We start from the raw sequence: 496,403 nt of genomic DNA on the forward strand, positions 1-496,403 counted from the left end.
GCTGGAGCATTTCACATAACGTCTCCATGGGGCCTGCGCTTCCTCATAACATGGCATCTGGGTTCCTAGCATAAGAGTTCTGGAAGCTGTGTCAGCTTCTGTGATGTAGCCACAGTAGCCGTGTGGCATCACTTCTGCCACATTCCGTTGGCTAAGAAAGAGGTAAGCCACTAAGGCTGTCCCATACTCATAAGGAGGGGAATTAGACTTCACCTGTTATCAGTGGCAAAGTTCTGGAAAAGTGTGTGGGCCTGGGAATATTGCTGTGGCTACTTGTGGAAAATATAATCTGTCTTCTCTCTTGTTTCTTTAAATGAACTGTTTCTGTTCAAGGCCAGCCCTCAATGTGAGCACTATACCCCATCCCTTCTCACTCCTCAAGGACATTTTTACAGAAATTCTTACCTCTTCCTTCTGTATTATGGGTCAGTCTTATCAACATAGCAACACATTATCATTTATACGACAGCTTTGGCTCTAAGGATGTTACTGGATGTTACCTGCTTACTTTCTGTTCATAAACCACTGGCTGGAACTTAGCCATGAACTTGGCTTAGATGCAAGGGAGGCTAGGAAAGTAGTGGGCAATCGTGGGCCCAGCCAAAACAGGGTAGGGAGGAACGGTTTCATAGCTAAGAGAAACGAATGGAGAACAGATCCTGCAGGGAAGTACACAGTGTCTTCCACCTTCCCTCACCTCTTACAGCTGTTACTCAGATGTTACCTCTCAGTGAAGTCTTACCTAACCATTCTATTTAAAACTGTCATCCTCCCCAAGTCCTGCAGCAACCCCGTCTTCCTTCCTTTACTTTCCCCAAGCCTTTATCACCTTCTATTGCACTATGTGCTTTACTTTTTACACAGTTCATTGTCCATCTACTCCCACCATGAAAGCAGGGAGTTTGCTGCCCGTTGTGTTCAGTGCTGTATCTCTGGTAACTAGAACAATCCCTGGCATGTACTATGTGCTCAACACGTTTTTTGCATGAAAGAATAAAAAAGCAGCACTACAGTGAGCACTCAGTTACAGATGCCGTCATCATGATTATCATTTTCTAGCACAAGGAGTGGTTGGGGATAGTAAATGTTAATAAAAGGATCTAGGAAGGCTAGCAGATAGTGACATGCTGACATCAGTGAAGGAGAAGTGACAGCGAAACCAAAGAATGAGCTTGTCTGGGACTTATACAACTAATCAGCACCAGGCTTCCAAATGGAGAATCAGTGAACAAATTAACCAGTGCAAACCTGCCTCCACATCCTCCACCTTCCGCTGGTGGCCAGTCTGATCTAGTGACAATTCACAGCACTTGGAGTCACCCAGGAGCCATGGCCATTTTCCTAGCAGACTTACTCCAGAAAAGTTTGTAGAAAAGATGATGTTACTCAAGCGAATATTATTTCCCTCTGAATTCTCTGATTATATCAGAGTTCTCTTCCTCTGAGGAACATTTTGGCCACTGAGAACAACATGAAACCTTAAAACCTACATCTAGAGAAGTCTCTAGCTAGCTTCAATGTCTATGCTTTGGGATTCTAGTACAGTTAAAGCCTTTTTTTAATTGTGCTTTTATACTTTTTAATTATAGCTCTTTGAGACTATTTGAGCTGGACCTGCCTTTTGCTGATAGAAACTGAATCAAATATTGTAATGAGATTCCAGAATGTTTCAAGAAAAAAAAATGGATGAATTTTCTGTCAAAACATTAACAAGATATTTGAAATATTCAAAGGAGATCACATTTTTTAAATACCATAAATATAAATGAAGATAAAGTTCTGAGTTTCATTTATTTAATCTAAGTGCTTTACAAAGATTAACTCATTTAATCCTCACAACCAACCTGAGGGGTAGGTATAGTTTAAAGAAGAGGAAAACAAAGCACAGAGAGGTAGGTAACTTGCCTAAGGACTCCCACCTGGGGGTGCATTGGGGCTTTCAACTCAAGTGGTCCCACACCAGTCTGAGCCCCTATCACTGGATACGTTGAGAGGTAATGGTTAGGATCATTTCTCTCTGCTTCACCGTTCCCACCAGGTTGCCTCCACCCTTACTCCAACCACCCCACAGAAGTAGGGCTACCTATTGCTTTAAACACGGTTGTTTTTCATCAGCCTCAAACTCCCTTAGCATTTCTACCCTGGCATATAAGATTAACTCTGGAAAGTTTGTTTTTGGCTCTGTCCCCAATGTCTGAACTCAGTAGCCTACTTGCAGATAGCTGGTAAATCCTGCACAATCTGATGCAGCGACTCTGAAATGAGAGGAAATGGCAACTCCTAAACTCAGGGCTGGCTTGTTCCTTCCGTTCTCTTTGGCTTTCAAGGCTACCCAGATGACTACAGGAAAATTCCCCTGCTTAGCAATTAGCTTCTGTTTAACAAAGATCAGTATATTTGTCAATGGTGCCTGTGCTGACTAGTCAGTTCCCAACTTTAAGGTTTGTTTATAAATGGGTTAACTGATGGTTGGCTTGCTGAGTGTGGCAAAGGGCCAATCTCTTTTCTGTAATATGGGTGGTAGGGGGTGTGAGGCCTCCCACTGGCAGCAACAACCATGAAGTCAGAGACCCTCTCCCAACATAAAAATTACAGGATGCGAGAGGGAGAAAGTAGGAAAATGATTCCATTTCTTAAAATTATCTTATGATGTAAATTCCCTAGTCCCAACATTTATAACTTATTTAAATCAATTTCCATAAATGGAGACCATTATGTAACAAGTTCAAAAGCGATAGGAGATTTCTTCTGAAATTTCAAACACAGATGCACTACATTTAAATAGTTTCCACAGCATTATTTCTTTTTTTGTTTCTGTTATTGTTTTTGACTATGCAAGATGGTCTTCTATACAAAGATGCATAACTAGTTTATTGAAGCTGAATTTTCCATGGAAATTGTCCAGCGCTCCCCCAATTCACAGGCACTTTATCTGACCGTCTTTCTTCCTCCAGATAATGGCTGGCAGCAACCCACTGTGTGGAAGTTATATGCTGTACTTCTGAAAAAGTCTTGAATGGAGCCATTGTTCCCCTGAGATGGTCTGCCTGTTTCACTGAACAGAGAGCAGGGTGTAAAAAAGGCACCTTGTGTGCAACTGTTGGCGAGGTTGAGGAGTGAATTAAAATCTCCAGAAAGTCTGGGCAGTGCTGTTCAGAGGAGCAATGAACCCTCTGGAAGCACAGTTAGCTCAGACATTCCAATGCGGTGAGGCAGCCTCGGGGACACGGCTCCCACCAGTCTCATTTAGAGAGGGAGTGAGGGGGCGAGCAAAGGACATTGATCTGGACCTGCTCTCTTTGCAAAGATTTGGGGAAGGCATCCTTTTTCAGGGATGGGGCAATGTTGATTATCACACTCAGATAACTTTCCTGACCAACGGACCTAGACTTTCCTTGGTAACTAATGGTGCAATGACTCACTTGGAAGATTCAATGTTAACTGCTTGTGCATCCACCAATTTGCAACAATCTAATTCCAATTTGCCTAATTAAAAAAAATACAAGTCTTTGGGAGCTCCAGGTGACTGATATTACTAGATTCATTAAATGCATTATTAAAATCGTAATATAAAAACTGTATATTAAATAAATAGCCTCTACCTTGTTTATTGTCAGCGATGCTTCCTTTTTCTTGGCTCCTTCATTCACCTGCCCAGGACCGTGTAGGCTCAGAGGTTCGAGTAAATGACTATTCTCTATTCCTCTAGTGCTAAGATCTTGAGCTTCTAATGAACAAAGAGCTTCCGCAGAGTCTTCTGCAGAGACCTTTCTGAAGCCAGCTCTCAAGGGAGGAGGTAATGTTGACTTTCATTAAAATCCTAGTGGTGAACAAAAACAGCAAAACAGTTTAAGGACCAGGCTGGCATATTTTTCTTATAGGCAGAATTCTTTGGTGACCTCCTGTGCATTCCTGTTTCAACCCCTCTGGTGCCCTGAAGGCTCAAAGAAGGGGAGACCACTTTTAAGAGCAAACTGAAAGAAAGGGTCAAACTTGAGCCAGAAGAAAGTATGTGGGAGGAGGTGGTAATGCCCCAGGTAGAAGCTCAGTCTAAGGACAAGTACAGAGTTGGGGTGGGAGAAACATCACGCTGAGTGGTGCATATTAACCAGGGCATGCTGGGTTCCTACAGTCACAGGGAGTTAGTCTGGAAGCCAGTAGGGAGGCAAAGAAGTTTTCTGTGCAGATTAAAGTTGTACAAGAGGAAGAATAATATGGCTGTAATAACATGGTTGTGGTGTGAGGGATGATTCAGTCCAAGGAGAGGACAGATAGTAAGGGTAGGGAACACAGGAATTGGTCCTGATTGAATACAGGGGAAGGGGTCAGACCTATGGAAGGGTCTGTCCATTAGAATAGGAAAAGAGCGAGGCGGAAGAGGTTTAGGGGAAAGAGAGGAGGATGATAATTCGATATTTCTCCAGGTCCCTGGCTCTCCTGAATGCCAGTTGGGTATAAAAACCTCCCCAGCAGCTAGGGAAGGCTCCATGCAGAGCCTAGTTTCTGTCAACGGTGAACATCTCCATGTTTGCTTCAGCAACGAAAGAACCTAGATTTGACGCCCAGGGACTTGAATGGTCACAACCAAAGGAGTATCTCCTGAGCCTGGCACAGCGCTGGTCACATTATGGTGCTCAATAAATACTTGTTAAGTGAATGACCGAACAGACTGGAGACTTGGTGCTGCCCTTACCAGAGTAACCTTGGTCAAGTAATTGAACCTCCAAGAGCCTCAGTGTCCGTGGGTGTCGAGCAGGGACGGTCCCCCGGCGGATGGTGTGAGAGTAAATTGCCGCGGCCTGAGGTGGACAGAGTTCCCGCCCTCCCCGGAGCTGGGTGACCCCTCCGCGCTCTCGCTAGCTCTCACCCGGGCCGGGTTGAGGGGCGGCCCCCGAGGCCGGGACCGGGCGGGGGTCGCGCTGCGGTCGCGCGGCGGGCGGCCAGGGCGGGGGTGGCGGCGGGGTCCGCCCCTCGCGCCCGCCTTCTCGGCGCGCGGCCCGAGGCCGGGGGCGGGCCCGCCTCAGGCCGCTCCCCGCGCTGCCCAGCGGCCCGCGGCGGCGCTCGCGGCCTCTCACCCGGGGCGGGCGAGTTCTGGGAAAGCCCGGCCCAGGGCGGGGGCCCCGCTGCCGCCCGCGCCGCCGTCCGTCCGGGCAGCGTGCACAGCTCGGCGGGCGCGGAGCGAGGGAGCGGCGCCGGGCGGGGGCGCACTCGGCGACGCCGGGCCGGGCGGGCGGGCGGCAGACCCCCGGGCGGGGGCGGCGGCGGCGGCGGCGGCGGGCTGCGCGCCCCGGGCTCTGCCTCCCGGGCACTTGCCTGGCTCTGCGCGCTCCTGGCACCCGCTCCGCCGCTGACACACAGTAGCGGGGACACCCGACGCCGCTAGCGACGGGCGCGTCCCAGAGAGACGCTGCACTTGGGGACTCCGGTGCGACCGGCCAGAAGAGGAAAGGTGAGGAAGCGACTCTGTGGCTCGGTTCCTGAGGCTTGGAGAAGGGGAAAGAGGGGCTTTTAATCTCTGAGTCCTGTAGACCCGCCGAGGGCTGTAGCCTCCCTTCGCTTACCTGGAGGAAGAATGTCCCCCACTCCTCTCCCCAGGGGAGAACTGAGGCAGGCGACTCGCGGGGGGGACGCAGGCCAGCCATCACATGGGCTCGAGAACACCCTGTAAGTGCTTCCTTCGCCCTTCAGACGTTTGCCTCAGGTCTCCACTGCATTTTGTGTGTACAGTACAATGAAGAAAAATATAAGCTCTTCCTGAGGCGGTACCTAGCAACAGTATTTCAAGGAAAGTGCTCAAGAGATTGTTCCTGGAGCGATTAGCTACATCAAGTGCTAGAAAATGCAGTATTGGACCTGGTCTCACTCTGACTGGTAACTGGAAGAATGGCTCCATCTTCTTTCTTAACGTCCTCTAACGCTGTGATAATGAATAATCTAGAAGGAAAAGCCCTCCGTTGTGGCTAATGTTAAATGCACAGTGTAAGCCATGAGACATTTTGTCCAACTGACTCAACTAATTATTCAGTGTAAGGAAGATCCATCATTCAGAGATTTAGCAGTGTCATTTTAAAGAGTGAGCTCCCTGAATAGATGTTAAGTAGAATTCACTTGATGGAAAAGTTTTCTTTCCACATAGTTCTTAATATTAGTTGCATCATGCACAGTTTGCCAGTAGGTCATTTAGATCGCTGCAAGATTAGTACGTTTCTTTGTATTTCTTGTAGGAACCCCTGGTAGGGATAGTTGGGGCCACTGCCACAGAATGGGCACAGATGAAGCCAAGAGTGCTGCATCCCACCAGGGAGAATTTTTAAGAGCCTGTCTTGGGAGGTGAATGCAGGTGACCCCGTAGATACCCATACAGGTCCCAGGGGCATTGGGAGAGAAGGGGAGGCAGCCCCGTCTTCACAAATACTTTCCGAAGAATGATTGATAATGCTGTCATCTCGAACATCCTTTGCTCTTCCTGAGTGCCCTTCCTGTGTGCCCTTCCTGCTCCATTTCACCATTCTAAATCCTAACCATCCTTCAAACTGGGTTTTGTTGCCGCTGTGAGACCTTTGCTGATAACCCAGCCCCAAACCTTCCCGGGCTCTCACTCCTGCAGCATTTTTACCTTCAAGGCATTTCTCCTCTCAGCATTCTTCGAGAGTTATTTATGTAGATGTTTCATTTTCCTTACTGAAGGCATTAACTGTGGCTTTCTTGGCACAGTGCTTGTGTCTAGAAGGCCCTCTAGAAATAATTGTGGGTAGGTATTATATGTTATGACTTTGATTCTTCAATACAAATCTCTCCCTTGGAGAAGCAGATAATGTACTCAAAAAGATTCAGAGAAAAGCATATTTACCAAATTGTCCTCCATTTATAGCCCCACAGGGGAAATTTTCCTTTTACCCAGGAGCCATGGCTAATAATCGTCTTCGGTCCATGCCTAGGTAAGAGGTGAGACTGAGCTGGAGGGACAATCTTCCAGTCCTTCTAGTAACATAAGCTCCTTGGATGTGCTCCAAGGTTGACCTGTGTCATTAAAAATTCCATGCTCGAGTGGGTTGTGGTGAAGTTAGATTCCAATGAAGGTGGTTGGTTTTCTTTTTCTATTTGCAACCGTTCTTAGTCACAGTCTTCTCTGGGCTTTTGTTATATACTTTAAACAATTCATTTGATGTGCAATCTGTTACCTACAAATTTCTAAATGAAGAAAGTGGAAAAGAATTGTGCTTGATGTTTTCTAAAGCAGAGAGCAGAGAATGTTTCCCAGGCCTGGGCAAGAGAAGGTATTTGCACAGAGCAAGGCTGCTTTGCACATATGTGTGTGTGTGTGTGTGTGTGTGTGTGTGTGTGTGTGTGTTGTGTATGTTCGCTGTCCCTGCCTTCCACAGACCTGGCTGAGAAAGCCTGTATAGGACAACAACTGCTTTAGTCTGGGCGCTTTCTTTCTTTGCCTGGGCTCCCTCTGCTGAGGTGAACTGTGGAGGTCAGGGGAACACAACAATTTAGACTTCAAGTTCAGAAGGAGAAGCAGGGAAGCCAGAAAAAGCAGTAACGGCTTAGAGTGTGAATTTGTTTGTCAAGTTGCTTTCCTTCAGACACTTAGTTGAGATCTTGGCATTGAGCAAGTGGAAATTCGGCTGGGGAGAGGGAAGACAGGTGATTGAGGAGCATGGTGCTCCTGTAGGAGGGCTAGGAGGTATTGATGGGGGCCTAGGGAAGCATGTGGCCCAGTTATGTGGGGTCCCCAAGAGGAGAATTGGAGGTGGGGAAGTGGGGAGTAGAGAAAGAAGAAGAAAATAGCAAAGATGCACTTTACCTTGGGCCAACTACAGGGCTTACAAAGAAAGAGAAAACTATTTAGCATTGTGTGGTCTTCTCTGCTCCCAGGGTACAGAATTCAGGCTTGTTTTTATTAATGCTGTAATTCATCTGTATTATGGCTTAAATAGGCTTTCATGGGCCAGATTGAAACCCAGCCCTCTATAGCTGTGCTGTCCAATATGGTAGCCACAAGCCATATATGGCTACTTATGTTTACATTTAAATTAGGATTAAATGAAATTAACCATGTTTCAGGTGCTCAATGGTTACAGGTTACTAGTGGCTACCATACTGGACAATAAAGACACAGAATGTGTCCATCATCTCAGAAATCCTGCTGTGGAATATTGTTGTAAAGGGTTAATGACTGTTAATCTCCAAGGTACTGATTTCCAATCCAAATTTATTAATAAATTAAACATTTCCCCTACCAAATCTATTTAGATGAAAATAATAGTAGTAGCTAGTGGTGGTAACACTTATACAGGCAGTGTTGTAAGCACTTTAGATCTGTTCATTCATAATCCTCACAACAGCGTTAGGTGGTAAGTGCCAGAAATCTACTGTCCCTTACCTGTAATTCTAAAATCAAAAAATCTCTCAAAACTGTGAGAGATTTCTAAGTTTGGCTACAAAATTTGTCTGAGTCAACAGGAGGTTATTAGAGTCTTTATTTTTCTCACCTGGTAAGAACTATTTATACATTTTTATTTCAGAAATAATGGACACGTTTGCTGCAGATCCCACCTACAGTGTTATTTAACATATGGCATATGCACTGTTTTACCATTACAAAAGCCAGAAAACGTCTGATTTTGGATAAGGACATATGGACCTCCATTACTATGCCCCTTTTGACGATGGAAAAACTGAGGCACTAAAAGTTTATGTCACTTGCATTAAGTCACAGCAAGAAAGTGCCAGGGCCAAGATTCAGTCAGAGCAGGCTGGATCCAGACTCCATTCCCTTGACCACTGTGCTTTCCTGCATCAGCCTCAGCCTTGTTTTGGGCTCATCACCCAAAACAAACGACTGGCCCTTTTCTGGCTGCATGAAGCCAACGAGCTTCAACTCAGCTCAGAAAGTTTCAGACAGGGCTATGGCTAAATTGTTAAGCAGCTGAGGTTTTGAAATGCTATAGATAGTTAAACCAGCGTAATTGGCGTGCTTAGCAGTTGTTTAGCTTGCCCTTTCCCACCTTGTGCTAATCACATTTGGTTCTGAACCGTTCACTGTGTAAGAACTGGTAGGAAAAGAGGTGGTTCATTGTGGCCATTGGTAAAACTACTAGACCCTTGCTGAAATCTGTGGTACGTGGGGGCTTGTATACTCACAACTGTTGTGGGGAAGGTGGGGGGTGGCTTGGTCCTGATGTGTGCCGACTGTTGTGCTGTGGGTAGGGCCGTTCTGGTGGCCAGCCGGGGTCCTGAAACTTCCTGGTGTGGTTTCAGAGGATCTGGATCAACTTGACTCAGTTGGAAGTCTCTCTCAGGGAGAGTGTGTCTCTCTTCTTTTGGGAGGGTGTCTAGAACCGCAGGGCTGGGGGTCAGCACTGGACTTTTCACTTTCTCTCTCCAGCTGGTCCCTTCTTGGCTTTTTGGTCCAAAGCTGCATTTAAAGACATTCTTGAGTAACCCCAGGCTTTCTCCTTTGAGTATAAGAAAATGTTCTGACGGCTCCGCCACCTGTGTGGACCTTATAGCATGAGGTCTGCAGGGCCCCTGTCTCTCTGTATCCTGGGAGCATGTGCTCCTCCCGTGGCGTAGTCTCCAAGGCCCCTGGTGGTCATGGTGCCTCCAGTTATAATAGCTTCAGGTGTAGGGACAAGGCACTCTTGGTCAAATATAAGGGCTCTAGAATCAAATTTACTTGGGTTTGCCACCAACTAGCTGTACAGCCTTAGACAAGTAATTGACCTTTCTGTAAGATAGTAATTTTAAAGGTTTGCTATGAGACCTAAGATAATGCACCTAAAGCACTTTGCATAGTGCCAGGCACATGGTGCTCAAACAGTTATCTCCCAATATTGTTGTCTTTTCCCTCTGAGCCTACCTAAGGCTTGCCAGCCTGCAGCTTTAGGCCTTAGAGAGCCATGTGTGGTAGGCTGAATGATGCCAGTGGCCTCCCGAAGTTGTCTAAGTCTTAATCCCAGGGGCCTGTAAATATGTTACTTTACGTGACAAAAGGAATTTTGTGGTTGTGATTAAATTAAAGATTTCGAGACGAGGGAGTTATCCTGGATTACCTGGGTGGGCTCAATCTAATGAAGAGGGTCCTTATAAGAGGGAGGCAAGAGGACCAGTCTGGAGTAGGAGGCAGGGGTAATATGAGGAAGGGGTCAGAAGCCAAGGAATGCAGGCAGCCTCTGGAAGCTGGAACAGGCAAGGAAATGGATTCTTCCCTAGAGCCTCCACAGAGGCAAGGCAGCCCTGCCAACCTATTTGAAGACTTCCGGCTTCCAGAACTATAAGATAACAAATTTGCATTGTTTAAGCCACTGCGTTTGCGGCAATTTGTCACAGCAGCAATAGGAAACTAATAGAGTGTGGAAGGGAAAAAAGAAAGTGGTCAGAAGAGAAGTGAAAGCTGTCAAAATAAGACACCAATAACAGCCAGCATTTAGTTCAAACTTTGCTCAGTACTGTTCTAAGTCCTTTAGGTGTATCAACTTGTCATCCTCACAACCATCTTCTGAGGAAGGTACTTTTATTATCTGCCTGTCACATAAGAGGAAACTCAGGCACTGAATTAGGTAACTTGCCCAGGGTTACACAGCTGGTACGGGGTAGAGCTGGGATGTGAATCCACGCAGTCTGGTACTCTTGACTATTACCCACACGACTCCCCAAAGCAGGAATTTCTGACTGAGTGCCCTGTTACTGTACAGAAAGAAAAGGCAGTATTTGAATCAGCAAGAGGGAGGATGATGTAGTCCCTCTGTACCAAAAAAAGAAAAGAAAAGAAAAGAAAAGAAAAGAAAAGAAAAGAAAAGAAAAACATGGGCATTGACGTACTTGGTAAGTTTTTGCTGTTCCTATCTCACATAATATGTGTGGACAGCTTGAAGCTGGAGGACGCCGGCTCTGGGAGCAGTTCCTGTGCTGGCCTCCCTCTCGAGTTCCCACCTCTGTTCCTACAGCAGCCCCGCTCACTCACCACAGACCGCTGGCCCCAGCGCCCAGCTGGCTCTGCTTCCCACCTCTGCCTGTTTATTGGATTTGCCTCATTCCTGACTCTCTGCTCCAGCCCCGAATTCAACCTCCTTCTGGCCCCTCAAATGCTCAGACTGGAGATGGTTAGCGTCGGGGTCTGGATGATGAGGTGCCCCTGGGACTGCGGGAGGGTGGGTGGTGATGGTTTTTGCCTTTACCTTTGGTTTAACTGTGGCTGCTGTTGGTTTTCTAGCCGTACTGCTTTTGTCTGTCAAGCACATAATTCAGAGTGATACTGGTTTGGGCCAGTGGTTTTCCAACTGTATTCCGGGAGCGTTGGGGCCACTGCCAGGTGAGGGAGATGGCAGAAGATGAAGATCTCATCCCTTCACCCTGCTTCTGCTGTGCACCCCCACTCTTACTCATTTTATTTATACAGTGAGGTCCTGCCTTAGATTTGGCATGAAAGGTCACTTCGATTGCTAGAGAGACAGACAGAAGTTTGAGAAGACCTAAACCCCAAGTTAAGGCATGCTATATATGACCTTTACCTTTAGCCCAAAGACTTGTTTGTGCAAGGAATAGAACTCACTGTAGTTTCTCTAACTGCATTTTACAAGTTTGGATTCTGGAGACAGGTTGCTTAGATTTGTTTACCTGGCTCCACTATTTACATGCAATCTGTATGACCTTGTGCAGAATACTCGTCCTAGTGGGGCCTAAACTTCCTCATTCACATAATGGGAGGGGTAATAGTAGTACCTAATACATGAAATCATTCAGGTAAAGGGTTTAGAGCAGTGCCTGATACACAGTAAGAATTAAACAAATACTAGCTCTTAGGCTTTTTTTATTCCTACCGAGTCTCCCAGTGAAATGGCAGAAGACTCTAGCCTCATCTCTTTATGGGGTTCTGCTCTCCCATGATGCTCTCCCCCAGTGCAGCCAGGAGTCTTACTTCCATTACTCCTCTCTTGATCTGGTTACCACAGAAATGTCCATTGTCCCTGACCACAGGTGACTCTGGTTGCAGTGACTCAAGGCTGCTTTTCATGGATGCACAGCTCTCCCCGAGGTCTCTGAGATCCCACTGCCCCTGCCAGGAAGAGGGTCCCTTCTGCTTTCAGAAGCTGCTGGACAATTGCTCTTTTCCTCCCCTTCCCACCAGCTGTGGGGGCTGGGACGAGAGGGGCAGAGTAGAACTCCAGTCTCCTCCCTGCTTCTTCTCCAGGACTTTGGGTCTGTAATACAAACTCCATACTCTTGCATCCTTTTTCCTCTACCCCTAAGGCTTAAGAAAACGAAACAAAATAAACATATACGGGGCGGCTAAGCTTGACAGGGTTATTGGTCAAACAGTGCTGGCCAGTGCCGTGATCTACTTAGTGGTAGTGTTGCTGCCGGCTCTGTGGAATGATCTGTTGTGTGGTGGCCCCAATGAAATGTGCTCCATTTATAGAAATACTCGAAGGTCTCCTTCAGAGGGGCTGATTATATGTGCACACAGGTTCAAAGCTCTGACAAAATGTGGTTAGCATTTATGCTTTGTAGGAACAGCTACATTTTAATAATAAAGCTATAAGACTGCTATATTCAGAGTTAAGGAAGAGGCAGAAGCAAGGAGAGACTGTTTTGATGACTTCATTTTAGGTTTAAACTGTATAGTATCACTGACTATGGAAAATCCAGAGAATGGAAAAAAAATCATTGGGAAAAGCACATGTGACCAAGTGCGTGCTATACACATCTGGGATTAAAATATCAGATAGCACAGTTTGATTTGAATATCACTGGAGTTAGTTCAAGTTACTGTCATTTCTACAGAAAGTTTCAATTCATTTGTTGTTATTAGTAACATGAACTCAGATTTCACTGATGAACATCTTTTCGCCTGTGGTGTGTTTGCCTGGAGGAATTGAGGCGCCCTCATAGTCTGGTTTGTCAGTCACAGAGAGGTGGATACAATTCACAGAAGTTAAATGGTTTTGGCATGACATTGTATTCCCTTTTCCCCTCAAAGGCAGAATGAATTTGGATGACTGGGTAGTTGGTCTGCAGTTTTGTTAACGGCTGGGGTCTGAGCAAATTCAGATCCACTTTCTGCTCACTTCTCAGCAGGCTAATTAGTTCCTCACTCAGCCTGGCTTACCGTGCCTGTGCCTGAGGTTTTTCTTTCCTTGTGCCTCCAGCAGGGTCTTAAAATCCACAGTGGGAAGGACTGGTAAAGCTCCAGGCAGTTGTAAAAGAAATATGCTCAATTATTATTTGAATCTAAGGGAGGAACTGCTAGAACTTCATGACCTATGCACAGGAACTACATAAATTTGTGAAAAGAACTCCAAAATACGACTTTCCTGCGCCGTCAATGCAACGGCAGGCAGACAGCCCTGCAGGTTCTCCCAGGACATCTCTTGAATCTAGGATTTTGACTAATTACACTTTGCTGACTGAGGATGGGCTGGGCCTCACCAGTGCCAAGTCATGGGATGGCTGACAACAGGTGAAGTGTGTTCTCGACTCAGGCAGGCAAGCCCAGATCAAATTAGTTACAGAGGATAAGAGAGTGTGCTTATTTCTAGCCATGTGGCGTTATTTCTAATGAATTATCACTATCTAAGCAGTCAAGTCTAGAATATGTCACTTGTTTAGATCATTAGTTTGAAAAATAAAGATTTTTTTAGACAAATGCTGTATGTTTTCACTTATATGTGGAATCCAAAAAACAAACAAAAAATGAACAAATAAAACAGAAACGGACTGACAAATACAGAAAACAAACTAGTGACTACCACATGGGAGAGAGGTAGGGGTAGGGAGAAAATAGGTGAGAGGATTAAGAGGTACAAACTAGCAGTTATAAAATAAGTCACAGGGATGTAATGTACAGCACAGGGAATATCGTCAAAATTTTATAATAATTTTGTATGGTGTGTGCTCTATAAAAATACTGAATCACTATGTTGTACGCTTGAAACTAATATAAGATTGTAAGTCAACTATACCTCAATAAAAATTAATTTAAAAAAGAATTTTTAATCCCAAACAATTTTATCTTAACAACTAAAATTCTACCTTCTATTAATGCAGACATTATGCATGTTTACTTCCTAATTATATGCTATGTCATGTACAGTGAAAATTGAGGAATCCAATCCCTTTCACTTTTAGAGTTGAAAAAATTGGTCTTCTGAGAGACTGAAGGATTTGACCAAATCCACCTGGCTGGGAAGCAGCAGAATTGGGACTTTAGTTTGTTTCAAACAAAATTAAGACTATACTGTAGATACATACTGCACAATTTTCATTCCCAGATTCTTTGCCTAACATTCCATTATTAAGGTGTTCTCACACCATTAAATGTTTCCAAACCTTGACTTCAGTGGCTAGATCTCATTCCATCATGTGGTCCCATGCAGGGCTTACCCATTCCCCTCTTGGTGGACATTTAGTTGTTGTTCCCCAATTTTTTTCTGTTTAAGTAACTCTCCATTGCCTAGATCTCTAATTCTTTAGCACAGAGTCCTAGAAGTGAAATTACTAGGTCAAAGTGGAGAACTGTTTTAAAGGCTCAAGAGACTTACTGCCAAAATGCCCTCCGAAAAGGTTGCGTCAGTTTGCACTTCTAATGATGTGCTAGAGTAGTCTTTCCAGTGGTATATCAACGAGAGATACCAGCCTTGGTACTTCATAGGTTGACTGTGTATTTCTTTCACTTCTGGAAATAAAAAAACATTCATATCTCAACAGTGTGCTTTCTCTTGGTTAATTATTTAATCACGTTCTTTGTCCGTTTGTCTTCTTTTTCTCTGAGACTTCTTAATGAATTAAGAATATTACATCCCTTTATCATATTTTTTGGCAAGTATTTCCTATCGTCATTTGATGCTGTTTTTCTCAACTAGCATTTTTTCCTGATTGCAAAATAATACAAGTTAATTTTGGATAATTTGGAAAATAGAGAAAAGCACAATAAAGGAAAATTCCAAAATCACCTATACTTCTACTACCTAGAGTTATTACTAACATTTGGTTTATGGCTTTCTAGGGTTTTTTTTTTTCCTATTTTTTTCCCAAATTGAGATCATGCTTTCATGTTTTACGACTTTTCACCTAACTTTGTTAATCATACTTAAGCAAATTATGTTTATCCAACTATTGGATATTATATATAAATATTAATGAAATATATTTTTGAAATGTGTATCATGTTTCTTAATGTGCAGAAAATTTTAATTTTCATATAGCCAGGTAGGTCTATGTCCTTCCTGGTGATTACTTCCATGGCTTTCAAATTTGTACTCTTTATCTACTTTCTGTGATTAACTGTATTTTTTTTACCTTTTTAGGCTTTTAGTTACATTCAACTTTTCATTTAGAATCAGCTTTTTTGGGTATACATTATGAGTTGAAGACCTAACCTGTATTCTAAATACTTAATTAATTTTCCTTCATAATGTATTTATTTCCTCATATATATATATATATATATTTCTTGTATAACTTCCTTAACTGAAATATTTATTGGGTAATCCTTAACAATTCCTAACTTGTTTTGTATATTCTAAGGCAATTTTAGGCCTTAGATATTTAACTGTAAATTCTTGAATAAGTACCATCCTGTTTGTTATTTTAGCCTTATAATACATGTTAATATCATGTAGAGCAAGTTATTTCATTATAATTATTAAAATGTTCCATATGTTTCCTTGCTTATTCTAATGAATTAAATTTTGAGACTTTAAAAAAATTTTCTGAGCTAATTAATGACTTCTTTTATTGAAGTGTAGTCAGCTACAATGTGTCAGTTTCTGGTGTACAGCATAATGTCCCAGTCATGCATATATATACATATATTTATTTTCATATTCTTTGTCATTAAAAGTGATTATAAGATATTGAATATAGTTCCCTGTGTTATACAGAAGAAATTTTTTAATCTAAATTTTGAGACATTTTGTCAAAATTTCAAAAATTCATTAATATCTTGATTGAGATTATAATAAACTTGTATATTAATTTAGGAAGAAGTAATATGTTTACAGTATTTAATATTTACATACTGGTATGTTTCTTGATTTACGCAAACGTTTTTATATATCTTAGTGAGGTTTTACAGTCTTCATATTAATCATATATTTCTTACTTATTTTTTAAATATGTTTTATGTCTTTTATTTAATCAGCTTAGTTTTTCAGCTGATTCTCCTGAGCTTTCTAGGTAGAGAATGGTATAATCTGCAAATAATGATTATTTCTCTTTTAAATCAGAAATTTGTACATTAATAACTAAGGGAGGATAATAGACCTTTCAATTTTATTCTTGACTTTAATGGAAATGCTTTTCATATTCATAATGCTTTCTATCCTCGTGTGATGTTGCCTTATGGTTTAAAATAGTTTAAATGACTTTGAGGAAGTAATGTCATATCCATAGATCTATTTTTTTTCTTAATGAAAGGTAGTTGAATTTTGTCAAAAGCCAAAAAGATAATCTTTGAGATGACTGTGTACTTTTTTTCACATTTGACCAACTGGTATGTTATGTTAACAAGTTTCCCATCATTATACCATGTTTGCAATCTTGTTGTGACAGTTTATTATCATTGTGTTAATGAATTCTGTCTATAAAATAGAGATTAATCTAGACCCTATTTAGATTTTACTTTGTATTTTTTAAAATTGGTATTTAGCCATGATCATCAAAGACTGGTATTAAAATTCTCTTGTGGCTCCTGAGTCTGCATAGATTGAATTCCAGGAGACCCCCTGTGTTTCCTGAAAGTGACAGGGGCAGCAGCAGATGTGGTGAGGAGCTGGAGACACTGCTCATGTGGGAGAGGGAAGGAGGGTACATTGCACACCATAGACTGGTTAATTGGAGGCTCTTCCTGTGAGGTGAAAATACAATGCCTTTTTTTTTTAATTGGGACACTTTTTTCTTTGCATGCCTCATAAGATAGGCAGAACTGGAGCTCTGCTATTAGAAGGTTCACACCATCCGTAAGGATTCCAGACGCTGAATGTAGACCTCAGTCCTTTTCTGGACTGATGGAATGTTAAGTAGCAATGCAGCAAACCTGAAAGACAAGCTTAGAATCTAGTAGTACTCAGATTCATTGTCAAGTCTTAGTTTAGGTGAAAGGTTTAAAAAAAAAATATGTCCCTAAGGCATATAGGAAGGAAGAGAGAAAGCAGCTATAAAATTTAAAAATATTAAATGGCAAGTACTCTAAGTGTGCATTTGACAGCTGTAAGACTGAGAAAGTGACCCGAAGATTTACCTACATTGTGGGTGTCTTTGTGGAGAAGTTGAGGAGAAGCTGAATCTAAGAAGTAAGGAGGTGATTGATTGGTTGGCTCTTCTCACTCTTCCTACTTACATGTCTGTTGCCCCTTACTCCCTATTTTGTTTTCTTTTCTACAACTTTGTTTTTTCCCCAACCTCCTTTTCTCATCCATTCAACACTCAGACCTTCAGCAGTCCGTCTGAGTCCCTCCCTGTGTCAGGCACTATGCTGGCTGGTGGGGGATGCCTGTAGCAAGATGCCCACGGCTACTGCCTACCTGTGCTTACCTGAGCCAGGTGATGATGCAGGTGAGAAGCTGACAATTTCTGTAATTTGTGAAACAAGATGTTACTAACTCTCTCCCTTTCTCAGGATTTCAGACATTTGCTTATTTATGGAAGGGTAGTATAAAGCATCATGAATGATGAATCATTTATAAATTGTAAAATTAGACACTTTTGTTAAAGGGGCTTAGTTAAAACTCTGTGACTTGACTCGTGGGAAGGAGGTGTCTATTTCTGCTGCTTGGTGTTTTCTCAAGAAAAACGTTTTCATCCTTGCTTCTTCCCTTCTGAAGGAATTTCCTTTCAACTTGAAGAATTCTGGAAGCAAGGGCTGCTGGGACTGAAGAAGGCAGCATATTCTAAGAAATAGAGTACAAAGCACAAGGAGAGGCAAGGAGTGCTCACCTTGACCAGCTCTATTGTGCAGAGGCTCAGGGGGAAACTTGGGAGAGTGCCCAGGACGTTGGTTGCTGTTATATTGAGGAAGGCATTCAGGTTCATCTGGAGTAACCAGTTCACATAAATGTGCTGCTATTGGTTTATTATATTTTTTGAAATTGAGTACTATTGGTTGGTTCTGTAAAGAGGATGTTGACTACATTCCTGATGTCATACCCAGAATTTGCCATCAAAGATCTATAAGTCTGATTCCAGAGACAGGGCACAAATACCTGAAATTTTCAATGTCCTTACCAAGAAATGGCTGAGTCTCTGAAATTTTCAATGTCCTTACCAAGAAACGGCTGAGTCTCTGAAATTTTCAATGTCCTTACCAAGAAACGGCCGAGTCTCTGAAATTTTCAATGTCCTAACAAGAAATGGCTGAGTTTCTGAAATTTTCAATGTCCTTACCAAGAAATGGCTAAGTCTCTGGCCAGCTGTTAAATGGCTTGAGTCCAGGAGAGGGAGCTCTGGGCTGGAGTTTTCTGAAGCATAGAGAAGGCTTGAAGGAAGCAGGGTGTGTCTTGCTGGAAAGGATAGAAAGATATTTCTGCTTGGGAAGAAGTGAAGCCATCCTTAGAAGTCTTGTTCACAGGAAAGCATTAGTTGGCCAGGTAGGCAGGGTCTCCCTTGAGGCTTTCTCTTTCCTGTTTACCCCAGATATGTGTTGTGGATCCTTAGAGTAAATACATCTCCTTGATTTGTTTCACCTTTACATCAATGATTCCAGATCTTTCTGTGGCCCATGTTTCACTCCTGAACTGCAGAGCTGTATATCCAGCTACCTGTGAGACATCTCCCCAGAACTCATGTCTCACGTTGAACTCAGTCTTTTCCCATACCTGCTTCTCCCACATTCCCCAATGCGGTGAACAGAGCATTTATCGACCCACTTAACAGAGGCCAGAAACCTCAGCTCTCCAAGGACTCACAGCACCTGCTACCTTCCATTTTTGTGTCTGTCTTTCCCAATAAAGCATATGCTCCATGGCGCCCCCTTCTGGGATCTCCAGGCCCAGCACAGTACTGAGCCTGTGACAAAGGTGCTCCACACGTATATGCTGACTGAATGTACAAATTGAACGTCCTGTCCATGTACCCTCTAATTGCCTCTCTAGCCAGGCAGACCTCAGTTTGAAATCCTGCTTTGCTCATTACTGACTGGGTCACCTTAATGGAGCTATTTTTTAAAATTTTATTTTGAGATTTTTAATTTTTAATTAATAACATAATTTATATATCATTATTAATTATCTATAACTATGTAATTATTAATAATATAATTAATAATAGCATAAAATTTAATAATATAAATTTAACATATGTACAGATTAAGTTTTAAAAATCTCACTATGCATCAGTTTCTGAATCTGTAAAATGGACATAGTTATGGTGCCTTCCTCATAGATTTGGGGCAAACTAAATGTAACAAAGCATATAAAACATGTTTGATACATAGTAGAGTCTTTACTGTTAGAAGACATGTTTGAAGCTAGACTGTTAAAGCCCCTCAGTGCAGAGTAAGTGGTGTGTGCTGTATCTATTAGAAGGTGAGAATCCATGAAGCGTTCTGACCGTGTGGCAGGAAAAAACTTGAGCTGTGGGATAAACAGACGTGTGTACAAATTGAAACTTTACCACTTAATAGCTGTAGGTCTTTCACAAATTACCTAGTCATTGTAAACCTCAGGGTTTGTTTTTTTTTTAAACCTCTAAAATTAAGATAACAATACCTCATACCAGGAATTGTTGTCAGGTGTAAATGAGGTGGTATATGAAAAGCGTCTGACACTAATTTTTTTTTAAGTTGCTTTCTTTCCTCCAGTGATAAGCTCTGGGTTCCCTTGGAAAGAGATCTATAGTCCAAAGGCTTGTCTTTGGCTCAGCCCAGTTTAATGTTTTTGTCAGATACTTGGATGAAGGCATACAGCCTTCCTTCCCAAATTTGTAGATGACTCAAAGTTGGGAAAATAGCTAATACAATAGGTGATGGAATGGAGGCTCAAAATGACCTCGACAGGTTGGAATGTTTGTCCTTCATCAAATGGGAAGTCAGGCATCAGGCAGATGGGTCAAAGCAGGCAGTCGGGGGCAAGGAGACCATTCAAAAGGTGATTCCACTAGTCCAGGTGCAGATGGAAAGGATCTGAACTAGGGTGGTGTCAGTGGCAACAGAAGGGAGTTAACAGCCAGGAAGAACTTTTTAGAAAAATCATCAAAATATGACAAATAACTAGGTAGACATGTGGATTAAAGGGCTAATGATGACTGGGAAGTTTGCTTTCTGAGTTCCTGGAGAAGAGGACATGTCAGTTAATAGAAGGAGGAAGTTAGGCAGAGAACTGAATTAGAGAGAGAAGGGAGGACAGGAGTCTGGTTTTGTACATGGGGTGTTGGCTGTATCCAACAGGAAGTTGGAAGGTCAGGACTGTAGCTCGTGGGAGCGGCTGTGTCTGGAAAGAGGCATTTGGGAGTCATCTACATAGAGGTGATAGTTGAAGCCGGAGGGTGGGAGGGGATGAGATGGCCAAGGAGTGGCCAGTGCTATTCAGAATCATTAGCATTGTTGGCTCTAACTTGAGATAAGGAGGATAAACAAACCCTTGCCCAGGGAACTAGTTCTGCTGCCTTCCATGGGTTCTTTAACACATTAAAGCAAAGTATTACAGGATGAGAATTCTCATATAGTAATCTCAGATTTTAAAAAGATTATATGTTTGATTTATTTTTAATTACACAAGTAATATGTGACTACGTTTTTAAAAATTTATTTGTTTTTCAATTTATTAAACTATAGTTGATTTACACGTGAATACGTTCTTGATTGTGAAGAGTGTAAACACTGCAGATAAAGTAAAAGCCCCCATTAATCTCTACCCAATTCTACTTTCTTTTTCTGAAGTATTCACTGTTCTTAGTTTGGTAGGTGTTCTTATAAATGTATTTCTATGCATTTATATAGTTGTACACACACACATGCATATAAAGATATACTTTGGGTTTTGTGTGTGTTGTTTTGTTTTATCTAAGTGGCTCCTAACATGTTCTGTCCTTTATTTTTACCTTAAAAAATTAAACAATATACTCTGGAGCTCTTTGCAGGTAAATGTATCTAGATCTAAGTCATAAAAATGAAAAAAAATCTGTTTTCCTAGGTACGAATGTACTGTTTATTTAATCATTCCCTTATGGAAGGAATCTACCTTGTTTCCAGTTTTTTTAATCTGGCCATCTTTCAGGTATTTACTGCTCACAGTGGGTAGGAGACTGCCCAGCAGAAACTGGGATACGTTGGTAATAGTAAGGCAGAAGCTGGCAGGCTATCGGGGCAATGAGAAGCACATAAGGAAGAAGGCAGGCAGAAAGTGCTACTTCTTTAAGTTGCCACATGCTATGGTGGTTTAGGGGAAAGAGGCCTTATTCCTTGTGAGGATTCAGAAGTAGATGAGAGAGGCTGAGCTCTTTGGGTTTTGCAGGATGGAAACATGGCTGGATGATTAAGCTGTGCTCTGTGGCCTGTTGGTGCCCCAGTCTCATCACCCTCCAGGGATCAACTACTGTTATGCTATTGTCCATATGATAAGGAATTTCTGTGTTAGGCTCAGCCACTTGCTGTGTTCAACCTTGCCAAGATCCTCTCTGCCTTAAGCTGGAGGAGCTGGAAGTAGTGGGGAGAAAGGGAAAAGGTGAATATGTGCTAATGAGATGAGGGCTTTGGAGTGATTGGTTTGGGGAGGGATGGGTCGGGTTTGAGAACATTTTTCTTTTTGCAAATATCATCAAAATGAATATAACAGAGTTTTAACTCCTCCCTGGGAGCCCCTGAAAATATATCCCCTAGTGAGAAACTGGTACATTGTTCCCTTTCTTCTTGAGTGCATGGGATTTGGGGATTTCTTGGGTGTAAGGAAGCTGGGAAAGGAAAGGAAGGAGAACCCTCTTCTGTACGTGATTTATCCCAACCCAACCATTTTCTCTCCACCACCACCCCCTCTTTTCCCATCTCTTTCTCTCTCTGGTTTTCCTGCCTTTGATGCTCGGAATCATATCACATCTCATGAGCAAATTTAGGGGATATGGATCTTATATAAAATGCCAGGGCCCTAATTTTCCTTCTTTTCACTTCTGCTGCCTTCACCCAGGGCTCAGAGGAGATTCCACTTTGGCTGAAATGCACGGAGTCATGCTGGTTCTTCTTTCTCCTCTTCCCTCTGTTCAGCACTGACTCAGCAGCTGCGAAGCTCTGCCAGGCTGTTAGGATGCGGCACCATCCCACCATGCCGAGAGCTGGGCTTCGCAGGCAGCCCTGCATCAATGACATAGGCAGCCAACGTCCTCCAGCGCGTGCGACAAGTCTGGCTGGGACATTTTTTCCCTCGGAGTCTTTCTCCAGTTCCTCAAGCCTAGCTCCGCCCAACCCAAGTCCTCCCTGCTTGCAGCACAGTGAAGTCTGGTTGATCTTTTTCATTTCACCTGTTTCTACTCCCTGTCAAGCCAGACTGGCCCTCTGGGTTGCTGGACCAGTGAGTGGTCCCATCTCCGCAAGGCCTCCATGAGCATGTATCTGGAACAGCTCTGATCTGCTGCCTGCGGGAGTGTGGCTGCCACCCACTTCTCTGGGTACATCTCCCAGCCCACTTTTCCCTGCTCTGTCCCAGACCTGTCCCCTGGCACACTGGACACTCCAGCAATAAATGCCCACTGCACACTCCAGCAATAAATGCCCACTGCATTCATGACTAGGAGCTTCCTAAACACAATACGCGGTCTTTCTATTCTGTGCCTCACCTGGGGCTGCCTCCCTTCCCCATTCCTCTTTCTCTGTACTGTAAATTCAGTTTAGGTGTCAGTCACTCTAGAAGCCTTCCCCTGGGCTGGATTCACCTCATTGATTTTGCATTTCGATTGTTTCTGTGTCCTCTACTCCACTGTGAGAGTCTCCATCACCTCTCTGTCCCTACGGCTGAGCCCAGGACCTGGAATAGACTGGCACTCAGTTCGTGCTTGTTGAACCTGACTGGCATGGGGCAGGAAGCATCTTTGTGCTTCTTCTTCTCAGTTTGCCCTCCTGGCAGGTCTCTGACTTCCTATGTACCATCTCGTTACTTGAGCCCCACTAGAGAGAAAACCCACTGAGAGGCCTCACCTTGTCATACGTAATTGGGTTGCATTATGTTGGGTGGTCTGCAGGGTGGAACATCATCATTATTCGATTCCAGACAAGTCTCTGTCTAGGAGGAGTGGGAGAGAGAGGAGGGGCACGCTGCAGTGCCAGGGTTGTGGAGGAGGCCCCTTGAGGTGCTCAGGGCCTCATGAACTGCCTTTCCCCCCATGCGCAATAACCCCACATCGTGTGTGGAGTCTTTCCTTTTAAAGCACCTTGGCACACCTGATCTCATTTGACCTTTCCTACAAATCACCTTGGGAGGTGGAACTGATTAGACACAGTGAAACAAATGAGGCTGATTCACTTATTTATTCTACAAATATTTACTGAGTTCCTGTTATGTCTCCAGTGAGGGAATATGGCAGTGAACAAAACCAGCACATTCCCAGCTGTCAGGAAATTCTGGTTCTAGTTGGGTGATGCCAACAAGTAACTCGTATACAAATGAGTAATAAATAGAATTCCCAGTAATGGTAAGCACTAAGACAATCAGGCAGGGTAGTATTACATTAAGGGGTGAGTTGGGGGGAGGAGGGGCCACTTTAGAGCAGGCGAAGCCTTTCTGAGGAGATGACATCTGAGCTGAAATCCAAACGGTGAGAAGGAACAGGCCAGGTGACACCTGAGGGAGGCGGGTTGACTCGCGGAGAGTCCAGGGTGGAGCGGGCGCTGGAGCCCTGAAGCAGGCCCTTTCCTCAACGTCCCTTGACCTGCTCTCTTCCCTCCTATGTCCATGGACACTCTTGAGTATGTCTGGGGCAAACTGGGCAGGCAAGGGAGGAGGCGTACTTAAGCATGCCGGGTGGTCTCACTGAATGCGAGCCCTGAGTGTGCACAGCCAGCCCAAAGCCGAGGAGGGGCCACCTGGGTCCCAACCTTCTCCACCTTTCATCTCTCAGTCATCCCTTCCTCAAGGGATCCATCCCTTAGGAGCAAACCTCACCTCTTTCCACATCAGCAGGAAAGGGTGTCAGAGACACTTTGTACAAGACAACTGAGAGTTGGCCATCCTGCCATTTTTTGGTATGTGTGCTAAAATACATATACTGTGAAATTTACCATTCTAACCAATTTTAATTGTACTGTTCAGTGGCGTTAAGTACATCCACATTGTTGCACAGCCACAAGCATCCATCTCCAGAACTTTTTATCATCCCAAGCTGACACTCGGTATCTATCCAACAATAACTCCTGCCACTTTTTTAAAAAGCCCCAATGGATCATGGATAATGAGGAACCAAATGCCATTCTCCCAAAGCCTCTCCCCGAAGGGGTTTAGTCCCCTCTGTTAATGCGGTATCTCTCAGTGTAGTCTGAAGACAGCTGGTGCCAGAATTGCCCGGTTTGGGGAGCAGGGGAAAAGTGCCTGTTACAATGCAGGTCTCCCCCTCCTTCCTGAACTAGAATCTCTTGACTAGCACTCAAGCAAGTGGGTTTGAACAAAGTCCCCTGCAGAATTCTGATCCTGATGTAAATGTGAGAATCACTGGTTTCAGCCTCATGGGAGGAACACATGAGTTAAAATATGAGCCAGGGCAGAAAAAGCCTGCTAGGGGAGGTAGCTGTTTGGGTTCTGTTCTGCTTCATCAGAAACTCTGGGCAAGTGCCTTAATCTCTTTAAACCTCGGTTTTCTTATCTCTCTCATTTGGAGCTTGTGATCGTAGCATGTTCCTCACGGCAGTCACTGTGAAGACTGAATAAGATGATACACGAGGCGCTCAGATCAGTACCTTGTGTGGAGATCTCAGATCTCAACGTGGCATAGGGGTGGTGAGGTCACCCAAGTAGTTATGTATTTTTAAGGAGTTATAGATAAAGTGGACTAAACTTCACTATTTCAAAAGTGCTTTCTTTTTAGCTGTCCCACTGCAGGAAAACAACCAAGGGTATCAGTTAGGACAGGAAAAAAAGAAGAAAATATGTACCTGCAGTAATTGAATGTTTTTCCTGAAAAATCTTTTCAGAGATGGATCCGTGTGGAGAAGTTCCTGAGAGAAATGGTCAGGTCTAATCACCAGCAGTGATGCAGGTAGTGCGTAGCTGTGGGAAATGTAAAGAAAATGAGACTCTGGTGCCTGTCCCCGATACTTACCACCACCCCACTTGGGGACAAGGGCGGTTAAGGTTATCTAAAGAATGGAGGGCTCTAGAAGGTTGGCAGTAGTTTGAGAGTGAGGCTGGCAGTCACTGTTCAGAAAAGCTTCCTGAATAGGATGTGGCTTTGCAGAAAGGAAGGTAGGGGGTCTAGGGAGTGAGTGATGAGCAGGATGCAGAAATGGGGTGAATAGGCAGGTTCAGGGAACCATGGCTGAGGTGGATGTCAAATTAGTGAGTTGGAGAGGCTAGTTTAGAGCACACCACCCTCAGACCTAGCTCTGTTTGGCCGAGTTTAATATCGTGCAGTATCACTTAAACCTAGCAAGTAGCCTGTTAATACATTTCAATTAGATCCAGTAGCTTTGTGGACCATCTATATTCAGTTTCTAGGAGAGGATCTGACACACAGTAGGTGTTCAGAAAAAATTTATTGAATAAGTGAATGAATGGAGTCATACTCTGTGGTTGACCAGCCGTTGGAGGAAAGTTTGAGCAATCTGGAAGTTGTTGTAGGAAGTTGTTGCCCAGGAATAGAGCAGTGTTTACAAATAAGTAAAACAAGTGAAGTGATGCATAATTTCAGTGGGGAGTGGGCACAGCATGTGATTTTCCATGATCTTCTCCTTTTTAAAGTAAGATTTAGAACACTGGGAAAGAGATTGCAGATGTTTATATAGATTTCATTATGTCCCAAAGTTATTCTTTTAGACAATACAGTATGAAACAAGAGAAGCAGGTTAAAAATGATACAAACAGTATAATTTCAGTTCCATTAAAAAAGTATGTTCATGGGAGGGGGAACTGGAAAGAAGTTATAACAAAATTAGGCCTTACCTAATGATCTTACCTTATCTTTCCTACTTTATACTTATCAGACTTTTTTCCCCAGATTTTCTACAGTAAATGTGTATTACTTTTATAATCAGAAAAATATAACCTGTTATTTGTTCAACAGTTAGTATAGAATGTGGTGCAACATGCTTACCTGCTTTTTTTTCTTATCCCTGGCACTCATCATGAAGATCACAACCGATATTTGAAATAATGACACAATGATAACAAAAATGAACTTCACCTTACCAAGTATAGCACTGTCTGTGTTGTGTATGCAGCAGAAGTACTGAGGAGCCCACACCATCCAAATGCTGCCGTTGGCCATACGGCAGCTCCTTGCTTCCACCTGCGTATCCCTCAGCCTCCCTGGGTACCACGCCCACTCGCTCCCCCATCAGAGGCTCAGGAAATGGCGAGAAGGCTGGTAATGCAGGTCAGAGCCGCCTTGCTTGCTTCAGATTGTGGACTTAACAAACAGCTCTGTACTTGGGGTTACACTGCCCTAAAAAATAGCAGAAGTGCCTAGGTACTGGCCTACAGATTGAACAAGTTAAGAAAACAACAACAGCAGAACCCCTAAAACTTGTTCATATCATTTTTTTCAATCAGGTAAAAAGTATGAATAATATATTGTTTCTTCCTTTTGGACGATGACTTCTCAGTGGTAAATCAGAGGCACAGCTAAAGTGAACTTTGAGTTTTAACGAGGTGTTCTATTTGTATTTTCAACTCCACCGAAAACAAGTGCCATTAGGATGATATCAACTGTTTGAGTCAGTTGTTGGCTTGGGCTCCCACCCAGAATTTGATGTCATTAGCGGCATCCGTGAGGAACAGAAAGAATTTTGAAGCTTGTTGACCTGAAGACCCTTCATTGGTGCTGGTGTTAAATATAATGTAAATATAAAAATGAAAATGGCCATCTTATGCATTAAGTTCATGGTTTTAAAATACTTTCCATCTGCTAGGGCTTTGTTGGGGAACCTCTATGAAACTGGAGAGTTATTTAGTCTGGAAAATGTTTTAGTCAGTGTGATGATGAAATGTAGGCTAGGTATCAGATATAGGGAACCCAGGAAAAAGGAAGGGCAGAAAGCACAGCCATGAAGAAAAGAGTTTGCAGGAACTGAATCATATCTTATTGTGATTAAATCAGGCTCCTTTTACTGAGAGGCTGTAATGTGAGAATGTGTTAGGGTAGTAGAGCGGTTCTATTATGTTTTTCTCGTCCAGAGCGAGTTAGTTTTCATCACATGTATTTTTAATTCTTTGGAAAGACAATTACATTAATTGAGGAATGACTTGTTTGGAAAAAAAAACATTTAGTGAATGGTAGTGTATTGATGTTGCCTAGCTATCAATTAATTAAAAATTGCTTATAACATGAGCTGTAGGTCCCCCAGCTAAATGGTGGCCGTTGGCTGTTTGGAGAAGCCCATAGTATTTTTGATACATTGGTTGGGTAATGCAGGGCCTTCAAGGAATCAGCTCTGGGTCCTTTTGATTTTTCTCCTCCTCTTCATTGCATAGCTTTCAAAATGTACTGCCTTGACTTGGTATGAGAACTTTCCAACCTCTGTCTGGGATGGCCTACTGCTTATGCTGCAGTTAGGTTTAGCAAGGGCAGAGTAGTCCCCATGTGCCATCCACACCATGACCTTCCATCCCATCTCCAGGACAAGACTCCCTCTCTCCTCCGTTTTCTCCCTGGTCTCACTTTCCAGGGCAGAGTCCTCTTTCTTTTTTTTTTTTTTTCCTTAATTGAAGTATAGTCGGTTTACAATATTGTGTTAATTTCTGGTGTACAGAATACTGATTCAGTTATACATGTACATACACATATATACATATATATATATATTCCTTTTCATATTCTTTTTCATTATGGGCTATTACAAGTTATTAAATGTAGTTCCCTGTGCTATACAGTAGGACCTTGTAGTTTATCTATTTTATATATAGTAGTTAGAAGCTGCAAATCCCAAACTCCCAATTTATATCCCCCCACTTCCCCCGTGGTAACCGTAAGTTTGTTTTCTATGTCTGTGACCCTGTTTCTGTTTTGTAAATAAGTTTATTTTGTCATTTTTTTAGATTCCACATATAAGTGATATCATATGGTATTTTCTTTCTCTTTCTGGCTTACTTCACTTAATATGATGATCTCCAGGTCCATCCATGTTGCTGCAAATGGCATTATTTTATTCTTTTTATGGCTGAATAGTATTCCATTGTATAAATATACCACAACTTCTTTATCCAGTCATCTGTCAATGGACATTTAGGCTGTTTCCATGTCTTGGCCATTGTAAATAGTGCTGCTATGAACACTGGGGTGCCACCACCTCTGCACAGCATGGCCACTCTACACACCCACCGTCCTCTGCCTCCTGTGAGCACACACGGTTCAGCTGTGTAACATCCTGCGAGTGGCACACACATTATGAAAGCAGCCTGGCCATGCAGCAGCTCTTCCACCCATGACATGCAGAAAATAGTCAGGAAGGGCTCCCCATCCCCTCAGATCTACAGAGTTTTCTTTTTCTCAGTTTGCTCTTATATAAATATCACTCACAATGAGACAGCTGCTAGGCTGAGCGATCACACAATATGTCATATTCATAAAAACAGTAACGTTGGGCATGATTAGACATTATTTTTACCTAAAAACAAGAAAACCAATTTAATTGTAAGCCATGTCTTGCTTCTAGTATTTCATTTCTAAAATACTGTTAGATGTTCATGGCATCTAATTTAGTTTTAATATAAAGGTATTTCAGCTTAAATATTAGCTTTGAGGATATCAGGCATTATTTTATGCAAAACTTTTAAACCACAATAGAATAGTTTTGAAATGGCAAAAAGAGAAGATATGAGTGTATATATACATAGATGTGTGTATACATAGATATACATATATTCATATATATTTGGAGAGAGACAGAGAGAGAGGCACTAGTCTGAGCCAGCTGCATCGTGTTTAGGATCAGAAGCCTCAATATTGTTAGGATATTACTTCTGTCCAGATTAATATAGTGATTACAACCAATCCCAAGGTCCCTGCAGGAATTTTTTTTTAATGAAATTGATATTCTTGAGGATGAGGGTAAAGTTTGGGTTTACTACACTAAATGATGTGGCACTCTGTTCCTTCTCAATTGATGTGGCTGAAAGGAGTCATGTGATGAGAGTTGTGTTTGGGGAAGATTTTTCTGAAAATCATGTTGGGTGGATTGAAAGAGGAGGAGGGTAGAATTTGGGAGACTGGAAACTGTTAAGGAATCCAGGTCCTAATGGACAAGGATTGGGCTCAAATAGCCGTGGAAGGGAAGGAGAGAGTCAAATGCCTTTTGAGATCAAGTATGTGCCTAGGTATATGCCAGGAATGTGGGCTGCAGGTCTCTATGAAGCTCCTTAAGTTTGAAGATGCAAGGTCTGTGTTCTTCTGAAGCTCTCTACCCATGCAGGGTCCTATGCTATCAGTAGCTACAATGTAGTGTGCTGTGACATGCTGTGGTGGTGAGATATAGGAAGAACTCTAGGAAACATAGATGAGAGCAGTTAATGCTGACAGGTGAGCATCAGAGAGGGCTACAGAGAGATGCTATTGAAGCTGGGCATCAGTTTTAGTAGAGTTAGAAGACAGTGGGAAGGGAAATTCATGGAGGCATTAAGTGCTAGGCTGCTTCAATAAATGGCAAAAAGACCAGTGTGACAGGATATCTTTTCTTTGAGGGTACTGGTCAAAGATGAAACCGGAAAAAATCAACTGGGACTAAATCATGAAGGGTCTAATGCCATCCAATGCTGCCCACTTTTCTTTCGTGTCATCATTTTATCAAAAACTTGGATTGTTGTGTGTGCTCATCCTGTGAGTGTCATGAAACTATAATCCTATCTGCCTCCACTCTTGGCTTAAAGTTACATTCTGCTAATGTCTATATCCCCGTGTTTCTGGGAGAGCAGTAGGGAGAGAAGAAGTGATTTGCAAACTAATTGGAGACTGTGTTGACAGTGAGGATTTCCTAATGAGTTTTACAGTTACCTCAATGGGCAGCCTTTTTTGTGATCCTCCACATTACTGGCAGTCTTATCAGTGTAGTAGTTCCAAAAATATTTATTTATGTAACTTTCTCATCTACCTTTCAGTCAACTCATGATATCAAATATACACAGAGTATAAAGATTAAGGTATCTCTGGATTTTCTGGGTCACGAGCCTAGCATTGCAAACTCCGAAATGTTTCTAATAAGGAGAGTAGAAGTCATAAGAGGTTAAGTCTTAAGGGTCTCCGAAAAGAGTGTAGATTGGTACACCAGTGCCTTTTGGGAATGTTTTAAAATCTTTGTTTCTTTGTGAGTTATGGAATTTTCATCATAATAGTTCAGAGAAAGGAGGTCGGGAAGGAGTGGAAGAGCAGACATTCAGTGGAGAGGAAAGAGTGAAAACCGACTCACATCGTGTAGAGTGGGTGTGGGTGTATGCATACACCTCCAACTGTACTCCATGTGCCTGTGGTAGGGAGAAATGGAGGAAAGGGTTGTGCAGACAAAATATTTTCTTTAATCTCTTTGCTGAGTGGACTTTGGTTTCTAATCTGTCAAATGTGGATAATGATAGAACTTATCTGTACTAGTTATGTATTGCTATGCAATAAGTTACCCCTAAAACCTAGTGCCTCAAAATAGTGAACATGTATTATCTCACAGTTTCTGTGAGTCAGGAATTTGGGAGGGGCTCAGCTGAGTGCTTCTGGCTCAGAGTTGCTCATGAGATTACAGTCAATATGTTGACTGAGGTTGCCATCGTGTGGAGCCTTGACTGAGATTGGGGGATCACCTTCCAAGATGGCCCACTCAACTAGCTGTTGGCAAGAGGCTTCAGTTCTTACCACAGGGACCTCTCCTTATGACATGGTAGCTGACTTCCCCCTGAGAGAGCAAGAGAGGAAGAGCAAGAAAGAAACCCCAATGACTTTTATGACCTATTCTCAGAAGTCATACACGGTTACTTCCACCACATTCCCTGTTGGAAGGAAGTCACTAAGTACAGTCCACAGGCCAGGGGAAGGGAATCAGCCTCCACCTTTTGGAGGGAAGAGTATCAAAGAATTTATGGACATATTTTAAAAGCATCACACTACCTTGTAGGGTTGAGTCAGAATTACATGAGATAATAATTGTACAGCGCTTAGAACAGAACTTAAGCAGCACCTACCTTGAATTACCTTCCTCACGGGTGAGAAAGGACAGATGAACTGTCAATTTGAAGGCTTTGGCTTGAAAAATCACTCTAAAAAAGCAAAGATATTGAAACCAAGCTGGTGCCATAAGCCATTAAAGTAAAGTTATCAGTATAGTTCTTGACATGAAAAATTGTTTATGTTTTGAGTTTTAAAAAGCAGGTATAAAACAGCATGTACAGTATGATCTGGTATTTGTGTAATTATGTACATTAATCTCTGTATGTTGATACATAGGGAGCATTCTGGAAGAAGGTTCCTTATAATCTTGGTTATCACTGAGTGATGGGATTTGTGTTAAGGTAAAAAAAAAGTGTGTGTGTGTGTGTTTCTGCATTGTTCGAATTGTTTCACACTAAGCATGTATCTACAAAAGTAAGAGAGGACTTTTCCAAAGAAAATAAAAAAGAAACCAAGTTGGAAGGACACAACAGATGGAAAGGGTTAGGATGTTGCTCTGGGTGAGCTGGTCTGTTCCCTGTGAAGTATCTGACTGATAAGGTGTCCTCTGATCCCTCAAAGTAGATGTGAAGACCTGCATGTGCTGGGAGCAGATGAGAATTTGTGATTGTTCCAGAGGGGCTATGCATGTAAGAGAAGAAGAGAAAAGCAGAAAAGGGAGAAGCAAGGAGAAGAGGGACATCTGGGGGACAAAGAGTGAAGGCAGGGCAAATCTCCTGTTGACAGCAGAGCCTGAATGCTCATCAGTTGCCTTGGGAAAAACAGTTTTACCTACAAAGGAATGGTATACTTGTGACAGGCACTCTATGGACTGAGAGTGCCTTAAACATCCTTTATAATTGTACTGGCCACAGTGGATTGAAATTTGTTCAGTTTTCTCTCTCTCAATAGACTTGCAAGCAGATCCTGGCTATCTAGCCATTACACCAACATCAAGTTCCCAGCATAGAGCAGGGCTCAATCATTCAGAGAATAAAATAGGCTAAAATAATGCCTTTTACAAATTGAAAATGTTTATGTCTACTGATATTAACTGAATAATGTATTCAAATGAAGCAGAGGGCGTTAAAAATATATTTTACAGGAAAAAAATGGAAACACTGCCTAAATATGATTTTGAAATGTTTGAATCTACCATTTGTTTCTCATTTGTCACATCTGTCCTTTATTCACCTTTTCCTTTTTTCTGCCTTCTTTTTTATTACTTGAAAAACTTCTTTTAAGATTCTAGTATTTTGACTTATTTCCTGTATTTTTTTCTTAAAGTAGTTGCACTGGGGCTTAAAGTATATATCTTTAGCTTATGACAGCCTGTCTTTAAGTAATGTTATCCCAAATCATGTAGAAAATAATCTTATAACAATGTATTTCCATTTCCCCTCTCTTGAATTTTGTGTTATTATTGTGATAAATTTTACTTCTGCATTTGTTAGTAACCCCACAATACATCATTATTATTTTTGCTTTAAATGGTCAATTATCTTGTCATTTCAAAAGTAAGAAAAAATTATATTTACTTACATATTTAACATTTTTCGTACTCTTTATTTTTTTGTATAGATCTAGGTTTCTATCTGGTATCATTTTCCTGCTGCCTGAAAGACTTTCTTTACCATTTCTTATGTGCAAGTTTGCTAGTGATGAATTCTTTCAGCTTTTGTATGTCTAGACATCTTTATTTCATTTTCGTTTTCAGAAGATATTTTTGCTGGATATAGAATTCTAAGTTGGCAGTATTTTTTTCCCCCAATACTTTAAAGATTTACTCCACTCTCTTCTGGCTGGCGTTGTTTCTAATGGGAGTTTGTTGCCATGCTTCTCTTTGCTCCTCTCTATTCCATGTGTCTTCTTTCTCTAAGTTCCTTGGCTTCACTGACTCTCAACTTTTTCCCTTTAAATTAGTCTCCATCTCCTTCCCTAATAGCCTAGAAACTCTCAAGCTGTAAGTTAGGGCATTTATAGAGCTCACCTAATTTGTTTTGTTCTTTCAGGGATCAGTATTCTATGCTATCTGTTGTTCAGTATCTGAGAAGCCATTATTTCATAATTTTTTCTGATTTTTTTTAATTGTTTAAGGCAGGAGGATAAATCTAGTCTCTCCATTTTGGCTAGAAACAAAAGTTCTGAAATATTGAATCAGAAAAACAAATACCTAAAACCAACTTATGATTGCAGAATTCCTTCCTCAAAATTGGTTCTTATTTTGCATCAACTTAGAATTATGAGTGCATTAAGAAAAATTCATTTAGTGCCACAGTTTGACATTATCCCTTTGTCTTACAGGAAATATTCAAACTGGATTTTTAAATCATTGTAAGCCAGTAATGGATCAGAAGTTACAGAATGCAATCCCAAATAAAAGTCTTCGAAAGAATTGCTTCAAATAACCGAAGAACAAAATTGATTTACCATCCTAAAACCCTGATCTAGAGAAACGTATTGCACATGGTAGGAAGTGATAACTGTGGAAATTTATTTGGCTCTTAAGGCACCTTAATGAAAGGAATTACCACTTTTTTTCTCAGAGGGCTTGTGTATCTGAGATGTTTTAATAATCAGTAGTTTTATTAAAATCTTGACATGATCACCAGAGAGAAGAAACAGAACAATAATAGCTAAAACCTGTGCGTTGGTCAAGATGACTTCTGAAGAAATGGCAGCTTCTGTTCTCAGACCTGTGACTCAGAGAAAAGTGATACCTGCTCAGTCGGCTGTCGATGAAAGTAGTGATAAGGTCCCAGACATCCGAGTTCCAGAGGCGCAGCGTGTCAGGCAGAGCAGAGAGACTTCTCATACCATCTCACAACTCAGCAGACCCACAGAAGAATCTTCTGGAAGCAACTCACCCAAGATTCTCTCAGTAGCAAGGGAGAAAATAATGAGTGATGAGAACAGTAATGGAAAGTGCTGGGAGAAAAGTATGCCAGACTCTGTGAAAAACCTTAACATTAACTGCAACAACATACTGAAAAGCCATCAGCGTGGCCTTCCTCAGAGCACCTTTTATGAACCGTGTGATTCTATCACAGAAGAAGGCCTGTGTTTGGAAACTGGAATCCCTTCTTCACTGGAAAGAAAGGTGTTCCCTGGAATTCAACTGGAAATAGACAGACCTCCCATGGGCATTAGTCCATTAGGAAATCAGTCGGCCGTCATAGAGACGGGCAGGGCACACCCTGATGGCAACATGGCAGTATTTCACTTTCATTATGACTCTGACAGGACAATGTCGGGCACTTTCTGTCCCCTATCAGATAACTTGATTTTGGATGATTGTGGAAACTGTGTACTGCCTGCTGTTGGTGGGGAGCAAAAGAAAAATTACATGGCATATACTTGTAAACTGATGGAATTGGCAAATAACTGTGATAACCAGAATAGGCAGCTGCAGTATGAGCCTTGTGACCCCTTGAATGACAAGTACTTGTGCTTTGAAGCCTCTTGCCCAAAGGCCGATGTGGTATGTTCAAGTGACAGCTTTTGCAGGGAGGATTTTACTGACAGTCCACCTGCCAAGACCTTTCTGAGCCATTTCGAGGACTTCCTTGATAATTGTGAAGATGTAGAAGAAGAGTTTTTCAAAAGCAAAAAAGAGCGGTCCACTTGGTTAGTGAGGAGATTCTGTAAAAATGACAGGGAAGTTAAGAAATCTGTGTATACCGGGACAAGGGCAATTGTGAGAACTCTGCCCTCTGGTCACATTGGGCTGGGAGCTTGGGGTTACATTGATCAGAAGAGAAACGGTCTCTTCTCGCCTTGGGGGAGGATCACGGAACAGCTGTCAACGGTGGTGATTAGGCAAGATGGGGGCCGACGTCTGTCAGAAGCCCAGTGGTATCAGGTAAGAGTTAAAGTTTCTTTTGATCATTTCTTTAAACTTGATCTTTTAAAATCCAAGTTTCCATTGTCTTAGCTCATGAGCAATTTTCAGTTCTGTCAAATTATGATTCTTAGGGGAAGCATTTGTAGTTATCGGAAACTAATAGACCTAATAGATACTGTAATTGATAATGTCAAGATTGAGTTAATGCCACAACAATATAAGAAACAAAATACACATATGTCATCCAGAGTGGAGAAATTAGGGAGTTTCCCTGGTTACAGTGTATGGGATTACAAGATAAAGTCGGGGAGTGGGGAAATGTCTCTGCTGAACTGGTTATCTAGTTGTGTCCTTTGGAGATACATGCCTGTGTCCTCTTCTGCCATGTAGCTCATCATTGCTTTTAGGCTGCAAGGTCTAAAGGAATTTAAATCTGGTTTCCTCCATTTTCTAGCCAGTGCTCCCAGTTTCTTCCTTCTTAACCTTTTTAATGCCATGGGCGCCTTTGGCAATTTGGTGAAGACTTTGGACTGAGAAGAACACTTTTAAATACATCAAATGAAATACAAAGGATCACAAAGGACACAGATTATGTGGATATGCTTTTATCAAAGTATTTTTTGAAATTGTGACATAGCAGGGTGCTTCTTTATCAACACACTAAATAGTGGCACACTAAATATCTAGCCATGTGATAACTACCATAATTTCAAAGTAGTGATGAATGTTAGTAGGGAGTGGTTTGCCTGGGGATTTCCTACTTTTAGCATGGCAAGTTCCACCTTCTGGGAGGCCACTCAGTCTTGGGCACACCGGGGCAACTGGTCATCCTAATTATAGACACTGTTTTAGGGTTTCTTCCATGAATATAATGTACGAAAATATCTGTGATTTCAGTTGGTGACAAGATCACAGGTACTGCTAGTTCTCCTGAGGTTTGTTGCTTATATTCATAATTGAAGGAAATGCTAAATTTCTATTTAAGAGTAATAAAAATTTTTTCATCTGAATTTCTGGACTCTCTGAATTCTATCCACAGTTCCCCCTCTTTAAGATTCCTGCTTTGGAAATGCACACAACCAGGTTGCCCACTCTTGGACCCAGTCGTTGCATCTGAAGCCAGCACCATGTATCCTCTTGATTTTTTTTTCCTTTCCTGGCTAAGCAGCCCTGATCTCCATGGGGGATCTGTTTCTATAACTCTCGCATTCCATTTTTTCACAATTCCTTAAAACCTGGCCCTATAAATAAAACACTTGGTCTAGAAAAACATCTCTTTTATTGAAATATAACTCGTATATTTTTATTTTCATCATCGTCTATCATGGGAGCTAATATTTATTGTGTGTTTCACATGTGCCAGGCATTGGGCCAAATAGCTTACATACTTGATTTCATACAGTCATCTCAACTACCTTCTGATAGTGGTCTGATTATTAAGCCCATTGTATTGCTAAGGAAATGGAGTCCCAAGGATGTTCGGTACCTTGCCTACAGTCATTTAGCTAGTAAGAGATATAACCAGGATTGTAATTCAGGCAGCTCACACTCTTAGTTTCTCAAGAAAGAAAATTTAAATGAAGTTTTTAAAGGAATGAAAGAATTCCATTTTTTCCAGTATCTGGTGATGGAGTAGCCCCACTCACTGATCTTACGGTATCTCAGACTTGGTCGTGTTCAACATGGTCACTCTAACCCTGGTTATGTGTTAGAATCCCTGTCCAGGCCCCACTCCAGACCCTCTGAATCAAGACTGCTAAGGCAGGGCACAGCGTGAATATTTTTTCAAAGTTCTCCCTGTGATTCTGTGATTCGATGGAGTTGAGAAACACTGACTAGGAGCTTAAACTGAGGTCCTTGCTTTTTGGGCAGGGCATTTCAGGAATATTTGCTCTGCCCTAAATTCCTTGACCCATCTCAGGCTCTCAGGAGTGTCAGGGCTGCCCCACAGCCCTGGGAGCCTGCCTGAAAAGTGACAGCCTGCAGGCCTTTCCCTCTGTACGTTTGCCGAGTGGTTCAACCCAGCAAGTGTCAGGGGATTTGCTTTTGAATCTTCACCTGATTCCTCATGAAACCTGAGTCAGGAGGTGGTGTCAGCTACCCACATGCTCCCCAGCTCTTCTGACAGAATTTTTTCCATGCAGGGAGAAAAAAAACCTCATCCCAGGCGTGTCCTGCCTGCACCATGATGACTTGGCAGTGCTCATCGTGGAACGGCTGCTGACAGCCCACTTAAAAACACATTGATTTTAAAATCCATGTACGCTTGAAATTGAACAGTAAGCATACAACAGAAATTTAAATATAGCCAAGTAAATGGAAGAAGATGGATTGAAACCATTAACAAAATTTCCCACATAGTCATACAGTCATGAGGGTCGTGAATCTGATGTCAATTTCAGAATGATTTTTGGCATGCCGGTACTCTTTCCTCCAGTTTCCAGAGCCCTGCCACATCTTCTGAGAATGTTCACGGGTCCCTAGCTCAAACCTGCCCCTTTCTGTGGATCAGAGGCCTTGAAATGGGTAATTTCTGATGAAAAGAACAGAAGAGATGATGCAAATTATCTCCTCCCTGCTTCTTGGTCTCTGGAGGCTGGGAGAGGCTGCCATACCTCCTGCAGAGTGAACTCCAGGAACTTCTCTCTCCTTCTCTCTGTCTGGGCTTTCAGGAGGCTGTGGGCGTTTTTATTAACCTCTAAGATGAAGCTTGGAGGGGATGGGCCAGCTATCCTCCTGTTTTTTCTTAACGGAGATTTCTAAAAGGGAGAGCCCTTTTTGAACATTCAAATATGGCATGAATGAATCAGTATTTTCTAAGTATGATGTTGTCTCTACATCTCATTATTCAATCTGGTGGAAATCCTTCTCAGAAGTTTCACAGATGAATTATAGCCCCTTTCCCCTTGCTCTTATAAACTACTTCATCCACCTAAAAAATGCAGACCCTATGGCTATGCTCCTGTTCTCTAATTATTTCTCATGTGTCCTTCCTGGCTCTCCAATCAGATTGTAAATTTATTAAGGGCAAGAAATGGCCCTACCTTTTCTAAATTCTCCATAATACAAACACAATGCCAAGTACTAAGGAAACAGAACAATGCTGTGCTTAGAGACATGGTCTCTGGAGTCAGCCAGCCTGAGTTGAAATTGTGACTTTGACTCCATCACCCACTGGCCTTGTGACCTCAGGCAAGTTGTTTAACCTCCTTGTCCCCAATTGCCTTATAGGTAAACTGCAAATAATGATTCTTGGGGGATAAAATGAAATGTTACCATAAAGTCTTCAGTGCAGTGCCTGGCAAGAGTGAGAGCCACTCTTCTCACCTGGGGCCATTTATCACATGCTTTGTCGTGAACATGTTCCCACCTTCTTCCACCCTTTCGTGGCTTCTCACACAGGGACGTTCACAGTGGTGCGAATTTGAATGTATGTCCCTCAATCTATGATGTGGTAGCTTGAACAATCCTTCCCATGCATTTAGAGAATGTGTTATTTGTCCACGTAATTCCTTTGCCTCACATTAAGAATTTTTTTCTTGTATGCCTTCATCAAAATGACCCAATTAATTTATGTTTGCACAGCTATGCAGAGCAGAAGAGATTTGAATGGGAGACATTAATGAGGATCAGTGCTTGCTGACTGACTAACCATATTGGTGTTCTCCTCCTCCAGCCTGTAAAAAATTAAAATCTACCCCTTATCTAGTTATAGCCACACTCCTCTCGCCTGCTCTCAATTTACTGGCTCAACAAGATGACATATTTTGGTAAGTGGCTAACATCTCCAGGTTAAAGGTTGATTAAGGGTGCCTTTCCTTTTAAAAAAAAATTTCTCCTTGCCCGAATTTTGAAGAGTTTAGGTACCTAGAGTTATTCTGAATATGAAGTACAAGAAGTTCCTGCCTCTGCTGGAATCAGTCGTGTAACCTGAGTTCTGCGTGCACTGAGTGATGGAACACAGAGAAGGCGAGGGTGGCAGGGCAGACAGCCCACCAGGTCCTGTTTTACTGCTCCATTTATTTCCCTGCCTTGATTCACAAGAGGATTTACCGTGCAAGAATATGTATGGCAAAATAGGGGAAAGTGAAGTTTTATTTTTTAGAAATCAGACTAGAAAAACTAAATTGGAAAGGAAAGTCAAAAGCAGCTTCTGTGTCGCTAGTTCTTAGTTGGCTTTCTTCCTTCTAAATTGTGCCTTTCTTCTTCCGGTTTTATTCTGCTCTCTAGCAGAGAAAGTTATACTTGAGAGGCAATGAAAAAATTTTTTGAATGTTTAGCATAAATACCTTGGTATATATATCCTTGATTCTGTGTTTTCTCTATGATGCGTAAAGGGACCAGCCGATAATAAACTCATCTTCTAAGTTGTAACTTTAATGGGTGATCAAATATCCGCTGAGCACTGCTGTCCGGTGTTGTAATAGATGGCAGTTGAAATAGCAACATGTTGTGTTTTCTTGTCTGGAAATTTGGTCTCCCTGCAGCTAGGGTACAGTTTGGACCTTGAAATAATTAAAATTTCACAGGGTGCACAGGCTAAGCCGAAAGCCTGTGCTTGGGGCCATGCCAGGCCTCCTCTTCCATTACCAAGGGTTATGTCGAGTTCATGACATGGGTCTAGGACGATGCTGGCCCCTTCCTGCTAAGCACAGTGAAAGGGAATCCAGCTCCCAGCCAGTCCCTGCATAGTTTAGTCACGTCTAGTGCATCAGTGGAAAATGTGACGGGCTGTCAGAGGCCAGGTCTGTGACGGTTAGACAACTTTCCCTTATTAGCTGCATCAAGGCAGCTCAGGGTGAATTTACTTCCACATCTTGTGTAGTTACACCAGCTCTTTAGCTAGGATTTGGGGGAGGGGTGAAATGGAATGAAAAACACTGACCCTGGACCCTAGTTTAAGGTGAATATATTTATGGCCACTGTTATTCTCATAGTAGCTTTGGGACACAGTCAGCATTAGGATTTTTTTTTTTTCCCTTTTCCTCAAAATGGGAATTAGCAGCTGGAGAGGCCCACCCCATCCCTGGAAATGGGCCATGGTTAGATTGTGGCCTGAAAAGAATCAGAACCCATGGGCAAGGATGAAAACATCAAACGGAGGTCTGATCTAACACATATGGTGCATTTTTTACACGGGAAGGACTCAGGCTGCCCATAGGATGACCTCCCCATAGTCATGAGTGATGAAGTATCGAAGATTGAAGCATCATTGGCAATGGGGCAGGGGGCGGGAAGTGACCATCCCCTGACCCGTCCATGACTAAACTAAGTCATGGCTCAGGCAGGGCCCTCCCTGAGTGGCTGTTCTCAGACAATGGTGCTGGGATCATTTTCTGGCCCTGGAGAGCCCCATCCAGTAGTTTTTTGTTCCAGCAGCTGGCCTGGATGCAGTCAGAGCCTCAGATCAAACGTGGATCTTACAGAGCTCAGGTATTCAAATCCCTACCCCAACTCTCAGCCCTGGAACCCCAACCCCTTCCCTCTCATTTAGGCTATCACCCCTCAAACCCTCAGAAAGAGCTCAGCAGAAAACCACCTCAGCCTTCAGCAGCACAAAGATGCAATGATTTTCAAGGGTAAGGAGAGCCCGTACTTTGCAACTCAATAGCAGATCTCCTTGGAGAGAAGGAAATATGCTTTGATTTTTTTCTTTTTAAAAAAGCTTTGTTGAGATATAATACCATTAGTTTGCCTATTTAAAGTATATAACCCAGTGGTTTGGGGTATAGTCACAGATGTGTGCAACCATCACCACAATTTTAGAACATTGTTATCATCTCAAAAAGAAACCCATATCCTTTAAGTATCACCCTCCATTCTCCCCATCCCTTCCCTTCTCCCCTAGCCCTAAGCATCCACTCATCTACTCTCTGTGTCTGTAGATCTCCCTATTCTGGACTTCCACATGAATTGACTCATATAGTATGTGGTCTTTTGTGACTGGCTTCTTTTACTCAGTGTACAATTTATATTGTATCATGTATTGGTACTTTTACTTTTTACTGGTGAATAATACTCCATTGTATGAATACACCATGTTTTCTTTATCCATTCACCCGTTGTTGGACACTGGGTTTTTTCTGCTCTTTGGCTGTTATAAATAATGCTGCAATGAACTTTCCTGCACAAGTTTGTGTGTGGGCATATGTTTTCATTTCTCTTGGGTACATACCTAGGTGTGGAATTGCTGGGTCATATAATTTAACTTTTTGAGGAACTGCCAGACTCTTTTCCAAAGCAGCTGCAGCTTTTTACATTCCCACCAGCGTGTGTGAGAAGCCATGTTTCAACCAACATTTCTTAGTGTCTGTCTTTTTGCTTGTAGCCATCCTAGTGGGTATGAAGTGATATCTCATTATACTTTTGATTTGCATTTTCCTAATAGCTGATGATGTTGAGCATCTTTTCATGTGCTTATTGACCATTTGCACATCTTTGGAGAAATGCCTATTCAAGTCCTTTGCCTATTTTTATTTTTTTTATTATTGCATTCTTTGTATATTCTGGACATAAGTCCATTATCAGATGTATAATTTGCAGTATATATCTAGATATAGCTGTAGGTACAGGTACAGGTATAGATATAATAGAAGTCAGGAGGGTGGCAAAGACGGTTTTCAATTTTAATGCACAGTAAAACTTGTTAAACCTTTTCTTTGGACATTCATTGATCTCATTCTTAGTCTTTCTCACACTCCCCCACCAGCAACAACTTTCAAGTAAAATTTTCTGTCTTTCTTCTCCCTACAATTCTCTCCAAACTCCATTTTTCATAGTTTTCCCCTCCTCTTCTGCTAAGCTTTTTATCATGCGTATAGGCCACTTTTATTATTATACAACTTATGCTCCCCAGAGCAGTGGCTGGGAGCCAGACTATCAACTGCAAACTTATGCATCACAAGGAAGGCATCCGAGGCAGTGATGTTGAGAAGGAGGTCACCACTTCACAGTAACATGCTCCATCCTGCACAGGTGCAGCAGAGCCAGGCCGAGGGTGAGTCACGCAGGTGCCTAGGGTGTGAACTTTAAGGAGGCAGCATCTTGCAAGTGCCAACCCTCTACTTACTAGTGAATGCCTCCTTAAATTTTGAGCCCTAGGCAACTTACTTGTCTCACCCTAGTCCCAGCCCTGGGTATGAAAGTCTAAGAGAATCTATGGTTTAGAAATGCATGTTATCTTCCTAGTCCAGGAATGGTCTTGACTAAACCCCCATATACCTTAATACAGATATTAAAATATAAGCTAAGAATGGTTCCTCATTTTTAAAGGCTTCAAAAAAATCATAAGAATAATAATATTTCATGACATGTAAAAAATTACAAGAAGTTCAAATCTCACTGTTCATCAATGAAAGTTATAGATACACACCCATTCTTTTATGAATTATGCTTAATAGCTGATTTCTCCCTGTAACAGCAGAGTTGAGTAGCTGCAGTCCAGACTGAATGGCCTGCAAAGACTGAAATATTTATTATCTGGTCCTTTACAACAAAAAATTTGCCTCCCCCTGGCTTAGAACACCCCTGTCTCCCTGGTTAATTCCTACCTATCCTTCCTTCCTTCCTGAGCTTCGATTTTACATCGTCCGTGGTCTTTACCGCCAGTCCCTTCCCCCCACCATGGACCCCAGTCCAGAGTGACTGATAGTCAGTGCTCAATACATATTTCTTGAATGGCTCCCTGAATTATAAATGAATAAAGGAAGTTTCCACCCATTTTTGGTGTCTTCTCTCCTCCCCCAGACCCAGCACACGCTGGATAGCTGTCCTTCCCCCGACCCTCAGAGCTTGGAACCAGGTCCTTCTGTAGTATCTAGGATGGAATCAGAATTTTCCATTGATGACATTCAAAAGGATCTTCTTCAGTCCTGTGAACCCAGAGATCCACGCTTGTCACCTCCACAGACTTGGCCTAAAATACAAAGAAGGGATACCTTCGGACCTCCTTGTTCCCCACTTCCCATTTCAACTGACTGTAAAAAACCCTTGGGAAAGTTTCCAAATGTTTTGTGTTTATAAGGGAGCACCTGAGACTGCTGCGATCTGCACTGGGTCAGGGAGGGAAGAAAGCCCCCTTCTCTCAAGATCCGGCAGCTTGCCCTTCAGAACCCCCAGTCCTTACAGGTTGATTTCCATCATGGGCCAGAGGGGAGCTGGCTTCTGTTTCTCAGTCCTGGTCAGGGATGAGACCGGTGGCCAAAGGATGGGGACAGCATGCTGTGTTTGTTAGTTGGGGAGATCATTCTTGCAGTTTGGGAGGTATTTGGCCAGTTCCTTCAAACCATCTGACCCCCCCACCCCCAGCCGCCCCAATACTCTCAATTATAGATCTGAGGGAGCACCTCCCCACCCCAGTAAAGACCTAAATACCAATTCTGGCTCTACTATTAACTGTTTGTGTGACCCTACACAAGTCACTTTTAGGTCCTGGATTTTAGTTCCTTTGGGCATGAAGGAAAGTGAGGGCAGACATGTATTCATTGCCTGCTGTGTCAGACACTGTATGAATGATTTGCATCTATTAACTGAATGAATGTTTCCTCTTAACTCTAAAGGCCCCAGCAGTCTGTATCTTCCTGATTTAAGTCCCAACCCTGGACTTGGCACTGAGTGAATCTTCTACCTCTCCCAGCAGTGCCTCCAGAGATTTGATTTGGAGAGAAACTTGTCACTCAAACACTTTCAGTCGCAGAAGGACAGAGGAGAGATGCTCCTTGATCACTGGCTAAGCCCTGAAATGCGTGCAGCGGTACAACAGCAAGCACTTAGTGGGCTCTTACTGGGGGCCGGGCCCTATGTTGCCCAGACGTCTGTGCTCTTTCCCTCCTTTCATTCTCACAGCAGCTGTCTATGAGGTCGACATCATGAACATTCCCATTTCACGCTCATGATAAGTAACAGGACCAAATTCACACAGTGTCAGGACTTGAACTTGGGTCTGGCTACCTCCAAAGCCCATGTTCATAACAGCTCCTCAGAAGTTCCCTGGAAGATTCCGATGTAACTCGCCCCAATAACTTGCCAGAGGTTCTGCTCTCTTATTAAATGTGCAAATGTTGAGCTGGATGAATCCTTGCACTGTTTCTTTCTTCATATGTGAGCTGGGTGTGACCTTTGGATGAAATGGGAGACCCGGGGAACAATAACAATTCTTAATGTGAGGGGCGTGTTGGCTATTGAAATGGCGAAGATTTATTTTTATGACTCAGCCTGCAAGGGGGAGGAAACCAAGCCCGAAGGTTTGAATTTTTTACTGAATTGCTGTAATTTAGAAAGACATTTAAAAAGTTTTATAAGTAAGTAAGCAAGAACAAAGTCCAAAGCAAACTGCACACATCTGACTCAGAATCTATAGCTTATTCATGATCACGCTGAAATAACCAAAACGAGCGGGAACATAATTCAGTATTTTTCCATTTTAACTTAAAGTTTTCTCTGATCCTTCAGTGATTCCGACCAACTGACCTGAGTATGAAAAACATGACTCAGTAACACTTCTTTCCATAGTCACACCATTAAGATGAAGTTTTCACCTACTTCACAAGGTTGTGAGGCTGGAGAGGGTAAAAAATGAGCTGGTTGTGTGTTCAAATGCTTGCCCAAAGTTATAAAATCTCCCCTCAATTATAACTTTTCTCTTCTTCCTCCATGCTCTGAGATTCAGAATGAGGTACCTGGGGAAAAGAGGACTCAAAAACTACTGCAGAGGCGGCAAAACAAAATCAGAGTCAGCTGTATCCTTTCAGAAATGCTGCAAGTGTCGAATGGAACCTGCTTCCTGAAATCCGACCCTTTGGTTTCCCTTTCGTGATGCGAAACTAGTTTTAATAACTTCATCTTCAACTTGAGACTAGATAACTTTTTGTCACTGACACCTAGTTGGTCTTATCCCTGTGTTTTGATAGGATAAGGAATCAATCTTTTCAGTAGACCATGCTGAGTAGCCTAGTTTCAGAAAGATTTAGCACCAAATTATAAATGGTGACACTTTAATAGTGAGTGTGGATGTGTCTCGAGAGCCAGCATGTGGGAGTTTGGCAGTTGGAAAGCCCCATGGCTTCAGTTTTTCCAGATTGTGTACCCTTCCATCAAATAGTCATTTCTTAGCCTTGAAAAACTCTCTTCTAGGACCAGGGACAAGTTCATCTGAGTTCTAAATTGGTGAATCCAAAACTTGTCTAGTAGCAAATGCATTATTATTCTCTTTAATGAGGCCAAGAAAATGGTCTCAGGCCCTGCACGGACCAGCCAATTCTCCTTTCGATGGCCACAGACCAGATGTGGATGCCATAATGACAGTGTGACTGGCAGGACTGATGTTTTGTGAGGGTAATGCCATTATTGCAGCAACCGTATTTTCCAACTAAAAATCTGGAAACTTTTTATGGAGAGGAGAGAGGGACAGAAGATTTGAAATTGAGACTGACCCAGAATGATTGGTCTTGGGCGCTATGGATCACAATATAAAGGGAAAAGATGGTGAGTGCAACTCACAACTAGTGCAAAATCTAATTTGTTGTTAGAAAAATCAGGAGCCTGAAAATGAATGACTTGATTGTGGTGGCCAAGAATTGTCCACATGTAAAGACAACACATTGGAAGCCTAGAATGGGATCCAATAAATGTTTCTCCCAAAGTTTTTGTTTTTCTGTATTTTGGCAAGTATTTGGTAGCTACCATGCTTTGGAATTGTGAAGGTAATTAAATTGATTGATTTTAAACACCAGATCATGCTCAGCTAAATAAGGGCTGTTCCTTTCTAAGGAAACACCTTGAAAGGCTCTCCCTGTTTTCCATCCCTGCTGCCGTTATGCAAAATGTCTTAATCCTTTGAGTTTGGATTGAGATTTTCAAAACAATCGTTCAAGCATCCTGGCTAATGGTGGTTGGGGTAAATATTGGTGTGTGACTATGAGGGATAGGACTGGTTTTATTGAGGGTCTTATAAACTGGCCAGGGGTGAAAGGAGGTGTCTGGAAATATTTTGAGCAAAGGTAAAATTACAAGTCCTACATATAAAACTTGAACACAAACTTGGCCATTGCTTCACATTGGCTTGGTCACTGATTTCCTTCAGTGCCAATGGGTAGTTCAGAAGCACCCACAAACTCATAATGCACCTTTGATTTGGACCCAGGCTCAGAAACACCAAGCTCATGCCAGAGGGCAGATTGAAATTTGGCCCCATCTCCTTCACCCCTCTTGGTGCCTTACAAGGGCACCGCACACTCAACGATATGTCACAATCCTGGGTAGTACTGTATGGAAGAGAATTAGAAGAGCTGCTCAAGCCCAAAGCTAGTTGTTTTTCTCTTGGATTCATATATTATGTGCTCAGCACAGTGGAGTCTGTTGAATTCCAATGGTCTGAAATATAAGCAAATTAAACTGGTCCAGCATGACTGCTTTTCTAGGTGAATATAAAATAAGTATTTGGTGACTTTATGAACTACAGAATTCTTGAGCTGGAAGCCTCATCTTCTGTGACTTTATTCTGCTCCACCTTTTATGGATAAAGTAGCCCAAGCCCTAGACAGGTGAAGTTACTTGACTAAGGTTCACATAGCTAATGACCAGAAGACACGGAACTAGAATCTGGATCTCCAAAGACTGTCTCCTGATCTCTAAAGTAGGATAGAAACATATGAGGCAATCTGTCCCATATAGGCACTCTGTTAATGTCAGCTAATTCTGAACCCTGATGCTTTTAGGGTTCCTGGGATGCACAGACTCCTGGTCCAGCACCTGTCCTGGAAGAGTTCATGGTGGGGTGATGGAGGCTGACCTGACCTGCCCTTGTTATTCCATCATTTTCTCAATTGCAAATAACCTTGGTTGGTGCATAGTTCATCGGGTTTGTCCTGTGTTCTCTGGTCTGTTCCAGTTTTCACGGTTTATCCTGTCTTCAGTTCTTTAAGAAGCTGGCTCATCTTGTTGCAATAATATTGTCAGTTCTTTAAGTACTCAGAGATGCCCTTTTAATTTGAATGTAGCCAAGTTTTGTGAGTTCATTTCTCCTCTTAGTCCAGTTTCTTTCCATCCTTCACTTGGCAGGTAGCTCTTTCTCTGGTTAATGACCGTAAGTTCTTCAAAGCATCCAGAGCAGCCATGGGCTCCCTCCCAGTCTCTCAGGAGGATATTTCCCCTTGTTCTTTTTCTCTTGTTTATGGGAAGCAGAGCCAAATGTGAGACACTGAGCCCAGCCAGAGGGGCCAGACCTGGCCCAGGAAGAGCCAGAATGGCCTGAGCTGCAAGGAATCCAGCCAGGAATCCCAGGCTCATAAAACATTAGCTCTGGAAGGACCTTGGGGACCACTAAGTCCAATGCTTCACTTTACAGTGAAGGAAACTGAGGCTCAAGGAGAGGCAGTGGCCTTGCCCAGGTCTGGCCAAGCATCAGTTTCAGAGCTGGGCCTGTAACCTGGTTGTTCTCAAGCCAGCTCTCCTCCCCCGTGCCAGATGCCAGACGCTATTTCTGACCCATAGGTGTGGAGCTGAACTGATTGTAATATGACAGTTAAGTTATTGAAGGCTCCAGAGTGGTTAAGTGAGCTCAGGAGCCAGAGTGTCTGAGTTGAAATTCTGACCCTCTACTTCCTGGCTCTGTGACCTAATGAAAGTTACTTAATCTCTCTGTGCCTCTGTTTCCTCATGTCTAAAAGTCTAATAATTTGATCTACTTCTTTCGGTTTTTGTAAAAATCAATAGGTCGTTATATGTTAAGTGTTAACATGTGTTGATAAAAATGTTTTTAATTTTAAAGCATTTAGACAGAATTTGTTGGCACTATTTGTTGTTGTTTCTCAAGCCTCAATTTTTAAACATAATTTTGTGTTATCTCCCTATGAATAGAGATGTTTCTCTAGGGACCCTGAAGGAATAACTCTTAATTGTGGGATATAGGGTCTGCCAGAAGAGTGGGAGGAAGAACTGTATAGTCTAAGAAGTCTTCCTGGAGGAGGTGGGCTGTCCTGGCTGAGACCTGACAGGAGTTGGGATTGCTCATCTTCCAGTAGTGAGAAGGCAAAATACTCCATCATAAGAAGACTGACCACCATTCTCACTTGCAGGAGCCCATGTGGCTTTTTCCAAATATGATGTTGATTTCAGAGGCCTTTTACCATTTTGCCTTAGCCCCTTTTTTTCCCAAAAGAAATTACTTCACATAAAATTTAAAGTGATGTAATTTCTCTCAATATAATAGGAATGTTCCTGTTTTATTTTCAGAGCACCTATTGTGAAAGTTGCCTTCAATCCCTTGCAAAAGGTTGTTGACAACAACTTACATTTTTATCAACACATTTGCTTGTTTATATAGTTGGTCATTTTCAGTAATGAATTAAGCACTCATAAACTTATCAGCCAAAACTAAAGCTAGGGCCTTGAAATACCCTGTATCCAGCCACATGAGTCCCCTCTTTCGGCCATCACGCACCTCTGCCTGCCCCCTCTCCTCCCACCCAGGTATCATCATCCTCAGTCCTTTCCAGCATTTCCTTACTTTTCTTTTAATACAAGGTTGTTGCATCTACATGCCTTCTTAAGAGCTATACATTTTTATAAATGCCACTGAATTGTCCACTTTAAAATGGTTAGTTAATTTCATGTTATATGAATTTCACCACAATAAAAAAGCTATACATTTTAAATTCCAGTTGTTTTGAATTTTACGTGAATGTGTATGCTATGTGTAGTCTTTTGAGACTTTTGTTACATGGCATTGTATTTGTCAGTTGCATTTATACTGTTGTATGTTGCGGTAGTTCATTTGCTTTGATTGCTGTACAGTATTCCTCTGAATATATCATAGTTTACTCGTGTTCTCCAGTTGATGGACATTTAGATTGTGTCCATGTTTTCACTATTATAAACTGACCTTCCTTGATCATTTTTGTATATATCACTTGTTTTCACATCCAAAATATTCTCCTAGATATACAATTGCCTCTTGAATAACAGGAGTTTGAACTGCATGGGTCCACTTATATGTAGATTTTTGTCAATAAATGCAGACTACAGTACAGCTCTTCTTTGGGGTTGGTTGAATCTGAGGATGCAAACCTTTGCTATGGAGAGACTTTAAAATTATACACAGATTTTCAACTGTACAAGGTCAGGGGAAGCAGCTCAGCACCCAACCACCCTGTTTTTCAAGGGTCAGCTGTATACCTAGGAGTAGAGGTGCTGGACATAGGATATGTGAATATTTATTTTGGGAGATAGTGGCTGTTTTCTAAATTTTACCAATTTAGACTCCACACCCACCCCAGGGATGTGCAAAAGATTCTCTGAATCTACAGCCTCTCTAATACCTGATATTTTCAACTTGTTATTTTTGCCAGTTGAGCAGGTTTAAAAGTGTTTCTCTGGTTTATTTTGCATTTTTCTAATCACTAATGATGCTAACCATATCATCGTATTGTTATTGCTGTATGTGTTTCTTTTTCTGTGAAATGCCTCAGACCTTTTGCCCATTTTCAGTTGGGTTGCTTGTGCTTCTGATTGATTTGTAGGATTTCCTTACATATTCTTGATATTATCCTTTTTCCTTTGTGTGTATTGTTAATATTCCTCCCCACCCCCCAGTTTTAAATTGTCTTTTCTTTTTTGTAAGATTTCCTTTGATAAACAAAATTCTTACTCTTTATAGTCAAATTTATTAAAGTTTACTTTATGGTCAGTGTTTTTTGTTTTTAAGACACTTTTCTCTACTTGAAGTCTAAAAGATTCACTTACATTTTCTATTAGGAGTTATAAAGTTTTATTTTTGACATTTAACTCTCTAATCCATTTAAATCCTTGATTGTGTATATGGTGTGAGGCAGATATCCCATTTTAATCTATTTCCATATAGGTATCTATTTTCCAGCTCTAATCTGACACAGCACCCCTGTCATATACCAAAGTTCCACATATGCATTGGTCTTCTTTGAGCCCTCTACTGTAGTTCATTGGATAATTTACACATCACTGTGCCAATAACATTAGGAAATCCTAACAGAACAGAAGTGTCATTACTATTCTTAGTCCTTTACTCTTTACTATTATTGTTGTTGTTATTGAAGTATAATATACCTGCAGAGAAAATACAAACCATACATGGTGTGCAATTCACTGTATTTCACAAAGTGAATAACTAGCACCAAAATCAACAAATAGAACATTAGCACCCCAGAGGCCATCCTTGTATCCTCTTCCAGTCTCTCTCTCTGCCTTCCCCCAAAGTAATCAAGCCTGTCTTCTAACATTCTAGATTCATTTGACTTATTTTTTTAACTTTATGTAAATGAACTCATAGTAGGTACTATTTTGTATGTCTTCTTTTACCCAACATTTTGTCTGTAGGATTCATTCATATTGCTTCATGTAGTTGTAGTTTGTTCATTCTCATTGCTCATTCCATTTCATGAATATCCTACTCTTTATCATTCCACTGTTAACAGTCATTTGAGTTGTCCTCAGTTTGAAGCTATTATGAATAGTGTTGTTCTGTTCCCTGCCAGCCTCTAAGCCTTTGCCTGAGCTGGTTCCCTTTTCCTGTCATGCCTGCCTGCCCCAACTTCACTATGTAAGATCCTGGCCATTTTATAAAGCCTTGGTAACCACATCCTATCCCTTTTGTGAACCTTTCTTAGGCCACTGCAATATACCAAGTTATTCTCTGTCAGGGCATGTAAACTTACAGCCCATGAGTTGAACCGTAAGTGTAGTACTCAGAAGATTTTTGCCCCCCCAAAAAAGTTTTACAAGATAATTATTATCTAGTAAATATGCACTAGTAGGGTCTAACTACTTGCTAAGAAATCTGAGAAGTTTTTCCTAAACACGTAAACATTGAGCTCACTTGTAGTCATATGCAAGGAAAGGAGGGAGTAAAGAGGGAGCCCTAGGGTTTGTGTAAGTCAGAGAAGTGGTTGGAATAAGCAACTTCCATTTCATTCTTCTTTAGGAGAAAGTGTAGTCCAGGTTCATAGTATGATATGATGGAGAAAATGAACAACACTGTTAATGACGTATGTGCTTCTGCTGTTAACTCTTGCCAGTTTATGGGATGAGATACTTGAAGAAGTTGGAACACAGTATTAATATTTAGTTTATTTTAATGCCGTCAGATGGCTAGGCAATGGAAACTTGTTTAAAAGTCTCAACTACTTTTTCAGATTAAGGACTTTTGGAGGACCAAAAGACTTTGAATCAGTAGTGAGTGCTTGAAATGCATCGTTTCCTTACTAATGGGACAAGACATTTAAATATATTCAATTGAAAGTTACCAAAGTAAATGCAAAATCGAAACCAAATAAATTAAAATAAGTGTAATGCTGATTTGCTCAAAAAAGTAAAGATACTCAGACTCAAATTGGACTCAGCATTTGAACATTCATTCATTCACTCAACAGATATTCCTTGAGCACCTCCTACTATGCGCCAGCCAGGTACTATTCATGAACTAGAGAAAATAGTGAATGAAACTGAAATACCCCTGTCTTCTTGATGTGTATTAGTTGGGATATAGGTTCTACTGTCTTTTTTTTTTTTTTTTTGGAGACATCAGTAGTTTACTGGATGGGGATTCTGCTGTCTTTAAAAGTGACCAAAAGTTAAAATGGCTTAAATGAGATAGAAGTATGTTTCTTTGTCACTTAAGAGGGGTCAGTGGTTATTTAGAAATTCTACTCTGCTACGTCATCCAGAGACTCAGACTCCATCTGGTATATTTGTCTCATTCACATGATCCAAGATGGCTCACCATTTCATCCATGTTCTCAACAGTAGGTAGAAAAAAATTGGGAAAACATGGTATGCCCACTCCTTTTAAAGGACACATCCCAGAGATTGTCCACATCACTTTCCAAAACATTCCATTGGCCAGAATTTTGTTACATGGTCACTACCTAGCTCCAAAGGAAGCTGGGAGATAGTCTTGATTCTGAAAGATCATATACACAAAATTGAAGGGCTCTGTGTCCAGGAGAGAATGGATAATGGAGGACAATTAGTAGTCTCTGCTATGTTCTACTAAAGGGAAAAATACAACAGACAAAACACAAATAAATAGATATTATATAATCAGATGGTGATGTGTGACAAAGCAAGGTACCTAAATAGAGGATAAAGGGGAAAGATGCTATTTTAATGAGAGATAAGAGAAGAATTCTCTGATTAGGTGACATTTTATCAAGAGGCATATGCAGAATGTATAACTCCACCATTCATACATGTTCCTAAGTTCATGGACTTGCAGGATTACTTATAAGAAATTGACATCATAATTGCATGAGAGATTCACTGTCTTTCATGAGTAGGAATATGCTTCAAGATTTTGCTGCCTGCATGGTGTATCTGGGTGATCAGACATCTGCTTCACCATTGTTAGCTCATTTTAAGAGAAATGCATCCATCTGAAAAGAAACTATGCTCATCAAAGAATGCATCATTCCATAAATCCTGGAGATAAGCATACACATCCCAGAACCAGCCAAGCCTTTCTGATGATGTGGTCAAACACTGGGTAATGTTGGAGAGCCGTGGACATTATAAAAGTACATTCTTTATCATAAGATCACTAAACATGAAACTTAAAATCACCCTTGGTAAAATAAACCTGGATTCAGAATTGGAATGTGCTGGGACGGAATACAGTCCATAATGCATGAGGATAGTTAAGCATGCTAAATATCCATATTCCCATCAACGTGATTACAAGTGACCAGTGACAAGCAAACCATCTGTAGACCTATGGGTAGGCTTTTGGTCATCTGACTCACTTCTTAGATGCCTTTGTTTGTATTTTTATATCTTATCTCCGTTACTAGGCTTTGAATTTTAAAAAAATACAAAAGCAACACACATTTCTTGAAAGACAAAATAGCATATAAAAATGTACAAGTGATTGATTCTTCTTTCCCTAATCTCCCATCTCTATCCCACCCGCAGTTGTTGGTCCTGGTTTCAGACCTTTTCCTATGAATTTCATGGAGGTTTTAAGCTTTTGGAGGCCATGACTTTCTTATTTAACTTGTAACCCTTTCTACCTGGAAAAGTGCTTTGCATAAGACAAGTTTTCTGTGCATATTTATTTGACTCATGATTGATTAAACAGGGATTGGAGGGAAAAGGTCCAAATGAAAACCTTTTGTGAGAAACCAAAAGTAAAGTTTTCAATGTCCAATTCAGTTGTATTTGACAAAAAAATATATATATATATATAACTAATAACCTTTGAAGGAGCACTCTGATAGTTATTTTCTACTTCTTCTTTCCCCCGTAACACCAGATCATGAAGAAATAATAAACAAAACCTTGAGAAAAGATACGTGTGAGTCCCTCTGCCCTCCTCCTTCTTAGAGAGTGAAGAACGTGTAGGAAGGGGAGGCTGGGGAGGACAGAGAGGGGCCTTAGCACTAGATAAATCTCTTTCTTTGTATCGTCTGACTCTAAACTTTGCTGTGGTGTATTTTTATGTGTAATTTCTTTTACAGATGTGTTTGGAGAAAGTTGATATTACGTTGGTAATAGCACATCTAGACTCCACATTGCAATTTAAACATATTGTATTTTATTTCCTTAAGCACAAGGGCGGAGAACTCTTTTTTTCTTCCCCTCCCTTTCTTTTAATTAAAACTAAAAGAACGAAGAAAGTCCAAAGTGTCTTTTCCCACTTGGACTGAAAAATTAATGATTGCTTTGGGCATAAAGGTAGTGAGCATCATGTCTTGTTAACCAGTAGTTACCTTTCAATACAAGGAACAATGACTTTGGAAGGCTAGAAAAATAGAGTCTTAAGGTGTGATTCATATTATTTCCCCAGGGTTTCATTTTTATTTTATTATTCTTCAGCTCCATGACTAAACGTTTATTTGGTGCTAGCAAATTGAAAAAGTCTGGGCTGCAAGAAGCCATTTGCCGATCCTGATGAATTGCCACGGGCATGCTTTCGAATCCTCCCTGTGAGCCCGAAGTGTACTGTCCTGAGGAGTGCTTTCCGAAGGGAAAACTTCTGGAAGGACCTTCGTTTCTTTGAGTTTTCGTAATAGCGGAATGTGTTATACAGGCAGCAGAGCAAGCAGTTAAGAGCTGGGCTCTGGAAGGAGTCCCGGCTCCACCGTTAACTCGCAGTGGAGCCTTCAGCAATTTACTTGGTCTTCCTAAGTCTCCGTTTTTCTCACCTGTAAAATGAGAATAATGAAAATAACACCAGACGCAGTCGTGAAGACTGGCTATCTGAAAAAGCACTACACATAGCACATAGGAGTTGTTCCAACCCATTTGAGCTGCTGCCATTATGATTATGATCTCTGGGACTATTACGAGTAATAACGAAATGTGCAGTTTTGTAGTAGAGGAGTGTGCTTTCTACATCTGAGAAATATTGTACACATTACAATATCTTATCTTACTACAGTAGCTTTTTTAGAGTGCATGATTTTTTACTCTGTGAAATGGTAGTTGTGTATAGGCCGTTGCCCTTCCTGGATTGTACACCTCCTGACCCGCTCTTTTGTATTAGCCTTTGCGTATGCCAGGGCGGCTTGCCTTCAGCAGGACCTCAAGAAAAGTTTGTTGAATTGCTTTGGGAGGTTATAGGCCAAGAGCTGAGCTCTAGCCTGCTCCAGAGTGAGGGCTCTGTCTTAGAAATATCCTCCCAGTTGTTGAATGAAGGCCGGGGATCGGGATTTGGGATTTCGCATTCCAGCTAGGAACTGGGACTGCCAAGGTGCTAGTCACCATAGTAAGAGCCAGCCACCCAGTCTCTGAATGAAGCTGAAAAGTAGAGCAGATTTGGAAAACAGAAGTTAGTCCATTTTACAGCGTGGCCACATTAGTTTATTTTTTCCCCCTAGTAAATATTTTAAATTATAAAAAGTAAATGATCAGAACTTGAGATTCAGATGTGTAAGCTGTCAGAACCCAGGTTGAAGAAACAGGCACTGAGAGTGTCAGTACAAACGATCAGATCATCAAGGGAAAAATGAAGGCCTGATTGTCTCAAGATGTAGGTAAGAAAGTCTTACCACACGAAAGAAGGGGACAGTCAGTTGCAGAAGAAGTCGGCCTTGCCGATCTTTCCAGCCAACGAGTATGAAATCGATCCTAAGCAAACAGAAAAATGCAAATTCTCTGTACAGTCTGTTAATGAAGAGGTGAAAGATCCTCCCTGCCAAGCTAGTGGGCTCCAGGAAGAGTTCGGGGAAAGAGAGACCAGCGTGCAATCCAACTCCACAATTGTTCCCTTTCCCTCTGATGGCCAGTGCTGTCTTTACCCCAGCTCGTCTTCACTGAACCGCGTTAAGTTCCGCCTTCCCCTCAGACCTCTGCTTTTATGGGATTTCAGCTAAGAATTCCAAATGTCCCCATTGTCATTCTAAAACATAACATATGTTAACATAACTTAACTGCTTAATAATAATTACTGCATACCTTCTGCGTGCCCAGTACTGTATAGGAGGGCTATTTGATGATACTTTCCATTTGATTCATGATGCACTCCTATTTTTGAAGCCCTTCTCTGTACCACATAAACCATTTTAAACATAACTTTAAAAATTATTTTAAAAAATTTCGTTGAAGTATAGTTGATTTACAATGTTGTGCTAGTTTCTGATATGCAGCATAGTGATTCAGTTATACATATATACATTCCTTTTCATTATAGTTTATTACAAGATATTGTATATAGTTCCCTGTGCTATACAGTAGAACCTTCTTGTTTTTATTTTGTATACAGTAATTTGTATCTGCTAATCCCAGACTCCTGATTTACCCCTCCCCTCCTTTCCCCTTTGGTAACCGTATGTCTGTGAGTCTCTTTCTGTTTTTTAAATAAGTTCATTTGTGTCATTTTTTTGATTCCACATGTAAGTGATATTATATGATACTTTTCTTTCTCTGTCTGACTTACTTTACTTAGAATGATAATCTCTAGGTCCATCCAAAAACAGCTTTTAATTTATGTATTTGAAGGGATTTTTATCATTTTGAATTTTTAAAATAATAAATTATCTGTTTGGTTCCTGTGATTTCAGCTGTTTTAAATGCGTGACCATGTCGAGTGAACTAACTAATCGACAGGGAAAGGTCATTTATTAATCTTTATATTGTAGTCTTTTCTTTCATATTTTAGTCAATAAATTATTTCCTAAGGGCTTAATCATTCTTTATAGACCTTTAAAAAGTTTGTTGGCTGCAGGCATATTCTGATGAACAAAATAAGACAGAGCCAGCAGTTTCTATAGCAGAGCTTAGAGTTCAGTGGGGCCTTTTCTCTGTCATGGAAATTAAAGACCACTCCCCACTGGGTGAAACAAGAGGTCACATGGAGAGGTAGATAGCCCCTCAATCCTGCAAGTCTCTTACAATATCAGAAGATGAAAGGGTACATATATGGTGGTCTGTTCTGTGAAGGAGACTGGTTAGCTGTTACCAAACCTATTTCCCCTCCCTCTTCAGCTCCCAGCTAGACCACGTTCCCACACTTCCTTTCAGCCAGATGCATCCATGTGCCCGAGTTTTGGCCAGTGGAATGTGGACAGAAGGGAAGTACACCGTGTTTAAGTCTGACCCACCTACAAAGCCTCCTAGTCCATCCTCCACGCTGTCTCTTTCCCACCCACCTGCTGGAGGTGAAGGATGGGAGGCCCAGGAGAGGTGGAGGGCAGGATGCAAGGAGCCTGCTTCCTGAATCGCCATGTGGAAATCTGCCTGCTGAGCACCCACAGCTGACTGTGTGAGCACGAAATAAACTACTTTGTGAAGCCCCTGAGTTACCTGAGGCATTAATAACATTCCCTTCTAGTGCCTTTAGTCTGTTGGGGCGAACAGACAAAAATTAAATGACAAATTATTCAGGTGATGTTAAAATGCTCCACTTGATCAGAGAATACAAGGGTAAGCCTCAGTAGATTACAGAGTCACTTTTGAAGAGCTGAAATTTCAGAGCCGGGATCTGAGAGAGGAATATGAATCATTTTATTAGGGAAGGAGGCAGTAGAATGGGGATAATGGTAGATCCTATATCATAGGGTTGTTCTGATGATTAAGTTAATGATATTTTGCAAATAAGCTAATAATTGCATACATAAATCGATAAAACATAGAACATTGCCTGCATTGTAGTAAATATTAATTGGGTTTTTTTTTTTTTTGTCTTGCTTTTGAGTTAGACTTCCTGGGTTCACAGCTCAGTTCTGCCTCATTCTTGGGAAGTTTATTTAGCGTCTCTGAGCTTCAATTCCCCACCGATAAAGTAGGGATGCCAATAATACATACCTCACAGAGTTATCGTGAGGAATAAAGAGGTAATTTATGGATCTCTCCTTAGTGCCTTGTGTAGTGCGTAACAAATTTGTGGCCTTTCTCTTAAGGCTGTTTTGGAGCATCTCTGACCTTGAGCTATCACTGTGTGAGGCTCCAGAAGGATGCTCTGTGATCTCTGCTCACATAGACCTTACTGCCATTTGAGGAGGCAAGATATGCACACAGAATTGAATAACCATTCAAGGTATCATGCAAATTTGAGTGGTTGTATCACTGTTGTGGCCACATACCAATCTGAATTGTCAAAGGACTTTAAACCCATTCTGAGATGCTGCCCAACTCTGTGGTCTACATCCAGTGGGTTTCTGTAGCTTGGCTAGTCTATAGATACCTGTACAGCAAGATTTTATATAAATATGATATAATATTATATATGATATATATATATATTTTAGCAAACTCTTTCCTACCTCAGGTATGAATTTTCTGAAAGCTAAAGATTCATTTTCTGTTTGTTTCATTTTTAAGAAGCAGCACCATATGCTTAAATTTAGGCTAATCACTCTTGGATTTTATCAATATTAAAAAGAGAGGGTTAAAAAGAAAGGGAGAGAGAGAGGGTTAGACTAGATAAGTTGTCTTTAAATGTGATTAGAAGATCACCAAGAATTCTCTTTTCAAATGCAATGAAATTATGTTTTATGAAACATTAAATAACTAGGGATAACATTATATACTAAATTAAATACCTTCTTATTTTAGATTCTGGGATAGACTATGATAGGTAGTATAAAAATGTTCAAAGTAACTGATTTTTCAGATTTTAGTGTTTTCATATCTGTTCTACAAAATTGAGAATACAAAAAAGAGAAAAAAATATTTTTTGTAATTGAACCACTAAATTTCCTTTCAATCCTTTTTTCACAGATTTTGAGTCATATCATATATAATGCTTTTTTCTTAGCCTTTTTCTAAAAGAAGAGGCTTATTAAGGTATAATTTTCTTAGCATAAAATTCATAGCATAAAATTTACCCTTTTAAAATGTGCGATTCATGACGACCTGGAGGTTGTCATTCTAAGTGAAGTAAGCCAGAAAGAGAAAAATACCATATGATATCACTCACATGTGGAATCTTTTTTTTCGGGGGTGGGGGATAGACTTTATTTTTTTAGAGTAGTTTCAGGTTTACAGCGGAAATGAGCAGAAAATACAGAGTTCCCACATAGCCCCCCCCCACCCACACGTGCATACTCCCCTACCCTCAACATCTCTCATCAGTGTGGCGTATTTGGTACAATCAATGAACCAACATGGGCACATTATTATCAACCAAAGTCTGAGGTTTACATTAGGGTTTACTCTTGATGTTGTACATTCTATGGGTTTTGACAAATGCATAATGACATGTAGCCACCACTATATTATTGTACAGAATAATTTCATTGCCCTAAAAATCCCTTGTGCTCCATCTATTCATTCCTCCCTCCCTGCCTCTCCCCAAACCCCTGGAAACCACAATCTTTTTATTGTTTCTGTAGCTGTGCCTTTTCCAGAATGTCATTTGGTTGGAATCATACACTTTGTAGCCTTTTCAGACTGGCTTCTTTCATTTAGTAATATGTCTTTTTAAGTTTCTTCTATGTCTTTCATGGCTTGATAAATCATTTTTTTTACTGCACATATACTTTTAAATTTACATATATGTACTGTTCATTGTTTCTAAGAATGTTTAGAGCTTTAGCTTTTTAAACTTACTTAGTTATCAAAGGAATAAAGCCAATCACAAAATAAGAATTAACTCAAAAAGATACATACACCCTGCTATTAACAGCAACATTATTTATAACTGCCAAGATATGGAAGCATCTTAAGTGCACATCAATAGTTGAATAGATGATGGAGATGCAGTACACACACACACACACATACACACACACACATATATTCACACACATATATATATTGTGGAATACAACTCCGTAAAAAAGAATATTTTGCCATTTGTGGCCCTTCATTCACTTTTTTTTTTCACTTCAAAAACCAGAATTTTATAACTGGCAGAGACATTTCCATTACATCAAAACACCTAGAAATAAACTTAAACAAAGAAGTTACCTATACTCTGAAAACCAAAATGACACAAAGAAATGGAAAGAGTTCTTGTGCTCTTGGATTGGAAGAATCAACACTATCAAAATGGCCACACTATCCAAAGTAATCCACAGATCCAACCCAACCCCCATCAAAATACTCGTGACATTCCTCACAGAACTAGAACAATTCCAAAATTTATAAGGAACCACAGAAGACCCCAAAGAGCCAAAGCAATTTTTTGTAGGTCTCTCTTTTTTTTCCTCTTTCTTCTTTTTGTTCTCTTTTCTTATAGTTTGATGACTAGAAAAAATCCTTTAACATTTGTTGTAAAGCTGGTTTGGTGGTGCTGAAATCTTCTAGCTTTTGTTTATCTGTGAAGATTTTGATTTCTCCATCAAGTCTAAACAAGAGTCTTGCTGGATAGAGTATTCTTGGTTGTAAGTTTCTCCCTTGCATCACTTTAAATATATACTGCCACTCCCTTCTGGCCTGTAGAGCTTCTGCTGAAAAATCATACGATAACCTTATGGGAGTTCCCTTGTATGTTATTCGTTGCTTTTCTCTTGCTTATTTTAATATTTTCTCCTTATCCTTAATTGCTGTCAATTTGATGACTATGTGCCTTGGTGTGTTCCTCTTTGGGTTGATTCTGTGTGGTACTCTCTACACTTCCAGGGTGACTATTTCCTCTCCCAAGTTGGGGAAGTTTTTGGTTATTAGCTCTCCAAAAATTTTCTCAGGTCCTTTCTCTCGTCTCTTTCTGGGACCCCTATAATGCGAATATTAGAGCACTTCATGTTGTCCCAGAGTTCTCTTAAACTATCCTCATTCCTTTTTTTTCTTTTTTCTGTTCTGAAGTAGTGATGTCCACTAATCTGTCTTCTAGTTCACTGATCTGTCCTTCTGCCTCATTTAGACTATTCTTGGTTCCTTCTAGAGTATTGTTCATTTCAGTGATTTTATTCTTCAACTCTGTTTGGGTATTCTTTATATTTTCCAGCTCTTTGCTAAAAACTTCATTCTGTGCATCTATACTCCTCTTGAGTTTTCTGAACATCTTGGCCATCATTACTTTAAACTCTTTCTCAGATAAATTGCCTATCTCCTCATCACTTATTTCTTCTTCTGGGATTTTATCTTGTGCCTTGGCCTGGGAGATATTCCTTTGCCTCCTCATATTTTCTATCTTTCTATGTGTTTGTGGATTCCTTCCACAGGCTTTGGGATTATTGTTTTTTATTTCCAGTATCTGCCCCTGGTGGATGAGGCTGGACTAGAGTCTTATGCAGCTTTCCTGGCAGGAGGAGCCAGGGCCTACCCACTGCTGGGTGAAGCTTGGTCCTGGACTTCTGGTGGGTAGGGCTGTCTCCAGTGGACTTTGTGGCTTAGGAAGTCTGATGATGGGTGTGGCTGTGTTCCCACCCTGTATGGTGTTTGGCCTGAGGCTTCCCTACAGGCTGTTGGGTGGGGCTAGGTCTTGGTGCTAATGATACAATCAAGGTGTCAGCTTCCAGGAAAGCTCATGAAGATTAACACTCCTGGAATGTCCGCCATCAGCTTTTATGTCCCCGAGTGAGCCACAGCCTTCCCCCACATCCCCAGGAGACCTTCCATATCCAGCCGGCATCTCTGGCCCAGGTTCCTATGAAATCACTGCCTCTGCCCTTGGACCTAGTGCACATGAATTTCTGTGTGTGCTTCTCAAGCAAATGGAGTCTCCGTTTCCCCCAGTCCCATGGGGTTCCCAGAGCCAGGCCCCCCTGGCCTTCAAAACCAGAAGTCCTGGGGTCTCCTTCTCTTCCCAATGCTGGGACCTGAGCTGGGGAGCCTGACATGGGGCTTAGAGCTCTCACTCCCATGGGAGGGCCTCCACAACTTAACGAATCTTCAGCCTGTGGGTTGCCCAATTATATCGCAAGCACTCCCCTCCTATTCTCCTGCTGATTCCCTCTTTATGTTTCCAGTTGCAGGTCTTTTTTGCTAGGTTCCAGTCTTTTTTCAATGGTTGATTAGCATTCAGTTGTGGTTTCGTTGTAGTCATGAGGAGAGGCAAGCTAGTGGTCCTACCACTCTGCCATCTTGACCTCATATGTGGAATCTTAAAAAAAAGAAAAGAAAAAGAGGTCACTAATGAACTCATCTACACAACAGAAACAGACTTGCAGACATAGTAAACAATCGTATGGTTACTGGGGAAAAGCGGGTGGGAAGGGATAAATTTGGGAGTTTGAGATTTGCAAATGTTAACCACTATATATAAAAACAGATAAAAAACCAAATTTCTTCTGTATAACACAGGGAACCATAGTCAATATCTTGTAATAACCTTCAATGAAAAATAATATGAAAATGAATATATGTATGTATATGCATGATTGGGACATTATACTGTACACCAGAAATTGACACATTGTAACTGACTATACTTCAATTTAAAAAATACCCCCAAAATTTATAATTCAATGGTTTTTATTATATTCACAGAGTTGTTCAACTATCACCATAATCAGTGTTAGAACATTTTTAATCTCTCCAAAGAGAAACTTCGTACTTATTAGCAGTCACTCCCCCAGACCCTGGAAACCACAAATCTAATTTGTCTCTTTGCTTGTGCTGGATATTTCATATACATGGAATTATACAATATGTGGGCTTTTGTGACTGACTTTTTTCACTGAGCATAATGTTTTCAAGGTTTATATCTGATTAGCAGATATCAATACTTCTTTCCTTTTTGACTAAATAGAATTCCATTGTTTGGATATGCCACTTTTTACATATTCATTCAGTAGTTGTTACACATTCGGATTGTTTCTACCTTTTGGCATTTATGAATAATGTTGCTGTGAATATGTATACCATTTTTTGTGTGAATATATTTTCAGTTCTCTTGGGTTTATACTTAGGAGTAGAAATCCCGCGTCTTATGGTAATTCTATGTTTAAAATTTTGAGATATCTCAAAGGGGGATATTAATGGGAATACAATCATAGTTGAAGATTTTAACACCACATTAACATCACTAGACAGATCTTCCATACAGAAAATAAAGGCAACTGAGAAATTAAATAATACAATAGAAAAATTGGATTTGGTGGATATTTTCAGAGCATTACACCCCCCAAAAATAGGATATACATTCTTTTCAAGTGCACATGGAACATTTTCTAGAATTGATCATGTACTTGGGCACAAAAGAAACCTCAACAATTTTAAGAAGATAGAAATTATCTCAAGCATCTTTACTGACCACAATGCCACAAAAGTAGAAATCAACTACAAAGAAACAAAGGAGAAAAAAAGGAAAGCATAGAGATTAAACAACATGCTATTAAAAAACAAGTGGGTCAACGATGAAATCAAAGTTGAAATTAAAAAATACCTTGAGACAAATGAAAATGAAAACACAACCACACAAAATTTATGGGACAGCAAAGGCAGTGCTCAGAGGGAAGTTTATAGCGATACAGGCCTTCCTCAAAAAAGAAGAACAATCTCAAATAAACAATTTAACCCACCAGCTAAAAGAATTAGAAAAAGAAGAGTAAAAAACCCCAAAAGGCAGCAGAAGGAAGGAAATAATAAAGATCAGGGAGGAAATAAATAAAATAGATATTTTAAAAACCATAGAAAAATCAATCAAACCAAAAGCTGGTTTTTTGAAAAAGTAAATAAAATCGACAAACCTCTGGCCAAACTCATAAAGAAGAAAAAAGAGAGAGCACAAATAAGCAAAATAAGAAAGGAAAATGGAGAAATTATAACAAATAAAATAGAAATACAGAATATCTTACGAGAATATTATGAAAAACTATATGGAACCAAAATGGATAACCTAGAGGAGATGGACAAATTTCTGGAAACGTACAGTCCACCAAGACTGAACCAAGAAGAAACTGACCACTACAAATGAAATCGAATTAGCAATAAAAAACCTCCCTACAAATAAAAGTCCAGGACCGGACGGCTTCACCGGGGAATTCTACCAAACATACAAAGAAGAACTTACACTAGTCATTCTCAAACTCTTCCAAAAGATTGAAAAGGAGGGAATATTCCCAAACTCATTCTATGAAGCCACCATCACCCTGATACCAAAACCAGGCAAAGACATTACCAAAAAAGAGAATTATAGGCCAATATCACTGATGAACATAGATGCAAAAATCCTTACCAAAGTATTAGCAAATAGAATCTAACAGCACATAAAAAAGATTATACATCATGACCAAGTGGGGTTCATCCCAGGGACACAAGGGTGGTTCAACATACGCTAATCAATCAACGTAATACATCACATCAACGAGAGAAAGGACAAAAACCACATGATCATCTCAATAGAAGCAGAAAAAGCATTTGATAAAATTCAACACCCATTTATGATAAAAAATTCTCACCAAAGTGGGTATAGAGGGAATGTATCTCAACATAATAAAAGCTATATATGACAAACCTACAGCCAGCACAGTACTGAATGGTGAAAAACTCAAAAGCTTCCCACTAAAATCTGGGACAAGACAAGGATGCCCACTATCACCACTCCTATTCAACATCATCTTGGAAGTCCTAGCCACAGCAATCAGGCAAGAGAGAAAAATAAATGGGATCCAAATTGGAAAAGAAGAGGTAAAAGTGTCACTATATGCCAATGACATGTTACTATATATAGAAAATCCTAAAAGGTTCACACGAAAACTACTAGAACTGATCGAAGAATTCAGCAAGATAGCAGGTTACAAGATTAACGTTCAAAAATCAGTTGCATTTCTTTACACTAACGATGAATCAACAGAAAAATAAAATAAAAAACAATCCCTTTTAAAATAGCACCCAAAGTAATAAAATACCTAGAAATAAATCTAACCAAGGAGATGAAAGAATTATACACAGAAAACTATAAACCATTGATGAAGGAAATTAAAGAAGACTTTAAAAAATGGAAAGATATCCCATGCTCTTGGATTGGAAGAATCAATATTGTTAAAATGATCACACTGCCCAAGGCAATCTACAGATTTAATGCAATCCCTATCAAATTACCCAGGACATATTTCACAGCACTAGAACAAACCATAATAAAATTTATATGGAACCTTCAAAGACCTAGAATTGCCAAAGCATTACTGAAGAAAAAGAAAGAGTTTGGAAGAATAACTCTCCCAGACTTCAGACAATACTATAGAGCTACAGTCATCAAGACAGCATGGTATTGGTACAAAAACAGACATATGGACCAATGGAACAGAATAGAGAGCCCAGAAATGAACCCACAAACCTTTGGTCAACTAATCTTCGACAAAGGAGGCAAGAATATACAATGGAATAAAGACAGTCTCTTCAGCAAATGGCGTTTGGAAAACTGGACAGCAGCATGTAAAGCAATGAAGCTAGAACACTCCCTTACACCATACACAAAAATAAACTCAAAATGGATCAAAGACTTAAACATAAGACAAGATACAATAAACCTCCTAGAAAAAAATATAGGCAAAACATTATCTGACATACATCTCAAAAATGTTCTCCTGACAGTCTACTCAAGCAATAGAAGTAAAAGTGAGAATAAACAAATGGGACCTAATGAAACTTACAAGCTTCTGCACAGCAAAGGAAACCATAAGCAAAACAAGAAGAAAACCTACGGAATGGGAGAAAATTTTTGCAAATGAAACCGACAAAGGCTTGATCTCCAGAATACATAAGCAGCTCATACAACTTAGTAAGAAAAAACAAACAACCCAATCCAAAAATGGGCAGAAGGCCTAAACAAGCAATTCTCCAAGGAAGACATACAAATGATCAATAGGCACGTGAAAACATGCTCAATATCACTAATTATCAGAGAAATGCAAATCAAAACTACAATGAGGTATCACCTCACACCAGTCAGAATGGCCGTCATTCAAAAAGCCACAAATGACAAATGCTGGAGAGGCTGTGGAGAAAGGGGAACCCTCCTACACTGCTGGTGGGAATGCAGTTTGGTGCAGCCACTGTGGAAAACAGTATGGAGATTCCTCAAAAGACTAGGAATAGACTTACCATATGACCCAGGAATTCCGCTCCTGGGCATATATCCAGAAGGAATCCTACTTCAAAATGACACCTGCACCCAATGTTCATAGCAGCACTATTTACAATAGCCAAGACATGAAAACAGCCTAAATGTCCATGAACAGATGACTGGATAAAGAAGATGTTGTATATTTATACAATGGAATACCATTCAACCATAAAAACCGACAACATAATGCCATTTGCAGCAACATGGATGTTCCTGGAGAATGTCATTCTAAGTGAAGTAAGCCAGAAAGAGAAAGAAAAATACCATATTAAATCTCTCATATGTGGAACCTAAAAAAAACAAAAACAAATAAACAAAACAAACAAAACATAAATATAAAATAGAAACAGACTGATAGACATAGAATATAAACTTGTGGTTGCCAAGGAGGCGGGGGGTGGGAAGGGTTAGACTGGGATTTCAAAATGTAGAATAGATAAAACAAGATTATATTGTATAGCACAGGGAAATATATACAAGATCTTATGGTAGCTCACAGAGAAAAAAATGTGACAATGAATATATATATATTCATATATAATTGAAAAATTGGGCTCTACACTGGAATTTGACACAACATTGTAAAATTATTATAAATCAATAAAAATGTTAAAAATTTTTTTGAGATATCTCCAATCTATTTTCCAAAACAACTGCACCATCTTCATAATGTTTTGCAGAATACTTTTTTTTTGAGAGAAAGAGGGACTTTTTTTTCCATATTATTTATTCCATATTTTTTATTCCATATTTCCAAACTTATTTTCCATATTAAATTTTAGTTACTAAACAATATAAGTTCTTACTCTATAATGTCTTTCACTCTTTTCTGCTTCAAAGCTAATATTCTAGTTCATACCCTTTTTTATTTTTTTTTAGGTATAATTGATTTACCTTATTATATTAGTTTCAGGTGTACAATATAGTGATTCAAAATTTTTATAGATTATACTCCACTTAAAGTTATTATAAAATATTGGCTATTTTCCCTGTGCTGTACCATATACCCTTGTAGCTAGCTTTTTAATTTTATACAAAGTAGCTTGTACCTCTTAATCCTCTACTCCTATCTTCTCCTCCCCCTTCCCTCTCCTCTACTGGTAACCACTGGTTTCTTCTCTATATATGTGAATCTGTTTCTGTTTTGTTATATTCATTCATTTGTTTTAATTTTTAGATTCCCTTATAAGTGATAACACAGTATTTGTCCTTCTCTGTCTGACTTATTTCACTAAGCATAATACCCTCCAAGTCCATTCATGTTTTGGCAAATGGCAAAATTTCATTCTTTTTATGGTTCAGTAATATTCCAATGTGCATATATACCACATCTTCTCTAATGATTGATCTGTTGATGGACACTTACATTGTTTTTATATCTTGGCTATTGTAAATAATGCTGCTGTGAACATTGAGGTGCATGCATCTTTTTGTATTAGTGTTTTCATTAACTGGATATATAACCAGGAGTGGAATTGCTGGATCATATGGTAGTTCTGTTTTTAATTCTTTGAAGAACCTCCATACTGTTTTCCACAGTGGCTACACCAATTTTACATTTCAACCAACAGTGTACAAGGTTTCCCTTTTCTCCACATCCTCACCAGCATTTGTTATTTGTGCTCTTTTTGGTGATAGTCATTCTGACAGGTGTGAGATTATACATCATTGTGGTTTTGGTTTGCATTTCTCTGATAATAGCAATGTTGAGTATCTTTTCATGGCCAACAGTGTGTCTTCTTTGGAGAAGTGCCTATTCAGGTCTTCTGCCTATTTTTTAATCAGGTTGTTTATTTTATTAAGATTGAGTTGTTGGAGCTGTTTATATATTTTGGATATTAACTCCTTATCGGTCATATCATTTGCAAATATTTTCACCCATTCAGTGGGTTGTCTTTTCATTTTGTCAGTGGTTTCCTTTGCTATGCCAAAGCTGTCAAGATTAATTAGGTCCCATTTGTTTATTTTTGCTTTTATTTCCTTTGCCTTAGGAGACAAATCCAAAAAAATATTAATACTATTTATGTCAAAGAATGTTGTGCCTATGTTTTCCTCTGGGAGTTTTATACTTTCTGGTCTCACATTTAGGTCTTTAATCCATTTTTTGTTAATTTTTGTATAAGGTGTGAAGAAATGTTCTAATTTCATTCTTTTACATCTAGTTGTTTCATTTTCCCAGCACCAATTACTGAAGAGACTGTCTTTTCTACCTTGTTTACTCTTGCTTCCTTTCTTGCAGATTAATTGACGATAAATGCATGGTTTTATTTCTGGGCTCTCACTCTGTTCCGTAGATGTATGTGTCTGTTTTTGTTCCAGTATTATGCTGTTTGGATGCCTGTAACTTCAAAGTATAGTCTGAAGCCAGGGCATATGAAACCTCCAGCTCTATTCTTTTTTCTCAAGATTGCTCTAGCTATTTGGGGTTTTTTTTTTCTTTCTGTTTCAATACAAATTTTAGAATTATTTCTTCTAGCTTTGCACTATCGGTCTGTTTGTATACATATGGTCTTGGTTTTTTTTCCATTCAGCCACTCTATGTCTTTTGATTGGAGTATTTAATCTATTTATGTTTAAAGTAATTATTGATAGGGATTGATAATTAGTGATAGTAATTATTGATATTGACTTATTGCCATTTTGTTAACTGTTTTGAGGTTGTTTTACAGTTCTCTTTTGTTCCTTTTTTCTTTTGTTCTCTTCCCTTGTGATTTGATGACTATCTTTGGTGTCATGTTTGGACTCCTTTCTCTTTTTTGTGTGTGTATCTATTATAGATTTTTGGTTTGTGATTATCATGAGGTTTGTATTTGGAAATCAGTATCTACACATGATTTTTTTAGGTTGCTGATCTCTTAAGTTCAAACACATTTTAACAATCTTGCATTTTTACTCCCTCACCCCACAATTATTGTTTTTGACATCATATTTTACTGTTTTGTTTTGTTTGGTTATGTGTATCCTTGTGTACCTCCCTGTCTCCGTTAGTCAGGGTAAGCAGAGTTGAGTGGGTCATCTACAACTTGGGTGATGACCAGAAGCCTGCAGGGGTGAGTTCTGGGAGTCTAAAGCAAGTCATCTAACCAGTCTATGATGCTAATTTCTCCTTGATAAAATGAGGATAGGGGATTAATTCCACCTAAAGTCTCAGTTCTCATATTATAGGATTCTATCATTTACTTTATTATAAACGTGTAAAGAAAAAATTTCTCATAAACACAGCTTTGCCGAAAATAAAATAATAACAAAACCACACCAAAACAACAACAAAAAAATAAAAGTGGTTTGCTGAACCTCTGAGAATCAATTGACTCATGGGAATCTTTCCTGATGAATTTTTGAATAGTTCCATAGCATGAAGATGTGCACAGATCAGAATAGGGCATGTGTTGATCTAACTGTCTAAATGACAAATTCAGGTGCACACTTCCATATATCAGACCCACAGGGTGGTGACAATTTGAAAGGGAAAGGAAGAAAAGAAGTTTGGCTAAACAGACACAGAGATAGTGGAAAGGGAGAAAATCTTGCGTGTGTGTGTGTAAAGGAATATGTCAAGAGCCTTAAATGACATGGGGTAATAAGCAGCCCCCGTGGTTCCTGAGTACAGAAATAATATTATGAAAGGGGTGGCTTAGACCAGCTGCTTAGGCTGTGATGCTAGGATAAATCAGAAGAGAGAATTCCTGCAAAGACCAGGACAAAGGCTTTGGCAGTAACTTGGTGGGCAGACATGGGGCCGTGCCAGGTGGATGACTAGAACAATGTAGAGGAAGGGTTGTTGGGATGCGGTGACTCATGAGGTCTGACTGTTGAGGGAGAGGGAGGAACCAGCGGTAACTCCAGGGTGGAGATCTCAGGAAAGGAAGCAATGCCATGGGCAGTGATAGGGAAGGTGTGCAGAAATAGGATGTAGAGGGAACATGATGTTTTTCACTAGATATGTTGAGATCTGGAGAGACAGAGAGGTAGTCCAGTGGAGTAAGCAGGGCTGGCTGAGCACATCGGAAAGTGGGACTGAGAAAAAATTAACTGTTGCTTCCAGTATCAGAAATATGTGTGTTCCATGCTAATATTATTTGCTCACAGACTATTACACTGAGAAGATACCTGTGTACTCCGTTTCACACACCTTCTACCTAGTGTGAGGGTGAATTTATTTCAGTGCTTCAAAACATTTGACATTTATCCTGCTTCTCAAGCTTCTTTTTATTTCTTTATGGTTTTGCAAATGTGATGAGCGGTCCCTGTTTCAACTCAAGCACTCAGCGTTCTCTTCCAGCTCCTGATAGCTTTCTTTGTTTGTTTATGTTCATCATGGCTTTTGAAGAAGTGCCTGGGTTTGATTAAACTTGGCACACTGTCAAATTACATCAAGTTCGAGTGGAAGTATTATTTGCGGTTTTTGTTTTGCCTTCTTAAAATAAAAAGGTAGTTAAAAACAATATCCCTGTGGGCACTTCTTTAAGGTTCATGATTTTAATGGCATGTGGTATGTAGGTCAGTGCCCGGGTGGTGTGAGAGGCAGTGTGGCTTTGAAATGAAGGCTTACTATATGCCGGGTTTTGGTCAAATTACTTTCCCTCTCTAAACTTCAGCTTTCTCAGTTGTAAAATGGAGATAGTCACGCTACTTATTTCCTATTGTGGTTCTAAAACTCCAGTGAGTTGATACGTATAAAGGCTCAGCATGGTGCCTGACACCTATTAAGTAGTCAGCGTACAGGGCCTGCCATCATCGTTATCATTATTACTATTTTTATTATTAGCAATGGAACTATATGAGGTCTACAGCTGATAGAACTGGTTAGAAAATTTAATTATACTTGCAGAAAAGAATTAAAGACATATGAACATAAAGGAGAAAATGAGAAATAAGATTAGCTTGCTTTAAATGTCTGTTTCTTAGTTTTGTAAGCTTGGCAAGACTTTACTTCCCTGTTCCTTGAAGAAATGAGTACTCTGTGGCTTTCCTCCCAAGAAAATTACAAGGATTAGTGCATTTATATTGAACTCCTGGACTCTCTGATTGCAAAGGAGGAAATATTTTTTGCAGCTGTGATGCATTAATGTTAGCATGAACCCAGCCCCAGTTGTTGGACTTAGATTCTTTTTTCCTGCCCTTTTGCAACTTTTATGAAACCTTTCTATGTTTCTCGGTTGTGAGACTAAGGAAATGGCAGAGAACGTGCCTCCCAAGTGTTCAACAAGGAGGAAGCAGCGGGACGAGGGCACCGGGTGCTCAGTGTGGCGAGTTTCAAGCAAAACCCGTTTTGCTTTTTTCTGATCTGAACAAACTTCCCACAAAACGTGTTTCTCACTGAGACAAGCCAGAGAAACCAGTTATATAGGAAGATTATAGCCGGTTGCGGTCGAAATGAAGTTCTTTATTGGAGATCAAGGGATTGGCTTAAGCAGGTGATCTCTACAGTAGTTCTCCTCAAGTCCGTGGAAATGTCGAAGACCGGCCCAACACCATGTATCTGTGGATGGAGATTGACGTGTACTAAGGACCAGGCCCTTAAATAAAGTATCCAGGACAAATGAAAAGCAGTGATTAGCATTGCACAGAACAGTAGCTGGATCTCTTTGCCATTAGCCAAGAAGAAGTTGCCTTTTTTACTTATGTGATCAAGAAATGATCCCCTGTGATTTTCTATTTTTTGTTCAGGCAGGTTAAGGAAGTGAGAGTTTAACCAATGGTATCTAAATTGCAGCACAATGAAAGCTCAAGTACAGAGACTAAGTTTGATTTTTTTCATCCTTCCAAAGATGCCACTTATGAGGAGCCAGTGTAGTGATGGAGAGCAAAGTCTGGAGCCAGACTGCCTGAGGTTGAATCCAGGCTCCACCTCTTCGTAGCTGTGTGCCTTCAGGCAAGCACTCCTTGGCCTCTGTGTCCCTGAGATTCCTTATCTTTACAGGGTCAGAATAGCAGTATCTCCTGTGGAGATGTGAGAATGAAAAGAGTTGATAAATATATAATGTTAAGTGCAGTACCTGCCATACAGAGAAAGCGTTAGATATGGGTGAGCTGTTATTATTTTGATAACTTGGTGGTTAAGAGTGTGGGCTCTGGACTCAGATGGCCTGAGTTTTGTGCCCCTACTTCTGAGCTGACCGTAGACAAGTTACTAACGTCTTAGAGTCTTTATATTTGCTAAATGATGATACTTACTTTATAGGATGGATATAGCAATTAAATTTACAAAGCACTTCATAATTCACACAGTGCCTGCTGTATAGTAATCACTCAGAGTTAGCTGTTGGTTTCTTGATTTTTCCTGGCTTCAGGTTTCAAAGCAGATCAGCCATCAAGCAGAAAATTGGAAAATCTGAGGGTGACAGCCCTGGGGGCCTATCTCCACCTTCCCGTGCTGGAATCTCCTTTCCAGATTTTGTGTTGGCCCCTGAACAACAGAGTCAATTGTTGTCTTTCTGATTTTCCCAGACCGCAGTGTTCTATAGCCAATCTTGGCAACACATCAGGTTCTAGGAAAGTACATGAATCATCATGGGACTCTTGACTCTGTACTTCTGAGCTTCATAAAAACGTGTGATTCTCTTTGCAGATCTCCTAAATAGCCTTCTTCCCTGGTGTTCTCACGTCCTTTCATCTGCTTATGTCACCCACTGGCACCCCCTTCCTCTGCTTTCTCATCCTGGTTTCATGCCCACCCCCCATGCCCCCTCCCCTCCTGCTGCCTTTAGCCCAATCCCCAAAACGTATCCAGCCCTTTCTCACCTGGACTCTCTCCTCATCAGCTGCCTTTTCCTCCTGCTCTCTTCAGAACACCTACCCTCCTGTGAGCAGACCCTGTCTCCGCCTTTTCTGCCACTCGTCTTCTTGTCCTTTTCTTTATAGCAGTTTTATTCTTAATGAAGACATCACTTACTCTGCTGTCTGCACACGTGGAAGCCTCACCTTCTTTGAGGGGAGGGAGGGGATGTGGTTTCCTCATTGCCCTGTGCTGGGAATAGGCATTGAACTGCCACCTTCTCCCTGACTCTCACAGGATGTTCGTGTCATCTGTCTAAGGTCCTTGCTATAGTATTGCCTCATCTCATTTCTATAATTCCACATGACAGAGCCTGGCACATAGTAGACATTCCAGTATGTGTTGAGTGAACTGATTGAATGAATGAATGAATCTTTCTATGGAGTTGTATCAACTGGCACATTTTTTGCCTTCCTTGACCCCATTTTCTATCATACTTATTCATTCACTCAATAGATATTTATAGAGTGCTAGGGGTGGTTGACCACTGGTTTTCTCTTCTCTTGAGACATCCCATTTAGTAAGAGGAAGATACGTTGCTTAAATAAATTAACTAGAGTTGTGGTAAGTGTTTGAAGAAAAATTCAGGGTCCTATGGGGCTAACCTAGTGGGGAATGGGGTGGCCAGTGAGGAATTTTTGTAGGGAAGTGTGGTGCAGTTCTGTAGTAGGAGAGGGAATAGTAACTGGTTAGGTCAAGGTGGCTGGGAGAAGTAGGGTAGAGTGTTCCAGGCAGAGGGAGTAGCTGTGCAAAGGCCCTGTGAAGGGAAGAAGCACAGTACAATTTGAAGGGGCTGAAGGAAGACCAGAGGCCTCAGGAGCAGGAGTGGCGGCTAAGGATTGTGAGAGATGGGCAAGGGCCAGGCCTGGGAACTTCAGTACTCACTTTGATGACCCTTGATATTCCTTAACATCATGGCCGTCAACTTTGTACAAGTGCTTCCCTGCCCTGCATGTTTCTACAGACCTCATGCATTTTTATCCCTATAAAAACTCTTTTTGCCTTGTCTCCAACCCAGAGTGATCACAATCATGAGACCTGGAGTAGATTATTAATCATGGTAAGAGAGGCTAATTGGATGATTAAGAGCATGAGCCTGGCAATCAGGCAGAGCTGTGGTTCAGATTTTAGCTTCATCACCTAGCTGGGTGATCTTGGGAAACTTACTTAACCTCTCTGAGTGTCCATTCTCTCATCTGAAAAAGTGGGTGATGATATTGACCATGTGAATTTGATAACGATCAAATAAATGCATGGAGTAAAAGTGCTGAGCACAGAATTTGGGTCATATTAATTGCTCATCACATGGCTGTGCTTGTGGAAGGTTGTGGAAGGTGGTGGAGCGTTCAGAGTCCCTGTGCCATGAGAGTAACACAGCCATTTTCTGTTGTTTCTTGACCTTTCTCGGCAGAGCCCTGAGCAGTACCTGGGATGAGAGTTCAGTTTTTGTGTGTGTTTTGTTCTGCAGGTATGAAAGCCAAAGACTCTCTTCTTTCCTTGTTCTGCTCTCAAGAGCATTTAAAATCCACGTTTGGTCCTGGCTTCTGCTTCTTAGGGAGCAACATTCCTTAGGGAAACTATCTGTTCTTTGGTCTTCTGCGGGTTTGCCTCTGACTATCATTCCCCATGTCCATATTTCCCACCCCAGCAACTCACTCAACCCCTACATCTACCTGTCCTGGGTTCTGGACCTCTGTCTGCCCTGGTCACTGAGACCCTGTTGTTTTTAACCTGTCCAATAATCTGGTCCCAGATGCTTGAATTGCACTGGATAGATGATACCTTGTATTTCTTTGGCCAACTGGCTCTAGAGACAAGCCTCACCTCTGACACCTACCATCTGGGGAAACTTACACCCTGTTTTTCAGTCCTAGACTCAGACTCATGTCCAGCCTTCTCTTGGCCTTACTTCCTACATGTAAAACCTCATGCTGTTGCTGCCTTTATTTCTTCATGGATAAGAGACATGACCTTTGGATTCTCATCGCCAGCTCTGGCTCAACATACTAAAAACAGAATTTACCTCTATATGCCTCACTCTTTCTGAACTTTGATCAGGTTGCAGGCCTAGAACTTATTGCATCATATTTGCCTGCCCCATTAAATTATGAAATCTCTGAGGACAACAGTTGTCCTTCATTATTTCTGTGTTCCCAGTATTTAGTTCAGGCCCTAGAAAATAAAGAAGGCCTTTAATTAAAGATTTTCAAAATTAATTGGAAATTGTCACCCTGCCAGGAAAGCTAGGGTCAACCTGTACCATTGGGGTGGAATAGGGCCATTGGCTACTAGAGTGCAGCAGGGACCTTGGAACAGTTCCTGAAATGGTCAGCTTCAAATTAGTTGGAGGAAAGTTCCATAGTCAGCTGATAGTCAGTGATGTGGCCTCCCTCTCTGCTTAGGGGGGCTTTATAAATAAGAACATGGCACAAAAATTAGTGTATTAATGTTTGTAGTATCTTCCTCTCCTTTAGCCTGCTAAGAATAAGTCTGTGCTGGCTTTTCTGGTATTCCATTTGCTCTCTCTTCCAAAAGAGATGGTATTCTGGCTGGCTGAGAGAGAAGCTAAGTTCACCTATAGATTAGTGGACACCTTGGGGAAGGAGAAGAGTCGAAATCAAAGATCTGTCTGGGGAAAGAGTGAACCTAGGGGAGGTCATTTTGCAGAGGGTGCTCTGCAGCTGCTGAAAGGTGAAAAGGAATAGGAGAGGAAAGAGAAGGGATGAATCGGCCCCTTCAATGTTCTTTAAGAAAAGCAAATAAAAGATTTGACTTGGGAATAAACTTTCTCTGTTTTTGTATTGCTCTTTTCATTGTGCCCAACACAATGTCTGGCACCGGGAAAGTTTTCAACAAGTATTTGTACAATTAATTCCTTAAATATTGGAACTGGATTTTCAACAAATGATGGTTGAAGGCCCTGTATTGATCACAGTCTTATGGGGCTGGGAGCATAGTCTTTGACACCATGAGTCTAGTGTGGCAGGGTGTTGTGGAGAAGCAGGGTAATATGTGCCAACCCATCCCCAGCCTCATAGTGAAATTACAGTGCCCTCAGGAGCAATGCTAATTCAGGACCAAGGACAGCATCCATTGGACACTCCCCCTCATGTTTTAGTGCTACTACTCCCATGCTTGTGTGTGATTTCAACATCCTGAGCCCCTTATCTTTCTTTCCATTACACCTGCTCTGCAACCCTCCCAACTAGGATCAATCCAATTACCACATTCCCCATTTCCAGACAAGGCCTAGTACTGCTGGAGAGAAATGACAAAACTAAGCCCTCGGATGACACAGAAATTCATGCTCTCTTGACTCAGCTCCACCAAGGAATCCTAAAACATTGCTTGTCATTATTCTCTACTCCATGCCCCACAGTGGCTATTCTAAACCTGCATCACCCTCGCCCCTCACACCTTTGCCTGTCCTTTCAGTCTCCATAGGACTCTGCCTCCTACTTCCAGGAGAAACTGAAGGTACAAGGTGAAAATTCCTTTAACTTCCTTTTTACACTCTGCTCTGTCTGCCCTCAAAAGAAAAGGTGTTGTTTGGCCTTCTCAAAACAAATCCCTCTACCTTTGTTTCTGGTTTCCTTCCCCATCCTCCAGGTCCACTATAACCAGAACTTCCGTCAGCTGTCCTCCCCCGTCCTCTGGATCCCTCCTGGATACTGCCCAGCATACTAGTCAGTGTTCCTGGATGACTGCGAAGGTCTGTCATACCCACATGGAGTCATTATTTAAAGATGTAGATTTAGGAACCCTAACCCAGGGCTACTGAATCAGAGTTTTTGGTGGTGGGGCCCAGGAATCTGTGTTTTAACAAGTATTCCTGATCTGCTAAGCCCTGTTAAAAGCTCTGCATTTATTATTGCTACCCTCAAACCGTCTTTCACCCAAAAGCTAGAAATACCTCTCTGAAATTCAAATCTGATCACATTATTCCCTATTAAGAGTCCCTCAAGAGTTTTTTAATAAGTCAGGGTCAAGGCAGATTGCACATGGCACATTCAAAATGGGTAATTTGAAGAGAATATAATCAAGGTGATATTTGCAGAGGTGTGCTGGGGGTGAGACAGAAATGAGGGTTAGGGCAGTACTCCAAGGCCAGCACAGGCTCTGAAAGGGTAAGCAGAGGGAGTGGTTCTGTGTTCAGAAAGAGAGGACTGCCTTATCTGGGCTGTTATTCGTGGAAAGAGGCATCCAACCGGAGGCAGTGACCAGAAAGGAGAGAGGAAAATAAATACTCCTCTTTCTCCTTCCTCTCTCTGAATTCTTGTCAGTGTTCCCCATTGGGTAAGGGAAAGGGAGCCAGGGGTGCAGTCCATATTGGGCAGCCTCCGGAGTATACAGCATGATGGAGAAGGGACAATGGGATTTGGGGAGGTGAGGGAGAGAGGTGGGGCACACAAACAGAAGTTACCTAGCGTGGGTTTCTAACCAGTGCATATAGGAGAAGGACCAAAGCATCAAGGTGGCACATCATGTCCTCTTCCATCAGGCTGCCTCCTGCTGCTTCCCATCCTCCCTGCAGCCTCTGTAGATGGGTCCTCTTCCATCAGGCTGCCTCCTGCTGCTTCCCATCCTCCCTGCAGCCTCTGTAGATGGCAGGGCCTCTGAGAAGTCCCAGGCGATTCTTCTGCTTATGCCTTTGCTCACATAACCTCCTTTGCCTGGAATGCTTTCTCTATTCTGTCCACCTAACAACTGCCAGACTTTCTACAAAACTAAACTCTAGTGCCTAAGTCTGTGAAGCCTCTCTTTAGCCTCCTCACCAAGTAGAATTGGCCACTCCTTCTTTTGTGCCCCCATCAACACAATAACAGTTAACATGGTTGGAGTGCTTATTCTGTGCCAGGCACTAAGAAGTTTGGGCAAACCCCACGCAGCTCCTTGGAAGACATATTCCTTAAATCATGACCACCATCTGTTTACTCAAATCGTGGCTTCAAGAAGAGACAGGATTGGGTTGGATGTCTGTCCTCTGTTTCTAGACCTGTGGTTCTCATATTCAAACTCTTTGGATATTATCTTGAATTCTGGCCTCGAGCTTTCTCCCTGTTCCTTTTCCCCATCTCCACACCCCAGTACTTGTTTATTATTTCTGAGTAGAGCCTCTGCTTTGATCTTAAAGGACAGTCAATCTCCATTCAGTCTACCTCTTTCTTTGCCACCTCATCACTCCCCTTGCTCTCTGTTTATCACTCTTACTTTTGTGTCTCCTCTCTATGTTAACTCTTATCTTCTTATTTCTGTCCCCTCTTTTACTTCTCTCTTTCTCTTTCACCCATCTCATTCCTTTGAGGAGCTAAAGAATACCTGGATGGTGGCTGATTAAGAGAGCCACGCTCTAGGGCACTACTTAGAGTGGTGGGAGTCATTCTGCCTGCATTCCGCTCCCAGCTCTACCACTGTCTTACTTCTCACCTTGGACAAATGGCTGACTCTGTTCCTCAATTTTTTCATCTATGAAATGGGCATGAGAGAAGTTACTGTGGCTGAAATGCAGTACTCCTTTATTATTTGGCTGTTATTATTATTATTTGAATTCAAATTTGAATCTGAATGGGGCCCATTGTCTCTACCTGTTACCTGCCCTGTTTCTACCACTTGGCATTGGACACCCATGTCATTTATCTGCTTGGCTCTTATAGGTATTTGAGCTTGTGAACCAACACAAACCAAAGCTTGAAAACTGCTCAGAATGTCTCCAATTATTTCTTTTTTTTAACATTTTTTATTGATTTATAATCATTTTATAATGTTGTGTCAAATTCCAGTGTAGAGCACAATTTTTCAATTATACATGAACATATATATATTCATTGTCACATTCCTTTCTCTGTCCATTTATTTCTTTATTCCCTTACAAATAAATCATTTTTCTCTCCAAGTGCCAACTGTGACACTGTGGGGTTTTTTTTAATTATTATTACATTCATTTCCTAGAGTTGCAATAAAGGTTTTCTGTTCTCATTTTTGCATGTCATGATGAGGGTTAAGTGAATGTCCCTGGATGCCATCAAGTGGCTCTCCTGTTAGAGTTCTCCCAGAAGCACCCACTGCCGATGCAGAAGCATTGGTGAGGACCACGAAGGCTGACATCACCTTCCCCTCATTAACAGCTCAGACCCCTCACCTGGCATCTCCAACTGCAGAGTCTCCTGGCCACGTGGTACCAGAAGTTCTCTTTGTTCCCTTCCCTGCCCTACTCCCTGCCCCAGGGGGCACCCAGCGCTCCTGGCTCTTATCTTCACCCTTCTATATCCAGCTTCCCACCCCAAGCTTTGGACATTTTGTTGGTATGTAAACCCCTCCTCTCCCCATCCCAAACAGCTCATGACAGCCATATTTTATGTATGAATGTATGTATGTATTTTTAAAAAGGCATACTGCCCCCTGCAGTGCCTCATTTGGATGTGTCTGGAGCCTTGGAAGCTTAACTACCCTACAGACCTTGAGAGTTTTTTTGGAGGTTCTAGCAAGGGAATGCTGCTACTCAGATACCCCTGACTGAAGAATGATCTTCCTCTGTCCAGGAAGGTTGTCCTCTTCACCCGAGCGCACAGTTTCAGGAGGGACATGTTTGGAGCGTAGAGGGAGGAAGAGGACACCCGCCTAGCCAGCCAGATCAGCCAGGTCAACCCTGGCAATCAATGGGGTGACAAATGTCACAGCCAGATTGCCTTTACATCCTAGTTTATGTTTAAATGAACATTCTGGAGAATACATTTTTCCATGTGATAACACATTTTTATAGCATGGCTTAGGGTACTAATCAACATTTAAATTACCTTTTCTATGCTCGGAATTCCAAATAACTAACTTATGAACTTGTAACTGATATGTCTAAAGTTACAGCGTGGAGCTCAGTAAGGACTGCAAGTCATCAGGAACAGCTTCACGGAAAGTGGGCCGGGAGTTAGACCTTAAGGGAGGTGTAGAAGACGCTCTGAAAAGGAGATATTCTGGGTTGGGGAGTGAAGAACAGAGCAGAATTGTTGTAGGACAGTGAAGAGGAGGAGAGAGGAGGAAACACTTTGGGAGAGCTTTTACGACTCAATAAGTGGAAGCTGATTGAGTGATTTAATTAATTTCCCTTCCCTCAGCTTTCTTTAATTTTTCAGTCAGGAATGGCTGTGCTGGGCATCTGTGCTGCTGTCCACCCACTGCACCCATGACAGACAATGCTTATCATTGTGACCCTGTCCTTTGGTGGGTCCTGGCATGGCCTAAGAATCCTTCCTAATGAAACAGCCCAAGCACTTCTACCAGTTGATCAGAGTCGGCTGCATGCAGCAGGGAATCCATTTGCTCCTCCTGCCCTGGGTTTAGTCAACCTGGCGACTTCTATCTCTAAATGGGACTGTATTAGGAGTAACTTCATTAAGTAAGAAATGTAAATATCCATTTATAACAACATTAACACAATTGTTCAAAACACATTATGATACTGCCTTGCTAGGATGTAAGTTTCAGAGGGACACACTGAAGCCCTTTTAATGGACACTTAAACCCATTTGCTTTTAGGTGACGTTAGGCCAGTGCCTGACGTGAATAGCTTTGCTTCCTCAGGTTTCAGTTTGGTGTTGACCCACCTTCCAGAGCTTGGTATTGATTTTTTTTTTTAGGAATAATTTTGCAACATCAAGTGGAACCTCTGTGTTAATAAGCTCTACTCCTCTCTTATCAAATGGATAGTTTACGCCTGGACAGCACAGGTCTGCACATAATGTTTTCCATGGAGACCATAGGGCTTCGAGTGCCTGGGCCTCTGTGGGTTCCCTTCATTGCCTCCCTCCTTCCCCTTCTCCTGGCCTTGAATGCTTATCTTTCCCGAACTGGCTCATCGTTTCTGTGTGAGCGCTCCTACACCTCCTCCATGCCCTCCATCACAGTTAGCCTCTCTCCTCTGTTCTACAGCACTTTTGGTTTTGCACCTTCAGCAGAACTGCTGGGGCCATGCCCACCTCTCCCGCTGGACTTTGAGCTTTTTGCGGGAAACCCTGGGCCTCCCTGTCACTCAGCATGAGGTAGACACCGGATGCAGCCTTTATTTTCGTTACAGCAATGTATCATTTAGAGATACCAGGCTAGTAGAATTTTCATTTTGTTTGAATGTGTCAGTGTTCACACTGACTTACCTGAGAAAGCAAGATAGGTATAAAATTAGATGACAGATTCATAAATGTGGGTTTTGGGAGTCATTCATCTTGGAAGACTGAATACTTTTTCTACTTATCAAACTGCTGACATTCTGTGTTTTACATTGAAAGTGCCATGGGGTGAAAGCATTGGTGTTGGTGCCTATCTCAGGCAGAGCCTACCTTCATCTGAGTGAAGGGAATGTGTTTGGATCGTATGACTGAAAACATGCACGTCATGAGATAAATAGGCCAGCGTTCCTGTTAGGACAACAGATGAAATCCTCTTCCTGAGCAAAATGGGAAACACAGGGCTTCTGGGGAAGCCTGCACCATGACCCGGGTGAGGGAGTAACATCCAGAATGTGTCCCCGCTGCTCCGCGTTCCCTTTCTCTTGAGCATCACCCTTTGCCTCAGTTTTCCATATGGGAAATGGGTGGAATTACTGTGTAATAAAAATAGCTAACATTTATTTCCTATGAGTCAACTACTGTGCCAAATACATGAGCTCATTTAACCCTAACAACAGCCACAGTGACAACATTAGGATCCCCACTTCACAGGAGAGGAAACAGCAGCTTGGATAGGTTAAGTGACTTGCTCAAGGTTGGCTGCAAGAAAATGAAAAAAATCTGTAACTCAAATCTGGGTCTTTCTGACCACAGAGCCTGTCTTTTTACCTCTGCCCTAAGCTGCCTCTCTGGGCACTCCAGAGAGCTTGATTAAAAAAAAAAAAAGCCGAATAAATAGAAGGGGTCAGGGATATCCTTATCAGAGAGGGTGTTCAATAGAAAGGTAATGAAGATAATGCTATATGTTTTCTTGGGAGAGCTCTCAGCCCCGAGTAAAGATAGATACTATAAAACTGTACGGTGGTTGATTTGATCAGTAACTTGATTTTTTGCATCCGATTAAGGTTATGTTACTGTCAGGTGATTTCTGAGACTTTGGTCCATTGGAGTGGGAGTTCAGAGGACAGAGGTCTTCATTAGGGCTGGAGGGGGACCGTGGGAATTGTTTGAGGGCTGTGCTGCCTTTTCGGAGTCATGCATTGTTGTCTTTTTTCCTACCAGTAGGTGGAAATAGAACTGAATCTTTCAGCACTTGCCCATTCAGCTGAGTCCTGGCAGGATTCCTTTCATTTCTGCCTTAAAAGAACAGCAACCCAAAAAAGCCCTCAGGAGAAGTTTGAAGTGTGCAGTTAGAGGACTGCTATTCTGCAGTTAGACTGGACTATTTCCAGTCTGATGGTCAGATAACGGTTTTTACCCCTTCCAAGGCCAGGGTACTGGAAGCAGCCGCTGGCGACCATGGCTCTCCTGTGAGCCTTGCTGGACACCCACTTCAAGTGGGTTTTTTCCCCTGTCCTGACCACACGTCCTTTACTAAGACTTTTATTCCCAATTTTAAACCTCTGTGCTTACTGTCAAATTGAGTATCATGATTTTTTTTTCAGGAACTACATTTCTGAAATAAAAATTTACCGAATTAAAATGGTACATAGTGGATAAAGTAGAAGAAAAAAGTCCCCCTGGGCCAACGCCCACACACACACACACACACACACACACACCTTCCCAAGGTATTCACTAACAGTTTGTTACTTAGCTCTCCAGGCATTTTTCTGTCTATATACATATATCTCCATTGAAATAAAATGATAATCTGTGTTATTCTGCACCTTCCTTTTGCTACTGATCCGTGTTTCAGGGTTGCCAGTGTATGTGATTGTCTCCAGGACAGTTCTCACCTGGGGGCAGTTTTGCCCCCCAGCTGACACTTGGCAATGACTGGATGCATTTTTGGTTGTCATAACTGGGGTAGATGGTGGTGCCACTGGCACCTAATGTGTAGAAGACAGGGATGCTGCTAAACATCCTCCAGTGCACTGGACAACACCCCCCACCACCACTACATAGAATAATCTGGCCCCCAATGTCAGTAGTGATGAGGTCGAGAAACCTTTTTCAAGAGAACCTCATTCTTTGTAATCGGTGCATAGTATTCACAGTATGGAGTTCCACCCTGTGTTAATCCATCTTCCTACTGGCAGTCATTTTTTATTGAGGTATATACTTGATTTCAATATTATATAAGTTTCAGGAGAACAACATAGTGATTCACAATTTTTAAAGGTTATACTTCATTTATACTTAATAGAATATTGGCTGTATTCCCTGTGTTGTACAAGATATCTTTGTAGCTTATTTATTTTATGCATAGTAGTTTGTAACTCTTAATCCCCTACCTACCCCTATCTTACCTCTCCCATCTTTTTTCTCCCCATTGGTAACCACGAGTTGCTTCTCTATATCTGAGTCTGTTTCTGTTTTGTTATATTCACTAGTTTTATTTTTTAGATTCCACATATAAGTGATACAGAGAGTTTTTGTCTTTCTCTACCTGATTTATTTCACTGAGCATAATACCCTCCAGGTCCATCCATCTTGTTGCAAATGGCATTATTTTATTCTTTGTTATGGCTGAGTGGTTTTCCATTGTATGTATATGCCGTGTCTCTATCCATTCACCTGTTGATGGACACTTAGGATGCTTCTATACCTCCTGGTAGTCATTTAAGGCTGTGTGCAGCTCTTTGCTATCAAAAGCAGAGTTGCAATGAACATTATCTTATATCTCTGGTAAGATATGAGCGCTGTGAGAGTTTATTTCTGCAAGATAAGGACACAGAAGTAAAATATATGAATGTAGAGACTTTAAAAGTGAAAGACCTAAAAACTGAAAGTGTTTTCTTAAGTTCACAGCAAGCTTATTTATTTGGTGGCGAAGCCTGACACGAACTGTCATAAGGCTAGTTGCAACCTTTATTTACTCCATACTATGTGAATATTTAGTCATTTTGTGATTGTGGAATGCTGCCAGTCTCTGATGGGGATGCTACATAATATATAGCCGAAGTACCTCACTGATTTTTTTTTCAATCTGGAAAAAAAAAAACTTGAATTGCCGTGCTCTCAGCTTTTTGATGTTGCAGCGATGCGCCTCATTTAGTCCCTGTAATTCTCATGTGCTGGAGTGAGCAGATAGCGGTGATTTAATGATTTTGTTTTCAGCCTCTAAAACCCCCTTCAAAGGTGATTTTGTTCCTCTAAAGAAAAGTCATATGTATTCAGGTCGTAATTCTTGCCAGTACCTCGTGATTTTCCACGCACATTAGCCTATCAGAAAACATCAAGCACGATCCTGAGGAACACTTTTTGCCTTGACAATTACGAATATCATCAAAAATATTAGCAATAGCTACAAAAATTGAGGGCTTACTGTGCTTCATGCTTACTAACCGTTACTAAGTCAGACTTTTACGACAATACCACTAGGAGGTGGGCTTTTTCGCTTCCTTTATACTTAAGGGAACTGGCTTCAGGAGGTGAGGACTTGGGCAGAGTAAACATATCTGGGAAGATGCAGAACCCAAGCCTGCAGTAGTGTGTGCTGCACCCTTCCCTGGTGTTATTCCAATTCAATTCCCCCGATGTGGGCAGTTTTAATATTTCTACATTGGTGGTCATTAAATTTTTTTTTGAGAAAAATAGTTAGTCCCAAGTTGCTTTTTCTTTCAAGGGGCTACACTTGGACTTGAGGGCAGATAAGCTGATGTCACTCACGTCAAATGGATATTTTCATCACAATGTTAAGAGAAACTCATTGAAGCAAGTCTAAGGTCACACGCTCTCCCACCAAAGAACTCTAGTACTGAGCGATGTTTGAAATGAGAAAATGCTAACGTCCTCCCTGGAGCCTGGATTTGATATGATATTAGGGGAAAGCTTTCAGTTATATTTATTTCTCTCGGTGTAATCCCAAGAAGATGTCAGTTTCCATTATGAAATTGCAGGTGTAAAAAATATTATCTTCTGTTCTCTATAGCAGAGCCAATCCAAGAACCCTCTGGAGAAATTCCTACCCCAAGCCAACTGGAATTTCTGATTCCTGAATTTTTTGTGTGTTACCAGCTTAGGCTGAGGTGGTGTCCAAGAAGGATGCTCCTAGGTTGGTTTTTTTAGCTGCTGCTGACATAATCCACTTTGCTACCTCCTGGCTCTAGGAGTTTCTCCAAAAATCAGCATGCAAGGAACCTTCCCATTCTTCAGCAGATTCCCATTTCTTAATGCTCCTTTCCCACTGGGTCCTCTGCAGCTCAACCTACTGACTTGTTTTAAAGTTCCAAGTTTATAACTTATTTTACTTCAGTGAAAGGGAATATCAGACCAGTGAATTACTCCTGTTGTTCCTTTTCCTGTACAGCTTTTATTGTTGCTTTTAAATGTCTTTAACTTTTTACTCATGGTCTTTCACCCTGGGTGAGTTCTCTTTGGTTCCTTGGACTTTGAGGAACACATAGGTACACTCTCCTTGACCCTGACTGCAGTGCCCTTCCTCACAATATGCCAGAACCTTACATGGAGGTTTCTGTAGGTTCTGTACTAACACCTCATAGGCCTGGAGTCCTTTCTGCCTCAGGACCTTTGCACATGCTGATCCCTCTGCTTGGGACATACTCTTCTACCTATTACCTTTTGTACTTCGTGGTTGACTTCAGTTCACATCCTCAAGGAAGCCTTCCCCAAACCACACCTTTCCCCTGCCAATATCAGCCATTAGTTTGAATATTTTGTAAGTCTCTCTACCATAAGACTGGATGTGGTATTAGGCCAGAGATCACATAAAATATTTTAGTACAGTAAAATTTGTGTGGTGAATGGACAAGAAAGGGTTGTACTACTCTGGATTTCCAGAAAAGTAGCTCCTCTGCTTTTAGACTTTATTCCTGGACCAGTGTTTCCTCTAAAATGGTCATCTTTCTTAACACATCACTCACCTGCCTTTTCATTGCCCCATCTGCTGGCCTTCACACTGGCCCTCTCCAGGGCATCCTGGTTCCCACTCTGGGCCCAGCCAGCCTTCTCAAAAACTGACTTATTTAGGCACTTTTCTATTCTGTTGTTCCTCCTCAACATCAACCAGGTTATTTTAGATATGAGTTTATTTGCTTATGTGTATTTATTATGGATATTTCAAGCCTGTAGGAAAGCACAGAGAAGCTTATGGCAAATAGCCAAGTACCCACTGCCCAGAGTTGCAAGTGTCAACATTTGCCATGTTTTCCTCAAAAATTTTTTAAAGAAACAAAAAGCTCCAGAGACCATTGTAGGCCCCATTCCCCACTCTCTCCTCCTTCCTCAGAGGTGACACTATGTGGATGATTGTCAGACCAGTCATTGGAAAGTCTGTAAGTAGAGGAATATAGAAAACTTGACATTTTGGCCAACCATATGGATGGGAAATATTATCTCACTCTTGTTTTCATTTTTATTTCTCTGATTACTGGTAAGGTTGAACATTTTTCATATGTATTGGGTCCTGAGGCTGCTTCTATGAATTGCCTGTTTATGTCTTTTTTCTATTTATCTGGTTGTTTGTCTTTTTCTTTTTGGTTTGTAAAGTTTCCTGTGTAGCTGCATCATTCCTTTGCCTGTTACATATGTTACAGATACTTTCTTCTAGCCCATAACTTTTCTTTTGTCTTTGTTTACATTATCATGTATTTTATAGAAATTTTAGATTTTAATATGGTCCAATTAACATTTTCCTTTATGATTTCTGATTTTTATATTTTGATTAAGAAATCCTTGCCTATTCCGTGATTGTAAAGACGTTCTCCTCAAAATGTTTTAAATGTTTTGCTTTTCACATTTTGGACTTCCATTCATCTGGAATTTATTTTTATAATTAGGTAGAAATATAATTTATTTTTACCAAGCTGCCACATACAGTTGGGTATATTTCTTCCTTTTCCATGTTTATACTTCTTGTCTGTTTTTCTTATCTTATTACACTGCCTAGTACTTGTAGTTCAGTATTAAATAGATGTGTCCTCGACCTTATGCTAAATCTCATTTAATTTGATTACAGTAGTCGTGAATAATGTAGGTGTTACCTCATCTGTATAGACGAAGGAACTGAAACTTGTAGAAGATAGGTAACCTTCCCAGAATCATACAGCTAGTAAGTAAATAACAGAGTCAGAATTTAAACCTAGGTTGAGCAGCTACAAAGTTGAATTACTTATACTGCCTCTTGGTCACAAATGACTTGGGGAAAAGAGATCCCCTTCTACCTTGCATGCTCTTGCCCAGAACCTCTATGTCTAATGAGGAGAGAAAATTTTATTGAAGTGATGCCAGAAAAGCACTTCCAGTGTGTCTGAACCAAACCAATAGACTTTGTTTAGTTTTGACCTGCCAAAAGCAGATTAAACAACCATATATGTATGAAATCGTTCTTATTCCAGATGGTATAAGCATTCACTCAGGTAATAAAATCACATCTTGGTGGAACTTCAGAAATGAGAGGTAGATCTTTATAGTAAGTTAACATTTTCTGAAATATTAACAAATAACTGAAGTTTCCTTCCTCCCTCCTTCCTTTGCTTCCTCCTTTCCCATCTTCTATCCATAAAAGATCTGAGGCAACAAAGATCTATCCAAAACAAGATAAAACAAAAAGATAAAAAAATCAGGGCCAAGAGAAAATAGATATGGCAAAATAAAAATTTTTTCTTGCCTTAGTGTCATTTGCTAGAGTTTGGCCACAACAGAGCCCTAAGCTTCCTAACAACTGAAGCAAAGAAAAGCTATCCAGCTACATTACAGAATGCACAGTGGGCATGGGCTCAAAATAGAACTGTTGCCAAGGGGATACACGGCATTCCCAGTTCTGAGAGACAGAGGAGCTGCTGTCACGGCCTTCATGTAGGGCCTATGTAGTGATGTGGGCAGTGCTTACCAGCATCTTCTTGGTAATGAGGAAGTGCATCTCACTTAGACCTGGTTCACCTCCTGGACCCTGAGCTCCTTGAAAGGGCAGGGACCATATTTGTTTCATTCTACATTATATTACAGAGCCCAGCACCCTGCCTGATACGTAATGGGTACTCATAATGTATTTTGAATGAATGAATATTATTTGTTATATCCATCAATAAAAGCCAATGACTCAATAAAAGATCAATACACAAAAATCAATCATATTTCCTTTACACTAGCAATGAACAGTTCCAAAATGAAATTACGAAAACTATTCCATTTATAATGTCATCCAAAAGAATAAAATACTTAGGAATAGATTTAACAAAAAAGGTACAAGATTTAGACACTGAAAACTACAGAATGTCATTGAAAAGCCAATGGCAAAACATTGGAGCAAATTTATTAAAAGCAATTTAATGTAAAAATATTGATATTCTAGATATGTGGCTTTCTGATGACTTGATTTGATCAAAGACTATAATTTAAAATTTTAAGAGAAATAGATGGAATGGACATAATTTTGGCAATTCTTTATGATTATTACTTTTTGTGTCCAGCTCCTGGTAAGAAGGAGCAGCAGGGAACTGGAGTTTACATTCTTGGTCAAGAATTTGAAGGTAAATATATTACATGCTGCCAGTGAAGGGTGCTGACGAGAACTTAGATAATCCCATAATATGCATATGGTACCATAATTGCTTTGTAAATTAGAAAAGTATGTGTTAGGCAAAATAAAATCAGGATGTATATAGAAAATGGAAACTGCCTCAAGTGTTTCGCAGCATCTAATTTACAATGAGGACAGTTATATTACTGATTTCAACCAGGAATCCATACTCTGTATCTACCTTAAAACACGTGTTCTGCCATCAGCTAATTTTCATTGAGCCCGTAACCTGCCACTTTTCTAAACAACTTTATTGATGTTATCTCATGTCATGCCCGTGACTCTATAAAGAAGGTACTGCTGTTATTGTAACAGAAGAGGAAATTGGGGCCAAGAGGTTAAGCAATTTGCCCAGTTCACACATGAGCACATGACAATGCCAGAAACTACACCAAGGCTTGGAAACTGCAGCCTGTGCCCCGACCACCCCCCCATGTTGCCCCACTTATTTCGCACCCAGTGATGGCAAACATCAGTTTCCTGTGATTGGCTAGAAGTGAATGTCCCTGTTAAGTGTGGCATGTAGATATACTCTGGGGGTCTTGTTTTGATGGTGTCCTCAGGACACCACAATTAAAGAATTGTCCTGCTTTTAAGACCATCTTTCCAGAGAGTCCCTTAGAACTTAAGGATAACCAGCTAGTTTCGTTTGACATTTAACACGTGTTGGCCTCAGAAATTTCATTCCTTAATTGGTGGCCTGGACACAAGCATGGTTGCCAGACTTTGTTCCTGCTTCATAAGGATTCTCGTTCTGTAAAGGTCACAGAGTTTGTAGATAAGACCCTGGGCTCTCATCAACCCATCAGTTCAAACCCTGTTTTAATAATACAACCTTCCACATAGTATTGTTGCAAGTAAGGCTATCACTTAGGGCACTTAGAAAGCTTTTAAGAATGGTAGCTGCTAAAACACACAACCATTTAAAATGACTTCGGGGTAAGGAACACATCTTAACAACCGGCAAACACAGCTTGCAGTTTAGAGCCGAGAACAGCTTTGTACCACAGACTCCTCAGGCCACCTGGAAACCCGCCAGCCCAGACTTTGAAATTTTAAACATTTTCAAATTTATTTTTAACTAAACTTAAAGAAAAGGGATTCCCACAGTGTGAAGGAGGCTGCTGCAGCTTTACCATTTCCCGTGGGGAAAGGGACCGAGGGAGGCTTCTTTTTGTTGGTGGAAGAAATGAGGGAGAGGGTGAGAGTTTGGGGTTGGGAAGAGGCCTTGTACCATCAGCTTGAGTCTGGGTCCTTAGCCAGAAGTCCCTCAAGCTCCCCGGCCGCCCTTGTACTGCTGTAAAACCAGGGGGCTGGGCTACAGGCCCTTCCACTGCTGACATTCTGTGAAACCATAAACGCCTCCCTGGAGCTACAGTTTAATGTGAGCCCTCAGCTTTTATGGTGGGGCCCTTGGAAAGATGTCTCTGTATCTTTCACGCAAGTCCTGGGGAAGGCGCTGTCCTTTATGTTACCCAGTGCCCTATATCCCGGCTCATAAATTCCTCTGGAAATTCGGAGCCAGGAAAAAGTTTGTCTCCGGCTTAAACCCTCACATTGTTTTTCTGATTGGATGACATCTGGGATACCCCCTGAGTGTGTTTCTCTTATTACTGCATTTGCCAAGAAGCTCAGAGCTAAATGCAGCGGTTAACAGTAGTGGCTTCCCTCAGACAACTCAGGCCTCTGCGTCCTTCTTAGATCTTGTGTATGTTAACATAAAAACCACACCAGATCCTTCTGCGGCATTCAACCAGGGCATAAATCCTTCCTGCTAGACGACCCAGTAAGTGGACTCAGAAATGCATGAATACTCTTCCTCACGGCCAGCTGTGTCGGTTGTCCGGCCCCTTCACCGCTCCCCATCGGAAACAACAGTAACAACTGATACATGGTAGGACCCACTCTGGACCTGGCACTAAGTCCTTTCTGTGTATTTTTCTCATTCAACAACCTTATGTTTGGGGTGACTATTATTTTCTTTATTTAAAGATGAGGAAAGTGAGGCACTGAAAGATTAAGTATCCAGGCAAGGTCTCCCTCCCCACCCTTCCTTCACTGGTGGTAGACAGTCAGGCCAAGGGGTCACATTAGACTCAAAGAATTCCTTTGGTCCTGAGAATCCTGGTGGCAGAGAGGCCTTGACCCATCTGGTGTTGGCTTGTTTATGTGAGTAATTAGGAAGCCAACCACAAACAAGGGAGGGGGAGAATTGATAACCATGGAAGACTGGAGAAACCTCTCTGGCTTCTGACCATCCTGAGATCTATTCTGAACTCCAGTTCATCCTGTTTATTTGGGGAATCCCATGGAATCTCAGAGATGTCAACCCAGTTTTTGAAATGTGTGTGGGGTCAGGCTGTGGTTGGAGGATGGTTCCTTGGACATCCCAGTTTCCCCCAGACTTAGATCTGTTGGGAGGCCAAGGTGGCCGTGGGGTACAAGGGTGCCCTATCCCCACTGAGGGGGCAGTAAAAGCATTCCCCAGTGTTGCCTGACTTCCAGAGCCAGCTCTCAGCGACGACCCAGTCAGCCCATTTGGTTGCAAGCCCTAAGCACATCCTACGTGGTGGCTTCCTTTGTACCTTCTTCTCACTCCTCTTCACACTGAATACAAGAATGGCCATGGATAGGGACAGGATAGGAAATTGTTGTGGCCAATCACGGTCAGGGTGACTGCCCCGGCCCTGGCTTAGTAGACAGACTGGGTAAGCATAGTTGTAGTTTGGCCATTGGGCTCAGTTGGGAATGTGTCCACAGTCAACATGCAGATGCCTAAATGTGATCAAATAATAAGACAGTTTAATAACAAATTGTCCAGAGTTTTTACATTCAAAAACATCTCTCCTTTAGTCAGTCAACAAATATTTGTTGAGCCTCCCCCTGTGCTGAGCATCATGCCAGATGCTGGGGACACAGCATCAAGCAGACTCACCAGGCCTGTTGATGGGGGCACACAGAGAGCAGTTCTGTGGGCTGTTGCCCCGGCCGTGGTCCAGTACTGTGCTCGGGAAGCCTTGTCTTTTGGAATCGCTTTGGGTGGCTCTGCCTTTGACCTGGAGATAGTATCATTGCTCAAAACGTTTTTGGAACTGCCCTTTAGGAATTGCCTTCAGAGCTAGTCTGGGCCACACAGGAAACTCTCACTGTTTTATAGCCACACCTAGCTTGTGACCAAAAATGGTCTTGCCCAGCTTGATGACCCACTTTATTCCCCAGACTTGGCTCTGATTGACTTGCCTGTGAGCCAAAATTGCCTCTGTCCTCTAAGGATGGATATTTACCACCACTGAGCCTATTAGCAGTAATTTGGATAATTCTGAAATAATGTCTCACTCGTCCAAACTCCCATTGTCCTGTGCCTTTTTTGTAACACGTAGCCCAGTCTCCCTTGCGGTGGAAGGACTGTATGTCTATAATACTCTGTAGTGTCCAGCATGGATTGGATGTTCAAAAAGGTATATTTACTAAAATGTAATGTACAGATTCTGAAGGATGTTTGCAAGAAGTGTTCCAGAATTGCTCTGGGTGATAAGAGTGTTGTTGGAACAATAGGCAGTGTAGTATAGATGGAATGTGTGGCCTCTGGTGTCTATCAGGGCTGACTCCAATCCCTACTCGTCCCCTTTACCAGCTGTGTGGCTGGCCCTATGCAAATCATTCATTCCCTCTGAGCCCCCATTTCCACAGCTGTGCAATGGGGATCATGATACTGCCTTTCAGCAGCTTTTATGAGGACAAATGAGAGTATTCACTTAATGCCCTAAGTACAGTGCCTACTGCATGCATAGTACACTAATTCAATAAATGGGATTAATTGTTTTATTTTACTATTGTTGTCGTTGTCATATTAGAATGAATTCTCATTTGGATGCATAAATGCTGTTTTTTTTTAAAAAATGACACCTCACCTAGCATTCCCATCATTTAAAATCAAATGTCACAGAGATTTTATCCTGGAAGGAACCCTAGAGCGCACCTCAGTCCAAACTCCTAATATGGTGGCGACCCAGAAAGGGAAGTGGGTTGACTAAGGTCACATTGGTTCACAGCAGAACTGGGCTAGGCGGGAGCTCCTTTTATGCGACATTTGATTTTTGCCCCTACATCTGGAGGTTTTCCACCTTCCTTCCAGGGACCTGGCAAGCAGACCAGGAGCTCCAGGGCCTGGCACTCCTGTGCAGCAGCAGCCAAGGATGTGGTTTATGCATCTGGAGAGCTGCAAACACATGCTTCCCACAACTTTGCATAGTAACACTGTCACTTTGCAGAGTGCAGAGCACACTGACAGTGATTGTGTGGCTAGCGAAGCCGGCAGCAGCAACGGACTGGTGGTTCAAGAGCACACCAGACAAACCTGGTACCACTGCTTACCACCTCACCGCTACTCAACCCCTCTGAGCTCCAGTTTTTTCATCTGTAGAAGAGCAACACTAATGGTACCTGCCTCATAGGGTTGTTGTGAGGGTTAAAGGAGGTTTGCACATAAAGCGTTTGTTAGCACAGTGCCTTGCACATGGTAAATACTTTTTAAAATTTCACATTATGATCAGTAACACATCCAAAAACAGTCTGCCTCTCACATCCCCACCAGCCTCAAGCCAACCTCTGATCAGTTTTGAAACCTTCCATGGGCTCTCTCCCGAGCAGTTCTATTGACAAACCCTTTACCCTTCCCTCACCCCTTTCTCACCCAGCAGCGACGTGTCCTCTCAGATCCTCCCGACCCACCCCGATCGGGGACCGTGAGATCCTGAAGTAATCAACAGCAGCTGCCTGTCAGGATCAGTGTTGAGAAGCCCTGGGCTTACTTACTCATCAAAAGTTATGGGAAGAAAAATGGACTTCTGGCCTAAAGAAACACTGCTTTTCTTGGGAGATGCCTTTCCTTTGAAGGCATTTGCACCTGTGGGAGGCTCTGGCCTCCTGTAGTGTGGCAGGCTCCCAAATCCCTGGACTAGTACCTCCCACCGTTACTACCTTGATACCAGGTTCTTTGCACTTGAATACACTGGGTTCTCTTTGCTACCTTCTTTAAAATCTCAACTAAATCTATGAGTAATTGAAAAGTTCTGATTTCTATTTGGAAAACACAATACTGGGTGAGACTGGAACAATCCAAATAACCCTAAATTTACAGAGACCAGATTCATAAAACCCTAGGGTGAAATTTTTTTTTTCCCATCTAGAAAAGTTGTATTCCACTGTGGTTCTTACAATGCCCTGTCTCTGGATGGGGGCCCGCCCTTGATTCTGGATATTACATCATTTTATTTTGGCTAATGTAAACACTCATCACCCCACGTGTTACAGGATTTTTAGTATGATTTGAGATGGGGCTTCACTTGGAGGGTCGTTGCAGTGATTAATGGTTTCAGAAGGAAGTACAGCAGGAAGAGGCTTTGCGGGAATGGAAGAGGTGAGGCAGCTCCATGTGAGATTCTGCAAAAGGATTAAGATTTGGCACTGCGCTTGGTTTCTGTGCAGCCTCTTAGGCAGAGAGCCTCAGGAGAGGGAAGCAGGCTGTCAGCTGGGGCTTTGCACACTCTCAGCCTGCCTTGAGGGTTGGTTGGCTCTTGCCTCTCTCTGCAGTACCCAGTTTTACCTTACTAAAGGATGGATGTGGATGCTGAAGGCTTAAAGAAAACCAGGTAAGGGTTCCCGTTGTCCAAGACGTCCCCCGATGTTCGTAATGCATGAAATTCTGGGGACTGCTCTTTTTCTCACACCGCTGTGCAGTGTTAGCCAAAACCCAATTCCTCTGAGACGTTTCACAGAGAGGATCAGGGAATTTGCTTTCCTAGTTAAGAAAGTTTCTAAAATGTTTTAACCCAAAATACTTAACTACAGAGATGCAGATTTTTTTCTTCCTTTGAAATCACAGCTTTAAGATTTATTTCTGTGCATTTTAATCTACATGGTTTGGAAAGGAATCCTGAAGGTTTGTTAGATGTATGTTTTCCTTCCCTTTATAGTGGCCTGTGGTGTGTTATGTATGTATCAGTATCTGGTTTAATGAAAACTTCTAATTCATTGTATTTTTCATAATGCTGGCTTTTGAATGAGTTCATCTACCTATTGCAGATTTGATTTTTTTGTTCTTTTTCATATTTTGGCTTTTGTGAATACTATGCTAGTAAGGAATATTCTTAAGTATAACTAATTTTTAAGAAGAAAAAGCTAAGCTTAAGAGTCCAGTGCAATCATATTTGATAGTATCTCTGGTTGAAATGATCTACTTGTTTTTTGATGTTTGAAATATACCTTATTAAAACAATTTTTTTCTGTATAAATGTCCATAGTTTGTGGGAGCGGTGATGCAGCTTATCTGTGTGGTTAAGCTATTTATTGACAAACATTAAAAGCATGATAGATCTTTGATAAGATTAGCTCAAGAGATAATTGGAAAAGTAGTTTTCTGCTCACCACCAACTCAATTCCAAATTCTGTTGCTTTTCTTTAAAAAAAAAAATTCTGGGGTTAAAAATAACCCAGAATAAAACTTGAAAACTGTTTTGTTTCTCTGTATTTGGCTAACTTCATTGCAAAGTACTGTGTTTAAGGAATTCGAGCTATGAAGACTACTCTTGAAATGGCTCACACAGCTCTATCTGTGAATTTCTATAACCCTTTTCAAGAGCATATGATTTTTTATGAGTATTCAGATTAAAGTTTTCAATTAAATGTTCATTCCTTCTACACCCCTGGTTAATGGGTAACAACTCTAAGAAGATAACATGAGAAATCGTGTCAGTTCCCTGACACAAGCTCATTTTTCCTGCATCCAAAGGAGTGTGGAGTTGTCAAGTGGGGGGGGGGAATTGGACACACCTGTTTACCTTGAGGGTGGGGGTGTCTTGTTAGGAGTGAATGCCTATGGCTTTTGTGGTTGATGGACAGATGCAGGGACTCCCGATCTCTGTTATTTATTTAAGATAAAATGTTTCGTTGAATGTAGGGGACTCCAACTCTACATCTTTGGTTGGGTGAGAGGAGGTCTCTACATCCACTTGTTCCTACTGTTTCTGTTTGATGAGCCCTTTTAGTTCACGTGGTCTCTGTTTCTTCCTTTGGGAAACAGACTGGCAGTAGGATCTCCAGCATTCTTTATTACTTGAACCTAGCACTTCAGCCATTGTGTTTTCTTTTAGTGGGATGGCGAGTAATAAGGCAGGCTTGAGGCTGAATTTGAGAAGGTGTGAGAACAGCTGTAGTCTTTAGGAAAAGAGAATCATGCCAAGGATTAAACATGCGAACTCCTAACTGTGCTGTGTTCAGTCTCTTCCAATTATTGGCGAATCTAGACAAGCTGTTGTTACAAACGCTTTCCATCACTGAAAAGCTTTAAAAAAATAAATCATGCCGTGTAGTGTGGAAATGGCAAACCCTGATGTCCTGACTTGAGTCCTTTGTCATATTGATGTCTTCTAAGGGGTATCCTTAGTCCTCGAATATTTTTGGAAATATTAAGCAAAATGGATTTTGTTAACAAAGTATGATTTGTCAATGTACTACTGTATCTACCTTATTCCTCCTTACCTGTTGTTTAGGAGAGAGGGGAAATTGTCCAGGTTAACAGCTGAGGAATAATTACTGAGAACATCCTAGAATTGTTGCCACGAATTATCCTCTCCCTGTTAATGTGCTATTGATAAAGGTTCTATTCATTTGTTTGTTGTTTTTATTTCTATTAAAATAGTAAGACATGTGTGGGGCTGAAAAAAAGTTCAAACAGTACAAAAGGTAAATAACCTATTATAGGTTATTACAAGTTATTGAAAATAGTTGCCTGTATTATACTTCAATTAAACAACAACAACAACAAAAAAAACCCTTCTCCATGGAGTCCAGAGCCCTAGTTCTTCCCTGGACAAGTCTGGGAGAATTCCGGAGAGGAACTAACAGTGCTTTCCAGCCGCACTTCCCAGACTTGAGCAAACATTAGCAAAACCTGCAGAGCTGGGTGAACCACAGCTTCGGGGCCTCCACCCCGGAGATGCTGGTTCTAAAAGGCTGGGGTTGGGCCCCAGAATTGGCATCTCTAGCAGTTTTCTGGGTGCCGATGCTGCCAGGACCCCACTTTGAACGGCGCTGATTTCAAGTGAAGGACTCCTTCCTCTGCGTCTATTTTTCACTTCCTCTTCTCCGGTTTTCAGAACGGCTGCTGCTGAAAGGAATAGCTGCGCTAACCCACTGGGAGAAAACCGTGGTGGCAAATAAGATCAGATAGCAGTAATCAAAATTTGGGTGAGAGAGGAGTAGAGATGGGGGGAGGTATTCTGTGAGAGTCACTAGGGTGTGTGATGTACACACGGAGTGAAGGGCATTGCCTATGGTTGGGCCACCATAAGTCCTAGCCTCAATTACAATCAGAAATAATGCCATCAACTGGTGTGAGCACAATCTCCACTAAAAATCTCTTTGTATGGGTTGTGATTTTGAGAACATTTACCGTAATTATGCATATATAGATACACACACACACACACACACACACATAGGTGCTGGTGAAAAGACCTGTCTCTGCCACCACTCACCTCCACTTCCCTGTGAGTATCACCACGCCTGCTCTGTCCTCGGGCAGGTGGCACACATGGATCTGCATGACACAAATGAACCCAGCTCACACTTTGGTATTGGGCAGAGTATTTTCCATGAAACCAGCCCGAGTTGTAATCAGGTTTGTTCTCATTGATGTGTGGTCTCAAACAGCGTTTACTGGGGGTCTTATGTGCCGCGCACTGCCAGGCCCTGAGATACTGCAGTGAGCTGGACAGACGTGGTGCCTGCCTTTAGGAGGCTTCAGATATCGCAGAGATTCTTGGGAAAGGAGATGAGTAACCCAGCACAGGGATGGAGAAGGCGAGACTATAGAAGAGAAAGGGAGGACTATGTGACACCCATGGTAGTTGCTTAGCAATGACTGGGTGTATGTGGACCCCTTCCAGTTCATGTTCAGTTGAATTAAACAGTTACTCAGTGCAAGTCATGATATTAGGACTATAGGGGATACCCAAGAGGGTAAAACATAGTTCTTGCTCTCAAAGAGTTTGCTGTTCAGGAGCAAATGATACAACCCTAACAGTCTAGCCATTCACAAAGAGCTTCCCCATACATTGTGGTCCCTGTGTGACAGTGTGACATGGTTGGATAATAAAATATAAGCACGTCTCTGACATCTACTTCTGCCACTTCCCAAAGAAGCTATTGCTGTAAAAAGAACAAAAAGGTAAAACACCTACTGTGTTTTATTTAAAGTTCATTTCACACCCTGATTTGCTTTGCTGTGCAGTGCCGGTGGAATTCAAACTGCTTAGACATCGAATACTAATAATTTCCATGTTCTCACCTGCGACATGAATCTATACCGAGAAGCAGCAAGTGTATATGTGTGTGGAGTGGAAAGGGGTTTTGCCTGACTCTGTGTCTGTTCTTTGATTTCTCCACTGGGGTCAGTCTAGCTTAGGAATCCAATGGGGTCAGCAAATCACACCCATGAGGAAAGAACTGTGCAGCCACTGCAGGCCTAGGCAGGTGCACGACACAGGGAAGCCTTGGGGCATTCCAAAACCATTTTGCAACAGTTGACAAAGGAATTTCGTATACACTGGCACTAACTGAGAAAAGACCATCTAGTGGAAATGATGAGAACAGAGATAGGAAATCAATAGGATGGAAGCTGTCCTGTGCGTACCCCAGGGGTAACATGCCCAACTCTCCTTTTTGGTCCCAGTACCACGACTTGGGAGCGTACAATAGGAAGCTTTTGAAGGCTAATTTGGGAAGCTGAGAAAGAGGCTGAAGATCAGAACCTTTTGTGATCTTGCAGAGCTCTGGTCAGAGAGAGAGAAAGAGAGAGAGAGATAGACAGAAAGACAGACAGATAGCTGCAATACCTAGTAGCCATGAAACAGATGGAAATTGAGGGTCCTAGTAAGAGCAGGACACAAGGCTGTTGAATTTCTCAGAAATAAAAGGCTCTCTGGAGACATCTGGCAAAGAAGCGTAAGAAACCAGGGTCATGAAACAGATTATCAGGGTAGTGGAGAAATCCAAGGAGCCTCAGCATAAAAATGCCATCAGGAAATGCCTAGTGGGTGGAAATAGCCAACAGCTAATGAAAATATGGCCGTAGAAAGGGGTTATGGGCCACCTGACAAGGATAATGAGATTGAGCTGGAGACTGGAATAGGACTGGCCAAGCTAAAAAATTGGGCCAATTAGTAATAATGAGGGTGTTTACTCACTTGTAGATGGGCAAAATACCTCCCTGGGATGAATTAGGACAAATGATCATTTCCTGTGCTAATGATTTTACAGACAAAAAGGAAGAGAAGCGCCGTAGAAGGTGCAGGAAGTATCTGTGTGTGACCACTGTGATTTAATGATCCCGATAATTTTAAGATTAACGGTCTGATGCAAGGACGGAAAACCATGATAATGTATACATAACAGAAGAATTAAGAAAAATGTGAATTGTGACTATGAAAAAATTGTCAAAACCTCAAGAATCTTGCCAACTAATTTTTAAAAACCATTACCAACACCTTTGGAGAAGCACGGAGTATGACAGGATTCAAAAAACCATTTGAGGGGTTGGATTGAGACGAATTAGCTTCCTTTCCCTACTACCTTCTTTGGCTAAGCCGATAAGAATAAATAACCCTTTGCTAAACACTTACTGCTTGCCAGGCATTGGGCAGAACCCTCTACATGCTTTGCTTCATTTGACCCTCATAGCCCTGGAGTTTGGGATAATAATCTCTATTTACAGATGCAGCTCAGAGAGGGATGCTCAAGGCAGAGATACTTTCCTGAGAAACAAGTATCTTTCAGGAAAAATAGAAAATTAATTCTGTTGAAAGAACAGGGAAATCTATCTGGGAAACCCGTGAAAAAGATCCAAATATAATTTTAGGAGCATCCTCTAGAAAACGACATTAAAGCAAAAATAAGAAGGCCTTTTAAAGTAATTGGAGGGAAGGAACCAGCCAAAGACCCGGTAGAACCTTTGTAGATTATCAGAACACTCCCTTGGATATATGAAAAGGAGCCAGCAGGCATAATAAATTACTTGCCTTGATCTTTTCAGAAAAATACATCAAACTGAGTAACAGTCTTAAATTATGTTTAGAAGCAGAGGCACTAGGTGGAGTAGTAGTAGATGCACAGAGTGTTCTAGACCTAGCCGACAGATTGGCTGTGGATGAATCACGGGGACAGCTTGGCGTTCAGCCAAGAGCTCTAAAGGAATTCAGAGGTGAAATCCTGGGGCTGATGGTAAAAGCAACTAATCTTTAGCTTCAAAACCCCAGCAATCCCCTAAACCTTTGCTGTCTGCAAAAGGCACCTGACTCCATCTCTCTTCACTACTTCATTTGAACGTAAGTTGTAATAGAGATATGTTAAACATGAAATATAGTCAATCAAATAAGAAAATATGTTTAAGACAGCAGTGATTTTGAATTCCCAAACCCTGTTGTGTCACAGTCTTGAAAGCCTTTGTGGACATTTCATTCTTGAAATTGCTGAGAATTACTCAGCCCTTTACGATCATGTAAAATAAGCTTATAGTTATTCATGTGAACTCAGTAGCAAAAGCACATAGAAACAAGTGGGCAGTGACTCAGGGTTTCGAGAAAGTATTCATCACACAGTTCTGCTTCACTTAAAGGGGAGAAGATTCCTGCAGCCTCGGAAACGGGCGCTCACTGTTTATTAATTAAATAAAAGGCATGTGGAGGATTTGGAAACTACTCAGCTTCTGAGCCCCTAACTGCAGTCCAGCTGCCCGATTCGCCTGGTGGTCTGGCCCTGCTCCCAGCTGGCTCAGGCCTTCTTCCCTTTCTCGTAGTCTTGACTTTGTCTAGCCTGGCTGGATGACTAGTCCAGGTGCCCTGTTCTCTGCTTTGCTCTGGGTAGCCCTAGTTCTCTAGTGCATGGGGTAGGGGTGTGTAGAGAGTTGTAGAATGGGCCCGGTGGGGGAGCTGGCCAGAGTCAGAACCATCAGAATTAGTGCAAGGTGAGATGGAGAGGCCGGGACAGGGAGTTGGTCAGGGTTAAAGCAAGCAGGAATCAACAAGAGATGGGAACTGGGGTGGAAGTCATTTAGTCATTGAACTGGTCTTTTTTTAGTACAATGTGCTGGCATTGTCCTGAGGATACGAATGAGACAGCCACTGTGAGAAAGATAAATGAGTAAACAATTACACTAGGGTGGGGTCTCTCCACCTCAGTCCTGGTGACATTTTGAGCTGGACAGTTCTTTGTTGTGCTGACGGTCCTGTGCGTTGCAGGATGCTTAGCAGCATTAGAAGCCAGTAGCATCCTCTCTCACACAGAGTTGTGACAACCAAATACGTCTACAGACCTTGCCCCTGGAGGCCAAATCATCCCTGTTGAGAATCACTGCAGTAGGGTATGGTAAGTGCCTGAATGAAGAAAGAACAGGTGATCACAGGAGCTCCTGGGAGGTGCCCTTAATTAAGCCAGACCTGGCAGGGAGGGGAGTCATCTCAAGAGTAGACTTGCAGGGTGAGTAGCCCTCAGGTCAAAGTTGGGAGGAGGAGGGTCAGGAAGGGATGTGCTAAATTTAGACCCAGGGAACGCCTAGACACCAGCAGGAGGGACCCTGGGCCAGCTGGGCGATCACTCACGGTGGTGCACACTTCTTTTCGTGTACAACGTTATCAGTGCCCAAGGGGCAGCGTTTCACACCCAACGTCCGCCAGCACCTTTTGGCTGCTGTGCTTAGACTCAAGCAGCTGCCCCCAGGTAAAGAGCCATGTTGGCTCAGGGACGCTTAGCCTCGTGGTCACAGGTGCAAGGGAAGAAGTAGGTATCCAGTCTCCTTCCTGCTGAATTTTCCTTAGAAGATGAATTTTGACTAATTGCCTCTTTCAGTTCTAATGTCTATTTTCGATTAGCTAAATCTAATCAAACTAGAGTAAGATTCAAAACTTGTTAGCAAAAAAGTTCTTTCCTCACATGGCCACCCCAGGAATTTTTCCCAATGCTGGTAACTCTAGACTGTTTCAGCAACTGTTGAACAAAGAATATGTTTTAACCACCTTTCAAATGCTCCCCCTCTTCCTTCTGCCTCCTCTGTAACTGATTCTTTTCTGGAGAGACAGGTTTTTATTTCTGCCAGGAGAGGGCTGTGAGCCACCTGCTGGGTCTCCCTCAGGGCTCACACATCTTCAGGGAGGATGCACTCTGTGCCTTCGCTTTGGCCCTATCCCCTCTCCAGCCCGCCTCTCCTGCAGGCTCCTTGATCTCCATGGTACCTCGTGGGCCCTTCCATTCCTTCATGATAGTAATTGATGCTGAGCACTTGCCATGTGCCGCAACCACAGGGCTGCGTGGGAGAGAAGTGGGGGAAATGGAAACAGTCAGGTCTGGTACCATACTAGCTGCTTTCACATAGGATATGTCCTCTGATTCACTCAGAAAACTCCACTCTGTGGGTGGTATCATCCTCATTTTAAGAATGAGTAACAGGTCTGATTTCACACAGCTACTAAGGGGCACGGGTGGGATCGTAGCCCACCTGCTAGACTCTAAACCCATGTTCCTTCCACTTACATGTTTTGGAGGAACCACCCAGGCCCATGGGCCTTGCTGTGGCCCAACTCCCAAGGCCATTAGGACAGACTGGTCAAGGTCTTCTCAGGATGCAAGGCAGATCTGGACTTGAGTGACCTCCAGGACTAAAAGTGAGCCTGTCATCTCCAGCTGTTCTGGGGGGCTTCTTGTGATCCAGATTCATTTGTATTAGGGCCATCACTTCATTGCTTGATTCACAGATTCCTGAAGTGACTTCACAAGCAGGGACCCAGGTCCTCTTTACCCTCCCGGCTGTCCTGGTTTCTGCTCCCATGGGCAGCGTGGAATGATGGTAAAGAGGCCAGGACCAGGATTTAGGAGACCTCGAGGCTAGGTACCCTTGCCTTCCATTTGCTGTTTGGCCCTGAGTATGCTGCTTATCCAGCTGACTCATTTGCAAAATGCTGAGCCAGCCATAAACCCTACCTAGTTGTCTCCACTGGTTGCCTGGGGTTTGGAATAACGTTATGGCTATAAAGGCAAACAGAAAAGATGCATTATCTGTCACTATCAAGAGGTACTGTTTCAGCGCTGGGGGGGGACAAATTACCATTGAATTGGCTCATAGTGGGAACTTAATGCATGTGTATTCAACAAAGGAATGAAAGAAACTCCATCTGGAGGTGAGTTGCAAAGAGGAATTTGTTATCAGCAAGTCTGATTTCCCTGTCAGCCAAGCAGTATAATAAAGAGGACTCTCTCTGTACAGTCAGCTGACACCACATGTTAGGCACAAAGCACTGTGGCTTCTACAGAAGAAAGTACTAAGATTAGACCCAACAGGATCCACTGATTACCCAACCCTCTCCTCCTCTGATGGATGATGAAGTTGAAGATCAGAAATATTAGTGGCCAGGTCAAGTTCACATATAGGCAGAGGTAATGCTAAGATTATTTGACCTATCAGTTAAGGCCTGTTTAGACTGTGCATGTGGGAAAAGGGAAACCCTGGAGTATCTTGTATTTGGATTTTTGAATAAGGTCTCCCAACAAAGGGTCTTGAGGACTTGGTTATCGTGGGTTCAGGGTATACTGTATTGGCAAGGTTAGGACCCATGCTGAGGTACCATGGAGGGAAGAGTGAAGTCACTGATTTTCTTTCACTGTATTTGTTCATTAATGAATCCATTTATTCAACCAATATTTACCCACAGCTGTGCACCAGGCACTGAGCTAAGGGCTGGAACCATAGTGGTGCACAGATAAGCCTTGGACTGATGGAGCTTCCAGGCTTCCTGTAACCTGACTTATTCTGAAACGGCTGGAGGAGGCATTCAGTGAGCTGCTCCCGGTGGTAAGATGGAGCTCAACAGTAACAGCTCCTGAGAGGGCTATGTTAGTGGGCACGGACGTAACAGATGGGTTTCAAAGTGGGCATTTCCAAGGAAAAGTGTCGAGCTTCACAGTCTGGAGTTTAAGAAAATCCAACTGTTTGTACAGAAAGGGGAAAAGTCAGAGGAGGGAGACTTGGCAGGATTGCTACAACAATCCAGGTGTGAGGTGCTGAGGCTTTAGACGGGGCTGGAGCAGTCAGGATGGAGGAGGAAAGTGTCCGTCTGAGTCATGTTCCAAGTATCATTGGCTGCCTGGTTTAGGGACAAAGGGAAGGAAAGAGGCAAGGCGACGCTGCGGTTTCCAACCAGGAGAGTGGAAGGAGATAGTCACAATGGTAGAGGTGGGATCGCGGTGACTAAGTTTATTTGGTGGGAGGTGACAAGGTCAGTTTGGCGCAGGCTGATTGGTGAGGGCTGGCAGAATGGTCCAGGGGAGCTGTCAACACAACGGGTGCTTAACCTCACTTGGATGAGTTTGGGAGTCTTTGGAACAGGATGACTTTATGTCATAAAGGGACTGAACTCTCTCCGAAGAAAAGTAATTGCAGAACAAAACAGAAAATTGATGGGGATTCACCATTCATTCTTTCTTTTTAAAAAACAAAGAACTTCTAATTGTGTAAGTTTTCGAACACACACACACAATGAGAATAGTATAGTGAGCCCGCATGTGCCCATCACTTGGCTTCAATGTGTATCAGCATTTTCCAGTATTGTTTTATCAGTTTCCTTCCAGGAGTATTTTCCCCTCCTGCTGGAGTATTTAAAGGAAGCCTCAGATTTATACCATTTTATCCATAAATACTTCATTATATGTTTTTTTAAACAGATGAAGACTTTTAAAAAACATAACTACAGTATTATCACACCTAGACAAACAAATAATAATTCCAAACTGTTATTTAATAATGAGCCCTATATTCAAGTTTCCCTGATTGTCCCCAGCATGGCTTTTAATATTTGATATTTGGAATCAGGGATCAGATGAAGTCCAAATATTACATTTGATCAATATGATCTCTCGAGTCTTTTAATCTTTAGCCAACCTCTCTCTTTTTATACACCATTTACTTATTGAATAAGCTGTGGTGATTGTCCTGTTGTACAGTCAGTCATTTTTAGAGTTAAATAACTATTTGAGATTTACTTCTTACGAATACAGTGGACATAAAGTAGTTAGGTGACTCTGGAATCATCTTTCTTGTATTCCTTCAGACTTAGGAGTCTCCAGTATTGTGGCTGATGCTTCATGGTTTTGAAGAGTGAGCTGGGTACCAGGCTGAGCAAGGGCAATATGTATTTTCTACACCAGTTGTACACTGAGAGCACAGCATGTGTGATGCTGTGCCAGGCCATTAGGGAAACGCAGGGAAAGTGAAGGTGCCTTTGCTTGGCATTGAGGAGCTTATCATTTGGTTGGAAGGAGGAAAATTACATGAAACTAACAGGTTCACACAGGCAGCGTGGTGTTGGAAAATCAAGTGAAGCTGCACTTGGCTCACACACCAGCCTTGACACCTAACAGCTGTGTGATCATGAACTAGTCACTTCACCTTTCTGAAACTAATTCCTCATCTCTAATATAGGGATGATGGTGGTGGGTGTATAGCTCAGTGGGAGAGCTGTGAGCTTAGCATGCGCAAGGTCCTGAGTTCCATCCCCAGTACCTACATTAAAAAAAAAAAAAAGCTATGGAGATAATGTGAATAATAAATATAAAGTAGAACATGTAGATTAGTGTCTGTACTTGGCCACTCAGTAGACAGGAGGGATTTTTATTTAAAAAATAATATAGGGACGATAAACTATTTACTTCAGGATTATATGCAAAGCAGGCAGCCTGGGCCCCAGAGTCAGCCAGGAGCTGACTCTAAGTTCTGCTTCTTCCTAATCATATTAAGTCCTCATAGTCACTGAGCGCTTAACTCCGTGCCAGTCTTGTGCTCAGCACTTTATGCACATGAAGTTGAGCCTGTTAGCAAACCCATTTTATGGATCATAAAACCGAGGCTTATAGAAGCAGTTTGTGCCCATTCACCTACTTAGTGAGCTGGGCTTTGAACCTGGGCAGACTAACCCAGAGCTCACACTCTGAGCTGCTAGGATACATTACTTTTCCCAAACAGGTTCATTAAGGCTCAGTGTCCTTGTTTGTAAGGAGGGAGATGTTATATCCATTTTATGGGATTCTCATGAAAATTAAACAAGAAAAATATATTCAGCAGATAGCAAATGCTCAAAAGTATTTGTTTTTCAGAAACAGACTCACAGACATAGAAAACTATCTTAACATCTACCAAACGGGAGGGGGAGTAAGGGAGGAACAAACTAGGAGTATGGGGTTAACAGATACAAGCTATTATATATAAAATAGATAGGCAACAAGGATTTACTGCGTAGAACAGGGAATTATACCTAATATCTTATAATAATCTGTAATGGAATATAATTTGTAAAAAAACCTGAATCACTATGCCAAATACTGAAATTAACACAATATTGTAAATTGACTATACGTCAATAAAAAATTTTTATTTTAGTTTTTTTAAAAACTATCTATTTTCATGGTTGTTATAAAATAGTAAATTAGTATATTGTTGGACAATTCTGTGCAGTATTACATTGTGCAGAGCCACCCATGGAGGGTGAAGAAGTTAACTTGAGCTGAAGCCCTTATGGTGAGGGAGGAGGCAGGTAGAGCCCAGTGGATATTTGACAATCAGAGGAGGCAAAAGTACATTTCAGGATGGAGAGCAGCCCAGGCAGGGAGACTTGACAGAAAAAATGTTAAAAATCCCCAACGTAGACTTCCTAGTTGTCTTGTTAGTACAAGTGAGTGCTTATATGGTCAGGGAGATCACACACATCCACCCCTGGCCCCTTTAAGAAGACTCTAAGAAATTATAAAACAGAGGTGATGGTTAAGAGCCTGGTACTCTAGGTGAGTCTCAGCATAACCTCTGACCTGTCTGTCTTTGAACTTGGCATCTCATTGTTTCTTCTTAGGTAAAATGGAAAATGGAAAGGATTCACATCTCAGGGTTATTTGGGGGATTATATGAGACAACGTGGAGAAAGAATTAGAGATGTCAGGACCTGGAGTTATTCCATTCTCACATCCACATTGTGCTTTCTGCCTCTGCTGAGGGATCACAGTCCTTCTCTCTCACATCACCCCCTGAAGGGCAGCCAGGACTCTGGGTCACCCTGAGTCAAAGGCCAAGCTGCTAAAGCGACAAGGTGAGGATGCCCTGAAAGTTTCATCCCTTTCTACAGAATCAGGGTCCTGGGTAAGAAAAGGTGTGACCCAAGAGCAGGGTGCTTGGGCACGCTCGTCTGGGCCCCTGGTTGCTTTGCTCCTCTTGCTTGCTTGAGTAAGAAGTTTATTCCCAATTTTAAGGAATTTAGAAGAAGGACATGTGGTCTAAAATTGTAAAGTCATTTGTCCTTGGGCTTTAGACTGCCCTCGGGACTCTTCCCTTAGTCAAGTGCTCAGCACCAGGTCTCTGCAGGTAGGAGAGATTTTAAAGGTCCCTAACTCATTGGTGTGAGTTAATCAGGTCTGCTCTGCCCACTGGCTGCATGCAGACCTCCAGGGAGGGTGGATGCAAACAGGTAATGATCTGTTTCAAGACCGGCACACAGTACCCAGCTCAGAGAGAGGGCATACTGTGCACTACTGAGGACACAGCATGTGGGAAGGTTTTCTGTCTGGAGCTGGGGGCTCAGGTGGGCTTCCTGGAGAAAGCACCGAGAGAATGAAGGTGACTTGGCCAGAGTTACCAGGAAGGGAAAACAGCATTTACAAAAGCCTGAGAGAGGAAAGAGTCCACCATGGATTTGGGACATCTGGGGGGAGCTAGTTCTGCAATCTCCAGCTTCCAGTTCGGCCCCTCCAGTCTCTCCACAGAGAGAAATGCAGTCATTGTCTGTCAGGAGCCCTGCCGTGCAGAACCAGGCCTGCTTTACCAAGGAAATACGGCTGGGAGGTAGAAGAAGCACTTGCTAGGGGTTGGTGGTCGGCTTTCTCTCTCGCAATTGACTGTGTGACCCCTACAGAGCTGCGCCCCCACCCCCACCCCGCCCCGGCCCTCAGTGTTCTCATGAATAAAGCAAGGACTCATGAGTTCCTGTCAGGGCCTTGGTTACATGGCTCTCTGAAATTATTTTTAAAGCTGAGAAAAAAAAAATCAAATAACTACTGAAAACAGACTTCAGTCCTTATTAGGTTGCAAAATGGGAACAGGAACAGAACCTGGTATTGAGAAAGAATTCAGAGAAACATTTGAGGAGAGACATCTTTGATATTGGGTAGATAAAGAGTCTGTGGCAATTCAAGTCAATACTGAGCTTGAATCACCAAAAAACAGGAGATGAATCACAGAAGAAATCTGAAGAAGAAGAGAAAAACCCTCCTCAGAAGCAAATGGGCATTTGAGAAAAGGGACTGAGGGCCACCCCCCAAGGAGGGTGGGGAGTCTTTTTGTAAATATGGTGGCCAGGGCCTGGCCCAGGAGATGTGCAGGGTGATGGTGGCCATGGACATGCATCAGAGAGCGTGAGCTCTCAGGACAGGCCGGCTTGCGTCTGCTCGGAGGTTGTGTAGCGCAGGGCAGATGTCACTCCCTACTCTGTGTGCAGGGCACCAGCGGGGTCTGGCCTGAGAGGTCGAAGGCTGTTTGCAGAGCTGAGTGCCAGCTGAGCAGGGCAAGACTGGTGTCAGATATGTGGTGGTGCGTGTGTGCATGTGGAAGGACGTGTTTGTGCGGGGCCTCTATTTGGAGTTGCCTGGGACCTCTGTGGTTAGAATCACTTAGGAAACTGGATGCGTGGGGCCACAGCTAAGCAGTTATCTGCTCTGCCTGCCGAAAAGAAGTCAGATTCGGTCAAGGAATCCAGGGAAGGAGAAGAGAATGGATTTTCTCTCCAGCAGCATTATTGTATGAACAGGGCAGACTCAGACATCACCATCATCATTACCTCAACTTCATCTTCACAACAATAGTGGCCTCTGTTATGTGCCAAACATTAAGTTAGGTCCATTACCTACGTTATTTCCAAACCCCACAGCAACCCAGCAAGTAGGCATTATCTTTATCATCCCCATTTTACCCATTTTTCTTCCAGCGAGGCAATGGATTCTCAAAAAGGTTGAGCCTCCGAACTAGTGAGTTAGATGAAGATTCACACCCAGGTTTTCTTCCTTTTCTTTCATGAGACATATGTGAATTTTTTCCACCCCAAGCGGCTGTACCAGTGTGCCACATTCCCAGTAACACAAAAAAACAAGCAATGGTGTTTTTTTTTTTATTTTGATGTAAATATTTATTTATTTACTTACTTACTTATTTTAACATTTTTTATTGAGTTATACTCATTTTACAATGTTGTGTCAAATTCCAATGTAGAGCACAATTTTTCAGTTATACATGAAATACATATATTCATTGTCACTTTTTTTTTGCTGTGAGCTAGCACAAGATCTTGTATATATTTCCCTGTGCTACACAGTATAATCTTGTTTATCTATTCTACATATGCCTGTCAGTATGTACAAATTTTGAACTCCCAGTCTATCCTTTCCTACCCCCTGCCCCTTTGGCAACCACAAGTCTGTATTCTCTGTCTATGAGTCTATTTCTGTCCTGTATTTATGCTTTGTTTTTGTTTGTTTGTTTGTTTTTGTTTTTGTTTTTTAGATTCCACATATGAGCGATCTCATATGGTATTTTTCTTTCTCTTTCTGGCTTACTTCACTTAGAATGACATTCTCCAGGAACATCCATGTTGCTGCAAATGGCGTTATGTTGTCGTGTTTTATGGATGAATAGTATTCCATTGTATGAATATACCACATCTTCTTTATCCAGTCACCTGTTGATGGACATTTAGGCTGTTTCCATGTCTTGGCTATTGTAAATAGTGCTGCTATGAACATTGGGGTGTAGGTGTCTTTCTGAAGTAGGGTTCCTTCTGAATATATGCCCAGGAGCGGGATTCCTGGGTCATATGGTAAGTCTATTCCTAGTCTTTTGAGGAATCTCCATACTGTTTTCCACAGTGCATTCCCACCAGAAGTGTAGGAGGGTTCCCTTTCTCCACAGCCTCTCCAGCATTTGTCATTTGTGGACTTTTGAATGACGGCCATTCTGACTGGTGTGAGGTGATACCTCATTGTAGTTTCGATTTGCATTTCTCTGATAATTAGTGATATTGAGCATTTTTCATGTGCCTGTTGATCATTTGTATGTCTTACTTGGAGAAGTGCTTGTTTAGGTCTTCTGCCCATTTTTGAATTGGGTTGTTGGTTTTTATCTTATTGAGTTGTATGAGCTGCTTATATATTCTGGAGATCAAGCCTTTGTTGGTTTCATTTGCAAAAATTTTCTCCCATTTCGTAGGTTGTCATTTTGTTTTGCTTATGGTTTCCTTTGCTGTGCAGAAGCTTGTAAGTTTCTTTTACTTTTTTTTTACATTTTTTATTTTTTTAACATTTTTTATTGATTCATAATCATTTTACAGTGTTGTGTCAAATTCCAGTGTTCAGCACAATTTTTCAGTCATTCATGGACATATACACACTCATTGTCACATTTTTTTCTCTGTGATTTATCATAGCATTTTGTGTATATTTCCCTGTGCTATACAGAAGCTTGTAAGTTTAATTAAGTCCCATTTATTTATTCTTGCTTTTATTTCTATTGCTTGAGTAGACTGTTCTAGGAGAACATTTTTGAGATGTATGTGAGGTAACGTTTTGCCTATATTTTCTTCTAGGAGGTTTATTGTATCTTGTCTTATGTTTAGGTCTTTGATCCATTTTGAGTTTATTTTTGTGTATGGTGTAAGGAGTGTTCTAGCTTCATTGATTTACAAGCAATGATATTTTAAAATTTTTATTTTAATGATACTAAAAACGAGGTCTTTGTATTACTGTAATTTGCATTCTTTCATAACTAGTGAAGGGTACAGTGTTTATACTGTCTGTCCTCTTGGATGAATTGTCTTCCCTTTTTTTGCCCATTTGCTAGCCTCTCAAATCACAGATGAAGTCAGTACAGTCTGGGAAGTTTCAGGACCTGTCCAAGGTCACACAGCTAATTACTGGAAGGGCCAAGGCCAGAACTTCCCCACAGGCTCTCTTTGACCTTCTGCCCTGCTGCCCGGGTTGAGCGCCCAGGGCCCCATCCTGCCACCTCAGAGGAAGATACTCGAACCCCTACTCACTCCGAGGCTGTAGAGGGCGGAGAAAGAACAGGACAGGCAGCTCCTTGACTAAAGCAGCCCGACATGAAATCCTTCCCACAGAGAGCCCTGGAATCTCTTCTCATGAATAATGGGTAACATGCAGACACACTTTTAAATAGCTGGTTTGTTTTGAAATTAAAAGAAGAAGGAGGAGGAGGAGGAGAAGAAAAAAAAGAAGAAGAAAAACAGTGGAGGAGGCAGATAGCATGTTTTAAAAGAGTTCTCACTGGAGATTTTAAAAGCAAATATGAAAACCAGCTAATCAAGTGCCCATCACAATCCAAAGATGAATACACTTAAGGTGTCACTGGGGCTCTTGGGGACAAGAATAGCTATTCTTGTGAAATCTGTTATTTAAAGAGTACTGACTGATTTAAAGAGTCAGGCATCATGCTCAATGCTTCCTGAGTATTCTCATTTATTCTCAGAAGCACCTGATACGATAGATACTGTTCCTATCATTGTCGCCACTTCATAGATAGGCAAACTGACACCCTCAATCACTCACACACCAGAACAGCTAAGAATAAAATGGGTTCAAATAACTCAAGCAAAAGCAAACATTTGGTTGAAATTACAGAGTCTGTAGCTGGTGGGCATCATGCCAAGACGTTCTAATTTCATCTCTACCAACAAACTCGTATCTTCTTTTTAAAGAGAAGAGTCATTTTGATTTCTAACTCAAAAGAAAGAGTCCTAGCAGGAGGTTTTCAATGTAAATTCCTCCCAGCCCTTCCTAAGTAAAATGAAGAACAGCTGATCCTTGTCTTATCTAATGTGTGGCTTTCTATGGTACTTTTATGAGAGTAGGATGAGCAGAGAGAACGTAACCTTTAAGAGAATTCACTGTGCAACTGCTCTCAGCTGCCTTGTGTTGCCTCTAGCAACTAAGATTTATTTTATAAACACATCTATAGTGCTTACTGTACAGCAGGCACCATTCAAAACAACGTAGGAACAGTAACATCTCATCCCAACCCTACTGGGGGAAACTGAGGCAGGAAAGAGCTTAGTAGTCATTTACCCGAAGTCCTTTAGCTGGGATCAAGGCTCAGGCAGCCTGGTTTTGGTGCCTGTTAATCTTGGGCAATAGAAAGTTACAGTTTCTTCTGACTTAGAGTTGATTATCCTCATGCAAGGCTTTTCTCACACGGAGAGTAAGCCTGAAGTTCATGCATTCCATGACCCTGGAGGGAAAAAAAGAACCAAACTCCAACAAGCAATGGGAAATGAGTCAGAGTCTGTTTATTTTGGTGATTTGTTTTGTGAAAGCAATGTGTTCAATGAATGAACAAATGAAACAAGGGCTTTTTGCAGCTTCTGCTTTGCCACTCTGATTTCGGTAATTTGAAATCTTCTTTTTCTCTTCTAAGCCATCTAATTGAAATACACACAACTTCGGATATTACGATTTATAATTGGCCTTTAGCCCCTGCCTGCATCTGGCACAGTGGACTCAACCACATCTCACCCCTTGTGCATATGACCTCTTACTCTAAAAATAAAGGCCAGATGAATGCTTATATTCTTTATAGAACAGATGATGGTTTTACTGGACGAGTGTGGTTTATACTTTAGAACAGCTGCACATATGGAAGGAAATTATTTGAGTAACCGGTTTTCAGACCTTGATGCATACATTTGGCTTAAAATTCAATAAGCACTTTCTCAAAAACGAGATGAATGTAAACAGTCTTCTCATGCATTATCCTGCACATCTGAATCCTGTGTTTTAATGGTTGCGCCTTTGACTCTGGTGTATAGTACACTGGCAATAGGAAAGGAAGTCCTATTCATTTGCTTCTTTGACATGAAAACTACAGAATGTTAGACTCAACAGGGGCCCTAGAGATCATCAAGGGGTACCCTCTCACTTTATATGTGAGGATTCTGAGACCCGGGAAGTTTCATTCTCCAGGGTGATGGTGCTAAATGTGGGCTAGAACCGGATCACCTGACTGCAGGCCAAGTGAGTTGACCGAAGCTGGGGTGAACTCTAAAAAGCTGGTGTTGAGAGGTTCTCCAGCCCACCACAGCTCTCTGGCTGGCACCTCCAGCCCCAGCCACCTTCCCAGTACTAGGGATTGTCTGTCTGTTCCCTCGGGCCTTAGACACCGCTTCTGGGCTTCAAGCCTGGAGTCTTCCCACCGTCCGGCCCTCATCACCCGAACAAATGTAATGGCCTCCTGACTGACAGCCCCAGCCTTCCTGATCATCTCCCCCAGACACACACAAAACACTTTTAAGACACATAACTATCCTGTGGGAAAGAGTATGGAGATTCCTCAAAATAGACTTACCATATGACCCAGTAATCCTGCTCCTGGGCTTATATCCATAAGGAAGCCTGCTTCAAAAAGACACCTGCGCCCCAATGTTCATAGCAGCACTATTTACAATAGCCAAGACATGGAAACAGCCTAAATGTTCATCGACAGATGACTGGATAAAGAAGCTGTGGTATAGTTATACAATGGAATACTATTCAGCCATAAAACATGACAACATAACGCCATTTGCAGCAACATGGATGTCCCTGGAGAATATCATTCTAAGTGAAGTAAGCCAGGAAGAGAAAGAAAAATACCATATGAGATCACTCATATGTGGAATCTAAAAAAAAAAAAAAAACAAAGAACATAAATACAAAACAGAAACAGACTCATAGACATAGAATGCAAACTTGTGGTTGCCAAGGGGGTGGGGGATCGGAAGGGACAGACTGGGATTACAAAATGTAGAATAGATAAACAAGATTATAGCACAGGGAAAAATATACAAGATCTTGTAGTAGCTCACAGTGAAAAAAAATGTGACAATGAATATATGTATGTTCATCTATAACTGAAAAATTGTGCTGTACACTGGAATTTGATGCAACATTGTAAAATGACTATAACTCAATGAAAAAATGTTTAAAAAAAAAGACACATAACTATCATACCCAAAAGGCCTATCTTGATTACATCAGAACTTTTCCAAATTGTCTGTTTCATTCACTGATGTATCTCAATCACCTAGAATGCTATCTGGCACATAAAAGTCACGCAATAAATATGTGTTCAATGAATAAATGTCTCCTCGGTTCCTACTGAATAAATTAATTCTCCCTCCTTAACCTAGTATTCAAGGCCCTTTATCATCTGACACTAATCTTTTCCAATCTTCCCCCATCTACCCTCTGATAATTAAAAATAAAAGATACTCTTTTTTTAGGCTAACAATTTATGGAGTGCTCACTCTATGCCAGGCCTTTTCTGACCTCTTTATGTGTATTAGCTTATTTAATTGTCACAACAACCCTATAAGGTTAGTACTGTCATTATTTCCATTTTACAGATGAGGAAACTGGGTCATAGAGAGGAGAAATCACCCATCTCTTCTAGGATGAGGCAGAGCTGGGATTCAAACTTGGGTAGTGTGGCTTCACCGCCCATGCACATAACCACTGTACTATAGCTAGCTTTCCTGTTTAATCTACTTTTTTTTATTGAAGTATAGTCAGTTTACAATGTTGTATCAATTCCTGGTGTACAGCATAATGCTTCAGTCATACATGAACATACGTATATTCCTCTTCATATTCTTTTTCACCATAGGTTACTACAAGATATTGAATATAGTTCCCTCTGCTATACAGCATGAACTTGTTTATACTTTTAGAAATTCCAACAATCTAGAAATACCTAAAGTAAAAAGTGACAACTGTCCTCCTCTCCAGAAAATTGAGATAATCCACATGTATCTTCCCGGATGGCTTTCTTATGTTTCCATGAATATTCATTTAACGTTAAAACTAAAAATGGCTCATATTACACATATTATAACTTGCCTTTTTCATTTACTGTGCTTTGAGATCTTGTCAGGTTAGTACATAAATTGCTGCCTCACTGTTTTCACCTGTTGCCTACTATTCCATTGTGTGGATACACTCTAATTTATTTAATCAGTCACTGCTCATGAACTTCCTAAGGGATCACTTCCTGCTGGAATCAACATCACCGTACATCTTATCTGTGCGATGTTAATAATTCTCTAAGTTTAGATTCCTAAAACCGTGATTGCTGAATCTTAGGGTGTGTACATTTAAAACTGTGATGGATATTGGTAAATGGTCCTCTTGAAAAGTTGTGCCAGTTTATCCTCCTGCCAAAAGTGTCTTGAAGCTCCCCCGGATTTTCTTTCCCTCCATGTACAAGTTCAGGAAGTGGGCACTCTCTTTCTTCCTAACAGTTCCATCCTTGCTGAGAACTCCTTTGCCTCTCATGCGTCTATTTCTGCTGAAGAAAGTTATTTCTTTCCACGTTGCTTGGCTATAATGATATCCCCCCTGCTGCCTCGCTCCTCCCTTGCATGGGCTGTCTCTGTCCTTTGTCTCTATCTGTCTCTTTCTCTACCTCCCTCCGTTATGCAACAACATAGTAGAGATGCTCATTCAGGCCAAGGTTTCTTTGTTACAATTTTCCTATTAAGGGAACTTGGAGGCGACTTAGAAAAGAGTGAGCTCTGTGTTCCTGGCTGTGATGACAGGTCACATGGTGCCAGTTGGGGTTGATGCTTGAGGTCTTGCATTATCACTGTGTAGGTGGAGATGTCCCCGCCATCTTGCCCAACTTTATTTGGAGCACAACAATGACTGTGATTAAGAAAGGAACAAAGGGCTACAATGGAAGCAAAACTAGAGAAGAGACTTTTAAATGATGAAGGAGATAGAAAAGGAAGGTTGGAGGCACGATGCTTGAACCCCACGCCCCACCTTTATGCCACCTGGCTTGCTTGGTGCTTTACACATTGTTGCATTTAATCCTCCAGTGAGAAAAGACTAAACAGATCAGGAATGGTCTATCTGGAAAGAGGAGGAAGATGTGAACAAAGTTTCTAAAATCATAAATAGACTTCCTAGTGTAACTGCTAGGAAGAAGAGAAGATAGCCTTTGAAGCTGGAGCAGAATGAGCCTAGGATAAGAGGAAGGTGCTTCTGAAAGGGGCCAAGTAAGTAGTGGACCCTGTAGCCGCAAGTGTGGTGCAGATGGAAAAAAAGGATTTTTTAAAAAGGCTTGTAAAAACTACATGGTAATGGATTGCTACTGGATTTCTAAAGAAAGTTAGAATGTTTGGAGTCCTTCCCATTCCTGTTGATGTCAAGGGCTGCAACCGTGCATTCAGCCCCAGTGTCTGTGAAAGTATTGAGATTGAGGGGAGGTGTAAGGAGGGCCTTCTGGGCTCCCTTCATCTCTCTTTAAACCAGAATCTCTCTACTTCTTATCTTTTGTAAATTCTGGGCTTCTACATGAGATTTCTCTTGAGAAATCTTTTGTGTTATTATTATTTTTTTTAATTCAGAATCACTGCATTAGTTGTTTGACTTCATTGTTGGAGATGAGCCCTGGGTTGAATGGACTGTGAGGCTGACCCACCAAGGCAGACTTTACCTTGGACCAATGCTCCCCTGCTGCTTCTCTCCACAGCACAGGCCAGGGCCTGCTGGCCTCCTAGTCCATTCCTGACCCCAGTCATGGAGGACAGCAGGGAAGAGAGGGCGCGTACAGCCACAAGGACTGTTCCCTGTGACTGGAGGAACCATCACAGTCCATTTGTAAGACATCCTGGCTTCCCACCCGCTCTGCCCCAGGCAAGGTTGAGCTCTTCTGCAGTCACAGTGCCTCCAGGAGCCTCACCTGCTGTTTGCCCATGGGGAAGAGTCAGAGACCCCCAGCCTCAGCCTCAGCCTGGCTCACAGGTTCTTACCTCCTCCGTGCTGCCTCTGAGCTCCTTATTTAACTCCTACTCTTGCCTGATCTTTCCCTTGGGCTCTGAGTCAGAAGACAGGGGTTCAAATTTCAGCTTGGCCATTTTGCAGCTGTAAGATTTTATATTCCTCTGAACCTCTCTCTAAGCCTGTCTCATGTATGTTTCTGTAGTCACTCTTACCGGGCGGTTATGAGGACTGACTAAGATAATACAAGTAAAGCACTTAGCCAAGTGAGGTAAGCCCTCAAATGGCAATGTCAGCGGTCATTGTTGCTGCTGATGTATGTTGTTTTTGTGCCCTCCCAGCCTCCCATCATTGCTGTTAATGCCCTAGTTGCTATACCCATGACTTGGAGAGAATTTGATTCCTGCCATGTTACCTGATTCTGAACCACTATTAGATGTCTTCCTCCTTCTTTCCAGCCCCTCAGCTCGCCTGATCAACACTGACTTTTCTGTCCTTGACCATGCTTGGGTTGATATCATAGAAGACAGTACACAGTGCACAGGAGTACACAGTAACAACCCTCTCTGTACTGTAATTACACTTAGAGAAGTACACTGTATCTCCAAAAGCACCTCGCGTATACGGTTTCATATTTGATAGTCTTCCTTGTTTGAAATTGAACCCTTCAGATGTCAAAGACAAAGCCAGGGTTTGCCAGTGGCACAGGGAAGTAGAAACACTGCTGCTCTGATTCCCAGCTTCTTACCTTTCTCTGCCACCGTTGAGTTTACACATCAAGGCATATTCCTTTGCTTCATATGTATGTGTAGATTTTCCTTTGTATCTGGGAGCAGGAAGAAAGAAAGTTTAACTTCTACTTCTCGGTAGCTGTACTATAATCAGCTGCTAATATGGAGGAAAACTAGGTCTTTTGAGGGTGGGGCGGGGAAACCTTTTTATCTTTGACATATTCTTGTTTCAAAATGTTCTGAATTTAGCCCAACAGCTGTTAAGATGTTTGTCATTCCCAAAGGCCTAAATACCTGAGATAAAGAGAAAATCCAACCAAAAAAATAAATTAAATTAAATACCTAAGCTGCTTTAATAAATAGAAAATGGCCTTATGCTTATAAGAAAGACATTCTAAATAAAACCATTTTGCCTCTGTCACCAGCAAATCCTGCTGTCTTAAGGGCATATTAGTTATGTCTCTTTATGCCAAAAATCACAAGATCTTTCATTCTTGTTCTCATGATCCACAGAACTGCAGTGCTCCATTCAAAGTTCTGGAATGGATTTTTTTTTTCTTTTTCTTCTTTTTTTCTCTTTTTGCTGACTGCTTTGATGTTTCTCAAATGGAGACACCTTAAGTTGCAGGTTTGGAGTATGTTTTCAGACTAGCGTATAGCCAGGGTCCAAGGGAACATTTCACATGAGTTTCGATGTTAGATGGAATCCTTTGACAAATCCTGTTTGCATTTCAAATAGTGGAAAACTGGAAACAACTAAAATTTACACGAATAAGAGAAGGTTTCATTACTCAGTGGTTTGTTCATGGGAAGAGTCTCACAATGAAAGCAATGTCTTTTAGTAGTAGGGAGAAAAGCTTGATTGTCACATTAGGCAGAAAAAACAGAAAATAAATTGTATCTAATACAGTTTCAACTATGTTAAAATATACGGTGACAGGGGTATCATGTGTGATCTTTTGCTTTTCTTTATTTTCTAATTTTTCTATAATCAGCATGATTTTGATAATTGGAGAAAAGAGACTTTTTTAACTGAAAACAGAAGTATCATCCTTCTTTGTTGGTAATTTTTTGTTTGGTTTGGTTTGTAGTGCTGCCAAAGGGTTCCTTCATTTTTCTAGAATAGTGTTTCTCCACCTTAGCAAAGTTGGGGTTGGATAATTCTTTGTTATAAGAGCTGCCCAGGTCCTTCTAGGAGGTAGCAGCATCACTGGCCTCTACCTGTTAGATGCATATCCTCAATTGTGACAACGAAAAATATCTCCACATATTGCCAAATGTCCCCTGGGGGCAAAATGGCTGAGAACCACTGTTCTAGAACCATGTGCTGATACTTTCCCAAATTCCCACCCTTCTGTGCAGTGCATGAGAGACCAGAGAGATGAGGAAGCAGGAAAGAGAATGTCCAGAGGTTGATCCAAAGGGTTTTGGTAAGAGAGTTATGCCTGGAGCTAGTAATGCCTTAGGGCAGTGTAGTAAGGAAGAATGGACAGAGAGAGGGGGAGGAGTCCTGGAGACCCTTCCAAAGGGAGGCAGCTGCTGGGGACAGCCAGGAAGGCCGAGCTGGCGTCCATAGCACATGGTTTTCACAAAGAGATCATGGCAGCTGGCAGTCCACGGGCCACCTGGATCAGTGAGACCCACCAAGAGGTAGCAGTGCACACTTGTGCACAGTGATGGAGAAATCTAGGAATTCATTCATTCATGAAACACTTCTTTGCCAGAGAGGTGTTTGGCATCAGAAAGGTGTGGTGATAGGTAGCAGGATTTATTCCAGCTGCAGGTGGGATTCAGGGAGAGAACTTCAGCCCTTTGCAGGCAGAGGTGAAGTGAGGAGGGAGTCTGGCAAGCAGCGAGGCTCAGAAGGACTGAGTTCCCAGCAGTTCTGGTCACAGGAAGGAGGCAGAAGCAGCCTGAGTTGGAAATGAAAGCAGATGCACTTAACTAGACATTGTGGAGGTTGCACCAAAGCATTAAAGCTCATTAAGTCCCTCCTGACTTGGAACAATACTGTCCCCCTACCCTGGGGCAGCACAGAGGTTGCAGGTAGAAGGAGCAGAGCCTCAGATGCAAAGAGGTGGAGGAATGGGCGACAGCCCCGAGGGCACTGCCGAGGCGGAAGTGAGGCTGGGCAGGGTCAGTTCTGGACTGAGACGTTTATTCTGGGTCCTGTAAGCAGGGGAAGAGATGGCGCCAGCTTTCCTATAGGAAAGATCGCTAGACGTGGATCAAAGAATGTGCACTTTTGGAATTTTGATAGGTAATGCTAAATTACCTTCCACAATGACAGTATAATAATCAAACTGGTAAAATATAACTGTGGCATTTTATGGTGTTTGAATAGCAAATTTATTATTTTAAAGGTTTATAGGGGTTTATAGCTGTTGCAGCTTTGCTTTTGAGACCTGTTGTTGATCACATCTCTGATTTATATGATGTCTAGTCAGGAACACAGTCCCTAATCATAAAATATTTCCTTTGGGAAAATGTAACTTGCTTTATGACAATCTGCTTTATGACATACTTTCCAGAAGAAAATGTGTGGCAAAAAGTGAAGGTTGTCTATAAAGCTGGTGTTTGTTTGATCTGCTTGTGAATTGTCATGGCTTCGTCTTCCTTAATGGCTAATTTATTTTCCATTCTGCACTAAAAATATCTATTTAATAAAGCTCAAAATGTTCTTTTTTATTATTATTATTTTTTAATGGAGGTACTGGGGATTGAACCCAGGACCTCATGCATGCTAAGCATGCACTCTACCGCTGAGCCACTACCCTCCCCCCATTGAAATGTTCTTTTTTAAAAGTGTGTGAAGCACAAGAAAGATGCACAGGTGGGTTAGTAAATGGTGGGTTAGATTGAGTATTTTCTGTATCTTCTATATCATGAAATATAAGCATTCAGTTGGTTTGAATGATACGAAATTTCCATTTTATAGCTGAAAAGAGTCAAAGATCAGCAGTTTCATATGGTTCAGTCTAATACTAATGTTGGCTATAAAGAAAATATTTGTGAAATGAATATTCTGTTCTTTATTGCTTTCTTTAAAATTCAGATTCATTTCCCTGAAGACAGGGTTGAAAAGTGGGGCTGTGTATCATTCTGGGCATGGCTGGAATTCAACAAATTATTCTCGCTTAGAATGGTTGTTTCCATTGGAACGAGAGTTTTCAACCCTGGCTGTTCATAGAATCATACTTAAAGTTGGGAAATGTTTCAAAGATACTGATGGGCCCCACACCAGACTGATAAATTCGAATCCTGGAGGAGAGAGTGGGGAGGGGCAGACCTCAGGCCTTAGCTCTCTTTGTTCCCCAGATGACACTAAGGCACATCCAGGTTTGAGAACCACTGCACTAGACTTGCACTCTGGGGAGACTCAGCAGAGCTTTTCTATGCCTTAGAAAAACAAAAACACAACACCACTACTCCTGATTTATTTCCCAAACTTGCTTTGGACCAACAAGGTCCAAAGGTGAAATGGGGAGGGAAAAAGTGCTTAACTAAGTCAAACCTGTGTTTTGATTCATTCAGCTTTTGGTTTTCATTCAACAGAACATTTATTGGGTGCCTACTAAGGGCTTAGTCCTGTGCCTAAGTATTTTGGGAAAATAGCTTAATGATGAGTGAAAGAAGCAGTTTTGCCCCTTAAAAAAAAGGGGGGGGGTTCTATGAAATGTTCAGATTAAGCGAATCTATAGAGAGAAAAGTAGGTAAGTGTTTGCCGAGGCCTGAGGAGTTGGGGGGAAATGGGGAGTGACTGGTAATGGGTATGGGGCTTCTTTGGGGGTAATGAAAATATTCTAAAATTAGAGAGTGGTGATGATTATACAACTCTGTGAATACCATTGATAGTACACTTCAAATGGGTGAATTCTCTCTCAATAAAGCTGCTATTTAAAAAAAATTTTTTTTTACCAACCACAGCTATGCTTTGCTGGAAGGACCTAACACTGGAGGAAGAAACTTTGCTGTCCAGCTCCCACCCCACCCCCCACCATTCCTTTCAAAATTGACAGCTTAAAATGGGGACTGTAACTGAGAGCAAAATAAAGCAAATCCTGCTTGAAGACATTTAGTTCTGACCTGTATTCCAGATAGCACCTGAGCGTTCTGGGGGTGGAGGGGTTAGAAACCAGGCAGGAGTCCTGGCACGTCTAGTGGGTGAGAAGAAGACAAGGACTTGAACAGACCTCGCTGAGCCCCAGGCACTGCTCTCTGTGCTTCACGGACAGAAGTTCATTTACTCACCATGCAGTTACCCCCATTTTACACAGTGAAACTGAGGGACAGAGAAGGTAACTGTCCCACGGTCGGGCAGTTATTTCTAAGCAGTGACACTGACTGCCTTAAGGAGTGGGTAGGATGCTGATAGGAACGTGAAGACAGAGGCACAGGGGACAGGGGACCGGAGGGCGGGAAGACTAGGGTGCGCTGAGCGGATGGACAGTAAGCAGCTTAGGTGGCAGGAGCAGTGGGTTCGGGTAAGGTAATAATGGAGGACAACTCTAGAAGGGTGGACAGGGAGAGGTCATTGAGGAGCTCTCATGACCATGCTAAGGCATCAGAATGCAGGCGGTGGGCGCCTCTGAAGATCACTGAATCAAAGCAAGGCTTAAGGCCATGTTGCACCTTCTCGGTGCACAGATGCGTGTGTGTCCAAGTGGGTGTCTCTCTGGGTCTATTTAAAAATAGGTACAAGTGTATTGTCTGTCGCACCACCCTGTCGCTGGCATCTCCTCTGGTGTGTGGAGGGGCACACCGCAGGACCTGTCAGCCCACCTGGCCCTGTGATGGCCACTGGGAAATAGCCACCAAAACAGAAGTCGCAGTGACCTGGGGGAACTGAAAGCCTCCGTAGGACCTACCTTAGAACGGTAGACTCTTGGCTGTGATAGCAAAGTCCCAGCCCAGGGGGCTCCCCAAGCCCAGTGTTCAGGACATTTGGTGTCAGGCCTCCTGGACTGAAAGGCAGACTCTCCAAAGGGGAAGGAAAGGCCTGTTGCTTGTTGGGTTTCCCAGCCTGTCTCTCCCTTCTACGGGGACCGACAGTAATGTGGCAAACATGGGCAGAGGAAGGGAGAACATCCAGCTGCTCAGGCTGCACTTCAGGGCCAGTGGCTTTCCATCCCGTGAACACGTTCCTCTTGGCCATCCTAGCCCAGCCCTTTCCATCTCAGGGCGTAGTTCCTTCACGAAGGTTCTTCCATGATCTCTCCCTGGTCTGACTTCCTGTCATGCTTAGATTTTGATACCAAGCCTCGTCTCACCTCACTCAGTTAGCTTTGCTAGTCTTAAAATCTCCACATCACCCCAGATAATCAATATAATCACAATGCAGCTGTTCTGTCCTTGTTTCTTCATCCCCAGACCTCACAATGGGTTAATTCTGTTACGCCCCATCCAGTCTTTTGCCCTCGTGTGATTGTAGGCGCACGGTTGCCGCTCACATTTCAGGGCAGTCGGCCTGTTCCCAGCTGCCTGAACCTCTCTCTTCTCACTTATTATCTCCTGTCTCATCCTATTAATTAACTTTCCCTATTACCTGTCCTGCCTTCCCAGCTATCCCTGACCGTGTAAGAGACACTCAATGAAACAGGGGTGAGTCATTGATTAATCACTAAGCACTTCACAGAGCAGGGATGAAGGGCAGTAACTGTTCTGGTGTCCAGGTGTCCAGGGCGAACCGCAGGTGTCTTCCAAGCCCACTCGCTTCAGACACCCTGTCCTGCTTCCCTTCCTCCTGCCCTCGCCTTCCTCTTTCCATCTCAAGCTCCAAATTTTTCTCTTTCTATGATTCTCTCCTTGCCAAATTCCTCCCCTACCCAGACACACCCCAGTTTCTAACTGCTCACGATGGAGATCTCATTTATCCTCACATTTGTTACATATATTCTATGTGTCACTCTTGGCTTTTCTTATTTTCTATGTCTTGTGTCTGAAAATAATACTAACTATAATTTCTTTTTAAGTTTTTGTGTGTCACCTCTGACTGATTTTGAAAGTGAGGAAAGGATCTCTGGTAGGAAAAGTTTGCCAAGTCTGTCTTAATAAGTCTTAGGAATGTGTACAGGACAAAATGTGGAAGAGCAGAGGACCAAACCTGTTGGAGGGACTAATGGAAACCAGAATTAACCCAGCCAGCAGCAGCCATGCCCTCCTTGGTAACACAGAATATGTTCAATCTCCTGAAAGAGGTTGCCTTGGCTTCTCCATGGCTGCAAGGTGGAGAGCTGACAGGGAGCAATTTGGAGGAAGAGTGTCAGAAGAAAGGAAAGAGCTTCTGATAGCATCCCTGTACCCCAGACTCTCTAGAGTCTGTTCTCCAGAGCCTGTTCCCTCTTCATTCCCAGTGCCTCTGCCTCCTGTTTTGTAGCACATCGTGATCACTACTGGTCACAAACAAGCAAGAGTTAACAGGGTCGTCTGTGGTCTGCTCATCAGTGTGGCCCCATGCCAGGTCCCACTTCCTTCTCCTCCTATCATGAGCACAGCAAATGGAGCCCCGCTCCTCTCTGTTTCACACACATCAAGTGGATGGTTAAGCATGGCTGGGGTTCTTGTAGTGAGGGCACAAGATTTTGAGAGAAGAAAGAACACAGAGAATGAGCTTCTCCATGAACAACAGGTGGCCTGACTTTGGGGCCATGGGTAGTAGATCCCTCCAGCTGAAGCCACATTTGCTTCTGAAGAGGAACCCACCCACTGATGTCTGAAGAAGCTACAGAAAGGTGTAGGATTTGCACAGAGTGTGACCCCACCAAAGGCCCCTTCTTCCAGCTCAGCGCTATGTTCACATTCACGGGTCACATTCTGTTAGCTCCTTCTGGAAATGAGTGTCAGTGACCCCACCCGGCCATGGACTCATGCCACATGCTGGCTGCATCCTCTTTGTTTGCCCCTGCCTCTGACATCACTGATCATGTCCTGTAAGTGCAGATCTCAAGAGCCACTGAAATCAATTCAAGGGATATTTCATGAGTTCCAACTGTATGCGACACAGCATACCTTGGATCACTGTAATCGTGGAAGGCACAAAGGAGAGAAAATCTTGGGACGCCCCTGGGGTGGTGGATCCCAGAGGGCCTGGTCGCAGCTATAGTTTGTAGTGTGCAGTGCTTTTCGTTACAGGCACTCACATCTGCATGGTGTCCTTTATAAACTCTTAAAAATCGTGTCTGCATCCAGTTGTTTAGGGTTCCCTCAAAGTGAAGGACAATACTATTTCAGATTGTTGCCAGAAACCCAGAGAATCTGGAGACAGGGAAAGCTCTTAAGTCTACTTTTTATACAATAGAGCTTCATACCATTATTCTGTATATAATCTTTTTACCAAAACACTGTCGCCTGTTTCTGTCAACAAAAGACCTCTTTGTTTTGATAGCCAAGAAAAACCCTAAGCCCAGCAGACAACAGAACAGGCTCTTTAAATGACAAAATGTAAGAGCCAAAATGCCTTATTTTTGGAATGTAAATTAGAAGCTTTTTTTTCTTTAATATGACTGTAGGCCTCAGTTTTTATCAACTTCAGGATTTTTTTTTTAATGTCATCCATGGAGTTCTTTGAATTGCTGCTCAGAATGACTCTATCTTCCTGATCTGATTACAGGGTAGGCACAAGTGAGGTGGAAGGTGACAGTTTTCCCACACCCTAGAGCCCTCTGAACATGTTGTCTTTGACCTTCAGTTTCTCCATATAATCTTGCCCCTGAACACATGTGCGCAGACACCATGCAGCTGAGAGCCTCTGTAACAGGGTGGAAGTTCTCTGGGGATAGACAGAGAGCCCCTGACTCTTCTCCATGAACTTGAGTACAATTCTAATGCCATCAACTGTTCATATTTTTTAAAATATTTTATTTTCTTTTCATTATTTATTTATTCATGGAGGGATTTAAAAAAAATTCTTTTTAGTTTTCAATGGAGGTACTGGGGATTGAACACTAAGTGCACACTCTACCACTGAGATATACTGCCCCACCCTGTTCATCTTCTTTTGTAGTCCCTAATATTTTGGAACGTTCGTGAAGGCTTACCTTCCCACTGCTATTTTCCAAAGGTAGAGAGGAAGGTGACATTTCCTTCAGAGTCTTCTCGTCTCTATCTGGTTCTACACCTCTAACTAGACAGGAAAAGTTCTAATCTGCCGCCCACCCAGTGGGGTGGCTCAGTCACTGTTACACTGTGGGTGTGAATGAAGTCCATGGTCTCTCCTACTCCAGGCTGGCAGGTATGTTGGGCACTTTGTCCCTTCCCTTTGGTTTTTGTTAGTAATGAGGAAACCATCACATTATAAGAAATCTTAGAAGTGATCATCTCTGACCCATTGGTGACTTAAGAGCTGAGACTGGGTCTTGTTTGATGTTACATCCTCAGTATTTAGCATGATACTTCTAAAGGGGTGATGGGTGGCCCCAGGCATAAGGAGATATAACCCTCCAGCTGTAAACTTTTTTTTTTTTTTGCTATTGAAGTTACTTCCGTGGTAGTTAGCTTAGAAAATATTTGTGAAAGGAAATAGTTCTGGGCTAGAATTGCATCCATTTGTAAAGACTCAGAAAGGCCCTGCTTATACACACTCACAGATATAGAGAACAAACTAGTGGTTACCGGTGGGGAGAGGGAAGAGGGGAGGGGGAACATAGGGGTAGGGGACTAAGGGTACAAACTATTAGGTATAAGCTATAAGAATATATTGTGCAACACAGAGAGTGTAGCCAATATTTTATAATTATAAATGGAGTATAACTTTTAAAAATTGTGAATCATTGTATTGTACACTTGTAACTTATATAATAATGTACATCAACTGTACTTCAATTTAAAAACAAATGAAGGAGGGGGGAGGGTATAGCTCAATTGGTAGAGTGCATGCTTAACATGCCCGAGGTCCTGGGTTCAATCCCTAGTACCTCCAGTAAGTAAGTAAATAAATAAATAAATACATAAACTTAATTACCTCCCTCCTAGAGAAAAAAAAAACAAGGACCCTGTTTATCTCCCCAGACTCATTGCTCACTCTCTTAGCTCCAGCGACTCCAGCTACAGGGAGCTGCTTTGCACACGCTGCTGTCTCTGTTTAGGACATTTTCCTCTCTTTTATCTTACTCTGCCCTCACCTTTGCGTAGCTAACTCTTATTGTCTTCAGGTTGTGTCTAGATGTTACCTTCTAGAAGAAGCCTCCCATGGCCTCCTAAGACCTTCCTCTGTGTTCGCAAAGCATCCTATATTCACACCACTGCAGAATTTCTGTTATAGAATTGCCCACTTTCTGGGCTACCTCCCCTGATACTTGCTAACTTTCTTGAGGACAAAAACTATTTAACTCATCATTTTGTCTCCAGCTTCTGGCACACTATTTGGCACAAAGTAGACAATCAGTAATATTTGTTGAGTGAATGAATGAATGAATAGTGTCCAAACAGGGGAGATATTCATAGACATAGATTTCTTCTCCTTCGGAAACTAAAGTGTAGCTAGAGACTTTGTCCGTGTTTGCACTGGATACCAGTCCAAGCTTCTCAGAGGATTTCCGTGGGGTCTGGTTGCTGCTGAGGCTCTTCCCAGCCTCCTGACCTCTCTGAGCTCGGTGACGACTCTGGCTCCCAGAAACCTGGTGGTCTCTATTCACCCATGGCTGCCTAGTCCATTTGCACTGCCTAAAGCATGTTCACTAACTGGCTGTGAAGTCTGATTCTACCCTTGAATATAACCTGAGAGTCTGTACTGCTTGTTCTAAAGAGCTCTCAAGTCTTATCAGTAGCATGAGGCTCTGAAGTGGGTGTCCTCACGCCTGCAACTAGCTCACCAAGTCCAGGCCGGCTTACGTTAGGTCCTATTGCTGAGGGTGGGTCCAGTGTTGGCTCAACTACTGAGTTCCTGTTCCCTGGGGATGTAGGGTAGGAATGCCCCCAACTCCTCTCTGTTGACCATTTACTTGGCTCCCATTAAAGGAGAGACTTTCAAGAATTAAATCACTGCAGTTTTCTGGTAGAAGAAACTGAGGGCATTCAATAATGACAAACAACTGTCCACTCAGAATTAGAGGAGGGTCTCAGTTTGCAGACCCTACTAGGCAGTACTCCTCCCCTAGTCCCACCTCTTCCTTTGCCCATGGAGCTGAAGCTCAAAGAATCCAGTTTAAGGGGGTTGGGTGGGGGCAAAGAGAAATGGGAGTGGAGGAGAGAAATGAGCAATGGAGATAAAGGAAAGACAAGAAGAGAGAGTGAGGAGGATGGGAGGGTCAGGGCAGACAGAGCAAGGGAAAATAGGATAGGAGTAATAAGAAAGCAAAATTGTAGATATGAACATGGAGAAGAGTAAAAAAATTAAGAGTGAAGAAACCATGGAGACACAGAGAAAATTGGAGAAAATGCCTCCAGAATCACCCTAGAGAGAAAGAAGAGAACAGAGAAGTGACAGAAAGAAAGAAACATGGGGGAGAGAGCACATTCATGCTGTAATTCCTATGTTAGCCAAGAGGATTAATGAGCGCTCATTTATTGAATGCCACCTATGTAACCCAGCACTGTGACGAGGCTTTGCATTTATAGCATAGTGGGTGCACTAACCCAAAACTGAGTTCAGAGTCTGGTTGATCACGGAGCTGTGGCCCAGACAACACTCAGACATCTCCACATGAGTTCACATGTAGGAGCTGGGCAGACTTACTCCTGAGCATAGGAGAAGCTCCACCACCTTGGGGACACCAGTGAGTAAGTAGGAGGGGTGGGGCTGGGGGTGATAGCTTTTGAGGGTGGGAAACTGTCTCAGGTCCTGTAGGCAAGCAGACATGGCCTTGGAGTGCTTAGATTCAGGCATTGATGCTATTATGACTGCTTGGATACTCAAGGGCCGTGTAGTTGGAGAATCCACAGCCATCCTATCTCGCTTAATCCTGGTTTGGAACAACCCTGTGATAATCTCCATTAAAGAGACACAAGTTACTTTCCCACTGCCACTAGATGGGGGCACTGAGAGCCCAACATGATCTCTGTGCTGCAAAGACCAGGCTCTTTCCTATGCACCCTAAGGCTTCTGCTCGGCTGTCCCACCTTTGGCAGACAGAGCAATGTGTTCCAGGATGTCAGCCACAGGCAGTCTTCCGGCAGAGAGTAGAAAAGGAAATATAGTGTTGATTGGTCCAGAAGCGATGATCCAGGCAGAATGGGGCCTTTGGGAGCCATGAAGATAGATGGCAATGCTGACCCTTTCCCGTTGGGCAGAAGGAGGGAGGTTAGAGGCGAGGGGGGTGGGAATCCGGTTGGGGCACAGGAAGCACACATCCTGGCCCTTCAGGTCGGCCTTGGTCTCCTCCACCTGTTGTGGACACACAACAGCCTGGAGCCATAGGACTTCAGGAACTTTCCCTCCCAGCTTCACATGTGCACAGCTTAGCCAGAACGCTGCCCCTGAGCCCCAGAGACCCTGAGCCAGGGCATCACAGTGTACAGGATTTGTGAACGTTTGTTTTTGTCTCGCAGGGGCTTTGTCCCCATGTGATTCATTAACTGACCTGCTGCTCCTTAGAGCTGCAGGGAGCCTGGTAGTTCGGGCCATTAAATCCCTTCTGTCGGCCTAATTCGCAGCCTGACACCACAAGCCTCCCAACATAATCCATTTGTCCTGATTTTTTTTTTCTTTTCAAGAGGCCTCCTTGGCAGCCAGGTTTTCTCATTGCAATGTGATTCATCTGTATGGTAATTCTCAGTAGAATTAGTACCTCAGGCATGATTCATCTTTAGAAAGATTAAGCCAGAAGCATCATTTCGGAAAGGCCTGTTACATACACAGCCACAGGGAGTTTCTGCAAGAGATACCCCTTCATTCAGCTAGCATTTGTCGAGTTGGCCATGCTGGACTCTGAGCTAGGTAGGGGCTTTGGGGAATATGGATTCGATAGGACTTCACCCCTGCCCTCAGGAGCTCCCATTCTGGAAGGAAGATGACATGGTTATGAGTGTTTATGATGGATAATATGAGGAGTGCAGTCAGAGATGAGAGGTAATATGGTCTCCTAAAGTCTCAGGTAGTGGTTCTCAAACTTTAACAGGAAGCAAGATCACCCAGAGGGCTTATTACAACACAGATCTCTGGGCCCCAGGCCCAAAATTTTTTATTTAGTAGATCTGATGTGAGCCCCAAGAATTTGCATTTTTTTTCAACAAGTACCCACATGACGATGTGGCTGCTGGTCTGGGGACTACACTTTGAGCACCTGGCTCTAAGGCTTCAATTCTACCTCCGCTGCCCCCTCTCTTTGCTGCCTGCAGCATGCTAAGCAGTGTGCTCCCTGTTGGGGACAAAATGTTGAACAAGACACGGCTCCTTCCCCCTGGGAACTCATAGCCTGGAAGGGGAGTGAACAGCGACTTCTACACTCCACAGAAAGCGCCACTATAGAGTTCTCCATAGGTGCAGTTGGAGCACAAAAAGAAAGATGCTTATTTCTTGCTGGAGTCCGAGGGAAGGCAGCATTGGAAGAGGCAAAATCTGAATGCAATGGTAAAATGTGGCTTATGTGGAAAGGCATTTCCAGCTGTTAAATTCCCTGATTATCAAATGTCCTGGGACATCCTCTCACACTCCTTAGATGTTTTCTGTAGTCATAAAGTTTCAGCTTACTACCTGCAGAAGCCGGTGGCATAGCTCTGGTTAATTGGCCTGGCCTTAGCAAAGCTCTTATTTTTGGCTCTTTGGAGCTCTGTTTGGTCCGTGTCTCGTGCATGGTCTGAATATTCTCAGTAGAATGGAATTCTCCACACAGGCACTTGAACAGAATGTAGACTCAAGAGCAGAGGAAGCAACAGCTTGCTACCAAAATCCTCCTCCCTGTCCCTGCCTCTTGGGTCTCCAGGCAGCTCAGCCACCACCCCCATCCCATATCAGCCTTTCTGTTTTTTTTTGACTCTTCAGGAAATTTGGCAGTTCTTATGTTATTGCATTTTGTTTAGAGGCACACACCCATCAGAAATCAAACTTCCAGCATCATCAACCTTCTAGAACGCTGCTTCTGGATTCCAGAAGTTAGGAAAGAGGCCCAGGAGACCAGTAAAAGGCACTTCCAAACCACAGCTCTCACACTTGTTTCCATGAGGGAGGCTTCTACATTGCTACACAGCCCATTAACTCACAGTTAACACAGTTCATATAAATGTGATTACTTGTTTGGGATTTTTTGTTTGTTTTTCTTTTTTGGATGCTTCTTTTTTTATATAATTTTTTTTAGTAAAAGTACTGGGGATTGAACCCAGGACCTTGTGCATGCTAAGCACGTGCTCTACCGCTGAGCTGTACCCTCCCTGCCCCCTTAATTACTTGTTTTTCTAGCTCAGGATACTTTAAGAATCACATTATGGGAAGGATAAGGGTGCTATTAGAAGTAGATACATGGTCACTAGTGACAAATGACAGCTGTTATTGAAGAAGAATACTGATAAGTGAGAAGAAAGCTGGAGACCCTAACAATACACTGTATTTGAGAATAATGATGATCAAAATTATCATCAAAATTAAAGTTAATTAATATCCTCCATCCTCCATTTTAGAAAGCTCGGAAATATTGGTCATTGAAGACTACCACTAAGAGGGACGTAGGAGAAAATACTGGCAGACCCCTTTGTGTTAAAGATAAGAAGACTTTCGGAGAAGGGTGGGTGTCAGTCAGAAGGCAGAGTTCGTCTTTTTTTTTTTTTCCCTTGTTCTCAAGCATCTACCATAGTCTCTGTAAAGGCAACTCAATATTTGTTGAATTAAACTGAATTAGGAAAGTCAACATACAAATCCATATCCTGTTTTTTTAAGCCCCGTTATCCTTCCGAATCATCATTTTTGTGAAAAAAGCCAGGATGGAGAATAGATCTGATTAAGCATTCTCAACTCTAAGCCAATAAGCAAATGATAATGGAATAATGTTAAACTACTGGCAAATTTCTGAGAACAGATCACATTTGTTTAGCAGCAATTAGAGCCTCATTTGGCTACAGCTATTCTGAATACTTTGCAAAGATCTGATGCTGTTTCATGTGATTTCTGTATCTGGTATTCCGCAAAAACAGGTGACAATACAGTATCTCCTGTAGTTTGGGTGAATTCGATAAATTCACGACCAAAAAACTGGAGGATTCGAGCCAAGTTCTTGCTGAAGATATAAAATAGAGACATTCATTAATTCAATCAGGAACTATTTATTGAGAAACTATAATGCCAAACACTTCTAGACATTGGAGGTAGCAATGAAAAAGGAAATAAAGTTCTCATGAAGCTGGCATTCTTGAGGGAGGAGACAGACAATAAAGAAACAGAGGTGGAAGGCTCGCTACTGTAACTACCACTCTGTTAACAGTGGTTTCTTTGACAACTGCGGAGTAGGATTCTCTAACTGTTTGGTTTGGTGGTTAGCAGCACTGGCTTAGAGATGGAGAGTCCTGATGCTCAGTTCTGGGTGTGTTTGCATTAGTTCCTTATTTTTATGTGGTGATGTAGTAAGATCTCTTCCTAGAGCTAGCTGTTCTGAAGTTTCAATGACATGTCTCAATGCTCAGTGCCTACTTCATTTTAAGCCCTCAATAAATGTTGCAGTGATTACAAATATTGTTATTAAGAGTCAATGGACACCCAAGTAGCAAGCCTTCTTTCTGTTGAAAGATTTTAGAAGATAAGCCATCAGATCTTGGAACAGCATAAATCTCATAGCTACGACCCTAGAAAGACAGATTTCAAAACAGAGCAAGTACAAAATTGGCTCCCCTTATGAGGTACCCTCTATGACCCCAGCAGAAGGCAAGTTAAAACAAAGCCCTTTCTGGCAGTAGAGAGGAACTCTTTCTTCCCGGGTGACTGCTGTGGACATAGTGTGTCTGGCTGCTTCATGTCTTTCAGTGCACTCAAGTCTTTGATTTCATGTCCCTCTGAGTTACCCAGTTCTCTTCAGCCTTGGATGTTTATTTTATTTTGTTTTGGGTCTGAACTCCATGTCCCAGTGCCGGTTTCTTAAGTCACAAGGAACTTCAAATGTTTTCTTAAGTATTGTCTAAGCACTGCTTGATTTTCTGCAAGTAACTTCATAATATCAAAGTCATTCTGCTCACATGCACCACCCACTGTAACCAGAGTAGTGTAATTCCATGGAGAGGATCCACTCACACTTCACAGGGGTTGTTAAATGTAAGTGCTACGAGGGGCACTGTTTGCAACATTGACCTATAGCTCTCTCTATAAATATTTTTACTGAGATATAGTTGATTTACAATATTATATTAGTTTCAGGTGTACAACATCTATATTTTTATAGATTGTACTCCAAAGTTTTTACAAAATATTGGCTATATTCTCTGTGTGTACAAGGAAAGACAAATACTGTATGTTATCACTTACATGTGAAGTCTAAAATATACGTATATAAATCTTAAAATCTCTAAGAACTTCACAATGGCCAACTGTAAAAACCATGACTCCTTTTCTTTCCTCATTCCCAACAACTTCAGCAAGTCCTGTAGAGTCCATATCCAAAATGTAGCTTGATTATTTATAATAGTCTGAAATTTTTAATTAACTTATTTGGTCTACTTGTTTATTGTCTGCCATCCTCCACTGAAATAAAGCTCTTCTTGCTCTCTGCTGGATCCCCAAGCAATTGGGCTTGGCACAATATATGTGTTCAATAAATGTAAATCAGTTGTTAAATGAATGAATGGACACATATCTGTTCAGCAAGATTAGATGCCCTGTTGTGATATATTGATTTTATCTCAAAAAAGAGATATTGACCCTTCTAGGGCAGTAGACTGTCTAGTTTTCAGCACCTTCTATTTCCACATTAATCAAGTGAGATAAAATTTATTTATTTTTTCACCTTGCAATTTAAAACTACAAACCTCCATATAAAGGAAACATATTTGATCATTCATTAGTCATAACTTGACTATTTTCCAAAGTAATTTAAGGTGACCATGAAAGGAGCTAATCATGAATTAAAAACAATAACACAGCATTGTGAACATCGCTTAAAACTCTTGCCAAAGAACGACATTTTCTTGAATCCCACTGTTTGGGTTCTGGGTGTGACCATGTTTAGTGCAGTGGATTTAGCTGGAGCACAGTGTTGGACAAACCCAATTTCAATCCTGGCTCAGCCTCCTACTAGCTATGTAGGTTGATTGTATTTCTCCACCTCTCTAGGCTTACTCTCCCCATCTGCAAAAGGAATCACCTCATAGTGTGTGGTTAGATTCAGATCTCACGCAAAGAAGTACTTACCATTGTGCCCAACACATCATCGTTGTGTGAGTTAACTTTTTCTCTATAACAAAGCACTCCTAAAACTTAGTGACTTTGTGCAGCAATTTACTTAGCTCATGTTTCTCTGAATTGGCTGGCTGGTTCTCCGTGTCTGGATAAACTGATCTTTGCTGGGTTCTCTGTGATGGCAGTCGGACTGGCAAGTGGGTCACCTACGATCTAGGATGGACCCACTATGTGTCTGAGCAAAGGTGACAGGAGGGACTGGGCCACGGTGTCTTATCCTCCAGCAAGCTCGTTCTGACTTCTCCACGTGGTAGTTGTAGAATTCCCAAAAGCAGCAAGAGAGAGCAAGCTCCAACACAGAAGACTTTGCTTGCAACACGTTTGTTGAATTCCCCTTCGTGAAGCAAGTCACAAGACTGGCCCAGAATCAATGAAGGAAATAATTTATGGCTATTTTCATAGTCTACCACAATCATCCTTGTCACCATCATCAAGAAAACGAGTATTTGTTGAGCATTTACTAAGTGGCTGTTGTAATCATAGTAATACTTTTATCAAGCTTGTAATTCTTACCACAACTTTAGGAGGCAGATACTATTGTATCCCCATATTGGAGAAAAGGATACTGGGGCACAGAATGGCAAAGCAACTTACCCAGGGTCACACAGCTGGGAAGCAGAGGAGCTAGGGCTCAAACCAACACTCCAGAGCAACACTGGTAATAACTGTTCTGTATTGCCTCCCCTTCCCACTCTATACATGTAGGACTTTCCATGATTGCTTCTTTTTTTTTTTAAGTGGATGATGTAATAAGAGGTGATAGCCTAATTGTAACACGCACCCTGAGCACTGCCGTATCCACCACCGCTTCACATTTCAGCATTTTTCCAACAAGCACCTTAAATTCAGCTCATTCAGTATTGGTATGAGTGACAGCTGTTAGTCCAGATCGTGGTAGAACCTGCAGGTATCTTTCTGATTCTTTGTGGACGGGGTGTTAGTGATAGTGAAGACAGCTCAGAGCTGCATTCTCAGAGCTCTTCACTTCTCATTTCTTCAGATGAGTTTGAGGACTTGGAACGAAGTGGCTGATAGCAGTGCTGAACGAGTACTTAATATAGACATAGCATTTATGTACGTTGGAGGTGAGCTGCACGAGCCCTTGAGAGCAAGGACACGGTTTTCTCTCTGTATTCTTGGAAACTAGCACAGGGATGAGCACATAGAAGACAGACTGCAGGAGCTTAGTACATGCTTATTATATGGATCTATATCCATATTGATAGCTCATTAAGGCAAGGGTCACAAACACATACACAGTGGTGACAAGATATTAGCCAGGTGTGCTCACTAGAGCATAGAGGGGCTGGCACTAACTGGAGAGCTCATGCCCCATCTGATGAGGGAGAGGTCTAGCCACTTGAAGCCACATGGGAATGCTCAGTGTTGCCAGATTTTTCCATTTTTCAGATAATGCTGTAATTTCAGATATGTATATAAACTTTCCTGATTTTGAAACACTGTGTGTCAAATGAAGCAGGTCGTTTGGGTGAACCTGGCCTAAGGCCAGCCAATTGTTGACCTACATTGGACACTTGTTGGCACCTCTCTGTTACATTACAACAGTCCTAAAGGCCCGAGGAGGAAGGGGAACCACAGAGTAAGGCAAAGATGGAGCACTGAAATGATAAAAGAAGCAAGACTTCAAGGAAGATGGATGATAGTCTATTTCAGAGATTCCACAGAGGTCAAGGACATGAGAATAAGAAAAGGCCATTAGAGTTGAGCAAATTATTTGATACAATGCTACATTCACAGACTATGTTCTTTAAAAAAAATCTGTAGTCAAATGATATGAGAAATATTCAAAACACTCAGTTAAGGGGGGAGAGTATAGCTCAGTGGTAGAGCACATGCTTAGCATGCACAAGGTTCTGGGTTCAACCCCCAGCACCTCCAATAAAAAAATTAAATAAATAAATAAACGAACAAACCAATTCCTCTCCTTAAAAAAAAAAAAACTCTCAGTTAAACAAAATAAAATTTCTTTGTTCTGATCCTTTTAATTGTTAGTATTCTAATATATAATGTAAATCTTCGAAAGGAGAAGTACGTCCCTAGTTTTTCAGACTTCCATGATCAAGGAGTCTGTATTTCATGCAGTTCCTCTAGATCTAATGATGTGAGAAAGACACTTTGGGAAAGCTGAGTAAAGCACTGAGACACTGGGAATCTCTGAAAGCATGGTGTGGAAAGGAACGCATTTGGTAATGCATGAGGCCATAACAGAGCAGCTGGGCGAGTAAAGAAAGTGGGTCAACATATGGTAACTAGGAACCGTCAGCATAGCAATCTTTGTAAAGTAAAGCCTTTTTAGCTTCATGCCTCTGGTGAAAACAAATAAAGAAAAGTGAAGTGTTCCCCACCTTTGACGGATTAAATACCTCTTTGCTTGACATTCAAGGCTCCGCTTTGTCAGGCCAACAGGCTTTCCAGTTTCCCAGCTATGTCCCTACACTCACTCTCTGCTCTTAACACCTGCTCTGCTCACTGGCCTTAGGACACGCTCACTGTTTTCCAGCCTCTTCACCCTTCCTTACCACTTGAGTTGCCTCGCCCCACTGCCCCCATTAAAGCTGTGCCTGTTTTCCAAGGCACAGCTCAAAACTTCTTTCTCTCCGAAGCCTTCTCTAACTATCAAACCTCACAGTGGGTTCTTTTCCCTGACCATCTAGACCATTTGCTTCGGAAGGACTTGTTTGAGACTTAGTGTGTTGGAGGTTGCCTCTGTGATTTGGAGCTGAGAGAAGAAAAGAATGCCCTGAGCCCTGCAGCTCTCCACCCGTTTGTCCTCACAATGCACCCAAATAAGGTTAGGATAAGATTATCCAGTAAGAGCAAGGGTATAACCCCATCCTGGTGAATTTCTTAGATGATGCTTTGTTGTTATACAACCACCTGCTGTTCCTTGAGTCCGTTCTCTTCTTGCTCCGTAGTAATGGGCACCATTTCTAGACACTGGACTTAGCACTGTATGTGTGTTGTCTTGGTGAATCCCACAACATCTCTAAGAAGGGGCATTAATGACCTCTCTAGCTGGGCAAGACAGAGCCAGGTTTACAGCCTCGCATACCTGACCTCAAAGCCTGGGCTCTTTCTGTCCCAGTGCACCATGTCAATGACCACACTGGCCACCAGGAATTTAATGACAGGGAACTAAAGCTAAAGAATTCACACTCTGCCTTCAAGTGGCAAGTGTACACCAGTAGGCAGAGGAAGGCAGATTCAAAATCTACTTAGGGTGTCAGCACAGTTTGAATATCAGGGGAGTTCTGCCTACACTCCAGGGTCTCCTAAGGACCTAACACAGCTCAACAGGGGTCCTTTTGAGTGCCTGTGGGGGGAGGATTAAGGTGAGATTTGGAGTGTGCAACATCGTGGGAGCACATGTCTGGCCTGCAGGGCGTGCAAGAGATTTCTTTTTCTTATCTGCCCTGGCCACTTATTGGTGTCACCAGCGGCAATGACCTCCATTTCTTCCCTACTGTGAGCTTTTTGCTTATCTGTCTGTCTTCTGTATTAAACTGTTAACTCCTTGAGGAAAGAAGCTGTCCTGTTTACCCAGATCTGACACATAACTGGTATATAAACCCAAAATAACTATTTGTTCATTTAGTGAATGAATGACAAGTCAACCAAGGCAAGGTGATCAAGGTAGCACATGGAGACAACACAATTGTATAGTAAACCTTTATCCCACCACCAGAAAGCCAGGTTAACTCACTCCATGTTCTCTCTCTTCCCTGTTGTTTATACACTACCCAGAAGGCTCTGGCTTCCCAGAGACCTTGACAAAACCCCACACCTCCCAGAAATAATGTCAACCTTGTAAATTTCAGGCCTTGTCTTCTAAATTAGATTGTGAAATCCTGCAGCACAAGAGGTGCGTGTTACTCTTTGTACATGCCCCACCACCAGCTTTCAAGGCAGTGCCTCGCACAGAACAGATCTGTATAAATGCATGTTGAATGGTTGCATTGAAATGGATTGGAATTATGGCGGGGAAGCTGTCCTAAGAATCCAATCTCCTTGAGATAATTCTTGGTGAATTCAGATGAGGACGGGGAGAGGAAATCAGGATAGTGGCAGAGACAGAAGATAGGAAGGAAGGAAGGAAGGAAGGAAGGAAGGAAGGAAGGAAGGAAGGAAGAAGAGTGGGCAGAATCTGTCAACTCATTGGATGTGGGAGATGAGGAAAGAGGAAGAGGAAAAAGGATTCAAAGCTTTGATCCAAGCTGATGGACTGAAGGATTATGCCCAAGAGAGAAACACAGAAGTTCTTCTTCCTCGTAACCCTGTAGTCCTTGCTTCATTTAGAGCATGGAGAAACAATTCCTCATGAGTGTCAGTCTGAAGTGCTCCTGGGAGACAGACAGATCTGGGACCATCATTTAGAAGAGTCTAAAGGACAAAAAGGAAAAGTTTGCCCTCGTCCCTCTGCAGAAAAGTTTTGCTCTGCTGAGGAGGAGGAGAAATTTGAGCTGAATATATTTTTGGTTGGTACAGCTTGTAAGTGCTCTGTTTGATAGCAGGGTTGTTTGAATGGCCTATTTCATAACCACACATAGCTTTCCCAAAGAAATGGTGTCTGTAGAATGTTCAGGTTAATACATGAGGCCAGTGTTCATGAGTGTTTGCACTTAAAGCAACTGAGCCTTCTTTCTTAATAAGTCATCTTGGCATTTTGTCAACAATTTAATTTGCTTTTCTAAGAAACTAGATTAATACTTCCTGTACTTTGTGCTATTCACAGATCTACAATGCAGTGAGAAGAGGAGAGGAAAGAGAGGACACAATTGGATCGCTTCTCCATTTCTTCACAAAGCTCCCAGCCTCCGAGACAGCCCCTGAGAGGATTAGCATTGGTCTGTGCTTAAAGCAATGTGTCCAAGGCACTGTTTGTGAGTACCGTGCCACCCTCCAAAGGACATCCATATCTCACTACATCACCGGCTCTCTCCTAGAAGCCACCACATCTTTAGGAGCAAGAAGTGGCCTTCTCAGTTCTTTTGGAGGATCCACCGGACGAATGATGCTGAAAGGTAATGTGTGAAATTTCACTTTTAACTTTTCATCTTTGAGTGCAGAAAAGAATCTAAGTTACTGTTTATGCATCTCCTATGGAAAATTGAGTCCGCTTATCAGCATCTTTAAATAAAGCTAGCTGCTTTAAGAGAATATAAAGAGGTAGTCCTTTATCAAAATCTCTTAAGGTGTAAACATTCTGAATAATAAGCATTAAGATTTTGAAATTTCTTTTTCAAAAGAAGTAAATGGTTAAAAAGCTATCTTTAATTTTTTTTAATTATTCAGATAGATAGTTTCTGCTAATGTTAGTATGACAGATGTCAGTTACTGTGGTAAGAGACTAGTAAACAAATGTAGTCATGTGGTCACAATGAAAACCAACAGTTTCACTCAGAACAGAGTGGAAGATAGTTCTCCTTCCCACACAGAATTAGTAGGTTCATGTTGACCAGAAAAGCCAAAGGTCATCTTCCAGTGTCTCCCATCTTAAGACAAGATAGTCAGGCGTCCTGATGAAAAAATGAAAACCAATGGAAAATGGGGTCCCTCAGCATCAGAACTTCCCAGCTCCGTCCCACGAGTAGCAGACAGGCAGGTCAGAAATGGCAGTGCACCAGAGAGCCTTGGAGATCTGTGCCCTGCACAGCTGTCACTGCCCGCTGGGCAGCCTTCCCTGGCAGGAAGCTGCCAGCCAGACAGAGACCACGCAGAGCAGCGTTCCGCTGCCTTGGGGCTGCCAAGAGCTCAGTCTGACATCTGGACATTTCTCTCAAAGAGAGCAGCTCTTCTCCCTCCACAGCCAGCCCCAGACCCACAACCACCAAGACCATGACCTTCCTCCGTGGTCCTCAACCTCCCCCACCCCCTCCAACACACCTCTTGGGCAGTCCCTAAAGGAGGGACACATGGCTGCCATGTTGATTTGTTTTCTAGTCACCTTAACTTTCGTGGGTTAGTTATAAATGATGAATGAAGAAAAACACCAGATGTGGGAACACTAATCCAAGAGACTAAAGGGGAGAAATTTGATTGCATATGTGTTTCATGCATTTGGCATATGTTGTTAGAGCTGCTACTAGGTGCTAAGTGCTGGGTAGGGAACAAAACATAGCCCTGCCCTCAAGCAACTTGCAGTCCCTAGGCGGTAAGCAGTTCCCCCTATATACAGGATTCAAAATTTCTCTACTCTGATGAGGCTGCTGGTGGCTGCTAAACTTCTGTTCTCCATCAGTTCTCTTCCTGGGAATTTGGCCTGAGGTTGGCACGTGGAGTTGGCATTGCTTCGATGCTTGTGATTCTATGGGAGGACCTTATCCTGTGAGCTAATCAACCTGTGTTGATCAGAGAGCCAGTCTGTGCCCAGCAGCGTGGAGGTGTTATGGGAGATCCTAATAAAGGGCAAGTCAATTTACTTGCCTTTAGGTTATTTATGATCCTAATGAGGAGGCCAGATTTGCATGCACCAAGTATTCAAAGAATATGAGACTGCAGAGTTAAATGCCAAATAATGTGGCTCTAAGCATTCAAAGAGTCTGGAGAGAGAGTTAATGTTCTATGTGACAAATGGCTTGGGCTCAAACAAACAGAAGTCTACAAAAGCCATTTTGTTTCTTCTCCATAATTGCAAAGGAACCGATCTCCAAGCTCCCCAACTAAGGCAGGTTGCCTCCAGTCTTACACAGACCTTTGGGGAGGAAAAAGGAGACCACGGGTTAAGGTGTTTGTTGCCCTGATAGTAACTTGATTGCAACTGCTCTTTGCACTTCATTGTTCAGACTAGAACTTCCTAAATTAAAATTCCCACATCTGAGACTCACTGGACCATCAGCTAAGGTGTTAGCTTTAAACTGGGGTTTTATGCAAGAGTTAGGAGTTTCTTTAACTTTCTGTTTTGTAGCTGTTTAATGGCTTCTGATACCCCCTCTGTCAGTAGCTTCTCTTGAGAAATACAGTTAGCTCGTTGGCTTCAGTTCCAGGCTAACTTTTGTAGCTCTGACTTGTGCTCTTGGAAACATTTTTCAACTTCAGTGCCCTCTCCTATGGGGTTTTCAAAGTCTGTACGTGTCATAGTGAAACACGTGCTTCTTCAACATGCAGTGGAAGATAATGAGTCAGAAGAAACATGGCCATTCGAAGTCACGGAGCATTTATGGACACTGTAGGTTCAGGATTCTGCCTAGGTGGGTCCTGAGCGCTGTTGGCCACAGACTCAGCAGTGGGGCTGGAGGACTTGCAGGCTGCTGCGCCGCGGTTGTCGGCTTTTATTGTTCATTGTGTGTCCTGTGGCACCAAGTTGGCCAACAGCTCTGTGTCACTAACAGAAACCTATGGGAAATCCCGTTTATAAATGACTGGTGTTCCCCAAGTTCATTTCTCAGGAGCTATGTGGAATTTAGAACACTTTCCCGGAGAAGCAGTATTAAATGTTGTGATTTGGCTCCTAGTTTCTAGTCCTCAAAAACCTCCTGAAGCCATAACACCATTGAAATCTACACATTTCCCTTGGAACAAAGAGAAAAACACTGTTCTTAGAATACAGAGAGTCAGCCTCCAGGATAAAAGCAATACAAGTGAGTTAAAAGACATTTCTTGTTGAGAGGAAACAATTTTAATTAAGATGAGTAGAGAATTAAATTGAAACTTTTATGAAGATTTTGAAAAGAACTTTGAGCCATTTCAGAGATTTTAGATGTTGGCATCTTTTGTTATGGTTAATTACATTTCGAAACTCATGTCTAATATGAAAGATTCAGAAAATTGTTATCACAGTAACTTTTTTTTCATTTTTCTTTTTTTTTTTTAAATAGGAGGCTTATAAATGGAATGAAGAAGGGAAGAGGGAGGCAGGGCAGGGTTTAAATTTTTTTCCCAGAGGATATGGGTAAGGAAGAGGGTCAAAAAGAATGACTTATTCCATGAGAGAGAGCATGAAATGGATTAAATGGAGTGGGAAAAGGTGGAGAAACAGAAGAAGGGAAAAAGACAGATACTGTATGATTCATTTTACATGGGGTGCTTAGAATAGTCAAAATCATAGAGACAAAGTAGAAGTGTGGTTGCTCGGGGCTGATCGCGGAGGGGATGGGCAGTTACTGTTAATTGGTCCAAACTTTCAGTTTTGCAGGATGAAAAGAGTTCTGGGGATGGATGGTGGTGATGGTTGCACAACAATATGAATGTACTTGATACCACTGAACTCTACACTTAAAAATGGTTAAGATGCTAAATTCCATTACGTGTATTTTACCACACACGCACACACACACATTCACACACAAGAATCAAAGAATTTTAGAAAGAGGAGAAACATGTTATGTAGGCCTTTGGTCCCAGGTCTATTAAGATGTTAGAAAGAACAGAGTTTATGAAAAAGAAATACGAACACAGTTTTTCATGTGACCTCCAGGTGCCCCAAGTCAACTTGTCTCCTGGAAGTGGTTATGATTATAAGATCTTACACTTTCCATCCAAGTCCCCTTCTCCCCCTCCCCATTACCTTGCTAGAATCTCAGCAACTCTGTATACTGGTGGCAGCAAAAAGAATTATTGGCTTCAATAATCAGGAAAACGTTTTCTAAATCCATCCCCTGCTTGTTTCTTTTTTCTCAATGGACTCCCTACTAAAACTTATAAAAGCAAAATAAAGTAAAAAGGGAGAGAAAGGAGTGAGATAATTGATAGTAAGGTAAAGCACTGAAATAGCAAAAGTGAAAAGATAAACAGTGATAAGAAAGAGAATTTTTCAACCTAAGGCAGCTAGGTGTTTTCAAATGTGCATATTGTTTCAGCCAATATGATGAATTTAGTACATTAAGCTCAATTTTTCCTTCTCAAGTTGCTGCTAAGTAAGTTTGTAAATTAAAGGACGAAATTTTTACATATAACCTGGACAAAGCTTAGTTACTCATATTTAAATTATGTGGTAGAAAAGAAAACTCCGGTGTTCATTTTTAACCAGTTTGGATGTGTGTATGTGTATGTATAGAGTAACTATATTAAAGTTACTGGTCATATATAGACAATAAATAGAATATTAATATTATGTAGTATTCTTATTTGAAAATGGGGACTATTTTGTTTTTGATAGAAAGGTCTAATAAAATTTCAACGTATTTTCTTCCACTGCAATAAGTATATTCTATTTGTGTCTTTTTCTAAAGTGAATACCTTTGAGTATAAAAATAACAAGTCCTAATGGAATACGCACACATGAACTATGTGACTGTACCTCGTAAATAATTTAGTTTATTAAGGCTGTCTTGGTTAACTTCCTCGTAATCAAAACAATTACCCTTTACATGCCTGCCAGGCAGGGGAAGGTATATGCATAGTTCTAATTCCAAGATTTAAGTTTATTTAAAGAAATCCTCTGACTTACTAGTTTCGTGGCCTTGAAATTATTTTTTTGATGGTTAAAGTATGCTTTAGTGTAACTTGAGGTATGTTTTTGTACAGTTAATCAACTAAAAAGTATTCGTTCGATGCCCACTGTAACCTAGGGCTGTGTCACCTTTGGGAAGAATGCAAAAAAAAAATCACATCTGGAAGTCTTCAACTCGTAAAATAATATTCCTCACTCCAGAGAAAATGTAATATTAGGTTTCAGGCCTATTGAGGTAGCCCTTACTACTCCCAAGAGAGTCATTAAGTGCTTGGCTGCTCAGCTGATGGTAGGAGCTGTTGCTTGTGGGGCCAGGAAATTTGGTGGGCACAGAACAAAAGCCCTCTGCCTTGGGACCACGGGTGGTCAGATGTCATCCAGGAGTGTGACTCTATGCCCAGATGTGACCTTGGAGTGCAGCTCCATACCTAAGGTATGACTAGGAATGTGACTTCATGCCTAGTGTGACCTAAATATGCTCAGGTGTGACTGAGGAGTGGGACTCCACACCCCTGCTTGTAACCAGGGAGAGCTTCTTCAAAGTGCCAGTGGAGGGTGAAATCACCTACCTCAAATATTACTGGAGACACAGTGCTTCTTGAGTCAAAACAATTATGTATATTTTGCCAGGGAAGGAGGATCCAGCAGAGGAATTACATTAAAAAAAATTTTTTTTTCAAGATGACATCCTCATTACTATTATCTCTGAAATTTTAAACTCTTCAGTCTATAAAGGGAAAGATGGATACAGGGGAGGATTAGCATTAGGTAGAATCATAGTAATCCTTGTGAACGTGTTTTAGTTTTTGCTGGGTGCCAGGTGTTACTCCGAGTGTTTTACAGGTGTAAACCTTTCAGTGGTCCAATGAGGGAGGTACTGTTTGCTAGTGAGGAAACCGAGGCCCAGAGACATGAAGAAACTTGCACAGGCAGTCAGTGGTAGAGTCACTGCTTGAACCCAGGCAGCCTGTTGAGCACTTACTGTGTTTCAGGCAATGCACCGAGCCCCCTTATCTGCACTATTTCATTTAGTCCTTGTTGTGAGTCGACTTGTGTCCCCCCAAAAAGTGTATTGAAGTCCTAACCCCCAGCACCTATGAATGTGACCTTATTTGGAAATAAGGTCTCTGCAGATGTAGTCGAGTTAAGATGAAGTCGTTTTCCATTCAAGTGGGCCCTAAACCCAGTGACTGGTTTTCCTTATCAGGAAAGAGACATGGAGACAGGCCATGTTGGGGTGAACACGCTGTGGTAATGGAGGCAGAGATTGGAATGATGCAACTGCAAACCAAGGGGTGTCAGGGGCTGCCGGCCACCGCCAGCAGCCAGGAAGAGGCTGGGAAAGATTCTGGCCAGAGACTCAGAAGGAGCATGGTCCTACCAACAGCTTGATTTGGGACTTCTAGCTTCTAGAACTGAGAATACGGTTCCGTTGTTTTAAACCATCCCAGTGATAGTAATTTGTTAAGGCAGCACTAGGCAAGTGACAGTCTTTTTGACAGTCCTGTAAAGAAAAAATCATTAGCACCAGGAAACTGAAACTCACAGACGTTAAATGACTTGTCCAAGGTCACGTGACTAGTAAGTGTGTGCCTCCAAGCCAGATCAAGCGTCTCCGGGGCCTTTCGTCACAGCTGGGATGGAGACACATTTGCAGTTCTCCAATGGCCATTTCCGCTTTGTTTTAGTTGTTTTTGGATTTTTCTGGTTCCAAGTTCTAATGCTCATCCTCCTCTCCCATGCACACCTTGCCTGGCACAGAATCAGGCACAGGACAGTTCATAAACCTTCGTGGATTCGAGTGATGGGTATGTTCACAGAATCAGGGAACATGTCATCATCACTCTTTGTGATACTTAATTGAATGAGACAGTTCTCAAACCAAAGAAAGATAACAGTAATTTGCGTTGTACATTGTACTAACATTATCAAACTCATCCAAAATAAAAATGGAAATATATTCAGGCGGTTTCCAAGCTGGCACAAAACCTATTTTCAGTGTCTCAAAAGCTGTTGTCAGCGTCAGGGCCCTGGAATGGCTGCACGGTTATCTCTGGGACCTTCCTTACTTCCTGTCTGAACTCCTGTCCACTCCTTCTCAGGCACCTGCTGCCTTAGGGGGTCCACAGCCCCCCTAACTCTACCTGCCCATTCACTCCTCACTCACTACCCTGTACACAGTCTCCTGTTCTCTCTGCAGCGGCTCCCAGCTGGGCTTTGTGAGGAGAGTGACGTGATGGATTGGAATACAGACCTAGAGTTTTGACTGATGAGGGAAACTCCCCCAGGAGGGCCAGGGACAGATGGAGGAGCTGATGGTAACTAACAGAGGGAACAGGGCACCCGGATGCAAAGGCCTGAGACAGAAGAAGGCACGGTATGCTGGTCTACCAGGCTGTTCTGGCCAAAGCTTGGGGAGTACAGGGAGTAAGTAGGAAGGCATGGGGCTGGGGCTGGGGGAGAAAACAGGTCTCCAGGGGCTGTATTTCATGATGAAGAGCTTGGGTTTTACCGTGTAAGCAATGAGAGACACTGAAGGGTTCTAAGGAAGCATCTGGTGTGATCAGATTGAGTTTTCAGAAAGATCCATCTGGTTGCAGTTTGCGGTGAGACCGCTCAGAGTGCCATCCTTAGCCCACCTGCATCCGGATCGCCCAGCCAGAGAGATCAAAACGTGCCTTTCTGTGCTTCATTCCCAAGCCTACCGAATTAAGAGTCTCTGATGCTTCAGGTGAGCATGTGTGTTGTGGAAGGTGGGTGGAGGGAAAGTGCAGTGAGAACTGGAGGCATTGAGGAGGCTGTTATGAAGGCAGTGTTCCTGGTCGGGTGCTGCTGGCACATTTAGCAATCGGTAAAAATTACAAAAAGGTCCCCCTCCCTACTCTCTGCGGGGTGATGCAGCCTCATATGCACACATATCACTCAGTGCACAGCATGCAGGCTGGATACCAGACTTCTCCTTCACCTGAGTAAGGACCTTTGTGCAGTGTGCAAACTGTTCACTGTACCAAAAAGTCTAAATCCTTGGGAAGGAGCAGAGTGGTGTAAGTAAGACGTAGAATTAATAGAATGTGAAGATTAATTGGATACTGGGGCAGGGGGGAAGGGAGCCAAATCTAAGATGACTATTAATTTTTTCTTTAAAAAAATCATTTCAAATCTTTCCAATGTATTATTAAAGGGTTAAAAATTAATAGGCTTGTTGGATCATATGCCCATCCCCGCTGCCCATCACTTTAAGAAATCAGGAAGTTAAGGCTTGCTTAAATACTGATCATTGAACTCAGAAAGATGATTGGTGAGGACAGCAACCCCAGTCAGTCCCTTGGGGTTCCCATATTTGAGCTGATCATGAAAAACATCAAGTCCTAGTTACAAAAACTCAGAGGGGGCCTTATTCCTGAAGATCATTTGCAAGATAGTTATTTGAAACTCTGTACCTAAAGGAACAACAGAGATTAGATTCCAAGCTTTCCCCCAAAAGCTTGCTTAAGACATAAAAAACTGAACTCGTGACTGTTTAAAATAAAAAAGTCCTAAAAGATGATTTTTCAATGTCTGTAAGTAAATGCTCCCCCAGAACAAATTTACTTTGGGCTAAGAAATTGTTGCATTTGTCCCAAAAGAGGCAGGTTTAGAGAAGGCTAAAGAGCAGATGGATAACCTTGAGGAGGGGTGCAGGGTTAAGAAATACATTTACATTGAAGTGTAAAGAGAGAGGATTAAGAATGGTATTTAAAGCTGAAACAATCAGTTACCGATAGAAAAATAAAACTAAAAAAATAAAACTTATAATAACGGGGAGAATGGGCCAAACTCCTCCTTTCATCAAGGTGATTAAATACAGTTTTTTTGAAAAGGAAGGGAAGATATATTTTTAAAATGGGATGAAATTTTTTTTAGAGTTAGGAGTTAACTGCCAAAGAATAGACCCAGAATCATGCAAAAATGGTTATCTCCGAGAGAGGCCTTTCACTTGTCACCTCCTACCCATCTGTGCTGTTTGAGTGTTAATTTCCATGTGCACATACTACGTGAATAATCTCTTAAAAGAGACATTTGCAGCCTATGTGAAGACTCATGGACTCAAACCCCTCATTTCCAATACTGTTATTTTCAGCAGCCATAATGAAATGTGGTCTCACATTCAAATGAGAAGGGAGACAGAGCTTTGTTGAAGTAAGTGGAGAGAGAGGCTCAGGATGAATAAGACAAGTATTAACTGGGCTCTCTTTGTCCTGTAGGACTGTCAGTTCTGAGCTGCTTCATGGTTAAAAGAAATTGAATGGAAACTTCATTCCATCTTGGATTCGAGTCTTGACTTCACCACTGTGTCATCTTGAATAGATGACTTTGCCTTTCTAGGCTTCGGTGTCTGCCACCATAAAGCAGGAGTAAGAGCAATACCTTCATAGAGTCTTTCTGAGGATTAAATGAGATAACGTACATAAAGGACTTAGCATAGCATCTGGCATCTAATATGTGTTCAGTAAATGTGATGACAGTGATGATGATGATGTGATGCTGAGGATGATGATGGTGGTCATGACGATTGCTGCCACCCTCCACCAGCCCCTTGAAATGCCAACCCTCCCTGGTTCTTAACTCAGGTGCTCTGCTCTTAGCTCAGTCATAGATGCACATAAGGAACAATACCCTCCAGGTTTCCCTGGCTGTGGGCCCAGAGCAGTAGCATCTTATGGGACTCTTGAAAGGAGGTATCAAGAGGCTAGAGGCCACCCCTATGTACAGTCTTCAGTTAGGTTTTCCTTGGGACTCATGCATCAGACCATTCATTAATTCATTTAACAACTATTTGTTGAGTGTCGTCTGTGTGCCAAGCACTGTGCTAGGCCTTGAAGATAAAACAGAGTCTTAACTTTCAAGGAAGTCACCTGCTGGTGGAGGAGATGGACAGATAAACATGCAATTTTAGGACGAGAATAAATGCTATAGTTGAAGTAGGAAAAGTATGTAGGGGTTCAGAGGGAAGTCCCTGTACCATCTTGAGTGAAGTCTGAGGTTTCTAAAACCACTTAAGACCCTGGAGAAATGTGAATACCTATTTAACCAAGGAAAACAAGCCCTCATGTGTATTCTGTAGTTCTGTTGTTTCTGCTTCATTCTCTGCTGATACCATGTCCTTCCCTCCAGAGTAGAAAAGATGCTAAGCATTTATTCCTGGGGCTGGGTGCCATGTCTACTAGGACTGGTGTAAAATTTAGTGTTCAAGTTAGAATTTCCACATTTCTATGAAGATGCATTACTCTTTACAATAAAATTAAATGAGATTTTTCAGTACATGTTACTAATCCTTTTGAGTGTGTTTTAATTGTTTAGCTTTTTAAAGAACAAAAACCTCATTTAAATGAGCTATGAAAATTCTTGTCCATGGGAACATTTATAGAACATAATGGAGTATGCTTATAATTTGTTTATAATAACATGTGGGTCAGTAGCAAATATTTAAGAGGGAAAAAAAAGAGATCTCAAGATAGTCTGAGTCATTATTTAGACTTCTGTTGGAATTGAATCTTAAAACCAAGAAATTACTAGTACAGTTAAAGTAGTAAGAGGGCATTTTAAGAGTCTACCTTTCAATGGACAGAATTCTAACAGAAGATATTTTACCATCTTCTAGAAAGGCTAAAATGTGTTGCCAGCTGGAAATATGTACATATTTGGTGTTTTAAGTCTTTTAACTCTATTTCATTATAACAACAAACTTTAAAAAAAATGATTTCTATAATATTAATCCTACATATGATTCTATGGTGGCCTGAACAGATGGATGCTTCAACCCTTCTGAGCCTCTCCGTGTGAATTTCACAGTCACCAGTAACACCCTTGGGGTGCAGTCGTGGGTACTTTACACCGTGTTTATACCCAGAATCACATTTTTTTTCCATTAATAAGCAGAGTCATCTAAAATCCATTGCAAGCAGATCTTATTGTGGATGTCTGGGAACATGGAGGGGAAGTGAGAGTATAAAATGTTTCAGAGACTCTGGCAACTCCCAAAATCTCATGGGCTTTTAACTGGGTTTAATGAAGCAAAGCTGGCATTTAATCCCAAGTCTGTCCAATTTCCAATCCAAGTTCTTAACCACTAGGAAACCCTCCAGATCTTAGCCTGACCTGAGAGTGTGTGTGTGTGTGTGTTTGTACATACATATATAAGTACAACATGGAACCCCCAGTTTGAATGCAAGTCCATCTGACTACAAAATTAATCATTTCCCTGCATTACCTGCTGTCTCCTCAACCGTAAGACCTCTGAAGACTCCAGGAATACCTCAAGCATTCTTTGATATGAGCATCTATGCAGGTAGGTGGAGGGATCTTCCCATCTGCAGCTGTGAAGTCCTAGCACAGAATCAACCAAATGGGAGGAGAAGTCTCAGAAGGTATTCGTTGAGTGGATGAATAAATAAATGAACACACGCACACAACCCTAGGCTAACACACATTTACCAATGCTAAAAACAACAAAGAACACGTGACGCCATCTGATTTGATCCTGTGAGCATCACCAACATCTAAAGTTAATTTAGCACAAATGACTATTTTTCAAGCGGCACCTACAAAAATCATTTAGGATGGTCCCAGCCCTGCTCAATATGTAACACTGGGACTGATCATCTGAAAGCCATAGGAGGCATATTTAAACCTTTGACCTTCATTGGCCTCTCAGCAGGAAAGTCCTGCCTTGTTGGGAGGTATTAACTGGCCCACTGTGAGGTGGATAGCTCACTGGAATGATCCCTCTCTGGTCTGTTTCTGTCACTGCTCTCCATGCCCTCATCCTCCTGGGCCAGTGGGCACGTGCTCCTGAAGAGCTTATCTCTGCAGAACACTGTTGTTGAGAAAAGAAAAAAGGAAAGGAAAGAAAAAAAAAAGGAAGGAGTGGCTCCGATCTCTGTATTAGCCCTGCTCTGGAGGATCTGGAGTCCCTTTCCTGAACAAGAGATGAAGGTGTCTCCATTCTCCAGCCCTTACACTGAGAGAGGAGTCCCTATTTCCTCTATATCTTTGGGGAAGGCCCTCTTCTCTATGGTCATCATACCCCAGCACAATGGTGGAAATTCATTTACCTTGGAAATATTTATTAAACACCTGCACTGCTAGGTACCAATAATAGAAGAGACATTGTCCCTACCCACGTGGAGCGAAAGACCAATAGGGAACCAAGTAACTACAAAAATAAATGACAAATGGTGGCCATGGCACATGCTGCCAGGGAAAGGGATGTGGCTGTGTGAGACCCTCTAAAAGGGGGATTTGATCCAGGCAGAGAAGGCAATGATGTTTTGACTGAGAGCTAAAAGTCCAATGCATATTAACTAAGAGAAGACGACATGGAAGAGTGTTCTAGACAGAAGTAACCATTTGTGCAAAGGCCCTGTGGCAGCAGGGAGTATGGCCAGTTTGGGATTTGAATGGAGAGTGGAGATCTGGAGGGTTCCTCAAGAAAGTCTGGAGAATTCAGAACAACCAAGGCTAACAGGGATTGGGTGCTTACTGTGGACCAGGCACTCTGACAAGTGTGTTTTTAAGTATTATCTAATTTGAGACTCACATTTTACATCAGAGGACACTAAGCCACGGAGAGGCAAAACAAACTGCCAGATAGTACAGGCTCCTGTTAAGGGCCCCTGTCTGTATCCCTAGGAGCAACAGGAAGCCGTCAGAAAGTTTTAAGCAGAAGAAGTGATGCAATAGGATTTCTCCTTCAAAAGGATGAGGCTGACAAAAATCAACTGGAGATGCCCCCACCTCCATTGCCCCTCCAGCCCTTTTTGTACCCAAATACAAATGTTTACATTTAAAACCGTCATGGATATTGAATCTGAAAATAAATGATTATGCTGCAAGAGAGACACAGATCAGATGAGCCTAGTGCCACGTGGTTGTTCTGAGGTGGCGGGGAAAGGAGGACTAGCCTGCTAACCCAGCTCTCGTTACTCTCTGGGAACTGGACTCCAAGAAGTTTAGACGAGAGAGGCGTGTGGTGTGGACTGGAAGAGGGGATTGATGACACTCCCCCTCTAGGCCCAGGGGGACTGTTAACACTCCCCAGCCCCAAGCCAGACTGAGAGTTGAGTCATCGCAGTGTCATACTCCGCCCAGGAGAGCAAAAGCTCCCTCATGGGCCAAATCCAGGCCATGTGGCTTTTTCTTTGACAGCTGCAGTATTTTTTTTTTAATTAGGACATTTTGCATTAAAATGCAGGGTTCTGGTTTTTCTGGCAGCCCTGGGCCATTGTTCTCCCTTGGCCCAGAGCCCTGGCCCTGGTCTGTTCCCCTGCCCCAAGTAAGACCCACCCGCTCCCTCTCAAGTCCTTCTGGCCCCACCCCACCGCTGAGCTGTCTCCCTCCCAGCTCAGGTCTCATTTCCTTACCTGTCTGGCCCTCCAGATGCCTACTCTGGGACCCTTGGATTGTGTGCTAGGGAGGATTTCAGTTCATCGATTTGAGAGACTGGGCTGGATGTTGGGACAAATGGGAGATAGGCTCTAAACACAAGAAGTTCTTTGAACCGGCTTCCGGTGGGGGTCCTGTTCCCAGGCAGGAGAGGTATGTAAGATAAAGTGCCAGGGTGGGAAGGAGGAAGTGATGCTCAGCAGATACAGTGAGGTGTAAGGCTGATTTGGTAGATGTAGTCACAGTTTGGAGAGAACAAGGTGAAAATTTGGACCCAAGGCATTAGAGAGCCATCATGGGCTCTGAAGCAGGTTGAATTTTAGGAAGAAGAAACCAACAAAAACCTGTTAGGGTCAAGAGGCCTGGAGGTAGGACACCCTGGGTAGGAAGGAGACTGGCAGCTACAAACCTGCATGAGTATTCCCAGGTCAGGAATGGTGCGCTCCGAACAGAGGGCCAGAAACCAGTGTGAGTCCGTTGAGTTTTCATTGGCACAGGGCAGTGGTTACAGGAAAAAGATTGGTCTTGAAAATTTAGCCTCACCAGGAGGAAAATGAAATGTAATAAAAATTACAGTTGGTTAAGAATGGAGGCATTTTTACTACGACACAGCACCATTGTGAAAATCCCCGAGCTTGTGCCAAGGGGTAGATGCTGCGAAATTCTCCCAGAGTCAGGGCATTTGAGTGCTCTTGGTGCAGTCGGCCCAGCCCAAGGGGCTGGGAGAGGGGCCTCCACGGGCTTCTATAAAGCATAGATCTTGCCCAAATGTGGAAAACCTTGAGGGACGTGAAAACCATTAGGGATCCGTAGCCCTGACTTGAACCAAGCAGAGTAAACAAACCCCTGCCCAAGTTGGAACTCGCTGGACGCCTTACAGAGTTATCCAAGGAGAAAGGCTGGAAGCCTCAAGGGTCTACAAGTGACTTAATGCCTTGTTTCTCTGCTTCGCTCCAGTCTGATATAACTGCTTGTACTTTGGTCTTTGTCCTTTTTTGAAGTGTCTTAACACCACAGTTGCAAACCCAGAAATGGATTGTGTTCTGAACCTAAAATATATACAGTACCTTTTTTTTCCTGCTAATGGGATGTTAGAGCTCTAGTTAGATCTTCTGGAAGCCTGTTACATATTAAGGAACTGGGTTGGGAAAGCTCCAGGGAGCATTCACATTTTCCATAGACAGGGTCTTGGTATGTTCCCAACCTCGATTTCTGTTTTCGGTATCATTTGTCACTCTTTCCAGCCTCATCGTTCAGTTTTCTATATGCATAACATAGCGTAACTTTGTATCTCTCTCCTGAAAAGTTAAGTGGCATGTTTTCTTTTTTGATCCCATTAAAAAAAAATTGAGAGGCAGATTCATGGAGAGTTATGAATGTCCATTCATTCACTAAGTAGTCAACCTAGTGCCTACTGGCTGGACACCCTGTTAGGCACTGTTTGGGGACAGTGGAGGAGGTAGACTGAAGAATACACAATACCCTTATCTGCCGGATATTCACAATCTGTTAAAAGGTGGGGATGGACATAGAGGTAGGAAACCAAGACACAGAGCAGCCAAGAACCAAACCTTAGGTGGTCACAAATCCAGAGGTCACAGAAGCATGATGTAAACTAGCCTCAGGTTAGGCTTGAGCCTTACCCTGTCTCTAGTCCACTTCTAGGAAAGATAATGTGATATAGCACAATACGAAAACATTTACTGAGTGTCCACCATGGCTTTGTTCTAGCCAGGGATAAAAATAATGGACAAAAAAACCAGTGTTCTTTGTCTCCAGGAGTTGGTGATTTAGTTGACAGAAAGACTGATGTGTGAACATGTGGTTACACTATACTGTGACACATATGAGGCAAAGATTAGTGATTAAGAGTGTGCACTTTGGTGACAGACAGACCTAAATCCCAGATCTACAACATAGAAGCTGTGTGACCTGGGCAAATTACTTAACCTTTCTGTTCCTACATTTCATCATCTTGCCTGTAAAATGAAGACAAGGCAGATACTGGCCTCAGAAAATTATAATGAGATAAAAATCAATGAACCTAATGAATATAAGGTGATCAGCACAGTGTCCAAAATAAATAAACAAAAAAGGGCAGAGATGGAGCAAAGAAGACTTACAGAAGACATTCCAGAAATAGCAAGAACAAAGGCTTAGATCAGAATGGTTCAGGAGTGGGCTGGTGAGAGGTCAGGTTTGGCAGGAGGGAGCATGAAGGGGACTGTGGGAAATGGGGCTGGGAAGGGTGTCTCGGCCGTCTGGAGCTGCAGGTGGGCTCTGAGTCAAAGTAAACCTCATGAGGACGGGGATCCTGACAGAGTTTTTCCTGTCTCTTGCCCTGAGAGCTCAGTTCTGCCAACCACACCCACTCCTTTCCACGCTTCCAGGCCGCATCAGCCACTGACAGCATCTTACCTGCCTGGAAGGTCTCTCTTGTCTTCGCAGCTAGCTCAGGTGGATAATGCACAGGTAAAGAAGTCCTTTTCCTCCTTCTCTAGCTCAGTTATGAGAAAATTGGAATTTTTAATGCAAACTCTCCTTTTTAAAAGAAAAAGAGCAAAAGAATAGAAGGAAATGAGGGAAGGAAAAGAGTTAGAAGAAGGAAAAGGGAGGGAATGGAGAGGGGAAGGGAAGGAAAGGACAGAGATGCACCAAAACAGACATGTTCAGCAAAGCACAGACTTCCTACCTCATTTATCAGAAGTGGGGCACACAGATCAGCCTTGCCAGTGGATTCCATTTGTAGGACTTCCTGTTCTTCTCTTCCTTGCTTCTGCCCTGACTGTCTGGACCTGGAGAGATTACACTAGCTATCTGAGGAAGTCTCTGCTGACATGGATGCCACATCCCTTCCAGAACCTTCTGACCTCTCCATAGCAGGGGGACCCAGGTCATAGATGCCTTTGGTCCTAGGCTGTGACACACTCCTTTGTGTTTATCAGTCTCTCCATCTGTTCATTCGATGACCGTTACTAAACTCTCCTCTCTGCAGACGCTCTGCCAGGAGTCAGAGATAGCAACTTAGGGTATAAGAGGTCCAAACAATAGTGCTACAGACTCTGAAAACAGCACCAAAAAAAGAGCACCTCTGTAGCATGTATTCACAACCCGAAGGTGACTGCTTAGTGTTTAACTCGGACATAAAATCTGGTGGTTTTTGTTTTTTAAAAAAAAGATCTTTCTTGTACTTTTATTCCTTCAGACTTAAAAGCAAATAGCCTGTGTTTGCTTTAAAAATACTGTTATTGAGCCTAATCTTTTCTATTGCTTAATTAGTACAAATTAATGAGAAATTATGTATTTATGAAGTGACATATGGTAGAATAAAATAATTTAAGCTTCTACACTGAAAATGAATTTTTGAGGTGCAGTTTCAAAGAGTCATTCTGGGGGGACCTTCTATTGGATTATTCAGTCTCTCTGAGCCTTAGTTTTCTATATCCACAAAGCAGAAATAATAGGCTTATCCTTTAAATCAAAGGAATGTAAAGGCATTCAGTGTGTTGACTGATTGCATTACACAAATGCAAGCTGCTGTGTCACTATTGCAAATAATTTTGATGATAAGTAATGACTATGATTGTGGTCCTGGTTGTGGGTTTGTGAAGCCAGTAGGCTTATTCTCTGCCATATCTGGATGCTTCTTTCCCTGTGACCACCCCATAGCAGTGTTTCTCAAAAAGTATTGTGCATATGGGTCTCCTGGGGACCTTGCTGAAGTGCAGATTTGGATTTACTAGGTCTGAGGTAGGGACTGAGATTCTGAATTTTTAGGGGATTCCCCAGTTGCTGCTAGCCAAAATTCTCATGTTGTGAGTAGTAAGACTCTAGATTATCTCTGGAAGCATCCTCAAGGGACCTTTCTGTGTCTCATGGCTTCTGTGTCACCCACCTTTGCCTGAGGAGGACTGTGTCACCCTCTCAGGGCCACGACTCCCATGCCAGCCCCAGGCCTGATCTTGGAGCAGGAAGCCCTGAGCACACAGAGCAAGAGCCCCCTCCTGCCGCAGCACCCTTGGGTTGCTGCCACACACACGGGAGGCAGCTTTTTAAAGAATGTAATGTTCTGCATGTTTGTTCCACTCCACCTCAGCTCTGAAGGTGTCTTCAAAGCTTGGCATTGTCAGTTTACCACACTATTTGAGTCAGTCTTTGAACCCTGGAGCACTGGTCTCAGCCAATCAAGTCCACAGAAATCAGACTTCTAAACCCATGCACTTGCCCAATTTCTGGGAGCTACATGCAGCTCAACCAGTGCAAATAATAGCAACAATAATGATGATAATAACTATCATGTATTGGATCAGAAACTACACACCATAATCTGTTCTAAGTGCTTTACCAACACACACTCCCTGGCAACCCAGAACCAGCAACTCTCAGGCCCCACCTGAGACCTCATGAATCAGAATCTGTTATTTTAACAATAAAATTCCTAGGGAAAAATCCTGAGTTCAAGTCCTAGGTATGCCACTCACTAATTGTGCAAACTTAACTTTTTCTTCCTTGTCTTCCATCTTCAATCTGTTGGTCTTACTCAGTTTCAAGATCAACTTGATAAGACCCCAAGTACCTTCCACTGGCAAAGATGTTTGGGAGTTCTCTTTGATGCCCAGGATTGGTGGTCAAGACTCACTGAGAGTGGCCAGAGGGGAGTTCCAGTTTATGATTCTTCCTTCAGAGAGAGCAGGGGCCGGCCAGTTGAGTCTCTTTAGGTGAAGAGATTACACAGTAATTAGATATGATCCACCAGCTGTCAGAAAATATAATCTCTTTGTATCATTTATATTTATATCTGTAACTGTAGACAAAAAGGAAGTCACCCTGAAAGAAATAGCAGGCCAGTGAGTAACAGCTTTCAACAGAGTGAAGGAGCCACATGTATTAGTGACCTGGTCTCTCCCTTGGCCAACTCCCATGTGCTTATAAACAAGTAAATATTAGTACACTCCCAGGGAACATTACCTCTGCAGAGTTCATTGGGGAAATGTAGGTCTTCCATTAATGATCCAGTTACTATGCTGTGTGTTTTATGGACGTCTCATGTAATTCCCAAAGCAACCTGCTGAGGTAGGCTCATGATCCCCATTTCAAAGCTGAGAAAACTGAGACTTAGAGGCTATACATTGGTGCCCTATACATTTCAATTGCTTCAGAAGGAGGTTGAGAAAAGGGGAAACGGCTGGTGCTTTACCCTCTATTGCCCTGAGCAATATATTCCCTTCTTGCCCCAAACCTGCCTACCCCAGTCCACAAACACAAGGCCCTGTGGTTAGACTAAGTGGGTGTCTCTGTTTTGAAAGGCATTTTAGGGATCTCATGGTCATCCCACTACCTTCTGACTTCAGAGGTTTGCCAAAGTGTTTGTTGCAGCCACGTGTGATACTTCGCTTCTGAGAAGTTAAGGAAAATTGATTTTCCCCATCTTCTCATTTCTCCAGTGGTGTTTTCTTCCAGCTGGGAGTTCACAGGGAGCTGAGCAGATGGCCTGTTCCACTCTAAGAGATTAATCACAGGGTTAAGCAACTAGAGAGTTGCTGAGCTGGGATTTGAACTTGGCTCTGTTCCACGTTAGAGCCTGGGCACCTCACTCTCCTGCAAGTGGAGCCTGGGGCTCCTCCTTTACCACCTCTTTTCCGCAGGCTTCTGGCAGGGGCCATGTGAATGAAGGTGTGCAAGGCACCCAGGCATGCAGCCCTGGTTTGCTCCGTGAGAGCTGGCAGCAGTCCAGCTTCAAGGTCACAGATACTAGAGGCTGGGCAGCCAAACTGTTCATGTCCAGGTGTGAGCACCAGCCTCTCCTTTGTCTCTGCTGCTCAGAGAGAGGCTAACAGCTGTTATTCCAGGTCCCATGACTGTTTTATACCAAATCAGAGAGGAACTGACCTCAGGAAGGAAGTATGAGGTCTCTCCCAGACACATTTAAACCTGTGTGTGTGTTTTCTTCGCACATTTTACTGGGCTGGCTCCACCCTTCTTCCACCTCCCACTGCCATTATATGAGGACATCACCTCATGGGGCCAAATGGCCTTGCGAGCCCCCTGGACTCTGGCCTAAGAAGGGTTTTGTAAGAATTCCTCTTGGTATTCCACAGTAGAGGACAGTCAAGAGGCTGTTGCAGGCATCCATGCAAGAGGGATTTGAGAGAAAGCAATGAACATGGAATGGAAGGGACTAATTCTTATAACAACTGGGAGATGAATGGATACAAACTCAGCCCAGGACATGGAAGAATAACATATGCCTCCGAGAATCTGGACCTGGGGAAGTGAAGGTGGTACCCTAAAAAGAAAGTGAAAAGGTAGATCCAGTTTGGATAACTTGACCCTCAGATGCTGGGATATTCCAGTAGACACTCCCAATAGAAGCATCAGGATTGGAGCTGAGTGAGAGGTCAGAGCTGGAAGTACACTTTGCAAAGTCATCTGCTTAGCTGTGATGGTCACAGCTTGAGATGAGCTTTTCTAGGAGGAGAGAGATGAGCAGAGAGCTAAGACTGTAGAGTTCAGGTTGAGCTGCTGCAAGGAGGTCCAGAGACCAGTGCCATTGCTGGAGAGTTTTGAGGAAAGCCAAGATCATGTAGTGTCCTGAGTTAGGACTCAAGGAAGGAAATGGTGTTGAGCTTAGACTTGTAGAATACTAGGCTCCCTCTACATGACAACTCCATGGTGATCTTCATTCACCAAGTCATTATGTCCTCAAATCTATTATTAGCCACTTTGGTATGGCTATTTTTTTTCCTATTAAAGGTGGCTTTGACTTTCTCAGTAAAGTCTTCTACTTAAATCATCAAATATAGTCAAAAAGCCATTAACTGAACAATTAAATAGAAAACAATTCCTGTACAGCCATGCCCACTACTAGATGAGGTACATCACATAGATTACTCACGTGGTGTACTAATTAGAGTGTTTGACTTGAAATAGCATTTGGTCAACAAGAGGGGGACACTGTGACTCCTAATGCCTTCCAAGTTTTGGTTCCATTTTAGTTGGAAAGGGGAAATGAACAGTTTTGAGTCTGTGCGTAAATTTAACTCTGGTACCCAGAGTACAAGAAATGGTGAAGAGGATGGACTTTGGAGTTAAAAGAGTCTGGGTCAGAATCCTGGCCTTACTACTTTCTGTGAATATTTAGGCAAGTTACTTAATCTGTCTCAGGTTCCTCAGCTGTAAAATGAAATATTGAATCATACTTGGGCCAGAGTCACTGGTAGAATAAAAGGAGATACTTAAATAAAATGTTAGCAAGTAATGCTGTCAGTACCAGTAGTATTGCCTTTTATGGGTGCAAAAAAAAAAAATTCCAGGTCCATTTGTGTTTTTCTTATTAAGTGACTTTGACCTACCCAAAGTCTGGTACAGGTCATTTCTGCAATAATATGTTCTAAATCAGAAATAACATGCACCAGTTTTCTTTTAAGTCCTAGAGCTATTTTAATTGATACTCATATCGTCATGGGTTGAAAATGTGATATAATAACAAACAACAATAAAGAGTGCATTTTCAACATGAATTTTAAAAATATATATTTCCTTTCTTTAAAGCAAACATGGTTTTTAAAAATATCAGAGTGTTTGTGATTTGAAGTCATGGTTACAGTCACGTCCCAGTTTGCCATCTGTTCTTGTCCAATGTACAGGTCCAAGTTAGGGTCAGAACTGCAAGTAGACAAAAATGTCTGCTGGTTTCATACAAAGCTCTTCTCGGGCTGTACTTAAACATGCAAGATATTAATATAAAATGAATGTACAGTTGAACATATGAAAATCAAAGTTAAGCACCATATTAATAAAATAGTGGATAACAGCCACATGATGGTCTCAATAGATGCAGGAAAGTCATTTGACAAATTCCAACACCCTTTTACAATAAAAACACTCTTCAAAATAGAAATAAAAGGGAACTTCCCTAACCTGATAAAGTGCATCTATGAAAAACCCACAGCTAACATAATGCATAATAGTGGAAGACTGAGAGTTTTCACCTACAGTCAGGAAACAGACAAAGATATCCATTCTCATCACTTCTATTCAACATTTTGTTAGAGGTTCTAGCCAGGGCAACTAGCTAGACAAGAAAAAGAAATAAAAGATATCCAAACTAGAAATGAAGAAGTAAAACTATCTCTATTAGCAGACAACATGATCTGGTATATAGAAAATTTTAAGGAATCCACTAAAATACTACTAGAACTAATAAATGAGTTGAACAAGGTTGCAGGATATAAGCTCAGTCATATATCTGTACACTAGGCATGAACAATTTGAAAGTGAAGTTACCAAAACTGTTCCATTTACAACAACATCCAAAAGAATAAAATAGGAATAAACTTAACAAAAGAAGTTCAAGACTTGTGCACTAAAATCTACAAAGCATTGTTGAAAGAATTTTGAAAGATCTAAATAAATGAGAAGACCTCCTGTGGCCATGGATTAAAAACTTAACATTGTTAGTTGTCTGCTGATTCAGTGCAATCCATATCCTTTTTTGAAGGAATTAACAGAGTGATTCTAAAATTCGTATGAAGTTTCTAGTGACCCAAAATAACCAAAATAAACTTAAAAATAAAAATAAAAAATTGAAAAGTTAGAGACTCATACATTCAATTTCTAAACTTACTACAAAGCTACAGTAATCAAAACAGTGTGGTAGTACTGGCATAAGGACAGACGTATAGACCAACAGAATAGAATAGAGATCCCAGAAGTAAACCCGTGAACATGTGGTCAAATAATTTTCAACAGGGGTACCAAAATATTCAAGGGGGAAAGATCTTTCAAAAAGTGGTGCCAGGAAAATTGGCTATCCACATGCAAAAAATTAATTTGGACCCTTACTTTACACTATGTACAAAAATTAACTCAAAATGAATCAAAGACCTAAACATAAGACCTAAAACTGTGAAACAGAGGGAGAAAGCTTCATGACATTGTATTTGGCAATTATTTTTGGATATGACATCAAAGGCACAAGCAACAAAAGAAAAACAGACAAAGTAGATTTTATCAAAATTTAACACTTTCGTGATATTCAGTATCATGTAATAACCTATAATGGAAAATAATCTGAAAATATATATATATAACTGAATCACTTTGTTGTACACCTGAAATTAACACAGTATTAAAAATCAACTATAATTTAAAAAAAAACTTTTCTGTATCAAAGAACACTATCAATAAAATAAAAAAGCAACCCACAGAATGTAATAAAATATTTGCAAATCACATATATGATAAGAGATTAATATCCAGAATATATATATATAAACAGCAAAAAAAAACAAAAACAAAAAACCCAGTTGAAAAATGGGCAAAGGACTTGAACAGATATCTCTCAAAAGAATATATACAAATAGCCAATAAGCACATGAAAAGATACTCAGCATCATTACTCATTAGATGTATGCAAATCAAAACCATAAGACACCACTTCACACCCACTAGGATGTCTATAATTTTTTTTAACTAAGGAAAACAAATGTTGACCTGAATGTGGGGAAATTGGAGCCCTATATATTGCTGATGAGAATGTAAATTGGTGCAGTCACTGTGGAAAACAGTTAGGATATTGCTCAAAAGCTGCTAAACATAGAGTTATCACATAATCCAGAAATTCCACACCTAGGTATTTACACATACAAAAGTTTTTACACAGAAGTTTGTACTAGCATCATTCGTGATAGCCAAAAAGTGGAAGAACACAAATGTCCATCAACTGATAAATAGATAAACAAAATTTGATACCTACATAAAATGGATGTATCCAGCTGTAAAAAGAAATGAAGCACTGATTCATGCTGTAACATTGGTTAACCTTGAAAATTTTGTAAGTAAAAGATGCCAGACACAAAAGGACACATATTGTATAATTCAGTTATAGGAAATGTACAAAAGAGGCAAATCCATAGAGACAGAAAGAGTAATGGTTGTCGGGGGCTGATATGAGGTGGTTCGTGGGGAGTAACTGTTAACGGGGAGGGGTGATAAAAATGTTCTCAAACTGACTATGCTGACAGTTGTGCAACTCTGAATTGTACACTTTCAAACATGAGCTTTATGGTACGTGAATTATATGTCAATTTTAAAAAGAATGAACATAAATAGCTCAGCAACATTTTAACAGGAAAGGATTTAAGTCTGAGACTGCTCTCATGCCTTGATGAAGTTTGCTGATAATGCCAGGCTTTGAGAATATGAATGTTCTCTTCATCAAGGGAAGAGCCGCAGAGTTAAGAACAGAAGATTGGAGGGAGTGAGGGGATGGCTTTTTTTTTTTTTTTGATTGGAGAATCCATTACTACAATGTATGGCAAGATGTTACAGATATTCCTTTTCACAGAAATAAATGAGTATCTTATAAAAAAAAAAAGGAAAGAAAAAAAGCTTGATTATGGTGGGTGCCACACCAGAGGTACAAGTTGCAGGTTATAAAAACAAAGCAAAAGTTTCCATAGCCTGAAATGGTTTGATATATGACTAAGTCTCTCCATCTGGCTTCTAAGATGGAAGGCCTGAGAATTCCTTCTTCCTCTTTCAAGTGATGAATTAGTGATGATAAAATGGATAACTACTGAGAGCTGAGTATGTACTAAACATTTTACATGCATTTTCTCATATTAATTTCCCCATCATCACCATGACTTTGTTATAGAGAACTTACTTACCCAAGGTCATGCAGCAAGTCAGTGCCTGAGTTGGGCTGCAACTCCACATCTATGTGACTCCCAGGACCTCACTCATAACCACTGGATTATACACTCCATTTCCTTTTTTCTCCCTCTGGGGGAGAGTCCCCTCAAGAGTTTACAGTACTTGAGGTTCCAAGCACACCACGTAGGGGAGGCAGTGGAGTAGAGAGGGAATACTCTGGACCAGACTGGGAGTTGGGGGCCTGAGTTGGGCTCCAACTTTGCCAAACATCAGCTCCATGACCTTAGGCAAGACGCTTGACCTCTCAGAGGTGTGGTTTCCTCATTTGTAAAGTGGAGAAAATTCACCCCAACTATCCCCATCTGTAGTCCTTCCAGCTCGAACATTCAAGTCTGAGTCCTGCCTCATTTACCTACTACCAAGAAAACGTCTGATGGCCAGTTGTATAGAGACACTGTGAGGAACAAAACCTTCCAGGGGGCTGACTTGGGGAGCCTGGACCTTGGTATTAGACTGATGTGGCACTGGTTCCATCGCTCATCTTAGGGTGATGTTGAGCAAGCTCTGACACTTCTGTCCCCATCTGCTAAAATGGGTATAATAATAGCACACAGTACTACGCCATCTGCACAAAGTGGTTGTGAGGACTGAGTAAGACCTCTTTGGGGAGCTTAGTGCAATTCTTAGCATATTGTAAGTTGTGGTTATTAATATATTATTAACTAATATTATCATTTATTTAGTAGTAGTATTATTGATGGTTATAATTATAAAACAGAGACACAGAATCCCTTAAGGGTAATCAGTGTACATTTAAATAGCTCAGCCAGATAGGACTCTAGAGTTCAGCTGGCCTGCATGTGCTCTGTTCTAGACCTCTCCCCATCTACTGGGTTGTCAATCAAGAATATGCTGTGGGCTAAAAGGGCGTTAGATTGTCACTAACACTCCAGAGTTTCCCTCCTGGTAACTTTGAGTCAGTGGCGCCATTTTCCTCTATACAGCACAGCATCTTATTAAGGCTTGCCATCTGAATTTTGGCTCAATTAATTTTGTTTACCCAAGGTAATCAGAAATAAGTGATCAATGAGAGATACTGATAAAACATTTAGTTAAATGTGCTCTAAAAAGAAAAGCAATTACTACTCCCTGGAAGTTTCCCTGTGTGGGTGGAGAATTTTCCTCTCTTTCAGTGTTATTAGATAACATAATAAGTACATATAATGATTTATTTGCAATACTCTTTATCACAGTGTTATTTAGAATGGTAAAAAATTGTAAACATAACGTTGACTACTAAAGAGCCGTTAAGATCAATTATTAGAAAACTAGTTTAAGAATTGGGGAAGTGTGCAGTGTAGAGTAAGTTTTTTTTTTTTAATTTAGGAGAAAGAATGTGTTCTGATCCTAATTTTGTAGATATTGTGTGTATTTATAGAAAAAATATGAAATGCCACAACAAAAATACTAATAGAGATTATCTATGGGTGTAGGATTGTTGATTATTTTAATTTTCTTCTTTATACTTCTCTGAATTTTTTATACTTTCACAGTAGGCTCATATTCCTTTGGAAATCAGAGTGCAGAAGTTATTTTTTATTAATAGGAATTCTGTCAGATATTTTTCTGCTGTGAGGCTCTTCAGTCCAATAAACTGTTTTATCTGAATATGGCTTAATTCTCAATCTGGGCATATTGTGTTTTTCCTTTTTTTTTAAGTACTGATTTGGAAATAATATGCTTCATTGATTTTGTGAACTCATTTTTTTCATGTAGTATTGAGGACAAACCAGACACATTTCTTGCAAGATTGATTGTTACTCTGAAAACCAATAACAGATAATTAGAATCAGCAGTAAACTAACCTTTCTCTAAACCCATTACTTCCCTGTTGAAAAGCAATTTTCAACTCTGACTGAGATTTAGCATCTTTAAGCCAACTCTAAAGCTTTCATAAAAAGAGATTGACATCCTTCCTCTTCTGTCTTATTTTATATAATTGGAATTACACCTCTCAAAGAGTATTAAATGTGCAGTTGATGAATCCAGTGCTTAAATTAAAAAAATAAAGGGACTGTCTACAAAATGAATGCACATCAAAGAAAAATATATAGCGTAGATAAAAGTTTTTCCTAGTTTCTTCCCTATCTTGAATTTGAAAAAACTTTCCAAAAACAATATAGCAATATTTGGAAAAAAACCTGAACAGTTGAAGTGGCAAGCCAGTTTGTACCCATGAGAAGATTAGAATTTTGTTCTCTGGATGAATTTTTCAGATACTGTTTTGATTTTTATTTAATATTGTCACATGTACATTAGAGAAAAGTTCATTGAAACAGAACTGTGCAATATATAAACACTATTATTAGTTTGGTGTATACCGGACAGATATGCAGACATACACCTATATTTGTAAAATTATTTTTCCTCCAATAAGTTCATATTGGTTTTTTTTCCCAGCTTGCTTTTTTAAACTATATTTTCAATTTTAGTACCTGTGAATTTACCTCACTTTACCTATATTTCACAAGACTCTCTGTGGAATAAAATCCCAGAAGTGGACTTGCTATGACAGAAGGTGTACATATTTAAGGTTTTGTTTTGCCTTCCAAGAAAGCTTGTGCCAATTACACTGCCACACACACAGAATGAGAATGAAAAATAATGTTTCAGAAGCAGAGCTATGTGGCAGGTTCTCCCAAAGGTTTTACCTTCATAAATAAATGCATACGAACATACACACTAAGCTGCCATCAAAGTAATACAAGTACTATACTCTATTTTTTTAATATATTTTTATTGAAGTATAGACAGTTTATAATGTTGTGTCAGTTTCTGGTGTACAGCACAATGGTTCAGTCATACACGAACATAAATATATTCGTTTTCATATTGTGTTTCACCATATAAGTTACTATAAAATATTCAATATGGTTCCCTGTGCTATAAAGTATAAACTTGTTGTTTATCTATTTTTTATATATGAGATTCTCTATTTTTCATTAAAGTCAGATTCCTGTAAGTTATAATTCTGCTTAACTCTCCTTTATCCCTACCCAGAAAAAATTTGTGTGTGTGTGTGCGCGCGTATGAGAGAGAGAAACAGAGAAACAGGCACAGCAAGAAATGAGAGGAATCTGTCTCCCCTGCAGAAGATCCCTCAGAATGCTGACCATGATAGACGGTAGACTTTTGGAGTCAGAACTGATTTTTAGTTCCAGCACCATCTCTTAGGAGCAATGAATCTTCAGGCAAATTGCTGAACATTTCTGACTTCTGTTTTGTTGTCTGTAACAGGGGTCACCGCACTTGCCTTATAAGGTTCTCGGTAAGAATTAAATGAGTTACTTTATGCAAAGGGCTAGTAAATGGTGAAGAGCTAGAGCTAGGTGAGGAGCTATTGTTGAGACCCCAGAGAAGGATTCGGGGGTCCAAGCCAAGAGCATCCTAGATGGTAAGGCTTTGAAAATTTTTGCAGAAAAACTTGAGGAAATAACTGACATTCTTGATAACAATAGGCTAAGTCATACCACACCTTTCCCACCCCATCCACCATCGTCCCCCGGCCCCACCCACACTGTATTGTTATATGAACAAGGATCTTTTCTTATTCATTAAATCCCACATCAGTGTGGCCTGAAACAAAGCCCTGCATATAGTAGGCATGGAGTCATGAGTGAATGAAGGAATTTCTACTTAGCCTTTCTTAACCTCATTCATATGCATTGGCAGCTAAGAAGGCTCTCCACCCACCTTCGGGACACAGGGTAACCCAGGCTTGGCCTGCGGGAAATGCACGATACTCGGCTAGGAGCCAGAACCTTCCAGTTCTCTCTTTGCTTTTACCAGTTCCAGGGCTGGCCACGCACAAGCTGGATTCTTGAGCAAGTCACACAGCAACTTAACTCAAGCTTTATGAAAAATAAGATTAGCAATACCTATCTGTCATGAATCCCTCACATTATGTAAGAGATAATTATGTGCGATTACTTGGTAAACTCAAGATTTGCGCATGAAGCACAGCAAGAAAAGCCAAATACTTTTTTTGTTTTGTTTTGTTTTTTACTATTTGGTAAGTTTTTTTTTAATTGAAGCATAGTTGGCTTACAATGTTGTGTTAATTTCTGGTGTACAGCGTAGTGGTTCAGTTATATATATATATTATTCCTTTTCATATTCTTTTTCATTATAGTCTATTACAGGATATTGAATGTAGTTACCTCTGCTATACAGTAGGACCTTGCTGTTTGTCTGTTTTTATATAGTAGTTTGTATCTGCTAATCCCAGATTCCCAATTTATCCCTCCGACCCCTCTTTCCTGCCTGGGTAACCATAGGTTTGTTTTCTATGTCCGTGAGTCTGTTTCTGTTTTGTAAATAAGTTCATTTGTGTCATTTTTTTAGATTCCACATATGAGTGATATCATATGGTATTTTTCTTTCTCTTTCTGGCTTACTTCACTTAGAATGACAATCTCCAGGTCCATCCATGTTGCTGCAAATGGCATTACTTTATTCTTTTTATGGCTGAGTAATATTCCATTGTATAATTATACTACATCTTCTTTATCCAGTCCTCTGTTGATGGACATTTAGGTTGCTTCCATATCTTGGCTATTGTAAATAGTGCTGCTGTGAGCATTGGGGTGCTTGTATCTTTTCGAATTAGAGTTTTCTTCGGATAAATGCCCAGGAGTGGGATTGCTGGATCATATGGATGCCTTTCATTTTGAGAGGGACTAAAAGTGGAAAGAGAAATCCGTGGGCAGGTTTAGCTGAGCTCTAGCCCAAGCCCGAGGCTCTCCCAGGGGCTTGCACCTAAAGTAATGTTTCTGAACAAGTGCTAACCCTGAAGGAGGGTTCAGAATTCTGGAGGAGGAAGTTCCCAAAGACTCTGTACTCCAGGGCGTTGGGTGAACAGTTATCACAGAAAAGTGCTCATCAAGTTTAAAGGCTTTTCTGGATATTTCTGGGCTGCACAATTTGTGGACAGCCCCTGAGAATGGCAGTTTATAGGCAAGATTAGGGCTTTCTGATCACCAGAAAGGAAGGAGGGAACCAAGATTAGGTGGAGGGCTCTGTGGGGATGGCAGGAGAGGGTGCCTCTGACAGCAGCTTCCCTCAAGGGGAGCCTTGGCCCAGATCCCCTCCCTCAAGGTGAGGTGATTGCCTAGATCCACCCAGAGACCCCAAAGTCTAGGATATATATCTTTTCACGTGTAGTGTTTGGATCCTCCCACTACTCCCCTTGTTCTTTCACAGCCACACTGTTCTCTAGTGCCTTCGGGAGAATAAAGCTTCCTTCATTTTCTGCAGTGATGCTCCATCTCTCTTGATACATGCTTCAGCCACTGGGAATGACTCACAGTTTCCTCAATAAGCCACGGTCCCTCTCACCCTTAAACCTTTACATTTCCATACATTTGGCAATATGACGGACTAAGCTGCTTTGGAATCACTAATCTCACAAACAGCCAAGGCCCTATTTCCCTCATTGAGAATCACTGAGCGTGAATGACAGAAGGTTTGGGGGGACTGTCATTCCCTCATAAATGATATAGCCAGCAAGGCTGAGAAGAGCTACTGTGTGCTATGGTTGTACATTCTCCTCATGGGAATTATTAAAGGCTCTGAGAAGTCCTGCAGTTAAAATAGAAAAAGAAAGCTTGTTTAACTTTGTTTAACCCAGTATGTCTCTAAATTATTAACGAAGGAACCAAGTTTTGCATAAATTCAGTGTAACACACTTTGGAGAATATTGGTTTAAAGCATGGAAACATTCTTATGAACTTATAAAAAGGAAAGGAGAGGGCGTTTTTAAGTTTCTATGTGGTACATTCTAATGTAGTTCTATTGTAGTGATTGACATATGGTTCCAGGCTGACCAGAGAGGGAGATTGTCCATCCTCTAGGGTCAAATCCTTACCTTTGGAGTTTAAACAATTCATTTTATCAGACTACCCCAGGTAAACAAGCGCAGAAGTTGAGTTATACTAACTAAAATCACTTGAGATGCCCTAAAATCCAGAATACCAATGAGGGATCAAGAACACGAGCTCTGAAGTCACAAAGACCCTGATTTAGATCCCAGCTTCCTGGCATACTATTTCCGTGACCTTATGTGAGCCTCACCTAATAATAGTATCTACCTCTTGAATTAATCCATATAAAGTAGTTAACTCAGAATGCTATTGTTTGAACAGGGTATCAGAACTTGAAGATAACTGTATCTCATGATAAATTTTTCTAGGCTGTAAGAGTGTCTAGAGATACAGCCCTCTTCTACTGTAGAGTAACTATTAACTGCAGAACTTGGGGCTGAGTGCAAACATGGACTGTAAATGAAGTTGATAATTATATTCACCAGAAATTTTCAAAAACCTTTTCACGAGAGAAGAAATGCTGTTTCCAGTGGGATTAATGAACTTTGCTCTACAAATAATGAGGAATGACCAGGGATCACAGAGCTACTGGGTCTTTAATCCATCATAGAGTCGTCCACGTTGTAAAGAGGAAGGTCCGATGGTAACTTAGAACTGAGAGTGCAGGCAACGTGGCACGTGAATGGGAAGGAGGAAATTATAAAGAGAGCTCAGTAAGAATGAGAGAGTATGGGAAATATTTTTAACGGCTGCTCTAAGGGTAGAACTTGGAGAAGAGAAAACTATGCCCCAAGAAGATTTCTGGGATGTTTCTTTGTGGTGCATGATATAAAAATCCCTGAGTAATCCTGCTTTAAGGAAACCTACATCAAAGGCCTACATTATGGCCTTTCAAGGTTTATAACATCAGATTTGTGTTTCCTTTGAGTGTGATGTCATGCTTATACTGAGACACATGGCCACTACATTTGTTTGGGTTGCACTGACCAAGCTTCTTTTTCTTTTTTTTTTTTATTCATTTTTTTTAAGGTCTTCTCTACTGCTATTTGCCACCATCACTAGACTCTTCTTCATTCCTTGTAACACCATGTGATTCATATCTCAAGATACATTGTGGTTTACAATATATCATCTTACGTTATTTATGTGTTTTGTTATATTATCTCTTCTCTCACATATTAGATAAGTGACTGTTTCATAGGATTTGGAATTTACTTCTATTTCCTTCACATGATTTCCTTTGAAATCATGTCTTAGAGTTGGTTGCTTCTGGCAAGACTTCCTATATATGGCTACTTTCACTGTACATAAATTATCAGTGTCAGGAACTGCAGTCTGCCTCTGTCATCATTCAGGCCACATTCTGACCCAATTTTGAGGAAATCCAGTCACTTTCTAAACTATTCAGAAGTTTGGAATCTGAGGACATGTAGACCTGATTTGAGCACCTGTCTTATTTTAATTTTCAAGTATGAGCTTGGAGAGAACCAGAAATACCAGAGTTTGGTATTTCCTGCTTTTTGCTGCAGTTGATTTATGGTAGTTTGGTCCAAAAGGTGGATAAAAATACTTAGACTAAATCATTGAACGTCTCACTCACCAGCTCACCTTTTAGAACCAAAGAGAAATGATCATTTGGTTACCCTGGTTTTTATGCAGAAGACAAAGTTCTGATGGGAATACATTTAAAACAAGTTCAAGGAGGCGTCAGTGGAGAGCAATGTTGCTTAAACTTTAAAGCTTTCTCTTCACAATTTTTTTTTCAGACTGTCACTGAAAGCATTCCTCCAAGAAGGGAGCAGAGTAGACCATGAAGTTTTGAAACCTGGTCCCTGGGTCTCCTGTGTGTTCACACACAGTGTGCATACACACGTACATGCCTCCTCCCCACACAGCCTTCTTTCCTCTTCCGTTTCTCCATGTGTCCACACCCACTCTCACTTCTGTCCACTCTCATGGTTAGCCCTGAAGGATGAGGAAGTGAATGGTACATTTGATGTCACTTACTCTACAGAGTGTCACAGTGAACTAGTTAGGGAATGTTGTGCTAGGTCCATTCCACTTCTGAAAATGGGAAACTAAGCCCTCCCCCAAGTCCTGGGGGTGGGGAGGGGCAGGCAAGACAGATATCAAAGAGGTCTTCATAACAAGAGAGATAGTTTAGAACTATCCACCAAGCAGAAACTTCGGTTAAGAAGCCTATAAAATTTTGATAATGAAAAAGAATATGAAAAATAATATATGCTTGTATATGTATGACTGAAACATTATACTGTATACCAGAAATTGACACACTGTAAACTGACTATACTTCAATTAAAAAAAAAAGGAAGAATTGGAAGAATCAATATTGTTAAAATGGTCACACTGCCCAAGGCAATATACAGATTTAATGCAATCCCTATCAAATTACCCAGGACATATTTCACAGAACTAGAACAAATCATAATAAAATTTATGTGGAACCACAAAAGACCTAGAATTGCCAAAGCATTACTGAAGAGAAAGAAAGAGGCTGGAGGAATAACTCTCCCAGACTTCAGACAATACTATAGAGCTACGGTAATCAAGACAGCATGGTATTGGTACAAAAACAGACATATGGACCAATGGAACACAATAGAGAGCCCAGAAATGAACCCACAAACTTTTGGTCAACTAATCTTCGACAAAGGAGGCAAGAATATACAATGGAATAAAAACAGTCTCTTCAGCAAATGGTGTTGGGAAAACTGGACAGCAGCATGTAAAGCAATGAAACTAGAACACTTCCTTCCTTACACCATACACAAAAATAAACTCAAAATGGATCAAAGACTTAAATATAAGACAAGATACAATAAACCTTTTAGAAGAAAATATAGGCAAAACATTATCTGACATTCATCTCAAAAATGTTCTCCTAGAACAGTCTACTCAAGCAATAGAAATAAAAGCAAGAATAAACAAATGGGACCTAATGAAACTTACAAGCTTCTGCACAGCAAAGGAAACCATAAGCAAAACAAAATGACAACCTACGGAATGGGAGAAAATTTTTGCAAATGATGAAACCAACAAAGGCTTGATCTCCAGAATGTATAAGCAAATAATACGACATAATAAGTAAAAAGCAAACAACCAAATCCAAAAATGGGCAGAAGGCCTAAACAAGCAATTCTCCAAGGAAGACATACAAATGATCAATAGACACATGAAAAAATGCTCAATATCACTAATTACCAGAAAAATGCACACCAAAACTACAATGAGATATCACCTCACACCAGTCAGAATAGCCATAATTCAAAAGTCCACAAATGACAAACGCTGAAGAGGCTGTGGAGAAAAGGAAACCCTCCTACGCTGCTGGTGGGAATGTAGTTTAGTGCAGCCACTGTGGAAAACAGTATGGGGATTCCTCAAAAGACTAGAAATTGACTTACCATATGGCCCAGGAATCCCGCTCCTGGGCATATATCCAGAAGGAATCCTATTTCAAAAAGACACCTGCACCCCAATGATCATAGCAGCACTATTTACAATAGCCAAGACATGGAAACAGCCTAAATGTCCATCAACAGATGACTGGATAAAGAAGATGTAGTATATTTATACAATGGAATACTACTCAGCCATAAAAAAAAACAACAACATAATGCCATTTGCGGCAACATGGATGTCCCTGGAGAATGTCATTCTAAGTGAAGTAAGCCAGAAAGAGAAAGAAAAATACCATATAAGATTGCTCATATGTGGAATCTAAAAAAAAAAAAAAGAACATAAATACAAAACAGAAATAGACTCATAGACATAGAATACAAACTTGTGGTTGCCAAGGGGGAAGGGTGTGGGAAGGGACAGACTGGGAGTTCAAAATTTGTAGATACTGACAGGCATATGTAGAATAAATAAACAAAATTATACTGTATAGCACAGGGAAAAATATACAAGATCTTGTGGTAGCTCACAGCGAAAAAAAACTGTGACAATGAATATATGTATGTTCATGTATAACTGAAAAATTATGCTCTACACTGGAATTTGACACAACATTGCAAAATGACTATAACTCAATAAAATGTTTTTAAAAAAGGAAGAAAATTTAAAAACAAAAGGAGAAGAATGCTGTAAGATTTTGAATGGCTCTGAAGTAAATATCTGTTGCAGGTAGGAGATTCCAACCTTGGTGTAACCATGGCTTTTGTTGCTTTATTTCAGAACGCCAACCAGGCACCTCTATGGCTAATTTCAGTGCCCTCCCTTCAAGTTCAGCTGGCATCAGCAAGGAACTGATTGATCTGCAGCCCCTCATCCAGTTCCCAGAGGAAGTCGCCAGCATCCTGATGGAGCAGGAGCAGAATATTTACCGAAAGGTCTTGCCAGTTGACTATCTTTGCTTCTTGACCCGGGACTTGGGCACTCCGGAATGCCAGAGGTCCCTGCCCTGCCTCAAAGCGTCCATCTCAGCATCCATTCTTACCTCCCAGAATGGAGAACACAATGCCCTTGAAGACCTTGTGATGCGATTTAATGAGGTAAGAAGCCATTTTGAAATGTTTTGTATCTGAATCATTAGTAAATGATTGTTAAGCATTTCTCCTTTTAGGTTTGTCTGATACTGATATCTACCTGTCTGTCTTGCCGCTTCTGTGATGGCTGTTTTCTTTCCAGGCAGAGATGGACGACACGTTGTCATCCTCCCTCTCACTTCTCCCCACCCTGTCCTCCAGCCTAGCGAGCCCGTCTCCATCCCATATCATTACCAAGTCCATAGCCTTCTCCCTTTGGACGACCAGAACCCCCTCATGCCCTTGCCAAAATATTCTCCCTGGGCCCATTGTCAAATATTCTCCCCCTTGTTCCTGCAAATGCTTTTAAGAACAGACATCTCAGTTTTGAGTTTTGACAACATGATCCATTGACCATGGGATCCATCTAGCTCACTCCCTCTTCCATGATCAGGCCTTCTCAGCAGAAATTAAATATGATTACACCTGGGTAAGGGAGCTGGGAGGAATGTGGACTTGAGGAACAATGAATCGCCCTATTCCTGATCTCTGCATCCCATCAAGCTCCTCAGCTCCAGGAAATCCCGCCAAGCCTCTGAGACCTTACCAGAAGCTAGTCCTAAAGAGGACAAGTGTGACCAGAGTCTGGGAACATTTAGGAGGGAGGCGCTGTAAGAGGTCTAGTGTCTCACTGGGAAGAGAAGAGCCAATGGCAGACACCCTACGGCCCTGGACCAAGGACACGGCACAGTATGGAGACCTGCCTGTCCATACTGTGCTCCATGCAGTGCTAGGGTCAGGGGATGCTACACTCTTGGGCTTAAAGAACACTTTCTCTTCATAGCATAACCTCTCACTCAGAGCTTTCTGTGCTAGATTTTATTTCTTTTAGACTTAATTTATTTCCTTTGATTATTAAAACTCAAAATTTCAGCCTGTGTGTTTGTTGGTTGAATTCCACAAATACAGCAGTTTCCTATTTTAGTCATTTTGTCAACTTTCTCAATGCTAAAAGGATGCTTCCATCCTAGGTCCTGTATGTCTCTGATTGACGGAGGATCAATCAGCCTTTGTTATTTAAACACTTTCTAACTATGGCAGCTCACCTTGCAGCCTCCCTAGCCTGCTAATCATGACCCTGATGGTGGTTGAATCATGACCAGTAGATGCAGAAAGTGTTAGAGGCTGAGCTCAAGAAGTTCTGTGTCCGGATATGCCCTGAACACCATTCCTCAAAGGGAGATCCGTTATCCATAGGAATTACTAATATCCATCTAGCAGTGTCATGCTGATCATTAAACGTGTGCCACTTATTTGCTCCTCACAACAACCCTGGGAGACAGGTACTGTCATTAACTCCATTTTCCCAGTATGGAAACTGAGGCCCGTGGAGATGAAGTCCTTTGCCCAGGGTCCCACAGGTGGTAGGTGGCAATGGTGAGATTTAAGGCCACATCATTAGGCCTCAGAGCCTGGGCTTTGAACCGTGACAATACCCTGCCTCCTGCCTGTATCAGGCTCGTGTTGAGTGTGACACCTGCTAAAACACAGATTCCTGGCCCACCCCAAACTAAGGCAGTCCACGTGAGTGCTTGTAAATCACATAGCTCCAAAGTTGCCTTTTAAAATAAATCTCCTGATGTTCTTGATTTTCCTTACTGATAAAAGGAGTAGAAATGAAAGTTCTAGTAAATCAAGTGATTTTATTAATGGATTTTACTGTATTTCATGAATTATTTTAAACTTTCGAATCGACTGACTCAGACACCCTTAGGGTCCTGCCCTTGTCCTCTGTCGTTGTGGTTATTGTAGTTGTTTTAAATTCTACCTGAACTTAAAAGTGATTTGCCTGAACTTTTAAAAGCAAATTTTATATTAGTTTTGGAGGGGAAAAACTTGGATTTCTTCCTTTCAGTACCATCACCTTAGGAATCAAAGATGAATCAGTGATTTCACTCATTCAGAGTTAGTGACGATACGAACCACAGCTGGGTTGCAGCATGCATGGGACTATCTCTGAAAAGAGTTTAGCGAAGCAACTTCAGAATGTAAATAAGATTTCTGGGAAAACACTTAAACTACTTAAGAGAATTTTCAAGTATTCGCAAGCATCTATTTTCATACAAATTATGCATATGCTGATTAAAAATCAGTCTTAAAAAAAAAGTCATATAGTCATTTCAGGCAGATTCCAAATGACCTACACTAGGCAAAACTGGGATCGCTAAATTCTAGTTGCTTTATATACTTTTGGGTAAAAAAGCTGCATTCCATTAAAAGAGAACTTGTAGATTCAGATTTTCATTTATTTAGAATGGCCTTGCCTCTAAATTAGCATGGCTTTACTTCCTGTAAAGGAAAAAAGGGAGGAAGGAAAGGAGCTAGCATTTATTTATTAGCTGGTCTGGACTGGAAGTTGTTACTTTTTTTAATCCCGCTTAATCCTTATGACAGTTGTATAAGGCAGTATTCATTATCTCTGACTCAGAGGAAGAAAGTGAAATTTAAACAACAAAGTAAATAATAATAGTATTGGACTATTGCATAGAATAAAATAAATATATGTGAGTCCATACTGATAAAAACGGATAATTAAATAAATCAATCAATGGGGCGAGCTAAAGGTACAGCTCTTACTTATAAAGGGCTTCCAATTAATACACGTAGAAAGAAATGAGGGAAATAAGATGATTAGGACATCCCAGCAATAAATTGTTACAGGCAAGAACTACTGATGAATGAGAATATTATTGGGCAAAAGTATGAGGAACAAAATATTTGCATAGTCTCAAAGTATTTACGAAGTATTTATTAGTTGCAAAAGGGAAAATAGAACAGTGGAGAAACCCAGTAGACATCACCTTAAGTAAGTGCGCAAGGTCAGCATGACCAGTAAGAAAACATATTGATGTGTATCTTCTGATATGAAGAAGGACTTGATACTATCTCTATGACATTCTTGCTCCCTGCCCCTGACCAAAAATCAAGAACCTAAATCTAATCATGAGAAAAAACCATGAAGGCAATCTACTCTTCAAAAGTGTCAAGGTCATGAACAGTAAGGAAGGACAGAGGAACTCGTCAAAGACTAGAGGAAACCAGGAGACATGACCATGAAATGCAGTTTGAGATTCTGTGAGATCCTGGACTAGAGGATTGATACTGATGGGGAAACTGGTAAAATTCTAATAAGGCATGTAGTTTAATTAGTATTAATGTATCAATGTTAAGTTCCTGGTTTTGATAACAGAACTATGGTTATGAAAGATGCTAACATTAGGAGAAGCTGGGTGAACTATGTACGGGAACTCTCCGTACTATTTTTGTAACTTTTCTGTAAATCTAAAATTACTTCAAAATTAAAAGGTTTGAAAAAAAAAATAGTGAAGCTCAGAGAGATGGAGTCACTTGCCCAAGGTCACACAGTAGCTGAGTGAGTGTCCGAGTCCAGATATCTGTCTTTAAAGTCTATTCTCTTTTCAGCCAACTCCCTTGCCTCTCTACTTGTTAAATTACCAAATTAAAGTTTGTAGTAAAACCAGAATTTCTGCTTTAGAATTTAATTACCTTTGGGTCTCCTTTCCCTGTTTCCTCCCTCTCTCTACTTCTGTTCTAAACCTCCTATGTGTCTACCCTTTTTCTACTCCTCCTTTTTCTATTTTTATCCAGTTTCTTATTATCACTTATTCATTCATTCATTCATTCACTCACCCAAGTCTTACTTATTGAGCATCTACTATGTTGTAACATTCTCTTTTTTTATTGTTTTATTAAACATATTCTTTTAAATAAGAAATTAGCAATATATGATGAAATTTACATTATTAGCCCATACTTTGGTTCAGTCAAAGTTGGATACACAAAATAAATGCACTTTCCTCAATGGAAGTAAAGTATATATTTCTTGAACACTGGAGAATCTCAAAGACAAGAGAGAGAATATTAGCTCCATTGCTAGTAGCTGAGAGGAGAAGCAAATGTATTTGTTCATGCAGTCATTCAGTTAACATGTTTTCAGCACGTCTCAGAAGCCGGGCACCATAGTGGATAAGCACGAAGGAAAGCAACAGTCTGCAGCTGCCAGAAGCTACCAGTCTTAAATTTGTAGTCAGGCATGGGCACAAATCACTACCAAAAAAGGCAAGAAGTACATGTAGTGTGAGTGGCACAGACGGTGGCAGCTGAAGTGTCTGGGTGGGTGATCAGAGCCCTCTCTGCTCAGCTCTGGAGTTCAGGGCTGGGCCATGAAGGATGGTTGCGATAGAGAGTTCTGTTGTGGGGAAGGGAAGGAGGTCATTCCAGACAAGAAGACAACCAGTTCTTGTCATGATCAAGAAAGACTCACAGTCTAGGGAGGCAGCTTGCTCCTGATTGCCAGTAGAACATGATCATGTTCTAGAAGTTCCCTGAATCCTAACAACTCTTTTCACAACGACTTAACTGTAATGTGGGGAAAGGGAAGAAAATCCCTGACGCCTTTTGGGCCACATTGCATAACATTCATTCTTAGGAAAATATGGTTAAAATGCAATTCCAAGCACAATCATGAGATAACTGAAAGGGTTTGTCTTATGGCTAAGGAAAGCCAGGAGATAAATTCTTTAAAACCAAGTTAGATTGTGGCTTGGAAGCAATGTTTCTCCACATTTCCCTTTCTCCTGCTGGATGTCAAGACTGGCGCACACCAGAGTGACTTCTGTTTATCCTTGCATGTAAACAGAAGCAGGTACCCGGGGCCAGTCCCCAAGCCAGTGGTAATCAGGGTGGGTCCCAGAGGCAGGCTCAATCCTGCTTCACTTTGTTTGGGAGGTGGGACCCCCTGAACCCTTTTGATCTGGACGCCTCTCTGTAGTCATAGTCTTGATCTAAAATAAAGCTCCAAAAAGCCAGTGTTCTCTCTTCCTCCTTTCAGGGTGAGCAGCCTTACTTCCCTGACCACCCACGAAGTCTCTTGCTTGGAGAGTGTCAAACCATATTGTTCTTTTTTCCCCTCTTTTTCTATCCAGCCTCTACCTCTCGTCCACATTCCTTTTCATCTTCCTGGTTTTTAATTCCTCTTTGAATAAATTCCAGAGCCATTTGTCTTTTCTAGAGGAGACAGAGAGGCATTTTTGGGAGATAACTTTACCAAAGAGATCACACACGTTAGCACACGCACTTGAGAAGAGATGAAAGGCAATTAGAGGTTGAAGAGCATTCTTACTGCCTTTGCTTTCATGCCTTTTTCTTGTGAAGGGCTGTGGTGGAACGTGGTTTAGGGTGGAGGGTGTATTCTGCGGTCACAGTTCTGAGTCGCTGGTTCTCAAACCTTCTGCCTCCTCCATAGGACCTCTGCTCCTGTCCTGCTCTTCACCCACTCATGATCTTTGGGTTTGGTATTCATCATGGTCTGCATCTCCAGCTGGTCCTCAGGGTCTATCAACAGAATAAACTTTTGGCTCCATAACCTACCACTGTCCATATCACTGCCAGACACTCTCTTGTGTAACAGGTAGTTGGTATCTCTGGCTGAGGGCTGGTTTTCAGCCTCAAAAGGCCTTAAACTGGTTTACTTTTTCCTATTCCCTGAGAAGGCAGTGTTTCTTGTCAAGTAGATCTTAGCAAGACCATTCTCTGGGCTCCTCTTTCAGACCAACTTGTCCAAGGGCAGGTGATGAGCCTAAGTTTACCCTAAGACCCCAGAGGGCTCTGGAGGGATTCCACCTGGCTCTTTGCCCCAAGTGACCTTCCCCAGCCTCTTCCATTTGGTCAGCCTAAGCAGTCATCAGTCTGCTTCTCAAGCCACATGAAAGTGTGACTCAGGTGCTGTGAGACTCAGGTGCTGCTTGATCCTTCCATCTGGTGGGTTTCACCAGGCGTCAGTTCAATAGTGTAAAGGATGCCAAAATGCAGATTAGCTCCCTGGGACAGGATTGTAAGAATAAATAAACCATCTGGCCAGAGAAGGGCTGTTTGGGCCTGGGTCCTTTCAGCCAGAATCCCTTAGCTACTTCCTAAGTGATGATGATCACTCTGACAAATTCCAACATCTAGAATCCTGTTGGGTCATAGCCAAGGAAAGATCATTTCAGCATAGTAAGGAAAGAGCATGATATATGATAATGTCCAAATGTGTTTCTTCACTTGAAATATTTTGGAGGAAAAATATTGGTTTTGAATTTGTATATTCAGCCATATTAGAAAAGTCTCTGTCAAAGCCTGCCCCACCCCCACCCTTTTTATGCAGAAAGCCAAGCAAACCCTCTATTCAGGGCTGCTGTACAAACATTTTCCTCATATCTGAGCACTCATGAGGTAAATTGTTAATAAAGGCCTCTCGGGGGAAGGGAAATTTCAACTCACTTTGGAAAAACCAGATTTCTCCTTGGGAAAGCACATCTCCCTGGAGGCACACCTCTGAGAGCAAACATTGTATTCATTCCCCAGAACACTTCATGGCACGTTCCCCAGTTAACAGAAATTTTAGTTCAGAAGTTTCCAGACTGAAAAATACAGTAGGCAGTTAAACCACAGAGATTCAGCTGTGCAGGGCAGTGTTCTGAGAGCAAGGTTTTTTGTAGGGGGCTCACCTGCCCTGGAGCCAATTGACAGCAAATCATGTTTGATGGTTCTTGGCAATCAGCGCCCACAGGATTCTGCTCACTCATAGTAACACTAAGTAAATGGTGGGGCTGGGAATGCCAGCATTCCGGGTGCAGTTCTGGAGTAAGCCTACCTGGATTCTAACCCACTACTCCCCACTGTGGGACCTCGGGCCGTGTACCTAATCCCTCATCTTCAGATGGGGATATTAAGAGTACCTCCTTCACATGGTTTACATAGGGAGTCAGAGAGATGACAAGTGTGAAGCACGTAGTGAGGACCCCAGGCACAGTCCTGGGCTCAGGGTTGGTTACCAAAAAACACTAAAATAACTGCATTTTCAGAATAACTAATGATAAGAGAGTCCACTTTTATTATTATTGCCCCCGACTTAATGGATGAGAAAATGGAAGCACAGAGAGGCTAAGTAAATGACCCAGGGTTTCAGAGCTAGGATTTGAACCCAGGTGGTGTGACTTCCAGAGCCAATGTTCTTGGCTCATCTTCCTGGTGCCGTTGAGTCCAAAGTCATAAGAGCCCTTTTTTCCTCACTTTGGTCTCTTGCTCTGAAGGAAACCATTTGCTTCACAACAGGATTCAAAAATTCTTTATTATTTCAACATATGTTAACACTGTGGACCTCCTTGTTGACTCCATGATGTTGAAAATGTGGCAGTAGTCCCAGATATTGGAAACTCGGCATCTCCTTTGAATTGGAAGACTGCCTTGAAATCGGTAGGACAATGGTATCGCTCAGTGCCTGAGAATATTGTTCCCGAACACGAATAGGATAAGTTGTCATTTCTCAGCACAGGCAGAAGAGGGATTTAAGGTCTTTGGCTTTTAAAGTTTTCTTTGTGGTTTCGAAGTTTCCTTCGGTATTGGATGAGAATGTAGGATGCCCCCAGAATCCAAATTTTATCTCTCGATCTCCCTTTCTTGACCACACCACCTCAGCGATCTTTTTTCTCCTCACTCTCTCTATTTCAATTTTACATGAAACCTACACCCCACAACAGGGATGGCTTTTGAAATTCAACTTCTTTAGCCAAATCTGCACTGCTAGAAGACTGTGAGGGAGGGAGGCTGTGCTCAGAGTTGGGGCAGCAGGATAAGGCAGTGGATAGGGGCTGCGAAGCACCTTATGAATCAGGACCTCCACACCTGTGTTTGTTCTTTAAACATCAGACATGGTTTCCTTTAACAGCGGCTTTCACTAATCAGCAGAACGAATGCAATGGGCATCAGAATATTTTTAAAATACGCACATGCCTGAAGCCAGTCCCCAGTAGATCCTGGTTCTGTGGACCTAGGGATCTGTAGTTTTAAAGAACTCCGCAAGATAATACTGATGCCACTTATGGTTTAGAATCATTACTCCAGACCATCACACACACAAGTATTTGAACAAAGCTGTATCCCAGAGCAAATAGGGGGGAAATGACTCCTGTCTTTGGGGATAGCATAATAGTTGATAATTGTCCAAAGTAAATTTAAATATGATGACTTGCTTATTTGCTGGCTTGCTTTCTCTTTCCTTCCTTCCTTTCCTCCTTCCTTCTTTTCTGTATTTTTTTTTTGATCCTCATGCTTCAGTAAAGGACTTGGTTTTGAAATCTTAAATATTCAAACTATTTTGTTACTCTGACAGGATATTTTTATTCTCTTATTTACCCTTCTTAAAGCTCACGTCAGGTCTTTAGGGTTTAGCCAACCTAGAAAGAGAACTGCCAAATCCATGACCCATTGGAGGCCTGCTTTATTCTGTTTAAAGCAGGCATCAAGTTACCACTTCAATTCTGGGGCTGAGAGAAATAAGAATGAGTCCAGTAGAAATTAGCAAACACACAAACAAGATTTTGACATACGTGCAAAGTATTTTTTTTAACTGGAAGTAGTTAACATGACTCAGAGAAGCAGTACAGCGTCTTCCCAAGGCCCGGTGTTCTTTGCTGTGAGACGTTATCACTTGAATGACACTGAACACTGTGGGAAAGAGCAGGTCTGCTTTAGTCAGAGACTGGGACTTTGAGCCTGTCTCTCAGACTGCATTCACTGACCCTATTAGGATGTTTAATTCATCCCTCTAAAAAACCACCCTCTTAGAGATCTTTACTGCACATGTAGGAGCCAAGAAGGAATGTCTTTATGCTTTGCCAAGAATCTGCATTCGCCAAAGAGATTTAAACATTCATAAATCCAATTGCTTTCTCAATACCTCCCCTTGGCTTTTTTCATTCAACAAATTTTATTAAGTCCCAACTTATATACTAGGTACTGTTTTGTACACTGGGGATACGGCAAAGAATAAGACAGAGCCCCTCCGTGCCTGGAGCTTACATCCTGATACTAAAAAGCATGTCAAACAAGGCCAAAATAGAACATGGCCTTCTTTCTACCATGTTCGAATATCACGTAGTGTCTTGCTCATTATCCTCATCCTTCTCATCTCAACATCTACCTGGGTGCTCAGTCTAACAACCTTGATCTACTCTCTTTTCCCAAACCCCCAACACCCAAACCATCGGCAAGTCCCATTTACTCTACTTACAAAATAACATCCTGAATTGGACCATTCCTGAGCATTTCACCAGCCACTCCCATGGAGCCAGACACCACTGCAGTCACCACCAGTACTGCATTCATGCTCACATGCCCTGTAATCCATTTTCCACAACAGCCAGAGTGATCTATAAACGTAAAGCAGATCAGGTCATACCCTTCCTGAAAGCCCCCCAAGGTCTTCCCTGCTCGATTTTGCCGGTGTTGACTTCTCCAGCCTAACTTTATAGCACCCACTGGCTCTGTTCCAGCCATGCTGATGCGCATTCTGCTCCTGAACACACTGAGCTTGTGTTCTCCACATGGTTTTGCACTTGCTGTTCCCTCTGCCTAAGACTGTCTTCCCCCAGCTACCATCTTCAGATCATGTCTTCTGTTGATCGTGTCTCAGTTCAAAAATCAGAGAAGCCATTGACTTGTTTGCTTTTTTCCTTAGAAACCTGTTTAACCTATTTGTTGCTATATGTCTGATTCTTCGCAAAATGCCAGCTCTGCATTAGATGCTCAGTAAATATTTAATGAATGAATAATGCTAGTTCGTGTTAGCAATTGTTTCTTGGAATAAATGCTGTTCGAAATAATAAGAAAAGCAAGGTATGTCCCTTTGTTCAAGGAACTTACAATCTAGTTCTAGGCATATAAGACATAAAATATTGAATAAATATACATATTTAGAAGAAAGCAAGGCAAATCATTAACTATCACAGGAGAGATGGTGGTTAGAGAGGTGCTATAGGTAATGGAAAGAGTATGATTCTATTGCTAAGACTGGTTTTGAGTCCAGGCTCTGCCATTTACTCACTGTGGGACTTTGGGCAAGTAAGTGACGTAAACTTATTTCAGCTTTGTATTTCTCACCTGTAAAATGGGGTCATTTAATCAACTTTACGTGGTTTGGGGGACAGTTAAGCAAGCTAATGTGCATAAAATCACCCAGCACAGGACAGGTGCTCAATAAATGGTAACTGGTGGGATTTCATGCCATATAAGAGACAAGGACTGTATGTGTCATAAAAGTGGAAGAGAGAGGCCACACAGGCACATCTTCCTTAAGGATAATCAAGGGCTTCTGAGCCTTGGAGGCTGGGAAGGCTTCTGCCAGGCACAATTATGAACTTTATCATTGATGAAGTTTCAAAGGTTGTGTTATGTTCTATCTTCACCAAATGTAGGAATCCCTCCCTTGCATATTCTTACCCAGCTTTTGCTAAAAACTTTTCAAAGACAGAATTCACTTCATTTAAATGAGCTTATTATGTTGATGGAGTTCAGCAGTTTGTTTTAAAATTCTTCCTTAAATCAAACTGAAACCTGCCTCCTTGAAAATTCCACCTGTCACTCCCAGGAGAATAATAGAAATTGTCTTCCTTTGGTTTGGTTCTCTTGAGGCTAGACATTCCCCCATATTGTCAAAACTTACATTATTTTTCAATATTCCTCTTAAAACTGAGGCTCCCTACCCTGTCCTGAACAGTAAGACTCTCCCTTCTTGCAGTTGGGTTATTCCTCTGCTCTTACTTTTTTTCTATCAGCCATGTCTAATTATGACCCCACAAAGGTCAACTAAAACCTCTAGATTTTTAGCATACAAATGGCCAAGCTCATCTTTTGTTGTGAGTCATTCTGTAATTTGTAACATGCTATTCTCTTCAATGAAAAGTAAAATCACCATGTATTTGTGGCAGTTGTTTTTTGGATCAATCTAATATATAAATGCAACAAATACTCCCTAGAAGTGGAGGAACTAAAAATCTATATATTTATAGTCCTTCAGCCCATTACTGTCTAAAATTCTCTCTATCGCTGTATGAAATATGATTTTTTAATCTTTAGCTGGAGAAACCAACAGCAGATCTTGAGAGAAAATTTTAAGGTATACATAAAACCCTTAATCAAATATAGACACATTTATACCGTGCTTTACACTTACATTGAGCTCTTCACACAAGTTATCTCATTTAATCCTTATAGGGCTGGTCTGATTTTGGATCTGGGGCTCCAACCTGTCCTTCTGACTCCAAGTCCAGGGCTCTCCCCTGCCATCACTGCTGCCTTTCACTCCTGCCGCATGCCTGGCATTTTCATAGACACTCCTAGAGTAGTGTTTCCTAAAAATTGTGCTGCAGGAGCCTGCTTTTCAACCTACTCTGGAGAAAAGAAAAAAAAAAAAGATTCATGGTTCAATACCTTCTAGAAACCTCTTTGAGCTTTTTTCTTGTATATTGATATCCCCAATGCACATTAGCATATTGAAGGCTTAAGGAGTCCAGCAATAAAGACATTTATATTTCACCAGCATTTCTCAAATATATTTCACCCGGAACTTTATTTTCTTGATCTTTCTCTACTTTTGCAGAACATGTTTCTCTTGAAACAGCCAAAGACAAAAAATAGTAAGGAACAAGAAGTACACATGTGAAGTAGTTAAATTACATGATAGATGACATACATTCCAGCCTTCCTCCTCTCCTCCCCACCAGGATGAGGCTCCAGGTCAGTTTGGGCTGGACAGTTCCGAGATAGGTCAGATAAATGAGTGGCAAAGAGGTAGATGGGAGGGAGGACCTTTTAAGTGAGAGAACCAGCTTGATTAAACATATTCTAGGCAGGTTCATGCATGATGGATTGAAGAAGGGGCCTGGGTGCAGGAAAAGCCATGAGGAGAGAGTTGCAGTAAACAACAGGAGATGATAAAGGGGTCTGGTGTAGGATTCTGATGAAAATAACAGGGAAAATGGCTCCTGATTGTTTAGGAAAAGAATCCCAGTAGTGCAGTGACCCATTGGACAGGAAGGCTTAATGAAAGAGAAGATTCAAGACTGATGTCAGGCTTTCCAGGTGGGGCTTTTGGAATACATGGTGCTCCTGTGACAGCACCTGGGCAGGTACAAAGACTATCTAGTGTGGTCAAGAGCACAGGCTTTGATTCAGACACACAAGGGTTCACATCCTGACCCTGTTTCTTATTGGCACAGTGGATTTGGCCAAATTACTTTACTTCTCTGAGCCCATACCCCCCACTATAAAAGGGGCAAGAATAATTTCCTAATGGGTTGTTGTAAAGATTAAGTAAACTAGTGAATCCTTAGCTCAGGATAGTGTCTGGCACAGTGTAAGTGCTCAACTAATGTCATTTCCATTATTACTACTATTATCGTCATCATTATTATTGTCTTGTTAAGGAGATGTTTGAGTTTGGACATGCAGATTTTAGGATGAGAATAAATTAAATTAAATTAAATTAATTCAAATTGGTGGGAGGTAGGAGACAGGAGCTCATGTACTACGAGATCAAGGTACAGATACAGTTTGGGAATACACCCTAGAGCAGGATGGCTGAGCCATCAAAATTAACCTGTTTCCTAAGATATCAAGTGTGGGAGAGATCACAGGCTCCAAGGATCAAGCCTTCGTAACACCCACTGTCATGGCAGATAAAATCATCCAGTGAGAAGGAGAATGTGGGCATCATAGGAGAATCAGGCAGTATGGGTGATGAAAACCAGGGGGAAAGATTTTCCAAGACGGGTATCACATTATCCTGAGGTGAAGGAGTTGAGATGTGCACTGACAGAGTCCAGAATGGTGAGCAGATCACAGAATGACGTAGCGTTCCTTGCCTGTCCCCTAAACTGGGCACATCTGAGGGGTTGTCGTCTGAGGCCAGATTCGCAGAAAGATTTCTATAGACTGGAACAGTGAGGACACAGGACACTAAAAGATAAAAAAAATTGTTGTACAAACAACAGCTGAAAAATCTTGGACTGTTTTACCAAGATGGGAGACTTCTAAGGTTGTCAGGAGAGGTGCAATTCAGTATTTGAAGGACTGCCATGAAGTTGAAATTGGGTTCTTCTTTGTGATTTCGGTAGGCAGAACTAAGCCCTGTCATTTCATCTTGGACTCTTGGCCTTAGAACAGGCTGCCTTCTGCGGTAGTGAGCCTCTTGTAACTGGAGAAATTCCACACAGAGCCTGGCCGGCTGGCTGCAAAACTAGGAAGAAGCTCCTGGTGTGGGTTGGGAGATTGACCAAGATCAAACTATTGCCTATGGGTCAAATCTACCCCACCACCTGTTTTTGTCCAGCTTGTGAGCTAAGAGTCGTTTTAAGGTTTTTAAAATGATTTTGAAAAATCAAAAGAGTAATATTTTGTCATGGTTGAAAATTATCTGAAATTCAAGTTTGTCTTCATAAGTAAAATTACGTTGGAACACAGCCAGGCTCATTCATTTACGTATTGTCTATGGCTGCCTTCACGCTGCAGTGGCAGGGCTGAGTAGTTGTGACAAAGATTGAATGACTCACAAAATCTAAAATATTTATCATCTTGCCCTTCAGAGAAAAAGTTTACCAAAAAGTTTGAGATCATCCAATGGCCTTTTTTCAACTGGAAAATTCTGTGAGGGTGAAAAGTTTTTGCCTTAGATTTGGGTAGGAGGTCCTGGGTCACTTGGAGACCACCACTGCAATAGCCTGAAGGGAAAACCAGGATGCAGTGTTGAGAAAATGTAGGTGATGGGTTGGGAATACTTGTTTGAGAAGTATGACAGCAAACAAAGGTGAAAACTTGGATGGCAGCTCATTAGACCAGCGCAGTACAGGGAAGGTATTTTTCAGGGAATAGGAAGACATGTCAGAAGAGAGACATAAAAACTTTTCCTGTGCTTGATGAACCCAACGGTATTCTTAGTATCTGCTTTATTTTACAGCGCGGTTAAATTTATCTGTTGTAATATCTCTCAGCAAGAGGGGATTTTCTAAATGTTCTTGTTTATAAATGTGCAGAAAATTTTTGCACAGAGAGTCATGCTTTTGTTGGCCAAAGAAAGTGAACACTTGCTGATTTTCTGGCAATCCTAACAAAAATACTAAAGTGTATTTATACACTGGGGGCCAAAATGAATTTCAAGATGACAGTGCTCAGATACATAATCAACCCTGCTTTCCTCTTCTGCCTCCACTGGGTTTAACAACTTTGTCAAAACCCTTCCTCTGAAATCCATTTCTGCAAGTGAGTTGAAACTAATTCTCTCTACTGCCGCATAAACACAACGCGGGCTTCCCTGCTGGGCTCTCAAAAGCTTGGTCCCCAACCAATGGATGAGATAAGCAGGCTAAACCCATGGTATGAAACTGTCTTTTTAAAAAGCACATTTTTAAACTGCTTTTCACAGTGTGATTTCCTTATTAATATCTCGTAACCAATCACAAAAAATATTGACTTCACACTGTTTCGAAGCATAATGGTGTTCCAGAATTTCAAGACAGACACAGGAAGTTGGTTACTGTTCTTATTCCAAATAAGACAAGATACCTGTTATATACTCCAATATAAGTAACTGTTACCTGTACAAATGAGGAAACCAGATATTCTGCTGATAAAAACCCCACAGACCCAGACATCCTACTTTGGCTAACAGGTTTGCCATCCTTTCCCAGGGGAATTATGTGACAACTGTTAAGAAGACCCACATTCATTCACTTGGTTTTCACATTTATACCCTGTCCCTGGGGCAGTAACACAAGCTAGCTCTCTGCTCTGCATCCTCTAGTAGCTCCTTATTGCCAACCAAATAGTGTTCAGGCATTTTAGCATGTTGAAGGGGCTCTCCAACTCACCCCTCCAGTTTTCTCCCCCAGTAATTCCTCCATGCCCCTTTCACATGCATCAGCCTGGATGACTTGCTGTTGTATTCTGTGGGAAGCAGCAGAGACACTGCACAATTCCAGAGGGCGCCATTCACCTAGTGCACTAAATGGCAGCTCTGGACGAGAGTGCTGACTCCAAGATTTGACTTCAAATTCCAATTCCACCACTTCCTGGCTGTGGGACCCCAGGCAAGTTTCTTAACTGCTCGATACCCTAGTTTCCTCATCTGTAAAATAGTATTTAAAACACCCACATAACACTTAGGGTTGTTGCAAGATTTAAAAGAGATCATTTGGGGGAATGTGTTTGATCAATCCAGACTCAAGAACTCAGTAAATAACTGATGGTGAAGATAATGATTCTAGGAAACTAATAACTTTGGATCACTCCTTTCAGAACATATAAGAAAATGCTCCTTGCTTCCAATATTGTAATATTTTAAGATCACTATTTACAAGCTAGCAAGACATTTGGGGAAATGGAAGTCCCCATTTTGAACAGTTTAACACACATCTGTGGTCTCTTTGAATGATTGCGAAAGTGGCAGATAGAGGCACTGATATTAGGATTTGTGCCACTGTCTGTAGCTGGATTTATAAAATAGAGAAACTGCATCTAAAGGAAAGTTTTCTAATGTTTTTACCTCAAGTCTTCTCTCAAAATGTTAAAGAAAGAAACCACTCATATCCACATTTAATGTGATTTGAAATTTCAAAATACAGTTGATAGCATGAATGACAGCATTTAGTGAAATGCTGAATATACATTTTAAAATATTATGTGATCTCCTCTCCCCTACCTGCCCTGTCCCAACCCTGGCCAAGACTGTCATCACCCTTGACAGGTGGTGGGCTGGTCCAGATTCCACATGACCCCTAGGGCTCTTCTAGCCCTAGGAGTTTATGATTTAGGGACTAAATGTCAAAACCCTGGAGATCCAAGTCCTCATCTTAACAGGAAAGAAGTTCCTGTGTAAAGGGACACAATGAGATGTCACCCTAAGAATTGGAGCTCTTTTTTTTATTTTTTTATTTTTTTGGAAGGAATGACATGACAGGACAACTTTGAGGAGGATAACACCACACCCAGTGATTCCCTTTTTCCTGAGAAGATGAGACTAGTAGGAAAAACACCACACATGCATAAAGACATCCTATCAGCAGTGTAACTCCCTGAAGATTTTTAAAAACTTCTTTCTTAGAAATCCTTGAGAAAACAATACACCCGTCTACTTGGACTCAAGTTAGGTAACTCTGAACTATGGATGTGAGACCCTGACTTCAGGGAATTTCTTCCATCTCTGTACCATGAATCTAAAAACGGCCAAGGAAACTTTTAACAGTCATGAGTCTGGAGTCTTCCTTTTGCCTTCTAGCCAGCCATGTGACCTTTAGCAACTCCTTTAGCCCCCCGGAGTCAGTTTCTGCTCGGTAAGACAAAGGATTAGACCAGATGATCTCCAACACCCCTCAGAACCTGAGCTCTGGAGTCTGATCTCCCAAGTTTGAATCCCAGCTGCATTGTTTACATGACCTAAGTTATTAAGTCTCTCTTTTCCCCTCTGTCAGATGAGGATAATGCTGCCCTCTAGATAAGCTTGTTAGGGCCATTAATGCCATCAACTGTTTGAATGTAATACAGAACTCGAAATATCCAATATGAGCTACTCACTCGCTATACCCCTATTCCTGGGAGAGGAAGAGGCAGGAACCAAGTCTTCCGGTCAACAGCCACGGCCCTGGGCTCAGCAGCTTGGATTCTGTGGGTTGGGGTGATGGTGAGGGTTCTGCTGTTGCTACATACTATATATTTTGGCATGAACTGCTCTCTTCATTTCTTTGAGGTAGTGATTTCTTGTCAGATCCACCCTCATCCTGATTATTACAGCTGGGCAGAGCCCCCAGAGGGGAAGCCGCTGAACCCCTAGTTCAGAGTGAGGGGAATCTTCTTAGGATACGAGGGGAGAATGAATACCCTGTCTTTCATGGAAGAAATTTAGGGAGAAGGGGCCTCACTCAGGCGTAATGAAATGGGACTGCCCAGCCCTGAATGCCCAACCTACTTCCTTGTGGTTTTGTAACAGCTTTATTGAGATACAATTCATATGCCATAAATACAAAATTTAAATTCTAGGGTTCAGTGGGGTTTTTTTAGTATATTCATAGAGTTGTGCAACCATCACCACAGTCAATTTTAGAACATGTTCATCACCCCCAAAAGAAACCCCATTCCTACCTGCAGTCACTCCCCATTCCTCCCTAACCTTAGTCCCTGGAAACCACTAATCTATCTGCTTTCTGTCTCTATGAATTTGCATATTCTGGACATGTCACCTAAATGGAATCATACAGTATGTGGTCTTTTGTGTGTGGCTTCTTTCACTTAGCATAATGTTTTCAAGATTCATCCACATTGTAGCACATACCAGTGCTTCATTCTCTTTTATTGTCAAGTAATATTCTGTTATGTGGATATAACTTGTGCTGTTTATCCATTCATCAGTTGATGGACATTTGGGTTGTTTCACTTCTGGGTTATTACAAATAATCCTGCTATGAACAGTCATGTATAAATTTGTGTATGGATGCATGTTTTCATTTCTCTTGGGTAATTACCTAGGAGTGGAATCACTGGGTTATATGGTAACTCAATTTTTTGCATTTTGAGGAATTACCAAACTGTGTTCCAAAGTGGCTGCACCATTTTTCATTTCCACCGGCAATATACGAAGGGTCTGATTTCTCCATATCCTTGTCAAACTCTGTCTTTCTGATCATAGCCATCCTAGTAGATGTGATGTGGTAGCAAACTGTGGTTTTGATACCATTTCCCTAAATGGCTCGTGATGTTGAGTATCTTTTCATGTGCTTATATTTGTGTGTCTTCTTTAGAGAAATTTATGTTCAAATTCTTTCTCACAACATTTCTGACAGTGAAGCATATTATTAAGATACAGTCTCATCCTTCATAGATGGGCTGTTGTCATTCTGAATCCTTGACCGTGAATGTGTGTTCTGGGTAGGGAAAGTGAGAGCTCTACTTCCAAGTGTGGACAAGAAGAGAGGGAACAGCACTTAAGATTCCCCCTCTAACTGGGATTTATGTCTATTAGCAGGGAAGACAGAAAATCGTTGTTTTATAGACATGTATCCATTCTCAGTAGAAAAACTCTGGACTCGAAGGTAGAAGACCTGGGTTCAATTCCTGGTTCTGGTTGGTGATTATGAACAAGTTGCTTTGTAGGTAACTTAGCTTCTTTAAACTTTCCTTTCCACCACCCCTTTTCAGTGATTTTCTTTCCTTTTTTGAATTGCAGTATAATTTGCATACACTAGAATTCACCCTTTTGGTCTACAGTTTGAGTTTTGACAGATGCATACAGTTGTGTAATGACCACCACAATCAGGATAGAGAATATTTCCCTCATTTCAAAAGTTCCCTTTGCCCCCTTTGTATTTATTCTTCTCCTTTACTGCAGACCTCTGGGAATTCCTGGTCTGATTCCTCTCCTTATCCTTTTGCCTTTTCCAGAAGGTCCTATAAATGGACTCTTACAGCCTTTTGAGCCTGGCTTTTTTCACTAAGAAGAATGCATTGAAAATTCATCATTGTTATTGAATATATCAATAATTTGTTCTGAGTGGTATTTCATTTTATGTATATCTAAACTAGTTTAATTTATCCATTCATCAGTGGAAGGCCATTTGGGTTATTTTCAATTTTTTGCAGCTATGAATTAAGCCACAAAAAAACATTCTCAAATAGGTGAATATTTTTATTTCTCTTGGGTAAATGCTAAGCTATTTTGCAAAGCATTGTGCAAAGTGTCTATATCACTTGGCATTCCCGACAATAATTTGTGAGGATTTCAAGTGCTCCCTACCCTCACCAGTATTTGTTGTCACAAACCTCAGTTTTTTCACCTATAAATGGAACAACAATACCTGCCTTACTCTCTCAGGATCATTAGATAGAAGTAAATGTGAAACCACACAAGTAGCAGTGCTTTTGTAAACTGTAAAGTGCTGTACCCACGTAAGAAATGCTGCTGCTTATGACGATAATGATCATGCCCACTTATATGTAAAACTTGTTTCCCACGTGAGCTAAATATTTTGTGTTTTTTCTGCTCCATCTTGGCAGGCAGAATGAGTTATAGCAAGTCTAAAGCAGTGAGAGGTTTTGCCTCAGATGCATTCTGAAGTTTACTTTGGCTCTAGTTTTTGAACTTTTCACAGAAGCAGATAAGTTTTGTAAAGAAAAATGACCTTCTGTGATGGAAGTCAGCAGGAGTAGAGTCAGCAAGACAGGCAGTATGACGTGCTGTGGGAGAAATAAAAGCAGGCCTAACCAGGCGGTGTCCCCAGGGTAAGGCCCGCATAACTGCGGCAGTTAAGAGGACTGGCTGCCTAGCATGCCCCGTCAGGATGGGGTGGGAGGAGTGGGCAGGAAAACTGAAAATAACAGTAGTAATTTCAACTTACTCTTTTCAAATTTGAAATTTACTTTTTTCCATGTTAGAAACAGAAAGGTGTGAGAAACAAACCAGCAACGGTTTTCGCATTGACATCAGTATGAACTAATGTTTACAGATGTCAGATGGTGACATGTAGAAATATTTATAGACGTGTATGAATTCACAGGTCAATATACACATACGTATTTCCTTGCTCTGGCATCTAAGGGCCTAGATGCAACTGAAGCAACTGACACCCCAGTAGCAATGAAAACACCTGCTCCTCAGATCTTGCTCTCTGATTCCATCCTCTAATAAAAGGAACCAGGGCTCCTTGGAGAAATGGCTGATTCTGACCGGGGCAAGAAATACACACAATGAACGTGGAGCATCTGGTAGTGCTAAAATGTAAGTAAGCGGTCAAAAATCCACAATGATGGGTATGTTAAAGAGGCACAAGACCCAGATGAAAGGGCTCCCAGTGGCCAAAGCTGGAGCAATTTGAGCAACAAAATAAAGTACTACAAATATCTCTCTGGCTTTTCAAAGGTTCAATTTACTTCATCTTACTTGATGAAAGATCTACACCAGTTTCTCTTTTTGCTAAACAAAAAAAAAATTCAAAAAGGATTTCTACTTTTAAGAAAAAAGGCAAAAAGCAATAATAGCGTTTAGCATTTGTTTTGCAGTGAGCAGTTATAGAGACAGCATGTACCACGCTGAGCAGTGAGTGGCACTGCCAAGCTCCCTCCCCGGGAGCTACACTCAGCACCTTAGTGCCACAGCTCTGGGCTGGGTCTGTGAACGTCTGTGCTTTATACCAATTTATCCTGTATCCATTAGCAAGATGGGTCCTAAGGTAATCACTTCTCTTTATGCCATTCTGGTTTACAAAGGTTTCATGGGAGCGCTCTACTTTCAGATAGCGGGGAAAACCTGTGTTAGAGCATTGCCTGCTGTGACTTTTTTAAATGAACACTACTTAAGTGGAACCCCCGGTGTTGGATGGTGAGCCGCTGTTTCAACAAAGACCTCTAGGAAAAGGTCCTGGAGGAGATTCACAGCACACCTCAAGGGGCCACTTGGAGAAGCCAAGGTAGGGTGCAGGTCGTGAGAGAGGCAGGACCTGGGGCACATGCCTTTCTTAAGGTTCATGGGTGGAGTGCTCTGGGGTTCCCAGGCTAAAGCCAGATTGGTCGATCCAAAACAAAAAGAGCAGGGCTTTGGTAAACTCCACAGGTGCCTTGTCTAAGGAACACGTGGCCCTGGGCATGGGGAGAAAGTGCTCATCACAAGAGTTTTGGGGGCAGTCATATCAGAAACTTACATTTACTTGTGATTCTGCAGGCTGTTATCCAGGGCATTGCTGGAGGGAGGGGCTGGTGGCAGCTTAAGGCTTGGCCGCATACAATGGCTGCCAGACAACACTATCAGAGAGTAACTAGCCTCTCAGCGTAGCCCGGGGTATCAGATAAATACTCCTGAATCTATACTGATATAAGTAAATGACTGAGTAAGTAAATGGGAAAAACAGACAAATCTCCTAAATCCAAAGAATTCCAAATAACTAATTATAGAAACAGCCCTCTGAGAGGTGGAGTGTGCCTCCCTACTCCTTAAGAGTGAGCTGTGCCTGGTGACCTCCTTCCAAAGAGGACAATGTGGAGAGAGAGGGAAAATAAGTAACCTTACAGGATGAAGACTTTAGGTAAAAACTGAGAAAAAAAATGAGTTATGGAATTTGCTTAATAATAATATATCAATATTATTTTATTAATTGTGACAAATGTACCATGCTAACCTAAGACCTTAATAAAAGAGGAAATTGGGTGCTGGGTATTTGGGAATTCTTTGTCTCTATTCTCGCTATTTTTCTGTAAGTCTAAAAATATTCCAAAATTTAGAGTTTACTTTTAAAAAGCTTTCTTCTCACAAAATAAGAAAAATTGATCCAAAATTGCCCCACTGAAAAACATTCCCTGAAGAATTTTAGTTTAATCTTGATGAAATTTTAAACAAAATAATTTTTTTAAAGGTTATATGACATGAGTTAGGTAAGGTTCAAATGAAATTTTTTTTTATTGTTACTCACTTAGATACCCAAAGAGAAGGATAACTATAAATATTTTGGGAGCATTTTCTTTATAAAATTTAAATATGAAGAAACATTTAGTAAAAATAAATAAACAAACAAACAAACAAACTCAGAAGATAATTATTCAGAACATCAGGCACAAAATCAAATACCACTTTTTCTGCCATGTTAAAAAGAAAATCCAGCTTGATTTACATTTCTTCTCTAAAATGTTATTTAGTTTTGCTTTTCGAATTAACAAATAAGAGCAAGTGTACAAATAAGATCAACTCACAAATGTTTTATTTAGAACCCAATATTTTATGATATGACCATGGTTGTCCACATCCAAACATCTGGACCGTCTAGTTCAGTCGATCAAGATGTTTTATGCCAAGGGGAAATTCCCGTATTCCTTTTGTCAATTTAATTTATTCCTGGCCACAGTACTCTTCCCTCCTTCCTGAGATAATAGTGATGCCTTTGAAGGATATGGAGCAGTTTAATCTTCCGTTGCTTTCTAGTGAGCTTCCTGTAACAGAAAGTTTCTGGCAAGACGTTTTTACATTCAGATCCAATTTACTGTCTGTGACGAAACTGAGCCAAGAACTTCACCACCACATCCACCTTCCCCCCGCCAAGAAGCTGATACTCCCCAGCCTCAGCCCCCAAGACTCAGGGCTGCCAGGCACTCAGCTTGCGTGGGTTTCCTCTCCTGGGGCTCTGACCTTAGGACTGAGGTCTTTCCCCACTATAACTCTCCAGGGGCATTTTGGCCCATTCTGTGCTCAGCTGGTCATTTATGACTTGATGACAATGTGAGGAAACATTGGGCCTTTGTCTGCAAGATATGTAAGTCCAGCAGAGTTAGGCAATGACCAGGTATGGAGTTTATTCATTGGTTGGATTTATTCTCATGTTAAGTCTGGCTCATCACAAGTTCAGTCTGAAAACTCTTCACAGCTACCTCCACCCTAGAGGGAAGTCTGTCCTCAGTTAAGTGTCTGCAGCACCTCTACTGTACCTTCCATGACTACTGCCATCTCTCAGGTGTTCCTTTATGATTGTTGCCTCATTGTTCAAGTAACATAGTTACTGACTGGCCCCCGTGGTTGCTCCTACCTGACTCAGTAGTGGTGATAGCTCTGATTAGTTGAGCACTTAAACAGGTCTACATGGTGTGCTTCATCCATGTGGCCTTCTTGAATCCTCTGCACAGTCCTGGGGTATGGCTACTGTTGTTCCCATTTTATAGATGGGCATACTGGAGCTTGAAGAACTTAGAAAACATGTTAGAGTTCACACAGCTGGGATTCTGGAGTCTGTGTGTCTCCAACACCCTACATGTGGTGGCAGTGGGTCAGATCAGGGCTCCGCCATGCTCTTGGCTCCCCCGGCTGTGACCCTGTCCTCCACAGCACAAATGGACACCTGTCAGTCTGCTCTGAATATTTGTCTAACTCAGCACTCCTAGACCTATCTTTACACTTGCCATATTTCTCCATATAAGAAAGCATAAAAGTACAAATAAGAATGTTTCACATTAATGGTAATATTCTCATATTAATATTATAGATGGAAATTATTATTTTAAGTCCAATCAATCACACCTGCTTTGGAAGTACCATATTTCAAACTTAGATATATAGGCTGCTCTCCCTTCTGAGACGGACCACATTCTATCCGTCTATGGAATGTGTGTTTCTCTAAATAAACTTGATTTCACTTAAAAAAAAAAAACGTAGAGCTCTTCAGTTGCATTAAACTCACTGTGTCCTTTTTGGCGACTCCACATTCCACAACAAAGTGTCATACTGAGAAATACTCAGAGCAAAAATGTCTTACTTAGCTTCCTAAAGATATTTTGTCTGCATCTCTGTTACTATGTCTGAGGTCCCAAGTGAATTTGGTAGGTTGCTGGAGCTGGGCCTCCATATGCAGAAAAGATGTAAGAAGATATCTCCATCCCTCCTGGACCCAGTCAACCTTGTGCATTGGGGAGATCATACAGACCACAGCCTTGACTTCTCTCCCCAAAAGCAGAACACAAAGGAAATCAAGCAAAATTAATCTTCACAACATCTGAATGCATAAGAAATACTAGTGTTTAATCTGAAATTATATAGGGTAATAAGAGAATGGAGACCCTCGGGTTTTAATCTGAAAACTTCCACTAACTAGCTTTTTGTGGCTCTCAGTGAAGGAAGGCAACCTCTCTGAGCCTTATTTCCCTTACTTGTAAATTGTAAAATGTCAGCATTAGACTATTTATTAATGGATTATTTATGTCTCCTCCATACAGAAAAAAAAAATTCAAGAAGAACGGTGGTAAAAAGGATAGAATCATACAAGAAAGGCTAGACCAATGTGGAAAAAAAAAAAAAGCCTAGGCAAAGGGAAACCAACACCATTGATCCAAAACTTGGTCTGAGCTTCCTGGTAGCCTAGGCAAAAAGAGAAAGATGATAGAATATTATTCTTGTTATCTGAAAAAGAAGGAGTTTAGAGAGGAGGGGAAGAAGAGGAATGAGAGGAGGAAGGCAAAGAAGCAGCAGCATACCAGATCGTCCAAAACTCAAAGCTAAACTCGGGGAGGAATTTTTTTCTACATGTCCCGTAGAGGGTGGATAGTCTTCAAGAGCAGTTTTGAGGTCAAAAACATTTGCAAGAAAGAGTTTCTGGCCATATTTTATATTGACCTTCAATAAAAGGACATAATTTAAAACCATAGCTCTCTGAAAAATACTCATGTTGAGAGCTAAAATAATCTAGTCCAGGTGTGCTGCTCTCTGACAGTCTTACTTGGCACAGGGATAAAGCTTAGAAAATCTGAGACATGAGTGTCCAGTATGACCCTTTGGATGTCTTTCTCAAATACCAGTTGCCTCAGCCAAGCTTTGGACAAGCGTGACATGCTACAGACTGAAAATGGAGATTCCTGGCAAGTTCCTTTATATATAAAAGTCAGGTTTGTAAAAGTTCTCCACCCTTTCACGACCTTTCTATTCCCAGAGACTTTCGCCTGTCTACCTGCAGAGAGGGCCGAGAAACATCATTAGGGTGACCCATAGTGAAGGACTGAGGAAGAGAATTTCATTTTCTCCTGCAGAGCATGCTCTATTGTTGGATTTTCTTTTTACAACAAACATGTAGTGCTTAAAACAATAAAGTTGAAACTAAGGACCTGGTGAATGGAGGGAAAGAGAGAAGGAAAGGAGGGAAGGGGGAAGAGAGAGAATGAAAATGAAGTACAGTTGCATGCAAATAAATCTGAAAAGGTCTGTTTAACAAAAAGAAGAAGGTGAGGCACAGGAGGCCCTAGTGCAGTCCTGTCCCTTAGATGTTGCTCCACAGATATCTGTCGAATGATTAACTCCACAGAACACGGAGGAGAGGACCAGCCGGGAAGAGTCTGAGGGCGAGTCGGCCACCTTGACTAGGGCACAGATGTACCTCAGCTCCTTTAAAACACTTTGTTGTGACTGAGGCAGCATCCTAACACCCTTTCTGGGGTGAGCAGCTCCAAAAGGCATCCCCCCACCCAGATTCCTAAATGGACCATTAAATGGGTTCATCTATCAGCTAGAATTCTGTGTCAGAGGCAGGCTGCCAAAAGCAACTCTTCAGATCCAGCACAATTGGAAATGAGCGCTTCCTCCTGTCATCAGTCAGCTAGCACTTTTGTTTGCTTCTTGAGGCCACACTATCATTCATTTGTTCATTCAGTCATTCTTCCGGAAATATTGCTGGAGTGCCGACAGTGTGCCGGGCACTGTTCTAGGCTCTGGAGATCCTGCAGTGAAAAAAGCAGACAGAAACCTCTCTGGATAGGAATTACATTCTAGTTAGGTGGAGACAGATGAGAAGGTGCATAAGAAAAGCATATGGCATGATAAGTGCAAGGAAGAAAAATAAAGCAGGGAAGAGGATGGGGAGCATTAGGGAGGAGTGGCTATTGTAACTTTAAATAGGGTGGTGAGGGAAGGCCTCACTGAGAGGCTAGTATTTGAGTGAAGGCAGGAAGGGGTGGAGGAAATAGCTATCTGGACGTCTGAAGGAGGAGCAGTCCAGGCAGAGGGAAGAGTAAGTGCAAATTCCCTGTGGAGATGGGGGTGGGGTGGGCCGCTTGCCTGGCACATTCAAGGAGGTCTATGCGGCTGTGGAGGATGGAAGGGAGCGGCAAGAGTCGGAGGGTGGAGGAGGTAAGATGGCTTGATTATATAGAGTTTTGCAGACCATTTCAGCTTTACCCAGAATGATACGGGAAATTATTGGAAAGTTTTGACCAAATTGTGTATATCCTTTCCTGACCTGTTCTTTCACTCAACCTTGTATTTGAAATTCATTCATATTGATATACGTAGCTACAGTTGATTCATTTTCATTGCTCGGGTAGTCCTTAGAAAATTGCTTCTACCATTGAAAGACAGTAGTTTCTCATTTTTTTGGTCATCATGTAGATACGTCTTTCTGTTTGCAATTGTGGAGAGTGGGGAGCGTATTGAAATGATTTGGGGATGAGTTAAGAGATAGGAATCCAGGCCATCCTGTTTCTCCTGTAAACAACTGGAATCTGTACCATCAATGGGCAAATCCTATGCAATGCAATCTTCTGATACCCCTTCATAGAGATTCAGAAGGAATGTGAAAATCCTGAAATCTATTGAGATGTGCAGCTTGGCCCCATGGGTGGTTCCTGGCCATGTATCAACAGTGGACAATGGATAAATCTATGTAGCCAAGTTGTTAGCAAATAGTGAACAGTCAGTCAAGCCTGCCTTCTCCTTGTTCAGAGTTTGAGGGATTGGATGAGGCTGGTGGTGTTGGAATGATGTTCTGAGGAGCCCTGGGGAATATTCCTAGAAGAGACTCTGCCCGACGCCTTACCCAGCCTCTCTTCATCAGAGCAGCTCTGCTTACTCAAGGTCGTATCCTTGGTATCCCCATAAAATCCTGGGGCCCCCATGTTTCAAACCATGTGACTAAGTGACCTCTAAAGCTCTTTACAACTTTAAAGTTGCCACACATACGCACAGTGTTTAAAATATTTTAATGTTTATTTTTTCATTAGTGAATGTTTCAATAAAAAAGTCAAATTTACTTTCACAATTACAAATTTACTAACTATTGTAGCTTAAACATAAGACACTGTTGGTCCATCTGCAACGGATAAATAGCCTTCCCTTTCTTTCCCAGCATAGAGGAGTCGGGGGTAGGCCTGCCCCATTGAAGTGAAGGGTGTGGGAGCCACGCAGAGGTACATCATGTCAGAGAGTGTAGGGTGGGGAAGGGGGCACATGTGTGGTGGACAGAAGAGAAGGCCTGGATGGTTGGAGTATCACTTACTCTGAGCAAATAACTCAACTGATTGAGTAAGTCCTAAATATATTAAAGATAAATCTTTTCAATGTTGGAAAAGATACAAACCTAGAAACAAGGAAGAACTTTGAGATTTAAAGTGGAAATGTAGATTTCATTATGAACTTATATTTTTAAATACATATATAAAGAGATAAATATGGGAATAGTTATAGGATGTGTGTGTATCGTGGCTCTTTGTGCCTGGGGGAACCTAGAAGTAATGACATTCAGTAGCATGAGTGCACTGAGCAGACAGACGTTGGATTCTAAATACCATCCTCCACTAAAAGGAAACCAAGGGCTTCTTGGAGAAATGACTGATTCCCCTGCTGGGGCAGGAAAAATTAAAGATAAGTCTGAAACACCCTGTTATGCTAGAAAGTAAGGATATGCTCAAATAAAGCTTGAGACATGTCAAAAATACCCAGGAGCCACTTTGCAACAATTTGAGCTTCATTGTGATAACATGGATTCTAATATAGTGGGGGGAAAATTGCAATCCATGAGTCTCTAATGATTTAAGTGAATAAAATAAAGAAAGAAATGGGGAGAAGGGAAAGCTTGTTCTTACCAAAGAATGTAACTAATAAATACAGAAGGAATAGTGGAAATAGAAGTAACCGTTTGGCAGCTCTCATAGCGGTAGGTGGTTGATCTAGGTGGTTTATCCAGGTGGTAGTCATCCTTAGAAGGCAGGTGGACAGAGGGTTAATGAAGGGCAAGATTTCAGTGCAATCTTTGATCTGCCCACCAAATATTAATCAGTTATCAGGGGGCAAAGGGTGACTTTATGGTGAAGATTGGTATGACCACGAGGCATGAAGTGTTGACATCCTGTGACCTCTGTTGTGATGCACTGAGTCAAACGCATCTTCATTCTGGGGCATTCATACCAAAACAGCATCAACGAAGTCTGGTCATGAGGAAATATCCCCCAAATCCAGGTTAAGGGACTATCCTACAGAACATAAGCCTGCAATCTTTGAAACTGCAGAGGACAAGGAAGACAGGGAAATATGGAAGACCTAGTCCAGATTGGAAAAGGCTGAAGAGACCTTAGAACCAAAGGCAGAATCTCCCTACCCAACCCCAACGCCAACCCCAGAACCTACATTTTAACAAAACCCCCAGTGATTCCTGTACACACAAGTTTGAGAATGGCCAGGGCCCTAGATCAGTGGGTCCTAGGTTTTATCAGAATCACTTTGGAAAACTTTTTAAAAGGACAGATTCCTACCCTCCCCAGATCTACAGAGTTAGACACTTTAGTGCAAACTCTCGCAGGTAGTTCTGATACCCAGCCACGTTCGGGAACCACCAGCCTCTCAGTGCTATTGTCATGCGTATAAGTGACCAAAGTGGGTTCATTCACTACGACTCCTCCTCCAAGCACAGAGATATGACCCCAAACTAATATTCCAGTGCAGGGGTGGAATGTAAATAAACACTGCTGGTTCACATTTCAGGAGTTTTCCAGGACATTTAAGTGGATTTGAAAAATACTTTTTGAAAGATTGTTTGTACAAACATCATACTCTTTCCAGTCCTTGTTTGGCATAGACTTTAATCAGATTTAAAATGGTGAGTGTTCTTTGTAAGGTTGTATGTTTCTTTTCTTCCAGGGCATGTAAAACAAGACATCTGGGTTTTATCATTAAAATACTAAAACATGTCCAGCATTTTTAGGAAATCTGGGCCTGGGTTTATATGCTACAGGTGTTGAATATATTTGCTAGAAGGCTGAAGTCTATTCATTTAGAGTTCAAAGGAAAAAAATTATGCACACCAGTTTTGTTTCAGAAAAAGATTTGACTAAGACACTTAAGCCTTTGACTCTATCTTAGAAAATGAGGAGAAAATAGAAAGAAATCTTTGAGTCAATCTTATATGAAAATACCTAGTTTTCAGATATTTTTAGTTTTATATTATACACTGAACTCCCTCATCAGCTCATAGCAGAACTTGCTTTTCTCTTTCATCAGCATCTATTAATTTATCTGTGGACATTAATAGTATCTTCTTCTGTTAGTTTTTTCCCTGCCACAAGACAGACATAAAAATATAGAATTGAAAGAATAAGGCTGGGGTATTGTAGGCATAGTCTATTCATGAGTCTAAGACAGGATACTCTTGAGCACCACCATGGAGCAGAGAGTCCAGGGAGAGGTGAGGGAGACATAATAAGATATTAATAAAAAATTGTGATTTCTGAGTTCAAAGAAATACCACATTAAATGTAGGTATCTCACAAAACTAAATGCCATATCTGGAAATCATTCAATACATGCCCATTAATATTAGTAAAATTGGCTAACCTTTCTAGAGTGCTTGTAAGTCTAAACACTTTCACCTTACTTCCTTTAACCCTACAATCCTGTAAGGCCGGTGTTGCTGACAGGCCTGCTTTAAACTGAAGAACTGGAAGACTAATTGGCCCAGGATCACAGTTAGTAAATATTAGAGCTGAGACTTGAATCTAGCACATCTGACTTCAAACCTGGGCTGCCCTCTCTTCCCATTTGTCTGGGCAGCACCCCAAAAACTTGCTCTTGGTTTGTTTTGTTTTGGTATAAGATATGCCACTTTGTAATACTTAAATGGTATTTTTCACTTTTCAGTCTCTGTCATCTACCCCTCTAAGCACTTTCCAAGTAAATATTTGTCTAAAGAGATTTCTTGAGCCAGGTATGAAATATGTCTTTAACCCCTCTGGAGTGACAACTCACCCTTTCTTTACAGGAGAAGCAAGGCTGGTGCTTGGTCCCCTCCTGCCACGGCTTCAAGTAACCCTTAAATTACCAGACCCCAAACAGGTCAGTCCCTTTTACAGGAACTGTCAACACCCTCTCAAAAACTGTCAACTCCCCAGAGTTCTTTGGCTCTCCTGAAGAAAACAAGCAGAACCTCGGCCCACTTAGCAAAATCACTCCCAAGTCCCACCAGCCGCATGGCCCCAGTCTCCAAAGTAAATCCCCTCTTCTGCTGGTCTGCGTCACACCTTCAGCCTCCTCACACCCAGAGTTTTGAATTTCTGCAATTCTAGTCCTGGGTTTTGCCCATGAGCTGTTCATTGGTCCCTAGTCCATAATCTGCTGCCATCACCAGGGAGCAGCCGCTGTCTCCCTTCCCAAAACACATCTCCTGGCAGGAATCTTCCCAGAACAGCTCTTTCCAGCGGCCCCTCCCCTCAGGGAAGCAGAGGAGGCTTTTTGCCTCTTCCTTGGACCTCTCTGGAGGGGAACAGTTCAGGCCTCAGCATGTCTGAAATTCTGCCGGCAGCTGGCTGCCTCCTGAAGGCCGTGATGCTGCGGCCCCGGCACTGGCCACTCTCCTTTTCTTTCCTTGACTCTTCTTCCCTTTGCTCCCTGGGTTTTGCTCAACTAGGACCCAGTGCCACCATCTCTACTGTCTTCAAGAGTTCCTGCAGCTCCCAGCTCTCTGCCTTCTCCTCCCCATCCTACTGGGTTAGCTCCTTGCTGACACAGGCTGCTTCTTCATCTTTGGTCTGCCTCTGCGGACCAAACGACAGAGGGAGGGAGGGGTGGCGGTGCATCAGATCCTCTTCACAGAGACAGCAGGAGCCCAGCAGATTGTGCCTGTAGGGTGTCCTGAGGTCAGGAGACCTGAGGTCTAGCCCAGCACTGCCACTGACTAGCTGGATTACCTCAGGCAGGTCACCTAACTTCTCCGGTTCTTGGGTTTCTTCATCTATAAAATAAGGAAAATGAGCTAAATAATCTCTAATGTCCTTTGATGTATTCGTTGTCACATTATGTAGTGGAACCACATGACTAAAAGCTGGTCTGCCCACCTGTTTCCTCATGACAGCCTCAGCTACAAAATAATTGTCCATGTGTCTTCATCTCTTTATTTCGGATTATAGGAAAAATCTTTATGTCTCGGTTTTGGAATTCCTATGATGATATATTGATTCTGAATTTATGACACCTGTGATAAAACCACACACTGCCATTTCTGACTATTTCTGCCTCCCGAATTCCACTCACACCATGAGGTTTCTAGAGAGGAGGGGTGTGTTCTCAGGCTGGGCAGATGCAGGCTGAGGGCTCCAGAATTGCCAGCAGAGACAAGCCTCTTGCTCTTGTTGGCTCCAGGCTCTAGGAGCTTGGAGAGACCTGGGCCCGTATTCCAAGGTCTTTCTAGATGTTAGTGTTCCTTTGAAAAACATATCAGATGGTACAAAGAATCTAGGAAACTGAGTATTAGCCTTTTCTTGATAAATCCATGCACATTAACATATTTAAAGAAAACCTGCCAGTGGAGAAATCTTTATCTCAGCATCTTGCAAATTTGTGTGGCCCCAGACACTTTCTTCACAAAATACTTAACAGCTGGTAGAACGTGTCCCCAGAGCACAGTTTGGGAACAGTACCACAGCACACGGCTGGCCTGCCTCTGTCTGGGTCTTCAGGGCAGAATGGGGTCATTGTAGCTCCTGGACTATTTATTGAGCACCTACGGTCTGCAGAATACATGGGAATAACTCAACACTGACACAAGTGTCTGCCTGCCAACATTTCAAAACCTAAAGCTGCAGAAGGACAAGCAGACATGAAGAAACATGCTAGTCAACAGACAGGACAAATGAAGTGTCGGGCGGAGTGTGGAAGTGCTGGCGCCAGGCCCCTGGGCCGTGGTTTGCTTCCCCAAGCGAACTTCTGGGTGATTGGCTGTCAGTCTCCAGTTCTTTGCTTTGCGTCAACACCATCTCCTCGCAGGGCAGTCATTGTTTATTTTTATAGATTAGGTAGTTGGGGAGGCACACCAAGTAATTTCATTTTCTGCTGAACATCCTAGAATTTTTGCCTTGCAGGTACAACTCTGTTGGTTTTTATTTGTAATTAGGATCTATTCTTTCCCTAGAAAAGGTGACCTCCTTTTCACAAAGTAGGATAGATGGCCAGTGTCCTGTGCTGTTGTTTAATCCTGCTCTGAATGGAACTGCCATCTAGTGTATGCGACGTTCCCTGGACAAGGGGTCCTAGTTCTAGGGAGGCTCTATCAATAGAAAGACTAAGGTTTGGCACAAACCTTTTATAACCTGTTTGTGACTCACTGCTGGTTTCCAAGCAGTTCCCCTCCTTCACAGCACATCCACGTGTCCCCACTTACTCCGACAGCCCTCATCTCCTGTTTCCCACCCCTCCCTGCTAACTCTCCTCTTTTTTTTAATTGAAATAGAGTTGATTTACAATGTTGTGTTAACTTCTAATATACAGCATAGTGATTAATTTATGTATATATATATATATATATATATATATATATATATATTCCTTTTCCTATTCTTTTTCATTATAGGCCATTACAAGGTATTGAATATAGCAATACAGTAAGTAGGACCTTGCTGTTTAATCTAGTTTTTATATAGTAGTTAGTGTCTGCAAATCCTGAACTCTCAATTTATCCCTTCCCACCCTCTTCCCCCCTGGTAACCATAAGTTTGTTTTCTATGTCTGTGAGTCTGTCTGTTTTATAAATGAGTTCATTTGTAGCCTTTTTTTTCTTAGATTCCACATATAAGTGATTTCATATGGTATTTTTCTTTCTGTTTCTGTCTTACTTTACTTAGAATGACAATCTCCAGGTCCATCTATGTTGCTGCAAATGGCATTATTTTATTCTTTTTTATGACTGAGTAGTATTCCGTTGTATAAATATGCCACAACTTCTTTATCCAGTCATCTGTCAATGGACATTTAGGTTTCCTCCATGTCTTGGCTGTTGTAAATTGTGCTGCTATAAATATTGAGGTGCATGTATCTTTTCAAATTAGAGTTCCCTCCAGATATATGCCCAGGAGTGGGATTGCTGGATCATAGAGTAAGTCTACTTTCAGTTTTTTAAGGATCTCCATACTGATTTCCATAATGGCTACACCAAACTACATTCCCACCAGCAGTGTAAGAGGATTCCCTTCTCTCCACACCCTCTCCAGCATTTATTGTTTGTGGACTTTTGAATGATGGCCATTCTAACCAGTGTGAGGTGATGCCTCATTGTAGTTTTGATTTGCATTTTCCTGATAATTAGTAATACTGAGCATTTTTTTCATGTGCTTGTTGGCCATTTGTATATCTTTGTTGGAGAAATATTTGTTTAGGTCTTCTGCCATTTTGGATTGGATTTTTTGTTGTTGTTGTTACTTGGTTGTATGGCCTGTTTGTTATGTTCTGGAAATGAAGCTCTTGTCAGTCACATCATTTGCAAATATTTTCTCCCAGTCCGTAGGTTTCTTTACGTTTTATTTATGGTTTCCTTTGCTGTGAAAAAGCTTGTAAGTTTAATTAGGCCCCATTTGTTTATTTTTACTTTTTTTCTGTTGCCTGGGTAGACTGTCCTAGGAGAACATTGCTACAATTTATGTCAGAGAATATTTTACCTCTGTTTCCTTCTAGGAGGTTTATGGTGTCTTGTCTTATGTTTAAGTCTTTAAGCCATTTTGAGTTTATTAAGCCATTTATGGAGTGAGAGAGTGTTCTAACTTCGTTGATTTACATGCAATTGTCCAGTTTTCCCAGCCACTTATTGAAGAGACTGTCTTCTCTTCATTGTATGTTCTTACCTCCTTTGTCATAGATTATTTGACCCTAAGTGTGTGTGTTTATTTCTGGGCTCTCTATTCTTTTCCATTGATCCTTATGTCTATTTTTGTGCCAAACCTTAGTCTTTCTATTGATAGAGTTTTTTTCTCAGTTGTTTTCTTGCCCTTTTCCACTTTCCCTCTGCCTCCCCTTTCTGGCCTCTTTAAAAGAAGCAAAAGCTCATTCTTTCTGAGGGTTTCATCCTTGGGAAGTCCCTCTCTGCTTAACACAGAAGAGAAGCTGGCACCCTAAAAGAAGGCCAACATCGTCTCCACAGAGACAACATCTGGAAGAAGAAGCGGTTTATTGTTGTTTTTTTAATGGTCAGTATCAGTTGAGTGTGTGCTTTGCTCCAAGCGCTGGACCCTTTACAAATATTATATCTTTTATTAGTCACTACACAACCCCCTTATGACAGGACATTTATTATTCTCATTTTATGGGTGAGAAGTCAAGTCTCAGGGAAGGTAAGAAACTTGCTCCAGGTCACAGAAATAATGAAAAGCAGTGCCAGGAAGTAAACCTGCATTTCTTTGGCTCCAGACCCTGGATTCTTCCTTCTCTCCCCCACCACCCATGAAAACAGGAAAGCTGAAGACACAGAATTCTGGTTTGCAGGAGGTTTATTCCCAAACAGGTTTCATTCACAGAAGCTCATCCCCACACACATGTCCTGCACAGACTGCAGATTTAATTATCTTCTTTTTAATGATCTATTTTATCTACCAGGGTCCAGCAGGGCAGGATGTAATTGATCTTGGTGGGATGCCAGCATCCTTTGTTTCTTCACACAGATTTGTCTTCAGGGAAACATAGGCCAGCACATGCAAACCATTTAGTTCCCTTCCATTCTCTCCTTCCTTCTTGATCACTGGTGTCGGTTTAGCTGCTGGTCTCCTATGGCCTGCTCGCCATCCACATTACAGTTGGCAAGCATTTGCCATTAGTGCCTACAACTGAAATGGTGACTTGTTTGGCTTACTTCTCCTTTCCTGTGATAGGTGTCCACCTGTGCTAGGACCCAGAGTGATTCACAGCAGGTCTCAGAACCTCCCATACCTGCTCAGTGGCCCTAGAAGACAACATTCACTCTCCCCCTTTCTTAACCAGTGTGGCCAGTGGCCAGTGGCGTTCCCCATCGGGGGTCTTAAGTAACCAGGGAGGCCATTTCCTGTCCATCACCTGGGGCATCTCAGAATGGGCCCAGCTCATTCCAGAGCAGACGAGACAGCCATCTCTGATGCCCTCATTCTCTGATGCCCAGTTGGCTCAGGGAAAATGAAATCTTCTAGCCATGGGCCAGACTGCTCACAGGCCTTCTATGTCATGGCTCCCTGGGTGTCCTTCCCAGCACGAGTCTCTGAGCCTCCTGGGTGAAGAGCAAGCTGATAGGTAATTGCAGGATGGGTGCAGCCTCCAGATACCCTGGACACTCAGGCACTTGGACACTTCTCAGGAGGGCAGCACAGCAGGGAGTTAGCCACTGTGCTTTGTGTGTGATCAGAACAGGTGGTCACTGAGCACCTACCAATCACACTGGCCTTTGTGCTGGAAAATAAATGAATGAAACAATGCCTGCCTTCAAGGAGCTTGAACTGTAGTGACAAGGACCGGGAGAGAGTGGTCATGGTGCAGTGATAAAGTAATTCTGATTAGCCACATGAGGGTTCAAGAAAGGCTTCCTAGAGGAGGTGGCATATAGTCTATTTGGCTATCAGTTGGATGTGGGAATGGAAATGAAGGAAGAATCAAGGACTGGGGTCAGGGTAGGCTTCAGGAGCCTTTGGGCCCCTCAAGTGAAAGGGTCATTTAATTCTTGAATATACAGGAAAAGAGATAGATATTCAGAGACAGCAGCAGAGAGATGGGTAAAACAGGTAAGTGAAGGAAATCACCCAGGGAGAGGAGGTAGCATAAGAAGAGATCCAAGGAGGGGAGGATCTAGCTCAGTGGTAGAATACATGTTTATTATGCACCAGGTCCTGGGTTCAATCCCCAGTACTTCCAAATAAAGAAATAAATACCAAATTACCTCCCCCCACCCCCCCCAAAAAAACAAGAGATCCAAGACAGGTCAAGGACAGTGCCCCAAGTTTCCAGAACACCATCATTTAAGAAAGAAAAATACCATATGGATATCACTTATGTGTGGAATCTTAAAAAAAAAAAGACAAACTTATTTACAAAACAGAAACAGACTCACAGGCATAGACAACAAACTTATGGTTACCAGGGAGGGAAAGGGGTGGGAAGGGATAAATTAGGAGTTTGAGATTTGCAGATACTAACTAATATATATAAAATAGATGAACAACAAGTACATACTGTATAGCACAGGGAACTATATTCAATATCTTGTAGTAACCTTTGGTGAAAAAGAATATATGTATGTTCATGTATGACTGAAGCATTATGCTGTACACCGGAAATTGACACAACATTGTAAACTGACTATACTTCAATAAAAAAATATATATTTACCAAAAAAAAAAGAGAGAGAGAGAGAGAGAATCAACTGGCACCAGCAAAGGACAATATTATGAGCCTGGTCTCTGGGACTGGGCTGCCTGGCTTGGGATCCCCCTTCACAACTTACTAGCTGTGTGACACTGGGCTAGTGACTAAACCTCTCTGTGCTTCCATTCATCTGTTAAATGGGGTGATGATGACGTGCACTTCACTGGGTTGTTGTAAGGTTAAAGGAATTAATGCATGTTAAGTACTTAACACAGAGTCTATGTAAGTAGACGCTTTAAGAGCATTTTATATAACTATTGTTTCACTGATGTCCCAAAAGGGCAGATGCAGCCTGTGACAGATCAGCCTCTCAGTGTCCACTGGCACTGCCCAATTGAGATTCCTGGTGAGGAGAGGTGAAGGAGAGCCCCAGTGGGAGCCAGGTTACAGCTGAGGTGGGAAGGGACCAGTCATGGTGGGTGGCACAGATGCCACCATCTCCTGGGAGGCAGGGACAGTGTCTACCTCATTCACTGCATACCCCAGTGCCCAGAGTGGTGCCCACTGGAGTGTGAGCTCCTGGAGGGAGGGTGCTCAGCAAAGATCTGCTCAGTGAGTATGGATTTGCTGAAGGTCCTACAACTTAGCTGGAGTGGAGGGGCTGCAGGGACAGGGAGAGTGAGTAGGCCACTCCAGTGGTGGCAGCCGCTCGGGCAGGGTTTTCTTGGGGCATCTCCTGACTCTCTCTCTCAAACCTCTGCCTGGGACACCGAGCTGTCTTCATGAATGAGCTGCAGGGATGGGACCCTCCCAGGCCTTCTCCCACACACTCCTTTCATTTCCAGACTCTAATTCATGAGGACACAGTCCTATTCTTTGTGCTGTAGAAAACTTAGAATTTTAGACACGTAAACAGCCGGCAAGCGCCTGCACCACATTCTCTGTGACCTCTCAGAACACTAACGTTCTGCTTCTAAAGGAAATGTGATTCTGCTGCTCAGATCTTCACGTAGCCTTTGCTAAGGCATCTGTCTGCTCAGTAGATCAGGGCAGTTGTCAGCGCTAGAAGCTATAATTGACTCCCTCTTTTGTCTAATGTTCAGGAGAAAATGGAAAGTGGTAAAGCATGGTCGTTTAAAAGCGGTTATGTCACCTTGGGAAAGCTAGCTTAGCCACTCTGAACCTCAGCTTCCTCTTCTGTAAAAGGGGAACAGTGTTAGTACCAGCATGTAGGGCAGAGAGGATTAAACGGGATAAGCAGTTTCCCTCTCACAAGCACTTGCCCAATACATGGAAGCTATTGTTCCTGTAAATGTCATTATTAAAATCATGCAAAGAGGAGAGCAAATTGATGTGGCCCTGCTATAGGATCAGGATAGTCTGGAGCTAACAGCTCACTTGTTATGTAACCTGCTAGCCGTGGGTTTTAATCCCATCATTAAAATGGGATGAAATAACAAAGACCCTATTCCAGGACTATCAATAAATAGTCTTACAAAAGGGGAGAATATGCATGAAATGAGGCTTACTTTTGATTACCATCTAAAAATTAGTTTCAGAATGAATGATCCATTCAGTTGCTTGTGGTACGAGGGTAACACAGCCTGCACAGTTGTTGCAATTCTCTGCAGTCCATTTAAGTAGAAATGACATTTGCGTTGCTGAGGCAAAATATTTTCCCCCTGGTTGGTTTTTAAATAGTAAATAGCCATACAAAAGAATGAAATCTTGTCATTTGTGGAGAATGTGAATGGACCTCAAGAGCATTATACTAAGAGAAATGTCAGACAGAGAAAGAGAACTAGCTACCCTGTGATCTCACTTATATGTGGAATTTAAAGCAAAACAAAATAAAACAAAAACCAAGCTCACAGATACAGAGAACAGATTGGTAGTTGTCAGAGGCAAGGGGCGGGGGGTAGAAAAAATGAGTGAACGGGGTCAAAATGTACAAACTGACAGTTATAAGATAATTAAGTCATAAGGATATAATATGCAGCATGGTGACTATAGTTAATAATACTCTTGTGCATATTTAAAAGTTGCTAAGAGAGTAGATCTGAAAAGCCCTCATTATAAGAAAAATTTTTTTTGTAACTATGTGTGGTGATGGATGTTAACTGGACTTATTATGATAATCATTTCACAGTATATACAAATATCAAATCAATATGTTGTACATCTGAAACTAATATAATGTTATATGTCAACTATACGTCAATTTTTTTAAAGTAACGTAGTGTCACAAAGAGTGGAACAGCAAAACATTTTCAAAACTTTTAATAACTTTATTCTTTATACAAAAAGACAGTTTAAATTATGTCATGTGAATTGAGGACTTGTCAAGAGCTTCTAAGTTCACATCTTAGGAACATTCACATGTAACTTATGATACTAGCTATTGGTTAAATGGAACCAAAATAAAGGAAAACTGTTTTCAAAAAACAGTAAATAATTCTAGTGAATTTATAACATAATTTCTGAGTATTTAGAGAATTTTAAGTTGAAGAATTTGAGAATAAACATACCTTTTGCATACTACAGGGAAGACATTCTGCAAACAATGAAAAGATGGCCAGAGTAACATGTCTCTATTCTCAAAAAGCTGACAATTTAGAGGAGGTGGATGTATATACAGTTGACTTTGTTGCAAGGCCGAGCATGCTACCTTACTTTTCTTATACTTGCTGCAACCTCTCTTGCCCCCATGCCTAGCATAGTTCCTGGCAAATTCACAGGCATGCAGTGACTGTTTGTGGAAAGAATAAGCACTGTTATAGAGATATAAATAAAATGCTTTGGGAGGGCAACTGGGACCAAGGAGTGGTAAAAAGATCGGTCTTCCAAAGATGGCAGCATATAAATAGGTAAAGTTGGCCTTGTACCTACCCAACCATAGTATCAACCAACTACTTAATTACTTGTTTATATTATTGTCCCCACAAGGCTCCAAGCTCGCCAAGGGCAGGTGCCATATCTGTCTTGTTTACTAGCATCCTACATGGTGCACAGTACATAGCCCATAAGTGTTTGTGGGAAGAAAGAGGGTCATCTGATAAGAAGGGTCAAGGATTTTTTTTCCAGCTGCAAGTTAACAGCAACTCAACTCAAACCTGCTTAAACAAACTAAAAGAATTTTTTCATATACTATATGGAAACTTCATAGGGCTTCAAGTACGGCTGGATCTAGGAATCTGACCAATGTCCTCAAGAATCTTAATTGTTTAGAACAAGGTCGTATTAATACACCTGTACATATATATATACATATGTACTTATGTATATGGAATTAGGAAATTTAAATAGGAAAGAAAAAGGATGTTTTATTCCTAATAGGGAGTCATGGAAGCCTTCAGAAAGGGGAAAATAGGTGAGTTACACTTTCAGGACAGTTCTTCTCAAAGCAACTACAAATTCCTCCTGGTCCAGCCTTGAACTACTTCCTTCCTCGTAGTTAGGCAATGGGACTTAAAGAGTCCTCTCTTCTGGATTTCTGTACTCTGCTTCCCAGAATTCAGCTTCTCCACAACTCAGATAGCAATGTTAATCGTAGTTGTCGTGGCAGCAGGTGGTCGCAGTAGCAAACGTCTATGGAGCCTTATCTACACGCTGAGCATCATGTTGGGATCATTAGATACAGTCTCCACTTTCACCCTGAAAATAATTGTATGGGGTATTAGTCCCCTTTTACTGGAAAGGGACATGAGACTCAGGGAGGGTGGGTGGCTTGCCTCGGGGACCTGCGCAAGGAAACAGTGGAACTGGGAGTCGAACGCAAGTCCATTCAACTCCGGCGCCCACGCTCCCCACCTGCACTGTGCTGCCTCCCGCCGGTTCCTCCTCCCGTGTTCCAGGTGGGTCACAGCCCCACTCTCGGGTAGTGTGACTGAGGCAGTGACTTACAGTATTGAACAGGTCCTACAGAAGTGATGCTTTTCTGACCCGAGGCTCAGGGGTGCAGGAAGGGATGCTGAACCTCTGGGATCGCTCTCAACTTCAGTGTGTATGAGAACGTCAGGGAGATAGCTAAAGGTGCAGATTCCTGGGCTCCACTCCTAGAAAGTCTGGTTTCTAGGTTGAGGTGAGGCCTTGGAATCTGCATTTGAGCAAACACCCTACCACCAGTCCAGAGATTCTGGTGCTGGAGCTCCACACTGTGAGGAGTACTGCCTAGGCAGGGTGTGTGTGTGTGTGTGTGTGTGTGTGTGTGTGTCTGTGTGTTGCCTGCATGTGCAAGCCACATGCTCTAGTTCAAGGGTTGTCCTAGTAAGCTCCACGGAGGGCGTGTATAGATGTGCATGCACACGACCCAGTTTAGAAGAGCTCTGTCTACATAGGTTTTCATTTTCTTCTTTACATTTCACCATCTGAGCCTGGACTTTGCACTTAGGGTGACCAGATTCCCATTAAAAGGATCATCTTTCTCCATAAACTGCTCAGTGTATTCAAAAAAACTTTTTGGCAGAAAGTCATTCATCCCCTTTCTCTGGACCTGGGAACGGCAGTGGGAAGTGTTCAGGCCTTTTCCCAAATATAATCTCTGACTGTTCGAAGGCTGAGAATCTTCTCTGCCCACGGCCTCCTGGGACCCTGAGTGGCCTGCCTGTCGTTCGGGGGCACGGAGCATCCCCACACTGGAGATGTGGGAAAGATGGTCTCTGCCCTCGAGGACTTAAGGTCTTGGTGGTGAGACAGAACAAACCCATGCGAAAGAGTCAGGGAAACAAACACAACCAAAATAAGCCAAATGCAAATCCATGCAGCTGTGAGAATCCAAGTGCAGGCATAAGGTCCAGCAATTGGTGAAAGGGAAGCGGAAGAGGAAGTCGCATGTGAGGTGCCAGGTGGGCCCTCAGAAAGGCCTTCCTGGGGGAGGTCACTTCCGTGCAGTCCCAGACTCTCATCAGGCACTTACGGTGGGCCTGGTGACTGTGAGCATGGCATCCCCGATGTCTGCCTTTTGGGGAGCACAGTGCTGACTGCTCAGGGAGTCTGGGGCCAAGGAGATGCGGAGGCAACGCATAACGCACAGCACGTGCACAGGCCTCCTCAAGGCAGTGATGCTTTTGTCAGATTCCTGAAGGTAGCCCTGCCCCTGACTTTAGGGGAGTCAGGATGAAGCACAAAAGAAGCCTTGCCTGTGGTCTGCCCACTTCCTCTTTCCATCCTGGCTCATATGCCTATGTTGCATGGACACCTCAGGCTTCATGTGTAAACTCCGTCCACACACCACCACCCCAGAGGACCTAGGCCAGCCTTCGGACCTAGAGTTATGATCTACTCTCAGGAGGACCAATGCAGATAATAGCCCCTTGCTGGCCTGGAAGTGGGCTTGGGGCTGTTTGGACAGGGACTGGGGGTCCTGAGTCTACAGGGGTGAATGATCTGGAAGTGGGGGCACAGCAGATATGTTCCCTCCACCCAACAGGTTTCTCACTCTGTAGAGGGGGCAGAGCTGGATAAGGGCCAACATGGGCCTTTCAAAGCCTGGGGCCCAGGCAGGGATCCTGACTGCAGGTCTAAGCACAGTTCTGCCTAAGGGATGAGTTGGCATTAGGTAAACTAAAGTTAGGTTGAGGAAAGCCTTCCCATGTAAAGAAAGAACAACCAGTACAAGATCCACAAGAAGGGAAAAGCCTAGTTCACCTCCCTGAAACAGGGATGTGGCGAGGGCCGAGTGAGGTTGGAGAACAGACAGGGGCCTCGAGGGCTGGGGTGAGGATTCGGCTCTGCAAAGGATGCAGGCAAGACGTGGTGGACCAGGGAAAGGTGGTTTTGAATGGAGCAAGAACATTCCTCCCAAATTGAGCCTGTGTGATGCCGGTAAGGTATTTGACATGAGATGAGAGAGCAGGTTGTTTGCTTCAGCTGGGCCTAAGAGTACTGAGAAAGGCTGGAGGAGGAAGTTAAAAAAAACACTGGGGGAGCGATTGTGGAGGGGCTCTAGGCATGTAGGAAGGGGTCAGGGTCATCAGGGTAAGCACAGAGCCTCTGGGAGGAACCCTTAAAGAACTGGGCTAGGGGCCAGATTCTCTCTTCATGCTGTGCTGACCATTGAAGTAAGGCAAAATAATAAATGTAATGATAAATAATAAGTTTGAAAGTAAGGCAAAATAATCTGCCACATTTAACACCTTTCTACTCTAGAGTGATTCCCTACTCTTGAATCATAGTACTGTACACGTGTGCAATTTGTATGTTTTTCTGTGTGATTTCAGTGTCCTGAAATCCTTTTTGGATTGGCAATACATCCCATTGTCTGCTTAGTAAATATGACCAAGTTTGTGTCATCACTTTTTGTGTCATTTATTTTTTATAATTAGTGGTGACACTCTCATGACTTAATGCCTGTAGAATTATGAATACATTAGACCACAATAAGAATTGTCCCTGAAGTCTGTTAGCAGATGTTGGAGGGTAAGTGTGTGTGTGTGTGTGTGTGTGTGTGTGTGTATGATAACAGTGCTTACATAATCTCAGTAACCAAGCCCTGGGGACGCACACTCAGAGACGGAACAGTTGGTTTAAATTAGGTTTCCATGTGAAATACGGTATCACTATTTTTTTCCCTAGCATTGTGGGAAAGTATATGGAAAATGATTTGACTGATAGGGAATAAATCTGGTTGTGTGATCAGGTTTGAGGCGCAAACCACGTGATGGTCTGTACCTTCTTTGTGAAGCAGGTCTCTCCAGGGGAAGATGAATTAACCCTTTCAGGCCACTGCTCTAGTAAGTCATTGTGTGGTACCAGAATAGCCTGAAAGAACAGTGACTCTGCAGAGACACTGATTTGCTGTCAATTTCAATAAGAAGGGCTAAAGTCATAGAAAGAATATAGCCAGAGGCCTCAAGAACTAATGCATTGAGTGTCTTTTTTTTTTAATAGGTGTATCTTTATCGTTTAATTTTTTAAATTTATTTTGGGGGGAGGGGAGGGAATTCAGTTTATGTATTTACTTATTTATTTATTTTTGATGAAGGTCCTGGGGATTGAACCCAGGACCTCATGCATGCTAAGTATATGCACTGTACCACTGAGTTATCCCCACACTGGGTGTCTTTCAGGAATGATTTTAACGTTTCAGGATTTCATTTTTATTTGTGAGGAGATGGGTTTGAATGTCTAGCTCAAAGAGTCAATGATGTTATGATTCTAAGTGTTTTCTGATTATCTTATAGTAGGATAGGGCATATCAAAAGCTAATCACACCAAAGGAGGAATTGGCTGGAAGTATCCATGACCCCACTGGCAAAATAATTCCTTGCTCTAGAGAGCCAGAGTTCCACAGAGGTGACTTTTCACTGGGTAACCAGGTGAGGGGACAGGCGTGGAGACAGTGGATCAGAGCTTGCTCATAGCTGCAGGAGAAGGGGTGGCTCAAGGAATCCCAGAGGGTTCCTGTGTGCTCAAGGCGGTGCCAGGAGATCAGGTGAATGGTTATCTTCCTCCCAAGAGGCTCTGAATTCCTTGTAGGATGATGTGGACCCCAGCTCGTCATCCTAGGGGTCTGATTCCAGATCTGTTCTCCTGATGTTTCACAAGAGCCCAGCAACGTCCAGGGCAGGTGGAGAGCAGAAGTACCTGCTCGGAGCCCACTGGGCTGAGACCAGCCTCAGGGATGGCAGGTGGTTCATCACATTTCACTGCAGCCAATTTCAGAAGGGAAGAGACAGATTATTACGCAGGGCTCCCGGCTGGTACCAGAGTACAACCCTGTTTCAGACTGAAATTCCCCGTTGCTATTTCCCTCTTTGTTTCTGTGTAGGAAGAGGAAAGAGGTGTTTAGCATCATTCTCTTCTGTTCTGTTTTTTTCGTTTCTTTAGTCATTTCTTGGTACTCTTCTCGGTACCTTCTCCTTTGATTCCAACTCTGTCTTTAAACATGCAGCTCTTATTGAGTGCTTAGAAGGACCTACCAGTGCCAAGTTTTAAAAACTTAGCTACCCTTCATTAGATGAAAGAGCACCAGCCTGGGAGTCCTAGTTTTGACAGTGAATTGAATGTGACCTCCGAAAGTCATTTCCCCCATGAGCCTTAGATTCTTGATCAGGAAGAATGGGGTTGGACTGCCCTTTGTGGTTGCTGCCAACACGAAATGCCGTTCATTCCTCTCATTTTATTTGGGGTTGGGAGAGAGTCAAGGAAGCGGTTGCTTTAGACCTTAAACTCTTTTCTCCCTGCAGTTGTTGTCACGGGTCACCATGAACTCTCCGTTCAGGCTTCACTCTCACTGAAGTCAGGGAAGTGAGTTGCTCTGCAAGTTTCATCACTGTTGCTGAGCCACGTACAACTAATGGACCGTGAGGGGGTCAAGATCAAGGTTTTGATCTGTTAGCAACCAAGCTTATCAGCCCAGACGTTAACCAGGATGGGAAAGTAACTTAAGTGAACACTAGTGTCCAAGCACCAAAGTATAGTAGCAGCAGAATAATCCTAGAGACTAAGAGGATTCTGAGGCAGCGTTCACAAAGGGGAGACTTCAGTAGAAGATCCCTATTAAATATTATATTCCAGGCTGTGTAGTAGAAAAGACAAGTCACATTAGACTAAATTTAAGCCTCGAGCCAGGAGAACAGTAGATTTCATGTATACACATTAGGCGGTAGTGAGTGGTTAATGGTGTCACCTCTGGGGCCCAGCCCTCAGTTCTAATTCAGGTTTTGCCACCTATTGGTTGGGAACCTTGAGCAAGTCTCTTAGGCCCACTGTCCTTCCGTTTTCTCATGTATAAAATGAGGGTAGTTATAGTCCCTGACTATTAGGATTGTTGTGAGAGATAAGTGAGTTGATGTATATAAAGTGCTTAGAACAGTTATACAATAAATGTTGTATTGGTTCTCATTATCATTTAGTCATTTGAGGAACATAATAGATAACGCATTTATGAAAGATAGTTCAAAAAAATTTTTTTGCATTTTTTCACTTAATATTATACATTTTACTACTTGACGAATGGACTGCCATTCATGGGCTAAGTGCATTGATTACATTTAATCTTGCTCCATCGGTCAGATATACTTAAATCAATATTAATCTTGGGCTTTATTTTCTTATGGTCTCGTGGAATTTTATCGATGAAAATGGATTTTATGGGTTATATTTCAGCTTCATTTTAAAGATGGAGATGAAGAACACAGAGAGGGTTAATCCCATCACAAAGCGGTGATGAAGCTAGAGCTTCACTTCAGTCTCTTGGCCAGGTCCTTCCTTTCCTAATAAACTGATTTTTTTAAAAAGACATTATTCTTATGAAAAAATATGTATCAAGCTTCCAGGGCATGGTTTCAGTGGACGCATCTCTCCATCTCCAGGTGAGCTCCTGGGTGACGTGGCTGATCCTCACAGCGGGCTCCATGGAGGAGAAGCGGGAAGTCTTCTCGTACTTGGTGCATGTGGCCAAGTGCTGCTGGAACATGGGCAACTACAACGCCGTCATGGAGTTCTTGGCTGGCCTCAGGTATGGGCAGTGGGGAGTAGGGTGATCTGAGGGTTTCTTCTTACCAGCCGAAGGGCACTGATGTAATTGCCTGGGTAACCCTGTTTACCCAAACCAGGCAATGGGTAGTGATTATTTGGGGGAGATATATTCTCCTGTGCTAGTGCCACAATCCTGCCCCTCAAAGATGCTGCAGAATTCAGCCCCTGTGCACAGTCATGATCCTAATTGGCTGTGTCTGCTTTGATCCCATACTCTTGGCCTAGCTGAGTATCTGATTGCATAACTCCATCAACCCCATCACGGACCCCTTTCTTCCCCTGCCTTGCCCTGTAAGCTCCATTGTTACCGATCTCTTCCCAGCTCTGCCTTACGAATTACTTCAGCACTGTTAGCTCCCAGACGCTGACTGCCCTTAGTAATAACAGTGGCTAACATTGATAATAAGCATTTAATAATGTTAGCTCTCAGTAAATCAACTGAACTTCAGTTTAAAAAAAAGATAATCCAGAAAACAACAACAATGAAAAAGTTAGCTCTCGTTTTTACCGAACACTTACTATGTGTCAAGTATCAGACTAAGTATACTCTGTGGCATTAAATCTTTTAATTCTCAGAACAATTTTTTGAGGTAGATACTGTTATTATTCCCACACCATGCAAAAGAAGAAACTTCTAACTAAGGTTAGAAGAAGTTAAGCCACTCACCCAAGGTCACCTGGCATGGCTGGATGCGAACGCAGGCAGCCTTGACTTCAGAGCCCTTGCCCTTAACCTCTGTGATATCCTGCTCTTACACTTTCTCCATCAAGCTAATAATAAGATCACCATTCTGTCACTAAAGCCTCCTGCATTATTCCCTTTCAGCCTCAGGTACCTTGTGTAAAGTAATGGCCCCTCTCTCTTGGGGGTGGCAGTGTGGAGTGAGGAAGAAGAGTGTGGGCGGTCAAATTACAATAACAGGGAACCAAATCCTGGCTCCCCCATGGAGTAGCTGTGTAATCTGGGCCAGTGACCTGACCTCACTGAGCCTCAGTTTCTTCATCTGTAAATGGGGACAATAATGAAAAGCACCTACCCCTTTACAGAGGACTTAGTGAGATAATGTCAGGTGTTGAGCATGTGTGTCTTGCCTGGAGTTAAGCTCCAGAGAACCCATCATTGCTGCTGTTGTCTGAGCTTCACCTTCCCAGTGAGGATTCTCACTATAAATAGATCTTGCTTAAAAACATTTTGAGGTTTTTCCCTTTGATTCTCCAGGCCCCACATAGGGATTCAGGGTTGGAAGCTGAGAGGAAAATTCTGAGTTGGAAAGTTTTTTTGTCCTTTTGAACTTTCTTAACTAAGAATAAACTCAAATCATCCTGTCACTGGCATTTAATATGGTCATACAAATGCACTGGGCATAGCTCAAAAGGAGAAACAGAAAAACTATGGGGAGAATAGGAGGCTATATCCAGATGACTCGGTTCTCTTTTAATAAATCTTCTACAAAGAACTTGTGCTATTTTTCTCTTTAAAAAAATCACATTGGGATAAAACAGTTCTGTTTTAATGATGCTTATCCTTCTGGGTTTGGCTGGCAAACTGGTGTTGGCTGTTGTCTGGGGACCTCATTTCCTCTCTTCTGGATATCACTGTCCCCACAGCATGGCAGCCGGCTCCCTCCGAGGTGGGCAGTCCAAAAGAGCAAGGCAGAAGCTGCAGTGCCGTTTCTGCCCTGGCCTCAGAAGTCACACACTGTCACCTCTGACACACTGCACTGGTCGCATAGGACCAGCACTGGTCCATGGTGGATGGGGACTGCACTGCAGCAGGAGGCCATCCTGGAGGTTGGCTGCCACATACCATGTATTAGAGATTCTCTTGATATAAGGATGGCCTCAGGAATGACGCACGGAGGCCTTGAGTGAATGTGACTTTTAGACCCAACTTAGTTTGAATTAGAAATCCAAAAGGTCCATAAAGCCAAGTAATTCTTTCTTAGGTGAGCAATAACCTCAAACCAGCTAAACCTCAATATTGATTCCTGTGCCTTGCAGACCCACTGCCCCTAGTTTCATGCTCCAATATTTGGCTTAAAATTGAACTGCTCTTTACAAATAGATGGGTAAAAGTACCAGGTGTATTTGCTCTTTGGCTGGAACAACATACAATATTCACAACATATCCAGGAGGTAAGTTGCTAGATGACCTTATGTTGGAATGACGGTGGAGGCAGAGCTCATGTGTGTACTTTTAGGTTTGAAAATATTTTGATTACAAGTTATTGAACTACACCAATATAACTGAAGTTTTTCATTTTTTAAACAGTTAGATGAGAAGAGGGTACAACCTTATTAAGTGACTTCGATTTTCTATAGACTGTCTGTTTTGTTTCCTCAAAATAAATTCTCAGCTATTTCTAGGAAACAATTAGAAGTACAAAGAATTATATATAACAATATTTACTCAATTTTAGTATCAATATAAAATAACCCAAAAGTCAACTATATCTCAATTTTTAAATAATAACCCAAATGAACACCAAGAGAAAAATGAAGGAAATAACATGATGCCCATACAATGGAATATTATTTAGCCACCAAAAATGATATTTATGAAAAATGTTTAATATCATTGGAAAACAAATAACACATAATATGTCAAACTACCTGGGAACAAAACTGTCTGTACTTAATAACCTTAGCAATATTTAACCAAAATTTATAAAATATTTAGACTAGACAGACACAAATGGAGTAAATACTGGAAGGAAATATACCTAATGTTGTCTGTGTATGGAAGAACTATGGGTGGATTTTCGATATTTGGGGTATTTTCCAGATTGTCTACAATAAGCATCTAGTACCTTTATGATCATAAAAAGAAACAAAAGTTTTTTAAAAGTGCCAGTTCACAGTCTAACAAAGGATCGCTGATCTTTGCTGAGATTTGTCTTTGCCCCCCCAGCGTTCCATGACTGCGCCATTACTCACAGTGAGAAGGGTGAATAAATAATGAGAACTGTGTCTCACTCATGGCACTCTGTTTATTTAAACCTCCAATCCGTGCCCCCAAAAGGATTCTCACCACCTTATAAGGAACCCGTTGTAGGACAGGCTGGACTTAGTGGGATGAAATCAGGAGACAATTTTATTTTTCTGACCTCACTGTCTTTCAAACCTGCCCCATTGGCTCTCCCTTCCCAGACTCTGGATCACACCTCGGGGGATCCTGTGTCTTTCCTGGTCTCTCATGTGGTTAATAAGCAGTCTCATTCCCCTATGCCCAGGAGCGTGAAGGAATCTCAGAATCGTTCAGCTGTGCCAAAAAAGCAGGTTGCCTTCAAGTACCTGCGTTTGTATAAAGTTTAAAGACACACAAACAATTCTACAAACTGCTTATCTACCTGTGTCTGGAAGGTATCAGTTGTGAGGAAAGAACTCTGAAGTCGCAGTTGGTCCCCTGTGGTGAGGGAGGAGGACATGGAGGGATCTGCTGGGGCCTCAACCATATTAATTAATATTTTATTTTTCAAACTGAGAGGTTGATGCATGGATGTTTGTCATGTTGTACTTCTTTGTCTTTTGCATATCTTAGATATTACATAATAATTTTTAAAATCCAGTCTGATAGAAATGAAAATTTCAACTTCTCATTTAAAGCTTCACCCTTGCCCCACACTTCCCAGCCCCACTAGTCTCCAAAAGCCACCTTAGGGTGGGAAGATATGTTTACCTTTTCTCTTCCTTTTCCTCCAGCTCAGGGTCCCAACACAAAAAGTGAGCAGAAGAGGAGAAGAGGGGAGGAGTAAAGTCTTCCTTGACTGGGGCAGCTGTGATCTGGCCTTGATGCCCCCACAGAGAGCCGTGTGGGGGTGCTTTCAGGGTTTCTTCCTAGTTACCTGCTCTAGCTTCCCCCACTTCCTGTCCCATAGGGACCTCCCACTGCACCATCACCTGGTAAGGGGCAGTGCACCCTCTGGCCTGACCAACCACTCAGTCCTTGCCCCCTGGCCTCTGGTTCTGGAGGTTCCTCCCTCACAGACTCCACTAGGGTCACCTCAATTGGCAGGCAGGCCTTTCAAGACAGCTCGGGTCCAAATGCCTTTCAGTATCTGTTCCTGATGCAGAAACACTCAGCATTTTGTCCTCCCAGACTCTGCAAATGCAGGACACACCCACTGGAACCTTCCCTCATGTTGCCATCCCGTGGCTCTAGGCAGCCTTTCCTCTTTAGGCTTCCTAGTCACACAGCAGCAAGTGTGCGTGATCAGCAAACTGCCAGGACCCGGGTCAGCCTCTCCATAGAGTTCCCTTGAAGCCCCTGTACTTGGGGTGATTTGCTCCTTCTCACATATGGCACCCTGACAGCCCTGGCCAAAGAAGCATTCCCTACCTGGCTGCTCAGGTCCAGTTCCTCTGCTGATGGAGGGTGGGAGACCTCTGAGGGCAGGCAGTTTGGGTCTCCTGGTGACCACCCGCTGCCTCTTTTTAGAAGGTGGAGTTCAATGTCACCTGTTGTTCTCAGCAGCAGTTTCAAAATAGGAAAAGTCTCATTTAACATCCTCTTCAAGGGGAGGGTATAGCTCAGTGGTATAGTGCCTGCTTAGCTTGTATGAGGTCCTGGGTTCAATTCCCAGTACCTCCACTTAAAAAATAAATAAATACATAAACCTAATTACCTCCTCCCAAAAAATAATTTTAAAAAATTTTAATTTAAGTAAAATAGAATGACATCATCATCTAAAAAAACAAATTCTGTTCTGCAAATAATACTTTAAGATAATGTCCCTCAAGATGGGCCAATGACTTAATGTCAAAGCTGGATTCAGTAGAAGCGGTTTACAAAAGAAGCCAAAATAGACTTCATACGTATCAGTGCAGGACTGGCCTAATCCAATAACATTTCAGAGATCAGGAGGAGTGGATGGAACACGTTTTCTGTGAGCCAGCCTCCGTAAATATTTGTAGAAACCATATTACCCACGAATTTTCCCTTTTGGGAAACCAGAGAAACTCAAACTGAAGTTCAGCGCCCACCCTCCAAAATTAACTCCTCCCACACATGTTTTTGTATGTATCTGTCCTATTTAATTTTGTGCTTCAATTTATTAAAGTAATAGTCACATCATGTGGGGAAGTAGGTGGAGATGTGAGTATTAAAACATAAAGGAAACAAACAGAAAGAATGAATTTGTATGAAATTTAGGCTCTTTACTGTAAGTTATATTATTTCTCCTTTGGCCTAAAAAAAAAATGTCACTGACTTGCAATAGGTCAAGAAAAGTTTTAAAAATGTGGCAGTTTATGGACCAGTCTGACCTGGAGACCATGAGGAGCCTGAAGGATGCTATGGCCCAGCACGAATCCTCCTGCGAGTACAGGAAGGTGGTAACGCGAGCGCTGCACATCCCTGGCTGTAAGGTGGTCCCGTTCTGTGGCGTGTTTCTTAAAGAGCTCTGCGAGGTGCTTGACGGAGCCTCTGGCCTCATGAAGCTTTGCCCGAGGTACAATTCCCAAGAAGAAACTCTAGAGGTGAGGCCTTTCAAAATCTTCGTGGTCTAGAGAGTCTTTGTTGCCACTTGGCTCATCACTCACTGAAGCCAGAGAAGAGCTCTCTGAGCCCAGGGTTATCACCTCTCACTGCTGTGTTGGATAACAGTTGGGTCCTTGGAAGTTCCAGAGAAAAGTAAGCCAGCTAGCACTGTCTGGGGCTTCATGTTGTTGAGTTAGCGTTAATGGGACCACGTGTAACTACAAGGACAGATGGGGGTTGTTTTCTGATTTTTTTTTAAAGGTTGATGGGATTGACTTCTCTCTTCTTGGGTGGGAATGTCTGGGTGCAGAGGATATGAGAGTAGTAACTTTCTTGAATCAGTGGAAGAAAGACTTGGGGGAGGTCAACGCCCCCTTCCTTTCCTCCTTTGTGGGAGGATGCTGGGGAAGCTGGTGCCCCCTCTAAGGACAATCACTGCCTCTTTTCTCCCTGGCCGATTGCATCTCGTTCCTGATCCCCAGAGTGGAGAGGACCATGGGAGCTCAGACTCAGGGCATTGGGCAGTGGAGAAAAGGCGCATTGAGAAATGCAAGATGATACAGAAACCTCTGTATGGTGTTTAGAAATGAAAGGAAGTGCTCGCTTCAGCAGCACATATACTAAAATTGGAATGATACAGAGAAGATTAGCATGGCCCCTGTGCAAGGATGACACGCAAATTCATGAAGCGTTCCTTATTTTTAAATGTTAAAAAAGAAAGAAAGAAATGAAAGGAAGGGGAAGGTATAGATCAATGACAGAGCGTGAACTTAGGATGCACAAGATCCTGGGTTCAATCTCCAGTACCTCTGTTTAGAAGATAAATAAATAAATGAATAAACCTAATTACCCACACACACACACACACACACACACAAAAGAAAAAAGCAACTAAAAGGGAAGAACTTTATGGAGAATTTTGAAGAATCTCATACCTGGAAGTCCCACACCCAAATCTAGACTCATTCTCCCCATGGTGACAGCACCCACTGCTTACTTTACACACACACATGCTCACACTCACACATGCTCCTTCTCAGTGGCAGTAAGAAAAAACTCCTTTAAAACTGCAGCCTCTTCCAGGTCACCTGGGAACCAAAGCATCGCGTGGAATCCGGGAGACTTAAGAGCCCCTGACAGGTGCCGGCAGCACTACCGGCTTACAGCTCCCTGGCTTCTAAAGGGGATTCAAGGTGCAAGAAATGGAGGAGAAAGCTTATAGAAAGCCCCCCAAGCTGCACCCACACCGGCTCCCTCACCTCTCAGGAGGAGGAAACACATCTCATGGCCTCACTGCCCCTCTCACCTCTGATGGGAGAAACTTCCTTCCTGATCACAAATACAGACAATAAGAGCTTACAAACCACCAGGAAGTCCATGTGTTACAATAGGATATACGGAAAATAAAGGAAAATGTTACCCTTTCTCAACCATTTCCTTGGGCCCCAGGCATTTTATCTGGTTCCATAGGATAATAGACTTTGTCGAGGTTTTTCTCAATTCTCACTACGAGGATAAAATAACCCTGCCCTTCCTCCGTAAAGTAGCTAATCTTCTCCCTAGGGAACCTTGAAATAATATTGCTTTCTGTGTTGTAAATTCGAAGTGGAGTGTTGATTCCTAGAGGGACTAAAGTTGTCTTAGTGGAAACAATAGTGAGTTGGATATTTCATGTGGTGAAAGGGAAAAATGTTTTTCCTGGAGGTTCTGTTTTTTCCCCCTCAATAAAATAGGCCCAAATGCCATTATTTATGACTGTTATGATTTCGTTCCCTTAGCCAAGTAGATTCTTCAGATGTAGTGTGTGAAGTTGCAAAAACAAATTCTGAATATGTTTTTCTGTAGTTTGTAGCCGATTACAGTGGACAAGATAATTTCTTACAACGAGTGGGACAAAATGGCTTAAAGAATTCGGAGAAGGAGTCCACGGTCAACAGCATCTTCCAGATCATCAGGAGCTGCAGTCGAAGCCTGGAGACGGAGGAGGACAGCCCCAGTGAGGGGACCGGCTCTAGGAAAAATTCCCTGAAGGATAAAGCCCGATGGCAGTAAGTTTTACATTTTTAAAGTTAGGTTGCTTATTTCTTCTTTTTCCTACTCCAGTTTGGTTTCAGGTCGACATTTCATAAAAACCCACCACCTTTATCCATAAGCTGAGCTTCTTTATCTTTAAATTTTTCCAATTCTGTATTAGGATTTACCTTTCTAATCTGGATATTTTGTTCTAAAATTTAACTTCTTGCTGTCTGTGATCCCTTCTTAAAAACTAGAGCTGTCCTGCCGTTTCTAAAAATGTAACAAATTAAATTTCAGAATTAGAACCATGATCCTTTATTTATTTCATAGCTGCTATAAAAATGATTTTTATTCATTGTGGGTGGGGCAGAGGGGTGAGTGTTAACATATTTTTAAATCAAATATACTGAGTTAGTAGGGCTGGAGTCGGTCATACCCAGAAATCAGTATTGTGGCAGCTCCCTTGACCTCTGGTTGATTCTAAGGCAGGTCATTTCAGGATCTCACTTTCAGGTGGCCTCTGCAGCTTTGTGACTGCTCAGTTGTTCCAATTGCTGTGTATTGTCAGGCATTGCAGTCTGGCCAGGCATGCGTACTTGACCCACAACCAGATGAGAAGTCCAGAAATCAGTGGTCTTGGGGCAGGCATTGCATCACTTCAAGTCCATTTACTCATAGTGAAGCCCCACTCAAATGGCAGAGCCTGGCCCAGCTAGAGGAATCCTTGAGCACCATCCAAAACTATTACATCTATTGACTTTGACATCTTGGCCACGAAAGGCTTTATTTGTGTTCAGTACTCATGAATCATACCTTGAAGTTGTCCTCGAGTCCTTGTACATGTATATGTATGTTTGTGAGACATTGCTGTTTGTTTTGCAGAGCCTTTCCCAGTTATCTGTGTGTGGGGGAGCTTTCATTGGGAAGGGGGACAGTGTTTTTGGAAAACAATTTCTTTGGAATTGTAGCGCTAGATCTTTAGAATCAGTTGTAAACACAGAAATGAATGCCTGTGTCTGAATCTCTAACGCTATTATGTTTCAAGGAGGTAAGTCTGTATCCAGATTTCTCCAAAGTCTTTGGACTTTCTTCCAAACCTCACTTCATAGCTCATTCCCCCATAGAGGACCCAAGTGCTCGAAGATTAATCATTACCGCCCTTACCACAGTGTCTCATCCCTAAAGCTCAAATGTCTCACAAGTAAGTTTCAACTATTTGTTCTTTTTAAGTGTATCTCAAGTCAAAGATTATTTGAAAGTTTTCTCACTAATTTTTGCTGACATTAGTGCCACTCTATATATAAAGAGAGAGGACCATCTACAAATAAGCACAAAGACGCATCTTATAGCCATCTAAGTCCTGAATCTGTATCTAAGTCTATCTACCTATCTCTATATATAGATATCATGTATATGTCTACATCCTCCCACAAAGGATTTTGTAGATGCTTATAAGAATAAATATGAATAATTGAAGATATTAAGGAAAAAGGAAAACAGGATCGGAAAAAATAAAACATACAGAAATATATACTATATGATGTTTACAGTGACTAAATTTTGTTCTGAGATAGTGGCCAAAGGAAAGAGGGAATCAGGATTCACAGTATTTGTGAGAAAAATCAAATATATTTGGGAGAAGCATGCCTTTTCCTCATATTGATATCTGGCTAAAATTCCTTCCTTAAATCCTTAAATAATGGATACATTACCCCTGAATAGATAAAATCATGAATTTCATATGACTCTTTTTTATAACAGCTTTCACTTGGGGCCCTGGGTGTGGGTGTGGGTGTATAGGTGTGTATGTAAATTACAGGTGTCACCTTTTCTAAAATACTTTTAGAAATGCTACCTTGGTTGAGTCTCAGAGACCAAGCCTCTGAGCTTTCCATTTACCATTCTTTCCTTTTGTCTGGGATTCTGTCCAGTGATCAGTTTCTTGCCTCATCTCATCACCTCCCATGAAATCTTTATATCCAATTTTCTGCTTATTCCCTTGTCCTCTCCATAATTATTTTTATCATCTACGTCCTAAGAACATTGCTCTTCCACTTCCCATTTTTCAGACTCTGCTTGTAAGCACTCTTAGAAGGGGTAAAAAGTAATACAACAATGCAAGTATTTCTTTTACAAAACCTGCGAAGTCATATTGAAATTTATGTACCTCAGTACCAGTAAGTGTTCTTACCCCAAGTGACTGCTACTTTGAAAAGAACCACTGAACCACATAGGATAGGTGTAAGGGTGTCTAATAGAATTCACTGAAACTAGATCAGCACTGTTTCCAGGACCATCTACCAGGACTTTGGAATCCATTCCTGATCCAGAGTCCCACGTTAAAATATCCAGCACAAGGTTGTATGTGGAAAAGAGATTTCCAGATCCCAAAACCCCTGGGAAGTGTGGTTTGTTGTTGATTTGGTTGAAACAAGGACTCTACAAACAATAACCTCCAATCTCCATTCCTGTGGCAGCCACCAACCCTGTGAAAATTACAAGGAAAGAAGGGACAATCTCATGGTCTTGTGGTTCATCCAGCCTGTAGAGTACTCATAATTTTTCTCAAACCTCTCAGCTACTCCTGCCCGAAAACCCATTTGAAGCCCTCACAGAAGTCCCAGAAAAGTGATCATAAAAGGTTTAAGACTTCAGCAGGAAAGGAACTGGACTGAGAGACTCAAAATGTCAGTAGGATGTTAAGACCAACTTGTCCAGCTCATCATCATCCTGTACAAATGAGGAAGTGGTACCCAGAGAGGTGAAGTCACTCTCCTAAGTGATGCCTGGCAGAGCTGGGGTGTGAGCCTGACCACGTGTTCAACTGCAGAACAGGATCTTTTCTTCTTCAGTGTTTAAGGCATTTCTTGTCACTGAAGAGGAGCTAACCCTTAGCTTCTTTTTGTTTCTAGTCCCTGTAGATTAGGAACATCTTAATTCTAAAAACATTCCAATTACATTTCATATAAGGTATAAAGCTCATTAATAGTGACTTTTCAAATTTACCACCATGAAGAATAAATAAGCTTTGCCTGTGTGAACATGTGTAAGTCATGAAGGCATAAGAGTTGCATATGGCACAATTGTAAGAAAATGGAAATTAAGGTGTGCAGAGAAGAGTGTTGGGACATATAGGAGCTGCAGCTTCTTATTACCAATATTGTTGACCCTCTTTAAGATGCTGCAGCTTAAGAAGGATTTGTACATTTGGAGAAATCAGATATAAGTAGTTCAGACAGAAGCTGAGAATGGAAGCTGCTTGAGATAATTAAGAGCTCAAAGCTTGTAGTCACATTGTCTGGGACTGAATCTTACCCCCACCAGTTACTATATGTGTCACCTGGGTAGGTGACTTAATCTTCCTAAGGCTCAGTTTTTTAATCTGCAAGATGGGAATGATCAGAATACCTTATAGGGTTGTTGTACGTGAGATGACTGTAAAATAAGCAATTTACATTTTAAATGCCGTATAAATGGTGGCTATTGTAATTAATACCTGCCATTACACCCTTTAGATGCCAAGCTGGGTACTTAAGGTGTGGGCACCTGTGGCAGCAGTCACCATTTTAGGTGAGGTGACCCCTCAGTCACCCTTTCTTTCCTTATTGGAGACAGACCTCCTACCCCAACAACCTCCTTAGAGACTTGCCTGGAAGATGATCCAACTCCTGAGGGATAAAAATAAGAAAGCTAAGCGTAAGGAGGTAGAGTACTTGAGAAAAGATCATAGTTACCAAGATTTGCCAGACACACACATGCACTGACGTGCACACACAAAATAATAAAATCATAGGAAACCAATCAGTTATTCTCCACTGAGGATGGTGCAGACAAGTCCCAATCTTACGGACACCTACCTCATAACATCCTTTAGGGACAGCTGACTGCTTCTGCCAAGCCCAGACCTTAACATGGTCTCTGCCACCCCCACTCTGGCTTTGCTGAGGGTACCTGGGACTGGGGATACCTACCCGCTTCTGTCCCCTTGACCAAGACCCAATCCTGCTTCTGTGACCTGTAAGAAAGAAAGCTATTTTCCCACTATCTGCACAACATTCAGTTTAAGCTTGTTTGTCACTTGAATGCCAACTTGAAACTTGGACTCCATTTTTACAGAAAAGCAATATTTGTTTAGGTGTCTATGTTCTAGGATGTTGACTCTGCAAATACTATCCAAACAATAATAATGCTAGTAATATTTAACATGCTAGTATTTATAGAGAGCCTACTCTTAAACAAACACTGTGCTAAATACTTTTCATATATTAAATTAGCTAATCCTCACAGCACTGCCATTTCACTCAGGGCCAGAATTTAACCTCAGGCAGGCTGGCTCTGAAGTCCTCACACTACCCAGACATACAATAGAAGCTGCCTACGGTTGAGGAAGGTGCTAGGTTAATTAAAAGCAAGAATTTGCCAGAAGCAAGCTTAGAACTCTGGATTTTATTACAGGGACCAGCTATAGCAAGTCCTTTGGAAAAGGTGTGCATTTTCTTCTATCTTACAAAATTAAATGTAGTCTTATCATTTGATGAATCATGTTTATGTAATCATATTAATTTTGCAGGAAGTAACACAACATTATTAAGAAACTACGTAACCAGGATGATAAATAGCCCACTTGTCCTCTAATACAAGATTTTCATTGGAATACATAAAAACAAAAAGTGTTCATCTATCAATTTATGGTTTCTCATGGAAGGATGCTTCAGATCCTCCTCCGGGGTCAGACACAGACTTTCCTATTGTTTTCACTCCTTGGTCCTCTCCTTAAGGCATATGACCTAAGTTTGACTAGGTAGTTTCTTTGCTGGTAAACCATATCTTTGATTTGGTTAATGTTATTTAATTCCTGAACAGCTCTTTAAGTTCCACATTATTCCTTCTTGTAAACCCACAGAAACTTGTTTCCTAAGAGAATCAGTCATAGAAGTGCATAAAATTCACCATATGATCTAAGTTTCTAGTTTCCTTCTTGAACTTATTTCATTACAAACAGTTGTCAGTCTTATCTTGGCCATTAGTCCCTGGAAGAATGCTTTTTAAAGGAATTATTAACATCAGACATTAGTTCTTCTTGTGTTCTAAAATAGCTCCTGGTCCTAAGAAGGACAGTGTCCTCTCTCTCCCAACTTACATCATCCCTGAGCACCAGAAACAGGCCCCAGAGAAGCCTCATAATTTTTCTTCCCAGATACCACTTTCCATAATGCCTGTAGTTTTTCACTGGAAAATACTTGATTGAGCTCAGAACTCAAATTAAATGGAATATGGAAAACCCCATTTCTCTTGCTAAATTAAAAGCAGAAGTTCTATGTCCAGATTAACATGTGTTACATTTCACAGGTACTGATGCTCACCAATTGAATCCTTCTTACTCTTAAAAAAAACAAGAAGTGTGACAGGGAGAATGTGGAAGTGGTCCCAGAGAAAGGAAATAAAAAGATGAAAGAACTTGGATATGGCCCTGAAGAAAGCCCCATTAGAGGAACAGCTGGGCTATTTTGCCTAGAGAAAAGGAAATGGGAAGAAAAAGTGACAGGATGAAACCTCGGTCTTTTTATGCTTAAATATAATTGTGTACTGCATTGAGCCAGACGCTGTGCTGAGTTTTTTTTTTTTTACAAGTATTATCTTATTTGAGCTTCACTATTACTCATTATTAAGTGGGTATTATCTTTTTGCCATTAACAGATGAGTAAAGGTGAGGTTCAGAGAGGTTGAGTGATTTGACTAGCTCACCCAGCGAAGAGGGTGGAGCCAAACATTACAACCAAGGTGACTCTAGAGGGCATGTTCCTAACCACCATGCATATGTATAAAGCATGGACAGAAGTATTATGCAGAAGACCTAAGTTTTGGTTTTCCATTGTTACTGAGAGCAATTGCAGAGGGACAGAGCTAAGTTAAATACAAAAGATTTTCCTCCTTTTTCTTTCTTTCTTCACTTTTTATGGTGAAAAGTAACATTAAGGAAAGTGTGTAAGAAAGAATGGATTTAGACCTGGGACCCAGATCTTGATTTCTAATAACACTCTTCAATGAAAGAAAGCAAAGCTCCTTGGAAAAATGGCTAGTTCTAGGTCTGGGATAGGAAATACACAAGATGAGCCTGGAGCATCTTCTTGTGCCAAAAAGTAAAGCAGTGCTGTAGAAAAAAACCCACAATAATGGGGTTATATCAGGCTATGCCAAAGAAGCACAAGAGCCAACTGAAAGAGCTCCCGATGGCCTAGGCTGGAACAATTTGCAACAAAATAAAGTAGTATTATATTATAATCCCAAGTATTGTATAAATATTTGTGAATCCATATACGTAAATGATAAATAAACAAATGAAGGAGAAGAAACAAATCTCCCACGTGGAAGAATTTCAAATAACTTATACAGATACTTGCCCTCTAAGAAGTAGAGCAGGACTCTCCATCCTTAAGTGTGGGCTGCACACAGTGACTTCCTTCCAAAGAGGACAGTATAAAAGGAGTTGTCTTTTTTTTTTTAAGTAAGTTTACAGTGGGACAGGACCAGCACTACTTCAGCCAGGTCAACATCGACAGGGTAAGTCATGTCAATAGTATGTTCCCTGGATATGATGTGATGAGAATGGCACTCTACCTCTGTGGTCTTCCTCCCCAGAACCCATCTAATTAAGAGAAAAATATCAGGCAAATTCTAATTGATGGTCATTCTACAAAACGCCTAACAACTGCTCCTCAAAACTGTCAAGATCGTCAAAAACAGTGAAAGTCTGAGAAACTGTGACATAAAGAAGTATGACGATTAAATGTAACATGGTATCCTAGATGAGATCCTGGAACAGAAAACGGAAACAGGTTAAAAAAAAAAAGCTAAGGAAATCTAAACAGAGTATGCACTTCAATTAATAATGATGCATCGGTATTGGTTCATGAATTGTGTCAAATACACCACCCTACTGTAAGATGTCAGTAATAGGGAAAACTGGATGTGGGTTATACTATCTTTGCAGTTTCTCTACAAATCTAAAAATATTCTAAAATTAATTTTCAAAAAAAACTAATGTATTTGAATAATTGTCTAGTAAATGCGTGCATAACTACAATCCAGAGTGAAAACATTGCCAGCACCCATTAAACCCCTTGTTTCCCTTCTCAATTATGTCACCACCTTGCCCTCTAGAGAAAAATTCACTGCTGTGAATTTTATGATAATATATCTTGCTTTTCTTTATCATTTTACTACTATTATGCCTTTCTAAATGGTATAGTAGTCTTTCCTGGGTTTGAAATTTACATTTACATCAGTGTAATCATACAGTATATATGCTTGTAGGTCTTGCTGAAGATTTGTCCATGTTGTTGCAGGTAGTTGGCCGTTGCATTTTCATTTTCATTGCTATGCATAATTATGTTATATGAAAACATCAAATTTTATTTATACATTTTATTGTTGCTGGACCTTTGGGTTGTTTCCAGTGTGGATTACCTGAAAAGGATATTCTGACCATCAGATTTGTGAGATCTCTTGTGAATTTCTTTTCTTTTTTAAGAATATCTATTAATATTAGACAAGGAAGAAGAACCTCCTGCTGTTTGAAAGCAGGAGTGGGATCTTGCTCAGGAACCAGGATCCAGACTGAGTGTCCAGAAGCCCGTTGTTGCCGCTCATGCCTCGCCAAGAGGCAGGTGGCTGTCCAAGTGCCTCAAGGTGATGGGAATATTCCTTCCCAGGGATGTATGGACCAGCTCCTCAATTTTATCCACCACTTTGCTAGTGATGTCTATGGGTCAAAGAGCAGAAAGCTTGACCTTACAAACAGTTCCTCATGTTTAGAAGAGAATGAGTCTCTCTTGGGTACATTTCTACCAAAGTGACCAGATAGAAAGGAGGCAGTAAAGTCTCCCTTGACTTTCCCCCAATATCCTTCTGGCTCTGGTAATCCAGGTTCCCCACTCAGGCAAGGCAACCTGATAAATTTCCCGATCAGGCGCTCAGGGCGCGGGAGGCGGGCTGTTCTCGCGATGCTGGGCACGCTGAGCCGCCTACGCGTGAGGTCTGGGCGGGAGGTCCGCGCGCGGAAGGGGTCCCGGCTGCTGCTGCTGCTCCCCACGCGGGCGCAAGACCCGCCACGACCCGCCAGCGAAGTCCAAGGTCGGGCGCGTGGCGACCCCGCCACCGGTGGATCCTGTGGAGTCTTTCGTGCTGACGAAGCGTGGCAGTACTGCCAGACAGTACGCGCCCTCAGGCTGGAGTTCGAGGTGCGTAAGAAGGTGCACGAGGCCCGGACCCGGGGCCTGGCAGGGCACAAGGCGCTGGAGAATGCCACCGAGCACCACGAGCTCATGGCCAGGAACCAGGCAGAGAACTGGCTGCTGCACGAGCTGCGGAAAGCCCGGCTGCGGCAAGAGGCACCGGAGTAGGAGCGGCGGCATGCCGAGGAGGAGGCCCAGTGGGCCGGAGAGGCGCAGGCCTGGGCGCAGCTCGAGGAGTGGGAAGCGCTGCAGCTGCAGGAGGAGGCAAAAAACTTCACCACCTGAGAGAACCTGAGGCACAGGTGGAAGAAACATTGAAATTCCTCAAAGAGCTACAACTGGGCCATCACCAGAGAGGGGCTGATGATCAGGCCACAGCACCAGGGCTCCTGAGGGCCCTGGAAGGACAGTGCCCACCCAGGGACCATGTGTGTATGGAGGTAGGAGGGTTGGGCCTGATCTGGAATTAAGCAGTTGGTATTTCTTATGAAGGAGGCTCAACCTGTTCCAGTGCAGCCCTCACTTTGAGGCCTCTGCACCCATCACGTAGTCAAATTTCTACACACACAGTGCCTTTTTCTGCACCCTTGTACAGCTCTCAGCACAGCACCAGACCTTAGAAGTTTACATCTCACAGAGAAGCAGATTGGGCCATAGTCCCTTCTAACAGCCAGGTTATCTCCTGAGTATCATCAAGGGCAGTAGTTGGCAAATTGCAGTCCCTGGGCCAAATCTGGGCTGTTGCCTTTTTTTTGTAAAGTATATTGGAACATACACGCATACACACACAAAAATTCCCAAGCAGATGAGTCCTTTATGTCCACACGCGCGTGCGAGCACACGCACACACACGCACACATACACATATACACATATAAAGTGAAAATCTAAGATTGAGTCAAGGAGAGCTGTTTTTGCTCATCTGGCCATCATGACAGTATTTCCCAGTGAGTGTCTTTGAACTAAGCGTATTTTATTTTTAACAGAAGCACCTCTCACGCCCACTTATTAGGTCTTGTTTTGACTATTTTAGCCCCATTGTATTCAGGTCATGACTTTTATGACCAAGTAGAAGGCAATGAACCTTGTGTTGAAGATCCCATGTTAGAGTTTGGCAGATCAGAATCCTGCCTTGGGTAGGCCTCTTCTGAGCTGAGTAACCTGGAGCCAGTTACTTACCCCTTCTGAACCTCAGTTTCCCCTTAGGTAAAGAAAAGAATAAGAAAACTTACTTTGCAGGTAGGTCAAATTAAGTGCAAAAACGTATGTAAAGCATTTAACATGGTTCCTGACACAAGAGGGTAAACTAATAAATGATGAAGTTTATTATTGTTTATATTAAAAATGCAATAACTGATCTAGTAGTCCTTTAAGCCTATGGTCAGACATTGTTAAATATGTTTTAGAATACAACTATAAAAATCATTCTGTGACTTTTAGCATTTTATATTTCCTGTGCTAATTTGAGTTCATAGTGGAATTAAAAATGGTGTCCAGAATCAGTGAAAGATTTTGTGTTGTTCTCACTTATGATTATAAAGCAGAGCAAACTTATATCTCTTTCCATCAGGTTTATAATTGGAGATTTGTTGGATTCTGAAAATGACATCTTTGAGCAGCCCAAAGAATGGGACCCTCATGGATCAGAAGAGCCACAGAAGGCCTTTGACCATGGGACAGAGCTCATCCCATGGTATGTGCTGTCCATCCAAGCTGATGTGCACCAGTTCCTGCTGCAGGGTGCCACAGTCATCCACTATGACCAGGACACGCACCTCTCTGCCCGCTGTTTCCTCCAGCTTCAGCCTGACAATAGCACCTTGACCTGGATAAAGCCCGCCACTGCCTCCCCAGCCAGTGCTAAAGCAAAACTTGGTGTACTTACTAATACATCTGAACCTGGCAAATTCCCGTTACTGGGCAATGCTGGATTAAGTGGCCTGGCGGAGGGAGTCTTGGATCTGTTTTCAGCAAAGGCTGTGTACATGGGACACCCTAGCATTGATATACACACTGTGTGTGTTCAGAACAAACTGAGTAACATGTCTCTCTCAGAGACTGGTGTGACACTGCTCTATGGGCTTCAAACCACGGACAATAGATTATTGCACTTTGTGGCACCAAAGCACACAGCTAAAATGCTCTTCAGCGGACTGTTGGAACTCACGAGAGCTGTGAGAAAGATGAGGAAGTTCCCTGACCAAAGACAACAGTGGCTGCGGAAGCAATACGTCAGCCTCTATCAGGTAAGGGATACAGCCTTCTCTCTCTCCTCAGTAGCATAATTCTCAAGATATAAATCTTATAGAAACACTTGGCAACTAGACTGCCAGGGTTCATTCTCCCAGCACTGTTACTTACTACCTGAGTGATGTTGGACAGCTTTTACTTAACCTCTCTGTGCCTCAATTTCAAATGTATAAAATGAGAATAATAATGATACCTATTCATAGGCTGGCTGTGATGTTTAACTGAGTTAATATGTGTAAAGCCAGAAGGTAAATTCATATGTATAAAGAATAGTGTCTGGCGCCTAGTAGGTCCTATTATTGTTCTGTGTGAGAACAGTGACACTGTCACTGTACTTCTGATGACTGGAAAGAAACAAGTTAATATAAGCATTTGCATTTACTCAGAGTGAAAATGGAAAGCACTGTAATCTGAGTGATTTTATTATTAATTAGGGATACACTGGAAACCTTCTCTTTGGAGATTGAAATCCTGTATCATCACTAATACACTATATGACTCTCAGTGTTATTTAACTCACTGTGTACAGCTGCCTAACTGTAACTTCTAAGGTTAAAAGGAACTTTCCCAAATGCGAAATAAACTCATACCTATAATTCTTCCAAACCAAATTTGTGGTGGCAGCAGCCCATAGGAGGCAGTTTCTCATAGTCTCGACTTAATCTGAATTTTTCATTAACCCTAAATTATCAGTAAATTTAACTTTAATGCTGAGGGTGGCAGCAGGGCTGGGCTGCAGGAGGTGGTGAGAAGAGATACAGGCATAACCAGAGTAGCACACTTGTGGAGGGAGAAGGCAGAGGTTGTTTGGAAATTGAGTCATAAACCCTGCTACAAGGTGACCCTGTTGGTGGGATTGTCAAATGAGTTGTACAAGGTATTCAGTTTTTGTTATGCTTTTCTGTCTTTGGGGGAAAAATTATCTTTTCTACCAGTGTCACAGAGCAAATAGAACTATTACTCAAATGACTGATTTCATGTTCTTTTTGCCATTCTGGCATGTTTCTGACAAGTAAAAATGTTTTGCCCTCTGTGATGTTAGCAGAGGCACATATCAGCCCCTTCTCTCCCCTTTCCCCACATCCATGCAGTATTTATGAATAGAAATCATATCCTAAATAACTAACTCGATTAATTAATAAGCCCATTGGCCTGTATACACGATTATACTGCACAGCATGAAGCCAGTTTTAGTTAACTCATCTGAAATGGAAACCAAGATACCTGCTTCCTGTCTGCTCCACAGGGAGCTCTCTGTGCCCTCAGCTGCTTGGAAGAGCTATTGTGAATACTGATTTTCAATTACAGTCATTTGTCGGCTTTCTAGAATCATGAAAATCATTCAACCTGGGCATAAACCAAAGTCTTTGAGCTCCATTACAATCACTGTCACAAAGCCTATGTGGTTTATTTGCTCCATTTGTTTCCTTCCCAATCTTATAGCACAAAGTAACTGAATTAACATCTAAGGTCTACTTAGTTTCTCATTTACCCTGGCAACCTTCAGTTTCTGCTGAAGGAGGTACCAGCTGAGACCATGAGCAATGGATGGGATGAGAAGAGGTGGGAGGTGCTACTGGAGCAGAGACAGAGGCAGTCTCCAGGAGCAGACGCAGTCCGACGCAGTCCTACGCAGTTGCAAACTCAGCTACACCCCTCCTTTTTTCCCAGCCCATGTCCCTCCACCCCTGCGTGGAACTGAGTGTAAATGTGAAACAGCTCCAGATACCTCAGCGACTTCTGAAAACATACGTGATGTTCTTCCTCAGAACAATGAACTCCATAAGCTACCTAGGGAGATAGGCAACAGTCTTAAACACTCAAGATTTCTCTCTCTCTCTCTCTCTCTTTTTTTTTTTTTTAAGTGAAAAAGATCAACGGACTGCTCATTTTCCCATCATATAGAGCAGTTCCCGAATTGACTCAGGGAATATCAAAAAGATGCTAATTTGGTACTTGGAGAACAAAAGGTCAAATAGGCATCATGCTAAATGCCTCTCTTGGTGACTTATAATAGTCACATTTAAGACTCTGAGAAGTCCAAGTACAAAAGAAACCCACTTAAATGTATCTATAAATTAAAGAAATGAATGAAAAATCCTGATTTCTTCCAGACTTCCATTAACAGCCCTATAAGAGTATTTCTTAATCCCCAGTTTGGGAAGAACTTATGTAGAAAATAATTTTTCTGACATTGGAGTCCTCTTGTATGATGAAATGCATGCGCACTTTCAAACACAAGTATTTTAGTAGTAGTAAATTGGTCTAATGGAAATAGTAACAGAAGATAAAGCAAAAGACAAGAAGAAATAGTAACATTTGTAATGAAGCCTAGGAATACAGGAAAGTAAAAGAAAGTAAACTGCAGAGATTTGATGTGGAATATGGAGGAAAGACTGGTATCATGAGCTTTGGCTTAAAAGTTATCATAGGCAGAGTTGAGAACCCATATATTTGGGAAGATCTGAGAAGCTGAGAAGGTTAAACAGGATTATCAATAAATTTTAGTTGCAAGCAACAGAAACAGATTCTGGCCATCTTCAAGGGAAAAAAGGGATTTTTTTGAAGGATTAGATTAGTTTAACAGTCTTCAAGATATCATATACAAAGATATGCCTAAACGTAAAAGTGTATGAATATTTTTTAAGGAATCAATTTCTTAATCGTCAGCTTCCACAGGAACTGTTTTCTAAAACTGAGACTGTACTTCCACTCACAATACTCCTTCTCCCAAGCTAAAAATAGAAGGTACATCTTTCATCCATCCCAAACAAGTTTATTGTTTTGTATAAAACGGAAGATTCATACTACATATTAGTTCCCAGAAAGTCTCCTTTAAAGATTAAACAAAGACATCCTGCCTTTTCCAGTCCTAAAATATTTCCATTAAAAGTAAAGGTTGGCCCATGTTGGGATGTTCTTAATTTAGAAAAACCAAAGCAGTAAAGGCTGATTCTTTTATATGTACATTATAATGGATCTATTAATTTCTTTATTAAAGATTTTATTTTTTTAGAGCAGTTTTACACTAAGTTAGAAGGAAGGTACAGAGAATTCCTATAAACCTCTTGCCCACCACACATGCAGAGCCTCCCCGATCATCAACATCACTCACCAGAATGGTACATTTTTTACAAAGGATGAACCTACATTGACACATCATAATTACCCAAAGTCCATAGTTTACCTTAGAGTTCACTCTTGGCGTTGTACCTTCTGTGGGTTTGTACAAATATACGATGGCATGCGGCCATCATTATCATATGGAGCATTTTCACTGCCCTGAAAATCCTCTGTGCTCTACCTGTTCATCCCTTCCCCGACCCCACCCTACTCTCCCTGAGGCCCCTGCAACCACTGGTCTTTTTATTGTCTCCATGGTTTTTCCTTTTTCAGAATGTCATACAGTTGGAATCATACAAAATGTAGCCTTCTCAGATTGGCCTCTTTCATTTAGTAATATGCATTTAAGTTTCCTCCATGTCTTCTTGTGGCTTGATAGCTCATTTCTTTTTAGTGCTGAGTAATATTCCATTGTCTTAGTGGACCACAGTTTATTCATCCATTCACCTACTGAAGGATTTCTTAGTTGCCTCTAAGTTTTGGTAATTATGAATAAAGCTGCTACATCTTCAGGTTTTTGTGTGGACATAAGTTTTCAACTCACTTGGGTAAATACCGAGCAATGTGATTGCTAGATCGTAAGTAAAAGTATATTTAATTTTGTAAAAAACCACCAAACTGCCTTCTGAAGTAGCTGTACCATTTTGCATTCCCACTAGTAATGGATGAGAGTTTGTTGCTCCACATCCTCACCAGCATTTGGTGTTGTCAGTGTTCTCAATTTTGGTGATTCTAATAGATGTGTAGTGGTATCGCATTTTATTTTGCAGTTGCCTAATGACATATGATGTGGAACATTTTTTCATATGCTTGTTTGTTATCTGTATATCTTCTTTGGTGACGTGTCTGTTAAGGTCTTTGGCCCGTTTTTTAAATCAGGTTGTTTGTTTTCCTATTGTTGAATTTTAAGACTTCTTTGTATATTTTGGATAACAAACCTTTATCAGATGTTTCTTTTGCAGATCTTTTCTCCCCATCTATGGCTGGTCTTCTAACTATCTTGACAATGTCTTTTGCGGAGCAGAACTTTTAAATTTGAATGAGAGGATCTAATAAATGTTTAAAGATGCGTTAGTTAAAACCCATAGAAAAAAATTTTACAAGATTTCTTTCAGATTCGTAGTATGGTTAAAACCTATTTATGAAATTGTATCATGAAATGTTTATTCCACTTTGGCGTCATTTGTAGTGACTTGTTAACAGGGACTCTCTGCAGCAGGCCTACATCAAGTGGAATCATCTCCAGCCATTTTCATTCTCCAGGTCTCTGCATTCAGGATTCATTTTCCAGGGAGGGATAGTCTGATTGGCTTATTTGGATTCTGTGCCAACCATTGGTCAAGGAAGGATGTTCCACCTCGATTGAGAGACCCAAGACTGCATCCAGTGAAAAAGAAATAAAGCAAAATTGGAGTTTGGTTAGAGAAAAGAGAAATGATCCATGGACAGGCATAAATCACAGATACCCACAACGAAAGGTCACCAAAAGGTTTCATCAAGTATCATTCAAAAGATCATCAAGTATCCAAGTTACTCAGCATCCTAGAGTCCATAACAGGATGTAGGAAGTGGGAAGTCATGACTTGAGTAATAAAATCAATTAATTTTAAAAGGTACCTTTTCTGCAGCCTGTGAAGTATCATCAATATTGTCTTTAATTCATATGTGACTTTTTACAGTTTTATTGACTGGCTTTCCTGACTTATAGGGAGAATTGTTGACCACTGTTTACTTAGTGAATCCCTGCAGATACTCAGTGAATGTTACATGCAGTTTCTTACAAGAAGTAGCTACTGTAAACCATCACCTACCCACTCTTTGCTGCTCACAACGTCATAATATGCATGGAATTCTGAGTCCCCTGGGCTCTCTACCCTTGGATATCAGTCACTCAAAAGGATGGCAGCTCAGCTATTTGAGGTGCTCCCAGAGCTCTTCAAAGTGATCTGTATGTACTCCACCTACTCTCAATTCAGGTCAGCCTGTCCCAATCATCAAGCTAGGTGAAAATATACCTGGAGTGATGCAGTAACAAATAGAACTTGATTTTACTTAAATTGATTTACACACACACACACACACACACACACACACACCTTGCAAGTCCTCCAAAACCCTAATTTGCAAAGTTCATCTTAATGAATTTTCCTACAGTAATAATTCTGGAATGTAACCTCTGAAACTGGGAAGGGAGATTTTTTTGTTAACCCCAGCTGAACATGGCCCTATTAAAGTACGTCTCTGAAACTCAGCGGGATGTGAGCAGGACAACAGAGGACTTGGTTAAGTCCCCAGCGGAGAGTCCTGACAGTTAGAAAACAGAGCCACTTGGGTGGCCAGGTCATTATTCTTTGGTGACTGCCTGTGCTCTTCCACGTCTGGGAATATACTGGAAGCTGTTAATATATTTAATATATTTACTTCCCTATTGCTTGCTTTTCCCTTATGTGTTCAGAATGTGGTTCTTTTACAGGAGGATGGACGATATGAAGGCCCAACTTTGGCTCATGCTGTGGAGTTGTTTGGCGGCAGACGATGGAGTACTCGAAACCCCAGTCCCGGGACATCAGCAAAGAGTGCCGAGAAGCCCAGCATGCAGAGAAACAACACCTTAGGGATAAGCACCACCAAGAAAAAGAAGAAAATCCTTATGAGGGTAGAGTGTTACTTGTTTATTAAGCATTAAACCCAATCATCTGGCTTGTTCAGGGAAGCACATGGAGCCCTGGGTTCAGGCTCCAAGTTGGTGGGCAAGGAAGGCTAGACAGGAACAGGGATCAGATTATGAAGGTCTTAGAGGACCAAACTTCTAGAACTCAATTTAAAATATGTTATCAAGAGAAGCAACCTAGGCATCCATCCACAAAGAAAGGATGAAGACAAGGTGGTATATATATATACAGTGGAATATTATTCAGCCTTAAAAAAGAGAGGGAACTCCTGTCATGGGCTATAACATGGGTGAACCTTAAGGACATTATCCTAAGTGAAATAAACCAGTCACAAAAGGACAAATACTGCCTGGCTCCACTTATAGGTATGAGATACCTACAGTGGTCACTTAGAAAATAGAATGGTGGTCCCTACTGAGAGGAAGAAGAAAGGAGAGTTGTTCAGTGGGTGTAGAGTATCAGTTTTGCAAGAAGGAAAAGTTCTAGAGATCTCTCTGCACAAGGTATAAATAGTTAGCTCTCTACCGTACACTTAAAAATGGTCAAGATGATAAATTTTACATTATATTTTAACCATGATAAATATGTATATGTATCACTATATATTATACATTATTTATATTATCACCATAACACAATAATATATTTTCTTCATAGTTAGCTAGAAAAAGTCCCACTCTTTGCATACAGGAGGCTGTTGATACCTAAGTCGAACTCTGCTCCATAATTCTGTCTCTACAAAGATACCAGGGGTCTTATGCCCCCTCCCCAGAGGAGTGCTGCGTTATAGTGAAGAACAAATGGAATAATATAACATAGGAATACCTGGTCGGCCTTCACACAGGTCTTTACTGGTTTCTCCAGGGGGAGGCAGTATTGAAAGAGGGTCAGTCAGAAAAGAGGGGGCTGCCTGAACTAAAGCAATGATGGAGAGAAATACAGAATGAGAAACATAGTGAGTTTTGTGTCCCCAGGGTGAGAGTGGAGAGGCCACCGACGATGAGATGGGCACCCGGAAAGCCAAGACACACAAAGAGTGTCGGAGCCGGAGTGGTTCTGATCCTCAAGACATTAATGAACAAGAAGAATCAGGTAAAGCAGCATATCCTCATCTGAGATTTCTTTTTTTATGTTATGGGAAAAATATATGCATTTCGTTTTAAATTGTGATGTAGGTATTGTGTAATATATTATGTAAGTAATCTTGTTAAATACACTTACCTGTGTTTTTAAGTGGATGATGGAAGCCAAGAGGTATTTCTGCAGACACAGGTTTGCAAAAACAAGTGTGCTTAGTAGAAAAGTCTCATTCACTTACTTGCTGTTATTGACAAGGAATATTAGACATAGAAGATACAATTTGATGGATTAAATCAGAGATTCTTAACCCCTGGTTGGATATTAGGGCTTTAAAAAAGATCTGGATTCCCTGGCCACATCCCAGCCCAACTGATTCAGATGCTCTCTGGCTGGGACCTAGACATCTATGTACTTTTTAAGCTCCCCAGATTATCCACTTAACAACTTACGTTAGGGCTAGAACTAATTGTTACTCTTGTTTGCTCAACTTAAATCTTGTGTTCTCTCCATGTGGAATAGTATAAAATTTAGAAACACACATAGGTATTATTGTGAAAAGGTCCTTATAAAATAATGCCAGATGAAAAAATTGAATAGGATATAGCACATGGTGTGTTACTATTTTGTGAACCATCAGTATGTGTGAGTCAGAATCAGCTATAATATTAACTTGTATTATAATAGCACTGCATTTTTGCTTTCTTTACATTGAAATCATGAATACAGTACGATTTTAAAATTCTAGGCATGTAATTACATATGGCTTGTGACCTGACTGGCACTCACTGGGTAGAATATTTTTATAAGTTCTATTGCTTAGAAATTAGCCATAGTTATTATCATAACTTCAGATAAAATTGATTTCTTGAAGTATGTACACAGTTGAGTTTGTGTGGTGTTTCTTTTTTTTTAAAAAAAGGAAAGTGAGCAAGAGAGAAATAACCATAGTTTATTTGCCACCAATTTCTTTCAAATTTTCAACTATTGTAGTTTTATCGTAAGCAGAAGCTAAACTGCATATATAAGCATCATAGACAAAAAAATTAGTACTTATTTTGTATTATTGTCAGCCTAAAGTACATATCCCAGGAAGGGAGATCATAGCCAACTGTTATTACTATTGAGTTTGGTTTTGGTTTTTTAATTTTTAATTTTTGATGCTTAACATAGGTTGGGATCTTTAGGAAGGAAAAATTTTGAAATGATCATCAATAATACTTCAAATTAGAAATATTTTATTTAATTTTCTGAGATTAAATACAGTTGTTTTAATTATGTGTGTGTATATATATATATGATGACTCTGATAGGTTACCTAGGATGAGAACCCACCAGAATATTTCGATGCTTCTTGTACAGAACTTGCCCGTGTAGATTGAGTTCCTCAGACATTCAAAAGCATCTTTTTAATTTGATTTCTGATAGAAAATAAAATTGGAGTCATTGTCTGTTTTCTGTCTCCCTCTGTCACAGAGGCAAACGCCACCATGAGCCCTCCTAACCTTCTCCCTTCCAGAAGAGCCCACTCTTTGACCACGGCCGGGTCCCCTAACTTGGCTGCCGGGACATCATCTCCCATCAGGCCAGTGTCCTCCCCTGTGCTGTCTTCTTCAAACAAGAGCCCGTCCAGGTGGGGCCTTAACATGATAAAACAGAAGGACACTTCACATCATTCAGATTGTGTAGAAGGGTGTCTTCTTCCAGTGCTCTTTGGAAAGACTGTCTACTTTTGAGTTAACAATCACATTAAAACTAAAAAACCCAGCTTTTTAAAATGCTCCTAACTTTCCTGATTTGGTACTCCTACCGTCTCATATTACTATAATTGCTTCCAAGTTTTTGACAGACCAACCCTTCAGAGGTCAGTAGCAGTAATAAAACCTGAGCTGTGAGTCAGTAATCTGAACTGTCTAATGTATATACAGTGCTGGCCGTAGAAAATGAAATTTAAGGTGGCTATTTAAATTCAAATTTAAATTAATAATTAAAATCAAATAAAATTTAAAATTCAGTTCCCCAGTCACACTAGCCACATTAAAAGTGTTCCACAGCTAACAGTGGCTTTTGGCTGCTGTACTGAACTGTGCAGATAAAGAACATTTCTATCACTGTAGAAAGTTCTGTTGGATAACACTGCTCTAAATGAAGAATAAATAAAATTTTAATGTAAGCAGCTTGACCCTTTGCTAATGGTCAAAATATATTTAACACTTTTATCACGTATAAGATAATATATAGAGAAATGGAGAAATGAATTATTACAGCAAGTTGGGGATATTTAGGTATAATTCTAAAACTGGTATTGTCGTAAATTATTTTATAAGGTACATGCAAATTATAGATTTGAAACAACAGCTGCTCTCCCAGAAGAAATAATATTAAAATGAAACCCTTTCAAAGGAATCAGAATGCCATACCATCTCCCTCAACCCAACACTCAAGTTAAAGAAATGCTAAGGTTCTAGACAGACCCATGATAAGACAGACACTCTTTACTTCGTCAAGCAGACGAATGGGAGGAGGAAACGGGTCTATACAGATACTGACTTTAGAAACGTTAATTTCACTTACGTAAACACACACACTACACACGCAGTCTGTCTCGCTCTGCCTCCCTCCCTGTCTGCCTCTCCTCTGGGAAGCCTGCTATAGATAAGAACCTACAGTAAACAGTCTTTTTAACTGGAAGCATCCTTTCGCAATGTGAATAATGAATATAATTTCCACACTTGGTGAAACTGGGTCAAAGACACATGGGAATTCTTTTTACCACTCTTGCAACTCTTCTGTAAATTTAGGTTTGTAACAAAATTAAAAGCTACCAAGAATCAGAATTCTTTACAGTGTGTTTCAGCCTATACAGTGTCGGGGTAGATAGCCAGAATACTTGGATTAAGCATCTTTTCCCTTTATTTCAATCACTCAGAAGCGGGAAAAGGAAAGACAAGGTAAGGGAGGAAAATCCTTTCAAAAGGTAGAAGTAGAGAAACTAGCATGCCGGATACAAGATCGCAGGACCCCGCGGCAGGAGGACAGGGGGCTGTGCCCACCAGATGTTCTAAACCAGAGAGGACAAGGCAGGAGAAGAGAAGTCAACCCAAATGCTTGTCAAAGAGAAAGCAAGACAGCCCTAGGCAGGGAACCAGTGGACAGTTTCCTAAAGTCAGAGGGCATTGGGTGCCTACAGACAGTGGCTGAACTTAGAACCAGAAGGAAGACAAGCAGGGAACGTACTTGTTTAAAGGCAAGTAATACGTCACATTGTCATCAGACCTTTCCTTCTTCCTGAACGTCCACCCTATTTCTCATACCACACTGGGGATCACAGCCCAAGCCAACAAAGTACTATGAATCTATCTATTTATAATAGTCCTCTGTTAATGGGGGTGACCTTCAGATGTTAACACAAAATAATTTTATATAATAAACGTTGTTAGCAGAACTGAGAAAAAACTAGCTATTCATTACAATATTCTCTCTACTTTCATATATATTTGAAATATTTTAAAAATAAAAAATAAAATAAAGGACAAAAACGAAAACGAAAAAAAAAAAGATCCTGTTCATTGATTTGACTAAAAACCAGTCAAAACATTTCTCATACTCTCCTCCCAGGGAACCAGTGTAGAAAATTTAAAATGTTGTGAAACAGCTAGACTGAAGTTTTAACCCAGTTGACCGATATTTTTATATTAAATAGATACAGTCTTGGCAGGTGCAAATATAATTCTAGGCAGAGTTGGCCTCTTTCCATCCTTCATATTTTTGTGACTCACATTTTCCATTAATATTAAAAGCCCTTCCTTGTTTTCATTTAAGAACTGGTTAAGAAAAGAAAAAGAGAAGACACTGATACATTCAAGATTTTCTTCTTAAATGCATTTCTGTAATTTAGAATATAGGAAAGAACATGCATAATTTACCATAGGTCACGATTTAGTCATTTGGAGCTCTTTTTTTAAACAACTTTTCTTCAAAGCCGCTGAATTTATGTGGTTTTTCTTCCCTCCCATTGACCTGTGATTTCAAAGAACTGTTTTGATTAGCAGAGGAATATTAACGTCAACCTTGTGCCCTTATTAGATAGGCTGTAAACATTAAGTAGTTTCAGTGTAAAATGTTTTATCTCCTCTGACACAATACAGATTAATTTTGAGAGAAATGAGAGTCTGGAAAAGAAGCTAAACCTTTAATGACTCGTGGTCCATCTTTGTGCTCATATTGCTAATCAGAAACTGTCTCTCGGGGCAGAATGACAAACGTGGCCCCTGTTCTGCCCATTAAGGCCATGTCTTTGTTGCAGTGCTTGGAGCAGTAGCAGCTGGCATGGGCGGATCAAAGGAGGAATGAAGGGCTTTCAGAGTTTCATGGTTTCAGACAGCAACATGAGCTTTGTGGAGTTCGTTGAGCTGTTCAAGTCATTCAGGTATGACCGATTTTCTTCTTAGCCTTTCTCTTCTTGCCCCACCCTTGTCATAACAATACTAAAGGTGAGGTGTTCTCCATCCTTTGCCCAGTGTGAGGAGCCGCAAGGACCTGAAGGATCTCTTTGATGTCTACGCTGTCCCCTGCGACCGAGCTGGCTCCGAGTCAGCCCCACTCTACACCAACCTGACCATTGATGAAAACACCAGCGGACTTCAGCCTGACCTCGGTTTGTGTGACAATTTAATACTTCCCTTTGAGACCTTTTTATCTGAAAATGAGGGTTAGAGATCCAATCACGCAAGCCTTCAGCCTGTCCCACATGTCATGCTGCTTCCTGGAGCACGGTGAAGTGCTTAGAGAAACATTTGAAAGTGTCCTAGGGATGGGTACTGTTGGCATTTTGGATAAGGAAATACATCATTGTCCATGGATTCCAGAATATTTAACCAATGGAGGCTCCCAGTTATTCTAACGGAAAAAAAACCCTTTCCTTCCCATTTCCACATGTCCATAAGATATGTGGTGCATTTCAATTGGGAATCACCAGTCTCTTCCCTACCTATAGGCAGGTGGATGCTCAGCCCCAGGATGAGAGTTATCTGCCCTTTGACGAGAGGAGTCTTTTGTGACTTCAGCAGAGCACTCCTATCTGAATGCCCAGGACACTTTTCTTAATATGTAAACCAGAATGTCTAGCTCCTTTACCTCACTCACTACCACCACCACCACCACCACCACCACCATTACCATCAACACCCACGTATTTTAAGCCTATTACTTTTCTCTTATGTTCTTACTGGAAACTATAAACACTAAAAAGCAAAAAAACAAAAACAAAAACAAAAACAAACCTGTTCTCTTTCATGTATTTGCCTTTTAACTATTTAAAAATATATTAAGCTAAGAATATTAACCTTTTTCAACATCAGCCATAAATATGTGTAACCATGGAATAGTGAAGTAGCTACACTTTTTAAAAAAATTAATAGCCTTTTTTTAGAACAGTTTTAGATTTACAGAAAAGTGAGTGGAAAGTACAGTTCCCATCTACCCTCCACACACACACAGACACAGTTTCCCCTATTTAGTAATGTCTTGCATTCACGTGGTATATTCATTACAGTTGAGCCAATATTGATACATTATTATTAACTGGAGTCCTTAATTTACATTAGTGTTCACTCTGTTGTACATTCTGTAGGTTTTAATCAAAGTCTAATGACATGTATTTACTGTTAACCATAGTAATACAGAATAGTTCCACTGCCCGAACAATCTCCTGTACACCACCTTTCCATTGTTCCCACTCTCCTTCTGAACCCCTGGCAATCACTGGTCTTTTTCCTGATTCCATAGTTTTGTCCTTCCCAGAATGTCATATGGTTGGAATCATACAGTATGTAGCCTTTTCACACTAGCTCTTTTCACTGAGCAATATTTAAGGTTCCTTGATGTCTTCTTATGGCTTCAGAGATCATTTATTTTTATTGCTGAATATTTCATTGCATGGGTGTATCACAGTTTGTTTATCCATTCGCCTATTGAAGAATGTCTTTGTTGCTTCCAAGTTTTAGCAAGTATGAATAAAGCTGCCATAAGTGTTTGGTGTACAGTTGTTTTGTGTGGATGTAAGTTTTCAACTATTTTGTGTAAACACCTAGAAACGCAATTACTGAATCCTGTGTAAGTCTATCTTTAGCTCTGTAAGAAACTTGACAGACTGTTCTCCAAAGTGGCCGGAATTAAAATGAGTGGCCATACCAAATGTGGGTACAAATGTGGAGTGATTAAGGCATTGCTAGTGGGAACATAAAATGGTACAGCCACTTCAGAAGAGGATTTGGCATTTCTTACAAAACTAAATGTATTCTTATTATATGATCCAGCAGTTGTATTCCTTGGCATTTACTCGGATGAGTTGAAAACTTATGTTCACACAGAAACCTACACATAAATGTTTATAGTTACACGTTTAAAGTATAGGAAAACTGTAATCTTAAAGGTACATCTTCCATGTCTGCAAACATAAAAATGTAGAAGTAGTTATCCTCAAAAACCAAAGTCTGAATTCAGCCTGAAGTCCCCAGTTGAATTTACATTTAGTTTCCATCTAATACTAAAGCTTGTGGACTTTCAAGATCATTGACCTAGCTCTCTCTTAATTTCTTTTATTTAATCATTGATTTATTTTCTATTCCTTCAACTATGTGAAGCCAGGAAGAAGCACTGACTTTGATGGCTTGTTTAGACGTATTAGTGAAGAGTTTCTCCAGCTTAACAGTTCCACACCACCACTGTCTCCTAAATGAACTGTGTGAAAGATGCTGGTGAGCTTGTTCACATTCTGTGGGCGGTTCTGTTTCAGATTTGTTGACCAGAAATGTCTCGGATTTGGGGTTATTCATTAAGAGTAAGCAGCAGCTGTCCGACAACCAGAGGCAGATATCTGATGCCATTGCTGCTGCAAGTATCGTGACAAATGGCACCGGGGTGGAGAGCACATCCCTGGGCGTATTTGGGGTTGGCATCCTCCAGCTCAATGACTTCCTAGTGAATTGCCAAGGGGAACACTGCACTTATGATGAAATCCTCAGCATCATCCAGGTTTGTACCTGATTTGTGTGTACACAAACGTGTAAAGCCTCTCAGTATTCCAGTTATTTTCTGCTAAACATTCACTCTTTCTAACACCTTAAAGACAGGGGCAGAAATAAAGAGTTTTTTTTTAATACCAAATATATAAGTGTTCTGATTTAACATGTAATTAACACAGGTCCTGAGCCTTCTCTTATTCAGTGACCACTACAGCGAATCAGTACATGGTCGCTTCTTGTTATTCTAGCACATGGAAGAGAATTAACAGCTTGTCCACCACTTTGATTATTTAACAAATGTGTATTAGCTCCTACTCTGGGCCTGGCTCTGCTCTAGCACCTGGGGTGATAGTACTAAATAGGGTCAAGTTCTGACCTTCAAAGCAGTTTACATTCCAGTGGGTGAGGCAGACAATAAACGAATTAAGAGATCATGCGATTTCGGGAAACAAGGGGCTCTGAAAAAATTGAGCAGAGTGAGGGGATGGAGTGATGCAGGGGTGCTGAGGGGTAAACAAAGGTGACACTTGGACTGAGCCCCAAATGAATACACCACGAGAAGGTTTCAGGAAAGAACATTCCAGACGGAGTAGCATGCAAGAGCACGCTCAGAGTTGGTGAGGAACAGGAAAAGGGCTGGTGTAACGGGAGCTGCGTAAACCAGTGGGGCAGCAGCAGACAGGATTTCAGACAGGTGGGCAGAGCCGAAGCATCAAGGCGTTTTAGGCCGTGGTGAGGAGTTTGGCTTGAGACCATGTGAGATGGACTGGCTACTGGAAATTTTTGAGCAGGGGAGTTATATGATGTATGTTTTGAGGAGGTCACTCTGGCCCACCTGGAGTATAAATTGTGCTAGGGAAGGAGCGGAAGCAGAGAGACTGGATAGGAGGCTGTGACAGTAACCCAGGCAGGAGATGGTGGGGCTTCTGTTAGAGGGCGGCCAGGAGATGGGATGAGACGGCTCCTTGTGCCTGCGCCACCTGCAACAGAATGAGTCTAGGTTTTCAGCCTCCCTTGTCTTCTGGTTGGGAATCAGTAGATTAACCATCCAGCGGTTAGACATGATCACTGGAAATGCTAGAAGTGGAGGTTACAATCACACTATGGAGGGCTCACTGTAACACCCTGGAGTATGAGCTCTGTACTGTACTGAGTGTTCCATGGGAGTCCTTGCGGTTCACCTCCCACCAGCTCTATGGTGGCTGCTATTTTTATCCCATTTTCACCTGGATAAACTGATACTGTGTGTTTTCATATAAATCAGCCTTATTCTTTTCTCCTTTTTATCTCTTAAATAAATATGCTTTGTGTAATAAATTCACATACAATGTTTTCTTTTGGACTGAAAAAAACTACATCTTACCACTCTAAAACTAAATTAGTTCAAATATTTGATTTGGCTGTTTCCTGGTGAAAACAGAAGTTTTAAAAAAAACGATGTGGTGGTTTTTTCCTTTTAATTTCCTTTACCTAAATAACCCTCTTTTTGTGTCCCTTGCAGAAATTTGAGCCTAGCATTAGTATGTGTCATCAAGGCCTAATGTCATTTGAAGGATTTGCAAGGTAACTTTTAACGTGTCTTTGCCCATTATTTATGAGCATATATTTTTCAAACAGACTTACAGATAACACAGAACAAACTAGCAGTTACCAGTGGGGAAAGGGGTTAGGGGAAGGGCATGATAGGGAATGGGGCCTAAGAGGCAAAGCCTACGAGGTATAAAATGAGTAAGATACAAGAATGTAATGTACAGCACAGGGAATATAGCCAATATTTTATAATAACTTTATACAGATATAATTCAGTAAAATACTGAATCACTGTATTGTGTAGCTGAAACTAATATAAGTCAACTATACTTCAGTTTTTAAAAAGTATATATTTTTCCTATGCAGTCCTAAGAAAATTTGTTTCCTCTAGGTTTCTGATGGATAAAGATAATTTTGCCTCGAAGAATGATGAGTCACAAGAGAACGTGAAGGAGTTGCAGTTGCCCCTCTCCTACTATTACATTGAATCTTCACACAACACCTACCTCACAGGCCATCAGCTCAAAGGAGAATCCTCAGTAGAACTCTACAGCCAGGTACTGAGAATTTCACTTGGAACGTGGATTTCTTTAAGCCTTATTTACGTAACCCCCAATGTCACAGAAACCTGACCCCAGACTCCTTTGAAGAACGTATACACTATTAAATGTGAACTGTGAGGAAACATTATGTGTGGGAAAACTGCTATGTATACAGTGGTTTTCTTTATTTCTTTTTGTTTTCTTTTCCCCCAATCTACGCTTAACCTTTATTCTAGACAAAAAAAAAAAAGTATTTGTTTGAGACTCATAGTTTTTAGATCCAAGTTAGTCTGACCTACTCCTACTAAAATTAGATTTTCCCATGGGAAAACTATCTAATCGCTTCACTAAATGCTAAATAAATCAATACATTGTAGTGGGAAAGCATAGTAGAAAATGCAACTTTCGATGAGGTTATTCCCAAAATATTGTTTGTTTTGCTTTGCAGTTTGTTAGACAATTAATCCATCCCTGTGGCAACCAACTTACAAAAAAAAAAAAAGCCTACACAGACTGTAAGCATTATCTCTACACACTTGAATTCATGGGAATGTTCTTGGAAACACAGAAGGGTCTCTGGACTAGAAAAAGCACATCCTTTTGACGTAAACATCCAGCTCTAAATGATCTGCATGTCCATTGCTTCTGTTATATTTTCTGCGACTTCCTTGTCTATGCTGCCTGCTTTGTGAACTCCTACAAGAAGAGTTAATCAGGAAGGAGCTAATTAGGTCCAGGGAATATAAGTGTGTGTGTGTATGTAGGTGAGGACCGGGGAGAGGGGGGGTCCAACTGTGAAAATTATAGTTGTATTGTTTACACAAATCTGGTGGACTTGAGCTTCCTTTGTTCTCCAGATAAGTCTAGATATTCATCAAAGCATGGGTCAAACTTCTGTCCCAAAGCTTGGTATGGAGTATGGATTTTACTCAAGTATGGATTTTAAACTCTGAAATCTGAGGTGTTTTTTAGTATGAGATGAAGATGTGTCCTTAGAGTAGTGATTTTTGAAACAGGAGTTTTGTCAAGGGGGCTTAGCTGCTGACACAGATGAGCAGGCAGTAGAGGGTGCCATATCTGCTGAAGATCTGCTCTTTTATGTGCTTTATATATTGGCCTTCAGTTCACACCAAGAATTCCAAGGTTAAAAGAAGTTTGAAATCCATTGTTTTAGAGGGGGAGAGTGAAATGTGTGTGTAGCGGGGTGGTACTTACCCCAGGAAAACAAGCAGGGACCAGTGTCCTAGCTTTAATTCCTACCTTGCTTCCCTGTTTGATGCCAAACTGGTTTTGGTTTTGGTTTTTTTTTAACTCCTTAACATTACATTCCAAGTAGAGATTGTCACAGCCTCTGAATAAGGTACAAGAACCCCTCAGACAGACTCACAGATGTGATTAAACTTGTGTGAAGCTCCCTTTTACTGTTTCTTACCACTCTCTGCTCTCCCTCAGCCCACCTATTACCTCCTAACGTTACTGTATGGGGCAGATGAGAAGTGAGAAAAAACCCTGTTCTCACTTGGAATTTCCAGCCCTGGTTTTCCTTTTCTAGCCATGTGTGGAGGTCTTCATGTCATGCAGACTGTAATTTAAAAAAAAAATCTTTAGTCTTTTCATGCTGAAAACCCATCTCATCTGCTGCTGGTCAGTGAACATTGTTCCCAGCTTAACTTACTATGGAGATGAAGAAGCCTCATGTCCCGGCTGCCACATTACACAACAGTTTTCAGCCCAGAGCAACATACCTGTAGATACTCTAGCTCCTGAGAGAAGCTGGTCACCTTGGGATTCTTTGCCACAGAATCAGTTCCACCTGAGAAGTTGGGTCACCTGGGAAAACTGGGTGCTGCATGTTTTGCAATGGACAGAATCTAGCAAGTACCTCACATAAAAATATTAACATAAGGGGAATTCCACCATCCAAGATATGTTGCAACAACTCTAGTAGCCACTAGCCCCCTGTCCTGGACTGCTGTCACGTGGAAATAGTCACGAGGATTGTTAAATCAGAGAGTTGGCCCATTCACAGACATATCCATCTCTTAGTTTGGTTGACCCTTCCAGTACATGGTCATCTTTTAAGATGGTCCACAAATCAAGTCAATGAAGGAAGAAGTTGCTCCAAGTAAAGGTTACAGAGCTGCAACCCAGGCACATGTGTCAGGAGCTCTGCTTCCAGTGCTAGGTCCAGGAGGGCAACTAGGTATCATCTCACCTAATTCATTGATAGCGTTTCCTGTAGTACTTTGCTAACGAGGCTGTGAGATAACACCTCAGAGCTTAGGGGGCACGTGTATTGTGACTGCTGGCTGATGGCTGCTGTGTATGTGGCAAGGAAGTATATGGATTATTTACCATCTCTGCTCTAGATGCTGTTCTAGGACTAGACAGCAAGGCAGGTCCCTTGTGACTCCTTGCTTCTGCTCTTCTCACACACTGCCTGTTCATTACAGAGGTATTAGCAGATGGCAGAATTTGCATCTAAATAGAGGAGATTTTATCCTGATGGATTCATGTGACTATCTGGCCAGTTCATTAAGGAATCACTTGCCTCTTCTCTCCTCTAGGCTGTGGCATCAGCATCTGTGTCACCTCCACTGATGTCTGCCCAGATAGAGCTCTAGTCTGGCTCTCTCATTTCAGGATATATCCTGTGTAGGTCCCTTGAGGGACCAAAATTTTGGGAAAATGGTCTTTTTTTTTTCAGTATATGGTTTCTTTCATAAACAATAAAGCATCTTACAAAAGTATTTACTGTATTATAGGAAATAATATTTTGAAGAGCAGTCTCATAATTAGGAAATATGATAAACACTAGTATAATTTTGAAGGATTTTAGGAGATCATGAAGATAACATTCCACCAGAGTGGGAATATCCCTCTACAACATCTCTGTTTATATTTATTGAACACCTACTACATTTGAGGCAATCTGTCTTAATGCAATCCAGCTGCATCAACATCAAGTAGCCACTAATTGTTCCTAAGGTTTTTTGTATGTTGAGAGTAATTCTCCTATTACACTGAAACAAAAATCTTACCCACTTCTGTTCAACAGAATTCCAACCAGTTAACATGTGTTAGGTCAAACTTCCCTACGTCTTTAATTACTATTCATATTGAATGTTCAAGACTCTTCATCATGCTAGCCACTTTTTTTCCCCCTCTTTGGGGGCATGAGACTATATTAAATGTTTCTTTTTTTATAACATCTTAATTATGGTAGGTTCCTGTACAGTAAACTACACATATTTCAGCTGTACAGTTGGATGAATTTTTATAGATGTATACACCCATGAAACCACCACCACAATCAAGTGGTCATGTGTTTTTGCTGTTAGATTTTATCTTCCAGTTGTATTCAGCTCTGGTAAGCACTCTTTTTGCCTAGATCTGTTCTCTGTCTTCTTCTTCCCTGATTAATTGTGGCCTTTGGCCAAAATGCAATATTTCTTTTCAATTTTACGCTCTTCTGTTTGAGCCTGAAGTGTGAACACTGATATGTAGAAGTATGTGCTGGATTTAATCTGAGGCTTTAGTCCCTTTGCTCACCTGGCTGGATTCACTCATTAATCTCACAGGTCCTGCTGCAAGGCTGTAGGAGTATCGAGTTGGACTGCTGGGACGGAGATGATGGCATGCCCATCATTTATCATGGGCATACACTGACAACCAAGATCCCCTTCAAGGTAGTGCTTCATAACTGTCTTTAAATCAAACCACAAGGGCTCATTCATCTTCACTCATCATTTAAATGAGTGACTCTTCCAAGTTAGACCTTAGTTTGGGGGTTCTTATCCTAAGTCTAAAGATTTCTTGAAATAGTGTGGGACTTGTACATGTTCATCTTTCTGGGATTTGATCTAGAACTCTCACTAGATTCTCATTAGACCAGTAGTAACCATTACCTTAAATCAGTTCTCATGTAATAATATTGTTGCAATTTTTACATCATGTGATGATATAAAAATGGCAGGGGCTGTTCTCTTGCTATTGGAATTAAAGGTCATTTGTCCTTATATCCTGTTGACAAAGGCCAACATCATGTGTTAGGAAATGACTAAATAATTAACATCAGAAAGTAATGAGAATTGGTTCCACCTGAAGAGATTGGTCACCCAGGAAAGCTGGTCTCACCGGATTATTATTAAAAATTCTCTATATAGTAACATGTCATCGGCATATAGTGACACTTTTACCTCTTCTTTTCCAGTTTGGATCCCTTTTATTTCTCTCTCTTGCCTGATTGCTGTGGCTAGGACTTCCAAGATGATGTTGAATAGGAGTGGTGATAGTGGGTATCCTTTTGAGTTTTAGTGAGAAGCTGTTGAGTTTTTCACCATTGAGTACTGTGCTGGCTATAGGTTTGTCATATATAGCTTTTATTATGTTAAGATATGTTCCCTCTATACCCACTTTGGTGAGAGTTTTTATCATAAATGGGTGTTGAATTTTATCAAATGCTTTTTCAGCATCTATTGAGATGATCATGTGGTTTTTGGCCTTTCTCTTGTTGATGTGATGTATTACACTGATTTGCGTATGTTGAACCACTCTTGTGTCCCTGGGATGAACCCCACTTGGTCATGATGTATAATCTTTTTTATGTGCTGTTGGATTCTATTTGCTAATATTTTGGTGAGGATTTGTGAATCTATGTTCATTAGTGATATTGGCCTATAATTCTCTTGCTTGGTAGTGTCTTTGCCTGGTTTTGGTATCAGGGTGGTAGCTTCATAAAATGAGTTTGGGAGTATTTCCTCCTTTTCAATCTTCTGGAAGAGTTTGAGAAGGACTGGTATGAGTTCTTTGTATGTTTGGTAGAATTCCCCAGTGAAGCCGTCTGGTCCTGGACTTTTATTTGTGGGGGGGCGGGTTTATTGCTAATTCGATTTCATTTGTAGCGATCGGTTTGTTCAAGTGGTCAGTTTCTTCTTGGTTCAGTCTTGGTGGACTGTATGTTTCCAGAAATTTGTCCATCTCCTCTAGGTTATCCATTTGGGTTCCATATAGTTTTTCATAATATTCTAGTATGATACTCTGTATTTCTATTTTGTTTGTTGTAATTTCTCCAGTTTCCTTTCTTATTTTGCTTATTTGTGCTCTCTCTTTTTTCTTCTTTGTGAGTTTGGCTAGAGGTTTGTCGATTTTATTTACTTTTTTCAAAAAACCAGCTTTTGGTTTGATTGATTTTTTTCTATTTTTTTTTTCAATCTCTGTTTTATTTATTTCCTCTGTGATCTTTATTATTTCCTTCCTTCTGCTGCCTTTTGGGGTTTTTTGCTCTTCTTTTTCTAATTCTTTTAGCTGGTGGGTTAGATTGTTTATTTGAAATTGTTCTTCTTTTTTGAGGAAGGCCTCTATCGTATATCCCCAGGTAGATTTGACTATAAACTTCTTGAAAGCAGAATAGTATCTTATGCCTCATTATTTTTGATGCTGCAACCTACATTTTACAACAATTAAATTTTACCTACAATATACTCACTGTATATGTTGATTTGTTAAGTTCAGGATACTGATATCTGTTCTTTGTAGTATGTGAACAGTACTCAATATGAATAGTTTAATGTCTTTGTAAAAAATAGCCTACTGTATTGCTTAATTTGAAAATACATTTGAGAAAATGGAAAGCATTTTGGCCAGAGTCTTCTGCATACAACAATTTAGATGCTTTCTGTGGCTCTAAGTACCTTGCCTTCTGACACCCTGGGCGAATATCTGAACTCTAATGAGCTCTTTGGCTCTCACAGGAAGTGGTTGAAGCCATTGATCGCAGTGCCTTCATCACCTCTGACCTGCCCATCATCATATCAATTGAGAACCACTGTTCATTGCCTCAGCAACGAAAAATGGCAGAAATTTTTAAGGTAAGGAACTAACTAAGTGACAGAATGGTCTCTTGGCCTTTGTCTTGTGACTGTTGTGTTTAATTTGGGGCACCATGGACCACACCACAGCTGTGAGGGCATGTGCAATTAGCGTCCCTCAGATGAGAAATGGGGATGCTCTGGGAGCTTGGGCTCTCCCTTGAATGGTCTATCTTTTCAGCTGGAGTGATAGAAGCACTGTTCTGTGATCTGCTGACCATTTCTAGAAAGCCTTAGGAGATAAAAAAGGCCCAACTCCCACACTTCTGGTACCACAAATCAGGGATGCTAGGGTGTCACCTGTCAGTTGTATGTGGAAAAGCTGAAAATATCTCAGAGCAAATAAGTCAAGTGTTCTTGTGGCCCAACTACAGATATGGGGATCCAGGTTGGCAAAAAGATCAGACTAGCCAGAACAGTTGCTGTTAATACTCAGCCCTTCCTTATACAAGGGAACTATAATGCAGACAGTGTTAAGGGGAAACATTCCATTACACTTTCCTCTTCCCCCACTGGTAGAGGCATTTCTGGAAATATGACTCTCAGTGGGAGAAAGGGGCATGACCAGAGGGAAATGTCCCCAAATACTAATGCCAGCAATACTGGTTAGCCTTTCATACTGTCTTTTCTTTGCCGTCATTTAGAATAATGATCTCTAAACTGTTTTGATTGTATATCCTTATCAGTAAAATATAGTATGTATTCCTACTGTGTGTATATTGACTTAGTTATAAATTATATACATATCCTACATAACATGTTATATGCATTAACTGAGATATGCAAAAATAGAATATAAATGAGAGTAACGTGGAAAGGATGAAGTAAAGAATAACTTTCAAATACTATTATTTATTAATGATACAAAAACCCTTTTTTGCTGTTATAAAAAATTTAACTAAATTTACTACTTACTTATTATTTAAATTTTTAGTGGGAGTAATGTGACTGAACATACTTCATTGTTTTTGAAATTTTTGTGACCGTTGACTTGGATGTCTGATTTTAAGTTCATTTTATTGTTTCAATATTTACTTTTAAATATATGTATGTTCATGTATAACTGAAAAATTGTGCTCTACACTGGAAATTGACACAACATTGTAAACTGACTATAACTCAATAAAATAAAAATTTTTTTTAATTTGCTTTTAACAGCTGTAGTAGCTGATGAAGATGCGTGTATCCATTAACTGCATTTGCCAAGTCATGGTACTTATTTCTCAATTCCATTAACGAGGCAAAGGTTTTTATTGAAATTTGGCTAGATTATTTGTATGTTTCTTGGTATCAGTTTTTCTGAGAAACTTACTGAAAGGATGTTACCTTTTATATTTTTAACAGGTGAGCTCAAATTCCACTGAAACCATTAATTTAGAAGATTTTTTAACCATTGGAAAATCTGCTTCCAAGTTGCTTGAGTGTGCATATATGAGAGTTTTTATGTTAACACATATTCTTTCCTACAACAAAATCACATTACAATAGAAATATTTTTAGATATCTGTCTTTACTCCTTCCAGAACTCAAATTTTGTCTGAAAACCAATTACTTTCTCAATGTTAAAACATTACCCTTATCATATAGGAATAGATTAACAGTGATTTTTATCATTATCATTTGATAACAATGAAGTATAACCACCCACAATAAACACAGAAAAGGTCAGAAATTTTAGGATCCTTTCTTAAGAAAATTGCATAACTTCGAAATACTCCCTTAACCGCCTTTTCATTATATAAAGTGTGAACTTCTATATGCTGCAAAAGATTTTCATGATCACTTTTCATCTCATTATAAAATATTTTAAAGAAAAGTCTTTTTCTTAAATTAGCCCTAATGGTGACATCCCAGGGCACCCAAACTGCAGCCACCTCAATAAGATGGTAGCAAAGATGAGAGGGACTCACCATTGATCCCTCTGCGTCAGGAGAGTCTCCCTTGTCCCCAGGGGCTTCATGAGCAGCACCTGATACACCAAGGACGCCATTTTCAATCTGAACGTTAAGTACTAATCTTCTATTTGTGTTATTTTTTCATTAAAACATAACTAGAAGGAGGGGGAGGGTATAGCTCAGTGGTGGAATGCATGCTTAGCATGCACGAGGTCCTGGGTTCAATCCCTAGTACCTCTTTTTAAATCAGTCAGTCAATCAATAACGTAATTACCTTCCCCACCGCCAAAAATAAAGAAAAGAAAAAAGATTTAAGAAAATAGTAAAAAAGTAAAGTAAAATAAATAATAACTGGAAGTAGAAACTGCCGTATTTTCTACCCTCACCCCAGTGGGTCATCCTGTGACGTCCCGCACCACCCACCTCCCTGAGGGACACACATTCCTCTTTGGAGACTGATGTTCAGGAAACCTTTATGAGAATGGTGTCTACAGTTATTTATATTACATGGTGGCAGGTTCTCCCTGTTATCTTTCATTTTTGTCCCCACTTCCTACTGACTTCAAGGTTTGTATCCCTGTGACTTCTTACCCACATCTGGAATGGACTATATGCTACATACAAACCACAGCCGCTTAACTGAATCTCATTTTTTCCCTTAGTGCATCAGACCACAGAGTATTTTGCTAAATAATTAGAGCTAAGCCCCCTTGGAGACCCCTCCTCCTCTCCTTCTGACCACCTCCCTTCTTTCTAGTAAGAAGCTATGCAGGGGTGCAGGGTGGGGACACACAGATACACACAGATACTTTCCTAGTTCCTCTTCTTAGGATTTTTTGAACAATTCAACTGGGCTGAAATAGCTAGCTGAGTAATTCAAGTACAGAGGCATTGATGATGTGTTTTCCTTTATTGTTTTTAGACTGTGTTTGGAGAAAAACTGGTGGCTAAATTCTTATTTGAGAGCGATTTCTCAGATGATCCAATGCTTCCCTCACCTGACCAACTCAGGAGGAAAGTGCTTCTTAAAAATAAGAAGTTAAAAGCCCATCAGACACCAGTGGATATCTTAAAGCAAAAGGTACTCTCCTCTTTTTGAAGAGGTTATGGGTATGCTGTATACCTAGAACAAAGAAATTAATGTCATTCTAACCTTTCAGATGACTGGCTGGGTGACCAGTTTTTAAAGATTGAGTTTACTTGAATGATATATTTGATTTTTGGCCTTGCAGTTAATAGGCTGATAAATGCTCTCTTCCCACTCTCTTAGAATTTTATTTTGACGAACTGATGTAAAATGTACCTCACTATTTAATTTATTCTGAGCAGGATAATGTGTGATTCTTGTCTCTGGAACTGGGCTTCATGGCTGTCAATCCCACAGTGGTGGCTATAGTCCCCTTTAAGAAGAGCCCCCTGTAGGAAGAGCACTTGGACTTGGGGTTGTGACTCCTGAGGTCAGTAACAGAACCCCAACAATAGCAGCCCTGTGGTCCCAGCATGGAAGCTGGCACAGCGTACCACTATGGCATGTGGACCCCAAGGCACTTCTCTACGTGCCTTACCCACAGAGATCCAAACCCCAAGCACCACAAACTTGCCTGTGTAGGAAGGTCCTCAGACCAAGAGTCTGTGAAAAAGTTCAGGTCCAGGACCACTGAGTCCATATGCCACAGAGTGACAAGCTGCCAAAACTGTTTGTCCTATTTAGGAGGGCACTGTTGGCCCTGAAATACACTTCTGAAACTTACAGCAACCAAAAGTTGCTGCATGAACCTCAACCCCCAACAGGAGTAGATGGTGCAACTCCAGCAGCACGGGCAGTCCAGAGATAAAACCAGATCACAGCCTACAGCTTTTAATTTCTCTCTGAGCAGCACCTCCAAGCCTCCAGGCCCTATACCAGTCCTACTTGAAGTGGTTTCCAGAGTACATAGAATTCAGCAGAAGGATTCTTTCTTTGAGCCCAAAAAGTTTGGAACCTTTGTCCTAAGTCATTGATGAAAAAATGTAAAGTCGAATTGAGTCAAACGTCCAGGTTAACCTAGCTGAATAGTCTGTTTGGAATAATCATCAAATCTTCTAAAAACTCTAATTTATAGAACTCACAGGTAGGACCTGAGTTTAAAGCCAAATTATATATAACTGGAGAAAGAGCATTAGGTGGGGAGTTAGGATACCAGGTTCTAACCACTGACTCTGTCACAAATGAGCCATGGGGTCATGGGCTGATCAACCTTTCTGGGCCTCCATGTCTTCATGAAATGTTAGAATAGGAATGTTATGGTAACTGGCCTCAAAGGACCCTTCTGACAATAAAATCTCATAAAATCTCTCCCAAAATGAAGCATAGGACCCCTATCAGAATTACAGACTACTCTGTAAGCATTTCATTATACCATTTCTTAGGTTCTATTTCCAGTGCTTTTTGCCATTCTAGAACATTACTGTTTCTTTGAGGGGCCCTCTGGAGCATCCTGTCATCGACTATCCTAATAAGTACTGGGAGCTCCCAGATTGTCCAGCTCACACAACAGCAGAATTCCAGGTGGCCCAAAGTGCAGGCTGAGTTAGGGGCTTTTGTTATATCACCTGCTAACCTCAGTGACTCAGCGAAAGTCCAGATTGCTTCAGGTGCCCTCAGGGTGGGGAAAGAGAGTGAAGCCAGAGGCTCCATCCTCCTTAGACTCACCCTTTTGGGCAGAAAAGCAGATATTTACAGAAAGGGCCCCAAACCAACCCAGCCCAGCAGATCACTACCAAACAGGTTTGCCCTAACAGGAGCTGCTCAACACTATCGTAGGTCCTCTAGACCTATAATCAGCAAACTTTTTTTGCTCAAGGCATCTTTTAAAAGAATTTTGAAAAACTGTGTACCTCTCGCAAACATTTTTCCCTTTCATACGTTTTTAAGATGATACTAAAATTTTTATCACGTTTAAATAGTTACAAAAAATATGTTTTCAAAGATAATATTTATTATGTATAAATATACAATAGATAACATAAATTATATAAAAATATAATATGCAAAAAAAATTCTCATTATCAAATAATCAGCCGAGTCAGCTAGACTTAATGTTTGGTCAGAAAAAGTCTGACTTTATTTGTTTATTTCAGATAAACACTATTATCACGCCTATGATGACTGTCTCACTTTTGAATTTTAATTCTAAGATAGATGGATAGATGGACAGACAGAAGGAAGGGAAGGAAGGAAAGATAGATAAATTACAGATAGAAAGAGAGAGATAGACAAAGTCACGGAACCTTGAACATGTTTACATGAAATAAGATGCTCCCTTCTTTAGTTTCTCAAGACTGTCTCAGGAGCTCTGCATCTTCAGATGTCCTTCTGCTGCCTTGGGTAGTTCTTGACCTCATGTCATGTATCATAGTAAGATTATTTATTGATAAATGAGAATTATGCTTTTCTTTTGTAAAGTAGGAGAAGAGCAATTTTGAAGCAAATTCTAGCCAACCACAAGCTTGTTCTCAGGCAGGCCTATTTTTAAAAGAGTATATACATAGTTGTTGAAAATCTTGAATCTAGAATTTGTTTCTTTAAAAAGATCTGAACCTACATATTTTTAGAAGTCTCTGTGTACCCTGGGGGTACCCATTGCCCAATCTGAAGATCACACACAGCTCTAGGCCGGGAGTTGCAAAATCAGCCACCTTCAGGGGCCAAGCAGGAAATATAAATAGGTAAGAGCCAGTTAGACATAAGACAGTTGGAGATGGTGAGGACGGGAGAGGATGTGCATGCCCTCATAAATGAATAGCTCTAATTAAAAAATTTTAAGACACTGCATCAGCCAAACAAGTCTGATTTGGCAGAGAAGTCAGCCCTGAGTACCACCAGTTTGAGTCCTCTTTTGGGTCTACCTCCATCCAGATCTGCACTCCCAGAGCTGCTCCCCAAAAGCCTGGCATTTACTTGGGTTCCAAAAGCCACTAGACCTATGCAGGTGGGCTTTGTTAGGAAGTCATTTGACTGAAATATTAGCAGGTATGCTCTTATGCCTGACTCTCCTCAAATTCTGCCACAGCAACTGACTACCCAACGTAAGGTGCTTTTTCTTCAGCACCACTTTTCCTCCATGCTGTTTGCTTTATCCAGCAGTGACCACCCACTCCTCGGTGCCAAGCAGATCCAGTTTTGCCCGGTGTGTACCTCTGCTCTACGGTCTTCAAGACATATCCAAACTCTCTTGTAGCTGCCGCCTTTCCCGTTCTTTGCACGGTCATTTGCAGTTGCTTACGCAGCCTCTGTTCCACTAATGAATGGATCGTGTTGTTGCAAAAAAGTCTTCTTTCTATTGAGCTCTTCCTGTTCCTCCTACTCTTTGGCACTACTTCCCTCTGCAGCTGCACAGACTAATTGCATATCTAGAAAGCTAGCATGTGTCTCCCCATCAGCTTTTCTCTGTGCCAAGCTAAACATTCCTGATGTATAAACTGTGACTCGCAGGCTGTGGCTGCTAGGACTCTTCACTTCCATTAAGAATATTTTCGATACTCTTAAACTTGTGGATATGCTTGATTTTTGTCCATCTTCAAATATCATTTCCAGAACTAAGTCAGTGCTAAGGGTCTGATAACATGACAACAGTGAAACCATCACCTCTCTTAATTTGAACTTCATACCTTAGTTGATACAACCAAGGACTATTCTTGCTATTTAAATTCTTTAACACACACTAGGCTCATGTTGAGTTTGTGGAAAGCAGAAAGTTCAGTTATTTTCATAGGACTCAACTTGTGCCTAGTCTACACGTTTTTTTCCAGGTTTACAATTAATTTTAATCTTTCATGTAGCCAGAGCCTCACATTTATCTCTATCAAATGTGCTCTTCTTGGTTTGGGTATATTATTACAGCATACAAGGTTCTTTGTGGATTTTGACACCTGTCATCCATTGTATTTATTAGCAGTTTTCCAAACTGTGCCTTCACCCAAGTTGCCCTTGAGTCAGACAGCCAAGTGGAAAGCCCTGTGGTCTTTCTTGCAGAACCTCTCTGGAGTTTAGGTGATTATCACTCCTGTGTGGTGCTCTCTTCTCTGAAGCTTACATTTGTGCAGAGTTTGCTTCAACCTTTTTCTTGATAGACTATAAAACTGAGGCTTAGCCATTCATGAGACTTTCTCCAAGCCACACAGCTCATAGTGGCAGAGTCAGGATTCAGATTCAGGTCTTCAGGAAAGACCATTTCAAAGGCAATACAGAAATCCAAATACATTGATAAAAATTCCTGGAGCCCTTTTAGAGGGTGAGGAGTGTAGCTCAAGTGTCAAGTGGTAGAGCACATGCTTGGCTCCCGAGTGCGAGGTCTTGGGTTCAATCCCCACTGCCTCCATTGGGGGGGGGGGCTGTGGTGGGAAGAATCACTGGGGTACTTTTAAAGACATAGATTCTTAGGTCCCAGATCTGCCCAACTAAATCAGAATTTCCATAAGGGAGGCCTGGTAATCTGTTGATTTAAAAATAATTCTTATCATCGTGAAATTTTGGAAACACTGCTTATCTGTTATTTCCTGCAAAATGAGTTACCTTATCCAAAAAGTCTGAAGAGGTTACTGTGTGGGAGAGTTGTTCTTAGTAATTCTATGCTAATTCTTGCTAATCCCCTCTTTATTTTCTGTGTTCTCACAACCAAATAATCCATTCTGGAATTTTGTCAGGTATCACCTTGACACTTCCTGCTTTATAATTTCCACAACTTACCTCTTCCATCTTTTGGAAAAATGGGACAATGTAATCAGTTTTTTCAGATGGCTTCCAAACCCCCATGATTTCCCAGGGAGTATGGATGGTCATATCTGCGAGGCCTTTTAGTTGCCTGGCAGGTGTGGGTCTGGACCTGGTGATCTGAGTTCACACGGGGCGGGGTGAATGCATGCCCAGCGCTCCAGTGTGCTCAGTCCCACCCCCAACTTAGAAGGCCTGGGTCCCTTCTGGGTGAGGAACTCACCCTCAGCAAGGATGGACTGACGCAGAGCGGGATTTCTGAAGCACTCCATCTGTCTCAGGCCTGTGCTAAGGCTCTTGCTGAGGATCCCTCACTACCCACCGCCAGATCTCCAGTGTTCCAACCTGCTCCACTCAAACAGCTCATAGTTGGTGACAGGCATTGTGCTGGGGCCAGAGGAACAGAGCAAGAAAGACATGGCTCCTGCCTAGACCCATCTGAGCCTGTCTCCTCATCTGACCCCTCACTCTGACCCCCTGACCTCTGTCTGAATTGCTTTTATTCAAGGGCTGGGGTCCTGTTCTTCTGCCTCAAAAATTAGTAGGATATTGGAAAGGACAAGGAAGGCAGCTCTTGGCTGTCTCTTGGCCGCCTGTCCCATACTTCCTGCACTGGTGGAAATACTTGAGTGTCAAGGGACCTTGGTGCTCACTTTGTGACATTTGCTGGCAGTGGATCTTTGGATGGCAGCACCCCTGTTGCTGGTTCTCAGCAACCTTCTGCCAGGGGGCCAGCCAGGCTCCTGGCATCATCATTCCCAGGACTCAGCTCCACCTTATGCGTTGACTGTGTGAAGGCCCTTTGCTTATCTAGGACAGATGGACATGCTTTTGTGGCTCGCTTGTGCTTAGAGCAGATTTCCCAAAGTTTGGAAAACGCTAATCCTATGAGACACTCTGAAAAAAGAAAACAAAATTGCTCAGTTAAATAGCGTGGGAAATGCTACACAGGAGATCTTTGAAGAATCACAGTGCCCTTTAGCGTATTAAATGAAGGTTCTGTAAAACTCTGTAGTAGGAGTGTGTTTCAGTTTGAGTAAGCTGCTGTTTTTAAACTTCCATTGTGTATTGTGGTTACCGTAACTGTCACTTTTTACGTAACACCTATTAACACCCATGGAGCTCGTGTTCCATAAAAATTTTGAGCTTAGACAATGTTCAGTTATCTGGATTGAACTGCATTGTAAAGTATTTATCTGGATATAGACATAGCCTAAATTACATCTTCCTTATGTATACATTTTTATTATAAGGGTAATAGAGCCACATTTCAGGAAGCTTAGGGAAGAATTATTTTAAAACACACATAATTCCAAGGCCAACACAACCTGTATTACAGGGATTCTTACTTAATCTTAGTAATATCCACAGATAGAATCCAGGGGTTCATGAGAAAAGATTACATCTTTATTTTCACTAACCTCTACCTCTAACTAAGCATTTCCTCTGATTATAAATGTAGGGAAAAAACATAGTAGAGTTGGCAGTATCTGTCTTTGTCACCAGTAGAAATTGCAGATTTTTCATACTGTATCACAGTTATTGCTCTCTCCAAGAATTATTTATGCTCAAAAATGTTACTTGAACTACTATTACATTTTTTTTACTGTGTTAATAAGAAAACTTGTATTCCTATAGAACAAATTTTTTTTGACATTTGGTAACTGTATTCAGCATTCTTTTTTTCCTTTGTAATCTTATGTATTTTAATTTATGCCTCTAAAATATCATTCTGAGAAGGGATCTTACCTCACCAGACTGCCTAAGGGGTCTAGCCTTTTATGTATGTCATTTTATATAATTATAATAATTATAGATAGAGAAATCGTTTTTGAACAAAGGATTTAGAATTATATATATTTGTAGATACATGTATGTATGTATATACTTATGTGTATAAATATTGTATATATAAATATATGCACACAAAATTCTGTATCCTTTGTTCAATAAATATATATCACAATTATTTTTTCAAGTCTCAATCTCAAGCAGATACACTGTAGTTTACTGACTCTGTTCCTCTGTTGTTGGACTTTCAGGTTGTTTCCTTTTTTTAAATTCACACAAGGAAGTTTTCCTATATTTTGGATTATTTCCTTATGCTAGGTCCCTAGATTTATATTTATTCTTGTGTTCTGAGATACTCCCTCACACTAATTCTGGTCAAAAATAGAGGCACATGACATCCCTGGTAGCACACATCAAGTTTCCAGAAGTTTCCAGACCTGTTTTGTTGATCTGACTGACGGTTCAGTTGAAAGAAAGTCTGTTGAAAGAAACTTTATTTAAATCAACTATTCTTTTTGTCTCGTCCATAGGGATTCTAACATGTTTCTCAAGGTCAAAGGCCTTTAGATACTGTTTTAAGAAAGAGAGAAAAAAAAAGTTTCTTAGCAGAGATTTGTTTTTCCAAAATGGTTGGCTAATCTACTTCATCACTGGGATTGATGGTGGTTCTCTGAAGCACCCAACTTTCTTCTGGAGGGTTTGCCCGGGGATCCTGGGTGGCTGGGCACCCCACGCAGATTCCTTGTGATCATTTCCTGAAAGCTCCTGGGTTCCTCCTCTAGGGATGTTAACATTCGCCTAAGTATTGATGTTGTACTTGAAGTGAATCTAGAGTTTTGAGTTTGCCCAAATGAATCAAAATAGGTTAAGCCACTTTTTATGACTGTGGTAAGCATTAGGTGGTCATTTTGAAAACTGTAAATGAAATTTTAGTAGCTGAGCATCTGCAGTCTTTAATGAGTGACATCTTACAGGCTCATCAGCTGGCATCCATGCAAGCTCAGGCTTATAATGGTGGCAGTGCCAACCCCCCACCTGCTAATAACGAAGAGGAGGAAGATGAGGAAGACGAATATGATTATGACTATGAATCCCTCTCTGATGGTAAGAGAACCCTGTGCTGCAGGTAGGAAAGTGCCTGGATGATTTTCTCTTGGGTTTTTTGGGTGTCTTTTGTTTTCCAAAAAAAGTCTGGCGCTCCGTAGACCAACAGTACAGATCACTTAGCCACTTAGCAAGGAGGACCAAGCAAGGAAAGGGATTCTGTCACCCATGATAGCCACCACTCCAGGAGAGAAGAGGAGGGTGTGGGAAGCAACACAGGGGTTGTTCCTAAATTGATTTCTAAAGGAAGAGATGGTATTACAGTAGAGAGACCCTGTTCTCACCCTTCAGTGCTTTGGCGTGGCTGATGCTCTTGGTGGGAACCGTAGACAGTGGCTGAATCTTTTCTCTCTCCTGCACCACCTGCAGGGGGCAGCATCGTAGTCCCATGCTCTCTGCTCCTCCCTTTCACTGCTTTCACTCCTGCTTTCTAAGAGCGTAGAAAAGAGGCATAATTTCCCTTCCACCCCCTCTTTCCCTGGTTCTCACATTGCTAAGCCAACCAGACATTTCCTTCTGGCCTCACCAAAAAAGATAAAACAACACGACTGATGGCTAATGGTGCAATACAAAGAAGTTACATGAATGATGTTAGCTATATATTACAGACAGAGGATTCTTCTTACGAGAGAATTAGGTTTCAGATGTGTTTCATTTGCACTAAATTAGTATCATATCCTGGAGATTGCAAAATGTTTTCTGAGGTACCACTGCTGATGATAGACTGTTTCATTTTGGCAACTTTTGAAAGACAAGGTAGTAATGAAAAAATGCCAAAGTTCCTCTTTACTTAAACATTACAAATATAAAATATGTTACTTTCATTGTAGGGTATTGTTTCGTTAATATGCAGATACGCCCAGACCAGCAGCCATTTACCACTGGCATTAAGACAGCCAAGCCACCCTCCCCCAGATACCTGCTTCTCACGCAGCATGATTGTCTTCTGGTCATGTCTGGTCCCAGGAGCCTCCGTCGTGACCAGCAGTTGCAGTCTAGTCTCTTTCTGCCCCAAAATACAATGCTAGCCTCTGTCCATTTAATATTTGTCCTTAGTAACAATTGATTGCTTCATATAATTAACTAAAAGCCAATGTACCTGACCTGAAATCCCATCAGATAACATGAGAGTCATATTCTCTAATGGAGAGGTAGAAAAAGGGAGAAAATCAAAGAAGTCAAAATAATTTTTTGAATCTTATTCCTTTGAAGTTATGGGAATATGAATCTTTTTGTATTGACTAATTCTTCCCTATGGATCTATACTACAGTCATGGTGATGTTGTTTCATAGAAGAACAAATTCATTCAATAAGAAATGAAAACCACATTTAAGAACTCAACCAATATAAAATAGATAAACAACTTATTATACTTTAAAAAAATACATAAAAGTAAAAAATTTTTGATTAAATTTAAAAAAAAAAAAGAAATCAACCAAATCCAGATGTCATTTTCCTCTGTAAGAAGTTAGTGCACTGGAAGAGAAATTCACTCTTTATCATAAATTCCTTCTGTGCTTTTTCTGTGCTTTTGAATACAGGAAAGGAAAAGGCTTTTCTATTATTACTATTATGAGAGGAAATTTTGGTATTCAAATAACAAAATGAACAGGTAGGGGAAGGAGCTTTGTGATTTATTTTCAGTTAGGAAGATAAAATTTAAACCCTACCCCACTGAATTTCTACGATAGCGTCATGCTCTTTTAAAACACTCATGTGCTGCGGTAGGCTGTACACAGAAGGTCCCCAGCAGGCTCTCCTCCAATAGGCTGTGAGACCTTGGGTCAGTGTCCTCTCACCGCTCTAAGCTTTGGGTCCCCCAGATGTGTAATGAGAAGGTCCCATTACAGGTTGGCTGATGTTCTCCCTCCTTCCAGCCTGACATCTGTGACCTATGACAGTTAAGTCCATGCCGCCACATGATTATTTCCCATATTCATTGAAAGATTCCTCTGCCTGGATGATGCCTAAACAGGTCTTGTAGTGATGCTGTGACTTGTTTAGGCTTGTCCTGTTAAGGCCTCCTTCTGCCACTGTTAGATGCCCTGCCGGTCTTGCACTTTTGGTCACAGTTTGTGGTGCCTCACTCATCTCGGCCGCTCTCTAACATCTCTTTCTCCAGCTGAGATGAGAGGGAAACAGAAATCTGCTTGCTCTGGGTAGGACCATTCCCAGCTTCTTAGCAGGACCTCAGATGTTTCCAAGCTTCTTGTAACAATGGATCCCTTTGAGGATGAGATGGAAGCTCTTACCAATTGCCTCGGAAAAATAAACATGCTTTCAAGTTTCTACATAAAATTGCAGGAGTTTTCATGGGCCTTCTGAGCCCCTTACAGGCATCTCAGGCCAAAAACCCATCTCTGAGGTTTGGTGGCTCAGTTTATCTCTCTGACAGCTCCTGCCCTCAGTCTTCACATACATAAAACGAGCGAATTAGTCCAAAACCTCTTTCATAAAAATGTGATAAAGATGGCTATAAAAATGTGAGAATTCCTAGCCACAAAATTACTTCCAGAAAATCTGAAGGAAGTTACAAGTGAGGGTCAAGTGTTTCAGGAACTGCTACTTTACCTTTTGGCCAATAAGTTCTTAATGAATAATTAAATTTTATTAAATAAATATCAGTTAATTTTCCCCAGCCTTGCTGTTTACCTTACTAGCTTTGAATGTGCACAAGAGTACACATTTAACTTTGCCACTTCTTACAGACATTCTTTGACAATGATTGCATGGTATTAACAAATTTATCAATTTCTGTCCATTTTGACATAAAGCATTTGGGGGAGTATTATGACAACAGTAACTCAAGAGATGTAATGTGACTGTGGCAACATGAGTAACACTGACAGTGTTTGCGGTGTTTACACGTTCATTCCTTTATTGCCAGCCCTTGCATCTCTTCATAGTCAAAATATTAAGTGAATGGAAGATGTCTTGTTTCATTTATCTTGTAATCTAGGTTGTTACTGTTTATGCTTTGCTTCAAACCTTAGTTTAATTTACCTGGCTTTTTGTCTTAACTTTCCTTACTTTTATCACCTTTCTGATTCTGTTTTTCTGTAGCAGATGTCCTTACTGCTTCTCCTGCTCCTAACAGTCAGGAAGGTAAAGCCATTTGAACCAGGCATTTTAACTGCATGCATGTCGGCATTCTGTTTCCAGTTTCTTAGACCTGATTAGCATGAAGTTGTGATGCTTATGAGAATAAAAATGTAATAAGATGAGTGATCTCATTTACTTCTTGGCAGCCTGCATGGCCTTGATTTGGCATAAAGATATGTTGGTCTAAGCATTTGTGGTCTGATGAAATTGTAAATCATGGGTGAGAAATGAGCTTCCTTGTTTTTCATTTTCAAAGAACATAATCCTGATATATCTCTAACACCTTTAAAATTGTTTTGAATAGAAACACCAAAACAAGAACAAAGGATAAGATTATCTCTCATGCTTTGGAAATTTTTAGATATGTCTTGATTCCTATCCTTGAGATTGTCACTTAATAAATTGATAGACTATTATGGAAACTTTACTTTCCAATTAAGCATAGTTGTGAAAACTGCATTACAAAGAACAATGTATTTTCTCCCTCTGGTTTTGACTATTCTAGAGGTGAAAGCTGATAGCTTCATTTTAAAGCGAGAGTGGTTAAATCACACATGCATCATTTAGAAGTGCATCAGCCACTAAATCCTTCCCAAACTTGTGTGCTGAGGGCTTCTTGACAGGGTACCTTCCATATATTTGCACAGTTCTAATCATCTGTATGAAAATGAGCCTTCTCATTTAGATTATGTCTATATGGTACCAAAAGTACTGGTAAATGAGCCCATTCAATCAAAAAATAAACATGTTATTTAACAAATTTTTAAAATTATACTTCAAGCCATCATTTTGGTAACATGTAGCCAGAGCATCAGTCTTACAGATAAGCACAGGTCTCTGGATATCCTTGCAATGATGTAGACACAGCCCCCAAGTAAAGCATTTAGTTCTTGTTCGCTGAAGCCTGCCAACTCATTTTCAGACAACATTCTAGAAGACAGACCTGAAAATAAATCATGTAATGACAAGCTTCAGTTTGAATATAATGAAGAAATCCCCAAGAGGATAAAGAAAGCAGATAACTCTACTTGCAACAAAGGAAAGGTGGGTGAATGGTTTCTGTTAAATTATACTTGGACCTTATGGTGCTCTTGTCAGTTTCAGGTGGGATTTCACTCCCTCCCCATCCTTTCCCTTTCCCTTTCCCTTTCCCCTCACTTTCCCTTAGACGCCAAAGCCCACATGGTGATGATACGGGACCCCATCTGCCATTTGTAGGAGTCATTAGTCATTGATTCATCCAGCCAATACCTGCTGAAGGTATTGTGTGTGGCAGGCACTCAGGTGGCACAGGAGGTGATTTAGCAATGGCGAAGAACATTTAAACAGTGCTGGTAGAGAAGTACAAAGAGCAGTTATTACACAGTGTTATCAGAGCTTAGGGAAGATGACATTGGAAAAGCAGGCAAAAATAGGGCATTCCGACCAGGAGGACAGCCTGGTACATTCAAGGAGTTGCTAGAAGTTTTAAAAATATTTGGGATGACCAAGAATATAAACAGGGATGATTGGAAAGTGTTAATGGAGGAAGGACATTTTGAATCGAAAGATAAATGAGATACCCAGACCTGACCCTCAGGTGCCCAGCAGTGGGAAAACTGTGAGCAGATCTGTAGACATAGCTGCAGTGACATTGTTGGAGAACAAAATCATAAAAAAAAAAAACACCAAAAATTTGAGCTACAGAAAATACATACTCCATTACCTATTCAATAAATATGCATTGAGTCCTCTACATTTCAGACACTGGACTATGCCCTGAAGGAAGATGAAGGACAAGTTAGGCTCCGCCCTTGTTCTCAGAAAGTTTTTCTCTAGGGAAGGTGTTGGGACATGTGTATGGAGAAGACAGAGCAAGGGAAACACACTGATGACAAGAGAAAGGAGCAGATAAAGAGCTTTAGGGATTCAGAGGTGAGTGGCATATACCTTCTGTGTAAACTGGTATCATTTTTCCGTTGATAGGTTTATGACATGGAACTGGGCGAAGAATTTTATCTTCCTCAAAATAAAAAGGAAAGCAGACAGATTGCACCAGAGCTTTCTGACCTTGTCATCTATTGCCAGGCAGTAAAATTTCCAGATAAGTATCAGTTAAAACATTTAAAGATACCAAAAGTTGAAATACGCTATTTGTTTAATTGGGCATTGTGAATGCTCTCAGGATAACTAAATGTTTTAGTGTTGCTGAAATCATTGTAACAGTAACTTCTAAATATTTGCTGTTATTATTATTTCTTGATGCTCATGAGGAAAATACTATAAAATGTTCATTTTTCAGATCATGTCATGTATTTTCATAAAAGTCAATGATAATAATAATATTTACAACATCTAATAGCTAAAAGTTATTAAGCATTTAAGTACCAGAATTTGTGGTGAGTATTTTACATACATCATCTTAATTGACTTCAAAGTAATTCTATGAAGTCTGGATTTATCCTCATTTTTTAAGCAAACAGTCTGAGAAAGATGAAATAATCGGCCCAGGGTTTCAGAATGTTATCAGTTAAGGCTCTTGTTTGAAAGTGGCAGGAATGGACTTAAGCAAAAAGAAAATGCATTGGCTCATGTTTTGAAAAATGAAGGGATCTACAGGTTTCAGGTATGGCTTGCTCCACGGCTTTCTCTCTCGCCATTCCTCACTCTGCCTCCCCTGTGTTGGCACTTTTCCCCTCGTGTTTGGAAGGTGGCTGCAGCAGGCTAGCCCTGCGTGTTTCTAGATTTAGCTTCAGTCTCTTTCAGAACTTTCAGCAGCGGTTTCATTGTTTTTCACTGGCCCACTGCAGAACCAATAGCTGTGGCAAAGGGCGTGCAGTGCTCTGACCTTCCAGGGCTTGTGTCGCATGCCCCATCCCTGAGCCAGGTAGTGAGCCTCCACCCAAACCACAGGATCAAGGACAAGGTTTCAGTGGAGAAGCTGTTCCTAGAAGTACAAGTAAATGTATGCTGATAAACCACTTTCCCCCCAAAATGTGCATTTCAGTTCATAAGTGGTAGAACTGTGATTCTGAAGCTTGCCTATCTCCAAAGTTCTGCCCTTAATCATTGCACTACCCTGCCTCTTTTGTTAGGGTATGCTGTCATTGGGCTTACCCAAATGGGGCTGCGGGGGGTGGGGCGCAAACAAGAAAGTCCATAAATATAGGGAAGTGAGAAAAATTCATCTCCCCCTATTAAGAAGGAGTCCCTCTTATAAGATTTCTGAGGATGGGAAAGCAGCTGGAATTGGGGGCCCCATCTAAATGTTGGTAAGCAGCATATATCAACATGGCCTGGAGAGGGAAGTTAAAATACCAACCCCCATTTTTTTCTTCAAGACAGTCTAAATGCAGATCTTGGCTTCCAGAGGCTCCTCTTAAAGCACCAGTTTTCACACCCTGTCCTGCAAACGGGACAGAGGTATTGGGCTGTTAACAAATTAGATGACAGTGGTCTTCTCACACAGCAGAAGGGAAAAAAAAATCATGGCTTGAACTTTCTCAATTTTAAGTTTTCTCCCACAAAGCATTCTTTTATCTGTGGCAGCTGCTACTGTTTATCTGCTAGCAAATTCTCTTGAGGAGAATGAGAATGAATAAGTAGCAAAGATTTCGAAGAAATGCAGGAACTTAGCCATGTAGGTTTAGTTTCACAGATTCTGGCTTTCCAGCTCATCAGTACAACATGACCATACTTACAGCTGGTGACATTGTTCTTATCATGGGGTAAAATTCTTTCCCTGTTGAAGAGCCTGCATGTCCTTCATCACAGGAACAAATGTGACGACCACTCCATTCAAGAGTCACACTCATGGCATCTCTTGTTCTTTATAAATTCAGCTGCCACTGCACCCAAACCATTTCTCTGACTTTGTCTTTTCTTCTCAAACACTGAGTAAACAAAGTGCACAAATTCCCAGAAATATTTGAAGTCACCACGAGAGATAAAGTTTCTGTGCTGGTAGAGAACCGTGGCAGGGTCAAAAGGTCATTTGGTCCAGCTTCTGACTTGAGGCACTGGCTAAGCATGGGGTTGTTTGATTTATTTTTAAAATTCCAAGTGGGCTATTTTTTTAAAAGTGTTTATATAGCCCACATTCTTTATAGGTACGTTATATTTCATTTTGTTTTATTTTTTTTAGTGATTGAAGTTTCCTACATTTTTCTTCCCCCAAAGTTATTTCCTTTCCCAAAATAACTAAATTGTAATACCTTCTAAGTATTTACTGTTATTATGATTTGTTGTGATGTTCAGGAGGAAAATGCCTACCATAAAATGTTCATTTTGCTACACTATTTTTTTTAATGGAGGTACTGGAGATTGAACTCAAAACCTCATACATGCTAAGCATCTGCTCTGCCGCTGACATATACCTACCCCGCTATGCTTTGAACTATGTTATCAATTCCAATGCATCTCATCTTTCACCATCCCAAGTCCTTTCCAAGGAGCCATATGCAAAAAACCTTCAGAGCAGGGAGGCACCATGAAGATCCTGGGTATGACCTTCCCCATAAGTAGAGTAACCTCCCCAGGATCATGGACCTGCTTCAGTGGCAGGGACCGACGACCCAGTGACCTTGACCAGGACAATTCTATAACTTCTCTAAGCATCATATTCCTTACCTATGAAAGAGGCACAACCGTCCTAACTTGCAGGGTTGTTGTAAAAAATAGCAAGAAGTATACAGTGTGCATAGTGCGCTATCTAGAAAATAGTTGGCTCTCTGGAAGTCAACAGAGCAGGGGAAGGTTCTTTGTTGCTCCTTCACTTACTTCTCTGGGCCTCTCCAGATTCCTTCCCCTTTCTTGATTACCGGCCCTGGTTCCTTGCTTGCTCACCCCACCCACGAGAATACCCAGGCTCCTCACAGAAGGGCCCCCCCACCCTGGGGGATGTCATCATGTGTGCAAAAACCCCAGAATGAACACAGCACTTCACTGTGGCCCCTCCTCCATTTTACTCAGGAGAAAATCCATTGTTACATCATTGTGTAGAGGGCACAATGCACACAAAATTTTAAGATATAGCATGAGAACTCACTAGTCCAAGTTTGTGCACCTTTGCAGTTATGGGTATGTCAGAGAAAAAAAATGTTGAAGCCCCACAACTGCTGTGCACTGAGCATTTTCTCTGAACAGGACACTCTGCTAAGTATGTAGATTGACATTATCTCATTTCATCCTAACCACCACCCTTTTGAGATGAGGAAGGAGTATCAAGAGAGGTTAAGTAACTTGTGTGAGGCCGCCCTGCAGGGAACAGGGTTTAAACCCGAGTCTACATTAAACACTACTTTACTCTGCCTTCTCTGATGATGATCTTGGAAGGTATATTTTCATCTCAAAGTGGATCTCCTGAATACTGCTTCAGCTAAAGGAATTTCTCTCTTATGGTACAACTGTAGACAGTGGAAACAGTTTGGAGGCCACTCTGGCTTCATCAGTGCCTTTAAGTCATGCCTCCTGCCCTGGAGCCAGGTCTGCATGGTGTGCATTCATTTCCTCATTCAGCAAATATCTGTGAAGTTCCTGCTATGCACTGGGCCCTGTGCCAGGCAGGAAGAATCCAGGGAGTGGTTGGACCAGGAGTGAGAAAGAGAAGCCATGAAACATGATTATCATCATAATCTGTTTCCTATTTAATTCTCAGATTAACCCCATGAATGAGCACCTATCCTTGCACCCATTTTGCAGATAAGGAAACTAAGGAACCTAGAAGGTAGATATTAAGTCAAAGCTCACAAGGGCAGGAGCCTAGACAGTGTGATGCTATAGCTCAGGCTCCTGGCCATTCTTTCATCTCTCCAAATTGCCTGATTAGGTTCTGGAGCACTTTCTTTTCATACAGTTTTTCAAAATCTTTCTGGTGCACAGGCAGATGGGTGGGGGTGTGAGTTTTGTAGTCATTCTGTAATAATCATGCAGGTCTTGTCTCATTTGCCTGCAGAGATAAGAACTTTGCTATCATTGCCTACAATGCTATTATTAACAGTGCTAAAAACGTTAGTAGATCTTCTGTACTGGGTTACAAAGGAGTAGTAGGACTTCAAAATAAACAGTAACAGGGATGGAAAATGTTGAGTTCCCTTGCTTGTGGTTTTTGGCTTATTTATTTTCATTTTATGGGAACAGGCCTGTCAACTCTAAATGCATCTGGCTCTAGCAGAGGAAAAGAAAGGAAAAGCAGGAAGTCCATTTTTGGCAACAATCCGGGCAGAATGAGCCCTGGGGAGACAGCATCATTTAATAAAACATCTGGAAAAAGTAAAGTCACCTTCTAACAATATCTTTGCTTGATTCTGCATGCTGGAGGAGAGCGATATTTCACTGTCCAAGCACTTCCCTGGAACTTTTTAAATCTTTTTTTTTTCAATTTTCATGAATGTTCATATTAGCTAAGTGTGGTATAAATATTTTTTAAATTGCAAAATTACTCTCTTAACTTTCTAAAAAACTAGCATTTCACTGAAGATGTTCTAACAGAGTTTGCCTCAAAAGTAAAAATTGGAGCCACCTTGGAACCTTCTGGTGGCTCTTGGAACTGCACTCTTCACCATTATAACTCCAGAAGATATATCTATTTCATATCTTATTACTTCTTATTGTAAAAGTAATAAATTCTCACGGTTAAAAAAAACTCAAACAATGCAGAGTATTATTAAAATTCCTTTCCACTCACAGTGTCCCAGTTCTGCTTCCCAGAGGTAACTGCTATTAAGTTTATTGTGTTTAGTTAAAGAAAAATAAGATCCTTTTAAAGATAATCCAAATGGGATATAACCAAACACAACTTGTGTAACTTTTATACTTGCTATCACGTTTCATTTAGCTCTCTGTCCATATATCTACCTTATTCTCCTTAGTGCTCCGTGGTATTCCACTGTGTGGCTATGCTGTCATTTACTTAACCACTTTTTCACTGGAAGAACTTTTGGGTGGTTTTGTAGCTTTTATTTATTTATTTATTTTTGCTATAAAAAAACAATGCTTGGGTGAACACTCTTGTATATATATTGTTTTATATTTGTGCAAAAATATCCACGGGACAGATGAGGTACCAAGGCAAAGATGAGGTACCAAAGGTACATTCAGGCATCATTTTGTCTCAAGGTGGTGGAATAACTCACCAGTAACACTTAAGATGTTTTCTGATATATGATGTGATTGTTTACTGGGATGTTGTTCAGGTTGATCTTTCTAAAATATTTAAGAATATTTTCTGCACTAATCTAAGGCTAATCTTTTGGGGGTTTAGATTCCTGTGAAGGAATGCGACCGGCCTGGGAGGACCCTTCTCCCTCCATCAACCCAGCCACATCCCTCAGCGCCATCATTAGAACTCCCAAATGTTACCACATCTCCTCGCTGAATGAAAATGCCGCCAAACGTCTGTGTCGCAGGTATTCCCAGAAACTAATCCAGCACACCGCCTGCCAGCTGCTGAGGACGTACCCAGCTGCCACCCGCATTGACTCATCCAACCCCAACCCGCTCCTGTTCTGGCTGCATGGAATTCAGCTCGTGGCACTCAACTACCAGACAGACGGTAGGTAATGGGCCTGCTTCACCCAGAGGGGTGCCTCCTTACCACTCTCCTTGGCATCTTAGATCTCAGTAGACATAATCCCACAAAAAGACATTTCATCAAGGGGGCCACATTCCCATCTAGGGCATATGTGAGATGATGGGAAGCAGAAGTGAATTTGATACTGAATTGTGCTCTTGACTTTTCAGAGTTAAGGCAACAGAAAAGAGCCTACTAGTATCCTGTTCCTGCCTCCTTTTTAGAGTATTTTTTAAACTTAAGACTCTTCTTGATGGCTGCGTCCAGTTTGGTTTTTCTTTTCCTTTTTTTCCTTTTTTTTTTTTGGTGGGGGGATGAGGGTAATTAGGTTGGTTGGTTTGTTTATTTTAATGGAGGGACTGGGGATTGAACCCAGGACCTTGTCCATGCAAAGCAGGCACTCTTACCACTGAGCTACACCCACCCCAACCCAGTTTGTTTTTAAAGATCTTTTGAAATAGAGATTTCCTAACACCTCTTAGTAACAGTGTTGCTAATCTGTTGTTCTTGCAGTTAAAAAGTAGGATCTTGAGGGGGAAAAAAAAAGGAAGAAAGAGAGTAAAAGAGAAGAACTGAAAAATAGAAACCAAAAATGTAAAATAAAAAACAAAAAAAAATTTTTTTAAACAAAAAGATTTTTTAAAAAACGTTTGAAAAAAATAGGATTCTCCAAACACTTGGCAAGTTAATGCCATTTTAACTTCTTCTCATCCCTTTGAGTTTGAAATGGAGAATAATGGTCAGTGCTCTAAGAGCAGATAACACAAAGGAAACAAGTCTGTGAATTACATGAACAGAGAAAGTATTGGTGCTTCACTATCCATGAGACTTTCTCACGGACGAAAACTCCAGAGTAAAAGCTCCCTGTTAATGCATGCTCACTGTGTACCAGGCACTGTGCTCAGTTTTTGCTCCGTATTATTTTCCTTAATCTTTGAAACAATCCTAAGAAGTGGGTACCTTTATGATCCCTGTTTCTCAGGTGTGCAAAGCAGGACACAAAGCAATTAATTTGCTCAAGGCCACAGAATGACTTAAACTTCCAGTTTAGAGGATAAAACATTTTGGTTCCACATAGATAGATGTTGGCGAGGTGGAGGGAGCTACAGAAGATGTAGAAAGAGTAGATGAGGAACGTTTCCTAGAAGCTCATTCAAAACCCACAGTCTTCTTTGAACAGTCAAGCGGCCTCCTCCTTCCTCGCGTGAAGTGAATCAGATCATAACCAACCATGCTGACCCATCACCCACAGCAGCCAAGGTCAAACCACAGCTTTAGCTCTGGGAGCAGGTAGCTCCCTGGCATTGGCGCCGTCGGAGCTCATTTGTGGCTGACTCTGCAGACATATGGTTAGAAACATCAGTCATATTTTTTTTGCCCTAGTTATATTTGCTTCTTTCAGTTGAAATTGAATAAGCTAATGCAGGTGAAGTACCATACTTAGCATGGTGCCTGGAGCACAGAAAGCATTCCACAGACATTAACTATCATTAAGTGTTTTTGATAAGTTATGAAAACAGCATGACTTGGACTCACAAGTGGAAATAATAGTGAAATATTTGCAAAGCTGTAAAAATTTCTTTTCAATCTGTCCCAAGTGGCTTGTGGGTTTATATCTCTGGCCCTGTCTCTAGCCCTGTGTCCACTGGCGCCCTTGGTTGATATGATACCGAAATATTTTAAGTGAACTGAAATAGCCAGCAAAATGGTTTTCTCAAGGAAATGGAAATGAGCTTGGCTTTGGATGTGTCCTTTCTCCTGAAGTATTGAGGCTGGTACAGACACCCTGGCTCCACTGATGGCAGAGGGAGCCACAGCTGAAGGGGACATGGAAATGGCCCCTCCTCAGACCTCCCTGCAGTCCAGAAGCATTCACTGAGGCTGCAGCTTGGCTTCCACTCCCCTCTGAAGGCTCTGCCTCTTCCAGATGGAGCCGGCAGTGCATGTTCCAGCTGCCCCGCTCAGGAGAGGCAGGTGGCTGTGAGGTGTGGTTCATCCTCAAGTTTCTCTACAGTCTCCCAGCCCAGGAGGGAGTGCTGCCATATAACCTCTCCTGATTCAATACAGCAGGCGATGATTTACACACCTCCCACGATGGACAAAGCCCAAGATCCATGCAGTTTCAGTCTGTTTATCTGTAAAATGGTTTTCATTTCTGCAAACTGGAGGTAGAGCCTGGTTGATACTTTGCACATAGTAGATGCTCAATAAGTGCACATTGCACTGAGCTGAAACAGATTTTCCCCATCAGCCCCACTGCATTGTGAACCTGTGGTTCTTGATTTTTGGTCCAGATCCCTTCTGCACAGTTCTTTGTGAATTTCAAGTCCAAACAGAAGGATAAGAGTCAACACTGGAATCACTGTTTTTTAATTTTTGAGAAGAATTCCTAGATAGGGAGTTCTTGATCTTCCATGAAACATCCCAACTGAATAACAAGAACCCCGTCCCAGTGTTCTTCCAGCCTCCAGATATGTTCCATGGATCATCTACTTTGTACTTCCTGAATTGCAGGGGACCCTGATGCCCCAGAGGGGTGTCCATGGACTTAGGGTCATCTCTTCCCAGGATTTCTAATGGTTCCATCAACTCCGAGAAGATCTGCATTGATCTGGAACCAGGAGTAGCCCAGGTCTACACTCAAACTAACTTGTGAGTTTGGAAACTGACTTGAGCCTGAAATGCAGACAACAGCCCCTCAAAGTTCTTCCCAGTTAGAGCAGAATGATTCCTGCCTGATGTCCCAGGACCTACAAATATGTCAAAAGGCAGCCCCAGTCAAAAGAAAAGCTTCTATTAATATTTATTATGCTTTCCTGAATGATTATCACACTCCTTCCGATGACTTTTTTAGCCCCCAAATATAGGGATAATGAGTATGAGAATGGTGTCCACTTAAAACAGACTTCTAATGAATAGACTCCCGTAAAGGTAAGGGTGTGCTTGATCTGCCATCTCATGTGTCGACTGAGGGGGTGATGGGGTTTCACAGATTTATGCATCTTCTTTCACTTGATTAAAACAGAGGTTTTAAAACTGCAGCCCTCCGGAAAGTCCTGGCACCACCCCTAGGGGACAGTAGGCGGGCTAGATTTAAGGTCCCACCTTTATTCCAAACTGAGTAGTTCCACATGGCTCTGTTTTACATATTAAATCACCAAATGAGATTTTAGTTAAGAAAAAAAGTACTCTTGAAAAGCTACAAAGATAGACACAGTACTAATGAAATCAGACTTCCAACCCAAATGAGTGTTGACATTGGAATCATAATTTAATAGCTCCTGTTTATTGAGCACCATGACTCTCCTGTGAGACATACATTATATGGCTTGGTAGTTGAGATTGGGAACTGTGGGTCAGGCTGTCTGGGTTCGAACCCTAACATTCACCTCTCATCAGCTGTGTGCCTTGGATTTTTTCACTTCTTGTGCCTCAAGTTTCCTCATCGATAAAAATGAAAATAGTGAAAGAATCTAGCTCATGGGTTACAGAGGCACCAGTACACACAAGTTCTTAGAATGGGGCCTGGTGCCTAGTAAGAGTGCAGTGAGTGTGAGCTGCTGTCATGTTGTTTGTAACGTGCTGTAGATCCATTCCTCACTACCAGCTCTGCGCGAGCTAGTTTGTGTCACTCTGCACCATCCTTGCCATGTCTGTGTTCCTCTGTCACAGAGTAGCCTGGGAAGAGAGTTTTCTCCCACTGTAGGCAAGACAGCTGGCCTCAGAGAATCCACACTGGGGCTTGAGGGAGCCTGAGAGGTGGGGTCCAGTGCGCTCATCCGATAGATAAGGTGACTGAAGCCCAAGAAGCTCTGATACGTGTCTAAGACATCTTACCCCAGGGATTCCTGCACATCGTCCTGGCCAGCCCCACCTGTGGGGAAAAATTTTACACATGAGATGAGTAGAGGCCAATTTCTCTCTGCTCCATGGTGCTCACTTACCACACTTTTCCTTGATGTTAGTCCATGGAGCAAAGTTCATTCTGCACATGGAAGGAATCTACCAGGGGGAACATTTGTCAGGTGTATCTCGTAAACTTTGCTCATTTGGAATGCAGTGTTGTATACAGACTTGTGCCATCAGATGAGCATTTGAGTGTATAAGAGCCCCAAAGCAGTGAAGGAATCCAATCATTCATCAAAGGACTATGCCAAATAAAATTTGGCCACAGAAGATTGGAAGCCGTGGTGAGGGTTCCCAGAGCTGTGATTGAGGGGATTGTGGACATGATGTGAATCACATGTGATAATGATTTTTTTTCACATTTAACAACAATTTAAAAACAGAGGTAGAAGTGCTATAATTTATGAGTTGAAATTGAGATTTCAAGGAAAAGATGTATTTCTCTGGCTCTTCTCCTAGTCTTTCTTGGACTGTTGAAGATTTTGTCTTATGTTTGAAAAAGCAAGAATTGGTCATACAATTGTCTGCATGGTTTGGTGTTTGGGGATAAGAAAATGCCATCATGCCTTTCTAAAATTCAGTGGAAAGTGAGGTATTCCAAAGATTATTTTTTGGAAGAATGTTACAAATTTTTATTTGCAAAAGGAGTTTTTCAGCAGTTTCTGGGATGGAGCGGGAACACGGGGCATATCCCTTAGCCAGTGAGCTCCATGAAGACGGGGATTTTGTGTCTTGTTTCCTGCTGTATCTCTGGTGCCTAATACGACCTGGCACATAGTAGGCACTCAATCTGGGGAGTGAATGGATGGTTCTCTCTTCTTCCTGCTTAAGCTTCGGGAAAATCCATACAAAGTTCTTTTGAACTTTAAGGTCAGTGTATAAGATGACACTTAAAGGACAAAGTAACAAGTGATGTGCACTGTTTTGCAGATCTCCCTTTGCATTTAAGTGCCGCCATGTTTGAGGCCAACGGAGGCTGTGGTTATGTTCTGAAACCTCCAGTTCTATGGGACAAGAACTGTCCCATGTACCAGAAGTTTTCTCCTTTGGAAAGAGACCTGGACAACATGGAACCTGCCATCTATTCTCTAACTGTAAGTCTGACCCCTTTCATCAGAACAGAATATAGAAAGGGGTCTTAGCCTTTCTGAATATGAACTGGTTTTGAATTCAAGGCAATACAAAGCTCTCACTTCACAATTTTGTTCATGCAGGTTTAATTCCCAGTAGAATTTCTTTCCATCTCAGACAGCAGTGGCTGGGGTCTAGGTGTGCAGTCACCAGGCGCTGTCTTTGCCAGAGCCCAGTAGGTGGAGTTATGAGCTCCCTGCTTCCACTTCCAAACTGATGGTGGTAATTCTGCCTGAGCCCTCAGAATCATAGCTTCAGAGCGACCCATAAAAGCTGAGCTCCTCGTTAGAGCAGGTCATCCCAAACTCTAACAAGCTCTTGTAAAAGGTAAAACAGGCCTCAATACACAAATCGGTTCAATATCTTTCCTCCTTACAGTTGTACCTTTACCATTCCCGGCCCGTCCTTGTTCTTTTTTTGCTTAAGTAACTAATTGTCAAAACTCCACAGACTGCCCTTACCATCAGAGTCCTGGTAGCTCGTGCACTGTATTTCCCAGTTCTCTCACTCCCTCTTGGCTGAGATAAAAACCACTGAATGGGTGATGTGAAAGACGAGGAAGGATGAAGTTATCTTTCTATTCATCTTTAGATCACGTCTGTTTTCCTCCAAAGGAGGAATGCCAAGCAGCCTCTGCTTACGACTCCTCCAAGCCCTGGGAGGGCCCCACTCGCAGATTTTTCTACCACCAAACTGCCTTTTCTGTTCCCCTGAGACAGTAGAGTAGTAGCTCTTTTTCTGTCTGACCGTTTTTGCTAGACTTGAGTATAGCTTCAAGTTTACAGAAGGCTGTGAATTAATTTTTAACAATATACCCTGTGACTTGCTCTAGAACTAAACTACTCAAGAAAAAGGTTTTGAAGTTATAAAATACACACCTGAAATGCTTTGAACAGAATGTTAGTAACACATTTGTGGTTGCATATGTAAAGTCTTCTTTTTTCTTTCTTCTTCTTTTCTTAAGATGAAACTTAGGTTCATCTTAACTGTGTGTTTTTTGAAGATACTTGAGCATTTTGACAGTTGAACAGTCACAGTTAGGTGGATGCTGTTGACAGAAGAGGCTTTCACGTGATTCCCGTCACGCAGTTACTCTATTGGGATAACTTCCTTTTTTTTTTTTTTAAGCAGCTTTATGAATTGTTTACCTGGTCCATTCCACAGGGTTCTTTGTCTTTATGGAGGGAAGCACTGAGGCTCAGAGGTGACCTCTGTTTCTTTTACATCTTTGGTGACTTTGCCCTTTTCTTCCATCTTAGATTGTCTCTGGGCAGAACGTGTGCCCGAGTAACAGCATGGGAAGCCCGTGTATAGAGGTTGATGTCCTGGGCATGGCCCTGGACAGCTGCCACTTCCGCACAAAGCCCATCCACCGCAATACCCTGAACCCCATGTGGAATGAACAGTTTCTCTTCCGGGTTCACTTTGAAGACCTCGTATTTCTTCGTTTTGCCGTCGTGGAGAACAACAGCTCGGCGATAACTGCTCAGAGAATCCTCCCACTCAAGGCTCTAAAGCGAGGTAGAGTCAAATTGTCAAAAGCTCACAATCAGTGTAGCTGAGTGATGGATGCCCTGGAATTCATTATATGCTTCTCTCTACTTCTGTGTATGTTTGAAATTTTCATGTTAAAAAGTTAACGTAAGAGGCAAAGGGAAATAATACAGCTGAACACTGTTGGAGCACTTCTTGAAGGACATTTTTCTTTTATGTTGTTCTAAAATCTGAGCTTGTGAAGGGCAGCCTCTCCCACCACTGCTGACGTGGGGAGCGGTGTTCCCACACATCCCTCCCCAGATAGCACCCACTGCACCCCTAGCGTCTTTAAAGCAGGGATTGACATAAGGTGAGGAACTGAGAGGAGCGGGGGTTGGGGTGTGCTGGTGGCATCAGTGGGCCGAGGTTGGAGTTGGTGCCTGGTGGGAGCCCAGGTCGAAACCCAGGGATATGTTCAGGTTCAGAGCAGGGAAGGTGCTTCCCTGAATTCTGAGCAAAGGCCAGAGCTGTTGGCTTGCTGTGCATTGGCTTTGCCGCAGCCCTCAGGGAACGTCAGCTTGTGTCACCTGTCCAGACCGTTTGTGTGCTGCTTCTCAAACGTGGATGTGCATCCGAGTCACCTGGGGCTTTTGATAATAAAATGCAGATCCCAATGCAGTGGGTCTGGGGCTTGAGATTCTGCCTTTCTAATAAGCTCCAAGGATGCTGACCCTGCTTTGAGTACCAAGGTTCTAGTGCAAACTTCCTTCCTCAACCACACTCAACGTGCCAGCTCCACCAACATGTTACAGTCTCTTACTTTTTGTTCTTTTCCCTTTTCTCTTCTCCATTGTGTCAGTACCTATGGTCACTGTATTAGTCAGCTCGGGCTGCATAACAAAATACCACAGACTGGGTGGCTTACACAACAGAGGTTTACTTTGTCACAGTTTTGGAAGCTAGAAGCCTAAGATCCAGGTATCAGCAGGTTTGCTTTCTTCTGAGGCCTCACTCCTGGGCTTGCAGACAGCCACCTCCTCCCTGTGTCCTCACAGGGTCATCCCCTGATCTGTGTGCATAGCATCTGCTGTTTCTCTGTGTCTGTGTTCCAGCCTCCTCCTCTTACAAGGACACCAGTCATATTGGATTAGGACCCACCCTGATGACTCATTTTAACCCCATCACCTCTTTAAAGACTCTGTCTCTAGAGATGGTCACATTCTGAGGTGCTGGGAGTTAGGGCTTCAACATACAGATTTTAGGAGGACACTATTCAGTCATAATAATTATTACAGAAATATAACAAAGTACAGAGAAGCAAAAACAATTGTTTTGAATTATCCATTCTTCCATCACTTCAAAAGAGTTACTTTGGATATATATCTTTTGCAGACTTAATTTTTCTACCCATAGATATACTTATTAGCATATAGTATATATTTTTAATGAGTAAGATTCCTATTAATCTTAGTGTTTTGCAACTTACTGATTTTCACTTACTAATGTATGTAGTGAACAACTTTTCAGGTTGATACGTCTTCATCACCACTTTCAAGGGCTGCATATTACTCCATTTTATACTTGCACTAATACTCAAACCATAACTTACTTAACCAGCCCCCACCCCCATTGTTTAATACTTTGTTTAAATACTTTATTATCACTAAAGTTATTCTAAGATGGAATGTTTGTTAAACAGTGACTTGTAGATGACTTCACACAAAGGTGATCAGGTTTTCCTACTATATTTGGTTTGAGTTTTAAATTTTCAGTTTAAATCTGAGTTAGAAACAGTACTTGGACAAGTTAACTACCACTAGGTGGCCCAAGACTGTCCCCCAGGGCAGCGCTCTCCCATGGTTGCCACCCCTGCCCATCTTAAGGTCTTACTTTACTGACCTCCGTGAGGGATCTCTGCAGAGCTCTGCAGTGCATGGCTAATAAGGTTTTCCCAATTCTGCGTTATTCCAGGATACCGACATCTTCAGCTGCGAAACCTCCACAATGAAGTCTTGGAAATCTCTAGTTTATTCATAAACAGCAGGAGGATGGAAGAAAATTCCTCTGGCAGCACCATGCCGGCCTCTTTGGTAATTAAGCTCTGTTTCACTCAGCACGTTTGCAGGGAATTGTTGCACTGGAGGCAGGCTCTCTTGTGTCCAGGAATGTGGTCCGTTAAAGTCATTGATTAGGTAGCTATGGAAATAGTAACAATAATGTCTGACACTGGGTGCTTTCTAAGCACTTTACACCTATAATAACTCACTTAATTCTCTCACTAACTTCATGAAATAGCTATTAGTATCATCTCCATTTTACAGAGGAAGGTAAGAGCTAAGGACGCCTGGTCACACAGCTATAAACCCAAGATCATCTAGCACCAAAGCCGTACTCTGCACAAGTACTTATTACATGCCTGCCAGGGAGGAGAGCCAAAAATAATAACGTGGGGAAAAGGCAAATGATGCAAAGCCTGCTAGGAAGTATCTTGATGCTTCTAGAAAATTCAGGTTGGACCAGGAAAATCCTTTGCTGCTTCAGCAGTCCGTGGGCAGATGTCACAGGCAAGCAGGGTCGGGTTGAGCAGCCGGGTGCTGCTGGCGGCATGTAACTGCAAGCATAGCAGCCCCCTGGCACCTGGGGAGACTCAGTGCCCGCATTTTGGGAATGGGAGAGGGAAAGGGCCACCATTGCAGAATCTGTGTTTTAGTAAATATCCCAGGTAAGGTCCATCCCATTGAAGTTAGGGCCATTGGACCAGTGCTCACTCCAGTAACACAGGGTTGTTTATTTAAACAAGTAACACTGCTTTAATTAACTGGCTAATTCCTTTCTGCTTGCTCTTTAAAAGTTAGTTTAAAAGAGTGTCCATCAATTGCCTCTTTACATATTTAATACTCTGTTCATTGTTGCTTAAATTTTACTTCAACGTGATCCTAACAACCTTTGGAAAGGCGCCTTCTGTGCTCACAGTGGTGCTGGCTTGGCCCCTGCCACCTCTGAATAGCCCAGCTTTTCTCCTCTGCTCCAGTCTCCCTGACCTGGTCAGTTTCTTCTCTCTGTCCCTCCCCTTGTTTTCTTAGGTTTTTCTCCTTTTCCCTTCAATGTGTGGCCAAGGTTGAGGATAGCACTTTGGCCAAAGTGGAGGTGTTGCCTCTGCCTCTGCCTCTGCGGAGGACTGGGAAGCAGGGACGGGGCTGCCTGGTACCTGAGAGCAAGAATCAGATACTTTCAGAAGGCCTGGCAGGGCTTCAGGCGTGCTTCTGAGTTGGTTGCCCTCAGTACCTATTAGAGCAGAAGAGTCCACACATGCTGTGAATGAACCCTTCTTCCTTACCACACTCCTAACACCAAATGTGTGGTGTCTTTTCAAGACACTACTTCTCCAGCTCTCTGATGCGGGCTGGGTGTCCTACCTTTCAGTTCGGTGCTGACAGTATCTACCTGGCATGAGCGTCAGATCCCACCAGTTAAGGGCTCAGTCCCATAGGACTGTCCCCACTTCAGATGCCAGTTATAAGTTTCAGGTTGTCACTGGTACTTCTGAGTGATCTGCTGTAAATTCAGGAGGTTGCCACCAAGCCCCTCCTTGGGTTCAGAAATTTGCTAGAATGACTCTCGGATGACTCAGGAAAGTATTTTACTTACTATTACCAGTTTGTTATAAAGGCCACAACTCGGGAACAGCCAATGGAAGAGATGCATAGGGCGAGGTAGGGGAAAGGGGGCCCTGAACCTCCATGCCCTCTCTGGGTGCACCAGCCTCCCAGCATCTCCATGTGTTCACCAACTCAGAAGCTCTCAGAATCCCATCTTTTAGGGGGTTTTATGTAGGTTTCCTTGCATAAGCATGATGGAGTGAATCAGTGACCACTGGTGATTAACTCAGTCCCCAGCTCCTTTCCCCTCCCCTGAAGTAAGGAGGTGGGGCTGAAAGTTCCATCCATCTAACCATGCCTTGGTCTTCCTGGTGACCACCTCCCATCCTGAAGCCATCTAGGGGCCTCCAGCAGTAAGTCCTCTTATTAGCATTCAGAAAATACTCATCACTCCAGGGACTCCAAGAATTTTAGAAGGTGTGTGCCAGGAACTGTGAGCAAAGACCAAATATTTATTTTTTTATTGTATCACACCATGCCATCCCTGGTATAGCCCAGGCAGCAGTGTATGTACTAGTCCAAATTCTTGGACCTTGGAAGTCATCGCCCTCCATTACTCAAGGCAGTAACTGAAGGTCATCCTAGATGTCTCCCCCTCTCTCACTGTCCCATTTGAGACTTGATAAGTCTGTCTCCTTAGTATCTGTTCATCTCTATTCACCCCTTCCACCTTGGCCCTCATTCGTTCTCACTTGGCTTCTGGTCCTGGGTTGCTAACTGGTCTTTTCCTCGGAGGTTGTCCCCCTCTGTATCACCCTCTAGACAGATCTATCTAAAACCTAAATATGACCATGGATGTCACTCTTCTGTTAAAAACCCCTCCTTGGCTCTCCATTGCTTTCAGGACAGTTTCTGTGTGGACGGGGCAGAGACTCCGGGAAAGTAGAGTGCTCGCGGGTCATTTAAAGGGGCATCTGGTACCCTGCTCTCAGCTCCAGCTGCTCCAAGTAGTGTCACCAGATCTTTTGGTTTTCAAGAGAATCAGAACATCTGGATCTGCATAAATGTTGGCAACTGCTTCAATTTTTTAAAAGTACAATGCAGGCTGAGCCATACAATTAAAATGTGTACATTTTATGGTATGGCAGATCCTATCTTAATAAAAATGATTAAATAATAAAAAGACACTGTACAAGCGTAACAGCCAACCTTGCTTCCCCCACACCAAGTAAAGACAGAGCGTATGCTAAACAAAACACAGGCAGCCTTTTCCCCTCCTACAGGTCGCAAAACTCATTGAGGTTCCCAGAATGCCTTAGGCTTTAGGCCGCCTCTGACTCTCTGCACACAGACCACACCAATATTTGGGACGTTCTTGTCCCATTCTTTATCTGCTAAGTCACACTGGGCCTTCAAGATTTGGTTCAGATGATACCATTTTCAGGAGGCCTCTCTGATTTCCTCCAAATGTGTGTTCCCAAGGAACTTAACATGCTTCTTACAATTGTCCACTTTCTCTTCTAGCTTTTCTGTTCAACTAGGAGCCCTTGAGCCCAGTAATAAAGGTCCCATTTTTTCCTGAATCCCCAGGGCCAGGCGTCATGTCTGATTTCACTGTCAGCCCTCGATAAATGATTTTGTATTTTAAATGAAAAAATGTATTTTAATATACAAAATGCTCAAAGAGTTGCAAGTTATACACCTCCCCAACTTTTCCTAACAAATACTTTTTGTATTATAATTTTTTGTGTGTCTAGACAGTGAGCTTCCTAAGGCCAGAATAGTTTATTTATCCTCTTATTCAAAATTCTAGCCCAGTGTCCTGAAGAGAGATGGAACTCAGTAGACACTGTTGAATGTCAGTTCATACGTTAAGGACTAACACATTTCAGATAACAGCAGTCCCTAATTGTGATAGAAAGAGACACTGTTATTTAAAATAAATTAATATTTTGGTGGTATGCTACCAAATATTCTTACTAGACTCTTAAGGAATATGCACCATTGCCTCTTCAACCACAAAAAAGATGCATCACGTTGTAAAAGGATGCTTTTTTGCATTTACGTGTCGTTTTACATACTTCTAAGAATTAGCACTTCTGTATGGAATGTAGCATCAGGACAACATGAGAATGAGAGTGAATGAGAAACTATGTGCTCTTTCTTGACAGATGTTTAATACAGAAGAAAGGAAATGTTTGCAGACTCACAGAGTCACAGTGCACGGGGTCCCAGGTCCAGAGCCCTTTACTGTTTTCTCTATAAATGGAGGCACCAAGGCAAAGCAGCTTCTCCAACAAGTAAGTTCACTGAACTTGTGGTTAATAAATAGTTTTCTGTTGAGGAGAATCCCTATGAACAGGTTAACACTTGGCTCAACATTTTACAATTGACTTCAACAGCATCAGAGAGAGCCGCTTAAGTGTCAGTTTCATAGATTATCAAACAGAAGCTACTACCAAGGGATTTTTGGTTTTCTGAATCAGTCAGGTCATGAACTTCAGGGTCTACCTTCACAAAGCCCTGTTGGGGTTTTGGAGACGTTATAAAATGTGAAGGTCTAAAGAAATATTTCCATGGACCAGTCATAAAAAGTAGCACATTACTCTGTCACCCTGCGTTAAGTAGTCACTTGGCCGTAAAGCAAGACTTGGGAGGGAGGGACACTGGCTCTCTCATGGCGGTGACAGTGTGCTCCTGGAAGCTTCATGCCCTGAATCATCCCTGTGGTAGTAGCTGCCCATACAACACATAGCGCAGTGTCGATTACAGACCAAGGGCTAGGGTGAAGGGAGTAGAGTCTTCCCGAGAATCTTCTGCCCCCACCATCCCCAGTTCATTCTGCTTCTCTGAGGTGGGTGAGACACAGTGGTCACTCTGGTCATTGCATCATTTGTGGGGTGGGGGCAGGGAGATGCCTGAGGAGAAGGGTACTGGCTTAATCCAAGCCAGATGGTGGCCACCCACTTCAAGTTCAGCCTTTGTCAGTAGCCTGTACAATAGTAAAAAATGTGAAAGAATACATCAAGAATAGTAATTATGACTAGTGTTCACTGAGTTCTCCTAAATGTGCCCGTGTTATGCTTTACAGTCAGTGCCTTAATCACAACACAAAACAAAAATAAGAGGTTGTTACTCTTACAGCTCCTATTGTATAGATGGGGGAACTGAGTTTCCAGAGGGTCAAATATCTTACACAATACTTCACAGCCAGTAAGTATTAAAGGCAAATTGCAGACCTTGATCTGTCTGGCTCCCCAACCTGGTCTCAACCACTCCGACTGCCAGGGTCAGAGCCAATAAAGAAAACAGGCCTCTAGGCACACTGTCAAGAGTTTATTGAAAGGAGAATTCCCAGAATCTTAGATCAGATGAGATTAGAAGATGATTGAGTATTTCCAGCATGAGAATGGGGGATAATCTTGGTAAAAGCTGGACTGGGTTCTTTGCCCTCAGTCCTGTATTGCAAGATTACAAAGAGGTAGATCATAGATTGAAAAACCTAAAGTTTTTAATTCAGTAAGAGCTCTCATTCCAACAGTGGGAAAAACAGTTATGCTGTCTGGAGATTATGAATAAATTGTGTCACTGCCCAGAATGAACATGAACAATCCTTTTTGGACATAAGAGAATTCTTAGGTCTTCCAAAGAGATGTCTGCAACACTGCAGGGCAGGTTTCACTTAAAAATTGCACATCAGACCTATCTGAACCCCTTGAAAATAGGCTTGCTTTGAATGACTTTTTGTCCACTCCTTAGAGGTATGCTTGAATTTGCCTGTACTTTTTCTTTAGATTCTGACCATTGATCAAGATACCAAACCTATTGCTACAGACTATTTTTTGATGGAAGAGAAATATTTTATATCTAAAGAAAAGAATGAATGCAGGAAACAACCATTCCAGAGAGCCATTGGTCCAGAAGAAGAGATCATGCAGATTTTAAGCAGCTGGTTCCCCGAAGAGGGATATGTTGGCAGGGTTGTCTTAAAAACCCAGCAGGAAGTAAGTGTGTCCCGGGGCACAGTAACAGCTCCTATGTAACTCCCCACCTCGTCACTGGCCACCTCCCTCAAATTCAGAATTTCTTATAATGGCAACTTGGTTTATATTATTATTCTTAAGTACATGTGGATAAGTTATCTTACTCTTCTGCAGGTACTCAGAATGTTATGTCTAGGTTACAGAAATTTGGTCTAAAATTCATCCCTTAGGATACAAAGAAGCAAGAACTCAAAGGATACCTTAAGCATGTTGTCAGCAATGGGTCCAGGCTTTTATCTGTATGTGTGAAGACATCGTTGTGAGGGTCGTAGTTCTGTGTTAATAGAAGGCCTGGAGGCATTCCATACTTGGGGGTTGGTTGCCTTCCTGTTAGTGCCTGTTAAAGTTTTAGCAGACACTGGCATAGTTGGTAGATCTGGGCTGTAAGTATTTCTATTTAATTTACTCTGTGGAACTAGTAAGATATATAAGCAGTTGGCCCATATATTAAGTCTCCAAGCTGCTGTTTGTGACTTCTGATCTAACCTGCCTGCTTTTTGTAATTTTCCTGTCTGCTGAGCTTTCAAGATCTTCCTATGGTCAATGTGCTTTCCCCTGACAGCTGCTGGCTTTGAAATCAGACAAGCCTGGCTCTGACGCAAACTAGATGGATGACTTTCAACAGCTCATCTTAATTCTGTAAACCTCTGGGCCCTAATTTGTAAAATTGATAATATAAACTACCTTACTTGACTCAAAAAGATAATCATGAGACTCATGCCAGGCATGTACACAGTATGTAGCAAAATGCTTAGCAAACTGTAAAGGGATATGCAGATGAGGGCTATTGTTACGGTCATAGTCTGTGGCTTCCTATGTGGCAAAAACAACTTAAAAATCACTAAGCTCTGAGTGAGACTCTAAGGAGTTCTCTTCAAAGTAATTCCCAGTGCATGATCACTGGGATATTTTTTGTGGCAACATAACTTTTTTGGTTTTTGTCTTGCTTATTTGTATCCTTGGACACTAAGATTATAAATTATGTCATGTGAATTACCACCCAACTCCACCCTCCAATCGGTTAAATATTACAATCAATGCAATGACATATTGTGCAGAATCTTTAGGAACTGACATGAAATGATAACCAAAATCTTCTAAGGAGAAAAAACAAGTTGTAGAACAGTGTATGTACTAGAGTACGATCTCTTTATGTAATACAAATAGACAATAACTCTCTCTCCCTCACCCGTAGTATAATGAATGGGGTCCAGACACTCCAGTTGTGAAATCTGTAGGGACTACGACTGCAAGATTAATGAAATGATTGGGGTGAGCTTATGCGGCCTGTCCTTTCTGGTCCTCCTGGCTAGTTTGGCGCCACCTGGTGACAATTACCCATTTTGACTTTAATATCAGTGGGGACAACTCAGGGTCCTGTGGCTGGTTGGAATTTCCAGGACATTGACAGTGATTCTTGGATTCCTTTGGTTAGTTAGCACCATTTCAGTTCCCTGATCTGAGAGGGGGCGGGGAGAATGCTGGGGATCAGAGGGCCTTCCTGCCGAACGCTCACTTCCTGAGATGGGGTTGCCTACTGTTTACCTGCCTCACTTCTCCTTCCTCTCCATCCCTCCCCCTTGTAGGAGATAACTTTACGCTACCCTCATTTGAGAATGGGACTGACAAAGAACAAGAGTCACTTGACAATCACATTATATCTCAATTCACGTAATTCCAGGGTTTCACTGGCTGTATTTATTCACATGCACAAAAATACATTTGTATATCCACAGCAGATGTTTAAAAGATTGTTATCACCTAACAGTGGGGTTTTTTGTTTTTTGGGGTTTTTTTGGAGAATGAGATGGGAGAGCGAAAAAAAATGTTGAAAACTGGAAGTTTGCCTTTTTATTGATAAATTTTTGTAATGCTTGAAAAATTTTAATGACACATGTCTGCAGGTATACCTAACTATATATGTAATATACATAATTATGTGTGTAAAACTAACTGAAAGCCAATCCACCAAAAGCCATCTAATCTGATGACCAAGTTTCATAATTATTGAGAATTTTGTCAATATTTGTTTCAGTACAACTTACCTCCCATCATTGTTTTAGCCTTTCCATTGTGGGTTTTGTTCATCCAGCCTACTTGAATGTCAGTCTTGCATGTTTCACATTTCAGACGTCCAGCATTTCTTAAATGCTCATCTGTGTAGGAATGAGTGGGATTTCTCTTAAATGTAATTTATTGTGCTCTTATTTGGCTTTTAGTAATTGGTAGAGTGGCATATTGTCTTTTTACAAATGTATCTATAGCTGATTTGGACTCAAAATCCACAGTGTATAGGAGCAGGTCTACTGGCTTGTTCTGGACCAGATCTTATCAGTGTGTCAACATCAGCAGAAACTAACAGTATTTCTTCCTGTAAGAAGACATGTATATCCTTTTAGAATAGTTTATGAAATATTAACTGGCATATGGAATATAAAGCTAAGACGTTGTTTTCACATTACCAAGATCCACTCAAATTTTTGCTAGATTTTCTTTTCCTTATTCTCCATCATCTTACCATTTACTCATACATAGAACCTGGAAGAGAAAAGCACTGTTCAGGATGACAAGGAGGTGATCTTGAGCTCAGAGGAGGAGAGTTTCTTTGTCCAAGTGCATGACGTGTCTCCAGAGCAACCTCGAACAGTCATCAAAGCACCCCGCATCAGCACCGCGCAGGACGTCATTCAGCAGGTGCCGGCCTCCCCTCCCTCACTTCCATCCTGTCCTTAGTGTGAACTATTGGGACCAATCTGATGTCAGCTCATTTTGTGAACAAAGTGCTAGAACAGTGGGGACCTGAAAAGGGCAAGTGTGCCTCTTGAAGCTGGAAAATATTCATTCCTTCCACAGACACTTGCCTAGTATCTACTGTGAGTCAGGTGCTCTGTGAAGCCTTGATAAAGCTGTAGGAGGTGGCGCTGCAGAGTAGGAATTTCATCATCCCACAGAGGCCTAAGCCAGCACCTCATGACCATGTCTCAGGGATCCTTCCAAGGCCATGCTGGAGGCCTCCTCTGACCTTGCCCCTCCTTCTGGTCATGCTTCTCTGTATACATGGCTTCAGAGAACTCTGTTTCCTTCTTTAGAAGCCCTGTCACAGTTTTTGTTTATTAAACACTCTTTTGAAAAGTGGTATAGCATAATGGTTACCAGCACAGACTCTAGATCTGCTTGACCTCTGTAAGCTTAATTTTCCTTGTGTGTAAATGGGGAAGGTACACCTAAAACATGGACCATTGTAAAACTAAATGAGGCAACGTGGGAAAGTACACATAAGCTACAGCTGCATACATGTGAAATGAGAAGTGGGATGACGTGATCTGAAGGATCCCCTCCATCTCTAAAAGTCTGTGACATTTTTCCACCTTAAAGTCTCTTTTACAGTGAATGCAAGCGTTGGAGATACTGTGTCTTTATTCAGTTGATCATAACTTATCTTTCAGACTTTATGCAAAGCCAAATATTCCTATAGCATCCTGAGCAACCCCAACCCAAGTGACTATGTGCTTTTGGAAGAGGTGGTGAAAGACACAGCCAACAAGAAGTCTTCTACCCCTAAGTCCTCCCAGCGTGTCCTTTTGGATCAGGAGTGCGTGTTTCAAGCCCAAAACAAGTGGAAAGGGGCAGGAAAATTCATCCTTAAGCTAAAGGAACAGGTGCAGGTAAAGTTCAAAGTTACTTTGCTATCTTCACAAATTATTCGATATTCATAACTACATTGTAATCAAATTCAGGAGCTAGTGATATCTAGGAGAAAGTTCCTGAGTCAAGGCAGTTGGCAAGGACGTACTGTATAGCACAGGGAACTATATTCAGTTTCTTCTAATAGCATATAATGGAAGGAGAGTGCCAAGATGGCAGAGTAGTGGGGCTCACAGCTCGCCCCCCTCCCACAGATACATCAAGAGTTACATCTGCAGACCCACAGAATCGCACAGAACACCTACTGAACTCTGGCAGAGTGTCTCTCACTTTTGAAGTAGAGTAGGATTCCTCACAAAAACCAGTAGGAGAAAAAAAGAAAGAAAAAGGAAGTCGGTGCAGCACCGGTCCATGGGGAGGGAACGGCAAAGTGAGAAAGGCACCCTCACGCTGGGACGCTCCCCTCCAGCCAGAAGGTCAGTGGGGACAGAAGCCAAGCTTCCGAGGCTTGGAGGGGAAAGTGGCAGCTGTCTGGCAGGCAGAACTAAGAGAAACTGGCATGGAGCATCCCTGAGAACCCCCAGCCTTAGACGCGAGCCAGCAGGGACAAGCCGGGACTGGCTGCTGGAGACTGGTGAGGAGCCAGGGTAGAGGGCTATGGCCTGCTGCACAGAGACAGCCTTAGAGGGCACTGGAAGGCAGTGTGAGCTGTGGCTGGGAATGTGTGTGGAATAGAGCAGCCTGGGACCCCCATAAAAAAGCACTGCTGCTGGTGCGAGGGGAGGGGAGGGGCACAGTGCAGCCAAGCCATAGCCACTGTCTCTGCTTGACTCCATTGTTTGTTGGTGGGGCTTTGTCATAGCAATCACATTGCTGCTGCGAGGCTCCAGGGCAGAGGCAGGGCTGAAAGCTGAATCCATACCCAGGGGCCCTGCAGCTTCAGAGGCGGGAGCCCCACTGGTGCCTTTGGACGTGTGCCTCTGTGACGAACAGGCAGTAAGCAGAGTTCTGGCCCACGGTGGGTACAGATATGGCACTTATAACAGGCCAGCATACTGTACTGTACACGGAGGCAGGGCTGGGGTCTACACTTAACCCTGTGGTGCGCCACAGATTCAGGTCTATGACTGCATGCTCACTACGGCTGGTCCTCGCACCTGACATTGGCAGATCTGCACTGGTTGCAGGTGCAGAACCTGGTGGACACCAGGGCAGATGGTTGACATTTCTGTGCCTACAGTGGGGACAAGGACAGCATGAACAAAGAGTACTTTGTAAGCCCACATAACAAGTGACAGACAATACCACAGAGGGCACTGCCTGGTAGACTTCTCCTGTGGAGGTATAAGTAGCAGCTCTTCTTCCCAGCTGAAGTGCTCCAACCCTGCCTGCAATACACCATAGCTCAGAAACAGATCTGGAAGCCTCTATTCCAGCCACAGGGGAGCAGACCCAGCCAGCCCATCAGGACTGTGACAACCACAGAACAAAAAAGGAGGGCCCGTTCAACAACGAGGGCAGGCTCTGATCACCACAGCACCAACCACACCCCCAATCAAAGGGAACACATGGAAGAAAGACTGTCAATACAAAGAACAGCCCTCACAAAAAAAACTATTAAATAGGCACAGTCTACACAAGAATGCTCCCACTTTAAATTAAAAAAAAAAAGCAGCCCTTCAAGACCACAGTAGATAACTGATACTCCTAAATCCATAAAGCCAGAGAAATATAAGTAAAATGAAGAAGCAGAGGAACCACTCCCAATTACAAGAACAAGAAAAGTCCCCTGAAAGAATGAACAATAAGATAGACCTGAACAGTCTAGACCATGACTTCAAAAAGGGGGTGATAAAAGCACTGAAGGAAATAAGAGACTATGACAGAGATGCAGAATACTATAAAAAGGAAATAGAAACTACAAAGAGGAGCCAATTAAAAATACAACAATGGATGAGGTAAGAGCTGAGACAAAGGCAGTCAAAAGCAGACTAGATAATGCAGAGGAACGAATAAGTGACTTAGAAGATAGGGTAACAGAAATCACCCAATCAGAACGGCAGATAGAAAAGCAAGTAAAAACCAATGAAAGCAGTGTAAGGGGCAACGAACACCACAGAAATACAAAAAATCCTAAGAGAATACTATGAACAACTATATGGCAATAAATTGAACAACCTAGGAGAAATGGACAAGTTTCTAGAAACATATAGTCCACCAAAACTGAATCAAGAAGAAATAAATCATTTGAATAGATCTATCACTAGAAGTAAAATAGAATCAGCAATAAAAAACCTCCCTGCAAACAAGGTCTAGGACCAGATGGCTTCACTGGGGACTTCTATCAAACAAAGAGCTCATACCGATCCTTCCCAAACTCTTCCAAAAGGCTAAAGAGGAGGGAATACTTGCAAACTCATTCTATGAAGTCACCATCACCCTGACACCAAAGCAAGACAGAGACACTACTAATAAAGAAAACTAGAGGCCAATATCATTGATGAACATAGATGCAAAAATCCTCAACAAAACCTTAGCAAACAGAATCCAATGCATAAAAAAGATTATACACCATGATCAAGTTGGGTTCATCCCAGGGACACAAGGATGGTTTAACATACATAAATCAATCAACATGATACACCACATCAACAAGAGAAAGGACAAAATCACATGATCATCTGAATACATGCAGAAAAAATATTTGATAAAATTCATTTATGATAAAAACTCTAACCAAAGTGGGTATAGAGGGAACATATCTCAGCATAAGAGGAAGGGTATAGCTCAGTGGTAGAGGGCATGCTTAGTATGCAAAAGGTCCTGGGTTCAATCCCTTTTAAAATTGCATCCAAAAAAGTAAAATACTTAGGAATAAATCTGACCAAGGAAGTCAAAACTTAAACACAGAACTACAAAACATTGGCTAAGGAAATTAAAGATGACTTAAAGAAATGGGAAGGTATCGCATGTTCTTGGATTGTAAGAATTAATACTGTTAAAATGGTCATACTACCTAAGGCAATCTAAGGTTTAATGCAGTCCCTGTCAAATTACCCAGGACATTTTTCACAGAACTAGAACAAATCATAATAAAATTTATGTGGAATCACAAAAGACCCAGAATTGCCAAAGCAATATTGAAGAAAAAGAATGAACCTGGAGGAATAACCCTCCCAGACTTCAGACAATACTACAAAGCTACCGTAATCAAAACAGCATGGGCTGGTACAAAAACAGACATATGGGTCCATGGAACAGAATAGAGAGCCCAGAAATAAACCCACAGACTTTTGGTCAATTAATCTTCAACAGAGGAGGCAAGAATATACAATGGAGTAAAGACAGTCTCTTCAGCAAATGGTGTTGGGAAAACTAGACAGCAGTATGTAAATCACTGAACTTAGAACATTCCCTCACACCATACACAAAAATAAACTCAAAATGGCTTAAAGAATTAAACATAAGACAAGACACTATAAACCTCTTAGAAGAAAACATAGGCAAAACATTATCTGACATAAACCTTAGCAATGTTCTCCTAGGGCAGTCTACCCAGGCAATAGAAATAAAAGCAAAAATAAACTAATGGGACCTAACTAAACCCATAAGCTTTTGTACAGCAAAGGAAACCATAAGCAAAACAAAAAGACATCCTATGGATTGGGAGAAAGTATTTGCAAAAGATGAGACTGACAGGGGCTTAATTTCCAGACTACATAAACAGCTCATACAACTTAATAATGAAAAAAGAAACAACCCAATCCAAAAATGGGCAGGAGACCTAAACAAGCAATTCTCCAATGAAGACATCCAAATGGCCAGTAGGCACATGAAAAAAATCTCAATATGACTAATTATCAGAGAAAGCAAATCAAAACTACAATGAGGTATCACCTCACACCAGTCAGAATGGCCATCATTCAAAAGTTCACAAACAATAAATGCTGGAGAGGGTGTAGAGAAAAGGGAACCCTCCTATACTGTTGGTGGGAATGTAATTTGGTATAGCCATTATGGAAAACAGTAAAGTGATTCCTCAAAAAACTAAAAATAGACTTACCATATGATCCAGCAGTCCCACTCCTGGCCATGTATCCAGAGGGAACTTTAATTCAAATGTTCATAGCAGCACTATTTACAATAGCCAAGATATGGAAACAACCTAAATGTTCATCAACAGATGACTAGATAAAAAGGCTGTGGTATATTTATGGAATACTACTCAGCCATAAAAAAGAATAAAATAATGACATTTGCAGGAACATGGATAGACCTCCAGATTGTCATTCTATGTGAAGTAAACCAGAAAGAGGAAAACTACCATATGATATCACTTATATGTGGAATCTAAAAAAAATGACAAATGAACTTATTTACAAAACAGATATAATAGACTCATAGACATAGTAAAAATTTTTTATGGTTACCAGAGGGGTAGGAGGCGGGAAGGGATAAATTGGGAACTCGAGATTTGCAAATACTAACTACTATATACAAAATAGATAAACAAGTTTATACTGTATAGCACAGGGAACTATATTCAATATCTTATAGTAACCTATAATGAAAAAAATATGAAAACAAACATATGTATATATATGTATGACTGAAACATGCTGTACACCAGAAGTTGACACAACATTGTAAATTGACTATACTTCAATAAAAACTTTTTTTAGTAAAAATTAAAAAAAGAAACTTAACAGAAAAGAATCTGAAAAGAAAGTATGTGTACATTTAACTGAATCACTTTGCTGGATGTACATCTGAAACTCACATTGTAAATCAACTACACTTCAATAAAAAATAAAAGAAACAATAATAATAATAAATTAAAAAAATTTTTTTAGAAAGGAAAGAAGTTGGAGGCATATTGTTTGGCTCTGTTTTCACTGTGTGAAAAGAAACACATTCCCTCTGTGCTTAAGCAGTCCAGAGATGCGAGTCCCTTGGCCTTTCTTTCCAAAGTTCTCACTACAGAGAAAAGAGAGGGCTCTTTTCTGGATACAGTGTCATGTGATTGAGGAGCCTGGTTTAACTTAATATCAATGGCAAGTTCTTTGTTTCCACAGGCATCCCGAGAAGACAAAAGAAAAGGCATCTCTTTTGCAAGTGAACTCAAGAAGCTCACCAAGTCAACAAAACAGCCCCGAGGACTCACATCACCTTCTCAGGTCTTGGCCTCAGAAAATGTCCAAAACAAGGAGGAGAAACCTGTGAGCAGCTTGTCCTCTGGTGATGCGATGGACTATCGACAGTGAGCGAGGGTAGCACGTTTCACCCAGGTATATTGAGTCACTGCACAGCTTGGAAATGGGGGTCAGCTTACGCCACTTTATAAGGCATAGTTTGCAGTACCTTTCATCTTTTCCAAGAGGAGGATGTCCCCTGAGGCAGGCAGGAATGGTACCCTCCAGGAAAAGGGCTCTGAAGATACACATAACTTCAGCACTTCAATTTTAGATCTCCTTATTTTGTAGATGACTAAAGGCCCCAAGAGGGTAACAGACTTGTCCAAACTACAGCTGCTTTAGTTCATCAGACATAGAACTGTCTTAGTTCCTGGTAACTCATGTTAACATTCTTGAAGGGCTGCTCTGGGTCATTCAGCTTCTACTCCTTTGGATTTTCAGTTTGATGTTCTAATTTAGGTTTGATTTAGCCTCAGCAACTTCAGCTTCTTCTGCCTCAATTAAAAAGTAAAAATCTGGCATCCAGGATGTGATGATTAAAAAGAAAGCAAAATGACATAACAGCCGGCAGTAAATCATGCCTTTGGTAGCCAACTCACTACTTGGTATTCACATACTGAATGAGTTTCATTCTATCTTAAACAATTTATATGGAACCTGAATTTAAAAAAAAAAAGCATCTGAAGAGAACAAACCATAGATTTCTTTTCACTCACTGAGTTTCTTAATGAACCCAAGGGAGGATTAAAGCCCACTTTTCACCTGTTTCATCACAGTTTCAAAAATTAAAATTCACAAGAGACCAAAAGCACAGTAAAGTCATTGTTATACTGTGGAGTTTCATCATCTTGTCTTTATCACAAGCAGATATTTCTTATATAAAATTATGGAAGCTCATAATTAAAGAATTCATGGATGCCTCTTGACAGGCCTAAGTTTGCTTTATAACAGCCCCAAAGAAGGCCCCATATATTGAGCCCATGTTTCTACTTTTATGGAGCAACTCCTAAAACAATTGGTGCCCCATATGTACTTACAAAGAAAGCTCTTTCAACACAGACAAGGCCAAATACAGGACAACACCTCCTTCAGAACATCTGCACATCCAACTATTCAGGTCAAGAAGAGTCAGGGTTGTTCAGATCCTCTATGCAGACTTACCAGGAAGAGATCTCGGCACTGTGGCAGCAAACCACATCACATACCATCAGATAATCATGAATATGCACAGAATAGTGAAGGCCTGGGCTGTTCAGACTCTCAGAAGGCTCAGCACCCATTTTCTGTTGCAGTACATCTGGTGTCCCATTTATAAAGTTCCAGACTCACTTCCATTTCTGCCCCAGTGTCACTGGGACAGTCAACGCCTTCTCCAAAAGCCAGGTGAGCTTTAGGGCTAAGCACCACATCAAGCCTCTCCAACTTTTGGAAAAATGGCTCACCACAGTAATGGGTCTGTGAGCATGCCCTAAGGACAGTGATCAAAATTTAAAATACTGTTTTCCATATCAAGAACTTAGTATCAGATAAATCATAGGTGTGATAATGTTATACACACCTCTGTATTATAACCTCCGTAATAACACAGTGAAACCATACTCTGCACATAAGGAGCCTTTAGAGTGCTAGAAGATTAAGTACATAAGAATACAACTCTGCTAGCAATTTGACTTAAAAATAATATGCTTGCTACGATGAGCATTACTAATTGCTTATATTTTAGGAGAGTAGGGAGAGTGATGATTTAGATGATTGTCTTTGGATTCAGTTTTCCTACAGCAGCAGACATTCAGAGTTAGACTCGCATCTTTCCTTAAACTTAGGAAAGCTTCTATTTAAAATAGCCACTGAGGAATCAAAAAAAAAAAAAAAAAGAGAGAGAGACACGATCTTATTTACCAACAGAGACAGACTCACAGACACAGAAAACAAACTTATGGTTTCCAGTGGGGAAAGACGGTGGGGGAGGGATGAATTGGGAGTTAGGGATTTGCAGATACTAACTACTATATTTAAACAAGGTCTGACAGTATAGCACAGGGAACTATATTTAGTACCTTGTAATAGCTTATAATAATAAAGAATATGAAAAGGAATATATACACACACACACACACACACACACTTATCACTATGCTGAACATCAGTAATTAATACATTGTTAATCAACTATATTTCATAGCCACTGATAAAATAATAAAAATAGCCATTACTGCATCTAAGGGAATATACATCCCATGTTATTAACTTCACAAAGGGTGTTTCCAAAAAAGAGCACTGTGAATACAAAGGGCCTTTCTGTATATGCTCATAAGAAAACAAGTTTAGTATTTTTATTACTTTCTGAGTGACGTTAGTAGTTCACATTATCTACTCTGAAATATTCGCCTCTAAAGTTTGAAGAGTTACCCCCTAATAATAATCTAGGAATTTCTAAACAAGAAATTATTTACCGATTAGCTGAAGTAATACACGTAACTAGTTGAAAGAGTTCCACTTTTTTGTTTTTAAAGTTGAACAGTTTAATTGTGGTTAAAAAAAAAAACTTTTCTAAAGAACATGGTGTTCTGGGACCAAAATAGCCTTATGTTCCACCTCCCAGGAACATTGCATTATAACACTGGATTTATAGGAACTAGTCTCTCCCCAAAACCTGGCCGCCAGGGTTGTGGGTTTCTGTTGGCTAAACAACACGAAACCCTTGCTACACTGTGACTGTTTCTGCTCCTTCACTTTAAGTAGACTAACAAGCCTATGTGTACAACCTTACAGGTGAAGCTCTTTCAGCAAGAAGTTAAAGTCAGGAACGAACATGGTGGAAACAAATTAATCTTCTTTTTTTTTTTCACTAGACTTAAAACTGGAAATTGACTTCTGAACTTTCTGACGCCTTCTTCACACGTGACGTGAGGTCCACCTTGAGGTCAAGCAGAATGGCACAGGGCTGCCAACCAGTCTCCTGAGGAGTGACACAGGGAGGCCCAGCCTGGTTACCCACGCCAACAGCTGGAAAAACCATTGCTAAGCTTGCAATAATTGACTTAGAACAAAGGTCAGCAAACGTAGTAAAGGGCTAGACAGTAAACATTCTAGGCTTTATGGCTACACAGTCTCTTGCAGCTACTTGGCTCAGCTGCTTCAGAGCAGAAGCGCCGCAGGTCACACACACGTGACTGAGCGGGGCTGTGCTCTAATAAAGCTATTTAGACACTGAAAGTGGAATTTCATACAGTTTTCACGTCATAGTCCTTTTTTTCCCCACACAAAAACAGGTGGTAAGCTGGATTTGGCCCAAGGGCCCTAGTTTGCTGACCTGACTTAGAAGTTTTCTAACTGGGAAAAGAGGCACAGAGATCTGAAAACAAGCAAGCTAGTTCAGTCATACTTTTCATGGCTGGGAGTTGGAAGCTTTGGGGCATTGCAAATGTAAATATGTCCTGTAAGATTCATTAAAAAGTAATTCAGTTTAGTTTCTATGTTGTGTACCATAGTGTACTTTTCTGTAGGATTTTTTTACATGTAGAATGATGCTGGGTTTTTTTAAGTTTATTCCCTATATAGTCACAGACTGTCCCACTTTGGGTTTCCACAAAGTGAATTTAGAATAATGTGTAATTTAATACCTACTGAGTTGTGTCATCTTAAAAAGAAACTTAGCCATATTTTTAAAGCAAAAGTAGATTGAGTTGGTGTTTATTTATTTTGCAAGGTTTGTACTGACACTGTACTTGTGTATTTATTATTCATAGCTTTCTTGATATTGCCTATGGATTAGAAGCATCAGTGGCTCTATCTCACTATTTGAAGACAAATCTCCTAAAAAGTAAATGTACGCTCTAAACAGCTGAAATAGGCCAGAATTTCCTGTAAACAAGCTTCAGTTTCATTACAGTGAAGAGCTATTGCTCCAAGTCAAACTTGCCACTTAATGTAAATTAATTTAAAAGCCTTGCTGTATAAAACTATCATGTAAGTGTAAAGGATTCTTCCTATTCTTGGTATGAGACAAATTATGACTTAAAATGAAATGTGTGTTCCTCTAAAGTAAAATCCAAATGTTATCTATTAACATTAAAATTTAAGACATTTTTCTTCAAATTATAAAACACACCAAAAATCCTAACCTTTGCTTGAGTTTTTCACCATAAAAATGAATAAAGCAATTGCCAAGGTCTTTGCATACTCTAAGAGAAATGTTAAAAACACATGACATAGCTTTCATGTTGTTGGAAGTTCTTACTGACTCAAAGCCTTAATGCTAGAAGAACTACCATTTGCTTGTCAACACAATTCAGGATATTCCAGTTTGATGTCATTTGTATAGTGCTCCATGTTCCTTTATAAATCAACAAATGCAACAACAAATGCACAATGCTGCCTCATTTTTAAAAATATTCTAGAAACTTAAGGGAAGCTTCTCAAAGCTAACAGGCATTTTTTCCTCTGGTTGGGCTTACCATATAATAAAAACTAAGTTACTGGTCTAACTGGCTAGAGTCAAGATGAAAACTGTGCAGAGTAACCAGATGGAAAGCACGACTGGTCTCACTAAGTTTATCACTTGGCCTTGACTCTAAGATCTGCCCCACCCCATCCCACCCCATGGCCCTTACCACAGCTGATTCTGCTATAGCACAAAATCTGAAACTTAAGGTACCTTAAGACTGAATAGGAGACGAGGTTTTAGCAGGTGAGTGAAGCCGGTCTACTGCCCAGGTTGCAATCTACCTGGCTGTTCATTCCACTGTGAGGGGAAAGCACATCCTCTATTGTATTTGCGTCTTTAGGATTTTAGGAAGGACACATTGCTCTAAGTGTAAAGGGTTTACTCTACTATTACAAATAACCAGCACAATCTGGTGTTTGCCAAAAGTAGGAAATTTTGATTTAGAGCTCTGAACTATACAGCTATGTTAGTACAGCAAATGAAAGAAATGATCCTGTTGTTTAGACTGTATCTAAAACAGCCACCCAGACCATACACACTACCACTTCATGTTTCAGACTACTAAACACCTAGGTAGCAAACTTTCATCAGTAAAGTTGATGTGGAAAAAAAAAATCTAAATATGCAAGCTGCACTTATTACAAGATTTTGAGGAAAAACATTTTAAGACGCTTCACTAAAAACAAAAAGGAATGTGAATTCTGTCACTGTTAGGTGGTGCCAACTTTTAAGATGGTATCTGGCAAAGGAGGATTACAATAAGAATCCAGTGTGATATGTGACGCTAGAAAAAACAGATTAACTTCCTCTCAGTCACCTCAACTGGAATTGGTTGTTTTGCAAACTAATACAAGACTATATAAGGGTGTGAAGGAATCAAGGATGAGTCTGAAGATAAATCTGTAGGAAGTAACAATATTATTTGGGCAGAAAGTGCCTTCTTGAGGGAACGCCTCTTTTCATGTCATGCTTAGCAAGGAAGTTATTTATAAATTCTTGAGTTAGGGGAAATATGGAGTCCAGACTCAAGCAAAAGTCCAGGACTAGATGGCTTCACAGGTGAATTCTACCAAACATTTAGAGAAGAGTTAACACCTACTCTTCTGAAACTGTTTCAAAAAACTGCAGAGGAAGGAACACTTCTAAACTCACTCTATGAGCCCATCATCACCCTGACACTAAAACCAGATAAAGATATCACAAAAAAAGAAAATTACAGGCCAATATCACTAATGAATATAGATGCAAAAATTCTCAATATTAGCAAATCAACTCCAATGATGTACTAAAAGGATCATACACCATGATCAAGTGAGATTTATCTCAGAGATGCAAGGATTTTTCAGTATCTGCAAATCAATCAATGTGATACACCACATTAACAAATAGAAGAATAAAAACCATCTGATAATCTCAATAGACAGAGAAAAAGCTTTTGATAAAATTCAGCATCCATTTATGATGAAAACTCTCCAGAAAGTGGGCAAAGACAGAACATACCTCAACATAATAAAGTCCATAATATGACAAACCCACAGCTAACATGATACTTAATGGTGAAAAGCTAAAAGCATTTCCTCTAAGATCAGGAACAAGACAAGGATGCCCACTCTCACCACTTTTACTCAACATAGTTTTGGAAGTCCTAGTCATAGCAATCAAAGAAGAAAAAGAAATAAAGGGAATCCAAATTGGAAAAGAAGAAGTAAAACTGTCACTGTTTGCAGATGATATGATACTATACATAGAAAACCCTAAAGAAGCAACCAGAAAACTACTAGTGCTTATCAGTGAATTTGGTAAAGTCTCAGGATACAAAATTAATGTACAGAAATCAGTTGCATTTCTATACACTCACAACAAAATAGCAGAAAAAGAAATTAAGGAAACAATACCATTTACCAATGCACCAAAAAGAATAAAATAGCTAGGGATAAACCCAAGGAAGCAAAGGACATGTACTCCAAAAACTTACATAAGACACCGATGAAAGAAACTGAAGAGGACATAAACTGATGGGAAGATACACCATGTTCTTGAATTGGAAGAATCAATATTGTTAAAATGGCCATACTACCCAAGGGAAATACAGATTCAATGCAATCCCAATCAAGTTACCAATGACACTTTTCACAGAGCTGGAACAAAAAATGTTAAAACTCTGTATGAAAACACACAAAAGACCCTGGATAGCCAAAACATTCTTGAAGAAGGAGAATGGAGATAGGGGAATCATGATCCCTGACTTCATACTATACTACAAAGCTACAGTAATCAAAAACAGTAATGGTACTGGAACAAAAACAGACAAATAGATCCAAGGAACAGGACAGAAAGTACAGAAAAATACCCATGCACTTATGGTCAATCTACAACAAGGTAGGCAAGAATATACAATGGAGTCAAAAGACAGAGTCTTCAATAAGTGGTGCAGGGAAAACTGGACAGCCACCTGTAGAAGACTGAAATTGAACATACTCTTAACACTATATACAAAAATAAATCATGAATAAATTATTAGCTCAAACCAAAAAACTAACCTTAGAAAACACTTTTTCAAACCACATATAATATGCTAAATGATTAACATGCACTATATAAAGCTGATATTCTCTACTTTCTGGAATGATAAAGGAACTTTCTATTTTCATTTACTTCACAAGAAAAAACTTCAAGCTCTCAACCAAAAGAATAGGCTACTATAGCTCTGAAGAAATAAGAGATCTATTCAGTTGGACTGCTGTGCATTTTTTTAAGATTCTCAGGTCACAAGAATAAGAAAAAGAAAAAAGCCACTGTGTTATCAACTATTTACAGAAGAGAATATTTATAACCTGGTCATTAGAACTCTTATTTCATAGGTCATTCCTAAAACATGGCAACAGCTATTACACAAAATACTGCTTTTTAATTATATTCATAATAGGCATTTCATCCATACAAAAAAAATAAATAAATAAAAGCCCTACACTGGGTACCCTTTATCCTTAAAACAGAATGGTTAAGGTCTCAGACTTGGTTTTTCTACCAGGGAGCAATTCTTCCCCCGTCACCCTCCAGAGAGTGTCAGAAAATGCGAAGAGCTTTGAAGAGACTAGAATCCCATTCAAACTTTCTTTGAAAGTAGCCATGATGAACACTCTCTTTTTCAAACAGGCCAAATTATGTTACTTCTAGTAAATCATCCAGTAAGAGCCAATGAACCTGGCTTCCAATTTCAAGCTATTTTTTTCTTTTCTCAAAAATCTTCATAAAAATATATGCATTCAAATTTAGAACATTTCTCACTTCCATCATGGTGTTGCAATAAAAATAGATTTATCTGGTTATAAAGAGTATTTGGTAATAAAAAGTAACTGAATGGTAAAAAGCCATCTCAGGGTCTGGATTTTCCTGTGCACATTTTCAGAATTGGTACAGAACCCAGTGCCATGCAAAGGGTAATTCTTCCTCCTCTGTTCATTTTCTTGGGAAGTTTCCCTTGTATAAAAGGAGAAGGTCCCAAATTAACAATCTATCTTTATGGCATCTGCATACACACACAAATATACAAGAAAGTCCAATGATTCTTCATTTTTCTACTACCGTAGTGATGTTTCCAAATATTTGGTGAAATCCAGAGGCAACTGAGTAGAAACTTCATTGCAATGTCTTTTGACTAGTTGATTTAAATCTTCATGCAAAAATGAATCCCCCTGTAAAACTTTATCCTAAAAAAATATTAAAAGTATGAGTTAAAAGTTCTTATGCCATAAGCAAAAGCCAAGCTGTGAGCAAAGCTAAAAATGGCAACAACTGACACCAAACCAATGCATGAAACTTAACAATGACAGGTGCTGGGTCAAGTCTTGGACATATGGGCCATGTCTTACTTTGAATAAAACTGTCTCATGACTGCCTCTACAGAATTCCAACCCCAGAGATCCATCCTACCATCAGCTGCTAAATATGAAAAAATCTACCTAGAAAGTAAGTAAGCAAGTTGAAATAAGTTATTGAGAGACATACTAATTTAGTTTTTATTTTATCTTTTAAAAATATAATGAAAAGTATTACATACCTTCTTTTTGGAGTTTGAAGATTCAACAGGAGGATTGAATGTCATTGCTGCCATGCTATAAGCCTCAAAAAGTTCTGCAGCAGATCTATAATCACAAATATCAGAAACGTAAAGATACCATCATATCTGTATAATTCGAAAATAGATTGTACCCAAATGTTTATTATTCTAAATCCATATATTATTCTAAACCCATATATTAAAGTATAACATAATCCTGCTTTTGTTTTTTTCTCCTTAAAATGTTCTTTGTCCCAGGTTTTTTATCTTCTAGTTTTATTGAGATATAATTGACATAGAGCACTGCGTAAGTTTAAGGTGTACATGATTTGACTCACATCATGAAGTGATTATCAGTAAAGTTTAGTGATTAACTATGATCTCATATAGATAGAAAGCTAAATAGAAAAAAAAATTTTCCTTATGAGACTCTTAAGATTTACTCTCATAACAATGTTCATATATGACACACAGCAGTGTTAACTGTATTTATCATGTTGTACATTTCATCCCTAGTACTCATTTATGTTGTAATTGGAGGTTTGTAGCTTTTAACTGCCTTCATCCAATTCCCTCTCCTGTTAACCAGAAATCTGATCACTTTTTCTTTGAGTTTGTTTGCTTTTGAAGTATAATTTACCTACAACACTACATTAGTTCCAGCTACACAACACAGTGTTTCGATATTTCTATACTTTTCAAAATGATCACCACTGTTAAGTCTAGTTACTATCCGTCATCAAATATGTTACATAACTATTTAATGTATTCCCCACACTGTTCCTTTCATACTTGTGGCTCATTTATTTTCTAACTGAAAGTTTGTACCTCCTAATCGCCCTCATCTACTTCTCTCCTTCCCCCATACCCCTCCCCTTTGTCAACCACTACATGTTCTCTGTATCTATGTCTGTTTCTGATTTCTTGTTTGTTCTTTGTTTTGGTTTTTAGAGTGAAATCATACAGTATTTGTCTTTCTCTTTCTCACGTAGCATAATACCCTCTAGGTCTATGCTGTTGCAAATGGCAAGATTTAAGTCTTTTTTATGGCTGAGTATAGTCCATTGTGTGTATGTATGTGTGTTTTCTTTATCCACTCATCTGTTGATGGGCACTTAGGCTGCTCCATAGCTTGGCTATTGTAAATAATGTTGCAATGAACATAGGGATGCATATATCTTTTCTAATTAGTGTTCTTGTTTTCTTTGGAAATCAACAAAATACACTTATATAAAATAAATTCTAAATCCTCATGCTATGACATTATCCCACTAAATCCACCTCAGAAAGGTCTGATAATACATTTAGAAATATAGGCCTAGATAAAAAGAAGCAAAAGACCTCAAGCTCAATGTGATCAAATCCCAACCCAACCAGTTATGTGAACGATATGCAACTAAGTGTGACTCAATCACGGAGCATAAGGCATGGAGTTATGCTTCACAGATTTAAAACAGCTCAACCCTTCAGTTGTTTGCCTGGACTGAAAGCAAGGAGAAGCCAATCAGGACAGAATAAATGTTTATACCCACAGCATGTAAATGAATCCTTAATGATTTGGGGTTGGTTCCCATTCTCCAAAGGACACTGGCCAGGGCCTACAAAGGTTGCAATGAGGCTCACGTCCCCAGCTCCACTCCCCAGGGGAGGCCCTCCATAAGTCATCTTTCTCAAGCCTTTGGGATAAACCCATTCCTCATATTCCACCAGGAAATGAAACTCTGGCATAAATGAGGCAAATGTTCAAGATCTCTGATAAAATCATGCCAGGAAAGGACCATAAGAAAGTGACAAAGAATCGTTTTCTCCTTTTTTCCTTTTGAAAATCAAGGCTGGGGGACAGGTGGGAAGCATGAGGGATGAAAAAAGTAAATGTCCATTTTATTATTTAATAATGCCAAAGATTATCTCTATCTTACCCAGAAGGAAAAGAGTTTATGGTAAATTACATTTATGCCTCATTTAGAGAGGGCAGCAGCTGACTATTGCCATGTAAAAATATAGACCTGTTTTGCCAAATCGCTCAGTATTTCGAGAAGCAAGAAATGTGATTTTTAGGTGAATTCTTTCAATATTTAAAAGATAGCAACTAATTAGATTTTTGTTCAAACTTTGAAGAGGCCAGAAAATCTTGCCTACAGGTCACCTGTGACCTCTGATTTAAAGAAACCAGTAAGTGAAATTCAGGTCTTCCGATCACAAGACACCATTCTCCTTGTTTGGCTTATGCAATGAATCTTTCTCTGCTCCAAAGAAGTTTCAAAATAAAAAATAAACCAGTGTGCTTGCAAAGGAGAAAAATTTACAGCAAAATATTAATTCTGAGTGGTGGGTATATTACAAGGGTGTCTTTTATACCATTTTCCCTTCTTTTCTGTATAATTGAAGTATTTCCTAATTGATTTTGTGGGGAGAAGAAGGTAGTTACCACTGCTTCAACTTCTCTGTACTTTCTGAAATTTTTCAGAATAAATACTTGTGGGAAAGAAGCTTCTTTTAGGAGGACCCTTTCCCCCATCTGGAAGAGAGTGCAGGGTAAGGGCTGGAAGTACCAGCCCAAGCTTCTCACAGGTCAGGAGGCACTGGACAGAGATGGCCATGAGGGCCAAAGAGAGAAACTTCATTTCTGGACCTAGCAGAACAATTCAGGGAGATTAAAAAAAAGGAGTTTCACTGTGGCTGGACTCATGGATCCTCACATAAAGCAAATATGGCATTACCTTATTAATTGTTCAACCTAAGTAATGGGTGCAGGGATTCACTTTCTTCTACTTATCTGTATGTGTGAAACTTTTTATGACCGCCGCCCCCCCCCAAACATTGTTAAGTGATTACACAGAACAAACTAGCAAAATCACAGTCATCATGTCTTATCTTTAGACTAATTCAGGAGTATGAAGTGGACCAAATCCAGAATAACCAACAAGCACTTTACATTCTGAAATCTACTACTTTAAAACAGACTTCTCATAGTAAAAATAGCTGTCAACTGAAATCTTAAGTTCTATAATAAGGCAATGCTAAACACCACCTCCGGCTCAACTCTGGTTTGAGTGCTTCTGAGCCTTCAGAAGGGGCTCCAGCGATGAGGTGCGCTGCAAATCTCTGCACAATGGGATGGTAATGTCGCTGAAGGGGAAACAGGACAACCACATTTTGCACAGGTCAGTATTTTACAAAACACTAACTAAACTTTAATAAACACTTATTTAAAAAAAAAACACATATGCATAAGTAATTCTTAAGAACCACATACCTACAGAAAAAAACACTATCTTTGCTCACAGGATTCCAACAGATTCCAAACAGATTGCAAATCTGTTTGATGACCAAGATACTAGTAATGCTGCTTAGTCTTCCTTTTTACAGTATAAAAAGAAAAATCAAAGAGCAATTTCTCTTTCAGAATGAAAAAAAAGTTCTTTTACACCAGGTTTCCTGAAACATATTTCATACAAGCCTCACTCTAAAGCTGCTGCCCGCACTATAGGATCACAACATAGGTGAAACCCTCTTGAAACTGGTGGGCCTGTGGAAGTCTCCCTGGATAGGATGCAATACAAATGTGCCTGATGACAAATCTGAATAGTGCTAGGGAAAGATTTTAAGAAATCTTACCCCACAAAACTGTCATCATTTTCTGCTTCATTAGAAAATGCATCTCAACATCTTAACAGTAAGAGCAAAGTGAAATGTAGACTATTAAAACAGGATTTCTACGGGGGAGGGTGTAGCTCAAGTGGTAGAGCATGTGCTTAGCATGCACAAGGTCCTGGGTTCAATCCCCAGTACCTCCATTAAAAAAAGAAAAGTTAAATAAACCTAATTACCTCTCCCCTACAAAAACAAACAAACAAACAAAATTTCTAGGAGAGGTGGTCCCAGAATAAAATACGTTAAGTTCTATGGCAATTATAACTGCTTGGGGGAAAACTGAAAAAAAAACTACTCACAAAAAAAGACGGGGAGGGGGCACTCTTACCCGCAGTGCATGCAATTCCCAAAGGGCAGTGTTCTGAGCATTGCAGTACTCGGGCTCCTCCAGCTCAGGAAGGAAAACTCCGCTTCCCTGAGATTCATTGTCAAGCAACAGATCTGTTTTGGGGAAAGTCTACAATAATATCAACAAAAGGAAGGATTAATTAAAGCAACACTGTTAATTTTAAGAATGTTATTGGGTTCTGTACTTTTATTTGTATTTAAACATAACTTGATTTTATGGTTACATAAGAGCTATAAGCACAGGCACTTTATATCTAGTTTTAATTTTTCCAATCTAAGTTTTACACTGTAAGAGGACAAAAATTGGAAGAGTATTTTCTTAGCTTGTTTTGAAAAGAATTCATTTTTATCTTAGAAAAGAAAATAGATACTCTTTTCACTCAGCAATCTCACTTTTAGGAATTTTTCCTATAGAAATAATTACATTAGATACACATGTAAGAATATTCACTAAGCATCATTCATAATAGCAAAAAAAAAAGGAAACACCCTATGTCCACCAAAAGAAAAATGCGAAGTGTAAAAGCCAAACTGCCTAAATTTAAATCTCACCTCTGCCACTTACTAGCAGTGTCACTTTAGGCAAGTTACCTAGCATCTCTGGACCTCAGTTTTCCCCATTTATAAATTGGGAACAATAGTAGTAGCTACTTCATTATTGTTACAAAAATTAAGTCACTTAATTTTTGTAAAGCATTTATAACATGGAAGTCACATAATAAGAACTATGTAAGTGTTTATTAGACCAATAACTTTATATATAGTCATTAAGGAGACAAAATAGTTTTATTTGTACTGACACAAAAATGTGTTCATCACCATTAAGTGTTTAAAAAACTTGTAGAACAATAATATATATTGTAATCCCCTCAATCCCCTTTCCAGTTTAAAAAAAAAAGTTTTATTGTTTTCCTGTGTTTGTTGTGCACATTTATAACCAAATTTTTAAGTCTGCTGGGAGGATACCTACCAAATGGTAAAAATGGTTAGTTATCTCTAGAGAGTGTCAATAAGGGTGGAATGCTTTCCTTTGTGTAATTTTATGTACTTCTTTTTATCACCTAATTTTGTTACAAGTGTGAATTACTTATATAATTAAATGAGGAAAAAAGATACACATCAAACAAAACACCATTGCTGCATGGCAAGAACTTAGCTCTTTTCATCTGTATCACCACTTACATGCATTAATATTCTGTTAGTTGCCAAAATGCCAATGCTTGAATTTGGAAGAACGTGAAGAGCAAGGGTACAAAGGCGCTTGATGAAGGCAAGGGCCCGCTGCTGTGAAACCTGCTTTCTGCGCTTAGTCAACATGACGTCAAGGCACTGGAGCACAATCTCAACACCTTCATTGGTAGCACCTAAAACAGCAGGTATACTCTTCAGGGCTGTTCTCGTTACTTTTTCATTACACAATTTCACTGAACTCTGGAAAAAAATCCAAGACGAACCTGTCGCACCTGCCCCACATCACTTCCCTAAATGATGAAGTAGTGCTACACTGCTCAAGAGATGAAGCCCTAAGTTGTACTGCATCTCCAGTCAATTCCGGAAGTGCTCTCTCCAAGACTCACATACAGTTAAACAGAGACGTGTGGCACTGGCAGACCAGCATTTTCTGTCTCAGCTCCTCTCTCTCAATTTTCACTGACTACAATTCCGGTCACATTATATTCTTAAAAGACAAAGATTTACTAAAGACACATTATCTAAACATACATACCTGCGTGTAACTTGAACAGTGTTTTGTAAAGATGTGTATAGAATTTCATTGGATCAATATTCAGAACATCACCTTTGAAATGACAACAAACACTAATTAGGTATGTTACTGCCTCCAAAGGTAAAGCAAACAAAACCTGATCAAGAAAATATTTCACCTTGCCCAGAAAGAATATGAAAAGCGGTCTGGACACAGTGCAGACTTTCTTGATAGCTTAGGTCCTTAAAGAAAAGAAAAGAAAAAGGATATTAAGAATAATTACCATTTATATCTTAAAAAGTAATTCATTAGCAGAGTTACTTACACCAGACTCAATGAGAGAATGCAGAACTACTAATAAATCATCAAAAAACTCCACATTTATAAGATGGGCAAACCTAAAATCAAACAAAACTTAGTTAAAAGATAACCTAAACACAGAAACAAAACAGCTAAAAATTAAACTTGACTTTGAAACCATATTTTTAATATTCCTAATTTCAAAGTGTTAGTTACAATGGAGATGATGATGATTATGATGATGATTATTAATACTTTTTATTAATTCAGATCACCCTTTTGGACAATCCAACCACAACTGGACACCATATTCAGCAGGAATATATGTGGCACAAGACAAACTAAATTTTTCAAAAATACTTCCCTCTGAGAAAGAAGTTGCTAAGAGCAAACAATTTCTCTGAGGGAGGTTTACCAGGTGTCCAGCAATGAAGGAGCCAGCAGCAACAGATTCTAGAAAAACAGGGCAAGAAGAAGGAAAGGAGGAAAGATTCTGCTATTTATAAAAAAATTTAGGAAAGCTTTAAAAATAAAAGAGAAAAAATGTTGGACCTAGTGTCTAGTTCAGGCTCAACAATTAATTACCTGTATAATCCTGTGTAAAAACTGACTCTCCCAGCCTCTATTTCTAGAAATAAGTGAAATCACTCAATAGCGTTAAAGAGAAAGAATCACGTGAGCAACTCAATGTCACAGCACTCTGTACACTATAAAATATTAGGCACTCAAGTAGTTAAAGTCGGGATATCTCTTCAATATTAGTGCAAGAGCCTTTGACACTATGTAAATCTTAGGAGGAAGGACCTTAGAGGTCACACATTCCCTGTGTATCAGCACAACCTTTTTGGGAAGCAATTTGGCAATATTTATTAAAATTTAAAATGAACATACCCTTTGACCTGCAATATATGCACACAAGTACATTAAAAATATTCCCAGTACAACACTGGGGACTGACCAAATAAAGTATTATACAGCTATAAAATGGAATATTACGAACTTAAAGAAGTCTATCTATAGGTGCTAACGTGGAAGGATACTCAGAATAAGTTTATCCAAAAAAAAGGAATTACAGAATAGTATTCATTTGTGTGAAAGATTCAATTTGTATGAAAGAAGGCAGGTGGGCAGATTTACATTCCCACATAGGAGGGGGAACTTATGATTTTTAAATTTTTAATCACATTATTGGAATTTTTTAAATGAGTATATATTATTAAAAATTTGCTTAAAGAAATTAGTCACTGAAAAACAAACAGGTCCCACCTAATGTTAAGAATAATCCCTCCTCTTTGAAACTCTGACTGATCTCTCTGCAGTGACAAGGACTACACCACCTCATAAGGGAAAGCATCGCATCACCAGCTAGCTGCGGTCATTAGAAAATAATTTATTTTATATTGAACTGAACTTACCCTTTCTCTATCTTTCAGACATTAACCCTACTTCTAAAGCTGTGCTGTCCAACAATGGTAGCCATTAGGCATTTGAAATGTGGCTAGTCCAAACTGAGATGTGCTGTTAAGTGTAAAATGTACACAGGTTTTTGAAGATACGTTAAGAAAAAAAAGAATGCCAACTATTTCACTGATGTTTAATGCTGACTGTATGCCAAAATAGTATTTTAGATAAGCTGAGTTCAATAAAATATATAAAATTAATTTCACCTGTTTTTTCTTTTTTCTTTAATGTAGCTAAAGGAAAATTTTCAATTAGGTATGTAGTTCAGAGTATATTTCTATGGGCGAGTGCTGTTCTACAGCATAATACCTCAAATAACTGTAGGAAACTATCATGACAACTATTATCCTGGCTCACACCCCCTAACAGGTTCATCAGTGTTGACAGAAAATACAAAAAGATCTGTCTTGAGAGGAACAGACAACACAGGACTAGAGAAACTATGTGCAAGTTGGGCAGGAACAGACCCGAGAGTCACCGGCGTGAACCATTCAAACTGATGGTGAAAACTGATGACAGAGCAGAAGGAAACAAGCACTGAGACGAACCTCAGGGATAGCGAGCAGCAAGCAAGCAGAAGGAAAGAGTCAGTGAAGGAGATTCACAAAATAAAACATTTGAGGTGAAAAAAACCAAAACAGTGCAGGGTTGCGGACAGTTTCAAGGAAAAGCTGGTGACAAATAAAAAAGGAATGAACTGAGATGGACGCTGGGTCATCGTTAGTGAACCCTGTTTAAAATTCATGGCTATTTCAGTCTTATGCGTTTAGAAAGAATCTAAAAGGTTTCAACCTACACAGCCCTTACTTGGCAAGACCTTCTAGAACTGCTGGCAGGAGAGGTGACCTCTGGGCCTTCTTCAATATTCTGAAGTAGGTTACAAACACAATATTCAAAGTCTCCGTGTGCTGGCAGAACAAACAAACAAAATTACTTTGATATAACCTAGAGTACTTTCTCCTGGGTCACCATAACTGTCCCTTTCAAAGCTCAATCTTTTCTGGTCTTTCCCATCCCTCCCCACAACTCAATATTAAGAGTTTCAACAAAATTGAATAGGGGAGAGGATACAGCTCAGTGGTAGAGCACGTGCCTAGCATGCACAAGTACCCCACAGTAAATAGATAAATAAATAAATCTAATTACCTCCCTCCTCCAAGAAAATAAACCTAAATAAACAAACAGAATAAAGATACACATCCTATGATCTCGTAAAACTAGCGTCGATCACTTTGTCATTTCTCACATATCACAACTAAGCCTCATGAAATAAACCAAAGTTACATAACCACAAGTTAAAACAACAGTCTCTAGTTATAATCACTTACCAAGACATTTTAAAAGCGTTAAGAGAATGTGAAACTGCCTACCAGTTTAAGTTTTTTCTCAGTACTCTCTGAAGCCTCTGCCTCCCGAAGCTCTCTCTCTAGTTTCTCCTCTGCTTTCTTCCACTGAAAACAGATTGAAAAAAGAGTGTGTAGCACTGAGTGAAAAAAAGCTAGCTTCAGAGATGCATTAAGTGTAAAGATTATGAAACACATACAATAATACCATAGATTGTCTATGAATACAAATATAAGCAAAAGAGAGTAGAAAAACATGGATAACAAGCCAAATTTATGACAGTGGTTGCCTCTCAGGAGGAGGGCAGAACAAGACTGGAGGGGAACAAAGGGGATTCCAACTCTATCACCAGTGGTTTCTTTCTTTTCAAGAAAAAACCTAAGTATATTAATATTTGCTCATTCAGAATGGTAAATATATGGGATATGTTTATTATCCTCTGTAGTTTTCTGTAATTTACATTAAAATTTTTAAAAAAGAAAAAAGGGAAGAACATGCTGACCCCAAAATAATTCTTATTGTTAAATCACCTACAACATGGAAACCAGTCATCAACCGTACTTCCCAAACTCATTTACAGACAATGCATAAAACCAGATGCTATACACAGAGAAATTCAACAAAATACCAATTTTTTCCCACTCCTTTATGCTGTAAGGGCAACAAACAATGGTTGCTAAGCTGCCTGGGCCCCAGGGGACTGACTGAGGAATAGTTTCCTTCCCTCACATCAACTTGTTAAAGAACTGCCATGTTGTTGAGTCTTTGTTTCCCCATCAGAGCCACATACATGCTATTCTTAACAGGCACATCCAACTTACATTAGGATAGTATAAACAATTGTGATAGTATAAACAATTAAAAATATTTACCTTCATTTGTTAACAATTATTAAGTCTATTTTGATATTCCTGCCATGTCTTCAAAATTTATTAGACACAAAGATGGATATCCCCAGAAATTATTTTTTCTTTTGTTTTTATAAACAAGTTGATAGTCCTAATAAACTGTTTAGAAATGTTTTGAGAAGTGGTAATAATATTGATGGAGGCAGTGGTAACTAACGGTTATGAAGTACACCCACTCCTGGGCACTCTGTTAAGTACTTTACCTACATCATTTTACTGAAACTCACAATGACCCTGCAAGGTAGGTGTTGTTATTAGCTCTATTTCTCAAAATATTTTTTAAAAGTTTCCAAAGTCTCATAGTAAGTAAACAAAAGGCTGGAATTTCAACCTAGGTTTCAAACACAAACCAACAGAGAAACATGATTTAATTAAAACCTACTTCATTGCCAGCTTCACATGAATACATCCTTTCTGTTAAGGAAGGAATCTGTGTTATCACAATGAATCTAAGAGGATCTTAAACGCCAGCAAGGCAAGAAAACCATTTCATCTACTGTTCTCTTTGCCAGTGAACTGTGACTGTGAGTTTAAGTTGATTTAATAAAACATTTCTTTGCAATAACTGGGGAAAACAAAATTACCTAAACATTAGATTTTAAAATATTTAAATTTATGATTTAACTATGTTTTTGCCTGTACATATTCCATGATTTTAATCTAAAATGAAATAAAAAAGGAAATCAAACCTTTCTCTGCATTCTTGATAGACTTTTTCTCTTTTCCTTGAAAGTCATGAATTTTTTTGGTTTATTAATATCCTCTGTATCCTTTTTCACTTCTACTTCTTTGATCCTTAGGCACAAGAATGTTTTTAACATCTAATATTGAAGAAAACATAAATATACAGCTTAACGTTTATACTGCCCTCAAATACTTTGAACAGAATAAGCATTTAACAATGTTATTTCCTTCCTTCATGCCAAAACAAAACTTTGAAACATCTTTAATCACATTTTATACAAGTTCTATTATCTTTTTGCCAAAAACATTCAGTAATTTGTGTCTAAGAAAGGACACTAGTATTTGTCTAAATACACATTATTTTGCAGTGTAATAAGAACAAGGAAGAGAGAACACTAACACTACATGGCACTGGTAGACAGGATTACAAAGAGCAGACAGGCCAGAAAAAGGTTTGGACCAGTATGGGTGGAGAGGACATTTATTAGCTATTTCTAAACCAGCTTTAATTTCCCATATCAGATTCTGTTTTGTAATTAAGATTTCTAATCTTTTTTTCTCAATAAAAATAGCATGTGGAAATAACCTAAATGTCCACCAACAGATGAATGGATAAAGAAGATGTGATGTGATGTGTGTGTGTGTGTGTGTGTGTGTGTGTGTGTATATATATATATATATATATATATATATATCTATATCTATATCTCAACGGAATATTACTCAGCCATAAAAAAGAATGAAGTAATGCCACTTGCAGCAACATGGACAGACCTAGAGATTATCATATTAAGTGAATAAATCAGCCAGAGAAAGAAGTATCATATGTCACTTATATGTGGAATCTAAAAATAAATAAATAAAGATACAAATTTTATTTACAAACCAGAAATAGACTTACAAACCAGGTCATAGAAAACAAACTGTGGTTACTGGGGGCAGTGGGGGGATGAGGGATAGATTAGGAAGTTTGGGATTAACAGATATACAGTACTATATACAAAACAGATAAACAAGGACCACAAGGACGTACTGTATAGAACAGGGAAGCATATTCAACTTCTTACAATGAGCTGTAATGGCAAAGAAACTAAAACTATATGCATGTATTTATGTATATGTATAAATGAATCACTTTGCTGTACACCTGAAACTAACACTGTAAATCAACTACATTTCAATAAAAAGTAATAAAAAAAATGACAAGAAGACTAGTGTTATTAATTTAAAACAACTTATTTTCCTTTAAGCCAGTGGACCTCCAACTTCAGCAAACGTCAGAATCACCAGTAGGCCTTGTTAAAACACAAATAACTAGACCCCATCCCCAGGTTTCTGATTCTGTAGTCTGCAATAAGGCCCCAGAATTTATATTTCTAATTGCCAGCTGATGCAGGGACCACAATGAAAACCACTGCCTTCAGTCATTCAAAAAAAAAAAATCAGAAACTAATTTAGAAATTGGTGTTTTGTGTGCTACAACAACCATCCAAACACAGACTAAAGAGGGGTTAAACTCCTACAATTTCTCAGGAGGAAACCACTCTAATGATCTGCAGTCACAACAGCATTCCTGGAAAAATATATATATATTGAGAACTACAGATCTGTGTTATTTTGAGGTTCCAATATGTACATTTGGAAGAAGGCTGAGAATTTCATTTAAAGTACAGAATGGAAACAAGGAAAAACTAAAAGCATAAATACTGAATCTGAAGTCATTCTAGGTTTCAGAAAGATCAATTTGAGTATTTTGTAGCTATTCTAAGTGCTCATAAAATATCACCCACAAATGAAAAATTACTCCAAATCAAAGAATGCAGCATACGGTCAACTAATCTTTGATTACAGCACCAAGAATACACAATGGGGAAAGGACAGTCTCTTCAACAAATGGTGTCGGGAAGACTGGGTGCCCACATGCCAAAGAATGAAACCGGACACTTATCTTACACCAGTCACAAAAATTAATTCAAAATGGATTAAGGACTTAATGTAAGACCTGAAACCACAAAACTCCTAGAAGAAAACATAGGAGAAAAGCTCCCTCACACTGGTCTTAGCAATAATTTTTTAGATATGACACCAAAGCACAGGCAACAAAAGAAAAAATAGACAAGTGTATATGCATATCAAATCATCACACTGTACACCTTAAAGAAAAAAAAATTATACAAACTATATATACACAAAACACACACCCAAGGAATTAAAGAATGCAACAGTTTATATGTAAGCATCACTAAAGTAAAACTGTTCCCCTATGTTCAATTTCATGTTCAAGCTTTATAATCTGATTACTCTAAAATTCTAAGTAATACTTAATTACTTATAATTTTAGCAGTTCAACTAAAATTATCAGCCTTAAGAAACGAAAAGGATTTGATGGCAATGGAAGACTTTGAAATTAGGAAATAAAACAGAGTAGAAAATATCAGCTTAACTATCAAAACCATATGACTAAAAATAAAGTTATGAAAATATCTAAGACCCAAATGAAGGAAACAATAAACCTTCACTTAAGAACATACAAGAAGCCTTCAATAAATGGCAAGATACATGATATTCTTGAATACAAAAAATCAATTCTGTAAAATAAGTCAATTAAAATTTAAAGCTTCTATAAAGTAAAAAGACCACAATACAAAATTAAGAGTAACAAATAAATTGCAACTTATCTAAGACTTAACATCCTTACTAGGTAATGTAAGCTCAACAAACACAGAGCTTTTGTTTCTTTTGTTCACTATTTTATCCTCAGGACCTAGAATAGTGCCTAGTACACAGTTCACATTTACTGAAATAAATATTTAACAATTTATAACAATTCATTAAGAAAGACAAATACTTGAGGAGAAAAAGTGGCAAACAATACAATCAGGCAAAAAATTCAAATGACTAACAAATGTATGAAAGGAAGTAAAACCTCACTAATAAAAGTGTATAAACAAAATAACATTTACTAATATATATAAATTTTTACCTACTAGACTAACAAAGATTAAATAGCAAAAATATTCAGCACTAGGTAGGTTCTGTGGAAATGACAGTGGGAACACAAGTGATAAAACATTTTTGGAGGACAATCTGGCATTATCTTTCAAATATTTAAATGTGTATACTGTTGGATCCAGTATTTACACTTCAGAAATTTAACTCACAGAATACTCATACAAGTGTACTAAAATAATGTGGCCAAAACGTTCTCTTCCATGCTGACTACAACAGCAAAATTCTAGAAACAACTCAGCTGCCCATCACGTAGGGGCTATATATTCATGTAACGGAATACTAGAGCACACATTACGAAGAACGCGCTGGCCCTCTACGTTAAGTCCACAACGTGTAAAATGAAAACAGCTCCAGAACAGTTTCCATAGCATAAAACCATTTTTTATTTTAAAATATAAACAAAGTACGTCTATATTTGCACAGAAAAACATCCAAAAGGATACATACCAAACTGAGTGATTATTTTTGAAGAGTTGAGTACTGTCACTTTACACACATCTATAAAAAGTAAATTCCTCGTAACAACTGAAAATTAACTTTGCAATTTAAGAACAAACACAATGCAAAGTAAGAAAAGAAAGGCTTACCTCTGGCCTAACTTCATAATTTCTGCCCTTCACAAAACCAGAAATCACTTTAATTACACCCAAGGAAGCTTGGCCTAATTTATCTTGTTTAAAGAGTTTCTTTACTGCTTCACAACACATTTCAGATATCTGAAAAATAAAATGTTACACGAAACCAGTGTTTCTCAACCTCAGCAGTGCTTACATGTTAGGCCACATAACTTTCTTGTGGAGGCCTGTCCTGTGCACTGTAGGATGTTTAGAAGCCTCAGTGACCTCTACCCTCTAGATTCCAGAAGCAACAGTCCCCCAACCACGGCAGTCGTAACAATCAAAATGTGTGCAGACCTGGTCTAATGTTTCCAGAGACAGCCTAATGTTCTCTGGAGGGCAAAACTGCCCCCTATTCAGAACCACTGCACTAAACTTATGTTCAAATAATTTTCTTAAAATGACAGTGTTTAACAAAGGACCCTATCTTAGCAATAAGTAATAGCTCTAGAAGAATTTTGAGCAAGAGAAAAAAAATAATCACATCATCTATAATTTTCTGTTAAGGACAATAGCAACAAACAGCAACGCACCGATTTTGACACGTCATTCATGAGAGGAACAATCAATACAATGATGTTGTTGTGAAAGTTGAAATGAGGCAGGGCCACCAACAGCTCACACAGGCTCTTCACTGCCACCTCTGCCAGGCCCTTGTATGCCTTTAAGGAAACTACATTACTTTTCTTCAGCTTCCTTTGCTTCCAGTCTAATCAAAAGATAACTGGAGTTATTTTACTCATTGGTCAAAACTTCAATTAATTAGCTTTCAAATTGACAGCAATAAGCAATAAAATGAAAACTCAATACACCACATGAATTCTTCAATATGAGTTGTCTACACTTAGACACGAGTACAAATGGTATCATTAAAATTTGTCTACCATCACCCACATTTCGACTCTAACCACGATTACAAGAACCTTGGCTTTTCATAAATATTTTTTTCCCTGGCTTCTTGCTAATGCTCACTGTGGTATCTTTACCCAGGTGGTCCAGAAGATATCTAAATTCCCCTTCAAAATAATTGATGATTCACAGTATCTCTTTGTTAGAAATTTCTACATACATACTCTGGTACTGTAACAGTATATTGAATATAAGAAGATGGAAATCTGCTGGGTTTTTTCTAGAGTAGGTTCAATACCTCCCTCCACATCATACACAGCCAGAAAGGGATGGATGACAGTGTCTTTGTTTTAAACTTGCTTCTCATCGATATGAACCTTCCTCAAAGAGACTGTATTCACCATAAGTAAGAACCGTATCTTCCATTTACTTACAACTAGCAAAACTTCATAATGGATGCATAAATGGGTAAAAAAAAAAAAGTTCATAAATATAATAGAATTATTATTCAGCCTTAAAAAAGAAGGAAAATTTGACACATGCTACAAGGATGACTCTCTTGAAGACATTATGCTAAGTGAAAGAAACCAGTCACAAAAGGACAAATCCTCTATGATTCCACTTATGAGGTTCCCTGGAGTAGTCAAATTACAAAGTAGAATGGTGGCATTCACAGGCTGCAGGGAGGAGGAAACAGGGAGTTAACGTTTAAAAGTTGCAGAATTTCAGTTGGGGAGGATAAAAAAGTTTCGGAGATGGATAGCAGTGATGGTTGTACATGTGAATCTACTTAATGCCACAGAACTATACACTTAAAAACAGTTAAAATGATCAATTTTATGTTATATATAGTATCAGGATTTTTTTTAATTTAAAAAAAAGGGGGGGAGAGTATGCTCAGTGGTAAGAGTGCCTGCTTAGCATGTACGAGGTCCTGGGTTCCATCCTCAGAACCTTCATTAAAAAATAAAATGGATAAACCTAATTACCTACCCCACCAATAGTTAAGTGTTCATGTATAACTGAAAAATTGTGCTCTACACTGGAATTTGACACAACATTGTAAAATGATTATACATCAATAAAAAATGTTAAAAAAATTTTTAAAAAGAAAAACTTAAAAAAAAAATTACCTACCCCACCAACAAACCCTCCAAAAAAATTCAAATAAAATAAAAATAAATACATTAAAAAAAAGAACTTCATAATGGTTCAATCTGCTTAGAAAAGGCCTACACCTGCACAGTCTAGTACAGAGGTCACTAGCCACATGTGGCAACTGAGCATTTGAAATGTGACTAGTGCAAATTCAGATGTGCTGTGAGTGCAAATTATACACCAGATTTTGAATTTAGTACCAAAAAAAAAAAGAACCTAAGATATTGCACTAATTTTTAAAACTAATTACATGTTGAAATAACTTGGATATATATACACACATATATATATAATTTACCATTAAAATTAATTTCATTACTTTTTACTTTTTCTTTCAGTGTGGTTAACACTTTTTTAGATGACATGTCTCATGTTTGACTTCTATTGAACAGTGCTGGTCTACACAAAGCTCCCAGGCCTTAGAACAAATGCTAGTATACAGGTTCCAGTTGGCATGCCAGAGCACAGAAGTAACACCCATGCCACCCACCCCTACCTTCATGCCATCATTCAGCCAAGAGAGTCAGCAGTCCTGTTCCAGCTGAGCTAGCAACTAAGTGATCATAGACCCAGCACTGAGTACAAAAGCCCAACTGAGTCAAGTGAAAGCACCTCGCCTTGGCAATTAAATCTCTTCCTCATTCATGCCTGAATGCTTCCTATTTTCTTCCCTTTCTGATCAAAGAGAGAGGACAAAGGTTCAATAGAAGAGTTTATCATCCCAAATAACTGAAGTGTAAGTCCATTTTCAAGGCACTCATTACATCCATTTCAAGTCATCCTTCTCCCCTGACTACCCCCTCCAAATAAAAAACAGAACAAATTTCAACCATTCATGAAGTCAAGAAACATACAACTACTCACTAGGTAAAGCACTGCAGCAACGACAATGTTAATACTGATAGCTGACAGTGTCTCCTACAGGTTGGGCCCAATTCTAAGCACTTTATATCTATAAATTAATTCACCTCTCACAACAATCCTATGAGGTAAGTACTAATCTTATTCCCATTTTATAGACAGAAAAACCAAGGCATGGACAGATTAAGTCACTTGCCTATCACATTGATATTAAGAGGTGAACCAGGATCTGAACCCAGAGAGTGACTCTAGACCCTGATCCAGACCATGCATGATTCTGACTCTCAATACACAGGACAGAATACAGAATTCATCTTCCTGATCAAACTTAAGTGTGTCACATACGTTTAAGATAGTTTCAAGATACCTTTAACCATCTGCTCCAAATTTTCCAAATAAAATTTATATTGGCTAACCAGGCCTTCTTCAAATTCTCTTAACTTTTGAGTTTCTTTGCGGATCTAAAAAGACCAAAAAAGATCATCTTTTTAAATCAAAATACTGAAACCATTTTTAAATTAGCACAAAATGAATGCCTAGTCTATACTCAGTCCTGTAAAAAGCAAACAAACAAAAAACTCTGCACTATTTCTCCCAAATCTAGGCTCTCCAAAACTTTCAGCTTATTTTGTGTAGTAGTGATATCCAGCATTACCTTGGTAGATTTTTCTGCCTCTGTCAGGGGTCGTATTTTATACGAAGGAGTAATGTCTTTAAATAACTCCATCAGAGAAACTGTCACCAGCTTTCGAACAGTAACAGCCACATCAGGATCCTGCTCCATCAGCATACAACGTAATTCTTTCAATTTTTTAATCTGTTAAAGAAATTTAACTTATAAAGCTAGAGAAATGGCAAAACAATTACGAACAGAAGACAACAGCCTTACATCTGGCACAGTAAGTGGAATTCACACAATGGCTCATCGTCGACTCAAGCCACACACCACTCCAGACACTGCTCACATTAACAACAGATAAATCACTAAAGTTGTAAGTGAACCATATTTTTGTTACGTAGTCAGTTAGAAAAAATACACATTAAAAAGTTTAAATTTATTAATCTACATGTTTTTTAGTAATTCTTAGGTTTTCTTAAAGCACATGCATCCCATTTTCGTAAAAACACTTTCTGAAATATGCTAAAACATTACATATACCAATCATGTATATAAATCACCTATACATGAGCTAATCAGGAATTAATGATAATGTATTCACATTAACTTTAGCTTCGACAAGACTCATATAAAGATCATTTGTATTATGTGTTGAAGAAGTGAAAAACTGGCTTCAACAAATGTGCTTGATTGGATGAACGACCACTGCCAGCTGAAGGGATATCTTGAAAAGCAAGGGTCTGTGCTGTCAGCAAGGTCTGCCACAGTAGTAAGTAGGACAAACATGCCACCACCTATGTACATCCCTGACTTGTACGAAATGAGCATGAGGATCCAGAGTTAGAAGACCTGGGTTCCAATCAAGTGGCTGTTAAAATCTGGAACAAATCACTTGAATTTTTTAAGCCTCATTTTTTCAGCTATAAACTGAGATTGACAGTTATTGTCTCCATGGTCTTACACTGATTAAACAAGATCATACTGGTAAGAAATACTCCAAATTCCAATCCCTGATTCCACTCCAGAACTTCCCAACAGTTTATGAGAAAAGGACAAGCATTACTGAAAACATAAGCCACATGCATTTTTTCTTTAAATGTAAATAACTCTATTTTATCTCTCAATAAACAAGTATCTGTCACAGTAGGATGCTGGGCACACAAAGATAACAAGAATAATAGTACCACTTAAATGAGTTCATGTATATTTTATCACTTAATCCTCACAATAAAGTTTTAAAATTAGGTGCTATCCTCTTTTTAAAGATGAAGAAAATGAGTCTTGGGTAAAACGCCTTACCCAAAGTCTAACAGACAGTACTGAGTAAAGCCAAGACTGAACCTCAGGATTCTTGAGTTCACATGTTATAACTATCACCATCTTTCACTGCCCAAGGCCCACTGGTAATTCATTTCAATTCTTCAGTTTTTTTCACTTAAAAATATTTTCCACTTACATATCCATGTACTAATTTCACTGACTTTTGGGTAGTATGTTTCTTAATAACTCTACAGTTCAGTCAAACAAATCTGCAAGTTGGTACTTCCTCTCTAGTACTACTAATTTTTACACTTATACCATTTTTAGAATTACAACATTAAGTCCAATATCTTCATTTAGATACGAAGAAAACAAGACTCAGAGTATTTAAATGACTCTTCTAAAGTCACAGAAGAAATGAAGTTCAGATGTAGGATTAGGTTAAAGTTCTGTCTACTCTCTTATTCTAACTCAGTTGCTACATTTTGTTAATGCTATTCCTTCTTATGGGTGCTTATAGCTAAAAAGAGAATCTTAAAAGATTAGACATTTACACCATATCTAATATGAAGAGTCTAAAGAAATTAATTATACTTACATTACTTTCTGGATCTGATATTATGGCAGATGCCAAGGCTGCAATATGCATTTTCTTCTCCTGTAGTTTCTTCTTCCTTTCAATTAAATGTTCTTCTAACGTCAGCTCTCGAATGGGTTCTTCAACGATCTCTGAAACAGATTAAGTTTCCCCTCTTAAACATTTCTTTATTTACAAGCATCTTTATTTATAAGCATTACTTAATTAGTAAAATAATTTTCTTGTAGTAACAATAGTCACAATGAGAGTTAACTTTTATCGAGCACTTGCCATAGAACATGATTACTACATATCATCCTCTCAACAATCATATGAAGCAAGTACTATCACTAACTCCACTTGGTTGATAAACCGAGGCAAAGAGAAAGTAACTTGCTCATACACCAGTCAGAAATGGGATTCAAACCCAGGTAGTCTGACTTGACAGTTCATATTCTTACCTACTGTGCTAACAAACCCACAATAATTCATTCTAATTAAAGGAAAAAAGCAATCTGATTTATTTTTTTAAAAAATAAAAAAGAATATGCTCCTTCATTTTCAACTCTATACAATCATCTGAAATAAACAAAATACATCACCTTAAGAAATTCACAGGGAACTAAATTTAATAAGCATACAAGCATGCTCTGCAGTGAGTCTCTTACAAAGGAGGCCTGAAAACAGGTAAATAGCTGACCTGTAATTTCATTTACACTAATAAGATCTGCTAAGAGAAAGTAAAATTTAATAAGCTTGTTTTATCACAAATTCTAAACAAATATAGTTTCAAACAATAAAATATGTTCTTTAAGTTTAACTTTGATTAGAACTCTTCCAGCCATTAGAAAGCCACATTCAATTACATAAAGCAGGCATATATAAAATATAATTGTTGTAACAAAGAATCAAAATGGTTTCATAACACGGATTCACTTTTGTAATTTAAAGCTAAAAAGTTAATAGTTACTTGTAGGCAGGTCTTTCACCTAAAATTAAAAAGAAATTCAAAACAGTAACAATTTACAAGACTCTTCATGCATGCCTAGCCATCATAAACATAACTGCATAAAATGTTCCATAATAAAAGCAATAAAGAATCAAATTACACAAGGTGAGACTTTCAAAATGTGGGAAAATGTTCAAAATGACCTTGAAATGACCAGTACTCCAAAATGCACATTCCAGATTTTATCTAAAATTAACTATTATGCAAAAAAGGGTAATTCTCAATTAACAATTTAGTAACTAGAAAGATGCACCCTATTACCTTCCTCAGGTTCCGTCTCTTCCTGATCCTCTTCATCTTGGTTACTGTCAGTAACTATATAGAAAACATGCAATTAAAAATGCCATAATAAACTTAAGTGGTGATCACAAAGAAAAGCAAGGAAGTGATTACCATAAAAACTCATGAAAATAGTTACTTTTATTAGGAGGGAGCAATCAGTGACTGAGAGGAGCACAAGGGAAGTTTCTGGGTGCTGGGTGGGAGTATTTCTTTCTTGCCCAGATGGTTGTTTTATGGGTGTGTTTTTGTGATAAACCATGTAACTTCACATCTTTGATATCTCGACTTTTGTGTGTTTATTTCATAGAAAATACATATAAGTAAAAAAGGCTAATAAGGGATGACTAATATGCTCTAATTTTAGAAACAACAGAATTAGAATGAAACACTCTGCAAAGAATCACCTGAACCTTGTGGCTTCAGCTGTACTCACAGTATAACGCACCTGAGATAATCATCTCTACTTCTGGCCAAAACCACCAAGCTTGCTATTATATGACAAACTGGAGCTACCCCTTTTTGTAGATATGCGTAAAAGTCAAAATAAAATTAAATTTTGAGTGAAAAAAAATGTGATGTTGGTAAGGGGCTAAAATTGTAACTAATACAAGGGCTGATGAGACTCACCTGGTTTCTCCCTGGTTTGTGGGATTATACCACTTTTATCTTTGATAGGAAGCAAGTGAATCAGTTCCTTCTCTGGTGCAGTTTGCAGGGTTCTTGGTATTTTTTCATATTTATCTATAACACGCTCATGCTTTCGTTTCTTGGCATGAATAGGCTCACTGCAGGAAAAAAAACTTAATTTTTAGTTTGAATGTATTATTTAAAAAGGAACCTAGAGACCTATCATTTTTAAAGTGCAGAAAAATAAACTAATAACCAAATCTTTAATAGGCATAGAGATATGAACATCTAGACCAGGAACACAGCAGGCATTCAAATAGTAAATGAATAAATGAGTTGTACAGTCTACTGTAAGACTCAACCATAGCTACATTTAGTTTTCCCTTTAGATAAAAAATAGATTTTTTTTTCTTTTGAAGAATAATCCACAGAGCCAAGGGTGACATCATGCTGTTTTACTTTCCCAAAAACCTTCAGAGCATAGCATAGACTTAGGAGATTGAAATACCTAAGTTTAAATTTCAGATTCACTACTTGTGACTACGGGAAAGCATTAGTTTCCTCTCTATAACTGGGAATAATACCTACTTAATAGGGTAATAAAGACTGAGATCATGGACAAAGAGAACAGCATACTTCACCCATTCACTTCATTTCACTATTAAGACTCAAAAGAAATAAAGATACGCACTAGATAAAATCAACTTGTTTTATTCATGAACTCTCTTTATTTAGGAAATAAACTGAATAGGGTTTACTCTTTGTAAACATTGTGTTCAGAGCTGAGCAGCATCTTACCATAACCACTTAAGTAAAATTCACAACCAAGTTTTTAACACTGAAAGGACGTGAGTGATCATAATGTAAATGAAGTATTACCTAGAAGAAAGATCTCTCGTTAGAAAAGATGCTCTTTGTCCTAAATCCTTCATTAACTGTAAGTCATCTTCATCCATCATATCTAAAGGAAGGGCTTCCTCTTCTTCTTCCTCTTCCCTCTCAATCCTTTTACCTATTCCACAAAAAAAAAAAGAAAGAAAGAAAGAAAAAACGAGGAACAAGTATTAGAAATATAGAACTCTGAATTTTTGTGTGTCCAACAGGAAAAGCTTATGCTCCTAATACCTTAGCCCAGTGTTTTCAAACGGGAGCACTACTGACACGCTAGGCAGGACAATTCTCTGTTGTACTTCAGTGTCGTGGGCTAGGCAAAATGATCTCTGAAATTTAAATTCCAGCAGCATTCTTAGGTCACTGTAACAATCAAAAAATAAATGTCTCCACCCATTCTGCAATGTCTTTCAGAGCATCTGAGAAGCAATCAATGACTTAGCCCTTCAGCTCTGTCTGATCTCCAAAGACTTTCCATTCCACTTCAGCCACCCCCTTGCCAGGGCCACACCCCAAACCCTGGCTCACTCCACTCTGACCACAACCTGTTGTCCTTCTGGCTCTCACTCAGTTATTTCACTACACTTCCTGACCAGATATATAGACCTTCAGTTAATCCTACTTAATTTACCAATGTGTTCTATCTTTACTTAGATAGTCGCTTAGTTTGCATGGTTATCACTTCAAACATCCTCCTGTCAATATCCTCAACTACTTCCCCTTCTACATTTTAGGCATTCACATCTAACAAGATTCCAACTACAGATCATTCTAACTACTCTCTTTGTCCCTCATTCTCCTTCTCTCTCTCCCAGTAAAAAATGAATAACCACTAAGTGCCAGCACTGTTCTAACCACTAAGGATCCACCCATAAACAAGCCAATCTTAGCATCTTTCCTAATGAACCTTATAATTGTTCCTGAATTCACTAACACTTGTAAATATCACTATATAAATGTACATGCTGCACAGAATGAAACACTGACCTACCTTAAATGAGTCTGTCATTTCTCAAAACTAACCAGCATTTGATTTATTTCCCTGGTCTACTTTCTCTCTTCCCTAGACTACCTTTTCAAATCTCTGACTATCATCACACTTCTAATCCCATCACCTACATCATTTCATAAGCATCAGAGGATCCAGCTTCCTATGTCACTAAGAAAAGGTATGAGCTAAAAACTCCTGCAGTTTCCCACAATGAATTCAAGAGCATCTGCATCCATCTCTTCCTTTTTCCTTCACATTACACTAGAAGAGGTACTTTTCCTCCTGTGCTCTGGATCTCCAAAGCTCTTGCCTTCACTGGACTTGTTCTACCATTTAAGTCCTCTCTCGCCTTGTATCATCAGCTTCTCCCATCTACTGATTTTATATTAACATTTTAGGATGGTCATTTTCCAGCAGGCAATTCATCAATATCATGCCAAAATTTAAAATATATTCTAAACTAGTTAAACCTTCATACAAGAGAAAAATAAGTGGCTGCTAAGAAAAAATATGAAGAAAGTAGGAAATGAGGATAACTGTATCACTGGCTGCATAGATCTCGTATATCATAGCTAGAATACGGCTCTACCTCAGTCTTAACAGCTGTATAGTATTCCACCATATTGTACATTTATGTTATTTATTTTAACAATCAGTTTTTGGTTGTGGTATTTCTTTGTTTCTCTCTTCCTTTTTTCTTTTTTTTGCCATTATTAACATTAACAATGTTGCAAAGAACATGCTTGGGCATATATACTCTAGGCAAATTTTTTCAAATAATTTTAAAACAAATTCCTAGAAGTGGGATTGTTGGGTCAAAGGAAAGTTCATTTTTTTTTAATCCTTCCTGTGATAGTTTACATGAGTTTATGAGTATACATACATTTTTTTTCCACTCAAATGGTGTAAGCCTACCTCACATGTGGTGATAGCCTATAATTTCAAGTGAGTGAACGCTTCAATACACACTAATTTTCACCTTCTTTTTTAAAATTAAAAATTTATTTTACAGACTATTTCATGTTAGAACATAAAGAGTTTCCTTCTTTTTTTTTGAACTATTCTTCTTTTGGTTTCTAAAACACTGTACAATTCAAGTTTTCTTCCTAATACTCTGGCTCCTTCTCAAACCCCAATACAGGTTTTTCTTCCTCTGTCCGTTTTTTAAATGCTAGGGTTCCTTAAAATTCTGTTTGAAGTTCTCTTTATTCTCTTGCTACACAGTCTCCATGATGATTCTGCCCAAGTCTGAGGCTTCAATTACCATCTATATGCTGATAATTTCCAAAACTATTCTCTCTAACCCAGATCTCTCCCTTGAACCTTATACTCCTATATACAACTGCCTGAGAGACTTCATTTATATGCTCAACATGTAAGAATGAAGAAATCTTTTGTTTTTATTTTTAATATATAATTATTAACACATCATGCTCTTTAAATTCTTCTGAAATTTAGCCAGTAGAGATCTCAAAAAACATCTAACTCAACCACTGCATTTCGCTTATACATGAAATACCTGGAGATTAAATAAGTGACCAGTTAAGGCCACACTGATAGTAAGTAACAAAATCAAGAGAAAAGCTCAAGTTTCCTGACTTCCAGTTCCGTGGCCTTTTATATATCACAATAACATGTTACCAAAGGCTCAAACTAAATAGGTTAGGATAAGAGAATGAGATGGGCATGGGAAGAATGAAGAGTTGGATATAATCAAATGTGAATACCCTGAAAGTACCAGTAACATTGCAGAAAAACTGGTCTGACTCAAAATAGTCACAATCCTTACCTGTTTTGAGTATTTGGGAGTTCCTAAATAGGTTTACAAAGAATAAGCTTGACAATTGCTGCTCAAATTCACTCCAAGTTTCCAAGTGAAAAGAAAGCCAGAAGTCCAGGAAACTAAGTAAACCTTGGCAACACAGCAAAGAATGCCCCAGCGAAAAGTTCCTACCTTAACTAAGTGCCATTCACTAACGGGAAAGTGGCAGTACTGGCATGCTGCCCAACATTTACTTACATGGCTACTCCGAGTTTGTTTTCCTAAGTATGTATTGTATCTTCAGATATACTTTCCAGACAAACTAAAAGCAGGGCTAGCTCTTTCTTACTGTGAATACTGTACTGAAATGTTTTCTCATACTGATTGTGATCCTCATATAGGACTACTCTATTTACTCTTCAGAAGATCTGAGAGCAAGAAGAGTGATTACTAGAAAGCAAAGTTATTCCATGAAGAGCATTTTAGAACAAATCAATGGAAACTGGAGCACGTGAATGCTCTCACAATTACCTGGTCGTTTTTCTTTTGGGTCCTCCAGTGGAACAGGTTTCTTAGACACAGCATCTCTTACAGCTTGCCTTAGTTTCCTCTGTTCTTTTCGGTACTTCTTGAGCGTGCTTTGTTGTTTAAATTGTTTATTTTTTAGCTTGTTTTCAAGTTTGACTTTACTAGTTTTTAGCAACTTCCGAAAGCTGGGGACCTGTTTTTTATTTCTTCTCTAGGAAACAACAACAGGCACACTGCATACTCAGAAATTTATATTACTTCATTTTTAAAATCAGATTAAAGAGAACTGATATATAAATTTCATCGGACCAATTCCGCAACTTTAACGTCTCACAGTCATGGATCTTACACATAAGAGTTAAAACCAAACTATGGCATTAATCCTACAGAATGGCACTAGGTCATCAATTACTCAATCAGAGGTTCTTTCTGTGACCGGAATCCACAGCTGCTCAAAGGAGTCTAAGATTCAAATCACGGTGAAGAACCACCGAGCTACTGGTAAATCGTTATTCAAAGCTAGCTTAACACCTGTAGTTTGGCATACTAAGGGTAAAATGCTGACTGTTTTAACAATAACAACTCGTATTTATGCATCGCTTTACTGTTTTCAAAGTGCTCTTAACTTAGTACCTCTAACAGCCTAGTTAATTAGTAACTGCTGTTATCCTCATATTACTGATGAAGCTACGGCTTAAAAACATAATGTGACTTGTCTAAGACCCTTAAACTAAAGAAAACAAAAATGAATACAGGTCTGTGGATTCCAACTTTCCTGTTGGTGACCGCTCACTCAGAAACTACTTGCTTTCCTATCTCCTTATACTTCAGGCGGGACGGGGCGGGGAAATGGACTCGTTTCAGGTCTCAATTCTCATGGCGGCCCCCTGAAGCCAAGCGCTCACGGTGAGCCACTACGGAGGAGCCAAGTCTAAGGGCAGGGAAGCTGACAGCTCTTAGAGCCAGGAGGGAGCCCCTAATCTAGGCCACCATCCTCCATATAAGGGCGAAAACCCGCCGAAAACCTACACCAAGCAGTGACCGTCAGGCAAAGGAGCCCTTAGCTGAGGAGACCAGGGTTCTGGAGACACTTACGGCTTTCATCCTGAAGTCTGCAGGTAGTCCCGGCCGGACAAATCCACCAGGCGCAGCTGTAACCCGCGATCCCGAAAGGACGACACACGTGCGGAACCAGCAACACAGTGCAAGCCGGAAGCTACCTCTAGCCCCAGCCCCTCTCAATCCGCCGCCGCCGGAAATGGGGGCGGGACTTCCGTAGACAGGGGCGGGCGCGCGCCCTCTCGCGGTTGCGTTCTTGCGGCCCTGGGCCCGAGGCGCCCGGGTTTGCACGCTCCTGACGGAACGCTGAACCGCCAAAGGCGAGTGGTCCCCAGGGGTTACTTTACAGGGTCTCTGAATATTTGATTCCCGTCCTATTTCCTTAAAATTCTTCAGGAAATCGGGCTCCTTCTCTTAGAACGAAAGGACTTGATTTTTTTTCAGTCACCTTGCTGCATTTTGTGCCTCTCCTCATGTTCAGCTTGTTGTAGGAGGTAGCTCGTCTCATCTTTCTGCTGTAGGTTCCAATTTTTGTAGTCAGCTTTCCTCCCGTAAAGTCGCGAGGACAGAGAAGAGCTTACTCTTTTTGTGTAATACCCGCCCTCTCGCCTGGCCCTCGGTAGGCCCTATGGGCGTGTTTGTGGAATGGCTAATGATTTCTCAGGACCTTCCGGCACTCAAAAGTCTCTGATTCTTAATGTTTTACTTTGAAACACTTTTTGCCTTAATTTCAACCATTGTCTGGTAAAGAGTTAAATCAGTTATGACTGCATTTCAGTATTTTACATCTGTTACCTTTCTGTAAATTCTGTCTGCTTAGTAATTTCGCCAAAGCCGTTAGTTTTAATAGGATGATTTATGCATTGCGAGAATATGTTTTTCAAAATGGTTCAAAGATTTTTTTTGATGAATAAATTTAAGAATTCCACTTCGGATTATTAATAAAATAAAAATAATTTAGAAATCTGTGATGCTGAACGCATCCCTGACACTGAGTCTGGCGGAGCATTCCTGAGCCAGGGGAGAAAAGCCAGCAGAGGCTCAAAAGATTCTGAGCTCCCTAGTGGGTTGGTCTTAAAGAGATTGAGACCAATTGCTAGATCGCATTTCAAAGACCAAGAATCTCATTCCATCTGGAACTCTTCTTTCCCTCCCTTCCAGCTTCCCCCAATTTCCCTGTTGCTCTCTCTTCTTCCGCACACACTCTCAGAAACAGCAGAACCTGTCCCACTGGGGTATTACTTCATCAAATTGAAAACATTAGCCTGTGCTCTTCCCAAGTGTCTGAATTCCTTTCCAAACATAACAACTTATTTGTGGTCACTCCTATCCTTTCAGCCTTCCCTCCAGTCTCTCCAAGGGTGAGACATCCCCATTTCAATTCAAAACCAACTTCTCCCAGCTTCCTCAGACTCCTGTATCACTAATTATCCCTTCTCTTCTGTATGGATCTTTCTCCTTGGCCTGTAAATATATTCAGATTTCTTCCATCCTTAATTTTTTTTCCAATGACCCCATCTCCTTTTTTTTCTCTGTCTTTTTTTAAAATTTAAGAATATTTGACCCATCTCCTTTTGTTTACTGTTTTATTTTCCTCCTTCCCTGCTTGTGTTTACTTACAAAAAAACGTAGTTTTTTTCCTGGTGTCTCCTCTTACTCTTCTCTAGTATCACAGCCCAAGCTTGTGCTAGCTTTTTTAAGAATTAAATCATACTCTTGGCACATTTTAAGTTTATAATCAACTAAAACTTTTGGATCATTTTTAAGCAATTGTTGCCAAGCTAAATTTCTCCCATCTTGAATTTGAGCAAACTATTTTTTAAACTCAACAAATGGAAGTTTACATGATTCCTACAAATGTAATCTGGTTTTTCAGTTATATCATTCCCAGCTTTGTGTCATCTCCCATTCAGTCAATCCACTGCTGAGCTCAGTTTGGGCTGTAGACCCTTGGATCTTCCACAGCTTTCCTGGACACTTGGGCTAAGAAGAGTCACTGGGCTACCCCAAACTGTCTCCACAGGGATTGTCCCAAGAGATTCCTGTGAGCCCTTTTGAGATTCTTCCCATAAAATTCCACTGAAATTGCTCTCATTAAGATCACCAAAAACTTCCAAGTTGTGAAATTTTTTTAAGTGTACGTGGATTAGATTTCTTTCTTTTCTTTTCTTTTTTCTTTTTTTTTTTTTTTTTTTTGGTAACCTCACTAGATCTCTCTGCTGCATTTCTCCTTTCTCACATTAGAATTTTGACTCTGTTGACTCCCCTAACAGTCTCTTCTCCAGGTTCTCCTCTTTCCATTCCTCTTCCTCCTGACTTTTCAACGCAGGTGATTCTCGGGGTTCTACTCTTGGCCTACTTTTCTACTTTTCTTCTTGCTCTACTTGCTCTTCAGGCATGATCTCATTCATCTACCAACTGCAGAGACTCCCAAATAGTTTGTCCAGTCCATACCTCTCCCTCAAGCTTCAGTCTTGTAGCCACCTACTTCCTGGATATCTCCATGGAACATCAAATCACCGTGTTCAAAACCAAATTATATTCTTCACTTGTGCCTCTTCCAGCAGTCCCTATTTCATTCATTTACCCATAGCTAGAATCCTGACATTCCAGAGATCTTTGGAAATAAGCCATGGCTTTCTTGGACATTCACCATATTACAGTTCTTCTGTTTTCTACCAGCAAACTGCTTTGAAAACTGTCACTAGGTGGTCATAGGACAATAAGGCTTCTGGTGTTCCTGTCCCACAAGATAATTTATACAAGTTACAACAAGGGACATTGAAGAAACTAAAAGTGCATAACAGTCTCAAAGTAGATGCTTCATGTATCCTTATGAGAAATTACTAAGTGGGACCAGATTATAAATGTAAATCTCCAAAGTCCCAACATCAAGAACTTGAAAATGGATATGTTATGACCTCTACCTTTGACAATGTTAAAATATAGTTAAGAAAAAAATATATATATATAGTTAGAAAGATAATTATGTGTGACCAAATAGAGACTAATAAGAGATTGCATAGGTGCTAAAAAAGATGAAAGAAAGCTACTTTGGAAGAAAAGACAGAGCAGTGTATACGTAAATGGAATACCCTTATGGAAAGGACAAAGTTCAGATACGTGGGTAATATTTTCTAAGCAAGGTTACACAGGTAGTGCAAATAATTTATATTGTGGGTCATCAGGAAATTAGGCTAAAAGAGCTAATAATAATTAAAACTAATGATTAAGTATTCAATTAAATTTTTTTAATTTTTATTTTTTATTTAGATATTTACATTTGCAAGCTTGTTTTTTGTTTTTGTGGGGAGATGATTAGATTTATTTATTTTTAATGGAGGTACTGGAAATTGAACCTAAGACCTTGTGCATGCTAGACATGCACTTTACCACTGAGCTCTACCCTTCCCCGCTCAATTTAAAATTGTTAACAAAAAAACTAAATAATAACAAAAAATAAAATAATAATGTAGCAGGTGTTTTTGTTGTCCCAGTGACATCCTCTCAGCACTTGTCATTCCTTACATGCCAGAAAAAAGTCCTCTGCAAGTACTTGAATCTTTTCACTTGAAGACTTTTTCTCAACTCCTGCAGGGCAGGCTAAAAGTGCCAAGAGGTTTTCACCCCTGAGAGCAGCCTTCATCCGATGACAAATGGAAGCTCATGGATAAATACATGGCTGAGAAAAGTGTTTTCCAAAGACATCATAGACCCAAAGGTGTGATGATTAAGTTAAGATTCTTGTGATGGGGAGATTCATTCTGGACCATCCAGGTGGGCCCTAAATGCAATCACTTGTGTTCCTGTAAGAGCTAAGCAGAGAGAGACTTCACACAGACATAAGAGGAGGAAGCAATGTGGCCACAGAGGCCGAGTGTGTCGAGCGGTAGCCACCAGAAGAGGGAAGAGGCTGGGAACAGTCTTCCCTGGAGCCTCTGCAGGGAGGATGGCCCTGCTGACTGCATGATTCCAGTCATACTGATTTCAGACTTCTGGCCTCTAGACCTGTGAGTGAATAAGTTTCTGTTGTTTTCTGCCTCCAGATTTATGGTAATTTGTTACAGGGGCCATAGAGCACTAACACACCAATATTTATACTAATAAATATATCCATGTTTTCATTCCCCAGAGACAGGACAACTCTGAGGCATCTTGCACATTGTCTCCAGGAGTCTGCAAAAGGACTGAGCCCCATCTGCAGAGGTAATCCATATCCATTCTATTACCATCCTTCTCTTCCTTGTCTCACGTCCCAACCCTGCCATCAGTGGCTCCTGGTCTCTCCTTCAAAACAAACCACGAATACTCCAATCCTTGTATATTAGTTTCCTGGAGCTGCTGTAGCAAAGTACCACAAATTGTGTGGTTTAAAACAACAGACATTTATTCTCTCATGGTTGTGGAGTCTAGAAGTTGGAAATAAATGTGTTGCTGCAGTTAGTTCCTTGTTAGGGCTCTGAGGAGAAAACTATTCTGTGCTCCTCTCTTAGCTTCTGGTGATGGCTGGCAACCCATGGTGTTCTTTCGTTTCTAAATGCATCACTCTAATCTCTGCCTCCACCTTTACATAGTATTCTCCCTGTGTCTCTGTTGCCTTCACCAGCCATCTTCCTGTCATATAAGGTCACTAGTTAGATTAGGGACCCATTCTGATGAACTTATCTCAACTTCATTACATCCGCAAAGACCCTATTTCCAAATAAAGTCACATACATAGTACTGGGGGTTAGGATGTTAACGTCTTTTGAGGGGGCACATAATTCAACCCATAACACATTGACGAAGGGTCAGATTTGAGGGACCCCCAACCTAAGACAGTTATCACTTACTAAGCACTTTTTGTATATCTCTAAACATAAATTATTTTGTTTAATTCTCAACAATCTTATGAGATAAATATTAGCTCCATTTTAAAGTTAACAAACCTAAGGATTAGATATTATAGTGTAATCAAGTGTGTCTTAGGCCAGGTGGGAAATATAATAAGATTTCAGTCCCACCAGTGAGAGTGGTTTTTAGAAAAAGGGATCAAATACCTAAGCTCTTTTTCTAATCTGCCATATTACAGATCAGGAAACAATTAAAGAAGAATTTTCCTGGAGTAGTGATATAAGTTCTCTACTACTTAAGATTTTTATTGATAAATTAAACTTCTAAGACCTAATGTTACCTGTTTCTTTACTTGCATTGGCCATTCTGAACCACTTTATTTACTCATTACTTTCAAAAATCTCTGGGAAAGGGAAGTAGATTCCATGCACAAAGTCATGTACAGTTTCTAACAGTCCCTTTGGCAGCAATAGTTGCTCACTCTTCTGCCTGTACCAGACTCTGCTAGGAGCTCTCGGTGAAACAATGTTCTGCAAAACAAGGATGCATTGTTTCTGCTTCTGTTCTAAAGCTGCTGGGAAGTATGCTGAGCAGGGAAGAGACTATAATGAAACCAACATCTAAGGTATTCTATATACCATTCTCACATCTCTCACAATGCTGCTCCTGTTGATTCTAATATTCTCTACTCCATCTGTCACCAAAGGTCAAGTCCTTCCTCCGGTTACAAGTTTGGAAATACTTCCACTTGTGGATTTATCTACATACACCCTGAAGACCTGCTTAGGTGACATGTATGCTTCTGATTGTTGTCCTTCATTTTTTCAAATGGATACTTCTGATTATAACTTAAATCCACTTGGGTGAATAAATCGATACATAAGTGAAATCAGGATATTTATGAATACATTGATGAGAGGTCTGGATGGTCCAAAATATCAATTCCTACATCTGTCCTACCAGAAAGAAGATAAAGATCTGCCCCTAATGAATCTCTTTCTTGGGCCCACAAGGAGTAAAAGGACTTTTTAATGTTCTATTTAGGATTTTTAACATCCAGAAAAAAAGGGAATCAGTGGCTTTTGGAGGTGACAAAAATGGGCAGTGGAGGAGGGGAAGGAGGTAAGTGAAAGAGATTCCAAAACAGCTAGGCTTTCAACATAATATAATGATGTGTGTGTATCATAATGTAACGATACTTTCAGTAAATGTGTGAGTTACATATATTTGCTTGGCAAACTACCCTAAAAGTTAGCAACTTAAAACAATAATAAACATTTATTATTTCACACAGCTTTTGTGGGTCTGGAGTTTAGGGGGTGGTTTTGCAGGATGGTTCTGTTTCTGGAAGTTGCAATCTAGTTGTTGGCCAAGGCTGCAGTCACCTGAAGACTTTACTGAGCTCAAGAATTAACTTCTAAGATGGCTCACTTGTATAACTCCTGGCGAGAAACATCAGTTCCTTACTGGCTGTTGGCAAGAAGCTTCAGTTTCTCTCTATGTGAACCTTCCCACAGGGCTGCTTGAATGTCTTCATAAAGTAGTAGCTGGCTTCCCCCAGAGCAAGTTATCCAAGAGAGAGCAAGGGGTAAGCTCTAATGCCTTTTAAGATCTAGTCTTGGAAGTCATTACTTCCACTGTTCAGTTTGTTATAAGTGAGTCACTTAATTCAGACCACTCTCAATGATAGGGGAATTAGAATTCACTTTTTTGAAGGGAAGAATCAAGGAATTTATGAATACATTTTAAAAAACGTCAGTGTTGGGTTCAGTGAATATTTATTGAGCATCTTTAATGGAATCTGGGTAGGCACTAGAATTTAAACACAAATTATTCTCCTGTCACCTATGACTACAGAAATCAGAGTTTTTATGTAGATAGACAGGAGGCAACTTTAGATTATAGGCCATAACATGACTATGATAGGTTCAAAGCTGAATGGATGTGAAGATGAGATCTAAATCATGGAGAACATGAGGGACTGATTTTCTCCTGAACAAATCAGGAAGGATATTTTGTAACCTGTGTGATGGTCCATTCAGAAAACCTCAAAGGACCTGAACTGAGAACTGAATACCAAAGTACAGAAGCAGTGACTTACTCCATCTCCTAAGCCCAGACACCGAGGTTATTACTTTATATCTACAAATAATCAATAAATATTTGCAGGTTTGTTGAGTTAAATTTAGCTGATGGATTAAGGTGAACCCTAAGTATAAACTTAGATACACAATCTGATTGTTACAGATTTTGATTACTATGTTTCTTCTGGGTATTTTCTGTTACTTATGTCTTTGGCATGGTCAGCTCTTTTCTCCAGAATTTAGAGCAGTCACATAGGCACAAACCAGAGGCTCATGGGCCAAATTCTGCCGGCGGAATAGTTTTGTTTGGTTAAAATTGTGCGTGTGTTTGTGTGTGTGAGATATTTTTCATTGATTTTTGAATTGTACACTCAATATGCACCCTCTCGTTCCCCCATGGTCCCACTCCCTCCTGTTGTCTGACATCCATCAGCCTTATGGGTCCCAAAGGGCATTTGAGTGTGAGATTCACGCATCTAGGTTTTAAATCTCAGGATTACACTACTTATTATTATTATAACCTATTCTTATTCTCCATCCCAAGGGTGAGCTCTTTCCTGTAGATCACTTTTGGCTTTTGGTCAGAAGTACAGTTCTGGCAGCTACCTTCATTTTTAGCTTAGTCAATATCCCCTCTTGTTTTCATCCTGTCTCTTTGTTCCCTCCTCGTCAGCATTCTTGCAGAATATTCTCCTTTTCCTGTATCTTAATCCCCATGTCCTAAATGATATATAGGAAAAAAGCATGAACATTGAGGGCAGAAAGACTTAGTTTTTATGAAACTTTTAAATGGGGGTGACAATGCCTACCTGTGAGTGAGACAGTGTATACAGTATAGCACCTGGCATGGGAAAGGTGGGGTGAACTTAAGAAACAGTCCCTCCTTCTTTCTGATAAATCATTTCATGATCTTCTGTGAGGTCATTTGCATAGCTCTTCCACTTTGATTCTCTTTTCCTATCTTTATTCTTGTCAGTTCACTCATTTATCCTTTTATTAATTCACATGTCACAGATATTAACCGGCCACTTACTCTATCAGCCACTGTGTCAGGGGATAAGAACCAGAAAATGATACTATCCCGCTCTTGTTGAGTTTGTGGTCTACTAGCAGGAAGCAGATATTAATCAAAGAACCACACAAATAAATGTAAAGTTTTCTCATTCTAAAATGTTTGGTTGTAATTAATGCCAAAAAGGAGAGAGTAGATGGGGTTAAGACTTACTATAATAGGGGTATATGGCCTCACACCAGAGAGCTCATGGAAGGCTTTTCCTGAAGAAATGATGACTGAGCTGAGATCTGAAGAAAAGAGGAGTTAACTCTGTGTGTGTGTGTGTGTGTGTGTGTGTGTGTGTGTGTACGTGTGTGTGCAGTGGTGATGGTGATAAGAATTTCCAGAAAATAGAACAGCATGTGCAAAGCCCTGTGATGAAAGGGAGCTAAAGCTTATTACTAGTCAGAGTTTGCTGTTCACTTGCTTGCTTGCTTCCTTTTTCTTTATTTTTCTTCCTCCTTGAATGCAGAGAGTTGTTAACACTTTTCTCAGTTATCATTATTCATCCATGCAAAGGCTCTCCATTAAATTTTTTATCAATATACTCAGTTTTATCCCCCTTTCAGCAATTCCTTTCTCCCCTCTTCCATGTGCAACCACTTTAATGTAGCTTTAAAAATTTTTATTTATATTCTTGTGAAAAGTTGTATTTGTTTTGTATGTGTGTATGATTGATTTATGTTAATAATATTGTATTAGTATTCTCATTTCTTTTTCTCATTTGGCACTATTTTTTTCATTTTTGATAGGTAGAATTGTTACAGTTTGACTGCAATGTACAATATATTGTATGTAAATACATATACACAATATACTGCACATATTTTTTTAATTTACATATATGTACTGTTCATTGTTTCTAAGAATATTTAGAGCTTTAGCTTTTTAAATTTACATAGTTATCAAAGGAATAAAGGCACCGTCTTTTTAACATCTATCCTAGTGCTCTGTGTATATCTAATCTGCTGTTGCTAATGTTGCATGGTTCTACATCATGGTTATTATATATTTACTCCAATTCAGGATTATCTCCAGTTGTTTTCCACCTCACACGACAACAACACACTTTAATGAGTGTTCTTTTAACACATCCCCATAGGGACCTGTGAGAAAATTCCTTTGAAGGGTATAACCAGGAATGCAACTGCTAGGTCATAGGTATGCATGCACTTGATTTGACTAGGTCATGCCAGCTAGGTTTCCAGAAGAGCTCAGTTATCAGAGATTTTCTGTTATATGGTCACCTCTTCTCCACTGCCCTCCAACAGAGCATCTTGGATTCTATTCAATTCTTTTGTTCTCCTTACACCTTTCATCCTTCACACGTCCATTTTGAGCAAGGCACTGGGGTTCTGTTATCTCCCTGTAGCCTAGATCCAGAGCCAGTTTACCACATCCCTCTCAGGAATTTACAACACACAGTTGTATAGATAAGATAATCGCCATCTTCTAAATCACCATCTGTTGTCTTTTCTTGAACACTTCAAAGTACTGTAAGATGATCTGTAGCCCATAATTTGTGCACTTCTCCATGGTCCCCTTTATCTAGTTATCTAGTCACGAAGGTGAACTGGAAGCAGGTTGGACCAAAGAAATTTTTGACTTAGTCTCAAAAGAAATATAAATGACTAGGTAATATGGGAGTGGGGTTGAGGGGTGGGAGGGAGGTCTAGTTTTATTAGTAGTCCTTTTCAAAGAAAAGTGATTTGAAATAGTTAAGAGAAGTCCTTTTACTCATACAAAGTTGGGAATTTTTTAAAAGATATAATCCATCTTCGGGAGGGTTCGGGAAGATAGGCATTTCCACATAGTACTGGTCGGAAATGTAAAACTGTACAACGTTTTTGCAAAACAGTTTGAAAATGTGTATCAAAGGACAAAATAGTAACTTTACAGTGTAGAAACCTAGCAGGCATCATCTTGACTTAGTTATTAAAGTTAATATCACAAGTATTGGGATAAAACAACATTATGTACCTCCTGCTACAATGTATGAGGACACAACATCATTTCTGTGATGTTCTTACCAAAAATGCATAACCTGAATGTAATTATGAGGAAACAATTAGACCAAACCTAAATGGAAGGATCTTACAAAACAAGTGGCCAATCTTCTTCGAAAATGTCAAGGTCATTCAGGATCAGTTACATAGGTTACAGGGCCCTGTTCAAATTAAAATGTGAATTTTCCAAAAAAAAAAAATTTAAAATGCTGAAGAATTTCAAGATAGCAACAACAGAGCATTAAACCAAAAGTTGCAGGGCCCTGTGTAACTGGACAAGTAACATGTCCATGAAGCTGGCACCGAGGTCACGAAAGACAGAGAAAGACCAAGAAACTGTCCTACATTGGAGGGATAGGAGACATAAAAACTAATGAGTGCTTGATTCTATGCCAGATCAAGCACATTAGTAGGACAAAATGAAAAATTTGAATAAGGTGTGTAGATCAGGTAATAGTAGTATAGAAATGTTAATTCATTATTCTGATAATTGTATTATAGTTATGTTAGATATTAATTTGGGGGGATCTAAACAAAAGCATAGGAAATACCTTGTGCTGTCTTTGCAAACTTTTGTAAGTCTAAAATTATTTCAAAGCTTAAAATAAAAATAATAAAATATGTAGGAAATTAGTGAGCATTGTAGGACTCACCGAAATTGTCTTGGAAAATAGAGCTTAAAGCTAGGTTTGGGATTATGATGAGAATTTAATGGATAGAAAGATTTAATTGCACTTAGGATGATAACATGCAAAGCAATGCAAAATTTTTGGACTTCAAGTCTAATTAAAAAATAAAATGTATGTTTGTATGATTTCCCCTATCAATTTCATTTCTGATAAAATTTCCTAAGAAACTAACCAAAGATATGTATAAATATTTACATACAAGAAATTAAGCCACAGCAGTGTTTGTAAGAGTAAATAACTGGAAGCTATCAAAATGTCCAATAATGAGGTTGGTTAAATATACTTTTTTCATCCACAGATTAGAAAACAAAGCAGCAAATTAAATCATCTATAAAAGAATATTCAATTAACATTGAATTTGATTAACTTTGGGTAATGGGATTCTGGCTTAAAAATTTTTTTGCTATTTCTGTTTTATTGCAAAATGGCTTCCTGCTATACTTTTGTAATCAAAATAAAGACATCATTGGAAAAAAAGAAATATTTAACCTACTTCAGATCTTGCCCCAAACAAATTATTTCTGAAAATAATAATGACAAATTTTAGTCCTCCTTAAGGTGAATTTATGTAAGAACTCTCATTTGATAATAGCAGGAGCAACTATGTGCAGAACCTGTGATTGTTTTTGCAGGTTTGTCTATAGTTTTTTCCTCCAAATGTAGCTGAATGCCCTCTTGCAGCATAAAAAATATTTGCAACTCTTATTTCTTCACAATTCACAGCTATGGCATGAATTTGGAAATGCATTCAGAGCATTCTTTTAAAGCATTCTTTTGTCACTTAGTCAATTCTTAAAGTATCATAGAAAGGAAAAGTATAAAAATCCGAAAAACTCCATCATTCTATTTTTAAATTAAAAAAAATTTTTATTTTATTTATTTATTTTAATGGAGGTACTGGGGATTGAACCCAGGACCTCATGCATGCTAAGTGCTCCACTGAGCTATATCCCCACCCCTTCATCATTCTTGTTTTCATATTTATATCCTTTTTGACATTTTTAAAGCTAGATATATACAGTTTTATACATCATTGAAATTATATGCAATTGTATATCTCTACCTTTTATTTAATATTAATTTGCAGAAAATTAATAATAAACACTGAATTATTTAAAATTAACTTTTAAAACATAAGTCTGCATTTTAATCATTTTAATTATCTTCATAATATTTCACTGATATACCTAGTTTTTCCTACATCTCCCTTATTATTGACAATTTAAGTAATTTCTAGTTTTTAACTATTAAACATTTTGTTACAGGCATAGCTTTTTTTTTTTTCTTTTTTCTTTTTTCTTTTGGGTGGTTTCCTTATGACAGATTCCCAGGAGTAGGATTACAGTGCCTCTTGATATGTGGCATCAATTTGCTTCCCCAAAGGGTTGGTATGCATTTCTAAAGCATCTCATCTATCTCTTGGTTTGTGGCTGTCCTGCTGTGGTTTACCAAACAGCAGCTGCTTTGTGATCTTACAATCATTTATTTCCCACGCATGTCTCACCCTGCTGAGTTAATCTGCAATACACATCTTTTCGATACTTGTTATCTAGCTATAATCCACGACCTCGTCCTAGTCACTTCTCTTACCAGCTGAGGCTTTACCAGGCATGTGTGGAATTTAAATCATTTGTGGAAGTTGAAGGTGATTTCAGTAGCAATCCAAGCTGCATAGTTCCACAGAAGATGGTTCATTCCCCCTGCCTTAAAGAACTTTCTTTTGGATTTTGATACTAAATTATTTCCACATCTTGTCAATCAATTTTCAAACAGACATACTGACCACATTTTTCTTAATCAGCTCATCATCAAAGACTCCCAGCTTTCAGATCAGTATGTAGTGAGGACAACCTATGGTTACTTTAGGTTTTAATAGTGCATACTCATATAAAACAAACCATCTTTAGGGCAAATGTTTATTCATGGGTGATGAAATTGTGCGTGTTCAAGAGTTTAAATTGGAAGCAGCATCAGGCAGTTTTTGGATTATGGTCTTGAGGATCATAGACATGCTTAGTCTTTTAAGTTGGGAAATTCCTGGGGACTAGACATTTTGATAGTAGTTTTATTCATCTATTTATTCATATATTCCTTAAAAAAATTTTTTTTGCAGGGGAGAGGTAATTAGGTTTGTTTGTTTATTCATGGAGGGGGTACTGGGGATTGAACCCCGGACTTTGTGTATGCTAAGCATGCACTCCACCACTTGAGCTATACCCTGCCCCCCATGCATTCCTTTAATAAGTGTTTGTTGCTACTATGTGCTTGGCAATGTGGTTGATTGTGTTGCTAAGAACGTGAACAAACCAGCAATACTCCCTCTCCTCATAGAGCTCATAGTGTAGTGTGTATATGTGTGTGTGTGTGTGTACAAATGTCAGCCCCCAACACTATAAAATTATAGCTGTGATATGACCACAAAGAAAAATGGCGCTATGAAAGCATGTAAATGGAGTCTAAGCAATTGGAGGGGAGATCAGAGAAGGCTTCTCTGAGGAGACGACATTAAAACTGAGTCCTGGAGAAAGAATAGGAGTTAACAGGTTAACAAACCGAGGAAGAGCCCTCTAGGCAGGGGACCAGCATGCATAAAGACCCTTAGAAAGAAAAGGGCTTAGCACACAATTTCAGAAAGAGAGAAAAGGTTGATGTGCCTGAAACATGAGTGAGGAGAAGGGAAATGTGAGATGAGACTGGAGAGGTAGATAAGAATCATTACAAAAAAGACTGGCGTCATCATGGAGAACAACCTAGAAGTAGAAGATTGCACAAATGTCTTTGGTGTTAAGAGAAGAGGAAGCATTACATTTGAATTAAGGAAGAAGAACCCTCCCATAAAGTACTTAGAAGAAACGGCTGAAATGTAGGAGAAAAAAATGGAGACAACAGAGTAATGAAAACTAAAGGAAAAGTATTTCTTTTAAAAGGTTGAAAGGTTCATATGAAGATGACTAAAAAACTGGGGCAGTGACATGATTGGATGTGTGTTTATAAAAAACTACTTTGACTGCAGTGTAAGGAACTGTTTGGATGTGGCCCCAAGTGAATGTAAAGAAACCAGTTGGAGGTTAATTCTGTCATCCAGGAAAGAAATGAAGGTAACTTAGTCTGGGTTGGTGGATATAGTATGAAGTGAATATATTTAAAAGATACTTACATTAGAGCCTCAGACCTTACTCATCTTATAGCTGAAAGTTTGTAAGGATCTCTTAGTTATCCAATTTCAGAGGATCTAATGTAAAACATGGTGAATTATAGTTGATAACACCATATGATACAATAAAAAAAAGATAATTAGGAGGGTTAAAAAAAACAGACTTCAGTGGTATATTACTTGTTACAGTAGACTTCCTAGGGCTACGATAACAAATTACACAAACTTTGTGGCTTAAAACAATAGAAATTTATTCTCTCACAATTCTTGAAATCAGAAGTCTAAAATCAAGATGTTTGTAGAGTTGGTTTCTTCTGAAGGCTCAGAGGGAAAATTAATTTCACGCCTCTCTCCTAACTTATGGTGGCTGTCAGCAATCCTTTGGGTTCCTTTAGCTTGTATGTGCATCACTCTGATCTCTGCCTACAACTTCACATGGCTTTCTTCTTTGTGTCTCTGTGTGCCTTCTCCTTTTCTTTCTTTTATAAGGACACTTATCACACCTATTGTCTCTGTGAAGAGAGGAAATATGTCTAATTCAGGAGTATCTCATTATGAGAACCCTACCTTAATTACATCAGCAAAGGCCTTTTTCTAAATAAAGTCACATTCAAGGGACTTGGGGTTAGAACGTGGACATATCTTTTGGGGGAACACAATGCAATTCACCACACAGTTACGGGGATAAGAAAGAGGGAGATATCATAGGTGACTGTTGGTTTTTAGGTATGTGCAACTAAAGTACTGTCATTCGGTGAGAGATGGAATATTGTAATTGGCAGCAGATTTGGAAGAGGCAGTTATGAGCTTAGACTTGGACATACTGGGTTTCAGGTGACCTTGAAACCTCCAAGCAGAGATACTGGGTACAGAGTTGGCATATAGGATCTAGAAAAACAGTTGATGGTGTGGCATGTATTAAGATGGAGGATGCTGGAAGAAAAGTAGGAGAGACTCATTTTAGTCATATTATGTTTCTGATGCCTAGAAGTATCAATATGGAAATATCAAGAAGGCATTTGGATTATATTGTTGGAGGTATAGTTATAAATTCTAGAGTTATCAGTTTATAGGTGATCATCTACATCATGGGACTTACTGAGATGGCTTAGGGTAAAGAGGGTTGAGTAAGAAGAAAAGAGGGTTCAGAACTGTTCCATTAGGAAATTTCAGTTAAGGAGGAAGAATCTACCTGACCCTCACCCCAAGGAAACTGAGAAGTAGTGGCCAAAGAGATAGGAGGGAAGCTAAGAGAGTATGGCAACAATAGAGTAATGAAAACTAAGGAGAAAAGGTGTTTCTTTTAAAAGAAAGAGTGTTTCAAAATGGAGGGAGTGATCAACAGTATGAATGCTGGTGAAAGATCAAGCAAGATGGAGACTGAAATTTTTCTATTAAATTAGGGACAGGGAAATCATTAATGAGAGTAAAGAATTAGAAGTAACCTTAAGCTTACAGAAAGTTGTAAACATAAAAATAGGAAAAGGAATAAAATAAAGCTTGGATACAAAGAGGAAAAAAAATAGTAAAAGGAATGCTTATATATCTTTCCCAGATTTGCCTACTGTTAATATTTTATCTCATTTACTTTACCATTTGCTCTGTGTGTATGTGTGTGCATATATCATTTTTTTTCTTAATCATTTGAGGGTGAATTACATATGTAGTGGCTCTTTATCCTAAATACTCAGTGTGCATTTCCTAAGAATAGAAATATTTTCTTACAGAACTAATACAGCAATTATTCATTGTAAATATGTAAATATCAATTTTTACATTGACATCTTTATTTAATCCACCTTGCATATGACAGTTGTGTCAGCTGCTCTAATAATGTCCTTCACTAAATATTTTCCTTTTCTCTACCTGGTATGAAGTCCAGTTTAGGGACAGGTTTTGCATGTAATTGTCATGTTGTTTTAATCTTCTTTAATTTCACACATGTCCACAACTTTTTTTTCATCTTTTATGATATTGACATTTTTGAAGAATAGAGTTCCCCTATTTCATTTTTTTTAAATAAAAATTTCATCATTTCAGGGGTAGGAGGGAATAGCTCAGTGGTAGAGCACATGCTTAGTATGCACAAGGTCCTGGGTTCAATCCCCAGTACATCCATTTAAAAAATTTTTTTTCCTCATTTCAAGTTCATCTGGATGATTCTGTAGGATCAGACTGAGGTTATACACCCTCAGCCACATTGGATCTTCTCAGGGTTTCACATCTGGAGGTGCACAATGCGTAAACATCTTTTTAAAGAAGCTTGCTTGTTCAAGAAAGCAGAGAGAGAAGGTTGTAGCTATGAGGCAGTATTTCTCAACCTTGGCTATAAATTAGAATTACTTGAGTGGCTTTTAATACTAGTGTAAGGGCTCCACCTCCAGAGATACTGACTTAATACTCTCGCTGTGGCCCAGACATCAGCATTTAAAAAAAAAATCTTCCTAAACATTGCTGCTAATGTGCAGCTAAGTTTGAGAAACATTGCTCCAAGGGTATGTGGGTGGTGATGATGGTGACTTAACATGATAGAAGGTATAGTATGTTTGAGTGCTATTTGGAAATCCAGTGTAAGAAGAAAAAAGTTGATAATTAAAGAAAGATATAGGGGTTTTGAGGCCTTTTGTTTGAGTCCTTTGTACTCTCCTTGCATACAATTTTAGCAAAATAATAATATGGGATAGTGGTACCATATTTCACCCTTCAGTAATGACAGTTGGATCATACACATAGAATATGACCAACAATATGTATTTTAAGAATTTCAGTGAAAATCAAATTTTCCTAGAAAATGTAGGACTCCAAGGATACCAATAGTTTTCCATATTTTAAGTAAATTAATATTTTATAGCAGAGATTGAGAATATCCTTTCTACTAGGAGTTTCATTTGATTAATGGGAATGAACCAGGATATATAACTTATGCCTAGAATTGTAATAATGTAACATATAAAGAGTCTTTAATGTCAAACTCTTAAGAACCACAGAAAGGATATGCTATACCCTGAAAGCAGATTTTTTTTCATTGTAAAACAGCATATAATATTACTTACCAGATAAGACAGAAACTTTTGTTATTGAAAGTGGGAAATAGAACCACTAATCACTAACGAGAACCAGTAATAATTTATTATGCAATACATATTATTGTATACAAAGTTATAAAAAATAAATATGTCTCAGTTTTAAAGCCTGCACTGAGAAAATAGTAGGGTAGTATGGGCTATTATTGTTCATAAAACTTTTGCTGCTGTTTACTATGGGAGAGAAAGGAGATGAACAAATAAACAATTTGGAGAAACTGGATTTTTAAAATAGTATGATTTCATAGAGGGAGAAACAGAGTGGTAGCAAAAAAGGAATAAGTTAACAAGCTAGTTAGAGAAAATTTGACAGTAGGAAGAAAATTGCAAGGATAAATTCTCCAGGCAGAGAGGAAGGAGGTTGAAAAGACAAAAAGATTGAGATTAGACTCTCTTAGCTACCTTCATCATTGCCATCATATAACTATATCTATGTCTAGATATCTCCTATATTAACTTAAAGTTTTTTATTGAGGTGAAATTCACATAAAATAAAACCATTTTAAAATGTACAACTCAGGGGCATTTAGTACATTCACAATGGCATGCATCTACCACTATATCTAGTTCCAAAACATTTTCATCACCCCAAAAGAGAAAACCCCATATCCATTAGGCAGTCCTTCCCTATTTCCCCCTTCCCCCAGCCACTGGCAGTTACCAATCTGCTTTCTTTCTCTATGGATTTACCTATTCTGGATAGTTCATATAAGTGAAAGTATATAATATGTGAAGGCTTTTGTGTCAGGCTTTTTTCACTTAGTGTAATGTTTTTGAGATTCATCCACTTTGTAGACTATATCAGTACTTAATTGACTTTTATGGCTGAGTAATAGTCCATTGTGAGTATAAATCACACTTGGTTTATCCACTCCTCTATTGATGGATATTTGAGTTATTTCCATCTTTTTTTTTATGAATAGTGCTGCTATGAACATTTACGTACAAGTTTTTGTTTGAGAACCTATTTTCAATTCTTTCAGGTGTATACTTAGGAGCAGAATTGCTGGGTCATGTGGTAATTCTATATTTAACTTATTGAAGAACCACCAAACATTTTTGACAGCAGCTGTACCATTTTATTTCTACCATCGTCGTGTAAAGTGAGGGTTCCACTTTCTCCATATTCTCTACAACACCTGTTATTTTTCATTTGTCCATCTTAGTGGGTGTGAGTGCTATCTCACTTAGGTTTTGATTTACGTTTCCCTAGCGACTAATTATGTTGAGCACCATTTCACACACTTATTAGTAGCTACTAGCATATCTGCTTTGGGTAAATGTCTGTTCAAGTCTTTTACTCATTTTTTTAATTGAAGTACAGTTGATTTACAAAATTGTGTTAGTTTTAGGTGTACAGCAAAGTGATTCAGTTATACATATATATGTTTTTCTCTGATTTTTTTCCATTATAGGTTATTACAAGCTATTGAATATAGTTCCCTGTGCTATACAGTAAGTCCTTGTTTATCTATTTTATACATAATGGTGTGTATTTGTCAATCCCATACTCCCAATTTTTCCCTTCCTCCCTTTCGCTCTGGTAATGAGTTTTTTTTTTATGTCTGTGAGTCTGTTTCTGTTTTCTAAATAAGTTCATTTGTATTATTTTTTAGACTCCACATATAAGTGATATCATATTATATTTATCTTTGTCTGGCTTGCTTTACTCAGTATGATAATCTCTAGGTCCATCCATATTGCTGCAAATTGCAATATTTCACTCTTTTGTGGCTAAGTAATATTCCATTTGTGTGTGTGTGAGTGTCACATCTTTATCCATTCATCGGTTGACTGACACAGGTTGCTTCCATGTCTTGACTATTATAAATAACAGGGTTATGAACATTGAGGGTACATGTATTTTTTCAAATTAGAGTTTTCATCTTTTCCAGAAATATGCCCAGGAGTAAGATATGGTCCCTTACTTATTTTTAAATTGGGTTCTTTGCCTTCTTGTAGTTGAGTTCTTTATATATTCTGGGTACTAGACCCTTATCAGGTGTATGATTTGCAAATATTTTCTCTCTTCCTGTGTTAACTTTTCCATCTGTGTCCTGGAAGTCATTTTTTCTTCTGAAAGGTATTGACAATAAATACACTAGTAACTATGCCCTTCCCACTTAGTCTTTACTTAAGGCCTTCAAAAATACACAATATAAAAGACGCTTGGTATTTCTTAAAGTGGGTGCTAGGTACCTGGATGTCCATTTTACTTACACATTTTATTTTCACTCATATATATTTTATTCATTCTTTTGTATATATATATATATGAAAACAAATTTTAAAGACTTGACAATGTTGCTTCCTCTAATTCTCCAATCTCTTATTTCTAGCCTTTCATTGACATGCTTCTAGAATGCGTGGTCCATATTTGCCACTTCATTTTATCCACAACTAGTGTCTTTTTAATCCCTTGCAATACAACTTCTTTGTCGGTCCTGAAATAATGACACCTTTGAGTCTCTACCTCACCTCCATCTTTATTCTTTCTTCCTAGGCAATGTTACTCATGACTTACCTAGTTGTAATATGCAGATGACTCTATAATCTGCATCTGTAAACCAAAACCCCAAACCAACTTTTGGAACTCTAATCATATGCTGGACGTTCCCAGTCTCTTACTTGACCAGATACATTTCTCTTATTAATTAATTACCAATCCAAATACTTTTGTCTTCATACCACATCAGTTCAGTCTCAAGAGTTTTGTAGTTAATTGGCTGGTTCCTCCGTCTTCAGTCACTCCTTATATCTGGTAAGTCATTATATCACATCTTGTGGTTTCTACTCTAAACACACTTCATTTCCACTCCTTGATTATCATCCCGTTCTAATCAATTATCATAGGGTTCTGGAATTATTTCAGTAGCCCTCTCTGCCTGATTCTACTTCCTCTCTCTCCTTAAGTGATAATGGAAATCTTTAAGAGAGCGATGTATTGAAACGTGGTGCTAGATAAGAAAAATAACTTTGATAGTATTGAGAATGGTGAAGTGGAGAAGGGAAGGTGCTGGCATGAGGCGATGAAGCCGTAAATTATGGCAATGGCGATGGAGCGGTAGATGTAAAAGTATAAAGTCGAGTGGTAACCAACTAGAGCTGGAAGAGCTTACAGCCTGCATTCTACTCCCATAAATTTAGTACGTCAAGTGAATTTTTGCTTAGCGAGCCATACCCGTGCTTCTGTAAGCGCTGTCATGTACACACTGGGCCAACCAGCCTCCAACATCCAGACGGCTGATCCCAGATTGGCCGTCCGAGTATTACGGAGCCGGTCTCTCTAGCTACCGTCTCTATGGTTCGCGGAATCTCCAGGTCGGGGCTTGACGGGTCAGGCTTTTGCGCGTGCGCGAGCCCAGGCGCGTGCCCGCCCTCCCGCAACTGCCCGAACCCTGGGAGGGAGGGGTGGGTCTGGGAACGTTGCGGCGGCAGCCGCCGCGGCCCCAGCACCCAGGGCTTTTCCTGGGCCGAGCCTGCGCCGGGGAGTCTTCCGCCGCCTCCTCGGGCGGCGCTCGGCCGGTCCCAGATGGTGGGTCCGGAGGATGCCGGAGCCTGCTCGGGGAGAAACCCTAAGTTGCCCCCTGTGCCGGCGCCCGAGCCCGCGGGCCTGGACGGGAAGATGATTCGAGCCACGGGCGGCTTTGGCGGAGGCGTCGGCTCTGTGGAGCCCCCGGAGGAGGAGGAGGAGGAGGAGGAGGAGACGCCGCCGCCTCAGCAGCTCCTTCGGCGTTACCTCGCAGCGGACGGGGGGCAGCTGGAGCCCGGGCTGTGCTACTGTCCGCTCCCCGCCGGCCAGCCCCGCGTTCAGCCGCCCTTGGCAGCGCCGCGCTCGGACGCCAGCTCGCCGGACGCGGGCTCCAGGCACCGCGGCGAGGAGACGGCGGATGCCCGCGCGGCGCGGCGCGGGGGCATGACCAACGGGGACTCGGGCTTTCTGCCGGGCCAGGACTGTCGCGACCTGGAGGAGGGTCACAGGTTGGCCCGCGCCGGCGGCCGGGAACCCCGCCACCGCCGCCTCCGCCTGGAGGGGTCTGCCGACGAGGACGCGGACGGCGCGGGCAGCCCGTCTGACTGGGCCTCGCCTCTCGAGGACCCGCTGCGGAGCTGTTGCCTGGCGGCGGCGGACGCTGACGAGCCCGAGGGAGAGGGCAGCGGCTCGGGGGGCAGCCCGGCCAGCGATGGCAGCGGCAGCGAGTTCTCGGAGCCGCCAGGAGCTGGCGCCGGGGGTCCCGCAGAGGGCGCGTCCCCCGTCACCTCGGCCGAGAGGACTAGCGGGGTCGAGGGCGCCAAGCAGCAACTCGGCTTCTCCGACGTTCACTCGAACTCTCGGAATACGTTCGAGGTGAGCCACCGCAAGAGCGCCCGCGACCACCTGCCCCCGGCGGGGCCGCCGGTGCCCTCGCCTGCCGCGGAGCAGGGGCCCGCGGGGACCTCCGCCCGGGCTCGACGGAGCGGCGGCTTCGCCGACTTCTTTGCCAGGTACAGCGCAGGCTACCCCGGGGCTCGGGGCGGGTTCCGGGCCTGGGCCGGGGCCCGGGCCGAGGCCGAGGCCCGGAGCTGGCGGAGAGAGGGTGGGGGCCGCCTCCGCGCCGGCTCTCGCTGGAGTTAGGACTGAGCTTTGATTTGTCACCAGGGAAAGAGGAACTGGGTCTGCATTGTGTTGTGGATCTGTATAGAAGTTGTGAGTGCGGTGGGGAGCGAATCTTTGTTCCCTTGTCCGCTGGAGGCTATACCTGCCAATCACACCTGGTTTCTATGTATTCAGGTCCTGTCCTGCCAGCGTGTTGGTGCCATCTACAGTTTTGGCTTTTCCGGAAAAACAGACAACCTTCGTCCCCATTTTTTTGGTTTAAATGTACTGCAAGGATTCGGAGGGGGCGGGGGTTGTGGTATGTGTGTAGGGGTGCGGTTGTGAAAGAAAGGGAAGTCATTTTGCACAGCTATTTGCGTGGCGTCTAAATCCATTCAAGTAGTTTGGGAATTCTTGAAATTAGAAATGGTTGTGTTTCATAGTGTTAAACAGTTTGTTTCAGTGGCCTTTATTAAAATGGTGTTTAGAATTTGTGCCCAGCCTATATAGCCAAATTACTATGACGTTTTATCTAGAAAATCCCTCTTTACTTTTTTGCCAGATAGGCCTCTACTTTTTTAAAGCAAGTTTTAAATATTTTATGGTGTTGTATGTATATGTGCTTTTATCTGCCGTTCTTGAAATTAAATTGTGGTGCTGGACATTGCAGATTTCAGAATGGGGCTTTGATAAGGATAAGTAAGCAGTTAGGAAATACTCATTTTAATGCACATTATTAATGAAAAAATTTCCTTTGAGTCAGATTTTAACACTTTTTTTTAAGGTCTCCAGGCAAATAGGAAATTGTTCCCAACTTGTAAAATCCTCCCTTTCGAAGTTCTTTCTCCTCTGTTTTTGTTCCCTTTTCAGAGATCTTGACAAAAACCAGAAATAAGAGAAAAACATATTCTACAGCTCAACTTTTAGAGAATTATACAGTTCAGATGCATATTTTGTGATTGCAACTTCTTATTCCTTTTTCCACTTTATTATCCCTTATTTTTCCTGCTTGTATAAACTTACAAAGAAATTATGAAGTTGTTTAAATCAAATTGGGAAATCCTACTTATGTCTTACTCATAGGACAAAATATATAGTAGTTAGATATGAATTTGTGCCCACAGTTGCAAAGATATACTTAAAGCTTGTGGTGGCAATATTTTAAAAGCTTGTAAGTTAAGTTTACATATTTGTGACTTTGTGAAACCTTTGGCTGCTTATTGGTCATGTTTTGATGTCAGGTGTCAGGCAGTTTCAGACCTGGAAGGGGCTTTGGAGAGCACTGATTGAACCAGTACCCAGAACTTGCTCTGTGCCACCCATTGGGAATACAGGTGATTTAAGCAGTGGTCCATGACTTGGAGTGCAGGCTAGTGGGGATTAAGTTTGAAGACAGATGCTATACATGTATTGCAATATTTGAAGAATAACAAAGCAAATCTATTATAAGAAGCTTTCATATTATTAACAGTAGGCAGGAATTTTGGTATAATTCTAGAAAATTGTCTTAACCTGTAGACTAATAGGACTTTATTAACATAGCTAGTTGACGTTCATATGGCCACACTTTCCATGTGTATCAGAGCACTGGATATGAAGTCAGTAAACTTAGGTGCCTGAATTCAATTTCTCTAAGCTTCATTTTTGAGATCTGAATGTCAGGATTCTAGGTGTCTTTTCTTCCTTTTATGTAACATTCTTGGGAAAGGGCAAAATCAGACAGAGGCACAGTTTTTCTTGTAGCATTTAGTCAAAACCTTAACTGGGTTCTGAAAACCTTAAAGACAGAGACTGACATTCATTTCTAAATCTACTTACAATACCTAGTGCTAGTATGAAGAATCCCACTCAGATTGTGTTGAAGTGACAACTTTCATGGACTCTCTCTCTTTACTTTTTCCTAGGTAGGCTACTTTTGAACAAATCTTCCACCCCTAGACAAAATAATCGGCAATTTCCCTTGTCCCTACAACCTAAGAGGTTTTTTTTTCTTCCTGTGTACAGTTGTCATTCTTAATTCTGAAGCCCAGGTGAGGGTTTCCTTTGGTGATACCTTTTTCTAGGATGCATTCTTGTTCTTGGGTGCAACCTCTGCCCTCACTTCATTTTTTGGTGAAGAACCTGTCTAAAGAAGGTAGTTTAGTTAGCTAATGGCAGAGCTGGGATTAGAACCAGAATTTCTGATTTTCAGTCCAGGAATTCGATCATAACTTCTGTTCACCTGCGACTCTTTTCTTTCCCATCTGATTATCCTCTCTATCTTTACCTTCTTTACACTTCCTCTCTTCCCCTTAACTGGGCAAAATGTCTGTAACAAATATTTAAAAAGAATATTTTCGTGTTTGTTTTAACATAAGTAAAGAGAGGAGAACATTTTATAGTAATGTATCTAGATTACTACAGAATTATATTCAGTCAGAACACATTTTTGATAGTGGCTTCACTGAGTATGGTAGAAATAATGTAGAAGAAAAGGAATTTGGTCCAGGATGGGACTGCCCTCATCATCTCCGGCTTGCCCTCCCTTTCAGATGAAGTGAGTTGTATTTCAGTCCCTGTTGGGGGCTTGCCTCCACTTCACCTGGGCATCTCTCTGTGTTTATGGTGACTTGACTTTGGGAGCCTTGAGGTGACATTCCCTTAGATCCTTGGCCCTTTCCTGTCTATATAAGTTTTGAAATATTAGGTGAGTACCACTACCCTCCACTTTCCCCAGCTCAGCAGTGAGAAGAAGATGAAAGCCAAACAAAAACTCTTGTGTTTCCAGGCTAGCTTTTGTTCCTCAAGGATCTGTTTATTACTGTACTTTGAAAGTAAAGTAGCTTTAAAACATTTTTATGTGTCCTGTAAGGAAATTCATGTCTTTTATCTATTTATTTATTTTTATTGAAGTATTGTTGATTTACAGTGTTGTGTTAGTTTCTGGTGTACAGCATAGTGATTCAATTATACATATTTTTCGTATTTCTTTCCATTATAGGTTATTACAACATATTGACTATAGTTCCCTGTGCTATATAGTGGAACTTTGTTTATAGCATATTTATATCTTAATTGTTTTCAGACTAGTTGTTAATTTTTTAAGTTGATGCACTCTTTATAGATGTATTTTTAAAAGCCATTCAATACTTTTGAGGCTTGTTCAGATTGCACTGGTAGAATTATTGTTATTTAGAAACATGGGTATCTGTCTGTCTGTCTCATAGTGTTGATAGCTTTTTACAAAGTCTTCATGGTGAATCACAAGAATTTAGTGGCTTAAAAGGACTTAGCTAAGGTAGGGAAGAAAGTACTGACGTTTTTTTCCTTCTATTTGAAAAGAAAATTGACTTTATAGGTGCTGAAACAGAGATCCATGTAGTTTTCCCTGTAATTACTGACTTCTGAAACTTCCTATATGTTGTTGCAAAAAATTTTATTTATGGAGCTCTTTTTACTACAGGTAGGCTGAATAGGGAAGACTAAAGGCTCATTTAGTGATTTCTTTTCATATCTAGGCAGTCTCCATTCTCTCCAGCATGAAAATTGTTGAGAATATTTGTTCTTTTTATTATGATATTGAGAATTAAAAATTCCTAACATTTATTATTTTCCTTAATTTAAGGCTCTCAGAAACAACAAAATCAACCATATTTTTTTTTCCTACTCAGAATTTATACTAGTTGACTAAATCATAATTCACCTGACTGAGCCATCATAGACCTGTGTCAGATAGGGCTCCTATATTTGCCATATGTATTCCTCCCAGTCAACTGAAATAAAAAACTACAGTTTCAAGACCAGTTTCTCAAAAAAAATCCCTTTTCAGCATCTCAATAAAGAAAAGGCAAAATATAAAACTTCTGATGAGTATTAAGATTTTTATAGCTCCCCAAAGCAAACAGTTCTTTAATGCAGGTGTGTTATAATTATAAGGAGAATGAGAAGTATCTTGATCTGAATATTGAATTTTTGTTAATACAAAGATTATAAAAATAAATGCAAAATACTCATTAATGTGTCACTAATGAAACTGCTGGACATTACTTGTATATTAATAATATATTAATGTAATTAAGATGTTTAAAATTTTAAAGAGCTGAAAAGAATGTATAATTAATTGCTCTAGAATAAAAATAAGAGTCTTAGGATTTTAAAGTGTTGTGAAGCTACCCATTATAATATTAGATTGGGGAGCTAATGGCTGAAGAGTTTTTTTATTTTAATCTTTTGTTTGTGTTTGACCCTCTCCCCAACTCAGATCCAGCATTTTCTTAAAAAACAAACTAACCAACCATGAAACTCTAGATATCTACACTAAACCATTGGAAATACAGCATTGGTTCAAAGACTTCACCTTAGAAGTTCATTCATGGTTTTAAGGTGTGCGATGTGATCATTTAAATATAAATAAAGTAGAAAGTACTGGGAAACTCCAATTTTTGTGGGATGAAGGTAATTTTAAGCATTAAACATATTATTTTGAAGTGCTAAACTAAATTGACTGTTTAACAATAAACACCAGGAAGCAAAGCAGACTATTATTCTAATATTAACTTGGAGTTGTTTAGTAGAAATTTTCTGAACTATTCAAAATGGACATGGAGATTTACTTTTTATTTTTTTAACTGCTTTTAATTTTAGAATAGTTTTGTATTTACAGAAAAGTTGCAAAGGTACTACACAGAGTTCTGGTATACCCCTTTAACAGTTCCTCTGTTGTCAGCACCACATAACTGTGGTATATTTGTTACAACTAAGAAACCAACATTTGTACATTACTACTAGTTAAACTTCACATTTTATTTGGCTTAGAGATATTTACTAAAAGAGTTTTATTTGGGGAGCAGTTGTGTTTTACTATAAAATCAGAAATGTTTAAAGTAGAAGGAATTTCAAGAATCACTGTATTCACCCTTTAATACTCTATGGGAAATCAGTGATGCTATCATCAGAGAAATCTTTTATTGGTTAGACATCACCTAGTGAGGTGGTATTAGTTTAATATTGGAAATGAGTTAGACATGGTAATGAATTGTTCCTCAGGTGATTTAGAGCAGTGGTTTTCAAGGCTTTTTCAGTTCAGAATATTTATGGCAACATTCAGTAGTTTTAACAATCAATACCTATTTGCCTCTAGAAAAAAATGTAAAAGTATATCTTAATTCTACATAATTTCAGTTTTTACAAAATTATTTTCATAGTTTCCTTTACAAGGTGTTTTTTTTTTTTTGATTCTTGAAATATTCTTGTGACATAAGAAGGGTAGGGTTTATTTTTATTTTATATTTTCCCAGAGTCAGATAATTAATTAAAAAATCAGACTGAACTATACATGTGATTTAGGGTTTGGAGCTAATATGTTGATTTCTTTGAATTGTAAGAAGTTTATGAATGGAAACGTAACTTTTGGTGTAGTGAAAATACTACTGGCTTGAGAAATAAGAACCTTGGCTTTTGTCCTGGGTAGCTTGCCCTACACATTAAGTAATGTGTGACCTTGGGCAAATCATTAAATTTCTAGACTTCAGCTTCCTCATCTGTGAAATTAGGAGATTCAGAGTCCCTTTTAGCTCCAGTACACCATGATATTGCACAATTCTTTTGCACTCACTTTTGTAGACTTCAAATATTTGTTGGCTAAATACGATAAATGTGAACTGAGTTAAAGAGGATGCTTTTTTTAAAAGCATGTTTTTTCATCTTTAAAATGAGAAGGTTGCCAGACATAGAAATATCCCCTTCAGCATTATATTCTACCTTGAGCATGCTAAACATCAGTGATTTGTTAGTTTCTCATATGTAGAAGTACAGAGAAGCAGCTTTTTTTTTTCTTTAGCAAATTGTAGATTTTTTTTCCTTATCATTTTTTTGGAGTAGGAATGAGAGAATAGAATAATAAGTAAATTCTAGTTTATCAGTGAACTGGAATTTGAGACTTTAGATCATGAGTTATTTCTCAAAGGTTGCCAGTGTTCCACATTGGAGAACTAATAGCCTAGTGCAAGTAGTTCCTGGCCTTTGTCAAAATCACCTAAAAGCACATTTAAACAAATTAGATTCTCTTGAATTCACAGCCCCTACCTAGTCAGATTTGAGGGACTTGCTTTTTTGGCAGGTGGCATCTTCAAACCATAGGCTACAGTGTGGTGGTTAAAGATGGTGATTCTAGAGATAGACTGCCTGGGTTTGAATTAGCTTACTAGCTGGGTGATTATGGACAAGTTACTTGACCTCTCTGGACCTCAGGCAGCTCATTTGTAAAATGGGGATAATAGTAATAACCTGCCTCATGGGATTGTCATGAGGGCTAAATGAGGTAATATTCTGAGTGCCACGTATTAATTATGTGGCATGTGGTGAGGATTCCAGTGTTTTTATCCAAACTGCGGAAGACCACCACAGCCCCTTCCTCCAACTCCATCACTGAAATGCAGTGTTTTAAAGAAAGGAGGAGATTGGAGTGAATTTTTTGTGCACTACCTGAAGAAACATTGCACAACTTGTGTAGTAGATTTTAAAATTTAATTTGTATTTGGGATTGGATGGGTGTTAAAATGGACTCTGGTTTGGTGGTATAATCTTTCCAGAAGTCTTGAAGCTTTGACTAAAAAGCAAATCAGAGAAGAAACTGAAAGGAGGGAATGTTGAGAAAGATTAAAATATTTGTGTCTTATTGTTATAAGGAATTTTTACAGGAAGGCAAAGCCACTTTTTAAGTTTAAATTCAAGAAATATTTAACTTGGCTTACTCATACATTTTATACTTAGTATGCTGTGGTAGGAAAGCTTTAGGGAAAAGTGGAAACATTTGTAGATTTTAGAGGTGAGACATCTGTTACCTATCTCTAAATGTACTATTCAGAAAGGGAAAGCCAATCCTTTTTGAGTTGGCTTATTCCTTAGGAACACTATTAGCTACAATAAAAGATGTCCCCAGGTGGTTCTGATTGGTAGATACTTAGACCCTAGTCAGTAGTTATTGAACATTGAACAGTAGTGTTTAAAATTATCGGGGCGGGGGGCACGGGGTAGGGGTTAGGAATGCAGATTCCTTGAGGTGGTCTTCCTCGCCTTGATTCGGTAGCTCTTGGGTGGAGCCAAACAGGAATCCATATATTTAACAAGGATTCTCAAGTGATTCTGATGCAGGTGGCTCCCAGACTATAATTAGTGAAATACGGTTCACCCGTCCATGAACAACAGGGGTTTGAGCTGCGCTGGTCTATTTATACGTGGATTTTTTTTCAATAGTAAATACACCATCCTTGATTGATTGAATCCGTGGATGCAGACCACAGATATGGAGGGCAGACTGTAAAGTTATACTTGGAATTTTGATTGTGTGGAGGGTGGGTGCTCCTAATCCCCGGGTTGTTCAAGGGTCAGCGGTAATTATCAATAAGCAGGTCTACTCAGGTAATAACTGAAAGAAGGTACAACATACATTTATAGCTGAGATTGCTTTATTGATTAGAATTGGGTCATATCTGGATACTATGTAATTGATGAGTATAGAGAATCAGTAAAGAATAGATATAAATACAAATGTAGAAGTATTTTGCCAACCTTCACTAGGTTGAGAAATTATCTCTGCTTAATTAAATCTGTTTCCTTTTTATTAGTGGGAGAGGTCTTTTACTTTCTTTTATGTGGTCTAGATAGCCATGCTTACCTGTTCTGTGAAAAGTTTAATTACAAAGCCTTTATTCAGGTCTCTTCAACGTGCAGTCATAACTTTACCTCTCCTTATTTATAGTTTATAAAAAAAAGGTATTAATTTTCCTTCCTTCCACTGGTAGTTGTAATTCTTTTCCATGCCTTTAAGAAAAAATCCTGCACGTTGCACATGGCTTATCCCCTCTCCAGAATTTGCTGCTTCAGCCTTTCTTGCACTTCTTATTTCTGTGGCCAAAACAAGAAAGAGAGGAAAACCCATGTGACTGTCTGGGTTTTCAGCAGGCTCTTTCCTGAAATTAAGAGAAGTTTACCTTAGAAAACCAAGCTACAACTCATGTTCCTACTTAGAGCTAGTTTGAGAGTAAACTTGGTAACATGTTTAATTTACCTTTTAATTTGACTTTTCATTTTCTTTCTAATTTGAATTTTATTTTGGGGTACATTTCTTGGTTAAAAAATATTTCCTTCTCCCTGTCCCTAACCCCACACGGATTAAACATTTTAAGTTTGGAACTGTACATGATAGTTTTGAAATCAGATTCTGTGCTATTTTCTCATATTTTTCCAAATACTGTAATATATGACTACTCATCATACACTTAGAATTTCCAAATCTGGTTTTCATCTAGACTATGTGTAGTCATTTTCTAGTTAAGTAGGGGAAATACTTTTCTGTTGTTATCCCAGGATAAAGTTATTCAAAGACTACAACAGTATAGTGGGGTTTTGTTGTAGAAAAACATAAAATACTCATATTATCTGCTTTTGAAATGTAAGACAGAGAATATAAAATAAAACTAAATATAAATGCTTTATTTTTATACTATTTCAGCTAAAATGGAAAAAAAAAGATAAAATCAGGAAGGTGTGAAGGTTTGACTAGAGGCAGGAGAAACTGTTAAGAGAGTTTGAACAGATTTATACAGAGAAAAATTGCTGGAGAGAATAAATGTTAGCTGGAAGTTAGCTCTGTAATTGGCCTGTGGGCTTCAGAATATTACTACAGATTATCTCCATGTTTATTTTTCTATTCTACTTACCTTGATGCCTTTGTGGATGTGTCTAGCAACTTCTTAAAGATAGCAGCCTGTTCCCCTAATATCCCCATCCCCTCATGGCTTCCTAACAGGTTATATTGTGCAATGGAAATATTTTTAATGACAGGTTGTATATGTAAGATTTAATTTAAACTTTAAAAATTTAGGTTGTTAGTATGACAGATTCACATAAAAAGCACATGTATCAGAGTGTAAGATAAATGCAATATACAGTTTTACACCAGGTATTCTTACCTGAGCTCTAGTGCTAAGAGGCAGATTTCTCTCACAAGCACCATGGTAAATCTAGCAAATAAGTAAATCTCTTTTGCCCATGAGGAGAAAATTAATTGTTCAATATCAGGAATATATATTGTATAGAAATTTAGGTTTGAAGGTAAGTTATTGAAGTTTTATGTCAGTGAAAGATCTCAACTGAGTATTTCTGTGTTTTTGAGAAGCAATAAAATGTAAGTTGCTTTGTTTGCTTGTATGGCTCTCGACATTCCTCACTCCACTCCTATTGGATTGACTTTTTAATTTCATTGGTACTACCTAGAATTAAAGAGATTGATAATCCTTGTGTGTTGTTCGGAAAACAAAAGATTTGTTGTGACTCATAATTGGGTATCAAGCACCAAAATCTTTATCTAAAGACTAATAAAATAAAACTTTTGATAGATAATATTTGTATAAGATAATCAGCACAGTCATTGAATGTACAACCAGAGATGTCCATCTTTGTGATATTCTTCCAGAAGCACATTAATACTGTCGAGATTGCAGTGCTAGGATGGTGATTAACTTTGAAAATTGGGCATACTAATAAAATAACTGAGAATTATACCACATGAAGGAAAAATTTTAGAAGATAACCACTGTAAAATGTTCTTGATTGAAATAACAACTAGCTATACATTTTAATGAGGTAAGATTGTTTTTCTCCTATATAAGAAATATAATGTTTTGATTTAGTTGTCCATTTGATGGAACCATACATAACACCATGTGAAAAAGAAAGACAGTTGCCTCTGTCAGGAGAGGTATTTCAGCTATGCTGCTGCATACCTTCAGTTCAGGTCAGATGAACAAAATGTCAACCAAACAAAACAAAATAACAACAACAACCCTAAAACTAAGAGTGTCTGCCTCTTTATTCTTAGAGACTTTAGGCACCTGAGATGTTGTTTAGCCTCTGCTTGAATTCTTTCACTAATAAGGAGCTCAGTTTCCTTAAGGCAGCCTATTGAGGGTATTAATTGTTAGAAGGTTCTTTATGTGGAAGCACAGTGTATCTCTTTGTAATGTGCCTGGTCCTAATTTGCCCTTTAGAGCCACAAAGAACAAGTCAGTTCTTTTATATAACCACTCTTCAGAAACTTAAAGATTGCTACTGAATCTTTTTGTTTGTTTTTGGATCCTCTAAACTAAGCATAAACAGTTCTTATAAGTTAGTTTGCCATTTTCTTACCATTTATTCATTCAGCAGATGCTGTAAACCCTGTTATACGAGGTGCTAAGAAATTAGATAAACTATTTTATTAATAAACTTAAGATGAGGGAATCATGTAAATCAGTACTTACAATATTACCTGATTAGTGTTAGAAAAGAAAATAACAGGGATGCATCAGTAGCACTGAAGAAGTGATTGATTCTGGGATGAGAAGTTAGGGAATTGTTCACAGTACATGAAACATGAATGCTTGTTTCTTTGCTAATGAGGAGGGTTTGGATTGGAATGAGGCTGAGGCCAGCACAGGCACGTAACAGCATATGCAGAATTATATGTGAAATAGCACAGCACTTTTGGGACTGGAGATACTCATTAGTATGACTGCTCTTAGGGTAGGTGAGGTGGAGTGTCAGAAACTGAGGCAAAAAGGTTGGGGCTAAATTATGAAGGAGTTTGTATGTTAGAACTAAGTAGTTTGAATGGATTCCATGAGAGGTGGCAGTGCATAGACCTTTGATGGATTTTGAAAACAAGGGCAACATGCTTAAGATTGTGTTTTAGAACAGTGACTCTTACAGCAGTGTAGCAGATGATTTGGGACTTGAGAAACTGAGGCTTGGGTACATTCATGGTAGTTGATTGGTCCTTGTCAGTCTCTTTATTAAAATGAGATAGCCAGATTGTTGATGTAAACAACATTAAATTCAGTCCCTATCAGAAGAGGTAGCTCACAGTAGCCTTTTTGTGAAGCTCTCATGAATGTAAACTTTGAATCTGGTTTTTGTTTTGAGGGAAGTGGGATGATACAAAAATGGAGAATCATGTGAAAAATTATGTCTACCATGTTTTATAAGGAATTTGATAAGGGAGAAAGAGCCAGAATAGCTGTTAGGCCAGTCCCCCATCCCCCTCTCCCCCGCCGAATTGAAATATGGATGATTTACAATATTATACTAGTTTCAGATGTACAACATAGTGATTCAATATTTTTATATATTCCATTTAAAGTTATTATAAAAATTGGCTGTAATTCCTATGCTGTACATCACAACCTTGTATCTTATTTATTTAATACCTATTAGTTTGTAGCTGTCGTGGATCAGAAAGGAAACAACTTCAGGGAAAACCCTGTGAGAGTAAAGTTGTGGTAAAATCAAGTCTTTACCTCCAATATACAATTTCTATACATTGCTTCTTAAAAATGAATGGTGGAAGAATCATCACCCATTTTTGAAGACTAAATGAGATAAAGACAAAGTATAGAAATTGTACATCTGAAATATGTATAGTTTACTGTACAGGAATCATACCACAATAAAGGTGTTTTTTAAAAAAAAAAAAAAAAAGACCAAGTATTGAGACTTCCATAATTACTTATATGTATATGTGTCTCTTCTACTAAGGTGCAAACTCCCTGCAGATAGGAAGCAAATCTTTTTTGCTTTTTTGTCTTTGCGTAGAGATGTAGAGCTGTTTATATATAGGAATGCAAAGATTTATTGGATTAAATGCTTTTTAAAAAGTACCAGGACTTACATAGCCAAATGATTGGAACCTTTGAAGTTGTCACTCTGGAAGTAGTGGTACCATTTCTCAAAGTATGTTTGGTACCTGTCTCTGGGAGATGTTTCTGTGGGAGAGAAATCAGTTGGGCCAATGTAAGATAGGACTGAAAAGTTGAACATTGGAAGGGAACCATCGCTGTAATAAAGAAGCCAACTAAGCAAGTTCAGTTGTATGTTAACTGTAGTATTCTAATATTCTAGGTGTAATAGATTAATCCCCAGGCAAATAGACACGTAATATGTAAATAGTTGAGGTTTGTATAAACAACCATAAATGATCTCACCTCTGGTACTCTGTTGAAGGATTTAGTAAAGTTAGTGACGGGAGGGTCTGCCACCCCTGAATTTAGTCTTCTTTGGTTAGACCTAGCTATATCAATTTAATTTTGGTGAAGCCTACAACTCTGTTGTTAACAGTGTGTTTCCAAAACAGTCCATATTTAAGGGACTAACTTGTATAGATTGTGGTAAAATCCATGATACAGCATCTGCAACTGAGAGTGTTAAAGAAGTATTGAACTTTGTAAGTATTGCCGTAATGCTGTTGCCAGTTTGTATCCTTCATGCTTTCTCTACTTGTGAAGTAAGTATTTTCTTTAGCTGTTCTAACTAGTAAAACAAATTACATATTTTCTCCTATTCTATGACTTGTCTTTATACTTTCTTGATAGTATCATTTGGTGCACAAAAGTAGAAACTTTTTAAATTTGGTGTAATACAGTTCTAAGAATGTGTAACCAATTTAGTTTTTACTTTAAAAGGTAAGATGTGGCATTAAAAACAAATTTATGGTTACCAAAGGGGAGAGCGGAGGGCGGGCAGAGGAATAAATCAGGAGTTTGGAATTAGCAGATATACACTACTATATATAAAATAGATAAACAACGAGGCCCTACTGTATAGCACAGGGAACTATAATCAGTATCTTATAATAACCTATAATGGAAAATAATCTGAAAGAGATTATATATGTATGACTGAATCACTTTGCTGTACACCAGAAACTAACACAACATTGTAAATCAACTATAGTTCAATAAAAATTAAAAAAAAAAAGACAAGATGTGTATATAGCTATCCAGAGCACAGAGGCAGGAAGGTAGAGAATGTGTGAAAAAGAGTACAGTTTGGCTAATATGTTAGGGTTCATATGTTAGTTTTAAGGAACAGAAGCCCACTTAAGCTACCTTAAATGAAGGCGGTTTTATTGTAGGCATGTGAAAGATGTCTTGTGCACATTCTGAAGATAGAAAATAAAATATGCTTGGGCTACAGATTACCTGGAATAGTGGTTTCTCTATCTTTCTAGAGATGCATGTTTTTTTTCTTATCTCTTTTCTGTCTCTGGATTGTTCAGTGCATGATTTCTACCAGCAAAAGCCCTATACAGCTGTCCCAATTGTGCATGATTTATCTGCCATCGTTTGACTGACTCATTCTCTAAGTCTTCTATTTAAAAATCCTGGGAATCTGATTGTCTCAGCCTACATATTAATTTGTTCATATTTTATCAGCAGTCCAATTTAATCAGTATTGACTGAGGGGCAAGACCATGAAATATAAATATGGCCACGTCCGGCTACTGCTTCAGTCAGGGTTTGAACAAAGGCTCTGTCAAAGAAATGGGAGTGGGTTGCAGGTATGCTAAAGCCATATGTATTTCTCCTAGTTGTGAAAAGGGTAGTAGGAAATAATGTTGGAAAAATAATTTGGGTCCAAATTGTGAAGATAAAGAATTAAAACTTTTCTGTAGATATTAAGGAGGGTTGAGGATTTGGAGACAAGAAATGAAATGCTCTGTTTCTGCTTATATGTTGAAGTTTATTCTAGCCAGGATGAGTTATAGGTCATTTTCCTCTTCTAATTTCAGTGCTTTACAGGAATTAGGGGAGGGATAATTACAAAGAGGTTACATGATGGAGTTTTTTGGGGGATAGTACAACTTTTTATTGCCTCAGTTGTGCTGGCAGTTACACAAATCTATACATACGGTAAAAACTTTAGAACTATATGCCAATATTGTTAGTTTAAAAAATAAAAATTTACTGAGTGTTTACCTTGTGTGCAGGTATTGTGAAAGTCACACAAATTCACTTTCAATGTATTTATAGTTTCAAAGTAGCATTCAGATAAGTATGTAAGGTTAGCAAGTAAAAAGTATAAGGAGAGAATAATTTGTAGGAGAAATGGCTTGGAGAGAGAAAGGTTCATAGAAATAATAGCTCACCAGACTGCACTCATACATTAGACTAATGCTATAGACTGAATGTTTGTGTTCCCCCTAAAATTCATATGTGAAACTTGATCCCCAGTGTGATACTATTTGGAGGTGGAGCCTTTGACAGGTGCTTAGGTTGTGTGTGGAGCCCTCATGAATGGAATTAGTGCCCTTATGAAAGAGGCACATAGGAGCTTTCTCATGCCATCTGCCTGTGAGGACACAGTGAAAAGACAGGAAGCAGGCTCTCACCAGACCCTGAATCTGCTAGTGCCTTGATTGTAAACTTCCCAGCTTCTAGAACTATAAGAAAGAAGTTTCTATTGTCTATAAACCAGCAGTCTATGGTATTTTGTTATAGCATCCATGAATGGATAAGATAATTAAATCTGAGAACAGCAGTTACTTTTTTTCTCTGTAGCCCCCAAATTAGCAGACTTTTATTCATGCATGCAAGCACAGTACTAGGATACATTGGTTAATACAGAGCTCACAGTCTAGTATGGTGGCAACATTCTTACATTCTATAGCTTACATTCTGCTGCAGAAAATGACAACTAAATAAGTTTTCAAAATTGTTTTGGCTATTCTTCCTTTGCCTTTCCACATCGATTTTAGAGTCAGCTTATCTGTATTTACAGATAATCCTTATTAATTAACTTGGGGAGAATTGACAACTCTGCTATGTTGAATTTTCCATCCATAGAATACAGTATATCTGTAATTTTGGTCTTTTTAAAATTCCCTTCATCAGTGTTTTGTAGTTTTCAGCATTCATATTCTGCTCATGTTTTCTTAGATTTATATCTAAATATTTAATATTTTTGGAGCTGTTATGAATGATTTTTTAAATTTCAGTTTCTATTCATTGCTAGTACTGTATAGAAACATGATAGATTTTTGTTTACCTTATATCCGCTAAACTTACTTATTAGTTCTAGGAGCTTTTCTGTGGATTCATTGGGATTGTGTACACAATAATGTTGTCTGCAAATAGGAAACATTTAATTTTTTCCTTTCCAATCTGTAACACTTCTTTTTATTGCCTTAAATTGTACTGGTTAGGACTTTCAGTATGATTTTAAGTGGGAGTGATGAGCGTGGACATCCTTACCTACTTTCCTATCTCTAAAACATTTAGTCTTTTCACAGTTAAGTATGGTTAGCTGTAGGTTATTTTTGTAGATGCCCTTAATAGACTAGGGAACTTCCATTCTATTCGTAGTTTTCTGTGTATTTTTTTAAATCAAGAATGGATTTGGGATATTATCAGCTGTATAAATTGATATGAGCATGTGTTTTTTCTTCTTTAGACTGTTAATATGGTGAATTACATTGACTTTGGAGTTTTGAATGAGCTTTGCATGCCTGAGATAAATTGCACTTGGCCTTATTTTTCTTTTTACATTTTGCAGTTTTTTTTCACTTAAAAAAATCTTTATTGAGTTATAATTCACATACCATACAACTCATCCATTTAAAGTGTATAATTCCTGAACTTATATATAAAACAGAAACAGACTCACACATATAGAACACAGACTTGTGGTTGCCAGTGGGGAGGAGGTGGGAAGGGATAAACTGGGAGTTTGAGATTTGCAGATACTGACTGGTATATATAAAATAGATAAACAAGTTTATACTGTAGAGCACAGGGAAATATATTCAATATCTTGTAGTAGCTTATGATGAAAAAGAATATGGAAATGAATATATGTATATTCATGTATGACTGAAGAATTGTGCTCTACACCAGAAATGGACACAAAATTGTAAACTGACTATATACCTCAATAGAAAAAAGAGAAAAAAAAGAACTAGAAATGCAAAAAAAATAAATTGTGTAATTCAGTGATTTTTAGTATATTCACAGTTGCACAGTCATCACCACAATTTTGGAACATTTTTATAACCCTCTAAATAAACATGTATTGATTATGAAGATTAAATATATGTGAAGATATTTTACTTTTATTGTAAACAAAAAACACTAACATTATTTATTTATATAAGAGACATAAATGGAAAATGCGGCTAGTGGCAAATTCACATGTGGCTAGTTTTATTCATCATTATCAGTCATTATCTTGCCTTTCTTTTCCAACTTTATCTTAGGGGTTAAAAGAAATCCTGCCTGCTGATGACTGGAATATTTAGCTCTTATTTTGCTGATGCTGTTCCTTATTGCTGCCCATGTTCCTCTCCTAAAAGTTCTTTCCTTATCATTCCTCTTCTGGTAGTTTCTGTCTTTCCTCTGAATGTGTTAGTACTACACTAGGCTTAAAGCAATGGGGATTCTCTTTGTGAAGCCACATGGTGTAATTAGTATGCAGCACAAAGCAAGAATACTTTTATAATTTTTTTTCTTTTCTCTTTAATTGTATTCAGTTTTGTTCTCTCCCTGCAACAAAAGAATAAAAAATATATATATAAGTAGGATGTTGCCTTAAATTCATTTACTGAAAGAAGTAAGACATACCATAAGGTTACTTGCTGACATGAACACAGGTGGAAGAAGAAAATAGTTTATATATTTGAATTGTTTAAATGACTATCAAGAGGCATTTTGGCAATGTGTAGGATGAAAGAGATTAGGCATAGTTATGAAGCTCTTACACCTTGATTGTCCTGTGGAGGACGTGAACAAGGTGGGTGTGATTAGAAAGAAGAGGAACTGTGCAAGAGACCTGGCTCTAACACTTAGTATCGATGTGACCTTGGGAAGTGGCTTGTGAACCTTTCTTGGGGGTTGGGGTAGGGTGGCACGTTGACTGAGAGTTTGATGAAAGCCATAGACACTTGTCCAAGAAGAATGTTCATGAGCACATCATTTACTTCAAATTGTGCATACAGTTTGGGGAGGCTTATGGACTTCCTCTAGCCCATTCCTGTAGATTCACTGATTCTTGATGAAGAACCTTGGACTTAGTTACTCTCTAAGGTCCCTGGCAACTCTAAAGTACTTTAAAAAAAATTATAATCTTGTACTTTCAGCATTGAAATTCTGTCTTTTTTTTTGACAAAGAATAGATGATACTGAATTCTGGCCTTTTCGGATAGTTCTGATCTATGGCAGTACTTAGGATAGTTAAGCAGTGTGTTGTAAATAAAATTCTCTTTTATTTTTTGAGTTTTAGGATTTGTAATAATGACAAATACAAGATCCAAAAACAGCCTGATAAAGAAAATTCTTGGAATTAAAAAAAAAACTAAGTTATCTGGCCAAAAAAACCCCACCTTTTTTTTTTTTTTTTTGCATATAATGAGCTGAAAGTCTTTTTCAAGTGAAAAATGATTGAGGTTTGGAAAGAATTTACGTAATCTTCATGCCAGATCTTTAATCCAAAATACTTAAGGGATGCCAAAGTACTGCATTTTAAAGAGACAGTACTTATACTTCTTTGAAATAATTATGTAGTCAACTGTGACATTCCATGTTCACTAGATAATGTTTTGTTTTTGGCCCTCTATTATACTTTGGGGAAACTTAAGTACAAAGTCCAGGAAGTTGCTGAGTTTCCAACAGTTCAACTTCTGCTGAGGCAGAGTTTGAAGATCAAGTCATGATTTGATTTTTTCAGCTGATTTTACTCTTTTGATTAAAGTTGAAGTTTTTCCTGTTTGGGAAAGTATTCTAACCCCTTTTTAATGTATAACTCCATTTAAGAATTTATCTAATGAATCTGAAGAGTTAAATTAGTCATATAGATGTAAATATTAGGCAAAACCAATGTTTTTGTTTTGTTTTGTTTTGCTAGCACTGACAGAATTTTTGGCAGTAAAAAGATTCAAGATTAGGCAGTCAGTTTTCTGTAGTGTCAAATTTCACAATCTGAGAAAATATGGAATTTACATGGCTTTTGCCCAGATATACAAATGAGTAGAGTATGCCAGTTCTTAAAGACCCAAGTACTGGAGGTTGTACTTTGGAAATCGTGAGGAGAGAACTTACATGGTGTAAGTTTTGCCCTTTTTTGGTTAGCTGTATCCTTTAATACGGTGTAGTGAATATGACTCTTTTATATCATCTATAACTCTTTTCATGTGGTAAAAGAAATGAAATATTGGAAAAATGAAAAGACACAGATATGTGAAGCAAGTATTAAGCAAGAGTCATTCATCAACCTTTGTTATAAAAACCACTGAGAGAACGGTAGGCATTTTTTTCTTCTTTCTCTTTCTCTTCTAATCCCCACATCAATGTTTTCTTGGTGTGCTTCTTTTCTTTTTCTTTATGTTTTTAGCAATATAGAAACACTGAACTGCTATTTTTCAGCTCGTGTTGTTTCTTAAGTGGTACAACAGATTTCCTCAATTTCTTTTTGTTACAAAGAGTGGGCACAAATTGTAGAGAGTGGAAAGGTGGTGTGTTTGTATCTCTGTATGTGTAGGTAGTTGTGTATGTGAACATAGTGTTGGTTGGGGCGGAGAGTAAATTTGACGGGGGAAAGATGGATTGCCACTACTATTACCTGTCCCCTATATATACTGACAAAAATGTGTCACAGAATGAAAAAAAAAACTAGAAAACATAGTTTTTAATATTTTGGGGATTTCTGAAGCGTAAGACACCTTTTAACTTATAAAAACTTGACTGTTGGGGTTGCGGAGAACCAGTAAATAACACCTGTTTATCAACCCATCTGGGTTTGGAATCAGTAGAGAAAAAGACATAGGGCAAAGATAAATGGGAACCTCAAAACATCATGAAATCTGGATTGAAAGACATGCCTTTGGGTTCAGTGGGCCTCCTAATACTTCACCTGAATTAAATTTATCCAGCTATTCCCTCACACAGCAGGCCTTTCCTGTGGAGATGGGGGACAGAGGGGTGCAGAGGAAACAGCCTGCATATTAGAAAAGTAGAGCAAACTGCATCTTCTCTGCTGATAGGTAGCAGTTGTCTGTCACCAAAATTTTAACCCAACAGGTGGAGATGAATAAGGGGGCAGGGAGAAGCTAAGGGCTCCCTGCCCCTCCCCTGAAACATGAAACAGACAGAATTAATGACCCTTCTCTTCAACACTGACATAAACCAGACTTTTTATTGTGGAGGTTATTTATTTCTTTTTCTTTTTCCCTTTGTATCCCTGCTAGTGATGGCAAGATTCTTCAGAAACTACATCCATTGAAAGACCTACTGTTGTTTGGTTTAAGCAGTTAGTTTTCTTTGACTTTAATTTTAGAAGTCCGGAATATCCTTATAAATTAATTTTGCATGTAAACACATACATACATTTTAAGTTTTTTTTTAATGATACAGATAATTTCTAACAGTCTTTACTAAAAAATTTACGTATATTTGGCATTTTAGCTAGGATTTTTAAAGAGTTTTGTAACTTACACAGATCTGATGTATAGTATTAATATGTATAGCTTCTAGTTTTTCAAACGAGAATGTGTTTGGTAGTAATTATAGTATCTAATTGTAGGTAAAGGTAAAGAGATATAACCACCCCCAAAGAATCTGTACAAAACCCTGCACATGGAGAATTTTCTTATCTGTAGTTATTGCTGTCCTTTGGTATAATTGCATCTTATACTTGTGGTCTCCTCATTCTGTTGCTATGTCTGTGTTCTCAGCCAGGTCACATTATTGGAAGCTGTGATTCACAAGTTTGAAAAAAAAAATTTCTTATGCCTTTTTATTTTATGGTTACCCTACTTTAATTAATTAATTATATATATATATCCCTACGTTTGTAGTATGGAAAATGAAGTGCTGTTTTTCCCTCCTCATAAGCACTACGTTGTTCATGCATTGTTGTGAGGAGAAAAACAATTTACAAGTTTTTAGATTTGAAACGATTAAAATTGTAGTTAAAGATCTGATTCTGGTCATTGATTAGAGTTGTTGGTAGCTTTGGAAAACAAACAAAACTGGTTGTTCATTGTAGACTTCCCCCTCCAGGAGCTAATTGTTAATGTGAAGGCTTCTGACCTAATAACTACCTCAATAGTCATAATGATTAAGACAAATTTATATATATATGTAAATTAACCCTAAGAGGAGTTCTTAAAATCTGAAATGTTTATCAACTTTGGTCCAAATAAATATACCTAAGCTTGTGGCAGAAGTAGCTGTCTAACACTATGTAGGAAAAGGCTAAATTTATAGCTTCTAAACAATAGTGGATTTAGAATATGAAATATTTTATTTGTTTTAGCTAGTGCTCTCATGTTACAAGGGGTTTCCAATTTGGGACATTAGGTTTACGTAACTTAATAAAAGCTAGTGGGTTTTTTTGACACATAGAAAAGAAAATATGTAATAGGTATGTGAATTATGATGAACAGTATACATTGGTGAACCCTTTGTCCAATCTCAGAAATAGAACATTATCAGCACTACTTTTGAGATATACTGGCTATGAATGTCTTACTATCCTGCTCACCCCTAAAAGGTGAATTCATTTGATGTTTTAAGGAATAATTTTTGCCATGAAATTTTTGTTGTTATTTATTATTTTTGAGCTTTATAAAAATGGTATACTGTGAACTCTTCTTCATCTTGCCTTTTTTTTTTTTTTAACTCAGCTTTGTTTTTAAGAGTCATTGATTTGGATGGATGTAGCTTTGGTTCATTTTCACTGTGAAATAATGTTACATTTAATAAAATACCAGAGTTTAAGTGTTCTTGTCTTCTGTCAATGAATCCCTGAATTGTTGAAAGGTTTTTGCTCTTTTGAACAATGTTGCCTTAAATGTTCTTTTATATGTCTTCTAGTGTGCACGTCCAGAACTTTCTCTAGAGTATGCAGCTAGAAATATAATGCTAGATGGTAATGTATGCATTTGTTCTATAAGCTTAGGAATAAACGTGATTACACCAATGTAAATTCCTAGCAGCATTCCTTTCCCTCTAAATTTGGTATTATCAGTCTTAGTTTTTGCCAGTCCAGTATATAAAATACTATTCTGGTTTTAGTTTGTGAGCTCACCTTTATTACCAATGAGGCAAAATATCTTTTGACAGATTTCATTATTTGCCATTTGTATTCCCTCTTTATATTATAGCTTTTGTCTTTTTTTTCTATTAGACAGTTTGCCTTTTATGAAAATGATTAGTAAGGAGTTCTTTATATTTTCTGTATCTTTTGCCATTTATATGTTTTGGAGTTTCTCCTTCAAATTTGTATCTTTTTGCTTTCTCTATAGTGCCCTTTGAACAGAAATCCTTAATTTTAATGTTGGTGATTTTACCCAGTTTTAAAAAGTGATTAGTGCTTTTGGGTTCTGTTTTTAGATTCTTCTTGTACTGTGAGTTTTTTTTTTAAGTTTTCCTGTATATCTTTCTAAAACTTTTAAAAGTTTGCTATAACTATTGAATCCATTGAGAACTGACACTTTTGTGTGGTAGGTGGTAGGAATTCAATTTCATCTTCCTTACATTGATAGCCAAAGGTCCCAGGACCACTTATTAAATGATCTATCCTTTCCTCATTGATCTGTAGTGCCACCTATTTCCATATATGCTTGGGTGTGTCTCTGAGTTGTGTATTCTATTTCCATCAATCAATTTCTTTATCCCTAGGCCAATACCATACTGTCTTAAAAACCGTAATCATTGAATTAGAATATCTGGTAGGGAACTCAACCTTCACCTTTTCTTCTTCAAAGTATTGTGGCTCTTTTTGTTACTTTTATTCTTTAATATAAATTTTGAAGTTGTTTTTTCAAGTTCTTCAAAAACCTTGTTGGACTTATGATGGAGATTGCATAGAATCTGTAGATAAATTAAGGAATAACTGATAGTTTTATGATAGCATTTTCCTTTCTGTGGTCTATGTAATTAGGTCTTTTTAGATGTGTTTCAGGATGATTGTATCTTTTCTCCATAAAGATCTTTTAAAATTTTTGGTTAGATTTATTCCTAGGTACTTTATATTTTGTTGTTATTGTATCTCTTTCAACTTTTTTATTTTTAGCTGTTGTCAGTGGATACAAAGACAAAATTTTGTTCTTTGATCTTACAGCTAACCACTTGGTAAACTAATTTAATATTTCTCCTTTGAAGCATTTCCCTGGTTGTTATAAGTGTGTCTTATAATGTTCTGTAGTTCTAAAATAGTTCATTCCAGTTGCTCTTTGTGGCTCAGTTTTTACTTTGGTGAAGGGACTGATTTCTAGATCTTCCTACTCCTCCTTTTGTGTCAGTGATGTCTTTAGAAGTACAAATGTTTTAAATTTAAGCCTTGTTCATCTTTTTTTTTCTTTTATATATCATGCTTTTTTTTTGTCACGTTCAAGAATTCTTCAAATAAATCATGGTGACAAAGTTTTTCTCCTGTGTTTAGCATGGTTGGAAGTCAAACCTTTGGAGTGGAGGCATGCCATATAGGGGCCTTAAGGGGAAGCATGGGTTGGTGAGAACTATTTGAGGAGTGTCGGTGAGCTGTGTGGAGCTTACAAAGAGGATTGGTGCATCAGTACTGGCATGAAGTCTTTAGGGTGCTGGTTTCCATGTTAACAAGGCTGTGGGAAAGCCATCTCCAGGATGAATCGCTGAGGCTGCAAGTTTGCTGAGGGACTTCATGTTCTGGGCATATGACTGAGCAGAGTTCTACTGGATGTCCTTACACCCAAACTACTGACCCACTCTGCAGCAACTGGAAACCACAGGAGAGCAGACCCCCTTTCTCTTGCAATGTCCCTTCAGTGCCATCTATTGAGAAAGCTAAACAGTTTCATGTTTATTTTAAAAGAAGAAATGCTGAAAGGAATTCTGTTATCATAGAGCATATATTACAGGGTGAATATGGAACTAAGAGGCAATAAACTGACAGGCAGCACACAAGATACCAAATATTGTTTAAAAAAATAGGCCATCCTTTGCAGCATAAAATTTTGTTATAAATATACCAGTCCTCAGTATAATCATTATTGAAAACCTCCAACCTAGAGAGCTTATAAAATAAAGAATTGAGTTACTATATATGGTCTCTGAGGTGAAACCTCTATAGAGTTTGAGTAGAAATTGGTCTAAATTGTCGTTGATTCACTTCCATTGCACACTCAAGGAAATTAGAGTGTTTCTTTAAGTTACTATTGATCAGCCCACATTCTTTTGTAGGAGCCTTTAATACCTTTCTAAACTTGAAGAATAGCCTTAACATTATACATTAAAAACTTACTTCCTTTTTACCACAATACTGTACTTTTAAGAACAGATGTATTTATATGATACTTTAAGTGTAGACAAACCAAGTTATTTGGTACTTCAAATAATTTGTAACCGTAAGTGTATGTGCAAATTTAAAATTTTCTTAATGAGCATTTATATCACAGCTTATATGAAGGGCTGATATTCAGTTGGACTCATCAGTACCTTTCTCATTGGTCCGTGGTGCCCTGGCTTTCTGTGTTGATGAATACATATTTTGAATATCATTCCTACTTACATGTGCAGTAGATACTTAATTTGGTTTTTAAGGACATGGAGATAATAAGTAAAATCCTCGATCCTTGTGCAGGTTTTCTTTGTATTTTCAGTGACAGATACTTTCTTCCCTGGTTACATATTGACTCTTTCGCAGTAAGCTTTTCTTGTACTGCATATCTGTCATAGGAAAAATAATTTACATGTACATATATTATAGCAATGGATGCTCAGTAGATACCCTTTTATTATAAACAGTAACAAATTATTACTGGAAATAATTAAATAATATTTTCCCCAAAGATTGTATTACTTAATCTTTTGCCTGTTGTATACAGGTTCCCTTTAACTTTTTAGTTTTCAGATTATTGACTTGTATTGTCAAGTACATGTATAGTCAATTCTGATATATTTTGTAGCTGATTCAAGGCAAATATTTATATTTAATTTATAGTTGTCATTTTTCTCCCAATTTATTTATCTCTCTAATATCTCTGTTGATGATTCTTCTAATATTTCTATATAAGCCAAATAGTTTTAAATGAGTCTTGTTAGTCTCATAATAGTATAAGTAGTAGAAATAATTTTATTTAAAAGAATTTTGTATTTATCTTGGGAATAATCATTCTTTAAAAACTACTATTAAGTGGTTCCCTGGTAACCAGAAACACAATTCATGTAACTTTCTGTGTTTCAGAAACCTTTTTCCAAAAAGGACAAAGGAACTCAAATCAGTTGTACATAGTGCTCCTGGTTGGAAATTATTTGGTAAAGTCCCTCCCAGAGAGAATCTTCAGAAAACTTCCAAAATCATTCAGCAGGTAAGTACTAGTATAGCCGTATGGTTTGTCTTAGCTTTCCAAAAAGCTTTTTCTAGATAATTAACCATATTCTACTCTCATTCATATTTTTATATATAACATTTTAGGATTACAGATATTTGTAGTAACCTTAATTTTTGTTTTAACACAACACATTTTCAGTTATCTTTTATGGTTGTGAAAATTCTTTACAATAATTGAACATTGATTTCCTTTCCTAGTTATTCCTAGGATAGATTCTTTTTTTTTTCTTCGCCAGCCATTCTCACCACATACTTTGACTTCTAATTGAACATGGTAGCATTTGCCAATGGCACAGATTTTATGGATAACGATTCTTGTGAACTGATGAAATAGTATACAGTGAAAACTGAGTGGATTTTGAGATTGAACTCTTTCCTTTGTCACTTTTCTGGTTTTCTGTCTTTACCAAGGACTTTGTGAGATGGGTGGGCATATAGTCTGTTTCTAGTAATTTATGAGCCAGTTCTTCTACTATCTGTATTAATATCCATATTCTTGAGTTGTAAAGAATTTCAGATCTTATTTGACTCCTGAATTTATATTCTTCAGTGCTAGGAGATAAGTAAGTCTGGAAAGCAGTAAGACTGGATCAATTTGCAGCATTTTTAAGTTCAAAGAAGTTGTTTCTCAGAAGGAGATGTATAATAAATTTCCTGTTTCTCTCCTTTCCAGTTGTATGTAGTTTATCAGATTTAACACAACCAATATTTATAAAAATAATTACATTAAAGCTATAATCATCATTCAAATTGGAAAAAAAAATTCTTTAAGGATTTAAGTGTCTTTTAATTGCTTAAAAGAAAAACTGGTTTCCCAAGTAAATAAGAAAACACTTTTTAGATCTTTAAAAGCGTTTGTTATAGTTAATTTTATTTACAAGTAATTAAAATATTGACTAGTTATGTATGCTGCTGGGACTTAAAGCTATAGTGCTGTGATTCCCAAGCTGTATGCCCAGGCACCCCATGTGCTCCAGCTAACACAGAGAGGGAACCGTGGCAAATTCAGTGTTACTCCACGTTTGTTGAATACGGTATAGTCTGTACTATAAATAGTACACAATTTCAACATTAAATAGTAATATATTATTTTCTGTGGCATCGTATCTTTGTGAATCTGGTTTTTCTGGGTTTGCTGTGGTAAAAAATAAGATACTGTGCGAAAATCATTGTGGAACAGGAAATGAGGTTGTGAATGAGGTGTCCAATGTGAGTTCAAGGTTTGTGAAATTGTACAGTGCACTACAGGCATACTACATGCTCAATTAGTAATTAATTGTGGTTATTAAAGAATGAAATAAAACTTTTTTCCTTTCATGTATACTGTTTTTTCAAGTTGCTACTAAGTGTTGGAACATAAATCTTTGTTAAACTGTTTGGCATAACTACTTATTAAACAGAATGATTAGTTATTTCTGTTGGTTTAGGAAGTACAATAAAAAAAATTACTGAGATACTGAGGTCACTGTAAATCAAGAAAGTTTTGGAATCTTTGCTATCCGGACATCTTAAATTTTAATTTTTTGTAAAGTCTAAAAGTAACTTCTTTCATCTAGAGTTTTTCAGAAGACCAAGTTCGCCCTCTAGAGGTAAAAACAGGGGTCTTGCTATTGAAGGTTTGTATTCTTGACTTTATGGTGGTTTACCTTAAATATGCATGTGCATATACTTTTATATCTTTATGTAAACTAATATTCTGTGACATTTTATGACCATACATCTCTAAATAAATTACTAGCTGTATAATTATCTGTTTACTGATATGCCTATGCCTTTAATCTACTGTTTTCATGTTGGAAAGCCAAGGCCTCACATTCTTTCTCCTTTATATGTATATAATGTATATATACTTTGAAAATTTGATGAGTGGTCAGGAAAAGAACAACTCTTATTTCCATAGGGAAGAAGGAGTGGAGTTGAAATGCAGTTGGTATCCTCCAAAACCCTTTTCTGGCCTTTTATAGATGATGATTTCTCTTCGTTGCTTCTTTTAGTTTTTGAGCTTTCCAGTCGTATGTAGGTACGAGTGTGTACAATGGTGTCTTTTTCATGGTTCTGTTTGTTTTCTGGAGGGTGTGATGGATAGCAAAGTCATTGTTCTTCTGACCGTTCTCCACCCTCAAAATATATCTCTTTCACCATGTGATGGAATATGTTTCTGCCTCTCCCTTCCTGCTTTCTCCTTCCCTACTGTGTGTGTCCTCTACTCCCCACTTGTCTCACTTTGCTGTCCTCTTCCCTGCAATTGTCATTTTCAAAGTCGACAGCATTTTCTTTTGTTAGTAATAGTAAATTTACCGCTTTGCGTCTCTGTTCCTACTTGAAAACATTTTTTCACAGACCTGATTTCTAAACTCTGTAAAACATTATGAATGTAAAACTATATTCAAGATCCTTGATCATGTACTCCTTTTAAATATGTGTTACAATATGTGTTAAATATGTGTTTTGGAATCAGGAATCAAAAATGATCTTACCACTAAAGCCATGAAGAATGTTAGGACATGTCTGTCATGTTTTAGGGTACAGTCTTAAGCCATTAATGTTATAGAAAATTAAGGTAGACAGTAATTCTAGTGTAAAATTGCTTGAAAAAGTGAGGCAGTGATAAAAGTACTGAGGAAAGTTAGATTCCTTTGAGCTTTCTGAAGATGCCTCATTTGGTTATTGAGTGGCAAAACAGTAAGATTTGTTACAATGTTAGAGCAGTAGTAGTATTTTATAGGGTAATTATTTTATAGCAAATATTCAGAAAGGAGTTGCTATATTCTTAAGGATAAGTACATATTTGGGGGCTAGAATTTTTTTTTTTTTTGGTGGAAAGACACCTGTAAGATTATAAAGTGAACTAGAGAGTAAGTAAGTTTTGATATACAAACTTTTTCCCCTAGTAATTGTTAATTACAGAAATAACACGATTATGTTCTCTATATAAAGTATAAAACATTATAGGAATGTATGTCTCATTTCACTTTCCCTACATGTTTTTAGGCCTTTTAAAATCCAATTTTTATGTGGAAAACATGATTATTTTCATGTGTGTATATTTTTACGTGTATGGTGTTATGTATTTTTTTCAAGAACAAAATGTTACTATATATACATTTTGGGGGGACTTATCTAACTTTTCCATGTTTTGCACCTATAACTTTTTGAAGATTTATGAAATTCAAAAGTGAAAGATACTTGTAGATTAAATATTTTTTAAATTTTATTCTTGTAGTAAATTTTATTAAATGTCTAAATCAATTTTAGTGCTTTCCATGTTAATGGTAAAGAAATATAAAAATCACTTTAGGTAACAGCAAAATCAGATTGACTCAAGCTTGGCATTTAACTTGACAATCAACTCCCAAATCACATGAATATTCATAATGTTATTTTATGAGGATTATCACATGTGTTCTCTTGCAGGTGTGAAATTCCTGCTTGTGGCCATTTGAACCAGTTGGTGAGCCATGTTAAAAATTGCATCTATTAATTATGAATAATATTTCAGTTATATGGTAGTTCAATTGACCTAAGTTTTTGTTTTTTCTAAATTAATAGGCTGAAGTTGGAATGCAGCTACATAGTTTGTTTCATGATTTCCAAACTGCAAGTGAGAATTATTTCAAATGAGCCATGTTATGTATAATTGTAACATGATTGCATATTAGTTGAGTATACTCTATTTATGTCAAACTGACAATCTTGCAGTAGAAACTGATTTTTTTGCTTGGCAATTTTTATATTGGCATCTTTAATGAGAAAAGGAGGTTGTACCATGAATGACTGAAAAATTGTACTGAACACTGGAATTTGACACAACATTGTAAAATGATTATAAATCAATAAAAAATGTTAAAAAAAAAAAAAGAAAAGGAGGTTGTAGTACTTAGATGATGTTTCATGTTTTTCATCACTCATGTCTTTTTCTGAGTGATGTATTACTTCAGTGATTGAATCACTTTCACATAACTTTTGAAAGGCAAGGGAAAAAATGTTTTAAAACAGCGATTTCTTAATCTGAGCATTTCATATTGTCTAAAAGTAGAATAAGTCACTCTCCTCAATTAAGCCTTTGATTTTAAAATTTTTTGCTTTGGGAACAATAGCATTGTGGAAAGGACTAGAATACATGTCCTTTGTGAGCAGTTATGTTAAATATATAACATCTTGCAAGTGGTAGAGCTTAATTTTCTGGTTACTAACTTTGTTGGTGTGTGTAGCATTAGGACGCTTGAAAACAGCTTGTTGGTTTTAATTACACTTAAATATAGATACGATAGGTGTAAAATTTGAGCACTGCAGTAAATTGTGGAGGGGCTGGATTACTTTCAGGATTCATTTTTGATAAGTCCTTAAAATTGTTATACACTTGCATGTTTTTTTCACTTTTATTTACCTAATGTATCCTCACCTTGAAAAGGTAGTTAATAACTACCTTTCTAGCTGCATGTGTGTTCCTTATTTATACTTAATAAGTTATATCTTTCCTATGTATAAATAAATAGATTTCATAAAAGTTAATTTGTGTGGTCTGAAGATTGAGAGAGGAATTTATAACAGCTCTGGGCCTGTGCTTCTGGGAGAGGGGGAAAGTATGAACTTTAAGAGGGAAGGTTAAATTAGTTAAAGAAAAAACTAAATGAATAAAAATAATAAGTTCCCATAAAATGAACAGGACAGGATTTGGGGGAAATTTTTTTTATGTTGTTGGAGACAGAGCCTTGGAAAGGAGTTTCAGTTTGAAAATACTTACTTGCTGTTTGATTCCATACATAGTTTGAGTATCAGAGTTACAGTAGAAGTTGTATTCATTCTATCTTTATGTCAGATTTGTATGTTGTTAGGCTTCAGATTACACTGAACAAACAAGATTGTACTGATAACTTTGCCAAAATGAAGTTTGTTAAGGGACTTCTGTATGCCAGAGGTGATGAAATGCTTTGCCTGAAGGTTTCAGTTAAGCTTGAATTCTGGGATGGGTTCTATTTCTTCTAATAAACACATTCTGGAATAAACCAATAAAGGCATCCTAATCAGCTAAACCCTCTCTACTCCAAGCATGATTAATTTCCCTGGCTCTTAGATCAAGTGGTATAAGAGTGCTTCTTTATCTTGAGCAGACATGGTCTTGAGGTGATAGAGATATCCACATGGGGAGTTTCTTCCATTTCTGAAACATCATTCTGGCTCTCTGTAAATTGTCCACAGAATACAGAAGTAGGAGGGTTTACTTACTGATGTGGGTTTAATAGTTAATCCCTTTAGGAGGAGTGTTCTCACTGTCCACTGAAACTCAAAAGTCACGGCAGTGTGTATATCAGGCTATTTTGACTTTGACATTGTCTTTTGAAGAGAAGCTCCTATTCTATTTCTTCTCCCTAGCCTATATTTTACTTTGAGAAGCTAATCAAAGACTCCTGCCTCCCTCCCTTTGAACCCATAGACTGATCTTGTCTCACATTTCGCTCCTAGTACACGCTCTTTCTGGTGAATCCCTTTAGATACAGAACCCAAGGCATCAGAATGTGGTGGAATACCATTCTGCCACTTACTCACTGTGTGACCTCATATTAGCAAGCTCTAAACCTTTTCTCTAGCAGACCTTGAAGGACAAAATTCTTTAATTGATCCTAGATTCCTAAGATGGTCTGACTTTCATTTTGATGAATATATAATGTATTCAACATTACAATAGACATGATTCAGGTTCTTGGAATATAGATAAATATAAGTCTGAGCCTTTCAGTTATTCTAGTATAACTGTGGACATGAGGGGGAAGGTTCATATATAGTTTTAATGTAGTGTAGTAAGTGCTGTAGTAGAATTGTGAACAAAGTTTGAGAGTAGAGATGAAAGAGTGGATAATTTTCTGCACAGATGACAGGTGATTTGTGTTCTGAAGTGTGCTAGTAGAAGTTCACTAGATAGACAAGATGGGAAAGCCTTTCCAGATAGAGGTGGTTGAATGAGCAACAGGAATGCATAAGACTTGTTTATTGTTTAGCTTAGTATTAGGTCAGTATTTCAGGGAGGTAGGGTAGATAGTGAAGGTCATTAGCCACAAAGCTAGAAAGTTGGGTTTTAACCAAAATACTTCTAAATAAGGCAGTAAGACATCAAATCCATATATTAGAAAAATTCTGGAGGCATTATAGAAGTTATAAAAGAGTAGGTTTGCGAACAAGGACATTAAGATTAATTATGGTACTTTATGATTCTGATTCCCACAGTGGAATACCTAGGAAATGTGTTAAGAATACAGATTACTCAGTGCAACCTTGTATCAGGCAGCCCGACCCTGACCTAAAGTAAATTCCCAGGAGACTTTTTCCCTGGGTTTTGAATTTGCAGTAACAGGTGTGAACATTCTAGCAGCCATTTGATGATCATGTATGATACTGCAAACAGGACCAAAAAAAAAAAAAAACAGATTTCTCGGCCCCATACTTTGAGTTCTTAATGTCAGTTATGTGATTTTCAATTCTTGTGTTTGTAGTTGGTTCTTTTTCAAATCTACTATATCACTTTTTACAGTTTACAGTTCCCTGCTGACATTTCAAGCTTGACCTTTATCTTCTTAAACATAGTAAGTATAGTTGTTTCATAGTCTGTGTCTGATAATTCCAATGGCTGGAAATTCTGTAGGTCTATTTATATTGAACACTGATTCTTCTAGTTTTTATCATCAGATGCTGTTTTATCTCTGTGTGTACCTGGTTACCTTTTGGGTGCTGGATGTGATATTTGAAACATCATATGTAGAAAACAATTTGAAGGCTAAGGTGACCATCCTTCAGAGATTTGAATTTATGTCTCTCAGGTCCCTGATGGCACTAGCTATCTAGTTTTTTCGTCCATCCAGATGAGATAAAGCTCAGATGCATTCTGTTTTGGCCGTTTTTCTTATTAAATTGTAAAATTTTCAGATTGTTAAACTAACTTTGCATTCCTGGGATAAACTCCAGTTAGTCACAGTTATTATCCATTTTGTATGTTGTTGGATTCAATTTCCTTTACACACACACCTATATATATATTTTAATGAATAAGCTATTTTTAGAGCAGTATTGAATTCACATAAAAATCGAGCAGAAATTACAGAGAGTTTCTGTATGTCCCTTCTCTCCCTACACATACAACCTCCTTTACTATTGACATCCTACACCACAGTGTGGTACATTTGTGTACTGTGTGGTAAACAGTGAACCTACATTGACACATCATTATCACCCAAAGACCACAGTTTACATTAGGGTTCACTCTTGTTGTACATTCTATGGGTTATGACAAATGTATTATGACATGTATCCACAATTATAGTATTATGTAGAAGTTTCACTGCCCTGAAAATCTCTGCTCTGCCTATTTGTCCTCCCTATTCCCCTAACTCCTGGTAACCAATTATCTTTTTGCTATCTCCATAGTTATGCCTTTTCCAGAATGTCATATAGTTGGAATTATACAGTAGTACAGTCTTTTCAGATTGACTTCTTTCACTTAGTAATAGCCATCCAAGTTGTCTTCATGTCTTTTCATGACATGAAATTTTTTTAAAATGCTGAATAATATTCCATTGTCAGAATGTACCACAGTTCATTTATTCATTCACATCCTGAAGTACATCTTGGTTGCCTCCAAGTTTTATCAATAATAAATAAAGCTGCTGTAAACGTCTGTGTGCAAATATTTTTGTGGATGTAAGTTTTCATTTCATTTGGATAAACACCTGATTGCTGGATTGTACGGCATTTTAGTTTTGTAGAAACAGCCAAATTGTCTTCCAGGGTAGCTGTAGCCATTTTGCATTTCGGCCAGCAATGAATGAGCGTTCCTGTTGCTTCACGTCCTCACCAGTAGTGGGTGCTGTCAGCATTTTGGATTTTGACCATTCTAATAGGTGTGTGGTGGTATCTGATTGTTGTTTGAATTTGCAATTCTCAATTAACATATGAAGTAGAGCATTTTTAATGTTTACTTGATATCTGTATATCTTATTTAGTGAGGTTTCTTTTCTGATCTTTCGCCAAAAGAACTCAGTAGAGTTTTAGGAGATTTAGTATAGCAGTCCTTTATTCAGATATATGTTTTGCAAGTATTTCCTCCCAGTCTGTGTCTTGTCTTGTCTTCTCATTCTCTTGACAGTGTCTTTCACAGAGCATAGGTTTTTAATTTGAATGAAGTCCTGCTTCTCATTTATTTCTTTCATGGATTAGTCTTATGCCTTTGGTCTTATATCTAAATAAAGTCATCATCATACCAAAAGTAATCTAGGTTTCCTCTTATCTCCTAGTAGTTCTCTAGTTTTCTGTTTTACATTTAGGTCTATAATCCATTTTTAGTTAAAATTTTTGTGGAGAGTGTAAGGTCTACATCTAGATCCATTTTTTTTTTTTTTACGTATGGATATCCAGTTATCCCACACCATTTGTTGAAAAGACTGTCTTTGCTCCATTTTATTACCTCTGCTCCTTTGTCCAAAGTTAGTTGACTGTGTTTGTATGGGTCTATTTCTGGGCTGTCCGTTCTGTTCCATTGATCTATTTGTCTAGTCTTCTGTCATTACTACACTGCTTGATTACTGTAGCTTTATAGTAGATCTTGAAGTCAGGTAGTATCAGTCCTTCAACTTTCTTCTTCAATATTGTGTTGGCTATTCAGGGTCTTTTGCCTCTACATATAAACTTTAGAATCACTTTGTCAGTGTCCCCAAAGTAACTTGTTGCGATTTTTATTGGGATTGTGTTAAATCTATAGATCAAGTTTGGAAGAACTGATATCTTGACAGTATCTCCTGCTCTTACTATTCATGAAATTGGATTATCTCTTCATTTATTTAGTCATTCTTTGGTATCATCAGAGTTTTGTAATTTTCTTCATGTAGATATTGTACATATTTTGTTAGATTTATACCTAATTATTTCATTTTTGTGTGCTAATGGAAATATTAATGTGTTTTGATTTCAAATTCCTTTTATTCATAGCTGGTATATAAGAAAGTGATTGACTTTCCTTATATCCTGCAACCTTGCTGTAATCACTTACTACTTCCAGGAATTTTTTTGACCGTTCTTTTGAATTTTCTACATAGGCAGTCATGGCATGTGCAAACAAAAACAGTTTTTGTTCCTCCTTTTCCAATCAGTGACATTATCTAAGCCATGGTTTCCCAACCTCAGTGCTGCTGACATTGCAGGCCTTGTAATTTTTGTTCTTGAGGCCTTTCCTGTGCAATGTAGGATTAGCAGCATCCTTGGCCTTTGCCCAGTAGATGTCAGTAGCATCCCCTCACAGTTGTGGTGACCAAAAATGTCTCTAGATGTTGCCAAACATTCTTCGGGGCCAAAATCGACCCCCATTGAGAATTTCTAACATATAAACTGAGTGTGGAATGTTTTTGTTTCTGAATAGGTTTCTAATTATGAATTTAATATTTTAATTGATGTATTTTTTTCTTGAGTCATTTTGGTCAACTTACATCTTCAAGAGATTTTTAGATTTCACCTATGTTGTAGGATGTATTGGAGTAATGTTGTTAATAATAGTCTCTTATTTTAATGTCTACTGGTTATGTGATATGGATAGAGATTATCTCTCATATATTCCTAATTTTAGTCATTTGTGTCTTCTTTTCTTCTTGGTCAGTTTTACCAGAATATATCAGTTTTACTGATCTTTAAAAATAAACACTTTTTGTTTCATTGATTTTAACCTCTTTCGCTTTTTCTGTCTCAGTTATTTTTGCTCTTTATTATTTACTTTCCTCTTGCTTTGGATTTTTTTTTTCTAGTTTTCTTAAGGTGGATCATTAATTTTAGATCTTTATCTTTTTAATATGTGTATTAAACTATACATTTCTAACTATGCTGTAGCTGTGTTTCACAAGTTTCAGTATTTTTATTTTCACTTGATTAAAAATATTTTCTGTTATTTCTTTTACTCATGATTGTTCAGAAATGTGTGTGTGTGTGTGTTTTTTTAGACTGTCTTGGATTTTCAAGTTTTACAATTACAGTAACTAAAATGTAGATAATTTTATCTCTTAACACCTCTAATTCCCTTCTTCTTTGTTTGGTTTGTCTAGTATCTCAAAAATAATATTAAATAGTAGCAATGATAGTCAGTATTTACCAAATACTTACATGCACCTATTGAGTACTTTAGACCTATCAAGCTATTAACACCTCACAGCAAGCAGCCTTAAGATTTAAGTATTATCATATCTCCATTTACAGAGAGGGAAACTCAGCAGAGAAATAGTAAGTAAATTGCCCACAGTCATGTAGGTTCTAGGTGGCAAGGTTGGGATTTGAACCCTGGTAATTGAATGCAAAATTCCACAAACTTTACCATTTGTTTCAGTGTGAGTGATTAAATAACCTTTGTTTGTTTCTGACTCTGATGAATTATTTCTGGTGGTTCCCCGTTAAGTATAATGATGGTTTTTGCGTTAAGATAGATCTACTTAATCATGTTAAGGATTGAGAGTTTTTATGAAGAATAGATGTACATTTTTTTTCAAATTTGAACCCATTTAATTTAATTTATTTTCTTTAACGTTAATTTTTTTTATTAATAGTCATTTTACAATTTTGTGTCAAATTCCAGGGTAGAGCACAATTTTTCAGTTACATATGAATATGCTTATATTCATTGTCACATTTTTTTTTCACTGTGAGCTACCACAAGATCTTGTGTATATTTCCCTGTGCTATGCAGTATAATCTTGTTTATCTATTCTACATTTTAAAATCACAGTCTGTCCCTTCCCATCCCGCTACCCCCTTGGCAACCACAAGTTTATATTCTATGTCTGTGAGTCTGTTTCTGTTTTGAATTTATGTTCTTTTTTTTTTTTTTTTTGATTCCACATATGAGCGATCTCATATGGTATTTTTCTTTCTCTTTCTGGCTTACTTCACTTAGAATGACATTCTCCAGGAACATCCATGTTGCTGCAAATGGCATTATGTTGTCAGTTTTTGTGGCTAAATAGTATTCCATTGTATAAATATACCACATTTTCTTTATCCAGTCATCTGTTGATGGACATTTAGGCTGTTTCCATGTCTCGGCTATTGTAAATAGTGCTGCTATGAACATTGGGGTGCAGGTGTCTTTCTGAAGTAGGGTTCCTTCTGAATATATGCCCAAGAGCAGGATTCCTGGGTCATATGGTAAGTCTATTCCTATTCCTAGTCTTTTGAGGAATTTCCATACTGTTTTCCACAGTGGCTTTCCTTGCTTCCCTCTCCCACTCTTAATGATTTAGATGTCTTCTTTTACAATTTTATGTTTATTCTACTTGTAATTCATGGTAGTTATCACCTTTCCAGTTATGAGTTTCTCATTTTTGTAGCATCCTGCTTCTTTTCTATTTAGAGTAGACCTGTCAGTATTTCTTTTAGCATGGGTTTAGTGTTGCTAAACTCTTTTAGTTTTTGCTTGTCTGTGAGAAATGTGTTGTTTTAATTTTCAGATATTTCAGAACTTTTCCAGGTATGTTTCTGTAAATAATTTCTAATTCAGTTCCATTATACTCATAATATACATTATGCAGTTTCATTCTTTTTCAGCCATCCTGCTGATATTGGGTTAGTGTTTTATAAATGTCAGTTAGGTCGTGTTAGGTGATAATGTTGTTCAAGTCTTGTATAATTTTGCTGATTTTCTGTTTGTTCTGTGAATTACTAAGAGAGGAGTAATAAAATGTCTACCATAATCTACTTGGCTGTTTCTCCTTTTGTTTTTTTCTTCTTCTTTTCTTCTGAATCTTTGTTTTTATGTCTTCTTGATGAATTGACTTCTTTACCATTAATGTAATGTCCCTTTTGCTCTAGTAATGGTTCTTACTATGAAGTTTTTCTCTGACTTTAATTTAGTCACTGCAGCTTGCTTTCAGTTAGTGTTTGTGTGATATTTATTCTTATATCCTTTTACTTTTTATCCATCTTCATATTTAATGTGGGTTTTTTTTGTATATAGCAAATATTTGGGTCTTTGTATGCAGTGTGATACCCTCTTTTTAAATGGCATGTCATTTAATGTAATTTATTGATATGACTTGGTTTTAATTTACCATCTTGCTGCTACTTTTCAAGTTGACCCATCTGGTATTTTTTTCTTTTTCTCATTTACTGCCTTCTTTTGGATTAAATGAGTATTTTTAGTATTCTACTTTATTTCCACTATTGGCTTATTAGATATACCTTTGTTTTAGTTTTCCGGTGATTACTCTTGGGGAAAAGTTTTCAAATGTTTTATTTACACCTCTCCTTTTGATTCTTAGGTATGAAAAATTCCAAAGAGTTTTTGTTTATGGGCTTGTTTATTAATTATTACTATACCCAGAATTAAAACTGAAATGTTAAAATATTGTTAATTCAATTAAAATAGCAATAATAAAAAAGCAGTAATAAAGTTATGTGTTAACATAAATAACATGTTTATTTTAACTCTATTGAAAAAACTATTAAAAAAAACAAACTGGTGGGAATTGTGATGTTGTTTTACATTTTTGCAAATCTCTTTAATGTCTGGCTTAAAAAAAAAAAAGAAGGTTGGATTACCTCTACTCCTGCATTCAATTTCTTGCTTATATGTTGTTTTAGTTTAAGTATGTGAAGAAAACCTGGCTTTACACTGATATGTAGCTAGTAAAAGGAAGAGCATTTTAATAACCTTTTCAGATAATTGAGGCCATTCTTCTTTGATACCATTCCAAAACTCATCAAGTGGTAGTTTCTTAAAGGTAAGTTATATTGTGGAATTTGAAGTCATATAACTCTGTTATATTAAAATTCATTAGTCTCCCTTGCACTTCGATTTTATTCTTCAACTCTGTTTGGGTATTCTTTATATTTTCCAACTCTTCGCTAAAAACTTTGCTCTGTGCATCTATACTCCTCTTGAGTTCTCTGAACATCTTCGCCATCATTACTTTAAACTCTTTCTCAGATAATTTGCCTATCTCCTTATCACTTATTTCTTCTTCTGGGATTTCATCTTGTGCCTTGGCCTGGGAGACGTTCCTCTGCCACCTCGTATTGCTTAACTTTCTATTTTTATTTTTAAGTAAGTTAGTTACGTTTCTCGACCTTGGAGAGGTGACCCTGTGTGGGAGATGTCCTATGCATCCCAGCAGTACACTCCTCTCGTCACCCAAGGGCTGGGGTCCAGCCAGTCCCAGTATAGAGTCTGGCCTGTCTGGATCCACAGGCTTTGGGATTGTTGTTTTCTTATTTCTGGTATCTGCCTCTGATGGATGAGGCTGATCTAGAGGCTTATGCAGGGTTCCTGGCAGGAGGAGCCAGTGCCTGCCCACTGCTGGGTGAAGCTTGGTCCTGGACTTCTCTTGGGTAGGGCCATATCTAGAGGCTTTTGTGGCTTAGGAATTCTGCTGATTACTGGGGGCTGTGTTCCCGCACTGTATGTTTGGCCTGAGGCTTCTGTGCAGGCTGTTGGATGGGGCTAGGTCTTGGTGCTGATGATCCAATCAAGATATCAGCCTCCTGGAAAGCTCATGTAGATTAACACTCCTGGAATGTCTGCCATCAGCTTTTATTTCCCGTGTTCCCTACGTCCCCAGGAGAACCTGCAAAACCAGCAGGCAGGCCTGGCCCAGGTTCCTATGAAATCACTACCTCTGTCCTTCGACCTGGTGCACGTGAGTTTCTGTGTACACTTCCCAAGCAAATGAAGTCTCCGTTTCCCCTAGTCCCAAGGGGCTCCCAGAGCCAAGCCCCACTGGCTTTCAAAGCCAGATATCCTGGGGTCTCCTTCTACTCCCAGTGCTGGGAAGCCTGACGTGGGGCACAGAACTCTCATTCATGCCTATGGGAGGGCCTCTGGGACTTAACTATTCTTTAGCTTGTGGGTTGCCCACCCAGGGGGTATGTGGCCCAATTATATCATGAGCACACCCCTCCTACCGTACTGCTGTGGTTCCCTCTTCATGTTTCCAGTTGCAGAAGATCCTTCTTGCTGGGTTCCAGTCTTTTTTCCAATGGTTGTTTAGCATTCAGTTGTGGTTTTGTTGTTTTTGCAATGAGAGGTGAGCTCATTTTCCTACCACTCTGCCATCTTGACTGAAATCCCCTCCCCTGCACTTTTGAATAGATGTTTTACCCATAAGTGATTTGTAATATCATGTATTGGAAAATACTGGTTCATCAAATTATGCAGATCACCCAAATGTTACATTTCATTATTTAGTATCAAAACATTACAGTAATATCACCATTGATCGCATCTGAAAATTTTAAGTATTAGAAACTATGAAACATATGTTGAAGCTTTGCAATTTTTGCAGAATTTTAATTTTCACTTGAATAATTAACTCTGATTATTGGCAACAGTTGCTTTCAGTTACCTTCCTTGAAATCATTGGATCAATTCATATTTTTTGTTTATTTTAATGAACTTTTTATTTTGGAATAATTTTAGATATACAGAAAGGTTGAAAAGAAAATATAGAGAGTTCCTGTATACTCCTCACTTAGTTTACCCTAATGTTAACTTTTTACATTACCTTGAACATTTGTCAAAACTAAGAAGCCAACATTTAAAACTCCAGATTTCATTTGGATTTCACCAGTTTTTCTGCTAATGTCCTTTTTCTGTTTCAGGATTTAGTCCAGGGTACCACACTGTATTTCATTATCATGTTTCTTGGTCTCTATGCCCCTTAATAGTTTCTTAATTTTTCCTTGGTTTTATGACTGTGACACTTTTGGGGAATACTGGTCAAATATTTTCCAAAATGTTTTTTAAAAGAAGAACTACTGTTTATTTTCTTCCCTCAGTATTTCTGACAGTGACTTGTCAGGTTTTTTTTTCCACTTTGACCAATTCTTCAACACCAGATGGATGTCCTACAAATTGATTTAATTCTGACGTTGTTATCCTGTACTTACCATCACATCCCACAAGTTAAGGCCTTAGTCCTACAAGACTGCCTCCCACTTCAGATGCCAGTCACAAATCCAGGCTTCTAGTACTTCTGACCAATAGCAGTATATTGGAGATGCCTGTGACACCCTTCTTGGGTTTGTTAATTTGCTAGAACCACTCACAGAGCTCACGAAAATAGATGGCTCACTAGATTGCCAGTTTATTATAAAAAGGGGACAACTCGTAAACAGCCAGATGAAAGAGATACACAGGGCAAGGTTTATGAGAAAGGACATGGAACTTCCACGCACACTCTGGGTACGTCACCCTCCTAGCACTATGGTGTGTTCACCAACCCAGAAGCACTCTGAACCCCTTCAGTTAGGATTTTTAATGGAGGCTTTACTATATTGGCACACTTGATTAAATCATTGGGGTTTTAGTGATTAGCTCAACCTCCAAAACTCCTCCAGAAGTCAGGGGGTAAAGCTGAAATTTCTAACCCTGTAATTATATGATTAGTACCTTTGGCAACTAGCCCCTATCCTGAGAATATCCAGGAACATTCAGCCACTAGTCATCTCATTAGCATACAAAAAGACACATTAGAGATTTCAAGGGTTTCAAAGCCTATGCGCCAGGAAATGGGCAGAGACCAAATATGTATTTCTTATTATGTTGCATCCTCAGTTTGGGTGTGTCTGATGATTTCCACAGGACTTGACTGAGTTTTGTTTTTTTGGGGAGGAATACCACAGAGATGAAATGCTCACTTTGTCTGAATTTGAGAAAATGTCTGCCAGATATATTCACGTCTGAATTACAACTATAGTTTGCAATCAGTTTTTCTTTTAAGTAAAAATAGTGTTCATGATAAAAGGGGTTTGACCAGTTCACCATTCATATAATTGCACATGTGCTTTTCCTCTAGACACCACTGTACTTTGGTGTGTAGCACAAGTTCCTTAGGTATACTTCTCCTTTAATCACATAGAATATTTAAGAGATGTTTACTCATAGATCAAGATTTAATGTAATTAATACATTTTACTGTTTTATCATGGACAATCTTAAGAGGAATTAGCTAGCACCCTCTCCCCCCTCCCCTTTTTTTAAAATTGTGAGTGCATGTCATGAAGAATACAGTGATTAGTAATACTGTTTGGTGCCATTGTCTTGATTTATGCTGGGGCATCAATAGTTTTATTCAAAATTGCTTTAGCAGAATCAATGCCATTGTTAACACATTGACAAACTGTTAGCACCATTAGGAATATAGTTTTGACTCTGCAGACCTCATGAAAGCTTCTCTGGGACACTGTTGAGAACTGCTGCAGTAGGACTTATGGTATTTATCTTTATCACAGTCTATTTTCAAATAATGTTATACCACTTTGAACACAATGTAATAACCTTACAACAGTATACTGCCATTCTCTCCCTTCTGATTTTGTGCTGTAAACCCCTCAGTATGCTGATATTATTTTTGCTTTAAGTAGTCAGATATACTTTAAAAAATGGCTTTCATGTGTTTATCTTTTATTTATGTCTTTTCTAAAATACCTTTTTGTATTTACTACTTGTGTTGCTTTTTATTTCTTTGTGTAGATTTATGTTTCCATAAGATATAGTCTTTCTGCCTAAAAATTTTCCTTTAAATCTCTTTCTTAAAAATATAAGTATAAAATTTTGATCTCTACAACCTAGTCTCTTACTATATTGTTTTTTAAGGTAATATTTTAAAGACCCTTTATGATAGTTTGCAATTGAATGGTTCTACCTCCTGGAATCCTTGCTTATTTTCTTCCTCTCCTACTCCAATTAAACAAAACAGCAGAAAAACCCACTGATCAAAAATAACCTTTCAGTCAGAGAAAGTCAAATATTGTATAATATGCTTATATGTGGAATCTAAAAAATAATATAAATGAATGATTTGCAAAACAGAAACAGACTCACAGATACAGAAAACAAACTTGTGGTTACCAAAGTGGGGAGAGGGAAGAGGGGAGGGGAAAACTGAGGGTATGGGATTAACAGATACAAATTACTGTATATAAAATAGATAAGCAATGAGGATATACCGTATAGCACGAGAATTATACCCATTATCTTGTAATAACCTAAAGTGGAGTGTAATCTGCAAAAATATTGAATCACTATGCAGTACATCTGAAACTAACACAATATTGTATATCAACTATACTTCAATAAAAATTATTAAAACCTTTCAAACTAGCATTGACTGGGAGAATCTCAGGATAATGTACCTTCTCCAAATAATGCTTTGCTGTTGAAATCAGTAGAGAGAAAGCACCCATACTATTAGAGATGTTGTTAAGCAAATGTGATCCCTCTTTTCTGTGAGATTATTTTGAGGAAAAACATCATTTTCATTTATGTGAATCCAGTATTTTTTTGCCTTGGAGTTAGAAGTCATTGTTTCTACTTTATGCTCATGGAGATAACAGCATCTTTTGATCAGGCTTAAAATTAATTGCCTGTTTGACTCAAATTTTCTTACAGTAGCTAGAATAAATTATCCTACAGTTATTTGCCAGCTTACCCCTAGCAGTGGTTTCATCTACTGTTCTAATTACCTCAGTGAAAGTAAACATATATCATAGGACAATATTTTGAGTGGAAAATGAAGAACAAATTAAAGAAACAGGCTTTATTACAACACCTCATAGAAATACATTCCCATGTTAAAAGAAAAACTGATTGCCTCTTGTCTTAACACTTGGTAAGTAGTTCCCAACCACTCATAAGTCAGGTAAAACTGACCTTTGTTGGCAGGAAATGAGGCAGATTGGTACAGTATTTTCAAACAGTGAATGTATTATAGCTAGTTATTTACTGATTTCCTTGGACTATGATATTTCCAGTTGCTTTTTACTGTTGTAAAGTTTTTTTTTTAATAACAAAATTATCATTATTTTGCTCATTGTTAAATTTCTATAGAATAAATATTTGGGTTTTTTATGACATGATACACAGATTTAAAGTGAAAATGACTTCAGAAATTCTACTCATGAGATACTATTTGTTTGTATTTTTAAATGAAGTCTTATGTATATCAACTGCTTATCAATAATTTGAGTGCTGTTCTCTCTCTCTACTGCATTCTGCTTGAGTTATTTAAGAGTCATCTGATTTTCCTCAGCTACAGGGATACACCTTGATTAACTTTAACTCACAGATAAAGCATATTTCTCAGGTCTTTTTTTTTTTTTTTTTGATGTGAAGTCTTTTTATCAAAGTATAGTCAGTTTACAGTGTGTCGATTTCTGATTTACAGCATAATGTTTCAGTCATATATATATGAACATATATTCCTCTTCGTATTCATTTTCATTATAGGTTACTCCAAGATATTGAATATGGCTCCCTGTGCTATACAGAAGAAACTTGTTGTCTGTCTTTCTCAGGTCTTTGTAATTGCCTGTGGAATGGGATGTTTACTGGGAACTTCCAGGAAGGATCTTTTCTTTCTCTTTTGTGAGAGTTATTAAAAGAGCAACCGGAGGATCTTTGAAAGTTACACTATAAGGATGTGACAACTGGCATTGCTGTGCAGTCCTTTCTCTGAGCAGCAACCAGCCTCCACATGAAGCAGGAGGGCTTAGCTGAGAGTGGTAGAGCAGTGGAGTCTGACTGACGCTATGAGCCTCTTAGAGTCCAAAGTTAGCTGAGCGTATGGAATATTCAGTCTTGTGGTCTAATCAGTTTGCCTAAATGTGTTTGATATCACTTTGTGATTAATTTTGAAAGTGCTGATACTTAGTATTTTACTATTTCTAATTCAATTGACTATTTCTAATACAATTTGCGATTTTAATCACATTAACATCTTTATTTGGCAAATATTTGAATCATTAAAGATATATAAATCTATCTTATATTCAGATATGGATGAGTTGTACCATGTTTTAAGCTTTTAAAAAAATTACAGTCTAGAAATTTTAAGCATTTTTAAGCTAAGGAGCTCTGATAGGAAACACTAGAATACAACTTTCTTTTTCTCATGTGAAAAATATTTGAGAGACAGTTCTGAATAAGGCTCATTCGTAAGGTGAATACATAAATAAATATTTATGTACTTCATTTTGTGTTGCCTTTTATATTAAATGTGTACTTATTCAGTTAATTTTTAACAGGAGACTTTTCATTTTTTTGTTCAGACTTACAGTGGCTCTCCATTTTGTTCATCATGAATTCCAAATATTTTTGCCAATGAAAGGCCCCTTAATTTAGCCTACACTTATTTCCCATCCTTGTTCATATTCGGTGAGATTAATGTATTTCCCTGATCCATGCCTTTGCTTGCTCCCCCTGGATTGTTCTTTCCAATCCTTTCTGTCTGTGTAATTAATACCTATTATTTTTGCCCCTGTTCTGATTCCAACCCTTCAATAAAATCTTTGTCAGTATCCACCATGAGTATAAATAATCTTACAAACAACTTTATTTTCTCTTGTAAGAAAAGTCAAACAGTACTTTATAAAGTTGGACAAATGCCCTTCATTTCTAGTCCAGCCCTCCAGAGGATAACTTCCTAATAGTTCAGATTCCTTGATATTTTTCTATTTATATTTGAGAGTATATGACTTATTTGGTTATCACTTCTTTTGACTACCTTATTGGAAAGCACAATTCTAGAGGCTTAATATTTATTTGATTTTTCTTTTGGTAAGAATATTTTAAGAATGGTGGCATGTACTTCATATTGCATCAGAAAACACATACTATCTGGTGGTCTTTCTTGGTACTGTTTAGATGGATCAGTGATTGAAGTATTGTTAGCCTGATCTCCCCATTTTTAAGTTCCCCATTATCCTCTCACTGAATGATTTCATCTACCTCATTATTTTAAATTGTCATAGATAGCTACTTGGCTGTCTGCTAATATAGTAAGATAATAGATTGTTAAAAGGCCAGGCTCTGGAGCTTACCCTGCCTGTGATTTATGACCTTTGGCAAATGATTGCACATCTTTGTGTCTCAGTTTCCTCTACTGTGAGTTAGGTACCTCACAAGATTGTCTCAAGGATTAAATATGTTAAATGTTTGAAACAGTGCGTAGGATGCTGTGTCAGTAAATGCTAGTTGTTATTATTAATATACTGATTTAGAAGTTTTATTTTGCTGTCTATGCACTGGCATTTGTTTGCATGGAAAATGCTTTACTGGATAATACTCAATGCATTCTGTCTGGCAGTGAGACCAGGTCACGCTGTGGGAAAACAAAGTGCCATTTAAGTGATTACAAACCTCATATGTATCTAGCATCTATGATTTTTTAATAAGAAAAACACTAGCCGAAAAGGGGATTTGTTACACTTGAGTTTATAATGAAGAAAAGAAACATTGATCATAATTACATGTATATCCTAGATATTAGGAAAGAAAATTTTAAGAGTGGAGAAGAGTGACCCCATGGCTTTTGACACTGTACAATTCTTTGGGGTGGGAGTTAGTAAAAAATTAGCATGCACAGTCCTAAATAATTTGAGAAAAAAAGTCTCTCAAAATCCAATGCAGTCGTGCAAAGGAACTCTCAGATTAACAGCGTAGATTTACTAGCTGGAAGGAGAGATGCAGAACTGAAGACAATTATAAAACAATAGTATAAACCTTTATAAGCAGTGGCAGGAACCATAAAGCAAGTTTGAAGTTTACAGAAAATGCTTAGGACAACATAAATTGTTTTTTAAAGTAATGTCAAATAATATTAAGCTTCAACAAGATTATCAAATTTTTAAGAGAGATGGAACCATCAGTTCATATTTTACCACTGTCAGATTCAGTAGGGAGAAAGAGTCTTTGGGTTAGAAAGGATAATAATTTTAGAAGAATTATAGGCTATGGTAGCAAAGCAGCTAGCAGGTGAAACACTTGACCACTTTAAGTGCATTTAATTTTCTTCATTTAAATTAATGCCTTCTCTAGCTGCCAATGGACTTGCAGATCTACTCATGAAATCACTGGGTAGTCTTTGTGAATGTCATGAAAAATATATTTGTTATCTGGAGATGATCAAACACTAGCTTGATTTTTTTTTTAAGAAAGGGAAAAGTGTGGGTTCTGAATATTACAAGCCAATAATCTTGTTACTGATCTTTTGCAGATTTCTAGAAATAAATTTCAGCAAAAGCTTGTGAACATTTATGAAAAAATTCTCAAATGTAGAAATTTAAATGTGTCCACCAAGAACATATCATGTCAAATTAACTTCATTTCTTTTAAAAGAGGATTATCAGTTCAGTTGAATGAGAAAAATACTGTAGTAACAATTTGTTATTTTTAGTGAAGTATTTGACAATCTTTGTCCATGTTTTTGGATAAGGCTTGTTGGTGAGTTGTTTAAATTTACAGTAAGTAGGTAGATTTACAGTAGTTAGTTTCAGAGTAAATTGAAATCCAAAGCCAGCAGTTGATTAGAGGTTCAGTGTCACCATTGAGAGAGACCTTTAAAGCATCCAGTGTGATTATCTATATCTTGTGTCAATATTTCCATCATTGATCTGCCTGAAAGTTTAGAATTAGACTTACCTTCTTGTAGATTATTCAGAGCTGCAGTTGGCATAGCTGATACTGTAGAAGGCAGTTCAGAACATCTTCTAAAACCTTACCTAATTAGTGCATTTCTGTCTTCCCCTCTCTTAACATACTTTCATACTTTGCATGTAATATAAATTCATAATTTAGATTGCTTCAGAGAGAAAAAGTGACTTTTTTTGACTACCTGACATTTTTACCAAATTAATGTATGAATTGTATATACTCCTTATAGCATATCATCTTTAATGATACAAATACAGGAAAACAAACTGAAAATTGGAAAAGTCTCTGCATAAATATATTTTTATCTACTTTAGGAATATGAAGCACGAACAGGGAGAGCCTGTAAACCACCACCTCAGTCTTCAAGACGGAAGAATTTTGAATTTGAGCCACTCTCTACTACTGCCCTGATTCTTGAGGATCGACCATCGTAAGTATTTTAGTGATCATCAGGCACACTGTTTATATTTTAAATTTAAATTTAATTTTGCTTACTGTTTCACTTGAAAGAGATCAGGGAATTAGATAAAGAAATAGATTTGTTATTTTTTTTTTTCAATTCCAGTGATGAATCCTAAAACTGCAGGGAAGAATTGTTATGCCTAAGCGTTATGCATATTTTTATTGAAATATAGTTGACATACAATATTATGTTAGTTTCAGGTGCACTGTGTAATAATTTGACATTTGCATTTGTTATGAAATGATCATGATAAGTTTAGTAACCATCTGTCCCCATACAAAGTTATTACAATGTTATTGACCATATTCCTTATAATGTTTACTACATCCTGTGACTTACTTATTATATAACTGGAGGTTTGTACCTTTTAATCCTCTTTATCTATTTTGCCCACCCTCTTCTGCCTTTTCTTAATATGATAGAGCAGTTATTTCTCCTTTCTTGACATTTAATATGTACTTAAGATGTATTTGTTCTGGCCTTTTATGCCATACAACAACTGACTGTCAACTAGTTGGTTTACTGTTATTAAGAATATATTTTAAAATATGTATATATATATTTAATACCCAGCAAAACATCTTAAATTCTTCCTTTTCTACTTCTGCCCTTCCCCATCTCAGTCTTCTGCAAGGCTGCTGTTCTTCAAAATATAGTCTCTGATTTGCTGCCAAACAAATCACACTTTTCCTAAAGCAAGACAACTTGATCCTTAACTCCTTTTCCCCTTCTTGGGCTCTCTGGATGTAATCTTTTTCTTCTTCTAGATTGTTCTTTACTTCCAGTATAAAAATTCCTGACTTTTTTTGGTCATTTTCCTGGTCTACAGCTTTTTCCACTCATGATCCTGGGGGGAATAATACAAGAATCTGGAGCCAAACAGACAGAGGTTGAATATTCTTTAGACATTGTGAGAGAAGAAAGGCTGAACACAAGTACATTATTTTTTAAAATTATTACAGTCCTTCATCCCAGAACTCTTGTAGAATTTGGTGAATGTATTCATATTTATTCTTTCATGAGAGAAAACTTCATGGTATGAGAGAAGCTTTTTAGAAATTTAGTTTTGAGAACATGTCAAAGTTTTATTTCAATCCTGCTGCCAAGGAGGAGTGAACCAGGCCAGTTGAAAGAGTGATTAGATACGAAAGGAATACCTGGCTAATGATCTGTAGACTCTTGACTGATTGACAGCTGAGTAGGAAGATAGCTAAGTTCCCAGAAAAGCTTTGTTAAACTTGTTAAAATTCATCCAAAATAGATAAAGCTTTTTACCAGGAATGGTAATTTCTTCCCAGAAGGAGTTTATAAAAATATTATGCCAAAAGTTCTGTTCTAGATAATGTTTGGAACAAGTTTTTCTTTATACCATTCTCTATTTTATAATCAAATTTGTCTTTTAAATTCCTGCCTTCCTGCCTTTGCTCTTGTTATTACCTTCACTTGTAAGGCAGTTATCCTATTTCTACTTCTTACTTACTTACTAACCCTTTAAAGATTAGACGTTTTCCTTTCTTCCAAGTCTTTGTTGACTTTTTCAACCTTCCATGAATTCTTTTATTTACCGAATGCTTTCAAGACTTTCCTCTATGTGATTTTCACTAATTTGATTATGATATGCTGTGGTAGGATTTTCCTCATGTTCCTTCTGTTTGGCACTCATTGAGCTTAATGTGTCTGTGCATTTATAGTTTTCTATCAATTTTGGGAAAATTTTAGCTTTTATTTCTTCAACAGTTTTATCGTCTGCTGTCCCCCCTTTCTTCTGAGATGTCCATTAAACATACATTGCTTGATATTTTCCATGTCCCACATTTCATTTATGCTTTTCTTTAGGGGGAAAGTAATTCTTTTCTCTCCCTATTTCATTTTGTATAGTTTTATGTTATTATAGCTTAAAGTTCACTTATTTTTTCCTCTGCAGTGTGTAATTTGCTGTCAATTCCATCTTTTATATTTATAATTTTAGAAATTTTCATCGGTATACATTTGATTTGGATCTTGAGTTTCTCTTATCATGCTCCTGCTTTTCTCTAACTTCTTGAGTGTATTTGTAACAGCAGTTTTATCATCCCTGAGTTATAATCCTATTGTCTGACATTTCTATGCCATTTCTGTTGATTAATTTTTCTTCTCATTATTGTTTGTATTTTCTTGCTTCTTTACACCCCTGGTAATTTTTACTGTATACCAGATATTGTGATTTTTACATGGTTGGAAGTTGGACTTTTTTGTATTACTTTAAATATTTTTTGGTTTGGTTTATAGTTAAGTTATTTTGAATTGGTTTGATCCTTTGGATCTAATAATCTTTGGAGTTCATCCAGGACAGCCTTTAGTTTAGGGCTGATTTATCATTACTACCAAGGCATTACCCTAAGGACTCCAGTTGATACCCTGTCTATTAGGAGGTCTTTCCACTCTGGCTGGTCAGTCCAGTGTGATCTTTGAGAATGTTTTGTCTGTTTTTTTCCTGGTGTTTCATTCCATGGCCACTATAGTTTAATCACATGTATGCACAAATCAGTATCCAGCCAAAGCCTCTGTAGCTCCCTCCTCTCTGGTACTCTGATTTGCAAATTCTAGCTGTCTTGGACTCCCCAACTTCAAATTCTGTTTCCTCAACTTAGCAAGACCTGGTGGGCTCTATTTTGGCACTCCTTCCCAGCACAGAGACCTGGAAACTCCAAGCTGTAAGGTCAGGCACTTGCACTGTTACTTTGTTTTCTTTCTCATAAGGACCGTGGTCTGTTGCTGCCTGTTTTCCAATTTCTAAAAACTGTTGTTTAATATTTATTTTTCTAATTAGGGCAAGAGGGAAAATCTGATCCCTTGTATTCCATTATGGTCTGAAGCAGAAATCTTACCCTTTATTCCTCCCTGCTGCAGCTTACCCAGGGAATCTGGCTAACTTGAGAAGAGAAGTAGAATGTATAATTTGAAAGTTTGTCACATACATTTCCCCACCTAGCCTGTTGAAAATAATTTAAAAAACTGATTCTAAAAACTAGACATTATTATGGTATGTTTGAATATGTGATAATATTCCAGTGTATTTTTTTGTATAGTCACATATCTAAGCCACTGCTTCTGTGAAGCCTTTGATTTTATAAACCAAAATATAGTGTGTGCAAATGAATAACTGATTATAAATTTTTTATTTAGAATGTTACCCTAAAACTCTAATGGAAAGCAGTTTGTTATAAAAATATACCTGCATTTACCATATGATCTAAGAATTCTGCTCTTAGGTATTTACCAAGAGAAATGAATGCAGATATCCACACAAAGACTTGAAATGAATATTTATCATAGCTTTTATTCATAGTAGTGCCTAACTGGAAAACAATCTAAATGTCCTCCACGTGACTAATTGGAACACTATTCACCAATTTAAAAGGACTATGTTATTAATACATAGAACAACATGGATGAATAGCAGAAATATGCTGAGCTGTGTAAACAGCTCATACAAATTAATACCAAAAAACCCAAAAAACTCGATTAAAAAGTGGGAAGAAGTACTGAGTAGACATTTTTACAAAGAGAAAATACAGATGATCAACAGGCATGTGAAAAGATGCTCAACATTGCTAGTCATCAGGGAAATACAAATCAAAATCACAGTGAGATATCATCTCACATCTGTCAGAATGGCTATCATCAAAAAGAATGCAAATAACAAATGTTGGTGATGATGTGGAGAGAAGGGAACCCTCGTACACTCTTGGTGGGAATGTAAATTGGTACATTCGCTATGGAAAACAGTATGGAGGTTTCTCAAAAAAATGAAAACGGAACCGCCACATGACCCAGCAATTCCACTCCTGCATGTATATCTGAAAAAAAACCAAAACACTAATTTGAAAGGATACATGCACCCTAATGTTCATAGCAGCATTGTTTACAATTGCCAAGATACAGAAGCAATCTGAGTGTCCATTGACAGATGATGACTGGATAAAGATGTAGTCTGTATCTATAATGGAGTACTACTCAGCCATAAAAAATAATAAAATTTTTCCACTTGTAGCAACATGGATGGACTTAGAGGGCATTATGCTAAGTGAAATAAGTCAAACAGAGAAAGACAAATACTGTATGGTTCACTTGTATGTGGAATCTAAAAAATACAACCAAGCAGCAAATAAACAAAAAAGCAGACTCACAGAGAACAACTTAGTGGGTACCAGTGGGAAGGGGAGATGGGCAATGTGGGGGTAAAGGATTAAGAGGTACAAACTATTAGGTATAAAAAAGCTACAAGGATATATCATATAGCACAGGGAATATAGCCAATATTTTATAGTAACTATAAATGAAGTATAACCTTTAAAATTTGTAAATCACTGTATTGTACACTTGTAATTTATATAATATTGTACAGCAGCTATACTTCAATTTAAAAAAAAAAAGACAAAAATATGCTCAGTAAAAGAAGCCAGGCACAAAAGAATCTATATGAAATTCCTTAAAGGCAACTAACTAATCTACAGTGATAGAAATCAGATATGTGATTGCTTAAATTAGGAGGTTGGTAAATATTAAGTGCAAAGGGATCCAAAAGAAAATTTGTGGAATGATGGGAACATTCTGTACCTTGATTGTTGTGTTATACATTTGTCAAAACTCATCAAACTATACTCTTAAAATATGTTTGTCCATTTTGTAGTATGAAATTATACCTCAAAAAAGTTGACTGAAAAAGAACTATAGTAAATGAGTTTAACAACCTAGAATTATTGGCTGAAATCTGACATGTTTAAATAATATATAAACAAATATGTATGACATAAATATGCACACATATTTTTATAACAAATATTAGCAACCTAGATTCTGATTCTTTTCTAAGATGCAGAGTTCTTTTCAACCTTTTACTTTTGTAATGTATGAAATGTGAAGGTTGTTAGAAATTCTTTGTGTCTGGCTATAAAAAGGAAGAAGTCAATAAGCTTAAAAGTTTTCTAAAAATTGACTTAAATTATCTTTTCTCCAGAAATCTTCCTGCCAAATCTGTGGAAGAAGCTTTACGTCACCGACAAGAATATGATGAGATGGTGGCTGAGGCTAAAAAACGAGGTATAAAATTGAACTCCAATTGGTATATTTAATTTATTGATGTCACTAGGCAATCAACCTCTTGGTTAATTTCAGCAGGGAGGCAGATAGTGAAATTGACCAAGTCTGTCTTTAAGATGATGCTGATTTTTTATTTTTCTAACTAAAATTGTTCTCAAAGAAAAATAAAATGTCATACTAGAATCACAGTTTTTCTGTAAGTACTTTTACAAAACTAGTAGGAGGAGAAAGGCAGCAGACTATCTATGAGGGACCTTGTAATTACAGTCATAAAACTTGGACTACCATTATCTTAATATATAAATGAAGGTATTATTTGTGAATTTATTCATGAAAATCACTTCTTTTACATTAGGCTTTTGATATTGTATAATTTAATAATTTTAACACTTTGCAGTAACTTTGTATATGGTTGTGAGAATATGATTTGGAATTAAAATTTGCTTTTATGACTTACAAAGTTTCTAGAGTCCCGATTATGTCATTTGGACAGGCATGTAAGTGTGCACTTTTATGTGTATAAATTCACACATTTATTCATTTATTCTCTCTTCAACCAAAAATATAAGGATTGCTTAACAATATTTATTTACTAAGCACTATTAATGATATATCTATCATTTCTCTATTTTTGAGGCATCTTGTGTTCCAAGATTGTAACTTCTTTTCAGAGGGTTGTTGTGTGTATGTGTGTGTGTTAGGGGGATTTTAAAGTTTCCATCTAATTAGCTAAATGAAACATCATACTAAAAAGAGTTCACTGTAGTAAGAGCTGTTGGCAAAATCTTTTCTTAATGACATGTGGGTTTATGTGAGATAATTCATAAACCCCTTGTATGAAAAAATGGTATTGGTTAGTTGCTAACAGTTGTTTATTTTTACATAGTTAATTCATGAAAAATTTCATTCATTGATTAAGTATAAATAGAATATGTGATATAGAAGTCTAGATAAATCATTTTTCTGAGCTTTTTTCCATTTACTTTTGTAGAATAGATGCTATTTTAAAATAATGTTAAGTTTATTTTCTTTCTCTTATTTCCCTTCCCTCCTTTTCTCTCTCCTTCCCTTTTGCCTTTCTATCCTTCCTTCCTATTATCAGAGTATTCTTTTTGAGAAAGCCTCTTTTGTAGACTTAGGTAGAAGAAAGGCATTTTAATCTAGCTCTTTTTGTTTTGAAATAATTTTTACTTGTTTAAAACAGAAATTAAAGAAGCACATAAAAGAAAAAAAATAATGAAAGAACGCTTTAAACAGGAAGAAAATATTGCAAGTGCAATGGTTATTTGGATCAATGAAATACTACCCAATTGGGAAGTAATGTAAGTAAGCAGACTTTTCCTGAATTACAGTCTGTCTCCAAAGATCTCATGTTTCCAATTCTATGTTTTTACGACTTCTAGCATGTATCTTATGTTTTGGTTAAGTTATACTGTGATTAACCAATGTCTGAAAATTTTCATGTTTATCTCTGTGCTTTGCTTTTGTAAATCTCTCAGTCTCTAATGCCTACTTCCTTTACTGATCACCCTCTATGCCTGTCAGAATTTTACCTATCATTTGAGTCCCATCTGAAATACTAGTTGATCTATGAAATCTTTAATTTCATCATCTACCGTATTTTCTTAATTCTAACATACCATCTATTGTAATATGTACTGTTGATGCAATAGCAGGCTTTTGGCTAAAAAATATTAAATGTGTACATTCTAAATCTAGTATATATTCATTAAATGTTAAATATTTAAGTGATTTTTAATATGCTTCTCTCATACTCAGGAGAATATGACACAAATGCTCTTCCCCTTCTTTAATATCCCATTATACTTTGAGAGTGATATCCTTCTTGCCTAACTGCCTTTTATTTTTTGATAATATTTTTATATATACCTTATTTTTTTCTCTAGACTGGAGGATAGGCGATGTCTTCTGCAATGCCTAGTGTAGGACATGGATTGGGAATTTGTTGACTATCTGCAGAGTGTGATAGATATTTTATTAAGCTCTTTATATAAGTAATCACATTTGATTCTTACAACCTTTGCTCCCATTTATCTTACAGGGAAGCTCAGGGTGAGAGAGGTTAAGTGATTTGCCCAAGGTTGTATAGTCAGTGAATGGCTAACCAGATTTGAACTCAGCTCTATCTGACTCTAAAGCCCACATTTCTTTCAGTAGACTATGCTGCCTCTCAAAGACTAGGGCTTTGCCCTCAGTAAATACTTTGTGATTTTGTTTTTGGTACTGAAATGACAACTTTCCTTTTATCCTGTTTTTTCATAATTGTCCCAAATGACAACTTTCCTTTTATCCTGTTTTTTCATAATTGTCCCCGTATTTCTGATTCTTTCGTTATATTCTTAGTGTAAGTGGCAGCTATAGAAGGCTGTTCCTTTTAAATTACTCTTGCCCCTCTTTGGGGTACTATATATTTTTAGGCTTTTTTTTTTTTTTTTTGCCTACAAGCATGAACCTAAGGAAAGGATGCATCACATACTTAACTCTCTCTGTTCTGAAAAAAATCATTCAGTCACTTGGCCATAGACTAGATAAACCATCGTGCAGCTAGTATTTTCGGTATTAAAAGTAACTTTCTCCTTTTTTCTCCCCCTTTAATTCTAGGCGTAGTACAAGAAGAGTTCGAGAATTGTGGTGGCAGGGATTGCCCCCTAGTGTTCGTGGGAAAGTTTGGAGTCTAGCTGTAGGAAATGAACTAAATATCACTCCTGGTTTGTATTCTGTATTCAGTTACTCCCACACATGCAAATAGCTATCTCCAGAATTACAAAACAGATTAGTGGATTGGGCATTTGAAAAGGCACTACCATATATGTTATTTTAAGAGCATGCTTCATTCCTCATCCCCCCTAAAATCTGGTATGATTTAATAAGTTACTATTTTTCATATTCTATAAATAAGATTTGTGGGTTTTCCCTTAGTTTACAACCATCAATAATAATCTTGACATCCAAATACCTTAACTGTAGGTAAATTCAACAACTTCTGGGAGTCTAGGTAGCAGTAGTTGAGTAAGTATATCCAAGGAAAAATTATGGTCTAATTGTGGAACGGTCTCCTCTTTATTCAAAAAAATGTAAATATTGGGGGAAGGCTAGAAATTTCCTTTTTTCCTACCTTTCTTCACAAACCAGTCCTTTTGGATTTAAAAAAAATTTTTTTAAGTTAACCAAAAACATAAAGAAGTAAGATGGTTCTCAAGGAGTAGTTGTTTTTATTAAGTTTCTTAAAACCTTGAAGGATGGAGGGGAGGGTATAGCTCAGTGGTAGAGCTGTGCTTAGCATGCATGAGGCCCTGGGTTCAATCCCCAGTGCCTCCATTAAAAATAAAAAAATAATAAATCTAATGACCTCCCCCCCAAAAAAAAACCTTGAAGGAGAGGAGTAAAATGTAGTATAGTTTTGATGACCTAAAAAAAATTAGATACCCAGGAAGAAAGAAAAATGCCACATGATATCACTTACATGTGGAATCTAAAAAAAAAAGACAAACTTATTTACAAAACAGAGACAGACTTACAGACAGAAAACAAACTTATGGTTACCAGGGAGGAAGGAAGTGGGAAGGGATAAACTGGGAGTTTGAGATTTGCAGATATTAACTACTATATATAAAATACGTAAACAACAAGTTCATACTGTATAGCACAGGGAACTATATTCAATATCTTATAGTAACTTATGGTTAAAAAGAATATGAAAATGAATATATGTACGTTCCTATATGACTGAAGTATTGTGCTATACACCAGAAATTCACACATTATAAACTGACTATACTTCAATAAAAAATATATTTTAAAAAATTAGATAAAATAGGGATAATATCAAATAGGGGAAAATGTAAAATAGTTAATAATAAAAGGTGCTAAGTGGTCTGAGTGATAAGGATAATGCTAGACAAAGGCACCACAGAAAGACTTAGGGACTCTAGTATAATAATATAAATATGTATTGTTACTTAAAATTTTTCATTTACATATTTATTGAAAAAGAGTCAAGCAATAGTAAAATACAAACTGTATGTTTCTTCCCCCTCTTCCACTGAAACTCCTGTTCTTGATCCTACTATAAGTGCAAGTTAACAATTTGGTATATGTTCTTCCAAATCTTTTTTCTATGCACATAAAAAAGGTGTATATCTACATATGGTAATTTTTAAGGCTTCTTTTTTTCTTCCTTTTATTTTATTTTTTTTCCCACAAGAGGCAGTTTGGATTTTAAGGTTATTCTGTGGCTTGCTTTTTCCACACTGTAATCTATTCTGAACATCCTTCCGTGTCAGTACATACAAATGTACCTTATATGTACTGTAGCTGCACTGTATTCCAGAGTTTGGCTGTACTGTAATTTATTTAACCATTTTCCTAGCAATAGTGAAATCAAAGACATATATGTTAAAACCACATCAAGATACTGTTTTTTAACTCCTCGAAAGTAATTAAAATGAATGAAAATTATCCACATAAAGCATGACTGAAAATAATTCAGAACTATTTATCAAAAACTTTGAAAACATAACCTGTGACCCATTCATTCCAGTTTTAACACTCTAAGTAAATAAATAATTAGGATTGGGTACAAAAACTTTTCCACAAGGATATTCATTGCAGCAACCAACATTATATATAGTTGGAATGAACTTATAACAAATACCTAATATTTACTTTTAGTCTTAAAAATGATACCAACTTTGAACAGCGTTATCATGTATGATTTATAAAATTGATTTTCACAAATATCCTGTAATGAATATGTCATTTTAACTGGACCTTTTTTCAATTAAAAAAATTAGAATTTAAAGGAAGAATCAAGTTTTAATTTAAACTTAGGTATTGTAATAGTTTGAAGTCTTAGGAATCGGTTTTGCATACAGGTGAGATGATGAAGTATTGGTGGCTATTTTAAGTTTTGTTTACAATTTTGTTTTGTTGAGAACTTTGGCTTTACAATGTTAGGTGTCCTACTCACTCAGACATTAAAATACTGGTTAAGTTGATATTAACCTTTTGTGATACTATAATCAAAAAATTCTTTTAAGCTTGAAATTTATAAGGTTTGAAATAACTGGGTGATTTATTTTCAAAGTAATGTTAGGTTTTCTCTGCTAAACAATTATGTATTCAGGAATGGAATGAGTACTCATTCTCTTCTTTAGTGATGAGAAGGAAGCTAAATTTCGATTGAAGTAAATTTACTTTGGATAACCTTGTTTATTACTTTCAGTGGCTCTACTGGTGACTCTATACCTATTGTATTGGTTTTAATCATGAAATTTATAACCATCTGAAAATAATAACTGAGAATAAGTATTCTAAAGTCAGTCAAATGTGGTTCAAATCTTGGTTCCACTATATAATAGGTTTTTGACCTTGGGCAAATTACTTAACATCTGGAAGTCTTAGTTTTCTTCATCTGTAAATAGAGGTAAGATTATTAGCTATCTCAAAGGAGTGTTCTAACAGTTATTTTTGAAAAGAAACATAAAATTATAGTGAAAGTGAAATTTGCTGAGAGTGTATACAAATCATTATTGTCAGAAAATCAGAAAGTGAAACATATACTGATCTCAGAATATTCTCTGTTCAAGCCCAAGATACTTCTTTAAGTCTGCTTCAAGCTCTACATTGGTAGATACAAAATAAAATGTGTGACATATGGAGTCAAGAGTGGAATTGAACTGAGATGCAGATAATCTTACTATAGATGAGCACTGTAAATCTTTCCTGGAGAAGTGTCCTTTGATATTTTGAAATGCATTACCACATTTTTATTATTGGATCAATTTTGTGACTTTCAAAGGTGATCTTGGTTAACCTTTCTTCTTCCAAGACAGATTGTTGTTTGTTTGTTTTGGAGGGGAGGTAATTACGTTTATTTATTTATTTAATGGAGGTACTGGGGATTGAACCCAGGACCTTGTGCGTGCTAGGCATGCACTCTACCACTGAGCTACACCCTCTCCCCGAAGACAGTTTTGAAATTTGAATAGAATAATGAATCTGGACATAGCTTGGAATCAGTTTGAAATCAAAAAGCACAAACTTCAATTTGGTACTTGGTAACTACAAAAAAATTGTATATCTAAATTTTAAGATTATATCTACCTCATATATCAAATCATTGACGGAGCTGGGCACAGATAATGGAAAAAAATTTTTTTAATTTCATCTTTCCAAACCATTCCTAGAAATGGAAAGTGAACAGAAGGGAGAAGGGATCAGAATAGAGTCTTTGAAATATATCTAGTCAACTATTTTATAATGATCTGGTTCTTGGCAATATAAGAGTACTCATTATGGTACAGTCATACATTGGGATACTGTGCGGTTGTTAAAAAAAAAACCTAAAGCAGATTTATTTTACTGATATGGAATAACTTCCAATATGATAAATCAAGACACAGATCAGTGCATTTAATATGTTGCCACTTTTTTTTTTAAAGGAAACTATATAAATGCTTGTGGATGCTTGTGTTTATTTTTAGAGCTTTAGTAAGAATAGGTGCATTGGAGGGAAGGAAATTTATTTTTCACTCTATACTGTTTTGTACTGTTTGAATTTTAAAAAAAATCATGTTCATGTATTATCTTTAAAAACAAATACATTTTTTAAAAAGATTCATTGAAGCAAAAAATGTTCTTGATATTTGGGACAATATATAAATGTTGGTGTGTGGGCAAGAAATATTTTTTCCTGTTTTGTCATTGAAATTTACTATTTTTATGTACACCAGAACTAATACAACATTGTAAATCAAGTATACTTCAATTTTAAAAAAGTGAAAAATAAACTATAGTATCTGCACTGTTTAGTTAGAAAGTAGGAACAATTAAAATTTGAGAACTGAGGGAAAATGTTTAGTTTTTTCTGTTCTTGACATTTTAATCAGATTCTGCATTTGGAAGCACAGAGTGGCATTCTCAGAAAGTGATCAGGCACTTGAAGAAAAAAGATAGGGGTAGAGATTTTTGTATGTAGACCCTCTGGCCAAATCTGTGTAAAGTTCGGTAGCTTCAGATAGCAATATTATAATGGAGAAACTAGTTTCAAGAGAGAAGGAAATCAAGAACTAGCATTTATTGAGGGTCTGTAAGGTGTCAGGAGCTTTATGTAAATTATCTTGTTTAATCATCTGTAACCCCATGAGGAGGTGTTATTTTTCTCCAGTTTACAGATGAAGAAAGCCACATTTGAAAGTGATCAAGTAACTTTCTTGAAGTTCCACAGGTAGTAAGTGGCAGAGCTGGAATTTTAATCTAGGTATGACTGACTCAAAAAAAAAAATCACGTTTCTGCTGTACTACAATGATGCTACTTTAGCAGAAGCATCTCTTCCTGCCTCTTACATACATTCTGTATCGTAGCTATTTGGATGACCACTCTGCAGTGTTCTTCTTTGCCTTTTTGGTTGTGTAATGAAGTTTTGGTAGAATCAGATACTTTAGTTTGCCACATTTTTGATGCCTGCTACATAAGGGAGACCTGACCTTATAATAGGATTTTCCTTTTTCTTTTTAAGAGTAGAAATAAAAATATGTAAATAAATTTCTTTCCTACTATTTATGAATTTTTGTTCTTTTTTCCCCCAGAGCTTTATGAAATCTTCCTCTCAAGAGCAAAAGAACGTTGGAAAAGCTTCAGTGAAACAAGTTCAGAGAATGATATAGAAGGTGTGATTTTTTTTCTTTTCAATAAAAATTTCTCGAAAATCCAGTTGCTGAGGTAATAGTGTGATTCCATGTGTCAGGAACTGTAGTAATTCTTAAGTAGGTGGTATTATCCTGAATGATGTAAGAGGAAATTGAGGCTCAGAACAGTTAAATTGTAAACAGTGAAGGTGTAATGTAAACCCAGATTGTTGGACCCCAGAGACCAGGATTTAATCACAACGATAAGACTAATGGGGTGCTGTATTTTTAGGCCAACTCTTACTTCACTTAAAGACAGATGATATTTACACCTCACTTGTGACCTCTTGTCTCCCCACTCACTGACTTTAATTCACTCTCTACTATATTATTTATAATTCTATGTTGTACCTTAACCTTTTTTTCATTTAATTCACACATAGATGTCATCTTTCCCTCTAATCTCATTAGTTTTTTTCCTAGTCATTTTGGGGAAAACAAGAACAGTTTTTTTCCTGTCATCATAGTTTATTAAAGTTAGGTACATTAATTCAGTTATCTCTTGTCCTTGAGTAAAGGAGAGCTGTTTGTCTGCTAGTCACTTTTCTTTCTACTTCATAAAAAGCAAATTTTTCCCTTGCCTGTAAGTAAAACTCTAGAAGTGAACGAATGTGGTTTAGGATAGAGAAATGGTACACATCTTAAGTGGTTTTCTATGAGTATCTAAACAACTCTGTTAAATTCCTTGAATACTCTTTTTTTCTACTTTAGAAAAGTGAACAGTAGGGTGGGGAAAATTGACTAAAAAAGGTTAGGGAGAAGACTTGATTTCTTGACTCATCCCATGACCTATTAGCTATGTAGCTATGTCTGCTATTTATGGGAAACTAAAAGTACAAGGAAGAAGATATAAGAAGTTTTAATTGGCAGGGTCTCAGCCTGAGTTTTAAACTCATTTTTAAAAAGTATTAAAAGTATAAGAATTAAAATTATAAGCATTTACTTCTGAGGCATTTTGCCATGATTAAATGGTAAAAGTTACACTTTAGTAGGAATTAAATATAAATGAAGAATTTTTTCAGTCAGAAGCACTGTTCTATTGAAATTGTTGATTTCTTATTCCTGAGTGTTTATAATTTGCAGTTGTCATTTAACTTTTTTGGTCATTATCTTTTCAAATATTCTGCCTTATCTCTCATCTCCTTCTGGGACTTTGATTGTATGTATATTAGACCATTTAGCAGTGTCACATAAGTCTCATACTATTTTTTAAAAATTATTTTTCTTTCTATGCTTCAGTTTAGATGATTTTTATAATCAAGTACATGAATCCTCTCTTCTCATATCTATTAGATATGTCTGTTAAATATGTCCAATGAGTCTTTAAGTTCAGATATTGTATTTTGTAATTCTAGAATGTCTACCTGCTTCTTTCGTAGAGTCTATTTTCTGTGGAAATTCTTCATCTTTCTATCCCATACATTTCCCCCTTCATTTTCTCTGTTTCCTTTAACATTTATAACAGTTAATATTCTTGTTTGTTAATTCAGAAATGCAAGTCTGCTTCTATTGGCTGGTTTTCCCCTTGATTATTAAGTCATATTTTCCTGATTCTTTACATATCTTAAAATTTTAAATTGTATGTCAGTCATTACATATGAAAGGAATGTATAAACTGAAGCTAATGTTTCCGCTGCAGAGGGCACATGCTCTTTTCTGTTAGGCAGTGGACTTATTACCTCAGTTCAGTCAGTAACCTGAACTAAGCTGGGGCAAGATTGCAGCTTTAGATAGATTTCATTCGTTTTTTTTTAATTTTTATTTTTAAATTTTGTTTTGGGGGAAGTAATTAGGTATTTATTTAATGGAGGTACTGGGGGTTGAACCCAGGACTTTGTGCATGCTAGGCACACACTCTACCCCTGAGCTATATACCCTTCCCCAGATTTAGTTCATCTTGATTTTCAAATTTGTTGATGGGAAGAACTTTATTTTGATTACAGCCCCCTCCCCCCAAGACATTCTCCCAAGGACCATGTGATTTAGGATGATTTCATTCTGCCTCCCCTGCCCAGCCTCCTGCACTACAGTAGCACTCAGTTTTCAAAAGTCCCACAGGGGAAAACTAAATACACATTCAGTCTCTTCCAGGTCTTATCTCTCACATCAGACTTAATGTGGCCATAAAAAGCTCTCTGGTTTCTCCTTCCCCACCAGAATACCTATGTCATTGGCAAGCTTAGTCCTGAGCCCCTGCCCAGACTTGGCAGGTGCCCCTAGAAAGAAAAATGGCCACTGGTGTCCCCTCACTTGGGAAAGGAAAGAATATTCTTTCTGGGATTTAAAACCTCTTTGTCCACAGCTCTCTTGTCTTTTTTAAAATATATAATATTTGAAATGTATTTGTTTTGTCCTAGTTGTTATTGTGGGAGCAATAGTCTTTGCCCACCTTCTATTAAATCTGAAAGCAGATTCAGTGTGTAACTTTCTGATAAATTTTTAGTTACTTTCTTCATATTAAGGGCTCTAAGTTTTACCAAAAGCTATGTGTCACTTCTTGAAATTTCTTGATTATTCAACTTTCATCTTTCCTTAAGTAACATATCTGCTATGTGATCATTCTGTGTTTACAAGATTGGATTTGGTATAGTCAAGTAATCATTCACATTTTTTCTGCCTGGCAAATGCAGGTGTATCTGTTGCTGATCGAGAAGCCAGTTTGGAATTAATTAAGCTGGACATATCTCGTACATTTCCATCTCTCTACATCTTTCAGAAGGTGAGAGTTTCTAACCAGCTTGTAACTACTATTTTTTTAAATCCAAGAGAACAGGCAAAACTATAAAAATGAGGGACATTTAAATAAAGTAAAACTAGTAGGAAAATTTTAAGGCATTTCTATTATTTTTGTTTATTTTTGTTTTTATTTAATGGAGGTACTAGGGATTGAACCTAGGACCTTGTGCATGCTAAGCACACACTCTACCACTGAGCTGTACCCTCCCCTCCCTCTATTATTTGATTCCACTGATTGAATGCATTGCAGTTAGCATAGCACATAAAGATGCTTGATGAATTTTCACTGAGGTGAGTTTCTTTGTTTTATTTTTATTCTGTAACATATTTGAATTTTAACATTTTTGCCTAGTAAATTGTTAAAATATGAAGGAGTTTGTTCCAAAACTTAAACGTTTTCACAATACTATTGAAATGGGAAGAAGTGGTTAATTTCTTGTGCAGTGGCTGTTATAAAGTAGCTTATACTTTATGAGGAGAGAAATAATTACATTTTATATGTATATATGACTCAAGCCTTTGTTCATGGAATTCTTCTATTTTAGGTTGATAAAATGAGATTAAAATTTTTATCATTAAGATTAAATTATTGATAAACTTAATTTAGTGTAGCTTGATGGTTTTCTTTTGCTGAAATTGTATCAAATAAAACAATCTTTTATACTCTTATTATACCAAATATAGACATCTTTAAAATTGTACACAAACTGTATAGCTTGTGTCCATTAAATGAGTTTATTTGGTTTTTGTTATTCACAATGAAATATTTTTTATCCATTCCTTAGAAAACTTTTTGGCAGAGTGCATTTAGAGTATTTTTGACAATGATTAAATATACTAAAACTAGTCATTTAGGAAGTATAAAGTTTATTAACATGTATTTTGAGAATTAACTTGCAGACAATTATTTGTATAGTTTGACATTTCATTTTTCTCTTCTCTAAGGGTGGCCCATATCATGATGTCTTACATAGTATATTAGGGGCATATACATGTTACAGACCTGATGTTGGTTATGTAAGTATTTGTTTCAATCTGTTTTTGAATATAAACATTTAACTATCATATCTCATAGTATCTTATATTGTATTAGCTCCCAGTTGTCTGTATCTCATGTTTTTTTTCTTGGTCCTGTCAACTTACCTGGAGAGGAATCTTCCCATCTCCTACCAGGGACTTATGAGACTGCCAGCTTTCTGGGAGAGCAGCTGGGGATTTCACCATTCAATTTGTAAATGTTTATTTATTGTCCCTGCTGTGGTGCCTTATCCTCTTCTCCCTAATGCTCCTTTTCCTGACTGTTCCTTTAGCAGTAAACCTCTTACATTCTGCTAGGTTGAGGGAAAGATAGGCACCTGTCCATACAGGATAGGGGAGAGGATTTGCTCTTTCTGTGGATTTTCAGCCAATCCTAGTTTTAGCCCTACCTTTCAATTTTAAAAGTAGCTGGTAACTTCAGTTCCTGAGCCTTTCCAAATTTTATGGCTGAATTGGCTTACTGCTTATTGACTTCCTTCTCTACATATATTTTACTATCAACATTCTACATTTAGTGAAGTTAAAATTTCTAAAATGCTGTTGACATCTTTTATCTACTTTTTATATTATTTTCCATTCTTTTTGTCCTCCTAGGACAATTTTGAAAAACATTTTCTGTTATTTTAGTTGGATTTCGAAGGGAACAAAGAAGAAACAATGCGTTCAATTTGCCATGCTTAACTAGAAATTGCAAAACCTTCATCTTCTCGCCTTTGTCTTAAAATAGAAGAATTTTAGAGCACTCACAGTAGGTAGCTGCCTGGTACAGATTATTTTGTTGCATGTTCATTTGTGTATTCATCCATTCACTCAACAGATATTTATTGTGTGTTTATTGATATTTCCCAGGCAGGCCTTGTTCTAGGCATTTTGTTCACTCCAGTGGACAAAAAGAAAGATTCCTCTCTCTGATGCTTTTAGTTTAGAAGGAGGAGACAGACAATAAACAACAAATAAATAAGTAAATCATATGTTATATTAAAAGGTGATAAGTGCTATGGAAAAAGTGTGCCATAGTAAAGGGGACGAAGTGACAAGTTTGGAGATGGAGCAGGTTGTAGTATTAAAAGAAGGTGATCAAGTAGTCCTTATGGAGAAAATCAAATTTGAACAGAGAATCTATACTCTCTTGCTCATGTGTTCTGTAATAGAATCATAAAAACATTACATAATCCCATCACATTTTTAAGGTAACATTTATTTAAATTTTTTTCATTATAAGTGTAATTGTCAAGGATTTAATTTTCAGCACTTGTTAAATATATTTTAAAATAAAATGTATGTCTGTTTTAAAAAGTGTAGCCAATGGACTTTAAACACTACAATGAGTTTATATATGTCATCATCCATTTAAAGAAAAATGTATAAACAATCCCTTTGTTAGTATTCTACAGGATATACAGATTAATTAACTCGTTGGATTGATGTAAAATGACCATGTTATAACCTAATTGGTAAAGCCATGCATGCCTCATTGGCAAACCAGTCAGCCAAATCAGACATATAAGAAGAGATAAAAATAATATCAACTATATTAGAATACATATTTCATGCTGTGATTTGACAAAAAGGTTTTTAACAACATTAATAAAAAATACATTTGAATCTCTAAATCAGTCACACCAAAACTTTTATCTGTGGAATTTCTTCAGTATATTTTGTAAAAATTTGGTAGTGGTTTACATTCTAGTTATATTTAAAATAACAAAGGGCACCAATTTGCATTGCTATTTTTAATTCATTTTCCTGCAACTCTCCATCAAATGTTACATATTGTTAGATAAAAGGTATGGAATGAAGAATTGTAATTGAATTTTGTAATGAAATGAAAATTGTAACTACTCATCTCTATTCTATCACATGATGGAATTCAATCATATTTCTATTTATATATGATAGGAAGCCAGAGGCTTTTCTAAAACAGTATTTAGAATTATCCTGTTTTGTATTTCATGCCTCAGAGCAATTCACCATAGTAAGTTTTGTAATGGGTGAGGACTGTGACTATCTATCATTTGCTTCTATGAATTTAATGACATTCTTAGGCAGACCATTTTAAGAAAAGAAAAATATGTAAATTAAACAAATGAATTCCCTTAAAATAATTCATGACTATACAGTGTGCTCTTTGGAAAGTCTTTTTCTACAGGGTATGGTTGTCCCAATTTAAGCCCACTCTATTTTGGTTGTTGAATTGTGTTAGTTTCCTACTAGGAGGAAATCGTTCTAGATTACTTGTGAATAGAGTAAAACTCTTTGAGTCTTGAGTGTCAGCTGTCTGTAGGTCCTTTGATATAAGCTTTCTCCTTTGAAGCAAGGAGATAGGTTGCTATTATTTTGCCAGATTGTATCTGCTGGCACATATAGCGAACTGGGCCTGCACTATGGTGGGACTCCAAGGTGAGTGTATCGTAAAAGTGAAAGTGAGAAGACCAATTAAATTTCCCATCATTACAGGAGTCAGAAACTGTAGACGAGAAGTCAGATATTACCATAAGAAATCTGTAAGCTTTGTAACTTTCCCACATTTATTTTTTTCATTATAACTCTGTTTCTCAATAGTGATTATATCAGTAAAACCCCTAAAATAAGAAAGATCTGTGTGCATGTCTGCAAAGATAACAAAGAATGGGGAATCTGAGTAGATGCCCTCCTCCCATATCCTAGGCAGGCATAGGGGAAGAGAGGAGAGAAAGACTTCATGTGGCAGAAAGTAGGTGGGTTACACAGGTGCTTTAACTGGTGAAGTTTTATTTCTGAAGGTGAGTGGCCCATATATAGGTTTTGTTTTTTTTTAATTACTGTTTGTTTCCCAAATTTTTATTTTGAACAACTTCAAACTAACAAAAAAGTTGTAGGAGTTCTGTTACCCTCTTTCCAGATCAAGTCAGAATCATGTGTGGCACTTAGCTGTTGTATCTATTTAGTCTCCTTTAAATGCCTATTTCAGTGCATCATACCATGAGTTCATAAATAATACAGAATATTCAGAAAAATTGGACTCTAAAGATGTTGTAGATATAACTTGTTTCCTTTTCATATATTCAGAAGAGTGATATATGGTAAATCTGAGCTTTAAATAGCTCAGTGAACATAAAATATAAATTCTAAGAAAGCGTTGTCATTGTTTAATTGGCAGCATTTTGTCCTTTTTGTGATATGTAAAATAATGTTTCTTATAATAAACATATTGATTCAATTAAATATATTTTTAATCCCTTCTTTTGTTCTGCTACCCTTCTGTTACAGATGGTTAACAGTTTGCCTTTCATATCCATTCAGCAAATATTTTGGTACTAAGAATACAACTGTGAATGAACAGACACAATCTTGTCTCTGTATGAGTTTCCTATTCTTGCTGTAACAAATTACTACAAACTTAATGGCTTTAAACAATTCAAATTCACTATCTGACAACTCTGGAGGTTAGAAGTCCGAAACAGATTTCATTGGACTGATTGGCAGCCTATGTTCTTTCTGGAGGCTCTAGGGGAGAAGCCATTTCCTTGCTTTTTCCAGCTGCTACAGGCTGCCTGCATTCCTTGGCTCTTGATGCCCCACCTCCAAAATTCAAAGTCAATTGTGTAGCATCGTCAAATATCTCTTTAGTCTCCTGCCAACCTCTTATACTTATAAAGACTCTGTAATGATTACCTTGGGCCCAGCCATACAATCCAAAATAATCTTCCCATCGCAAGATCCTTAATTTAATTGTGTCCGTAAAGTCCCTTTTGCCATGTATGGTAGCATTTTCACAGGTTCCAGAGATTAGGACGTGGATATCTTCATGGGCAGATTTATTCTACCTACCACAGGCTCTGTCCTCATGGAATTTATATTCTAGAAAATCAAATAGGTAATTACTACCGAGTCTGCAAAGAGTACTCAGAAGACGCCAGAGAAATAGGAGGAGAATAAAGAAATATTGGATCACAGAAGCTAAGGAAATTCTACTAAGAGAGTAGGAAAGTGTCCATTGGATTTTACAGTGAATATAATTGGTTGTCATGGCAAGAGACATTTCAAGATAGTATATATATAGTAATAGAGTGGGAATCCAGATTGAAGTGCGCTAATGAGTTTAAAGGGAGCTGAGAAAGTAGAAATAGTGATTGTAGGTAACCCTTTCAAAACTTTTTGCTGGGAGGAAGAGGCAGAAGTATCATTGCAAATGTTCTTAGTGGCCACTGTATAAGTCTGTTATACAAATCTCTACCAGAAGTGCTTGATAAACTTTTTTTTTTAATGAAAGAATCAATATTTTTGCAGTAGCAGTTCTAATTTATTTATCTGCTCAGAAATGTGCAAGAGCTACTTATAACTCACAAGCAGACATCTATATAGCTGAGCCTTTTACTGAAGACCTTCCACAATTTGTAAATACATCCTACTTTTTCTAATTTCCCCCATTATTCTCATAAATCTTGTGCTCCAGCTGAGCTGGTCCTGTATGTCTCTGCTCACCACCTTAGAATGGTTTTTCCTGATTTCTTTCTCCTGCTTTTCCCAGGAATCAGCCTTACTAGCCTAACCCCCACAACCTCTTGTTTCTTGGAATTTCAGCAGCACCTCTCTTAAATCTTTTATTCTTAGTTCTTCTCGTTCTTCCTCAGCAGATATGTTATAACAATGAGGACAATCACCTCATTTTCATTAAATTTTGTGAGTTTATACTTTGAAAGAGAAAGACAGAGAAAATGAAAACTAGAGTAGGATACTGAGATAGGCTTTTTGTATGTAGCAAGTAAAAGGTGATACTTTTTTCTTTTTTCCAAAATTTTCTGTAATGCTTTTTAAACTATAAGAACAAGAAATGTAAAATTAGGGAGAATTTCATAATTTTTAGTGGTTCTCTATATTTACCTTTGTTAGGAGATAAAAAGAAATAAGAAATCTTGTTTAATTCTACTTTGTAATATCACTTTGTCATTTTTGAGGAATATGATAAAATAAACTGTATAGAATTATTATTGTAAGCACATTTTGATTAATTTCTTTTCCTTTTGAAGGTTCAAGGGATGTCCTTCATAGCAGCAGTTCTCATTCTCAATTTGGAAGAGGCAGATGCCTTCATTGCATTTGCAAATCTTCTGAATAAGCCATGCCAATTAGCCTTTTTTCGTGTGGATCACAGTATGGTATGGACATTTGGAAAGAATCATGTTTTTCTTTGACTGTCAATTTCTGTAGTCTAAATGCCCTTTAGAGTGAAAAACAGTAATTAGAAGACTAAGATAATCTGATGTAAAATGAAGTTTTCATGGAATTATAGTTTTATGAATGCTTGATGAAAAGAGTCAGAGGTGCTAAGCAAGGTTTTCTATTAATTTATGATTAAGGATTTAATTTCTCTATTTCTAGAGTATACTCTTAAATAATTTTATTGAAATTTCTATCTGTAGATGTTGAAATACTTTGCAACGTTTGAAGTATTTTTTGAAGAAAATCTCTCCAAACTATTTCTTCATTTCAAATCTTACAGTCTTACACCAGACATATACTTGATAGACTGGTAAGTCATAACATACATATGTAAAATATAATTAAAAGGAAACAAAGTGTAACTTTTTCATGTTTTAGGAGCTGGAATAAATCTTATGCACAGGATAGTACATATAAAAAACTCTTACATATAGAGAAACTCTCATTTTTGTGGGGAGGCATTTGATTAAGAGCATAGACTCTGGGTTGAAATCAGAATCCCTCAGTTTGTATTTCAGTTTCCTGACTATAAAATGGGAATAATAATATCTGTATCTTGAGGTGTAGTGAGAGTGTTTTACGTGTATTATTTCATTCAATGCCCAGTACATACTGAACTCTCAAAAAGAGTTAGTTGCTATTCCTTTAGTATTCTTAATACACAAGGGCTTATGAAAGTTATGATAGTATTTCTTTACCAAGGGCTTTGTGTTTGTCAAGACCTTATCCAGCTTTCTGACAGAGTAATGATGCCTTATTTAAGTGCTTATGTCTTTTTTCAACTTTCCAGTTCTAGCTTTTCTGTTGCTAAGACTCTGGTGAGCAGTAGCCAGTTGATTATAGAAAGGGGACTGAATTTTTCCCAAGAGATGGAGCTGTTGCTCTTAAGATAGATTGTTAAGAGTATTATTAAATATTTAAACCTTAAATTGCAATCATTAAAAAGTCAGGGTGGGGAGGGTATAGCTCAGTGGTAAAGTGCATGCCTAGCATGCAGGAGGTCCTGGGTTCAATCCCTGGTCCCTCCATCAAAAATAATAAATAAAGAGATGAACCTAATCCCCCTCTAAAAAAAAATCAGTAGGTTTTATATAAATTACATTAAGTTTTAATATAGATAGATAGATAGGTAGATAGATAGATAGATAGATAGATAGATAGATAGATAGATAGATAGATAGATAGATAGATAGATAGATAATGGCATTGATCAAATATCTTTCCAGTTGTTTGGGGTTTCTTTTATTCAGGCTTTAAAAAAAAGTAAGTTATTTTTCGATGTATTCCCGCCTATTCCCATTAGGAACATTAGAGTTCCTCTGGGTAAGACCTAAGATCATGGGGAGAAGGATTTTATATCATGGGACCCAGAGGACCAAGATCAAATACTAAATCTGTAAAGAAGTGGGCGAAAACCCTCAATTGTTCATTTTAAGGAGTGTGAACATTAGGCAAAACAGGATCACAATTGTTAAAGTTTGCAGAATGGAATTAATACCAAGTGAGTACTGTATAATAGAAACTGCCTAGGCACTACTGGTACCCTGTCTCTTTTTGAACAGTGAGTTAGCATTCTCTGTGCTACCAAGAGTATGTATGCTTTTTGTTATGTAGTCAAATATGGGTTTATAATTTAAGAAGTAGATGTGAATTTATTTCACTGCCTTGTTAAGTTTATAACATACAAATCCCAGAATTGATGCAAGAAAAAAAGAGGAATAAATAAGAGGCAGTACTACAGGGTATATTTTTCTTTTTTTGGCAGGAGAGCCTTTAGTTCCTTTGCTCATGTTTCATCAGCACTACCTCAGATATACACACAGTTTGTTTAAAAAATATGTACCTTCTTTGTCAAGGCAACTTCAAGAGAAGTTCTCTAGCACCTACTCTCCCTACTTTTCCAGCCAGAATGCCACCCTGAAGTACTGCTGGATAAAGACTTATATGATCAGACATTGTCAGAAAGGATGGGAAAAACCATTTTGGTGATTCTATTGGAGGGTATACATGCTCCAAAAGAAGTAGTAAGTAAAGTTCAGTGAAGGGAAAATAAAGCAGTGGATGGATGCTTGTGGAAAGAGAAAAGAGAGAAGTCAGACTTTATGGTTTTGTATTTAAGTTACTAAAAGATAATACTTGGGTTCCTCATACAATAATAAGTAACTTTTATTGAGCGTTTCTTATGTGCCAGGCACTGTTCTAAACACTTTACATTTATTAGCTCCTTTAATTTTCAAAACAACCCTGAAAGGTAGTTTTATTATCTTGTTTACTAATGAGGAAACTGAGGCACAGCAGGGATAATTATGTTACTCAAGGTAACACAACCAATCAATTGCAAATCTAAGATTCAAACTCAGGTATTCTGGTTTCAGCGCCCATACCCTTAACCATGAGGTTATTCTGCCACTCTGGTTCGTACTGGACCATATCTCTACTTTAAGATTATAAATTCACTGGCTTTTGTTATTTATTACTTAATTTCCCATGAATGAGGTTCTTTGAGGGAAGGAGCTATACCTTATTTGCCTTTTTATCTCTAATTAAGCACTGTTCTTTTTACATAGAGATGCTTAATGAGTAAACAAATAAGTGAATGAAAAATCTGAATGACTATTTTTTCCCCTAATTTTAGGATCTTCACACTGTATAGCAAATCACTACCACTTGATCTGGCCTGTCGAGTCTGGGATGTATTTTGCAGAGATGGGGAGGAATTTTTATTTAGGACTGGATTAGGAATCCTCCGATTATATGAAGATATTCTCCTACAGATGGACTTTATTCATATAGCACAGTTTCTAACTAAATTGCCAGAAGATATCACATCAGAAAAGCTATTCAGCTGTATTGCAGCCATTCAGATGCAGAATAGCACCAAAAAATGGACTCAGGTAGAGTGACATTTTCCTACTTGTAATTGATATGTTAAAACAGTTTACTTGTTAAAAAAAAAGTTATGTATTTCTCAAATGTTAGTGTTAAATTAAAAAGAGAACTTTAAAAAATTTCACTTTCAGAAAAAATGGATTGGTTCTCTTTCACCTATTCTATGGTTTTATTTTTATGTAAATCCAGATACATGAGTTTAGTGAAGTGCAGCTACAATAGTCACGTATTTGCCAGGGCAATTATGTAATTACCTAGGTATTTCAAGCAGACAGCAATTGTGTGAAACACCTGATGTGCACTAAGGGTTTGCGACAGAAAGAACATAATGTATGATCCTGACTTTTTAGATGCTTAGTCTTGTTAAGGAAGCAAATGCACTGGCAGTCTAAAGTTAAATTACATAAAAATAGTGTTAAAACTTGCTCCATGAATGATAGACAGTTGGCATTATAAGCTCACAGTTTTATTGCTTATCCAAATGAAAATATAAGAATATTGGTCCAGAAAATATTTTGTTACCTAATATTAATTTTAGAATGTTTGGCAAATGATGAAAACTAGGATCTAACTATATGCCATAAAGTTGGGTTGAAACAAACGAGGATTTGAGAATGGCAGTTTTTTAAGGGGGCAGAGTTAAGTATACTAAAGCTTTTTCATGTTAATAAACTATAGTTATTTAAATCTCTTTAATCGGCATGGTAGTTTTTTTAGGATTAATGTTTATTTTATATAATTTCCAGGTCTTTGCATCTGTAATGAAGGATATTAAAGAAGGAGAAAAGAATAATAGTCCTGCTCTGAAAAGCTAATCTTCAAAATTAACAGACTAGTTGAAATAGAGAAAATTTTTTTTTATAAAAGTTTTTTGTTTCCTATGTAAAAAGCATGGAAGAAAATGTTGAAGAAAGCTGAAAGAAGCAAGACATGGAAAACTGCTGATTTTGAATTCCATGGCTGAAATAAATGAGTAATCTATTGACAGTATTAAAAAAAAAAAACGGTATTTTGTAGGGAGAGCCATTTTACAAAGGAAAAAGGTTAAATGGCTAGTTCATACTCCATAATTTGGAGTGAACAGTTTAATGCAATAAAATTTTTTAACAGCTTTGGAGATAGTTTAAATTTAAAAAATTTTTCTTTTTTAACAATTAGCATAAAGGCACTTTGGTAGTCAGAACAGGAGAGTTAACTACTACTTTAACTTCCAAAATACTATTTGAAATAAATACCTTAGTACAGGTGTTATCTTCAGTTCCGAACCTTTGAAAATGTTATAGACCAAGAATGAGCAACTTTATTGTAAATTAGTTAAGTCACTGAAGTTGTTTATCTTCACTCACAGGTTGGGGGAAATTAGGGTTATCTGGGAACTGGAAATATTGATGGGAGATTGTTTAGCATTTGTTTAGGTGTTTTCCACAGTATCATGTCTAGTTTTTGAAGGGAAGTTGTTTCTTTTCCTTACAGAGTTTCTATCACTCAAAAAATTTTTAGCCTGTTTTTAGTTTAAGAAATTGTTCATCTAGTAATTTAAGAAAGCTAACTGGTAGAAGGAAAGTTCTTTGCACTTTAATGGACTGAAGACTTTTTTGGGGAGTAAGTCCATAAATTTAAATGAGGTTTTTCACTGGTAGGAGTAAAAAGTGATGAATTCTGAGAGTTCTTAAATAGCATGGTACTTGGCAAAACTTCAGCTTTGTTAGTTAAAATTGCTTCACTTTCTGTAGAAACAAAATTTGCTGATTTCAACTTGAAATTTGAAATCTTATTATGTAGCCAAGTCCATGACTTGTAAAACACTGTGTATAATTTTTCTAATCAATGGAAATAAGAGTTAAAGAAAAAGATAAATTTTTTCTAATGAGTCTAACTTTGATGGTATAGTAGATAAAGGAATGATTAATTATTGGTAAATTGACATTGAATTTATTATAATATGTTTAATCCTTGAACCTAAAATAAATCACTTGAATATTATGAGTGATATCTATATAACATGCTATTTGGTAATAATTAGACTTACAGTGTGCTTTTATGTTGCAGTGTGGTTTGAAACAACACTTAAGCACACTATTTCTGTTAGTGGTATATGTCTTCAAACTAACAAGCCTGAGAACCTTGTTAGTGTAGTGACTGCCTCTTTAGAGTATGGGACCAGATGGTACCCATATTTTTTTACCCCATGGGTCATTCTAGCCTAGGGACCACTAGTGGAACCTTCAGAAGTTAACTCCTATCATAGGAGCTTGCTTAGTGGAAACTAGTAATGTAAGAAAATATTGAGGGAGTACCCAGGGTCTTAATAGGTTTTAGAATGACATTTGAACTCTGGTAACTACTTCCTTAGTATTGGTGGCTCTGATAGAGGAATGTAACCCCTGGCAGTAATCTCATTGAGGTTATATTACCTGCCTAAATTTAATCTTACTTTTATGTATTTGTTTCCTGAATTGGACCTCAGTTACTGTATTTCTTTTTCTCATTTTTTAAACTTGTACAGTTTCGTTACCTTTCAAGTATAAATGTGTATATAAAATGTAAATACAATGAATTCACTAAAAACCACTATTAACAATGACTGTGTAAATAAAACTTGCAAGCAGAGTAATTACTTGAAATGAATCTTAATTTCTTTGGGGATATTTAACTACATGTGGAGATAAAAAGGAATGAACTTTTCTTGGGGATGCACAAGGCCTTTAGCCTCTTGAGACTGACAGAACTGGCAGCTAAAATATAGTACTATATCTTCCCTTGAAGCTCCTATACAGGAAACATGGGGCTATTCATTTTTTTTTTTCGTTAAAGTATATTTTCAATTAAAAACTAACATTTTCCTAAAATCCTCAAGATAATGTGAAATTTAATATGGTGTTTCATTTGCTTGTATACTTAATATTTCTCACTTCATTGTCCTTTTAGCCCAGGTCTACATTGTATCATTTAAATGCTACTGGAAAATTCCAGTAATTAGCATAGTTTTCTAAAGTCATAGAACATAGTCATAGTTTTGCTGATTCTTTTCGCACTGATGACCTTCATATAATGTTACCAGCTTGAGTATATTTTTTGACTCTACAGAAGTTAGGTAGCATTTGTGAAAGAGCATTGAGATTTTCAAAGCCTCTGATTTCAGGATAACAGCTTTCATTGTAGCTTAGGAACTAATGCTATTTTTATCTAGAATTGTCAACTTTTTAAAATTTACACTGTTGGAGTGTATGATACTAAAGCATATAATCATGGAATAATTTGTCTTGCTTTAAAATGCCACATGGTTTATTGTGATTTTTCATTTCCTATTTTTGTTTGGATAAGGTAAAATTATTTTGTATTCCACAGGTATATTCAGACAGCAGAGACTGGCTGATAAAAAAGAGGCAAAAAAAAAATATGAGGTAGCAATGGAAAATCAGAATTTAATTTGCCATGATAGTTGACATATATCTTGTCAGAAAACAAAGTTATTACCTCTGGTGAAAAGTTATTTTTCTGTTCAATTCATATTATTTTGATTTTGTGAAAGCAGTGTCCAAAATATGAATTCCCAAATGTCATGTCAGGGAGAAAGAAATTTTCCTGTATCTTTTGTTCTTCTGGCAGGTTTAAGAGTTAAACTGAAGGGGGAGGATATAGCTCAGTGGTAGAGTGCCTGCACAGGGTCCTGGGTTCAATCCCCAGTACCTCCATTATAAACAAACAAACAAATCTAATTACCACCCCCCCCAAATAATTAAATTAACATGAAACACGTTAACAGATATAACACATTAACAGGAGAAAGCAAAAGTTTAATAACATGTATACATGGGAGAGACTCAGGAAAACTGAGTAACTCAACAAAATGACTGAAACCCTCACCTTAAATACCATCTTCAGCTAAAACAAAAGATGTTGGAGGTAAGGTTTGAGACATCAAAGACAGAGCAAGGCAATTCATGTGGAGATGAAGAGCAGATGTTCAGTAAACAAATGTTTGCCGGGCCTTGCAGAGAGGGTGGGACACAGAATGGACTCTGATTTCTAGGCCCTGCCTAATTTCCCCCACCTCACCTAGTCCATATTCTTAGTTCTATTCCAGAACAGGCCCTCTGTAAAAATTCTTTAAGAAGTTGTAGGGGGAAGAAACAAGAAAAACTTCTTGCGTCTTCTGTTTCTTAAAAATTATTAGCCTAAATTAATCCTCATGCAAAAAGACACATTTTGGGGTGGCAAATTTTGCTTTTTTATAGTAGTAAAATCATTAATTTGTACTAGTCTGCTACACAACATGTAAAAATGAAAATTATATCATTTTTTAAAAGATTTAATTTTTTTTTTTTAATTTCAGGGAAATTAGCCACTTCAGAGAGAGGAGAAAGCCTTGCCCTTTAAAAAGTTTGCTTACTAACAGTGCAATTGCAATAGAAGTGAGCTCCTTGGTATTTTAAATGAATGCAGGAACACTTGGTAAACCCTGATTATGTACCAAGCACTGCCCCTTAGTATTTTGATAGGCTGCATAAAGTTACAAGGCGTGGGAAGTTAGCAAAATTGCATTTCTTTCTAAACATTCTACCATTTATATTGATTTTCTCTTAGTTCCAACTAATAAGGCTCTATTTTGTGCATTTCATGGGTTTATTTTCTGAAATACTCCAAGAAGGAAATTTGACTTTAAAAAAATTGCATTGCAAAAGTGTTTCATTTGTTGAACATTTAAGTAAACAGTACTTTCCTTATTTAAGGTAAAAATTGATGCAGGAAAAATGAATATGGAGTGAGAGGATGGCTGTGTTTCAGGTCTCTGTTGAGTCCCTGGGACATGCCCAGCCAAGTGTGGATCCTTGGCTTCACGCAGGAAAGAATTCAAGAGCGAGACACAGTTGAGTAAACGTAGATTTAAAGAGATACATACCCCATAGAGTGCAGGCTGTTTCAGAAGGCAAGAGAAAGGCCACAAAGTGTCAGGGCTGGGTGCTGTAAACGTAGATACACGCTCCATAGACAAAGTGCAGACCGTCTTACTCAGAAGGGAGAGTGGCCACGAGGTGTAGGGGTTGTTAGTTTTCATGGGCTCAATAGCTTCATATGTTTACAAGTGGGAGGATTATTCCAACTACTTTGGGTAAGGGGCTGAGATTCCCCTCAGGAATTGGGCCACTGCCCACTTTTTGACCTTTTATGTTTACCAACTTGGAAGGGTCATGGTTCCTGTGGAAGTGTCATTCACCATGCTAAAATATTACAATAAGTGTATAATGAAGCTCAAGGTCTACAAGAAGCCAAGTCTCCTGCCATCTTGAGCCTCAAGGTCTACTGGGAGTTGAATCGTCTACCATTTTAGTGTTAATTGCTGTGTCATTCCTTGAATGGCTGTGCCCTGCCCCCTTCCTTCCTGTCTCAAAATGACTTGTACTATTGCAATATATTTGGAAAATCATTGTTGTAATAAAATGTAAATGATAAACTAATACAGATGTGAAGAAGTATATAAAATTGACAACAATGGGGTATATATGTTTGTTTTCATTTTTCGTCATTAGGTTTAGGACTACATGTACACAATAGTATTATAAAAGCATAAAGTGAAGGCTCAAATTTTCTTGTTCTAAACAATATTGATATTGTAAGTACATGATGTATTTTGATTATCACATAAATCCTAGGTCTTTTAATTTTAGCATCTATATTCTTAAACTTTGAAAGGGAAGTATTAACTTGATTAAAACATTGATAGATGGGGGAGGGTTTATAGCTCAGTGGTAGAGCATATGCTTATTAACATGCACAAGGTCCTGGGTATTGAAAATAAATAAATAAACCTAATTACCTCTCCCCTCACAAAAAACAAACAACAACAACAACAAAAAAGGAAAAAACAGATTTGGTAGATTGTAAAAGGCTTTGAATGCCTGTGTTTGGACTTTTAAGGTGAAAAGATAAATTGGAAAGGGTTCGATCAGACAGGAGGGAAGAGGGCAGGGCACAGCCATTAAAGGAATGACATGGCAATTGAAGATTGAACTCTCAGTAGACCTTGAGGCCCAAGATGGTGGGAGATTTGACTTCCAGTAGATCTTGAGTCTCATTATACATTTATCGTAATATATTAGCATGGTCAGTGACACACCCACAGGCGCCAGTTCCGAGGCTGGCCATAAAAGGTCAATAAGTGGGTGATGGCCTAATTCCTGGGAATCCCAGCTCCTTCCCCAAAGTAGTTGGAACAGTCCTCCCACTTGTAAGCATATGAAACTACCTGCCCATAAATACTAACAACCCCTCACCTCGTTGTCACTCTCTCTTCCCTTCGGAAACTACCTGTACTATGCAGTAAGTATCTACTTTTACTTTAAACACTCGCCCCACACCTCGTGGCCTCTCTGGCCTTCTGAGATGGCCTACACTCTTCCTATGGAGTGTGCATCTCTGAATAAATCTACTTTACCCAGCTAAGGCTCGCTCTTGGATTCTTTTCTGTCTGAAGCCAAGGATCCTCACTTGGTGGGACGCGTCCCAGGGATTCGCCCAAGACCTGGGACACAACTATCCTTTTGTACCCCATTTTTCCTGTATCAATAGGGTTTTTTAAATTCTTAAATTATACAAAGTGATTTTTAAATAGTATTGCAATAAGGTAATTTGTCATTACTTAGTTGTAAATATTTCTTATGATTTGATTTTTAAAGCCACTTACGTGAGCCTTTGGAAGGGTATTTAAATTCTCATCAAAGTTTTATTTAGACTACATGTTTTATGATCTTTCAAAAGTGTGAATCAAATCCTATCATTCCTTGTTCAAGACCCTCTAGTGAAATTCCTCATTATAAAAATCCAGATTCTTTACCCTGCTCTACAAGGTCCTATATATTCTGGTCTTCACCTATCTCTACAATTTCAACTGCCACTCAACCTTATTAACTTCACCGTGGACCTAATTTCTCAAATCTACCAATTTTCTGTCTACCTAAGGGCTTTTGCTTTTCCTCCAGAAATGTTCTTTGCCTTGTATTTTCTTTTCATTTAGGCCTTTGCTTAATGTCACTTGCTCAGAGTTGGGCTTTCTCTAAATATCCATCCTCTACCATTCTCATGACCTTACTCTACTTCATATTTCTTTATTGTCATCTATTACTTATCACTAGCAGACAGTTATTCTATATAGGTGTCTGTTGTTTCCAGTACATTGTTCCTGACCTCAGTGTCTTTTTGGGCACTAGCTACTGGCTGTAGCTTCTGTTTGGACCACTCTTCCCCTGGGCTGTTTGCTGCTTGACATTTGGTTCTCAGCTTAAATGTCTGTCATTTTCTCACATACCTGATTACTCAGTCTGCCTACGCAGTTACTCTCACGTCACTCTATTCTAATATTTTGCAGAGTACTTCTCACACACACTTATTTGCCTCAACTCCTGGAATGTAAATTCCATTATCAACAGGGATCTTGTCTGTCTGGTTCATTGCTGCATAGCACCTAAAAAAGTTCCAGGTACCCAGGAGACATTTAAATGTAGACCCTTACATAAAAGTGAAAGAATGAAACTTTTCACAGCCACTCTGAGGCTGCACGGTGGTAAACGTGTCAGGAGATGCATCAGTGCAACTTGTGTTAAGTGTGGGGTCACATGTTAGATGAGATTTCTGACCTTTGAGAAGCAGATGAAATTGCCTGGAATTCCATCCCATGTGTTTTTGGACAAATCTTCCCCATTCAGTCTCTGAGGAATTAGAAGGGAAGCAATTGTTGGCCCTGAGCTGATCATTGAAATCTGTAGAGCAGATGCTACAAGGAAAAAAGTATACAGAGAAAAGCAACAGATGAAAGATTTTGAGAGATGGGGCACCGCTGAGTTCAAAAGAAGACAAAAAGATTTTCAGTACATTAGGGGAAAATCCTATACAGTCAAGGGGAAAGAAATTTTGGAGTTAGTTTGATGAAGGTCAAAAATTTTAGTAATGTGAGACTGACAGCTATTGTGGTTAATTAGAAAGAGGTAGGATTTAAGAGTAATTATTAGTGGAAATTATAGTTTTCCTTAATACTGAATTAGTTTTCAAAAGACCTGAGTTTGGCTACTGTTTTACCACAAAGTGACTGCAGGCTCTGGGCAAGTCAATTTATCCTCTGTGAGCATCAGTTTTATCACCTGTAATGTAGGAATAAAAACAATTTGCTCTGCTAATCTCAGTGTTATGAGGTTGCCAAAGATGGTTATGAGGGATGTGCATTGTAAACCCTTAAACTTTGTACAAATACAATTATTAAAGTTGTTGGAGTCAGAAATGAAGGAATCAGGTGGTTACATGGCTGGTATAGAATAAATCCTGAAGGTGCGGGGGTAGGAGTAGGGGTGGTGATACAAGAACTTGTTATGGGGGACTGCTGGCAATAAAGAGTGGGATTGAAGGCTGAAGTGAAAACCAGAGACAAGAAAAGTCCAGCTCCTTCCTTTAGGTACTCTAATTACTGGTCTATTGAATTCCTGAACTTTATGTCTTTTCTACTGGCCACTCTGCTCGGTTTATCACTGCACTCAATTCTCCCTTATCTTGAAACAAATTTTTGAACTCTACCATAATCTTATTTTTCTCTCTACCACTCTGCCTACAAATATCCTCTCTTCTGGGTCATTTCCACTCAAAATGTGAACTGCAAGTGGCGGGCAAGTTTGGCAATATTTGTTTCTGACATCTACACCTCGATTCTCGTACATCTTTCCTACCTAGAGGATTATCGGCTGTCAGGATTTAATCACATCAGCCAGAGTGTGAAGGTGCCTTACAAACTGTTACGAGCGCTACTGCACTAGCTCGGCATCATCACCAATTACATAAGGAAACTGAACCCTCCGCGGTAGTCAGGCTCGCTCGGTATCACAGAGCCAGTTAAAAGCTGACTTCTTCAACAGAACCCATTTTTCCCAAGAACGAGGTCGACGCAAAAGCTCACCGTCGCTCAAGTGGGTTCCGACGGAAACCGAACTTCACCAAATCTCGCCCCTCCGGGACTCGGGGGCGTGGTAGGGAGCACGAAGTATCGCGAGATGACGGCGTTTTCCCGCGAAGGAGAAGCGCGCGTTTTTCTCTGGTCGCTCACTTGGCCGGGAGACTGGGACCGGCAGCGGCTGTGAGGAATTAGCGGGTGGTGTTGAGGGACTGAGAGGAGGGTACACGGCTCCGGAGTGTGTGTCCAGCCATGCCAGCGCAGCGGCCCGCGAGTAGCGGCGGTGAGTGGGGAGAACCTGCCTCCGGGCGGCGGCACCCGGGGTGAAGGGGGGTGGCGGGCAGCATGGAGACTGCAGCCGAGTTTTGCCGGGACAGCCGACCCCGGGCAGAGACTGAGGAGGAGTGTAGGGTTACCCACTCTGGGGGGAGTGAGTGGAGGACACCGGGAATTGCACATATGTGCGTGATATAGGAGCTTTTACGCAGGGGAGCCGCATTTTCCCGATCACCCCCATATGTAAACTGGGGTCCGGGCAACTTGTTGACATTGTGAAGACCTAAAATGTCTAGGATGCTGGCGTTCCCGTGGGGCTTCAACTTCTATCTTAAGTACATCTGGGAAGGGGAGGAAGGTTATTTAATTCGGGAGCGGGTACTTGGTCACTTTTTAAAACTGCAGTTTAAAAGCCTCGTCCCCTCCACAGGATCCCTCGCTCCAGATACGGTTGAACAGTCGAAGACGGCCGTGATTACCCCAGCCATGCTAGAAGAGGAAGAACAGCTTGAGGCTGCTGGGCTGGAGAAAGAGCGGAAGATGCTAGAAAAGGTAATTTAGCAGTCAAGTTCATCCTCGTGAAGTAGTAACCGGGAGCTTCCTTGGAGGCGTGGTCTTGTTCTTCAGTTTACTAGTCTGTTTTTTTTTTTTAATGAGCTTTAAAAGGGGCTTCGGTATTTATTTGTATCTTTCCCGATGCTATCTTTGAGAAACCTTTGCACGAGCTTTGAATGATGCTTCTATGAGATAGTCTCGGTCTGTTAACTGGCTTCATCTCTCTTAAGTGAGCATGGCTTGTTTAGCGCTTATAATTATTCCAAGGTCGGTAGTGAATACTTTTTGGTGAATTCTTTCAGTGCGGTATTTCCACCTTGCTTTTTTGCTTTCTTTTCCGTTTCGTGGGCAATTGCTAAGTAAGATCCTTTAGGTTAAAATGTGAAGTACTTTTTCAATGAAAAGTTATTTTACTTGTGGTTTTCTTGTACAGATTCTTTTGTAGATTACTAAAATCAGTATTTGACCTCTTAAATTTAATTTTTAAGTTTGTTTTACTCCAGTAATAATGTCTCATCTTATTGCTTGCTTAATTATTGCTCGTGCAAGAATGATACCTGTCAGCTCTTACGTACTGCCTACTAAGTAATTTTCTTGTAATAATTTATTTAGCCCAACCAATACTATGGTTATACCTAAGGTAATTTTGATATCTACACTTACGACGAAACTGAGGCAATGAGGTAGGGGGGGTCACACATTAATGAACTCAAATTTGGCTGTCTCCAGAGTTCTTGTCCTTAACCCTATACTTCTGAGGACATTGATATTGAATTAACTCCATGTAATTACAAAACTACTTAAATTGGGAAATAGTGCACTCCAAAGACATAATGAATTAGTTGGTTCCCTGCTATTTTTTATCAACAGTAATGGTTTTGTTACCATTGTTAATACCTCATGATCATTTATTGTGAGTCAGTCATTGTTCTGAATGCCATGCATGTATTTACTCATGGAATCCTCAACTATTCTATAAAGTAGATACTATTATTAAACTCATTATTATTATTAAACTTACTAGTATTACTTTTATTAAAGTATTCTGTAAAATAGGTTCAATTTTCATTTCATTTTACAGATGAGGAAGCAGGTACCTAGAGGTTGCTTGGGGTCCCACTGCTAGTAAATGGCAGAACACAGATGTTAATGTAGGCCATGTGGTTCCAGAATTCACTTTTTAACCACTTTGCTAAACTTTGACTCCAGTAAATGCTAGTTCTGTTGTTACTGATCATCTGTAGTTGACCATAAGACATTAAGGTAATATTTTAACACTTATTAAGGGACTTGAGAGGTCAACCTTGAACCGCCTGTACTATACTCTGTGAATTCTCATATTATTTTGTTACACAGTATTACTATTAATTACTTGATTCTTTCTCATTTTGTTTCTTGAGGGCACATCACTTAACTGTTCTGGTTTTGTAGGCTGTGCACCTGCAAATAGTAGGCAATGGTGAATGTTGAATTTCTAACCAAGGTAAAAGAATACTTTATAATGTATTACATAACATATGATTATATTAAAAAAATACTTGCTAGCATTGTAACAAGGTGAATTGTAAAGGATGACTCCTGGGTCAAGTGTCCAGAGTATAATCAACTTCAGAGGTTGTAAGAGTGATAAAGCCTTAATTTTGAGTCATGTACTTCACTTTTATAACCCATGAAGGTTGGTAGGTAAGAAAGTACTATTTGAAGAAAGACATGGGATATAATAAGAATACATTTCCAGAATTATTAGTTCAAGTGAAAAAACATTATTTTCACGTTTAAAAAAAAAAACCTCAAAATTTATAGTACCATAAATATTTGCTGATTACACTAGGAGTCAAAGTAACTTCTACTCTGAGTGAAATATTTAAGCTTTTGAACAAGCATTTTGTAATCAGCTCTAAAATTTTTTGCAATTGTTATTAGTGTTGAGGGATAGGTATGGTATAACTAGACTTTCTTTAGAATTTATGCGTCATAGAATTTTAAAAAGCAATTTTTAATCCATTTTTCAATCTTTCCATGAATAAAGTGTATAGCTCTTTCTTTTCAGTCTTACTAACACAAGGGTGTAATTTGCTAAAAACCTAGTAGTATTGTGGTCCATTGTTATTACATGGTCTTTTTAAGTACAGGTATTGAAAGAATTTGATTACTTTTTGTCTTTGGAGCCAAAAAATTCACTTTACAAAAGTAAAGATTCCTTTTATTTTGGAAGAATACAGTGTTTATGGGCATATATTTAAAAGTACTTAAGAGAAGAAGAGCTAGCTTAAGTTCTTAATGAAGAGCATTTGCTTTGCTTTAGGAGGCTTGAAGTTTTGTGAAGAGCCTGGAGAGTGACTTTGACATTCATTTGCTACAGTTATTTTCTTTGACTTTTCACCTGCATTTCCTTTTGAAAGAAGTCATTGTTAATCTAGAAGACTTGAGAGTAGCCTTGATGGCTGTTTAGTGGGGCGGGGGGAGGTAAGAGTTGTGATGTTTCTTGGAGAGAGAAAAGGAAAATGGTTCACATTGTGTAGACTGAAATATAACTCCCCCTGCCAAAAAAGAAAATCTGGGGTTGGTGTTGGGAGAGGTAATGGGGTAGACAGTGGAGAATTTATGCTCTTGGTGATCATTCACATCCTCTCTCATCATCAAGAGAAGCTTCCTGCCAGGCACTTAAGTACTTTCCACAGATGGGGCTACAATTTACCTTAATATAACAACTAATAAAATATAAGTCAAGAAGGAGTAATGACACATGAGAATATTTACTACAAAATTATTTTGAAATACAGAGGACTGGGTTTATAGGTTAACCCTTGGCATAATGTTCTAATTATATTATAAATATTGTTCCATGATTGCACCATAAAGCTTTAATTACTTTAAAAATGCATGCTTATTTATTCTGAACAGATTTAAGGCAGCAGAAATACCTAAATTAAGGACAGAGTATTTTAACTAAAAATATTTTTTAAAGTTAAATTTAAGAATTCATTTGTATAAACTCTTATATAATTTCATTTCCCCATTTATAATATCCATTTCATTTTGTGAAGGAAAAGCCGGGCTGGGCCTACTTGCAAATCTAAGTGTAACAAGTGTCGGATTACTGACCTGAGTTCTGCTGGGCTAACTCGTAAAACTAAGTTAATAAGTGTCGGTTTGCTGATTCTCTGCTCATGTTTTTTGCTACCTAGCCGGATTTTCAGAGAAACATATCTGGCCTTGAAATGTTGGTTTGCTGCCTCCCTGCCTCTACTTTTGTGATAATGATGCTGCTAAAGCTGTTCCATGCCTATTGGCCAAATACCCCAAGCTTGTAATTAACCCTATAAAACCTCATGCACACGTCTTGAAGGTGCTCAGAGCTTCAGAGCAGAAGCCCCTCTGAGCCTGCCGGCGTAATCTGAGTACTCCAACCCTCCAAGTGGTGCTTGTTTCTTGCTGGCCTGTCATTTCCGTAACATTTCAACTGCCTATTGTAATCACAGTAGTATATTGGTAATAGTAAAAGAAAGGCTGTCATAAAAAAAACTGAAAGTAGTTTTATGAGATACGAGCAGATTATCTGCATGGGTAAGATTATGGGTAATTTTTAAAAGAATTTGAATTTTCCTATAATGTGCATGTATTACTTACATTAGATTTATTCTTAGGTGTCTTAAATTGTCACTGCTTTTGTAATAGAAAATAAATTTATTTTGAAAGAAAAGTTAGTGAGATGACATAACATTTGGGAAGTCCAATATACAGTGGTGTCTGATTTACAGAGTCAAGCCATAATCACTAAATTAATACACTCACACACTCTAAATCTCAGGAGTAGAATGCTGGTTAGTAAGATTTGCATATATTCAACTCTCACTTGACTCACTTTGACCACTTAATGCTTTTCTTTTGAGTTCAGATTAGTGTTGGATTGGCACATTATGAACTGAATTTGGCCTGTGCTTTATGTAAATAAAGTTTTATTGGAACACACTTTGCCTATTTGTTTATGTATTGTATATAACTGCTCCTGTGTAAGAAGGCAAATTTAAGAACTGGCAGTACAAACCGTATCATGCTCAAATATTTAAATATTTGCCCTTTGCCCCTTTACAAAAAGTTTGTTGACTATTGAACTATACTGTTTATTTGTTGCTTTTGTTTTCCCTGATGTGCCCTCTGGTATTGTTCTTTTAAAATGTTTAACTTTTATTATGAATTGAGTGAGGGGTCCTCCTCAGCTACTAGACTGTATACTCTTACAAATCAATAGTATGTGTGAGTCATATGGAAAGCAGAGGTTTGTAAATGGAAGGCGTATACAAGTGAAAGATAAAGCGAAGAGTATGAGAGTAAAAGAAAGCTAGAAGGTAAGGGCAAGGCTTGGGCAGCACAATACTAAGGAGGAAAGAAGGCTGTAAGAAATTATCAGTAGGTTTAACATTTGAAATATTTTCACAATATAGTTTTTGAATTCTAAAAATAGATATTCTAGCCCCTAGCCAGTGAAATTATCTTTTAATTCCAATGCTCTTTCAGATAAAACTGGTATATAAAGTTTTTCTTTTCTGAAATCATTTGGTTGTTTTAAAACTTAAATTTAACTTGATTTAAATATTTACTTTCTAACTTTTATTTCAAATATTTTGAAAATGTGCCTTTAACTCTCAAATTTCAATATTTTGGTATCTGTGCTGTATCTTACCGGATTGCCTGTTGAACCCCCAGAATCATATTTGCTATTTGAGTTTTTTGTTTGGAAGATAAACCAGTTTTAATTTTTAGTAAATGAATTTAATATTGTAAAAATAATTTCATTAATTACAGGGTACATATTAAACCTAAAGAGCATTTGTTTAGCCATGTTTGTTATACCTTATGCAAAAAAAATCAATGTATGTCAGAAAACTTTAATAATTTTGGAAACTTTCTCTTTGGATAGGCTCGCATGTCTTGGGATAGAGAGTCAATGGACATTCGATATCGTAGACTTCAACATTTGCTTGAAAAAAGCAATATCTACTCCAAATTTTTATTGACTAAAATGGAACAGCAACAATTAGAGGTATGTGATTGATTACAGCTATCATAGCTTGCATTTTTTATAAAACAGCTTTATTGACATACAAATTACATACAATTAAACGCACGTATTTTAAGGTTAGAGTTGGATGAGTTTTGACCTGTGTAACCACCAGCACAGTCAAGGTAAAGAACATTTCTATATCACTCTGAAAAGTTCCCTTTTCAGTGATCTTCACACCTAGCCCCGGAAAACCACTGATTTCTGTCACTATAGATTAATTTTCTAAAATATTACATAAATGGAATCGTATGATAAGCACTTTTTGTGTCTCGCTTCTTTTGCTCAGCATATTTTGAGACTCACTTACGTGTGTTTATTTAGTAGATCATTTTTATTCCTGAGAAGCATTCCACTGTATGAATATATCAGTGTTTATTTTTCTAGTCACCTGTTGACTCATTTTCATCCTGTCCAGTGGTGTTTTTTGGATGCTAGGAATTGTGAATTTTACATTGCTCAGTCCCCTTTTAAAGAATTGCTTTATTAAAGTATAATTGATATACATAAAACTGTACATATTTAAAATGTATACCCATGAAGCCACCACAATCAGGATGACCATAACCATCAATTCCAAAAAATTCTTCCTGTCCCCCCTTTTAAATGAGATATTATTGACACATAACACTATTTTAGTTTCATGTGTACAATATGATTCAATATTTGTATAAGTTATAAAATGATCACCACAGTAAGTATAGTTAACATTGTCACTACACATAGTTCAAAAAAAAATTTTTTTTCTTAAGATGGGGACTTCTAAGATTTTACTCTCTTAGCAATTTTCAAATATGCAATACAGTATTATTAAATATGGTCACCATGTTGAATAGTATGTCCTGATGACTTTAGTTTATAACTGGAAATCTGTACCCTTTGACTACCGCCCCAACCACAGATCTGTTCTCTGAATCTATGAGCTCTTTTTTTTTCTTTAAAGATTCCATATATGAGTGAGATGTGGTATTTGACTTCCCTTGTCTGACATATTTCACTTAGCATAATACCCTCAAGGTCCGCCCATATTTTTACAAATGGCAAGATTACTTATGGCTAAATTTCTGCCCGTTTTTAATTCTCTTCCATCCCTCACTTCCTGTCTTTTCTCATATCCTGTCTTCATCACCGGATAGCTACTGGTCTCCTTTCTGTAATTAAAGATTTGTTTGCATTTTCTGTTGGTGGAAGGTTCTTTCAGCTTTTGTATGTCTGGAAAAGTCTTCATTTACCTTCATTTTTGAAAGATTTTCTCCTGGGTAGAGAATTTATTGATTTTCTTATTGCTTCCTCCCTCCCCCATGCAGTATTTTAATGATGTTTTACTGCCTTCCAGCTTATGTTGTTTCTGACAGAGGCAAAGTCCTCTTGATGCTCTACAAGACTGTAAGAGTCTGGTTGCCTCTCTCAACCCCATTACCTTTCAGACCTTGTTCTGGGTGTGTTCCCTGCCTTTTGGGCCATTTTGCACTGGCTGTTTTCTTCTTGGAACCCTCCTCTCAATAGCTATCTGCCTGGCTTACTTCATCATCATCTTCAAGCTTTGGCTTAAAATTTTTCTCAGTGAGGCCTGCCCTGACAACCTTAGTTACCTGGCACCTCCAGCCTCACACTTCTGATCCCTTTTACCTTGCTCAGTTCTCCCCATTGCATTTATCACCTAAGACTGTATAATTTATTTATAGTCTGCTAGATTGTAGGAAGATTTGCTCAGTTAAGAGGCCTTTCCATTTTGGCTGACAGGAATGTTAACTGTTCTTGATCCCTTGTGAGCACAGGGATTGTTCATCTGCTTTCTTGTTGTTCTGTTCATGGCCGTGGTTTTCTCCTTCCACTCAAACTTATCAGTACTCAACCTGAGGACGCCACTACAGATCTTCAGCAGTTCTTCTGTGTGCAGCTCTCTCCTCTTTGGAATTTGACCCTGGTTTGCTAGCTCCTCTGAGTTCTGCACACTATCTCCCTGACGCAGGGAGACTGTTGAGCTTTATTTGGGTTCTCCCTCCTTTATGTGCACTTGGAAATTGTCTCCAGGCAGTAAGCGGGACAATCAGAAGATTCACCTCATTGTTTCCCTTCTGTCAGTGTTTACTATTCTTTGCTGCATGTTGTCTCAAAGATATATTTTATCTAGATTTTAGTTGCTTAAGGCAGGATGGTCAATCTGCTTTCTGTTAGTCCGTAAAGGTTTGAAGTGCAAATTCTTCCTCGTTTTTAAATTTTTATGGTTTCTTCATTGCGAACTTAAGTTATTTGAGATGTGCTTTTCATACTTTGCATTTTCTATTTGTGATATTAAGAAGAAATTATCTTAACAGGAACAGAAGAAGAAAGAGAAATTGGAGAGAAAAAAGGAATCTTTAAAAGTTACTAAGGTAATATATAGTAAGCTAGAATATTTTGTATACATACATTACCTTAAATATTGAAGATATTCTTTTGAATTCTTTTGACTATTGATTATCTATTTAATTTTAACCTTTATCTGACAACCTATCTTTGTTGACTGTTCCTATGCAAATCTATAAAATCTATTTCTCAGTATTTTAGATATGGGAGAAGAGCTAAACTATGACCCCTTCAATTTCTTATCCTGTGGACTATTTTTCATAATAGTAAAGTTTTACTTTCTTACCTGGGAAAAATCTGCAAATATTTTACACCTCAAGGCATTTTATAAGTGGCCAGCTCTTTTGGAGCCTGTAATGATTACTCTTCTTTATGCCTCCAACCTTATCACGTCATCTTGTAGCCTTAACAATAATCTCAATTTGTATCTGCAGCAGTGGAACCAAAATTAAAACAGATAATACATATGATAATAGCAGCTCAGATAGAACATTCACTAGGGATAGTGAATTGTAGATGTGATCTTCTTTGGGAATATATTTTAACATGAGGCTGTTTAATGCCATATTGGTAAGGATTGTACAAACAACACTGGTGCTAGTAATAAGAGAAATAAGAAAGGTAACATTTATTGAGTACTTACTATGTGTCAGGGATTGTTCTAAGCTTTACATGTTTTTAACTAATTCTCAAAGCAGCTCTGTTAAGTAGGAATACTGTTATTATCGCCATTTACATACAAATAAGCTAATGCAAGGAGATAAAGTGCAGTCCATCCTCCTTATTTATAGATTCTGTTTTTGCCAATTAGCCTACTTGCTAAAATTTATTTGTAACCCCAAAATCAATAGTTGTGTTTTTGTGGTCATTTACAGACATGTGCATGTGCACAATGGCAAAAAATTTGAGTCTCCCAATATGCACATTCCCAGCTGAGGTCAGACAAGGCAGTCTGCCTTATTTATCACACTATAAACAAGAGTCTTTTTCATGGCCTATTTAATGCCATGATTTTTGCATTTTTGTGGTTTTGGTGATTTGCTGTTGAAAAGGACTGTCAGCCACATTGTGCTGAACTACTGTCTAGTGTTTCTAATGCAGGAAGGCTGTGATGTGCCTCATGAAGAAAATATGTGTGTTAGATATGCTTCCTTCAGGTATGAGTTACAGTGCTGTTGGCCCTGAGTTCAGTGTTAATCCGCATATATTTTAAGTGAGATGTTTTTAAACAATAACACACATAAAACAGGGTTATGTATTGATCAGTTGTTGAAGATGTGACCATTGGCTTGCAGGAACTTAAACTTGTATTTCTTCTAGATGCACTGACTCAGTGTTCACTAATTCAGGGGTCACAGTGACTTTATAGAATACAACTTTATAGATTCATAATCGTGAATGAGAAAGGTCACATATCTAATAAATAGTAATGCCAGGATTTGAACCCAGGATTAGTTTCAGATCCCATACTTGTATACTAAACTGCCTTTATTAGAAAATATCAAAATGTCAATAGGAAAAATAGGTAGGATATCTTTTAAGTCCAGTTACTTGATTCTTAGTGTGGTTAGTGGTGATATTTAAGTACCTAATAGATAACTTTGCAAAAAAAAAGCAGTTATTGAAAACTGATGTTTGACTAAGCTGCGAATTCGAGGGACTTATTTTGGGTTTTTGAAGAACATACCTACTTAAAGATAATTTTCCTGGCTTAAGCATTTACTCACTATACTTCAACCTTTGGACTTAGTCCAGCTAACTTTACTTTCACCCAGCTAACTTTTTATACCAGGTTTTGGTTTTTTCCTCTTTGTTCTAAAAAATGTTAAATATTGCCTACTCCATTTCCCTGGTCTCTTTTGGTTGTTTTTTTTTTTTTTTTTTTTTTTTTGAGGAGGGGGTTGAATTAGGTTTATTTATTTATTTTTGGAGGAGGTATGGGGGACTGAACCCAGGACCGTATGCATGCTAAGCATGCACTCTACCACTTGAGCTATACTCACCCCTCCTGGTAGTTTCTTTTTTAATCCTTTAAATTTTTTACTTTATTTTAAAATTTACCTTATTTTTTCATTGTTTTGATTTTTCATACATGTTGTCTACTTTTTCTTTTCCAGCTTTCGTTTAGAAACTTTATTTTTGGACATCTCTTTCTTTCCCTTAACTCCCCTCACTAATATTTTTTCAGTTAGTATTCTCTTTTATGTTTGTTTTCAGTTGTATTTAACTTATAAGTTGTACTGAAAATGAGTACTCCTTTCATACCATGCCCAATGAATATCTTCAGCATAAACATACAGTTAGAGAAGATATACATGGAAATTTCAAAATAAAAATACCTTCTCTGTTTAATTTTGAAGTTTCTCTTACATGGAAGAAAACTGAGGAAGTAGGGTCTTTGGGAGAGAGATGTGGTTACAAACAAGTTATAGTAGGGAAATACAGAAAAAGGTTACATATTGGTAAATATAATAGTGAAGAGTTGTGGATTTGGTGCAACTTCAAAGAACATTTACCTAATCAATGCCTTTGAACATGTAATACCATAGAAGTCTTTAAGGAAATAATAGTCTAAATCCTTGTTTTGTAGGGTAAAAATTCCATGGGTGTAAGTGAGGAGAATACAGGTAAATTTCCTTTTCTAGTTTTGAAGAATATATGTTAATATTTTTGCTTTAATTACTATCAAAAATAAAATGGTCTTTTTTTATAGTTATGAGAAAGAAAAGAGGAAGAGAAGATGAATCATACAATATTTCAGAGGTCATGTCAAAAGAGGTAAAAATAAAGGGGGAAGGGCACATAAGATTTGATGTTGAGTAAAACCTACTGTGGGTTTTGAACCACATTAAAGCTGTATTGATTACTGTTGCTTCACCTGGCTTTTCAGCCAGATAAGTGTTTTAGGGAAGAAGATGGCACCGTCTTCCTGTTTGTTAAAGAAGCATGAGCTTGGCCTAATCAGAAATGATTATAACTCTTTGTAACCTCAAAACCATATCTTAAGAACTTTGTTCCTTGTTTGAAGACCATTAAGAAACTAAAATCATAAATTCATTTCTAAAACCAGATCTTTTTTTCACCTTATTGGTGCCTTATTAAATAGAAATTAATTAAAGAGCATCTTCAATTATGATAGACCCTAAATATTCTTCAGTCATAATTTAACGTCTTATTCTTATATTTTAAATAATTTTAAACTTTTTACCTGCTACATTTTTCTTTTACCTGAAACTCAAACTCTTTTCATCTTTATAAAGTATAAAATATATTGGCTTTACTGTAGAGATATACTTTGATATTTTCCCTTTTTTTTCCATTTAAAAATAATAGTTAGGACCCACTTAATTTATTATGGAATACACTCAGCCTGCAGTTTGGAAAACACTATTAATGACATGTATTGAAGTTTAGCTAAGCACATAGCTGTTATTTTACTTATTTATTTTTCGTTTTTCATTGACATGTAGTGATTTACAATGTTTGTTTCAGGGGTGTAGCAAAGCAGTTCAGTAATATATCTATATATACACACACATTTTCAAATTCTTTTCCATTATAGCTTATTGTAGGAAATTGAATATAGTTCCCTGTGCTATAAAATAGGTCCTTGTTTTATATACTATTTTATATAGTAGTATGTATCTGTTACATAGCTGTTATTTTAATTGATCAAATGTGTGTGGCATATCTGCTATGGGCAAACTTTTCTAAGTTGATGAGATCGATTAGTAAAGAAAGGGAATCACTGTCTTTGCCTTAAGCTATATCCAGTGAGAACTATTTAGAAGTAAGTAGTCAAATATAATTGGAAAACTGAATGCTTTTGAGTATAGAAAGAGAAGGCTCTTAACTCAGGCATGAGGTTCATAAAAGTTTCATCGAGGAAGATGAGACATGAGGGATAAAAGTTAAATCATTTAAAAGTGAGGGTGGGTTAACAGAGAAATAGTAAGCTACAGGGAAGATAACGGGGAAGTGTTCTAGGAAGAGAGAACTTTTGACAAATGTCCAGAGGCAGGAAAGATCCCCGCAAATTCAAAAAACTTAAATTTGGCTCCAGTTTGTAAACGAAAGAGTGGTGAAGGATGTGGAGGTAAGCAGGTTCAGGAGTTTAGAAGGTTTAATTTTTAAAAAGAATACTTCATAGTTGGTATTGTTTGTTTGATTCATTCACAAATTGTTCTCCAAAAAGATTCAGCTTATCTGATCATTTTAAATGACGACTCTTCTATCCATTCTTTATATAAAATACCTTCAACCTCAGAATATGAATGTCTATACTTATATACTTTACATGTACATATGAAACATTATACTGTATATATTTATGTGGCTGTCAGCCACTTACACATCTTGTCATTCATCTGTGTATCTCAAATTTGAGATATGCTTAAAGTTTCTTGAATGTATCAACTATTTCATACCCCTTGTCCTCTGCACATGCTGTTCTTTCTGCTTGAAATGTCCCCTACCTAACTTTGTCTTTAATGATTATGCCCTGATTATAACTTTTCCTGATAATTTGATGTCATATAATACTCTCCTAAGTTACCAGGGACACTCATATATTGCTTGTCTCCTTTCCCTTAGCATTTAGTAAGTAATTGAGAATCAGAACACTTTTATTCTGTTTTTAATGTGTTTGCAATTCTGAGCAAGACGCAAAGACAAACTCAGATGTCTCTCCAGAGGCCTAAAGTGGGCTGAAGTTGGGACTGTAATATTTGGGAGTAAATCCTTGAATGATGGGAGTAACCACAACTTGACTTTAGAACTTTTTCTGTAAACGTTTTTTGACTTTGAGTAGTTTTGTGGATAACTAACCAACCCTGAACTTTGCAGCCATAGACAAACTGAACAAAAGAGCCTGACTTTGTTCTAAATTAAACTATTTAGTTATTTATATATATAGGTTGCCAGCTGGAGTTGGTCCACAGGCTATAGTTTGCTAACCTCTGTACTGGAGGACTGTGTGAATTTGGATTTATTCAGATAAACTTCAATTTAAAAAAAAATGGAAAATACAGGAGTAAATATCCCAATTTTTAAGTGCTGCTAATGTATTTAGAATTTCATAGACACTGTAGGCTTAATTTTGTCTGAGGTCCACCAGTTTTATTCCTTTATATTTTAATTGCCTTGAGAGCCTTATTCCCATTTCCTAGCATGAAATCAGAACAAGAGTAAGTGTTTGTTGAATAGATAAATGAGTGAACTACATACATTGTTACTTTGTTTTTGTTTTCTCAATGATCTAGGAAATTTTATCTGTGGCTAAGAAAAGTAAAAAGGAGAATGAGGTAAGAAATTTATAATAGATATTAAATTTAGGAGTCATAATTTGCTTCCCTGATCATTAGGCTCTTTTCTTTTTATCACCAGTGTACATTTTTTTCTCACTAGTTATCCTGTATCTTAGCTTTAAAAAAATATACCCATTTGCTTTTTTATCTTAACATGCTTCTTTCTTATATATCATGTTCTACTTCATGTTCTTAATGTGTGAATATTAATTTTGGGTCTTTGGGATCTAGCAATTATGCAAGTAACTGTAACCATATGGATATATACACTCCACATGTATATATTCCATAGTATGTGGAAACCCTGGGGAGTACTTCAATCTTGTTCCTGGCCTTAAAAGATTTTCTTTGGCTCTGTTTGGGAAGGCTTGATCAAGACTTGGTATTCCCCTGCCAGCCCCATTTTATGTAGAGAGGTTTCTAGTTATCTGAGTATTATCCAAGACCCTACAATTATAAGATTTATTCTTTATTCAGTATAAGGTTTATGATGCAGTTATAACCCAGCCATGTTAAATGTAAATAAGATTAAGTAAGCATATTTTAATAAATAATTTAGTTGCATTTTTAAAGATAAAATCCAATCTACTACCACAATTTACTGTGGAATTGACCACATTGTAAAATATACAATAAATAAACATACTGATCTTGTGTTCATTCTGATGAATTTTGACAAATGTATATATACATCTGTGTAACCACCATCCAAATCAGTTTTTCATTATGGTAGAAGGATCCTTTGTATCCCTTTCCAGTCACTTCCTCACCCTAAACCAAAAGGTAACTGCTTTTTTGACTTCTACCACAGACTGGTTTTGCCTGATTTTTTTTCTTAAACTTCCATCATAATCTAGTTTTCTTTCTTTCTTTCTTTCTTTTTTTAGGGGAAGAGGTACCTAGGTTTATTTACTTACTTATTTTTTTTAAGTGGAGTTACTGGGGATTGAACCTAGGACCTTGTGCATGCTAGGCAGGCACTCTACCACTGAGCTATCTCCTCCCCCTCACAATCTAGTTTTCATACAAATGAAGTATAAATATGTATTCTCTTATTTCGTGCTACTTTCCAGTCAGCGTTGTTGATAATCATTTATGTTATTAAGTTTATTACTAGTTGGTTTCTTTTTATTACTGAGGAGTATTCCATTGAATATTATAATTTCTTTATCCATTCTCTTCGTGGGCATTTGGATTATTTCCAGTTTGTGACAATGAATGAAGTTGTTAGGATAATTTGTGTAAAAGATCTTTATGTGGATGTGTTTTCATATTTCATATTTTCATGTTTGGATATACCTGGGAATAGAATTGCTGGGTCATATGGTAAATGTAGTTAAACTACTTTATAAGAAAGTTCAAATCTTTTTAAAAAGTGAACACACCATTTTACTCTGACAGTGTATAAAGGTTTCAGTTCATATTATTGCCGGCATTTCATGTTGTTAGTCTTTTTTAATTTTAACCATAATATGTAATACGAAATGAATCCTGTGTGGTTTTATTTTGTATTTTCTTAAATACTAATGTAGAGTTTGTTTTCATGTTTGTAATGGCTATTTGTATGTTTTGCAAAGTTTCTGTTCATAATTTTGCCCAGTTATTGGGTTGTCTTTTTGTTGATATATGAGTTTTTTAATCTTATCAGTGTCAGATCTGTGTACTGTATTTTCTTTCAGTTTGTGTCCTGCCTACTCATTTTCTTAATTGTATCTTTTAATAAGCAGAAAATTTTAAATTTTGTAATTGCCCAATTTAGTACTTTTTCTTTTGGTGGTTAGTGCTTTTTTTGTCTTTTATAGATATTTGTCTATCTCAAGGTTATCAAGATATTCCGTTTTCTTCTAAAAACTTTATGGTTCAGGGTTTGATGTTTAGGTATATGATTTCATCACAAATTTTATGTATGGAATGGTAAAACTCAAGTTTCATATTTTTCCAGTTGAATATTCAGTTGTGGCATCATTTATAAGACTTCCCTTTGAACTGACTTAATTCTTGTTTTATTACATTCTTAAAATGGAATTGTGGATATAGCTCACCAGTAAAATCTGTCATTGGTCATAAGTTGGTGCTTTGTCAACAAACATAAACTGACACTCTTATGTTTGATGTAGTGAGTTTTTAAACTGTATTTACTTTGCCCCTTTCTCTGTAGTCAAAGTAATTACTTAGGTGGAAGTAAATGTTTATATGTTCCTTGAAAATAATTTTTTTTAATAGCATTATCTGTTACCTTTGCTATGGGTGAAGGAAATTATTAAGAAGACAGTTTTTTCTTGGGTAAATTCCTGGGTAAATTTGAAATGGATGTACATTTGTAAAGGTCATTTCAAAAGTGTGCACCTATTATTTGTAAGAGTTATTTTCAGAAAAAATTTTTTTTTCAGTGGCTTTGCATTTGTTGGGGAATGGAAGTAACTTTGGGGTTTCAGTCAACATAATGGTTTTTTTTCTTATTACTCAGTGATTATAGGATTGAACAATTTGATTAGTAGTTACATTTTCTGATTAATGGAGGGTAGTAGCATTATTACATATTAAACTTCTAATCAAACTTTTTTCTTTACAGAATGAAAGCTCCTCTTCTAATCTCTGTGTAGAAGATCTTCAGAAAAACAAGGATTCAAATAGCATAATTAAAGATAGATTATCTCAAACGGTTAGGCAAAATACTAAATTCTTTTTTGACCCAGTTCGGAAATGTAATGGACAGCCAGTACCCTTTCAGCAACCAAAACACTTCACGGGAGGAGTGATGCGATGGTACCAAGTGGAAGGCATGGAATGGCTCAGGGTAATGAATCCCCAGTTTTAAATAAGACATTGGTTCACTTCTATGTAATAACCTATTAGTATAATACAACTTGAGTTATTCCTTTCATGTTTCACTATTATATATAAAACAAACATCTCTGTGTAAATATTTATTTTCTGATTTATTTCCCCAGAGTAAATTTTCAGAAGTGAAAAATTATGTTATTCAAGGCTACCAACATTTTTATGGCTTTGATAACCAACTTCCCATGTTAATATGACTTAAACTGACTATATCAGTCTCATCATAAGTAAAAGAAAGAATCTTGCTAATTTGACAGGTGTTTATATTAACATTTAAATACAGTGTATATTATTTTGTCCAGATGCTTTGGGAAAATGGAATTAATGGCATTTTAGCAGATGAAATGGGATTGGGAAAGACAGTTCAGTGCATTGCTACAATTGCACTGATGATTCAGAGAGGAGTACCTGGACCATTCCTCGTCTGTGGCCCTTTATCTACACTTCCTAACTGGATGGCTGAATTCCAAAGATTTACACCAGAAGTAAGAAGTTTCCTTTTCTTAAATATATTATCATTATGAATTTTTGTTTTGTTACCTGAATTATAGATTTCTTACTATAATTATATTGATTTCTGTTTAAGCACTGAATCTTATATGACTTACCTTTCAATCTCAGCAATACCTACTTTTATATAGAAGAATGGGTGTCAGTTATCTTGGACATCTTGCCAAGAATATCCCTGGATGACTTTTATTTAGTGCATTGAAAAATTTGATTCACCTGAGACAGACCTAGGTAGAATTTATTTTTTAATTCTGTTCATCCTTATAATGGTGTTTTCCTTCCATATATATGTGTTTTAGCCACATCCTTGCCTTATGAGAAATACATATTCCAGAAATAACTTTTCCATCTTCCTTACGTGTACTTAATTTGTTTTTATGACTTTTTTATTCTCCCATAGTAGCCGAATAATTTATTAGAATTGATTGACTCATTTTGTTACAGAAAAATGGAACTAAGCTTGGGTTAAATTATATTTTTTTCTCTCAGAAATGATTAATTTTATATTTTCCATATCGTTGTTATTTACATTTTTCTCTAAAGTTTGTTACAAATTAATATAAAATCTTTTATTAGATTCCTACTATGTTATATCATGGGGCCCAGCAAGAACGTCGAAAATTGGTAAAGCATATTCACAAACGGAAAGGGACTCTGCAGATTCATCCTGTTGTGATCACTTCATTTGAAATAGCCATGAGAGACCGAAATGCATTACAGGTACAAATGGTCTTCATTTGATTCTTTGTAATCCGTAAATCACATTTTTCTTAATTCATAACTCTTTCTAACCATCCAGTAGCATTTGTTGAATTTTTTTTTCAGGTGGAAGCAATAGATTGTATTGTGCATATTCTTTTAGAAACTGGAGGTTTATATTAACAGATTGAGATGAAGATTGTAGTCTCTAACAAGAAAATTAAAGCCTTTGTCACTGTCTATATACATAACACCGTTTTAAATGTGTTAGAATCAGCCAAACATAGACTTAATCTGTGAATGTATTACAGATAATCTCTGACATATTCTTTTCATATATAGAACTTACTTATCTGTTTAATTTTAATTGATAGAATATATGAAGAAGTTATGTTTTTGCTATCTTATGAATCTACTAGGATGTAACATTTCCGTATCTGTTTTTTGTATTGTAACTACTTATTTATTAGTGCCCAAATTACAATGCAGTTGGAAAACTGACCTCTCATTGCCTCTATCAGTTTAGTTTTTGGTGGTTTGAACTTCTTCCTCACTGCTTCACCTACTTCACATACAGTTTTTTACTGCTTTATTTTTCTCTCTGACCCGTACAGTTGAATGTTGAACAACATGGGTTGGGGTGTCAACCTTATGTACAGTTTAAAATCTGCATATATTTTATAGCTGGCCCTCCATATCCACAATTTCCAGATCTATGGATTCAACCACTCGTGAATCATGTTGTACGATAGATAGTTTTCACTGTTGAAAAATATATGCACGTAAGTGGCCGCATACAGTTCAAACCTTGTGTTAAGAGGCAGCTGTACATCAAATTTTACTTGTGTGGTGGTAGAATTTTGGAATATGATTTGCAGTTATTTCTTCACAGTAAAGTAATAGATACTACTTGTAGAAAAAAGTAGCTTACAGAAATACTTAAAAGTATTTGTAATTCTACCTGAGAATAACTATTGTTAGCATATAGGTATAATGTATGCATAGGGTAAGACTTTACCTTGTTTATTAAAACACTGTTTTCTACTAAATAATAAAACATGAAGACCTTTCTAATATTTTGCTTTCCATCCCCAGCCCATATTGAAACAAACTTTTTTGTCAGTTACATTTATAAGTGGCTAGAATTTCTGTAATGTTCCCTTTCATTGAGCTTATATTATTTCAAGGATCCTAGCTTTAGGGGTTGATGGCATTTGGGGTGCAGGATTCCTATTCCTGAATGGGAGCAGAAGTATCTGAGTCTATTTACTATTTCATTTTTCAAATTCCTTATTGCTGTTCCATTGGATCTTCTCTTTTGCCTATTCATTTATGAAAGGTGTTTTATATTTTGTTTGGTTTTTTTAATGTAGATGTCCTATTGGGAGAAATTACTCAAGCTGTTTGATTTGTTTGCCGTATTATCTGAAAAAGAAGTTCCAAGTTTTTTTTAATTAAAGAAGTCATAACATTATTTTAAAAATTTCTCTTTTCCATTCAGCTATGAATATATAACATAAATTGTCAAAGATGGCCCCGTTTCATACTCTTCCCCCAATTTACCAATCCTGTTATCCAAGGATACCTTCTCTTTCCAGTTTGGTATTTATATTCCCCAGAAATAGTACATATTTCTCTTTTTTTACACTATAAGCTAGATCAACTTTAAGCTTGCCTGATCGAAATAAAAGAGCACAGAGATTAAAATGAGAAGTTAAAACAATTTTCATGGCAGTAAATGGATGGCTCTCTTCAAAAATGTAAATTATTAAAATTAGCTCCAGAAGAAAGGGAAACCTAAACAACCAATAACTATGTAAGAAGTTGAAAACACCATCAGATTAAAGAGTGTCAGTCTCAGATGGGGCCTCGAGTGAAAATTCTAATGCTATTTAATGTTTCAGAATATATAGAACTATATTAGTATTTCAGTTATTTTTTAGGACTCTAGGATAACACTAATACTTGACAAGGAATTAGAAAGGAGAACTACAGACTGCTTTGATTAAAGAATGTGAATGGTGAAATCTTAAATACATAAGACTGGGTAGACTTTAATTATTAGTTTAGGGCCAAGTGAGGTCTATTTCAAGAACATAAGTACATACTAATTTTAGGAAATTAGTTTATTCTTTTAGTAGATCAGAGGAAAACATCATCTCAATAGGGGCAGAAATACCATTTGATAAAAATGGACATACATTCCTAGTAAAGAGATTTTATTTTTAGGAAAAATTGTGGGAGCATCATATAAAAATATTTCCATGAATTCCTTTTCTAGCATTGCTATTGGAAATACTTAATAGTAGATGAAGGACACAGGATTAAGAACATGAAGTGCCGTCTGATCAGGGAGTTGAAACGATTCAATGCGGATAACAAACTTCTTTTGACTGGTACTCCTCTACAAAACAATTTATCAGAGCTTTGGTCATTACTAAACTTTTTGTTGCCAGATGTCTTTGATGACTTGAAAAGGTGCGTAAGCCAGTTATTTAATTATTTTCTGTGGTTTTCTAACCTTCTCAAAATCTGCTCATAGTTAAAATTAATTTCTTCTAGGTACCTGGATTAAAATGATAGCTTTTGGCAACTTTGTGGTATATATTATATGTTCTGTTCTTTTTATTTTTCTTTTTTCCAGTTTTATTGAAAAAGAATTGACATATATAAACTGTATAAATTTAAGGTGTACAGCATGATTGATTTACATATATTGTGAAGTGATTACTATAGTATGTTTTGTTAAATCTATCTCAAATAGATGCAATAAAAAGAAAAAACTTACCTTCTTGTGGTGAGAACACTTAGGATCTACTCTTTTAACAACCCTCCTATATATCATAAGCAGTGTTAACTATAGTCATCATGTTGTACATTACATCCCTAGTGTTTATTATCTTGTAATTGGAAGTTTGTACCTTTTAACCACCTCCCAGTTCCCCTTGCCTGTATATGTTCTAGTCCTGACACAAATTATTAAAGGAGATAAATGAAAGATTATTACAAGTTCTTATTTGTGTTAATTAAAGAAAAACTGTTGAATGCTACCTTCAAATATTTTTATGTAGCTCTAACTTTGTGAAACAGTTTCAGTTGGAATTTTCTCATTTTATTCCCACAAGCAAGAGATAAAAGATGTTGAATGTATCCCATCTCAAACATAAGAAAACACAGTGTAAAGTTATTAAAAATATAACTAGTTAATGTCAGAGTCAAAAATACAACCAGGGTCTCCCAGTTTCACCCTGATGCTTTTTATTCTAGAAACTGTTTGAATCTTAGCTTATATCATAAAAACCAAAATAGAAAAATAGTTTTTGAAAATTATTAGTATGCTCAGAATGGAAGAGTAAATAATCTTACCAGAAATTAAAAATAATTATGACAGAAATATCAGAATCAGGAGGGCAAAATAATTGCTTATACTTAATTTGGCATCAGTGACAGAAGAAAGTTAATTTTATATAGGAAAATATCTTTTTAAACTGTTTTGTTTTGAAAATGTTTTCTACCTCTGGTTACCAAAGTTAGCCCAAGCCAGGCTGTTTTAGGGAATATTTATTGAAAGACAAGATTTCCAGGTCCTGTGCATTTCTGCTGAGTTAGAACACTGAGGTAGGAGCTGAGAATCTGAATTTACAAAATGTGCCTCAGGTGATCAGAGTTTGGGAATATCTGGTCTAACTACCTCATTAATGTTACTAGTATTTTTCCCAATTGAATTTCTGGCAATAAAGTGTTACTTATTATAGACTGTAAGACATGCTTGTATTTAATCGCTCGTTTTAATAGGTGTGGGGTTTTGTTGTTTTTTACATTGTGAAGAACTAAGGATATTAACAGATATCATTATTGGGTTACTTATATGTTGAATTTTAAAAACGTTGATTGTAGTGGGTCATATTTTTACCTAACGAGAGAGATCATATGGCCTTGGCTTTCACAGTTTTCATTTCTGTAACTTTAGTAAAATGTTTCATAGAATATGTACCTTAAGATGTAAGGTCGATCTGGCTGTGAAATCTGTCACCCCATTGATTGGCAGAGTTGATTCAGCTGATGTGGCTGGCTAGTTGGGTATCCCTTTCCTCCCATGGTACATGTGCATCCTTCCTGAAGCTTCACGCTTGGTGTAAGAGGGTGATCTTTACTGATAGAGGAGGACCCTTCTTCAGTTGAGGGTATACAAGAAGTAGCACTCCCCTGTTAGAACCTCCAGATAAGCTCTCAAGGGTCCATCTGTAGGAGAACCTAGGTTAGTTAAGCTTCCAAGACTCCAGACAGGTCCAGATGAGGTGCTGCAGGTGGCAGTCTGCCCTTAAAAAAGAAAAAAATGTACCTTAATGTTTATTTGCTGTTCATTCTACTTTAAGATAATGTATTTATGAATCAGGAAAAATGTTTCCTTTAAGAAAATAATCTGCTTCATAATATACAGGTTAATATAAAGTTAAAAATGCAAAACATGTCATTATAACTGACTTACGTGATAGGTTAACTTGTAATACTTTTTTTCTCTTACAGCTTTGAATCTTGGTTTGATATCACTAGTCTTTCTGAAACTGCTGAAGATATTATTGCTAAAGAAAGAGAACAGAATGTACTGCACATGCTGCACCAGGTTTTAACATTTTTCTTACTCTGCTTAGTATAGACTCATAAATAAAAAAGGAACCCTGGAGATTACCTGTTCAACCCATTGTAGGAGATTTTGAAAAATGAGCCACCCCCTCCAATTTAAATTATTCCCTTGCCTTTTACCCACCCCCAAAGGTCAAATGGCTTTACAGCAGAACTAAAGTGCTTTTCAAAATTTTGACCTTTTTGTGTATACTTATTTTACGACGAATGGTTACTGACATGTTTATTAGCCAGAAATGAAAATAAGTGGTTTTTTATGCAATGTTTGCCAGTAGTGGTTACATAACTTACTTATTTGTATGATCCAGTCTGCTGTTTCCTGCAATCTCCATCCATCCCATCTATCTTTACTTTAAACATGATCTTTCAAAGGTCTTCTAGTTTCATATGTAGGCCTGAAAGCCTCGATTGTGCTTTGACACTTTTATTCAGAAGCTTTGTAATTTTTTTGACTTTGAAGTTTACACACATTTATGATAAAAATGTGAAACAGTACAGAAATCAAAGTAAAAATAATATTCCAAATCATATTTCTCCAAATCATTTGTATTTTTTACCTGACAATTGCCTGTAGGTATATTTGTTTCTGGGCTGCTGTGTATACTTTTTTTTTTTAACTATTGGTGATGCTCTTTCCCTGGTAAACTAAAGTCTCTCTATGCTTGACTCTACCTGTGGGCTGTTTAATTACAGAGCCCTGTAAATGAACTTTTTCTGTGTATAAATTCATGACTAATTTATATTTAAAGATATGGCTATATAGGATATAAAATGATTTTAAGCAAGTTTGTTTTAAAGACCTAAATAGTTTAATAATGGTATAATTATCTATTGCTTCTGTGTTGTCTTGTAAATGTGGAAATCTTGTCATCACATAGCTAATGAAGGAGAGTAATTTTAAGTCTGAAGTTTTAGAACTTAAACAAAGAAACTTTCATGTCTACATTTCTGGGTCGATCAATTCGTTGGTTTGCTACTAGTCCAAAACTTCACTCTTAAAAACTAGGCTATAACTATCCCTAAGAAGTAGAGATAACACCTTCTTTCTGCTTCTTAAGTATTGATGTTATATCAGAGTTTTTGAAAAATTAGTAAGTTGTGAAACAGTATGGATAAATGTTGTGAAAATTTATCATGTGGTGGTCTGGTCTGGGAAAATTTCAAGGAGATATTTTATATGACCTTTTGAGAATAGTTCTATATAGGAAGAAAAGGGGAAGAAGGGGTAGAAAGATATGTGGGGAGCATATTCCTTGAAAATATAGGAACGTTTACTATTTACATATGTTTATTCATGTTTAAATTTTAGATTTTAACACCTTTCTTACTGAGAAGACTGAAATCTGATGTTGCTCTTGAAGTTCCTCCTAAACGAGAAGTAGTTGTTTATGCACCACTTGCAAAGAAACAGGAGATCTTTTATACAGCCATTGTGAACCGTACAATTGCAAACATGTTTGGATCCAGTGAGGTAGACTGTGGATTTGAAATAAACCATAACTAACAGTGGGTGTAGAAAATTTCATGGTTGATATTGGTCTTACATAGGCTCATCAACTGTTTTCATGACCTGTTGAGAATTTCTAACTGGAGGGTAAGGCATAAGGCCAGTAGCAAAAATTATCTTAGTAATTCTGTGGTCTTAACTAAAATTCCAGTGATGGTTCATATATTAGTTGCTTTATAATCATCTGGAATACTGTCTGGATATGGACTTAGAAATACATTTGAACAAGCACACATTATACTGAGGATTTGACAAGTAAGCAGTCTTCGCAAATGCACATCCCCTTTTGGGAGGTTACTGGTAGCCAAAAAGTTTAATAAAATACTCTATTTGAAAGAAATATCTTTTTTAGTCACACACCATATTATAAGACATTGAATTAGAATGTGATTATCTTATAATCAAAGACTAGGAGACCCTTACATTTTGTTCAGATGTCCAGATTTTTTACTGTTTGCCATGGACTTTTCTATTTCTTTTCAAAATATTTATGGTTAGACGTTTCTGTTTTGTACAACCATTAGACTGTTACCCTGTTTCATTTTAATTAAAGGAAAAATCTGCCTTTTTAGTAATTAGAAATTTAAGGTAATTGCCTATTATGAGGGATTTCATTGCAGTATTATACCAATCCAAAGAAACACCCTCTGTAATGCAGATATATATGAAGCCTTATTTCAGCTGTAAGTCATTAAGTTCGTTTATATAAGTTCAAAACAGTTTTATCCATCTTTAATTTTTTCCACTGAGATATGAATATGAGATATGAATGCATTAACTCAGATTCTAGATACTGTCATTAGTATTAAAACAAATTTCACTTGAAAACATTTGCATTTGGCTATAGTTTATGGAGCTTTGATTTTGTACCTTTGGAAATTACTAAACTTGATGTAAGAAAATTATTTTTTTCTTTTATCTTAAAACATTTTGTACATAAAAATATTATATCCCACTTTATTTATAGAACTCAAGGTATAGCTTTTTGAATAGACTCTTTTAATTTGTTCTATTTTAGGTGGGGAGGAGGTAGCTCCAGTGGTAGAGCACATGCTTAGCATGCACAAGGTCCTGGGTTCAATCCCCAGTGCCTCTTCTAAACGTAAATAAATAAACATAATTACTTCCCCACCCCAATAATAATAACAACAACAATAATAATAATAATTTGTTTTGTTTTAGAAAGAAACGGTTGAGCTAAGTGCCACCGGACGACCAAAACGGCGAACTCGAAAGTCAATAAATTACAGCGAAATAGATGATTTCCCTAATGAACTGGAAAAATTGATCAGTCAAATACAGCCAGAGGTAGACCGAGAAAGGTGTGAGTTTAAAAATAAATTTAAGTATCTTTTAAATTGTGATATTTTTCATATTTCTCATATTCATGCATTATATGTTTTGGGCAGAGCTGTTGTGGAAACAAATATCCCTATAGAATCTGAAGTTAATCTGAAACTGCAGAACATAATGATGCTCCTTCGTAAATGCTGTAATCATCCATATTTGATTGAGTACCCTATAGACCCAGTCACGCAAGAGTTTAAGGTGAATACCATTTAATAACGTACTGTTTTGATTTCTGTAACTTTTTTGTTGGGTGAAAGTGAATTATTACTTTCAGTAAATATTGTGCTCTTATATGAAGATTATAATCCTTCTAGTAGGCAGAGACAGTCTTCCCCCAAATTCAGAGAACTTTATGAGTGTTAGAATGAAGAGTGTTTTATACATATAAGCTTACTAACATTTTTATTTATATATTTTATGTGAACAGCTAAGAATCCTCCTAAACTTAGACTGATACTGGCAATTGATATCCACTCTGTGTTTTACCTGCTGAGTATTTTATAGACAGTTGTTACCTTTTCATTATTCCTTTTAGTTAGCATTCAACTTATCTAAGTCAGTCTGGCTGCCCACTGCTTAAATCACAACAAATAGCCACAGAAGAGAACAAAAAGTTGATGCTGAATTGTGGGCTTTGAGATCAAGTGAATTAAATTGCTTTCTTAGGTAGCTGAATGGAAAAATAGCATAAATACCTGTGACCCAAATCCTGTCAAGATACAGAACATTACTATCAGCTCAGAAACTTTCCTCATTTTGGGCCAGATAATTGTTTAGGAGGTGCTGTCTTGTGGACTGTAGGCCATTTATCAGCATTCCTGGCCTCTAGCCAAAAGTGCCAAAAGTATCTCCCTCCCCCAGTTGTATGGACCTAAAATGTCTCTCAGTCACTGCCAGATACAATCTAGGGGTGAAGGACAAAATTGCCCCATTTGAGAACCACGACTTAAATGCTTTTCATTCGAGTAAGGAAGATGATAATCTCTAACAAGGTAATTGATACTCACCAATCATCTTTGATACTTAACATTGCTTATAAGCTCCTATTTGAATTCTAGCAGTAATTTTCATATACATTTGGTTGAAAGTATACTCAGATATAAAGAATAAACCTCAACATTAAGTTTGAACTTAATGTTACACAGTTTTTGGGAGAGGGGTGAGGAGGATAGATCAAGTCTACACTTAAACTGAATTTTGTTTTTTGTGAAATCATTGGTTTTAAATTCTAGAGTATGTCTTTCCTTGAGAACTGTCTTTTGATAGGAAAGATCAAATAACAAGGTCAATTTAAAATTTTTTAAGTTTTGTAAGGACTTGTCAATGAAAATTAAACTGTTCACATGGTTTTTATTTTGACAAAAACAGATTATTAGTAATTGCGACTCTTTTTTTCTTTCTTTGCACACTTAAGATTGATGAAGAACTGGTAACAAATTCTGGGAAATTCTTAATTTTGGATCGAATGCTACCAGAACTAAAAACCAGAGGTCACAAGGTGTGGTACTTTTGGTTTGATTTTTGGTTATTTAATTCTTCTTTATTAATCAATATAGATACTAAGATATATTTAAATTTCAGGTGCTGCTTTTTTCACAAATGACAAGAATGTTGGACATTTTGATGGATTATTGTCACTTTAGAAATTTCAACTTCAGCAGGCTTGATGGATCTATGTCTTATTCAGAGAGAGAGAAAAATGTAAGACTATTTATGTCATGAATACTGAATACTTTTTATAACTCCTGTCTTGATTTCTGAAGTAATGTTCAAAATAGACCTACAATTTAATAAGGTGTGAAAGACCAAAAACCCTACAGCAGGATCAAAAACAAGCATTTTGATTGTGTACTAATAAGTTATAATGTTTCTCAAATTATATATTCTAGCACAACCTTACTTAATAATATTCTCCTTAACCACCACTGTAAGATTATTGAGATAACAGGAGATTTTTTTCTCCTGACCTTTCTGGCTCTTCCCTCCACCCCAACATTTTACTATGAAAAGTCCAAATATATAATAGGCAAAAGAATTTTATAGTAACCACCTGTAAATCCACATAGTACCTGCCATTAAATTTTTACTATTCATTTTTTATCACATACCCATGATATAGCATCAGTCCATTACTGTATCCATTCAACATTCCATCCTCTTGGTGCATCTCAGAATAAATTACAGATGATACTTCTTTCTGATTATTTCATATTTGTCTTTCGGGGATACATTTTACATTTGTTGAAGGGAATAAAGTATTTATTTGCTCTATGCATATATACCTGTGACCCAAATCCTATCAAGATACAGAACATTACTATCAGCTCAGAAAGTTCCCTCATACCCCTTCCCAACTCAACTCACCTATCCTGCCTACCCCATCTCCTAGGCAACTCCCAATTTTTTTTTTTTCGGTCACCATTATTTGAGGGAGGATGGCCTAGAATATTTTTTCTTGTAATATTTGATATTCTCTCTTAAACTTCCCTTGTGATATTTGGGGGTTTGGTTTTGTTTTTAACGAAGATCTTAAAATAGGTGGTTGGAAAATAAATGAAGTTAACATGCGCAGATGTTTTGTTAGTTAATGTAATTGTTTTATAGATCTTAATGATTGTTTTATTGAGGGTCAGTAATGTAGGCATAGAGCTTCTGTGTGACTAGCCCGAGCCTACTCAGTCTCTGGCCCCTCTGAAGGTCAAATTGATACAGTGCATCCTGGGGCCTGTAGTGTATCACCACAACAACCTGGAAAATCAGCATGATTATAATTTTTTTGTTTCATGTGAGGTGAGTGTTTGATTATTTAATCTCTTTCCACCTAATTAGCCTTTTTCAACTTCATGGCTTCTGGGATTTTCAGTATTTATTTATCCCAATTCAAAAGTTCTGTGGATGCGGAAGAACTAATACTCAGTTTGAAGAATGTTGACTTAATATCCCTTGGCACACCACTGCCCTCCCCCTTCCTTTCCTGGTAAACGCATAGCTGCTTAGTATGTAGCACTATATCCACATTCCAAGGCAGGAGGAGTTTCTTTCTTAATCCCTGTGTTTTACTTCCTGTTTGTTTTTAGATGCACAACTTCAACACAGATCCAGATGTGTTTATCTTTTTAGTGAGCACACGAGCTGGTGGCCTGGGCATTAATTTGACTGCAGCAGATACTGTTATCATTTATGATAGTGATTGGGTAAGTTGGAAGTGTAGCAATGTACCAATACGTTTCTATTCTAAATTTTTAATCATTTCATTGTATACTTAGCAGTTTCATTTACCTATTTTGAAAAGGGATCTACTTTAAGATGAGAATCATTTCTTTGTCAAGTGTCCGGTGTGTAAGACTTCAACATACTTCATCATTGAAGTCACTCTAGAAATCTAAATTGAGTTAAGGCACTGTTTAAAAGATTCTGATTGGATCATGCATGTTGATTTTACCTACATGGTATGAGTTTAAATAATTTTAACCTTAAACTATTAAATGTTCTGTTTCTTTTTAACTTTAAGAATCCCCAGTCTGATCTTCAGGCCCAGGACAGATGTCATAGAATTGGTCAGACAAAGCCAGTTGTTGTATATCGTCTTGTCACAGCAAATACTATTGATCAGAAAATTGTGGAAAGAGCAGCTGCTAAAAGAAAACTGGAAAAGTTGATCATCCACAAAAGTAAATGACAGTTCGTAGTACTTTTTTTGTTTCAGTTGTATATTGTGTGTTGTGATTTTTGTTACTGTTTCTTTCTAAGAGAAATTAGTGCAGGATTTAAATAGGCAGTGGGGAATTTGGAGCTGTGAAGACTTAAACTGAGTGAGCGTGATCATGGACATAAAAGAAAAAACATTAGTGAGTGCCTAGAATGAGGAGCAGTGGGGCAGAGAAAAATACCAAGTATACTTTTAAAGTGCCCTTTCCTAAACTCTGGCATGAGGATTTGACATGTACTGACTGCTTGTTTTTCCCATTTAAAAAAACCCTTTAAAAAAAAGTTGTAGTTGGTTTACAGTATTAGTTTCAAGTGTACAGTATAGTATTTCACAATTTTTATAGATTATACTCCACTTAAAGTTACTGAAAAATAATGGCTATATTTCCTTGTGCTGTAAATATATCATTGCAGCTTATTTACTTTATACATAGTAATTTATATCTCTTAATCCTCCACCCCTGCCTTGCCCCTTCCCCCTTCTAATCTAAGAACACGAGGTATCTTCCCATTCCTTTGTATTATCTTCAGTTTATTTCATCAGCATTTTACAGTTTTCAGAGTATAGATCTTTCACCTCCTTGGTGAGGCTTAGCCCTAGGTATTTCATTCTTGATGCAGTATTATACAGGATTGTTTTTACTTTCACTTTCTGATAGTTCATTATTAGCTTACAGAAACAACAGATTTCTGTATATTAATCTTGTATCCTGAAACTTTGCTGAATTCATTTATTAGTTCTAACAGTGGAGACTTCATAGTTTCTTCTTGATAGTTTCATGTCATCTGCAAACAGTGACAGTTATACTTCTTACCTTCCAATTTGGATACCTTTTCTTTTTCTTACCTGATTGCTGTGTTGGGGACTTCAATACTGTGTAAAACAGAAGCAGTGAGAGTAGGCATCCTTGTCTTATTCCTGATTTTCAAGGAAAAGCTTTCAGCTTTTCACTATTGAGTGTATTACTCTTCATGTTTATCCTTGGTAAGAGATTTGCCTACCAAAATGCTTTAAGACAAACTTTCAAGCCTCTTCTTGCAAGGTCAATATATTAAATATTAAATTATTAAAATAGTGCTATAATAAAACCTATTTATTGCATTGAACCCACTATTTCAAAAAATATTTGACTCCAGTATGCCATTTTCATAGTTTAAATCATAGTATATTAAAGATAGTATTTTTAATCTAGAAAAGATTCTGAGGAATAGGGTAAGTGAAGTGGGTGAGGCAATGGCATTTTATGTTCTGTTCTGTAAGATTTGGAGTTCTACTTTTATTCATTGAAGTTCTTTTTTATCCAAAGATAAAACTACCTTAAAGTTGAAAATCACTTTATGCAAGTTTTGAAGCATAGAGAAATCATAATAATTTTGAAAAACACTACCAATTTATTTTATGCTGCTTTTCCACTTGGAAATACTTTTCTCCACTGTATCTGATTTTGAGTGAAATAATGGATTAGGTTTTAGACATCTTTAATTTGGTTTGATGGAGCATTCAGACTACAGTTGGAATTTCTGTTAGAGGAAGAAGGAACTTGATCTTAATAAGATTTTATTTTCCCAAGTTGTAGTTTCAGTAATTTGAAAGATTAATTTCAGAGAATAATTTGAAAGGAATTTTTCAAATGCTGACAATGTATTATTGAGGCATAATATACATACAGTAAAATTCCCAGCTAAGTGTACAGCTTGATTCCTATAACAAATGTATATAGTCATGTAATTATCGTCCAGATTAAGGTAATGAATGTTTCTATCATCCAACAAAGTTTTCTCATGCATTCTTTTCAGTCATTTCCTAGGCTCCTTTACCCCTCCCTAGAAGGCAACCATCATTCTGCTTTTGTCACAGATTAGTATTTTCTTTACCTCTATACTGAGATGCATTTGTATGTATGTATGCTTTTTTGCCTCGCTACTTATTAATATTTTGAGATTCATCTATGTTGTGTTAGAAGTTTGTGATTTTTAAAAAATATGGCTGAATAGTTCATCTCTTCTGTGTTGATGTTTGAATTGTTTCCAGATTTTGGTTCTTATGAATAACCTCCTCTTGTACAAGTATTGGTAGATATATGCATTTATTTGTTCTTGGTCTTGGGGTGGGAGGGGTATATGTTTACTCATAGAAAACTGCCAGACTTTTTCCCAAGTGGACATAGCATTTTACACTCCCACCAGCAAAGTATGAGAATTGCAGTTGCTTTTCTTCCTTAACAACATTTGGTTTGTCCTTTTAAAAGTCAGGCATTCTGCTTGGTTTATAATGCATTGTATTTGGTTTTAAAAGCAATTTTGAGTATTTTTAATTTCTTGAAAATTTTTTCTAGATCATTTCAAAGGTGGTCAATCTGGATTAAATCAGTCTAAGAACTTTTTAGACCCTAAGGAATTAATGGAATTATTAAAATCTAGAGATTATGAAAGGTAAGATTTTTTTATTATTTTAAAAATACATAATTCAAAATTTTGATTCATCATTTGGATTTAAATATTTTGTTTTCTTATAGGGAAGTAAAAGGATCAAAGGAGAAAGTCATTAGCGATAAAGACCTGGAGTTGTTATTAGATCGAAGTGATCTCATTGGTAATTATCTCTTATGCTTTTACTTATTTATTATTTTTATGGGAACTTTGAAACATAAGTAGAGAGAATAGTATTGTGTACCCCTGTATAAGTCATTCAGCCATAATAGTTCACAACATTTAGCCAATTTTGCTTCATTGCCACTCTTTCTTCAGAATATTAAATTCCTGACATTTTACCCATAACCACTTTCTTAGGCTTCGTTTAATGAGAACATATTTTTAAACATAACCACTCTGTCATTATTACATTTAAGAGAGTTAGCATTAATAAACCCCAGTGTTCATAACAACACTATTTACAACAGCCAAGACATGGAAGCAACCTAAATGTCCACTGACAGGTGACTGGATAAAGAAGTTGTGCTACACACACACACACAGTGAAATACTACTCAGCCATAAAAAGAATAAAATAATGCTATTTGCAGCAACGTGGACGGACCTGGAGATTGTCATACTGAGTGTGATAAGCCAGAAAGAGAAAGAAAACTACCATATATCACTTATATGTGGAATCTTTTTTAAAAAATGACAGAAATGAACTTATTTACAAAACAGAAACAGACTCTCAGACATAGAAAACAAACTTATGGTTACCACCCAGAGAAAAGGAGGTAGGAAGGGATAAATTGGGAGTTCAGGATTTGCAGATACCAACTACTATATATAAAACAGGTAACAAGGTTCTACTGTACAGCACAGGGAATTATATTCAATATCTTGTAGTAACCTATAATGAAAAAGAATATGAAAAGGAATATATGTATGACTGAAACATTCTGCTGTACACCAGAAATTGATAAAATATTGTAAACCAACTATACTTCAGTTAAAAAAAAAAAAAGAAACCTTAGTATTATCTAATACCCAATTCACATCCAGATTTCCCCAGTTCTCTCAAATCTTTTTACAGTTTGAGTTGGTATGCAGATTTCATTGTTACAGCTGTTTTCTTCTATAACACCCTCTTCTCTTTTGTTTTTCCATGCTATTGATTTCCTGGAAAAAATGGGTTATTTGTTCTATAAAAAGACTTCCATTCTGGAACTGGCTGATTCTCTCCGCCACTCCTTTCTTGTATTATCCTTTGACTTGTTCCTCTATTTACTTATTTTCTGTAAAGTGTAAATAGCTGTGAAAATAGCTCTTTCGGCTTAATTAGATCCGGGTTCCATATTTTGGGAATATCAGCGCTTTGTTCTTACATTTTAAATCATACCAGGAGATGCATCATGTCTGGGTTTCTTATTTTCAGTTAAAGTTGATCAGCTGATTCAGGCTGATCTTAATTTATTAAGTTTCCTGTCTGTCTTTTATTTAACTTGATGGTTTTAGCGTTCATTGATTATGGTTTTGAACCATTACGTTTTTGAGCATTGCAAAGTGGTGATTTTTCTTCTGTCATTTCTTTATTAGCTTTAATCAGTCTATTATAATTCTCCCATCTCAACTCTTTGGTTACTCGGAGATACAGTCTATACAGATGAGGCAGGATAAATTGCTTCTTCTGTGTATTAGTTGTAAGAATAATGAGTTGATGCTTATAGTGGTGAATTAATTTGAATACAAATAAAATAAATACTTAAAACTCATCATTTCCTAATTTTATAACATATTATGGGTATCTACGCTCTTGATTATTTATGTGTCTTGTATCTATAGGGTGGAAATAAATAATGGTGTGCTTCTGTGCATTTTTTTCCAACTACATTCAGCAGTGTTATGTTGGTGACTTGGTATTGGTGATGGTAGGAATCCTTAATACCATGGGAATAGGGAAAAAAACTGTAAACTAGGGCCCTTTTTGAGGGGCAGGGTGCCGATTGTTAGGCTACCAGCACACTATTGGGTAATGTCATGATGTCTTCAACTTAGTTAAATAGCTCTTTTAAAATTGTGTTCTCTGTCTTATCATTGAATTGAAAAAAATTCTTTATATGTTCTAGATACAAATCCTTTATCAATACGTGGTTTGCAAATATTTTCTCCCAGTCTGTGGCTTATCTTCGCACTTTCTTAATTAGTGTCTTTTAAAGAGCAAAAGAAAAGAGTTTGATGAAGTTCCATTTATCTTTTTGTTATTACTTATGATCTTGGTGTCATATCTAAGTAATCTTTGCTTAACAAGGTTGTGATGTTTAAGTGTTTTTATAGTCTTATATTTGAGTTAATTTTTGTGTAGGGTATGAGGTAAAGGTTTATTCATTTTTTTGCATGTTGTCCGAAATTTATTGAAAAGATTGTTCTTTCCCTTATGAACTGCCTTGGCACCTTTGTTTAAAATCAGCTGATCATAAATATAAGGGTTTACTTTGTATTCTTGAGTTCTGTCCTGTTCCTGTTGGCCGTTTGTTACTCCTATGCCAGTACCACACTGCTTTGATTATTGTAGCTTTATGGTTGAGTTTTGAAATTGTGAGGAGTGACGACTCCAATTTTGTTCTTTTTCAAGTTGGCTTTAGCTGTTCTGGGTTTTAATTTTCATATAGTTCAGGAAAAAATAAAAGATGAAGATAAAGCATTATCTCCAAATTTTAAATAAATTATCAAATAAAAATCAGCACTGTAGAAGTTACGGAAGGATGGTGTAACATCTGAAAATACTAATTCACATTAACTGAATAAAGGAGAACTAGATACTGAAAATCCACTTGAAAATCACCCTTATAATTCTTAAATTTGACATAGAGAATGTTCTTAACCTGACATTACATTCATTTAGTAAATTACTACTAAAATCAAGAGCAGTTGAGGGTAACAGCTCTCACTCCGTTGAACAGTGTACAACACAATACAATGTACAAGGAGGGCCTAACTAATGCTGTAAGACAGCAAAAATAATAATTAGTTTCATTATTACTGCTTTTGCAGGTAGTATAACTGTCTCCATTGAAAGTCAAAGGGAATCTAAAAGTTAGAATAGAATTCAAGAAATTTGCTATAACTTAGTAGAATGTGTATTAGCAATAGTTGTAAGTATTTCCCAAATTAACTTACATTGATCTTCTAATTAAAATTCCATTATGACTTCTTAAAGAAATCTGACAGGCTTTTTGAAAACTTGATATGGAATGGTAAAAGGCCAAGTGCCAAAACAACTTTGAAGAACCATAAAATATTCTGTATCAGGTATTAAGATGTCATTAAAAAGTCATAAAAATTAAGACTGTTTAATTAGCATATGATAAATTGACTAATGGTATGGCAAATCTATAAAGTCACCCAAACTTCCATGGAAAATCAATGACAGAAATGTCATTTCACACCAGAGGGGAAATTCCTATTATTCAGTATATATATAGGCATACCTAGAAGATGCTGCAGGCTTAGTTCCAGACCACTGCAATAAAGGCAGTCATAAATTTTTGGTTTTTCACTGCTTATAAAAGTTATACAGTATTCTGTAGTCTCTTTAAAATAGCATTGTCTAAAAAAGTGTACACACTTTAACTTAAAAATACTTCACTACTAAAAAATGCTAATTAACTATATTTGAGCCTTCAGCAAGTTGTAATCTTTTTTGCCAGTAGAGGTTTTGAAATATGAGAATTACCAAAATGTGACACAGACATGAAGGGAGCAAATGCTCTCGGAAAAACAGTATCAATAGACTTGCCCGTCGGGTTGCGACAAACTTCAATTTGTAAAAAATGTAATATCCACAAAGTATAATAAAACATGGTATGCTGGACAGTTTGTATCAACATACCATAAGGAATAAATTCTAGATAAATTAATCTAGGTAGTCAGAATCTAAATATTAAAAGCAGAAGTTTTAACTTAAAAAGTAGGAATATGTATGGCTTTAGGATAGGAAAAGAATTCTTAAACAAGCTACAGAACTCAAAAACTAAATGAATAAATTGATAGATTTTATTAAAGACTTCTGTAAAAGCAAACAATACCATAAACAGATAAGAGACAAACCACAAATATCTGTAGCACACAGGAAATGTCTGTCATATATAAATAAATATCAATAAGAAAACTGGACAGCCTAAAAGCAGGTGATTACCAGAAGAGAAACAGCCAGTGAACATAAAAAGATTCTTCAACTTCCCTGGAAATCAGAGAATGCAAATTAAAACCATCATGATTTCATTCCAATAGCTATCATATTGACAAAAATATAAAAGACTGCATATCAGCTATGGAAGTGCATAAAGGTAAATTTTCATGGTGTCTTGCTTCCCTGCTTTTAAACTAACCATGGTTGGACTTAAAAAAGTCTCTTGAATACATATTTCAAATTGGTGTTCTGTTTATTGCTCTGTATCTGTATATGTTGAGCAGCAGTGATTTTGATGAGCAAGCTGATGTTTGGGTTTGTTTATTTCCTGGAGGCCAGTTCTAGTTGCAATAAGAGGAGTGTACTTCTAGTTGTTAATGACTGAGGGAGAAAGCCCATATTTCTGCAGATCTTAAAATTTTGGGCAGATGACTCACTTGTCATAAAAATATTCTGGACATCTCTTTTAAGATTTCTTTTTAAGTTCCTTTTTAAAAAAAGAAAAAAATACTTGTTTATATATTTTTCTCTTAGATCAAATGAATGCCTCGGGACCAGTTAAAGAGAAGATGGGGATTTTCAAGATACTAGAAAATTCTGAAGATGCCAGTCCTGAATGTTTGTTTTAAATTGGAGGGGAAGAATGTCTTCAAAGTTCTTGTTTACATCTAGTGATTTACCTGCATTGGTGTTAAAAGCCAGATTTTTCACTCTACTTTTTTGATTATATCAGTTTACACAACATAACTTGTACCATTGCATACTTTTCTGAAAGAACAAAGACATATTCATAGTAAGTTTAGATTTTTCAGTTGATTTTTCAGACTTCGTAGTACTCTTGGGTACAGGCTGATGTGTTCTTAACCACTGTCAGATTTATACAGTCTTCCTGTGGAAGTTTAATGTCTTTCCCCCACCCCTCTTTTAGCAGTTACAGTTCATGGGTTTTTGGTACTTCATTTATGGAGTAGGCTTTTGATGGGGGAAAGATTGGGATTATACTTTCTTTTGTTTAAATAAGAAATGGTTTGATTTAGGGTCTATTTCTATAAAAGTTTGCCAAATAAATGTTTATTATAAGATGATCTTCAAATTATTTTTTTCAGAAAATAATGGCTCAGGTGAAATAATAGCAAAAGTCTTGACGGGCACTGCGATTCAAAGTTATTATGGTGACTCAGCTTCATTCATTACTACTATACACATATGCCGTAAGATTTCAGCTACACATTGGGTTAATGTAGAGAAGGCTCTGGGAGAAATTGTAGGTTCTTGACAAAAGACCAAAAATTGGAAGTGGCCGTGTATCATGAAAAATAAGAGAAGAGACCCCAAGTATTTATAGCAGGAAGGGGTAAAAATAAGACTTAGGAATATAAGCAATCAACATCCATATTAGAGGAGCTTAAAGGCCAGAATGGGAACAGTTTAGACCCTGTGTGTACAAGATTAAGGAAGAGAAATACTGAATGATCCCTGAACCATACGTACATTTTTGTGTAAGTTGTTTATCTCATAGGAAAATGTTATTCTTGCCACCATGTATGTTCAAATGTAGATCAGATTCTCTCTGCCTTAGTGTAATGGAACCTGGGAATCAGAATAAAAACTTTTTTGAGAAAATAATCAGCAAAAGGAAAGAACAGGCTACAGCGTGGGTATTTTTTTTTAAGTGGAAGTGTTCATCAGGCACACAGTCATGCTGAAGAATCAGTGACCTTGGTTGCTTGGTAGTCATACTGTTTTCCTACTCTGTTCTCTCATATTTGGCTCAAATGATTATTTCATGGGTTTATCTCTGTCCTCACATTTCTAATACTTCTCCCTCTCACCTTGCTCCCTGTCTACACTGAAAGTAAAAACGATTAGAAAAGAACTAAGAGTTGCCACCACCAGCATCTGTGCCCATCCATCCTCTTTCTCTGTTAGTATGAATGTAGTCTGTCCCAGTTAGAGCCAACAGAAATGCCTTTTTTTTTTTATAGTAAACTCCTTGAAAAGTTGTCTGTATTAACTATTGAATTGTTTCTCTTCAGTTTTTTTCCTGAACCCATTCCAATCATTTTTATCCCTGTCACTCCACTGGAACTGTTCTTACCAAGGTCCCCAGTGACCTCTGTAGCTTCACTTACTTGGCCTTTCAGCAGCATTTCATACAGTTTAATTTCCACTAAACAATTTCTTTAGTTTGCTGGATTTTTCCACAAACAGGTTTGTCTGGTTTCCCTTCCTACTTCTCTTTCTCAGTCTCCTTTGCTATTTCTTAGTCTTTGACCCCTAAACATTACGTTCAAACTAGGGCTTCAGGCTCCCTTGATGTCTTACCTTGGTGCTTTAAATACCAAGTATATATTAAATTAAATACCAACTATGTGGTGATGACTCAGATTTATATTTCCAGCCAGAATCTCTCCTGGACTCTTCCAACTGCCTACTTGACATTTTTAATTGGTTGCCTGGTAACAAACTGTCCCAAATCTGAACTTAATGAACTTGTTCTCCAGCCTCTTGAGACTGATACCACTAATGCATTTATTTTTCAGCTTCTAAAGTCTCATGTTGTCATCTCTTGTGCTCTCATGTGCTTTGTATGTGTGTGTTCTTTTGCTTGGGAGTTTAATGACTCATCCTTTTATTGTTACTTTAGTTTCCAGATTTTAGTTTAAGGAACACAGGGGAACAGATATATTCATTCCATAATATTGAAACAAATGCTCCCTGCTTCATCTTTGTAAAAAGGTTTTCTCTAACCAGAACTTGTCTTCCATCACTTCAAATTGCTGTGGGAAATAACTTCATTAACTTTATTTGCTCAGTGGGTCATTCTGTATTACTAGGCAATTCTTAATATGTTGAGAGGTATAGTGAAAGTGGTACTTGAACATTTCCAGGCAAATAAGTTTAATGGAATCTTTCACTAATATCTTAGCAATTGTATATGGTTCTTTAGTCTTAGAAGTTTGAAGTAATACTTTATGAAAAGCACTAATATTTATATTTAAAACGTTAAATAAGTGCTTCTAGTTTAAATTCTATATTTCAAAGGGTGTATTTTGGTTTTGAGCTTTTTAAGTTAATGCTACTTCTTATAATTCTATTTGCTGTATTAGTACATCTTCACAAACAACACTATGTTAATTAATACTTCACCATCAATTATGGTTATAAAAGTCGAGCCCAAGGAATCATATTAATGAGTAAAATTAAAGATGCCTTTGGTCTATTTCTTTGGAATCATCACTTGGTGTACTATTGCTGCATTCAGAGAAGAGGTAACATCAATCTAATGAAGCTTGACATATATATTTTATATCACTAATTTAGGTAAAGATTTTAACTCTAAACAGGTTTACTTAAAAATCGAAGTGACTTTTTTTAATTTTTATTTTTTGTGGAGGGAGGTGATTAGGTTTACTCACTTTTTTAGAGGGGGTACTGGGGATTGAACCCAGGACCCCATGCATGCCAAGCACACACTCCATCACTTGAACTATACCCTCCCCCCCAAAATGACTTTTAAAGTGAATTATAAATTTTAAAAATTGGGGTGGGGTAATTAGGCTTATTTATTTATTTGATGGCAGTACTGGGGATTGAACCTAGGACTGTCATGCACGCTAGGCATGCAATTCCTACTGAGCTATACCCTCCCTCCAGTAACATTAATTTAAAATCTATCTTACTTGAAGTGTTTCTTTAAAGAGAAACAGACACAAATCACACCCAGACTTTCTAGTGACAATTTCTCCTAAAGAGGTAGAATAACCACATTGGATATAAATGTATATGGTGGTTGAATTATGAAACTCATCTAGTAATTAGGTAGATCTCTGAAACTCTCCCCAACTCCAGACAATACTACTGAGCTATAGTAATCAAAACAGCATGAAAACAGACAGGATCAATGGAACAGAACAGAGAGTCCAGAATAAACCCACAGACCTATGGTCAATAAATCTTCGACCAAGAAGGCAAGAATATACAATGGAGAAAAGACAGTCTCTTCAGTGAGTGGTGCTGGGAAAATTAGACAGCAGCATGTAAATCAATGAAGTTAAAACACTCCCTCACCATACACAAAAATTAAAATGGCTTAAAGACCTAAATACAAGACATGGTAAATCTGGAGGAAAACATAGGCAAAATATTCTCTGACATAAATCTTAGCAATGTTCTCCTAGGGCAGTCTATCAGGCAATAGAAATAAAAGCAAAAATTAACAGATGGGACCTAATTAAACATATAAGCAAGGGAAACCATAAGCAAAACAAAATGACAACCTATGGAATGGGGGAATATATTTGCAAATGATGTGACTGACAAAGGTTTAATTTCCAGAATATATAAACAACTCATACAACTTGATAATAATAAAAACCTCAACCCCAAAATGGGCAGACCTAAACAAGCAATTCTCCAATGAAGAGATACAAACACCAGAAAGACTACCATCAAAAAGTACAAATAAACGCTGGCGAGGGTGTGGAGAAAAGGACACCCTCCTAAAATATTGGTGGGAACAGAGTTTGGTGCAATCATAGAAAACAGTGTGGAGATTACGCAGAAAACTAAAAATGGACTTATATGATCCAGCAATCCCACTCCTAGGTATATATCCAGAGGGAACTTTAATTCAAAAAGATACATGCACCCCAGTGTTCATAGCAGGACTATATACAGTAGCCAAGACATTGAAGCAACTTAAGTGTCCATAAACAGATGAGTGGATACAAAAGTTGTGGTATATTTATACAATGGAATATTAATCAGCCATTAAAAAAATAAAATAATCCCATTTGCAGCAACATGAATGGACCTAGAGATGGTCATTGTAAGTGAAGTTAAGCCAGAAAGAGAAAGAAAAATATCATATGATACCACTTATATGTAGAATCTAAGAAAAGGAAAAGAAGGACACTAATGAATTCATCTACAAAACAGAAACAGACTTGGAGACATAGTAAACAATCTTATGGTTACTGGGGGAAAGGGGGTGGGAAGGGATAAATTTGGGAGTTTGAGATTACAAATGTTAGCCACTATAAAAATTGATAAAAAATTTCTATATAGCACAAGGAACTATATTCAATATCTTGTAGTAACCTATAATGAAAAAGAATATGAAAACGAATATATATATGTATATGCATGGCTGGGACATTGTGCTGTACACCAGAAATTGATACAATGTAACTGACCATACTTCAATTTACGAAAAAAAACCAAACCAGCAACCAAAAACTTTAATGGTGAAATATGTGTGTATATATATATATATATATATATATATATATATATGCCATCTTTTGCCAGATTTTTACTGTTATCAATTACCTTCTGCTTTTTTTTTTCTTTTCCTACTTCGTTCTCTGTGAATCTGTCCTTAGCTCTTTTTTGCTTTAAAAGAAATTGCCTTGGAGCTTGCATAACCTGTTAACTATTTAGGCCTCCAGCTAGGTGACTGCACCCACTGTCTCCCCCGCCCTGTGACTCTGCTTGTGATTACTGTGCCTGCAAGGATCTGACTTGGGCTGGGCTGGGCTTAGACTAAGGGCCACTGAATGGCTCCACTGGTCCCCTTGGCTGTTAATGTGTTCCTCAGCCCTTGATTTCTCACTTGACAATCAATGAAGGGAAAAAAATTTGTCAGTGACTCCAGTCTTTCTCTCCAGAGACTATAAAAATTCTGCTGCAAGCTTAGAATTATAATGTTTCAATTGAAAAGGGACTTTAGAGGTTAGCTAATTCAAAGATGTCCTGTTATTGATAATAGTAGCTTAGTGAATACAAACTTTTTTGATTGATTATGACCGTATCATTCCTTAGACAAAGTCTTCTTTGTCACAAGTAAATGGCATAAAATCACAGGAGAAGCTCTCAAATGTGCAAGCTGGAGGACAATCTCAAAACTGAGTACTGAAATTTGTACTAAAAATGGTTATATGTGGCAGTATACTAAAAGACCACAACGTGGCGTGATTTCCCTGATTAAAACGGACCTTTGGAGTTGTAAATACTAGGCAGTCGTTCTACTTTACCCAGCAAGATTTCAATTTTATTTTGCCTGTTGAAAAACAAAACAACACCACCAACTCACTAACTCCTGTATCTGTTACAGCAAGGGAAATGTATAAGTTATTTCACTACATTTTAAAGCAGAATCGACTTTTTCTCTATAAAAGTTAACAGTTTCAGAAAATTTGGTAAACAGAGAAATCATGTTCCTTGCCTTTTTTATGTACACAGTTAAACACATATTTATACTCTCAGGATCATATTGTATATAACAGTGAATTTTTCTTCTCTGTAAGAACATAAGATATACACATTTATATCTAAAAGTATTTTCTAAGAATTTATTGGGTATATACTAAATTATTTTACTCTATACATGGATCATAATTATTTTTAAATAATTGTCTGTTGTTGGCTAACTGTTGGATATATAGGGATGTCTCCTATGTAGGGCTTTGTAAGCCTCTGATTTGCTTCTTGGGGTACATTTCTGTAAGCCTGCAGTGTGAACATTTTCTAGGCTTTTGATAAATATTGTCTAAGAATGATTTGCCCATTTAAATATTTACCCATTTACCTAGCACTGTGTATGTGTATTAACTTATTCAATTAATTTTCTTAAATGGGAAGTTGTAAATATTTTTAAGTTTTTTGATGCATATTGTGTAGGAATGATTTGTATAGCTGTCTGTCTATCTATCTAATCTTATAGCTGTATCTTACCTCCCCAAAATTAAAACAGAGCTTACCCACTTTACAAGCAGTGTGTATTCATTTATTCACTCTTTTTTTTTTCATTTATTATCAATTCATTTGTGTGTGTGTATGTGTGTGCATCTTCCTGCTATGTGAATGTATTTCTCACTGGGAGTGATAGTTTAAAAAAAAAGTGTTTAAAACTGTTTTTTTAAAGGGTAAAAGTACCAAAATTCCTAGCAGAGCTCAGTTACACAATTTCCTCTCTTCAAGGACCCTAGAGAACAGGATGTTTCCCCATTCGATTTTTTTGATAAGGAAACTAAGGCCAGAGAGAAAAGCAATTTTCCCAAAGATGACAAGGCTGGAGTAATACTCAGAACCTAGATGTCTTGACTTCCTATACTTCATTCTTTCCATTCTACCCAAACAAGTGAGCAAGGTACCCACCAAGAGTGTCTCTGATTAAGTTAAAGATCAAGGCAGGAACTAGGGGAGTAAAGGAAATGAATGAAGGCAATTGGGAATATTGGGGCCCATGCAAAGTGGTGACAGCATACCTTTTCTAAAATTATTGACATTAAAATTTTTAAAAATAAGATTCTGTGGCTAGTAAGGAGTTTATAATGTTGGCCTAAGATATTTTCATGGAATAACCAAGTAGTCCCCCACAAGGGCTAAAATTCTTGACGTTTATTGAAATACTTTTAGCAGAAAAGCCTTTCTTTCTATGAGTAACTTGATGATTTTCTCATCAGATTACTTAGGTTTCTCTTAATGAAGCTAAGAGCATTAACACAGGCTCGAGAAGCCTGAACTTGAGGTGTTGGGATAGGAATATCCCGATGTCCCAGTTGATGCCAAGAGAGAACACCTGTGAGTGTGACGGGGCACTCCAGTGGGGACGCTTGTGTAATATTGAGTGTGACAGAAATCACAGAAAACAGTTCATAAGGTTACCTAGGAGCAGTCTGTCTTGTACACTTTGTCTAAGTAATGATAATTTAACTTACTTTTGGGCATGCTTATTAACCACTCTGCTCTACAGAGTTCACTTTATGTGTTCTGTCACTGTACCCATCACCCATTACTTAGCTTTATGAAATGTCTTGATTTCTGGGAGAGTAAAACTTCCTTTCTCCTCTTTCTCCTTCTATTCCTCTCCCTTCTCCAACCTTCTTCCTCCTTCTCCTTTTTCTCCTGTTGCTCCTACTACTGGGCTTTACATTTTTCACAAAAATTTTCTTTTCTTTATGAAAAGAAAAAAGCTTGACTGGGATTGCCCTATTTGAATCTATTTGATCAGTTAGAAGAGAATTAATAAGCTATACAATATCAGCTCTTCCAATCAACGGATTTGGTACAGCCCTCTACTTACCTAAATTTTCTTTCATTCTGCTCAATAAAGTGTTATAGTTTTCTCCAGAGAATTTTTTCATGTAATACGTTAGACTTAATAGGTACATGATTTTTTTTGTTATTATAAATGACAATTAAAAAATTTAATTTCCACTTGGTGCTGGTGTAAAAAGACAATGTAGAGAATGGTATCAAGAAGAATAAAATACCTAGGAATAAATTTAACCAAGGAGGTAAAGACTGTACTATAAGACATTGATGAAATAAACTGAAGAAGACACAAATGGAAGGCTATTCTGTGCTCAGGGATTGGAAGAGTTAATACTTTTAAAATGTTCATACTACCCAAAGCAATCGACAGAGTCAGTGCAATCTCCATCATAATTCCAATGGCATTTTCCAAAGAAAAGAACGAACAATCCTAAAATTTATATGCGACCGTAAAAGACCCCTAGCAGTCAAAGCAATCTTGAGAAAGAAGAACAAAGCTAAAGGCATCACACTCCCTGATTTCAAACTATATTACAAAGCTACAGTAATCAAAACAGATACATAGATCAATGGAACAGAACAGAGAGCCCAGAAATAAACCCATGCTTATGTGCTCAATTAGTTTATGACACAGGAGCCAAGACTAGACTAGATAATGGAGAAAGGGCAGTCTCTTCAATAAAATTGGGAAAACTGGACAGCCACATGCAAAAGAATGAAACTGGACCACTATCTTACACCATACACAAAAATTAACTCAGGTTGGATTAAAGACTTGAATTTAAGACTTGAAACCATGAAATTCCAAGAAGAAAATATAGGTGTTAAGTTCCTTGACATCGGTCTTGGCAATGAATTTTTGGATGTGACTCCAAAGGCAAAAGCAACAAAGCAAAAATAAACGAGTGGGACTATATCAAACTAAAAAGCTCTTCTGCACAGCAAAGGAAATCACCAGCAATAAGAAAAGACAACCTATTGAATGGGAGAAAATGTTTGCAAATCATATACCTGATAAAGGGTTGATATTCAAAATATATAAAGAACTCATACACCTCAACAGCAAAAAAAAGAAAAAACAAAAAACCCAAAATAATGCAACTAAAAAATGGGCAGAGGTTCTGAACAGACATTTTGCCAAAGACATACTGATGGTCAACAGACACGTGAAAAGATGTTCTACATCACTAATCATCAGGGGAATGCAAATTAAAACCAAAATAAGCCATTACTTGACACTTGTTAGAACGGCTATATGAAAATGTCAACAGATAATAAGTGTTGATGAGGATGTGGAAAAAAGGGAACCCTCATGCATTGTTGGTGGAAATGGAAATTGATGCAGATATTATGGAAAACAGTACAGAGTTTCCTCAAAAAATTAAAAATGGAACTTCCATATGATCCAGGAATTACACTTCCAAGTATTTATCTGAAGAAAATAAAAACACTAACTTGAAAAGGTATATGCACCCCTATGTTAACTGCAGCATTATTTACAATTGCCAAGATAGGGAAACAACCTAAGTGTCCATCAACAGATGAATAAAGAAAATATAGTATATATATATGGAATGGATCTATTCGGCCATAAAAAAGAATGAAATCTTGCCATTTGCAGCAACATGTATGGAACTTGAGAGCATTATATTAAGTGAAATAAGTCAGACAGAGAAAGACAAATACCGTATCATCTCATTTGTATGTAGAATTTAGAAACAAACAAACAAAAACCAACCAAGCTCCTACATACAGAGAACAAATAAGTGGTTACCAGAGGTAGGGGTTTGGGGGTGGGCAAAATGTACGAAGGGGGTCAAAAGGGACAAACTTCTAGTTATAAATGTCATGAAGATGTACTGTTCAGCATGGTGACTATACATAATAGTACTGTATTGCATGTCTGAAAGCTGCCAAGAGAGTAAGTCTTAAAAAGTTTCATCATAAGAAAAAGAATTCTCTAACTATATATGGGGACAGATGTTAACCAGACTTACTGTAGTGATCATTTTGCAATATATACAAATATCGAACCGTTATGTTGTATACCTGAAACTAATATGATATATGTCAATTTCACCTAAAAATATATAAACATAATTTCTTTTTTATGGAAGTTCTCTTGAGCCTGATCCAGTCAATCAATGTTCACAATTGTCCTAAAACAACTTTTCTGATTTCTGTTACTATCGATTAAATTTTCTCCATCTAAATGGAATAATATAGTACGTCAGCTTGGTGGCAGCAGTGTCCACAGTAATTTCTGACTTAGAAGAATGACCACAGACCTCTTTAGGGATGCAGGGCTCCCTTATAAATGCATTTCTCATAGTCGTGTTGAAAGGTCGTCCTCTGGACCCTCCTGGGGTGTGTGAGCAAGTCTGACGTGACAAATCCACTTGAACTTTCCAGTCTTCCTAAGCCTATGGATACTTTTATCTGCAGCATGCCAAGGCAGTTCTGGCATTTAACCCCATTTAGTGTAGGCCATTTTGGGTCCACGTTCTAGCCAACCAACCATCCAAACTCTCTGGGCCTTTTTAACTCTTCAAGCTACAACACTGAACCCAGAATCTCTGCTTAGTGAACCCAGTCTGGCAAATAAATTCCTAAATGGGCCTCTCCCTTTCCCTAGGCCTTAATCTCTTAGTTCAAGGCCCCTTGGCTCACACCTCACTTTAAAACTTTCCCATCACCGTTTCCTATATGTAAAGGGAATGTGTCTTGTCTCCTGTCTATAAAAACTCATTACAGATGAGGCTCTTTTAATAATGCCTCCCCCATCTTTATGAATTTCCAATCTTGCCCCCATCCCATAAGGGCTGGAGGTCAGATAGAGGCTCATACTCTCTTGGAACCCATTAACCACAGGCTGTCCCACAAGCCAGGCAGTGTTCATCGGGTATGTGACCATTTAAGTGTAAACAACCCCCAAAACAAAAAACAAGAATAAAAACCTGTCAGGTGCTGCTATATATCATTTTAGTGACTGTTAGTTTTACTACTGTTGGTCCAGGTGCTTTCACTGGTTTACAACCCAGAGGCCCAAACCCACCCCCACCCCTCAAATAAGCCAGTTTCAACCAAACATGGCAAATGCTGAGACCCACAACCATTTGCAAGGGTATCCACTGGAAAGGATACCCCAGTCCCACAGCCCAAATGCTGCTGCCGGAGGCCAAGAGCTCACCGCTGAGATGGCCTGGCCCTCTGGGTCAGAGACGGTTTCACCCAGACACTAAAACCTCAGCCTCAGCCACGTTGGGACTGCCTCTCCTGAGGCACAAATTGGACCCAGGATACTTACTGCTCTTCCTCCTTTGATAATAGGGATTCTGTTACACTTCTGAGCCCGCTGTCTGCTTAGCCCATGTTTCTGGTATACCCCTTGCTCTTTGTCAAGACCCCCCCCCCAACTCCCGTGCCTCAAGAAAAATCTGGTGGAGGTTACTACTATCTGTACCACTCCAAAATTACTGGAGATCAGTACTTTCCCCAGGGGGCTCTGGCCTCGTATCAGTCAGCCCCTGACTCTCCAGGGAGAGGACCACTCACTCCCCAGTGCCTGCTGCTACCACCCCTGCCACCTTTCGCACACCCTGCTGCCCCACATCTCCGACCACAACCACTCCTCCCTGGGTTACACAGAAACACCACACTCATCTTCACATGCACTTTACTGACGTGTCAGTTCACATTCCCCAACCACAGAACTGCCGGACCTGCCACCTTGACCCGAAGAAATACCGAGATAGCATGTCAAATTCGTATTTTCACTTTACAGCTACACTGAGATACTGCTGGAGACGTCAGACAAGTTCAGGTCCATTTCACCGGCTAGTGCCATACAAGCGGGAACTGAGTTATGAGCAAGCGCAGAACGACGTCTTAGGCCTCTACTGTGTCCCTCCTTTCTACCCCATTACAAAATGTTTTCTATGATGTTCAGGGCAACTTATGCCCTACTTCTAAGTCTCCACTACTATCATCCCCCAAATTTCCTTTACGTGATGTCAAATCATCAGGGGCCAATTGTATTAATGTTTTTTACTTTCTGTATTTTATATTTTGACATCTGGGGTCCCACTGACTAGGGAGAGACTGCCCCTCCCAGGGTTAGCTAATTCTTCAAGGGAGTAAATGACTGACCTAGGGGCATGCATTTGATATGCAGACCAATGGATCCCACCTGCCTCCTCGATCAGGCTCACTTGCCAGGAGGCAAAGTTCCCCTCCCCTGATCGGCTCAGGGTCGGTTACCAGGCAACCAGGTACCAGGGTAGTACCTACAACCCTGAGCCCATGGAAATGAAGCAAACAGCTAAACCTACATTTACTTAGTCTACCTACCCTGCCCGGCCCGTTCCTGCCCATGAAAACCACAATAAAACCACGCCACTTTCCCCTCCACCCACTCCTGCCTCCTGAGCAACCTGGTGCTTCCTCAGCATGGCCCTGCATGGGGTGCCAGGCCTCCTGCTTCTAGGCAGCTGTGAGCAAAAAGTTCTTCCTTCATGATAGTCATTTCTGTGTCTGTGTGAGTAAAACAAATCTCAGGTATACTTTAAGGTCTGCAGCTTTTAGAAATAAATTTAGGTTTCCTACATATAAATTCATATCATTTGTGAAGGGGGAAAGTTTTCCTTCTTCCTTTTCAATATTCTTGTCTGTTTTCTCTTTTCGTTGCCATATTTCATTTACTAAATCTGCTACCTAATATTGAGTAGAAGTGCCTTGTTCTCAGTAGCATGGGGGAAATCTTTCCATGTTTCACTGATACATCTCAAGACTCTTAATAGATGTACTTTATTACATGGAGGAAATTCCTCTTTATTCATTTTTGCTGTGAGTCTTTTTTTTCATAATGAATGGGTAACGATGTTTTCCCAAATTTTACCAAATCTATTGATATGAATATATGATTTGTCTTTTATACATGGTTAACAAGGGTGGACTTAAGTTTTATATTTTTAAAGGTTAACTTACAATGCTATTGATAAATGTCAGTTGGCCATGATGTTTTGCTTACCACATGTTGCTGGATCATTATCTTTTGTAAAGAATCAATGTGAGCATGATCATGACTGTACTGGTGTGTCCTGTTGCTATGTAATGTCTTTGCCAGGCGTGCTGTCAGGGTGGTAAATGGTGTTCAGCAAGACACCAAGAAGTGTTTTTTCTTCCTCTACTTTCTAAAAGAGTTGTAAGTTTGGTGTTCTTTCTCCAATTTGATATCATCAAGAAAGCCATCTGAACTCAAAGTTGACTTTGTGGGGTTAACTTTGGTTATAAAATCACCCTCTTTGACCCACGTGACTTTTTAGATTTTCTATTTGCCCTGGTGTCATTTGTGTGACGTCTGATACTTAGTGCATCTGGGGACCTGTTCCCCCTTACAGATCCTGCTCCTTGAAGTTTTTTTTCCTTAAGAAATCCTTTCGAGGATCTGTTTGATTTGGGTGGTTCTCCACACACACTCTGTGAATTGTTTTCCTATGAAAACATTGCCCAGACTTAGTCATCATTACCTGGGAGAAGGTGGGATGAGGCTAGCGTGTCCACAATTGTTAGAAGGTGAAATTCTCCCACCACATCATCACTGAACAGAAAGGAAAGTCGCTTTTGCTCAACAGCACCACCGCTCCTGCTTCAGACTGAGTAACTGGGAACAGGTCTGGGCAAGAGGTTTATCCTGAATCAAAGACTCTACTCATATTAGAAGCGTCCAGGAACAGTGAGAGCTCCTAACGTTGGACCCAGGCACAGATGGGGAATCAGAGACTCGGCAGCGCTCAGAGGGTGTGCAACTTCCCCAGCCCCATGGTCTGGATGACACTGAAGATCTCTGACCCAGTTCCCTTGAAGACTCTGACAGCTTCTCTGCCCTGAATGTGTGTGGCTCTGGACCAGACTCAGGATCAGCACAGCCTGGTCTGCTGTCTGTAGCGTGGGACTGGCCCAGGCCTCAGACTCAAGACAGCTTGCCTAAATACCTGAGATTTCCGTTGTGCTCTCTGCTCCCACACCCTTTCACACCCAGCTCTGCCCAGCCCTGGGGATATGCCTGACTCTGCGTCAGCCCTGCTGCTGAGCAGAGCTGCCTCCATACCTAGTCCTCTGGTACTCAAGCTCTTACAGCAAGATACCACTGATGACATCAGCACGTGAAGCCTGAAGACAGTACTTTGAAGAGGGGGTGATATTAGGATAGGTCTACCTTCCGATGAAGAGTCTGAGGGTCCCAGTGGCCACCAGGTCTCCTGGTGAGTTGGGGCATAGGCAAGGAGTGACAGCCTGAGGCTGCCTCCCTCTTTACTGAACACTTAAAATTTGTGTAGCCCTTTCCAGAGCTCCACACAGCCAAAGGGTACCAGTCCTGCTGGACTGACTCCCCACTCCACAGGCTGCCCTCTCCACTCAATCATCACCAATGAGCCATTTAAAATTCAAATATAATAGACTGAAGAAAATTTCACCTCTCTGTTATAACACTGGTAGATAGAAACATTAACAGAGAAAAGTATTTTCTTATTTCAAGGGTATTTGTGGATTAAACTGCTCACAGATAATATTGTATTGTTTAAAGAAGAATGAACTGACTTACCAAAGAAATATCTACAACTTACAATTTCTAGAGTTATAATGTAATGAGAAAGACTTAAATGATCTCTGTTTTCTGAACTGATCCTGAAATATTAATATCAGTATGAGAGAAAGTCAAAACCACTTGCCAAAAATTAGCTTTGTAGTCTGAAAATAATATATATAGTTCCATAATATTTTGAGGAAAAATAAGAAACTCAGTGATCTAAACGTCTACCAGTGTATTAGGAATTTTATGACTAGTGTCATGAAGGAAGCCACAGGTAACACACTTTGATTTTCATGGTGGAGGTGTTCAGGGAAAGAAAAAAAAACAGGTCGTGATGGACAAAAAGGTGGACCAAACCCCTTGGTGGGATCTGATTCAGAGGGGTGCATGCAGTCTTCCTAGAAGGGTGGAGAACATCTCTTGCCAGGAGCTCCTGCCTTAGACTCACAGGAAACATGGATTAGGGAACAGAGCTGCAGGGGCAGGTCAGCCTTGCACTCAAGGGGAGGCTCGGAGGAGAGGGATGCAGCATTCGGGCACAGGGACTGGGAACAAATGGTCCTCGCCAAATGTTCAACAGTTGGATTCAACAGATGTCTGAGGAACCACTTCTAGAAGCCCAAGTTTAATCACAGAGTTTTTCTTTACCTCAAATCTGCAACCTCTTCTCTGTAGATGACGAAGTTTCATTCAGGTCCCTCCTGAACTCTCCTGAGGCTTTAGTTCCAGGGACAGACTATGCCTCCGTGAAGAAGAAATAGTTCTTTCCAGCTTTTCTTTGAGATCTTTGAATTGTTTTCCATAGTTGTTGAGCTCATCATTTTCATGGCTTATCAGGTCACTTGCTTCAGAACTTCCCACTCCTTGCTGCCAAGTCACGACCTGCCACGACAGGTAATTCTGAGACGCTCTTCTTGTTTCTGCTGATGAAGCTCAGTCATTTACTCTCCTCCCTCCTAGGATGTCGATCTGCCCACTTGACTGAGGCTTCCTCAGCCGGATGTTTTCATGATGACCTGTCTGGTGGGCTTTTTCTTCTCTTCTTTACACCGTGCTGGTGTAGAATGGACTGTTCTTGCTATTTTGAATGTTGGACTGTGCATTTGACTTGGGAGTATTCTTTTTTGTCCTCCTGGATCCGTTTTCTGGATTGTAAACATTCTCTCCATCCTCTGATTCCAGGTCATGACCTGTGTGCACTTCCTTCGAGGAAGCTGTCAGGACTCTGATCTTGAGCCAGCAACCTGCGGGGACATGACTGACTCTCCACTCAGGCCTGGAGCTCACTGTGGAGACCCTGAGCCTTTTTTCAGTTGCCCAGAATAGCTTTAATTATGGTTTAGCTTCTTCCACTTTTTTTGATAGAACTGATTTCATCTCCCAGAGGCTGGATCTTTTTTTGCAGAAACAGATATCAACTGTTCTTGGTCGGAATATTGGGGATTTTCTTTCCCCCCATGTTTTACTACAATGTACCTGATGTTCCTCATCACAGGGTTGAACATGTGAACGTCACCAGACACTTCCATATTTGTATCTTCTTGGACCACAGGACAAAACTTGTCAAGAGTATTACATTTTGCCACAGCTAGTGCTGAACAACTGGTAGACACCTTGTCTCCCTGTAGAGAAAGTCATTCTTTGCCTGACAAACTCTTCCTAAATTTAAGAGAGCTATGAACACCTGAACCATCACAGTACCCTTGGCCATCTCCCATTGGTGTTTAGGGGCAGGGAGATGTCTCATTGTCAGGGGTTCTGCCAGGAAACTCTTTAGCATCTGCTGCAATTGCTGCAAGTACTCGATCCTGCCAGGATGCAGTTCCTCAGTAGCGGCTCCTGATGCAGAGGCCCCTGCAGCTGCTACCATGGCCGGGGGCCACACTGAACTGTGGGAAAAATGGAGCTGGGTTCCGCCCAGAATCATTCCTGTGACAGGTAACTGGTGCAGAGGGCTGAGTGAACAGCACCAAAGCAATAAAAAACGCACATACTCTCTACCCTGCTCTCAGCATTTTCGTTCCTCTGCGGCCCCAGCAGGACCATCCAACCCTCAAGGCAAACTGTCCTCTCAGGCTGGAAAAGACCTCCCTCCCCTTGCCCACGTGGGACACAGGCCTTCCTTTAACAACTGTGCCTTCCTGCCCCTGCGTCCTCAGTGCCCAGGGCTGATTCTGACCAGGACTAGGGGCCCAGAGCTCAATGCATGTTTGTGAGAAGAATAAATGAAAGAGCATTTGAATGAAGGAAGGAAGAAGAAAGCCATCCCTTGCCATCGCTGGAGATTCACACATCATGTTCTGCTGACTCATCAGGCAGTTAAAACTCCTGCCAATGCAGAATAAAGGAGTGGTATAATTTAAAATGTTGAACAAATGTTAATAACAGATGACTGTGAAACATTAATTAAAATTCACCATTTTCAACTACAAAAGGTCCTCAACCTTTAAAAAAAACAATTAAATCATGTAATGGAGATCATTTCCTGTAATCCCACTTCAGGATAATTTAAAAAAGAAAGTGTGAAGTAAATAATACAACTGCCTGGAAATTTTAGAACACTCCTAAATAATCTCTGGATCAAAGAAGTCACCTAAAACAATATTGTACAATACTTAAAAAAATACTAACAACAGAGATACCAACAATACATAGACTAGAGATAACATTATTCAATAAAGAAAATTTGTACAATTAATACTTGAGAAAACTCAGGACAAGCATGTGAAAATGAGTCAAACAATGAATAATATAGCTTAAAAAGTTAAAAACTAAAAAGGAAATACAAAGAAGGTAGAGCAATAAAAATAAGAAGTTTCAGGCAGGGCTTCAAGATGGCAGAATAGAAGGATGCGGAGCTTACCCTCTCCCATGAATACATCAAAAACTACATCTACACATGGGACAATTCTCACAGAAGACCTACTAAACTTTGGTAGACTCTCTCTTGTAATTGGAACTACAAGGATAATCCTCACAAAAATGCATAGAAAAGTAAAAAAGGAAAAAGAAGAGGGAAATGGGAAAGGACCTGTTCCCTGGGGAAGGAGTGGCAAAGAAGGAAAAGTGCCCTCACCCTAGGAAGCCCATTCTCTACCGGGGAGGTCAACTGGGACAGAAGGAAGCTTCAGAGGCTCAGAGAAGAAAGCAGCAGTTGCTTGGCAGACAGAACAGAGAAAAACCAGCACAGAGGGTGTGTGCAATCCCTAGATTAAGACAAGAACAGGCAGATGCAGGCTGGGACTGGGAGCTTGGGCTTCACAGGATGGATCCAGGGAGGGGAATTGAGTTGACAGTGCAAAGGCAGCCTCAGAGGGCTGACGTGTGGTGCAGGCTGAGGCTGGGAGTCTGTGCAGAACAGCCTGAGTTTCCCCACAGAGAGCACCACATAGACTTTAAAATAAAGACTGTTACAAGAGATAAATAATAATACTACATAATGCTCAAGGGATCAATCCAAGAAGGATATGTAACAATTGTAAATATATATGCATCAAACATAGGAGCACCTCAATATGTAAGACAACTGTTAACAGACATAAAAGGAGAAATCAACAGTAACACAATAACAGTGGGGGACCCTGATACCCCACTTACATCAATGGACAGATCATCAAGACAGAAAATCAATAAGGAAATACAGGCCTCAAATGATGCATTAAATGAGATGAACTTATCTGATATTTATAGAGCATTCCCCACAAAAGCAACAGAATACACATTCTTCTCAAGTGCTCATGGAACATTCTCCAGGATAGATCACATGCTGGCCCACAAAGCAAGCCTTTGTAAATTTAAGAAAATTGAAATCATATCAAACATCTTTTCTGACTACAGTGTTATAAGATTAGAAATCAACTATAAGAAAAAAACCCCAGCAAAACCCACATCACGTGGAGGCTGAACAATATGCTACTAAACAACCAATGAATCACTGAAGAAATCAAAAAGGAAATCAGAAATACTTAGAGATAAAATAAAATGGAACACACAACAATCCAAAACCACTGGGATACAGTAAAAGCAGTTCTACAAGGGATGTATATATTGACAGAGCTTACCTCAGGAAATAGGAAAAATCTCAAATACAACTTAACTTTATACCTAAAGCAATTTGACAAAAAAGAACAAACAAAACCCAAGGTTAGCAGAAGGAAAGAAATCATAAAGATTAGAGCACAAACAAATGAAATAGAGACTAAAAGCCAATAGAAAGAGCAATGAAAATAAAAGCTGGTTATTTGAAAAGATAAACAAAATTGATAAAGCTTTAGTCAGACTCATTGAGAAAAAAAAGGGAGGGGACCCAAATTAATGAAATCAGAAATAAAAAAGAAGCTACAACTAACACCACAGAAATACAAGGGGTCATAAGAGGCTACTATGAGCAACTATACTCCAACAAAAAGGACAACCTAGAAGAAATGGACAATTTCTTAGAAAGGTACAATTTTCTAAGACTGAACCAGGAATAAATAAAAAATATGAATAGACCGATTACCAATACTGAAATCGAATCAGTAATTTAAAAACTTCCACCAAACAAAAGCCCAGGACAAGAGAGCTTCACAGGTGAATTCTACCAAACATTTAGAGAGGAGTTAACACCTATCCTTCTGAAACTTCAAAAAACTGCAGAGGAAGGAACACTTCCACTCATTCTAGGAGGCCATCATCACTCTGACACCAAAACCAGACAAAGATATGACAAAAAAAAGTTACAGGCCAATATCACTTATGAATATAGATGCAAAAATCCTCAACAAAATACTAGTAAATTGACTCCAACAATGCATTAAAAGGATCATACACCACGATCAGGTAGGATTTATCCCAGGGATACAAGGATTTTTCAATATCTGCAAATCAATCAGTATGATATATCACATTAACAAATTGAAGAATAAAAATCATATGATCATCTCAATAGATGCAGAAAAACTTTTGATAAAATTCAACATGTATTTATAATAAAAACTCTCCAGAATGTGGGCATAGAGGAACATATATCAACATAATAAAGTCCATATATGACAAACCTATAATTAACATCATACTTAATGGGGAATAGCTGAAAGCATTTCCTCTAAGATCAGGAACACAAGGATGCCTACTCTCGCCACTTTTATTCAACATAGTTTTGGAAGTCCTAGCCACAGTAATCAGAGAAGAAAAAGAAATAAAAAGAATCCAAATTGGAAAAGAAGTAAAATTGTCACTATTTGCAGAAGATATGATACTATACAGAGAAAATCCTACAGATGCTACCAGAAGACTACCAGAGCTCAGTTAAGTTGCAGGACAAAACATTAATATACAGGAATCAGTTGCATTTCTACACACTAACAATGAAATATCAGAAAAAGAGATTAAGTGAACAGTCTCATTTACCATTGCATCAAAGAATAAAATAGCTAGGACTAAATCTACCTAAGGAGGCAAAGGATCTGTACCCTAAAAACTGTAAGACACTGATGAAAGAAACTGAAGATGACACAAGCAGAAAGATATACTGTGTTCTTGGATTGGAAGAATGAATATTGTTAAAATGGCCATACTACCCAAGACAATATACAGATTTAATGCAATCCCTATCAAACTACCCATGACATTTTTCACAGAACTGGAACAAAAAAATGTTAAAATTTGTATGGAAACACAAAAGACTCCAAACAGCCAAACCAATCTTAAGAAAGAAGAATGGAGCTGGGGGAATTATGCTCCCTGATTTCAGACTATACTACAAAGAAACAGTAATCAAAGCAGCATGGTGCTGGCAAAAAATGTATACTTAGATCAATGGAACAGGATAGGAAGTCCAGTAATAAACTCAGATATTTAGGGTTAATTAATCTATGACAAAGGAAGCAAGAATATACAATGGAGAAAAGACAGTCTCTTCAAGAAGTAGTGTTGGGAAAACTGGAATGTAATGTGTAAACAATAAAATTAGAACATTCTTTAACATCATATATAAAAATAAACTGAAAATGGATTCAAGACATAAATGTAAGACTGGATACTATAAAACTTGTAGAGGAAAACATAGGCAGAACATTGTTGATGTAAATCAGCAATATTTGTTCTTCAAACCAGCTCCTGGAGTAATGGAAATAAAAGCAAAAAGAAACAAATGGGACCTAATTAAACTTAACAGCTTTTGCACAGCAAAGAAAACCATAAGCAAAACAAAAAGACAACCTATGGAATGGAAGAAAATAGGTGCAAATGCTATTTACAATAGCCAAAACATGGGAACAGCCTAAATGTCCATCAACAGGTGACTGGATAAAGAAGATGTGGTATATTTATACAATGGAATACTACTCAGCCATAAAAACCGACAACATAATGCCATTTGCAGCAACATGGATGCTCCTGGAGAATGTCATTCTAAGTGAAGTAAGCCAAAAAGAGAAAGAAAAATACCATATGAGATCGCTCATATGTGGAATCTAAAAAACAAAAACAAAAACAAACAAACAAACAAACAAAAACAAAGCATAAATACAGGACAGAAATAGACTCACAGACAGAGAATACAGACTTGTGGTTACCAGGGGGGCGGAGGGTAGGAAGGGATAGACTGGGATTTCAAAATTGTAGAATAGATAAACAAGATTACACTGTATAGCACAGGGAAATATACACAAAATGTTATGATAACTCACAGAGAAAAAAATGTGACAATGAGTGTGTATATGTCCATGAATGACTGAAAAATTGTGCTGAACACTGGAATTTGACACAACAGTGTAAAATGATTATAAATCAATAAAAAATGTTAAAAAAAAAAGAAAATAGGTGCAAATGACATGACAGACAAGGGACTAATTTCCAAAATATATAAACAGCTCATTTACCTTAATATAAAAAAAAGCAACCCAATCAAAAAATAGGCAAAAGACCTAAACAGACTTATCTCCAAAGAAGAAATCCAGATGGCCAACAAGCACATGAAATGATGCTCAATATTGCTAATTATTAGAGAAATGTGAATCAAAACTACAATAAGGTATCACCTCACACCAGTCAGATTGGCCATCATTCAAAAGCCTACAAATAATAAATGCTGGAGAGGGTGTAGAGAAAAAGGAACCCGCCTACTCTGTTGGTGGGAATATAAATTGGTGCAGATACTATGGAGGACAGTATGGAGGTTCTTTAAAAAACTAAAAATAGAACTACCACATGATCCAGCAATCCCACTCCTGGGCTTATATCCAGAGAAAACTATAATTTGAAAAGACACATGAACCCCAATGTTCACAGCAGCACTATTTACAATAGCTAAGACATGGAACCAATCTAAATGTCCACCAACAGATGAATGGATAAAGAAGTTGTGGTGTATATATAATGGAATATTACTCAGTCACAAAGAAGAATGAAATAATGCCATTGCAGCAACATAGATGGACCTAGAGATTATCATGTTGAGTGAAGTAAGTTAGACAGAGAAAGACAAGTATCATACATATGATGTCACTTAAATGTGGAATCTAAAAAGAAAAGATATAAATTGATTTACAAACTAGAAATACACTTATGGACATAGAAAACAAACTGTGGTTACCAGGGGGAAAAGGAGGGGGGATGGACAGATTAGGAGTTTGGGATTAACAGATACACATTACTATATATAAAATGGAAAAACAAGGACCTACTGTATAGCATGGGGAACTATATTCAATTTCTTATAATGAGCCATAATGGAAAAGAAACTGAAAAAATACATATGTATGTATGTATATGGATAACTGAATTGCTTTGCCATACACCTGAAACTAACTTGGTAAATCAACTATACTTCAATAAAAGATAAGAATAAAAAATGAATAAAATAAACACGTTTCTACTGTATAGCACAGGGAACTATATTCACTATCTTGCAGTAACCTATAATGAAAATGAAAATAAAAAGAAATATTTGTACGTACACGTATGGCTGAAACATTATGCTATACACTAGAAACTAACACAACATTGTAAACTGAATATACTTCAATTAAAAAATAAATCTAAAAAAAAGAAGTTTTAACATAGAGTGTTTTAGAGTTCTGAAAATCGAATGCTGGATATGAAAATACAAGAACTGCTCATAGGGTGGCTATTTTTCTTTTCCCTGAGGATGTCCAGTGAAGTCTGTGGACTCTGTAGAAGCTTCCCTCAAGTACAGCCTGAAAAAGTACATGCTCCTGTACTAGTGAATATCACAAAAAAGAAACAGACTCACAGATAAAGAAAATAAACTACTGGTTACCAGTTGGGGGAGGGATAGAGGGAGGGGTAAGTTAGAGGTAGGGGTACAGACTATTAGGTATAAAATAAGCCACACGAATATATTGTACAACACAGGGAATATAGCCAATTTTTGTAACAACTGTAAATAAAGTATAACTTCACTATATGGTATACCTGTACCATATAATATTGTACATCAACTATACTTCAATAAAAACTATGATGCTATCTTTACAGAATGTCTTTGTACAGGCATTATTATTAGCAATCTCTTAATGTATATAATTTCAATGATATTTAGATCCTCATGACCACTAAACGTTTCCTGTTTGTGTCTGCACGTTGAAGGTTTCTGGGCTGTGAATCTGTTCATTGAAGTCCTTGTTTTCATCTTCCACTGAAACCACACCTTTTGTTGTTTAAAAGCTCCCTTCCTTGCTGTGCACACTTCATTCCATTATTTCTGACAATGATGGGCCAAAGAAAGCAACCAAAGAAAAGCAGCTGTATCTGGAGGTGACTGGGAGGAGGGGGAAGTCATGGCTTCTCAAGTCCTATACCCTAAATTCTCTGAGGTTGGCTCTTCCCTTAGTTGCCTGAACAAGTTTTACCTCTGCAGTGGTGGAGGGAGGAGAATCCGTATCAGGTATGTCTTCTCTTGAGAATCCACAATCCTTTTATCCTTGGAGTCAAGTGAGGAGCATCTGCTTTAGTGTGAAGTCTGTTATTCTGTGAACACTCAGTGGGGTGTACATTCAGAGACTAATGTTTCAGGGGTTTGGTTTTGTTTTCCTAAAATTGTTTTTGAGGCAGCTGTGATGTAAGTCACAGTGCACTACAAGGGGCATTAGAGGACATTCGTTCAAATTCCAGTTTTGTCATTTATGAGCTGTGTGACTCTGGGTGGATCTCCTATTCTCTCTGAATTTCCCTTTCCCTATTTGAAAATAAAATTTAATAATCCA

At 39.1% G+C, this 496,403-nt stretch overlaps 4 protein-coding genes, 1 long non-coding RNA gene, 2 other non-coding genes and 1 pseudogene across 14 annotated transcripts; 6 read left to right on the forward strand and 2 right to left on the reverse strand.

Moving 5' to 3' along the window:
• Positions 1–5,259: 5,259 nt before the first annotated feature.
• On the forward strand, positions 5,260–305,105 carry PLCE1 (phospholipase C epsilon 1). The gene is made up of 33 exons (XM_072971645.1): positions 5,260–5,449; positions 33,565–35,122; positions 137,636–137,924; positions 171,457–171,773; positions 216,810–216,955; positions 222,195–222,453; positions 224,300–224,502; positions 234,275–234,950; positions 240,551–240,733; positions 241,724–241,841; positions 243,303–243,459; positions 246,133–246,255; positions 246,347–246,483; positions 248,623–248,861; positions 250,353–250,414; positions 250,773–250,938; positions 254,505–254,612; positions 256,677–256,793; positions 259,611–259,769; positions 267,206–267,335; positions 271,361–271,482; positions 272,404–272,518; positions 276,553–276,687; positions 277,679–277,969; positions 282,824–282,987; positions 284,284–284,545; positions 286,472–286,590; positions 290,271–290,399; positions 291,894–292,103; positions 294,678–294,836; positions 295,589–295,807; positions 300,863–301,075; positions 303,835–305,105. The coding sequence occupies exons 2-32, from the start codon at positions 33,920–33,922 to the stop codon at positions 301,049–301,051; spliced, it is 6,906 nt and encodes a 2,301-aa protein (XP_072827746.1). The 5' UTR covers positions 5,260–5,449; positions 33,565–33,919; the 3' UTR covers positions 301,052–301,075; positions 303,835–305,105.
• LOC116282467 (U6 spliceosomal RNA) lies at positions 223,051–223,157 on the forward strand. Its single transcript, XR_004191981.1, has one exon. It is a non-coding gene; the product is annotated as a U6 spliceosomal RNA (small nuclear RNA).
• LOC102531311 (small ribosomal subunit protein mS26 pseudogene) lies at positions 232,119–233,097 on the forward strand (annotated as a pseudogene).
• On the reverse strand, positions 293,925–336,153 carry NOC3L (NOC3 like DNA replication regulator). 3 transcript variants are annotated; one of them, XM_072971653.1, is made up of 21 exons: positions 336,032–336,153; positions 334,940–335,147; positions 331,644–331,776; positions 330,765–330,922; positions 330,117–330,170; positions 328,868–328,998; positions 327,046–327,207; positions 326,758–326,851; positions 324,056–324,231; positions 323,493–323,621; positions 319,899–320,030; positions 318,328–318,408; positions 317,765–317,865; positions 315,522–315,594; positions 315,375–315,438; positions 315,218–315,289; positions 314,674–314,855; positions 313,472–313,600; positions 312,521–312,618; positions 309,490–309,574; positions 293,925–294,298 (listed from the first exon to the last, which is right to left on the reverse strand). In XM_072971653.1, the coding sequence occupies exons 1-21, from the start codon at positions 336,038–336,040 to the stop codon at positions 294,287–294,289; spliced, it is 2,283 nt and encodes a 760-aa protein (XP_072827754.1). In that variant the 5' UTR covers positions 336,041–336,153; the 3' UTR covers positions 293,925–294,286. The 3 variants fall into 3 exon arrangements, with proteins under 3 accessions (XP_072827754.1, XP_006211082.1, XP_072827753.1); XM_006211020.4 differs by lacking the exon at positions 293,925–294,298 and adding an exon at positions 308,726–309,139; XM_072971652.1 differs by lacking the exon at positions 293,925–294,298 and adding an exon at positions 309,148–309,391.
• A 75-nt stretch (positions 336,154–336,228) lies between these two features.
• Positions 336,229–430,812, forward strand: TBC1D12 (TBC1 domain family member 12). 6 transcript variants are annotated; one of them, XM_072971647.1, is made up of 17 exons: positions 336,229–336,315; positions 339,593–339,716; positions 339,809–340,005; positions 340,128–340,201; positions 381,484–381,607; positions 385,045–385,081; positions 403,393–403,508; positions 408,541–408,623; positions 409,828–409,945; positions 411,246–411,352; positions 416,235–416,315; positions 418,964–419,052; positions 420,015–420,086; positions 425,117–425,245; positions 425,510–425,619; positions 427,945–428,203; positions 428,945–430,812. In XM_072971647.1, the coding sequence occupies exons 3-17, from the start codon at positions 339,854–339,856 to the stop codon at positions 429,011–429,013; spliced, it is 1,620 nt and encodes a 539-aa protein (XP_072827748.1). In that variant the 5' UTR covers positions 336,229–336,315; positions 339,593–339,716; positions 339,809–339,853; the 3' UTR covers positions 429,014–430,812. The 6 variants fall into 6 exon arrangements, with proteins under 6 accessions (XP_072827748.1, XP_072827751.1, XP_072827749.1 ...); XM_072971650.1 differs by lacking the exons at positions 339,593–339,716; positions 339,809–340,005 and having other exon boundaries at positions 336,257–336,315; XM_072971648.1 differs by lacking the exons at positions 336,229–336,315; positions 339,593–339,716; positions 339,809–340,005; positions 340,128–340,201; positions 385,045–385,081 and adding exons at positions 351,962–352,107; positions 354,314–354,353.
• Positions 350,042–356,227, reverse strand: LOC140699369 (uncharacterized). Its single transcript, XR_012077513.1, has 2 exons — positions 356,080–356,227; positions 350,042–350,327 (listed from the first exon to the last, which is right to left on the reverse strand). It is a non-coding gene; the product is annotated as an uncharacterized lncRNA (long non-coding RNA).
• Positions 387,863–388,032, forward strand: LOC116282459 (small Cajal body-specific RNA 16). Its single transcript, XR_004191977.1, has one exon.
• Positions 430,813–437,226: 6,414 nt separating the features above from the next.
• Positions 437,227–473,626, forward strand: HELLS (helicase, lymphoid specific). The gene is made up of 22 exons (XM_006211015.4): positions 437,227–437,413; positions 437,837–437,958; positions 442,883–443,005; positions 445,342–445,398; positions 447,963–447,999; positions 448,086–448,150; positions 450,634–450,675; positions 453,251–453,475; positions 453,822–454,004; positions 454,606–454,749; positions 457,010–457,206; positions 459,256–459,352; positions 460,682–460,843; positions 462,062–462,201; positions 462,289–462,427; positions 463,644–463,727; positions 463,811–463,930; positions 465,307–465,423; positions 465,741–465,900; positions 468,274–468,370; positions 468,454–468,530; positions 473,076–473,626. The coding sequence occupies exons 1-22, from the start codon at positions 437,383–437,385 to the stop codon at positions 473,168–473,170; spliced, it is 2,514 nt and encodes an 837-aa protein (XP_006211077.2). The 5' UTR covers positions 437,227–437,382; the 3' UTR covers positions 473,171–473,626.
• Positions 473,627–496,403: the final 22,777 nt, after the last annotated feature.

The sequence above is a fragment of the Vicugna pacos genome, chromosome 11 (assembly GCF_048564905.1).
Source record: "Vicugna pacos chromosome 11, VicPac4, whole genome shotgun sequence".
Taxonomy (NCBI): Eukaryota; Metazoa; Chordata; class Mammalia; order Artiodactyla; family Camelidae; genus Vicugna; species Vicugna pacos.

Coding starts and splice junctions, on each gene's coding strand:
- PLCE1 (XM_072971645.1), top strand. CDS start 33,920: ATGACTTCTGAAGAAATGGCAGCTTCTGTTCTCAGACCTGTGACTCAG. Junction 171,774..216,809: donor TTGTGATGCGATTTAATGAG/GTAAGAAGCCAT, acceptor CTCCATCTCCAG/GTGAGCTCCTGGGTGACGTG. Junction 276,688..277,678: donor TAATAAAACATCTGGAAAAA/GTAAAGTCACCT, acceptor TTGGGGGTTTAG/ATTCCTGTGAAGGAATGCGA.
- NOC3L (XM_006211020.4), bottom strand. Junction 320,031..323,492: donor ATTATGAAGTTAGGCCAGAG/GTAAGCCTTTCT, acceptor CTTCAATATTAG/ATGTTAAAAACATTCTTGTG. Junction 317,866..318,327: donor CTGAGAAAAAACTTAAACTG/GTAGGCAGTTTC, acceptor TTGTTCTGCCAG/CACACGGAGACTTTGAATAT.
- TBC1D12 (XM_072971646.1), top strand. CDS start 356,431: ATGGTGGGTCCGGAGGATGCCGGAGCCTGCTCGGGGAGAAACCCTAAG. Junction 357,384..381,483: donor TTCGCCGACTTCTTTGCCAG/GTACAGCGCAGG, acceptor TCTGTGTTTCAG/AAACCTTTTTCCAAAAAGGA. Junction 381,608..403,392: donor CTTCCAAAATCATTCAGCAG/GTAAGTACTAGT, acceptor TATCTACTTTAG/GAATATGAAGCACGAACAGG.
- HELLS (XM_006211015.4), top strand. CDS start 437,383: ATGCCAGCGCAGCGGCCCGCGAGTAGCGGCG. Junction 448,151..450,633: donor CAGAGGTCATGTCAAAAGAG/GTAAAAATAAAG, acceptor TCAATGATCTAG/GAAATTTTATCTGTGGCTAA. Junction 453,476..453,821: donor AAGGCATGGAATGGCTCAGG/GTAATGAATCCC, acceptor TATTTTGTCCAG/ATGCTTTGGGAAAATGGAAT.